General features: G+C 40.4%; 3 protein-coding genes and 1 long non-coding RNA gene across 19 annotated transcripts; 2 read left to right on the top strand and 2 right to left on the bottom strand.

Annotated features, from left to right (window-relative positions):
* Positions 1 to 50,997: 50,997 nt before the first annotated feature.
* Positions 50,998 to 392,596, top strand: CDC42BPA (CDC42 binding protein kinase alpha). Of its 6 annotated transcripts, XM_064276784.1 has the most exons (38): positions 50,998 to 52,375; positions 112,935 to 113,026; positions 150,037 to 150,120; positions 168,739 to 168,834; positions 178,478 to 178,626; positions 208,184 to 208,277; positions 216,400 to 216,600; positions 218,369 to 218,617; positions 225,271 to 225,350; positions 227,883 to 228,049; positions 231,402 to 231,524; positions 263,115 to 263,248; positions 275,492 to 275,734; positions 275,974 to 276,084; positions 281,718 to 281,965; positions 303,382 to 303,487; positions 311,462 to 311,586; positions 317,516 to 317,621; positions 318,048 to 318,196; positions 319,953 to 320,044; positions 324,134 to 324,207; positions 340,894 to 340,998; positions 344,771 to 344,854; positions 355,004 to 355,109; positions 359,794 to 359,930; positions 360,637 to 360,776; positions 362,723 to 362,804; positions 365,126 to 365,342; positions 366,239 to 366,301; positions 367,198 to 367,791; positions 369,679 to 369,776; positions 373,130 to 373,214; positions 376,550 to 376,673; positions 377,409 to 377,526; positions 382,906 to 383,091; positions 388,507 to 388,624; positions 391,245 to 391,402; positions 391,811 to 392,596. In XM_064276784.1, the coding sequence occupies exons 1-38, from the start codon at positions 52,198 to 52,200 to the stop codon at positions 391,940 to 391,942; spliced, it is 5,448 nt and encodes a 1,815-aa protein (XP_064132854.1). In that variant the 5' UTR covers positions 50,998 to 52,197; the 3' UTR covers positions 391,943 to 392,596. The 6 variants fall into 6 exon arrangements, with proteins under 6 accessions (XP_064132854.1, XP_010589364.2, XP_010589362.2 ...); XM_010591062.3 differs by lacking the exons at positions 340,894 to 340,998; positions 382,906 to 383,091 and adding an exon at positions 332,508 to 332,546 and having other exon boundaries at positions 50,999 to 52,375; XM_010591060.3 differs by lacking the exon at positions 382,906 to 383,091 and having other exon boundaries at positions 50,999 to 52,375.
* A 7,116-nt stretch (positions 392,597 to 399,712) lies between these two features.
* On the bottom strand, positions 399,713 to 450,098 carry COQ8A (coenzyme Q8A). 2 transcript variants are annotated; one of them, XM_003411023.4, is made up of 15 exons: positions 449,989 to 450,098; positions 427,653 to 427,838; positions 423,568 to 423,972; positions 423,311 to 423,377; positions 410,534 to 410,608; positions 406,932 to 407,054; positions 405,313 to 405,398; positions 405,014 to 405,154; positions 404,277 to 404,358; positions 404,053 to 404,146; positions 403,690 to 403,831; positions 403,299 to 403,406; positions 403,005 to 403,070; positions 402,603 to 402,689; positions 399,713 to 400,521 (listed from the first exon to the last, which is right to left on the bottom strand). In XM_003411023.4, exons 2-15 carry the CDS (start codon positions 427,827 to 427,829, stop codon positions 400,234 to 400,236), a joined length of 1,941 nt encoding a protein of 646 aa, XP_003411071.1. In that variant the 5' UTR covers positions 427,830 to 427,838; positions 449,989 to 450,098; the 3' UTR covers positions 399,713 to 400,233. The 2 variants fall into 2 exon arrangements, with proteins under 2 accessions (XP_003411071.1, XP_064132855.1); XM_064276785.1 differs by lacking the exons at positions 406,932 to 407,054; positions 410,534 to 410,608.
* Positions 450,099 to 494,130: 44,032 nt separating this feature from the next.
* On the bottom strand, positions 494,131 to 532,778 carry PSEN2 (presenilin 2). Of its 5 annotated transcripts, none has more exons than XM_064276786.1 (11): positions 532,717 to 532,778; positions 521,174 to 521,336; positions 515,394 to 515,608; positions 513,747 to 513,888; positions 510,097 to 510,164; positions 509,047 to 509,267; positions 506,809 to 506,907; positions 503,676 to 503,759; positions 503,184 to 503,290; positions 499,791 to 499,962; positions 494,132 to 497,651 (listed from the first exon to the last, which is right to left on the bottom strand). In XM_064276786.1, the coding sequence occupies exons 2-11, from the start codon at positions 521,312 to 521,314 to the stop codon at positions 497,452 to 497,454; spliced, it is 1,449 nt and encodes a 482-aa protein (XP_064132856.1). In that variant the 5' UTR covers positions 521,315 to 521,336; positions 532,717 to 532,778; the 3' UTR covers positions 494,132 to 497,451. The 5 variants fall into 5 exon arrangements, with proteins under 5 accessions (XP_064132860.1, XP_064132856.1, XP_064132857.1 ...); XM_064276787.1 differs by lacking the exon at positions 532,717 to 532,778 and adding an exon at positions 532,319 to 532,458; XM_064276788.1 differs by lacking the exon at positions 532,717 to 532,778 and having other exon boundaries at positions 494,133 to 497,651; positions 499,791 to 499,909; positions 503,189 to 503,290.
* Positions 532,779 to 532,883: 105 nt separating this feature from the next.
* Positions 532,884 to 565,628, top strand: LOC104845988 (uncharacterized). 6 transcript variants are annotated; one of them, XR_010319436.1, is made up of 5 exons: positions 532,884 to 533,088; positions 535,202 to 535,302; positions 535,804 to 536,014; positions 536,679 to 537,474; positions 546,066 to 565,627. It is a non-coding gene; the product is annotated as an uncharacterized LOC104845988 (long non-coding RNA). The 6 variants fall into 6 exon arrangements; XR_002786014.2 differs by having other exon boundaries at positions 532,884 to 535,302; XR_010319435.1 differs by having other exon boundaries at positions 535,202 to 536,014.
* The last annotated feature ends 11,088 nt before the right edge of the window (positions 565,629 to 576,716 follow it).

The raw sequence follows: 576,716 nt of genomic DNA on the forward strand, positions 1-576,716 counted from the left end.
TCGTCTCTCAGAAACAGCATATTTGTCCCATCAAAGATCTATTATGAAAATAGTTAATGGGCCAGGGGCAGAGAAAGTGGAACCAGAATCCTGAAAACATTTCCCAAGGACGTGATGATTACCCCAAACCAGCATCTTTATACCATCTAATTGTGCTCATAGTAAGAAGCTGCCTACTGAAGATTGGATGTATTTTGTCAAGGACATAAATCTTTTCTACATGTTTGCTGAACCTTTATGAGCCTATAACTTGATTTTTTGAGATGTAATTTGGTTTCCCTTGCTGCCTTCATCCTAGATTTGCCTATAGCAAGTTGGGTCCTAACCCAGGCTTCTCTGAAAAGTCTTTCCTAACCCCTCTAAGTTGGGTAAGATATTTCTTCTCAGAGTTCCTAAAATAATTTTTGCATTTCACTATCATTGCTTTTTCCTCATTGTTTTACAACCATAATTATCTTTATTTCTCTGTCTCCACTACTAGATCATGAGCTTTTTGAGGATAGCAATCTTGTATTGTACAGGCAGTCCCCAGTTACAAACGAGATCCATTCCTAAGTGTGTCTTTAAGTCGAATTTGTGGGTAAGTCAAACAGGTGCATATGGTTCTTATTTAGCCTCACTTTACTATAAGGGTTTCTATAAGTTGGAATCTATTTGAGGGCAGTGGATTTGGTTTTTTTTTTTTTTTTTTTGGTTTTACTATGAGTAGAAACCCTGATGGTATAGTGATTAAGAGCTACGGCTGCTAACCAAAAGGTCTGGCAGTTTGAATCTACCAGGTGCTCCTTGGAAACCCTATGGGGCAGTTCTACTCTGTCCTAGAGGGTTGCTATATGTCAGAATTGACTCCGCAGCAATGGTTGTTTTTTTTTGTTTTGTTTTGTTCTGTTTTTTCCCTGTGAGTCAGAATTGACTTGACAGCAATGGGTTTTTTGTTTGTTTTTGCTGCAAGAGCGAGCCGTGGTAGCACAGTGATTAGGTGTTCAGCTGCTAACGAAAGGTTGGCAGTTCAAATATACCAGCTGCTCCTTCAAAACCCTATGCGGCAGTTCTACTCTGTCCTACAGATTTGCTATGAGTTAGAAGCAACTCCAGGGCAATGGGTTTGGTTTTGGGTTTTAGTGCAAGAAAAGGCTAAAGCCTTTTCAATGATTTCAAAGCTGCAGCAAGCGAAAGTGGTCGTGATGAAGAATTTATACTGAGTACGGGTTAATTCAGAGAGCCCTGATGGCACAGTGGTTAAAGCACTCAGCTACTAACCAGAAGGTTGGTGGTTCGAACCCACCAGCCACTCCTCAGGAGAGAGATGTGGCACTCTGCTTGCATAAAGATTTGACAGCGTTGGAAACCCTGTGGGACAGTTTTACTCTGTCCTCTAGGCTGGGATGGACTCAACAGCAGCGGGTGGTGGGTGAGGGGTTGGTTCAGTCATTTCAAAGTAATTGTTAACTTTCACAGCATTAAACGGCAAGTATGAGTTGTTGGGGATTTCATTTTACTTGGATCCACCATAACACTCGTGGAAGCAGCAGTCAAGAAATCAAATGACATATTGCATTGGGCAAATCTGCTGCAAAAGACCTCTTTAAAATGTTAAAAACAAAGATGTCACTTTGAGGACTAAGGTGCGCCTGACCCAAGCCATGGCGTTTTCAGTTGCCTCATATCCATGTGAAAGCTGGACAATGAATAAAGAAGACCAAAGAAGAATTGATGCCTTTGAATTATGGTGTTGGCAAAGAATATTGAATATACCATGGACTGCAAAAAGAATGGAGCCCTGGTGGCACAGTGGTTAAGAGTTCGGCTGCTAACCAAAAGGTCGGCAGTTCGAATCCACCAGCCACTCCTTGGAAGCCCTATAGGGCAATTCTACTCTGTCCTATAGGGTCTCTATGAGTCAGAATCGACTCGATGGCTACAAGTTTGGTTTTCTGGTGCCCAGAAGAATGAACAAATCTGTCTTGGAAGAAGTACAGCCAGAATGCTCCTTGGAAGCAAGGATGGCAAGACTATGTCTCACATACTTTGGACATGTTACCGGGAGGAATCAGTCGCTGGAAAAGGATATCGTGGTTGGTAAAGTAGAGGGTCAGCTAAAAAGAGGAAAACCCTCAAAGAGATGGGCTGACGCAGTGGCTGCAACAATGGGCTTAAGCATAACAACAATTGTGAGGATGGGCAGGGCTGGGCAATGTTTCATTCTGTTGCACATGGGGTCACTATGAGTCAGAAGTGACTCGAAGGCACCTAACAACAACAACATTGGAACAACCAGTTATCTTCAGCTGTAGAGCTAATTGAGATTCCATAGTGCAGTTAGTGCTCAATTTGAAAAACAGACACATACCAGCCAAGCTGGTTATAAAACGAGATTCTGTGTCAAGAACCCTATTTTGGGAAGATGAATTCTGAAGAAGGTGGAGTCAAGGGAGGGTAGGTTACAGCGTAGAGTCAAATACAGGGTGTCAGGGAGAGCAGGATGAACATTGGGCCTTCGACGGGAAAGGGGTTGAGGCCTGGGGAAGCAACGGTGAATAAAGGAGAGGAAAGTGGGGCTGAGAGTTAGGAAGCTTTCTGGATTAGGGACCTTGGTTCCCAGGCATTTGTCAGGTCCTTGGAAAAGTAGTATTAAGGGTTGGGCCTCTGGGACTAGTCTAGAAGCACTTGCTATGGTGCCAGGGGAGCCAACCGAAGTGAGAGGCTGGGCCATCATGGCTGTAACCAGATAACATAGGGCCTCTGCTACTCGGCAGTTCCTTCAGGCAGGAGGAGGGCAGGCGCCTCCTATCACCTGCCATGTTTAAAGCAGTAGCATTAACCCACTGCACTGAATGAAAAAGGAATTTCTAAATCTGGAATTGAGAGTCTTTGGGCAACTATTAGGGAATTAATGCCTTTTTTTTTTTAATTTACCATCTAAAGCTGATATTTGGCAGACTTTTTCCTTTTGCCCAATACTTGTTCAAAAAAAGAATCTACACACACAAGCCCCTGATATCTAGCTGCTTACGATGAAAACAATGATTCTGACACTGAAAAGAACCCAGTATGCGAAGAGCAGATATTTGACCCTGAGGAAATTGTACACATGTTATGGTCAAGTCAGAGCCAGAGAAGGAAGAATAATGCCTACTTCTCGAAAACAAGGTGGTTCCAGAGGGTGAAGATAATTCCCCAGGGAGTCCCTTGGAAATGGTAGGACTTTTATCCAAAAAGTCAATTTATCGGGACAAGTTAAAGCAGAGTTGGGGAATTATCGAGCCTCCATGGGGCCTGCCTGCACATGTTGAGGTATAATTTAACACAGACCAACTTATGTTTCCCTGCTACAGGGTATGTAGTTGTCTGTGCTTGATGATTGCCTACGTTTCTGTTTTAGATAAAAAAAATTGGGAGCTTCCCTTGGCTGCTGTCTTAGCCTGTTTGCGCCAGCAGACTGCTGAGTGGGATTATGGAAGGAGGTCAGATTTTATCCAGGGCGGCTGCCTGCATCCCTGATTGGCGGTTCTCAGACCCCAGTGACCTCAAAGTCTTGAATCATTCCTGTCGCTTTTACTAATAAATATCTGACCCTGTGTGTGTTTCCGGGCACCGGACAACCCCGCCTGATCTCTGTCCCACTTATTGAATGCTGCTCAGAAACCACACCGTGCTTGCTGCAGAGTGCCTAGACAAGGATGCTGTCAAGAAAATGTCTTATTTCCTTACATTTTTAATGCCAAGGCATGGCTTGGTAAAAAGAGGATTCTACCAGACCAATGTTATTTCCCTTTGTGCTGAAGGAGCAGGATATACGGTGGTGAGTGGTGGGTGGTGGGTGGTGGAGGGTAGGGCAAAGGGAAATAGTCCATGCTGAAGGCAAATAAGACAGTTGATTCTATGTCACATGATATTCTCAGTCAGAAGCTGAGATACTGGTAATACTACCAGCCCACTGAAAATTCCTAAACAGTGATCATCATGGCTGCGTATCAACCCAGAAATATCGTTAGGAGCTAGTGCTTTCTCAGTAATTTAGATGAAGATATTCAAAGTGGTCACGAAACTTGGAAAGGATACCCATTAGGCAGAAGGGATGCTATTAACTTGAATATTAGGAATAGAATACAAAAAGATTTTGAGCAGTCCTAAGATTTGTCTGTTAGACGCAAAATGTTGCTTAGCAGAGACAAATGTGTGTAAAAGTCTTTAGGAACAAAAAATATAGACTCAAGATTGCATAAGGCTGAGGAGCTATAATGTAGGAGAAGGTGCTTCCAGGTCAGACTGGACCACAAACTAAATGAACTAGCCATGTGGTATTATAATTTCAACAATTTAATGTGACTCAAAGATAAATTAAGGGGAGTCTGCCATACAAAGATGGGAAATCATCTGTCCAAGGTATTTAGCATTTTTAGCACTCCGAATTCATTTTTTATGGTCCCATGTTAAAAAGAGCAAATATTCTAGAGGAGTACAAAGACAGTGGTGATAGGAATGACAAACAGAAGACAGAGGAAAAGCAATAACTCTTGAGATGCTGCCGAGACCCAGCTTTCAGTGATCGTTACGTGAGATAGTACCACTGCATCTTAATTATTATTTCAGGGACTCTTTTGCAGGGTCAAATTTTACAACTTTGGAACTCCCTTTTACTGAATAATGAAAAAATAGGTAAGGTGATCAGCTAAAATTAGCCAGTAATTATTTGTGAAGCACTCCTCTATCAGATTCTCACAGTGCTTGCCCTACTTTTCTTTGTCCCTAGCTGTGGAGACCATTTATCTTTTTAAACAACTGCAGAAATGCAGCAGCACTTTCTGACCTGAGACCCAGGCTTCTTTTGTATTGATTCTAACCAGTTATTGCACTGGGCTAAAATGCTAAACCATAAATAGAGGACATAGCAAACCTGAGGTTCCCAGCCAATATTTCTGGCAAAGAGATACAAAATCAGGCAAACTCCTGATTGAGGGCAAACTCAGTGGGTCAGCTGAGCCCATCTGGGTGAGGGGTGCCTCTTTTGATCTCCACAGTTTATAGTGCTTCCCTACAGCATGTCATTTATTACAATTTCGTATTATACTTTTCTGTTTAAAAGTTTGTGTTTTTGGATTCGTGCTTCTCAAATTTCAATATGCATTCAAATTTCCTAGAGATCTTGTTAAGATGCAAATTCTGATTCAGTAAGTTTGGGGTGGGGCTTGAGAATCTGTATTTTAGTCTGCTCCTAGGAGAAGTTAGGGGGCAGATGTGGTTCAATGGTAGAATTCTACCCTTTTCTGAGGGAGACCAAAGTTTGATTCTTGGCCAATTCGCCTCAAGTACAGCCAACACCCATCTGTCAGTGGTGCCTTGCATGTCGCTATGATGCTGAACAGGTTTCAGCTGAGTTTCCAGACTAAGACAGACTAGGAAGAAAGGCCTGGAGATCTACTTTTGAGAACCAGCCAATGAAAACCCCATGAATTACAGTGGCCCAGTCCACAGGGCCATGCGGCCTTCTGTTCAGTTATACATGGAGGCTCTATTAGTTGGGGACAACCTGAATGCAGCTCACAACAGCGGAAGTCAATGCTGCTATGCTGGTAGATTGCACTTTGAGCAGCGAAGCCTTAGTTTGTCAACTCCTTGGCTGTAATCTTTACAGAAGCAGGTGTCCAAGGCTTTCTTCTGCAGAACCACTGGGTGAGTTCAAACTCCCACCTTCAGGTTAGTTGTCTAGCACAATCCATTTGCAGCATCCAGGGACATTTTTTGGTTTTCGTTTTTTGAGAGCTGGGAAAAAGTCTGTGGCTCTTTTTTTTTCTTTAAACTTTCTATTGAAGTATATTGAAGTGTTCCCAAATCACTGATGTATTTCCAAAAAGTAAACACACCCTGATCAAAAATTAGAATAATACCAGCAGTCCAGAAGCCCTCCTCCTGTCTGCATCACTACCTGCCCCCAAAGGTAAATGGAATCTGACTTCTTTCACTTTAGCTGTTATAAATAATACTCCAATGAACATACTTGTACATGCCCCTTTGTTTATGTAAGTATTTTTTCTAGAATAGATACTTAGACCCATTCTGATTTTAATGGTAGGATCATACCCCACAGAAACACTAGTGCCTTTTATCTACATTAGGACAGTACATTGGTCATTGAATGACTTTTTTCTATGGGAGCAAAGATGAGTGATTGATAAATGCTGCGAATAACCTTAAGTTGTTTTGCATTGTTTTCTTGGAGAAGTAAAACGTTGTAACTGTGATTGGTGCCCCCCGATGACTGAAATATGTTTGTTCTTTATATAATATCTAGATTTAGAAACTATGACCCTACAATTTGTTGTAAGAAATAGGCCTGAAATTTTGGAAGAATATTCAATGTAAGCCAAACCAACCAAACTCATTGCCATCGAGTCGTTTTCTTTCTCATAGTGACCCTCTAGGACAGAGTAGAACTGCTCCCATAAGGTTTCCAAGGCTGTAAATCTTTACAGGAGCTGTTGTGGATGAATTGTGTCCCCCAAAAATGTGTGTCAACTTGGCTAGGCCATGATTCCCAATACTGTGTGGTTGTCCTCCATTTTGTGGTCTGATGTAACTCTCCTATCAGTTGAAAATCCTAACCTCTGTGATGTTAATGGAAACCCTGGTGGCATAGTGGTTAAGTGCTACAGCTGCTAACCAAAAGATTGGCAGTTTGAATCCACCAGGCACTCCTTGGAAACACTATGGGGCAGTTCTACTCTGTCCTACATGGTCTCTATGAGTTGGAACTGACTTGACAGCAAAGGGGATGATTTTTTGGTTTTTTTTTATGATGCTAATGAGGCAGGATTAGAGGCAGTTATGTTAATGAGGCAGGACACAGCCTACAGGATTAGGTTGTATCTTTAGTCAATCTCTTTTAGATATTAAAGAAAGAAGCAAGCAGAGAGGAGAGGGACCTCCTACCACCAAGAAAGAAGAGGCGGAAGTGGAGCACATCCTTTGGACCTGGTGTCACTGAGCTGAGAAAGCTACAAGACCAGGGGAAGATTGATGACAGGGACCTTCTCCCAGAACTGATGGAGGCAGAAAGGCTTCCCCTGGAGCTGGCACCCTCAATTTGGAATTCTAGCCTCCTAGACTGTAAGAGAATAAATTTCTGTTTGTTAAAACCATTTACTTGTGGTATTTCTCTTCTAGCAGCACTAGTCAACTAAGACAGAAGCAGACTGCCACATCTTTCTCCTGTAGATCGGCTGACGGGTTTGAGCTGCAGATCTTGCAGTTAGCACTTAACCACTGCACTACCAGGGCTCCCTGTATTCAGTATATTAGTCTATAAATTGAGGAGTGATAGAGGATTTTCTAACAATGGGGTGGACAAACTTCCGTTTACATTCTAAGGGAAAATGACTCTAGTGTTAATTAAGGATGATAATCTGGCAAGGATTAAAACCAAAAACCAAACTCATTCCAATTCTTAGTGACCGTATAGGACAGGGCAGAACTGCCCCCTAAGGTTTCCAAGGAACGGCTGGTGATTCAAACTGCCCAACTTTTGGTTAGCAGCCGAATGCTTAACCGCTTTGCCACCAGGGCTCCTGGCAAGGATTAGGGCTCAAAAATTAGGATAAAGTCTAAATAATTTTGATGACAGAAATCTTCTGGGGCTTTTTCAATCGAGTTGCTGATCAACTACTGGGATGAAGTTATGACACAGATCTCTATAATTTACAAAAGACGTACCCACAGCTGTGGAGCTACACAACTGAATACAGCAACTTGTGTGGTTAGAACATGATTTACGCTTTAATAATCCTATTTATAAGCGATTCATAATGAACTTAGTGTCCTAGAATCTAATTTCACCAGTATCCATAATAGCAGATATCAAAATCTCCATTGGAATGTGTTCTAATCTAATTCTTTGAGGTAATAACTTCTAAAGGTTATCAATTTAACAAGTGTCTACAGTTGATTTGTGTATGTGATATTTTACTGCTTTGCCAGGGTGTTTCAGGGGATTTTTTGTTTTGTATGATTGCTTGTGTGTTTTTACCATTCTCTAGTTTTTGTGATTGAACAAGAGATAGATGGTATTTTCCTTTTTAATTCAGGCATTTTCCCTGGAGATATGACCCAATCTAAATTTCCTAAATATATTGTCTTTGCAGGATTCTTGCGAACCTTGATGTCCAAGTTTCACTAAATTAATATATAGTTGGTAGATATTTCCACCAACCTATTGCCGTAGAGTTGATTTCAACTCATAGAGACACTATAAGACAGAGTAGAACTGTCCCATAGGGTTTACAAGGCTGTAATCTTTACCAAAGCAGACTGACATCTTTCTCCTGAGGAGTGACTGGTGAGTTGGAACCCAACCTTTTGATTAGCAGCTAAGCGCTTAACCACTGCGTCACGAGGGCTCCTCGGTAAAAAAAAAAAAAACAAAAAAAACATTGCCATCGAGTGGATTCCAACTCATAGTGACCCTGTATGACCGAGTAGGACTGCCCCATAGGGTATCCATGAAGCACCTGGTGGATTCAAACTGCTGACATTTTCGTTAGCAGCTGTAGCACTTAACCACTACGCCAGCAGGGTTTCCAGCTCGTTGGTATACATAATATTCAGAAGAATACTGCTTTTTCCAGACATAGAAGGGGTAGGCGTGGGGGTTAGTAAAATGATACATGTCCTCACTGAGGCATACTAAATTACTATTGTCGGGAAACTGGATTAAGATTACGAAAATAGTTTCTTCTTCTGTACATTAAATCACTTAGAGAATGTGGCTCTGTTACTAAATGCAACCAGAATTCATTTATTCATTCAAAGTAGTTCATTTAGTGCATATCATGTCAGGTGTCATGCCAGGCACTGTGGACATGGAGTTGAACACAAGTAGTTACTGTCCTGGGGTGATCCGAAGTCTACCTGGAGAGACAGACATGTAAGCAAACATTTGGCATTAGGGTGAGAACTTTTAAAACATTGTACTCTATTTGTATTAACAATGATTAACCCAGAACCTAAAAGTAAATGTTCAAATGAAGAAGGTGTATCCTTTAATACAGCAATATTCTTAGAAGGGACAATGGTGACTCAAAAGGAATATTTTCAGTTCAGTTGGCGTAGGGTGGAAAGGCCAGAGTCAGGAAAGTCTTCACAGAGAAAAAAAAAAAAAAAGTATATATATATATATATATATATATATAGTTGGCTGTGGTAGACTGAATAACTCCCAAAATACCCATGTTCTAATTCCCAGAACCTAAGAATATGTAACCTTAGGTGGCAAAAGGGACTTTACAGGTGTGATTAAACTAAGAAGTTTTAGATAGGGAGGTTATTGTGGATTATCCAGATAGGACCAGTGTCATCACAATGGTCCTTATAAAAGGGAGCCATCAGGATCAGATTCAGAGAGAGAAGACACGACAACAGAAGCAGAGTCCATGAAGGAGATGTGATGATGCTCTGGTTCTGTTTTTGAAGGTGGAGGAAGGGGCCACGAGCCAAGGAATGCCGGTGGCCCCAGAAGCCCTGTTTTAGTTTCCTGTAGCTTACATAACAAATTACTACAATCTTGCTGACTTAAAACAAAGGGGATTTATTCTCTCACAGTTCTGGAGGTTAGAAGTCTGAAATAAAGGTGTCAGGAGGGCTACACTTCCTCTGAAAGCTCTAGGGGAGAATCTTCTCTTGACTCTACCAGACATTCCTTTGCCTTCACATGTCCTACTCTCATGGGCAGTTCTACTCTGTTCTATAGGGTCGCTGTGAGTCAGAATCAACTCAAAGGGCAATGGGTTGTTCAACCCACTACACTCCCCTAGAACTCCAGGAGGAACTAGCCCTGCTAACACCTTGACTATAGACCAATAAGACTGATTTTGGACTTCTGACCTCTATAACTGTAAGATAATAAATTTGTGGTGTTTCGAGTCACTAAGTTTGTGGTAGTTTGTTATAGCAGCATTAGGAAACCGATAGACTGATTCACTGTCACTCTTTCCAACATGTAATTCTTGGTGATTTCAACATACATGCACAGGACCCACCTTGTTCTCAGTTCTCTCAGTGTTGTGCATTGAATTATGTCCCCCCAAAAACGTGTGTATCAACTTGGTTAGGCCATGATTCCCAGTATTGTGTGGTTGTTCTCCATTTTGTGATTGTAATTTTATGCTGAGTGGATTAGGGTAGGATAGTAACACCACCCTTACTCAGGTCACCTCCCTGATCCAAGGTAAACGGAGTTTCCCTGGGGTGTGGCCTGCACCACCTTTTATCCTCTCATGAGATAAAAGGAAAGGGAAGCAAGCAGAGAGTTGGGGACCTCATACCACCAAGAAACCAGCACCGGGAGCAGAGTGCGTCATTTGGACCTGGGCTCTCTGCACCTGAGAAGCTCCTCGACCAGGGGAAGATTGAGGACAAGGACATTCCTCCAGAGCTGACAGAGGGAGAAACCCTTCCCCTGAAGCTGACGCCTTGAATTTGGACTTTTAGCCTACTTTACTGTGAGGAAATAAATTTCTCTTTGTTAAAGCCATCAATTTGTGGTATTTCTCTTATGGCGGCACTAGGTGACTAAGACACTCAGTTAATTGATTTTCTTCCTTCCCGTGATCTCTACCCTAATTTAGCCCCTCACTCCTTTGGTCATAGCCTAGACTTAATATTACCAATAATTTCAACCATTCCATAAACCAACCTCTTCCTATTTTTTCATCTCTCTAGTACCCAGATTCCAGTGACCTTCAATTCCACTGATCCTACGACCTGTTCACTGTCCCTCACCCCCTGATGTCCTCATTTCCCTGCTAACTCGATTTAGATGTCTTGGGTAATTTTTGTAAACATTCTCTTGCCCACGTTCTAGACTCCCTTGCCTCTCTCCCACTTTTACATATTTGCTTTCTAAAATTCCAACCCCACTTATATCCAATTTTCTGCCTACTCCTTGCCTGCACTTGGACAGCTGAATGTAGCTAAAGAAAAACACTCAGTCATGCTGCCTGTTCCAACTTAAATTCACAGTCACTAATCTCATATACGAGTTCAAGCTGAAGCTGAAGAAAATTAAATCAAGTCCAGGGACCCAAAATACAATCTTGATTATATCCCACCTGAATTTAGGGACCATCTCAAGAACAGATTTGACACATTGAATATTAATGACCAAAGAGCAGATGAGTTGTGGGATGACATCAAGGACATCATACATGAAGAAGTAAAAAGGTCGTTAAAAAGACAGGAAAGAAAGAAAAGACCATAATGGATGTCAGAAGAGACTGAAACTTGCCTTTCAAAGTAGGGTAGCTAAAGGGAAAGGAAGCAATGAAGACGTAAAAGATCTGAACAAAAGGTTTCAAAGGGTGGCTCAAGAAGACAAAGCGGAGTATTACAATGAAATGTGCAAAGGCCTGGAGGTAGAAAACCAAAAGGGAAGAGCACACTTGGCATTTCTCAAGCTGAAAGTACTAAGAAAAAATTCAAGCCTTGAGTTGCAATTTTGAAGGATTCTATGGGCAAAATATTGAACAACTCAGGATGCATCAAAAGCAGATGGAAGGAATACACAGAGTCACTGTACCAAAAAGAATTTGTCAGCATTCAACGGTTTCAGGAGGTAGCAGATGATCAAGAACCAACGGTATCGAAGGAAGAAGTCCAAGCTGCGCTTAAGGCATTGGCCAAAAACACAGCTCCAGAAATTGACAGAATACCAGTTTCAACAAGCTGTTTGACAGATTACATGTTTCAACAAACAGATGCAGCTCTAGGGGTGCTCGCTCATCTATGCCAAGAAATTTGGAAGACAGCTATCTGGCCAACTGACCGGAAGAGATCCATGTTTGTGCCCATTTCAAATAAAAGTGATCCAACAGAATGCAGAAATTATCAAACAATATCGATATCACATGCAAGTAAAATTTTGCTGAAAATAATTCAAAATTCAGTTGCAGCAGTACATCAACAGGGAACTGCCAGAAATTCAAGCTGGATTCAGAAGAGGATGTGGAATGAGGTATATCATTGCTGATGTCAGGTGGATATTGGCTGACAGCAGAAAATATCGGAAAGATGTTTACCTGTGTTTTATTGACTGTCCAAAGTAATTTGACTGTGGATCATAACGAATTATGGATAACATTGTGAAGAATGGGAATTCCAGAACACTTAATTGTACTCATGCAGAGCCTGTACATAGACCCAGAGGCAGTTGTTTGAACATACTGCATGGTTTAAAATCAGAAAAGGTGTGAGTCAGGTTTATAATCCTTTCACCATATTTATTCAATCTGCATGCTGAACGAATAATCTGAGAAGCTAGACTATATGAAGAAGAATGTGGTGTCAGGAATGGAGGAAGGCTCATTAACAAACGGCTATATGCAGATGACACAACCTTGCTTGCCGAAAGTGAAGAGGACTTGAAAAGCACTTACTGATGAAGATCGAAGACTACAGCCTTCAGTATGGATTACAAGTCAACATAAAGAAAACAAAAATCCTCACAACTGGACTAATAAGCAACATCATGATAAATGGAGAAAAGATTGAAGTTGTCAAGGATTTCATTTTACTTAAATCCACCATCAATACCCATGGAAGCAGCAGTCAAGAAATCAAATGATATATTGCTTTGGGCAAATGTGCTGCAAAGGACCTTTGTAAAGTGTTAAAAAGCAAAGATGTCACAAAGGACTAAGGTGCACCTGAACCAAGCCAGGGTATTTTCAATTGCTTCGTATGCATACTAAAGCTGGACAGTGAATAAGGGAGACTGAAGTGTGTCGGGGGCTGTACTCTCTGGGTTTCTCCAGTCTCTGTCAGGCCAGTAATTCTGAAGATAATGACCTTACTTTTGATTTCACTAAGGAGTACTCCATTTACTCCACATTTACCCAAATACTCTATTTTATTCCCCTCCTGAGAACCTGAACTAAGGTAGTTGGTTCCATAAATGGTCTAAGAGAGCAGGCTGTAAACTGGATTTTGAAACTGGATTACCCATTGGTCAACTGACAATGAGGACATCATTACTGGTGGGTGGTAGGTGGAGCCTGGACAATGCCTGGCATACTGTAGCTGTGCAGTTGTTAAAACCTTCACTGGTGGTGAACTGGGATGGGATATTGGTAGAAGGTAATGCAGGACACTATCTGAGAAGTTCAGGGGGAAGTAATAATTACAAAAACTACGGGAGTGGATAGTTGTTATGGTAAACATTTGATGTATTGGAGAAAGAGAATGAAAGGCTAGGGATGATTAATCAAAAATTAGGAAGCCCAAAGTTTTTCTGGCATCAGACTCTTATTTTGGAGCTAGAGCAAAGAAAAGGCTGAGGAACAGGCCAAGGATATAATTATGGGAAGGAGAGTTTCAGAAGAGATTGAATTCACGTTATCTACCTCTGTTGCACTGGTTTCTCTCCATCAGATTACACCTATGGGACCATGGAGGGTCCCTTATGACCAGCTGACAGAAGAGGAAAAAGGTCAGGTTAGGTTCCCAGGGTCAGCTTGGTGTGTTGATGTATGACATAAATGGACTACAGCTGCATTACAACTCCACCGTAGTCCCACAGTAGAAGACCCTGAAAGAGAGTGGTGATGGAAATCCTACCAATTGTTAGAGCTTTGGGCCGTGCACCTGGTTATTCGCTTTTGGCAATTAGCTTTCTCAGGAGCTTAGCAGCAGAAATATTGGAAGACTGGAGATAAAGATTACTGGAGAAAAAGCATGTTGATGAACCTATGGGCATGGCCCAAAGTTCAAAGAGAACATCAGAGAGTATCCACCATGGGAGAGGAACTAACCAAATAGACATAACGACTTAAGTGGTAGGCACTAGACCACTCCTATCATCAGCCATCCCAGTGCTAGGACAGTGGGCACATAGCCATGGTGGCAAGGATGCATCATTGTGGGCACTCACTCACCAAGACTGATCTAATTAATGCCGCTGCTAAGTCCAATCTGCCAGAAACAAAAACCAGCCCTGAATTCCTGATATGGTACCGTCTCTCAAAGAGACCTATAAACTGTTTGGTGGCAAGATATTGGACCCTTTCTTTCCTGGAATGGGCAACAATTTATCTTGATAGGAATCAATACATATGGGTATTTTCTGTCCACAAGGTCTTGCCCAGCACTACTTTCTGAGGGCTTACAGTGTTTCATCCACCAACATGAAATCTCATATAATGTTGTATCATCCAAGGGACCCACTTTATAACAAAGGAGTGTGAGAGTGGACACATGACCGTGGTATTGACTGGTCCTATCAAATACTGCATCACTCAGAACCTGCCGTCCTGCTAAAGTGATAGAGTGGTCTTTGAAGGTGCTACCAAGTGTCCTGTTTGGAGATGCTACCTGCAGGGATAAGGCACCATTCTCTGGGTTGCTGTACACACACTAAATCAGCTACCACTATATGGTGGTGTGTCCCCAGTAGGAAAAATACACAGGCTTGAGAAATAAGGAGTAGAAGTAGGAGTGGCTCCACTCACCAGCACTATCAGTGACCCATTATGTGAATTTGTCCTTCTGCCCTTGTAACTGTGGGCTCTGTGGGTTTAGAGGTCTTGGCTCCCAGAGGGGGACCACTTCCACTAGGGACACAGAAATAGTCCCCTTAAACTTTAACTATAACCATTGTCCAAACACTTCAGGCTCCTCATGCTAACAGGCAAGAAAAGAAAAGGAGTCACAATCCTGGGGAGGGTATCATATTGGGGACTTAACAGGGGTAATTGACTCTGACCACCAGGAAGAGGTAAGTCTGCCGGTATACAATGGAGCCAGGGAAAATAAGTTTGGCACCCAGGTCATTTCCAGGGGAAGTCTCCTGGTACTCCCTTTCCCAATTTTTATGGTAAATGGACAAGTGCCACGTAGCAGCCTGCGAAGGGCATGCCAACCAGGGTCCCAAACCCATCAAAGAGCGTGTCTTGGTCACCGCACTAGGTAAGCCACTGAGATCATCAGACATGCTAGTCCGGGGGAGGGGAATGTAGAACGGGTAACAGAGGAGGAAGAAGATCAGTTGGCATCTCAGAATCCATTGCCGCAGTGACAGAGGCTGTGGTTTTCCCATAGACTTTTCTCTTTTAAGTTTCCAGAAAAAGAACTAACCAGAATCCTGAAAGAACAGTTTGCAGAATTTATTATAAAAAGAAAATAATCCAAGCAGCAAAAAGGGTTGGCTGTTGTTAATACTGGGACAGACTGCCCAGATCTTCCCTTCAGAACTGAGATACCATTTCCCCAGCTTTGGGAGTGTTGGCAGCTGATGGTTCTCCTTTGAGTCACTTTCCAGGAAATGCTTTTAGTCAAACAGAGCTGTCTCACACAAGGACATAGCCTGACAAATTCCTGGATCAGTTCTCAAATTAATGCCTGATAGATGTGGGATATAAAGGTCCAGCCCCCTTTGTCTCAAAGTGGGACAAGACAGGCTATCCACAGCCCCCCTTTGGCCATGGCCTGACCTTTGTTTGGCTGCATCCCAGGTCAGCTTTGCCCTCTCCTCAATCCCACTTCCTTCACTTCCCATTGGTGTTGGTCCCGAGCAGACTCCCCAATAAACTTCCGGCACACAAATCTCTGTCAGTGTCTCAGGGGACCCGATCTAAGAAAACGTAGTCACAAGTTTATTATAATTGATGACCAGGGAAAGTTAAATTATATAAGGAACAGCCTGAGGAAAGAGTCTTTATCTGATAATTCACAAAAGAAATTACACAGAGGAACTGGATGAATAGAGTATTATTAGATAATAGGAACGTTGCTGGGTTAAGATGGAGGAAGGCTCCCTGTTGAGATTGTGTCCAGAAGGGAATTGGAGTGAGGGATAAATGAAATAAAAAGTTTAGAAAAATAGAGTAATAAGATGCTATGTTCTGTAAAGTGAGGCTTTGGTGATTCAGTGGTGGTAGAATTCTAGCCTTCTATGTGGGAGACCCGGGTTCAATTCCCAGCCAATGAACCTCATGAACAGCCACCACCTGTCTGTCAGTGGAGGCTTGTGTGATGCTGTGATGCTAAACAAGCTTCAGCAGAGCTTCCAGACTAAGATGGACTAGGAAGAAAGGCCTGGTGATCTACTTCTGCAAATCAGTCAATGAAAACCTTATGGATCACAAGGGTCTGATCTAGACGCGATCATGGGGGTGGCGCAGGTCTGGGCAGCATTTTGTTCCATTGTGCTTGGGGTTGCCATGAGTTGGAGGGCTGACTTGACAGATGCTAACAACAACAACAATGTCCGTAAGGGAGGTATATTGGACATATCTTGTACCATGTTGTACATCCTTTGGCCTACCTTTTTATTCTGCTCGTTGTGGCAACCAGCTATGTGCAGGTATAACCTGACAGCATCTCACTTCAGCTGCACCACATTTCTCTCACTTTCTGCCCTGTCAGATGCCTGTGGGAACTAGTTTAGCCATCCTGACAAAACAACTATGCAACTCTGGCTGAAGTCTCACTTCCTGGGACAACCCTTGACTTATGGGGCTCATGGGAGACACTCAGGAGGCACATTTTACTTGGGTCCTCACAGAGGTTCCAGCAAGATCCAGTCCCAATTACCCATAATAATGACCAACATAATACACAACTTTGGATTGCTTTTCCTCCTTCTATATTTTGCTCTCCTTAATCCCTCATTCCTGTTTCTCAGGATCACTTCTCAAAATAAATTGCCTGCATGCAAGCCCTTATTTTAGGTTCTACTTTTTTTTTAGGGAAACTCAGGCTAAGACAATTGGAATCAGAAGTGACCCTAGGAACCTTCAGAAAGGAGTCTTAATTGTTCACTAGTCAGTAGTAAAAAGTGCTGGCTAGCTTCAGCATTCTAGTCGTTAAGAATTTCACCAGTGATGGACTGGGATAAGATGAAGGTAAATGCTGAGGAATTGACTTATGCCATAGTAATGGAACTTGAATGGTATGGAGCAATGTGAGTTGTATGGATATGAAATTGGTTGGGTCTTGTTAACAACATTAGTAGCTTTGAAAAAGAAAATGAGAGGCTCAGGTTAGTCAAGTGTCAACTTAGACATAATATGACAGTCAGAAAGCCTCCATGGTATTGTTCAAAAAGACTCTTGTCTTGCACCTCAGACCAGGATTTAGTTATAAGGGTAGCAGCGCTACAAAGGGTAGTGGAGGTACCCCCTTGACAGGTCTCCTCTGCTGAAGTCAGAGCTTTTATAGGGAATATGTGAGACTCGAGTACAGGGAAAGAGGACGTTTGGATGCGCGAGCCAGACAATCTTGAGCCCCCAGCTCCCTCTGAACTCTCTAGGTTGGCAGAAGTCACTCACTATCCTGTGCTGGAGGAAAGGAGCCTCTCCTCTCCCAGATACCCTTCAAAGACATCACCTGAGGTTGTTACGTCACAAGATGACAGATGTGACCCTCAGGGTCTGCCCCTCTCACCCTTCTTTGCCTCAAGATCTGGCAGGAAACGTGTACTGGCAGGAAATGGGAAGGCATATGTAGGATGGATCTTTAGCATGTTGAATGAAGGGGAGTAGAACCTAAGGCTGCATAGGTTGAATGTATTGATTTGAGAGCATTCTCCTATGACTAGGGGACATCTGGAGCCAGTCCTAGTATATGCTGGAATGACTCCCTAAAGATTGAACATGACAATGACCTGCAGCAAATGAGGTAGAGATGCTGAGGCTGGCTTTTAGAGTATTGGGGCAGGGGATGGGTAGAGGGGGAGATTAGAGGCTCCAGAAGATGGAAATATAAGAATGGATTTATCATGTGATACAGAGAACCCATCCCCTGAGCATGTGGCCCAAAGAACTTCCTTTCCATTGAAGCAATTAGGATGCACTGATATACTGATGTGTGTGGTTATCCTCCATAGGAGAGAGGTGACAATAGGAGATTATGTCATGGAACTGGGCTTTCATATACTTAGGACTGCAAAATTCTAGAATAATAGAGCCCAGGTGGTAGCACTTAACAGACAAGTACAAGACAGATGTAACGGAATCATGCAGCAGGTTTGGAATCTCAACCAGAGTGCCTATCTTGCAAGATTTTGTGGCAATAGCTAATAATTAGACCATAGTGGGCAATAGGTGGGCAGCTAATTAAGATGGTGCTTCACTTATATAACCAGAAAAATACTGAGAGCTTGGTGAGCAGAAGACTAACACCAACTGCAGAGATGGAAAAATCAAGACCCCCTCACCTACTTTCCAGATCTGAGCCAGTTTTCATTCCCAGAGGCTATTGATTGAAGGAGAGGCTGGATCCCCTCGAGAAAGAACATTGCAATGCCACCACAGGAATATACAGTTATTATTTCCCTTATTCCTTCCCTAAAGGGAGCTGTGGCATTTATTTATAGTTATTTACACAATAGTTATTATAGTTATTTATACAACAACTTTTTTGGGTTTTTTCCGCTGCTAACCAAAAAGGTCAGTTCAAACCCACCCACCAAGCCACTCCATGATAGACAAGACCTGACAATCTGCTCCCGTAAAGATTACAGTTTAGGAAATCCTTTGGGGCAGTTCTGCTCTAACCTATAGGATTACTATGAGTCAGAATCAACTCAACGGCACACAACAACAACATACAATAACTATATAGAGGGAAGGGGGGAATGCTCAGGCATTGTGAGGGCTGTTGGGTATAGGGGACTCAAAACGCCACCTTGACTCCCTAGTTACAGTGAAAACTTATGGAAACCAGGTGATGAATGGAACCCTGGCCGGAGTCCATCCGACAGTGGGTCCAGGAAGTCTTCAGATTCATCCTGTGGTTATTTCCCCAGGCCCAAGTTCATTATTGGGATGCATATGCTTAGCAGCAGGCAGGACCCTCACATTGCATACCTGACCTATGGAGTAAGAGCTATCATAATAGAAAGGGCCAAGAGGAAGTTCTTGACATCACCCTCCTCCAGTCAAGACAGTAAATCAGAAGCAGTACTATATCCCACAAGGAACTGCCGAAATTAGTAAATGGATGCAGGGGTGCGGACCTCCGTCATATCTCCTTTGATTCACCTGTATGGCCCCTGTGAATTTACTAGGCAGCTACCAGTGAGATTAGGTTCACATATTATTATAATTCACCCATAATAAATAATAAAGGGTAAAAGGAAAAGGTGTTGAGGGGATAGTCTGTAATGACCTTTTATGTGTTTACTAAGTTGTCTCCTGATTTTTATGTATGGCCATATTGCTGTGGCAATTAAAGGAAAAATTAATGAAAGGGAACAGAAAGCACCTTAGAGTTAGGTTTTTGCTTTTGCTTTTTGTTGTCGTTGGGCCTTTTTTGCATAACTTCCTAGAAGGAATCTGTCTTCTTGTTGGCACTGCCAGGAGGCCCAATGACATGGTTTCCTTAGAAGCAGACAAATAGCCACTGCTATTGTTCATAGAAATAAACAAACAAAAAAGGTACAAAAAAGAAAAAGAATCAGGAGTGTGCAATCAGGTGTGGAGGCTGGCCCCATATGGTGGGAGAGAAGGCTAGAGTCAGCACAGAGCTGGCAGGATTCAGGGGAGCACTGATGCTTGAGGAAGGAAAAGCAGGGAGAACCAACAATATGGTGGAAGACAGTGCAGAATGGACCAAGAGCCTGTGAGTGTAGAGGAGATAAAAGACAGGGAAAGAGGGAGATGCAGTGTCAGGAAAAGCTGAAATGAATGAATAGGAAAAAAAAAAATCAATACAAGTCTGTAGCTTTTTATCGGAAGGACAGCAAAGTTGAGTGATACAAATCTATAAAAGACTGAACTATCTCAGACAAATTACTGATGCCTTCCCCAAACCTCTTCCCAAATACAAATCAATTGTTTCCAGAAAAGAAAAGCACAAAATTCTCCTAAGAAGAGAATTATCAAAAGTAACTTTTATAACTTCTTTTCTTGCTGAAAAATATGCTTGTTCATTTTAGATGTTTTGTAAAATAAAGATTAGCTAAAAGAAAAAAACATATTTCTACCACTCAGAGATTAACACCATTAAAATTTTGATGTTTACTGTCCAAGGTTTTGGGCGTGTGTGTTCTGTTTTAGTAAACATGGGATCATACCGCATAAGACAAGTTCTTTAGAAATGTATTGTTTTCATTTGTGAGAACAACAGTGTTTCCCTCAAATCACATTCAATTTCTAAAAGAACAACAGGAAAATCTTTTCTGAGTTTTTTTTTTTTTTAATTTGAATCCTCAACATTGTTTTTTTACTCCTTCTGGAATGCACTATTCCCTGTACCATGAAGCCAGAGCCAGGGTTTTTTTTTTCTCCTGCAGAATTCCACGGCCTCCTTCATGTGACGTTAGCAGTAGCTTGCTACAGCTGACCCACATATTTAATTTATTTTTATGGAGCCTTTTTCTGGAACAATAAAAAAAAATGTTCTGGGATATCTTCCACCAGAAATGAAAAGAAAGCACTGTCAGTCTCGGAGAATGGCGGGGCAGATCACTGTTCTGACTCCTCCGGCACTTTCTTGCAGGGGTGACTGTATCTTACTGCCTGTGCCCACACATTACTCCTGTAAGGAGTAGCTGAATAGAAGAATATGGAATATACCATGGGCTGTCAAAAGAATGAACAAATCAGTCTTAGAAGAAATACAACCAGAACGTTCCTTGGAAGTGAGGACGGTGAGACGTCTACTCACTTATTTTGGACATGTCATCAGAAAAGGCCAATCGCCAGAAAAGGACATCATATGTGGTAAAGTAGAGGGCCGACAAAAATGAGGGAAGCCCTCAGTGAGATAGAGTGGCACAATAGTCACAACAATGAGCTCAAACATACCAACGATCATGAAGATGGCTCAGTACCAGGCAATGTTTTGTTGTGTAATGCATAAGGTCACCAGGAGTTGGAGCCGCCTCAATACTGATAACAACAACAAATATAATGATTCAAAGTCATCTTGCCTTCTCATTCACTATGAAATTTTGGGCAAGTTACTGAAATTCTCTAAGCTTTGGTTTCTTTCTATCAGCAAATGAAAATAATACCTACACCATAAAATAGTACTAAGGACTGAATGAGACAATATGTGCAGAAACAATAAACCATGCATTCTGCAAACTTGTACACTGAAAGTATGACGGTTTATGGACCAACAGGGTTGAGGCAGGTTGTTCAAATCCATGCAACTTTGTAACCAATGCACTGACAATGACAATACCCATCCTAATAACATAACTACCACAGTTAAAAAACCCAGTTGCCATGAAGTATATCCTGACTCATAGTTAAACTCCTTCTTTAAAAAAAAAAAAAAAAAAACCGAGTAAATATAAGTCTTGCCTTTAAGAAAAGGTGAAGGTTGCTTGATGGAATAGGGTGTAAGGGTTGACACTGCCAAGTTATGAGGGAAAAAATGCATCGAGATCCGGGAAAACAGCTCCATGAACACTTCCAAAACAGAGCCAAGAGGAAGAGAGTGGAGTTAAAGGACATGTTCAGTACTAGAGTACTTCAAGGCTTATTTTTTTCTTCTTATTAATGTACATTGAGCTGCAAAATATTAATATGTGTATTGAGCTGCAAAATATTAGCACACTGGGAAAAATGGTATATGAACCAAAGCCATCTTGATTATACCGATATCCCCATACTTACCATTCATGTATGAACTAATTTGCGTTATAGACATAGACACTGGAGCAGAACAGACTGTGCCTAATGTGGTGGTTGGCTCATGGTAAGTGCTCCTTAAATAATTGTGAGATCATCTTCATCATCGTTATCCTCATATTCATTATCAAACGTATCATCGTGTTAATCCTCACTGATCAGGAATTCAGAATAGAGAAGACATTTAATACAGAGCACCAGCGCACAAAGAGCCATAAGAAAAAAATTGAAAAAGAAGATTGTGAGCCTAGCCAGAGGCTTTGTGTGTGTATCTGCTAGAACAAGAATTGGTTCTAGGATGTGGGCCATTTTAGTCCCATTTGAAAGTGACAGGTAAGAGTAGATCCAGACGGCTTTGGGACTATCCGTACTGAGATTTGGAATTTAGCATTTTACAGGTAATCTACTTCTGCCAGAATGGTGTGGATGGACTTATTTAGTGTTCAAATAGGGAACAGAATGAGGCTTCTTTTATTTTATTTTTACCAATTATCTACTAAAATCAAATTGCAAGTAAAGGAAACCCAATCTCTGTTCTGCATAGTTTCAGGTTTAAAATTTATTGCAAAAGGTCGTGGAAAAATAGAGAGCTCATGTTTTACCAAGATTTGACCTTTTCATGAGAGTGAATAATGTTTCTTGACTTCTGCAATTGCCTTCTGACCTGCTTGAGTATTTGACAAAACTTTGTGGGACACGGCAATAATGGTTTTAAGAATTAGAAAAACAATTACTCCATTAACAACTAAAAAAAAAAAAAAAAAGCCAAGAGAACCACACAAAAACAATTACTTTGTCTAGTATCTTCTTCAAATATTAATAAGAGCTTCAATTTTAGAATCCACTAGTGCCATACTAGCTCGGTTCTGCTTTGGCTGACATAAACCCTTGTCACATGCTATATTGGAGAGCCACAATGGCCTCATTGGTGGAAGGAAATGTAAAGCTGAGAAGACAAAACCTAGAATGGCACTTAGTTTTATGAAACTATAAGAGGTGTAACACAACAGTGTTATGAATTTAACCTTTCAAGAATCAGGAAATTCCAGACTTAAAGTTCTTATGTTGATTCAACTACAGACCACACTTAATATGGTTTACAATAAGTTCTAAAAATATAAACTCTAACGTGCTCCGATATTCTATACTATTCAAAGGGCAATGGGGAGACAAGCTTATGGCTGAAGAGATCAAACAAATGTTCCTTATTCGTATGCTATATATATATATAAAACCCGTTGCCGTTGAGTCAATTCCAACTCATAGCAAATTCTGTATATATATATAAGGAAACCCTGGTGGCGTAGTGTTTAAGTGTTACAGCTGCTAACCAAAAGGTCGGCAGTTCGAATCCACCAGGCATTCCTTGGAAACTCTATGGAGCAGTTCCACCCTGTCCTATAGGGTTGCTATGAGTCAAAATCGACTCAACTGCAACGGGTGGTGGTACTATGATATATATTTACATATCTTCCCCCCAACCCTGGGATTATATGGAGGCACATCAAAAGAAAAAAAATTGTTTTGCTTAAGTAGAATTCTTAAATAACAATTTTTTTGAAGCAGGAAGACATGTCAAAGTCCTTGCAAAAACCCATAAAGTGTTCTATTTTGTGCTTGTTCATAAATGCATTATTTAAATCTTCATGACTTTAGATTGGCTTGATTTTTTCCCTTCCTCTATTGGGAGTACATTCCTGCCAAGTTCAAAGTTTGTAACAATCATTTTTGAATGACACAAATGCAAAAAAATCTAAGCCTTGCCTGCAATAGGAAAAATTATATTTTTTTCCACCATTGTTTTACTGTAGACTTATGAAGCTGTTTTTATAAAACTATGTTTTCCCCCATGGGGGGAGAAAGATCAGTACAAATATGATGACTTAAGACACAGACTAAATTTTTCTAGGAAGATCTTCAGTAAATGAGTGACTTTAGTATAGTCTTAATATTACTACTTTAATTTTCTTTTGACTGGAGTGATATGGGCAAGACGACGATCTTTCTAAACTTCCTTTTCTCAAAGCAAAATCAACTATAAAAAACCCATTGCCATCGAGTTGAGTCGATTCTGACTCATAGTGACCCTATAGGGACTCATAGTGACCCTATAGGACAGAGTAGAACTGCCCCATAGAGTTTCCAAGGAGCGCCTGGTGGATTCAAACTGCTGACCTTTTGGTTAGCAGCCATAGCACTTAACCACTACACCACCAGGGCTTCCAAATCAACTATAGTTCTTGTAATAGACTATAGTAGCTATTGTTAAAACTTGTCTTCTCAGCAAGCTTTCCCAACACCCTTCTTTAGTTAACATTTCCTGTCCTAGGAGTTCTTCCCTGAAATTTCTTATTTGGAGCCCAAGAAAGAACAGCCTTGCTTCTGAGGTCAGGTGCTAAAGCAACGTGAAGGGAATGGAGGAAGTGGCCGTCTTTTCCACCATTTGCAGAAGCCTGCCTCCAGTGGAAGAGAATGAAAACAAGCAGAGACAGAGAAAAATGAGCAACAGATGGGGTGAAGGTAGAGGTGGAGCTGGCGTGAGCATTCATGAGAGAGCTGAAAGGAGAGTGAGATATTCCTAATAAATAGCCTTCATACCATTTCTGGAAGCCCAGGTCCTGCAGCAATCCCTTTGATCCTTATCAGCTATTTCATGAACTAGAATATTCCTTTTTTTTTCTTGTGCTAAATCTAATTTTACAGTTGGATTTCTGATATCTGCAACCCAAAGAGTCATAATGCAATGTCCTCGTTAATTCTAACGTGTGGAGTTATATACAGGGCAGTGGCTGTCATTGCTTCAGCATGCATCCGAATCACCTGGAGGGCTAGTTAAAACCCTACTGGGTCAGTAAGTGTGTGTGTATGGGGTGGGGGTAGGGGGGTCGGGGACAGAGACGAGACCTGAAAATTTGCATTTCTAACAAATTCCCAAGTGATATGATGCGGCTGGCTCAGGCACCACACTTTGAGAACCACGGATATAGAGGGTTAACACAGATCTTTATAGCAACTAAAGCTCTGAGTAAGAAACAGCTTGCTTCATTAAGCAGTGAGCTCCTCATTGTTAAAAATGTTTGGAAACAGATAATGGTAATTGTCGAACAACACGATAAACATAACTGATGTCACTGAATTATGACGATGGTTGAAATAGCAAACAATAAAAAAATAAAAATAATATTTATTTTTATTTTTATAATAAAAAAAGAGAGAGAAGAAAAAAATGTTCAAGGGGAATCTTGGTGACGATTTATCAGGGATATTACAGAAAGGATTTTTGCATTGTGCGAAAGTTACAATAAATTCCTAGGTTCCGATGCTAATATTTTATGGTCCTTATAAGTTTCTTCTAGGTAAGAACAAGAGGACAAAGGAACACTCCATCTGGTTCTTTTAAACAACAGAGAAACACAGGAAAACTGAATGTGTTCCTTCCATGAATTCAGACTTATTCAGTAAAGCGAGCACTATAGTGCATTTCATTACTGACTTTGGAAAAATTGCCATTGTTTACGAAGCTCTGTAGTAAACCCACAAATATTAACTGAGCTCCTATTTAAGGTTGCTAAGAAGGTAAATATCTTGTCCTCACTCCTGAAAGACGACATAACAACTCAATAAATTATATATGTGGATAGGTATAACCAGAGTTTTTTTTTTTTTATATAACATATCAAAAATTCTAATTTGAGGAGGCACCCAATCTTACCAACTGCAGAAGTTCAGTTTCTGTTACCAACACCAATAGTTAAATTCCGTGGTTAATCCACTAGAAATATCATGTGGGAAGCAGGATGGGGGCAGACTCCTATATTTCCTCTTCAAATTTTTGAGAAAACGAACTATGTTGAGCAGACATGATAATTAAAATATGGTTTTGTTTGGAGCCCTGTTGGTGCAGTAGTTTAAGCAATTGCCTGCTAACCAAAAAGTTCTGCAATTTGAATCTACCAGCCACTCTTTGGAAACCCTATGGGGCAGTTCTACTCTGTCCTACAGGGTGGCTATGAATCAGAATTAACTTGATGGCAATGGGTTTTGGTTTTATACCCAGACTGATAGGCAGCTGGTAGCATCAGGACAGACAGATGAGCAATGCCCGCATTGTACTGTTGCTAAATGTGTTGACTATCACCTCTGAATATACCATTTTTAGACATCATTCTAAAAGCCACAGGCCTCAGTAGTCATTCTTTTGTAAAGGAATGAGACACAACAGGTTATTTTAGTTGTGTTTTGAGACTTTAATGGTTTGATCAAGCCTTTTTAGTCTTAAGATACTTTTTAAAAAGAAAACGAAAGAAATATCACTATTGCATGTTTTTTAAATTGCGCCATGGATCTGCCATTTACTAGTTGTGTCATCTAGAACAAATCTCAAAATTCCTTAAGCTCCCGTAGAGCTCAGTTTTCTCATCTGTAAAATGCAGAGATTGGACTTGGTGTTCCACATGTTCCTCTCAAAGCTGTTATCCTACAGTTCTATGGAGGTGGGGTAGCTTAATGTTCATTAACAGTTTTCTTTAAATGTATCTCATTTTATTGCAGTAAAATAATAGAGTTAAATCTATTCCAGGCATTTATTTAGGAAACAGAGACAATGAGGAAATGAGCAATATGTAACTAAATTCCAAGGGGAATGGTTATTTCATAAAAGACGAAAACTTGAAACCCTAGAAGTAGGCAGAAATCTGTATGTCAGAATTGTAGGCTTGTCAGAGAGGTGTTCAAAGGAAGACTGGTACAACACATCGTTCATGGAAGTTCCCCTGTGCCCAAAGCAGCGTATCTCTGTGATTTTTCAATTAATTTCACAATATGCTCTGTGGTAACTATATTATTAACTGTATTTTTATATATGAGCAAATGAAAATAAAAGAAAATTTAAAAAATAAAAAAGAGAATAAAAGAATAGAGTCCAGGTCTATGCAATGAATAAGTGTAAAACTCAGATTTAAAGAGTTTGAAATTTGGGAAGAGACTTACAGTCATGTGAAGATACTGGAGAATTGATTTAAAACATAGAAAGCCAATGTCAGTATAGTTCCTTTTCCTATCAAAAGGAAAGCTAAATAACCTTGAAGGTAAAGGTTGTGGAGAATCGTTATATCATCACTATTTGCACAAGAGACCATTCAAAGTACTACACCAATTCATTTTCAACTGCTGCTGAATATTAAAAAGCGAACTTAAAAACACAAATGGAATTTGGTACGGTTAAGTACAAATCAGCACAATTTGGGTGAGTACAATGAAAACAACTGATGGATTAGGTGTCAGTAAATGCAAGATATTGAAGATTTTATGCAACCAAAAAAAAGACCAAACCCATTGCTGTTGCGTCAATTTCAACTCATAGCAACCCTATAGAACAGAGTAGAACTGCCCCATAGAGTTTCCAAGGAATGGCTGATGAATTCGAACTGCCAACCTTTTGTTAGCTGCCCTAGCTCTTAGCCACTGCACCACCAGGGCTCTGATTTTATACAAAAGAGACTATAAATATTAAGTCTGAGTTTCTTGGTTTGAAAGCAATTAACCAAACTCCATAGAAGAAAAGCCAAAGAAAACATGCACTTTATCTGTTGAGAAAATAGAAAAGTCTTCAATTTCTCTTAATGAAGGCAAAAGCTACAGGACAACCAGGTCCTTGTAAGGGCCAGTTCTCACCTATTCAGTTAATAATGTAAAACACAACGGTCTTTACCACTCTGTTGAGCCTGCTGGCATAATTCACAGCAGACAAGAAATATATCCTTCTGCAACTTTTGGCTCACCATCCAGAGAGTCTGCTGTTTGATATATTTAATAAAACAGTGAAGCTTGATATTGCATTTCTACTGAGCAGAAATATCCCAAGAATGCACAGAGAGAAAATAAATAAGAATATGATTCTAGTAGAGGAATTGAAACAAATGTGGGGATGGAGAAACATCAAAGTAAAAAAAAAAAAAAAAGAACTAGTTTCACATACTAAACATTCTAAATGACTGGGAATTTATTACATGTTGGTATCAGTTTGGAAGATCATACATTCATAAATCCATAAGATAAACAAAAAGTTTTTTAATGTCTCAAAATAGATTATTACAATATGCTTGGCTTTTCCATATTGTTGTGCTTAAAAAGTAGTTCATACAATACTGTGGCTATAGCAATTGTTCCAATAAACCCTAGAGTCTGAGCATGGTAAACAAGGTTAGAGAAAGGAACTGGAACGGTAGAAGGAGATTCAGCAGACTGTGCCCTGTAGCGTGTTGGATTATCAGCGAAATGAAATTTAGAATGGGCGCCAGAATTTAGCTTAATGGTCAATTTTGCATAAAGTTTCTTTATTCACTGTGTTTATGAGTATCATTTGGGGTTCTGTGGATGCAAGAATTTGGACGGAAACCAACTCTGTCTAACTTAAGGTCTTTGCTGGAAGTTTATGAAGTAGCTCACAAAGTCAAAGGAAAAGCAGCACCATCAGGACAGCTGTGGGATCTAGGCAGTGAAAACTAACAATCATTTTTTCCAGGTGTCAATGATAGGATAAATCAGCTCCAATATTTTTGGTCCTTGTGTCATTTGATGCAAGAATCAAATTTGAAGGAGGCAATGTCTGCCTTTTCTTTGTAGTAGAGTAAAAAGATCTAAGACTCAGGTATGGACTTCCAGTAGGGAAAAACAAAGTAGGCATTTGAGCCTGCTTTGGTTTGGGGCATTAAGATTTAACTTGGATTCTTTGTTGGAACTTGAGACCAAACTCCAGGTTACTTCACTGTGTCTTTTAGGCACATATTTCTCTTGGGCACCTCATGACAAGAATAGAATTTGGGTATTCCTGGCGTCCTAGCCAAACACTGTTAATATCACACCCTTCAGGTCTGTTTGTACACATTAATTTGTCCATATCTGCTGTGTACAGCTGTTCTCTATCCTGATTGGTTGATGTCCATGCCCTACTGATAGTTCTTTTGATATCTTAAATATCATCCCTTATAGGAGTTCCCGGGTGGTACAAACGGTTAAGTGTGAAGTTACTAACTGCACTAGGGTATCACAGTGGTGGAAGGAGAATTAATCTCCTAAGAAGAATATCTTAGTAATATGTGAGGTGTGAAATTTCCTGAATAAAAATATTACTGAAGAAATAATTAGGTTAGAACACAAATGATCACATTGAATTAAGTATAAGGTATTTACTACTGTAGAAAATTTAAATATATTTTTATACAAAAGCCTGAAAAGATACGAGTTCTTGAAACTTCCTAAAGAATAGATGTTTAAGAGAGTAGCACTCACAAGGTCCATTAAATCTCCAAACAAAGAGACTTGCTTAGTCATCCATTGTATTTCAGTTGTTCTCTGAAATAGAATGAATAACTTACTTGTCCATGCCATCTACCAAATTTCACAAATAAACATATGAATTTACACTGGTGATTTTTAAAGACTTAATGAAATTTGAAATTTCATAAGGAAATTTGGAATTTCCTTATGAAATTTTACAAAAGTGGGAGTATCAGAAAAGTATTTTAAAGCCTCTGTGTATATGGGAGCTTGAGGCCTTGAACTGTTGTATCAAAAATGTGGCCAAATTGTGGCTCTTATTTTGTAGGAGGATTATCCCTGGGAATGTTTACACAGGGGCTGCATGATTCCTGAATTGGGTAACATAATGATTTTTCCAGTTCAGAAATTTTTAGTGCTTGCTGCTTTGAATCCTGTTCCTGCATTCAATAACCATTTATTGAGCTCCAACTCTGCCAGCGCAGAGCAAAATTGAATGAGAGTACAGGCAGTTCCCGAACTACGAACGAGTTTGTTCCTAAATCTGCCGTTAAGTGTAACTTGTACGTAAATCAGAACAGTTAGGTATGGTTCGTATCTAAGGTCAGTTAGTCAAATGTTTGTCTTAGTATATAATGTACCTTTTTATGCACAAAAAATATTAAAGAAGCACTTCCAGATACAGTCAAACATCTTTAACATAATAATAATGTAATAATAATAATGTTTTGATGTGAGTTTGTTATTAAGAACCATTGCATATACCTCGAATTTTCAGTATAATAGGCTTTATGGGGGTTGGTTCCTAACTATTGTTGCGCGTAAGTCAGACATTTGTAACCCGGGGACTGCCTGCAGTCCAGTGGGATCGTGAGACCTCAGAATATTTTACTGGGGTTCTAGCAGAACGTTGTTAAGCTGGTGGAGTTTTTCTTTGTTATGTCACTGTGGGCTTTGGTAGCAGACAGTCTGGGTTCCAGTTTCAGTTCTGCAACTTACTTACTATACCTGTTTCCTCATCTGGAGATAATAATGCTGCCTACCGCAGAGGGGTGTTGTGAGGATTAGACAGGGCCTGGCTCCCACTAAATCTTTGCTCTCATTGTCTGTCCCTCACTGCTGTTGTCTTTCTGCCATCTCTCTGCCCCTTATCAATCATCAGAAAAAAATACACATACCTGGCATTCCGTTCTTTCAGTGCCCTGTCTCTTCTAAGTTAGATAGTTCATCTCAAGCTATATGAATGTGTTAATAAGTGCTATGGAAACCCTATGGGGCAGTTCTACTCTGTCCTATAGGGTCACTATGAGTCGGAATCCACTCGATGGCAACAGGTTTTTTTTTTTTTTTTTTAACGTCACGCTATTTGTTCTAATGGTCTGATCTGCAACTGGTCACGGGGCTGGTGCAGGGCCAGACAGTGTTTAGTTCCATTGTACATGGGGTCACCATGCTTAACGGCAGCTACCAGTAACAGCAACAATACACTTAACAGGAGCTTCCTTGAGAGAGTACTTTCCCATTGAGTCTTACTATGTTTAATAAATATTCTAAAATATGTTTCCATTTATTATTGTGAGAAGTTAGTAAGGGAGAAAAAGGGAAATGAAATAGGAGAAGGTTAGAGAAGAGAAAGGACAAATAGAGGAGAAGAGAGGCAGAACAAGAAGTGTTACAGAAAGAGACTAGTAGAGATGGAAGCAAGGGTGAGGTAGAAACAGAGCAAGAGAGGGGGAAAAAACTAGAGAGAGTAAAGCAAGAGGAGAAAGAATCGTTTGAGTTCTCTAGTTTCACAGAAACTGTGATGCATCTAGCATACCCCCTAGCCTGCAGTCGGTTCTCAATAAATATTTGCTGAATGAGAGACAGAGTGTGTGAAAGAGACAATCACCTCAGCCTAAATTCTAGGGATACTATTACCATCCTATTGTTCATTGAGCTGAGGATTTTACACATTCCTTATCTCTTCTAATGACTTTCCTTTAAAAGGCTAATTTGCTTTTTAGACTATGGTTCATAGAGCCACAATAGTTCTTTATAAGTTAACCTGCAGAGGTTCTACTCTGAATAGAATTACGGCAGCAGCCAGTTAAGGAAAAAAATCATTATTTGAATTTTAGCCTCAGCGCTCAAAGTAATAAGTATTAATACACTAGTGGTCAGGTTAGAGGGCAGTGGCGGGTCAGCGGTAGAATTCTCACCTTCCGTATGGAAACGTGATTCCTGGCCAAAGTACCTCATGTGCGGACACCACCCATCAATCCGTGGAGGCTCGTGTATTGCTATGATGCTGAACAAGTTTCAGGGGAGCTTCCAGACCAATACAGGAAGAAAGGCCTGGTGATCTACTTCCAAAAAAACCAACCAATGAAAACCTATGGATCTCAATGGGGTCACAATGAACCAATTCCACTGTGCATCTGTTGTGCATAGGGTCGCCATGAGTCAATGGCCGACTCGATGGCAGGTAACAACAACGACAAAGCTTTAGATTGTATCCACTTTGTGAAAGATGTTCCTCAACTTGACCTTAACCCAAAGCAGTGGTCAGATTGTTGAAGGCGTTAGGCATCATGGTAGGCTGATGAGGGAGACAGTTTTTGGCAAGTGACATTAGTCTATGGCTGTTCTTGTCCTAACTAGAAGCCAGCAGCGATGACCGTTGGGCTCCACTCCATACAGGCGTTGAGTCAGGGTGAGCCTGGCCTTACAGTGCACTTTGAGAACTCTCTGATCATTAAGGAGCAGGATCTCAAAATACATTCTTGCTTCCATGTCTCAGGTCTAATGGGGCCACGTTAACATCTAGCCCCCAGACACCTCAGAGAGCTTCTGGCTAATCTCTATTCTACCTAGTCAGCTTGTATATCTGGCTTTCCATCTTGGTTTCTGATTTTTATTCCAAGTCCTTGCTAGAACTGGAGTCTATCCCCCTGTTGGCTGAGACTTGGAACCTCTCGCTAGGTTCCTGCCTATATGTTCTCTTTCCACTTCTTTTAGTAACCAATTCCAAAAGATCAACCATTGAAAACCTTGTGGAGCACAGTTCTACTATGACACACACTGGGTCACTATGAGTGGAAGTCGACTTGATGGCAACTAATACTGGTCTCTTCCCACAGCACTGAAGTTGGCTTATTCTTTTTTTCCCGTTGGAAAAGTCCCTTCTGTCTGCTCTGCTCTATGAGTAAGCCAAAACTTACCGCAAAGGCATACTCTAATTCTACTTCTCAGAGAAATTTCTCAACTTCATCACCTCCGAGCAATGAACCTGCCTCTTACAACTAAGAGAACAGTATTAATATTATGATACCTTTTGCTTACAATTCATTTCTTTAGGGATTTGTACAATAAAGTTTGGGCATCATCCACTTGGACCTTGCACTCTGTGCCTGATGCAGATTGTAGGCTTGGTAAATACATATTGATGAATGAAAGAGTGAATGAACTAAATCATCTTAATAATGGGCAAAAAAAGGAGGGGGGTTAGGAACTGTTGCTCCAGTCCTTGTTAATGATTAGCTAATACTTCGGTAGGATAGTTAATTCTATTTTTAGTCTAAGGACAAGATAATAGCTTTATCACTGCCTGCAGCAGTTTGAATCCACCAGGCACCCCTTGGAAACCCTATGGGGCAGTTCTACTCTGTCCCGTAGGGTCACTGTAAGTCGAAATTGGCTCAATGGCAGTGGGTTTGGTTTTTTTTGGTTGTTAAAATTTCTCTTTATGTGCAGAAAATATTTCCTTCTCAGTCATCATGGTATCTTACCCTGTGGCTAGTCGTTAAACAAATCATGCCCTTTTACAAGGCAGGATGAACAAAAATGTATGAATCATTCAGGAAAACTCATCTCCATTGCTGAGAAAATAGTCCGCTAATGATGAATGGTTTATACAGGATAACATTTTATCATTATAAGAGACAAAGATCTGAGGTACAAGTTCAAAGAACGGGAAAATCTAATGTTACAGTCAAGAAAAAGATTTGTCTCTTCTAATATCATTCCAAAGGCCAGGTCATTATGTGAAAATTGATGTTATGCAAAAATGGACGATGACCATATCAGACTGCAAAATGGAGGATGGCTGCATCATTACATAACTGTCAAATTGCCTCATTATATAACAGCCAAATTACATCATTACGTAACCGTCAAACCACTGAGAACCATGGCCTAGCCAAGTTGACATATAACCTTAACCATCACAGCCAGCGCTACTCTCACATCACACCTTGGCATTCATTACTGCCAGCTGTATGTTGTCAATGAGCAAAATAGTCGGATAGTGGAATTTTTACTATTGTTGTAATTGCAAAATGTAGGATAACAAGATAGTCGATAAATGAGGACTGGGTGCATTATTCTCTAGCTTTTTATCCTGGCCTATGCCATGTTGTACCTGAAGACGTGGCTGGAACTAAGTCCCAGGTTCTAATATTTACACAGTCTTTCATGTTGTTGTTTTCTGCGTAGATTTTGTTTGTATTTTATGATTATGATGATCTTTTATTATTTGAGGAAAGCTCCTCTTCAGATCTCACACTTAATTTTCTTGAATTTTCACTTCTCTCTTTTCATGAATGCCTGGGGTATGCCCCAGATACCAACTTATTTGTGGGTTTAAGTCTTGATGCTTTTTATTATTATCATTATTTGGTTTTTTTTTATTATTATTACAAGGGACGTTGCTGACAGTGCCTTGTTTAATTTGGCTTGTAAGTGCTGATGCTGCTATCCTCTGGGTCAGAAAGAGGTCACAGTCTGTTCTAAAACATTATCGCTGGCTTCACCATATGACTGTGAGTTTAATTAGTCCCCCATACTGGTGTGGAAGCACTGAATCTTATTGCTGAATGGGGCCTGAAGAGAATATCTGCTCTGGTCCCCTTACTTTCTGGCAGGTGGGTTCCAAACCATTCAAGAGAGGTAGCTGTTGGAATCAAATTGAAAGGATTATCTTTACAATCTTCAGAGATTACAACTTGACGATTTTTCTTTGTGTCTGATTTAGGCGTTCACCACTCTGATAATTATGTTTCATTTTCTGTCCACATGAAATGAATCCTGTTTTAATAAAAGTGTTGTTTCTGGTTTGTTCTCTATATGGAAAACAATCGACCAACAACAACTTCTATAAGACAATCTTTTCTGTGCTTCAAGGTTATAATTAAGTTATTTTACTTTTCTCTTCTTTTGGTTAGACAGTGGGGCTTAGTCTTCAGTTAACTGCTGTTAGTTTCTCTTACCTTGCTATGAGCTAGGTTAGCAAAGCACTTCAGCACACAGGCTTTAGAATGAAATGCCCCTGGCTTGGAATCCTGACCTTACTAACCAGCTTTATACTCCTGGGAAAGTTACTTAACCTTTCTAATCCTCAGTTTTCCTATATGGAAACGATAATAGTTTCTACTCTATGGAATTGTTAAGCAGATTAAATAAACGTAAAGTCCTTAGTTTAGCGCTTGACATTGTTGTGGTTGTTGTGTGTCATCAAGTCGGTTCTGACTCACAGCAAGTCTGTATGACGGAGTAGAACTGCCCTATAGGATTTCCTAGGCTGACATCTTTATGGGAGCAGCTCGTCAGGTCTTTTCTTCTATGGAGCAGCTGTTAGGTTTGAACACATCACCTTTCGGTTTTAGCAGCCGAGCGCTTTAACCATTACACCTCCAGGGCTCCTTTTAGTGCTTGATAAAGAAGGTGCTTAATAAATGTTAGCTGTTTTTGCAGCTTGACGGCCATTGTGCAACAAAGGACGTGGCTATTTATGCCTCGTTTTCCTAGCCTGACAATCTAAAGTTTTTTATTTTTTCCTCCGCTAATGCAAAAAAAAAAAAAAAAGTTTCAATATTGCAGACAAACACTCTACCTTTCTTGGAGAAAAATATCTTTGCTACGTTATGGTTTAGGAATTTCAAAGTTGTGATATTAGGATTATATGTTTGAGACCACCCCTTTGGGGGCTTCATTTACCTGTCATCAACAAGCTTCCACAGAAGTGGTAGCGTCACTATCTTCTTGCGTAAAATATCTTAGTGGGTCGTTCAACAGGGTCCTGCTTCCTTTGAATCAGGAAGAAGCAATGTTTGCTCTTGGTTCAATGACACAGCTTGCATGACGCGGACAAAGCCCAAGAGAAAGCACAGCACAGTCACTGGTGAGAATAAGCTCTGGGCAGGTGAAGAAGCCCAGCTTTATCTTAACAGGTGGCTTGTGGTTGTACGTCAGGCAACGAAGAAGGATTGAGGGGAGATTTCCGGTTGCTGGGGTTTTAGAAGTTTATCTCTGGAGGCAGATTGAGGTGGTCTTTATAGTGGTAGTAAGGAAAACCATGAGAGCCACATTAGGATTCTGTGGAGTGAGGCATTCCTTTTTTATCCAGGAAATCAGGAACCAGAGTCACTACATGAGGGAGTTGCATCTTGGAAGTGCAACACAATACGGAGCCATATGTAATGACCCAAGTGAGTTGGTAGGGGGCAGGATGAGGTGGGGATGGTTTACAGCAGGGGACTATATTCGGATAAAAGCTGCAGAAACAGAGTTAGAAGGACTGGGGACTCGTTCATCTTTATATTTGAAAAGCATTTATTTAGTACTACTTTTTGCAAGGCAGTGTCCTAGGCAGGGTTGTTATTGTGGACAAGACAGAGTCCTTGATCTTGTAGTTTTCAGGTTGGGGGAGATACAGACAAGTAGGGTGGTAAGTGTTATGCATGGGCAGATCCAGAAGCCTCAGCGAGCATATAATGTGGAACTCAGGGAACGCATCATGGGGAAACTGAGGAAAAGAGTGCTACTCAAATCTACTGCAGGCTCGAAGTTTACTTTTCATCCATTCTGTCATTCAGTTCAGAGAGCTGAAGCTAAGAAACGAACTGGGCACAAGGTGTTATGGAAGTGCTAGGTGGTCTGGCCAAGCCACTTTTTCTAGATATTAGTAAAGTTGGTATAAGAAACCTGTTTTCTATAAATTTGTCAGTGTCTTAACTCTATTTCCCCCCTTAGTTAATCAGTATCATTTCCCTTGTCCTGGCTTAACTGTAAGGAAAAGGGACTTTCTCCTCAACTCATGTTGGGTAAAGATAGATGAGGAAATGGAAAGTAACCAGAGTTTTTTCTCCAAATGATCATATTCTATATTAACTCCCACCATTATTCATCATTAGGTGAGAAAACCTGAAGGCACAAATAAGTTGCATGAGGAAGTGCCTCAAAAGCCCATGGCCTTCACTCCTGTCACATTACCTTCCGCCTCTCAGTCGGCACCTATGGCCTCATGGGGAGTTCCTTACGATCAGCTGACTGAGGAAGAGAAAACTCTGCCTGGTTTACAGAGGGTTCTGTGGGATACTCAGGCACAACTCGAAAGTGAACAGCAGCAGCACTGCAGCCACTTCTGGGACCTCCCTGAAGAACAGTGGTGAAGCAAAATCCCACCAGTGGGCAGAACTCCGAGCAGTGCACCTGATTGTTCACTTTGCTTGCAAGGAGAAATGCCCAAATGTGAAGTCGTATGCTGATTCATGGACTGTGGCCAATGGTTTGGCTGGATAGTAAGGGACTTGGAAGGAACATGATTGGAAAATTGGAGACAACAATGTATGGGGAAGAGGAATGTGGATAGACGTCTCTGGATGGGCCAATGAAGTAAAGATATTTGTGTCCCACATGAATGCTCACCAAAGAGTGACCTCAGCAGAGGAGGCTTTTAACAGTCAAGTGGATAGGATGATGCGTTCTGTGGAAACCAGTCATCTTCTTTCCCCAGCTACTTCCATCATTGCTTAATGGGTTCACGAACAAAGTGGCCACTGTGGCGTGGCAGGGATGGAGGTTATTCATGGGCTCAGCAACCTGGACTTCACTCACTAAGGCTGACTTGGCTACAGCCTCTGCCGAGTGCCTAACCTACCAGCTGCAGAGACCAACAATGAGTCCCCGATATGGCACCATCTCTCGAGGTGAACAGCCAACAACCTGGTAGAAAGTTGATTACACTAGACCACTTCCATCATGGAAAGGTCAGCGTTTTGTTCTTACTAGAATAGACACTGTAGATATGGATTTGCCTTCCCTACACGAAATGCTTCTGTCAAAACTACCATCTGTGGACTTACAGAATGCCTTATCCACTGTCACGATATCCCACACAGCAACACTTCTGATCAAGGGACTCACTTCACAGCAAATACCAAAAAAAACAAAAACAAAAACAAAAACAACCCAGAGCCGTCAAGTCGATTCCGACTCATAGTGACCCTATATGACAGAGTAGAACTGCCCCATAGAGTTTCCAAGGAGTGCCTGGTGGATCCGAACTGCCGACCCTTTGGTTAGCAGCTGTAGCACTTAACCACTATGCCACCAGGGTTTAAATGTGGCAATGGACCCACACTCGTGAAATTCAGTGGTTTTACCATGTTCCCCATCATCCTGAACCAGCTGGATTGAGAGAATGATGGAATGGCTTTCTAAAGACACAATCATGGTACCAGCTAGGTGGCAATACCTTGCAGGGTCGGAGCAGTGCTCTCCAGGAGGCTATATATGCTCTAAACCAGCATCCATGGGGCTGTTTCTCCCATAGAAAGGATTCCTGGGTTCAGGAATCAAGGGGTGGAAATGGGAGCGGCACCACTCACTATTACCCGTAGTAACTCACTCACAAGATTTTTGGTTCCTGTCCCTGTGACTTTATGCTCTGTGGGTCTAGACGTCTTAATTCCAAAGAGAGGCATGCTCGTACCTGGAGACACATCACTGATTCCATTGAACTGGAAGCTAAGAATACCACCTGGCCAATTTGGGCTCCTCATGCCTCTGGAACAGGCAAAGAAAAGAGTTACCCTACTGGCTGGTGTGATTGATCCTGATTGCCAAAAGTAAGTCAGATTGATATTATACAATGGAGGTGAAGAAGGATATGCCTGGAATGCAGGGGATCCTATCCCTTAGGGCATCTCTTAGTACTACCCTGTGGTTAAAGTAAATGGAAAACTATGGTGACCCGATTCCAACATGACTACTAATTGCCCAGACCCTTCAGGAATGAAGGTTTGGGTCACTTCACCGGACAAAGAACCATGGCCAGCTGCGGTGCTTGCTGAGGGCACAAGGAATACAGAGTGGGCAGTGGAAGAAGGTAGTTCTAAACACCAGTTATGACCACGTGACCAGTTGCAGAAACAAGGACTGTAATTGTTATGAGTATTTCTGCTTTGTATGTGTGCATCAAATATTTTTGTTTTCTTTACTTATAAAATACAAGACGCAAACAGTTAGTGCGTTTTCAGTTGTATGTGTGTTCGTTGTATCTTGGTAGGCACAAGTATGACTTCATAATTTTCTCTATTCAGAGATTATGCATGGTTTAAGGAGATGTGTACAGGTGCCAAGTTGACAAGGGGTGGACTGTGATGGTTCAGGTTGTGTGTCAACTTGGCTCAGCTGTGATTCTTAGCAGTTTGGCAGTCGTATGATGTTGTGATCACCTCCATGATGGGATCTGCTGTGAGTAGCCAATCAGCCGAAAGGGAGTTTAATTGGGCATGTGGCCAGCATTGAATATAAGTGGACATTCTGGTAAGGTTCATTGGCTTTTTGCTGGACCCTGCAGCTGGCTCCTGTTCATCTGACCTCTGGTTCTTGGGACTTGAGTTAGCAGCTTACCTGCAGTCTTGCCTGCTGATCTTGGAATTCATTGATCTTTGCAGTCTGTGAGAAAGAACCCTGCTCTGTAACCTGCCAACCTTGGGTTTGCAGTCCCTGCAGCTATGTGAATTAGAAGACGCCTTTATCCTGACCACAGATTTGGGACTTCCCAGCCTCTACAACCACATGAGGCATTTCCTTGATATAAATCTCTGTCTATATATATTCATATCCTTTACTGGTTTTGCTTCTCTAGACAACTCAGCCTAAGACACCATAAGACCTTCCTACAAATAACCCAAAGCAGTTATGGAATTGAATGGGCCCCCATTGTGTTCACTCCTATGCCACCTTAGCACCCATTTATTTATTAATATTTTGGAAAAAATTCATTTAGCTCCTATTACGTGAGCGCACCGTGCAAGGTGTTGACACAAAATTTCCACCTTCATGGAGCTTACATTTTAGTGTAAAAATTCAGACAATAAGCTAACATTTAAATCAATAAATAAACACATAATGTCAGGTAATGATAAATGTTATAAGAAGGCAGGATAAGGTAGAGAACAGTAGGATGGAAGGCTGCCATTTTTAAAAGTATGTCCAGGAAAGGCCTCTCAGATGAAGTGATGTTTGAGCAGAGATTTCAGTGGGCAGAAGAATGTGCTATGTGGACATATAGTGGAAAAATGTTCCAGGAAGAGAATGTTGTTGTTGTTGTTAGGTGCTGTCAAGTCAGTTCTGACTCATAGTGACCCTATGTACAACAGAACAAAATGCTGCCCAGTCCTGCATCATCCTCACAATCATTGCTATGTTTGTGCCCATACACATACTACAGCTACTGTGTCAATTCATCTTGTTGAGGGTCTTCTTCTTTTTAGCTGACCCTCTACTTTACCAAGCATGATGTCCTTCTGCAGGAACTGGTCCCTCCTGATAACAAGTCCAAAGTAAGTGAGACGAAGTCTAGCCATCCTCTCTTCTAAGGAGCATTCTGCTATACTTCTTCCAAGACAGATTTGTTCTTTCTTCTGGCAGTCCATGGCAGAGAATAACAACTTGCAAAGACTCTGAGGCAGGAGAATGTAGTATTTGAGAAATGGCAAGGGGAATAATATGATTGGAAGACAATGAGTTGGGCATTAGGGAGTGGTAGGAGATGAAATCGGAGAGGTAGGCAGGGACAAGATTATGGAGGGCCTTGTAAGCTATGGTAAAATTTCAGATTTTATTCTAAGTAGAATGGGAAGCAATTGGAGGGCTCCAGGATGGGGAGTGAAAGCAGCAGTGGAGGTGATAATAAGTGGTCACACTTGTTTCAATATCTGTACCAGCATCTACTATGGTTGGGCCCCATGCCATCCTGGTTATTCTACCCCTGCTTTCAAAACAAAGTAGACAAAAGTAACATCAAATGTAGGTGTAAAGAGCACAGTCTGACTAAAGTAAATGATGCCACTAAGGAATGCACAAGAGAAAAAGATGTTCGTGCTAAAGAATATGACATTTATAATTTGGCAACATTGTGAGCATCTACCTAAGATACAACTATTGGTCTCCACTTGACAGGAGCAAAGGGAAAGAAGGAAACCAAATTCCCAGAGAAGAAACTAGTCTACAGGGCTAATACCCTACATGAGCCACGGTCTCATCTATCCTGAGACCGGAAGAACTAGATGGTGTCTGGCTACCGCTACCAACTGATCTCATCAGGGCTATAATAGATAGATCTGAATAGAATGGGAGAAAAACACAGAACGGAACTCAAATTCTTAAGAAGTCCAGACTTACAGGACCAGTCGAAACTAGAGGAGTCCCTGAGACCATTGCCTTGAGATACTCTTTCTTTAAACCTTGAACCTAAGCTATCCTCTGAAGTTATCTTCTATCAAGATAACAGATTGGCACAAAAAACAGAGGATATTACCTGTGAGTACAGTGCTGCATTAAAAAAAAAAATCTATATGAGACCAAAGGTCAACAATTACTCAAAAGCAAAGATGAGACGATTTAAGGAGGCAAGGAAGCTAGAGCACTGGAAAAGGAACAACCACAACGCAATTAAGGAGAATGCTGACACATTGTGAAAAATGTAACTAATGTCACTGAACAATTTGTAAAGAAATTGTCAAATGGGACCCTAATTTGGTGTGTAAATCCTCACCAAAAACACGATAAAATATTATTTACAAAAATAGAGTAGACAGATAGATTGGTCGTGGAGGAGGGAAAAAAATGAAGAGTTTTGGTTAGCTCCAAAAAGTTGGGTAGATAATGGTACCATTTACTGAGATGGAGAACTCTGGGGAAGGCTCAGGGAATTTATTTCATTTTTTAAATTAATAGACTTGATTTTTTAGAGAAGTTTTAGGTTCACAGAAAAATTGAGCAGAGGTACAGAGAGCTTCTTCACATCCACCCCTCCACACACACATAGTTTCTCCTATTATTAACATCTTGCATTAGTATGAGTCAGAATCCACTTGACAGCAACGGGTTTGTTTGTTTGTTTGCATTAGTGTGATACATTTGTCGCAATGATGAACCAATATTGATATATGATTATTAACTGAAGTCCATAGTTTACATTAGGGTACACTCTTAGTGCTCTATAAGTCTATGGGTTTTCCACAAACATATAGTGTCATGTATCCACCATTATTGTGTGCTGTTGATTCTGACTCATAGCCACCCTAGAGGACAGAGTAGAACTGTCCCATAGGGTTTTCTAGGCCTAATCTTCACAGGACAGATTGCCAGGTCTTTCTCCCACAAAGTGGCAGGTGGGTGAGCGATTAACCACCGTGCCACCAGGCCTCCACCCACCATTACAGTATCGTATTAAATAGCTTGTCTGCCTCAAGAATCTACTGTGGCCCACCTATTTTCCCTCCCTCTGTTCCCCCAGAAGCCCTGACAACCACTGATCTTTTCACTGTCTTTATAGTTTTGTCTTTTTTCAGAATATCATATATAGTTAAAATCTTCCAGTATGTAGCCTTTTAGGACTAGCTTCTTTCACTCAGCAATATGTATTTAAGTAATGTCTTTTTTGTGTGTGTGTGGCTTGTTAGCTCATTTCTGTTTATCACTGAATAGTACACCATTGTATGGATGTACCAGTTTGTCCATTCACCTGCTGAAGAGCATCTTGGTTGCATCCAATTTTTGGCATATAAATAAAACTGCTATAAACATTTGTGTGCAGGTTTTTAAGTTTTCAACACGTTTAGATAAATATCAAGGAGTGTGATTGCTGAGTTGTATTGTATGGTATTGTATGTATTATATTCGATTGTGTGGATCGTGACAAATTATGGATAACATTTCAAAGAATGGGAATTCCAGAATGCTTAATTGTGTTCATGAGGAACCTAGATCAAGAGGCAGTCATTCAAACAGAAAAAGGGGATACTGTGTGGTTTAAAGTCAGGAAAGGTAAGTATCAGGGTTGTGTCCTTTTACCATACTTATTCAAGCTCTTTGCTGAACAAATAACCCAAGAAGCTGGACTACATGAAGAAGAACAGGGCATCAGGATTGGAGAAAGACTCATCAATAACCTGCGATATGTGGATGACACAACCTTGCTTGCTGAAAGTGAAGAGGACTTGAAGCACTTACTGATGAAGACCAAAGACCACAGCCTTCACTTTGGATTACATCTCAACAAAAAGAAAACAAAGATCCTCACAACTGGACCAATACGCAACATCATGATAAATGAAGAAAAGATTGAAGTTGTCAAGGATTTCATTTTACTTGGATCCACAATCAACACCCATGGAAGCAGCAGTCAAGAAATTAAAAGATGCATTGCATTGGGTAAATCAGCTGCCAAAGACCTCTTTAAAGTATTGAAAAGCAAAGATGTCACCTTGAAGACTAAGGCTCTCCTGACCCAAGCCACGGTATTTTCAATCACTTCATATGTATGGGAGAGCTAGACAATGAATAAGGAAGACCTAAGAAGAATTGACACCTTTGAATTGTGGTGTTGGCGAAGAATATTGAATAAACCCTGGATTACCAAAAGAATGAACAAATCTGTCATGGAAGAAGTATAGCCAGAATGCTTCTTAGAAGCAAGGATGGCGAGACTACTCTCACATACTTTGGACATGCTATCAGGAGGGATCAGTCCCTGAAGACGGACTTTATGCTTGGTAAAGTAGAGGGCCAATGAAATAGAGGAAGACCCTCAACAAGATGGATTGACACAATGGCTGCAACAATGGGCTCAAGCATGGCAACTATTGTGAGGATGACGCAGGACCAGGCAGTGTTTCATTCTGTTGTACGTAGGGTCGCTATTAGTTGGAATTGACTTGATGGCACCTAACAACAAAAACAACAACAGCACTGTATGGTAAGACTATGATTAGCTTTGTAAGAAACTGCCAAACTGTCTTCTAAAGTGGCTGTACCAGTTTGCATTCCTACCAGCAAAAGACCCAGAATAGCCAACACAATATTGAAAAGAACGCTCCACATCCTTGCCATCATATAGTGTTGTTAGTGTTTTAGACTTTAGCCATTCTAATAGGTGTGGAAGGAACCCTGGTGGCACAATGGTTAAGTGCTTGGCTGCTAAAAGAAAGATTGGCAGTTTGAACACATTTGTGGCTCCCCAGGGGAAATACCTGGCAATCTGCTCCCAGGAAGATTACAGCCTAGAAAATCCTATGTAGCAGTTCTTCTCTGTCTTATAGGGTTGCTATGAGTTGAAATGGGCTCGATGGCAGACAACATAGCTGTGCAATTATATTCCATTGTTTTAATTTGCAATTCCCTAATGGCATAAGTGTCAAACATTTTTTCATATTCTCATTTGCTGTCTGTATATCTTCTTTGGTGAAGTGTCCAGATATTTTGCTTATTTTTTAACTGGATTATTTTCTTATTGTTGAGTTTAAAGAGTTTTTTGTATATTTTGGGTATAAGTTCTTTATCAGGTATGTGCTTTGCAAATTTTTTCCCAGCCTGTGACTTGCCTTTTCATTTTCTTGACAGTGTCTTTTGCAGAGCAGATTTTAATTTTAATGAAGTCTCACTTATCAATTTTTTTCTCTTTTTAGAATCAGTTTGTCAATATCCACAAAATAACTGGGATTTTGATTGGGATTGTGTTGAATTTATAGATCAAGACAGGAAGAACTGATCTCTTAATAATATTGAATGTTCCTATCCATGAACATGGACTATCTCTCCATTTATTTAGATCTTTGATTTCTTTCATCAGAGTTTTGTCATTTTTCTCCTATAGATCTTACACTTTTTTTGCTAGATGTATACCTAAATATCTAATAGGTCTTTTTTTTTGGTGGTAATATAAATAATGTTGTGTTTTTAACTGAAAATCTAATTGTTCACTGTTGTTATACAGGAATGCAATTAATTTTTTATGTTAACCTGGTATCCTGCAAGCTTTCTATAATTGCTTATTAGTTCCAAGAGTTTTGCTGTTGTTGTTATTGTTGTTGACTCTTTGGGATTTTATACAAAGACAATCATGTCGTCTGCAAACAAAGACAATTTTATTTCTTCTTTCCCAATCTGTATAATTTTTGTTTTCGTATTGCTTCAGCTAGAACTTCTAGTATGATTTTGAACAGGAATGGTGAAAGGGGCATCCTTGCCTTGTTTCCTATCTTAGGGGGAAATCATTTAGTTTCTCACCATTAAATATGATGTTAGCTGTAGCTTTTTGTAGATGTTCTTTATCGAGTTGAGGAAGTTCCCCTTTATACATAGTTTGCTGAGAGTTTTTATTATGAATGTGTGTTGAATATTGTCAAATGCTTTTCTGCACCTATGGATACGATCATATGATTTTTTTCTTTAGCCTGTTGATGTGATGGATTACATTAATTGAATTTCAAATGTTGAAAAAGTATTGCACTATCTGAAATAAATCCCACTTTGTTGTGGTATATAATTCTTTTTATAAATTGTTGGATTTGATTTGCTAAAATTTCGTTGAGGATTTTTGCATCTATGTTCATGAGAGATATTGGACTGCATTTTTTCTTTTCGTAATGTCTTCGTCTGGTTTTAGGATAATGTTGACCTCATAGAGTGAAATAGGGAGTATTCCCTCTGCTTTTATTTCATGGAAGAGATTGTATAGAATTGATATAATTTTTTCCTTAAATGCTTCGAATTTCCTCAGAATTCACCAATGAAACCATCTGGGCCTCATGATTTCTATTTTGGAAAATTACTCATCATTGATTCAATTTTTAATAAATATAGGCCTATTCAAATTATTTATTCCTTCATGTATAAGTTTTGGTAGCTTGTGTCTTTCAAGGAATTGGCCTATTTTCCCAAGGTTATCAAATTTATTGGCATAGAGTTGTTCATAATATGCCTTTTTATCTTTTTCATTTCCATAGAACCAGCAGTGATGGTCCCTCTTTCATTTCTGATATTAGTAATTTGCATGTTCTCTCTTTTTTTCTTGATTAACCTGGCTAGAGGTTTATCAATTTTATTGATCTCTTCAAGGAACCAGCTTTTGGTTTTGGATCAGGGATTTTTTTTTTTTATCCTTTGTTTTTATGGGAGAGCAGATTAAACTTCTCTTTTGGACATTTTGCCTTTAGACAAGATGTCAAGTAGGCAATTAGAAAGATAAGTCTGCAGTTCAGAGGAAAGGTCCAGAACAAAAACATAAATATGGGAGTTATCAGCATGACTACTGCTACTGCATGACAAATTACCTGAAAACTTAGCAGCTTGAGGCAATCATTTTACTAGGTCCATGGATTCTGTGGGTCAGAAATTCAGAGAAGGCACTGTGGTGAGAGCTTGTCTGTACGCCAAGCTGGGGCCTCCAATGGAAAGATTCCATGGCTGGGGGTGACTTGACAGCTGGGAGCTGGAATCATCCGGAGGCATCTTCCATCCATCATATGTCTGGTTATGATGTCACCTAGGGCTCTTGACCGAATGCCTACACATTTCCTTTATGTGGCTTGGGCATGGCAGCCTTGGGACAGTTGAACTTCTTCTAACAGTTGGACTTCTTACATGGCAGTGCAGGATTCTAGTGACAGTGTTCCAGTGGACAAGGTGAGGCTGCATTGCCTTTTATGACCCAGTGTCAGAAGTTAAATAGTCACTTCTGAGGCATTCTTTTAATTACTAGTGAGTCACTAAAGTTGGCCTAGATTCAAGGCAAGAGGTTATAGACCCAAGCTCTTAATGGGAAAAGTGTTAAAGAATTTACGACCCATTTCTAAAATCATGTAGTATTTAAAGTCTTAAGAGTAGTTGAGATCACCTACACTAATTGGGTATAGACAGAAAAGAGGTTCAAAGGCTGAGCCCTGGGGCAACCCAATGTTTGGAGGTCAAGAGGATAAAGAAGATCCAGCAAAGGAGACTGAGGAGTGACCAGCAAGGTAGGAGTAACCAGGAAAGTGAAGAAGCCAAGTGAAGAAAAGTGCTTTAATTAAGAGGGGTAATCGACACTCTCAGATACTGCCAAAAAGCCAAGCGAGGTGTGGGCTGAGGGTTGAACACTGGCTTTGCTAATGTGCATATCTCTGGTAACCTTCACTAGAGCAGTTTCCAGGGCGTGGTAGGAACGAAAGTCTAACTGGATTCTTCAACTCTTATTTCTTTGGCTGCCAGCCCGTAGGTCCTGGCTATGCCACCTCTACCCCCACCTCAGGGACGAGAGATGCATACTGGCTTAGTGCCCGAGATCAGGATGGTTTGTTTGTTTGCTTTTTAACTTTTCGAGTACTTAAAAAAAGGCAAAATATGAAAAGGGAGGGGTGAAAATTCCTGCTATGTTAAAGCCATTGCCTCTTTAAAACCCATTTATTCATTTGTTTCGAGATAAAACATTTGTTTTGTCAATTTTTTATAGGTTGGGTAAAACTGAACTGTATTGATTAACCCAAACCCAGTCTGGATTGATTATATGTGTGTAAATCCTTGACCTACTTGTCTTCACACTCATTCTTCACCCATTGCTTGCTCTGCTTTGCATCTTGGGGGACAACTCTTGCAGGTTGCCTTTCAGAGGCTCCATGTTAACTGCAAGCGGCAGGAGATTGTAGGTCAGAGTATTCTCCCCTCCCTAAAGAGGACAGCCTCCCCAGTAGCCCTGGTTTTAGCTTCCATTGGCCCAGAGTGGTAGCAGCTTCCTGTTGCCGCTAAACTCTAGGTCACCTCATTCTCCCTTGTTTCCTAAACTCTTCCACCACCTCCCAAGATTAAGTTTCCTTTGATTTAAATACTTGAGTGGTTTTTGTTTTTCTGGTTGAACCCTGATATACATATGTGTTTTGCTCTTGTGCTTTATGTAAATTTCTAATGCTCACATATGTGAATTAGATAAATAAGTATATTCTATTTCTTCCTTGTTATAACAGGAAGGAATTGAGTTTACTCAATTCTGCAGCTCTTTCAGAACTTACTCACATAGTACTTAAAATCATGGGCACTGGCGTCAGGCAGGCCTGGGACTGACTCTTAGCTCTTGTGTCACTAGCTGTGTGATCTTTCACAAGTTATATAAGCTCCCTAAGCCTCAGTTTCCTCATTTATGATATTGAGATGGTAATTTTCCTACTCCATACAGTTATGATGACTGAATAAAGTAATGCGCTCAAATTACCAAGTACAGTATTTACACACTGTAAGTATTCTCTTAATGGAAGCAATGATTAATTTGAAATTCTCCCTTTTCATAATGTAAGCCTTTATGGTTGGTGTTACTCATGTCAGGGGACAGACATGAAGTAATGGGTAGCATTGGCTGGTGTTTTATCCTTAAAACCAGACCAAGCCCATTGCTGTTGAGTCAATTCCGACTCATAGTGACCCTATAGGACAGAGTAGAAGTGCTTCATAGGGTTTTCAAGGAGTGGCTGGTAGATTTGAACTGCTGACCTTTTGGTTAGCAGCTGAGCTCTTAACCACTGTGCCCCCAGGGCTCCATTTCGTCCTTAAACCAAAAAAACAAAAACAAAAACAAAAAAAAACCCATTGCCATCAAGTTGCTTCTGACGCATACAAATCATTCATTTGCAAGGTCAGAATGTACTAGCAGGGCTGAAAGGGGATGTAGTAGGGGTTTCCTATATTCTTGATGCAAGGAGCCCTGGTAGCACAGTGGTTAAGCACTCAGTTGCTAACGGAAATGTTGGCAGTTCAAACCCACCAGGCTCTATACTGGAGAAAAGACCTAGCAATCCACTCCTGTGAAGATTACAGCCTAGGAAATCCTATGCGGGCAGTTCTAGCCTGTCGTGTAGGGTTACGAGGAGTTGGGTTGACTGAACAGCACGCAACAACACTCAATGCTACCATACATTAAGTCCTGCTGTGGCCCTGTTCTCCATCATTGAACCCACATTTGTTCTGGAGTATTTTTTTTTCTATGATATAGCCAAGGTAAGATTGGGGCTGATTGTTATCAATATTAACTGATGGATAGATTCTCCTGCTCTCAGCCCAGAATTGGAGGAGCAGTTGAAGAAAGCAGTATCAGGGGACTAGACTTAATGACTCCTGCCTTGTTCTTTCCACCCTTCTATTTACTTGTCCTCTCCTGTTCTCCTTTTCTGAAGGCTGGATTAATTCCCAGCATCTTCATGAAACTTTCTCTGATTAATTTCAAACAAATTGTGTGTATGCAGCGGTGTACGTCTAACCTCTAGGCCCCTAAGCAGCTTTTCACAAAAAAGACCTCCTCCAGGCTTTCCCCAGGGAATACCCTGCCACGCAGCCTGTGGCCCTCTCCTGCAGGAGCCCCTCAAGCACTGTAGGACTGCTGGAGCTGCGCCTTTCTTTGGCTTAAGACTGGTTTCATTAACGAGCATGTTCATACTTCAACTGGAACGTTTAAAATAACACCTGCACAATGTGTTTAATGTCTAGTTACTTATTAAGTCTGGGAGGTGGAATTATCCAGGCAAAAATGATTGGGTTCAACCTTTCTTCCTTCTCTTCATGCCTTTCTTTTTTTTTTTTTTTTTAAAGAAAGCAAATTCTTTCTTCTGCTTTCTAAATAATGTGAAAAAGGTTATTTAAGAACCATCAAAACCATGGTCTGTGGGTGGTACCCCAGTGCTAACAGAACAGGTAGAGAGAGGACTGGCAGCTTGACTTTTAATAAAAAGTACATCTACATCTCATATACTTTCATTGTTAATTAGCATTTATTGAAAATTAACCTGTTTTAGCTAGAGCCCTGCTGGTACGGTGGTTAAGAGATTGGCTGCTAACCAAAAGGTTGGCTGTTTGAATCCACTAGCCACTCCTTGGAAATCCTATGGGACAGATCTACTCTGTCTTGTAGGATTGCTATGAGTTAGAATTGACTGGATGGCAATGGGTAGGTAACCTGTTTTAGGTTCTGTTTTTCACTCTTCTTTATTGTTATTTACCAAAAACAAAACAAAACAAAAAAAACCGATGCCATTGAGTGAATGACTCATAGTGACACTATAGGACAGAGTAGAACTGCTCCATAGGGTTTTCAAGGAGTGGCTGGTGGATTTGAACTGCTGACAGTTTGGTTAGCAGCTGTAACTCTTAACCACTACACTACCTGGGTTTCCAAGTTGGATAAATAACTAACTACCCTGGAGCCAGTTCTTTGGTGTACTGCCCTTGAAAAAGCAGGGAAGGAATTGCTCCTTTCTTTGCTACTCTACCTCATGGTCAAATGAAACTCATAAAATGTCTTGGCTCCACTCTTAAAAACCATTTTGTTGAAAACTATTTGTTGACCTGAAAAGACATTCATAATACATTGCTAAGAGAAAACAGGCTATAAAACTGTCTTTTACTATGTATCATTTTTTATTAAAATGCGTTGAAAAAAAAAGTGCTTTAGGATTAAAGTTTTCTTTTTGCTTTTTGATTACTTTTGTAATTAGATAACACATACATAAAGAAATGGAGATGGTTAACTGACCTTTGGTCTAGGTTTATCAAAGTGTCTGAGTCTATTCATGTGTCAGCAGCACACTGAAAATAATGCTGTCCTTATTTAAGTCAGGGAAGTGTAGACGTCACAAAAGATTCACAACATTTTGTGAACCCCAGCAACTTGAAAAATTTGTTAGCCTTCACTTCGAGACCTTCATTTCTAGTTCTTTCTCAGCTTCCAGATTTTCAAGACGTAAAAGGATACAATTGTAGGCATTGAGATAGAAAAAACTGCCCTTCAGGTGTAGAAATGGGTTATGAAATAATCGTATTTTGGCACAGGATTTTAACGGAGATGGCAATTTTGTGAGGAAACAACCAAAATGGAATGACCCAGTTTAGTGACACTAATTTCAATGTGAGATCTACCACGAGTATTTTGTGAAGAGACTCTTCTAAAACCAACGACTTGCCATTCCTGGCCAGATTCCTGCATTGTGCCCTTGGGTTACAAGTGTGACTGTGTGTGTCACAAAGAGAGAGAGAGAGCTAGTGACCGAAACAGAGAGAAAGAGAGAGGAAACGCAGAGGGTGTAGGTTTGACGACAGTGGTGAACCTGGGCAGGCAGTAACCTTGGCTGGGGATAAACAAGCACAGCAGGAATAGTTACGGATGAGAAAAGACTACTTTTGGTTATAAAATAGAGATGAGGAATTCTGTCCTTCTCACACACGGGACTTGGGATGGTAGCACAATCAAGTCTGTCACTGTTTTTGTTCTGCGGGATGACACAAGAGTGCTGTAATTAGACATCTACAAAATTATTACTCTGGAGTACCCAAGAACAGAATTTGGGGGGCGGATGGGGAGCAGGTAGGGGCGGTGAGAAAAAAGGCGCTGTCTTTTGCAGACCGCTGGGAGCCTACAGCCATCTGCCTCTGGGCCCCCTCAGCGAACGTGCCGTACAGGTGGTGTCAACCAGGACGAAGCAGCAGCCCCTCTGCTCGATCCGCACGAGAAGCCTGAAGAACCGGGGTCGCGGCGAGGCGGTGGCGCAGTTCCCAGCCCGCGGCCCCGTCCTGCCCCAACACCCAGCTCGGCTCGGGCGGGTCATCCCGCCTCCATATCCCCAGCCGCCGCCTCGGCCTCCCCCAGTCCTCCCGTATCCCTGCATTCCACGTTGCGGCTGCCGCAGCATCGCTGGCCCAGGCGGTCCCCTCCCCTCCTCTCCAGTGGTGCAATCGCCCGCGCCCCGGGTCAGGCCCCCTCCGGGGCCTCGGCTTGGCGCGGCCGCAGGACACCGCCCGGCTCAGCCCCGCCGGGCTCGGGCTGGGGCCGTCGCGGGGCTCTGACAGGGGCAGGGAGCGGGGAGGAGGCGGGCGTGTGCGCGCGTGTGTCGGGGCGCCGCCATATTGGATCCGGACGCGTCCGCGAGCCTCAGTCTGCGTGCGGCCGCGGCCGGAGGAGCCTCGCGGAGCCGAGGGCGCGAGCGCGAGAGGAGAGGGAAGGCGGGGGAGGGGGCGGGAAAGGAAGGGAGTGGTTGCGAGCCGGGCTGCGGCAGCCTCCGCTTTCCTCAGCAGCGGCAGCACCCCTCCTCCTGCGCCTCGGCCGCCTCCCTCCTCGCGAAGGAAAGATGCCCTTAACCCAGGGGTGTGAAGAAGAGGGCGAAGTAGCTGCCGGAGCCGCCTGCGCCGCCGCTACCGCAGCTCCTGCCAGCCGTGTCCTTTGAATTCCGAGAAGGCACTTCCCCCCCGGCCAGGGGCGTCGGGAGCCGCCGGCGCTGCGGCCGCGGTGCGGGTGAGGGGGAGCCCCGGCTGTCTGCCGGCGCGGCGCGGCGCGGCCCGGCCGACGAGAGACCACCGACATGGAGCGGGCTCGCGCGGCCAAGTAGCCGCCGCTCCCGGAGCCTCGGCGCGAGTGCCGCCCGCAGCCCGCGACTCTAACCTCTGCCGCGCCGCCAGTCAGGGCCCCGGGAGAAGGGGGAGAAAAATGAAGAGTTTTCACTGGAATCCGCTGGAAACGGGAGGAACTGCAAAGCCTTAAAAAGCAGGACCTCGGGGAGGAGAAAGGAAAAGCCTCCTTGGGGCAAGACTTGGCGTGCTCCGGGGGGGCTGCTTCAGGGACCTCGCCCCCTCCCTCGCCCCCTGGAGAAATTGCCGCTGATGCTTTATCCAAGTGGGGGTTGGGAGCATTTGCAGCAGAATTTTGGGGTTTTCCTCCCCCTTATATAGATTTTGTGTTTTTCCTCCCTTTTCTATTTTTCTTCTTCCCGGGAAGTGAATTGCTGATGCGGATCGGACTTTATTCATTAATGATGCAACCGGCCTCATTTCAGGATTATGTTGCATGAGTTGAATTTTGAATGAAGGAGAGGAGTTTTGCCTTTTTTTTTTTTTTCTCAAGAAGTGTTGGCTTTTTGGTCCGTTGTACTTTTAATAATTATTATTTTATTTAAATATACGATTTAATTGTATTCTTGAGAAATGTATAGAATATATATTTTATGGTAACTTTCTCCCCAAATATATGTCTATGTGTGAAACTGAAGACGCTTCAGTTAAGTGAGGCCACTGGTGTGGATGTTTAATTCAACACCAGTACTGCGTGACAGTTGTTTAAATAACAAGTGGTTTATTTGTAAAACCGCACCTTTTCAAATTTAGGGTCAAAGGATAATCGTAAAAATCGTCCTAGTGATTCGAAGGCAGAGCAGCAGCAGCGGCGGAAGCCACCATGTCTGGAGAAGTGCGTCTGAGGCAGCTGGAGCAGTTTATTTTGGATGGGCCGGCTCAGACCAACGGGCAGTGCTTCAGTGTGGAGACCTTGCTGGATATACTCATCTGCCTTTATGATGAATGCAGTAATTCTCCGTTGAGAAGAGAGAAGAACATTCTTGAATACCTAGAATGGGGTAAGTCGGTATTTTTGGAAGAACTCTCTTAATTGGCTCTCGAGCTGGGCGTTGGGATTGAATTATTATGGGGAGTTATCCTGAGTCATGAGTAAGTAGATCCTGAGAGAATAACAGTATAGGCACCAGTTACCCAAGATCTTCTAGTTTGGTAAAAAATGCGTTCCCAGGAGTAGACCGTGCTACTCAGTTGCCTTGATTTAAGGCCTAGCTAATGTGGAATTCAGGATGGAGAGCTTCTGTTTTCAGGTCAGCAGTAAGAGATTTTGAATAGATTCTGTGATTGGCAAAACGGATTATTGCATTAGCTGCCTAATGCATGGCTGTTAACAGACGTTCAGCTGAAAGGTATTTGTTGGTGGGCACATTCCTTCCCAGACTTTGGAAATCACTTCCAAAATGGGAGGAGATACTAAAATACCTGTGTTCATCTTAGGTCAGCAGGAACCTGAAGGTGGTCATAACGGGTTTTATTTCATCTCTGCATTGTTCAAGCAAAGGAAACTACACTGACCGTGGGCTTTAAAAAAAATTGTCGTGTTCGTAAGATAAAATGACATACACAGTTTTAAAATTTTAGGAGAGTAGTTGCTGAAGAAGGTTTGGCCGCAGCACCAGCCTGAGAGTTAGATGTCAATCTAAATTTCATCGAAACCTCAACTCGTTAGATTTTTATCTTCATTCTTCTAAGGGGAGATGTGTTTTGGGAGACGTGCTGTAGTGGGATAGATCAATGCTGAGCTCAGGCGCCCCACGTGACCTCCAAGCCGGAAAGCTTGGCTTGGCTTCTCTGCTGCTGCTGGAACCTGAGCCCAGTGGAACAGGCAGCCGTTCCCTCTTGGAAAAAGTGTACATCCTCCTCCAGACCTGTATTGGAACCTTGGCTTTTGAAGGATATTGGCCAAATAAGCATTGTATACCTTTGGAATACTAATCCTTTTAGTTCGTTGGAAAGGGTTTATACTAAACTATCTTTGTTCCCAAGTCAAGCTTTATTTTCCTGAAGTAAAAGTCAATTGGTGACTTTTTTTGTTGTTGTTGGATTTGAAATTTCTTAAAAATGAGTTTCTCAGCTGAATCACGGATTCAAGAATGTCTACACATAGCAACTTCCACAATTCATAGTTCGCCAGTGTCAGAAAATTTCTAGCAACTTGATGGCATGAGGTTTGAAAAAATATGTACCTGTGTATGAATAGGATGATTTAAAAAAATGGATTACCAGGCTCATACCGGAATGTGAGATATCTTCAACTGTACTTTGAGCGACTTCTCTCAAGAGTGAGATGATTTTGACTTTTGTACTGGTTTTGCAAATATATATATATTTTTATTTCTTAATAGTGAGGTAAAATATTTTATAAAGCATATGTAGCTTTACATCCTATGTTTCATAAATTTATAGTATTTTCTTTTGAAGACTTACAAGCTTTTGGTACTTTTAGAGTTGGAATTTGAGCTCTTGAGTTAGGGTTACATAGTTGACTCTGACTCACAGTGATCCTATAGGACAGAGTAGGACTGCCCCATAGGGTTTCTAAGGAGTGGCTGGTGGATTCGAACTGCTGACCTTTTGGCTAGCAGCCGAGTGCTTAACCACAGCACGCCACCAGGGCTCCAGGATTATGATTGTCGTTTCATATCTATTCTTCCTCACCTGAAAAATGATGGAAGGATTTCTTTGTATGTACCAGTAGTAAATGTAATTTTTAAATTACGATAAAAGAGAAAATTGTATCCTCCATTGCCTTCTAATTATTAGAGTTTACATTGTAGATTTACGCTATGAGATATTTTGCTATGTTACTAAAATATTATATGTATATTTCCCATTAAATATGTTTTCTTGGACTTTATTTCTTTAATCTATGTAAAAACATACTTATATTTAAGGTAAATAAACCAAAAGTCAAATACATATTTGACCAAATACATTGTTTTATTAATACATTTAAACAGTTTCAAACCAGGGACTGAATATAATATAAATTAAGTTTTAGAAGTAACTTTCATATTTTGCCTTTTTAGCTGTCTGATATATGGGACGTAACAAAAACGTACAGTCCCTCAAGTAAACTCCTATTGTGTTTTTCAGTAATAGAGAAGAAGAAAATAGAATTTTTAAGGAATTGTTTTGTACACTTCCGGGCTAGGCAAAAGAAAAAAAAAAAAGCCAAACCTGTTGCTGAGAGTGGTTTCCTACTCATTGCGACCCTATAGGACAGAGTAGAACTTCCTCATAGGGTTTCCAAGGCTGGAATCTTTATGAAAACAGACTGCCACATCTTCATCCCGCGGAGTGGCTAGTGAGTTCCATCTTTCACCCGCAGAGTGGCTAGTGCGTTTGTACTGCCGATCTTTCAGTTATCAGCCAGTGGCTTAACCATTGGGCCACAAGGGCTCCTTGTTGTGGGAGTTGAGTTTTATAATTTAATTTTGCCTTAAATGATCTAATTTTTAATTTGGTTTTTAAAAGACCCAATATATGCAGCAGGAGAGCAGTAGTAGTTAAATACTCTGTATTACGTGCTGTATATTTGTGTTGGTTATTTATATTAATGGAAATGCCATCTGGGTATGCCTTATTTTTATGCTGATGATAGACTACTCTTAAAAATGGAGTCAGCCAAGATTCTAACACTCTGTATTGTTTCTTCTGTCAATTTCATTTTGTTCCTAGTTGTGGTTCATTTCACAATTAATGTTTTGTTCATGACAGTATCATAACAATGAGAAGACTGACAGTTCAAAGTAAGATATTGTTTTTCTTTGATTAGAAAGAAATGGTGCTGATGGCTCTAGAGAGGAAATAAACAGAGCAGGAGAGAGGAAGAGGAGACTAAGCCAATGAGTGTTAGAGCAAGGGGATAAAAGTGCCTTAAGACTACAGATCACTTTTAAATTTAGTAATATATAATATTTTTCAGTTATATCCATAAAATTTGGAAGACTGTCTTCATTTTTGACAAAGATATGATTATGATTTGGATGTTTGTTTATAAAATAATAGTTTTGAAGCCAGTAGTATAACTCTAGAATAAAGTTACAGTATAGAGTCGCTGTGAGTTGGAATGGACTCAAATCGATAGCAACGGGTATGGGTATTTTTTGGTTAGAGTTATATAAGTAAAAATAACTTTTACATTATAAACTAATTTGGTAGTAATGACTAAGTGTATACAGTATTCGCAGAATTGGCTACACTGTATTTCAAAATGGGAAATTGGGATTTTAGGAAAATCTTTATATCTATTTGCTTAAAAAATAGATATAAGACAATATTATTACAAAGGAGATATACAAAGCTATCTGTATATGGACAAATGTTTTTTGATGCTTCCTGAATTTTCTAACATTTCATGTGAATTACAAAATAACAGTAATCTTAGAGTTGATTTGGATTACAGATTCAAAATAGTCTGAATGATTAATAAGCTTGTTAATTGAGCACATGAGCATGTACTATAGTTTAAATACTTTCTTTTTTTAGAGTAATTTTAAAGCTTATTCAATTTTTTTTTTTTTATGTGGGTCAATTTTTAGAATGTTCCGAAGTTTTTCTAGGCTACTACTTTGTGGTTCAGTTCTGCTGGTCCTCAGTATTAACTTTTCCTGAGTGGAATTATTACATACCAAATTACCAAAATGTTAATTTAGTACAGACTGCTTATGAAATTTATTTTTTTAAGTCCTTGTTTAGGATCATCATAAATGTCGTCAGATATATAGGTTGGGCACTTGTTTCCTTTGCACTAGCCACCTAGTGTTATATTCCGTTCTATTCTAAGCATGATAGTAAATACGGTTATTTGAGTTGACACAATGCTGACACAGGGTAGAAGCATGGTCAAGAAGTGGTAGCAATTATTCCATTTCTCTTCCTTTAAAAAGAAATCATATTTATAGCTAGTTGCCAGATGATATTAGCTATTGCAACAACTTGGTGTTTTTAAAAGAATGTACTAGTCTCTGAATAAAAGCAATTAACACCTTAAGAATTTTAGGGATTTGTTTATTTTATATGGGAATAAAGCAGCATACCTTAGAATAGTGATGTAAAATCAGATAGCATAATATGTTGGAAATTTAATGAAACGTCTCATAATTCTAGGGACTTGATTAATACTACACAGTAAGCCCAGGCTATTTTAGGGTAAAAGACTTGAATTTAGTACAAATTAATATTTTATTGTACTACTTTTCTATGACAGTCAAAAAATTTTTCTTCTAAAAGTTTTTCTCTTTTGGTACACTTATTGCCATTCTGTTGTATGTGTAGCTCATTGTTTTTCATCCTGCTGATAGTGGTAAGTTTGAAAATCAATTTATAAGTCCAGCCAGCATTTAAAAAATTAGATAGATTGGATTAGAATAGGCAACATTAAGTGCATCAAATGTAGATAGGAGAAGTATTGTAATGCAGAACTCTGTGTGTGTGTGTGTATTTCTTACTGTTGGGGTCAGAAGTGTCTGAAATACCCTAGTGTAGATGAAGATTAAATATATTGATTTAAACAGCAGAAAGATTGTAGATAGAATTTCTTTTTTCAGAAAGGGCAGATGATTAGGGACAGGCTGAAGAATTTAATGAAGGGAAGTGTAGGTAGAGACAAGATATTGGAAAATAAAAAAGCGAGAGAAGAATATCATGTTCCTGCGTTACTACTTCAGTCTGACCTACAAATGTTTGGGTGTTTTTAATTTAGCAGAATTGTCAGAGGAATTAACTTCACTCTTTGTAATTGTTTGATGGCTCATTTCCTCTTCCTTTGATTGTCTTTTTCCTTTTCTGATTTGGGCTCTTGGATGTTGACTTCCATTGATTGTCAGAGGTGCATAAGCTTGTTAGACATGAGGGATGATCATATGGTCTGCACACAATGGTAGCAGTTTCTTGATTATATCATCTCATTACTCCAGATGAGCTCTAGGGTAGATACAGGTGAGGGGATTCGCTAGTTCCATAGATTTTCTCATCTCTTGCCAGTGAGGGAAACCCTGGTGGTGTAGTGGTTAAAGAGTTCCGCTTCCAACCAAAAGGTTGGCAGTTTGAATCCACCAGGCACTCCTTGGAAACCCTATGGGGGAGTTATACTCTGTCCTATAGGGTCTCTATGAGTCAGAATCTACTTGACAGCAATGGGTTGGTTTTTTTTGGCTGCCAGTGAGAGTGACTTCAAGTTTTAAAACTAAAACCAAGACCAAGCTGTTTTTGCACTGTATCTTGATGAGTCAAGAAGTTCTTTCCTATCGTAATGGTTTTTGTTTTTGAATGACCAACACTATAAATATAGGTCATCCCTGACTTTAGTTTATTCCTTCCACGTGAGTGGCTGTCCTTTGTTGTCACTACATACAAAACTACTTTCTGATCTAGGGGATTTCCTTTTCTTTCGTTGGTGCTAATCAGAATTCCAGGGTTGGTCTTCCCAACCAATTTCTCTACCCCTCCTTTCTATCTGCAGTTGCCACCTGTCTTCCCAGTCATTGTGGAGCCCTGGTGGTGTAGTAGTTAAGAGCTCTGCTGCTAACCAAAAGGTTGGCAGTTCAAATCCACTAGCCGCTGCTTGAAAACCCTATGTGGCAGTTCTTCTCTGTCCTGTAGGGTCACTATGAGTCAGAATCGACTTGATGGCAACAGGTTTGGTTTTTGTTTTTTTCCAGTCAGTAGGTGAGGAATGGCTAGCCGCCTGTTTGTCTAGCACTGCCCTGCCCATTCTAGTGCTTCTTTAACTGCCTCTGTAGGAGCTAACACTTTGGCTTTCATGGCAGCAGGAAGCGTGATGACCTGGCTCCCCACCTTCCAATCCTGATAGTTGCCCCTTAATTCTTCCATATATAAACTGTGTGTCCATTTTGGAGCTCTGGCTTCTTTAGCCTACTCCCAAGTTTCAAAATGTCTGCTAGAAATCTCTGGGATAATGATAGGTGCTGTGTGGAGGGAAAGAAGGTTTACCTGGCTAAATAAGTTTTGGAAACTATTTTAAACAAAATTTAACATTAAAAAAAAAAAACACCTGCAGTTTATCTTAGAGTGTATGAAGCGTATGTGACTACGGACTCATCTTTTTTTCAGAGTGTCTGGAGGATGGGAGCTAGTGTTCCGTGGAACATCTTTTGGGAAATACTTTTTTTTAGTGAGTTTAAGGTTTTACTTGTAACTTCCTGAGTATCAGCTTTAGAAAGGGAAATTTTGAAAGAAACTTTGAAGTGCTGTGTGGTTTGGAGAGAGAATCCAAATCTGAATAAATGAGATTTTACTTAGCAGTTGTGGAATTTTTATTCTGTGTGAGAGTGGTGTGAACTGAAAGTAAACTTTATCATGATGGTGGAGCAAAAGAGTGATGCTGGTGATACAAACACATCTAGGAAAATCACCCTATAAAAGTGAGTGAAATTAGATATAATAATGAAATCAGTGCTGTCAGCTCCTAAAGTCCTTGAAATTACCAAGAAGTCTCTACTTAGGAGCTTTTCTTACTCAGTTAAGGCTGCTCTTCTCTCATGTATACAAAACCAAAACCAAACCCACTGCCTTCAAGTCAGTTCAGACTCGTAGCCCTGATAAATACAGAAATTCTCACTTTATGTTTTTCAGCTTTAGTTACTACAATTTTAACATTTTCAAAACTATTGTCTGTCTGTCTGAAAAGATTTCGTTTTTTACCTTGTGACGTTTAAGAGGAAAAGATCATGGACTCATGCAATTTTAGAACCATTGTAATGTTAAGTATTGTTTTTCCCAAAGTAACAACGTTTTAGACTTTGTGGACTAGTGTGGGAATTTTGTGGACTAGGTTTAGACTTTGTGGACTAGTGTGGGAATTTTGTGGACTAGGTTTAGACTTTGTGGACTAGTGTGGGAATTTTGTGGACTAGGTTTAGACTTTGTGGACTAGTGTGGGAATTTTGTGGACTAGGTGTAGACTTTGTGGACTAGTGTGGGAATTTTGTGGACTAGGTTTAGACTTTGTGGACTAGTGTGGGAATTTTGTGGACTAGGTTTAGACTTTGTGGACTAGTGTGGGAATTTTACTGTTATATATAACATTGTTTTTGTGAAGCTGTGTATTTCAAGTTCCAGTACCTATTTATGTGTACTGTAAAGAACCCAGAAAATATATCCCTTCTATTAAGGAGAAAAGCATGTGTAATCGGTGCTGAAAGAGCACCATGTGAACAGTGAGAATTCTGTGATTATCATAAATTTTATTGTAGATATCAGGCTGAAAACGGATACTTGAAGACAATTCAGCTTGATAGTTTAAAAACAGATGTTAAGTAGACAAATTAGTCTTGCTTTTTTTCCTTTTTCTGATACTGACTTATTTTTCTTTTTGACTCTTCCTCACCAATGCCATTCCTCCCATCCACAGTCTGATGATGCTCAGAAGTACTGTTTATATGGATGAAGACAATATTTTAAAAATAACATGTGAATTAGTTCAGTCATTTGCTAACTTCCAGTTTTCTTTCAAATTGCTTCAACATTAATTAGTTAAAAAAATCTTCTATTCAGTTTGCTCTATTCATAGTGATAAAGCTTAATTAAATTTACTTAGAGTTTCCATGGTGAAGATGTAGAAGTGAAATACCTCAACCTGAAATGCTCCTGTTCTCAACTGATATACTGGTAAATTACAGGAACTGTGGATTCACACTAACTGGGTGATATAGGCAATACGTTACAGAGTAGGAATGCTGCAAAGGGTTTTCTTGGTTGTAATCTTTACGGAAGGCTTTGTTTCACAGTGCAGCTGGGTAGGTTTGAACCGTGAACCTTTAGGTTAGTAGTTGAGTGCAAACCATTTTTGCCACCCAGGAACCTTTTAGTTGTACTAATACAAAGATTTACATAACTTAATTTACCACTAACAAACGTATTCATATCTTACTGATAGAATTTTATCAAATTATATTGGCATTGGAGATGTCTTTCTCAGTGTCACAAAGCAAACTATATCTTACCCCTTCTTTCAGGATAAGATATTTTGCATTGAAATATTTTGTTGTCATTAAGTTATTAACTAAACTACTGTTTTAGTAAATATTAAGCCAGTATCCATTCTTTGTGTCAGCAACTGTAAATATTATGAAATGCCTAGTTACATTTTTACATGTTTACATAGCTCCAGTCTGCAACTCAGTGGTAGAGTTGCTTCTAGACCGCAACTCAGAAGATTAAAATCATCATGAAAAATCATTGATGTGTTGTTTGCTCAGGACTTTTTATAGATTAAAGGTTATGCAGCACCCAAAAATGCATGTTGTGGCCTGACAGTAAGTAGGAAGAAAAGTTAACAGTGTACATTAGTGTTTCCTAAACTGTATTTCAAGAGATTTTAATGAATATTCTCAAAATTCAGGGTTCAGTGGATATGTAAGGTTAGGAAATACCACATATTTTATCCCTTTTTGGGTACCAGGAAGCACAGTATCATAGTAAAAGTTTTAAAAAGTTCTGTAGTTTGAAAGGTCCCTAGGCAGTGCAAACAGTTTGAGCTTGACTACAATCTAAAGGTTGGCAGTTCAAACGTACCCAGTGGTGCCACTGAAGAAAAGCCTGGTGATCTGCATCTGTAAAGATTAAAAACAATAACAAAAACTCGTTGCTGTTCAGTTGATTCCATGCCAAGAAAACTCTATGGAGCAGTTTTACTCTGTAACACATCAGATTGCTGTGAGTCGGAATTGACTGGAGCGCAACAGGCTCAGTTTGGTTTGTGGTACAGAAACCTCGTTAGCTTTGTTTTACCTAGAATTTGCCACATTTGACGTTGGAACCCTTTTTATGGAAACAGCTGACAGAGTTTGGGAAATGCTGGAGCACACTAGGAAACCATAGGCAGTCTCGGAGTCTTTCTGTCATGACTAAATTCTGCTACCACATTGTTTTTTGAATGTTGTCCCAATGTATATTAAAATTCTAATAAAGGTGAAAGTTTGAATGACTTGCCGTTGTCTTTTTCATATTTAATACTTTTTAACACTTGCCATTTGTTTCACCTAGAAGCAATATTTATTAAGTTGGTGTGGAGCTTTGATAGGATGTATTTACAGAAAATGGACAATAAGATTTGATGCATGCTTTTGAGTAGTTTATATCTGCACTTCCTGGTTTGCAGAGATGCTCCTGCTAACCTAATGGTTTTTCCCCAGTAGAGCTTGCTAGATCACTTTCTCATTCAGTTACTGCTTCTCTAACCAATGGTACAGAATTTGGAATGCGATTGACATGGCTATGAAAGACGTGGCAGTCTGCTTCTTTGAAGACTACAATAACAAAACAAAACAAACCTGTCACTGTTGAGTCAATTCTGACTCATAGCGACCCTATAAGACAGAGTAGAACTGCCCTATAGGGTTTCCAAGGAGCAGCTGGTAGATTCAGACTGCTCACCTTTTGGTTAGCAGCCATAGCTCTTAACCACTGTGTCACCAGGGCTCCAGCCTTAGAAAAACCCAATGGGGCAGTTCCCCTCCGTCCTATAGGGTCATTATGAGTCAGAATTAACTCGATGGCAATGGGTTTTTTTTGGGGGGGGGGAGGAATTAGCTTTTATGTGAGTTTTGTAAGAGTAGTATACTTGTCCTGCTATAGCAAGAATTCTATCCTTAAGTATCAGTATTTACTAGAAGTGGCTAATGCTCCAAGTTGACTCTCTCAGATACTATTAAAAGTAGTCAACCGTCTACGTAGAAGTATTCTGCTCAGACGTTTAAAAAGTAGTTGTTTGAAAAGATTAGAAAAAGGCCTCCACTAGGAGGCAGTGGCTAACACCCTATTTTGAGATTGTTTGGAGCCCTGGTGGCGCAGTGGTTAAGAGCTCGGCTGTTCTTGGAAACCCTATGGAGCAGCTCTACTCTGACCTGTAGGTTAGCTATGAGTCGGAATCAAGTCAGCAGTGGTGGGGTTATTGCTAACTAGCTATGGCTTTGCCCTGACCAAAAATGATAACTAAGAAACAATTAGAAATAGGCTAAAAGCTCAGTTATGTGGTAAAGCTGAAAATAGTGATAAATCATAAAGCGCTTCCACTCCATACTTAGAAATATTTTCCTAGAGTTTATGGTTAAAACCACAGTAGTATTTGCAAATCCAGTGTAATTTCTAATTTGGCGTTTTTGCTGCATGCCTTTGTAATGTGTTGCCTTGTTTCTGAGTGATGCATGCTAAGTTGACAGTGTCTTCCAGGGGTCTGTAACTGTGTTACAGTGCTTGAGGCGTGTGTGCCTGTGGTAATTCCTATTAAGTTCAGCATCTAATTGATGTCCAGGTTTCATTTATCCTTTGTGCACATCTGGCTCAGTTGATTTGGCTGTATCAACTTTCCTAGATCTTATTGACTTAATTACACTTTTGTTTTTCTATTAAATGCTAGGTATTATGTATCCTAGTTGTTACATATGCCCCTAACCTGAAAATATTGTGAATCTTAACACATCCAGGACCTTTTTTTAGTAGAAACCAGTTGCCATGGAGTCGATGCTGACTTATGGGGACCCCATGTGTGTCAAATAGAACTGAGCTTCACGGGGTATTCAGTGGCTGATTTTTTGGAAGTAGATTGTCAGGCCTTTCTTCTGAAGCACCTCTGGGTGAACTTGAACCTCTGACCTTTCAGTTGGCAGCTGAGCACACTAACTGCACCACCCAGGGATTCTGTTTAGTGGAAGGACTTTTACAAAAACACTTAAAATATGATCTCTTGATTATGTCATTATTTTGCTTAATAGCCTTCAATGGCTACTGATGGCTTTCAGAATGAAACTAAAACTGATGTAAGGAGCCCTGGTGGCACAGTGCTTAAGTGCTCATCTGCTAACTGAAAGGTTGTCGGTTTGAACCCAACAGCTGCTCAGTGGGAGAAAGAGGTGGCAGTCTGCTTCTCTAAAGTTTACAGCCTTGGCAACCCCATGGGGCTGTTCTACTTTGTCCTGTAGTGTTGCTATGAGTCTGAATCCACTCGACAACAATGGGTTTGGTTTTGGTTTTAGTATGGCGGTCAGAACTTTTTATGATATGAACCTTGTCTACATTCCTAATCTTTTTCCTTCACTTTCTAAAAATAATTTTAAAAATGTCTCAATCTTACAAAAAAAAAAAAAAAAACCAAAAGTACAGTACGATTTTTTTTACTCCTAAGCCATTTGTGAGTAAGTTGCCTCTGTCATCCTCTGTCATCCCCACATGCGTTAGTATGCATTTTCTACATTCTGTTACATAACTACATGACAAAAAAACCAAATCCGTTGCCACGGAGTTGCTTCTGGCAGCCACCTTACGCCTATTAAAAATCAAGAAATTAACATTGATGTGTCACTGTCATTTAATCCTTAGACCTCATTCAGATTTCTTCAGTTACCCTAATAATGTCTTTATAGCAAAAGGATCCAGTTTGGGATCACATGTTGCATTTGGATGTCATGTTTCCTAGTGTCATTGAGTCTGGATCAAGTCTTCTGGTTTTCCTTGACTTTCTTGATTTTGACATTTTTGAATTTCAGGTGTTATTTTGCAGCATGTCCCACAATTTGGGTTTGTTTCCTCATGATTAAATTTAGATAATACATCTTTGGCAGGAATATGACAGAAGTGATGCTCTGTTCTTCTCGTATACTCTCAAATGATGTACTATTTTATATTACTCCCATTACGGTGGTGGTTTATTTACTTGATTAAGGTGGTACCTGCTTGGCTTCGCCACTGTAAAGTTACTTTTTTCTGCCTTTCTAATTATTAAGTATCTTGTGGGGAGGTGTTTTACATTATTTAAATGTCCCGTTCCTTATTAAACTCTGATTTCTTTATATCAGCATGGATTTATGTGGTTCTGTTTTATTTTTTTTTTAGTTTTATTCACTAGGTTATAATTCTTTCCTATCATTATTTTGAGGCACAAATTGGCTAGTGGAGCCCCTTTTGTGTTGGCTTCTGTGTCCTTGGACATGCCCCCATGATTCTTTGAGCACTTTCTTGCTTTCTGGGACAATATGTTTCAGGCTCATTTTGTACTTTCCCTGCCCTAGCTCTTCAATCAGCCATTTCTTCAAGGAGTCTCGGTTTCTTTTAGTGGAGGATGTTATTTAGAAATTAAGATCTGGGCTCTACCTGTACTCATTGCTACTGCTGCTCACAAGCTGTATTAATGCATGGAGCTATCTATCATCCGTCTGTCCATCCGTTGACTTAACGAATGTACGTATACATTATATTTTGTATCTGATTTATTCCTGTTGATATTTATTTGTGTATTTATCTAATACATTTTTAAAGGCAGTGAGTTTGCACTGATACCTCTAATTCCAACCCAACACCGGAGGGTTCATCCTAGTTTTCTCCTTTTCCTTTTTGTAATTCCCTTCTCCAGTAGTGAGAAGCCTGGTTCCCATTATCCTTAATGTATTCATTTATGTCATCAGTCCTTCAGTATGTACCCAATCTCCCATCAGTGCTGCCACTCCCTGCCTCATGCAGATGACTTACTCACCCTCATCTGTCATCGCTGGACCTCCCCTGACTTGTGTTTTGATTCCCTGTGCTAGATTGCTGTGCCTTTCTTGCCATGGATGCCCTCCTCACCTTGCTCAGACTCTGACTACCCAAACCAGCCTTCTCTCTTCACCATGCACTAACAAATACGCCAGGCTGCCCTCCGTGGGGGCACCTTCCTCACCCCACTTGGGCTTTGACTCCACATGCCAGGCTGTGTTTCAGTCCCATGGATGCCCTCCTCGTGCTGCTTAGGCTCTAACCGTCTGCCCTAAGCTGCCTCCACGTGAGAGTACCCCGCCTCATTAGACTCTGACACCTAGTGCCACACAGGTCTTCTTTGTGGACAGCCTTTTCATCCAGCTTAGCCTTCAGCACCCTACCCTGGCCCACCATGACTCCCTTCCCCTGTGCCTGCCTTGATCTGCCCTATCTAATGGCCTTAGGACTGAGTTGTTCAGGAAGGAGAGGGGAAAGGCAGCTTCCCCAATTTTATTATATGTGCATTTCCCACTCTCACCTTTAATTGTTTTTAATCCTTAAAAATTTTTACATACAGGAAAGTTTACTTTTTGGTATACATTCTTTGAGCTGTGACAGATGTAGAATTATGTGACTACTACCACAGTCAAGATATGTAACAGTTCTATCACCCCTAAAATTCTCTTGTGCTTCCCTTTGTACCACACTCACCTTTTACTCCAGCTGTAATGAAGTGTTGGCTCTTCTGCCAACTAAGGCACACCTTTGACTATTCCGTGGCTTTTCAAGTATTGGATAATTTGTTGAGGAACTCTCCTTTGCCTTGTTGTCTGTCCTAGTATGGTGCATAGCACATAGCAGGCGTTCAGTAATGTGGGTTGAATGGATTAATGGCATTATATTTGTTATAGGCAAGGGTAAAAGCAATAGATCTGTTCTTAAAACATTGCATGAAAATCATACTTTTATATGTTAGGGACTTGTTTCCTTTTTAATTTAACCGATTTTATTTCTAAAGTGACTTCTTGCAAGTTGTTAGCTGCAATTGAGCCAGCCCCTGACTCGTGCAGCCCCATGCACAGCAGAACGAAATGCTTCCTGGTCTTGCTCCATTCCCGTGATTGTTTGTGGATCAGACTGTGGTGCTCCTTGGGGTTTTCATTGGCTGATTTTCAGAAGCAGATCGCCAGGCCTTTCTTTCTAATCTCTCTGTTCTGGAAGCACTGCTGAAAGCCACGCAGCGTCGCAGCCACAGGCAAGCCTCCACTGACAGAGGGTGGTGGGTGTGCATGAGGAGCGTTGGTCAGGAATTGGACCCGGATCCCCGCATTAAAAAAACAAAACAAAACCTGTTGCCGTTGAGTTGATTGACAGAGTAGAACTGCTTCATAGGGTTTGTAAGGAATACCTGGCGGATTTGAACTGCCAAACTTTTGGTTAGCAGTCAGAGTTCTTAACCACTGTGTCACCAGGGTTTCCCCCATAGAAGGAGAGAATTCTACCACTGAACCGCCAATGCCCCATTTCTTACAAGTAACCCACTGCTGTCGAGTCGGTTCCGACTCATAGCGACCCTATAGGATAGAGTAGAACTGCCCCATAGAGTTTCCAAGGAACGCCTGGCAGATTCGAACTGCTGACCCTTTGGTTAGCAGCCGTAGCACTTAACCACTACGCCACCTAAGTGTAGTGGTTTATAATTCCCTCACTTAGCAGTTGACTGTTATGTTAAATACTTAATGGGATGCAGGTAAGGAGAAGAGGATAAAAAGTAAAATGCAAATGCCTAATTTTTCAGGTTAAAATATTCTCACTTAAGTCTGTGTTTAACCTCATTAGTGTCCAGTATAAAACCACACTGCCATGTTTAATAAAGAACTGAAACTTTATAATCTTGTGTTGATGGACTGAGAACACAAATATAATTTCATTTCCTTCTGAAACCCCACTAAAAATGTAGTAAAAGAATTTTTAAAAAAATTATAAACCTTCAAGGATGAGAAGAGCAGGAGAGGAGACTATAGCCATGAAATATTGGAACTTGAAAAGCAGGTAGATGAATGATAACTGACTTAGCAGATCTGAAAAAGTCAAGTCCTAAGTCAGGAAAGGTGAAAACAAAAGACCTATCCAGTTTACTTGACAGGATCATCAAAAGTCTTAGAACTCAGTGTGTTTAGGAACCTCTGGAAATTGAGTTGATTGTGGGGCTAAAATATGGAGAATTGATTGAAACTATTTTAGAAGCAGTAGTATCTTTAGAGTCCCTCCACTCTCCATGCCACTGGGTTTCTTTATCCTTCTCTCAAAACGAAGACTGGGTGTTTATTCTCAGTAAACAGATGTTCTCTGGGTCGAGCAACATTAGGCATAGTTTAGGGTGGGCATTTCATACAGAATATGTGGAGATTAAATACGTGTTTGTTTAACTTCTGCTTGGCTCCCAGAATGTTGGTATCTAGGCCTTTATCACAAAGGCAGGAGAAGGAGAATCTTTTCTGGAGAATTTGACCAGCCCAAGAAGAAAGATACAGATATCCAGGGTTTCTCAGTAAAGGGCTCAAGCAATCACCCTGTAGTGAAGTTCATTATCAGTGGGCTACACCCAAGGGTTCAGAGCCTCAGGCCGTCTTTTCAGTTTCTCATAATTAAATAACAGAAAACCAAGAGTTTTTAGACATCTGAGGAAAGCTTCTAATGTATAAGGTAGAGCCACGAACAAACAGAAAAAAGCAACTTACATAAAATAGACTCTGCAGGGAAAACAAAACTTCAAAACAAACACACAAAACTATCATTAATATTCTCAGAGGTAAGTGGAAACGGAACCTGGGGCGGAGAATGGGAGAGTGTTGACACATGGTGGGATTGGCAACCAATGTCATAAGACAGTTTGTGTATTAACTGTTTAATGAGAAACTAATTGCTCTGTAAACTTTCACCTACCAAACAAAAAAAACCAAACCAGTTGCCGTTGAGTTGATTCCAACTCCTAAAGCACCAAAAAATAAAATAAAAAAAAAAAACCTCGGCAATAAGATTAAATACTGCAACCATGAAATAAAAACAAGAGAATAAAATAATTTCTTTACAATTAAAAATATGATAGCTAGAATGAAAACCTCAGTACAAGAATTGGAAGGTAAAGCTGAGAAATTTCCTAGAAATTAGAGGAAAAACCACAGAGTGACAGAAAAGAGGTGATAAAGAGAAGAAAATTAGGAGGCCTATTAGGTTGAATGGAACGCTGGTAGCATAGTGGTTAAGAGCTTGGCTGCTAACCAAAAGGTTGGCAAATCCAATTCTGTGGAAACTCTATGGGGCATTCTGCCCTGTCTTATAGGGTCACTATGAGTTGGAATTGACTGCACGGCAATGGATTTAGTATCTGAATAGGAGACCCAGGGTGGTGCAAACAATTAAACGCTTGACCACTAGCTGAAAGATTGGCGCTTTGAACTCACCCAGAGGTGCCTCAGAAAAAAAGGCCTGGTGATCTGCTTCTGAAAGGTCACACCCTTGAAAACCCTAAGGAGCAGTTCTACTGTGCACACATGGGGTTGCCATGAGGCGGAATCAACTTGATGGCACCTAACAACGATAGCACAACAACAATATCTGAGTAGGAGTCCCTGGGTGGTGCAGGCGATTAACATGCTTGGCTTCTAACCAAAAGGTTGGCAGTGTGAGTCCACCCAGAGGCCAACTCTTCCATGGTCACAGTAATGGAAGCACTGAATATTAGTCTGACCAAACTGTGCAGTAGCTATATTGAGAGGATGGCCTGTGAGAAGAATTCTTTATTTTTTTGTTAGGGGTGATGGTAAGTACAGGGGCCTAATGTTTTTCTTAAACCTTAATTGACTATTAAATCTATATTTTTGCAGAATTAAAAAGTCTAATTCCTTTAATCTTTCCCATTGATCTTATTTTTAAGCTTTTTTTTTTTTTTGAGGCTTTCTTAAGTCCCATAAATGAGAAGCTCACAACTTCATACCGTAAATAGATTTGTGTTAGAATTCATAAGTGTATTCTCTGAGCAGATCGGTCTTTTTTCTTTTTTAATATAGCTTTATTCTTATAGATGGCAATTTATAAATAGTCTTTATTCATCTTAGGAGAAGCTCTGGTGGCGCAGTGCTTAAAGTGCTTGACTGCACACTGAAGGGTTGGTGGTTTGAACCCATCAGCTGCTCCGAGGGAGAAAGATGCTTCCATAAAGATTAGAAGCCGTAGGGGGCAGTTCTACTCTGTCCTATAGGGTTGCCATGAGTTGGAATTGACTTGACTGCAGTGAGTTTTTTTTTTTTTTTTTTTGGTATCCATCTTAGGAGGGTAGTTTATTCCTGAAAAATATATGCTGGGTAAATTCTGTGTATTTAAATTAATGATGCACAGATACTTCTAAAGTTAACATATTACTCAGTGTTTATAGAATTGAACATATGGTAAAAGAATTCTAACAACAATAAAGACAACTCAACACAATTATGTAAATAGTAGATATAATTATCACTTCTATAAATGGGTAAGCTACCAGGTAGTAAGCACAGAGACCTTATCTGGACACTTGTCAGATACACAGCTGTAAAGGTGGCTCACTCGGAGCAAAACATATCCGTTCTTACTGCTTTGGTTTGGTTTTAGCTGCTCCTGATTCTCTTGAAATCCAAGTTGGTCCTTGAAATGCAAAGAAATGCCTTGTAAACAGGCGTTAAATGAAACAGTTTTTGTAATGAATTTCAGTTTTTCATAGAGGAGATTTTTTTGAAATCGAAATACCTTGATCAACTATACCTTTCATCTCTGTTTTAGGGCAGGCTTAAGAGAAGCTTGTTTCAGGGAATTGCAGAGCAGCAGGACTTAATGGGAAGCTTTCTCACGACTTCTGAGTCGTGTTTTCAGAGGATGGCTTCATTATTTAATTTGAGCACCAGGAATATTTACATTCAGGTTGGCACTGGAAAACACACCCCAAAAGAAATTATTATTGAATTATGCAATACTTGACTTCCTTGCATTAGAAGTGACTGATTAGTTTGACTACTTGTCCTATTAAGGTCATTTTTATTCTGTTTTCCAAATTGTGACTTCTCGTTTTGGTGGTGATTGTGTACTTAAAAACTTCTCTTTTTACTCCTGTATTTTACCTAAAAGGAAAAAAGAAAACATTCAGTTAATGAAAGTATAAATAAAATATTTATATCTTAACCCACTCATTGCCGTCGAGTCGATTCCAACTCATAGTGACCCTATAGGACAGAGTAGAACTGCCCCACAGAGTTTCCAAGGAGTGCCTGGGGGATTCGAACTGCCGAACTTTCAGTTAGCAGCCATAGCACTTAGCCACTGCACCACCAGGGCTTCCATGGAGTTTCCAAGGAGCAGCTGGTGGATTCGAACTGCCGACCTTTTGGTTAGTAGCTGAGCTCTTAATCAGTGTGCCACCAGGGGTTGCCCTACATTTATATCTTAACCATTATTATTTTAGCTTCTAGATTTAATACCTTTATTTAGAATCAAAAGAATTTAAAACAGATACTAATTAGGGTCTAGCTAGTGGTATACATCTATAGTTTAAAATAGTTATTTAGAATCTGGATGAAATATTTATAATAATCTAGTATATTTTCTTTTCAGTTAGGTATAAAAAAATAGTTATTTAGAATCTGGATGAAATATTTATAATAATCTAGTATATTTTGTTTTCAGTTAGGTATAGTTACTAAAAAATACAACATCAGCCGCCCCGTTTAAAAAAAAAACAAAGAAGTAAAAGGAAATGATGTAATGTGACTAGTATTTGGAAATTACAAAGGAATTTTTTCCCAGCAGTAGTAGCATTTCCATTGCAGCAGTATTTCTGATTTACATTTCAATTCTAAAATATACAGAGATGATTTTTTTTGGTGAGAATACGTTAGTTTTTTTTTTTTTTTTTAAAGGAAATTGAGATCTAAATTATCGAGACTTAAAAAAGCCAGTTGTTTAGTGTTCATTAACACTGAGAATTTTCAGGTAAAGCAGTTTTAACTTAATTGTGGTGGGGGGATTTCATGGGAAATTGATTTATTGTGCTTTAAGTGAAGTTTACAGTTCAAGTCAGTTTCTCATACAAAAACATGTACACACATTGTTATGTAAACCTAGGTGCTCTTTCTATAATGTGACAGCACACTCTTCTCTACCCTGTATTTCCTGTGTCCATTCAGCCCGCTTCTGTCCCCTTCTGTCTTCTCATCTCACCTCTGGACAAGAGCTTCTCGTTCAGTCTCATGTACCTACTTGAGCCAAGAAGCGCACTCTTCACCAGTATCATTTTATGTCTTATAGTCCAGTCTAATCTTTGTGTGATGAATGGGCTTTGGGAATAGTTTTAGTTCTGGTCTAACAGAGAGTCTGGGGGCCATGTCTTCTGGGGTCCCACCAGTCTCAGTCAGACCATCAGGTCTGGTCTCTTTACTAGAATTTGAGTTCTGCACCTCACTTTTCTCCTGTTCCTTCAGGAACTTTCTGTTGTGTTCCTTGTCAGGCTGGTCATTGGTGGTAGTAAGGCACCATCTAGTTCTTCTAGACTCAGGATGGAGTCTGTGGTTTCTGTGGCCCTTTCTGTCTCTTGGGCTAAATATTTTCCTTGTATCTTTGGTGTTCTTCATTCTCCTTTGCTCCAGGTGGGTTGCGACCAATTGATGCATCTTTGCTGACCACCTGCTAGCTTTTAAGACCACAGATGACACTCACCAAAGTGGGATGCAGAGCATTTGCTTAATAAACTTTGTTGTGCCACTTGGCCTAGATGTCCCCTAAAACCGTGGTCCCCACACCCCCGCCCCTGCTGTTCTGTCCCTTGAAGTGTTCAGTTGTATTCAGGAAACTTCTTAGCTTTTGGTTTAGTGCAGTTGTGCTGACTAACCCTGTATTGTGTGTTGACCTTCTCTTCACCTAAAATAATTCTTGCCTATTATCTAGTTACTGAATACTGCTGTCCCTTCCTCTCTACCCTCGTAACCATCAAAGAATGTTTTCTTCTGTGTTTAAATCTTTTCTTGAGTTCTTATAATAGTGGTCTCATAAAATATTTGTCCTTTTGTGACTAATTTCATTCAGCATAATGCCGACCAGATTCATCCATGTTATGAGATGTCTCACGGCCTCACCATTGTTCTTTATCGTTGTGTAGTGTTCTGTGGTGTGAATATACCATAATTTGTTTATCTGTTCATCTGTTGATGGGCAGCTAGATTTCCATCTTTTTGGTGTTGTGAGCAGTGCTGCAGTGAACATGGGTGTGCATATATCTATTCATGTAAGGGCTCTTATTTTTCTAGGATATATTCCAAGGAGTGGGATTGCTGGATCATATGGTAGTTCTATTTCTAGCTTTTTAAGGAAGCGCCAAATTGATTTCCAAAGTGGTTGTACCATTTTACAATCCCACCAGCAGTGTGTAAGTGTTCCAGTCTCTCCACAGCCACTCCAACATTTATTATTTTGTGAGTTTTAATTTAATTTTAAATATTAGTTGAGAAGTCAGGTTTTAATTCTCTTTCTAAAATTTTCTGCATGTGGCTCAACTTGTATTTGAACATGAATTCCTTATTTTGAAAATCCAGAAAGCTTTATGAAGAAATACCTAGGAAAATACTTAGTTTAGTTTACTCTCCTTTCACAGAAGGGCATTCGTTTAACTGCTGTATCACCCAGACTCAGTTTGTATATCTTCTGCTTTAAGGTTGTCCATTTCTGAAAGTTATCAGCCTCTAGAATGTGAAGAATTGTATCTGATTCTATTCTAGTATGTTGGAAATGGAACTTTATAGATGTCCAGTGTGTTTTGCTCGGTTTATTTTGACTAATCTTCCTTTGAATTTTTAGACTGTAGCACTAACATACAAATGCCACTAGTTTGTACACTATTTAGTTTGTATATCTAGCTGAATTATTAAAACTAAAAAGAACTCTTAAAAAATACCTTTTTAAAGAGCTAGAGAGTTTTCTCTAGGGTATTAAAAAAAAAGGGGGGCAAGATAAGCAGGGGCACTTACCATATTGGTTGAATTTCTGGTACTTAGCAGGAGTATTTACCATATTGGCTGAATTTCTGGTACTTTATGGTCATAATTTAACTTGTTATTTTGTGTATGCCTTTCTGTGTATTATATATGTATATGTGTGTTGGATGTGATCTGTATGCTCCTTATCCCAGTGTCTTGGCCATAGATATGAAATTGGAATCGTGGCACAACTTTGGGGAAGGAGGGAGCCTTGAAAACGCCAGCTGCCTGGAATTCTTACCTACCATGTGTAATTGTGTATGTGTGTGCCTGTGTGCTTTGAGATGGGTGAAAAGTATATTAGTCTCTTTGTCTTTACCCAATATCCGGCCTCCCCTTCTTTATTAACCATACTAATTTTACCATATTTCCTAGTTTTCTTTGCATTTAGGTGTGGCCATGTGACTAGCTCTGGCCAGTTAATGTAAGCAGAGGTAATGTGGAACTTATCAGAAAGAAGCTTCGTTAAAGAGAGACTTTCCCCACTTTATTTGCTTCTGCTGCACAGAACACATGTGATGTTTACATCTGAGGATGAGGGCACAAGGGCCGTGCCCCAAGGTTGGCTCAGCAGTGAGCTGGAAGCATTCTGGATTCCTGATAACTTTGTCAAGCTGCCTTACCAGCCTTGGACTGTGTACCTTCAGACTTCTTTACGTGAAAGAGAAATACATTTTTATTTTGTGTATAAGGATTGCCTTAATTTCTTGGTTCTGCTGTAACAGAAATACCACAGGAGGGTGACTTTCTTTTTCTGACTGCTCTGGAAGAAGGTCCTTGTCTCTTTTCGGCATCTCTTCTTGGTTTCTCAGTGATCTTCATGTGGCATGTATCTTCCCATTTGTACTTCCTTGCTGTGTGCATAATTTGCTTTTTTATATCTCAGAAGTGTTTGGCTTAAAACACAACCTACACTGGTTTGGCTTCATTAACACAGCAAAACCCTATTCCCAGATGGTATCACATTCACGTGTATTAAAAAACAAAACAAAACACCTTGCCATGGAGTATATTCCAACTCACAGAGACCCTACAGGACAGAGTAGAACGGCCCTATGGGGTTTCCAAGACCGTAAACTTTACAGAAGCAGACTGCCACATTTTTCTGCTGTGGAGTGGCTGATGAGGTTCAAATTGCTGACCTTTTGGTTAGCAGCTAAACTGCTTAATTACTGTGTCACCAGGGCTCCTTTCCACATGTATAAACCAAAAAGCCAAATCTGTTGCCATCAAGTCGATTCCTACTCATAGTGACCCTATAGGACAGAGTATAACTGCCCCATTGGGTTTCCAAGGAATGGCTGGTAGATTTAAACTGCTGACCTTTTGGTTAGCAGCCAAGCTCTTAACCACTGTGCCACCAGGGTTCCTTCTACATGCTATAGGGGTTAGGATTTACAACACATGTTTTTGGGAGACACAGTTCAATCCGTATCAAGGGTTAATTTGAGTTTTCTGTTAGAGGGAGCTGAACTTATATACTTAACTGAAATACTTTTCCTACTGTATTAATTTGTATGCAATGTGTGAGGGGGTGAGGAAGATAATATATTATCAGAAATACTGGAATTGTTCTTAATTTTAAAATTTTATATTACATACACACATACATGTTTTATGAATTTGACTTTAAAAATGTTTTTCCTTAATACGTGACATTAAAATGTCCTTAAACAATTTATCATTAATATAAAAATAGCCCCTACATTTTTTTAAAAAGAGGGAAAAGTTTTCACCACTACAACACAGCTTTTGTCATTTTTGTGCCTTCTCTTTGAGTATTCTTTTATATGCACATTTCATTTTCTATATAGGAGTGTTTCTGGTATTAATGTATTTTTATAGTCTGCTTTATTCACTTACATGATAAAGTGACCTAAAAACCTCTTTGTGGCTCAGTTTCTGTATCTTTAAAAATGGGGATAGTTGTTATGCATACTTCATAGAGTTGTGAGGATTAATTAAAATATTGCAAATGAAGTGCTAGACCAGTGCCTGACACATAGTAAGCCCTTGGTAAATGTTAGCTATCATTATTAATATTGTTGTTTCTTAGACTCTTTTTCTGTATGGCTATAGAATATTCATAATTAACATTTTCAAAGCTTGCTTAATATTTTAATAAGTAGATATATAATTCTTTATCAGTTCTACTCTGTCCTGTAGGGTCGCTATGAGTCGGAATTGACTCGACGGCACTGGGTTTTACTGGGATCAGACATTTACAAAAATTTGAACATTTAGTTTGCTTCCAGTTTTTTTTTGCTATTATAATAATGCTGTGATAAACTACTCTATGTTTGAATATGATTTTATTGCAACCTAGTGCCATCTATTAAAAAAAAGCAGCATTTAACCCTAATTTTATAATGAAATAGGGAAGAAATACAAAACTGCTCTTTTTTTTAAAAATAAACTTACCATGATAGTCTTGTACAGTCAGTCCTCAGATTATGAATGAGTTCTGTTCCTAAGTCTGGCTTTAAGTGGAATTTGTACATAAGTCGGAAGAGTTAGGTACAGATCATATCTAACATTAGTCAAATGTTTGTCTTTGATTTTAGAATTACAAATGGAAGATAATAAAATTATGATTAAATTATGTTAATATTTGTTTGATTTTCACTGTGCTTTCTAGGTAATAGAGAAAGGATTTTAATTCAGAGAACCTTATTGATGAGACATTCATTAATAAAAATATTTTTAAAAATTTGTTTTACTGCCAATCTGTCTAAAAATAATTTGAACAAGATCTTTTTCTTAACCGTTATGATGCCCATCTTACTTTTAGCTCCCGTAGGAAAACAACATGGAAATGCTTGTGTTTCTAAATAGAGAGAAATATTTAGTGAAATACAGTTTTTGTTTGAGACTTTAAAAAAAAATCACTGTAGACTTCATATTTCTTCTTTTAAATAATTTCTTTAAAATTATTATAATAGGTCTGTTGTAAACCTCAGGGCTGTTTGTTATTTTTAACTGTTTTCTTTAAGAAGAACTTGAAAGGAATTTTGTGAATATTCACAGTCCTGAATTTATGGTTCTGAAGCAGAGTGGGTACAATTTTTGATGGTGCAACCTCTGACTCCAGGGTTGGAATAAAAGAAGATAATTTGAATGCAAGTACAGTAACAAGAAAAAGTTGTTGATTATGTAATCAAAATTGGAAGGTTGCTAATGTGCTTTTGGCAGTAAGTAACTGAAAATACAGTGTAAATTGGTTTAAATAAGGAAATTTTTACTGGCTCACAGTAAGACCAGAGATGTGGTGCTTGGTAAGGACCAGCATGAATTCAGAATGTGGAGATTGATCCACTCCTCACATTTCCCACTTCTCCATCTTAGTCACCAGCAACTCCCATGGAGTTTTCTCTCTGTGACCCTAGCCACCAGGAGCTAGGTCAGAGGTCAGAAGTTAAAAGGACACCATCCTTCAGTCTGCCAGGTAGGCAGACACCAGCCAAAAAATCTGGAGAGTCCACACAACACCCCAGACTTCTGACTTGCTGGCTACAAATTTGGGACTGATTTCCTACTATCGCTTTAGGATGCCAGCTGCAAGTTTGGGAGTCCACATGACACCCTTACTTTCAGACCCGTTGGTTTCTACTGCCACTTTGGTAGTTCTCTGGAATGACTTACAGTTCATGGAGAGTATACCACACTTACAACTACAGATTTATTTCAGCTACAAAGGATACAAAGGAATAAACAAACAAACATAGAGCTTCCATGTCCCAAGGGGCCTGCTACCCGCCTGAGAGCAGTTGATCTTGTCAGCCAGGAAGCTCTCTGAGTCTTCAGGTTGTAGTCCTGCATGATAGGCTAAATCATGTCTCCTGAGTCTAGTTGCTGTCAGCCTCTCAGGTGAGTCTTTTCTGGTCTGGCCAGCACCCACTCACCAATACAAATTCTCAGGTGTGGCCTGGAGGTCCCAGACCAAGACATCCCACTTGCTCCAAGGGTCATTTCTCTAGAGCAAGGACAGAGACCACCTTACTTAGTGTAAGACTAGGACCTTTATGCCATGTGGGGTGAGCTTCTCAGTTGGTTGGTCAGCAGCATCATCCAGGTTCTCTTGTTCTTGCAGCTGCTGTAGTGTAAGCTTCTTTCCTAATGCTGTTTTCCCTCAAGGTTATAGGATGGCAACTGGAACAACCTGTTTCCTTGTTTAGGTGGGAGGAGAGAGAGAAAGAGAAGTGGTTTCCTGTAGCCCTCTCAAGAGGAACAAGACTTTTCCTTTCACAGAAGCACCCAGACAATCTCCCCTTTGGTTTTAATGGCCAGAATTAAGCTTCATATCTATTCCGAAACCAGTCATTGCATTTGTGGAGATGGGATTATTGAAGTACATGGACTGTGTGAGGGAAGCATACCCACAAAACCCATTGCCATCGAGTCGATTCCGACTCATAGTGACCCTATAGGACAGCGTAGAACTGCCCTATAGAGTTTCCAAGGAGTGTCTGGTGGATTCGAACTGCCAACCTTTTGGTTAGCTGCCATAGTAGAAACCTTAAAAAAATTGGAGTTCTATTTAGCAGGGGGAAATGGGTTCTGGGTAAACGATAAGCAGTCTCCCCCACGGTTGGCATTGTGGTTTATAATTTATTAATAACATTTTTTTAAAAGGAATTACTAGTGTTACAGTGAAGTTTTATGGTATTCTTTGCCTTTTACTGACCAACTCTATGTAATGCCTTTTGTAATATGTGCTTTTGATTTAGGGATTCTGGGGCATTGTTATTGTGTAGAAGAGAGAAAAGGATGCATATAGATATCTATAATTAAATTTTGATTTTACTATAGCAGATGGTCATTAAAATTATATACCTTTCTCATTCATGCCATCCTTCGTTGATTTATCCCTCCTCTGAATACCCATAAAATTTACTGTTTATAGTGCTTATTTGGCAACCAATATGAATCAGCTTGGATTATTAATTCTCTTTTTATATATGTCGCACCAAGCATCATCTCCTTGTATTCCTAGCGCAAATAAATTCCAGTATATATTTATTGTTAATGATATCTGGAGAAGGTGTGGTTAGGAGAAGTTCTGTTTAAAATCAATAAACATTTATTGTGCACAAAAATATGTGTATAATGGAGTATGGGAACAATAAAGATGAACAACATATGGTTCTTGCCCTCAAGGAATTACACAGAATGTAAGTACAATGAAGGAGGCAGATGAGAAAGATTACTTTTGCTAGGGGAGTGTGGAGTAGAAGGGGTCAGTCATGGAGGTGACATTTGAACTGACCCTTAAGAAGATAGTGTTTTATGAAATTGAGTTAGGAAGAGGAGATTTTAGATGGAAGGGAACAGTGGAAATTAGTATGGAGGTAAGAAAACTAAAAGCCACGTGCTTGGAGCAGATTTCTTGGTGGGAGGTGGAATGGAAGAGTAGTAGGGTATATGGTGGGATGGTAGGTTGTGGCCTGATTTCAGAAGGCTTACTATTTAATTTGAATTTGATTGTGGACAGTGGGAAGCCATTGAATATATATTTGTTTTTAAAGCAAGGAGACTTGGAGATTGCTTTCCTTCAAGACAGAAGTAGCCTTAAAATTTGTAGTCTTCTGCTGTGAAAGAATGTTTGTGGCGTATGCTCATTTATTCATTGAAATGAGTGTTTATTGCATACCTCCTGTGTGCTAAGTTTCAGTTTCTGGAAATGAACAATGAACAATACAGGCAGGGTCTCTGCTGGCATGGAGCTTTACATGGAGGATGACATGACAGAATGATTTGGGTGGTAATTTAGATTGGGTGGGCAGGGAAGGCCTCTCTGAGGAGGTGATGTTTGAGTTGACATGTAAAATTTTGATGGGAATGCATGTGAAGATTTTGGGGCAGATGATTCAGACAGAGGGAACAATTAGTGCAGGGTCCCTAAGATGGAAACAGAGGAACAGAAAGAAGACCACTATTGCTGGAGCAGAGTGAGTGAAGGGGAGAGTATTAGGGTGTGAGGTCCCACCTGGAAAGGAGTTTGTGTTTTGTTTTAAGGGAAGCCATTCCTCTGAGAGAGGAGTGACATTATCAGGATACGTGTTTTAAAAGGGTGACTTGGGTTGCCTATGAATAGATTCATAGAGAACAAGAGTGGAAGGAGGGAGGCCAGTTAGGACTTGAAGCAGTGCAAGTTAGAGATGGTGGTGCCTTTGACTAGGGTAGTCATATTTGTGTATGTTTCACAGGTAGAACTCATAGGACTTGCCACTGGATTAGCTGTTTGCATTGAAGGAAGGGGTAGAACCAAGGATGGAGCCTAGGTTTTTGGCCAGAGAAACTGCTGGATGACAACAGCTAATATTTATTGAAGATTAATATTTATTGAGTATTTGCTGTGTGCCAGGCATTGTATTGAGCACTTAATGATGAAGGTGAAAGACTGCAGCCTTCAGTATGGTTTACACCTCAACATAACGAAAGAAAATTCTCACAGCTGGACCAACAAGTAACATCATGATAAACAGAAAATTTTGAAGTTGTCAAGGATTTTATTTTACTTGGATCACAATCAACTCCAATGGAAGCAGCAGTCAAGAAATCAAACAATGTATTACATTAGGCAAGTCTGCTGCAAAAGACCTCTTTACAAAGATGTCAAAGATGTCACTTTGAGGCCTAAGGTGGGCCTGACTCAAGCCATGGTGTTTTCAGTCCCCTGATATGCATATGAAAGCTGGACAGTGAATAAGGAAGACTGAAGAAGAATTGATGCCTTTACATTATGGTGCTGGTGAAAAATATTGAACATACCATGGACTGCCAAAAGAACAAACAAATCTATCTTGGAAGAAGCATAGCCAGAATTCTCCTTAGAAGAGAGGATGGGAAACCTTTGTCTCCTGTACTTTGGACTTGTAGTCAGGAGGGACCAGACCCTAGAGAAGGACATCATGCTTGGTAAAGTAGAGGTCAGTGAAAAAGAGGAAGGCCCTCAGTGAGATGGATTGATAACAGTGGGGGCAACAATGGGCTCAAGCATGACAGTGATTGTGAGGATGGTGCAGGACTGGGCAGCGTTTTGTTCTGTTGTACATAGGGTCACTATGAGTCGGAACTTGATGGCACCTAACAACAACAACAACAACAGGCACTGTTCTAAGCAGTTTTCGTGGACTGTCTGATTTCATCATCACAAATTACCACATGAAGAAGGGATCGTTATCCCTAATTTACAGATGAGGATACTGAGGCACAGGTCTGCAGTTTCATAGCTAATAAGAGGTGGTGCCAAGACCAAACCATTTAATCTGATTTTAGAGCACAAGCTCTTAGTTATGACCAACTCAGTTGTACTGCCATTATTGAGATAGAGTTCCAGTGATGGAGAAGACTGGGGTGGAATGAGAATCAAGAGTTCTGCTTTGGCCATATTAAGTTTAGAATAGTAGGCAGTTGATGTGTTAGTCGTTGGAGAAGTTAGGACTGAAGATATAAATTTCAGATTCATCAGCTTATAGGTAAAGCTATGGGAGTAGATGAGATTTCTTAGATAAAATGTGTAGATAGGAAAGAGAAAAAGGCCAAGGACTGACTCCTGAGGCATTCAAATTTAGAGCTTGAACGTCAGAGGAGGAGCCAGAAAAGGAGAGTAGCCGGCAGGGTAGAAGGAAAAAACCAGGGGAGCGTGTTGTTAAAGAAGCCAAAAGAAAAGAGTTTTAGAAGAAAGGAGTATCACATGTTTTGAATGTGGCTAAGATGAAGGCAAAGAAGTGACAATTCTATTTGGAATAATAAAAGCTATTAGTGTCCTTAATTTCACCAGTTTTAGAAGAATCCTGAGAACAAAAGCCCAACTGAAGGTTGATGAAGAGAGAATGGGAGCGAAGTAGAAACCAAGCATATACACAGTTCTGTGAAGAAATTTCCATGTGATGGGGAGAGAACAAGTTTGGGTAAAGAGGGACATGGGGTTAAGGAGGATTTCCATACGTGGCTAAACTATAGATGATGAAAATGATCCAATGAGGAGAAAGAAATTGATGGTATAGGAGAGATGGAAAATAAATATAGAGATAGGTCTTTGATTGGGCTCTTGATTTTTTTTTTTTCTCTAATAATCCAGAAGGCAGAGGACAAAGGTACAGATACAGGTAAGCTGGTGGATTTGAAAGTGGGATGATAATGTTCACGTCTGGTTGCTTCTATTGTTTCAGTGACATTTGAGACAAAGTAACCATCTGAGAGTGATGAGAGGTAAGGAAATTATTGGAAATTTAAGGAGAGAGTAGATGTGTGTGTAGAGGGTCCCTAAGACCACCCTTATGTTCATTGATTTGCCAGAAGGACTCAGGACTCAGCATATAGTCATACAGCTATGATTTAATATAGTAAAAGGCGGCAAAGCAAAAGTAGTAAAGGAAAAAAGTGCATGGGGGTGAAGTCCAGAGGAAACCAGGGACGTTGCTTCTAAGAGTCCTCTCCCTGTGGAGCCAACAAGACATGTTTAATTCCCCCAGCAGTGAATTGTGACAATACGGGTAAAGTGTTACCTGCCAGGGAAGTTAGGCAAATTAGAGATCTAGTGCCCAAGGCTTTTTATTGAGAGCTCGTCACATAGGTACCCTTTCTGACTAGCACATACTAAAATTCCAGACCTCCAGAGGAACAGCAGTTATGCAGCATAACCATATTGTTTGCATGGATAGTTTAGGCACGAAGATGATGGGGACAGTCCCAAAATCCAAGTTCCCAGATGCCAGTTAAAGGTAAACCTTGTAAGGAGGCCTTGCTAAGGATAGCAGTCACAGGCTTACTAGGTTAACTCTTTTCAGCAAAATATGAAATAGTAGTTTTGGAGAGTGGGAGAGTGACCACTGTAGCTAGGGTAGTATATTAAGATTGTAAGGGATGTTGTATTCATGTGAAATTGTGGGGATGAATTATGGTTTTTTTTTTTTTCCCCTTGAGCTACTTCTAGCTGCTCAGGAGCAGGTGGATTCACCAGTTTTAACAAGGGTGTGCCAAAATAATTTGACTTCTGCAAAAATGGGGCTGTCCCTTTTTCAGATCAGTGTAATACAAAGTTGGAGATTTTTTGGATTTTATTCTCAGTCAGTAATTCCATGGTAAGGTTTACACGATCCTCTCCCTAGTGACAGGAGTATCTGGAGCTGACAAAGGATAGAATGTATATGGTATATGGAATAACCTGACTCTCCCCAAGATAAGCAGAGCATCAGATTCTGGCACCCCTTCATTGTGACTGCTTTTGGAATCCTTTTACCTAGTTTGGTTTGGGGCCACTTATTTCAGGGCTAGATGGATGGAATTTGGGTCAGTTATTTCAGGGACAGATGGATGGAATCAAGAATGTAGATTTTTGTTTGCTTTTCATAAGCATTTGTGGTTATTAAATAATTATATACAATGTAGTCCTCAAAAGAAGGGATTTATCAAAGAAAATATCTAAAAATACACAAAAGGAAAAGAGAAGGTAGTCAAAATCGTTCACTACCTACAAAAAAAAATTAAACACAAAAGTAAGCAGTGTTAGAGGAAATGAGGGACAATAAAGGTATAAAGCCCACAGAAAACAAATAGAAAAATGGCAGAAATAAGCCCTTCCTTACTGGTAATAACTAAATGTAAATGGATTACACTCTCCAGTCAAAGGCAGAGATGGGCAGAATGGATAAGAAAACATGATTTAACTGTATACTATCTAGAAGAGACCCACTTTAGATACAAAGAAACAAATAGGTTGAAAATGAAGGCATAAAGTATACCATGCAAATAGTAACCAAAAGAGGGCTGAGGTAGCTATGTTAATATCAGACAAAATAGACTTTAAGTCAAAATCTGTTACAAGAGACAAAGAATGACATGATATAATGATAAAAGGGTCAATTCATCAAGAAGGTATGATTGTAAATATATGGACCTGTGAAAATGGAATGGGGGCAGTGTCTGACCTCTAACTTCACAAGGGGGAAGGAAAATCAATATCAGCAGCCCAAGGCTGATTTCTATGAGGTGGATGTCAGACATGTCTCCGTTCTCTACCATCTTTACCAATTCTGGCACCAACCGCCCCTCCCACGGCACTCTCTACTTCTTTGCTGGGTTTGATAATTTTTTGCAGCGGTCACGCAGAACTCACAGACAATACTCACGATTATGGGGTTTATGAGGGAAGTAACGGTTACAGTTCAGGCTCAGGAACACTCAGGATGCAGTACTTCCATTAGGACAGCCTCTTCCTAGCCATGCTGCAGGCATGCCTCTCCCTGGCCCTGGGGCCTCTTCCTAAAGGCACCCAGCTTTCTCTCTCTGTGGGCCGTGAATCCTACCGCCCCCTCTCCTTCTGCCGGGCCTCTGCTGCCAAGTCCCTGTCACTGCTTCTCGCTGCCTTCAGTGTCACAGCTCTTTCTCTGTCTCCTGGTTCTATGAACTTCTCAGTGCAGGGATCCTGGGTCCAAAGGATGTTCTGGCTGCTGGCTGTTCTTCCTTTGTGGTAGTGGGATCTTTTCTTTTCCACCTCTGGGGTAGTTCATTTCAAGCCCGGAGGGGTGGGAAGACTGACCAGTCCCTTTGGTGGGTCACAATTACCCTATCACACCAAAAACAAACAAACAAACAAAAAACCCAAACCCATTGCCATTGAGTCAATTCTGACTCATAGTGACCCTACAGGACAAAGTAGAACTGCCCCATAGGGTTTCCAAGGAGCACCTGGTGGATTCGAACTGCCGACCTTTTGGTTAGCAACCGTAGCACTTAATCACTATGCCACCAGGGTTTCCACCCTATCACACAGTCCTGTCTAATTACTTGGGTGGGAGTTACAGGACCATGGCTAGAAAAACTACACAAAAGTGATCCATCGCACCACAATACCTAATGATAGAGCCTCAAAGTATATGATGCAAACGTTGACAATTGAGAGAAATCGAAAATTCAACAATAATAGTTGGAGACTCCAATACACCATTTTCAATAATGGAGAGAACATCCAGACAAAAGATCAGTAAAGAAATAGAGGACTTGGACAGCACTATAAACCAACAGAGCCCTGGTGGCACAGTGGTTAAGTGTTCAGCTGTTAACCAAAAGGTCAGCCATTTGAATCCATCAGCCGCTCCTTGGAAACCCTATGGGGCAGTTCCTCTCTGTCCTGTAAGGTTGCTAAGGGTCGGAATTGACTCGATGGCAATGGGTTTTTTTTTTTTTAAAACCAACTAGATCTAGCAGATATATATATTCTTCTCTAGTGCACATGGATCATTTTCCAGAATATACCATATATTAGATCACAAAACAAGCTTGCTAGGTTAACTCTTTTCTGCATAATATGAAATAGTAATTTTTATATTAAGTTTTAATAAATTTAAAAAAGATTGAATTCATAAAAATGTCCTCTTTGACCCAATGGAATGAAACTAGAAATCAACAACAGAAGAATAATTGGAAATCTTATGAACATGTGGAAATTAAACAACACGGTATTAAACAACCGATAAGTCAAAAGAAGAAATCACAAGGGAAGTTAGAAAATACTTAAGAGATGAATGAAAATGAAAGCACAACATAACAAAACTTATGGGATGCAGCAAAGGCAGTGCTCAGAGGGAAATTTATAGTGGTAAACCCCTACATTAAAAAATAAGAAAGATCTCAAATCAATAACCTAACTTTGCACCTTGAGAAAAAGGAGAGCAAACTGAGCTCAAAGATACCAGAAAGAAGGAAATAATAAAGATTTAGAGCAGAAATAAATGAAATATAGAATAGAAAAACAAGAGAGAATTAATAAACCAGAATTTGATTCTTTGGAAAGATCAATAAAATTGACAAACCTCTAACTTGACTAACAGAGAAAAAAGAGAAAACAAATATCTAAAATCAGAAATGAAAATGTGGACATTACTACTCACCCTACCAAAATAAAAAGGATTATAAGAAAATATTATGAACAACTGTATTCCAACAAATCAGTTAACCTAGATGAAATGAACAAATACCTAGAAACACACAAAAGATCTAAATCGACTCAAGAAGAATTAGAAAATCTCAACAGACATATAACAATTGAAGAAATTAAATCAGTAATCAAAAACCTCCCAACAAAGGAAAATCTAGGACCAGATGGCTTTGGTGGTGTATTCTACCAAACATTTAAAGAAGCATTAATGCTAATTCTTCTCCAAACTCTTCCAAAAAATAGAAGAGGAAGAAACACTTTCTAACTCATTGTCTAAGGCCAGTATTGCCCTGCCCAAAGCCAGATAAAGACACCAGTGTCCCTTATGAATATAGATGCAAGAATCCTCAACAAAATACTAGCAAATTGAATCTGACATTATATTTAAAGCATTATACACCACAACGAAGTGGAATTCATTCCAGGAGTGCAGAGGTGGTTCAACATAAGAAAATCAATCTGGTACAACACAGTAATAGGACAAAGAGGAAAAACACACATGATCATCTCACTTGATGCAGAAAATCCGTTGACAAAATCCAGCACCTTTTTGTGATAAAAACACTCAGCAAACTAGTAGTAGAAGGGAAATTCCTCAATCGGATAAAGGGCATTACAAAAAACCCAGTTAACATCGTACTTAGTGGGGTAGAAGGGAAATTCCTCAATCGGATAAAGGGCATTTACAAAAAACCCAGTTAACATCGTACTTAGTGGGGAAATACTGAAACCTTTTCCCTTAAAATCAGGAACAAGACAAGAATGCTTACTTTCACCACTGCAGTTTAACATCGTCTAGAAATTCTAGCCAAAGCATTAAGGCAAGAAAAAGAAAAGCCATCCAAATTGGAAAGAGGTAAAACTACCTCTGTTTGCAGATGACATGATCCTGTATGTAGAAAATCCCAAAGAATTCTACAAGAAAGCTAGTTGAACTAATAAATTTAGCAAAGTTGCAGGTTACAAGATCAACACACAAACATCAATTATGTTTCTGTATACCAGCAATGAACAAGCTGAAAATGAAATTAAGAAAACCTTACTTATAAAAGCATCTAAAAGAATAAAATACCCAGGAATAAATTTAACCAGGGAAGTGACTTGTACATTGAAAACTATAAAACATTACCGAAATAAAGATATAAATAAATGTAAAGACATCTTGTGTTCTCATGGATTGGAAGACTTAATATTGTTAAAATATCAATACTACCCAAAGTTATCTACACATTCAACACAATTGCTATCAAAATTCCAACAGCCTTTTGAGTAGAAATCAAAAAGCTAATTCTTAAATTCACATGGAATTGCAAGGAGCCCAAAGTTGCCAAAACAGTCTTGAAAAAAAAAAAAAAAAAAAAACGAAGTAGGGAGGACTCAGTTTCCAGATATACTATAAAGCTGTAGTAATCAAAATAGTGTGATACTGGTATAAGGATAGACATACAGACCAATGAAATAGAATTGAGAATCTATTAATAAACCCATACATCTATGGACAATTAATTTCTAACAAGAATACCAAGTATTTCAATGGGGGAAAGAATAGTCTCATCAACAAATAATGCTGAGACAACCCAATGTCTGTATGCAAAAGAATGAAATTGGACTCCTTCCTCATGCCATATAAGAAAATTAATTCAAAGTAGATCAGTGACCTAAAGATAACAATTAAAATCATAAAACCGCTAGAAAAAAACATGAGATAAAGCTTCAAGACTTTGCTTTTGACAGTGAATTCTTAGATATGACACGAACAGCATGAGCATCAAAAGAAAAAAAAAATTGGACCATCAAATTTAAAAACTGCAGTGAAGGACTTCATCAGGAAAGTGAAGAGACAGAATGGGAGAAAACATTTGGTAACCATATCTGATAAAGGTTTAAAGAACTCCTACAATTCAACAACAAAAAGACAACCGAATTAAGAAATGGGCAAAGGACTTGAATAGACATTTCTCCAAAGAAGATATACAAATGATCAACAAGCACATGAAAAGATGCTCAGAATCATTAGTCATTATGGAAATGCAAATCAAAACAAGGAGATATCACTTCACCCCCAGTAGGATGGCCATAATTAAAAAAATGGAAAATATCAAGTGTTGGCAAGGATGTGGAGAAATTGGAACACTCATCCATTGCTGGTAGGACTGTAAAATGGTGCAGCACTGTGGAAAATAGTTTAGTGGTTCCTCAAAAAGTTAAGCATAGAATTACCATATGACCCAACAATTCTACTCCTAGATATATATCCAAAAGATTTGAAAACTTGGACTGAGACAGATACTTGCATACCGATAGTCATTGTGCCATTCTTTACCATTGCGAAAAGGTGGACAGAATCCAAGTGTCCATCAACAGATGAATGGATAAACAAAATATGGCATATACATATACAATAGAATATTATTCAGCCAAAAAGAGAAATGAAGTTCTCATACATGTTACAACATAGATGAACCTTGAAAACATTGTTGAGTGAAATAAGTCAGATGTAAAAGGACAAATATTGTATGATCTCATTTATATGAAACACCTAGAAAAGACAGATATATAGAGACAAAAGTCTATTAGTGGTTACTGGGGCAGGAGGGAGGAGGGATTGGGGTGCTATTGCCTAAGAGGTGCTGCGTTTCTGTTTGGAGTGATGAAAAAATTTTTAACCTAGATAGTGGTGATGGCTGCATACCATGGTAAATGTAATTAATGTCACTGAATTGTGCACTTATAATTTGTCAATATGGCAATTAAAAAAAAATTTTTACCACAATAAAATTAAAAAAAAAAAGTGGCTCTTACTTTGGGGTGTATGTCTAAATAATGGATGAGTTTTTCAGAATGTACATGATTAGAACAAATTTCCGGAGATTATGATTCAATAAGCCAGAGTCAGAGGCCAGGGTAAATTAATTTTTAATGTTGATTTTAGTGTGATTTCTGATTAAAAATCATTGTTCCAGACTAGAGTATATGGGCTTAGTCTTAAACTAATTGTTTTGTACCTTCCATTAATAAAACTGTGTAGACAGTTTGTTGTGCTCCTTGTTTTCTACAAGAAGTCAGGAGAGTTCTGTCATGTTCAGCCACCTGTCTGGCTGGGTTGACTGGCGTCTTAGTTATCTATAACCAAAAAAACTCATTGCTGTTAAGTCAATTCCAATTCCTAGCTACCCTTTAGGACAGAGTAGAACTGCCTTATAGGGCTTCCAAGGAGCAGCTGGTGGATTTGAACTGCCGATCTTTTGGTTAACAGCTGAATTCTTAACTACTGTATTTTATATACTGCTGCTATTACAGAAGGAAACCCTGGTGGCGTAGTGGTTAAGAGCAACAGTTGCTAACCAAAGTGTTGGCATTTTGAATCCACCAAGCGCTCCTTGGAAACCCTATAGGGCAGTTCTGCCTTGTCCTGTAGGGTCGCTATGAGTCGGAATAAACTCTACGGCAATGGGGGGTGGTGGTTGTGGCTATCACAGAAATAACACAAGTGAATGGCTTTAACAGACAAATTTATTTTCTCAGTTTGGGAGCTAGAAGTTTAAATTCAGGGTGCCAGCTCTAGGAGAAGGCTTTTTCTGTTGGCTCTGAAGGAAGGTCCTTGTCTCTTCTGAGCTTTTGCTCCTTGGCAGTTTTCATGTGGCTTGGCATCTCTCCTCGCCTATCTCTGCTTACTCGCTTGTCTTGGAAGAAGTATAGCCAAAATGCTCCTTAGAAGCAAGGATAGCAAGACTTCGTCTCCCATACTTTGGACATGTTATCAGGAGGGACCAGTCCCTGGAGAAGGACATCAAGCTTGATAAAGTAGAGGAAGACCCTCAATGAAATCGATTGACACAGTGGCTGCAACAATGGGCTTAAGCCTAACAATGCTCGTGAGGATGGCGCAGACTGGGCAGTATTTTGTTCTGTTGTGCATAAGGTTGCTATGAGTTGGAACCAACTCTACAGAACCTAACAACAACATCAACATAACAAAGAGGACAGCATTTCCAAACATCACAGGTATGAGGGTAAGGATTCCAACACATATTTTGGAGGGGGGTGCTCTGGTACTAACAGAAAGATCGGAGGTTTGAATCCATCAGAGGCCCCTACAGGTATCTACTTTGAAGCAATCAGTTGTTCAAAACCCTATACAGTGCAGCTCTACTCCGACACACCTGGGTGGCCATGAGTCAGAACTGACTCTACAGCAACTGGTGGCATTATTAATCCGTACTAAAAATTTCATTCATTCATTCATTTAGTATTTCTTCACTCAGCACATATGTATTGAATAACCTACAGTAGACATGCTGTATTAAATGCCCTCATGGAGCTTACAGTCTAATGGGAGGATGAACATTAAAGAGTCAGTCAGTCCTGCTATAAAATGACATACGTATTCCTAAAAATCACTGCACTATGCAAAATTGTGCAATAAAAATCGTAGGGCTTATAGGAAACGTGGGGTTAGGTGTATAACACTCAAAAACATCATCAGTGACGCATTCAAACAAAAAAAGAATTTAATGAAAATTGTAGCATAGTTTTACGTATGTTAAATGTTTAGGAAATACATAAATATTACAATAGATATACCACTTTACCTTGAAAAGGACCTGAAGTGGGCACATGGAAGTGGGCATAAAGAGTGGATTGCAGCTCGTGAATTATTGTGGAGCGTAGGGAGGAGGGCTATCTGAAATCCTTGAGTGGAAAGCTCGAACACCAGATGCGGATGGGTGTGGCTAATAACACACATGGTTAACTGATGTAGCTGGCAGATGTTGGAGTTGCGTGCCTGTGTAGCTTTTGTTTATTCTTAAATGGGCCCTGTTCAACTTCATCTGTGTTCACGTAGTATTTTTTGCACCTGAAATTGTGCATAAGCAAATGGGAAATTTGTGTTATGCCCACATTATCCCCTAATATATCAATTACTTTGGAACAAGTTCCAGTTTTCAAAACAAGTTTTATAGCAGACTGACTGTTTTATCAGTAGTTATTTACTTGCAATTGTGATAAATATAAAAATGTACTTAATTTTTCATTGCCTGCAAAGCTTTATGATTTAGAGCTGTTCTGCGTGTGAATAATTTTAGAATCACTAGCAAAAAGTGAGATGGAGCAGTGCCCTTGTGCTGTTTGTATTTTGCCTTTTCCAAAGCGAGCGATACTCCTATTTTAAGTCCTTTTTTCTAACCATTAGTTATCTGTGTTTATAAAATAACTGTGATATATTAAGTAAGATCTTAGAGACGTGCAGGCAATACCAGAGCAACTGTTTTTTGCTGCATTATGTGCTAGGTAAATTCTATTACCTTTTCCACTCAGCTGTCATCAGAATTCTCACATCACACGTGTATAATTTTAAACACAGGAAGTGATTCTGCTATCATCTGTACATACATTTTAGGGTGCTATGTAAACAACTGTTTAATTTTAGTTTAAACTCATGAGAAGTGATCTAACACTGCTGAATATAGGAGCCATAAAGTAAGTTTCAGATATTGGCTTCCTAGGTAGTATTTACCTATTCACTCTACTCTTTTTTTTTTTTCCTTTCAATCATTAAAATTTTTCCTGACTGGCTGTTACGGTTTTACTAGAACCATTTAGGTTCTGTCCCCCTTTTTTTCTATTAAGGAAAATGCCCCTGCCAGGGCTATTTACGAGTTCCCGACAACGCCAGAGCAGTAGTCAGGTCTCTTGAGTTTCAGGCAGAAACCCTGGTGGCGTAGTGGTTAGGAGCTACAGCTGCTAACTAGAAAGTCGATAGTTCGAATCCACCAGGTGCTCCTTGGAAACCCTTTGGAGCAGTTCAGCTCTGTCTTATAAGGTTGCTATGAGCTGGAATTGACTCAGTGGTAGAGGGTTTTGGTGGATGTTTCGGGCAGTGCTCACCCTACTCTTCTGCCCTGCCTTAGGCTTTGTTCTCAAACTCTAACTTGTCTGAGTTGGAGCATTTGCAAAAGCTCCAGTATTGGGTGGTAGGTGGCAGGTGCTCAGAGGGCCTCCAGGTCCAGCCACTCAGTGCAGGCACAGAGGACTTGCCACAGGAGACGTGCCAGTTGAAGGTAGGCAAACCTGGGGCTCTAGGATGCTGCTAGGGGCCCTAGGAGAGCTGCTTCTCAGGGCTTTGTATTTCCCAGACCATGGAATCCAAGACGAGCACTCATAGCAACAGCCTGTGGCTGGCTGCCCCTGTCCCACAAGCTTAGGGAAGTGGGGCCTGGTGATATCCTTAAGAGCTGTGTTCTGAAAAGCCCAGCATTTCCCCAGACATGCTTGGAGTGGGAAGTGGGAACAAAAAGGGAGGCCAAGTGGGTAGGGCTCTGGACCTATTCCCACTCCCACTTAGTTCTGGGTAAAACGAGAACAGCCAGTACAGAAAGAGTCCTGATGAGAGAATTTGGTGAGGGGGGTAGGCAGCAGGCTATGGAATAGACCATAAAGATGCTGATGGTGCCTTGGCGACCCATAGTAACAGATCTGCCTGCCTTAGGGAATTCCAGAGGTAGTTCTGGCCTAGAGAGGCAGTTTATGTTGGGGCTACTGGCTGGCAAGCTCTCCACAGGGTGAGAGGGCGCGGGGAGGAGGATTAGGAAAATAATCCCCCTGCCCAGCCAAAACAATCCTCTTCACGTGCTATTAGAAAACAAAGTCTTCAGGAAGGAGTCCATTTTTAAGGTATCATCAGCCACTGACACAGGAGTCAATTAATTAAAATCAGATTAAAACTTTTTTATTAATTCGTAAATCAACATTTTCCTTTTTAAAACATCTACCAAAGCCATAGAGGTCCTATGGTGTGAACTGGACAGTCTTTACCCATGGATGCAGGGAATCTCCCCAGGGGCTGTGTGGGTACATACATAGGTTTAAGGGAATCAATTTCCATGAGTACTCTTCTGTAAAATCCATCTGTTTGAGAACACCCTAAAGTCTGTTGGTTTTCTTTTTTTGCTTCCATTTCTCAAGTGCGCTTCTCCCACTTTATAAAATAAAGGCATATTTCTTACCCATCTCAAATCTTTCTATAGTGCATTGCTTTGGGCTGTGAAAATCTCCTTGGTGCAAAACAGAAGGGACTATTTGAGAATGCATAGCTCTTGAGGGAGGGCAAACCAAAAAGAGCTTCTATAAAAAGTATTGAAGCAGGTGCTTTTGTTTTACTAGCTTACAAACTAATGGCATACCTCTTTATCATTCTGAAAACTCTAAAGCAAAATGGTTGATACTGGGTTATGTAATAATACATTCGTTTGAATTAAAAATTGAAGTCAGAATGAAAAGACAAGCCATTGACTGGGAGAAAATATTTGCAAAACACCTATCTGATAAAGGGCTTGTATTCAAAATATACAAAGAACTGTTAGAGCTCAACAGTAAGAAAACAAACAACCCAGTTACAAAATGGGCAAAAGATATGAACACACATCACACCAGAGAAGATACGCAGATGACAAACAAGCGTGTGAAAAAATGCTCAACATATGTCATTTAAAACCAAACCAAACTCCTTGTCATGAAGTTGATTCCGACTCATAGCGACCCGATAGGACAGAGTAGAACTGCCCCATAGGGTTTCCAGGGAGCAACTGGTGAATTGAAACTGCTACCTTTTGGTTAACAGCCAGAGCTCTTAACCACTGCCCCACCACAGCTCCCATATGTCATTAGGGATTTACAAATTAAAACAGTGAGATACCACTACACACCTGCTGTTGTTAGCTGCCTTCTAGTCAGCCCCGACTCATGTACAATGAAGTGGAACAACACTGCTCGGTCATACACCATCCCCATGATTGATTGTGGACAGGATCATGTAATCCATAGGGTTTTCATTGGCTGATTTTTGGAAGTCGATCACCAGGCCTTTCTTCTTACTATGTCTTAGTTTGGAAGTTCCAATGAAGCCTGTTCAGCATCACAGCAACATGCAAGCCTCTACTGACAGATGGGTGGTAGCTGTGCATGAGGTACATTGTCCAGGAATCGAATCCGGGTCTTCTGCATGAAAAGTGAGAATTCTACCACTGAACCACCAATGTCCTCACATACCTACTAGAATGGTTAAAATCCAAAACACAGAGATACCAAATGCTGACAAGGATGTGGAGCAACAGGAACTTTCACTTACCACTGATGGGAATGCAAAAATGGTACAGCCACTGTGAAAAACAGTTGGGCAGGAGGCGGGGCCAAGATGGCGGACTAGGTAGACGCTACCTCGGATCCCTCTTGCAACAAAGACTCGGAAAAACAAGTGAATCGATCACATACATAACAATCTACGAACCCTGAACAACAAACACAGATTTAGAGATGGAGAACGAACAAATACGGGGAAGCAGCGATTGTTTTCAGAGCCTGGAGCCAGCGTACCAGTCAGGTAACCTTTGGCGCCCGACTTAGGGCAGAGCCCAGGGGAGTAGACGGCACAAACAAGGTGCCCAGCCCTAGCCCCCGAACTCACTCCGGGAGGGGGCCCAGCCAGTTCGCACAGGCCGCGTGGCGACGCAGCTGGTGGGAGAAGTCCCCGGGAGGCAGTGACTGATCTTGGAGCGGGGAGAGCAGCGTCCCAGCCGGGGAACCGTCCCGCCGGGATTTTGACTGGGCGCAGGCACGGTACAAGCACAGACAGCTGCTCCACTCCCCTGAACTAACCCTGGGAGGGGGCCCAGCCAGTTTGCGCGGGCGGCGTGGCGACGCAGCCGGTGGGAGAAGTCCCCGGGAGGCAGTGACTGGTCTTGGAGCTGGGAGAGCAGCGTCCCAGCCGGGGAACCGTCCCGCCGGGACGTTGACTGGGCGCAGGTACGGCATAAGCACGGAGAGCTGCTCCACTCCCCTGAAATAACCCCGGGAGGGGGCCCAGCCGGTTCGCGCGGGCGGCGTGGCGACGCAGCCGGTGGGAGAAGTCCCCGGGAGGCAGCGACTGGTCTTGGAGCAGGGAGAGCAGCGTCCCAGCCGGGACATGCGGTCACGGCACAAGCACAGGGAGCTGCTCCACTCACCTGAACTAACCCCGGGAGGGGGCCTAGCCGGTTCTCAGGGGCGGCACGGCGACGCGGCTGGCGGGACGAGAAGTCCCTGGGAGGCAGCGACTGATTTTGGAGTCGAGAGTGCACCGTCTCAGCAGGGGAACCTTGACGTTGGGCGTGGGGCTGGCAGCGGAGGATCTGACCGTGATTTCAGCGGGCCAGACCCCCTGGGGGCAATCTCCACACAGCCAGCACACATAGGCGACGCGTCCCGCGGGAATCTCAGATATAGTCATTCCAAGCATGACAAGCAACTCTGGCTATATTCTGAGGTGCTACTCTCCTATCTCTCTGATTCCTCCCCCACCCTCCCCAGGCGGCTTCATTAACATCCGAATTGCCTGAGCCAGAGGGAGAACTCTGATAGGGATCTGACTGCATTTTTTTTTAGCGGATTATCTGGAAAAACTAGTTTCCCAGAGATGGCTTGGAGACAGCAGTCCATATCAAACCACATAAAGAAGCAGACCATGACAGCTTCTCCAACCCCCCAAACAAAAGAATCAAAATCTTTTCCAAATGAAGATACAATCCTGGAATTATCAGATACAGAATATAAAAAACTAATTTACAGAATGCTTCAAGACATCACAAACGAAATAAGGCAAACTGCAGAAAAAGCCAAGGAACACACTGATAAAACTGTTGAAGAACTGAAAAAGATTATTCAAGAACATAGTGGAAAAATTAATAAGTTGCAAGAATCCATAGAGAGACAGCATGTAGAAATCCAAAAGATTAACAATAAAATAACAGAATTAGACAACGCAATAGGAAGTCAGAGGAGCAGACTCGAGCAATTGGAATGCAGACTGGGACATCTGGAGGACCAGGGAATCAACACCAACATAGCTGAAAAAAAAATCAGATAAAAGAATTAAAAAAAAATGAAGAAACCCTAAGAATCATGTGGGACTCTATCAAGAAGGATAACCTGCGGGTGATTGGAGTCCCAGAACAGGGAGGGGGGACAGAAAACACAGAGAAAATAGTTGAAGAACTCCTGACAGAAGACTTCCCTGACATCATGAAAGATGAAAGGATATCTCTCCAAGATGCTCATCGAACCCCATTTAAGATTGATCCAAAAAGAAAAACGCCAAGACATATTATCATCAAACTCGCCAAAACCAAAGATAAATAGAAAATTTTAAAAGCAGCCAGGGAGAAAAGAAAGGTTTCCTTCAAGGGAGAATCAATAAGAATAAGTTCAGACTACTCAGCAGAAACCATGCAGGCAAGAAGGGAATGGGACGACATATACAGAACACTGAAGGAGAAAAACTGCCAGCCAAGGATCATATATCCAGCAAAACTCTCTCTGAAATATGAAGGCGAAATTAAGATATTTACAGATAAACACAAGTTTAGAGGATTTGCAAAAACCAAACCAAAGCTATAGGAAATACTAAAGGATATTGTTTGGTCAGAAAACCAATAATATCAGATACCAGCACAACACAAGGTCACAAAACAGAACGTCCTGATATCAACTGAAATAGGGAAATCACAAAAACAAACAAATTAAGATTAATTAAAAAAAAAAAACACATAACAGGGAATCATGGAAGTCAATAGATAAAAGATCACAATAATCAAAAAGAGGGACTAAATACAGGAGGCATTGAACTGCCATATGGAGAGTGATGCAAGGCGATATAGAACAATACAAGTTAGGTTTTTACTTAGAAAAATAGGGGTAAATAATAAGGTAACCACAAAAAGGTATAACAACTCTATAACTCAAGATAAAAGCCAAGAAAAACGTAACGACTCAACTAACATAAAGTCAAGCACTATGAAAATGAGGATCTCACAATTTACTAAGAAAAACGTCTCAGCACAAAAAAGTATGTGGAAAAATGAAATTGTCAACAACACACATAAAAAGGCATCAAAATGACAGCACTAAAAACTTATTTATCTATAATTACGCTGAATGTAAGTGAACTAAATGCACCAATAAAGAGACAGAGAGTCACGGACTGGATAAAGAAACACGATCCATCTATATGCTGCCTACAAGAGACACACCTTAGACTTAGAGACACAAACAAACTAAAACTCAAAGGATGGAAAAAAATATATCAAGCAAACAATAAGCAAAAAAGAAGAGGAGTAGCAATATTAATTTCTGACAAAATAGACTTTAGACTTAAATCCGCCACAAAGGATAAAGAAGGACACTATATAATGATAAAAGGGACAATTGATCAGGAAGACATAACCATATTAAATATTTATGCACCCAATGACAGGGCTGCAAGATACATACATCAAATTTTAACAGAATTGAAAAGTGAGATAGATACCTCCACAATTATAGTAGGAGACTTCAACACACCACTTTCGGAGAAGGACGGGACATCCAGTAAGAAGCTCAATAGAGACACGGAAGACCTACTTACAACAATCAACCAACTTGACCTCATTGACTTATACAGAACTCTCCACCCAACTGCTGCAAAATATACTTTTTTTTCTAGCGCACATGGAACATCCTCTAGAATAGACCGCATAATAGGTCATAAAACAAACCTTTGCAGAGTCCAAAACATCGAAATATTACAAAGCATCTTCTCGGACCACAAGGCAATAAAACTAGAAATCAATAACAGAAAAACTAGGGAAAAGAAATCAAACACTTGGAAACTGAACAATACCCTCCTGAAAAAAGACTGGGTTATAGAAGACATCAAGGAGGGAATAAGGAAATTCATAGAATGCAACGAGAATGAAAATACTTCCTATCAAAACCTCTGGGACACAGCAAAAGCAGTGCTCAGAGGCCAATGTATATCAATAAATGCACACATACAAAAAGAAGAAAGAGCCAGACTCGGAGAACTGTCCCTACAACTTGAACAAATAGAAAGTGAGCAACAAAAGAATCCATCAGGCACCAGAAGAAAACAAATAATAAAAATTAGAGCTGAACTAAATGAATTAGAGAGCAGAAAAACAATTGAAAGAATTAACAAAGCCAAAAGCTGGTTCTTTGAAAAAATTAACAAAATTGATAAACCATTGGCTAGACTGACTAAAGAAATACAGGAAAGGAAACAAATAACCTGAATAAGAAACGAGAAGGACCACATCACAACAGAACCAAATGAAATTAAAAGAATCATTTCAGATTATTATGAAAAATTGTACTCTAACAAATTTGAAAACCTAGAAGAAATGGATGAATTCCTGGAAAAACACTACCTACCTATACTAACACATTCAGAAGTAGAACAACTAAATAGACCCATAACAAAAAAAGAGATTGAAACGGTAATCAAAAAACTCCCAACAAAAAAAAGCCCTGGCCCGGATGGCTTCACCGCAGAGTTCTACCAAACTTTCAGAGAAGAGTTAACACCACTACTACTGAATGTATTTCAAAGCATAGAAAAAGACGGAATACTACCCAACTCATTCTATGAAGCCACCATCTCCCTGATACCAAAACCAGGTAAAGACATTACAAAAAAAGAAAATTATAGACCTATATCCCTCATGAACATTGATGCAAAAATCCTCAACAAAATTCTAGCCAATAGAATCCAACAACACATCAAAAAAATAATTCACCATGATCAAGTGGGATTTATTCCAGGTATGCAAGGCTGGTTTAACATCAGAAAAGCCATTAATGTAATCCATCACATAAATAAAACAGACAAAAACCACATGATCTTATCAATTGATGCAGAAAAGGCATTTGACAAAGTCCAACACCCATTTATGATAAAAACTCTTACCAAAATAGGAATTGAAGGAAAATTCCTCAACATAATAAAGGGCATCTATGCAAAGCCAACAGCCAATATCACTCTGAATGGAGAGAACCTGAAAGCATTTCCCTTGAGAACGGGAACCAGACAAGGATGCCCTTTATCACCACTCTTATTCAACATCGTGCTAGAAGTCCTAGCCAGGGCAATTAGGCTAGACAAAGAAATAAAAGGTATCCGGATTGGCAAGGAGGAAGTAAAGTTATCACTATTTGCAGATGACATGATCGTATACATGGAAAACCCTAAGGAATCCTCCAGAAAACTACTGAAACTAATAGAAGAGTTTGGAAGAGTCTCAGGTTATAAAATAAACATACAAAAACCACTTGGACTCCTCTACATCAACAAAAAGAACACCGAAGAGGAAATAACCAAATCAATACCATTCACAGTAGCCCCCAAGAAGATACAATACTTAGGAATAAATCTTACCAAGGATGTAAAAGACCTATACAAAGAAAACTACAAAGCTCTACTACAAGAAATTCAAAAGGACATACTTAAGTGGAAAAACATACCTTGCTCATGGATAGGAAGACTTAACATAGTAAAAATGTCTATTCTACCAAAAGCCATCTATACATATAACGCACTTCCGATCCAAATTCCAATGTCATATTTTAAGGGGATAGAGAAACAAATCACCAATTTCATATGGAAGGGAAAGAAGCCCCGGATAAGCAAAGCATTACTGAAAAAGAAGAAGAAAGTGGGAGGCCTCACTCTACCTGATTTCAGAAGCTGTTATACAGCCACAGTAGTCAAAACAGCCTGGTACTGGTACAACAACAGGCACATAGACCAATGGAACAGAATTGAGAACCCAGATATAAATCCATCCACATATGAGCAGCTGATATTTGACAAAGGCCCAGTGTCAGTTAATTGGGGAAAAGATAGTCTTTTTAACACATGGTGCTGGCATAACTGGATATCCATTTGCAAAAAAATGAAACAGGATCCATACCTCACACCATGCACAAAAACTAACTCCAAGTGGATCAAAGACCTAAACATAAAGACTAAAACGATAAAGATCATGGAAGAAAAAATAGGGACAACCCTAGGAGCCCTAGAACAAGGCATAAACAGAATACAAAACATTACCAAAATGATGAAGAGAAACCCAATAACTGGGAGCTCCTAAAAATCAAACACCTATGCTCATCTAAAGACTTCACCAAAAGAGTAAAAAGACCACCTACAAACTGGGAAAGAATTTTCAGCTATGACATCTCCGACCAGCACCTGATCTCTAAAATCTACATGATTCTGTGAAAACTCAACCACAAAAAGACAAACAACCCAATCAAGAAGTGGGCAAAGGATATGAACACACATTTCACTAAAGAAGATATTCAGGCAGCCAACAGATACATGAGAAAATGCTCTCGATCATTAGCCATTAGAGAAATGCAAATTAAAACTACGATGAGATTCCATCTCACACCAACAAGGCTGGCATTAATCCAAAAAACACAAAATAATAAACGTTGGAGAGGCCGCGGAGAGATTGGAACTCTTATACACTGCTGGTGGGAATGTAAAATGGTACAACCACTTTGGAAATCTATCTGGCGTTATCTTAAACAGTTAGAAATAGAACTACCATACAACCCAGAAATCCCACTCCTCGGAATATACCCTAGAGAAACAAGAGCCTTCACACAAACAGATATATGCACACCCATGTTTATTGCAGCTCTGTTTACAATAGCAAAAAGCTGGAAGCAACCAAGGTGTCCATCAACGGATGAATGGGTAAATAAATTGTGGTATATTCACACAATGGAATACTACGCATCGATAAAGAACAGTGATGAATCTGTGAAACATTTCAGAACATGGAGGAACCTGGAAGGCATTATGCTGAGCGAAATTAGTCAGAGGCAAAAGGACAAATATTGTATAAGACCACTATTATAAGATCTTGAGAAATAGTAAAAACTGAGAAGAACACATACTTTTGTGGTTATGAGGGGGGGAGGGAGGGAGGGAGGGAGAGGGTTTTTTATTGATTAATCAGTAGATAAGAACTGCTTTAGGTGAAGGGAAGGACAACACTCAATACATGGAAGGTCAGCTCAATTGGACTGGAGCAAAAGCAAAGACGTTTCCGGGATAAAAAGAATGCTTCAAAGGTCAGCGGAGCAAGGGCGGGGGTCTGGGGATCGTGGTTTGAGGGGACTTCTAAGTCAATTGGCAAAATAATTCTATTATGAAAACATTCTGCATCCCACTTTGAAATGTGGCGTCTGGGGTCTTAAATGCTAACAAGCGGCCATCTAAGATGCATCAATTGGTCTCAACCCACCTGGAGCAAAGGAAAATGAAGAACACCAAGGTCACACGACAACTAAGAGCCCAAGAGACAGAAAGGGCCACATGAACCAGAGACCTACATCATCCTGAGACCAGAAGAACTAGTTGGTGCCCGGCCACAATCGATGACTGCCCTGACAGGGAGCACAACAGAGAACTCCTGAGGGAGCAGGAGATCAGTGGGATGCAGACCCCAAATTCTCATAAAAAGACCATACTTAATGGTCTGACTGAGACTAGAGGAATCCCGGCGGCCATGGTCCCCAGACCTTCCGTTGGCACAGGACAGGAGCCATCCCCGAAGACAACTCATCAGACATGGGAGGGACTGGTCAGTGGGTGGGAGAGAGATGCTGATGAAGAGTGAGCTAATTATATCAGGTGGACACTTGAGATTGTGTTGGCATCTCTTGTCTGGAGGGGGGATGGGAGGATAGAGAGAGAGGGAAGCTGGCAAAATTGTCACAAAAGGAGAGACTGAAAGGGCTGACTCAATAGGGGGAGAGCAAGTGGGAGTACGGAGTAAGATGTATGTAAACTTATACGTGACAGACTGATTGGATTTGTAAACGTTCTCTTGAAGCTTAATAAAAGTTAATAAAAAAAAAAAACAGTTGCGCAGTTTCTTAGAAGGCTAAATAGAAGTTTCCCACATGCCCCAGCAACTTTATTTGTAGGTATTTACCTAAAGGAGTTGAGATATTAAGTCCACCCAGAAATCTGCACAGGCATGTTTTATAGCAGCTTTGTTTATAATTGCCAAAAACTGGCAACAACCAAGATTCCTTCAGTAGGTGAATGGATAAACAAACTAAGGCACACCCATACAGTGGAGGAATATTTAGTGATAAAAAGAAATGAGTTATTAAGTTACGGAAGGACATGGAGGGCCCTTAAATATATCTTGCTAATTGAAAGAAGCCAGTCTGAAAAAAACTACATACCATATGATTCCAACAATATGACGTTCTAGAAAATGCAAAACTATAGAGACAGTGAAAAGATTAGTGGTTGCCAGGGAGGAGGGGAAGAAGGATGACTGTGTGAAACCCAGGACAACTTTAGTGCAGTGAAACTATTCTGTATGATACTGTAATGGGGAGCACATGACATTATGCATTTGTCAAAGCCCATAGGATTGTTTAACACAAACTGTGGACCCTAATGTAAATTATCAACTTTAGTTGATGATAATATATCAATGTTGGTTTATCAATTGTAACAATGATACAGCAGGAATGCAAGATGTCGATAATAGGAGAAACTGTTAAGGGGGAGGGATGGAAACTGTAATTTCTACGGAAACCTAAAACTGCTCCAAAAAGTAAAGCCTATAAAAAAAATTGACTTTTTTAAAAGACTTTTTCTAACAGAAAGTCAGTCTTACTTTTGCTGATAGGTTTGACAGTGAGGAGTGGCTTTGCCAGTTAGACTGTATGGTGGACATTTTCCGTAAATTTCAGGTTTTGATGGAATTCTATTTAAAGCACCTATGCACTATGGAATACATTGAAAATTACGTCATTTAAAAGCACTTAAACTTACCATTAAGCGTTTTAGCTATAATTTGAGTGTTCAAGGAAAAACATTTTTTTTTTTCCCTCAAAACCTTTGTAGAGATTGCATGTGAAGAAAAACATATCGTGACCATATGCTAGAGTGTGGTGTTGAAAGCATGGTCTTTAGAGTAATCTGAGGGGCCCAAATTTGACTGTTGTCCCTGTCAATATTGGCTTTAGAAGTTAACTTAAAAACTGCTTAAGAGTTTTATATGGTGTATCTCCTACTAGTTTGCTAAGATATTTTTAGTTTTCTTGTCATTTTCATATGAATTGATATTGAATTCTATCCGTTTTTTTCCCATTTGTTGAGATAATCATGAATTTTCATCTTTATTCCATTAATGTGATTAACATTGATTTAAAATTCTTTATTATGGTGACATATATAAAACATGTGCCATTTCAACCATTTTTACATGTGCAATTCAGTGACATTAATTACATTCATTATATTGTGCAATCATTACCACTATCCATTTCTAGTTTTTTTTTTTTTCGTTATCGTTAAGAGAAACTCAGTACATCTTAAGCAATAACTCCCTCCTTGCCCTTCCCATTCACACATGGTAACACTAGTAAATGTTGGTCTCTGTGCATTTGCCTATTCTATATATTTCATGTAAGTGGGATCATACAACATTTGTTTTAGATTTATAAATGTTCCATGTGTTTTTCAAAGTAATGTTTCTTCTGCAAATGTTGTATTCAATATATGTCTATTAGATTCTGCTTGTTATTTAGGTTGCTCAAATTTTATCTGCTTCACGTATCAATTACTGAACTATGTCTATTAAAATTACTTACCTTGAAAAGGGATTTGTCAGTTTTTCTATGTAATTTTGTCAGTTTTTGCCCATTATATACTTTGAGCCTAGGTCAGTAGGTGAATGAAGTGTAAAATTATATTTTCCTGAATAATTTTGTTCTTTTGTAATAGCAATCATTATCTGTGGTGAGGATTTTTGCCTTAAAGTTTCCCTTTTGCCCTCTTATTAATATAAATAATGTAACTCTATTTTGGTTATTATTTGTCCAGTTTATCTTTTGTCCATGCTTTTATTTTCCTTCTTCTTATTCCTTATTTTTGGGTGTGTTTTAAAACAACATTTAACTAGATTTTTCTCCCCCAGTGTGAAATCTTTGCATTTTAGCTGGAGTTTGTAGGTCATTTATATTTATTGTAAATACACATTTGGACTTATTTCTACTACTTTTTCTTTCTGTTTTTTAAACCTTTTCTACATACTTTTTGCCTTATGGCCTCACTATTTTTTAGATTAATTCAGTATATTTTCCTGATGCAGTTTTCCCCTTTATTTGTTTGGAAGACATACACTCCATTTCTGTTCCTTCAGTGGTTACTCAATTGAAATTTCCGTATGTAACTTATCAAAGTCTAAAGTTAATCACTGTCTTTTATGCTCCTATCAATAATCCTCTCCTGTGATTCCTAGCCTCTCTCTTTTTAATTGGGAGAGAGAGTGTAATTGGGATAGCTTGGGTCAGGTGTCTACTTCTGGATCATAACTATTGTAAGATGTGTCTGGGAGGGGAATTTTAGCAGAAATATGGTCACTGGATTCCTCTCCCTTTTCCCTTACATCCCTCCTCAAACCTTGAGCCATACTTTGGAGACTTTTATGAGCTTGGTAACTGTTTCAGGAGGTATCTCCTGCGAAATTGATGCAGATCCAGATATATCTAATTGCATATTTTCCTGTAAGGCTCCTTCTCACAAATTTACAGACTGGGGAAATACATATACATATTTTTTGGCATATGTGAATATCTGGAAAGTGTCAAAGCAAGTACCCCTCCCCCCCTCCTCACAGGTCATCTTATTGGCTATTCTGTTCTAAAAGCCTGTGGTCATTCATGTCTTTTTCTTTGTTTCTTCCTTTCTTTTCCACTAGTGCTTACCTGCTTGAGAATTCTTAGGAACTTTGAACAAGAGTCATCAGTGTTCCACAGTTAGAATGAACTGTACCTGAAACAACAAAACCTGTTGCTGTTGAGTCAATTCCAACTCCTAGTGACCCTGTAGGACAGAGTAGAACTGCCCCATAGGGTTTCCAAGGAGTGGCTGGTGGTTTTGAACTGTCGACCTTTTGGTTAGAAGCTGAGCTCTTTTAACCACTGTGCCACCAGGGCTCCAGAATGCCCTTACGTTTAATGGAGGTTCAGGACCACGGACAGATGTGTATGGGACACCTGTCACAAACCCAAACATTTTATCAGGCTAAGACATTCTTCAGAAGACTCCAGTGGTCATCATTCTTTTCATTTTAAGTTGAATGCATCCCCATTTTTATCAGCCATCTTGCAGCCAGGTCTTGCCTGTTTGAGGTTTTCTTTTTTTGATTAGCAAGCATTTATTTCTTCATTTTTTTTTTTTTTGAATTAATTTTTATTGTGCTTTAAGTGAAAGTTTACAAGTCAGGTCAGTCTGTCATACAAGAATTTACAAACATCTTGCTATATACTCCTAATTGCTCTCCCTCTAATGAGATAGCACAGTTCTCCCCTCCACTCTCTCTCCTCGTGTCCATTCGGGTAGCTTCTGGCCCCCTCTGCCCTCTCATCTCCCCTTCTGACAGGAGATGCCAACATAGTCTTATGTGTCTACTTGATCCAAGAAGCTCGTTCTTCACCAGTACCATTTTCCATCCCATATTCCAGTCCAATCCCTGTCTGAAGAATTGGCTTTCGGAATGGTCCCGATCTTGGGCTAACTGAAGGTCTGGGGACCATGGCCTCCGGGGTCCTTCTAGTCCCAGTCTGACTTTTAAGTCTGGTCTTCTTACGAGAATTTGGGGTCTGCATGCCGCTGCTCTGCTGCTCCCTCAGGGGTTCTCTGTTGTGTTCCCTGTCAGGGCAGTCATCGGTTGTAGCTGGGCACCACCTAGTTCTTCTGGTCTCAGGCTGATGTAGTCTCTGGTTTATGTGGTCCTGTCTTTTAGGCTCCTTATTACCTTGTGTCTTTGGTGTTCTTCATTTTTTCTTGGTCCAGGTACTCTTTGAGATTTTCATCTACTTATATTTTCTTGCAAGTACTTCTGAGCTAATAAATACTTTAGTTCCCATAAAGAAACTGAGGTTTACAGAGCTTAAAGTAACTCCTCCAATGTTACACAGATATTCGGTGACAAAGCCAGGTTTTGAACTTAAGCTTTTCTGACTCTAAAAGCCAGATCTCTTAATTGATACTCTTGATTTATAGTTCTTTAACGTGAGTTTTTATTAATCAATTTATTTCTTTTTAAATATTATCTACACATGTGTCTAATTTTCTATTTTAGTGCTCTTTTTTCCTAATATATTGCAAGAGCTTTTGAATTTTAAGGGAACAACCCTTTGACCATCATAGACTACAGATATTTTTCTTGTTTGTCATTTATCTTTTTTTTAAACTTATTAAGAGTATTTTTAAAAATATAACTTTTTAATTTAGTTAAATGCGTCTTTCCTTTAGACTCTTTGCTCCCCCTCATTTTATTTTATTTGTATTAATAACTCTCTTATGAATAACCTTAATGTAATTATAATAGTATATATCATACATCATTATATTGATATGGCAGTCTTAAACATAAGATCTTAATTTGGAGTCTAAGGGAGAAATTATAAAAACAAGTACCCAAGAGCCAAGTAGGTAACATAATTTAGAGAAGTCAGCCAATTTTGTTTTATAATGACATCTTAGGTTGTGCTCTTTTGATTTAGAAAACTTTGCATATTAAACTCATAAAAATATTTTTTCACTTCTACAAAGAAATAGATTCTTTTTATTTTTTTCTGAAATATTTAATCCTTACAGTTTATCTTTTGATAAAGACATAACACTTTTCACTTAACTCTCCTGGAAGAAAACACCACCACCTGCCCAATGATACATGTCAGTCGGTCACTGGTATCAATGGTGAAGATTGTGACCAATTATAAACCTGCCGCCCCATCTAAAGGGGGTTAGCTACTGTTGGGCCAGTGTGGCCAAGTTCCTGTTTTTCCAAAGAAGCTGGAAATCTGGGCTTTTATGTGAAATCACCTGCTTTAAAAATATTGACAAGTAATTGAAATGTTTTAAAAGCAACTCGCAGAACAAATAAAACATATCTGTAGGCTAAATACAGTCTGTAGCTTCCAGTTTGCGAACTCTAGTCTGCACCAACAAGTGTTAGCTACATTTAGAGCTATTTTCTTTGATTCTTATAAATAACGTGTAGAAAACTTGAGATTATCTTTGCCCCTCAAAGTATTCAGTGGCCCATTATAGCTATTCATAAATTTTTTTCATGAAGATATTTTGAGAAAAATAATTTTACTGTATTAAAATATATATAACAAAATTTTACTGTTTTAACCATTTTTTAAGTGTATAATTCAGAGATATTAACTACATTCACCATGTTGTACAGTCATCACCACTGTCTGTTTCTAAAAGTTTTTCATCACTCCAGGGTTTTTGCTTTTGGCATCCTGCTTAGAAAAGTCCTTCCCCATCCCAAGAATATAAAAATAGTATATTTCTTCTAAAACTTTTATGGTATACATAAGGTTTTTTTTAAAGATAATCTCTCTATATTGCATCTGGTAATTTTATATTTTAATTTTATCAGCACATTTATAACACTTAACTACTTGCCTGATAAAGTAAGGCCCCTCATATTTCATTTTAAATGCTTTCTTTGTGATTCTCCCACATTCATTCTTACAGATGACTTAGGGTCCTTCTCTGTCACTAAAAATCTAATTTGATGAAGTATTTCTTTAAATATGTATGTATAAATTAAGCTGTTAAACTATTTTCACCTTTGCCATATTTTAAACATAAAGAATAATTTAAAAACATGATTCTATAATGGTGTTCTCATCAGCTGGGTGGACATAAATTTATATAGTGTCTATATTTCCTCTTTCCTTGAGATTAATTTCCCATGAAACTATTATGTAAAACTTCCTATAAACCTACTATTTATTTATACATTATGAGTAATGGTAATGAAGGAATTCAAAAGAAGGTATGTGGTGAAATTAAATTGTTGCTATGGGAAGATTGACTAGGTGCCTACACAGAATGTTTCCTGTTTCTAGCATAGTGGCTGATACTGAATAGGTACTCATAAAACAGTTAAATGAATACAGTGTTAAATGAATAGTGAAGACTTTATCTTGGTGAATTTATAAGGCTCTAAGTTGAAACGGGAAACCCTGGTGGTGCAGTGGTTAAGAGCCACGGCTGCTAACCAAATGGTCAGTAATTCAAATCCACCGGGTGCTCCTTGAAAACCGTATGGGAAAGTTCTACCCTGTTGTATAGGGTCACTATGAGTCAGAATCAACTTGATGGCAGCGGGTTTTTAAGTCTAAACGGGGCAGTTGTTTAGATTGTACTAGGCTGACACACTGTAGATGCTCAATAAATGCTATTTGTATTAATGATCCAAGGTTCTTTCTGCTATATCTTTTGCCTGAAGAACTGCCTATCAGCTCGGTATAGATGTTTGCTAACCAGTGTCACCTTTTATCTGATGCTATTCATGTGAATTGCAGGCATGATGGATGGTATAGACCAGGCTGTACATTTCTAAAGTGATGAAGGACCAGAAAACATACCCAAAACATTAAAATATCATCATAATATTCCTTTTATTCCCCAAAGGCTTTATAGTAGATTATCTCATTTAAGAGATTATTGGGTTCCCAAAGTGACTTCATTTTGTAGCATTGTGTATCTTTTTATATCTATATGAGTAAACGATTAGATCAGTAGGCTATTATTCATGAATTATGTCATTCAACACTAAATGTGAATTCTTGTCTGAAGGAGCTGCTTCCACAAAATGTATTTAATTATTATAAAAATGCATAATCTAAGTTTTTTTTAGTGGGACCATATTTTATCTGATATATTGGGTTGACTAACCTTTCTTTCCTAATTTTATAGTAGCCTTTTGTAGACATTTTAAGTTTTACCTTCTTTATTTTGCCTCCCTAACAACTCCAATGAGTCCCTGGGTGGTGCAAATGGATAACATGCTTGTCTGCTAACTAAAAGTTTAGAGGTTCAAGTTCTACCCAGAGGCATCTCGGAAGAAAGGCCCGGCAATCTACTACCCAAAAATCCACCATCGAAAACCCTGTGGAGCACAGTTCTTCTCTGACCCACATGGGTCGCCATGAGTTGGAATCAGCTCCACAGCAACAACTCCAAATCAATGTTTTCCTGCCCTTTTTGATCTCCAGTGAAGATAGCTTGCCAGACTATTTGAATACCAGTTCCTTCACTTATTTAACTGTTTTAGTCAAATAAATTCTCTGGCTTTTGTTTTCTTTTTCTCATCTCTAAAATGAAACTAATAATAGTTCTTATCCTCATAAGTTAATTATTGTGAGACTTGGTCGAGTTGGTATATGCAGAGCACTGAAACCGAACTTGGAACATAGTGAACTTTTAGCAACTGTTACTATTATATTTTGTGCTGGTTTTAAACAATTTCAGTTTTCTGTATTTTAGTCTGGTCTCTAGGGTTCCTTAAGAGTTGGCATAGAGTAGGAATTATACTTTTGCCCTTTTTTTTTTTTTTTAATTCTCCATAGAGGAGAGAAAAAGGAGGGATATAAAATGTTGAGATTGTTGAATGCAATGAGTCTGAAAATGATGAAGCCTATTCTGATGACCTAATTTAGGAGAAGCTAGAAAAATTCCACAGACATGAATAGAGGTAACGTTATTGACTAGTGATGAACTAGTGTCACTTCCCTAGTGACAAAATTTCCGTAGAGTAATATCTGTCACAGGATAGAATTATATTTTGAGTTTGTGCTTAATATTTGTAACAGGATACGCCTGTCTGCAAATAACAGATTTTAACAAACCACGGCTTAAAATGGACCTTTAGTACTAAACCAGAAGTCTGGGGACAGGCAATCCCAGGCTTGCTTCTTTGGCTCAGTGGTGTCAGAGTTTTGAACTGGGGAGTGTCTGAGGTTCTCTTGTCTGTCCCCTCATGATTACAGGGCAGCTCCTTAAAGAGCACATCGTCATAGCAATGTCTCAAGTAGGGATAAAGGGAGTGGCTAGAAAAGGGCTTTCTTCTTGGTCTTCTTTCTTATCAGGGAGAAGAACCTTCCCAGAAGCCCCCAGGCCCTTTATGTTATTGGTCAAAAGTAGGTTTCACACATTTGCCCAAACAATGGGGGGGGGGGTCTGTCTATTTGGTTTTGAGTTGTAGGAGTTCTTTATATATTCTGGATATTAAACTCTTATCAAATATATGGTTACCAAATACTCTCTCCCATTCTGTAGGTTGTCTCTTCACTTTCTTGATAAAGTCCTTTAATGCACAGAAGTTTTTAATTTTGATGAAGTCCAATATCTTTTTCTTTGCTCATGTTTTGGTATCATATCTGAGAATCTATTGTCAAAAACAAGGTTTTTAAGTTACTCCTATGTTTTATTCTAGGTGTTATGATTTTAGTTCTTATATTTAGGTCATTGATCCATTTTGAGTTAATTTTTGTATGTGGTGCGAGGCATGGGTCCGACTTCATTCTTTCTGGATGTGGAGGTCCAGTTGTCTTGACACCATTTGTTAGAAGAGACTATTCTTTTGTTACTGAGTAGTCTTGGAACCCTTGTAAAAAATCAATTTTCTATAGATTTATGGTAAGCTAATAATTTTGAATCCTTATGATGTCCCAGGTACTTTACTTATTACTTTGCAGAAGTTATTTTATTTAATCCTCATTACCCTGTCAGGGTTATGAACTACAGGTGTCTATACTGATGAGGAAGCTGAACCTTTCTGGTTTGAAATAACTTTGCAAGATCTCATAGCTAGTAAGGGTCAGTCAGGACCAACTCACAGGGCCGTCTGATGCCAAAGCCTGTACTTTTAATCATTATATTCTGTAAACTAAATTCTTTTTTTAGTTTTTCTGTCTAAGAAGGTGGTTTAATGAAAATTGCTAAAAATGTATAGAATATAAAAAAAACTTCTTTAAAACAAAGTGTTTTTTAAAACACTTTGTGATTTAAGTCCTAAGTTTATTGCAGTAATGGTCAAGTGTTAGATTAATGTTTAGATGAGTCCTGTTTTTATTATTTTACATAGTCAACTTTATCTTGATTAAGAAATTCTTCTCTAGTCTTAAGTCATACTCTCGTATATGTCTTCTAAAAGTTTTATAGTTCTGTCTTTCACCTTGAGATCTTGAAACCACTTGGAAATGATTTTATGTACGGTATGAAACACTATTCTAATTTCATTTTTTTCCAGAAAATAACCACTGCCCCAATATTATTTATTAAATAGTCCATTATTTCCCCACCATTGTACAGTGCCAGTTTTTCTAGAAATCAAACATCCATACATATGTTAAGTTTGCTTCTGGACTCTGTTCTGTTCCTTTCATCAATTTGTCCATCTTCTTACCAACATATGCTCTCTTAACTACTATAATGGCTTTATTATAAGTCTTGGATCTAAAAGGACAAGTCTTCTCCCTTTCCCATCTTGTTTTCCTTTTTCAAAAGTGTCTTGATTATTCTTATTCCTTTGTTCATTCATATAAATTTTAGAATCAGCTTGTCAAATTCTGTAAAAACCCTAGTTGGAATTTTGATTGTAATTTTTTTTTTATAGGAATTTTTTTTTTTTTATAGGAAACCCTGGTGGCGTAGTGGTTAAGTGTTACAGCTGCTAACCTGAAGGTCAGCAGTTCAAATCCGCCAGGCTCTCCTTGGAAACTCAGTGGGGCAGTTCTACTCTGTCATATAGGGTCACTATGAGTTGGAATCGACTCGATGGCAATGGGTTTGGTTTATAAAAAAGTTTGGGTAGAATTCATATTTTATGATATTGAGTCTTTCTGTCCAAGTACTTTTTTTGATGGAAGACCCTCAACAAGATAGATTGACACAGTGGCTACAAAATGGGCTCAAACATAGTGACAATTGTGAAGATGGTGCAGGAACAGGCAGTGTTTTTTGTTCTGTTGTATATAGGGTCGCTATGAGTCAGAACCAACTAGACAGTGCCTAACAACAACAACAATGAAAGATACAAGTGCTAGATGTTTTCATCTACAAGCTTTACTGTACCTTCAGGGAACAGGTAAACTACTTCTTTAAAAGGAAACAAAATTGTTTGACAGAATAGAAAAGAAAGCTACTTCACTTATTTAGTGAGGCTCAGTTACTTTGATAATCAAACCAGATGAAAACAGTACAGAAAAAGATAATTGTAGACAAGCATTATTATGAACACAGATGTAGAATTCCTAAATAAAATCAAGGCAAAACCATTTTGGTGTTTATTGAAAAAATATATTACAACCAAATAAGGTTTATCTCAATATGTACAAAAATGGTTCGGCTTCTAACGTCTGCTAAATTGATATACTCTGTTAAGAGAATAAAGAAGAAAAACCACATCTTCTCCACAAAGACTGTAGTCAGTTAACAGTCCCATCAGCTATGTACACTGTTAATAATACTCCTGCCAATATTTACTCGTTTCAGATTTTTTATTTTTGGTCTATTTGGTTGGTAAATAATGGAAACTTCCTGTTACGTTAATTTGCATTTCTCTGATTTCTTGCAACGTGAGCATCATTTTATATTAGCATTTATATTTAACAACACTGAACTGCTTAAGTGGGGCAGTAACACTTATTGCAGAATATATGTAAAAACAGGGTCTGTTTTGTACATCTTTGAACCTTTAGCGTCTTGTAAAATGCTTAATGTACCAAGGGTAGTCGAAGGGATTTTTCAAGTGAATTCAATAAATGATTAGTAAACTGAGTCTTCTGAAGAAATTTTCTACTTAAATAACTTGTTTTTGAATGTCTGAAAATAGAATCGCTTTGCAATGTAAAAGAAATGAAATTAAAAAAAAATTTTTTTTTTTAGATTCTACTTAAATAACTTGTTTTTGAATGTCTGAAAATAGAATCGCTTTGCAATGTAAAAGAAATGAAATTAAAAAAAAAATTTTTTTTTTTTAGATTCTTGTAGGCGCCAGGGAATAAAATGTAGACATGGTTATTCTTTTCTTTATGGCGCCCGTAACACTTGGATAACTGACAAAATCTTTAATCCTAGTTATGCATGACTTTACAGTGCACATTTACTTAGTGCTTTTACAGTATATATTTTCATGGGTAAGAATGAGCATAAATCTGATCCCCAGAAAGTGAGGAGTAATCAAATCCTCACTTTCCCACTCTGCCATCAACTCTGACACCAGCCGCACATGTTGCAGTTTCTCTTTGAGACCCTAGCCACCTGGAGCTACTCTTTCAGACTGCCAAATAGGCAGATGCCATGCACGAGTTTGAGGTCTTCCTTTTTTTTGATAATTCTTTAGAACAACTTACAGAAAGTACTGTATTTAGAATTATAGATTTATTATAGTAAAAGGATACACATCAGGACTGCCGTAAGGAAGAGATGCATGGGTGAGGTCTGGCAGGGTTCCCAACGCAGAGCTTCCATGTCCCAAAGAGGGCACGTCACCCACCCTTTGCCAACCAGGAAGCTCTCTGAGCCTTTGTGTTCAAAGCTTTTACCATCCGGTCATGATTGAGCTCTCATTGCATGTGCATGATAGGCTAAATCATGCCTCCTAAGGTTAGTTGATCCCAGGTGGTCTTCCTGGTCTGGTCAACCCCCGCTCATTAGCACAAATCTTCAGATGTTGCTTAAATTAGCAAAGGCACCTCAATTACTCAGAAATTCCAGGGGTTTAGACTTATGCCTCAGGAAAACAAGGCACACGTACACTTGCCTTTCTTTTCTAGAGACTGAGAGCTTCTTGAGGGGGAAGGTACTACTTTATGATAATCATCTTAATTTCCTCTTAAACTCCAGTGATTTCCACCATGCTTTATGTAGTAGACTTTTGCTAAAGGCATGTTAAAAGAATAAATAAATAAATGATTATGAAATAGTAAATATTAATTTACTAGGCTAGAATTGCTGAAGTTCTCTTTGGTTTCATGAAATTTGCTCTTACTTCTAGGGCCTTCCTGCTAAAATATATACCTAGTGTTGATAAAATACGTAGAATGTTTAACATGAAAATAAACTGGTCTCATTTTTGTGTCCCTGCAGCTTTGCATTACTTTATGTTATTTGCCATTTAAAAAATAAATTCTCACCAAAAATGTAACTTGAAGTTTTTTGTCATGGAAATTGAATCTATTCCTTCTGAATACAGCTCGATGAGATTTTTAAGGCTTTTTGGGGGGCTTAATTTTTTTTTTTTTTTTAATTCTTAATTGTAATTTAAATTATTTTATTGTATAAATAAGAAATGCCATTACATCTAATTTGCATCACATTTCTTTAAGAAGTAAGTAATTGATGTTGCTCTTTTGTTTCAGCTAAACCATTTACTTCTAAAGTGAAACAGATGCGATTACATAGAGAAGACTTTGAAATATTAAAGGTGATTGGTCGAGGAGCTTTTGGGGAGGTAAGAGAAAGATTTTATAGAAGGTTTGCTAGTTATTTTGGAAACTATTGTATACAGCTCACAAGAGAGTTTAACTGAAATATTATTTACTTGCTTTTGTAATTGATATGGTTGATCAGGAAATATTTTAAAGTTTTGAATGAGATATTTATACATGGAATTTTTTTCCCAAGATGTTTCTCTGTTTTTACGTATGAAAATGAGTATGTTTCTGGACCCTCTCTTCTGTTTCATTGGTCTATTCGTCCCTCCTTGTGTCAATACCACACTGTTTTAATTCTAGTTTCATAAGAGGACATGATATGTGGTAGTGAATGTCCTCCAACTTCCTCCTCCTCCCCCTCTCTTTTTCTCCCTTTTTTCTACTTCCTTCTCTTCCTTTGTTGTTGGCTCTTTATATTTTCATATAATTTTAGAATTAGTGTTTCAGTTTTCATTTACCCATAAACACACATACACACACATATACACACCCTGCTGTTAGTTTGATAGGGATTGAAACTAGAGATCAGTTTGTAGATAACTGACATCTTGACAGTATTGGGTTTGCCAATCCATTGACATGGTATACCCCTCAACTTATTTAAGGCTTTATAAGTTTCTCTGTCTCAGAACGAACCTTGGTGACGCAGTGCTAAAGCACTTGGTTGCTAACCGAAAGGTCAGTGATTTGAACCCACCAGTCACTCCAAGGGAGAAAGATGTGGTAGTCTGCTCCTGTAAAGATTTATAGCCTTGGAAACCCTATGGTGCAGTTCTACTCTGTCCTATAGGGTTGCTTTGAGTCAAATCAACTAGTCAACAATGGATTTGATTTTGATTTGGAAGTTTCTCTCCATAATATTTTGTAACATTCATTTGGTTTAGAAGACTTCACATCTTTCAGGAATTTGTTCCTAGGTATGTGCTATTGTTGATATTATTTCAGTTAGAATTATTTAAGTTTTGTTTTCTAATTGTTTGCTGTTAGTTGGAAATATAACCGTATTTTGTTTATTTACCTCATACCCAGCAGCCTTGCTAAATTATGTTTATAAATTTTGAATGGTGTTAAATTTTAATAAAATACTTTTTATGCATCTTTTGAGACACATATGATTTTTCTACTTTTCTCTATTAATGTGTTGAATTACATTGATTTTCAAATGTTAAGCTAACCCTGCATTTCTATTAAAGTAAACCCAACTTGGTTGTGATATGTAATTTAAAAAAAAATCTATCCCTGGATTTGGTTTGCACCTATGCTCTTGAGAGAAATTGGTCCTTAATTTCCCTACTTCTAATGCCTTTATCAGATTTTGATGTCTTGGTTATGCTGGCCTTATAAAAAGAGGGAAGGGTTCTCTCTTTTACAGTTCTCTAGATGAGTTTGTGAGGACTGGCATTATTTCTTTCTTCTATACTTAGAAGGGAAACCCTAGTGGCATAGTGCTACAGCTGCTAAGCAAGAGGTTGGCAGTTTGAATCCACCAGGTGCTCCTTGGAAACTGTATGGGACAGTTCTACTCTGTCCTATAGGGTCGCTATGAGTTGTAATCGACTCGACGGCAGTGGGTTTGGTTTGGTTTTTTTTGGTATATTTAGTCAATTGGTATTTAATATAATGAGACTACTTACCGATCATGAAGATGGCACAGGACTGGGCAAAATTTGTTCTGTTATACATAAAGTTGTTCCAGGTAGGAACTGATTAGATGGCAACTAATACCACCACCAGCATTGTTGTTAGTATTTCTTTTCTCTTTGTCCTGCCTATTGTGTAATATATTTTTTCTCTCATTTTGTGCTTTTTCTTGGGTTAATGGAGTATTTTAAATTATTCTTTTCCCTTCTATTGATTTCTTACTTTTATCTGCTTTTATTGATTCCCCTAAAGATTGCCACATGCATCCTTGATAAATTTTATTTTACCAATTTCCAGTTACACAACTTCTACATTTTTGGTTATTGATGTCATATATTTTAGTTCTATATATATATTTCAAGTCTTCCAAAATATTATTTGATTTACCCACATATTTACATTTTCTATTGCTCTTCACACTCACATACTTCTTCACATTCATATAGTTCCCTTTGAGATCATTTTCCTTTTTACAGAAAAATTCCTGTTTGCATTTCTTTAGTGTAGATCTGATGATGATACATTATCTGCTTTGTCTGAAAATATATTTATTGAGTTAAAATTTTTTTTTAATTAAGGTATATGTGGTAGATTCTTGTGTAACTATCATGCAGATCAAGATACAGGGTATTTCCAGCATTCACTAGAGCCCCTGTTCCCTCTCTAAGTGAATAACCATCTCCCCATTAACTAGCTATCCTGACTGTTATCACCATAGATTAATTTTGCCTGTTTTGGAATTTTATATTAATACAATTATATAGTTGCCATGTTGTGTAGATTTTTTTATCTTAAACATAAATTAAAAAAATGCTCATTTGGCATGTATAAACTCATTTAGTTTATTGCAAGGTAGTCAAGGCCAGGCATGCAAGTAAGACCTCACAACATTCATTTAGAGCTAGAGAATCAGAATTAACAATTAAAATTACAATGTTTGTTCAGTGGATAGAGTCCATATCTTTAGATTTCAAGCTTTTAACTTTTACGAAAGGTCTTGGGAGGGAGAGTTGATCATGGCTTGAACTTGTCAGATGTCTCCTATAGCTAGGGTCAGAGGTCAGCAGTGGTGGACAGAATCTCAGTCTAAAGCCTTATTCTTCAGAACAAGTCAGATTCTAAGCAGAGGTTCCATCTCTGCCTTCTCTCAGTGAGTGAGGAGAAATTCAGCATATATATGTGAATTCCTCACCTTGGCTTCACATCATAAGGGCCAGTGTGATGTCAAAGACTGTTATGTCTTCTCTCCAGGGTTAGAGATTAGCTGAATGTCGCATCTTTTCTTTAAGATAAGAGATTAGGTAGGTTGTTTAGGCTAGTTTACGAGTATTACCTATGTCATGTTTCTTTGATCACACCGTGCCAGGTCAAAATCAACTTAAAGGTTATTTCACATACTTCTATGTTTCTGTGTTCAGAAAATTTGTAAATAACTTTATAATGACTTACAGGTTTCTAATAACTTATAGTTAATGTTAGAGAGCCTCACAAAGGTAGACGTATTTTATATTTCTAAATTCATATTACAAGAAACTCCGATGGCATAGTGGTTAAGAGCTACAGCCGCTAACCAAAAGGTTGGCAGTTCAAATCTACCAGGCGCTCCTTGGAAACCCTGTGGCGGCAGTTTTACTCTGTCCTATAGGGTTGCTATGAGTCAGAATCAACTTGACAGCAGTGGGTTTTGTTTTTTTATACATATGTATTTTGAAAGTATAATAGTAACTTAATTTATGATTTGAGAGTAACATAGAAACATATAGAACAAAATATATTGTGTTTTTGGCTTTTTTTGCTCAACATTCTTTTTGTGTAATTCATCATTGTTCCTTATTGGTTAATAGTATTCTTTTTTTATATGAATATTCCACACGTTATTTATACTACTGTTGGTGGGTATTTTAGTTGTTTGTGGTTTTTGACCATTTGAGTAATATATCTATGAACATTCTTGTACATGTCTTTGGAAGATATAAGTGCTCGTTTATGTTTGATATATACTTAGGAGTGGAATTGCTGGGCCACAGGGTAGGGGTATTTAACTTCAGTAGATAGGGCCAAATAGTTTCCCAATTATACGCCCAGCAACAATGTGTAAAAGCTTCAATTGCTTCACAGCCTCATCAACACTTAGGGTTGTGTTTTTGGCTTTAGCCATTTTTTGTGGATGTGTAGTGGTATTCATTGTGATTTCATTTTGCATTCCCTGATGACTCTTAAAGTTGAACCCATTTTTATATCACTTCATCACATGGTTTGTGTGTGTGTGTGTGTGTCTGTGAATTATACATTCTGGGGGTGGAGTAGTGGGAGCGGGTGGGTGGGTTGTCTGACTTACTGGTGTATAGCTCTTTATATATCCTACATACAAGTCCTTTGGTGGAGTTATTTGTGTGTGTGTGTGTGTGTGTATTAAATAAAATACATTTTTCCCCTTGGTGGCTTGAGTTTTCCTTCTCTTAATGGAGATTTTATTGAACAGAAGTTCTTAATTTTAATGAAGTTCAATTAATTATGTTTTTAAATGATTAGTGCTTTTTGTATTCTTTTTAAGGAATACTTTCTAACCCAAAGTTATTAAGATATTTTCCTATATTATCTTCTATCTTCTGTAACCTTTTTTTTTTTTTATTAAACCTTTCATACTTAGGTTTATGACCCATCTGGTATGGATTTTTGTGTGTTTTATGAGTCATGAGTCAAGGTTCATTTTATTTTTTGTATATTTCTTAGCACAGTTTTTTAAAAAAATTTTTGCTTTAGGCGAAAGTTTACATCACTAATTAGTTTCACATTAAAAAATTTATATACATACTGTTTTGCGACACTGGTTGCAATCCCTGCAATGTGTCAGCACTCCCCCCTTTCCACCCCAGGTTCCCTGTGTCCATTCATCCAGTTTTCTTGTCCCTTCCTGCCTTCTCAGTCTTTGCTTTTGGGCAGGTGTTGCCCTTTTGATCTCATATACTTGACTGAACTAAGAAGCACGTTCCCCGCATGTGCTGTTGTTGTCAGGTGCCATCGAGTCAGTTCCGACTCGTAGCAACCCTGTATACAACAGAACGAAGCAGTGCCCGGTCATATGCCGTCCTCACAATAGTTCTTATGCTTGAGTCTGTTGTTGCAGCACTGTGTCAGTCCATCTCATTGAAGGTCTTCCTATTTTTAGCTGACCCTCTACTTGACCAAGCATGCAGTCGTTCTCCAGGGACTGATCTCTGCTGACAACATGTCCAAAGTATATGAGACATAGTCTCGCCATCCTTGCATGTAAGGAGCATTCTGGTTGTACTTCTTCTTGGACAGAATTGTTTGTTCTTTTGACAGTCCATGGCATATTCAATAATCTTTTCCAATACCAAAATTCAAAGGCATCAATTCTTCTTTGTTCTCTCTTATTCATTGTCCAGCTTCCATATGGATATGAGGTGATTGAAAACACCATGGCTTGGGTAGGCGCACCATAGTGTTCAAGGTGACATCTTTGCATTTCAACACTTTAAAAGGGTCTTTTGCAGCAGATTTGCCCATAGCAGTGCATCTTTTGATTTCCTGACTGTTGCTTCCATGGGTGTTGATTGTGGATCCAAGTAAAATGAAACCCTTGACAACTTCAGTCATTTCTCCATTTATCATAATGTTGCTCATTGGTCCAGTTGTGAGGATATTTGTTTCCTTTATGTTGAGGTGTGATCCATACTGAAGACTGTGGTCTTTGGTCTTCATCAGTAAGTGCTTCAAGTCTTCTTTACTTTCAGCAAGCAAGGTTGTGTCATCTGCATAATGCAGGTTGTTAATGAGTCTTCCTCCAGTGTTGATGCCCCATTCTTCTTTATAGCGTGCAGCTTCTCAGCTTATTTGCTCAGCATATAGACTGAGTAGGTATGATGAAAGGATACAACCCTGATGCACACCTTTCTTGACTTTAAACCACTCAGTATCTGCTCGTTCTGTTCAAATGACTGCCTCTTGATCTGTGTACAGGTTCCTCACGAGCACAATTAAGTGTTCTGGAATTCTCATTCTTTGCAGTGTTACCCATAATTTGTGATGATCCAAACAGTTGAATGCCTTTGTATAATCAATAAAACACAGGTAAACATCTTTCTGGTATTCTTTGCTTTCAGCTAAGATCCATCTGACATCAGCAGTGATATCCCAGGTTCCATGGCCTCTTCTGAATCCGGCTTGAATTTCTGGCAGTTCCCTGTTGATATACTGCTGCAGCCACTTTTGAATGATCTTCAGCAAAATTTTTTGCTTGTGTGTGATATTAATGATATTGTTCGATAATTTCTGCATTCCATTGGATCACCTTTCTTGGGAATAGGCCAGGTAGCTGTCTTCCAAATTTCATGGCATAGACAAGTAATGTTTGTTGAAATATATCAATTGGTATACCATCAGTTCCTGAAGTCTTGTTTTTCGCCAGTGACTTCAGTGCAGCTTGGACCTCTTTCTTCAGTACCATCAGTTTCTGATCATATCCTACCTCCTGAAATAGTTGAACGTCAACCAATTCTTTTTCACATAGTGACTCTGTGTATTCCTTCCATCTTCTTTTGATGCTTCCTGCATTGTTCAATACTTCCCCCGTTGTTGTTACTGTTAGGTGCCATCTAGCTGGTTCCAACTCATAGTGACCCAATACACCACAGAATGAGATACCGCCCTGTCCTGTGCTGTGCTCACAATTGTTGTTCTGCTTGAGCCTATTGTTGGAGCCACTGTGTCAGTCCATCTCGTTGATGGTCTTCGTCTTTTCCGCTGACCCTGTACTTGACCAAGCAATTTCCCTGTAGAATCTTTCAATATTGCAGCTCAAGGCCTGAGTTTTTTCTTCAGTTCTTTAAGCTTGAGAAGTGCTGAGTGTGTTCTTCCCTTTTGGTTTTCTATCTCCAGCTCTTTGCACATCATTATAATACTTTATCTTCTTGAGGTGCCCTTTGAAATCTTTTGTTCAGTTCTTTTACTTCATCATTTCTTCCTTTTTTTTTAGCTATTCGATGTTCAAGAGCAAATTTCAGAGTCTCCTCTGACATCCATCTTGGTGTTTTCTTTCTTTCCTGTCTTTTTAATGACCTCTTGCTTTCTTCATGTATGATGTCCTTGATGTCATCCAGCAACTCATCGGGTCTTCGTTCATTAGTGTTCAATGCGTCAAATCTGTTCTTCAGATGGTCTCTAAATTCAGGTGGGATATACTCAAGGTTGTACTTTGGCTCTTGTGGACTTGTTCTAATTTTCTTCAGTTTCAACTTGAACTTGCATATGAGGAGTTGGAGGTCTGTTTTATAGTCGGCCCCTGGCCTTGTTCTGACTGATGATAATTGAGCTCTTCCATCATCTCTTTCCACAGATGTAGTCGATTTGATTCCTGTGTATTCCATCTGGCGAGGTCCACATATATAGTTGCCATTTATAAAAAACAAACAAACAAACCCATTGAGTTGATTCTGACTCATAGTGACCCTGAAGAACAGCACCGTAGAGTTTCAAAGGAGCACCTGGTGGATTCGAACTGTCGACCTTTTGGCTAGCAGCCGTAGCTCTTAACCACTACGCCACCAGGGTTTCTGTTTATGTTGGTGAAAATACGTATTCGTAATTAAGAAGTCATTGGTCTTGCAAAATTCTATTGTACGATCTCTGGCATCGTTTCTATCACCAAGGCCGTATTTTCCAACTACCCATCCTTCCTCTTTGTTTCTAACTTTTGTATTCCAGTCACCAGTAATTATCAATGTGTTGCGATTGCATGTTCGATCAATTTCAGACTGCAGAAAAAAAAAAATGAATTTGGTAAAAATCTTCAATTTCTTCATCTTTGACCTTAGTGGTTGGTGCGTAAATTTGAATAATAGTCATATTAACTGGTCTTCCTTGTAGGTGTATGGATGTTATCGTATCACTGGCAGCGTTGTACTTCAAGATGATTCTTGAAATGTTCTTTTTGACAATGAATACAATGCCATTCCTTTTCAATTTGTCATTCCCACCGTAGGTAGACATATGACTGTCCTATTCAAAGTGGCCAGTACGAGTCCATTTTAGCTCACTAATGCCTAGGATGTTGATGTTTATTTATTCTGTTTCATTTTTGATGATTTCCAATTTTCCTAGGTTCCTACTTCGTATATTCCACATTCTGATTATTAAAGAATGTTTGCAGCTGTTTCTTCTCATTTTGAGTTGTGTCACATCAGCAGATGAAGGTCCCAAAAGCTCAACTTTATCCACGTCCTTAAGGTCAACTTTACTTTGAGAAGACAGCTGTTCCCCAGTCTTCCAATCTGGGGAGCTCATCTTCTGGCACCATTATCAGACAGTGTTCTGCTGCTATTCATAAGGTGTTCACTGGCTAATTTTTTGCAGAAGTAGACTGCTGGGTCCTTCTTCCTAACTTGTCATAGTCCGGAAGCTCAGCTGAAACCTGTCTGCCATGGGTGACCTGGCTGCCATTTGAATACCAGTGGCATAGCCTCCAGCATCACAGCAACACGACAGCCACCACAGTATGACAGACTCTTTGGCTGAAAGGTGGACTTCGGGAATAGCTTCAGTTCTGAGTTAGCAGGGTGTCTGATGGCCATAATCTCAGGGGTTAATCCAGTTTCTGTCAGACCAGTAAGTCTGGTCTTTTTTTGTGAATTTAAATTTTGTTCTAATTTTTCTCCTGCTGTGTCTGGGATCCTCTAATGTCATCTCTGTCAGAGCTGTTGGTGGTGGTAGCTGAGTAGCATCCTAGTTCTTCTGGGCTGAGGCTCATGGAGCCGATGGTTCACCTGGTCCGTTAGTTAATATTTTTCTCATACCTCTGTTTTTTTTCATTCTCCTTTGTTCCAGACAGGACAACTAACTCAGTTCCTCAAGATGTTTGGATGTGTCTAGGAAGCTTGTATGGCTTTGCCTTGGTCAAGTTGTGCTGACTTGCCCTATATTGTGTGTTGTCTTTCCCTTCACCAAAGTTAACACTTGTTTACTATCTAGTTTGTGATTTCCCCTCCCCTTACAACCATCAAAGTGTTAAAAAAAAATTTTTTTTTTCTTTTTTTGCAACCATCAAAGATTATTTTTTTCTAAGTGGGAAACTTTTCTGGGAATGACAGCTTGAAGAGGAATGGTGTTGCGTTCATTGTCAAAAAGAACGTTTCAAGATCTATCCTGAAGTACAATGCTGTCAGTGATAGGATAATATGCATACACCTACAAGGAAGACCAATTAATATGACTATTATTCAAATTTATGCACCAACCACTAGGGCCAAAGATGAAGAAATAGAAGATTTTTATCAGCTGCTGCAGTCTGAAATTGATCAAACATGCAATCAAGAGGCATTGATAATTACTGGCAATTGGAATATGAAAGTTGGAAACACAGAAGAAGGATCAGTGGTTGGAAAATATGGCCTTGGTGATAGAAACAATGTCGGAGATCGAATGATAGAATTTTGCAAGACCAACGACTTCTTCATTGCAAATACCTTCTTTCACCAACATAAACGGCGACTATATACACGGACCTCGCCAGATGATGGACCTCGCCAGATGGAACACAGGGAAACCAAATTGACTACATCTGTGGAAAGCGACGATGGAAAAGCTCAATATCGTCAGAACAAGGCCAGGGGCCGACTGTGGAACAGACCATCAATTGCTCACATGCACTTTCAAGCTGAAACTGAAGAAAATCAGAGCAAGTCCACGAGAGCCAAAATATGACTTGAGTATATCCCACCTGAATTTAGAGACCATCTGAAGAATAGATTCGATGCATTGAACACTAGTGACTGCAGACCAGACGAGTTGTGGAATGACATCAAGGACATCATCCATGAAGAAGAAAGCAAGAGGTCACTGAAAAGACAGGAAAGAAAGAAAAGACCAAGATGGATGTCAGAGGAGACTCTGAAGCTTGCTCATGAGCGTTGAGCAGCTAAAGCTAAAGGAAGAATTGATGAAGTAAAAGAACTGAACAGAAGATTTCAAAGGGCATCTCGAGAAGACAAAGTAAAGTATTATAATGACATGTGCAAAGAGCTGGAAATGGAAAACCAAAAGGGAAGAACACGCTCGGCGTTTCTCAAGCTGAAAGAACTGAAGAAAAAATTCAAGCCCCGAGTTGCATTAGTGAAGGATTCTATGGGGAAAATATTAAGCGACACAGAGCATCAAAAGAAGATAGAAGGAATACACAGAGTCATTATACCAAAAAGAGTTAGTCGATGTTCAACCATTTCGAGAGGTGGCATATGATCAGGAACAGATGGTACTGAAGGAAGAAGTCCAAGCTGCTCTGAAGGCATTGGCAAAAAACAAGGCTCCAGGAATTGATGGAATATCAATTGAGATGTTTCAACAAACAGATGCAGTGCTGGAGTTGCTCATTCGTCTATGCCAAGAAATACGGAAGACAGCTTCCTGGTCAACTGACTGGAAGAGATCCATATTTATGCCTATTCACAAGAAAGGTGATCCAACCGAATGTGGAAATTATAGAACAATATCATTAATATCACACACAAGCAAAATTTTGCTGAAGATCATTCAAAAACGATGTATCAGCAGTATATCAACAGGGAACTGCCAGAAATTCAGGCAAGTTTCAGAAGATGACATGGAACGAGGGATATCATTGCTGATGTCAGAAGGATCCTGGCTGAAAGCAGAGAATACCAGAAGGATGTTTACCTGTGTTTTATTGACTATGCAAAGGCATTTGATTGTGTGGATCATAACAAACTATGGATAACATTGGGAAGAATGGGAATTCCAGAACACTTAATGGTGCTCGTGAGGAACCTTGACATAGATCAAGAGTCGGTTGTTCTGACAGAACAAGGGGATACTGATTGGTTTAAAGTCAGGAAAGGTGTGCGCTGGGGTTGTATTCTTTCACCATACCTATTTAATCTGTATGCTGAACAAATAATCCGAGAAGCTGGACTATATGAAGAAGAATGGGGCATCAGGATTGGAGGAAGACTCATTAACAACCTGCATTATGCAGATGACACAACCTTGCTTGCTGAAAGTGAAGAGGACTTGAAGCACTTACTAATGAAGACCAAAGACTACAGCCTTCAGTATGGATTGCACCTCAACATAAAGAAAACAAAAATCCTCAGAACTGGACCAATGAGCAACATCATGATAAACGGAGAAATAATTGAAGTTGTCAAGGACTTCATTTTACTTGGATCCACAATCAACACCCGTGGAAGCAGTAGTCAAGAAATCAAAAGACGCGTTGCATTGGGTAAATCTGCTGCAAAGGACCTCTTCAAAGTGTTGAAGAGCAAAGATGTCACCCTGAAGACTAAGGTGCACCTGACCCAAGCCATGGTATTTTCAATTGCATCATATATATGTGAAAGCTGGACAATGAATAAGGAAGACCGAAGAAGAACTGACGCCTTTGAATTGTGGTGTTGGCGAAGAATATTGAATATACCATGGACTGCCAAAAGAATTAACAAATCTGTCTTGGAAGAAGTGCAGCCAGAATGCTCCTTAGAGGCAAGTATGGCGAGACTGTGTCTTACATACTTTAGACATGTTGTCAGGAGGGATCAGTTCCTGGAGTAGGACATCATGCTTGGCAGAGTGCAGGGTCAGTGGAAAAGAGGAGGACCCTCAGCGAGGTGGACTGACACAGTGGCTGCAACAGTGCACTCAAGCATAATGACGATTGTAAGCTTGGTGCAGGACTGGGCAGTGCTTCATTCTGTTGTGCATAGGGTCGCTATGAGTCGGAACCGACTCGACGGCACCTAACAACAACAAGAACAACATGGTATTTCTTTTTCTAGCTTTTTAAGGAAGTGCCATATCATTTTTTATAGTGGTTATACCATTTTACATTCTCACAAGTAATGCATAAGATTTCCAGTCTCCCCGCAACCTCTTCAACATTTATTTTCCCTTTTTTTTTGATCAGTACCAGTAATGTCAGGGTGAGACGGTATCTCATTGTTGTTTTGACTTGCATTTCTCTAATGGCTAATGATTTCAAGCATTTCCTCATGTGCATTAGCCACCTGAATGGTCAAATGTCTGTTCATATCCTTTGTCCATTTTTAATTGGATTTTTTTTTTGTCCTTTTGTTGTTGAAGTGTTTTGTAGATTTTAGAGATTAGACCCTTGTTTGATATGTAGTAGGCAAAAGTTTTTTCCCTGTCTGTGGGTTCTGTTTTCACTCTTTTGTGAGGTCCTTTTTTTTTTTTAACTGTACTTTAGATAAAGATTTACGGAACAAACTAGTTTTTCATTAAACAGTTAGTACATACATTGTTTTATGACCTTGATTAACAACCCCACGGCAGGCCAGCACTCTCTCTTCTTGACCTTGGGTTCCCTATTACCAGCTTTCCTGTCCTCTCCTGCCTTTTAGTTCTTGCCCCTGGGTTGTTATGCCCCTTTAGTCTTATTTTGTTTTATGGGCCTGTCTAATCTTTGGCTGAAGGGTTAACCTCAGGATTGACTTCATTGCATAACTAAAAGGGTGTTCGGGGGCTGGTGAGGTCTTTTAATGAGCAAAAATGTTTAATTTTTAGGAGCTCCCAGTTATCTATCTAGTTTATCTTCAGGTGTTTGTGCATTGTTATAGTTTGTACTGTATTTATGTCATATTTTAGGACCCCTAGTATTGTCCCTATTTTTTTCTTCCATGATCTTTAATGTTAAAAAAAAAAAAAAAAAAAATCCAAACCCATTGCAATCGAGTCGATTTCAACTCATAGTGACCCTATAAGACACAGTAGAACTGCCCCAATAGGGTTTCCAAGGACAGCTGGTGGATTCAAACTGCAGACCTTTTGGTCAGCAGCTGTAGCTCTTAACCACTGAGCCAGCAGATCTTTTTTATTTGTTTAGGTTTTATATTTAGGTCTTTGACCTCTTTTGAATTAGTTTTTATGTATGGTATGAGGTATGGGTCCCATTTCATTTTTTTACAGATGGACACCCAGCATCATTTTTCAAAAGCCTATTTTTCCTCTGTTTGAACTACGTTAAGACCTCTGTCAGAAAATTTAATTGACTATATAAATGTGGATCTATGCTGCTCTCTTTATTCTCTTTCATTTCTTTGTCCTTAAGTCAGTACCATTGATTCCTTTAGCTTTATACTCTAAAATCTAGAGTATGTAATGAAGTCTGAGTGTAAGTCCTCCAACTTTGTTATTTTCAAGGTTGTTTTAGCTATTCTAGGACTTTTACATTGTATAAATTTTAGAAGCAGCTTGTTTACTTTCATAAAAGCCTACTGCTATCTTAATTGAGTTTGCGTTGAGTTTATAGATCACTTTTTGCGGGGGCTGACATCTGAACAATGTTGAGTCTGCTAGTCCATGAACAAAGTATTGTCTTTGTTTTTAAAGGTTTAATTTTCTCAAGAATTTTTTGTAGTTTTAGTGTACAGGTCTTGCTCATATTTTGTTAAATTTTATCCTAAGTATTTTACATTTTTGATACTATGGTAAATAATGTTTTTTAAAATTTTATATTCCGGTAGTATGCTGCTAATATGTAGATATACAGTTGGTTCTTGAATCAGACTTATTTTCTGAGATTCTGCTAAATTCATTTAATATTTTTAAATATTCTTGTTTTGTTTTTTTTGGTTGCTGCTTTCTTAATTTTATTATGTAAACAATCATATTATACTGGAATAGAGATAGTTTTCTTTTTCCCTTTCCCGACTTTATACCTTTTATTTGTTTATCTTGACTTACTGTGCTAGCCTGGATCTCTTGTACAACGTTGAATAAGAGTGACAAGATTGTACGTCCTTGCCTTATTCCTAAAGGAGAAAGGGTTCAGTGTTTCAACATTAAGTACGATGTTAATTTTAGGTTTTTCAGGTGTCCTTTTTTTGGTTGAGGAATTGTCTTCTATCCCTAGTTTGCTGAGATTTTTAAAAATTGTTAATGGATGCTGAATTTTATCATATGCTTTTTTATGCATCTATTGAAATAATAATACGGATTTGCTCCTAGATTCTATTAATAGGGTGGATAACCTTGAGTTTTTTAAATATTTAATCATTCCTGAGATAAATCCCATCTGGCCATGATTTACTATCCTTTTAAGATATTGTTCCATTCAATTTGTTAATATTTTATTAACTATTTTTATATACATATTTGCTGGGAATGTTGTCCAATTTTTTTTTTTTCATAATACCTTTTTCAGGTTTTGACATTAGGGTTATGCTGGCCATATAAAATGAATTGCGGAGCGTTTTTTCTTTCTCTATTTTTTGAGAGATTTTGTGTAGGTTAGTATTTTCTTTCATAATGTTTGATAGAATTTACCAGAGAAACCATCTGTACTTTCTTTCTGTGTGTGGCGGAATTAATCATAATTTAATATTTTAATTCTTGTAAAGCTATTTAGATTTCTCTTTCATCTTCTGTCAGCTTTGGCAAGTTTTGTTTTTCATGGAATTTGTCTATTTATCGAATTGTCGTAAGGGTGTTTATAATACTTTATTATCCTCTTGTTGTCTGTAGAATCTGAGGTGGTATTTCCTCCTTTCATTGCCATAGTTTATAGTTCATGTTTTATCTCTCTAATAGTTGATCAGCCTTGCTGGAGGTTTTTCAGTTTATTATTGAACAAAGCTACTTAAGCCTGTATTTGTCCATATTTTTGTCTCTTTTTCACTTTTTAAATTTTTGCCCTTATCTTTATTATTTTCTTTCTTCGGGGTTAATTTGCTCATCGTTTTCTGGCTTCTCTAGGTAGAAACTAGATTTCTTTCCATTCCACATTAAGTGTTAAAGCTATGAATTTCTCTCTGAGCACAGATTAGGTGCGTACTACAAAATTTAATATGTCATATTTTAATTATCATTTTTTCAGAATGTTGTCTAATTTCCTTTTTGACTCATGGGTTATTAAATATATCATTTAATTTCAATAATTTTGGGGCCATTCAAGTTATCTTATTGTTACTGATTTCTAACATTTGTTATGTCAGGTTGCATACTCTGTAATTTTTCAGTACTGTTAAAATTTACTTATTTGTTGTGTGGTCAGAATCTGGTCTATATTTGTGAATATTCCGTCTGTACTTGAAAACAACATTTATTTTACATTTGTTGCTTATGTATTTTTATAAATGTCAGTTGGGTCAAGATGGTTGATGCTGTATTTAAGATCTTCTATAATTTGCTGTTATTGTTTAGTTTTATTAGTCACTGAGAGGTATTGAAAATCTTCAGTTATAATTGTGTCAGTTTTCCCCCTGCAGCTAAATTTCTGCTTTTATCTTTATTATTTATTCCCTTTCTTCTACTTCCTTTGTGTTTAACTGGCTGCAGTTTTGTCAGTTTGTACTTAATGCATTTTAACATTTTTTATAGATGCATGCACATTTACAACTGCTGGTCTTTCTGATATATTGGTTCTTTTTTTATTATGTAATGCTACTCTTTATGTGAGGTAATATTCTTTGTCTTAGAGCTTAGTTTAATATTTATATAGGAGGCTGTCTTATGGTTTGAACCTTTTTCATCTTCTTTTGCATTTATATTTAAAGTAAGTCTCTTCTTGTGAATGACATATAATTAGACTTCGTTTTTTTATACATTTTGATGATCTCTGCATCTTAATTGGGCTGTTTAGACTGTGGATCAATAAACCTTTTTCTGTAAAGTGCCTGATAGTAAATGTTTTAGATTTTTCAGTTCATGTGGCCCCTGACACAAGTACTGTACTGTGTCCTTGATTGTGAAAGCAGTCACAGGCAGTTTTTAAATGAATGGATATGGCTGTGTTTAAATAAAACTTAATTTACAAAAGCAGGCAATGGGCTAGGCTGGACCTTCAGGCCGTAGTTACCATGATAGATTTAGGAATGCCTTTACTATTTGTTTCTGTTTGTCTCATCATTGTTCTTCTCTTGCCTTCTTTTGAGTTATTTGAAAAAATTTTTAATATTCTCTTTTGAGTCCTCTATTAGATTTTCAGCCAGATCTCTTTGAGCTATTTTTCTAGTGATCACTTTTTTTTTAATGGAAGAAAGCTCATTTATATTAAGAAATTCTTATGAGAATAAGACCATCCATAAATGTAGCTGCATGTAAAAATTGAGAGCAAAGTTCTAACATTGCTTTGTCTGCATCTACTCTTTCAAATGTATTTTGCTTCCATTTTTAAACAAGGAGCCTGACGGGGAAGCAGAACAAGGCTTCTTTCAGAGGTGGGTAGGGCAGGACAAACATCTTCTGTTCACCTCGCCTTCTTCCTTCTGTTCCATCCTTTTCCCATCTCCCCTTCCCTTTTCCTTCATATCTTCTTACCACATGTTCTTTCAAAATGCTTAAAGGATCAAAGGTATGGTATTGGCTGGTTGAAGCTGGCCCAGAAAACTATGTACGTTTCAATTACTTTTCTTCCCTGTTTTAAATCCTACCTGTATTTTCTTAAATTGTGGTAAGATATATATATAACATTTGGCATTTCAACCATCTTTACGTGTACAATTCAGTGACATGGATTACCTTTACTATGTTGTACAAACATTACTACCAGTTGCCATCAAGTTGATTCCAACTCATGGCAACCCCGTGTGGGCTCCATAGGGTTTTCAGTGGCTGATTTTTGAGCAGGAGCTTGCCAGGCCTTTCTTCTAAGGTGCTGCCGGATGTACTAGGACTTCCAGTCTTTTGGTTACCAGCCAAGTGAGTTTACTGTTTGTACCACCCAGGAACCCCCACCACTATCTAGTTGTTCTTTTTTAATATGCATCTTTTTTTCTGCTCAAAGAATTTAGCATCTTTTAGGAAGTGTCACAATATTCTCACTCATCACAGAGACATCACTGTCAGTTTTATTCCTGCTGCTAACTTTTCTCTCTCTGTTCTTCCTATCTATGCATAAACTACAGAGTGGTATCTAATAAATTGCCTAGAGTTTGAGCAAAACAAAAATGTATTGGAATGACACAGATACACATGCATAATTTCTACCAAAAATACAGTATCTTACTCAGTTGGGTATAAGAATTCAAAAGGAAGAGTTTTCAATTCTTCCTTTCCAATTCTTAAAAACCTGAACTCTTAAAAGCCTCGATTTGCAAATATATTATTTTTATATGCCTAAAAAACCAACGAATTAACTGAAACTTACTACACATAAAAGAGATAATTTTAGTCATTATATATACATACACAAATCACTAAGTTTTAATATGTACCCCATTGCTGTAGGGTTGATTCCGACTCATAGCGGCCCTATAGAACAGAGTAGAACTGCCCCATAGGGTTTCTAAGGAGCAGCTGGTGGATTCAAACTGCTGACCTTTTGGTTAGCAGCAGTCATAGCTCTTAACTACTGCATCACCAGGGCTTCAATTTTTAATGTGTAAATGATTACGATTAGAAGATAATGGAAAAGAAACACACATTTACAATAGCCACATCATAAGTGTTAATTCTTTGGAAGTTAATTAATAAACAATCCCAGTACTATGCCGATGATTAGCCAGCCTGATTCTAAAGCTTATGTGGGGAAATAGGAGCCCTGGTGGTATAGCGGTTAAGCACTCGGCTGCTAACTGAAAGGTGGGCAGTTTGAACTTACCAGCTGCTCCATTGGAGAAAGATGTGGCAATCTGCTTCCATAAAGATTACAGCCTTGGAAACCTTATGGGACAATTCTACTCTGCCCTGTAGGGTCGCTATGAGTAGGAATCCACTAGACAGCAATGAATTTGGTTTGGGTTTGTTTATATGGGGAAAATAATCAAGAATCATCAGGAAAACTTTTAAAACGAAGAACAATGCTAGCTTGACCTATTATATATATTAAAACATAAAACCTCAACAATTAGCATGTGAATGAAAAGTTCAGAAAGACTCGTATATCGGAATTTAATATTTATTAAAGGCAGCATCTCCAGTCGGCAGAGAATTTTTGATAAATGGTTTTGAGACAACTGTATACCCAACTGAAGAAATCCATTTGTGGATACCCTTAAGCCTCATACCATGTACCAGGACAAACTACAAATGGATCAAAAGTTCAAGTGTTAAAAATAAGACAATGTGAATATAACCTAAGTATCCATCAGTAGAGAACTGGTTGAATAAACTGGTGTATCCACACAGTGGAATGCTGTGCAAGTGGAACAAAGAACAAGTTCGCTGTACTGATAAGGAGAGATCTCCAGGATATGTTATAAAGTGAAGGCAGTGAGGTGCAGGACAGCTTATGGAGTATGCTATCATTTGTTAAAAAAAAAAAATTATTGTGCTTTGTACTTATGTTTTCATAAAGTAATATGTAAAAGCATTATGCACTTTAAAGAGTCATAAAATTTTTTTCTAGGTTGAAATGGCTTCATCTCTAAGTTCTGTGAATCGTTTAAGGAAGAAATGATTCTAAACTTATACAAACTTTCCCAGATAGTAGGAAAAGAGGGACCACTTTCCAGCTCATTTTATGAGGTTAGAATAACTTCGATTTGAAACCAGAAAAAGATGTTGAGTGAAGAAAGTGACATAGGAAGGAATACATATGATAAGACTTTATCAGAAAGTGAGGATGATGTGTTATCTCTAGTGGGCAGGTGGGGTTTGGATCAGGGGGTTTCTGGGTGGCTGCAATGTTCTATTTCTTGATCTGGGCTTGAGTTATATGTTGTTCACTTTTAAACTGTCTTTAATTCTACATTTGTTTTATTTTCCTTTATGTACATATGTTATAGTTAATAATAAAATGTTTTAATATTAAAAAGAAGCTATAATAATCATGGAATATATGCTCATCTAACAAATTAGCTTTAAAGTATGTAACTAACAATACTAAAGTGAGGGAATAAGAGGACTTTCAACAATTTAAGGTAGAGCTTTTAATACCACTGTCTCAGAAGTGATAAGTCAAGCAGATTAAAAAAAATCAAGATACAGAAGTTTTTATTTCTTGAAGGGAAAACCTTTTCGCAGCACAGTTATTCCATTCCTTGTTAAATTGATTGATAGTGTAAAGCAGTGATTTTTAAAAACAGAAAAAGCTGTTTTCTTCCAAACTAGTTTCACCAAGGGATCAAAGCTCAGTCAGTCATTCAGTGCAGGGTGTAGGCCCACCCAGGTTTTGGTTTTTTTTTTAAGGCAGAACATTAGAGTATGTAGTGTATAGCTAGCACAGCAATTCTAGAAAGTGTTAGTATTGTTCATGTGTATACTCAGCTGAGGTACATTGCAAATAAAACTTATATTAAACAAAATCAGGCTACAGAAAAGACCAGAGAGGCTATACAGCACTGGAAGCGAAACAGTTTAGGGGCCCCAGAGGAAAGTGGCTTTCTTTATTTAAAGGGCTGCCCTCTATCTCGCCTCTCAATTTATTCCAACTCTTTAAAGTAACAGCTTTCCGTTACTTTACTTATAACTGTAAGTATAAGTAAAGTACTTATAAAGTAACTAAAGCTGTTACTTTAAAGAAGTACTGTTTATATGTGGCAGTCTAAATCCTTCTTTTTAGGAATTCCACTTTCTGTTCCTTTGAAAAACTGAAGAAAAACCCTTCAGGTCCTCAATGACTTTTACTCTCTGGAGATGTCCTGGTGGGGGAAGGGTTGGAGGTTTGTTGTAGCAGGAGCTGGAGCTGCAGGCACTAGTCTGTGAAAGTCCTTATTAGGAAAATTGAAGGGCTTACTTTGCCTTGTCAGCAGTGAGGATCAGTCCATGGAGGAGGCTGAGAGGTAGCCAGGGCTTGGAGTTGTTTTCTGTGTAAGAAAGCTCACAGAAAAGATCAGCTGAACGGTACACACAACGTTTGGCCCAGCCCAGTTGTTCAGGCCCTGAAGCACACTAGCCACCATCTAAACCTCTTGAATCTTATCTGAACTAAAAGAATAAAAGACATCCCTACCCCAACCCCAACTGGCCATATTAGAACTTATCCAGGGCTGGCTGGACAGGCTACATCATGCTACAATTTTTTAGTACTGATTGGTACGTGAGATTCCAGTTATCACATCTGATTCAATTCCACAGTAGGCTTTCTCTCAGAGAAATTCAATAAGTCATTTTTTTTTTTTTTTACCCCAGTCAGTTTTCTAGGAGTTGGTAGCCAACCAGTAGAGGGTGCCATTCTCCACTCTCCATACCAGGGTGCAGATGATGTGGCCTCCGATCATTTCTTTAGTGACGTGTTGGACCCCGAAGACTAATACTGCAGGAAGTCAGCATACACAGAGAAGGCTCCATCTATCGGGCCATTATTGTAAATATCAGTCATGATCTTACTGGAAAGGACGCTGTAGAAACTGTCGCTGTAGTACTTTTCTTCTTTTTAAGAAGGAACGTTGGCAGTCTCGCAGGTCCTGCTGCACTTGAGACTATCTCCCCATCTCCATTACATGGAGGCTGAGAGCCACTGAAATGGTTCTCACACTGGGGAATGGAATAGGGTCTGTAACATGTGTAAAAGTCATAGAAGCCCAAAGAGACAGATCTTTCTTGGTCCAGAAGCTCCAGAGTCTAGAAGGAAAGCCCACATACCAGCCATCCCTACACTGTGCAGCAGGACAGCAGGTCCTCAACAGACATCTCCATGTTGGCATTCCCATTGGTATGAATGCATACCTGGTCAGAAATGATTCCCGCAGCCCAGACACCTAAAAAGGCCGCAAGAATGATGGTCTCTGATGTCGTTTAATGGCTGGACAGTTTGGCTACTATTCTTAGGCATCAAAGCTTTTAGGCAGATCCGTTTGATGAACTGTATTCTCTGAGGCAGTTTAGGTCTATCCAGGAAAGTCTGAAAGAGCCCATTCACATAATTCATAGTTCATGTCTCCATTATGGAGGCTAAACAGTTCATCTGCAGGGGTCTACTTGGGGTAATACACTGTCAGGAAGAAAAGTTTGGGATCTAGATCCTCGATTTACTGAAGCCAAAGAGACCAGAAGTCAGCTGTTGCCGTGTGCAGTCCCAGTATCTGGTTCCTGGAATCACTTCCACCGTTGTTGGCACTGGGAGAAAATACAGAGTATTTTAATAACATGATTTTAATGCTGTACTTAATAGATATAGCAGTTTATACCCAACAGAGAATACGCATTCTTTTCCAGCACATATAGATCATTCTTGAAATTTACCGTGTAATAGGCCACAAAGGGTACATTAGTGCTCATCAGCTGAAAATGACTCATGTCTGAAAACTTAAAAACATAGATCAAAAGGAAATTGTAAAATAGATGTGAATGAAATGGAAGTGCTATATGTCAAAATTTCTGAGACACAACTAAAGCAGTGTATAAAGAGAGATTCATAGCTTTTAATAAATTTACCAGGAATCAAGAAACTTTGGTAACTAATAAGTGAAAAAGTTGGGAAACAAGTGAACAAGAAGGAAGAAAATAATAAAAACAAGGTCAGAATCTATTAAATAAAGAGGATATATTATCAGAACCCAAAACTGGTTCTTTTAAAAAGTTCATATGTTTAAAAATTACTGGGTTATAGGCAAAAAGGTGGAGACCTGGTGACACAGTGGTTAAAGCAATCGACTGCTAACCAAAAGTCTGGCGGTTCGAAACCACCAGTGGCTCCACAAAAGAAAGTTGTAGTTGTCTGATTTCTTGACTGTTGCTTCCATGGATGTTGATTATGGATCCAAATAAAATGAAATCCTTGACTTCAGTGTTTTCTCCATTTATCATGATGTTGCTTGTTGGTCCTGTTGTGAGGATTTCTGTTTTCTTTATGTTGAGGTGTAATCCATACTGAAGGCTGTGGTCTTTGATCTTCATCAGTAAGTGCTTTAAGTCCTCTTCACTTTCGACAAGCAAGGTTGTGTCACCTGCATATTGGAGGTTGTTAATGAGACTGTCTCCATTCCTGATGCCACGTTCTTCTTCATATAGTCCAGCTTTTAGGATTATTTGCTCAGCATAAAGATCGAATAAATATGGTGAAAGGATGCAACCCTGATGCACACCATTCTTGATTTTAAACCACGCAGTATCACCTTGTTCTGTTCAAATGACTGCCTCTTGGTCTCTTACAGGTTCCACATGAGCACAGTTAAGTGTTCCGGAATTCCCATTCTTTGTAATGTTACCCATAACTAGTTATAGTCCACACAGTTTGAATGCCTTTGCGTAGTCAATAAAATACAGGTAAACGTCTTTCTGATATTCTCTCTTTCAGCCAAGATCCATCTGACATCAGCAGTGATATCCCTTATTCTACATCCTCTTCTTAATCGGGCTTGAATTTCTTGCAGCTCCTTGCTGGTGTATTGCTGCAAGTGTTTTTGTATTATCTTTAGCATAATTTTACTTGCGCGTGATATTAATGATATTGTTTGATAATTTTCTCATTCTCTTGGATCACATTCTTTGAAACAGGCACAAATATGGATCTCTTCCAGTTGGTTGGCTAGATAGCCGTCTTCCAAATTTCTTGGCATAGATGAGTGAGCACTTCCAGCCTTACTTGTGATTATTAACGTTTTCAGCTGTTTCTTCTCATTTTGAGTTGTGCGACATGGGCAAATGAAGGTCCTAAAAGTTTTACTCCATTCACGTCATTAAGGTCGACTCTACTTCGAGGAGGCAGCTCTTCTCCAGTTGTATTTTGAGTGCCCTCTAACCTGAGGAGGCATATCTTCTGGCACTATATCAGACAAAGTTCCGCAGCTGTTCATGAGGTTCTCACTGGCCATTTTTTTTCAGAAGTAGATCACCAGTTTCTTCTCCCCAGTCTGTCTTAGTCTGGAAGCACAGCTGAAACTTGCCCACCGTGGGTGACCCTGCTGTTTTTTTGAAATGCTGGTGGCATAGCTTCCAGTATCAGAGCTACACACAAGCCATGTCAGCATGACAAACTGACAGACAAATGGTGGGAACATCAATTAAATATATATATATGTGTATGTATATAGTGTGTGTGTGTACATTAGATTTTCTACTTTGTATGTTGCCTGCCCTTTACTTCCTATCCCTATCTGCATCACAGACATCAAAGTTAAAATTCAGTCTCTAGAGTCTAGCAGAAACCTTTAGAAATATATAAGCTGTAGTGTTTGCTTGGAAACCCTGGTGGCATAGTGGTTAAGGCTGCTAACCAAATGTCAGCCATTCGAATCCACCAGGCACTCCTTCGAAACTCTGTGGGGCAGTTCTACTCTGTCGTTAGGGTCGGAATAGATTTGATGGCAACGGGTTTTTTTTTTTATTTTGGTGCTTGCTTATCCTTTAGTATTTCTAGATGTACTCACTCAGTTTTAAGTTTTAAACACAGAAATGTTTGAAAGGTTATTTCAATAGTCCTCACCTTTTGGTTTAGGGAAGTCATTCAAAATAGCTAATCTACTATACTGCCAGAAGTAGAAGACTACATTTTTTCTATATGAACATTAGATTCAACTTGTCTGTGCACAAAAATGTTATTTTAATTCGGACAATATTTACAGAATAATTAAAGACAAATTGATAGTCTTTTGGGATACAGTGTGATTTATGATTTCAAAGAGGTGGGTGGGCAGTTTTCATAAAATTCTTAGACATTTCTTTGTAATATTCATTACTAGGTAATTTTTCTTCTCCGTTGCTACTGGTGGGATACTTTCTACCATTATATTTTCTTTCTTTGTTTTTTTTTGAAAAATATGAAAGGCATTATTTTTATATACTAGTTCATTGATACCATTAATTACTTTTTGTTACCAGCTACCTTACCAAATAACCTTTTGTATATGATCATTTTCATTTGTTATTTTATTCTTTTTATATATACAATTATACATAATTGTATATAATCTACCAAAATTAATAAAATTCGGAGTGTACACTGACAGTTTCCTCATGAGCTCTCTTTGAGTTTATTGATTTTGAATTTCACCACATTATGTAATTGCTGTCACCTGTTGAGAAAATGGCACAGGGGCGGTGTCTGACCTTTTCCAGTCCCACAAGTGGGAAGGAGAATCAAGATCAATAGTGCAAGGCTGATTTCCATGAGGTAGAGGTCAGACATGCCTTCTCTCTCTGCCATCCTTACCAGTTCTAACACCAACCATCCTTTCCACAGCGCTCTCTACTTCTCCGCTGGGTTGTGATTCATTGCAGTGGTCAGACAGAGCTCACAGACCACTCACAATTATGGGGTTTATTAGGGAAGTAACAGTTACAATTCAGGCTTACGAGTGCTCAGGATACAGTTCTTTCATCAGGACAGCCTCTTCCCAGCCGTGCTTGCAGGCATGCCTCTCCCTGGCCCTCAGTTTCTGTCCAAAGGCACTCAGCTTTCTCTCTTGGTGGGCCGGGAAGTCTACTGCGTTGTCTCCTGCTCCCAGGTCTCCACTGCTGATCTCTCCTTCCTTGGTGGTGGTGGGCTTCTCTCTTTGCTCTGAAATTGGCTCTCATTTAGGTAAAACTGACCAATCCCCTTGGTAGGCCACAATTATCTTACCACACAGTCCCACCTGATCACCTGGGTGGGTGTTACAAGACCATGGCTAGAAAGGCCACACACAAAAGTAATCCACTGCACCTGTGCAGTAGTTTCCTTCTGTGGTGTGGGCAGTGTTTTCACCATTCTTGTCTCTCTATCTTACTCTACTTTTTTTTTTTCTAGATTACAGCTATTTTAAAAAATACCTGATCAGCTGATGTTACTCGTATTTTCCAGTGGTTTTATTCCTTTAAACAACTTATAATTTCTGTCATTTCATGATCTTGAGAATGGGAGGGAAGCAAATAAGGGTCCCTAGTTTACTGTGTCCAGGCAATCTCTAAATACTAAGTTAAAGACAAAACGCTAACAAAAGTGAATGTTCCTGGCTCTTATTCATCAGTAATTGAGTGCTTTTTGACTGCCCTTCACAGTTGAAGTTCTTTATACTACTTCAGTGTTTTCATCCTTTGAGAACCCCAACTTCTCCCTGTTCTGCCTATATATATTATTCATAACATCTCCAGTCCCTTGTGCCCTAGATCATGAGTGTTTTTGATAATTTTAATCTCTGGGCTGTGTGAGGAGGTGAGGTTACCATTACTGTCTTCTGTTTGCCTGTTGATTTAACTTGTGTCTTGGGGCAGATCAGCTTCAAAGTTATCAGGGCTCCCTGTTAAAGGAGATCAAGCCTTGAGCTTAGAGCCAACCTGGAGACCTCCAGCTACTTTTCCCCAAATATAAACCTTGGTTTTCAACTTTTGATCCCAAAATAGATTTAAAGTATGTGTATCCAGCTAGCTGCATAGAGGCCCCCAGCCATCCTCACAAACCCATTTGCTAATAGAACAGAGTGATAGTGAGATATGGGTTTCCAGGCCTATTGATAGAGGTCAAGTCATGAGTCTTAAATCGTATGGACACAAGTAAAGAGGAATTACCCTTCTTTTGAACACTTCTTGAATCTGAGAGAGAGCGGAGCCTTTCCTGCTTTTGAGGCAGAGTATTTCCATTCGCTAAGTTGAACTCGAGGAAGAAAAAAGTGGCAGGATAAATTTTAGAGAAAAGGAAAGTAAAGCAGAGTGAATTTGCCCAGGCATTCATCTCTTTTGATGGTTTCTCCAGATACTGTGAAATGACTAATGTATTATATTTAAGGCCAGTATTAATAGACTAATTGTGTTTTCAGGGAAAACAGAGGTCTTTCCTGCCTAGCAAAAAATGTATTTTTCAATACTTCTTTAAAATCATTCCATATTTGGAAACCAATGAAAGAATTGATGAAAGGATGAGACCAGGAAAAGAACTAAATGGGAGAATGAAATCAATGGGATGAATGAGTTTACACAAATTGGGAGCAAAAATATAAGATACTCTTATCTTTCTAATGAGGAAGGTGAGAATCCCTATTCAACTTCTTCCTAGCACTTGTAACTATTAAATTCCTTATTTATGTGTTAAATTTCTTTCTTCACTAATAGATTGTAAGTTCTGTGAGGGCAGAGACATAATTTCTCTTATTCATTATACTCAGTATTTAGCACAGTGCCTCTAAATATAATCGTTTTCCTCTTAGGGGTTAAACACTGATAGGAAAAGGAAGTTCTTTTTTTCTTTCATGCTTGTTTATTTTTGACTAATGAAAATAATACTTAATAATCATGTAATATATAATCTAATCATGTTCCATGCCCTGAATAGGGTCACAGTCTAATCAGCAAGAGGGACAGGTAGATCTGCTTCTATAATTTTGGGGCATATATTCCCAATTTTATTTCTACACATATGTAATAAAATTCGGATAGTTTCGTAAAGATTATATCTAACGAGCTTTTCTTACCAAATATTTTAAGTCTTTTCACCATGTACTGAAATATTTCTTCCTAAATCTGATTTCTGATGGCTCCATAAAAGTCCTTTATGTTCCCTAATTTACTTAACCATTTCCTTATTGTTAAGCTATAATGTATGCTTCGTAAATATAAGGATTTTCCCCACCTTGGTTCACTACAATTCCCCAGGACCTAAAACAGTATATCCAGTACATAGTAGGGGTTTGATACGTGTTTGTAGAGAGAATGAATGAAATATTTAGGTTGTTTCTATTATCTATATCATAAAGAATACTCTAAAGCATTTTTGTACATAATAGTATAACTGCATTTCAAATGATTTTCTAAGAATGAAAGAAGAGCACTTGCTGGTTCAGAGGATATAAACAAGATTATGACTACAGATTAGTTTTCTTTTCTCTGTTTCTCTATTCTTTAATGTTATCTGTGGCTTTCTAGTTTTTTTTTAAATACCTTTATACATTTCCTACAATAATTATATTAGAATCAGAGGAGTTATTTTTTTCTTTTAAGTGCATTTTTTTTTTTTTTCAGAGAGCACAGAATATAGGGTTTTTGTTAGAGGTGGTGAAAATGAGGATTGAGAAGTTTCTTGGGCAAAGCAGTGAATGACTTGGTATGCCTAGCTAAGAAACTGTTTTCTATAGACATGAGAGTCCTATCAAATGTTAAAAAAACCCAAACCAAATCCACTGCCACTGAGCCAATTTCAACTCATAGCGACCCTGTAGGACAGAGTAGAACTGGCCCATACGGCTTCTAAGACTGTAAATCTTTGTGGAAGCAGACTGCCACATCTTTCTCCTGCAGAGCAGCTGGTGGGTTTCAACCCCCAACCTTTCAGTTGGCAGCTGAGTTCTTAACCACTGCACCACCAGGGCTCCTTCCATAAAGATTCCAACCAAAAAACCAAACCTACTGCTATCAAGTTGTTTCTGACTCGTAGTGACCCTATAGGACGTGTAGAACTGCCCCACAGGGTTTCCTGGACTGTAAATCTTTAGCGAAGCAGACTGTCACGTTTTCCTTCTAGGGAGCCAACCTTTCAGTTAGCAGCCTAGTGCTTTAATCACTGTACCACCAGGGTCTACTCCATAAAGATTACAGCCTTGGAAACCCTTTGGGGCAGTTTTACACTGCCCTATAGGGTCACTATGAGTCAGAATCGACTGGACAGCAGTAATTTATGGTTCCCAAACATCTTCACCTCTCTCCCCCACACACGAATACTTCTTGCTTCTGTGCTTTGCTCATGCTGTCCCCACTTGCCAGGGTATCTCCCTTTTTCAGTCACATATCCTCTGATCCCTTTTTCTGGCATTCACTCTACAAAACTCAGGAGTCAGTCACCTCTTTGAAGAAACTCTACTTACATATTTACATATTACACACTCCTCTCCCCCACCCCCTTGGTGGTGCAAAGGGTTAAAGTACTCATCTGCTGACCCAAAGGTTGGAGGTAGGAGTCCACTCAGAGGCACCTTGGAAGAAAGGCCTGGCCATCTACTTCCAAAAATCAGGCATGCTGAAAACCCTGTGAAGCACAGTTCTACTGTGACACACATGGGGTTGTCATGAGTCGGGGTCACTGTGAATCAAAATCAACTTACTGACAGCTGGTTTCCTCCCACCCCTACCTTTTGGGTCAGAAATCTCTCTGTGCTTTTTATAGGACTTAGCTTTTACTTCTCCTCTTCATGTTGTACACTAGTTATCTGTTTAGATATATTTCCTATACTGGACTGTGAGATTTTTGAGGGCAAGAACTTCTTTATTCCTCTTTGTGTTCTCAACAGCTAGCATAATGGCTGGCATGTAGTAAGGTAATCAAAAAGAAGCCTGTTGTCATTTTTTAGATGAAATAGTGAGGGCTTGAACTAGGTTTGCAGCCTGGGTAAATAAGTTTGGTATACAGGTTTTAGATTGTTAAATTTGAGATATTTGCTGGACATTCCAGAGAGATGACTAGAAGGCAACTAGAAATATACATCTAGAGATTAGGAAATAAAGATTGCGGAGTCATCAGGAACGGGAGAGGCGATACAGAAGTGGTGGAATAAGCATCCTTGGGAACAATATTTAGCACGTTAGAGAAAAAAAATGTAGGAAAGATTCTTGTCAGTGTCTAATAATGTAGTGAGGCCGAAGCAGATGAGAATTGAGAACAGTGTATTTTATTTGGAATTAAAAAGCCATTACTGATCTTTGACAGAATAATTTCAGTCTGGTAGAATGAACTAGAAACTAGATTAGAATAGGTGATTGAAAAGTCTGAGAAGCAGATAAGTCATGAGCAAATGGAAAAGCAAGCATACACACTGTTGAAAACTGTGCTTTAGAGAGAAACGATGCCTTAGCGAGAAGGGATGTGATGTCAGTGCCGTGGGTGGAATGGAGGACAGAAGTCAAGTTTTTGTTTTATTTTTTGGTTTTGGGTGGGGGAAGGTCTTGGAAAAGTTTATCAATCGATATTCAATAGCCAGGAGAAATGGGGACTGAAGGCAGGAATGAAATATTTAATGGAACAAGGGCAAGAATGGAAGGAAGGGGAGGGACTGAGACCAAGATCACAAATGATACTGGCAGCCTTGAAAAGGAGTTGTTGCTGTTTGTGGTAGAGTTGGTTCTGACTCACAGCGATTCTGTAGGACAGAGTAGAGCTGCCCCGTAGGGTCTCTGACTCTGTAATCTTTATGGAGGCAGACTGCCACATCTTTCTCCCCCAGAGTGGCTGGTAGGGTCAAACCACTGACCCCTCAGCAGATAACCACTTAACCACTGCACCACCAGGGCTCGTTTGAGAAGTGGTAGTGATACTTCTTCCTTAGGTTCAAACAGAAGTTAAAAGTGTTGTTGTTAGTTGCTGTTGAGTCGATTTCTACTCAAGGCAACCCCATGTGTTACAAAGTAGAACTGCTCCATAGGGTCTTCTTGGCTGTAATCTTAACGGAAGCAGATTGCCAGGCCTTTTTCCCACAGTACAGCTGTGTGGGTTAGAACCACCAACCTTTAGGTTAGCAGTTGAGCACAAACCATTTGCGCCACCTAGGGACCTTAAGTTAGAAGTAGAAACATTTAAGATGTAATGAGGGAATTTGAAAGGTACGTTGTCTATGAGACCAGGCCATTGATTGTGAGGTGAGGGGTGGAGAGGAGAAGGATGGGACAAAGGTGGTGGCAGTGTGGCATAGGGTGTTTTTGATAAAGATCTGAGATTGGGAATGACAAAGAACTAACCGTAGGCCTGCAGGCAGATTTGAGGGCTCAGCAGAGATCATCGAGCTATGGTAGAAAAAGAATAATACAAATACTTAAAGAATATTTATTTTTTTCATTAAAGGGACTGAAGAATTATTAATAGTTACTCATTAGGATAAATTAGGAAGATAGTTAAGGACAGTGATATTTGCTGTACAACCCAAATGCTCGGGAGAATTGAAGAATGGGATGCAGGGCTGGGGGAGCTGGCAGAAGCAGACGCAATGTAGGAGTAAGTAGTGCCTGGGCCCAGGCAAGTGTGACTTAGACCTCAGGAGTCAATTCAGTAATTAATGCGTGCTGATAATATTGAGATTTAGTGTGAGGAGGTGTCTTTTTTTATGTTTTGGTAAATTTTTGCTCTCTATATATTAAGTATGTAAACTAACAGCAACAAACAAAAATTGATAATAATTTACTCTTATTTAAAGACAGTTGCATTTGTACAGAAAAAGCAGTATTGGCTGGATTATAAAGTCTTACTGCTTATTCATTCCTGATTAAAATTTCTCTGCTGGGCTTATGTGCTCCGTGGTATTTATAGGTTCAGTAACGCAAAGACGACCCTAGAGAGATAATTATTTCCTCCAGTGTATTTTGTCTGCTGTCAGGAATTTGTAAATAGGTATATAGGCCCAGTGGATAGGTTCACCTCTGGCATGGATATTCGATAGAAGCACTTTGTATCAATTATACCTCTTCCTTAAAAAAAAAAAAATAAAAGCATAGTTTATGTATCTCCAGTATGAAATGCATACATTATAGGAAACAGTAAGGAGCAAGATATAACTGAAAATCAGCAGCTCTACCCATTAAGAACCTTCTTTCTTCAACTCAATTGTTGTCAGTTACTGCTTAACTTAACGCTGGGTTTTCCTTTTTGCTTTCAGGAAAACCTTTAACTTACGCCCTGGGTGTTGCCTGTCCACAGTTTCCTGGTGGCTCACCGCTTCTGCCTGCTCCAGCCTTGCTCCGGCAGCTTCCAGGCTTCTGGGCTTCAGAGCTTGTTGTGAAAGCTTGCTGCTTTGGCCTGCTACCCCTGCTTCAGGTGTCAAAAGCTTTTAATTAGCTTGCTTCCTCTGATTACTATAACTAGGCCCTAATGTGTCTGCATAATCTAGTCCTAGGATCTGAGAGGGGAACCGTCTTTAGCCACTCATTCTTCTTTAACAATTCTTGTACCCTGGCTTTCCTGGGATTCATGGAGAGTAAGAAGTTTGAAGTTATACTGCATGATTCACCTCTGATGGCCTCTGCGTATGCAGGGATGGTTTTCAGTTCATAGGGGCGTACTGGTATGGGCATACTGAGTTTTTATAGCCAGTTTCTGCTCTCATTAGTCAAGGCCCATGCTGTAGCAATTTTTAAATATTTTATATGCTGCTGCTGTGTGTATAAATTGTGTCTCCATAGAGTAGATAGATACCCGTAGCTACCTACTTAGTAAACTCACAGCACTGGTTTTAGTTTGCTTGTTAAAGACTTAGTTTTTTTTTTCTTTTAGTTTTTAATATTTTGAAAACAAATTGAGATTGAGCACTAACAGAACAGTTTAAAAAAAACACCTATACAGTGATTTCCACACAAATCGACCATTATCACCATTACCATATCAATAGATATCAAAATTATAGGCATGATAAATGGGAAGGACCTGTGGAACTATTCAGTAAGGAACACTAGGCTCTGTAACCAAATAGCCTCAGTACATATCCTGGTTCTTTTATTAATTGTGTGACTATGAGTAATTTACTTAACTTCTCCAAGCCTTAGTTTACTCCTTTATTAATGATAACAAAGTTGTTGTTTTTGTGCTGTTGAGTCATTTTCGACTTATAGCAACCCCATGTGAGATAGTAGAAGTGTCACATAGGATTTTCTAGGCTGTAGTCTTTATGGGATAGGAACTCTGGTGGCCCAGTGGTTAAGTGCTTGGCTGCTAACTGAAAGGTCAGTGGTTTGAACCCCCCAGCCACTTGGCAGGAGAAAGATGTGGCAGTCTGCTTCTGTAAAGATTTCAGCCTTGGAAACCCTATGGGGCAGTTCTACTCTGTCCTATAGGGTCACTATGAGTCAGAATCCACTCGACAGCATTGGGTTAATCTTTATGGGAGCAGATTGCCAGGTCTTTCTCCTGTGGAATTGCTGGGTAGGTTCTAACCACCAGCTTTTCCATTGGCAGCCGAGCGCTTCACCGTTGTGCCACTAGGGGCCCTGACAATGAAGTAGAGACTTGAAAAGCCATACATTTTAATAGGAGGGCAGCATGATCTGGATTAATCTAATACACAATAATTCATAAAATTTAAAATGGAATCTTTTTTTCATGTCTTATTTTTATTTGTTTCGGTATGAATTTTATACTTGCTCTGAGGCTGCTAATGCCTTACAGTTTGCTATGGACGTATACACCCGTGTAGGTGACAAATCATTCACCATTTATCCAGTACGCATTCACTGAGTACCTGCTGATTATCAGGAGAGCCCTGGTGGCGCTGGTGGAAGCACTCGAGTGCTAACTAAAAGCTCGATGTTTCAAACCTACCAGCCGCTCAGCGGGAGAAAGATGTGGCAGTCAGCTCCTGTAAAGGTGACCTCGTTGGAAGCCCTGTGGGGCAGTTCTACTCTGTCCTGCAGGGTCACTAGGAGTTGGAATCGACTGGACAGCAGGGAGTTTGGTCTTGGTGATTCTTAAGCACTGGGCATACATTAGTGAACGTATCAGAAAAAAAAAGAAAAAATTTCTGCCCTCATGTGCTTATATCTAGTAAATGAGGCAAATAATAAATAAAATACATAAACAGAATAAGTAGTTTGTTAAATAACAATAAGAGCTAAAGAGAAAATGAGGCAAAGAAATGGGAGAGACAGTGTCAAGAGGCAGAGTGACATTTCAGTGAGGAAATGAGAGCACAAGCCACGTGGCTATCTGAGGGAAGAGTATCCCAGGCCTAGGAACAATAAGTGCAAAGGCCTGGACTTGGGACTGAGCAAGGTGACCAGTATGACTGGAGCAGAATGTGCTATGGGGAGAGTAGTGCAAGGCCAGGGAAGTTGGAGGGCCAGAACATGTTGGCCACTCCCTGGGTGGCACAAACAGTTTGCATTCGGCTGGTAACTGAAAGGCTGGCAGTTCAAACTCATCTAAGGGCATCATGGAAGAAAAAGCCTGGAGATTTGCTTCCGTAAAGATCACAGCCAAGAAAACCCTATAGTACAATTCTGCTCCATAACACACAGGGATGCCTTGAGTCAGATTTGACTCCATGATACAAGCCAACAAAAAGGACTTTGAATTTTACTTGCAGAGAGATAGAAAACCATTGAAATTTTTTGAGTAGAGAAGTGTCATGATATGAGCTACATTTCAGTAGGATCACTGTGGCTGCAGAGTTGAGAATAGATTGTGGGGGGTGAGAGCAGAAGCAGAGAGCCTAGGTAGGACAGTCCAGGCAAGAACAGAAGAGGTGTGATGAATTCTGGATATATCAAAAGTCAACTGTGTTTTGTATGACAACTATTTCTTGGATATTGAATTCTATTAATAATAGAGTGTGATCGTTCTTAAGTTACAGGTTATAGCTATAACTGATGCTTAAATTGTGTTCAGGAACTCATACATATTTATTACATACTGATTGTTTATGTAGTATTTGCAACTTTTTTAAACATTATAGTGTTTTTATTATGAAGTCTTTAAAGATGCCTCTGTATTCAGTGTTTTTAAAATACATCTTTGTTCTGTGTTAAGTTCATCATCTTTCACTCTATACAAAATGTGCTTTTCATCTTGGTCAGATTAAACAAGAAAGGACATTGTAATATACTACCTACCCTCGCATATGTCAGTTAGCCATGGTTCTTAAAAATATACAACCTGAAGTTAGAGTTCTAGGAGAGCCCTCTTTTTCTTAATTTTTCTGAAATGAACACATAAATGATTTGTAATGTTAAAGGAGAAAGGCAAGACCAATTTTATTACCTTATCAGCTTCATATTCTTTTCTAATCACGTTATCAATTCATTATATTCAAGAATGTTTCCTGAACTGACTATTCTGTTCCACCATATTCCACCACATTCCAGAAGAGTCTGTAGGCAGCTCATGAAACTATGAGAACTTGGAGAGTGTTTTTAACCTGCAGCAGCATGGCTGCCTGGTTACTACACCAGTGTGTAGAATGGGTCTACCCTCATCAACTAGCAGTCATTTCATGACCAGGATGAGGTGTGGTATCTCACACTATTGCGATCCATGCTTCCAGTTATATATATTCTACACAGAAAATGTAGAAAAGCAAATAAAAAGCCTATCACCTAGAAATACCTGTTCTTCTAATATTCTGGTGCCTATCCTTCTCAATATACATATGTTATAGATCTAAATCGAGATCTATATTTATACCTAAATATATGTATGTTTATGAATACATAGAAATATATTTATTTATAAATATATTTATTTATATATACATACATATATGTATATATGCCTATATATGTATATATACAAATAAAATAATCATAGTATACAGAATTTAATAAACTTTTTTGTTTCATTTAAAACATTGTAAACTTTTCCTATTAAATAGCCTTCTTCAACAACTTTTTTCCAAGCAGATGAATATTTAGCCAATTTCATATTTTAGAATATTTAAGTTATTCTCAATATTTTACTATTGAAAACTGCAATATGGTGAATAATGTGGCCTAATTTTTAGTTATACAGTTAAAAAAAAAAAACCTGTTGCCATGAAATCGATTCTGACTCATAGCGACCCTATAGGACAGAGTAGATCTGCCCCACAGGGTTTCCAGGGCTGGTGGATTCCAACTGCTGGCCTTTTGGTTAGTAGCCGAGCTCTTAACCCACTGTGCCACTAGGGCTCCCTTAGTTTTATCTAGGTGCCACGCACTGCAATGAGAAATTAGAGCCCAGTCTCTTAACTCTCATTCGCTCTACTGCTAAGATGTGATCGATCTTATACATCCCAATTTCTTTAATTTCCCAAAATAAGGTAATCCAAGTATACCAAAACCAAACCCAGTGCCGTCGAGTCGATTCCGACTCATAGCGACCCTATAGGACAGAATAGAACTGCCCCACGGAGTTTCCAAGGAGCGCCTGGCGGATTTGAACTGCTGACCCTTTGGTTAGCAGCCGTGTCACTTAACCACTACGCCACCAGGGTTTCTGATCTAAGTATAAGTAAGATATTTTCAATTAAAGGTATTTCTGTGTATATATATATATATATACATGTGTCACGTATATAAACCCAAAAACCCAGTACCCTCGAGTCGATTCCATACAAGTATATAAAATTAGAAGTTGAAGAGATCAGAGTTTCTTATTTTGTAGTTAAGGAAATTGAAGAAATTGGGATGTGTAAGATCTGTCACATTTTAGCAGTAGAACAAATGACAGTTAAGAGATTGGGCTCTAATTTCTCAGTACAGTGCCTGACACCTGATCATAATAATAGCTAATGCTTATTGAACACTTACTAAGTGCCAGACCATGCTGCAAACACTTTACACTTGTATTAATTATTTTAATCTTTACCACAATTATATAAGGTAAGTACTATTTTAGCCTTGCTACATTGGTGAAAAAACTGAATTATTGAAAGGTTATTTGCCCAGAATTACCCAGCCAGGAATCAAACCCAAGCAGTTTGCTACAGAGTCCATGTTATTAACCATTTCCCTAAACTGCCATAATAAATGCTGTTTGAATGTTTAATAAATAATAGATATTTTCGTCATTATTCCTACTGCACAATTGTCTAATCCTGGGGTTCTTTTGGGTCCCAATATTTTTTTAATTTTAGAAAGGTAATTTAATACACACAGTCTCTTTTACATGACACCCCTAATGGCACTTGGGGCAGCACCCCATAAGCACATGCCTTAGTGTTTATGCAGTAAAACATGTTTGTCTTTATACTGAGTGAGATTTAAAAAAAAGACTACAGAAGCCTGATGTCAGTAAAAAAAAAAAAAGTACATGCTACTAAATGAGTTATGAAAACCTCTTGGCTTTTAGAATTGCAGATAAGGGATTGTGGCCCTGTATAAAACTCTTAGCATAGAGCCTGGCATTTAGAATACCCTCCGTATGTGTTGGTGGGTAGCACTACTACCACTACAAGTACCGTAACCCCATACATGGTGGAATTGGACCGTTGTGATCCACAGAGCTTAAAAAATTGGTGGATCATGCATTATGACTGGATGATGGGAAGATACTGGAGTAGTGGGGTCTTTTAGCCTTTCTTCTGTACATCAGAAGACCCCCCCCAAAAAAATCAAACCCAGTGCTGCCGAGTGGATTCCGACTCATAGCGACCCTATAAGACAGGGTAGAACTGCCCCACAGAGTTTCCAAGGAGCGCCTGGTGGATTCAAACTGCCGACCCTTTGGTTAGCAGCCGTAGCACTTAACCACTACGCCACCAGGGTTTCCACATCGGAAGAAGGGAGGGGCTAAGTGATACCTTCTGTGTCTCTGACCTGTCCTAAATGTAGGCTTGTCTAGCTTAGTGCTCCTGTCCTTCTATCCATTTGCACTGTCAGTTGTGCAACATTTGATTTTAGGGTCTACTGAGTAGTCCAACTTGTGTTTTTAGCCTTTCAGAGATCTTAGTTAAGCAATATTTCCAGTTTATCCTTGCTCACGAGTATAGTCCTCTTTAAGCTTGAGCCCACTGGGAGAACAATTTACCGGAGCTGTCCTTTCTCCAGATTAAGAGCAGATGCAAATAAATACTTAAGTGACTGCATTTTGCATCGGTTTTACTTTTATGGTCATGTATCTTATTGTAGTCTTATCCAAATACAGACTTATTAAATGCCCTTGATATGCACATTTGCAATTAAGATTTCTTTGTATGTGCGTGTTTTAAATTTTAGCACTTGAGTTTAAACTTATTCTCTGTCCTTGGAAGCATCCCTTTGAACTGTTCAAAGGTTTGTTGTATATACTTTGTTGTCTCCTTCTGCATATGAAAGTATTACTCGTCTCCCCTTCCCTGTTCCCCAGTAATTGGAAATATCCTCACTGACTTTTGTCTTCCTTTCTGTTGCTCAGTCTCAGCCTTATAGCATCCTCAGTGAGCTGGAATGGCACTTAGAGATTATCTAGGCAAACTGAAGCAGGGAAATCAAAACAGAAATGTAATCAGTTTGTTGAGGGTGAGAATGAGGACTCATTTATTTGTATTTGAAGGTTATTAAAAAACCTGTAACTAAAATACAAGCTAGAGAAATATTTAGTCCTTTTTTTGTTGAAAAGGGATCCGTAAAGTCCACAGTTAAGAACTATTAGTCTTAATTGTTCTTTAGGAGTGTGTGTGTGTGTGTGTGTGTGTGTGTGTGTGTGATAGTATGTAAGAGTGTGTGGTGTGAAAGATTATTGGTGAAAGATTAAGATTAAAAGATGGTTTCACCCCCATGGAACATGTTTGTTTTGGCAGTTGGCATTCTTTGTAGCATCATGTTGAAATGTACCATGTATTATCTAACAAGTTCTAGTTCTTTCATGTTGTACATACGTTTTGGTCAGTTGCTTAGTGATACTAGATGTTGAGTATAAATTTCAGGACGGAAAACATGGAAAAGAGGATTTACTGTATAATCATCAACTGATACTGTATAGTATTCAAAGATTGTTTGGCGCGTGTTCAGTAATGTAACTTTTTCATCTGACAATACCACTTAATTTAGGATCTTAAAATTTGAACTGCACTGAAATAATTGACAATTGGTATTTATTTTTTTACAGAGAGGAAAAAGGATGACTGAAAAAGGTATTTTGCCATATTTTGAAAGTTATACTTTTCTTTATCTTTTCTAGGTTGCTGTAGTGAAACTAAAAAATGCAGATAAAGTATTTGCTATGAAAATATTGAATAAATGGGAAATGCTGAAAAGAGCTGAGGTAAGAATCTTACATATTTGAGTATTTAAATAATATTTTACAAATATTTTTAAAGAACTGTAAAATTATATAGAGCCAGTAGATCTTTATATATCATTTAGTAAACTTATGTGTATGATGGCACGTTTTTAAGGAATAAGAGACAAATTCAACGATTCATAATTTGTGATGCTAATTTAATTTTGACTGAAAACTAAACAGGAACCCTGGTAATGTGGGGTGTATATAACTACATTAAAAGGATGTGTGATAACCATTTTCTTTAATAGGAATAAAAAATTTCCTATTTGGGTATAGCTTGTTTATATTATTCTGTATTTAATGGTATCCTGCTCCAAGCAAACTTAAGCAGAAGTTTTGAATATGCCCCTTCAGAATTCTGTTTATTGCTGATTTACAGTTACTTTATGTTTTGTTTTATATTATTGAAGATTGTAGTAACATCTGATAATGTAAGAATGTTAGCGTTTCTATGTTGGTGCCAGATTTGTGGAATAAATTGAGTGGAGTGATGTTGAAAATATCTAACAGCTGGTGTTACACAAAGACTTTAGGTGGGGCCCTGGAGGCCCCTGCTGTGCCTGTCCTAGTGAGAGGCTGGATGGGGCAGGGCACTCTGGGGCCTCCGGGAAGCAGGACTTACTGGTGTGGAAGTATTTCAATATTTTAACAAGCAGGAGGGCATTACTGGTGAGTAGTTCTGGGGGGTTGGTAAGATCCAAAAGAGGGGAATGAGAAATTAGCCCTTAGAAATCTTTCTTTATCTGTACTTCTGGAAACCTGAAGAATAACAAACATACAAGGAAAAACGAGAGGGTTCCCATGATGGTAGATACAGTGGTAGTGAAAGAAAGTATGTATTCCGTTATTTATCTTTTGGGAAATTTGAAAAATACAACAAAACACAAAGAAGAATCTAATAATCACTTGTATTCCATCACCCAGAATTAATCAATAACCTTTTTGGCAAGTTTTGCTTTTGGTCTTTTTTTCTATGCATCTCCTAAAACAAAACAAAATAAAAACTGCATAAAAAAGTGAAGTACAAATACGTTCTTTGTAAAACAAATAATAGCACATTACAGATAAAGCTAAAGCACTCTTTGACCACTGCCGTACCAAGTCCAGCCCCTCTCTACCTCCGAGAGGTAATTACTATGTAATTATATCCTGTTTTAAAAAGTATCTGGAAAGTTTTATGTCACCCTCTGACATACGTGCTGGTGCGTAATATAATCAAAACAGAGCTTGAATCTTTACGTTTGAATTTCCCTAAGATTGAATTGCCTTATAGTCACTGGTTGTTTATTCCAGGTAATAAACTCTGAGATTGACTTTAGTGCACACAGTATTTACTAGAAAGTTCTTTTGAGATTGATAACCTGTGGAAGGGGGAGAAGGGAAATCATGCTGTCTCAATAGCCTCCGTTGGTCCCACAGGGAGCTCTGGATCAGAAATGTCCTTCACAGTTGTCCTGAACTTAGCCAAAATGGCTAGACCTGCCCCAATCACCTGCCCCAGTCCATCACTGGGTACGGCTGCTTCTGGAAGGGTATGGCCTTGGATGAAGAGGCTTTCTGCAGCTGAGGCAAACCCTGAAGGGGCTGATAGCATTCTCAGCAGCTGGAGCAGCAAGCCCTATTATTAAGAAATAGTAAAAAATTATGTTCTTACTTTTTCAGAAAATAATGTTGCAGTCAGTTTAGTGATTCAGAGTTAGAACTTTTAAAAAATTGAGTTAAAGTTTGTGCTTATTTTCTATGAAGTTGACTATGTTGGGGAAGAGTTGTGCAGAAGAAAAGTAACCGGGATTGCTTTCATTGCTGACAGGAAGAAGTGACAAAATTGAAGGTAAAACAAGGAATAATTTAAAATTAAATAGTATTTAGTTGAATTAAAAAGTATATTCTGGTTCTGGGGCAAGATGGAATAGATGCACTTCTCTCTGTTTCCCCCACAAATACAGCTAAAACTCCTGGACATTATACGTAAAACAAACATAGAAAGACTGAAAGGTAGAGAGAAGAAGGCAGAACCAGATAGGGACCTTGGGATGTGAGGAGCAACACTGGTTTTGTGAGGTCAGAATTACCCTGATGCCAAAATCAGACAAGCACCATACAAAGAAAATTAAAGACCAACATCCCTCCTGAATAAAAAAAGAATAGATGCACAAATCCTTAACAAAATAGTAGCAAGTAGAATTCAGGTTTATTATAAAAATTCTTCACACTATGACCAAGTGAAGGAGCCCTGGTGGCACAGTAGTTAAGCGCTTGGCTTCTAACCAAAAGGCCAGCAGTTCAAACCCACCAGCAGCTCCACGGAAGAAAGATATGGCAATCTGCTTCCGTAAAGATTGTTGTTGTTGTTAGGTGTCGTCGAGTTGGTTCCGACTCATAGCGACCCTATGCACGACAGAACAAAACACTGCCTGGTCCTGCGCCATCCTTACAATCGTTGTTATGCTTGAGCTCATTGTTACAGAAACTGTGTCAATCCACCTTATTGGGGGTCTTCCTCTTTTCCGCTGACCCTGTACTCTGCCAAGCATGATGTCCTTCTCCAGGGACTCATCCCTCCTGACAACATGTCTAAAGTATGTAAGACGCAGCCTCGCCATCCTTGCCTCTAAGGAGCGTTCTGGCCACAATTCTTCCAAGACAGATTAGTTCGTTCTTTTGGCAGTCCATGGTATATTCAATATTCTTCGCCAGCACCACAATTCAAAGGCGTCAACTTTTCTTCTGTCTTCCTTATTCATTGTCCAGCTTTCACATGCATATGATGTGCTTGAAAATACCATGGCTTGGGTCAGGCACACTGTAGTCTTCAGGGTGACATCTTTGCTCTTCAACACTTTGAAGAGGTCTTTTGCAGCAGATTTTCCCAATGCAATGCGTCTTTTGATTTCTTGACTGCTGCTTCCATAGGTGTTGATTGTGGATCCAAGTAAAATGAAATCCTTGACAACTTCAGTGTTTTCTCCATTTATCATGATGTTGCTCATTGGTCCAGATGTGAGGATTTTTGTTTTCTTTATGTTGAGGTGTAATCCATACCGAAGGCTGTGGTCTTTGATCTTCTTTAGTAAGTGCTTCAAGTCCTCTTCACTTTCAGCAAGCAAGGTTGTGTCATCTGCATAATGCAGGTTGTTAATGAGTTTTCCTCCAATCCTGATGCCCCGTTCTTCTTCATATAGTCCAGCTTCTCATATTATTTGTTCAGCATACAGATTAAATAGGTATGGTGAAAGAACACAACCCTGACACACACCTTTCCTGACTTTAAACCCACCAGTATCCCCTTGTTCTGTCCGAACAACTGCCTCTTGATCAATGTAAAGGTTCCTCTTGAGCACAATTAAGTGTTCTGGAATTCGCATTCTTCACAGTGTTATCCTTAGTTTGTTATGATCCACACGGTCGAATGCCTTTGCATAGTCAATAAAACACAGGTAAACATCCTTCTGGTATTCTCTGCTTTCAGCCAGGATCCTTCTGACATCAGCAATGATATCCCTGGTTCCACATCCTCTTCTGAAACCAGCCTGAATTTCTGGCAGTTCCCTGTTGATATACTGCTGATATATCGTTCTTGAATGATCTTCAGCAAAATTTTGCTTGCATGTGATATTAATGATATTGTTCTATAATTCCCACATTCGGTTGGATCACCTTTCTTGGTAATAGGCATAAATATGGATCTCTTCCAGTCAGTTGACCAGGAAGCTGTCTTCCGTATTTCTTGGCATAGACAAGTGAGCAACTCCAGCACTGCATCTGTTTGTTGAAACATCTCAATTGATATTCCATCAATTCCTGGAGCCTTGTTTTTTGCCATTGCCGCCAGAGCAGCTTAGACTTCTTCCTTCAGTACCATCTGTTCCTGATCATATGCCACCTCTTGAAATGGTTGAATATCGACTAATTCTTTTTGGTATAATGACTCTGTGTATTCCTTCCATCTTCTTTTGATGCTTCCTGTGTCATTTAATATTTTCCCCATGGAATCCGTCACTAATGCAACTCGAGGCTTGAATTTTTTCTTCAACTCTTTCAGCTTGAGAAGTGCTGAGCGTGTTCTTCCCTTTTGGTTTTCCATCTCCAGCTCTTTGCACATGTCATTGTAATACTTTGTCTTTTCGAGAAGCCCTTTGAAATCTTCTGTTCAGTTCTTTTACTTCATCAATTCTTCCTTTAGCTTTAGCTGCTTGACGCTCAAGAGCAAGTTTCAGAGTCTCCTCTGACATCCATCTTGGCCTTTTCTTTCTTTCCTGTGTTTTCAGTGACCTCTTGCTTTCGTCATGTATGATGTCCTTGATGTCATTCCCCAACTCATCTGGTTTCGGTTGCTAGTGTTCAATGCATCAAATCTATTCTCGAGATGGTCTCTAAATTTGGGTGGGATGTACTCAAGGTCATATTTTGGCTCTCATGGACTTGCTCAGATTTTCTTCAGTTTCAGCTTGAACTTGCACATGAGTAATTGATGGTCTGTTCCACAGTCGGCCCCTGGCCTTGTTCTGACTGATGATATTGAGCTTTTCCATCGTCTCTTTCCACAGATGTAGTCAATTTGATTTCTATGTGTTTTACCTGGCGAGGTCCATGTGTATAAAAAAAAATAGTCGCCATTTATGTTGGTGAAAGGAGGTATTTGCAATGAAGAAGTCATTGGTCTTGCAAAATTCTATCATTCAGTCCCCGGCATCATTTCTTAATGATGTGGATGGAGTAAAGCTTCCAGGACCTTCATTTGCTGATGTGGCACCACTCAAAATGAGAAGAAACAGCTGCAAACATCCATTAATAATCAGAACCTGAAATGTGAGAAGTAGGAATCCAGGAAAATTGGAAATCATCAAAAATGAAATGGAACGCATAAACATCGATATCCTAGGCATTAAAAAAATTAGTGAGCTGAAATAGACTGGTATGGGCCATTTTGAATCGGACAATCATATAGTCTACTATGCTGGGAATGACAACTTGAAGAGGAATGGTGTTGCATTCATTGTCAAAAAGAACGTTTCAAAATCTATCCTGAAGTACAACACTGTCAGTGATAGGACAATATCCATACGCGTACAAGGAAGACCAGTTAATACAACTATTATTCAAATTTACGCAGCAACCACTAGGGCCACAGATGAAGAAATAGAAGATTTTTGTCAGCTGCTATAGTCTGAAATTGATTGAACATGCAGTCAAGATGCATTGATTATTACTGGCGATTGGAATGCAAAAGTTGGAAACAAAGAAGAAGGATCAGTAGTTGGAAAATATGGCCTCAGGGATAGAAACAATGCCGGAGATCCATAAAGATTACAGGCTTGGAAATCCTATGGGGCAGTTCTATTCTGTCCTATAAAGTTGCTGTGAGTCGGAATGGACTGGAGGGCAGTGGGGTACAGGACCAAGTGGGGTTTATTTAGGAGATGTAAGGCCGATTCAGCATTTGAAAGGTATTTCATACTCTTAGAAGCTTTCATTTCATAGACAGAAATTCTGAATGAAACATTTAAAGAGGAATTTATTTTAAAAATAGCATGGAATTGTATTCGTAGGCTTGAATTATCAACTTTTTTTTTTTTTTTTAGAATATTAAAAAAATTCCGAGCATGACCCATCCAACTTTGGAAAACTGGAAGCACCAAATGATACTTGATAAATTACACATGAACAGCAAAAAAGTGTTATTTTTTTTTTGTGCATGTTATTGATGCTTCAAAATAATTTTACAGTTACCTTTAACTTATTTGCCACGTTACTGTTTCACAATATATGGCAAATATGTAATTACTGGGATATCAATTATTTGAAAGTTCTAGGTAACCTTTCTTTCCAAACCTGGTCAGCTAAGAGATTGATATCTATACAAATTCATCTTTTACAAACTTTGGTGGCACATCAACAGTCCCTTAAATTAATGTCTCCTAATCTTTTTTTTTTAATCTGTTTTGGGAAATCCTGGTGGCATAGTGGTTAAGTGCTACAGCTGCTAACCAGAGGGTTGACAGTTCAAATCTGCCAGGTGCTCCTTGGAAACTCTATGGGGCAGTTCTACTCTGTCCTATAGGGTCACTGTGAGTCGGCATCGACTCGATGGCACTGGGTTTGGTTTTGGTCGTTTTAATCTGTTTTGTGAATTTTACCTCTTCAAATATTTTCAACTCTTACCGATTTCACTGATATGGGAGATGTCCTTACTCATTTCACTGGAAGAGGCAATATGTATAGTTTACAGGAACACTCTTCCTCTTGAGAGTTAAACCTCTCTATGGCTCAGTTTTCGTACTTATAAAAAGGAGATGATTTTAGTCTCTACCTCTTAAGTAGAGGAACAATATATTCTAGTTTACACGCCATGGGACTGATTTTTGCCTGTTGTTTTATTATTTTTGTTATTGTTGTTCTCTGTGTCTTATTATTTTTTAATTATTGCTCTTATTATTTTTAGTAGTAGCGGTATAGTAGTCATACGGTCACCATGAATCAGAATCAATTTGATGGCAATGAGTTTGGTTTGGTTTGAGTGTAGTCATAATGAATCTAGGTCATTAGAGTTGAACTGTCTCTGATTCCTGACCTGCCACCCACAGGCACTACAATAAAAACACTACAGAAAGTAAAAAATGAAGAATAAAAAAAGCTTCCTTTTCTTCTCCACATACCCAGTTTTTTTGTCCAAATGAAATAATTATTAAGGGTTTCTTACTTACCCTTGGAGTCGCTGAGTGCTGCAAATAGTTATCATGCTCACCTGCTAACCAAAAGGTTGGAGGTTTGAGTCGACCCAGAGGCTCCTTGGAAGAAAGGCCTGGAGAATCGATATGAAAAAAATCAGCCGTTGTGAAGCCTGTGGAGGACAGTTCTACTCTGATACACAGGGGGTTGTCATGAGCCAGAATTGAGCTGATGGCAACTGGTTTTAGACCAAAAACGTGTATCTCCAGCTCACAACTTCCAGGCTACAATTCTGGTTAACAACTTTATTAAAAAAAAAAAAAAAACCTTTAGAAGATTTTTAAATTAGAGCCAGCTGTCTGGTTCTAAAAGATACCATGACTTGATTCTTAGGGAATTGAATCAGAATCATGAGCTACAATAATAGCTATCACTTACTGTTTCCAGGGTTATTGAATTTACTCATTTAATTCTCACAGCAATCCTAAAAGGTAGACACAATCATTCCCACTTTATAGATTGGGAAACTTAGGCACAGAGAGGTTAAGTAATTTATCTAGAGCAATGGGTTTGTTTTTTTTATATGGATATGGCATATACTTGTTTTAAAATTTATTCTACTCTGAGGATTTCATAATCATGAAATTGTAGAATTACCTTTGAATCTTTCAATATCAGTTACAATAACCTCACCTAAAATCTCTCTGTGTTTATGTGTATATTTAATTTCACATTGTTGTTGTGTACCATCAAGTTGATTCTGACTCTTAGAGACCCTATAGGACAGAGTGGAACTGCCCCATAGGGTTTTCAAGGCTGTAATCTTTGTGGGAGCAGATTGACACATCTTTCTTCTTTGGAGCAGCTGGTGGGCTTGAACTGCTGACCTTTCACTTAGCAGCTGTCTAGTGCTGCTGTAACAGAGGGAAACTCTGGTGGTGTAGTGGGTAAGAGCTACGGCTGGTAACCAAAAGGCTGGCAGTTCGAATCCACCAGGCACCTCTGGAAACCCTATGGATCAGTTCTCCTCTGTACTGTAGGGTTGCTGTGAGTTGATATCGATGGCAACGGGTTTTGGCTGTAACAGAAATACAAGTGGATGGCTTTAACAAACAGAAATTTATTCTCTCATAGTTTTTTTTTTTTAATATAGTTTAGGAGGCTAGAAGTTCAAATTTAGGGTGTCAGCTCCAGGGGAAGGCTTTCTTTCTCTGTTCGCTCTGGGGAGAGGTCCTTGTCATCAATCTTCTCCTGGTCTAGAAGCTTCTCAGCACAGGGACCCTGCGTCCAAAGGACTCGCTATTCTCCTGGCTCTTGTTTCTTGGTAATATGAGATCCCCATGTCTCTCTGATTGCTTCTGTCTTTTATATCTCAAAAGAGATTGACCCAAAATACAATCTAAATCTTGTAGATTGAGTCCTGCCTCATTAATATAACTGCCTCTAATCATGCCTCATTAACATCATAGAGGTAGAATTTACAACACAGGAAAATCATATCAGATGACAAAATGGTGGAAACAATACTGGGAATCATGGCCTAGCCCTGTTGACACATTTTTGGGGGACACAATTCAATCCATAATAGCAGCTAAGTGCTTAACCACTGCACCACCAGGGTTCCTATTTAATAGACTATTTTTTTTTAGGGCAGCAGCTTTAGGTTTACAGAAAAACTGAGCAGAAAGTACAGGGAGTTTCCATTAATTTCTTTCTGCTCACTTCCCCTTTCCCCTATTATTAACATTTTGCAGTAGTATGGTACATTTGTTACAATCGTTGTTAACTAAAGTCCATAGTTTATATTAGGGTTTACTCTTTGTGTTGTACAATTCTTTGGGTTTAGACAAATACGTAATGTCATGTATCCATCATTATAGTATTATACAGAATAGTTTCACTGTCTGAAAAATACCCTATGCCTCACCTATTCATCCCTCTCCCCCGACTCCCCACACCAAGTTCCTGGAAACCATGTATGTTTTCACTGTATAGTTTTGTCTTTTCCAGAATGTCCTATAGTTAAAATTATACCATATGTAGTTGGCTCTTTCACCCAACAATATGCATTTAAGTTTTTTTAAATGTCTTTTTCTAGCTTGGTAGCTATTTTCCTTTTTGCACAGAATGTATTCCATTCCATTGTTTGCATATACATTGACCTATTGAAGCACGTTTTGATTGCTTCTAGGTTTTGGCCATTATGACTAAAACTGCTTTAAAAAACATTGGTGTTTTTTGTGTGGGGAGACATAAGTTTTCAACTCATATGGATAAATACCTAGGAGTACTGTTGCTGCATTGTATGGTAAACCTTTGTTTAACTTTGTAAGAAACTGCCAGACTGTTTTCCAAGGTGCCTGTACCGTTTTGCATTCTCACCAGTAATGAATGAGTGTTCCGGTCCAGTTGTTCCACATCCTCACCAGGACTTGGCATTGTCAGTGTTTTGGATTTTAGTCATCCTAATAGATGTTCTTAATAGATGTGTGGAAACCCTGGGGGTATAGTGGTGAAGAGTTCAGCTGCTGACAAAAGGTTGGAAGTTCAAATCTACCAGGCGTTCCTTGGAAACGCTACGGGGCAGTTCTACTCTGTCCTATAGGGTCACTGTGAGTCGGAATCGACTTGATGGCAACAGGTTTGTTTTTGTTTTTTTAAATAGATCTGTGATGGTGTGTGCATCCCTGGTGGTGTAGTGGTTAAGAGCTACGGCTGCTAACCATAAGGTCGGCAGTTTAAATCCACCAGCAACTCCTTGGAATCCCTATGGGGCAGTTATACTCTGTCCTATAGGATCGCTATGAGTCGGAATTGACTCCATGGCAACAGGTTTGGGTTTTTGTTTGTTTGTTTAATAGATGTGTACTGGTATCTCATTGAAAACTCTGGTGGCATAGTGGTTAAGAGGTATGTCTGCTAACCGAAAGGTTGGCAGTTTGAATCCACCAGGCGCTCCTTGGAAACCCTATGGGACACTTCTACTCTGTCGTCTAGGGTCACTATGAGCCAGAATCAACTTGATGGCAATGTTTTTTCTTTTTTTTTCAGTATCTTGTTTTAATTTGCAATTCCCTAATGACAGAAGATGTTGATCATCTTTTCATATGCTTATTTGCCATCTGTATAGCTTCACTGGTGACAAGTCTGTTCAGATCTTTTGCCCATTTTGTAACTGGGTTGTTTGCTTTCTTATTATTGAGTTTTAATAGCTCTTTGTGTAATTTGGATATGTCTTTTATCAGATATGGGTTTTGCAAATATTTTCTCCCAGTCTGTGGCTTGTCTTTTCATTTTAACAGTGTCTTGTGCAGAGCAGAAGTTTTTAATTCTAATGAATTTCCATTTATCAGTTTTTTCTCTCATGAATCATGCTTTTGTGGTGTATACAAAAAAAAAAAAAAAAAAGCTATTGTTAAATCCAGGACACCTAGATTTTCTTCTATGTTATTTTCTAGAAATTTTATAGTTGTGCTTTTACATTTAGGTCCCTGATCCATTTTGAATTAATTTTTGTAGAAGATGTAAAGTCATTGTCTAAATTCTTTTTTTTTTTTTTTCATTTGGGTCTCATTTGTTCTAACACCATTTGTTGGAAATTGTTTCTCTATTGGATTGTATTTGCTTCTTTGTCAAAGATCAATTGACTAAATTTGGGGGAGTCCATTTCTGAGCTCTCTATTCTGTTCCACTGATCCTTTTGTTCCTTTGCCAATACCACACTGTCTTGATCATTGTAGCTTTATAATAAGTCTTGAAGTCAGGTAGTCAAAGCCCACCAACTCTGTTGTACTTCAGTATTGAGTTGGCTATTCTGGGTCCTTTTCCTTTCCATATAAACGTTAAATTCATTTTGTCAATATCCACAAAATTATTTGTGGGGATTTTGGTTGACATTGTTTTGAATCTGTAGATCAAGTTGGTAAGAATTGACATCTTAATAATATTTAGTCTTCCTGTCCATGAACATAGAATTATCTCTTCATTTATTTAGATCTTCTTTGACTTCTTTCATCATAGTTTTGTGATTTTCCTTTATAGGTCTTGTGTTTATTTTGTTGGATTTATACATATTTCATTTATTTTTATTGCTAAGATAAATGGTACTATATTTTTAATTTCAAATTCCAGTTGTTCATTACTGGTATATAGCCAAGCAGTTGACCTGTACATTTGCCTTGTATCCTGCAAGCTTTCTATAATTGCTTATTAGGTCCAGGAGTTTTTTGATTGATTCTTTGGGATATTCTACATGAACATTACCTCATGTGTAAACTAAAGTAGTTTTATTTCTTCTTTTCCAATCTTTATATCTTTTATTTCCTTTTCTTACTGCATTGGCTAGTACTTCCAATATGATGTTGGATTAGAGTATGAAGACGGGAAAGCATCTGGTTTCTCATAATTAAATATGATGTTAGCTGTAGGTTTTTTGTAGATGTTCTTTATTGAGTTGAGGATGTTCTGTCTTTCTAGAATGAGAGTTTTGATCATGAATGGGTGTTGTATTTTGTCAAAAGTTTTTCTGTATCTATTGATATGGTCATATGGTTTTTCCTTTTTAGCCTGTTGATGTGATAGATTACATTGATTGATTTGGTCATGATGGATTCAGTTTGCTAAAAATAAGGGTTTTGCATCTGTGTTTATAAGAGCTATTGGTCTGTAGTTTTCATTTCTTGTAATATCTTTGGTTTTGATGTTAGACTATTGATGGCCTCATAGAATGAGTTATGCAGTGTTTCTTCTGCTTCAATTTTCTGGAAGCAATTGTGGAGAATTGGTATCATTTTTTCCTTAACTGTTTGTTGAATTCACTAGTGAAAATATCTGGGCTTGGTGCTTTTTTTTGGAAAGTTGTTAGATATGATTCAACCTCTTGCTAGTATAGGCCTATTCATATTACTGATATCTCCTTAGGTCAGTTTTAGTAGATGTGTGTTTCAGTGAATTGGTCAATTTCATCTAAGTTATCAAATTTGTGGGCATAGAGTTGCTCATAATATTTCTTTATTGTTCTTTTAGCACCCATGGGATCAGTAATGATAACCACTCTTTCATTTCTGATATTAGGAGTTTGCGTCTTCTCTTTTTTTTCTTTGTTAGCTCGGCTACAGGTTTATAAATTTTATTGATCTTTTTAAGAATAAGCTTTTAGTTTTGTTGATCTTCTCTGTCATTTATCTGTTTTCATTTTCATTGGTTTCTGCTCTGAATTTTATTTCTTTCCTTTTGCTTTCTTTGAATTTAATTTGCCCTTTTTCTAGTTTCCTAAGGTAGGAGCATAGATTATTGAATTTTAGATCTTGCTTCTTTTCGAATTTATGTGCTTAATGGTATGTTTCTCTGTCTGCACTGCCTTCACTGCATCCCACAAATTTTGATAGGTTGTATTTTCATTTCATTCAGAGTATTTTTTAGCTTCTTTTGAGACTTCGTATTTGACTCGTGTTATTTAGAAATATGTTGTTTAATCTCCAAATATTCTGGGATTTTCCAGCTACCTTTCTATTATTGATTTCCAGTTTAATTCTGTTGTGGTCTGAGAGCCTACTTTGTATGATTTCTGTTTTTCTAAAATTGTTAGAATGTGTTTTATGGTTCATTATATGATCTATCTTGGGTAATGTTCAATGACCTTGAGAAGAATGTTTATTCTGCTATTTCCATGAAGTAATCTAGTAATCACTTAGGTCTAGTTGATTGATGGTGTTGTTCAGTTCAACTGTATCCTTACTGATTTTATGCCTGTTGGATTTTTCAAATACTGATAGACTGGTTTTGAAGTCTCTAACTGTAATAGTATATTTATCTGTTTTTCCTTGATTCATGTTATTTTAATGCTTTGTTGTTAGGCACACATAGTTTTGCCCCACATTATTTTGACATGTTGTTAGGCAGATACACACTCAAGATTGTTATGTCTTCTTGGAGAATTGAACTCTTTATCATTATGTAATACCCTCTTCTGTCTCAATAATTTTATTTGCTATGAAGTCTGCTCTGTAGAAATTAATATAGGTACTCCAGCTTTCTATTAGCATTACCATGGTATTTTTACCCATCCTTTTAATCTATTTTTATCTTTATATTTAAAGTGGATTTCATGAAGACAAGACATAGTTTTGTTTTTTGTGGCTCTGATAGTCTCTGTTTTAATTGGTTTATTAAAATCATTCACATTAGAGTGATTATTGATATTGTAGGATTAATATTGCCCGTATTTGTAACTGTTTTTTATTCATTTTCCTTTTTTTTTTGCCTTCCACTCTCTTTCTTTTTTTTGCATTCTCTGGTTTTAATTGAACATTTTATATGATTCTGTTTTTCTCTCAGCATATTAATTATTCTTATAAAATTTTTTTAGTGGTTGCTCTACAATTTGTAATATACATTTATAGCCAATATAAGTCTGCTATCAAGTAATACTGTACCGCCTCATATATTGTACAGGTACTTTATAATAGGGTATTGCCAGTTTCTCCTTCCCATTCTTTGTGATATTACTGTCAATCATTTCAGCTATCCTTAAGCTATAATCACCTGACACACTTTTGCCATTAATTTGAACAAACCGTTATCTACTATATCACTTAAAAATAATAAAAAAAAGATTCTGTTTTTATTTTGTGTTTATTTACTCCTCTAATGTTCTCCCTTTATGTACATCAGAGTTTCTGACCTATATCATTTTCCTTCTCTTTGAAGAAGTTCTTTTAACACTTCTTGCAAGACAAGTCTGGTGGTAACAAATTCCCTCAATTTTTGTCTGAAAAAGTTTTTATTTCTCCTTTACTTTCGAAGGATAATTTTGCTGGATACAGAATTTCAGGTTGGTGGTTTTTTTTCTTTTAACACTTAAGTATTTCATTCCACTCTCTTCTTGCTTGCATGTGTTCTGAAGAGAAAAAAAAAAACATTTTTTTTTTTTTGGTGGTATAATTCTTATCCTTGGTCCTTTATAGGTAAGGTGATTTTTTTCCTCTGGATTCTTTCTAGATTTTTTTCTTTGTTTTTGATTTTCTGCAGTGTGAATATGATATACCTAGGTATAGATTTTTTTTTTTTTTTTTAATTGATCCTCCTTGGTGTGCTTTGTGCTTTCAAGATCTGTGGTTTGGTGTCTGTCATTAGTTTTGGAAAATTCTCAGCCAGTATTACTTCAGATATTCCTTTTGTTCCGTTATCTCTTCTCCTTCTGATATTCCCATTACAAGTATTTGTAATTGTCTTATAGTTCTTGGATATTCTATTTCTTTTTCTCTTTGCTTTTAAGTTTGGGACATCCCTACCGACATACCTTCAAGCTCACTGATTCTTTCCTTGACCATGTTCAGTTACTTATAAGTCCATCAAAGACATTATTCATTTCCGTTGTAGTGTTTTTGGTTTGTAGTATATCCTTTTGACTCTTTATTAGAGTTTCTGTCTCTCTGCTTACATTACCCAGCTGTTTTTGTATGTTGCTTACTTTTTCCATTAGAATCCTTAGCATGTTAATCATATTATTTGAATTCCCAGTCTCTTTAAATTCCAAATCTCTGGCCCTGATGTTTGTTTTGTCTTCAGGCAGCAGTTTTTTTTTTTTTTTTTTGACTTTTAGTGTGCCTTGTAACTTTTTGTTGAAAACCACACAAAGGATCTGAAGTAGATAGATCTTTCCTGTGAGGTTTTATATTTATCTGGCTAGGAGTTAGCTGTATTTATTATTTGTTGTAGCTGTGGTGTTTGAAGCTAAAATTTTCTTTAGTGTCCTTGTTTTTGTCTCTGCTGTTGTCTTTGGGTTTCCTTAGACCCTGCTTCTTAAGTAAGGTCTGAGGATTCCAGCTCTTTCAGCTGTAACCCCCCTTTTATTATATAAGACCTCAATTGATGTGGTGGTAAGGTGTAGGGGAAGGGGAGCATTGTATAGTCTTATGATTATGTCCCATTATTTTAGTCAACCCTTGGCTGTGACCCTCACAAGTACTTTTCAGCTCCACCTTCCCTGCCCCTTAGGTGAGACTGGAGGGCAAGCAGGAGCTGGAATTTGTTATTTTCCTTTCCCCATATTGAAGACTAGAGGAGGCTGGAGTTGGGTATTTCCCTTTCCCCTGGTTGGTTAACCTGAAACCAAACCCATTGCTGTCGAGTTGATTCCAAATCGTAGTGATCCCATAGGACAGAGTAGAACTGCCCCATTGGGTTTCCAATGGGCAGCTGGTGGATTTGAACTACCAGCCTTTTGGTTAGCAGCCATAGCTCACCATAGCTCTTAACCACTGTACCACCACGGCTCCCCAGGTGTTGGTTAGACTTCGGTAAAACCCAAGTTGATCAGGCTCTGATAAAATAGTTTCTCTTGAGGGCACGCCTTGTTAAGCAGGGTGCATTTCAAAATACTTACTTCTCCTCCCTACCCCTACTGCAAGAAATACAAGGGGATTTTACCTGATCTCCACAGTGAGAACCTTGTGGAGCTCCTGGAAGTAAAAGTCAAGAAAATGTGGGGTTCCTCTTAAGACTAGTCTCCACCTCCTGATGCTTTTTAACTCTCAAGCTAGTCCACAGTGAGCCAGCAATTTTAAATTACAGTTTAAAGTGTTCTTTCTCGTACTGGCTTCTTTTGAAGGTTTCTACTCCTGGCCTTTACGCCAGATAAGCTGTGATCCTCTGTATTTGCCCTCAGTTTTTAGGGCAGCAGTTTTCCCTGTGACCTCAATTCTCAGGTGCATCTATGAACAGTTATTGATTTTCAGTTTGTTCAGCATTTCCTTTGTGGTGAGAATGGGAGTGAGGCATCCAAGCTCTTTACTTGTCATATTGGAAACAAGAAGTCCAATAAGTATATTTTTAATTTTCTTTTTATTCCCGGAATATTTATTTTACCAATACATAGCTCTGGTCACTCTTATGAAATACTTTGTCTTCTGTGCCAGTAATGATGAGAAAGAGTAATTCTTAAAACTTTGTTTATATGGTAAAATTCAAGGAGAGATAATACACAAAATGGCTTAAATATATTTATGTGATATTTTAAGATTATGCTGTGCAGAAAAAGTGCTCTATGAATAGTAAATTATTCTGTCTGGGAGACTGAAATGATCTCTTTTACAAGGATCATAAGTCATTGTATTTGAATTTGGTGAGGAATGTGTTGTAATGTTCAATTTCAGTCTTGGACTAATCCTTTGTGAGTACTAGAGAACTAAAGACATTGACTCTGAAATAAAGATTGTAAGTTTCACATATCAGCGTGCTGGTTAAAACAGAAGGCTCTAGAGTCAGATTATCTGGGATTGGACCTAATTTTGCCATTTAATGTGACTTGGATGTGTTACTTAATATATCCTAGTCTCAGTATTCTCATTTGTCCTCTGTACCATCTCTCAGGATTGCTGTGAGGATTAAATGAGATAATTTATGTAAAGTGGTTAATATAGTGCCTAGCACATAGTCATCTTTTGTTAAATGTTAGCTTTTTTGTTTGTTTGTTTGTTTATTTTTGTTCTATTCCTAACTATGCCATAGAGGTGAACATAGATGCTTGACTTTGGGATTATAATCTATTTTTTTATCTTAGTTTTAGCAACATCATTATTCATTCTCGATAATAACATTTAAGACTTTACATGGCAGAAAAATTGATGGCATGGATCACTGACTTTGATAGAAACAGGATATTAAGGATAGTTCATGCAAGTTTTGTTTGTGAGGCATCGAAAACGTTAGCACTAAACCATAACTTTGAGTTAATTAAGTTACAGAATAGGACTTAGTAGTACCTCAAGTGATTCTGTTTTCCCCTAAAAATGAGTGAAAGCATGATGTCATAGGTTTTAATAATCTAATTGACAATTATAATTAACTTAATAATCTAATAATCTAAATTGCCCTTTAGTTTGATTTAAGCTTTAATTATGTATACTTTGGTGATGCTATTTAGTGTACATAGCTTTGGATACTCTATTTGGTCAAATAAAATTTATGGAAATACATGGAAAAAAGTTAGGGTTAATCATATTTTATATATCATGGCTGTTGAATTTATCTTGTAGGAAATAATAATTATTAAGTATAGAATATTGTGTGATCATGTTTTTAGTTTATATGGAATATGATGTAGCCATTATGAGAAATTAGGTAGATCTCTATGTACTCATGTGGAAATGTGTCCAGATAAGTAGTTACTTGACCACTATGGTCTCATTGGAGCCCTGGTAGTGCAGTGATTAAGAGCTGTGGCTGCTGACCAAAAGATTGGCAGTTTGACTCTACCAGCTGCACCTTGGGACCCCCGTGGGCAGTTTTACTCTGTCCTGTTGGGCTGCTATGAGTCGGAATTGACTCTACAGCAATGGGTTAGGTTTATTTTAATTTTTAATTAAAATTTGTAAAAAACAAAAGAAGACAGAGAAGGTTGGATACTACATGAATATACAATGTGTGTGTGTGTGTACACGTGTGCATGCTTATGTTCACACAGAAAATTTCTGTGAAGACACCAACAGAGAGTTAATGGTGCTAACCTGCGGACAGTAACAGAGTACTGGGGTGTGATTCAAGGAGACTTACTTTCCACTTTACCTTTCAGTTCTTTTTGAAGCTTATGGCATAGGTTTTTTTTTAAATTAAAACAAAGATAATGTATTATGTAAAATTACTTTTACTTGTATCCATACATTTCTAAGGTTCTCCAGGAGATGCTATTATAGTAGTGAAAATATATTCTCAGAATAAATTAAAACTCTTAAAAATCAATAAGAAAAAGGTAATCCATTAGAGAAAATGGTCTAAGGAAGTGAACAATTCAAAGAGAGAGTTAAGATGTGCAGAAGTATAGGTAGAGATATTCACCTGTTATTAGGAATATGTTTGAAAAAACAACAAGATGTCACTTAACTCCCATCATATGGGCAAATGTTAAAAAGTCTAATAATGCCAGGTGCATCTCAGGGTGTCGGGAAAAGGGCTCCTTCATAGACTGGGTGCAGGGTAGTGGTAACTGGCTATCTCTGGTAAAGTTCAAAATGCTTATATCCAACATTTTTAAGTGTATATCCTAGAGAAACTCTTGTGCATTTGTATAAACATATACATTGCAACATTGTAATAATATAAAATTGGAAATGACCCACATTTCTATTATTAGAACATTGTATAAATAAATCCTGTTGTATTCAAATAATGGAATACGATAGCAGTTAAAAGGAGGATAATCATTATACATGGATGAATCCTGAAAACATAATTTTGAGTAAAAAGTAATCAAGCTGGAAAAGGATAGATAAAATTATACCATTCATATAAATTTTCAAAACACAAAGCAGTACTATTGTTTTATGGACACATATGTATATGATCAAACATATAATTGGAAGGATATATACTAACTTCAGATCATTTATTACATCTGGGGAAGAAGGAAGGAGAATGAGATAGAAAGAAGAAGGAGGACAGAAACTTGTATCTTATTTCCTTTAAAATGTAAAGGATCTAAAGTAAATATGGCAAAATGTTACCTTTTTTTTTACCGGGATTATAGGTTGGTCTGTGTTTTGTTAAGTTACTTTGTATAATTTTCTGATATTGTTTGCACTATAACTGTATTTTTAATATAAAATGTTTAAAAATATATATTTTTCTACCAGAATGAAAATAATGAGAATGTTAACACAATGTAGGAATTTTTAAATGGGAACCTAATTTGCTGTGTAAACTTTCACCAAAAACACAATAAAATATATTTTTTAAATGTATTGTTGTAGTTTTCCAGTTTCTGAGGATGCTACAAAACTTGATTGAGCTGCTGAAAAGTCACATAATATGGGGTGTGTTCCTTTTCCAGACAGAAATCGTGTAATAAACAGTTTAAACAATTGTTTGCACAATATGTTTCATAGTTTTACATAAAGTATTTTCTATCTAAATTTTTTTTTTCCTTTTCAGACAGCATGTTTTCGAGAAGAAAGGGATGTATTAGTGAATGGAGACAATAAGTGGATTACAACTTTGCACTATGCCTTCCAGGATGACAATAACTTAGTAAGAATCATTTATGTATCTTTTTGTATCCTTGTTAGTTTTTTCTTGACAGAATTTAGCACTATTTAGCGTTATTTTCTTTAAAAAATATTCAATGTAGATGTTATATTGAAAACGACTGTGTTTCACAGAGTAAACATTGTTCATTTGATATGTGATCTGCTTTCCTGAGTAATTTAGTACCTTCCCATTGGAATTCTTTATGTTTTTTAATAAGCAAGTTAAAATTAATCCAAACAAATTAAATTCCTCTCTGTGAAATTCTGTAGAAGGTGCTTGGGATTTTCTCTTTTCATGATTTCCCTAATATATTTTATTTGTAGTATTCTGTTACTATTTAAAATTTTACCTAATTTCTAAAGTGGTCCTGTGCTGTTTTAAGTAGAGCCACATTCAGAACCTAGGTTGCATCTAATCTTATATTAAGATCATGAACCTCTTGACAAAAGAATCTAGGAAAGAGCTTGCAGAAAAGTAAAAATATTAGCATTGCCAATTGAAAATAAATGAGAAGGAAGAAATAAACAAGTGAATGGGAAAATACAATTAAATCTACTATAATTCAGGATGTAATTCTTTGGCCTGCTATTCAAGGCTCTTCATTTTCTGACTTCCATTTTTGTCTCAAGGTTTATTTTCCAGCAAGCTGTTCATCAAACATTTGTTGAGTTCCTGCTGTGTACCAGACACTACATTAAAGCTCTGAGATATAAAAATTAATGACATTATTTATTTGATAAATATTTACTGGGCATGTGCTGTGTGTCAAGCACCATTCTCTAGATTCTGGAGGTAGAGTCGTGAACCCGAAAAAGAAAGGATCTCTTCTGTATTTTTCTTGAGGATCTCTTTTCTTAGTGTCTTACATTCTAGTGAGGGGTGCCAGACAATACAGCAAAAGTCAAGGAAATAGTACTTTCAGATTTTAGGTATTACGAAGAAATTAGCCCAGGATAACGGGCTAGAGATGACCGTGGCCAGGACTGTACATTGAATAGGGTGGTGAGGCCTGGCCTCTCTGAGATGTCCTGAATGGCAGGAAGGAGCCATTCAAAGATCTGAAGGAAGAGAGTCCAGAATAGAGAACAGCTGGGATAAAGGCACTGTGGCAAAAGAGGGCTTGTATGTTTTTGTGGAACAGAAAGACGGTGAGTGCTATTGGAGTACAGAAAAAAAGGGAAGAGTTGTATAAGATGGGGGTCCAAAAGTGTAAACCATGTGAGTTTGGAATTCCTAGTAATTTCAATGGAAAGCATTTGAGGGCCTTTTCTTTTTAAATAAAATTGATTAAGTTTATTAAGATACAATTTAAGTAGAATGTTCCTATCTCCCCAGAAAGCCCCCATGGATCTTTTTCTGATTGATCTCTACTCCCACCCACCTTGTCCCAAATAGGTTTGTTTTTTTTTTTTCCACCTAGAATTTTGTATCAATGTAATTAGACAGTATTTTTTGTTTCTGGCTCCTTTTGCTTAACATAATGTCTGGGAGATTTTATTCACGTTGTTGAATCTTTTGGTATCTTGCATGTTTCCTTTCTATTTTTTGTTCCCCTCTTTTTTCTTTTCTGCCTGCTTTTAGGTTATTCAAATATTTTTTAGCATTCTATTTTATTTCATTAATGCATCTTTCTATTATTTTATTTTTTGTTGTGCTTTCTCTAGGGCTAACAATACGTATTCTTAATTTACCGGAATCTATTTAGAGCCAATATTGTATCTCCTCATACTTTATACTTCATTCTTGACATTTTATACTTCCTACTTCACCCCTCTCCATTCTTACTAATGCCTCTCATGCCTCATGAATTCACACTTGCCACTTCTTTCTTCACTCTTCATTCAGCACTGATTGACATCTAGGATCTCTGTTCCATTCTCAATCTGGTAACAGTTTCTATCTGCTAATCCTGAAATGTTCCTGTGTTCTCACCCTAGGAATGTGGAGCACAGCCCTTCTAGTCAGGGACTTATGGAGGATCTCCACAGCAACATCTAGGACCTTCCCTCTCTGCATTGTCTTCACTCTCTCTGATGTCCCACCCTGCAGGTTCCATTTGCTTCAGTAGTACTGAGGCTGGATCTCTTTTTCCTTAGACCAGTGAGACTGTGGTGCTTCACTTAAACTTCGGTTTTCTGTGCCACAGTCAGGAAGTTGGTCCCCAGGAAGACAGCTAGGTGATTTTGGGGCTCACTTCGTGTTTACTTCTTAACAATCAAAATTTTACATCACCTGTTTTTGACTTCTTGAAAACAGTTGCCTCATTTATTTTGTCCAGGTTTATCAGTTGTACTCTGACATACATGGGGTTGCCATGAGTAAGAATTGACTCAACAGCAACTGGTTTTTTTATAGTTGTTTATAGTGGGAGGGCTAGTTCAGTACTCTGTCCTATTTGAGGGTTTTAATAAGGGCAGTAGTATGATCTGCCACTTGGAGAGTCAATTGTAAGGGGTCAAGAATAGAAGCAAGGACAGCAGAAAGGCTGTGGTTGTATTATTCTAGGTTAAGGGTAGTATTCTGGGTGAGACTTGATGTAGTTTGGACTATGATGGTAGCAATGTAACAGGCCAGAATTGATTGGATTTTGAATATATTTTTGAGTAGAAACAACAGGACTTGCTCAAGAATTAGATATATAGGAATTAATGGAAAGGGAGGAATGAAGACTCACAGATTTTGTGATCAGTTGAAGATGTTGGCAGTTTCTGTGGCGGAGAAGACAGAGGAAGAAATAGATTTATGGGAACAAATAAAAAATAGTGACTTGGATATTTGCTAAGTTAGAGGTGATTTACAAACCCCAAGTAGAGTAGGAATTGGAATGCAGTTCAAGGAACTTTCATGCCTTCTAGTAAATTCAGTTTTATTGGAGAGACAAAGACACGAACATTTCAGTACAATACAATAAATTATATTTGTGTACAGCGTGCCAAAAGACAACTGATTTTGGTTATGTAACCCAACCTGGGGAATACAATATCCCTCAAAGGCATGAAGTTTATGCAGACCCTTTTAAGACTAACGTAAATTAGCTCAACCAAGAAGGGAGAAGAGGTAGAGAGGTCTCGATGAGCAAAAGCATAGAGGTTTGAAGCAACTTCCTGTATTTGTGTTGATGGAGGATAGAAAAAGAGGCTTGGAAATAGGGAGGAGAGATGAGAGTGTCACATCATATATATATTTTGCCAACACGATTAGATTACGTAGTCTTTTATGTCCTTTTCAAATTTGTTTTTGGCCACGGGACTCCTCTTGCCTTTTTTTTTTAAATGACAGTGTATCTGAAAGCCTAGACAATAAAAACAGAGAGAGCATAGAGAAATGGGACTGCCCTGATTGATTCTCTAGCTTTTTTCTTCTGTCTTTCCTCACATCACTGAAGGGTCCCTCAGAGAGCAAAATCTGAAAACTGTTTTGAGAATGTAGAAGGATTTGAGGCAGGAAAGGACTAGAGTTGTTTGAGGGATAAGAAGAAGGCTCATGTGATTACAGTGTAGTAAAGAAGGAGAGAGAGATATAAACTGAGGCTTCCAGAATCAAAACCTGAGGAGGTCAGATCTTATTTTAATTTCAAGGGAGCTTTTAAGGAGATTGAGATAATCAGTTTTACATTTTTCACAGAGCACCCTGGCAGCAGCGTGGAGGATAGATTTCAGGGGGCAAAAGTAGAAGCAAGGAGACTAGTTAGAAGATATTTACAATATTCAGGTGACAAGTGATGAGGGTTTGAAATAATGGTGATAATGGCCAAGTGGTTTCAGGTACTTCTTTGGAAGTAAAATATTTAGGACTTCGTATGTTTGAGTGGATGGATATCAGTGAAGGAGGGAGAAGTCAGAATGATTCTCAGTTTTCAAGTGTCTGGCTTCTGGGACTTGGTAGTTGATGAACTGAATTGGAGATACAGGAGGAAGAGAAAATTCAGAGTGGGGGGAAGATGATTAGTTTAATAGGGAATATGTCGGGTTTGAATTGTCATGTCATCCAGTCAGTGGGTTGGATATATAAGTCTGATGCTTCTAAAGAGTGGTTTGCAATGGCACACCTATCTTGGAGTCCTTGCCTTATAGATCAGGGTTTGACAAACTACGGCCCACAGGTCCAATGTACCCCACCACCTGTTTTTATACACTTTCCGAGCTAAGAATGGTTTTTACGTTTTTAAATAGGTGAAAATAAAATCTAATCTACTTTGATGTCTATGCCTTTGCTTATTCTAGATATTTTGTATAAATAGGATCATACAGCATGTCCTTTTGTGTCTGCCTTATTTCACTTAGAGTATTTTCAAGGTTCATTCATGTCATAGCATGTATTAGAACTTTATTTCTCCTTATGGCTGAATAATATACCATTGTCTTTATATACCATATTTTGTTTATCTATTCGTCTGTTGATGGACTCTTGGGTTGTTTTCATTACAACATCCCACCAATGTTCGTTATGAAGAATGCTGCAGTGAACATTGGTGTTCAAATATCTATTCAAGTCCCTGCTTTCAAGACTTTTGGGTATATATCTAGGAGTGAAATTTCTCAATCATATGGTAATTCTGTGTTTAACTTTTTGAGGAACTGCCAGACTGTTTTGCACTATAAACAAAACCAAATCCGTTGTTGTTGTCGAGTTGATTTTGACTGATAGTGACCCCACAAGACAGGAGAACTGCCCTGTGGGGTTTCCAAGGAGCAGTTAGTGGATTCAAACTGCTGACCTTTTTGTTTGGCAGCCATAGCTCTTAACCACTGCACCACCAGGGCTCCTTTTGCGCTATATCTGTACAATTTTACTTTCTTACCAGCTGTGTATAAGGATTCCAATTACTCTGCATCCTCACCAACACTTGTTCTTTTTTGTTTGCTTCATGTATTTTGAAAAATTGGCTCATGCGTTTGTGGGACTGGCAAGTCCAAAAATCCATAGGTAAGGTGATAGGCTGGAAGTTCTGGCAGCTTTGTGTCCCAAATCAGTAGGTGAGGTGGTGGAGGAGGGAGAATAATTCTGGCAGGATGTCTGTTTATAGTCTGGAGGGAGAATTCTCACTGGGGAAATCTTTGGTTTTGCTCTTAAGGCCTTCTAGCGATTGGATGAGGCCCACCCATGTTATGGAGGATAATCTGGTTTACTTTAGGCCTGGTGATTTAAATGCTAATCATATGTAATTATTTCATAACGATATCTAGACTAGTAATTGACCAAACGACAGGACATCATAGCCTAGCCAATTGGACACATAAAATTACCCATCACAGTCTAGCCCTTATCAACTTGGCCTTCGTACACATCTCCTTAAACCATACTTAGTCTGCATTAAAAAACAAAACAAAATAAAAACTAAAGCTTTCCTACCATTTTGACATTGCCTTTTTCTTGAATCAGCATTCACTTCGTTATTGTGACCTTTCAGCCAGTTCCCAGAGTTCTGACAGAATTGGTTCTGCCAGTTTCTGCGTGTTTTGCTGGTGTTTCTGTGGGGTGGCAAGAGTATGGAACTGCTCACTCCGTCATCTAGCTTCCTGCCGTAAAAGCACACATTTTGAAATAGAGATTTTTAAAAATTCAGAGTTGAAAATTTTAGGGATGTTTATCCATACTTGGAGATCATGAATTTGAAGACATAAAAGATTGTTAAAGACTCAGTCATATGCTCAATTTCTTTTTTATTTTTCTGGTGCTTTGCATATACTCTTTATGTCATGGAAGTAGTCAGTTGTGTTCATTGAACACTAACCGTCTTTCATTTGAGCGAAAAAAAAAAAAAATGTCCTAAAGATGAAGAACTTTGAGTTCTGGCTCTCCCACTATTTAATTATATGCCTGGGAAAATCGTTTCACTTACTTCGCCTTTGATTATGCAGCTATAAAGCAGGAATAACAGTTATTATCCCCACCTCCAGCATAGGAACGTTATATAAATATCCCTGCAACTTCATTTTGTTGCTCTTCATGGAGAAAACGAAAGCCATTGGTCACTCAAAAACTTTATACTCTCTTCTTGTCCTCATCATTCCCCTTAACATTTCCACTCATTCCTCCCTGTATGCAAATTTATCCATATTTGCACCTATTCTGATCTTCTTTTCTCTCGATGTTGATAAATTGTCATCCTTTGCCTTTGACTCCATCTTCTCTGTTCTTTTCCTGAACCTTTATTCCATTAGTCAGTGATAATTTGACTAGATCTTTTCCCCTCTACAACACAGATGTCTGCACATAAAAAGTTAATAGTTCTAACCTTCATTGTTTCATTTAACCACCTGAGGTCACTAGTGTTACGTTTGCTGTATCCTTTTATATTTTTCTTTTGCTTTGTCTGTTTGTATGTCTGTGTGTTTTTTTTTTTTTTCCCCTTTTTATATAAGCGAGATCATAAAATTTATGTTACTCTGCTACCTTTTTTCCCATAAAACATGTCGTGGTCATATATATTTACTCTTTTTAGACTACGTAATATTTCATAGAATGGACATTTAACAATTTCCTTATTGATTTCCATTCATATTGTTTTGGATTTATTACAGTTATCAGCAATTCTGTGCAATAAATATTCTTGTTTATATTCCTTCCATCTTGCAGCTTTTATTTTAATTAACTCGATTCCTTAGAGTAGGATTGCTAGATCAAGGGATATGAACCTTTTAAATTTCCATAGAGATTATGAAATTCCTTTCCCAAAAGGTTGTAGTGTGTCACCCTCACAAAAGCAGAGTTATTTTCATGTTACTCTTCCCAAAACTGTAATGGTCTTTTTGGTATTCTGATTGATAAAAATGATGTCATATTGTTGGTTTGATTTTCCTTTTCCAGACTAGTAGTGAAGTTAAAAAAAGAAGTTAAAAAAAAAAAATGGTCTTTTTGGTATTCTGATTGATGAAAAATGATGTCATATTGTTGGTTTGATTTTCCTTTTCCAGACTAGTAGTGAAGTTAAAAAAAGAAGTTAAGCATATATTAATTAGCTACTTGTGTTTCCTCTTAAGTGAATTATCTGTTACTATCCTCAGCCCAGTTTTGTTGGATTGTTTGTCCTTTTCTTAACAACTGGTATAAGGTCTTTATGTTAGGGTCATTACCTCCTTAACATATCTTATAGATTTATCTCTCAGTCTGTTTTTTTTTTCTTAAACTTGTGCAAGTACATCTTAGCCATATTGAATAATTTCATATAGGTAGTCCTTGAATAGAAACTTGTCCTACCAGGTATTAGTTTTTACTAGGAAATTAAGCAGTCAATCAAACAGCATGTTATTGATACAGGCATAGGCAACTAGTTCAATATAGCAGAATGGAGTGCCCAGGAACAAATCCAAATGTATTCGGGATCTTAAAATAGGATGAAAGGGCATTTCTTTCTTTTTTTAATTTTCATAATATTATGTTTCTCATGAAAGTTTACACAACAAAAATTAGGTCCTCGTTTGACAACTTCTGCACAAATTGTTCAGTGACATTAGTTACATTTTTCACCTGTGTCAACATTCTCTTTAATTGCGTTCTGGTTGTTCTGTTTTCAGTACTCTAGTTTCCTTCGCCCTTATCATCTCATCTTTGCTTTAGAGTAATCGTTCACCTTTTGGTCATATATAGATGGCTTTTTAATGCAGCACTGTACTCCTGGGTAATATCCTTTATTTTGTGTGCCAATCTGTTATTTCTCTAAAAGGTGGTCTCAGGATAATTTTGATCCAACGTTAAAAGAAAAAAAAAAAAAAATTTTTTTTTTTTTTTTTTTTTACGTTAAAAGAGTATTGTTTAAAGGGCAGTAGTCTTAGGGAGTCCCCTAGTGTCAGGTGGGCTGGTAAGTCTGAACTTTTTAAGAATTTGAGTTCTGTTTCACATTTTTCTCCCATTCTGTCAGGGTCCATCTGTTGTTGCCCTAATCAGAATGGTTGGTAGTGGTAGCCAGGTACCATCTAGTTCTCCTGGTCTTAGGGTAGATGAGGCTCAAAAGGCATTTCAGTTGAATTAGGGGAAAGAATGATTATATAACTAATTATTTTAGATAATTGGCTCTCTGTCTATAAAAAAAAAAAGAGTACTCACACCTTGTAAAAAAATAAATTTCAGATAAATGAATGAATGGGCCTGATCCCTAAGGTTAGGTTCTTTTCTTTTAAGAACCTATAGGAATACTCTAGAAGTGTCCCTCTCAAAGCATTATATTACACTGAAATTTCCAATTAACTTGTGTTTTCTCTTTCATTACCTTGTAAATTCCTTGAGGATGGGAACTCTGTCTTATTCATTGTTGAATGCCCATTGTGTAATTGTACTATCAGAACATAGCAGATACTTACATAAATATCTGTGGAATGAACGTGTGAATTTATTTGTTCCTCCATTGTTCAGTGTTCTATTTTCCATTCTCAGGATAATTGTTTACACAATTTTTTTTAGTCAGTTTATTTAACATAAACTGCCAATGCTTATAATTTTAATATACAGTAATAAAAATAATTTGAATTTCCTCAAGATATAAAATCTTAATAATCAACTCCGTTATATTCCTGAGATAATAACCTCGTTTCTATAATAAGACCACCCTAAATTCAAGGGCATTATAACTGACATAATTAAGTATCTTCTATTCACTAGCTTTCATGCTAAGTGCTACACTGTGAGGAAGGTATCATTATTATTGTTATATCAATGAGAAAATGAGTAGCAAAAAGATTGAGTAATTTTTCAAAGCTATTTATAACACAGATTCAGGATCTGAATACAGGTCTTTCTGACTGCAGAGCCCAGATTTTCCTGATGCCTAGTTTTCTCTCACCTTAAGTAATAATAGAATAGAACAAAGTATACACAATATGCATTTAATATACACAATATGCACATGTGTATGTAATAAATTTTTGTAAGGCATTCTAGAAAATAATAAAAAGCTACAACATCTTCTGTAACATAACCCTTCATAGATAATCCTTGTGAACATTTTGGCTTATATTTCTTACCTTTTTTTTGGCACATGTACATGCACACACTCTTAAGGGTCTGTATCTGAAATTAGTTGGCTTCTGTTTGCATGTACTTGAGGAAAGTACATTCTGGCATTGGCACACTATCAGAAAATAGGAAGAGAAACATGTATGTTGAGAATTACTATATGAGTGTATGAGTGGTTCCTAAATGTTGGCCAACAGACTGGTGCTGGTTATAATAAAGTTTCTATTAGCTCAAGATAAAATAAAGAAAATGTAATGGTGATGGAGATGAATTTAGTCAACATAACATGAAAATGAATTTAGTCAACATGTCTTGTATTCTGAGTTTTCCCTTCCCTTTTTACTTTTTTGATAGTTAAAATGTTCAGAATTCTAGGAAATACTGGTAAAACTATGGGGTCTGTTGTTGTGAGTGCTGATGATGGTGTCCCTTTTCACTATTCTTATTGTGTAAAATACAACAACAACTAGGGAGTGGTAGTACTGTGTTGTCTCTTGCCCCAGTTTTCTATTTTATTTTACTGCTCTGTGTGGTTTAAAAGTCTGAACATGGCTGCCCATCATCGTCTTGTACAGAGCCTTATTAATTAACCACGTGAGGGCTTGACTCAGTGCTGTTGGACCTTGGGATGCATTAAATATATTAACTTTTCAGTTTCATTATTGAGTACATTTTCTTTTTTCATTCCCAGTACCTGGTTATGGATTACTATGTTGGTGGGGATTTGCTTACTCTGCTCAGCAAGTTTGAAGATAGGTTGCCTGAGGAGATGGCCCGATTTTACTTGGCTGAAATGGTAATAGCAATTGATTCAGTTCATCAGCTACATTACGTACACAGGTGAGTAAGATGGTCTTTTGGCTGTGAGTTACAGGGTAATATCTAGAATTAGCAGTCCATTTTTACCACATTATTATGGTATTAGATACATTTCTCTTGTCAATCAAAATAATTTATTTTGAGATGGTTTTAGTTGTTTTGTTTTGTTGTTATTGCTATTTTTCAGCATTAAAGAACCAATGTACCTGCTTATATACATGAGTACGTGTGTATTACCTAAAATTTCCTGCTTCCGGTCAGCATTTCTGCAGAATACTTCAAAGAAAGCACTCTTATTTAAAGTTACACATTATTTTCCTTCATAAAAGAAATATGCATTGATCAGTTTTCTTATTGTTGAGTCTCCTTTGTAGTATTAGCAAGAGCACTAGGCTGTAAATCATGTGTTCATTTGACAAGACCAATGTTACGCATTTTATGTTTCTCAAGAAGATAATTTCCAGGATGGTATAAATGTCAAAATAGAGATGTTTTTGCAGGGAAGAGATTATTTTGATGGCCACAGAATAGTATCTTAGTTGTAAACTGACAGGTACAAGGATTTATTAAAAATTTCCCCACAAATGTGTGTTATGTTATATATGATTTAGGATGGAGTAGAAAGAAAAAGGTGGGCCTATTAACAAAATTATTTTTATATAGAATTTTTTTTTAAACCTATTGACACAAGGTAAAAATGCCTTCCTGTGTAAATGGTTCATAATAACTTATGTATGATAAAATTTTTAAAAATGTATCAGTTTAAAAGCAGCCTCCCGTTTTAAAAGGTGAGAAAGTAGGAGATGACAACAAAGTTATTGGTGAATTAATCATTCAAATAAAAAAATATTTTGGTTGATCAAAATGTGAGAAAGAGATGCTAAGGAGAAGTAAGCAAAGGGCTACTGCCCCAGTAGAGAGAAGTTGAACCGTTTTTCAAGACAGTGGTTTTAAAACTTTAACATGCATCGGAATCACCTGGAAGGCTTGTTAAAATCAGATTGTGGCACGACCCCAGGGTTTCTGCTTCAGTAGAACTGGATGGGGCTGGAGAATGGGCATTTCTAACCCGTTTCCAGGTGATGCTGCTACTGCTGTTGCCTGCCCCTCCAGCCTCCAGTGACCACACTCTGAGAACCAATGAGAAACACTGACTGTTTCTTCTGAGTTGTGAGTTGTGAGAGCGATAGCAGAGAAGAACATAAATTTGGGAAGAAGAGAAAGTTTTTGTTTCACTGTTTGTTTTTTTAAGATGTGGGTATCTTATGCTGATTAATTTAATTAGTTATGAAGTTCTAGAACTTTACTAAAGGGCCTTTTGATTGAAAACTATATTTCATCAGATCTCAGATTGGCTCTTGCCTATTCATGTGCTTTTTTCTGTTGATATCTGATGATCACAAATTTTTTTGAAAATAAAGACATGAACATGCTTTGAAAAATTTAAAGCACGGTGCAGTTTTTAAGATGGGCTTGTGGTCTCAAGTGAATTATAGGACGAGAAACCAAAGTGCTTTTTTGTTGCTCAAACGGTAACCCAAGATCCTAGCTGAGACCTGTCATTTAAGAATACTTACAAAAATGTCATTTCATTAGACATTCAAAGAATGTTAGTTACTAATCATAGACTCTTTGGCTTGTGGCGTTTAAAGAGATTTTACCCTAGTCATATCTAATTCTTGACAAAGAATGATTCCTTCTGAAAATTATTCATCTAGATTGGGGATAATAAAAATGAGGTATTTGTCCTAACATTCTGCCAGGCTTGTGACAGATATTCTTAATTAATCACAGCATGCAGTTTTATATTTCTTTTCAGCGTAGCATTCTAGGTAACAACTATCTTTCTGATACTGATGTGTGGATTGAAAACCATTTCAACTCTGAACTCTGTTTAAGCTCTGTGAATCCTATTTATTCCATTGTTGGACATCTCTAATATAGAATTTTACTGTATGTTAAGCTGAATTTCTTTTTCTCTCCTAATCATGGGTTCTAGTTTTGCCTTTGGAGGCATGTATAATACCATATTATTTTACTTACGGAAAATACCTCCAGTAGGGGAGGGAGCAGTTGGCAAACATAGAAGGCAGAAGTTATTTGTGTAAAAATATGGTAATCTAATTTATTTTCTAGCTATCACACCCTCTTTAGGTTAAACATTTAAAAATTTCTAGTTTCTCTATTACTAGAACTTATATACACGTTCTCTCTTTGACACACACACACACACACACACACACACACACACACTGTTCCTACTTCCATACCTCTTCTTCCTTCTTCCTCTCTCCTTTTACCCTTCAATGGACATGTTCCAGTATTTTAGTGAGCTTCTTCAAATATGGTTTCCATTATCTGGATAGAATATCTATTTCTATTTTTGCTATATTTTGCTGAGGGAAATGTTCATTGAATCCTCTTTTTATAAATAGAACTGTGTTAAACTATGTGGAATTTTTGTAGTAAGTGTAGCACGTAGTCCTGACTTTTAGGAAACTTTCAGTCTGTTTGTGGACACAAAATAAAAGAAATTAAAATAATACAAATTAAAAAATTGTTTAGGACACAAATATAAGAGATGGAGAGCCCAGGTTGTGAAGTGCTAAATGAGTAAATACAAGCAAATTACAATGAGCTCAGAGACTTGAGTAATGCCTTGAGTTCTGATCATCAGCTGTAATGGTAATTTAACTCTTACTATGTGCTATGGACTTTACATATATCTATGTTTTAGATGTTATCTAAAATGCGTGTTGCTCCATATTATAGATGAGGAAACCCAGTCTCAGAGACATGGGTCAGTAAGTAGCATAGTCTAAATTAAAGTCTAAATCAGTTCACTCTAGAATTTTTGCTCCTTATATGACATCATATGGTATATAAGAGAAGGCTTTAATGGAGGGGTCTTGAAGAATGAGAATACTCTCTGTAGTCAGAGAGGAAGGCATTGTAGAGGTAAGGGAATGGAATGAGAAGAGCAAACAGGCAAGCAAATGGCAGTTTTAGAGACCAGTTAGTAGACTAGTTCGGCTATAAAAAGTGTTCATATTGACTCTGTTGTTGTTAGATGCTGTTCAGTGGGCTCTGACTCATAGTAACCCTATGTACAACAGAAGAACAAAACACTGCCTGGTTCTGCACCATCCTTACAATCGTTGTCATGCTTGAGCCCATTTTTGCAGCCACTGTCAATCCATCTCATTGAGGGTCTTCCTGCTTTTCACTGACCCCTCTACTTTACCAAGCATGATGTCTTTTTCCAGGTCCCTCCTGTCACTCCTGATAATATGTCCAAAATACATGAGATGAAGTCTTGCCATCCTTGCTTCTAATGAGCATCTTGGCTGTACTTCTTCCAAGACAGATTTTTCGTTCTTCAGGCAAAACCGAAAAAATCCCATTGCTGTTGAGTCAATTCTGACTCATAGCGACCCTATAGGACAGAATAGAACTGCCCCATATGGTTTCCAAGGAATGCCTGGTTGATTTAAACTGCCAGCCTTTTGGTTAACAGCTGTAGCTCTTAACCACTAAGCCACCAGGTTTCCTGTTCTTCTGCTAGCCCATGGTATATTCAGTATTCGTTGCCAGCACCATAATTCAAAGACGTAGATTCTTCTTTGGCCTTCCTTATTCACTGTCCAGGTTTCACATGAGTATGAGGTGATTGAAAATACCATGGACTGGGTGAGACGCATCTTAGTCCTCAAAGTGACATCTTTGCCTTCCAACACTTTAAAGAGATCTTTTGCAGCAGATTTGCCTAATGCAATACGTTGTTTGATTTCCTGACCACTGCTGCCATGGGTGTTGATTGTGGATCCAAGTAAAATGAAATCTTTGACAACTTCATTATTATCTCCATTTGTCATGATGTTGCTTGTTGGTCCAGTTGTGAGGATTTTTGTTTTCTTTATGTTGGGGTGCAATCCGTACTGAAGGCTGTAGTCTTTGATCTTTATCAGTAAGTGCTTCAAGTCCTCTTCGCTTTCTGCAAGCAAAGTTGTGTCATCTGCATATCACAGGTTGTTAATGAGTCTTCCTCCAATCCTGATGTCATGTTCTTCTTCATATAGTTCAGTTTCTCAGATTATTTGCTTAGCATACAGATTAAATAAGTACAGTGAAAAGATACAACCCTGACGCACACCTTGCCTGACTAATTTGAGTTTAGTAGGAGATAAATTAGTAAAGACAGATTTTTGTCTTTATTGTAGAAGCTCTTGAATGTCGTGCTCTGCACTTTATCTTGGTAAGCTAACATTAATTTTAGGCAATGAAGTATTTGAATACAACATTGTTTTAAGTAAATTAGTTTTAAAGTGGTAAACTAAATGTCATAGAGTTTTCACACTTGGTCCGATTTCAAAGTATTTTATAATTTGTAAGTGGCAAGGAATTTTTCAACTATAGGGAGTTGGAGAATACAAAAAGAATAGTGGAGACTGGATGCGTTTAAGGAAGGAAATTCTCTTGTTTTTCTTGTGTTCTTTTTAAATACTTATTTTTTTTTAGACTTAAATACATTATTAGTCTTTTAGCAACAGAAAATTTGTATTTGAAAAATTTGTATTTGATTATGTGTGAAGTTTTATCAAGAAATAAATGATCAATGGAAAGTAGCAAAGGTATGAATAATCAAATCGTATGTGGGCTACATACTGTATGATTCCATTTATGTACTGTTCTTGAAATGACAAAACTACAGAGATGGAGAAAAAATGAATGGTTTAATGGTTGCCAGGAACAAGGGAGGGGGATGTGGGAAGTGAGTGGGAAAACAAAAGTATCATGAGGAAGTTCGTTTGTGGTGACAGAAGAGTTGTATATCTTGGTTAAAGTTGCTCGAGTCTACAAGTGGGATAAAACTGCATAGAACTCTACACGCACACACACACGCACACACACAAATGCAGGTTAGAAAAGGGTGGAAACTGAATAAGGAATAAGCTCTGCAGTCTATTAACATTATTATACCAGTATCAATTTCTTGGTTTTGATAGTGTGCTATAGCTATGTAAGTTGTTATCATTGGGGGAGGGGCAAAGGGTACATGATTCTCTGTACTGTTTTTGTAATTTCATGTGAGTCTATAATTATTTTAAAATAAAAAGGTTTTGAGGACAAAGAAGCCTCGATTACCTGCTATCCTGAGTCTGGAAACCAAGCCCAAGAAACTCTTTCCATTCTACTTCACCTGCAGTACCTATACATTTGGGTGAATTCCTTGAAGACCTCAAATTTGCTAAGGCTCCTGGGTTTGCAGGAAGTGAGTTTTCTTACTGCCTGTAAGGCTGGGACCTGTAATTCAGGTATTTGGGTGTCATTAGTATGTAGATGATATGCAAATTATGGGATAAGCTGAGTCCATGTAGTGAAACAGAGTGGATCATGAAGAGCGTCTAAGATTGAGGCCTGAGGAACAACAGTGAGTAGTAGGAGGTCCTGGGGTGGTGCAAGCAGTTTGTGCTCAAATGCTAACCTAAAGGTTGGCAGTTTGAACCCACCTAGCAGTACCATGGAAGAAAGGGCTGGCAATCTGCTTTTGTAATGATAACAGCCAAGAACACCCTATGGAACAGTTCAACTCTGTAACATATGGGGTCATTATGAGTTGGAATCAACTCAACGGCAATGGCTATGGTTTTTCTGTTTGTTTGTTTAGAGTAAGAGGAGCCAACAAAGGAAACTAAAAAGGATCAGCCAGAAGTTAGGAGGAAAATTATGAGAACATAGCTAAAGGGTCTTATAGAAAATAAAAGTAAACCATCTTTATCTTTAAATGTAATTACATTAATGTCTTGGCTGACTTATTTCAAACAAATGTTTATCTTTTTTCCTGTGGATACTAGTGTCCTAAGTTTCAGAGGTGGGGGTGGAGGTGAATGTAGGACATCAGTTGTTTTTATGTAAAATAATATGCCCTTTACCTTCAATTCAGAGTCTTTTTGGAAAAAAAAAAAAAACTAAAGTTTAAGAAAATATTTTTGCTTCATACTTGTATCCAAGTTGGACACATGGTCATCTCATTTATAATTTGTAAATCTGTTCATTCATTGTGAAGATATTTTTCAGTACCTGCTGTTTTCCCAGTATTCTAGCTACTTTTTTGGGGTGACACAATAGACCCAAAACCAAACTCATTGCCGTCAAGTCAATTCAGGCTCACAGTGACCCTGTAGGACAGAGTAGAATGGCCCCATAGGGTTTCCAAGGCTGTAATCTTACGGAAACAGATGGCAGCATCTTTCTTACACGTAGCAGCTGGGGGGTTCAAACAGCTGACCTTCGCGTTAGCAGCTCAGCACTTAACCACTGCGCCCCCCAGGGCTCCTTGACACAATAAAAGTGGAGAAAATATTCCTTTTCTTGAGTACTTACTTGAAGATAAACTAGCTGTAATAATAAAGAGTTATTGAATTAAATAATAGTAGTTATTGAATTAAATGACAATAAAGGTAGGTTTAAAAACAAAGCAATTAAAAACTATATACCTAAACATTGTGGAGATGTGAAATAAAAAGTAGATGAACAAGTGAATCAAGAAGACCTCTTGGAAAAAGCTCTGTCTGTGATGTTGTTGTTGTTAGGTGCTGTTGAGTCGGTTCCAACTCAAAGCAACCCTATGTACAACAGAATAAAACACTGCCTGGTCCTGCGCCATCCTCACAATTGTTGCTATGCTTGAGCCCATTGTTGCAGCCACTGTGTCAAACCATCTCATTGAGGGTCTTCCTCTTTTTCGCTGACCCTCTACGAAACATGATGTCCTTCTCCAGGCACTGATCTCTCCTGATAATATGTCCAAAGTATGTGAGGTGTAGTCTCGCCATCCCTGCTTCTAAGGAGCATTCTGATTGTACTTCTTCCAAGACAGATTTGTTCATTCTTTTGACAGTCCATGGTATACTCAACATTCTTCACCAACACCACAATTAAAAGGTTTCAGTTCTTCTTTGGTCTTCCTTATTCATTGTCCAGGTTTCACATGCATATGAGGCGATTGAAAACGCCATGGCTTGGGTTAGGTGTACCCTAGTCCTTACGGTGACATCTTTGCTTTTCAGTACCTTTAAAGAGGTCCTTTGCAGCACATTTGCCCAATGCAATGCATCTTTTGATTTTTTGACTGCTGCTTCCATGGGTGTTGATTGTGGATCTAAGTAAAATAAAATCCTTGACAACCTCAATCTTTTCTCTGTTTATCGTGATGTTGCTTTTTGGTCCAGTGGAGAGGATCTTCGTTTTCTTTATGTTGAGGTGTAATCCATACTGAAGGCTGTGGTCTTTGATCTTCATCAGTGAGTGCTTCAAGTCCTCATCACTTTCAGCAAGCAAGGTTGTGTCATCTGCATAATGAAGGCTGTTAATGAGTCTTCCTCCAATTCTGATGTCCCGTTTTTCTTCATATAGTCCAGATTGTCAGATTATTTATTCAGCATACAGATTGAATAGGTATGGTGAAAGGATACAGCCTTGACACACACCTTTCCTGCCTTTAAACCATGCAATATCCCCTTGTTCTGTTTGAACAACTTCCTCTGGATCCATGTACAGATTCCTCATGGGCACAATTAAATGATCCGGAATTCCCATTCTCTGCAATGTTATCCATAATTTTTGTGATCCACACAGTCAAATGCCTTAACATAGCCAATAAAACACTGTAACCATCTTTCTGATATTCTCTGATTTCATCCAGGATCCATCTATTATCAGCAACGATATCTGTGATAGGAAGAGGATATTTCAAAAGGTTGAAATAGCTTAGATAAGGAGGGCTAAAGTCAACAAAATATTCAAAGCAGTTTTGACCATTAAGGTTCAGAAATAATATTTTTCTATTACTTTAATGTTAAAGATATTACTTTATTTAGAAATGTACTTAGGAAAGTACAATATAAAGAAATATCAATGTTAGAAAAATATGTCCATCTTTCCTGTGCGTTAACAGAATGATTGCTTTTCCTGTTTATTGAAATACTCTTTTGGAAGTCACAAAATATCTTCATTCAGTTCAATCATCCGTCAGCTCAGATTTTAGACTTTGCCATAGATGCACTTTAATTTTCAACTTAAAATTTGAATGCCATCATATCCTTTTATGATTTGCTGAATAGGCAGTTTGTATTTTACGTGTGTGTCCTTTCTCTTCAATCATTAATTTTAAGTGCAAAAAATTGGGAGTAGAGGTTATTTCTAATGACTTCATAGCATTATGTGGTATGTCTGACTCAGGTTGATAAAAGTATTTGGCAAATGTTAGGTTATGGTAAATTAAGCCCTAACTGCATGTTGGAGAAAAACCCAGCTTATTTCTAAACATGTTAACTAAACTCAGCAGCCGGCTTGGTGTTAGATGGTTGGCTAAAAAAACAAACCAAACCCATTGCCATTGAGTTGATTCAGACTCATAGTGACCCTATAGAGACTGTATAGGATGGAGTAGGACTGCCCAATAGGGTTCCCAAGGCTCTAAATCTTTTTGGAAGCAGACTGCCACATCTTTTTCCCATGGAGCAGCTGGTGGGTTCAAACTGTCAACCTTTAGGTTAGCAGCCGAGCACTTTAACTACAGTGCCACAGCTGGAACTTTAGAAATGCTAATAATAAAAGACACAGAGTCCTACTAGAACTACAAAGAAAAATATATGTTTGATTAGAATGTTATGTTTGGGTATCATGTAGTTTAGCTTTAGATGACAGAAATGGAAAGATGAGGACTTTTGTGATGTTTTACAATAAAGTTCTTCATAGGTAATCAGAATACTGATTCTAGTAAGAAAATATGACCAGCTGATATTGTGCATCACTCAGTGGCTAAGATTTTACCTTGATTTCTGTTTCTAGTGTAGTTTTCTACGATACTACCAATGTAACAGGGCTGTACATTTTGCTGCCAAAGTTGAGGGACCTTTTTTTTAGAAACCACTTTGTTAAGAAGGGAATATCACTGATGCTTGGCAGATTGTTTTCTCACAGAGAGAGGTGCTATTGTAAAATACGTAATGCTTTAAAATGGTAGAATAGAGAGAATTAGGTATGAGTATATAATCTACATGGATGCCAATTTCTTTTCTTTAGGGTTGATCATCTGTCATTTTGTGAAAGGAAATTTTTGTTTTTTCCTTAAAAAAAAAAAAAAGAATCTTAGTGGAAGTATAGATACCCATATAATCAGATAATTGTAGCATATTAAAATGAGCTTTAAAATAGAGAATTTCTTCACTATTTTAAAGCTTTTCAAAGATAAAAAAAAAGATAGTTTTTATAAATGATCTAAAAATCACGAACTTTTCTTTATTATCTCTCCACATAATAGTACTAGATATTAAAAAAAAAAAAAAAATTTTATATTAGCCTTGATAAAACCCAAACCAAGCCCATTGCCGTCAGGTCGATTCCAACACATAGCGACACTATAGAATAGAGTAGAATTGTGCTGTAGGGTTGCCAAGGCTGTAATCTTTACAGAAGCAGACTACCGTATCTTTCTCCTGCAAAGCAGCTGGTGGGTTTGAACCGCCAGCCTTTCGGTTAGCAGCTCAGTGCTTAACCACTGCCCTACCAGGGTTCCTTATTAGCCTTGATAGTTAACATTAATTATAATTATTAATATATTACTGCTTCATAAGACTTTTTCCCCAAAATTTCTACCCTTGGGAGTTAAGCTAGGGAGCATTCTGGCTATACTTCTTCCAGGACAGATTTGTTCATTCTTCTGGCAGTCCATTATGGTATATTCAGTATGCTTCACCAAAACCACAATTTGAATGTATCAATTCTTGTTCCATCTTCCTCTTTCATTGTTCAGCTTTCACATGCATATGAGGTGATTGAAAATACCACGGCTTGGGGTGCATAAAAGTGACATCTTTGCTTGTTAACACTTTAAAGAGATCCTTTGCAGCAGATTTCCCCGGTGTAATATGGTGTTTGATTTTTTAACTGTTGCTTTTGTGGATGTTGATTGTTGATCCAAGAAGAATGAAATCATTGACCATTTCCGTTTCTTTTTCATTTATAATGCTGTTGTTTATCAGTCCAGTTGTGAGGACTTTTGTTTTCTCCCTATTCATATGTAATCTGTATTGAAGGCTGTGGTCTTTGACCTCACAGCAACGTGCAGTCCACCACTGACCGACGGGTGGTGCCTGCACGTGATGAGCATTGACCAGGAATCGAACCTGAGTCTCCTGCGGGAAGGCAAGAATTCTACCACTGCACCAACAATGCCTCAAAAGAAAGAATAAAGGGATTTATTTACTTATTTTTTAATATCACAAACTGAGAGGATTTTAAGACAATTGTAGATTTTGAATCTCACCAAATTTCTCTCTTAAATTAGACAAAGCAGTGAGATATCAAAACCAAAACCCATAGACAACACTAAAAAACAAACAAAATAAAAAACAGTTGAAAAGGATCCCCATGTACTCCAAAGTACAAGCAGATTGGGTACCACCAATAGCCAGGAGTTCTGCATGGCTTTTGGCATATGTGGAGAAAAAGCAGAGGGCAACAGTAGGGCGTCTGATGGACCTGAGAACATAAGCATACCAAAATAGGTATTCATTGAAAAGTATGGCAGGCCAATTTGAGATATCAGCTGAATCTGTAAGGAATGCTGCTCAATCTAACATTTAGACAAGTACAAGTGATAAAATCTGAAAAAGGGTGGGTTAGCCTGGGCCACTGAACTCCTGAAACAAATCATCCAAAGCTTTTTTCTAGGGAAGAACTATACACTGGAGAGAAACTTCTGGAATTGGGTCAAACTGAACAAGATAAGGGCGATAGAGGTAGAGGGAATAGAAGGCCCAGATAAAAGTTTGTGAAAGGAGCAAGACCTGGGAATCTCACAAAGCAAGCTACGATATTTTTAACACTTCTGAAAAACATCAGAAGAGGGAGCTTTCTGAAGTTAGAAAAGCTTCCTTGAACCATGCTTCCTCCTATAAATTCAGGGAAACTAATTCACATAAAAATGGCCCACAGAAAAGTATTTATATCAGCCCTGTATACAAAAAAAAAAAAAATTTTTTTTTTCCAGTATACAAAGCTACTGTAAGAAGAAAGAGAATAAGGACTAGACTGAAATACCTACAGACAGTGACCAAACAACAGAAAGACATGACCACAAAACAGTTACAAACTGTAATCTACTATTTTAAAATGAGCTAACAGACATTATGGAAATTGTACCAAGATGAATTAGAATTAACAAAACTCAGAAATGTGACAAAACTCAGAAAGCATTTGAAATAATATCATTTCAGAAATGAAAGACTGTGCTAGCAGGAATATAAGCATGAGTAAAGATACACACAATGCTTATAGAGACATAGAAAGCAAAACTTGAAAAGTCAAGAAAAAAAGATGAAAAAATGAAGAAAATGTGATAAACTTTGAAGATAAGCATAGAAGATTCAACATGTGGATAATTGGGAGTTGTGTGGGGCAAAAGGAGTCAAAACCAGGGAACAGGACAAATAGTAAGTATTGTAATGCAAGAAAACTCTCTTGAAATAGGAAAGAGGTTTAAAATTGCATATTGAAAGCCGTATCATATATATGACCAATCGATGCCTAAATAAATTCTAGTAAAATTTCTGACCTTTGAAATAAAAAAAAGGAAAAAGCATGTGGGTATTAGGTAAAAGAGCAAGTGACTTATAACTGAAAGGAAACTAATTTATCGTCAGACTTTTCAACAACAGAGCTTTATGACAGAAGAAAATTCATTACGTTTAAGATACCCCAGAAAAAAAGTCTGAACAAAATTTACTTTCAGGTAGAAAGCATACATACAAATGTTACCAACTTTCAGGAATTTGGGGAATGTTATTACCATGTGTTCTTCCTGGGGAATATATGTACTAATCTACTAGAGAATGACTTTCAGTCAATCAAAGTGATTAGAGAGCGCATCATAAAGACTGGTGATGCTCATTAAATAATCACTGTGGAACTAAAATGGAAAGACGCTTAAAATGATGACTCTGACAATGAACATATGGTACAACTGTAGAAATAAGTGGTGATAATTGGGATAATTTACCCAATTTTTAAAAACTGTTTAGTAATCAAATTGGTAGTGGTAGTATAAGTATTGTTATTTTGAGATTGTAAAATAAAGCAAGTGAGTAATTGTGATGTATTGTGTCATCCCCTGTGTCCTTGAGAATCAGGATTCCTGGTGTGGAAGAAAGCAATTACTGGTTAATATAGAAGCTGATAACTAAAAACGCTATCATCCTGTATTTGAATTGAAAATGTTAGTATGAACTGAGGTATTTTATTGTTTTACACACACACAGACACACACAGACACACACACACCCCCAGAGAAAGAGAGTGAGAGTGAGAGAATGCTCTGTGCATGAAAAGGGCTAGAAACAATGATCAGTACAGTAGCTGTGAGCATCCCTGTCAAACAGGTGACGATCCTCAGACATTGCTTCCCACTGTGGGGAAAAACTGGCTTCGTAGAGAAATGGCTGATTGCCGACTAAGTAAGAAGTCTACAAGGTGAGCCTGTACATGTTTTCACACAGAGAGCAAGCAAGCTTTTGAAAATTTTAGGATTATGTTGAAAGGACTCAGGAACCAAATCGAAAGGGTGCCGTTGTCCAAAGTTGGGAAAATTCGAACTTCATTAAGGGATAATTATTGAAACCAACTAAATCCCATGAAATATGTTTAAATTTATGATTTCATCATGTTATTTTTAAAACAAACCTAACTGCTTACCTTCTGAGGATGATAGGAAACCAGTTTATTTCGTGAAAATTGGTTAATTAAGGGAAAGAATCAACATATATCTTGCTCTTCTATATGAACTATGTCACTGTAACCAGGTGGTAAATGAAGTCATGAATCTCTTTAAAAAACGTTGTGACTAATAACTGAAAAAGAATGTGAAAGTGGGAAGATCACCATTTGGCAGCCCCCAGTGATGGTGCCTGCCACCATCAGAAAAAGGAGAGATAACCAGTTGTTATGAGCCTCCTGATGAAAGTAAGATAACATGCGTAATACCACATATGTTGCCAAAGTGATAGAGCCTGACTGTAACCAAGCCTCTGGCTCCAGTAATCAATTTGCAGGAAATCCTGAGAACAGAGTATGTTTGTTTCCTATTGCTGCTGTAACAAATTATCACAAACTTTGTTATTTAAAACCACACAAATTTATTTTTTAAAAATTTTTATTGTGCTTTTAAGTGAAAAGTTTACAAATCAAGTCAGTCTCTTCTACAAAAATTTATATACACCTTGCTATATATTCCTAATTGCCCTCCACCTAATGAGACAGCCTGCTCCTTCCCTCCACTCTCTATTTTCGTGTCCACTCTGCCAGCTTCTGACCCCCTCTGCCCTCTCATCTCCCCTCCAGATAGGAGATGCCCACATAGTCTCAAGTGTCTACTTGATCCAAGAAGCTCACTCTTCACCAGCATCTTTTTCTATCTCATTGTCCAGTCCAATCCCTGTCTGAAGAGTTGGCTTTGGGAATGGTTCCTGTCTTGGGCTAACAGAAGGTCTGGGGGCCATGACCACCGGGGCCCTTCTAGTCTCAGTCAGACCATTAAGTCTGGTCTTTTTACAAGAATTTGAGGTCTGCACCCGACTGCTCTCCTGCTCCCTCAGGGGCTCTCTGTTGTGGTCCCTGTCAGGGCAGTCATCGGTTGTAGCCTGGCGACATCTAGTTCTTCTGGTCTCAGGCTGATGTAGTTTCTGGTTTATGTGGCCCTTTCTGTCTCTTGGGCGCATAATTACCTTGTGTCTTTGGTGTTCTGCATTCTCCTTTGCTCTAGATGGGTTGAGACCAACTGATGCATCTTAGGTGGCCACTTGCTAGCGTTTAAGACCCCAGATGCCACTCTTTGTTGCAGTTTTTAAGGGTGCTAACTTTTTCGGTTTTCCCCGGTATTTGTTCATTTTGAAGACACCACTTTATTGAAAAAAAGTCTTAGGCAGGCGTAGCCTTCAACCTTTATTTACCATTTCGTCTCCTTATCTGTGATAGCTCCTTCTCCTTCCCTGGTTTTAATTAGGATTCAAAAGTTCCAGATCTTGGTTTTCAACATTCAGCGCCTCCCATACACACCAGAGAACGTGCTGTAGTCAGTCTGTCCACCAGTGGGTGCTGATACTCAGGTTAAATATCATGTACTAATCAATCTGTCCACTAAGTGGCATAGTCCCCTCTCTCTAGTTATTACTCTCCTCCCTTCTGTTTTCTGCCACCACATTTTTAGTCAGAAAACCCACACCTAGCAAGCCCCCTTCGAGGCTGCGTGTTGCCCTTTGGTTTTGCTGAAGGCTTCCTTCACCACTCTGTTGAGGTCGCTTATATCTGAGCTGACATTCAGGGGAAGCACAGGCAGACTTTCCTCCAGTTCAGGATGAGGAGGGGCTGGCACGCCCCAGAAGGATCTCTAGAGATCTGTGTTGGTTTCAGAGCTCCAGTGATCCTGTGGTGGTTGAGAGTGGTCTCCACTTAGGTGACCCACCTTCTGACTCCACTGTGAAGAACCTTCTATAGGAATTTGTATCAGTCCAGCAGCCAACTCTTACCAGGTGGCAGAGGGGTTGTCACACTCTGAACTGACCCTAGGGAGGCCTGCCTTATTGCTATCAGAGCCCCCTCTATAGTATGTTGCCTATGGGTGTAAAAAAAAAAAAAAATTTTTTTTTTTTTTTCGTGTAGCCTCCATTAAAGATGTCTGCTTCCTAGCACACAGCATCCTCGTCCAGCAGTCCTCTGTGCCGACTGGCTGGGGGAGCATAGAGACCCAAACTGATCTCCAGAGAGGCCTGTGCTCTTGGTTTCAGAGACCTGAGCTATGGGGTGCATAGGGAGGCAGGTAGAGTGCTGACTATGGGAGTGGACTCCTTTGCAGGGGTCTTCTGTAGCTGTTTGCATCAGCCTGGCAACCAACAATTACCAGGTTGGGGAGGGGGTGTCATGCTGTGGTCAGATCGCCATTGAGGTGTGCCTTTTTGCTGTCAGGGTCCCCCTGGTAGATTGCTGGCTGTGAAAGCAGCCTCTGCTCAAGGCTCCTGCTCCCTAGCACATAGCAGCCTCAGTTAGCAGTTCTTAGCACCAACTGGAAGTGATAGCAGACTAACCCTAACTGACCCCTAGAGAGGTTTGTCATGTTAGTTTCAGAGGCTAGAGCTATGGGGTGTGCAGGGAAGGAGGTAGAATGCTGACTATGGATGTAGATTCCACTGCAGGGGCCTTTTATAGCAATTCACAGCAGGTTTGCAGGTGACAGCGTCTGGGTTGGAGAGAGGCTGTCATGCTCCATACGGACCCTCAGGGTGGTCTGCCTTGTTCGCAGACCCACCCCCCTGTCATAGTATGTTGCCTGTGGGTGAGGCCTCCACGAATGATACCTGCTTCCGAGCATACAGCAGCCTCAGTCAGCAGTCCTCAGCACCGACCAAAAGGGGGAGTAGACAGACTTGAACTGAGTCCTTGGAAGGTCTGTCCTGTTGGTTTTAGAGACCTGAGCTGTGAGGTATGCAGGGAGGTCAGTAGAGTGTTTACTATGGGAGCAGACTACATTGCATGGGCCTTCTGTAGCAATTTGCAGTAGGCGTGCAGCTGACAGTGTCCAGGTGGGAAAGGTGCTGGCACACTAAAAATGGACTTTCGGGAAAGTCTGCCTTGTTGCTATCAGACTACCCACCCCCCACCCTGTAGTGTGTCGCCTGTGGGTGTAGCCTCCAGTAAAGATGCCTGCTTCCTAGCACACAGCAGCCTCAGTCAGCAGTTCTCAGCACTGACCAAAAAGGGGAGCAGACAGACTTGACCTGACTCCCTGAGTGGTTTGTCCTGTTGGTTTCAGGGGTGTACAGGGAGGCAAGTAGATTGCTGACTTTGAGAGCAAGCTCTACGGCACAGGCCTTATGTAGCTATGTGAGGTAGGCTTGCAGCAAACAGTGTTTGGGTGGGAGAGGTGCCGGCACACTCCAAATGGACCCCTGGGGAGGTCTTCCTTGTTGATTTTAGGGCAGAAGCTTGGCGTCCTTTCTCTTTGTACTAGCAGAGGCTGTGGTAGTTAGGGGAGCAGGCTCTTTTTCTGGGGCCACTTCCCCCATTCGCAGCAGCCCATGACCTGCATGGCTAGTTGGAAGGGCAGGGACAGTGGGAGAATTTTTTTCCTACTGTAGGCAACTCATTGATTTGATTCCTGCCTGTTTGCAGTTCCCCACTGCTTTCCTTTGCTCCCCAATTCAGAGTCTCTCTAAGGTGAGCACTGTTGCCTTGTATTTGTGGGGGAGGGTCATAACAATGGTCTATTTACACCACCATCTTCCCAAAAGCCTCAGAAATGTATTTTTTAAAGTCATCTCTTCTTATACTAGCCAAAAAATGTATATACCAGTTAACTTATCTATGGATTTCTTCATAATTCCTATTTATTCCTCATATGATTTATGTTATTTTCAAAATTTACTATTACAATTTTTATTAACCTCATTTTCTTCATGTTAATGTTTTATATGATGTTGTTAACTCTAGGATAAAGCGTACTAATGCATTGTAGAAACTAGGTCAAACCTGTTGTCATGGGTTGAATTATGTCCTCCCAAAAATGTGTGTATCAATTTGGCTGGGCGATGATTCCCAGCATGGTGTGATTTTCCTATATGTTGTAAATTCTGCCTCTGTGATCTTAACGAGGGAGGATGGGTGGCAGTTGTGTTAGTGAGGCAGGACTGAATCTACAAGATTGGATTGTGTCTTGAGGCAATCTCTTGAGGTGTAAAAGAGAGAATCTAGCAGAGAAACAGGGAGACCTCATACCACCAAGAAAGTAGTGCCAGGAGCAGAGCATGTCCTTTGGACCTGGGATCCCTGTGCAGAGAAGCTTCTAGTCCGGGGGAAGAATGATGAGAATGCTGATGGATAGAAAGCCTTTCCTTGGAGCTGTCACCCTGAATTTGGACTTTTAGCCTACTTTACTGTGAAGAAGTAAATTCTGTTTGTTAAAGCCATCTACTTGTGGCATTTCTGTTACAGCAGCACTAGATGACTAAGACACCTGTTTTAATAGAATTCATTGGAGGAAATACCAAGAAATTTAAATCTAGAGAGTTTTTCATTCCTTATTCCATAAGAATTTCAAGAAAGATAATTATGTTGCTGGGTCTTCACCATGGCTTCAGGCCAGTTTCATCTCTTTCAGCTTAGATTTGTGAGTATGCTTTAGCAGTAATCCACCTGGTATACAGTGGAAAAAGTCATTACACTTTGACAATGGGATAGAACTACTTTGAGGCATGAGGCTAACTTAAAACTCCCTCCAGTCCCTCACAGGTCTGAGTAACATTTTGAAAGTGTAATTTTTCATACTGTTAAAGGAGGACCTATTTGTATAATATCCAGAAATCACTAAAGAATAGGTAATGTTATAGTTAAAAATTGGTATGCTTGGGCTATAGGAGAACTCAGGATGTATACCATTATAGGAAATATTTCATATAAACAGTTCTTTAGGTATTTCAGTAACTGAAATATCAAACTGTAAACAAGGATTATATCCTTCTGCCTCTTACAGATTGAAAATTCTAACAATAAGTTATTAATAGTACATGTGTAATTTTCAACTGGAGTTGCTGTATTTTAAAGTTACATTTTACAATTATTAGTTTATTTAATTGGCTAAAGACACTGAGGGCCTTCTCAATCAAGCAATCAATATATTACACTTGTTTCTTTAATATTTGTTCAATCATTTATTAGAAATAGAAAATAATTTTTCCACACACTGCAGTAATTAAGATGTTCACAAGAAATTACAGTCCTAGAAGTAAGGCTAACATACAAACAGATAATTACCTGCTCATGCAGCCTAGACAAAGGAGTGATTACTTCTATCAAGTGGGGTCAGCTTCACCTTCTAAATTCACAGCATTTCATTAGATTACTATAAAAGATGTGATAGGAGAATTAGTTTTTGAAATTATTGTCTGAGGCAGAGTTTTACAAAGTGTTCCCTGACAAACTATTCATAGGAGAGGGTCAGTGAGTTTGGAAAATTTTGCATTCTAAAAATCACTCTTGGAAATGCCGTCAGCACATTTAAGGCTCTTGGAAATTCTGTAGTGAAGAATCATATTAAAAGGTTCTTGGATATTCCATAATAAAGAAAAAACCTGCTGCTGTCAAGTCAATTCCGACTCATGGCGACCATATAGGACAGAGTAGAACTGCCCCATAGAGTTTCCAAGGAGCACCTGGCGGATTCGAACTGACCTCTGGGTTAGCAGCTGTAGCACTTAACCACTACGCCACCAGAGTTTCCCCATAATAAAGAAGTATATTTAAATTGATTTCCAAATTTATTTAAATACAGGATTCTTTTACTTCCTAGTGATAATGAAATCCAGTTCCTTGATGTGGCCTACGGTTTTCATTCAGCATGACCTGGCCTCTTTGTCCAGCTACGCTGCTCTTAATTCTTTGATTTTTCAGTTGTCATTTTCTCTGAGTCACTGGAATATTCTTGTAAAAAGTCAAGTGAGACGGACTGACTTCTGGCATGACTATGTGAGGTGCTCTGCTGACCTGTTCCCTGATGTAATTGGTGAAATTATTTGAAAACAACCATTTAAACATTCTGGAAATGGTACTAAGGACAAACAACAAATGAAGAAATATCTGTCCAAGAAAATCTACCAAAAAAAAAAAATTGATAATAATAAAGGTCTGTGGTATTTGAACAAAGACCAACTCCATCTCAACTCTGTCCCAACACAGCAAGACAGACACTTTACTCCAGACTGTTTCAGCTGAGAACACAATGCTTCCCCTCTCCCAGGTCCCAGTCTGAAGGCTTTCTTCCAGGTGAGAACAGACTTCAGCATTTCTCATCATGCCTCCACATAGCCAAGACTACATCCTTAAAAGCGTGATCAAGAGATGAGGCCTTCCTTCTGCCCAGTCCCCACTTACAGAACAGAGACGTTCCCTTGGCACTCTAAGAATCCTGGAGCTTTGATTGCCCTTGCTTCTGGTTCTGAAGTGGTGGTTCCAGTCCAGGAGAGGAAAGTGAAGAGGACCTCAGGCAGCTGCCTTCTCCTTCCCACTGATTGCCCGTCTCCTAGAGAAAGACTGTCACTCAGAAGCTTGCCCTTGTCTTTACCCCTACTTCCTGAGTCCTGGCTCAGAGATTTTTTTTTTCCTGGAGGAAGAAGCAGACCTTCAATCAGATAGATGCTAATCTCTTCCCAAAGGAACTGACTTCATTTGCAACTGGGCATGGAGAAGTTTAAGGGTATGGATACAAACAGTGAAGGTGTGGTGAAAACCAATTATAAGGAGATTCATAGATTTAATGAATCTACAGCTAGACTGTATGCCAGCTAGTTTGCAGGAGAGAATGGGAAATAAGACAGTTGGAAGAGAACAAGTATCAAACACAGATTTCAAACACTATTCATTCAAAGGAGCCACAATTTGATTGGATTAGTTTTTAGAGCAATTTATGCCTCAGGGCATTGCTAAAAACAATAGAGCAATACGCTAGCAATTAGTGGAGTTTAACAGCTGGCTGTAGTTAGGGAGAGTCCTACCAATACCACTCTCAAAGCAGGGTGACTGTAGGTATGCTCAAAGTTGCATGCCTGAGGAGAAGCATCAGAGGATTAATACTATTGGGGGGGGGGGAGATAGACTTCACTAAAATAATCCAGTCACTCTTTAAAAATAAACCAGTAAATAACAGTAATAAGCTCTAGAGTGGGAGACCAGTACTCAAAGTTGCTACAGCATACCACCTAAAATGTCCACTTTCTAACAAAAAATTACAAGACATGCAAATAAATAGAAAAATATGACCTGTACACGGGGTGGGAGCTGGGGGGGGACAGGCAACACAAACCACCTGTGAGAACAACCAGATGTTGGATTTAACAGAAGAAGACTTCAAAATATAAATTACAAATATGTACACAGAACTAAAGCAAAGCACGATTAAAGAAGTAAAGGGAGGAATGATGACAATGTTTCATCAAATAGAGAATATCTGTTAAGAAATAGAAATTATAAAAAAGAACCAAATTAAATTCTGGAGTTATAAAGTACAGTAGGAGCCCCTGGGTGGTATAGATAGTTAAGTGCTCAGCTACTAGTTGAAAAGTTGGCAGTTTGAACCATGCAGAGGTACCTCAGAAAATAGGCCTTGAGATCTACTTTCTAAAGGTCACAACTTTGGAACACTTCTATTCTGTACACATGGGATCACATGGGACCTTCATGAGTTGAAATCATCATGATGTTAACTAACTTACAACCCAACCCAGTGCTGTGGAGTCGATTCTGACTCATAGTGACCCTATAGGATAGAGTAGAACTGCCCCATAACTTACCACAACAGAGTACAATAATGGAAATAAAAATTCACTAGAGGGTCTCAACTGTGGATTTGAACTGGCAGAAAAGTCAGTGAACTTAAGATAGGTTGATAGAGATTATGCAAGTTGAAGAACAGAAAATAAAGAATGAACAAATCTAAACAGAGCCTCAGAGAAATGTAAGACACCATAAAGCACACCAGCATATGTGTAATAGGAATACCAGAAGGAGAGGAGAGAATGGAGAGAGAGAAAAATATTCGAAGAAATAATGGCAGATAGCTGTCTTGAAATTTTATTGAAAAACAATAACATACCCATCCAGGAGGCTCAATGAACTCTAAGCAGTGTAAACATAAAGAGACACACAAACAGACACATCTTAGTAAAAATGCTAAAAGCCAAATCAAAAGGAAAACTTGGAAGCAGGAATGGAAAAATGACTTGTCAAGTACAAGGGAATCACAGTAAGATTAATACCTAACTTTTCATCAGAAATAGTGAAACCAAAAGGCAGTGGAATAACATTTTCAAAGTGCCCAAAGAAAAATAACTGTCAACCAAGAATCTTGTATCCAGCAAAGCTAGCATTAAAAAATGAAGGTGAAATAAAGACTTTGCCAGAAATAAAAAACTGACAGAATTAGTTGTTAGCAGACCCACTTTATAAGAAATACTAAAGGATGTTCTTCAGGCTGAAAATAAGGGTTCCCAGATGGTAATTCAAATTCACACAGAAAAATGAAGGTCATCCATAAAGGTAATCCTAAAATAGCTGACAATTATTGGGGTTTGAAGGGACTAATAGTACCTAGCTCCTCTTTTCTTTCTCTTGGATATGTAAATATTCCACTGGTATTTGAAAATAATGGATATTCTTTAAGAATTAGCTGCATGGATTTATACATATCCATTACAGTAAATTTCATAGTTATTCATATTATGTAAACTAATAGATTTTTATTGACTTCATCTATCAGTTATAGAGAGAAATATGTTAATTCTTCCACTATGATTGTTATTAAATTTTTTTCTTGTACTTTTTCAGTTTTTGCTGTATGTGTTCTCAGTGTGCTATGATGTACGTACAAACTCATAATTTTAGATATTATTGATGAATTTTTCTTTTACCAAATTAAAAGAGTTCAGAGTCTTTTAATCAATGTATGTTTTTTTGGGGGAGGCATGAAATTCACTTTGTGTGGTAAAATATAGGTACAATAGTCTTTTAATACTAGTATCTATCCCTCTGATTTTTTTATCTCACTTTTATTCTTTACACATTTAGCATCTTTTGTATGTGGCAATTAATTGTTTTTATTTGCTGATCTAAAAAAATCTGTGATTCTGTTATTAATGATTATTGGTCTGATAGATCTGTTAGTTGATTAAGCGCTCAGGTACTAACTGAAAGGTCAGCAGTTCAAACCCACCAGCTGCTTCATGGGAGAAAGATATGGCAATCTGCTTCTCTCAAGATTATGGCTTTGGAAACCTACGGAGCAGTACTACTCTGTCCTAGAGGATTGCTATGAGTCGGAATCGACTCGATGGTAACGGGTAAAAATGGGTAGATCTATTAGTTGTTTAAAGAGATGTATTAACTTTTTCCAATGTTTTTTAAAAAGTCAAGTGAATAAATATAAATTTTTGAAACAAGTAGATTTCAGTGAAGACTGGAGTTCCTGGTAACATAACAGTAGATAAATACATTTAAAATGTTTTTATATTGATATGCTATGTTATCATCTGTCTTAGAATTACTTGATAAAACTTCAGAAAAATCCAAAATATGACCAGCCATTATCTTGCAAATTAGTGGCTGATTTTATCTTCAAACCAATTACTATTTATTTTTTTAGTTAAAATGGTCTTATATCTGAATCAGTATGAGTTGGAATCAACTTGAATTTATGAATATTAAATGAATTTGGTGGAACACCATAAAATTTTGATATATCTTATTCCATTATGTGAACTAGGAACAAATGTATTATCAATAACTATTGCTGTGTTGTACATATTCAATATGTAATCACAGTATCAAGCCACATATCTATGAAAAAGTAACATCTATTCAACTATAATGAGCCTTTAACATTTCTTAAATAATAATATAGTACTTTTAAATTCATAAATTTTTACCTATTATTTTTTACTTTTTACCCCGTAGAGTAGGAAATGTTTCTTTATTCAATTTAAGCAGTAGAAATGTCTTGGTTCATCTCACAGATATATTTGGTAATTCTACTACCAAGTACAGTTTGTGGTACTTAGTAAGTATTCGATTAATATTAATTGACTTACTTAATTGATAAAACTTTAGAAGAAAATCAGATTACTGGTAAACATAACCTTTATCCAGAATGTCAATACATGGGACAGTTTCAAGGAATATTCTTCCTTAGGATAGAAGAAAGAATTTTTATAGGAATTTACAGAGATAGGTTAGGTGGAGGGAATAGTTGGTCAAAGATGATTCTCAGAAGAGGAAACAATTATTTTTGCAGTCTACAGTCTGCTGGTTATGCAGTTGGGATTTATCCAGAGACATGGGGGCTAAGATTATGCATGAGAGAATGGGAGGAACAACTTGAATGGGAGGGACAAGGTGTAGGAGGCCCAGAGAGGAAAATTCTCTGTCTTTTAGGGTTTCTTACAAAACATGCTAAAATAGTGTTTACCAGTGATTAATTCTCAAATTAGATACTTTCGGCTCTTACACAGTTACAGAAGGTTTTTCTTTTTAGTTATATATTATTTATGTAAATGTTAACATAAATTTAAATATGTGCTAAAGATAGTAAGAATAAAGATATTCCATTAATAAGTAAAAAGATGATGAGGAGCATGAAATAATAATATAAATTTTCCCAATTATATATAACATATAAATAATACATAATACGTACGTAACATTATAATAATGTAAATTTTGGCTCAAAAAAACTTTTTATTTTGAAATACTTACAAACTCACAGGAAAGTGCAAAAAATGGTACAGAGAGGTCCCATGTACCTTTCACCTAGTTTCTCCCAGTTGTTACATCTTAACCTAATTATAGTATAATACAAAACTAGGAAACTGACATTGGTACAATGTGTGCATATAATTCTGTGTCATTTTTTACATATGTAAATTTGTATAACCATCATTACAATTCAGATACAGATCTGTCACCAAAAAGATCTACCACTTTATGGTAACACCCTTCCGCCATACCATCCAAAACCTGTAGCAACTACTCATCTGTTTTCCATTTCTATAGTTTATTCTTTTGAGAATGTTTTATAAATGAAATTATTCAGTATGTGATCTTTTGTGGTACACTCTTTTGAACTAACATAATACCCTGGAGTTTCATGCAATTTGTTGTAATATTAATAGTTCATTTCTTTTTATTGTTATATAGTATTCCATGGTGGCATGGATTGAATTGTGTTTCTCAGAAATGTGTCCCTATACATGTGGACAGTGCTATCCATAAGGTTTTCACTGGGTAACTTTCAGAAGCAGATCATCAGGTCTCCTGTCCCAGTCTGTCTTAGTCTGGCAGCTCTGCTGAAACCTATCTACCATGGGTAACCCAGCTGGTATTACCAATGGCATAGCTTTCAGTATCATAGCAACACACAATGTACGACAAACTGACAGATGGGTGATTATTAAGGACTTCATTCTACTTGGAACAATAATCAATGCCCATGGAAATAGCAGTCAAGAAATCAAACAACATATTGCGTTGGGAATATCTGCTGCAAAAGACCTCTTTAAAGTGTTAAAAAGTAAAGATGTCACTTTGATGACTGAGGTGCACCTGACCCAAGCCATGGTCTTTTCAGTTGCTTCATATGCATGTGAAAACTAGACAATGAAAAAGAAAGATTGAAGGAGAATTGTGGTGTTGGTAAAGAATATTGAATATACCATGGACTGCCAGAAGAATGAACAAATTCCTCTTGGAGGAAGTATGTTTATACCTATCAGCTTAGCAAAAATGTAAAGGAGCCCTGGTGGCACAGTGATTAAGAGCACTACTGCTAAGCAAGAGGTTGGCACTTCAAATAATGATGAGCACGTGGAGCAATGGGTATTCTCATGACTGCCATTGGGAGTCTAAATTGGCACAGTGCTTTGAAGAACAATTTAACAACATCTAGTAAAGTTGAAGATACACGTCTCAGTAATTACACATCTAGACATATAAAAAAAAAGACATATAGCATGGTAAACATGGTCACATATGAGCACTAGGACACATTCATTCAAATATCTCAGCATTGTGTGTCATATCAAAATAAAAAGTGGGAACAATTTAAATTTTATAATCAGAATTAATAAATTTTGATATATATGTGAAAGCATTCCATGTAGCAATTAAAATGAATGAACTAGAGTAATATGTACCAACACGGATAACTTTTAGAAACATAATATTAGGAAAAAATTATGTTGCAAAATTATACACAGTTTGGTATTTATTATAAAGGTTAAGGACGTTCAGAAAAATACATAGTTTTATGATTGGTTACGTATGTACCAATGGTATAAAATATGCATGGGTAGTGTCATGGATCAAATTGTGTCCCCCAAAAATGTCTGTCAACTTGGCTAGGCCACGATTCCCAGTATCGTGTTGTTTTCCACCACTTTATCATATGATGTGATTTTCCTGTGTGTTATAAATCGTATCTCTATGGTGTTGATGAGGTAGAATTAGTGGCAGTTGTAGTAATGAGGCAGGCCTCAATCTGTAAGATTAGGTTGTGTTTTAAGTCAATTTCTTTTGAGATATAAAAGAGAGAAGCGAGTAGAGAGGCAGGGGGACCTCATACTGTCAAGAAAGCAGCACCAGGAGCAGAGTGCATCCTTTGGACCTCAGGTTCCTATGCAGAGAAACTCCTAGACCAGGGAAAAATTGATGACAAGAACCTTCCTCCAGAGCTGACAGAGAGAGAAAGACTTCACCTGGAGCTGGCACCCTGAATTCGGACTTCTAGCCTCCTAAACTGGGGCAGAATAAATTTCTCTTTGTTAAAGCCATCCACTTGTGGTATTTCTGTTATAGCAGCCGGAGATAACTAAGACAGGTAGAGAACACAGCAATTTCGGGATGGTGGTTGTCTCTGGGAAGTGGAAGAAGGGAATCAGATCAGGAAGAATAATGGAATACTTAGCTGCTGTCAGTATCCTAAAAATAAGTGTGAGGCGAATACAACAAAATGTTAAGATATGATAAAGCTAGGTGATAGGCAGATGAATTTTCCTTGTAATATACTGTAGTTTATGTATATTTTATTATTTCCTGTTTCTCAAATATCCAGAAATATTGTTGATGTATATAAATCCTGTCTTTGCAATTCTCTTAATCTCCTTTAAAATCCGAGAATTCTTATGCCAACAGCATTTTTGTAAAGTGACTGCATAACTGTTTTTTTTTTCTTTTTTTTAAAAAAGAAAGAATACAACACATAATTTTCCTCATCTAAAAATGGCCTAAGTAATTTCTAAGGTTCCATCAAACACTAAAATGTACTTCTTTGATATTTCCAAACAACACAATCTTTTCTAAATTTAGCTATTCTAACAGTTCAGGATAAATTCAAGTGTTCAGGATTATGAAGCCAGTTTTCTACAGAGGTTGTTGTTTTCAGACTACCTCCCTCTCTGTATAAAGCAGATGTGCATCATCTACTATAGGGATTGGCAATTTTTCTTTTCTGTAAAGGACTGATAATAAATATTTTAGGCTTTGCAGGCCATGTGGTCTTCTTTGCAGCTGCTCAACTCTGCAGTTGTAGTGTGAAAGCATAAACTACATAAACAAACAAAAAACAGTTGTCGAGTCAATTCCAACTCATTGTGACCCCATGTGTGTTGTAGTAGAACTGTGGTCCATACAGTTGGCAAGGGCTGATTTTTCAGAAGCGGACATAGGCAACACTTAATATGTGGTTGTGGCTGTGTTCCAATAAATAAAACTTTGTTTACAAAAACAGGCAGTGGGCTAGATTTGGCACTTGGACCATAGTTAGCCAACCTATGCTCTATAACACAATCACAGAACGTACTCTGGTAATCAGTGTAGTACTAATTTTAATCACCATATCACAGGTAGGGAAACTGAGGCATAGAGGCCTTAAGGCATCATTTGTATTCAAGTGACCTTGCCATACTCCAATAACCGCGTGGCAGTAGAACTCTTCTACATATATAGTGTTCAGAGAAAATTCTTTTTTCTTCCTCTAGAAGTGGATTAATTGAGATGGCCTAATTTCTTATTCTCTTCATCTCTTATTCATACATGAAGAAATCAAGAGGTCATTAAAAAGACAGGAGAGACAGAAAAGACCTAACTGGATGTCAGAAGAGACTCTGAAATTTGCCCTTGAAAGTCAACTAGCTAAACCAAAAGGAAAAAATGATGACGTAAAAGAGCTGAACAGTATATTTCAAAGGGCAGCTCGAGAAGACAAAGTAAAGTATTATGATGACATGTGCAAAGATCTGGAGATAGGAAACCAAAAGGGAAGAACACACTCAGCATTTCTCAAGCTGAAAGAACTGAAGAAAAAACTCAAGCCCCGAGGTGCAATACTGAAGGATTCTACAGGGAAAATATTACACGACGCAGGACGCATCAAAAGAAGATGGAAAACACAGAGTCACTGTATCAAAAAGAATTGGCCGACATTCAGCTGTTTCAGGAGATAACATATGATCAGGAACCGATGGTACTGAAGGAAGAAGTTCAAGCTACACTGAAGGCACTGGCGAAAAATAAGGCTCTGGAAATTGAGACAGAATACCAATTGAGATGTCTTAATGAACTGATGCAGCTCTGGAAATACTTGTCTATGCCAAGAAATTTGGAAGACAGCTACCTGGCCAACCAACTGGAAGTGATCCATATTTATGCCTATTCCCAAGAAAGGTGATTCAACAGAATGCAGAAATTATCAAACAATATCATTAATATCACACACAAGCAAAATTTTGTTGAAGATCGTTCAAAAGCGGCTGCAGCAGTGTATCAACAGGGAACTGCTAGAAATTCAAGTCGACTTTGAAGAGGATATGGAACCAGGGATATCATTGCTGATGTCAGATGGTTCCTGGCTGAAAGAGAATACCAGAAAGATGTTTACCTGTGTTTTATTGAGTATGCTAAGGCATTCGGTTGTGTGGATCATTACAAATTATAACGTTGCAGAGAATGAGAATTCCGAAATACTTAACGGTGCTCGTGAGGAATCTGTATGTGGATCAAAGGCAGTTGTTCAGACACAACAAGGGGATACTGTATGGTGTAAGTCAGGAAAGGTATGCATCAGAGTTGTGTCCTTTCACCATACCTATTCATGCTGAACAAATAATCTGAGAAGCTGGACTATATGAAGAAGAATGGGGCATCAGGATTGGAGGAAGACTCATTAACAACCTTCATTATGCAGATGACACAACCTTGCTTGCTGAAAGTGAACAGGACTTGAAGCACTTACTGATGAAGATCAATGACCACAGTCTGCAGTGTGGATTACACCTTAACATAAAGAAAAGAAAAATCCTCTCCACTGGACCAACAAGCAATATCATGATAAACAGAAAAGATTGAGTTTGTCAAGGATTTCATTTTACTTGGATCTGCAGTCGACACCCATCGAAGCAGCAGTCTAGAAATCAAAAGTCGCGTTGCATTGGGCGAATCGGCTGCAAAAGACATCTTTAGAGTGTTGAAAAGCAAAGATGTCGCCTTGAGGCCTAGGGTGCGCCTGACGCAAGCCATGGTGTTTTCATTCACCTCTACATGTGAAAGCTGGGCAGTGAATAGGGAAGATTGAGGAAGAACCGATGCCTTTGAATTGCGGTGTTGGTAAAGAATATTGAATATACCGTGGACTGCAAAAAGAATGAACAAATCTGTCTCGGAAGAAGTACAGCCAGAATGCTCATTAGAAGCAAGGGTGGCGAGGCTATGTCTCACATACTTTGGACATGTTGTCAGGAGGGGTCATTTCCTGGAGAAGGACATCATGCTTGGTAAAGTAGAGGGTCAGAGAAAAAGAGGAAGGAGGCCATCATCGAGATGGATTGACACAGTGGCTGCAACAATGGGCCAAGCATAGCAAAAATTGTGAGGGTGGCACAGGACCGGGCACTGTTTCGTTCTGTTGTGCATGGGGTAGCTATGAGTCAGAGCTGACTCGACGGCACCTAACAGCAACAACAGTCTCTTGTTCAGAATTATAGTCTTTAGAAGGTGATTGGAAGCTCTATACTGCTGGGTCCCTGAGAATCTTATTTATAAATCATTTTATGTATGATTTTTCCGAAGGTTACAATAAAATAAAAACCAGTTGCAGCTGAGTTGATTCAGACTTATGGGTACTCCATGTGTGTCAGAGTAGAGCAATGCTCCTTAGAGTTTTCAGTGGCTGATTTTTTGGAAGTAAATCACCATCCCCTTCTTCCGAGTGCCTCTGGGTGGACTCGAATCTCGAACCTTTGAGTTAGCAGCTGAGGGTGTTTGCACCACCCAGGGACTCTTGGTTTGCAGTTTTTTTATTATGCAAATGTAAAAATCGATATGATTCACTTTGTTATTATCTAGGTTTGGTTATCTTACAAGCCATCGTTTTCTTAGAGGGTTAACATCTACAGTGAAAGCTTTATGTAATATATATCATTTATCAGGCAGTTGTAATGGTTGTTTCCTAAAATCTACTTTTTGAAGCAATTCATTTGTGTTGTTATTGCCTGCAGTACTTGAGAATTTGTTGATCTGCATTTATATTTAGGGTCCTGGAAATACATTTTTTATCTGTCCAATTTTAGGGTCTAGAAGATAGTGTCTTTTCTGGGCATCAGGTAATTACAGCCCTTCTTTGTACACACAAAGTAGGCCTGTCATAGTCATGTTGGGACTTGTGTAAATCTAAAGGGATATGGTAATATTACTTTAACCTGAATAAAAATTACCACAGTACATTTTATGTTCAAGAGAATACTGATGTATGTGTGTTCAAGGAAGTTTTAATATGAACCTGAGCCAGGATTTGAACAGAGAGTAGTCAAATCAATGTTCTTACAGTAGTAATTTTAAAACAAATAAAAATTTTGATACAAAAAGGTTATCTTGCCAAGTAACTTATTATGTTTGTTTCTTCCAGCTAAAAATAGAATATATTTATTTTTTGCAGGGACATTAAACCTGACAATATATTGATGGATATGAATGGACATATCCGGTTAGCAGATTTTGGTTCTTGTCTGAAGCTGATGGAAGATGGAACGGTAAATAGAGGAAAATCTTAAATTATTTTATCCACAGACATTTCCCATCCTACTTGCCTTTTTTGTCTATTTCAGAAACCACCTACTTAATATTATCCATCCATCCATCCATTTATCTGTCTATGCTCTGCTGCCTTCCACAAAGAGATTTAGGCATACTTGTTCATAATAGGGCTTGCCTATAAAGTCATATGCCATTTTCAACTGCTTATATTAGTGATCTTAAGATTGATACAGTGTCCCTTTTGTGAGACCCTTTGGTTTTCCTTTAGCTGTTATCTATTTATTATCATACTTGAGATATTTTTAGGTTTCTAGAGAGGTGAAGAAAATAAATCACACAAGGCGAATGAAAATGAAACCCATCCCTCAGTTTTTTTCCTTTTTTCCCTAGTTGTCTAGTTGTTCTGAGGGTCAGTGCTCAACAAATGTATCCTTTTTTTTTTTTTTTTAGGAAGTCCCCTAGATTGGTTCAGTTTCATGTTCCCACTTGCTCAACTTTTGCTAACCCTAAGCCCTTCATTTGTTTTCCTTCACTCAGAAGTTTATATGACCAGATTTTACTCCCTGGTATTTTTGTGTGTTTGTTTGTGTTTTGTATTTCAGTTTCCTGGCTATATTGTAGAATTTCGAATATATGTCAGTTTAATTGCCAGAAATCTTTGAATATCAGTTTAGTATAATACATTTCAAAAGCCATGAAAATGTCACATTACTTGGGACCAGTAATTTCACTTCTGAAAATTCATCCTAAGGACCTAGCTTCTTTAAAAAGAATTATGTGACTTTTGCATCTGGCCATGATGAAGGGAGTAATTGGTACCAAATTAGCCCTCCCATTATAAACAACTGTAAAACTGGACACAATACTGAGACAACTGTTTTCAGGAAGTAAACAATAAACAGCACAAGACTGTGATTTCTGAGAGAAATCAGTTCATGAGGTTATGTCTCACAATTGCCCTTAATTGGGACAGTTTCTTCACTGTGGTACAGAAAACTGAAGTTAGAGCAGAGTATACCAGTCTTACAGAGCTGAGGAGAAAGAGATCAGAATTTGGGTTAGCTGAAGCAGCTGGAATCTTCAAAGCTTGGCACTGTAGAGGAGTGTGCTGTACAGAGAGAGGGCTAATGTCTATATGGCGCCCCCATATAAATAAAACAAAGGACACATTGCATATAGGGAAAAATGATAAGAATAACCACTGAGTTCTGATCTGAAACCATGGAATGGTATCTTTAAAGTTTTTAAAGGAAGAAAAATCTGTAAACCTAGAATTCTGTATCAACCAGAAATATCTTTCAGAATTGAGGGTGAATTAAATATACTTGTAGATAAATAAAAATTGGGAGAATTTATCTCCAGGAGGTCTGGATGCTAAAGAATGTCCTTTATAGCAAAGGAAATGATACCATTTGGATACTTGGTTGGTATATAGGAATTAATAAGTAAATTTATATGATAAATAAGAGGATAAAGAAGACTATATTGTCTTTTAAAATTTACATAAAAGGCATCTGACTGGTAATGTGGGGTTTATTTAGAAGTAAAAAGGTATGACAGAAGTCACACAAAGAATGGAGGATGGGAATATGGAATTACAGTGCTGCAGGCCCTGGCGGTGTAGTGGTTAAGTGCTACGGCTGCGAACCAAAGGGTCGGCAGTTCAAGTCCACCAGGCCCTCCTTGGAAACTTTATGGGGCGGTTCTACTCTGTCCTATAGGGTCACTATGAGTTGGAATTGACTCAACGGCATTGGGTTTTTTGGGTAGGATAACTGCATGTGTGAAGCATACAGTGGGAAGTGGGTAGTGCCAGGTGTAACATGAGAAGGGAGAAATAGCATGTTGATTGTGCTGCATTGAGAAAGCACAGATTGAAGTCAGGGAGGCTGGGGTACCTGAAGTTGTGAGATACAATTCCACAGAGAAGAGAGCTACTCTGAAAAAGGACTCCAGAGGAGGAGCTAGTTTTTACCCAGTCATGCATCTTATACATGTTAGTCTCAAAACTGGGGTCCCTGTCCTGGAGCCTGATGTCCAGCCTTTTACAGCTCTGTGCATTTCAGAATGCAGTGAGTACTGTTTCTGTCTGTATGAGTTTTCCCCAGTAAAATTTGTTTCTGAAAGCCCGGTGTGTTTGCCCAGTCATTCGTTCATGTTTTGCTTAACAATAGGATAATGTTTTAACTTTTGTTTCTAGCACGTTAATTGATGATTTCAAAATAATTGTCTTAACCATACTAGCATGTTAGTCCTCCCTTTTAAAAAATACAATTTAAAAACCTTTTTATCTGCTTTAATTTTTATTTTTTATCAAAGCCATAGGTATGCATATTTTAGAAAGACTTACGACAACAGCCAGCCTTCCTTTGCCCTAAACTTTCCTACCTCCAAATCGCTACCGCTAGAAGCTGACACACCTGTATAGAATTTAGAGATTAATTTGGAGGAAATTTATGCCTACAGCATGGGATCTTCCCGTTCTCCAGTGGAGAATATTATTTATCCATTGATTTAAGATTTTCTTTTATGCCTATTGGAAACCCTGGTGGTGTAGTGTTTAAGAGCCGTGGCTGCTAACCAAGAGGTCAGCAGTTTGAATCCACCAAGCGCTCCTTGGAAACTTTATGGGGCAGTTCTGCCCTGTCCTATAGGGTCACTATGGGTTGGAATCAACTCGACAGCAACAGGGCTAACAGGTTTTATGCCTATTAATAAAGTTTTAAATTTTTAGTAGTAGGCTATTGCCTATATTTGTTCCTAGGCACATTATGAATTTTATTGCTATTGTAAATAACTTGTTTAAATTCGAAGTTTAATAGCTTGTTGCTGTTCTTTAGCAGCACAACTGATTTTTGTATATTTATCTTGAATCTAGCAACCTTGCTAAATTTTTGTATTAGTTCAAATAAGTTGAGTGTAGATTCTTCTAGGTTTTCTAAATAGATGATCGTATAATCTGCAAATAATAATCACCTTTGTTTTTTTTCCCTTTCCAATCTTTATACGCTGTTTCTTTTCTCTTACAATGCAGTTTATGACCTTCACTACAATGTTAAATAGACAAGGTGTTGGGGAAAATCTTTTCTTTGATTCTGGTTTTAATAGAGTTGTTTCTGTTGTCTCAAATTAAGTATGATGTTTGCTGAATCCTTTATTCAATTACAGAAATTTCCTTCTGTTTCTAATTTGCTAAGAGTTTGTTGTGGTAGTTGTTGTAACCGAATGATTTTTCTGCATTTATTGAGATGATGTTAGTTTCGTTTTGTTTTTTTTCCTTTTTTCTTTTAATCTGTTAATCTGAAAAATGACATAGATTTTCAATGTTAAACCATCCATTCAGGTAAACAGAACTTGATCATGTTGTTTTATTAATATAGATTGAACAAATTGCTAGATATACTTTGCTAGTGTTTTATACAGGATTCGTACCTGAGATTGTTTGTACCAGAAATTGGAGCAAAATTTTCTTTCTCAAATTGTTCTTGTCTTATTTTTGTGTCTAGGTTATATTAACTTCATAAAAAGAACTGGGGAGCCATTTTTGCTCCGTTTGACCATTTTGGCTATAGAGTAGTTTATATAAGACTGGGGTTATTGATTTTTTATATAATTAGTAGAACTCACTTTTAAAATCTTCTCAAGCATTGGTGGGATTTTGTTGTTGTTTTGTTTTCTTCTGTTTGTTTGTTTTTTGGGTAGATTTTATACTATTGATTCAAATTTTTTAATGGTTATAGGTCTCTTTGGTTTTCTATTTCTTCCTGAGTCAGTTTTGGTAAGTTATATTTTTTTTCCTATGAAATTGTCTATTTTCTCTTAGTTTTCAAGTTTATAGTGTAAAGTTGTTCATACTACTCTTTTCCTAGTTTTAAAATCTATTTTACATGTATAGTTTTGTCCCCTTTTTATTTCCAACATTGTTTATTTGTGCTTCTCTTTTCCCTCATAAATTTTGGTATGTAGTATTTTACTATTGTTGAATTCTAAATATTTTACAAATTCAGTTAGAATTATCCTGTGGGCCATTAATTATCTAGAGGTGTGCATTTTAATTTCCATAGTATGTTATTTGTTTTAATTTTTTGGTTACTTATTTGGTTATTGATTTCTAGCTTTATTTTACTGAAGAATGGGTCTATTTGATATCAGTTTTTTTTTTTTTGGCATTAGTTGAGGTTTTCTCTGTGACTTTCTAGTGGGCTAATTTTAATAATCATGTTTGCAAAAAATACATTTTCTCTAACTTTGGGATGCAGCTTTCTATATATAAGTTCATAAGATTAAACTTGTTAATTTTGCTGTTCAATTTTTTTATATTCTTATCAGTTTTATGTTTCTCTTTGATCTAGTACCTGTTATTTATAAGTGTATTTTAAAAATACTTATGATGGTGGATTTACTAATTTCTTCTTGTCATTTGTCAATATTTTGCACAGCTCTTTTGTGGCTATGTTGTTAGGTACAAATTATTTAGAATTACTATTTCTTCCAGGGTATTTTATCATTATATTGATGAATTTTTAAAAATCTTAATAATGATTTTGGCCTTAGAATCTATTCTGACTGATACTACTGTAGTTTTTTAACTTTTGTTAAATGTATATCTGACATATCTTTTTCATACCTTTACTTTCAAAACCTTTCTGTGTCCTTATATTTTAGGTGCATCCCTTTGAAACAGATTATTGCTGAATTTTGATTTTATATCTTTACTTTGGTTTTGTTTTTTATCCAGTGTGACAGTTGTCTTTTCACAGGTGAATTTAATCTGTTTATAAATTTTGTGATTATAAGTGTATTTTTATTTCACTCATATCTTGGGCTGTTTACTATAGGTTTTGTTTGTTTGAATGCATGCTTTTTTCCCTTCTTCTTTCCTGTCTACTGTTGGTTTGATCAACTTTAGTTTATTTCTCTCTTTTTCTTTACTTCTTTGGAATTTATACATTCTATTTCAGATATTCTGGTGGTTTTCTTTAAAATTTTAACATACAGGCTTTATCATAGTCTGAAATTAGTCAGTTGCTTCACCGTGTTCCCAATCAAGACAAGAAATTTAGAACCCTTTAACCCTAATAACTCCCTTCAGCTAACAGGTTATTATTTTTAGTATTTTAGTTTCAGCTTCTTTTTCTACCCCAAGTAGTTCTCAACATTGTCGTCATCATCATTTTATCCAGTTAAATAATGTTAAAGTGTTTTTTTGATGTGTTTGTTCACAATTGATTCTAGTGTGACATTCTTCCATCTGAGTTTAATTTCTTATTTTCTAAAGTATATCCTTTAGAAGTTCATTTGACAAGGTTTATAGGGTCTCTATGAGTCGGAATCAACTTGACGGCAAAAGGGTTTGGTTTAGGGTTTGTAAGTGGTAGCTCTCAGTCTTGGTCTGAAAATATCTTTATTTAGCTCTCCATCCGGTATGATAGTTTAGGTGGGTAGAGAATACTATACTGGCAATTATTTTGTCTCATCACTTTGAGGATTCAATTCATGTTCTTCTGGCTTGTGTTATTGCTATTAATAACTAAGCTGTCAGTCTAGTTGTCATTCCTTGGTATGTAATCTTTCTTTGTACTGTTTTTAAGATCTTTTTGCCTTTGTTGCTTTACAGTTTAAATACAATATGTATAGGAGTGGATCTGTTTTTATTTATTTTTCTCAAGACTTAATGCCCTTCCCTCATGCAAGGATTCATATTTTACCTCATTCTTGAAAAAATTTAAGGTTTGTCTCTTATAATATTGCTGTTCTCTAGTCTCTCTTTTCTCTCCTTCTTTTGTATTGTGCATAAATTGAATCTGTTCATTCTAGCATCCATGTCTCTTGACTTTCCTTTTATATTTTCCATCTGTTTATCTCTTCATATTGGATGCTGATTAATTCCTTCGGCTCTTCTTCAAGTTTATTATTTTCTTCAGCCATGTCTAATTTGCTCTTTGCCTATTTACTGTATTTTTTTATTTCACTGATTTGTTTTTTCATTTCTACTATTTCTGCTTGATTTTTCTAAAAACTCCTTTTCTTTCCCTTTTGTTTGATTTTTTTTTAAATGTCTTCAATCATTTTATGGGAGCATTGGTTGTTCAGTGGTAGCATTCTCTCCTTCCATACAGAGAGCCAGGCTTGATTCCCAGTCGGTGCACTTCATGTGCAGCCACTGCACGTCTGGTAATGGAGGCTTTTGTTTTAATATGATGTTGAGCAGGTTTCAGCAGAGCTTCCAGACTAAGATGAGCCAGGAAGCAAGGCCTGGCAATCTGCTTCTGAAAATCAGTCAGTGAGAACCCCATGGATCACAATGGTCTCATGAGCAACTGATCATGGGGATGGTGTAGGACCAGGTGGTGTTTTATTCCATTGTGCATGGGGTCGCCATGAGTCTGGGGCCGCTAACAGTAACATTCATTTTAAACATACTTATTTTATAGAGTGTATCTGGCAATTGCTAAGGGTCTAACTATACATTTTGTTGGATTTTATGACTCTCGTTCATAATGAACTGTTTCTTCATTTGGTTTATATAACTGGATCGTAAACCCAACCTCAGTACAGTTTTATGTGTGAAAATCCTGTGTAGATTTGAATTCGTTTTGCCAGGCATCCTAGAGGCAACTAACCTGGCACCAGTATTTATGTCAATTTCTTGGGTTGAGAATTTCTGGACCACAGAAGCGGTGTGAATTAAAATCCCAAACTGTAGGACTATATGACCTAAAGTATGGATTCCTATGGGAGGAATTTTTTTTTTTTTCACACAGCAGCAAGTCAGGATACACAAAATATCTTCCTGTCTTTCTCTGTAGAGTGGCGGATATTTATAATTCATCTTTTCATTTAAAATACACCCTTTTGGTAAAGGTTATCTGGGGGAGTCTGTTGGTTTAAGCCTCCCACCTCATATAAGTTCAAGGTCCTTTGATTTGTTCCCATGTGTGTTTTAAAATCCAAACACTTGGAAAATGAAGACCAGCGATTCTCCAACCCACCTGTAGCTCTAGTGCATTTCAGCCTGAGTCTCAACCATTTCTTGATTACTGCCCCTCAAGAATTTCTCTTTTCTTAAAAATTCCTTTATGTATTTATAAGAATGATTGTTATATTTATTCTAGCATTTTTAAGAGTTTGAAATGGAAGAGGTTTTTTAACTTACTTATTTTCAGTATTGCCAAACAGGAAGTCTATTCTAATGATTATTAAAAACGGCAATTTTGTCTAGAAAATCTGGAGTATTAACCATTATTTGATATAGTACCTTAAGCATGTTTATTTCTTTGATATGTTCTTTTAAAACATATAAAGAGCTCATTTCCTTTTATTTCAGAGTACCTTATAAGATATATGTCCAGGATCTGTTTTAGCTACCTAATCTCTAACTTATGTCTAACCTGCCATATTTGTGTTCTCACCTGTCTTTCTTTTTTAGAATTTTATTTTTTGAAGGATGCACTTTTCCCACTTTCATAATTTTTTATTAACAAGTAGTTCGTGAGACATTGTTGTTATTTTCTTAGTTTTTTAAGTGTTTTAAAATTATCTCAAGACTTCTCATACATATTGGCCTACATTTCAGGAATTTTTTTTTTCCCTAACTAATTGTAAATTTTCTACAGTTCCATTTGTTCATATGTATAAGTGGGACAGATAAATATCATTAATCAAAATGTTCTAAACCAAATGTTTAATTTGTTGTTCATAGCTCTGTGGTTTAAGTCAAATTGCTTCCCTAGATATCTGCAATTAAGTCACAGTAGGATAAAAGTTCTATAATAATACAAAATCTGGAAAATGTGAAGATTATATAAAATTTAACTTGTATGGACAAAACCAAACCCAAACCCATTGCCATTGAGTCAATTCTGACTCATAATTGTAGGACAGAGTAGAACGTGCCCCATAAGGTTTCCACCTAGTGGCTGGTAGATTCAAACTGCCAACTTCTTGGTTAACAGCCGAGTTCTTAACCGCAAGGGAATTAAATTCAGATAACTACAAAAATGTCGTTATGACATAATGATATCTACTGTATATCTAAGTACATATAAATGTTTTTTAATTTTAAAATTTTATTTTTAAAATATTGCAGTATGTTACTAAAAATGTGAATTTCTTCAGGTCCAGTCCTCAGTAGCTGTTGGAACCCCAGATTATATCTCTCCTGAAATCCTTCAAGCCATGGAAGATGGAAAAGGCAGATATGGACCTGAGTGTGATTGGTGGTCTTTGGGGGTCTGTATGTATGAAATGCTTTATGGAGAAACACCATTTTATGCAGAATCTCTGGTGGAGACGTATGGAAAAATCATGAATCACAAAGTTAGTATATCTTACTTTTTTCAAATTACTGTGATAAATAATACATAAAATAAATTAGATGTGATAATCTATAGGGTCGCTATCGACTCGATGGCACTGGGTTTGGGTATAATGAGAAAATATTTTTCTAAAAACAATGAACATTCACATATTTATGCTATGGCATGACTAAACATGAATAATCAAAATCCATGAATTTTTTATGCACAAAATTATTCTTTCTCTTGTATTTTATCAGAGATAGTAATAAATAGGAAATTTAATGATCTGTCCAGTAGAAAAATTGGCAGATATCATAGGCAACTTAAAGAAACTTTAATTATCATGGTAAATGTATAATCATGCCTACTAGAATATAAGTGAAAAAATCCTCAACCCTAGTAATAATAAATGAAATGCAAATTAAGAATGAGATATCCTTTTTTCTTGTCAAGTTGGCAAAAATGAAAAGAAAAATAGTATTTAATGCTGAAAGTAGAGCAGTAAGATAAGAATTTTTAGATATTGCTGATAGGAACATAATTTCGTGTGATCTTTCTGTTAATAATGTTTCAAGTATGTATCTATAGCCTTATAAAAATAGAACTTTTGATTGAGGAACTTCAGTTCTAAGAACCTGCCCTAAGGAAATATTTAATAAAATAGAGATGTATATACAACGATACCTATTTTAATACTATATATGATTGCAAAACATTGGCAACGATCCAAGTGCACCACAGGAAATGATTAAATGAAACTTCAATCCATTTGGTACCAAGTGAAATAGATTGTTCATAATAAGATAATTTGATTGATCAGCTTAAGAAGATTGTGATCAATTGCAAAAATTTGGAATATGAATAGGAGTACCCCATAAGTGGAATGATAATTAATCTTGTTAACTTGTTATTTCATGACACATTTGTGTTAGTTGCTTTATATATATATATATATATATATATATATATATATATGTCAATTATATAAAGTCTTTTAAGGGTTCTTCTACCTGGCTAAAGACAGTGCTCTAAATATTTATAAAGTGTTGAAAGACAAGGATCAGCTGCAAAGTTGTAAACAGCACATACAGCATTTCAGAAAGAAATCATTGTAGTATAAATGGTAGTTAAGAGCACAGATTCTGGAGTCAGACAGCCTCAGTTCAGATCCCAGCTCTACCACTTACTAGTTGTGTGTCCTTGAGCGAATTAGTTGAATTCTCTTTGCCTTTGTTTCCTCTTCTACAAAATTGCAATAATAATAGTACACACCTTAGAGGATTGTTGGAAATATTAAACTAGTTAAACATGTAAAGCACTTCAAATAGTTCAGATACATATTAAATTATCAAAAAAGTTAACTATTAAAAACAATATCAGTCATTAGTGTTATGAATTATATGAAGATTATTGATCATCTACACTCTGTTGACATAGTGAATTAAATCCCATTAGTTTTAATCTGTTCCTCTTCAGTCTGATAGCAGTTGAGGTTTTTTAAGCATTTGATTTAATCTCTGTGTGTTATAATACAATGTATTATATGTATGATATAAAATTAGTTATGCATATATGTGAATTTAATCATACCTGAAATCAAAAGTTTATTTTAAGAAAATGATCTATTCTCATTTATTCCTGTATCTCCTTTAGTATCAGTGCTTTGTACCAGTAAGCACTTACTAGGTATTTATAAAAGAAAATGTGTTTTTAAGAAACAAACAAGTCAGTCAAACTACTCAGTAAGTTAAATACTGACTTATACTTGTTTTTATTATTCTGTGTAGGAGAGGTTTCAGTTTCCAGCTCAAGTGACTGATGTGTCAGAAAATGCTAAAGATCTTATCCGAAGGCTCATTTGTAGCAGAGAACATAGACTCGGTCAAAATGGAATTGAAGACTTTAAGAAACATCCATTTTTCAGTGGCATTGACTGGGATAATATTCAAAACTGTGAAGCTCCTTATATTCCAGAAGTTAGTAGTCCAACAGATACATCAAATTTTGATGTGGATGATGATTGCTTAAAGAATTCTGTAAGTATGCCATTGTGAAAAGTTCCTTCACTTTGTTTCTTTTTAATGGTTATTTATGGTTGTTAAATAATTTAATAATTTTCAAGTATTTTGCTAGGACCATATCAGTTATCAAATAATTATCATGGTTTCCAGTGATTAATTTATCATAAATCAAGAAATTAAGAGAGTTTACTAAGGTGAGCAAAGTCATTCATAACTAAGAGCAAAATTAAAATTCAAAGACTTATTTATTAGATAAGTTATATCATTAGGTTTCCTAAGAAGAAGACAAATAACCCATAGCCATTGAGTTGATTCTGACTCATAGTGACCCTATAGAACAGAGTAGAACTGCTCCATAGGGCTTCCAAGACTATAATCTTTACGGAAGCAGATTGCTTACATCTTTTTTCTATGGAGCAGCTGGTGGGTTTGAACTGTGGACCTTTTGGTTAGCAGCTGAGCGCTTAATCATTGTGCCCCCAGGGCTACCTAGAAGACAACATGTTTACACAAAGTGAATTCTTATCGGTTGGTTAGCTCAGTTGTTTACAGTGTGGTGCTAAATAAAAGTGGACTTCATGATGGCAGAGTGAAGAGGTTGGCAAATCTCTCCCTAAAAATAACTGTAAAACTAGACAAAATTGTCAAAAACCTTTTCAGGTCTTGGCAGATCAACTCAAGGCAAATAACAAGTTGAGATGCATTTATTCATGAAAAACTGCCGAGCCATGGTTAAGAATAGTCCCCCCTCCTGCTTTCCTGCTCGGCTGGAACGGTATAGGTGGAGGTGGACATAAAAATCAACAGCTTTGCTGCTAGAGGGGGCTGACTTGATTTGGAGAGCAAACACACCATGTCAAGTGCTGTTCATGGAAAAAAATAGCAAACTCAGTTGGAAAAAACGGGGAGAGTAAGTCCACAGACTTGGTAGCCTGAGGTAAAGCCCTGCTTGGGGTGAACTTCTGACCAACAAGCTAACCAAATACTTGACAGGAAATCTGTGGATGAGAGCCTTGAAGGCACTAGATATGTTCTCCGCGCATGCCTGACTGACTTGGAGGCCGTGTGTAAGGGCAAGAGAGACAGAAGGCCTAGGTGCACCAGGCCCAGGAGAATAGCACATGTTCAGAGAAGATCCAGAAAGACTCAGGCTGTTCACACATCCTTAACTTACTGGGAGACTTTGCACACGTGAATAGAAGTTTCTGGAGGGCCTAGCAGGAAGTAAAATTTGGGGCTGAATTGAAAATTCCCTGGGTTTTGAAAGTGTTCCCTGTTCCACACACAGACCCATTGACAAAGGGTGAAAGTTTTACAGTCTCAAGGTGTTTGAGCACAAACTCTGACCAATTATTGGCTGTCTACTAAGTTATATGGACCCTGAAATAACCTCTAGGAAACTAAGCTAAAATGTAAGAGTTTAGAAACAAAACGTGAGCAGGATCATCATCAGGTTCACACCGCAGGAGAGACTGATTTCACAGATGAAGGCAGACAGGCTCCTAAAAAACAAAATAAAACCACAAGAACAAATTGATTTATTATAGATTTTATAGATTTCAGTCAAGCCATATCAGTTTATGTAGGTTTAATTCTAAAACTTACATAGAAATGCAAAGGACCTAGGATTTTGCAGAATAAGAAAAAAGCAGAACTTCTTGGTTTCAAACCTAATATAAAGTTAAAGTAATCAAGACAGTATGGTGCTAGTGTAAGGGTATCTGCAGATTGCTGTCTGATAAAGGACTTAGCAAACTACATTTTAAAATTGGTTTGAATATACATTTCACTAAAAAAGATATATGAGTGACCAATAATCAGTACGTGAATAGATAGGATCATTAGTCATAAGGAAATGTACTTCAAAATCACAGTAATATACCACTGCACAGCTACTAGAGTGGCAATAAATTAAAAGACTGACAATTATCAATTGTTGGTGTGAATGTGTAAACTGAAACCATGGACTTCAGTTTTTGTTAATGTGACATTTAAGAGCAAGTCACATGGTAAGTATAGAAATATCAGTCTCATCTATAACAGCTATTGAACAAATCCACTAGTTAGAGAGTTAGAAGCCTTCTAAGATTTTCAGATGCATCTTGGGCTTAAACAGAAGCAATACGATTAATGGGTTTGTTGTCCAAAGTTTGAAGGTGGAAATATTTATCAAAATGTTTTTATGAAACTTACTTGTAGAATCATGTTCCACATTAATGTTTAGACTTTGATAAGAATTAATTATATTGATAATCTGTAAAATTTTTTGTCTCTAAATGAGACATTATAATCCTGGCAGAGAAATTCTTAATCAGTGATTACGTTGCTTCAGACTAACAATAATTGTTTCCTATTGAATGTTTAGGTAGTCTTCCTTATTATATATAATATTGATGAATTTTTTCCTATTTACCTATTGAAATCTAGGAAAAACCAGTCTATTTACAGATGGATAAATTTGCACACTGGCTGATGAGACCTGCCTTGGTGGTTAAGGAGACTTTGTAGCTGGCTTTTAAAAATAGCAAACATCTGTTTTTAAACTAATATACCAAAGATTGTGCATTTCCCTTCTCTTCTTAGAAGGTACCCCAAGAAACTACTGGAGAATGATAAATAGAAATGCAAACTTTCTCTTAGAATTATAATATATGAATAAGAATTGACTAGGGAGAAGTGAAGGGTAAAAGCACTCACATCAGCAACCCAGTGTCACAACCGAATCCCTGTTAATAAGGAACGTGATGCTTGTTTAAGAACTCATTTCATTAAAAAATGAGTGTTAATAAAATAGGAACCAATACAAGATCAATACAAAGATAATTAAAAAAAAAGAGAGGAATGAAAAAAAGAAATAGTACATGAAGAACACTCACTGGAAATACTTTCCTTGGAGAATATGAAAATTGTGACTAAACATGAAGCCATGAATTAAAAAAAAAAAAGTGAAGCAGTTGTCTATAAAATAAGAGCATAATGCAGAGACATAAAAGCTCACAAAAAATGTAGGAAGAAAAACATGAAGATGAAACATGAGATAGTAGAGTTCAGAACAAAAGGGGAAAACAATCCCAAAATGAAGTCCCAATGAGAAGAAAAAAGAAAAACAGAAGCTGCTGAAAATGTAATCAAGACCATTAGAGGACAGGGTAGTGAAAATGAGCAAGATGAATGGAAATTAACAGTTAAACTGGATTTGAAAGAAGATAGATAAAATATTGTCAAAGGAAACATAATATACACATAATTTGTATCTTCGTAGAAAAGAACTGAAATAAAGGAACTGAAAAAAAAAATCTCTAGATCTAATTCAAGATGTAACTCTAGAAAATAAGGAAAACTTTCACCAACACATTCACTTGGCCCGTCACATCTCAGGAATAATTAATATAGAAAAATCAAGTTCAAAACTTCCTAGTTATTGAACTTTAACAATAAAGGAAGAATCGTGTGGGCATCCAAGCAGAAAGATGAAGTCACCTATAAAGGGGGAAAGATCATACTGGCCTCCCTTTCCCCACAGCAGCATCTAACGCTAGAAAACAAGGAGTAAATAACCATGAAGACCTCAGGGAAGAAAGTGGAGATCTGAGAATTTTATACTTAGCCATACTAATGTGCAAGTATCAGTTCAACAGAAAAACATTTTGGACAGGCTAAAATTAAAGTTATTATAGTTCAAGTGAGCCCTTCTTGAAGAAAGTATTAAAAGATGAACTTCTGCCAAATAAGTGACAAAATAAGCAAAATACAGCAAAATTGTCATTAAGCGTTACATCTAACTGTAGGACAAATTTAAGGATTATGGATATTAAAAAAGGTTAAATTTAACTAGCCCTGATAATGAAATGAAATAATCAGCAAAATTTCAGAAAGAAAAGAGGAATAAATTGTAAGCTTTATTCCCCCCTCACCTTTTGAGCCTAGAACCAAAAGATGTCATAGCTGATAAGTGCAGGAATAAAGGAATTAAAAAAAAAAATTAAAGCCAATGTTACATACTACTAAATTAATAAGTGGTTCCTCAAAAAGCTAAACATAGAATCACCATATGACCCAGCAATTCCACTCCTAGGTACATACCCAAAAGAATTGAAAGCAGGGAGGCAAACAGGTACTTAAACACCAGTGTTCACTGCAGCAGTATTTGCAATAGGCAAAAGGTGGAAACAACCTAAGCGTCCAACAACTGATATATACATAACGTGGTATACCAAAATGTGGTATATACATACAGTGGCATATTAAAACCAAAAACCAAACCGAGTGCCGTCGAGTCAATTCCGACTCATAGTGACCCTGTAGGACAGAGCAGAACTGCCCCATAGAGTGCCTGGCGGATTCGAACTGCCAGCCCTTTGGTTAGCAGCCTAGCACTTAACCACTGCGTCACCAGGGTTCCCAGTGGCATATCACTCAGCCTTAATGTGGTATATACACACAGTTGTATATTACTCAGCCTTAAAGAGGAATGAAGTCCTGATACATGCCATTGCATGGATGAACCTTGAAATATTATGCTCAGTGAACTAGGTCAGTCACAAAAGGACAAATATTGTATGATTTCTCTTGTATAAAATATCTAGAATAGGCAAATGTATAGAGACCAAAGTTTCTCAGTGGTTACCAGAAGCAGGATGGAAGGGGAGCGGTATTGGGGGAGGAGGGAGCGGGATTGGGGGAGGAGGGAGCGGGATTGGGGGAGAAGAGAGTTATTGCTGAAGGAGCACTGAGTGTCTGTAAGGTTTATGGAAATTTTGGAAATAGTGGCGATGGTTGTACAGTATGATGAACACAATTTATGTCACTGAATTGTACACATAAAAATGCTGAAATGGCAAATGTTTTGTTATATATATTTTTACCACAATTAACAACAATTGGTATGTGGAAACGAGAAGCAGTAATATATGCTACTATTATCATTATTTATAGAAGGCAGTCAAAATTTTCTGAAGAAATGGAGAACTCAGAATATTACATAAAGATCCAGTGTAAAGACATACACCGGAATCCTTTCATGTGACATATTAAACACAAAAGTAGTCAGCCGTATAGTGAAACACTAAAAAATGCAATAAAAATAGAACAAACCAATCTATCATAAAATGATATGTAAATGGGATGAATGCTCATTGAATAAGAGAAAAAGACTATAAGATTAAAACACTGGTGATAATGTTGTGGTTCTGGAAAGAAGTGGGTGCCTGGAGAACAGGGGTTGGAGAGCATCTGTCTTTTTACATTATACACATTAGTAGGTTTTCAATATCAGACCTCATATATGTATATAACTTTTAAAAATTCAATAAGTAATCTTTAAATTAATCCACTAAAAATTTGTAATAAGTTACAAATTAAACAAAAAAGAATGAATTAAAGCTTTAACTTTGACAAACTAATAGAAAAAAAGCGCATTTCATTAATTTTTAAAATAAACTTTTAAAACAAATTTGATAGAAACATTCATTAATTTTCACTAGTCTTTATACGGAGCCCTGGTGGTATAGTAGTTAAGAGTTTGGCTACCAACCAAGAGGTTGGGAGTTTGAATCCACCAGCCACTCCTTGGAAACCCTATGGGGCAATTCTGCTCTGTCCTGTAGAATCGCTGTGAGTCGGAATCAATGTGACAGCAACGGGTTTGGCGTTTTTTGGGGGGGAGGGGCACTTTAAATGGAATAGATTATTTGCTTATAGGTTTTTTTCCCCATGTAGAGCTTAACATATTTTTCCTTGTTCCTTCTTATCTATTTGCTAAATATGAGTTATGATTTTAAGTAATTAATCAGAAACAAACCAAGATTTTTTAGTGCACACTAATGTGTATTGGAATTTTATTTTGGGATACCTGCTTTATCCTGTGTGAGTGTGTGAGTGTGTGTGTGTGTGCGTGTTCTTAATAGGACTCTTAAACAATGATGATTTTGCTTATTCCAGGATTGATTCCCAAGGATCTCAGCACAGTTAATTTATCATTACTATAATAGGAAAATACTTGGTAAGACAGTATAAGCAGTACTGATATGATTTTTTTTTTTTTTTGTAGTTACAGATTTCTCATTTATATATTAGAAAACAAAAACTGTACAAATTTCCATAGTTCCTCCTGGGAGGTTTTTCAGTTTCATATAATTTTTTCTTGTACATTTAATTTTACTGGAAATTAATTTCTTTTCTCTAAACATATGTTTCTCTAAACCACTGGTCAGCAAACTTTTTCAGGCCACATGCAGTCTCTGCTGTGTATTCTTTATTTTTACATCTTTGTAAACATGTAAAAACCTTTCTTAGCTTGTGGGTCAAGTAGAACAGGGCAGCATGGTTTGTCAACCTCTGCTGTAAATCATTGAGTTATATTAAATTAAAATTTAGGAAAATAAGAATAAAATGTTTCTGTCCTTAGCTTTCTTGGTCTATTTTTTAACCTTAATTTGAACTTTCACTTTTTATTCAGTTATTTTATTCCCAAAGGTTTTCTTTCTACACTATGAATTTTCATATTAGTTTTATGTCAGTTTTCATTGTTCAGTACCATATTCAAGGCAGATAAGAACTTTTATCAGTGTCTGTAAATTGAACAGCCTTGTACTTCCTATGAACAGTTTGTAGCCCAGCCTATAGGTGATAATTATCTCTTTCTTACCAGATGTTTTTTCTTCCTTTAGGAAACAATGCCCCCACCAACACATACTGCATTTTCTGGGCACCATCTGCCATTTGTTGGTTTCACATATACTAGTAGCTGGTAAGTTTCAAAAGTTAAAATAATTTGGGCAATTTAAAGCAAATTGAAATGAATGGAAGTTTTTAAAAAAATGTATAAGAGAGCTTTGTAAATTAAAAAAAAATTTTTTTAATGATCTACTGGGAATAGCTAGATATTACAAAATGAATAGAACACACAATCTTAACTCGTTATGGAAGGGAAAGACTAGAACAAATGGAGAACTCAGAATCTTAGCAATGGGCAGGAATTAGTAGAATCCTGGGCTATTCATAAATATTCTGTAAGTGTCAATCAGAGCTTGCAGCCCATTATTCTGCCATCTTTTCACTGATCCTCTCTCTACGCATATCTTTCCTCCTTACCCTGCTTTAATTCCATGAGAATGATTATAATCACTCCCTTGTGTATCATCTCAGTTTCTTTTACCATCTTCCATTCTGTTATATTTGCATTGCCAAGTCAGCATTTACTATTAAAGCCCAGTTTGCTGCCGGTACCTTTACAGATGAAATAAGAGAAAAGTTCTAAGTGTTCTTACTTCAAATTCATGATCACCAACCTCAAGTGCTGCTATTGCTGCCTGAAAAATATGCTGAATTTCCCGGGTGCATTTACTCTTCCAGTGTCCTACATAATGATTTCATACTTCTACTTTCTGCTGGAATCTCCGGCATCCTCACTCTCAGCTGATGAACTCGCTTCCTCTTTCGCTGAGAGGATGAAGCAAGCAATAAAGAACTTCAACAAGCTTCCATCCCCACATTTACCCCCTACATACCTCTGGCCCATATGCTGTCTTCTTTTTATGAACTGTGGGAACTCCTAGCTGAGGCCGGCCCCTGGTATCCACTCTGACCTACTCTAGTGCATTGCTAAATTTCACCTCCTAAGTTTTTCCCTTTCTGTGACATCTGCATTACCAGATGGTTCCCATTAGCTTACAAATACGTTGTTATTTCTCCCATCTTAAAGCAAAATATAAAATCTCTCTTGAGCCCAGTTCCTTTACCAGCAATGAGCCTATTTCTCTGCTGTACATGAGAGCAAAATTACTTCAAAATGTTTTCTATACTTTACCCATTTTTTTCTCATACTGTTCTCTTTTGAAGCACTCCCGTCAGGTTTTTGCCCCTATCACTTCATGCAGATGGCTTTTATTAATTTCACTACTAACCTCCAAATTACAAAATCTAATGATTATTTCTCAGTCCTAGTTTTACTTGATTCAGATCTCATCTTACTTGCCACAGCTTCTCTGCCTTATAGCACCTGACAGTACTTCTCTTACCTTCCAGAAAGCATTCGCTGGTTTTCTTACCTTTCTGGCCACTTCTTCTCAGTTTCTGTACCTTACTCCTCCTTCTGAATATAGGAGTGTTTCGTAGCTTAGTCCTTGGAGTTCTCTTTTCTATTTATGCTCTCTGTGGTTCTCCCAGATAATTGCCGATGACTCCCACCTGTCTCTTTAGCTGTGCCCAATGTCCTCTCTTCTGCTTGATATCTCTCTAAACCACCTGCTTAGTATGTTCATAACTTCATTTCTTATATTTCTCAGAACCTATCAGAGTGATTCTGTTAAAAGATAAGTTAGATCATGCCACTGTCCTGTTCCAGACCACCCTACCCTTACCCCCCAATTCCAGTGGCTTCCTTTCTTAACTCCAGATCAAAGTCCTGACAAGGCCTTACATGACTGGCTCACTTTTGCCTTTTTAATTTTATTTTTTACCACTCTTCCCTTGTGCACTCCACTCTATTCAAGCTGGCCTCCTTTCTGGCCCTTGAACATGCCAGGCATACTCTCGACTCAGGCTTCTGCCTGTAATACTTTTCCACTGATATTCCATTGGCTGTTCCCGGCACTCTTTTAGGGCTTCCCTACAAAGTTACTTCTCAGTGACAACTTTCTTGATTACTTCATCTAAAATTTCAATTCCATTTCCTTTTTTCCTGCTTTGTTTTGCCTTAGCATTTAGGGTTTTCTAACATACTGAATATTCTAACATACTGAATATTTAACTTCTTTTTCCTGTTTATTTCTATCTCTGTCGCTAGAGTATAAACCGTATATGGACAGGGATTTTTGTCTGTTTTGTACACTGATGTATCCTAGCACGTCAGATATTTTTAATTAAATTGCATTGAATTAAAGAAAGTACTTAACTTTTGAATTTTTAAATTCTGGTGAAGAAGATCATGGATGGTGCTTTTGACTGTGATTTCACTTAAGTGGTCAAATTGTTTTAAACTTTCAATAGCCCTTCATTAAACTTTGTTTTATAATATGTGGTTATTTAAAAAAAAAATCAAGAAAATTTGGGAGATTTAAGTTTTCATTTTAAAAAATGCTTCTATTAAGTAGTACAGGTCATTTTGCAAATGATTTTTGCAATCATAATTGATTTACTGGAACAAGATAGCCAAATTCATGTCTTAAATGAGCAATTTCACTTAAGACATTTCATTCCTTTTCCTTCAAAAGACATTCCTATCTTTTTTCTTCAAACTTTTTACTTCAGTATGAATCACATTTTTTTTTCTTTTCTTCAGTGTTCTTTCTGATCGGAGCTGTTTAAGAGTTTCAGCTGGCCCCAGCTCAGTGGACCTTGATGTGAACGTTCAGAGGACTTTAGATAACAACTTAGCAACTGAAGCTTATGAAAGGAGAATTAAACGCCTTGAACAGGAAAAGCTTGAGCTTAGTAGAAAGCTCCAGGGTAAATATATCTTAAAGATAATTTTTTTCCCTTTTGAATTGTACCCAGTTATAGTGTTATGAACTGTGTATTACAAGTAGTTTCATCTTGAAACGATTATTTTAAGTGGAAAAAAAGCAAGTGCTTACTACAGTGCAATACTGTTTATGTAAAATCACGTAATTAACAGTAAATAATAACAAAATAGCATTTGTTTACTGTGGGTAATATGTGCACATATAAATATGTGGTAATAAATCATACCTCTGAAGAGAGGGAAATGAGACTACCAGGAAAAAAGGAATCATTCTCACTCCAGTGTAACATTTCAGTGACTCTTCCCTCAATCCTTGAAAGTTGTCACTCCTGACACACTGCCATTCTCTATCACGTTATTCCTGTCGTAATATTTGGTGATTTAAAAATGCACATAGATGAACCTTTTAATACTCTGAATTCTGAAGTTTCTCAATTCTCACCTTCAATGATCTTGTCCTCCACCATTAATTCACCCACTCCTTCTCAAGATAGTAAAATATACCTTGAGATTACAATAACTAAAATCATTTACTAATCTGTTTCAACAAACCCACCATAATTTCCTACTCAACTCCCTCTAGTGCCTTACCACCAATATTCCTTCAATTCTGCCGTTATCTGTAATTCTGTCACCATTTCACTGCTTGTTATCATTATCAATAATAGTCATACACCCTTAACTCTGTCGCTCCTCTTTCTGTTGTCAGGATCCCTTGGCAGAACCTCAACCTTGTTTATGTACAACCTTGCACGTGCAACTGTGCAGTTCAAGGTAGCTGACTTAAAACGTAATACACTGTCTTCCTTACGGGGGCAGTTCTGCTCTGTCATAGGGTTGCCATGAGTCGGAATCAACTCGATGGCAACAGGTTTGGTTTTTTGTTTTTTTTCTAGGGATGTGCCTATTTATTTTTTTGGTAGTAATATCATAATCATTTCTCTTGAATATATACCTAAGGATGGGATTTCTGGAACATAGGGGTAGTATGTTTTCAGCTTTAGAAGATAATCTGTTTAAGAGGTTTCCATAGTAGTTGTATCAATTTATAGTTCCACTGACAATGTATGAGCTTTCCACTTGCTTTTTTTTTTTTTTTCTTCTTATTCCTACCAGAACTTGACATTTCAGCTGCTTTACTTTTAGCCATTCTGGTACATATATAGTAGTTTCTCACTGTGATTCTAATTTGCATTTCCCAATAAGTATTGATGTTGAGTATCTTTTCATGTATTTGTTATCCATTTTGATGTACAGTCTTGTGAAGTTTCTGTTCAAAGTTCTTGCCCATTTTTCTTATTATGTCCTTATCTATCTTTTTCTTAATAATTTTTATTTTCCCACTTCACGAACAGTGTAAGAACCTTGCAACAGCCCTTTGTGTGATTTTTTGTTATGTATTTAACTGCTGTCTATGTTGTAAACCTTTCAGTACGTTTGTTTTATTGTTGCTGTAAGTATTTATGGAAACTCTGGTGGCGTAGTGGTTAAGTGCTACGGCTGCTAACCAAAAGGTTGGCAGTTTGAGTCTACCAGGTGCTCCTTGGAAACTCGATGGGGCAGTTCTACTTTGTCCTATATAGGGTTGCTATGAGTCAGAATCGACTCGATGGCAGTGGGTTTGGTTTTGGTTTTAAGTATTTATTAGCCTTTAATAAAAAAAAAATATTTATGCACATATTTACCCTTTTGGTGCCCTTTATTTCTTTTTAGAAACCCATGTTTCCCACCTGGAATCATTTTTCTTCAGCTGAAAACCTTTTAGTATTTCTTTTAATGTGTGTTGTGACAAATTGCCTCATTTTTTATTTGTCTGAAAATGTCTTTATTTTGCCTTCAATTTTGAAAGATATTTTTTCTAAGTTAGAATTCTAAGTTGGCAGTTTTTTTCTTTCAGTTCTCTACAGGTATTATTCTGTTGCCTTCTGCTTTCCGTTATATTTCTTGAGAATCAGCTATCAGTTTTGTTCTCCTGACCGTTAGGTACTTTCTGCCTTCCCCTAGATATTTTTAAGATTTTATCTTTAACTTCAGTTTAAAGCAATTGGACTGTGTTGTGCCTAGATACAGCTTTCTTTGTACTATTATAAAATTCTGTTTGGGATTCACTGAGATTCTGGAGTCCTGAATGATTTTGGAAAATTCATAATCTCTGTAGATACTTGTTTTGGCCCATTCACTCTCTCCTCATTTCTGGGACTCCAATTGCGTTTTTGTTAAACTCTTTGTGTCCCACATTTCTTTTATGCTCCGTTCTGTTCTTTTTGTTCTTTGTTTTCTTTATGCTTCATTTGAATATATTCTGTTGACTTGCCTTCCGCTTCACTAGCCTCAGTAGAATTAATGTTTTTATTGCTACCTCACATCTTCTGATTAGAACCACAAGATAAATTAATAATCTCTATTTTAACTAAATTGATAAGCCAGAGTCATCCACAGGTGGGCCTCAACTTTCACACGTAAAATTTGGAAAGCCAGCACTTCTACATATTACATATTAGCATCTCTAAACCTCCCTCATATACTAGAGTCAGTTTTTCCTCATCACCTGACATATGACATTTTTGATTACATAGTTATGCTTCCTGCTAGGACAAAAGGGTGCTGAATAGTTGAATGGCTGGTAGGGTATTGTCCTAAGGTCTAGAGAAACAACCAATAAGAGAGAGAGAGACATGGATTAATTGATTGAAATTGATTGATTTTAAGGAATTGACTGAAGTGATTGTGGGGGACTAGCAAGCTCAAAATCTGTTGGTCAGGCAACAGGCTGGAGATTCCTGCAGTCTTGTGTCCCAAAACCTGTAGGTCAGACAATGGGAAGAGTGAAGAGGAAGGGAGTTCTGGAAAAATGTCTATTTATACTCTAGAGGCAGAATATACCCTAAGAAAAATTCCCATTTTGCTCCTAAGGCCTCCAAGTGATTGGATGAGGCCCACCCACATTATGGAGAGTAATCTACTTTACTTAAGATCAACTGATTTAATCATATATTAGCTATTTCATTACACCATCTAGACGAGTGTTTGACCAAACAACTAGGTACCATATTCTAGCCAAGTTGATGTATAAAATTAACCATTTCAGTGTTCAGAACTGAAAATACCACGTATTAGAAGCTAGATTGTTTTCCCTATGTGTAATTTTAAAGACATGTGAGATGGAGTTTTATGATTTCATTTAATGTATTAATATGCTTTTTATCAATTGGTACAAGTTTTGCTCTATAGAATTATACAAGGATTTCTCTAGAAAGAATATATTACTGTTATTTTTAAAATTTGGAATATGGCCATATTTCTCACTCTTTCTTTTATTTTATTCACTTTTTTAAGAGTCAACACAGACTGTCCAAGCTCTGCAGTATTCAACTGCTGATGGGCCACTAACAGCAAGCAAAGATTTAGAAATAAAAAACTTAAAAGAAGAAATTGAAAAACTAAGGAAACAAGTAACAGGTAAATTTCTGTGATTCACCTTTAATTCAGTTTTGTAGATTCAGAAAATCTTTTATTCACACACAAAACATTTATTGAATACTTGTCATGTGTTATGTCATATAAGCTATATGCCAGCAAGGGAAAAGCAAATAAGAATGGTTTCTGCATTCTAGAAGATCACTTTTTAGTCTGGGAAACAAAAACAAATAGTCATTGCAATACATGTGACAAAGAATATCAGAAAAAATGAACAGAGAAAGAGGTACATGAAAATTACAAAGGAGAGGCACCTAAGCCAGACTTGGGGGAGCAGGGATGACTTTTTTGGAAGACCTAAATGAGTTTGGGATATTAAATTGGAATATGTCTGGCAAAGAATATAGTTAGTAATAAGGAAAGGTGTTAGGATTGTGAAGAAGGACACTATAGATAAGGGAATTGCACGTATATAGGCATCAAGATTTCTAAAAATTTATTTTCTTTGTAACAAAATTCATTTTTTAGTGTATTGCTGAAATTAATTAGAATTAAATTTGTCAAGTGTTGACATGCCTATTATATTCATTTGTTCACTCATTCAACAAATATTTATTGAGCCCCTGTTATGTGCCAGCTGTCATATTGGGTTCTTGGAATACAACACTAAAGAAAACAGACAGAAATCCCTGCTCTTGTGGAGTAAGCTTCCCACATGAAGGGCAGAAGACAAGCAATAAGCAATAAATATATAACTACCATATTTTTATGCAGATAACATGAACCTTCCACATTTGTTTGCCAACCACTCACTTCCCCACAAGGTATTTTTGTAAGCACTCTATGCTAATTTTTTTGTACAGAAATACATTTAAAAAATTGACATAGCGACACTTATGAAAATACCTCATGGGGGAGGGAGCAGTAAGCAAACAAATGTAGAAGGCATGTTATTTATGTAAAAATATGGTATATAAATGATACAGTATATTAGAAGATGATAAGAGCTTAAAAATAGCAGAATAAGGGAAATGTGTCAGAAGTGCAAGATAAGAAGTTTTACAATTTTAAGTGGTCAGAGAAGGTGACATGTAAGCAAAAACTTGAAAAAGGGATAAAGGGATTAGCCATGCAGGTATCTGGGGAACATGTGTTCCAGGCAGAAAGACCAGTCAGTGCAAAGGCCCTAAAAGTGATAACGTACCTCATGTGTTCAACTAAAACACAAGGGCTAGGTGGTTGGAGCAGAATGAGCAAGCAGAGAGACGGGGAGGAGATGAGGTTGGAGAAGTAAAAAGGTGGAGGGGACTCACTGACTTGTAAAGTCTTTGGTTTTTACTCTAAATAAAATCGGAGCCTTTGCAGGCTTCACATGATCTAAGTAATATTTTTAAAAGGATCACTCTGGCTATTGTGTTGAAAATAGACTATAGGGAGGACGGTTAGAGTCAGGGAGACCAGTTGGAAAGCAGTAATCCAGGTGAAAAAATGGTGGCTTGAAGCAGGATGATAGCAGTAGAAGTGTTTGGACATGGTCCAGTGCTAGAGATATACAGTAAAACCTGCAAAGGCAGAAACCTGTCAGAGAAGCAAAACTCAAATATTTTGCACTAAAACGGTAAGACTGCACCCTGTCAAAGGTGGAAACCTTGCGAGACCTGGAAAACAAGGCACACCCTTCGAGTTCCAGCTGTCACAGGTTTCACTGTATTTTGAAAGAGTCAGTGGGATTTGCTGATGGATGGAACGTGAAGTTGAGAATAAGAGTCAAGAATGGCCTTTGCCTGAACGGTAACTGAAAGGGGGAGGGTATGGATGGAGCAGATTCTGTGGGGCAGCATATCCAGAGTTCAGTTTTGGACATGACGTATTTGAAGCACTGTCCAGAGTTAAGATATTGTGTTTGCCCTTAAGAATCCAACTGCTGGCTAACTGTCATACTCTTATTACCCTTCATTGTTTTCATTGAGATTTTTTTTTATTCTTTTCTGTGTTTTGGTTGGTTGGTTTGTAATTTGAAGTCCTTTGACTTTCTGTATGACAAATATGTTAGGTATTCATTTATTTTTAGTTGACAAACTAATACATATGCTCATATGAATTTCCAAAGTCCGTTGAAGTAACTCCAGGGAAAATGCAGTTGAATCATTGGGTAGGATTTGTAGTGGCCTGCCTTATTTATCAGTGCTCTTTCTTGGGCAAGTCACTTGTCTTTAGCCTGGTGTTTCCTGAACTATGATATGGGTACTGTTAGAAGGATACAGGATGATTTTAGCTGGTACATTAATGCCAGATATTAATAGTTATACATATCTAGCACATCATAACTGTAGTATTTATAGATACAATTACTTGGGATATAGTTAAGTTTAAAAAGTGAGTAGATAAAAATATGTATTCTTCAAATAGTATACAGAATAGATACATATATGTCAAAAATCACAAAAATAATATGCCGGTAACTACAGTTTAGAACATTCTTAGATAGTTTTTTAAAAAGAGTAATAATGTTCCATTTCTCAATGGCACAAACTTACATACCCTGTCTCTAAGGAGGTGACTGAACCAGATGGTCTGGCAGTTTCTACCAGTTTTCAACCCAAAGATTGTATGATGATCTGTTACTGTGGTTTTCATTTCTATTGCCCTGATGGTAGAGCCTTTTATTCTCAGTGTCTTCAGTGTTTCAGTATCTATACAGGTTCACCATAGACTATATTGGTGTTTTGAATTGTTCGAATTATGGAGAATTCCTAAGGATAGGGACTCTGAGTCCATGTTTATTTACAGATATTTCTAGATACCTTCCCTGATACTGTTCTCAGCATCCAGATATTTGTTTCTTTGGTTTTTTTTTATATTTTTCTCTGTCCTTTCCTCCTCAATATATAATTTTTTTACTGAATTACTATTGTTCCTGTACTATATTATATGTTTTTATTATTATAATAAATTTCAGGCCTTTCATTATTATTCCATTCATGATAGAGTAATCATAAGAAGATTTTTCCAAACTAATTTTCTTACATTTTTCTTACATGTGTAAGAGTATGTTTCACCTTTTCTCTTATACTAATACACATTATACATTATAACTTATATATAATTTATTCATGTGTATGTAAAATTTTTTATTCTGTAAGAATGGCTTTCATCAGCTTTAAAGGATAAAATGACTTTGCTCAGGCGAAGGTGGACTGCAGAGGGTTGGCCAAGGAGGAAAGCAAAGAATATTTCAGATTCAGGAGAAGGCAGGTATAAAGGCACCAAAGCTTGAGAAAAAGTGGTTTTTCTCTCTGACAAATGGTACTCTTTCACCGATACACTGAGATTAAATTAAACTTGACGGGTTATTATGTGTATTAGTCTCAAGATATTTACCAAGGGAAATTAAGAGTTAAAAAAAAAAACAACTTACATATAAGTTTCATCCTTTAGGAGTTTACCCTCTTCCAAACCAGCATCATGGTGAAATTTGGGGTGTCACTTTTAACGTTTCATTTCTCATGTGCATACATTTTTTTAATCTTACCCAACCCAGTGCCGTCGAGTCGATTCCGACTCATAGCGACCCTATAGGATCTTAATACCTTTCAAAGTGTATCACTCAACAAGTATATGTTGAGTGCTTACTGTGTATGAGGTATACTAAGCATTGTCATTTTCCTATTTGATGGAAAATACTCAGGCATGTATGGATCCTCAGACCCTATTGTACCAACTCCAGTAATTTACAAGGGTCCTCAGCCTCCGTATGGATGGGGAACCTGTGCTACAGAACATTGGATACGATGTAAGTGGTGGAGAAGAGTAAGAAGATATTTCAAGCTTGAAATGGTACTGATTTCTTTCATCACTGTATTTATATAGTAACTGTAGTAACTGTGGGTGTGCAAATACTAATGGAAGACTGTGACATGCCAGAAATGAAATGGCTAATGAGATGATTTCTCTCCTTCTGTCTTTACATTATTTTAACTGTAGTAAATAGAACCATATATAAATTTAGAGAAATTGGGTAGCTGTTCCAAAGAGGGCACTCCCTGTTCTCTCTCGGAATTGACCATAGCAAACTGCAATCAATTGGTACAATAGAGTAGTATAATAGAATTCAGGAGGCAGGAGGCATATCATATTTATTAATATAGTATCTTGGTAAGGTCACTTAGTCCATACTTTGTTAATCATCAGAAGTGAATTATAAGTTGTTGGGAGGGCACAGACAACTGCTGCTAGCACAGAGACAGCATCTGGGCCAGATAATCTGGAAGGTTTTCTTCAGGCCTAAAATTGTTTATTACTTTAGTTTTCCCTTTTTAATTTTGGCTCTCCCCTCTAATTATTTTTCAATGTAGAGCCTTCTGTACCAAAGACCACTCAAAGTGTTTTAGTCTCTCCATCACACGTACAAAGACACCTTCTACAAACACTCCAAAGTTACTTATTTAGAATAGATAATTCATTTATGTTCATGGATGTATTTCTGTGTACTGTCCGTTATCTGGTTTTTCTAGCGTTCATATCGTTCGCTTCTTTGGTTTTGTTTTGTTATTTTTTTCTTGCTTTTTTTTTTGTTTGTTTTTCTCTTAGGTTTGTAATTAGTATGTATTTTTTATTATATTGCCTAACTTGAATTTTTTTTTTTTTTTTTTTACCACCAGTAATTCTTTAGTCAGGAAGATATATGGTCCCCTGTTACCCATTCCCCCACTGCCCACTCTTCCTAAAAATAGCCATTGCTATGAATTTGTGGGCTTTCTTTTCTGTTTTCTGTGCATCTATAGACAGAAATTCTATCAGAACTACAACTTGCGTTTTTCCATCTAGTATATTACAGATTCCTTTCTACTATTAACATAGAGATTTGCATTATTCTTATCAGTGGCTACATGGTATTACACAAACCTTCAAGTCAGAAGGGGTATTCTGTTGTGATAACTTACATTTATTTTATTATGACTGTGGTTGAACGCCTTTTATATATACATACAAATAAAACCAAACCTGTTGCCATCGAGTCGAATTCAACTCATAGCAACCCTACAGGTCAGAGTAGAACTGCCCACAGGGTTTCCAAGGAGTGCCTGGTGGATTCAAACTGCTGACCTTTTGGTTAGCAGTCACAGCTCTTAACCACTACGCCACCAGGGTGTCCATACGTGTGTGCGTGTGTGTGTATATATGTGTATATATATACATATATATATATAGCCATATGTGTTTCTTTTACTTTAAATCTCCTTTTTATTTTCTTTGTACAAACCCATATTTAAAAACACATCTTAACACTGTGAGAGTACCTTTATGGCTAGCCAGACTTTGCAAGAGGTATATAAGTACTTACAGTTTCAAGAATTCGTTTTTTAGAGCCTCAGTTTCCTTAGGTATTCTTTTCTACAATTTTTCTTCCTGAAAATAGCCTGAGGTCAAGGAGTTGTGCCAGTTCAGTCTCCCACTTTCCTTTCTTGTCAAAAGAAAGGCATAGCTCTTCAGATCCCAGATCTTTATGTGGTATATGCTTCTGGATTATAAAAATTCCCCTGGGTACCAAACAGAAACAGGTAGAAATATTAGTGGTGAAAAGTGAATGAGACATAACAATCTATGAACTCTGAACAACAAGCACAGACTTAGAGACGGAGAACGAACAAATACGGGCAGACAGCGACGGTTTTCAGAACTAGGAGCCAGCGTACCAGCTGATTACCTGGAAAATCTAGTTTCCCAGTGATGGCTCGGAGACAGCAGTCCATATCAAACCACATAAAGAAACAGACCATGACAGCTTCTCCAACCCCCCAAACAAAAGAATCAAAATCTTTCCCAAATGAAGATACAATCCTGGAATTATCAGATACAGAATATAAAAAACTAATTTACAGAATGCTTAAAGATATCACAAATGAAATTAGGATAAATGCAGAAAAAGCCAAGGAACACACTGATAAAACTGTTGAAGAACTCAAAACGATTATTCAAGAACATAGTGGAAAAATTAATAAGTTGCAAGAATCCATAGAGAGACAGCATGTAGAAATCCAAAAGATTAACAATAAAATTACAGAATTTGACAACGCAATAGAAAGTCAGAGGAGCAGACTCGAGCAATTAGAATGTAGACTGGGACTTCTGGAGGACCAGGGAAACAACACCAACATAGCTGAAAAAAAATCAGATAAAAGAATTAAAAAACATGAAGAAACCCTAAGAATCATGTGGGACTCTATCAGGAAGGATAACTTGCGAGTGACTGGAGTCCCAGAACAGGGAGGGGGGACAGAAAACACAGAGAAAATAGTTGAAGAACTCCTGACACAAAACTTCCCTGACATCATGAAAGACGAAAGGATATCTGTCCAAGATGCTCATCGAACCCCATTTAAGATTGATCCAAAAAGAAAAACACCAAGACGTATTATCATCAAACTTGCCAAAACTGAAGACAAACAGAAAATTTTAAAAGCAGCCAGGGAGAAAAGAAAGGTTTCCTTCAAGGGAGAATCAATAAGAATAAGTTCTGACTACTCAGCAGAAACCATGCAGGCAAGAAGAGAATGGGACGACGTATACAGAGCACTGAAGGAGAAAAACTGCCAACCAAGGATCATATATCCAGCAAAACTCTCTCTGAAATATGAAGGAGAAATTAAGATATTTACAGATAAACACAAATTTAGAGAATTTGCAAAAACTAAGCCAAGACTGCAAGAAATGCTAAAGGAGATTGTTTGGCCTGATGACCAATAATATCAGGTACCAGCACAATACAAGGTCACAAAACAGAACGTCCTGATATCAACACAACTCAAATAGGGAAAGCACAAAAACAAACAAATTAAGACTAATTCTAAAAAATAAATAAATAAACAAAATAATACACATAACAGGAAATCATGGAAATCAATAGATAAATGATCACAATAATCAAAAAGAGGGACTAAATATAGGAGGCATTGAACTGCCAGATGGAGAGTGATACAAGGCGATATAGAAGGATACAAGTTAGGTTTTTACTTAGAAAAATAGGGGTAAATAATAAGGTAACCACAAAAAGGAATATCAATTCCATAACTCAAGAAAAAAGCCAAGAAAAACGTAACGACTCAACAAACACAAAGTTAAACATTATGAAAATGAGGATCTCACAAGCTACTAAGAAAAACGTCTCAGCACAAAAAAGCATGTGGAAAAATGAAATGACCAACAACACACATGAAAAGGCATCAAAATGACAGCACTAAAAACTTATTTCTCTGTAATTATGCTGAATGTAAATGGACTAAATGCACCAATAAAGAGACAGAGAGTCACGGACTGGATAAAGAAACACAATCCATCTATATGCTGCCTACAAGAGACACACCTTAGACTTAGAGACACAAACAAACTAAAACTCAAAGGATGGAAAAAAATATATCAAGCAAACAATAAGCAAAAAAGAAGAGGAGTAGCAATATTAATTTCTGACAAAATAGACTTCAGACTTAAATCCGCCACAAAGGATAAAGAAGGACACTATATAATGATAAAAGGGACAATTGATCAGGAAGACATAACCATATTAAATATTTACGCACCTAATGACAGGGCTGCAAGATACATAAATCAAATTTTAACAGAATTGAAAAGTGAGATAGACACCTCCACATTTATAGTAGGAGACTTCAACACACCACTTTCGGAGAAGGACGGGACATCCAGTAAGAAGCTCAATAGAGACACGGAAGACCTACTTACAACAATCAACCAACTTGACCTCATTGATTTATACAGAACTCTCCACCCAACTGCTGCAAAATATACTTTTTTTTCTAGTGCACATGGAACATTCTCTAGAATAGACCACATATTAGGTGATAAAACAAATCTTTGCAGAGTCCAAAACATCGAAATATTAGAAAGCATCTTCTCAGACCACAAGGCAATGAAGCTAGAAATCAATAACAGAAAAACTGGGGAAAAGAAATCAAATACTTGGAAAATGAACAATACCCTCCTGAAAAAAGACTGGGTTATAGAAGACATTAAGGAGGGAATAAGGAAATTCTTAGAAAGCAACGAGAATGAAAATACTTCCTATCAAAACCTCTGGGACACAGCAAAAGCAGTGCTCAGAGGCCAATTTATATCGATAAATGCGCACATACAAAAAGAAGAAAGAACCAGAATCAGAGAACTGTCCCTACAACTTGAACAAATAGAAAGTGAGCAACAAAAGAACCCATCAGGCACCAGAAGAAAACAAATAATAAAAATTAGAGCTGAACTAAATGAATTAGAGAACAGAAAAACAGTTGAAAGAATTAACAAAGCCAAAAGCTGGTTCTTTGAAAAAATTAACAAAATTGATAAACCATTGGCTAGACTGACTAAAGAAAAACAGGAAAGGAAACAAATAACCCAAATAAGAAACGAGAAGGACCACATCACAACAGAACCAAATGAAATTAAAAGAATCATTTCAGATTACTATGTAAAATTGTACTCTAACAAATTTGAAAACCTAGAAGAAAGGGATGAATTCCTGGAAAAACACTACCTACCTAAACTAACACATTCAGAAGTAGAACAACTAAATAGACCCATAACAAAAAAAGAGATTGAAACGGTAATCAAAAAACTTCCAACAAAAAAAATCCTGGCCCGGACGGCTTCACTGCAGAGTTCTACCAAACCTTCAGAGAAGAGTTAACACCATTACTATTGAAGGTATTTCAAAGCATAGAAAAAGACGGAATACTACCCAACTCATTCTATGAAGCTACCATCTCCCTGATACCAAAACCAGGTAAAGACATTTCAAAAAAAGAAAATTATAGACCTATATCCCTCATGAACATAGATGCAAAAATCCTCAACAAAATTCTAGCCAATAGAATCCAACAACACATCAAAAAAATAATTCACCATGATCAAGTGTGATTTATACCAGGTATGCAAGGCTGGTTTAATATCAGAAAAACCATTAATGTAATCCATCACATAAATAAAACAAAAGACAAAAACCACATGATCTTATCAATAGATGCAGAAAAGGCATTTGACAAAGTCCAACACCCATTTATGATAAAAACTCTTACCAAAATAGGAATTGAAGGAAAATTCCTCAACATAATAAAGGGCATCTATGCAAAGCCAACAGCCAATATCACTCTAAATGGAGAGAACCTGAAAGCATTTCCCTTGAGAACGGGAACCAGACAAGGATGCCCTTTATCACCGCTCTTATTCAACATCGTACTTGAAGTCCTAGCCAGGGCAATTAGGCTAAACAAAGAAATAAAGGGTATCCAGATTGGTAAGGAGGAAGTAAAGCTATCACTATTTGCAGATGACATGATCGTATACATGGAAAACCCTAAGGAATCCTCCAGAAAACTACTGAAACTAGTAGAAGAGTTTGGCAGAGTCTCAGGTTATAAGATAAACATACAAAAACCACTTGGATTCCTCTACATCAACAAAAAGAACACCGAAGAGGAAATAACCAAATCAATACCATTCACAGTAGCCCCCAAGAAGATAAAATACTTAGGAATAAATCTTACCAAGGATGTAAAAGACCTATACAAAGAAAACTATAAAACTCTGCTACAAGAAATTCAAAAGGACATACTTAAGTGGAAAAACATACCCTGCTCATGGATAGGAAGACTTAACATAGTAAAAATGTCTATTCTACCAAAAGCCATTTATACATATAACGCACTTCCAATCCAAATACCAATGTCATATTTTAAGGGCATAGAGAAACAAATCACTAATTTCATATGGAAGGGAAAGAACCCCCGGATAAGCAAAACATTACTGAAAAAGAAGAAGAAAGTGGGAGACCTCACCCTACCTGATTTCAGAACCTATTATATAGCTACAGTAGTCAAAACAGCCTGGTACTGGTACAACAACAGGCACATAGACCAATGGAACAGAATTGAGAACCCAGATATAAATCCATCCACGTATGAGCAGCTGATATTTGACAAAGGACCAGTGTCAGTCAATTAGGGAAATAATAGTCTTTTTAACAAATGGTGCTGGCATACCTGGATATCCATTTGCAAAAGAATGAAACAGGACCCATACCTCACACCATGCACAAAAACTAACTCTAAGTGGATTAAAGACCTAAACATAAAGACTAAAACGATAAAGATCATGGAAGAAAAAATAGGATCAACCCTAGGAGCCCTAATACAGGGCATAAACAGAATACAAAACATTACCAAAAATGATGAAGAGAAACCCAATAACTGGGAGCTCCTAAAAATCAAACACCTATGCTCATCTAAAGACTTCACCAAAAGAGTAAAAAGACCACCTACAGACTGGGAAAGAATATTCAGCTATAACATCTCAGACCAGCGCCTGATCTCTAAAATCTACATGATTCTGTCAAAACTCAACTACAAAAAGACAAACAACCCAATCAAGAAGTGGGCAAAGGATATGAACACACATTGCACTAAAGAAGATAGTCAGGCAGCCAACAGATACATGAGAAAATGCTCCCGATCATTAGCAATTAGAGAAATGCAAATTAAAAGTACGATGAGATTCCATCTCACACCAACTAGACTGGCATTAATCCAAAAAACACAAAATAATAAATGTTGGAGAGGCTGCGGAGAGATTGGAACTCTCATACACTGCTGGTGGGAATGTAAAATGGTACAACCACTTTGGAAATCCATCTGGCGTTATCTTAAACAGTTAGAAATAGAACTACCATACAACCCAGAAATCCCACTCCTCGGAATATACCCTAGAGATACAAGAGCCTTCATACAAACAGATATATGCACACCCATGTTTATTGCAGCTCTGTTTACAATAGCAAAAAGCTGGAAGCAACGAAGATGTCCGTCAGCGGATGAATGGGTAAATAAATTGTGGTATATTCACACAATGGAATACTATGCATCGATAAAGAACAGTGACGAATCTCTGAAACATTTCATAACATGGAGGAATCTGGAAGGCATTATGCTGAGCGAAATGAGTCAGTTGCAAAAGGACAAATATTGTATAAGACCACTACTATAAGATCTTGAGAAATAGAAAAAATGGAGAAGAACACATATTTATGTGGTTACAAAGGAGGGAGGGAGGGAGAGGGCTTTTTATTGATCAATCTGTAGATAAGAGCTGCTTTGGGTGAAGGAAAAGACAATAGTCAATACAAGGAAGGTCAGCCTAATTGGGCTGGATTAAAAGCAAAGAGGTTTCCGGGATAAAATGAAAGCTTCAGAGGTCAGCGGAGCAGGGGCTGGGGTCTGGGGAACTTGGTTTGAGGGGACTTCTAAATCAATGGGCAAAATAATTCTATTATGAAAACACTCTGCATCCCACTTTGAATTGTGGCGCCTGGGGTCCTAAATGCCAACAAGCGGCCATCTAAGATACATCAATTGGTCTCAACCCACCTGGAGCAAAGGCAAAGGAAGAACACCAAGGGCACACGACAACTAAGAACCCAAGAGATAGAAAGGGCCACATGAACCAGAGACCTACATTATCCTGAGACCAGAAGAACTAGTTGGTGCCCGGCCACAATCGATGTCTGCCCTGTCAGGGAGCACAACAGACAACTCCTGAGGGAGCAGGAGACCAATGGGATACAGACCCCAAATTCTCATGAAAAGACCATACGTAATGGTATGATTGCGACTAGAGGAATCCCAGAGACAATGCTCCCCAGAACTTCTGATGGCACAGGACAGGAACCATCCCCGAAGACAAATCGTCAGGCATGAAAAGGACTGGTCAGTGTGGGGGAGAGAGATGCTGATGAAGAGTGAGCTAATTAAATCAGGTGGACACTGGAGAGTGTGTTGGCAACTCTTGACTGGAGGGGGGATGGGAAGATAGAGAGAGAGGGAAGATGGCAAAATTGGCACGAAACAAGAGACTGTAAGGGCTGACTCAATAGGGGGAGAGCAAGTGGGAGAAGGGAGTAAGATGTATGTAAACCTACATGTGACAGACTGATTGGAATGGTAAATGTTCACTTGAAGGTTAATAAAAATTAAAAAAAAAAAAAAAGTGAATGACTCTCATTTGGTTAAGACTTCTTTCACAACTCTGGTGTGGTGTGTGGTTCTTTGCTTTTAACAAGTTAAAAATAGAACTTAAGTAAGTTATGTGCTGATATATAATTAAAATTTTTTGTTCATAGACAACTCTGGCACATAACTCAGAAGTTCAAAGAATTAAGTGACTTTGCTAAGAAAACTCCCTACAGTTCCCCTCTACTTCTTTTATAAAAAAAAATTCTAGAATTTCATTCTACCCCCCAAAAATTTTTTTAATTGAATTCCTCTTGTTTTAGCAATAAATAATGTTTTTTTTTTTTTTTATATGAACTAATACTTTTTAAAAGCCTGGTGTATCTCATTAATAGATTCATTTTCAAAATTTTACTTTTTGGTTAATAATTATTTTCAAAATTCATAATATATTTGTGTTGGTTCAATTAACTCCTTGTAATAATATTTGTCAGTATAACCCAGTCCAGAAAAAAAATTAACACCTAGTGTCTTATGATCAATTTATATACATATATTTTGTTGTAAAGAAGTATAAGGTGATCAGTAAGGTACTTAGAAGCATAAAAATACATTACATTAGGAAAAAATTATAATTTTCAAATATGAATGGAATTATAAATTCAAGTAGAAAAAGTTTGTGATTATTAAAAACAAGTATCTATTTTTAAGTAGATGAAAAGAGCATTGTAACAGTTTTATTTTAAAAATATTAACATATATGATAGACTGGAAATTATATCCATTACTCGTGATGAAAAAGTTTAAATGCCAACTTAAAAATCTGCAAAGGGTACATAGTTTTGCAAAATGTTCTTAGGGTATGTAAGGCAAAAGGACAACTGCTTTTAAAAGTCTGTGATAGTAATGATTATGATAGTAGTTTGCATTAGTATAATAGTAATATAGTAAATACTTATGTAGTATTTGCAGTATGCCAGCTACTTTTCAACTGACTTTTATGTATTAAACAATTTAATTGTTAAAACAACTACATGGGAAGATGTTGTCATCCCCATTTTATAACGAGGAACCTAAGTCAAAGAGCTTCTAAATAGCTTATAGCAGGGTACAAAACTTATTATAGAATAGGAGCTTTCTGAAAATAGACTATAGAATCACTGTTTTATAATCCACTGTACTAGGCTACCTCTTGTCTTTTATAATTATATCTGATCTAATAACAACCCAGTGTAATTCATAAGATTGATTTTATTTTCTAATTTAAATATGAGGAAAGTGAACCTCAGAGAAGATGCATTTGTCCAAGATTATCCCACAAATTAGTGACACATACAGAACTCGATGAGGTCTTCTGTGCCTCATTCAGTACCCTAATACAGTTGCATTATGCTGCTATATTTTTACATACTCTTATACATATAGTATGATATGGTACCAAACAAACAAACAAAATAAGCCATTGCCGTCTAGTCAATTACAACTCATAATCATATTCAGCAACCGTATAGGACAGAGTAGAACTGTCCCATAGGGTTTCCAAGACTGTAATCTTTAAGGTAGCAGACTGCCACATCTTTTTTCCTCAGAGCAACTGGTGGGTTCTAACTGCCGACCTTTCATTTAAGAGCCAAGTGCTTTAACCACTGTACCACCAGGGTTCCCTGATATGATACAATATGATTTAAATCCAAAAGGAGCTTGTGTTGGCTTTTTACACCATTAGATGTACAAAACAAACAAACCTGCGTCAAGTCAATTCCGACTCACAGTGAACCTACAGGACAAGTAGAACCACTCCATAGAGTTTCCAAGGAGTGACTGGTGGATTCAGACTGCCAACCATTTGGTTAGCACTTAACCACTGTGCCACCAGGGCTCCACCATTAGATGTAGAAGGATAATAATAAGAAACATGCTATAATAACTAGGTGGTTTCAGGTATGTTTTAAATAAGTTGATGTTTTTATATATAGTCTCTAGAAAGCTGTTATCATTTGTGTCTGTAAGTATGTATTTTATTTGTACTTGTGATTAGGTATGTTGGAGAGGGAAAGCATAACTTCATTTGATAAGAAAAATTATTATAAGACACTTTAATAACTTAAAGCTTACTTTATAACTTTGAAGATATTGTAATACCAGTATAATTAGTTGGTAATTATTTGTTCATTTGTTCAATCAGTGTTGAGTGCCAGGCAGTTTTTTCAAGTATCGGGGATTTAGTAATAAAGAAAAGACAGTTCCTACCTCCATTTTGTGGAGGGAGGTAGATTAAAAAAAAAAAAAAGCATGATATCTTGTTGTCATTAGGTGCCGTCAAGTTGGTTCCGACTCATAGCAACCATGTGTACAACAGAAGGAAACACTACCGAGTCCTGCGCCGTCCCCACAATCATTGTTATGCATGAGTCCATTGTTGCAGCCACCATGTCAGTCTATCTCATTGAGGGTCTTCCTCTTTTTTGCTGACCCTCTACTTTACCAAGCATGATGTCCATCTCCAGGGACTGATCCCTCCTGATGACATGTCCAAGGTATGTGAGATGAAGTCTCACCATCCTTGCTTCAAAGGAGCCTCCTGGCTGTACTTCTAAGACAGATTTGTTTGTTCTTCTGGCAGAATGTCATATATTCAATATTCTTCACCAACATCATGGTTCAAAGGCATCAGTTCATCTTCGGTCTCATTCATTGTCCAGCTTTCACATACACTTCAGGCAATTGAAAATATCATGGCTTGGGTCCAGCGCACTTTAGTCTTCAAGGTGACGTCTCTGCTTTTTAACACTTTAAAGAGGCCTTTTGCAGTAGATTTGCCCGATGCAATATGTTGTTTGATTTCTTGACTGCAGCTTCCATGGACATTACAGCAGATTCGCCCAATATAATGCATCTTTGATTTCTTGACTGCTGCTCCCATGGGTGTTGATTGTGGATTCAAGTAAAATGAAATCCTTGATGACTTCAGTATTTATTTATCATGATGTTGCTCACTGGTCCAGTTGTGAGGACTTTTGTTTTCTTTATGTTAGGGTGCAATCCATACTGAAGGCTGCGGTCTTTGATCTGCATCAGTAGGTGCTTCAGGTCCTCGCTTTCAGCAAACAAGGTTGTGTCATCTGCATAAGGCAGGTTGTTATTGAATCTTCCTCCATTCCTGATGCCGTGTTCTTCATATAGTCCAGCTTCTCAGATTATTTGCTCTCTTATTATACTATTTATATCTATTATATTATCTACTGCTTTGTATTGCAATTGCTTGTTTATATGTCTTTTCTGCCCTCTAGAGTATGAACTTCCAAGGACAAGCATCATTCTCACTGTATTTCTAAGCTTGGTATTGAGTAGGTTCTCATTAGACATTTTCTGAATAGATAAGTGTATTTCTTGTATTATATAACCTTTTAAAGTTTTAGCCTTAAAAAAATGAAAGGTATTTTAAAATACTAATTACATGTTTTTTCTGTCCCTATCCTGTTTGAGAACTGAGCATATCAGGATGTTTTCACTATGAGTCAGAATTGACTCAATGGCAACAGGCTTGGAATTTTAACATGACAATATAACATATTCTCTCAATTATTAAGGTCAAAATTTTTATATCTGATCTCTGGCATAGAAGAAAACTTGCAGATATCTTTAAGTTCACCAAATGTGTATAGGAAAGAAACAGAAGAAATTAAATAGAGCCATGGGCTAGCTCATGCATGAAAGAGATTTTTCTTGGCACAGTGTAATACGTATTATCTTTTCTGTCACAGTGATTTCTGAACAGAACGCACGAGAAAGCCCATAATTTTGGTACTGAACTAGACTATAGTATAAGTGCATTTTTTTTTAAGTTTTAAAACAAGAACCAACTAATTTAAACAGCAGCTAACATTTATTTGAGTTTATTTTGATGACGATTTGTGTATTTATAAAATACTGCTGTTTTTAAACATGCAGACAGCTCTCAAAGTTTTTTTCTTTCATTTTGTTTTGCATTGACGTGCTTTCTCAAGACTGAGTACATGAGTACATGAATGATTCCATAAGCTCCTCATACAAAAACACAGAAGAGTTTGTAGTTTAATGTAACTCTGATGAAATCTTAATGTAAAGGAGGGCTTATTTTAAAAGACAAATAATAGCCTCAGTATAACTGTTGTATACATTGTCTAAACATTTCTGTAGTAATTTGCCAGGTTGTATGTGTGGTACAATCTTTCTGAAAAACCAGCTTGTGCTACTGCTCATTCTGCCCTTTAAGTTTCAAGAGCTGTTACTAGAAGGATATCAGGAAAAAAGTGTATTAAAACTTTTCCACTTTCCTTAACCCTTTACCCTTAACCGTCAAGTCTTAACTCCTCTACCTCTCCCCTGCTGAGAGCATGTGCTTCCTTCTTACTTTCAGAGAGAATGACAAATTTCAGGCATTAACTCCTTCACCTTCCTGCTATCAAAGCAAAAAATGACCTACGCGAACATCCACCCTTCCTTCCTTTCCTTCTCATCTTCTTTCTAATGCCTGTTCTTGGGGTCTTATCCCTTTCCATCCCGGAGTCAGTTCCTTGCTTTCTCTCTTATACTTTCAGTCTCTCTCTCTACTGTGTAAGTCTTTTCCATTTAAAAACGAAATTTCTTTATCCCATATGCTGCTCCAACAATTGATCACCTCTCTCTTCCTTTCATAGCAAATATTTTATCCCAGCAAAAGTTTTTAATTTGGATGAAATCTAATTATCAGTTTTATGGATCATGATCTTTGATGTCAAGTCTAAGATCATGATCCATAAAGTTGACTAATTTTATCAATTGCATAGCCCTAGATCCCAAAGATTTTCTCCCATTTTTTTCTAAATGTTTTATTGTTTTATGTTTAAGGCCATGATAAATTTTGAGTTAATTTTCTATAAGATGTGAAATAGAGGTTCATGTTTTTTGTTGTTGTTGTTAGGTGCCATCGAGTCGGTTCTGACTCATAGCAACCCTATACCCAACAGAACGAAACACTGCCTGGTCCTGAGCCATCCTTACAATCGTTGTTATGCTTGAGCTCATTGTTGCAGCCACTGTGTCAATCCACCTCACTGAGGGTATTCCTCTTCTCCGCTGACCCTGTACTCTGCCAGGCATAATGTCCTTCTCCAGGGACTGATCCTCCTGATGAAGTGTCCGAAGTATTTTTTTTATTTTTACCTATAGACACCCAATTACCCCAGTACCATTTGTTGAAAGGGTACATTTCCTCTATTGAACTACTTTTGTATTTTTGTCAAAATTGTGGGCATATTTGTGTTGATCTAGTTCTTGGTTTTCTATTCTTTTTCATTGATTTTCATATCTCCTCCTTCACCAATACATGATTACCAAGCTATATAATAAGTCTTGAAATTGGGTGGACTGATATCTCTCTCTTTATTCTTTGTCAAAGTTGTTTTAGCTATTCTAGTTCCTTTGAATTTTTATATAAATTTTAGAATAACCTTGTCTATATCTACAAAAAAAAAAATCTTTCTGGAATTTTGATAGGCATTGCATTAAACCTGTATATCAATGTGGGCAGAAATGACATCTTTACTAAGTTGAGTTTTTCTATCCATGAACATGGTAAGTCTCTATATTAAATCAGGTTGTCTTTGATTTCTTTCATCAGCATTATATAGTTTTCAGCATACAAGTCTTGTACATGTTTTGTTAGATATACACCCAAGTATTTGTCTTTTTTTTTTTTTAGCTATTGCAAGTGGTGTTGTATTTTTAATTTTGTTGTTCATGTATTTAGCTCTGATGGCACAGTGGGTAAAGCAATCAACTGCTAACCAAAAGGTCAGCGGTTTGAAACCGCCAGTGGCTCCGTAGGAGAAAGATGCTTTCATAAAGGAAAAAAAAAAAATTTTTTTTTTTTTTAAACCCTGTGGGGTTGTTATGAGTCGGAATTGATTCAATGGCAGTAGGTTGGTTGATTTACATAGAAATGTAGCTGTTTTTTGTATGTTTATCTTGTGTCCTGTGACTTTGCTGAACTCACTTATTAGTTCTAGGAGGGTTTTTATAGACTCCCTGAGATTTTCTGAGTAGACAGTCATGTCATCTGCAAATCAAATGGAAACAATTTTATTTTTTCCTCTATGAGTTGTATGCTTTTTATTTCTTTTTCTTGGCTTATTACACTAACTAGAACTTGCAGCACTATGTTGAATAAAACTGGTGAGGCAAAATATTAGGAGGGAAAGCATTCAGTCTTTCACCATTAATATATTACCTGTAGATTTTTCACAGATGCTAAGTACTCCTCTATTTCTGTTTTTCTGAAGATTTTTGTCATATCAGTGGACATGAATTTTGTCAAATACATTTTCTTCATTGATTGATATGATCATGTGATTCTTTTTTCTTTAACCTGTTTATATAGTGAATTACATTGATTGGTTGATTATCACATATTGAACTAGCCTTGCATGCCTGAAGTAAACCCCACTTTCATGGTATATACTTATTTTTGTATATTGCTGAATTCCCTTCCTGATATTTTGTTAAGGATTTTGGCATCTATGTACATGAAGAATATTGGTCTTTAGTTTCCTTCCTTTCTTTTTTTTTTTTTTTTGTGCTCTTTGTGTGGTTTTGTTATCAGGGTAATACTACCTTCATCAAATGAATTGAAATGTTTCCTCCTCTTCTATTTTCTGGAAATGATTCTGTAAAATTGGTGTTAGTTCTTTAAATGTTTGATAGAATTCCCCAGTGAAACCATCTGGGTGTGGAGAGTTCTTTTATGGTATTTTAAAATTATAAATTCTATTTCCTTAATAGTTGTTGTTGTGGTTGTGTGCTATCAAGTTAATTCTGACTCATAGTGACCCTATAAGATAAAATAGAACTGCCTCATAGTGTTTCCTGCACTGTAATCTTTACAGGAGAAGATCGCCAGGTCTTTCTCCTGTTATAAACCAAACACAAATCCATTGCCATCAAGTCGATTCTGGCTCACAGTGATCCTATAGGACAGAGTAGAACTGCCCCGTATAGCTTCCAAGGAGCAGCTGGTGGATTAAAACTTCTGACCTTTTGCTTAGCAGTCATTGCTCTTAGCCACTGTGCTACCAGAGCTCCAGGGCTAGTCCAGTTACCTGTCTAATAATGGATGGCTTGTGGTGGGTTATGTTTTTCAAGAAAGTAGCCTATTTGGCCTAAGTTGGCAAATTTATTTATGTAGTTATTCATGGTATTCCCCTATTATCTTGTATTAAGGGTCTATAGAAATATCCATTATATTTCTGATTTTTTTATTTGTATCTTCTCTCTTCCTTCGTCAACTTTATTGATCTTTTTTTAAAAAAACAGCTTTTTTTTTCATTGATTTTTTTGATTGCTTTTCTGTTCTCTATTTTTATTGATTTTTGCTCTTTATTCCTTCTTTCTGCTTGCTTTGGGTTTATTTTGCTTTTTTTTGTCTAGGTTCTTGTTTGCTTTTTTACAAAATTGTGGTAAATATGTATATAACAAAACATTTCCCATTTCAACATTCTTCACACATACAATTTAGGGCATTAATTGTGTTTATCATGTTGTGCAGTTATCACTATTCTTCATTTCCAAATTTTCCCATCACCCTTAGTTTCTTAAGGTGGGATCTCAGGTTATTCATTTGAGACTTTTCCTTTTTCAATATATTTATTTAGTGCTCTAAATTTCTCTCTCAGAATTACTTTAGTTGTATTTCACAAATTTTGATAATATTTGTTTTCATTTTAAGTCAGTTTTTAATTTTCCTTTATTTATTTCATATTTCTCTTAAAACCTCCTCTTTGTCCCATGGATTATTTAGTAGTATGTTGTTTAGTTTCCAAGTGTCTAGAGAGTTTTCTGTTATCTTTCTGTTATCAATTTGTTGTTTGATTCCATTTTGCTTAGAACACACACTCTGTATTATTTCAATTCTTTATCTGTTGAAGTTTGTTTTATTGTCCAGGACATGGTCTATCTAGTATAGGTTTTGTAGGCACTTGAAAAGAATGTGCAATCTACTGTCATTGGGTCATGTTTTATAAATGTCAATTAGATCCTGTTGGATGATGCTGTTGTTGAATTTTTCTGTGCCTTTGCTGATTTTCTCTGTAGTTGTTCTGTCCGTTGTTGAAAGTCAGGTGTTGAAGTGTAAGTTATAATTGTAGATTTTTCTGTTTTGTCCATTCAGTTCTATAGTTTTTACTTCACATACTTTGCAGCTCAGTTATTTGGTACATATACATTTAGGATTGCTATTTGTATTTTGTGGATGAACCCTTTTTATCATTATATAATGCCCCCCTCTTTCTGGCAGTTTTCATTGCTCTGTAGACAGCATATAGTTGGGTCAATTCTTTTTTTTTTTTGCTTTAGTTTTTTAAACTTTACATTTTATAACCTTTTAACAGTAGTTTAAATTGAAAGAGCTTTTTGTTGTTTTTTTAAATAGTGCTCATTTTTAATGCATTTACAATTCAGTGCTTAGCTTTTGAAAACTGTCTTTTATGAAACAAATGTAATTTTTAGGAGCAATTATCAGCTATTGTCACCTAAAGGAAGCTTTCAAAGAGGTGGATATTCTTTTCCTCTTTATTTTCCATATTTGATAAGTCATTTATTTTGTATTTCTACTCGTCTTATTACCATTATACTTAGTGGATAGCGAGAATGGTGGTACAGCTTGAAGAATGGAACCAATGTCACTGGATTGTACATGTAAAATTGTTGAATTGGTGTGTGTGTTGCTGCATATATTTTCACCAAAAATAAATTAAAAAAAATAATAATGTTTAGTAAGAAAAATCTTATCTATTACTAAATGTACAGATTTGCTGGGCTATAATTACTGCTTTAATCAAAATTAGATTTGAAAAGTATTTTTGATTTCTTTTAATTTTGAAATTTAACAAAGTGTGATTGAATATACTTAAACATAAACCATGTGACTGAGTTGCCTAAATAGCATTTTTAAATTTCAGATAAAAGTCACATAACATAAAATTGGCCATTTAAAAATGTACGATTTAGTGACAATTAATACATTCACAATGTTGTACAACCATTACCTCTCTCTCATTCTAATAAATTTTCATCACCCCAAATTGAAACCCTATACCCATTAAACATTCCCTTCTTTCCCCTACCCTTGGTGACCACTAATCTTTCTGTCTGTATGGATTTACCTATTCTAGATGTTTCATTTAAATAGAATTATATAATGTGTGGTCTTTTGTGTCTGGCTTCTTTCACTTAGCATTATGTTTTAAGGTTCATCCATGCATCAATATTTCCTTTCTTTGCATTGCTGAATTATATTCTGTTATGTGGATATGCAACACTTTATCCATTTATCTGTTGATGGACGTTTGGGTTGTTTCCACCTTTGAGCTAGTTTGAATAGTGCTGCTGTGAACATTCGTATACAAGTATTTGCTTGATATCTGTTTAAATTCATTTGGGTATATACCTAGGTATGGAGTTGTTTGGTTGTATGGTAATTCTATGTTTAAGTTTTTGAGGAACTGCCAAACTGTTTTCCACAGCAGTTGCACCATTTTACATTCAAAGAAGGCTGGGTTTCTCAGATGATGAATGATGTTGAGTATGTTTTTGTGTGCTTTTTGGCCATTTGTATTGAGTCATGTTTTTTTAATTCTCTCTGCTGGTCTCTTTCTTTTAATTGGTATATTTATGCCATTTTTATTTAATGTAATTAATGATATGTTAGTGGTTATGCCTGCTTTTTCATTTTCTCTTTTTTATTTATCTATGTTCTTTTCCTGCCCCCTTGGGTTACTTTGGAGACCCGGTGGCGCAGCGGTTAAGACCTTGACTGCTAACCAAAAGGTCGGTAGCTCAAATCTGCCATCCGCTCTTTATGAACCCGATGCATAGTTCTACTCTGTCCTGTATGGTTGCTATTAATCGAATTCGACTCAGCATTTTTTAGAATTCAATTTTGATTAATCTGTAGTGCTTTTGAGTGCATCTCTTTGTGTAGTGTTTTTGTGATTGTTCTAGGTATTATGTCATCATTTTAGCGGTTTGAGTGAAGTATAGCATTCTTATCTTCCTTTATATTATTTTCTAAAAGTTTTCTGTCTTTATAGTTTTCCCCTTTTCTCATCCTTAAGTTAGAGCAGGCTTTTGTTGGGTTTATTTTTCTCTGCACCTGTTCGTGTTTTCAGGTGGTTGACTTCTTTAACTCCAAATCTGAGATACATAAGGCAAAAAGAAAACCCAAGGAACTCAGCACTGTGTTGTTCTTTGAGTCTCAAGGTCCCTAGCCAATCAGCCTTTGTTTCTTTACCTTTCACAGTCTGCTTATGTTTATTGATATATAATGTTCAGGGTTTTTAGTTGTACTTACTGCAAGGAATAAGTCTTATCTTCCCAAAATCAGAAGTTCCCAGAATAAATTTTTAAAATGTAAATTTTATCAGATCATAGCTTCAACATATGTATACTTAAACCCCATCAGTGAATTCCATTGCCTCTAGGATAAATAAAAATTCCACAATTCTGTTTATAAGGGCTGTCATTATCTTGCATGTATTTACCTCTCCAGCTTCACCTCTTGTTACTGCTCATTCACACCCTACAAATTCCAGCCATGCTGAACTACTTTTAGTTCTGCCTAGTGCAAAAAAAAAAAAAAAATTTTTTTTTTTTAGTGCACCTCTAAGTCCTTCACATAGTTTGCTGTTCTCTTTTTTCTTTTATTTTCTTTCCATTATTTCTTCTTTTTATTGTCGTTACATTTCTGTTTGTTTGCTGGAAACATTCTTTGTCTGGCAAACTTCTACTCATCTGTAGCACTTCTCACCACTGACATACCTTTTGTTTGTATAGTGCCTTACGTAACCACTGGAAAGAACCAAACCCAAAAACCCGTTGCTGTCAAGTTGATTCCAACTCATAGCGACCCTACGGGACAGGGGAGAACTGCCCCATAGGGTTTCCAAGGAGTGGCTGGTGGATTTGAACTGCCGACCTTTTGGTTAGCAGTCGAACTCTTAACCACTGTGCCACCAGGGATCCAATACTAGAATATAAGCTACTTAAAAACAGAGACTTTGACTGTTTTAATTATTGCTATATCCCAAGTGCCTGTAATAGTTCATAGAACATTAAAAAATACAAAATCAATATTCATTAGATGAATATATAAATGAATGAGTGCAACATCACTCCTGGAAATCTTCCCTGAGGCCTTCCTAAGGTATCTTTCCTCTAAAAAAAAACCCATTGCCGTCGAGTCTATTCCGACGGATAGTGACCCTACAGGACAGAGTAGAACTGCCCCATAGAGTTTCCAAGGAGCACCTGGTAGAGTCGAACTGCCAACCTTTTGGTTAGCAGCTGTAGTAGCACTTAGCCACTACGCCACCAGGGTTTCACAGTGGTTAAGCGCTTGGCTACTAACCAAAAGATTTGTGGTTCAGATCTACCCAGTGGCTCCACAGGAGAAAGACCTGAAAATCTGCCCCCGTAAAGATTAACATTACAGCCAAGAAAACCCTAGGGGGAATTTCTACTCTGTCACATGGGGTCATTATGAGTTGAAATCAACTTGATGGCACCTAAATCTTTCCTCTAGGTTACCATTAATCCCTGTTCTTATTCCAGAGTACTTTATGACATGTTTATAATTTCCCATTTACTAGTTTGGAGCCCTGGTGGTACAGTGGTTAAGAGCTAGGCTGCTAACCAAAAAGGCTGGAAGTTTGAATCCACCAACTGCTCCTTGGAAGCTCTGTGGGGCAGTTCTCCCCTGTCCTGTATGAGTCGAAACCGCTTGTACAGCAGTGGGTTTTTATTTACTAATTTATAAATAATTTTATTAAAGAAAATGATTACTTGTTTATCAGCTTACTGTAGTACTTACAACAGTTGCAACATATAATACACATTGAATAATATTTCTTGAATGAATATCTAAGCACAGGCTGGAGCAATCTGTTTTATATTAATATTTATTCAAGAACAAAATAGTAGATTACTTGTTTTTTATACTTAACTGTTCAACATGTACAGGTAAAAATCATTTTAACGAGCTCAATAAGACGGGAAGCATATAAAATTGCTGTGGGAAGCATAAATAGCTGTGACATTTTATCTGTGCAGGAAATTCCCAACAAACTTCATTCCTTACATACAGATAAGTGGCCTGTGGGAAGGCTTACCTAACTGAGGATATTGGTTACCATAAAGCTCCCATCAAATGTCATTTCCTTCCTTTACTTTACTCCCATCTTCTCTCTAAATTCTGTGTTTGTAGAGTGCTCTCTACTCATTATTTTTCATCAAGGAATGAAATAGAGTGGTAAAAATGATACAGAAAGAAAGAGGAAATCCCCTTTTGTAGTATTCTTACCTTCCCAAGCCCTCTTCTTTTGCCCATCTAGTCTCAGTGATGTCCCCAGTTCCATTCCATCTCTTCGATATCATTCATTCAGTCATTCTTAATTCAATCCATAAACAAATATTTGAGTTGCTACTGTGTACCCGAAGGAGCCCTGGTGGTGCAATGGTTAAGCTCTTGACTGCTAACTGAAAGTTGTCAGTTCAAACCCACCCAATGGCTCTGTGGGAGAAAAGACCTCTGGCGATCAGCTCCCATAAAGATTACAGCCCGTAAAGATTACCCTGTTGGTGGTGGGGCAGGGGAGGGGAGGGGTTCTATTCTGTCTTGTTAGGTCAGTATGAGTCAGAATCTACTTGACAGCACAGAGCAACACTGTGTACAAAGAATTAATAACCACTGGTAAAGTGGTATGGTTGAGGGTAAAAACTATGCTTCATTCATCATTAGATGCAAGCTATTTTAAATATTTTGACATAAGAGCTAGAGATAAAGCAGAGGCTCCCCTAAGAATCAGCCTGATGAGGATCCCTGACTTTTACCCTGGCTCTGAAGACAAAAAAATGTATTCAAAACAGCTTTCATGTCATGTTTTTCTAGACACTTCTTATGCAAGGTTTTTGTGCAAATGAATACTCAATGATTCCTATCTGGTTTTCCCTATAGCAGTCTTTTCTAATATTTAAAAATTCCTAGAAGAATTTAATAAATTCGTAGTTATTTACAATTAGTCATTAATATCTGCTTTCCTCACCAGACTCTGAGTTCCGAGAGGGTAGTGACAGAGTTTTTTTTCCTTACTTGTGTATTCACAGTGCTAAGCTCAATGGCTGGTGTCATATAACAGAGACTCATTACGTTTGTTGACTGTCGAGAAAAAATAAAAAATTCACATTTTCATTTGATATGTGAAAATAATTTTTTTGTTTTCTAAATTAAAAAAAATTATGTAATATTCCTTTACTCCCATCTTCTGGGTTTGTTGGCTTGTGCCTCCATGTACTGTCTCTCCAGCCCAAAACAAACTAAGTAGCTAACATTCTCTCTCTCTTGCTCACACACACATGCACGCATGTTCACAGACATACACAAATACAGTTCTATTTAATGTAAGTAAAAGAGTTAGTGAGTGGGGGTAGGGGAGGATAGGGGAGTCTGTTTTCCCCCATTATGAACGGTAGTAAAATTCCTTACCGTCACAGAAGCTCCAGTTTAGGAATAGGAGCATAGTGGAAATGCTCTGAAACATTGCTCCTTAATGGACTGATTACTCAAACAACCTCCCTCTGACTCCAGGCTTATCTCCTTTCTAATTTGCTAGTGTTCCACTTTGAGTACTGCTTTAGTTATGCCCTTTTTGCAGTAGCTATAGCACCCTGTACCCTCCTGCACAATTTACGTTTGATTTTCTGTATAATTCATACAGAAAGCATTACGCTTTTCTTCCTAACTTGACTGTTATCTCCTTCACGACAGAGGCTATATATTATTTTTCTCTTATATGCCTCACAGTTTAAAGAAAATTACTTAGTACATATTAGGAACTCATTAAATCCTCATTACTAACAGATTTCATTTCAGAATTTTAATAACAGCCGTGAGCTAAGAATCGTTTAGTTGGTATGAGCTAATTCACTTTCTTCGCCCTGCTTTTTCTGTTTGTTCAGTAAAACTGGTTTTTAATCACTTCATCCAAATGTTACTGCTAATTGTATTGCATGAGATATTTTTAATAGTCTTTGAGGATTTCTTTTAGAGTTTTAGTTGAATTTGGTATTAATCGTAGCAAAAGGAAGGGCTCCTCTGCCTTAGCCATTTTACAGCCACCGTCCAAAGTCTAGTGCATTCTGAATTTTATTTTCTTTTAGGTTTTTGTCTTTTGGGAGTACAAATTTTTGCATATTTCAAATTATACATTTTGTGCTTCTCTCCATATTGGAAGATTTTATAAATAATTTGATAATTTCTCTTCTCCAGCATTTCTTGATCCATTGAATTTCCTTTTGTACTTTTCATACTTTACAGGTTGTTGCTTAAATGAATATTTTGAGCTTTTTAAGCATTTGAAAAGTGTCTGAAATGTGAAATACAGGAATCTGACATCCATTTCTCTACTTAACTGCGTTACAAAGTAGCCAAAGTGAAAAGACTGGGGTGAAACTAAAATTAAAATGATATTGAAATGAAACAACCTTAAAGTTTGTTGACGCTATCTCATGTACTACAATTTACTGTAGACTTTATAAGGTGCTGAAATTTTATGAAATATTTATTTTTGTTTTGTTTCTAACAAAGGGTAGTTGTGATAAGTCAAGAACTTATCAATTTACAAAAAATATTTAACATGCTAGGGAGGAATCCGCCAAAGCAGCAGAAAGGAAGTGAGCATACTCAAAAGGGATTACTAAGTGTATATCATATTACTACTCGAAATTGATATGCCTTAACCATAAATTCAATTAAAATGAACCAGGAACTAACAGAAGCCAGTTACTTCACATACTACATTTTGACTCCTAATTACTAGAGATAGCAAACCAATTTGATGTCTACTTTAGAACTGGTGAAAGAATCCTAAAAATGTTAAAAGCTTGAAATAACAGAAAAATATCATTTGAAAGTGTTTGAAAGAAATTAGCACAAACAAAAAAATTCCCAAATGAATTGCTGAAGTTTGAGAAAATGATGACAAAATATAATTTTATAAATTTAAGATTAAATACGTGATTTTTTTTTTTTAATCCTTAATATTATATATCCAGTGGTCCTTAGCTTTCTTTTAAAATACTATTAAGATAGAATACAACTTTGTGGATATCTTCAAAAGTTGTTAAAAACTGTCTTATCCAATATATTGAGTTGTCTAATTCTGAAATTTTATTGTTAATCTTCTGGACTTCTGTTTACCATCTCTCTATGGATTCTTGCAGCCTGTTAAATTTGTCAGTGTGCTCTTCTATAATCTTCTTAACTTCCTCTCTTGCTTTGTCTATGTGTCCCTTGGCTTGTTCTGCATTTTGCCTTCCTGATCTGTTGAAGGGTTCTGTATGTTAGTCCCTTGTATTCTACCTCTAGTAATTCCAGGAAATTATCTTCCTCTGGAAGATTTCTTGATTCTGTGTTTTGGGAGCTTGCTGAAGCCATTGTGGTCTGCCTCTTTGTGTGATTTGATATTGACTCTTGTCTCTGAGCCATCAATAAGTTATTTTATTTATTTATTTTGTGTTTGCTTACCATGTCCTAGCTTCTTGTTTTGTTTTAATATGCCCAAATAGACTTCTCACGAGAGTTAGTTTGATTATTGGTGCCTTTGAAGCTCTAATGTCCTGTAACCAGGTGGTGAGATTTATTACTAGGTATGTGAGCCCAGGAATCCATTTACTTTTCTTGTATGGATTCAGCTCAGGTGTCCAGATAGTCAGTCACCACGTGTGTGGTGCAGGCTCTTACCTATAGTCCTAGATGGGCATGCGTGATTGGAGTAGGCACAGGTATCTGGGTACAGTAGGGGGTCACATGCTGAGCAAGGCAGGGGGCTGACAGCTGCCCCTGAATGTTTGGGAGGGAAGCATATCCCTGTTCCCTAGAGTGCATAGGTGGGTGGGTTTTGCAGCCAGTCTGTGGGCTCCCAATGCTGATAGCTGTAAGGACTGGGAAAAAAAAAAAAAAGGACTGGGAGGCACCACTTATTCTTGGACCCCAGTTGCCAGTGGCTAGGTGACACGGGTAGAGCCACCAGTCCACAGGCCCCTGATGTGGATAGGTGAGGACTCTGCTGAATGAGCAGAGTGGTGTCAAATGTCACCAACCTGTCGCTCCACCATAGAGCTGATACAGTGAAGTTAGGCTTTAGGTATATACCTTGTTGTACTGTGCTAATGAGGGCCTATGCTATTGCAGTGGGCCCACACAGGTGTATGCAGGCGTAAAAGGCACTCAAAGTCTGTGGACCCCTTATGCCTGTGCCTAGGCAAAGGACCTGTACCTGCCCTGAGTTCCCGGTTTAGGGAAGCTGGCAGATTATTTTTTGATGTTTGTTAAATTATTCCCTCTCCCAAGCCGGGCGAATGGCTCAGGGTGCCTGACGGACCCTACTTCTGGCCCAGGGAAAGTGGCAGTTGGCAATCGAGGAAGTCAGCCTGGGACCCAGTGCAGAGCAGGGAGGGAGCAGAGAGAGTGGTTCTTCCCGAACGAATGGGATGTTTTTTGATCCAGGCAGTAGGTTTTAGTAGGTTAGATGCATGTACCAACCTTTTGCCGATTGAGAGCGGCTTCTCTACTGGTTCTGGAGGGTTGAGCAGACTCTGCTGCCTGGTCTCTTCTGATGTGGAAAACGCATCCCAAACGCCACGGCTTGCCTCACCACACTTGTCATCCAATCCGGCCTGCAGAGTGCTGGTTCCCGGCCTGCAGGGTGCTGGTTCCCGCTGGGTCTGGTCTGGCAGCTCCTCGCTGCTGCTGAGCCATCTTTCCCTCGCCCTGCCACTCAGTCTGATTCCTCAGCTTTGCCTTTGATGTTTAGGGCTCCTAGTTGTCAGATATAATCAATTCACTTGTTTTTGGGGGGTCTTTGTTGTAAGAGGGACCACCAGAAGCATCTGACTACTCTGCCATCTTGGCCCTGCTTCTATCTTAAAAAAAAAAAAAAAACCTAGTGCCGTGCCTCTGTCTTATCCAGTGCAAATGTAGTCTTTAAAAATAGCTAAGATAATATGTTTTAATAAATCTATAAATTCAGAGCACTGAATATCAGTAAATTATTTTATTTAATGAATCTAGAACCATTTAGTACCTGACATACTAATGCATCATAGGGCCGCTATGAGTCGGAATCAGCTCGACGGCAGTGGGTTTGGTTTTTTTTTTTGTTTATACTAATGCATGTGAGTGACTTTTGACTACAGGACTGGTCTATACAGATGAAATGCACTTCTCAGTAGAACTAAACCCATTGCCATCGAGTTGATTCTGACTCATAGCAACTCAAAGGACAGAGGAACTGCCCCATAGGGTTTCCAAGAGCATCTGGTGGATTCGAACTGTCAGCCTTCTGATTAGCAGCTGAACTCTTAACTACTATGCCACCAGGGCTTCCTCAATAGAATTAGTGTGTTATAAATACTTCTTTTATTGAAAGCATTACACTCAACAATCTTCAATACTTTGTTGTGCATTTGTTTCTGGACTTTAATATGTAAAAGAATCACCTGGGTATCTTGTTAAAATATGGATTCTGATTCATTAGGTCTGGGGTGAGGCCTGAGCGTCTGCCTTTCTAACAGGCTCCCAAAGAATATTAGCTGCTTATCTATAGTTGCCACTTCAGATAACAAGGTTGTAAAAATTAGACAATATTTGGAACACAGTTAACGATGAATGTGTTTTGACTTCTCTGTTTTTACTGACCTCAGTTCTTTAACTTGTTAACTTTCGATGCCTGAAGCACTTAGTATCAATTTATTAATTTTTATTTAAGCATATGTTAAAATTAATAATTTTGTTTCGTTATAGCTTTTCTGAACTAATAATGTTAAACGTTATTTATTGACATTACCTTCTAAGTTGTAAAGGTTAATGCAGGAATTCCTGGTCTTAGTCAAAGCTCTGGGACTTATTTATTTTTTATTGTACTTTAGATGCAGATCTACCAGTCAAATAAGTTTCTCATTAAACAATTAAAACACATACTGTTTTGTGACAATGGTTGCCAACCCCACGACATGGTATCATACGCTCCCCTTCTTGACCTTGGGTTCCACATTACCAGCTTTCCTGTCCCCTCCTGTCTACTCATCCTTGCCCCTGGGCTGGTGTGCCGATTTAGTCTCATTTTGTTTTATGGGCCTTTCTAATCTTTGGCTGAAGGGTGAACCTCAGGAGTGACTTCATTATTGAGCTATAAAGGTGTCCAGGGGCCACACTCTCAGGGTTTCTCCAGTCTCTGTCAGACCAGTAAGTCTGGTCTTTTTTTATGAATTAGAATTTTTCTCCAGCTCTGTCTGGGACCCTCTGTTGTGATCCCTGTCAGAGCAGTCAGTAGTGGTAGCCAGGTGCCATCTAGTTGTGGTGGGCTTAGTCTGGTGTAGGCTGGGGTAGTTGTGGTCCATTAGTCCTTTGTGTCTTTGGTGTTCTTCTTTCTCCCTTGCTCCAGATGGGGTGACACCAGTGGGGTACCTTAGACGGCCACTCACAAGCTTTTAAGACCCCGGACGCTACTCACCAAAGTGGAATGTAGAACATTTTCTTTATAAACTATATTATGTCAATTGAGCCAGTTGTTCCCTGAGACCATGGTCCCAGACCCCTCAGCCCAGTAATTTGGTCTCTCAGGGAGTTTGGATGTATCTCTCGAGCTTCTGTGACCTTGCCTCGGACAAGCTGAGCTAGCTTCCCCAGTATTATGTACTCTCTTACCCATTATCAAAGTTACCACTTATCTATTGTCTATTTAGCTGGCACTTATTTAGCAATGTGACCTTAGGCAAATTATGTAACTCCCTGAGCCTCAGTTTCTTCATCTGAAAAATGGAAGGACTTGTCTAGATCAGAGGTTTTCAAATATTTATTTTTAGAAATCAGAGTTTATTCTTCAAATAAAATCTTAAGCACGCTACATAAAACAAAAGCAGAGATGTTGTGGTTGAAATGGGGCTGGTTGATTGTAATCATACACACACACCCACACATTTCTGTGTTCCAATTAACATTGGCCACGCATTGCAGAGAAAATTTGAAAACCACTAGCCAAGTTAAATCTCTGTAATCTTTGATCACTTTAAAACCATATATTTATGTACGTATAATAATTACAATGAATAAGACTGTTCACAAAAACAATATTGGAAGCAAAATCATCTTACTATAATTTGTCTAATATCAGCACAAAGATGCTTACCAATAGTAGAAAAAAACTTGTCTTTTTGTTTGTTTGGTTGGGTTTGTTCTTTTTTGAGTTTTTAATTGGTTCTAAAGATGATGTTTTGGGAAGCACAGGTTTTTTTCCTAATAGATGTGTAAAACACTTGTTCATCTTCGTACCGGCATAAGCCATTCACACTCTTTACAGTGAATTAATATGCATTCGTTTGTCATGAGTCAGTAATACTTTGGTGTCAGTAAACATAATACCAAACTCAAAATACTTCAGTTTTAAAATATTTAGTTGCTTTAAAAAAAAAAATTTCTTTTTTTTTTTTAAACCATACTTTGATTTCAAGGATTTGTTTTCATACAAGTAGTAAAAGAAATACTGTCTTTTGTTTTTAGAATCGAGTCATTTGGAACAGCAACTGGAAGAAGCTAATTCTGTGAAGCGAGAACTAGATGATGCTTTTAGACAAATCAAGGCTTATGAAAAACAAATCAAAATGTTACAACAAGAAAGGGAAGATCTAAATAAGGTAAAAATATATAGATCGATTGTTAAAGCCTTTTCTGAATTCTTAACCATGTTTAATTAGAACACTTAAAATATTCATAGTGAATTACAATATATTGTAAATTTTATCTTTAAAAAGTTAGTTTGAAATTTTAAGAATTACTTTGGCGCATGTATCATTTGATTAATAACTAGTGATGAAGAAACTTATATCCTTGTGGCTTTAAAGCTCAGAATCTTGTGTCCTTTTAGAAAGTTTATGATCAAAGTACTTGATTTAAAAAGTGTTGTTCAAGAAGGAATGTTATGAAGAAATAAAGAAATAGTAGAATCTTTTTAGCATCTACAGAAAAAAAAAAGTTACAGGCATGTTTTCTTTGTAACTTGCTGATGTGAACATTCTTAAAAGAATCTAAAATTTCTTAAATGATTTAATGATTTCTGGTTTTAGGGCAGTTTATCTTTCAAAGCACCATGGATAAACAAGCTAGACATTTTCATAAGAATTTTGTGTAACACTTATTACAAACATCAACAAAGTTAATGATAGCAAAGACTAACACAATTTAATATGTGAGTAATATTCAAGCACTAGAGAAAAATATGTGAACCGCATGCTGTATGTACTATGCCTTCTGTTATAAACAAAAAAATGTTGGGACCATTACTGGCCAACTTGAAAACAAGAAATCAGTGATGTATTGTGTAGTATAAATTATATGCAGTGGTATAATACATAATGCACTGATAGTATAGAATGAATTTCTTCTGGGATAGAATTAGAAATCTTACTGCCGGTAAAGAAATGGAGGGAATTGAAAGAAATAACCATTTGCTCCATTTGCTCATGATGCTAAATTAAAGGACAGAGAAAGTTATAAAGATGAAATTGAATTATATCAGTACATTTTTATTTCTTAATGCATTTTTAAGCAATGTTTTATAGATACATTTAACTTCATGGCCAATTTAATAATATCTGTCATATATTTAACAGATATTCTATTTACTTTAATAATGTAATAGTAATAGTAATGGTTACTGGTTCTGTATTTAATGGTAGGATTTCTCTGCCACACTTAGTTACTGTAGTAAGGATGAGAAGCTGATGTCTAGATTTATTGTAACAGCTAATTTTCTGATTTTTTAATAAGTTTTAATATTAAAAATCATTTTAATGTATTTTGAGAAGAGGGTAGTACTGCAAAAAGAGACAGATTATTGCAATAAAGAAGTTCAAGTGATTTGTTTAATATCCTACAGACAGTAGATACTCTTTTTAAATTTTTTCATTTGATACATATGAAAGAATAAATATAACATTGTAAGTTTTGAAGCACAATAATAAAACTGATGCCTCTAAATCTAACACCTAGCTTAAGAATGGAAACATTACCCAAACAGAGCTGGAGAAAAATGGAGAACAAAATTCTAACTCACAAAAAAAGACCAGACTTACTGGCCTGACAGAGCCTGGAGAAACCCTGAGAGTATGACCCCCAGATACCCTTTAGCTCAGTAATGAAGTCACTCCTGAGGCTCACCCTTCAGCCAAAGATTAGAGAGACCCATAAAACAGTGAGGCTAAAGGGGCACACCAACCAGGGGCAAGGACTAGAAGGCAGGAGGGGACAGGAAAGCTGGTAATAGGGAACCCAAATTCTAGAACGGAGAGTGTTGACATGTCGTGGGGTTGGTAGCCAATGTCACAAAACAATATGTGTACTAATTGTTTAATGAGAATATGGTTTGTTCTGTAAACCTTCATCTAAACTACATTAAAAAAAAAAAAAAAGAAGCAGTAAAACATTACCTATCTTGTAATATCACCCTGTATGGTCATTTCCTATCCTTTTTTCTTCATTTCCCTGCCAGTAGTAACCACTCTCCTGAATTTTCTGTTAATCATCTCCTTACTTAAAAATAAAATTTTTTTTATCACATATATCACTAAATAACATATTACTTAGTTTTTCTTGTTTTCAAGTTTGTAAAAATGATATTTTGATATATGTGATCTTCTGAAATTTACTTCTTTCATTCAACATTATATTTCTAAAATTTGTCCATGTAGCTGTAGTTCATTTTAATTGCTGTAGAATATACTATTATATGAACACTCCACAATTTATCTGATTTTTTGTTTACAGATATTTAGGTTGTTTGTAGACACTATAACAGTACTGCTGTGAGCATTCTTGTACATGTATCCTGATACACACATACACACACAAACACTTAGGAGCGGAGTAATTGAGTTATAGGCAATGCAAATATTCTGTTTTATGTAATAATACCAAATTGTTTTCTAATGATTATACCAAGTTTACACTCCCACTGGTAGTTTATACATAGGAGTTTTTATGTTCAACAGTACTTTGTATTACCAGTCTAAATCTATATGTTAGGTCTACAAATGAGATTTCATTATGGTCTTTACTTGCATTTCCCTAATTGCTGTTGTGATTGTGTATCTTTGCATATATCTATTCATCATTCATATTTCTTTTTTTGTGAAATACTTCTTAATATCTTTTGTATATTTTTCTGTTGAGTTGTCTTTTTCTTATTGGTTTGTAAGAATTCTTGAAAATTTCTGGACATACTCATCTTCTGTCAGTTATGTGTGTTACAGATATCATTTCCCCATTAATGGCTTCTATTTCCATCTTTTAATGAAATCTTTTGGTTAACAGAAGTTCTTTCAATGTAGTCAAATTTATCAGTCTTTATATTTATGATTAGCGCATTTGCTAGCTTGCATAAGAAATCTGAAGTAAAATTCTCTTGTATTTTTAACTCAAAATTTTTAAATCTGTTCTTTCATGTTTGTCTTTAATCCACCAGAAATTTGTTCTTTTGTATCATGTGAGATAAAGATCCAGTTTCACTTTTTTCCCATACGGCTAATCAGCTGTTCATTTACGAAATAGGCACTCCTTTCCCCAGTGATGTGCAGTGTCACCTGTCATGGATCAAGTGTTCCTGTATGGACCTGTTTCTTGGCTCTCTATCCTTTGAAAACTGTGATGGGATTTTGATTAAAATTATATTGACTCTGTAGATCAGTTTCAGGAGATTTGACGTCAGTACATATTGAGTCTTCAAATTTTTAGTGTCCATGTTTATTAATATTATCTTGAATACACACACAAGGTTTCTAGAGCAGAGCAGATTATTATTATTGTTTTGTGTAGCAAATAATAACCATGTGACTCCCTGTGTCCCATTTTTTACCTCTGGGAGAGCACAACGAAAACCAGATGGATAAACCGGACATATACAAGGTCTATATTGTAGACGAGGAACTCCCCCGAAAAAATTAATATGGGTGCTTATATAGAAGAGAGAAGCAGCTGTTTCCCTTCCACACCCCTATTCTGAGAGAATCTCCTTGGAAACGTACTGGAGAGGATCCTAGGTTCTTACTACAGCCCTGTGGAATGTAAATAAATCACTCCAGTGGGAAAACAAGACCAGAGTCTCCAGCTCTGCAAGCCAGGATGTCTCCATGGTCCAGGATTTTATCACCACCGCCACCACTCCCTCCCCCCAATGTAAACACATACCTCCAGGAGGTAAATTTCTTTGGATTTTTCTCACTACGTAAATAAGTCATAAATTATTTTCCAAGGCTTTCTTTTAGCCCAGGTCCCAACTTTTAGTAGACTTTGCTCAGAAAGCCCTAACTGCAAAAACAAAAATATTTTTTCTACAGCTTCACTGTCTTTTTATTCATAATCATGGTCAATCTCTCCATATATGTAAAGCCTTTTAAAATGGTCTTCAGTAAAATTTTATTTAGGTCTTGTTTGCCTTTCATTAAATTTAGTCTCTTGTATTTTTTACATTATAAATGGCATCTCTTTAAACTTATTTTCTTACTGGTTTTTATATATTGATTTTGTGCTAGTAACATTGCCATTTAATAATTTTAATGATGTATTTGAGATTCTTTGGTTTTCTGCAAGTAATGACAGTTTTGTGTCTTCCTTTTGGATCTTTATGCATTTTCTTTCTTTCCTTGTCTTACTGCATTGGCTATGACCTCCAGTACAATGTTGAATAGAAGTGGTGATAGCAGGCATCCTTATCTTGTTTGTTTTAAAGACATTGCTTCTAATATTTCATCGCTAAAAATGGTGTTTCCTGTCATTTTTTGGTAAATACTTCTTATCAGATAAAGAAGTTACTGTCTCTTCCTGTTTTGCTAGTATTTTTATTTTAGCAAGAATGGGTATTGAATTTATGAAAACATTTTTCTGCATTCTGTTGATATGATTTCATAAGGGTTGCTCTTTAATATGCTGGTAAGGTGAATTACATTATAGACTTTTTCTAATATCAGACCACTTTTGCATTTCTGGGTTAAACCTAAATTGCCTATGTTTATCTACATAATGATAGTATAGGTAACACTTACATGGTGTCTGTTCTAAGAGCAGTGTTTTCTCAGTGCTTTACATAGAATATTTAATCTTCATAAGAGCACTGTGAGTTAGGTATTAATATTATTCCCATTTTATAAATGGTAAAACTGAGCACAGGGCAGTTAAGGACACTTGCTCAAGGTAGCAGACCAAGAAAGTGCTGGAGCTGGCATTTCAGCACACGGAGTCTAATTCCACACTTCATGCTTATTCACTTTATCTATCACTTGGGGATTGACTTGCTAATATTTTGTTGAGGACTTGTACATCCGTTTTCATGAATGAGATTGGCCTGTAGTTTTTTTTTCTCTTACTTTTCTGTTTTTGATATCAAGATTTTACTGGCCTCAGAATGAGTTGGGTAGCATTCCCTGTTTTTCTGTTGTCTATAAAAGTTTGCATAAGACAAATATTTTTTTTTTTTCTTGAAGCGTTGGAAGAATTTACCTCTAAAACCATCTGGGCCTGGAGGTTCTTCTCATCCAGTGTGAGGGTGGGGAAATTTTTATTAATTATCAATTCAGTTACTTTAATTGTTATAGGGCTATCTGGGCATTCTGTTTCTTCTTAAAACAGTTTTCATAAGTTGTATTTCTCTAGGAATTTGTTCAATTCATAAGTTAAAAAAATGTATTGGCACAAAATTCTTTATAGTATTCTCTTACTGCCTCTTTTGATCTCTTCTAGTTCTAAGTATTGTAACATCCTTTATGATTTTTTTTTTTTTGACCAATGAGTTACTTATAAGTGTGTTTTAAAATTTTCAATGTATGGAGTTTTATCTTTTTATTGTTGATTTCTAATTTAATTGTAATATTATTACAGAACTTAATCTGTATAATATCTATTCCTTGAAATATACTGAGATTTGCTTCATAACCTAGACTATTCCATTTCTAAATGTTCAATGTACGCTTGAAAAGAATGTACATTCCCCAACTAGTTGGTGCCCAGCTACCACCACCAACTACTTCGACAGGAATCACAATAGAGGTTCCCGGACAGAGCTGGAAAGAAATGAAGAACAAAATTCTAACTCACAAAAAAAGACCAGACTTACTGGCCTGACAGAGACTGGAAAAATACCAAAAGTGTGGCCCCGGAAACCCTTTTAACTCAGTACTGAAGTCACTTCTGAGATTCACCCTTCAGCCAAGGATTGGACAGGCCCATAAAACAAATCCTAATACATGTAGCTCGACCATGTATATGAGACTAAATGGGCACACCAGCCCAGGGGCAAGGACGAGAAGGCGGTTTTCTTCTAAGGATTCAGCTTCCTTGAAATACATTATTCTTTACATAGCTAGTGGAGTTTCATTTTGGTTGCAGGCGTTAGATAAGTCTTTCATACACCATTTGGTTAATCCTACAATGATTAGTAAAGAAATTAAAAGAACTAAGCCAGTTTGTTGGAAACCCTGCTGGCGTATTGGTTAAGTGCTACGGCTGCTAACCAAAGGATTGGCAGTTCAAATCCACCAGGCGCTCCTTGAAAACTCTAAGGGGCAGTTCTACTCTGTCCTATAGGGTTGCTATGAGTCGGAATTGACTCGACGGCACTGGTTTTTTTTTTTTTTTGTAAGCCAGTTTTTAATGTGGAACACATCCAGCAACCAATACCATTTGGTAACCAACTAAAGATATCTCGAAAAGGAGAGTCAAGTAAAGGAGGTATTGAATGCAGCCAAGTAGCTTTTTGGTGAATTTTCCTGATGACCTACTTCTCTGGTGGTGTTTTATCCAAGCTCAGTCAGAAGTATTAGCAATAGCACAAACCCTCCTTGCTGGGCTAGAAGGAAATCAAGAGATATTCTGTGGTCTAGTACCACCTTACCAAGAGATTCTAAAGATCTTTGTTGAGCAGCCATTCTGTCTGCAAAGTCACCTGCAGCCTGAGGCAACGTAGCAGATAAGTTGTGAATGGATTTCTCAAAATGGGGAATACCATATTTGGGTAAAAGTGCTCAAAGGAACGCCCATCCCAATCCAGGCTTATCGGCTATTGGATTATGGTCTAACACAGAATCTCTCTTATTTCAAACAAGGATCTTTAAGTCACTAGTCCAATGTACATTTTCATTGTAAGAGTGGATATGTAGGAGAACTCCTAAGAGACCTAATGTGTATTGCCCTCTCATATTCCAGCCATCCAAGCAGGTCAGTGCCCAAACACAGGGGCTGTCACATGGGTTTGAATCTTCTGTTGCACTTAAAGTTCGATCCTTCACATAAAAATACATATCCAGGAGGAGCACAAATCATACTGTTTCTTGTATAATTGTTTGGGAAAGGAATAGTTTCATTAACCTGCTTAAGCCAGTTTTCAGTAAGGGCATTATTACAAAGGGACAATTGCCCTAACCTCACTGGGCTCCAGAGCTCAGTACAAAGTGGGGACAAGGTACTTAAATCAGTCTCTTTTCCTCAGAAGCAGTTGGGTAGTTTGGTTGCACTTTGGGACAAACTCATGAAGTACCTAGGGGAATCAGCAAGGTGGAGAGGGAAGGTAATATCATTTAGGCAGTACTTTTGCAATCTGTTCCAACTGGGAAATGATTTTATCTTAGAACAATTTAATCTTCATTCCACAATGTGAGTTAGGTTAGCATAGTACCTGAGGTTAGGCTAACGATTCATGGGGATGCCACATCCTAACACAGATGGCTCGCTTAAAGGTAATATTGAAATTAATAGTAGCATTGGGTACAAGACTATAGTTTCATATAGAAAAAACTAATGGATCTAAACTTTCATACCCAGATCGTAGATGGGGATGACAGATCCATCATTCAGTCAAATTGCTGGTGCTAGCTACTGATTGGGCCAATTTAATAAATGTGTTCTCTTCTCATGTGGTGGAAGACACCACTGAACAGGGAAAGATAAAAGTTAAATGGACCTTCATGCTGGATAAAATTACCAAGGAAAAAGACTGCCAATATGAAGTAAAACTAATAATGTAAGAATAGCTGCAATTCTAAAGCAAAGTCCGCAAAATTTAGCAAGGTTCATGGAGTCTTGTTCCATGATGTTGGGATCAGCTGTCTACCTCAGATATCATCTGCTTCTGGCCACTGGAACATTTTAAAGTTATTTTTAGTTCTCCAGAAGGTTGACAAATCCACAGGGATATCTTGGACTTCTTTAGTCGTGACAAATGGAAAGGTTTCAACTCCCTTTAATTTGGCAGGACATGGATTAGTAAGGAGAACTAGATAGTAAAACTTAGAACCTTTCCATTGAGGTTCTAGAGAGTCTTTTAACTGATACCTTTTCCAATACATAGTCACCTGGGACAATGTTAGGCAGATTTTGGGATTCTTTTAGTCATCAAACTCATTAAACAAAACGCCTTGCTGTTGAGTTGATTCTGACTCTTAGAGACCCTATAGGGCAGAATAGAACTGCCCCATAGGGTTTCTAAGGAATGGCTGGTGGATTCAAACTGCTGACCTTTTGGTTAACAGCTGAACTCTTAACCAGTGTGCCACCAGGGATCCTCAGTCATCAAAGGCCTCTTTAACCTGTGAAAAATATTCTTAGAGTATTAAAGATGGACAATATCTTAATAATTCAGCTTGAACATTGTTACAGTCAGTATAGGCAACATGAGGGAGAGCCATAGGTCTTCCAGTAATTATCTCATATGGAGTAAGTTTATGGGATCCCAATGGGGTAGATCTTAAGTTCAAATGAACTAAAGGAGGAATGTTAATCCAGTATAAATTTAGGCCTTCAGAGAGCTTGGCTGATTAAGGTTTTATGATACCACAAATCCCTTCCACTAGGCCAGAAAATTGGTGGTAATAAGGGCAGTGTAATTTCTGAAAGATGGAAAAGACTCAATGTATTTCTTGAATGACTTGACCAGTGAAATTGGTCCTTCTATCACTGCAAAGAGTCTTCAGTGCTTTCCAAGTAGGGATGATGTTTTCAAGAAGTTTCTTAGCCACAGAGGCCACAGTTTCATGGCAGCAGGGGACAGCCTCCACCCAATGTGAAAAACTACAAATTATCACTAATACACATTTATGACTATTGGAGGGTGGGAGCTAAATGAATTCTAGCTGCCATTCAAGAATAGGCCCAGACAGCAAGGGGTGTTGTCCAGGTAAGACTTTGAGATGATTTCTGGAATTATGGCAAGGGCAAATGGGGCAATGTGGGGCAACATGTTCAGCAGCTTGAAAAAATTTCCTCACCAGTGTTTCTTTAGGGTTTCAATCCACTTTATTCTGTCCCATGTGGGACCCTTCATGTAGGGTCCACATCATGGGAGTATGCAAAAATTTGGGTAGGACAAGTTTGTAATTAGGTTCTGTCCATAATTTAGTGGCACGATCTTATAAGAACCTGCCTTTCTCCATATTTCAGCCTCATATGTTTAGGCTAATTGTTAGTGCTTTAAAAGATTTTCTGAAGTTAACTCATCAAGGTTGGGGTCATCAGTAAACAAGTTTGAGGGATCTATTTCGTTTGTCAGCACGAGGGCAATAGTAATTTTAGAAGCAGCTTGTTTAATTGTTCTGTCAGCAGGAGCCTTCCCTCTTGGCCGGCAAATTGACAGGAGTATCAGGACTAACCAAAAAAGGGTATATGTCTTCAATAGGACTGAGAGATATTGGAATGGGTTGAGAATGAATCAGCGTTTGCTATTGATTGGTAACCCCCCATAACCTTTGAGGTTTTTGCACCCTATCTGCTATTAACTATTCTTTTGCAAAAATTGGGAAGGTTTTCCATTAGTGTTTAGAATAGTTTCTCCTTTTGGGTTAAATGCCACCGTAGGAAAAGTTCCTCTTGTGTCCCCGGAGCCCTATTCATTCCATATCAGGTTGAAGGATATCTTGTTGGGAAGTCGTTGTTTTGTTTTTAATGTATAACATTCATTTTTCCAATGGAGCACTAGTGGTGCGGTGGTTAAGAGCTTGGCTATTAACCAAAAGGTTGGCAGTTTGAGTCCACCAGCCACTCCTTGGAAACCGTTTGGGGTAGTTCTGCTCTTTCCTATAGAGTCACTATGAGTTGGAATTGACTTGACAGCAGTGGGCATTTTTCCAGTGACCAGGTTTCTTACAGTAGTGGCAAATGCCAGCCTTGGGGCTATTGGAAGTTTTGGCATTCTTTTGATTTAGAGATTAATTGTTGCAACTGGAGGGCCATCATTTGCTAGCCTTTTTGTCCCCTTTGGCCCCTAGAGTCTGGGAAAGTTTATAAGCCAAATTAGACAATTCTGCAGTGGGCCCTGTTTCCCAGTCCAATCGAAGCTGCTTAATCAAGGCTGAGATTTCAGGTTTTAATCCAGATATGAAAACAGCATTAAAAGCTCTAGCTGCACACAGAGCAGATAAGGTAAGGCCAGAATGTTTGGAAAACTTTTGAAGGTGTCTGATTTGATAACCATAAACATTCTCATCTTCTGTTTACAAGAATGAATTTTTGTCCAATCAATTATGGAGGGAAAGGCCTTGGGAATAGGTTCAAGTAATCTCTTACCCATTGCTCGAGCGTCCTCAGGTAGCTAAATGGCTGTCTTATCTATGTTTAAAGCTGTTTTGGGGATCTTTCCATTCTGTGTGTTCTAACCACAGCTGAGCTTCTCCAGACCCAGTTTTCATATGGACTATTTGAAACAAATCTAGGAGCACAGGTTGGTAAGCTTCAATAAGGATTTTAAATTCCTCAGCAAACTTATAAGGGTCTTCACATAATTTTGGAAATCATTTACAATGCTACATATCTGAGCAAGTCCAGGGAATAAAGGTAACACAGGGAGACTTCCCTGTGTTCATAGGATGGATCTTAATGGGCATTTCAGGTAAAGTTTTCTGAGTTGGTTTATCAGGAAAAAAGGAAGCTCAGACAGAGTATTATCGGAGTAATAGGAAGATAAGAAGCGGTATAAAGGAGAGACAGCCAGCAAAGGGGCAGGTGGTACAGGAGCAGAGTTCTGACATTGTATCTCCTTATTTTGTTTGGTTAATTTGGAAATAGTGTCCTGCAGTGAAACAATTTTGCTATCTTGTTATCTTTTGGAGGCCACTAAATACTGGTCAAAATAGACATCCCATTGAGTTTTTTTTTAATCCGGAGCCTTTATTTTCCAAATTACTGCACAGAGAAACCAATTTTGATAAGTCAAAAGAGCCCCAAAGTGGCCATTGATTTTTGAAACTGTCTTTAGTGAGGCCATGCCAACCAGACAAGAACGCACACATTCTTGAGAACAAAGAGTTGAACGGCACAAAGTACGTAGTGCTCTGCCATTCTGTTAAAGGGCAGAGTTTTTACACGCACAGTTCAGTGTGACCAATACCACATACATTAAAAAAAAAAAATTATTTCTTCATTTGGTTAATCTCTTTTCTGACAAACATTTCTTGATAACAATTTGTGTAAGCAATTTTTGAGAACATTTTCATTACATGCTTCCTGGAGCATTCTTTGTACACATTTTCCCAGAATAACCACTTTTCCTTTGCCCCCTCCCTTGTTTGCCCAAGGGTGGTTCATGTTAGCCCTTTATTGAGAGCTTGCTAGCACACATGTCAGACCTTCCTTCTAAAATCATTTTTCTTTTTCCTGAAATAAAACTTTAGCAGTTCCTTTAGTGCATATCTGGTTGTGGTATGCTGTTATTTTTGTTTATATGAAGCAGTTATTATTTTAGCCTCATACTTGGAAAGTAATTTTTCTGGGTATTCAGTATTACTTATTTTTTCATCTGTTTGAAAATATCTTTCACTGTCTCTATATCCATTGTTGTTTCTTAGGTATCTGCTCTGATTCCAATTATCATTTGTTTTTCTCAGGGAAAGGAGGTGATGTGTACTTTTTTACTGGTTCCTTTTAAGATTTTCTTGGTATTTTATAGTTTCTTTCTTTCTTTTTTTTTAAAGCTTTTAGATTGTGTTTATTTTCATTTTTCTTACTTCGTAAATGTAGAGCTTCCTGTATTGGTAGATTTATGTCTTTAATTTTAACAATTGCATATTTTTTATTTCTTAAAGTTCTGTGAAGTTCTTTAACAAATCTGCCTGGTTATTTTTAATAGTCTAGTTTTTTTTTTGTTTGTCATTTTTCCATTTTTACGTTTTTTTTTTTCATTTCTTTACACATTTGATACGTAGCAATTTTATGTCTGTATCTGATCATTTTAATACACAAATACCTTTGGGGTTTATTTCTATCATTTGTTTTTTCTGTGGCTTCTTATGGTGGTTTTTTATTTTGATGTTTGGTAATTTTTTTTTTGTGAGCTCGTATTTGCTTGCCCTTCATATGTGAAAAAAACTAAATTTCATTCAGTTTCTTTTGCTTAAACGAAGATTTACATTTTCTTCTGCTGCAAGCGGGTGGTTCTACTGACCTGAGTCCACTCATGCTCCCTCTAAGCTTCTCAGTGCAGTTTGGGAATTTCAAATTTAGCTTTCTGTCTTTGCTGCTGGCCCATGCCCGTATCAGGGGCAACACTTGTTTTTATCATTTGTAATCATTCAGTGTAATTTTTTTAAAAACTCGCAAGTATCCATTAAATTTCACAAAGTCTTTAACTGTGTCTATTCATACAATCCTTATTCACTTGTAGAAACTAAGGTCCTAGAAGGCTAAATCAGCTGCTCCTTCTCATTTAGCATGTTAGTGTAAGGAATTGAGGCTATAAACAGGGCACTATGCCTTAAATATTTGTTTTAAATTAGTTCGTTTCACTTAATTTTGTCCTGAGGTGAATAATTTTGGCTCTCCTTGACTTCATAATAGCCGACTTGATGGCCAAATTTGGTCTTTAGCTTGCAGAATTGGTAACTTATATTCTTTTTACAAAACTGTAGGAACTAGTCCAGGCTAGTGAGCGATTAAAAAACCAATCCAAAGAGCTGAAAGACGCACACTGCCAGAGGAAACTGGCCATGCAGGAATTCATGGAGATCAATGAGCGACTAACAGAATTGCACACCCAAAAACAGAAACTTGCTCGCCATGTCCGAGATAAGGAAGAAGAGGTGGACCTGGTGATGCAAAAAGTTGAAAGCTTAAGGCAAGAACTGCGCAGAACAGAAAGAGCCAAAAAAGAGGTTAGTAGTCAGGCAAATTTTGTAGTTAAAGCTGCTTTTTCAGACTAGTGAAATAATATCTATTTTATTTTTTAATTTTTGAAAAAGTAATTTTTTTTAGTTTGGTAATATTATTTAATATGAATTTCAACATTTTAGTTCTTTTTCTATTACAAGGTAAATTTCCATGAAGAAAAGTACTATTTTGCACGAAAACAAATTATAATCATGAAATCTGCTTTTTTCATTTTATTTTAAAGCTGGAAGTTCATGCAGAAGCTCTAACTGCCGAAGCATCTAAAGACAGGAAACTGCGTGAACAGAGTGAACACTATTCTAAGCAACTGGAAAATGAATTGGAGGGACTGAAGGTATCTTTTGATTTCAGTATCTTGTGAAGTTTAATTTTCTTCTCTTTAGGCCTGATAAGAGTTTATGTGCTCTCCTCAATGTAGAGTGAAAACTAGATGTCCTTTCAAACCTAGTGTTGGTATTTACTTCTCATTCTTACCAGTAGGAGGCTTATTTAAAAAAAAAAAATTGTCATCAAGTCAATTCTGACTCATGGCAACCCTACAGGACAGAGTAGAACTGCCCCATATGGTTTTCATGGCTGTGAATCTTTATGGAAGCAGACCGCCACATCTTTCTCACATAGAGTGGCTAGTGGGTTCGAACTGCCAACCTTTCAGTTATCAGCCAGGCACTTAACCACTACACCTCCGGCGCTCCCTCGGGTGGCTGATGAGAGACTGCCTAATCATGATGGACGGAAAAGGAAGGTATGTTTAGTGGGGCGAAGAAATCTATTAGCAAGGAGTTAAAAGAGTTATGAAGGGTTGCCTACCTTAGAAAGATGCACTGGGAGTCTGCCTAGGAAGAAGAGATAGAGATCCAGACCCTCTGTCCTGTAGATGACTTAGGAGAGACTCTAATACATATATTCACATGTAAACTAACACATCGTAAGTGCTCATATCATTTATGTCAAAGCAAGAGAATTAGGATTAAATTGACATAGTTCCACAAAATTAAATGAATATGGCATCTGCATACGGTTTTTCTTGACTCTAGAACCTTGGCACATCCTTTTTCCTCTGTATTTCCTACCAGCTCCCACCTCTCCCCACTCTTTGCATAACTATGTCTATTACAGGTTCTTATTTGTCTAGCAAATACAAGAAACAGCTCGAATGTCATCTCAAAAAGTCTAGATATTCCTGTTTCTGTGCTGATTTAAAATTGTTGCTATCTCTAGCATCACTCTTATTATAATTATTTATTCACACACCTATCTCCCCACCTAAACCATGAGCTAGCTTAATGAAAAAAGAGACCAGGATATTATTAACTTGGGGTAGGGCCAGATATTTAATAGTTGTTCAATAAATTTGTTAAATCAGTAAATAAAGGTTGTAAAAATGACCAGACCTTAACTTATTCTCTGACAATTCTCTATGGCTCCTAACAACAACGTGTTTCTAGAGCAGTCATTATATTACAGTCTCAAGTAATTTTTAGTCATTTGGGCAATAAAAAACAATCATAAAGTACAAACTGGAAGAAATTTTAGAAATCATTCACATTTGAGGAAGTTGAGACCCAGAGAGGTTAGGATTTTGTAATCAAAAGTGGTAGAATCCAACTTAAAGCCAAGTTTCTGATTCTCAGTTCCATGTTCAGCCTAGTAGTTTGTTTTTTATTCTTTGCTGTCATAAACAGTGCTACATCAGAGACTCTCAAGCACATATATTCACATACTTGTCAAACTCACTTAATCTCTTGTGTCATTTATAAATTTAGGATAATAATAAAGCTACTAAATAAATGCTGTTTTTGTTGTTGTATGCCATCAAGTTGATTTTCGACTCATAGTGACCCCATGCAACAGAGTAGAGTTGGGCCATTGAGTTTTCTAGGCTGTAATCTTTACAGAAGCAGATTGCCGGGTCTTTGTCCCACAGAGCACTTAACCATTGCACATCAGGGCTCCTTACTCAATAAATAAGTTAATGCATATCAAGTTCTTCTCCAAGGACCTAGCACATAATATAGGATCAATGTGTGTGAGCTCTGATTAATTATCATCCTATAATTTCCTTAGGATAATTTTCTGAAAGTAGGATTTGTTTGTCAAAAGATACGCACATAAAAATTTTTCAACATATTTTGGCCCTCTTAAAAGGTTATGCCAATCTTTACTCCAGTAAGAATACTTTTCAGTGGTTTTGATCATATGCTGTATGAATTTTTTGCCGTATATTTTTCACTTAGCAATGTAATATAGCATTTTCATTTGTTATTACAAAATTGGAGTCCTGATGGCACAGTGGTTAAGAGCTATGGCTTCTAAACAAAAGGCTGGCAGTTCGAATCTACCAGCTGCTCCTTGGAAACCCTGCGGGGCAGTTCTACTCTGTCTTATAGGGTCACTATGAGTCAGAATCAACTCAATGGCAACTGGTTTGTTTTTTTTTATTATTATTATTACAAAATTGTCACAAACATGATTTAATGACTATAAATAGTCCAAGAAGAATAGCCACTCAGCCAGTTCTCTACTACTAAATACTTTGTAGTAGTAGATTGTGTGTGTATTATAATTGCCATGAACACCTTTATATACTTATTTTTCTGTATCATTTCCACAGAACTGATACCTAGAAACAAAATTTTCAGTTTACTTTGAGGTGCTTGTTACATGCCACACACCTTTGCAAATATAATAGGACAAAGACTATCTGCTTTTTTGCATTTCTTGGTTTCTTTGTAGATTGTTATTAATCATATTTTTTTTGTGCATTACCACTTTGTCTTTTGCCCATTAATGTTGTAGTCTTAACATTCTTATCAGTTTATGTGAACTCTACAGAGTAAAAATTTTGTTTATATTTTCAGCAACTATTTTACTAATTTATCATTTTCCCTTTAATTTTGGTCTTGTTTCTTTTTAAAATTACAAATTTTTTGTCTTTTCCTGTTTTCTTCTATTGCTTTAAAGCTTGGCTTGTTCTTCTCTTTTTGGAGTTTTGATAAGTATTTATTTCTGCTTTTTTCTGGAGTATATCTGTGGGGTTTAAAAATACTTAATCCGCTGAAGTTTGTTTTGCTAAATGGCATGATGTGAGAACCTGAGAACCTTTTTTTTCTTTTATTACTAGTGATTATTAATAGTGATTACTATTAATTAATCACTGCCTTCTCCATTGATTTATGATGCCTTATATACTGAATTAAATTATTAGTTTGGGGCATTCTGTTTGGCCATTGATGTTTCCATTTCCTTATCCTAGTACAGTGCTACTTTAACTTTCAAAGACTTAGAGTATCTTTTAATATCTAAAAAGACTCCTTTCTTTCCCGTCTTTACTCTCCTTGTCTTTTCAGACTTTTCTTTGTTACCTTACGGGTTTATTCTTGACGATAGACTACAAGCATATGTTTCCATTTGGACACACACGCACACATACACACACACACACACACACAGTTTGTTTTTTAGATATTAATTAGAATTACATGGAAGATAATTTGAGAAAAATTGAATACATGTACATTTAATCATCCCATTCAAGTATTTGATATTTTTCCACATTGTTTCAAGTCTTCTTTTATGTCTTTTATAAATATTTGTAGTTTTCTTCGTATAAATCAGATAAGTTTCTCACTATTATAATTACTTGTGTGTGTGTATTAGTATGTGGTGGTTTTGTTTGTTTTAGTTGTTAACAGTGAAATGTTTTTATTGTTTTCTCATCGCTTATTCTAGTATCTAGATATATTATGATTTGTTTTTATCTTATATGCTATTGCTTTACTGAACCCCATCAATTCTAATGCTTTTCAGTACATTCGTTTGGATTTTCTGGGTGAACAATTATATTAAATGGAAATAATAATGTTATTATTACTTTCCTCTCAATATTCATTTCTTTTAACTATTTCACATGTTACTTGGTCAGACAAATATCTAAAACTAATACTAAATTAAAGTGATAGTGGAAAACATCCTTTTGGTTGATATTATTCCTGACTTTATTGCATACACTTCTGATGTTTCACCATTAAGTATTATTTTGTCTGTTAGCTTGAAATAGATATTTTTTAAGTTAGAAAAATATGATATTCTTTTTTTGTGGTTTTACTTGGGGTACTATTTGGAAGTGGTATTGGATTTTATCAAGTACTTTTAGGCGGAGGTACCTACTAAGACCATTTTTTTTTAATTTAATCTTTAAAATAATGCATTTTATTATGCAATTATTAATAAGTTTGATAATATTAAATTACCCTCAATACCTGTAGTAAACCCTATTATTTTGTGGTGGTTTAATTTTGCCTATCAGAATTTTATTTTGCTTTTTATGTTCTTATCAATAAGCTATAATGAGTCTATAAATTTTTTTGCTGAAATCTTTCTAAGGTTTTAATTTCAGAGTAATTCTTGCTTGTAGCTTTTCCACTACATGTTGTGGCCATCCAAACAGCTAAACTAAACTGAACAGAACAGCACTCTAAAAGTCCTTAAGGTGACTCGAAAAATGAAAGAGTTTATATAGGTGAGAGGTAGCAGATGCTGATGCACATTGAGGCATCATTCTCCCAGAGATGTTTAAGAGCAAGAACGTGACTGTTCTGGTTCATCCCATAGTTAGCAGAGCTTTTTATGCCAGGATGCCACAGAAACCACTGGGAAATCTGGATCTGGCACATGGTAGGCATTCATAAGTATTTTTTTAATAAGTGGTTGAATATTTGGGTACCCCATTAAATAATGGACACCACAGAGCCATTTTTCCGGCCTACGTTGGTTCCTTCATTCTTTTTTAATTAAATACTTTAAATACATAAAAGCCAGCATATTTTTTGTACTTTTTAAGTCAGCTACTCTTACCAGTTTTTCTGCCTCTAAGACAGCTTTAGAAAAGGACACAAAGTCCTCTAGCTCCTGATAACTTGTCACTAAACAAAAGCCCATAAGTTCTTTTAATTTTAAAAGGTTTTTTTTTTTTTTTTTTTTTTTTTTTTGCTGATCACTTGGAGATTAAATAGAGTATAACAAAATAATGAACTTAGGAAAGTTAAAATGCTCAAGAAATCATACAGCCATAATCCCTAGTCTATTTGTTTCTGTTTATTCTTTAACCAGTTCATTTGGACTTTGGTTTTTGTTTTTTTTTTTTTTTCTTCTTCTTCTTTATTTTTAAGAATATATTTGAAACTAATTTCAATAAATGTAGATTTCAACCAAATTTCTCCTCCTTCTTAGATGCCCTACCTAAAAGCAAAAGACCTACCGTTTTTTCTGGCATGCATATGAAAGAGACGGTAGTTTAGGTCTTTCTCATTTTTCCCTGAAGTACTGCAGAAGCCCCTTCTCTTTTTTGTGCATTTTAGCTCTACCATCCTCTCCACCAATTTAATCTTTTAAAAACAAACATGCTTAAAAAGCTTCTGTTGGTTCCTCATCACATAAAGGATGCAGTTAGATTTTTCACTGACTCTGTACACCAAGAGAGCTATGGTGGTGCAGTGGTTAAGAGCTTGGCTGCTAACCAAAAGGTCAGCGATTCACATCCACTCCTTGGAAACCCTATGGGGCATTTCTTCTCTGTCCCATAGGTTGCTATGAGTCAGGATCGACTCAATGGTAATGGCTTTGAATTTTGGGGTAAACACCAACAATAATTCCAAATAAATTAGAAATTTAAATGTGAAATAAGAAATTATATAAGTACCAGCAGAAAATACAGGTAAATATATAATCTTGATGTGAAGAAGACTTTTAAAATATAACAAAAGGCATAGATTGTAAAGAAAAATGCAAGATAAAAGGTTAATAATCTTAGTGTAGAAAGAGTATTTTAAAATAATACACAAAAATAATATTCACTTATATGAGCAGTCCTTTTTATATTATATTATAGCAAGGAGATATTATTTAATATTTTATTATTCCTATATTTTTTTATAGATGAACTAACCTTTTGTTATTACTTCTTAGCAAAAACAAATTAGTTATTCACCAGGAGTATGCAGCATAGAACATCAGCAAGAGATAACCAAATTAAAGACTGATTTTGAAAAGAAAAGCATCTTTTATGAAGAAGAATTATCTAAAAGAGAAGGAATACATGCAAATGAAATTAAAAATCTGAAGAAAGAACTGCATGATTCAGAAGGCCAGCAACTTGCTCTCAACAAAGAAATTATGATTTTGAAAGACAAATTGGAAAAGACCAGGAGAGAGAGGTAGGAATCAAGCTATTTACTCATACAATAAATATTTATTGGATCCCATTATGTGTCAGAGATACTTATAAAATAAAACACATCCCAGCCCTCAAGGAGACCAAAGTCAAGATTAGTAAGTAGAAAATTACAGTGAAGTATGACAGGGAAGCAAATGGGATAAGTATAGGAGCATACATCGGAAAGATACAAAATGTAACTTAGGTACGTGTAGGCTTCCTGAAAAAAACTGTTTCTAAGCTAAGACCTTAGGAATAAGAAAGACATAGCTGAGGAAGGAAGAGTGTCCAGGCGCAGGTAACAGAATGTGCCAAAACCTAAAGGAAATAAAGAACATGGCACGTTGAGAAAATGAAAGCTGTTCACTTTGCTTGAAGCATAAAATGTAAGATGGAAGTGGAGAGAAATTAGTCTGGAAAGGAAAATAGAGTCAAGATCACAAAGGAGTGTAAGGAATTTGGACTTTATCCTGAAGACATTGACATGATTATATTTGTAAAGGTTCACTCTTACTCCTGTGTAGAGAATGGATTTTAAGGAGCAGACAGGAGATAGGAGTCCAGCTGTGAGAGATGAGGTGTGTAGAACCCAAATAGCAGTAGGGAAGATAGAGAGGTGGATGGATTCAAGAGATCTACAGGGAAGACAGGAGCCCTGGTGGCACAATGGTTAAGGCATTCGGCTGCTAACTGAAGGGTTGGCAGTTTGTACCCACCAGCCGCTTGATTTATGAAAGATGTGGCAGCCTGCTTTCATAAAGAAATTTGGAAACTCTATGGAGCAATTCTGCTCTGTCTTGCAGCGTTGCTAAGGTTTGGAATTGACTCGATGACAATGGGTTTTTGGTTTACTGAGATGACAGAATATAGAGGACATAATGACCAGATGGGAGAAATGAGGGAGCAGGAGAAATTATTAGTGATACTCAGGTTTCTATAATTCAGGCAACTGAACGTATGTTATTGTCATTCTGAACTTACATTGGGTATTGGAAGCCCGAGTTTGTTCAGTTTGGTACATTTATTTGTTCAAGAAAAAATTTTTAGAGCCTATATGCCAGGGCCTGTTATAGGCACTGGGAATATTGCAGTGAACAAATAGGCAAAACTTCCCTGTCTTTATGGGGCTTTTCTTCAGTTATGGTGAAAGAATAAAAAATAAGTAAAGGATAAAATATGTTAGAAAATGATAAGTGCCAAAAACAAAAAATAAACAGGAAATGGCTAATGAAGCATGGGGGCAGGTGTTGAATTGTAATAGAAGAGCCAGGGTAAATTATGCCAAGAAGGTGACTGACTTCTCAGTAAAGACTAAAGGAGGTGAGGTGGCTGTCTATACAGATGTATAGGAAGAGTACTTCACATGGAGAACAACAAGTCTGTTCAAAAAATAATAAGGAGGCTCTTGTGGCTGAAGCTGAGCTAAGGAGGGAGAACAGTAAGAGATGACTCAGAGAGGTAACAGAGGCCAGATCAGATATGGCTTTATAAGTAAGAGTCATCTAACTCACAGGCATTTACTGAGTAAAACCATTGGAAGGAAATATTGCAGGGTTTTGAACAGAAAAGTGATGAGTACTGACTTATGTTTTACAGGATTACTCTGACTACTAAGTTGAGAATAGTCTGATTTAGGGTGAGAGCAAAAGCAGTGAGACCACTTAGAAGGGTATTATAATAATCCAGGCAAAAGACAGTGGTGGCTTGGGCCTAGGGTGATGATAGAAGAAGTAATAAGAAATGTTCGAATTCTAATATTTTTTTTAAGATAAAGATAATGTGATTTGCTTATGAGCTGGATGTAGGGTGAGAGAGAGAGGGAATAATCAAGGGTAATAATAAGGTTTTGGCCTGAGCAATTGGGAGAATATAATTACCCCTTAGAGAAGAAGACTGCAGACAATTTTGGGACATCTATTAAACATCTCCCCTCATGTCTGTCAATTTGTTGTACTGTGGGGGCTTGCATGTTCCTGTGATGCCGGAAGCTATTCCACTGGGATCCAAATACCAGCAGAGTCACCCATGGTGGATAAGTTCCAACTGAGCTTCCAGACTAAGACAGACTAGGATGAAGGACCTGGCAGTCTACTTCTGAAAAAAACTAGCCCGTGAAAACCTTATGAATAGCAGTGGAACATTGTCTTATACTGTGCTGGAAGCTGAGCCCTTCAGGTTGGAAGGCACTCAAAAGTTGACTGGAAAAGAGCTGCCTCCTCAAAGTAGAATCCACCTTAACGGCATTAATGAAGTCAAGCTTTCGGGACCCTCATTTGCTGATGTGGCACGACTCAAAATGAGAAGAAACAGCTGCAAACATCCACTAATAATTGGAACCTGGAGTGTATGAAGTACGAATCTAGGAAAATTGGAAGTTGTCAAAAATGAAATAGAATACATAAACATCAATATCCTAGGCATTAGTGAGCTGGAATGGACTGGTATTGGCCGTTTTGAATCAGACAATCATATGGTCCACTATGCTGGGAACGACAAATTGTACAGGAATGGTGTTGCGTTCATCATCAAAAAGAACCTTTCAAGATCTATCCTGAAGTACGAAGCTGTCAGTGATAGGATAATATCCATATGTCTACAAGGAAAACCAGTTAATACAACTATTATTCAAATTTACACACCAACCACTAAGGCCAAAAATGAAGAAATTGAATATTTTTACCAACTTCTGCAGTCCAAAATTGATCAAACATGCAATCAGAATGCATTGGTGATTACAGGCACTTGGAATGCAAAAGTTGGAAACAAGAAGAATTGGTAATTGGAAAATATGGCCTTCGTGATAGAAATGGTGCTGGAAATCGCATGATAGAATTTTGCAAGACCAATGACTTCTTCATTTCAAGTACCTTTATTCCCCAATGTAAATGGCAGCTATACACGTGGACCTTACCGGATAGAATACACAAGAATCAAATTGACTACATCTCCAGAAAGAGATAATGGAGAAGCTCAATATCATCAGTCAGAACTAGGCCAGGGGCCGATCGTGGAACAGACCATCAGTTGTTCATATGCAAGTATATGTTGAAGTTGAAGAAAATCAGAACATGTCCACAAGAGCCAAAGTATGACCTTGAGTATATCCCACCTGAATTTAGAGACCATCTCAAAAATAAATTTGACACGTTGAACACTAATAATCTAAGACCAGACGAGTTGTGGAATGACATCAGTGGCATAAAGCAAGCAAGAGGTCATTAAAAAGATAGGATAGAGAGGCGGAGCCAAGATGGCGGACTAGGCAGACACTACCTTGGATCCCTCTTACAACAAAGACACGGAAAAACAAGTGAATCGATCACATACATAACAATCTACGAACCCTGAACAACAAACACAGATTTAGAGAAGGAGAACGAACTAATACGGGGAAGCAGCGATTCTTTTCAGAGCCTGGAGCCAGCGTACCAGTCAGGTATGGCACAAGCACGGAGAGCTGCTCCACCCCCCTGAACTAACCCCGGGAGGGGGACCAGCCGGTTCCTCAGGTGGCGTGGGACGCAGCTGGTAGGAGAAGTCCCCGGGAGGCAGTGACTGGTCTTGGAACAGGGAGAGCAGCGTCCCAGCCAGGGAACCGTCCCGCCGGGATTTGGACTGGACGCAGGTACGGCATTAACACGGAGAGCTGCTCCACCCCTCTGAACTAACCCCGGGAAGGGGCCCAGCCGGGTTGCGCGGGTGGCGTGGGACGCAGCCGGTAGGAGAAGTCCCCAGGAGGCAGCGACTGGTCTTGGAGTGGGGAGAACAGCGTCCCAGCCGGGACACTCGGTCATGGCACAAGCACGGGGAGCTGCTCCACCCATCTGAACTAACCTCGGGAGAGGGCCCAACTGGTTCGCGGGGGCGGCACGGCCACGCGGCTGGAGGGACGAGAAGTCCCCAGAGGCAGCGACTGATTTTGGAGTCGAGAGTGCACCGTCCCAGTAGCGGAGCCTTGATGCTGGGCGTGGGGCTGGAAGTGGAGGATCTGACCGTGACTCCAGCGGACCAGACCCCCCGGGGGCAATCTCCACACAGCCAGCAGACATAGGCGACGCGCCCCGCGGGAATCTCAGATATAATAGTCATTCCAAGCAAGACAAGCAACTCTGGCTATATTCTGAGGTGCTACTCTCCTATCTCTCTGTTCCCTCCCCCATCCTCCCCAGGCGGCTTCATTAACATCCAAATAGCCTGAGCCAGAGGGAGAACTCTGATAGGGATCTGACTGCATTTTTTTTTTTAACGGATTTTCTGGAAAAACTAGTTTCCCGGTGATGGCTCGGAGACAAAAATCCATATCAAACCACTTAAAGAAGCAGACCATGACAGCTTCTCCAGCCCCCCAAACAAAAGAATCAAAATCTTTCCCAAATGAAGATACAATCCTGGAATTATCAGATACAGAATATAAAAAACTAATTTACAGAATGCTTAAAGATATCACAAATGAAATTAGGATAACTGCAGAAAAAGCCAAGGAACACACCGATAAAACTGTTGAAGAACTCAAAAAGATTATTCAAGAACATAGTGGAAAAATTAATAAGTTGCAAGAATCCATAGAGAGACAACATGTAGAAATCCAAAAGATTAACAATAAAATTACAGAATTAGACAACGCAATAGGAAGTCAGAGGAGCAGACTCGAGCAATTAGAATGCAGACTGGGACATCTGGAGGACCAGGGAATCAACACCAACATAGCTGAAAAAAAATCAGATAAAAGAATTAAAAAACATGAAGAAACCCTAAGAATCATGTGGGACTCTATCAAGAAGGATAACCTGCGGGTGATTGGAGTCCCAGAACAGGGAGGGGGGACAGAAAACACAGAGAAAATAGTTGAAGAACTCCTGACACAAAACTTCCCTGACATCATGAAAGACGAAAGGATATCTCTCCAAGATGCTCATCGAACCCCATTTAAGATTGATCCAAAAAGAAAAACACCAAGACATATTATCATCAAACTCACCAAAACCAAAGATGAACAGAAAATTTTAAAAGCAGCCAGGGAGAAAAGAAAGGTTTCCTTCAAGGGAGAATCAATAAGAATCAGTTCAGACTACTCAGAAGAAACCATGCAGGCAAGAAGGGAATGGGACGACATATACAGAACACTGAAGGAGAAAAACTGCCAGCCAAGGATCATATATCCAGCAAAACTCTCTCTGAAATACGAAGGTGAAATTAAGATATTTACAGATAAACACAAGTTTAGAGAATTTGCAAAAACCAAACCAAAGCTACAAGAAATACTAAAGGATATTGTTTGGTCAGAGAACCAATAATATCAGATATCAGCACAACACAAGGTCACAAAACAGAACGTCCTGATATCAACTCAAATAGGGAAATCACAAAAACAAACAAATTAAGATTAATTAAAAAAAATACACATAACGGAATCATGGAAGTCAATAGGTAAAAGATCACATAATAAAAAAGAGGGACTAAATACAGGAGGCATTGAACTGCCATACGGAGAGTGATACAAGGCGATATAGAACAATACAAGTTAGGTTTTTACTTAGAAAAATAGGGGTAAATAATAAGGTAACCACGAAAAGGTATAACAACTCTATAACTCAAGATAAAAGCCAAGAAAAACGTTAACAACTCAACTAACATAAAGTCAAACACTATGAAAATGAGGATCTCACAATTTACTAAGAAAAACGCCTCAGCACAAAAAAGTATGTGGAAAAATGAAATTGTCAACAACACACATAAAAAGGCATCAAAATGACAGCACTAAAAACTTATTTATCTATAATTACGCTGAATGTAAATGGACTAAATGCACCAATAAAGAGACAGAGAGTCTCGGGCTGGATAAAGAAACACGATCCATCTATATGCTGCGTACAAGAGACACACCTTAGACTTAGAGACACAAACAAACTAAAACTCAAAGGATGGAAAAAAGTATATCAAGCAAACAATAAGCAAAAAAGAAGAGGAGTAGCAATATTAATTTCTGACAAAATAGACTTTAGACTTAAATCCACCACAAAGGATAAAGAAGGACTCTATATAATGATAAAAGGGACAATTGATCAGGAAGACATAACCATATTAAATATTTATGCACCCAATGACAGGGCTGCAAGATACATAAATCAAATTTTAACAGAATTGAAAAGTGAGATAGATACCTCCACAAGTATAGTAGGCGACTTCAACACACCACTTTTGGAGAAGGACAGGACATCCAGTAAGAAGCTCAATAGAGACACGGAAGATCTAATTACAACAATCAACCAACTTGACCTCATTGACTTATACAGAACTCTCCACCCAACTGCTGCAAAATATACTTTTTTTTCTAGCGCACATGGAACATTCTCTAGAACAGACCACATATTAGGTCATAAAATAAACCTTTGCAGAGTCCAAAACATCGAAATATTACAAAGCATCTTCTCAGACCACAAGGCAATAAAACTAGAGATCAATAACAGAAAAACAAGGGAAAAGAAATCAAATACTTGGAAAATGAACAATACCCTCCTGAAAAAAGACTGGGTTATAGAAGACATCAAGGAGGGAATAAGGAAATTCATAGAAAGCAACGAGAATGAAAATACTTCCTATCAAAACCTCTGGGACACAGCAAAAGCAGTGCTCAGAGGCCAATTTATATCAATAAATGCACACATACAAAAAGAAGAAAGAGCCAAAATCAGAGAACTGTCCCTACAACTTGAACAAATAGAAAGTGAGCAACAAAAGAATCCATCAGGCACCAGAAGAAAACAAATAATAAAAATTAGAGCTGAACTAAATGAATTAGAGAACAGAAAAACAATTGGAAGAATTAGCAAAGCCAAAAGCTGGTTCTTTGAAAAAAATAACAAAATTGATAAACCATTGGCTAGACTGACTAAAGAAATACAGGAAAGGAAACAAATAACCCGAATAAGAAACGAGAAGGACCACATCACAACAGAACCAAATGAAATTAAAAGAATCATTTCAGATTATTATGAAAAATTGTACTCTAACAAATTTGAAAACCTAGAAGAAAGGGATGAATTCCTGGAAAAACACTACCTACCTAAACTAACACATTCAGAAGTAGAACAACTAAATAGACCCATAACAAAAAAAGAGATTGAAACGGTAATCAAAAAACTCCCAACAAAAAAAAGCCCTGGCCCGGACGGCTTCACTGCAGAGTTCTACCAAACCTTCAGAGAAGAGTTAACACCATTACTATTGAAGGTATTTCAAAGCATAGAAAAAGACGGAATACTACCCAACTCATTCTATGAAGCCACCATCTCCCTGATACCAAAACCAGGTAAAGACATTACAAAAAAAGAAAATTATAGACCTATATCCCTCATGAACATAGATGCAAAAATCCTCAACAAAATTCTAGCCAATAGAATCCAACAACACATCAAAAAAATAATGCACCCTGATCAAGTGGGATTTATACCAGGTATGCAAGGCTGGTTTAATATCAGAAAAACCATTAATGTAATCCATCACATAAATAAAACAAAAGACAAAAACCACATGATCTTATCAATTGATGCAGAAAAGGTATTTGACAAAGTCCAACACCCATTTTTGATAAAAACTCTTACCAAAATAGGAATTGAAGGAAAATTCCTCAACATAATAAAGGGCATCTATGCAAAGCCATCAGCCAATATCACTATAAATGGAGAGAACCTGAAAGCATTTCCCTTGAGAACAGGAACCAGACAAGGATGCCCTTTATCACCGCTCTTATTCAACATCGTACTGGAAGTCCTAGCCAGGGCAATTAGGCTAGACAAAGAAATAAAAGGTATCCGGATTGGCAAGGAAGAAGTAAAGTTATCACTATTTGCAGATGACATGATTATATACACAGAAAACCCTAAGGAATCCTCCAGAAAACTACTGAAACTAATAGAAGAGTTTGGCAGAGACTCAGGTTATAAAGTAAACATACAAAAATCACTTGGATTCCTCTACATCAACAAAAAGAACACCGAAGAGGAAATAACCAAATCAATACCATTCCCAGTAGCCCCCAAGAAGATAAGATACTTAGGAATAAATCTTACCAAGGATGTAAAAGACCTATACAAAGAAAACTACAAAGCTCTACTACAAGAAATTCAAAAGGACATACTTAAGTGGAAAAACATACCTTGCTCATGGATAGGAAGACTTAACATAGTAAAAATGTCTATTCTACCAAAAGCCATCTATACATTTAACGCACTTCCGATCCAAATTCCAATGTCATATTTTAAGGGGATAGAGAAACAAATCACCAATTTCATATGGAAGGGAAAGTAGCCCCGGATAAGCAAAAAAAAGCACTACTGAAAAAGAAGAAGAAAGTGGGAGGCCTCACTCTACCTGATTTCAGAACCTATTATACAGCCACAGTAGTCAAAACAGCCTGGTACTGGTACAACAACAGGCACATAGACCAATGGAACAGAATTGAGAACCCAGACATAGATCCATCCACGTATGAGCAGCTGATATTTGACAAAGGACTAGTGTCAATTAATTGGGGAAAAGACAGCCTTTTTAACAAATGGTGCTGGCATAACTGGATATCCATTTGCAAAAAAATGAAACAGGACCCATACCTTACACCATGCACAAAAACTAACTCCAAATGGATCAAAGACCTAAACATAAAGACTAAAATGATAAAGATCATGGAAGAAAAAATTGAAACAACCCTAGGAGCCCTAATACAAGGCATAAACAGAATACAAAACATTACCAAAAATGATGAAGAGAAACCCGATAACTGGGAGCTCCTAAAAATCAAACACCTATGCTCATCTAAAGACTTCACCAAAAGAGTAAAAAGACCACCTACAGACTGGGAAAGAATTTTCAGCTATGACATCTCCGACCAGCGCCTGATCTCTAAAATCTACATGATTCTGTCAAAACTCAACTACAAAAAGACAAACAACCCGATCAAAAAGTGGGCAAAGGATATGAACACACATTTCACTAAAGAAGATATTCAGGCAGCCAACAGATACATGAGAAAATGCTCTCGATCATTAGCCATTAGAGAAATGCAAATTAAAACTACGATGAGATTCCATCTCACACCAGCAAGGCTGGCATTAATCCAAAAAACACAAAATAATAAATGTTGGAGAGGCTGCGGAGAGATTGGAACTCTTATACACTGCTGGTGGGAATGTAAAATGGTACAACCACTTTGGAAATCTATCTGGCGTTATCTTAAACAGTTAGAAATAGAACTACCATACAACCCAGAAATCCCACTCCTAGGAATATACCCTAGAGATACAAGAGCCTTCATACAAACAGATATATGCACACCCATGTTTATTGCAGCTCTGTTTACAATAGCAAAAAGCTGGAAGCAACCAAGGTGTCCATCTACGGATGAATGGGTAAATAAATTGTGGTATATTCACACAATGGAATACTACGCATCGATAAAGAACAGTGACGAATCTCTGAAACATTTCATAACATGGAGGAACCTGGAAGGCATTATGCTGAGCGAAATTAGAGGCAAAAGGACAAATATTGTATAAGACCACTATTATAAGATCTTGAGAAATAGTAAACCTGAGAAGAACACATACTTTTGTGGTTACGAGGCGGGGAGGGAGGGAGGGTGGGAGAGGGTTTTTTATTGATTAATCAGTAGATAAGAACTGCTTTAGGTGAAGAGAAAGACAACACTCAATACATGGAAGGTCAGCTCAATTGGACTGGACCAAAAGCAGAGAAGTTTCCGGGATAAAATGAATGCTTCAAAGGTCAGCAGAGCAAGTGCGGGGGTCTGGGGCACATGGTTTGCGGGGACTTCTAAGTCAATTGGCAATATAATTCTATTATGAAATCATTCTGCATCCCACTTTGAAATGTGGCGTCTGGGGTCTTAAATGCTAACAAGCGGCCATCTAAGATGCCTCAGTTGTTCTCAACCCACCTGGATCAAAGGAGAATGAAGAACACCAAGGCCACACGACAACTAAGAGCCCAAGAGACAGAAAGGGCCACATGAACCAGAGACCTACATCATCCTGAGACCAGAAGAACTAGTTGGTGCCCGGCCACAATCGATGACTGCCCTGACAGGGAGCACAGCAGAGGACCCCTGAGGGAGCAGGAGATCAGTGGGATACAGACCCCAAATTCTCATAAAAAGACCAAACTTAATGGTCTGACTGAGACTAGAGGAATCTCAGCGGCCATGGTCCCCAGACCTTCTGTTGGCACAGGACAGGAACCATCCCCGAAGACAACTCATCAGGCATGAAAGGGACTGGTCAGCGGGTGGGAGAGAGACGCTGATGAAGAGTGAGCTAATTATATCAGGTGGACACTTGAGATTGTCTTGGCAACTCTTGTCTGGAGGGGGGATGGGAGGATAGAGAGAGAGGGAAGCTGGCAAAATTGTCACGAAAGGAGAGACTGAAAGGGCTGACTCAAGAGGGGGAGAGCAAGTGGGAGTAGGGAGTGAGATATATGTAAACTTATATGTGACAGACTGATTGGATTTGTAAACGTTCACTTGAAGCTTAATAAAAGTTAATAAAAAAAAAAAAAAGATAGGAAAGAAAGAAAAGACCAAAATGGATGTCAGAGGAGAATCTGAAACTTGGTCTTGAACATCAAGTAGCTAAAATGAAAGGAAGAAACGATGAAGTAAAAGGGCCAAACAGAAGATTTCAAAGAGCAGCTCAAGAAGACAAGTATTATAATGAAGTACGCAAGGACCTGCATATAGAAAACCAAATGGGAAGAACACACACCGCATTTCTCAAGCTGGAAGAACTGAAGAAAAAATTCAAGCCTCAAGTTGGCAATATTGAAGAATTCTACAGGGAAAATATTAAATGATACAGGAAGCATCAAAAGAAGATAGGAGTACACAGAGTCACTGTACCAAAAAGAATTGGTCAATGTTCAGTTATTTCAGGAGGTAGCATATGATCAAGAACCAATGGTACTGAAGGAAGAGGTCCAAACTGCACTGAAAGCATTGGTGAAAAACAAGGCTCCAGGAGTTGACGGAATACCAGTTGAGATGTTTCAACGATTGCATGTAGCACTAGAAGTGCTCACTTGTCTATGCAAAAAAATTTTGAAGATAGCTTCCTGGCCAGCGAGCTAGACGAGATCCATATTTGTACCCGTTCCAAAGAAAGGTGATTTAACAGATTGCAGAAATTATTGAAAAATATCATTAATATCACAAACAAGTAAAATTTTGCTGAAGATCATTCAAAAGTGGCTGCAGCAGTACGTCGACAGGGAAGTGCCAGAAATTCAAGCTGGATTCAGAAGAGGACATGGGACAAGGGTTATCACTGCTGATGTCAGATAGATCGTGGATGAGAGCGGGGAAAACCACAAAGATGTTTACCTGTGTTTTATTGACTATGCTAAGGTATTCAACTATGTGGATCACAACAAATTATGGATAACATTACGAAGAAGGGGAACACTTGATTGTGCTTATGAAGAACCTGTACATAGATCAAGAAGCAGTTGTTCAAACAGAACAAGGGGATATTTTGGGGTTTAAAATCAGGAAAGGTGTGTGTCAGGGTTGTATCCTTTCACCATACTTATTCAGTCTGTATGCTGAGCAAATAATCCAAGAAGCTGGACTGTATGAAGAAGAACGTGGCATCAGGATTGGAGGATGACTGATTAACGACCTGCGATATGGACATGACATAACCTTGCCTGCTGAAAGTGAAGAGGACTTGAAGCACTTACTGATAAAGGTCAAAGATCACAGTGTTCAGTATGAATTACACCTCAACATAAAAAAACAAAAACCCTCACAATTATATTAATAAGCAAAGTGATAATAAACAGAGAAAATACTGAAGTTGTCAAGGATTTCATTTTACTTGGATCCACAGTCAATGTCCTTGGAAGCAGCAGTCGGGAAATCAAACGATGTGTTGCATTGGGCACAACTGCTGCAAAAGATCTCTTAAAAGTATTGAAAAACAAAGATGTCACTTTAAGGACTAAGGTCGCTCAACCCAAGCCGTGGTGTTTTCAGTCGCCTCATTTGCATGTGAAAGCTTGACAATGAATAAGGAAGACCAAAGATGAATTGATTCCTTTGAATTGTGCTGTTGGTGAAGAATATTGAATATACTATGGATTGCCAGAAGAACAAACAAATCTGTCTTCAAAGAAGTACAGCCAGAATGCTCATTAGAAGTGATGATGGCATAAACATACAAAAATCAGTTGGATTCCTCTACACCAACAAAAAGAACATTGAAGAGGAAACCACCAAATCAATATCATTTACAGAAGCCCCCAAGAAGATAAAATACTTAGGAATAAATCTTACCGGAGATGTAAAAGACTTACACAAACAAAACTACAAAACACTTCTTGAAGAAACCAAAAGAGACCTACGTAAGTGGAAAAACATGCCTTGCTAATGGATAGGAACACTTAACATTATAAAAATGTCCATTCTACCAAAAGCGATCTGTAGATGTAATACAATTCCAATCCAAATTCCAATGACATTTTTTAATGAGATGGAGAAACAAATCACCAGCTTCATATGGAAGGGCAAAAGGCCCTGGATAAGTAAAGCATTACTGAAAAAGAAGAACAAAGTGGGAGGCCTCACTCTACCTGGTTTTAGAACCTATTATACCACCAGAGTAGTCAAAACAGCCTGGTACTGGTACAACAACAGATACATAGACCAATGGGACAGAATTGAGAATCCAGGCATAAATCCATCCACATGTGAGCAGTTGATATTTGACAAAGGCCCCAAAGCAGTTAAATGGGGAAAAGACAGTCTTTTTAACAAATGGTGCTGGCATAACTGGATAGCCATCTGCAAAAAGATGAAACAAGACCATGCACACATGCACAAAAACGAGCTCAAAACGGATCAAAGATCATGGAAGAAAAAATAGGGACAATGTTAGGAGCCCTAAAACATGGCATAAACAGTATATAAAACATTATAAAGAATGCAGAAGAAAAACTAGATAACTGGGAGCTCCTAAAAACCAAACACCTATGCTCATCCAAAGACATCACCAAAAGAGTAAAAAGATTACCTACAGACTGGGAAAAAGTTTTTAGCTATGACATTTCTGATCAGTGCCTGATCTCTAAAATCTACATGATACTGCAAAAACTCAACTGCAAAAAGACAAATAACCCAATTAAAAGATGGGCAAAAGATATGAACAGACACTTCACTAAAGAAGACGTTCAGATAGGTAACAGATACATGAAGAAATGCTCGTGATCATAAGCCATTAGAGAAAAGGAAATCAAAACGACAATGAGATTCCATCTCACTCCAACAAGTCTGCCATTAATCCAAAAAACACAAAACAATAAATGTTGGAGAGGCCGTGGAGAGATTGGGACACTTATACAGTGCTGGTGGGAATGTAAAATGGTACAACCACTTTGGAAATTGATTTGGCGCTTTCTTAAAAAGCTAGAAATAGAACTACCATAGGATCCAGAAATCCCACTCCTTGGAATATATCCTAGAGAAATAAGAGCCTTTACACGAACAGATATATACACACCCATGTTCATTGCAGCACTGTTTACAATAGCAAAAAGATGGAAGCAACCAAGGTGCCCATCAGTGGATGAATGGATAAATAAATGATGGCATATTCACACAATGGAATACTACGCATCAATAAAGAACAGTGATGAACCTGTGAAATATTTTATAACATGGAGGAACCTGGAAGGCATTACGCTGAGTGAAATCAGTCAGTTGCAAAAGGAAAAATATTGTATAAGACCACTATTATAAGAACTAGAGAAATAGTTCAAACAGAGAAGAAAATATTCTTTGATGGTTACGAGAGTGAGGAGGGAAGGAGAGTGGGAAAGGGGTATTCGCTAGATAGTAGATAAGAACTACTTTAGGTGAAGGGAAAGGCAACACCCAATACAGGCAAGGTCAGCACAACAGGACTAAACCAAAAGCAAAGAAGTTTCCTGAATGAACTGAATGCTTCGAAGGCCAGCGTAGCAGGGGCAGGGTTTTGGGGACCGTGGTTTCAGGGGACATCTAAGTCAGTTGGCATAATAAAATCTATTAAGAAAACATTCTGCATCCCACTTTGGAGAGTGGCATCTGGGGTCTTAAACGCTAGCAGGTAACCGTCTAAGATGCATCAATTGGTCTCAACCCACCTGCACCAAAGGAGAATGAAGAACACCAAAGACACAAGGTAATTACGAGCCCAAGAGACAGAAAGGGGCATATAAACCAGAGACTACATCAGCCTGAGACCAGAAGAACTAGATGGAGCCTGGCTACAACCGATGACTGCCCTGACAGGGAACACAACAGAGAACCCCTGAGGAAGCAGGAGAGCAGTGGGATGCAGACCCCAAATTCTCATAAAAAAACCAGACTTAATGGTCTGACTGAGACTAGAAGGACCCTGGTGGTCACAGCCCCCAGACGTTCTGTTGGCCCAGGACAGGAACCATTCCCAAAGCCAACTCTTCAGACAGGGATTGGACTGGACAATGGGGTGGAGAGGGGTGCTGGTAAGGAGTGAGCTTCTTGCATCCGGTGGACACTTGAGACTATGTTGATATCTCCTGCCTGGAGGGTAGAGGGGATTAGAAGCTGGCGAAATGGACACGAAAAGAAAGAGTGGTGGTAGAGCGCGGGCTGTCTCATTAGGGGAAGAGCAATTCAGAGCATGTAGCAAGGTGTATGTAAGTTTTTGTGTGAGAGACTGACTTGATTTGTTAACTTTCACTTAGAATACAATAAAATTTTTTTTTTAAAAGTGAGGATGGCGAGACTTCGTTGTCATGAATTGAATTATGTCCCCCCCAAAATGTGTGTATTAACTTTGTTAGGCCATGATTCCCAGTATTTTGTGATTGTAATTTTATGTTAAGAGGATTAGGGTGCGATTGTAACACCACCCTTACTCAGATCACCTCCATGATCCAATGTAAAGACAGTTTCCTTGGGGTGTGGCCTGCACCACCTTTTTATCTCGTAAGAGATGAAAGGGAAGCAAGCAGAGAGTTGGGGACCTCATACCAGCAAGAAAGCAGCACTGGGAGCAGAGCGTGTCCTTTGGACCTGAGGTCCCTGTGCCTGAGAAGCTCCTCCACCAGGGGAATTTTGAGGACAAGGAATCTTCCTCCAGAGCAGACAGAGAGAGAAAGCCATCCCCTGGAGCTGACGCCCTGAATTTGGACTTCTATCCTGCGGTACTATGAGGAAATAAATTTCTCTTTGTTAAAGCCATCCACTTGTGGTATTTCTGTTATAGCAGCACTAGATAACTGAGACATTCATCTTGTACATACTTTGTACATGTTATCAGGAGGGATCAGTCCCTGAAGAAGGACATCATGCTTAGTAAAGTAGAGGGTCATCAAAAAAGAGGAAGACCCTCACCAAGACGGATTGGCGTAGTGGCTGCAACAGTTCGCTTAAGCATAACGATCATGAGGATGGCATAGGGACCGGGCAGTGTTTCGTTCTGTTGTACACAGGGTCACTATGAGTTGGAACTGGCTTGACGGTACCTAACAACAACATTACACATCTGATTGGAGATATCAAGTAGGCAGTTCTTTTAGACAAGCCTAGATTTTTAGAGGCTGGAAATAAAACCCTGGGAATATTTACCTCTCACCTGATATGTAAAGCTGTGAGAGTATATCACTTAATGAATGTGTATAGGTAGCAAAGAGGTCCAGTCTTTAGAAGTTGGGCAGTTTGGAATAACTAGCAAAGCAGATAGAGAAGGAGCAGCAAGAACAGTAAGGAGGAAAACCAGATAAATATGGTGTTTTGAAAGCCAAGTGAAGAAGGTATATCAAATCTGATATGTCAAATAAGGTGAAGTCTGAATCAACTAAGATGAGGACTAAATACCGGCCACAGAGTTTAGTGATATGAGTGTCATGGTGACCTTGAGAAGAGAAATTTCAGTGGAAGAGTTGGATCAAACACCCTAGAGTAGGATCAAGGGAAAATTGTAGAAGAGCAATTGCAGACAGACAGCATAGACAAAACTACTACTATTTGGAGTGGTTTATTGTAAAGGCAAGCAGCGACATGGGGTAGTAGTTAGAGGAGAAATTAATGGTAAAAGGAGCTTCTTTTTGCCTTTTTTTTTTTTTTTTAATGGGAGAAAGAGCAACATGCTTGTAATTGGTTAGAATCATCCAATAGATAATCCAGGAAAAAGTGGAGAGAATTGCTGGAGCAATGTACTTACACAGGTGCTTTCTCCAATCCTACATTTTTTACATATAGTACAGATGAGAAAGTAGAGTGTTTGGGCACAGCCTACATACAGATGAAAGTAGATAGAATGGTGGGGATTTGTTCACATGTTGAGCTCTCCTGTTGAGTTGGACATGTTGAATTTGAGACATCCTTGTGGAGGTATCAAGTCACAGTTTGAAGCCCAGCAGAGTTTCGGATGTAGATTCAAAGGTCATCAGCATAAAAGCTAACAACTGAAACCAGTTAGTGTAGTAGATGAGATGCCTTAGAGTGTGTAGAGAAGAGATGAGCAGATGAGGCAGAACACCGAGGAGCATTGACATGCAAGAGAAGGATAGAAGAAGAGTTCACAAGGCAGCTGAGAAGAAGTCAGAGACGTTGGCTGAAAATCAGGAGAGTGTAGTGTCACCGAAGCCAAGGAAAGATAGCATTTCAAAAGGGAGGGAATGGACTACATTGTCAAAGGTAGCCAGCAGACTGGATGTAATAAGAAGTGGATCAGTTGTGATTTTTGTGAGAGCAGTTTTTGTTGCAGTGGTGGAGGGAGAAGCCAGATATTGGGGTGGTGAGGAACAATGTAGCAATGAGGAAGTGGAGACAGCAAACTCCTCCAGATTACAAGATACTTATCAGTGAATGGGAGGTAAAGAAAAGTGGCAAATGAAGTGGAACATAGGGTTTAGGGGAGACTTTGTTTTCGTTTTAAAATTGGAGAGATTTAAGCTTATTTAATGCTAATAGGAAAAAGCAAGAATGGTTTAACATAGAAATTTTGCTCAATTTTTATAGCATCCAAGAGAGTTTATGTATATATTTTTTCTGAAAGAAGGCTTCTTTTTAATTTTTTTTTGTTGTTGTTATTTGTTTTTAAACTTGCGTCTGTATCAGGGAAGATTCTTAAACATAGCTAAATTTCACCTGTTGACTATAGATAATAAGCAAAGTGACACATTTGCTTGGAAAGAGAATGGTTTAGTTTTCTTGAATTTAATTAGTTTCTTCAATAACCTAATGGTGTAAAGGATTTTTAAGATTGCACTTTTAGAATCATCCATTAATTATCCTCTCTGTTGACTTAAAAGCAATCGTATATAAAATTACCCCACCCTGATCCACACTGAATTTCATTTGCTTTTATATCCTCCATCAAACTGCTATAAATATAAGCCTCTTTGGCTATATGACAACATAGCCTGCAAAAACTGCTTCCCCTAGCTTCCTTAGGAGGTTTTTTATAAGTCTGTTAGAACTGTGTTTATCTTTAAGGATATATCAGTCCTGCCCCCCCTACCATAATTTTAAATAAATTTTATAATATTAAATTTGGTATGTATGTATGTGTAGAAAGAAAGAAGGGGATAGGGAGAAAGAGAGGGAGGGGAGGGCTGAAAGTATAGAGAGAACCATTGAAAATTTAATTGAGAATTTTCTATACATATTAGAGCTGAGCATAAAGAATCTTTTTGTGGTCCATATATCCTCCTCTTTCCCTAATGTCTTCCTTTTCCCAAATTTTCTAGAATATGTAGGGTCGCTATGAGTCGGAATCGACTCAACAGCACTGGTTTTTGGGTTTTATACATATTCAAATAAGGTGAGTATAATCAGGAAGTTTGCAAGTTACAGATGTCTTCCTCATATATTCAAATGAAAAACAAAGTAGGTGTTATTTAGCAGACAAATCTATTAATTAAAAACAAATGAGTGTGTAAAAAATGAGTGTGATTTTTAGTTTTAAGAGGAAAGATTGGGATTTGGAACAATTATAAGTGATTTCTCAGAATGATACGGATGGCACAACACCCACTGTCTTAGGCTGGGTTCTCTAGAGGAGCAAAACCAGTGAAAACTAGAGAGAGAGATTTATCTCAAGGAAATGACTCATGCAGTTGTGGAAGCTGGCAAGTCTTAAATCCATGGATCAGGCATCAGGCTGGAGGCTTCTCCTGACTCATGTGGTTGCAGGAGCTGACAAACCCAAAATCTTCAGGTCAGGCAGAAGGCTGGTGGCTCACAGAGTTGCAGGAGCTGGTGAAACCCAAGTTCTGCAGGTCAGGCAACAGGCTGCGCTGGCTCACATCCCAAGAACCAGAGGTCAGAGGATGATGAGTCAATGCAGGATCCAGAGAGAGCGAACTCTCATCCATATATTTTATGTGCAGGCCATACCCCCAAGGAAACTCCTTTTCAACTGATTAGCTGCTCACATCAGTTCACAAAATGGGGGATGACTACATCAGATCACAAAATGGAGGGTGATTACATCATTACATAACAGCCAAACCATTGAGAATCATGCCCCAGCCAAGTTGACACACAACCTCAACCATCACACCCATTTGGACACCATTATTTTCAATAAAATCAGGGAACCCAATTCCATTGAATCATTTTCCACCACCAGCTCCAGACTCACAGGACAGCTATCACAGTGCTTTTCAAGCATGCTAGTATTCTCTTTCACTAATACATTTATTAATGCCTAGGTGAAAAGTGTTTTCCAGGTGTTCCTGAGAGTATGATTAGGGGATGGTTGAGCAGGTTGCACATAATAGATCCACTCCAACATTCGCATCTCTCTGAGCCAGTGGGCTCTTTCCTCTACTCTATGCCAGGTAGGTTCTGGCATTTCAGGGCTATAGATTGTAGGCCACTGTTGGTTCCAAGCTTCAGCTAACCAGCCTAGTGGTGAAAAATTACATCTCAGTATTTAAACACAACACATGAAATCACAAATCCCCAGTGAATGCACCCATGTGATAAATTTATCAGTATCTAATCTTTTATTTAATCCCCCTTAGCCTAAACCTTTAGAACTCATTCCTATATGCTGCCTATATTCTCTCTAATACAAATCAGAAAGATCCTACAACTCCTTCACTTCTCCTTCACTTCTATATCTGGCCAGTGCCGGGATCTTAACTCTTATTATATACCTGGAGATAATGACAGGTACTGGGGGAGGTGTTGAGGATAATTAGCATCCCCCTTTTGAGGCAACTACTCCAGGATGAGGCTGCAAGGAAAGTTCAGTGGAATATGAGTGTCCAAGTTCGCAGCCTCATCTGTTTCTACCCAAAGGTGCCCATACTGTGTCTCAGGACTCCACTCATTCCCAATCACATCCATGTCTTAGCCTAAGAGATTTGGTCAGTGTTGTACAGGTCACTATCATGTGTCTCCTGATGTGATGCACTGAGAAGAACATAGCATAATTTCTCTGGTATTCCAGCCAAGAATGTATTGTGTGATTCTAGTAGTAAACATCAGATGGATGCAGATTGGTGGTCACCCTGCATAGTAAAAGGCCTGTACTCTTTAAAACTGCCAAGAACATGAGAGGTAAAGAAGACTGAGGAACTATTCTAGACCAAAGAAAATTGGAGAGACATGTCTACTAAATGCGGCTCATGTTTCCGGACTGGATCCTGGACTAGAAAAGAAAAGAAGACATTGTTGGGCTAGTTGGCAAAACTTGAATTGGGTCCATGGATTTGTATGGTAGTGTTCTATCGATGTCAATTTTTGTAATTTCGAGGGTTGCATACTGGTTTTGTTGGAGTGTCCTTGACTCTAAGAAGTACAAAAAAAAAAAAAGTTGCTGTGGAGTCGATTCCAACTCATAGTGACCCTAAACAGATTGGGGTATTTAGGAGTAATTGGACATATTATCTGCAGCTTGTTCTCAGTCGTTCAGAAAAAGACCATTGGTAATAGGTACACAGAGAGAGAGGGTGATGGAGCAAATATAGTGAAATGTTAACAATTAGGAAATCTTCATTGGATACAGGAAACCCTGGTGGCGTAGTGGTTAAGTGCTATGGCTGCTAACCAAGAGGTCAGCAGTTCAAATCCCCCAGAAGCTTCTTGAAAACTCTATGGGGCAGTTCTACTCTGTCCTATAGGATTGTTATGAGTCAGAATCGACTTGACAGCAGTGGGTAATTGGTTACAGGAATTCTTTATAATATTCTTGCAAACTTTCTATAAAATTGAAATGTTTTCAAAATAAAATATTTTAAACATTTAAATTCAGGTATAAACTAATTTATAATTATGAACAAAAAGTTTGGAATAGTAACCTTTCTTAATTAAGATAATAGGAAATGAGTCTAGCCCAATCTTAAATAAGGGCCTAAAACTTCGTATTTTTTAAGAATATTGTGCTGCAAATATATAAAGAAAAGTACCTAACTTGGTCTCAGATTAATTTGTCTTTAGATAAGACATAATGAACATGAAGCAGATGGCAATTATTATTTTCATTTTAGTAGCTTATTTCATTAACTTTGAGGAAACCTTCTCTGAGTATACAATATAATGTAGCCACCTTCTCCCAGATTATATCTATGACAGTGCCATATTTCACTTTCTTTTTAGAACTTATCATCAGAAATTTGTCCATTTACTCACTTTCTTTGCTTGTCTTCATCCACTGGAATGTATGTTCCATGAGAGCAGAGCCTGTCCTTAGGGCCTAGAACAATTCCTTGGCATATAATAGGCATTCAATAAATCGAAGAATGAACAAAGCAGCAGTAGCATACACAAACATCGTGGAAAGTGTTTCCATCAGGCCTGTCATTGCATAATGCTGGCTAAACCAAAAAAAAAAACAAACCCAGTGCCGTCAAGTCGATTCCGACTCATAGCGACCCTATAGGACAGAGTGGAACTGCCGCATAGAGTTTCCAAAGAGCGCCTGGCGGATTTGAACGGCCGACCCTTTGGTTATCAGCCGTAGCACTTAACCACTACGCCACCAGGGTTTCCAGCTAGCCCCCTATTATTCTGTATTCTATGTGCCTAATGCTCCGGGAGTTCAATTTAATATGTATCTATTGTTTTTGTTGGGTTCTGTCGAGTCAATTCTGATTGGTCGGAACGCATGTGACAGAGTAGAACTGCCCCATAGTGTTTTCTTGGCTGTAATCTTTATGGAAGCAGATTGCCAGGTCTTTCTTGTGCAGAGTTGCTGGGAGGATTCAAACTGCCGACCTTTCAGTTATCAGCTGAGCACTTAACTCTTGCACCATCAGGGTCCCTATCTATTAACATGATAGCTGTTGCAAAAATGATTTCTTTCAAGTGTTCAGTTGACTTTAATTCAATTATTTATTTTCCTTTTATGTTTTGAATTTTGTTAGTCAAAGCGAAAGGGAAGAATTTGAAAATGAGTTCAAGCAGCAGTATGAACGAGAAAAAGTGTTATTAACTGAAGAAAATAAAAAGCTAACAAGTGAACTTGATAAGGTGAGTAATTCAATCTCATTTATATAAATTGAGCATATGCTGTGATAGGAATTATGGGTATAATTTTATATTTGGTATGCATTTTTGGTTTAATAATTCTCCTTACTAAGATTACTTGTATGGCACAGGAAATTTTTTGTTATACCAATCTGTGACAGAAGTCTTCTGGAGAGAGAGCTTTGCTTATCTTATTCTTTGTCCCATTTTTTATTTTGTGGGACCTCTATTCTTTATTTTACTTTTCATCTATTCTCTTTTTGACTCTTTTCTCTCATGCTCACCACTTATTCTCTCATGGCTTGCTAAGTTCAGCAAAACTTCAGAATTCAAATGGCTGGCCCTTGGCAAGAGCAGGCAAACTTGGTGAAATTATGGCATCTGGGATACATACTCACCATGGAGAACTGCTAATAGCTAGAAACGATACCATTGATTTTTTGACAATTGGTATTTGAGAATCCAAAGAAACCAACTCTACCTAAACTCTATAGCTTGAATTAAAAGGAGATTGAATTTAGAATTAGCCAGATTTATGAACAAATTTTCAAATACTTAATGGAATTTTTTTCCATTTAGTATCAGATTTTTCAAACTGCCATTGTTGTGCATTTCTTGTGCCAATTCTTAACATACAGCTGTAAAAATCCTAGTATTAACCAGAAGTTTTAATGATTCTATTTACAGTTAAATAAGCAGAGTTGGATAATTGTGTTTTATAATGATTTTCAGAATTTTCCTCCAATAAAAGTATTATGTTTAATTATTAGTTATTCCATTAATAGCTTGAAGGACCATGACTAGTTATAAAATAGTTCCCATATTCTGCAAAAAACTCTATTTTCCATTGTGTTCTGTATATCTATTTCCCTCATTACTTTCCTGTGACTTACTTTGTTTTCTAACAACTTAAGAAATTACTTTTCTTGTTTGGCTGAAAACTACTTTAGAAAGAACACTAATAGTTCATTTTGTAAAGATTTATGAAGCTAATATACATAAGAATTATGGAAAGTGGCTGAATAATAAGTATTATAAATGGATTTTTTAAAACCATTAAGTGTATATACTTTGAAAAGTAGCTCTTAGTTATTTCCACTAAAATAAAACTGACAATATTTCAACTTTATCCAACTAGTTCACATAATTATTTTGTGTATTTGAACTAATGGCTATAAAATTAAATATAATTTTTATCTACAAGACAGTTTTAAAATTCTGTTAAATCAAGAGTTTCACCTTGTAATGAAAATAATAATATTAAATTGTATAAGGCCTCTTTATGTAGAGTTACTAAGCGAATTACCCAGTAAAAAATTTATAGTTTGATAAAAATTGTATTGGGAAATAATCAGATTGAACGTAGATCAAATCTTATATTCTACTTTTGTTTTAATATCATTATTACTTCATGGTCCTGCTGAGTTTAAAATATGTTTTTAGAGAGGATTTTTTTTTTAAATGTTCTTTTGATTAAAATTGTGTTGAGATCTAATGCATCCGTAAGGAAGAGACTTACTTAGGTCTGCTATACATAGTGAAGGCTCCTTGTAGTCTGATGATGCCTGAAGGATAAAGATAAAAGCCTGACTCCTGAGTTTATAAAACAAAACATTTTCTTACTAAGTTGAAAGGTACGATAGAGTATAAGTAGAATGTTGAGAACAAATTCATATGGTAGGCAGACCTTTAATGGCAAATGATTACAAGGAAATATGTATTCCTGGAGAGATAAGGAAGGACCTGGATCTCTGATTCCATTTGAACCTCTTCTGTATTTCTGCTGCTTCTATACAATTTTTACTTCTCTATTTTTGCTATATCTTGTAGTTTAGGTTTTGCTTCTCTCTGTGCTTAACACTTAGTCCACCTCACTGCATATTTTCACTGTCTCTTTCTGGTTTGGTTTAAATTGGGTATTTTTCCCAAGAGGGATACTGAAAGAATGCATTTGCCATTGCCACATAACTTTCCTTTGGGGACTAGCTTGAAGAAGACTGGATTCCTTCTCAACAAATCTGCAGATATAGAAGCCAAAAATCAACTGCTAGATTAATTTTAAAAGTTGTGTTTATATAACTAATAGATATCTTGTATTCGTATTTTTAAACCACAAGATTAAAAATTAAAGTAGAAAAAAAAGTTGGTATTTTCAAAGCTCTGCTTTTCATTAAAAGATAAATGAAAAGCTACATTTAAAAAAATGTGGAAATATTAAACATGAAAGTTACCCATAATCTCAACATGACAGTACAACTATTTTTATTTTAAATGTTCCCTTCCAGATTTTGTCTGTATAATTGCAGTCACGTATACATTCCATTTAGTAATCTGCCTTTTCATTTAAAATGTTATGAGCATTTTTTACATTCCTGTGTAGTCTTGTAATTATTGTAAGTCAGACATGTCAAAGTGCAAAGAGTAAAACCTTCTCATTCACAAACATTGAAAATTAATTAACATTTAGGTAGAATTCACCATATGCAGGTTTTCTTCTATGGTACTTTATACTGTTCATTTAATTCTCATAATAACTTTATGAGGTATATCCTTTTATGCTTCCTATTTTATCGATGAGGAAACTGAGACAAAGAAGGATCAAGCTACTTTCCTAAATCCCAGAACTAGGAAGTGGTAAAATAAGATTTAAACACAGGTAGTCTTGCTCTGGAATCCATACTTTCATTCAATGATAATGCAAAGGTTAACTTTTTTCTTTTTTTTAACTAAGCAGATTAAGCAATCTATTTAAAATTACTTGTAACTACTGTACTATGGTAGTGCAAAGTCTGCATTTCCTTCCTCTCCTTGCAAATCTCCAGTTGAAACTCAACCATAAGTTTGTTGGACGGCTGCCAAAAGCAGTGGTAATCAAAAAACGATGTATTGCAGGAGTTAGCAGAGAGAAGACACTGCATCAAAAATAGCTGCTACGGTTAGACTTCTCGCCATAGTAGTGTGAAGAGGTTGATGAATCTTATGAAAAAAACAACCATTCTATAGCTCTGAAAATTAACCAGAGGAACACAGCTACAAAGTATTGCTGAGATTAAGGAATGTCTAAACAAATTGAGATATATACCATGTTCATGAATGAGAAGACTCACTATTGTTAGGATAGCAATTCTCCCCAAACTGATCTATAGATTTAGGGAAATCTCTGTGAAAATTCTGGTAGGCTTTTTTGTTGAAATTGACAAGCTTACCCTTAAATTTATATGGGAATACAAAGGACCAATAATAGCCAAAAAAGCCTTTGGGAAAGAAAAGCAAAGTAGGAGGACTTACACTACCTGATATTAAAATGTACAATATTAAAAAGAGTGTACTGTTGGCATAATGGAGCAGAATACAGAATCTAAAAATAAGCTCTCACATTTATGATCCGTTGAGTTTCAACGAAAGTGCCAAGGCAATTCAATCTGAATGGTGCTAGAATAATTTGATATCCATGTGTAAAAAGAATGAATTTAGAGCCTTACCTCACACCATGTATAAAAATTAACTAAAACAGGATCATAAACTGAAATATGAGAGTTAAGGATAGGAAAATATGTTTGTGACTTTGAGTTAGTCAAATATTTTGAAATATAACAAAATCACAATCCATGAGAGAAAAATAATGATAAATTGGACTTCATCAAAATTTGAAGACAACATTAAGAAAATGAAAAGACATGCCATAGATGGGAAGAAAATATTTGAAAATTATTCATATGATAAAGGATTTGTATCCAGAATATATAAAGAACTCTTACAACTCAGTAATAAAACTGAATGCAAACAATTCAGTGAAAAAGTAGACAAAAATTTTGAATAGATACTTCACCAAAGAAGATACATGAATGACAAAATAGCACATGAAAAGATACTCAACATCATTAGTCATTAAGAAAACGCAAATAACACCACAGGAGATACTGCTATACACCCTCTAGAATGGCTATAATCAAAAAAGAGTGACTGTACCAACTGATGGCAAGGATATGGAGGAACTAGAACGCTAATACACTGCTGGTGGGAAAGTAAAATGGTCTAGCCACTTTAGAAAATGGTTTGGAAATCAAAAAGTTAAGCATATACTTAGCATACAGCCCAGCAATTCTACTCCTAGGTATTTATCCAACAGAAGTGAAAACATATTCCCTTTAAAGACTTGTATAGGAATGTTTGTAGTATCATTACTCATAATAACTGGAAACAATACAAATGTTTATCAAATGGTGAATGGGTGAACAAAGTATATTATATCCATGAAATAGTACTCAGCAATAAAAAGGAGTGAACTTCTGATACATGTAACACTGTGATTGAGCCTCAGTAATATTGTTATAAGCAAAAGAAGTCAGATACAAAAGACTACATATTGTTTTATTCCACTGATATAAAATTTCTAGAAAAGGCAAAACTACTGACACAGGAAGCAGATCAATGATGCCTAGAATTCAGGCTGGGAACCAGGATCAACTGCAGATAGACATGGAGATATCTTGGGAATGGAAGTACTCTAAACCACTGGATTGTGATGATCATTGCACAGCTGTTTAAATTTACAGGCAGTCCCTGGGTTACGAATGTCCAACTTACAGAAAACTCATACTTGTCCTTCAATGTTATGTAATTAGCCCTCACTTTGAAACGATTGAACCAGCCCCTATTCGAAAAAAATTGTTCATTACAGTCACCTTCACTCCTGCACGTGCAGCTTTTAAGCCATTGAAAAGGCTTCAGAGCCTTGTCTCGCACTAAGGTAAGGTTAAATAGAAATCATATGTACCTGGTTCCAGCTTACCTACCAATTCTTAAAGACACACTCAGGAATAGATCTTGTTTGTGACCCAGGGACTACCTGTAATAAACTCATTAAACTATACACTTATAATGGGTTTATTTTATGTTATTTAAGTTATTCCTCAGTAAAGATATTATAAGAATAGTTGATAAAAATATGTGTTCAGAGATGACTGGCACACCATGAGGTACAAAACTTAAATTCCTTGTTTGCAATAGGAGGAGCAGGGTGTGTGCTGACAGTGACAGTTTCTCTGGACCCCATTTCCTTCTGAGAAGACAAGGAGGTTGGAGATAGAGTGAAATGAGAATTTGCAGATAAATCCCATATACATGAAGCAACTAGTTTTTATGGCAGAGGGAAAGAAAGAAAGTTTCACATTATGACTTATGCCACAACTGCCTATCTCTACCCAGAAGTAAAGGTTAAAAAACACACACCACAAAAAAAAAGAAAGAAAGCCCTGGGTCATTAGGAGAAGTCCTGTTATCTTAGACTAGGAGGTCAGCAAACTAAAGCCTCTGGCCACATCTGACCCACAAAATGTTTTTATGGCCCACAAACTAAGAATTATCTTTATATGTAATGAAAAGTTTATTTAACAAGAATAATATGCAATAGATACCATATGTGGCCTGCAAAGCTGGAAATATTTACTGTTTGATTCTTTATTGGAAAAGTTTGCCAACCCGTGATTTGGAACATGGTTTCAGCCCCTAATCCCCACAGACCTTCTGTTAATAGCTGACCCCCTTCAAAGTTCAGTAATCAAAAAGAAGCTAGCCCAGTATCTCTGTAAACATGGAAAAAAGGAATTGGAATAACTAGTGGCAGGTGGAGACTACTTACCAGAAAAAAAATGTAGCCATGAAACAGATTAAAATTCTATGCAAATAATTTATCATCACTAAGAAGAACTATAAGCTGGATTTTTTTTTTAGTTATTACTGTAGGAACACTTCCTATAGTATGTATCTGTGCGAAGGCATTGGCAAGATAACTAGGCAGCCAAGACTTTAATGACCAAGATCCCGCAGAGAAAGGGAGTGCAGAGAGTGCCACCCAACGTTCAGTACCATATTTTCATTTTGCTAACACACAAATAGTAGCTGAGAATCTGGGAAGCTGAGCAGAGTTTTGTAAAGCTGGAGAGATAAAAACTGAAGTTCAGTGCAGGCCAAGGTACAGGATCCTTGGTAAACAATTCGTTTCCAACTGGACCCCTTCAAAGGCTACCTTCTAGAAATAAGGGTGAACCAGAAGGAGACGAGCCCTCTCAAAAGCTGAAACCCAGCCTCTAATCGGTTCAATTCCTGGTCTATCTTTAGTCTTATTACCTGCCAGCAGTAAAAGTAAATGAAGATATTATCCAGAGCCTCACATTATCTCTACAGTTTTCATACACAATGTCTGGCATGCAGTGAAAAGTTACCAAGCATAGTACCAAAAAAACCGTTGCCATCTAGTTGACTTTGCCTCATAGTGACCCTGTAGGACAGAGTAGAACTACCCCTTAGGGTTTCCAAGGAGTAGCTGGTGGATTCGAACTGCAGACTTTTCAGTTAGCAGTCAAGCTCTTAATCACTGCCCTACCAGGGCTCCACCAAGCATACTAAAAAAAGCATACTAGACACAGCCAAATGGCTGAAAACCAAGAGAAAAAAAATGAACAGCAACAAAAAAAGAAAAGATGGCCTGGTACTCAGTACAGACAGACCCGCAGGGTTCCAAGTATTGGAATTTTTAGAAATAGACTTTAAAATAACTATGTGATATGTTCAAGAAAATAGAAGACATGATGAAGAATTTCAGCAGAGGAATTTCACAGAGGAATCAAATAGAAGTTCTAGAAGTGAAAATAAAATAACTGAAATAATTACCCAATAGCAGGTTTTATCAACAGATTAGAAAGTGTTAAAGAAAGGATGGGGTAAGTCAAAAAATTTCCAGACTAAAGTACAGACAGGAGCTAAAGGGGATGGAAAATACAGAAAAGAGGGCATGAGACATAGGGGACATAATGAAAAGATGTAACATACAATTATTTGGATTCCCAGAAAGTGAAGCGAGAGAGACTGGGGCAAAAGCAATGTCTGAACAGTTAATGGCCCATAATTTTCCAAGACCTATGGAAAACATTGACCCACAAATTCAAGAAGTGCCCCAAACCCCAAAGATAATAAATTAAAATGAACTTAGGCACATCATAGAAGAACTGCTGAAAACTAACAATTGACAGAAAATCCTAAAAGCAGCCAGAAGAGAAAGACACATTGCATTCAGAGGAGCAAAAGTTAGACTGAGAACTGACTCTCAACAGAGAAAATGGAATCCAGAAGAAAAAGAAATGACATCTTTGAAGTGCTGAAGGAAAATAACTGCCAACTTAGAATGTTATACACAGCAGAAATATCTTTAAAAAAGGAGGGCAAATATCAAGACTATAGAAAACTCTACAAGACACACAACCTCCTTTTTTCAAAAATTACAAGAAAAAAGTCCAGAGGGGAGCCTATAAAATAAAGGAGCCTTAAAAGACATCAGCCATTAACCTGTGTTTACTTACTGGGATCATGATTCAACTTAGCAAACTATTAGGAAGATTTTTGACAGTTTGAGATAACTGGATACTTGAACAATTGCTGCATATTTGATGACATAAGAAAACTTATCAAATTTGTTTCAGTATAAAAAATGGTTTTGTGATTGTATTTAAAAAGAGAGAGCTTTGGTTTTTTTAGAGAGACCTGCAGAAATGTGTATAGATAAATTATCTGTCTGATATTTTAGAATAATACAGGAATTCACTTCTACTATACTGTCCATTTTTTAAATTCTTCATAATAAAGATTTAAAATAAAAAGATGATATAAAGACATTTTCAGACTTAAAAAAAAAAAAACTGAGAGGTATTGTCACCAGCAGAATTGAAGAGTTCTTCAGGCAAAAGAAAACATTCACGAATGGAACCGATTTACTATAGGGGCTAAGGGAAGGGAGAAGGAGAATTTAAAGAATACTTGATGTTTTTAAATTTGGAGACCAGAAGGGTATGTAATGGTAAGGAATCAGGAGGACAAGCATTTTCTAGTGGAAGATGATGAGTTATCAGATTTAACAAAAGGCATCTGAGACCTTGAATTCCTGATCCAAAAAGTCAGACATGTCTTAAAACTGCCTTTCAGCTTACCGCTTTGTATGAGAACTTAAGTACGCACAATCGGCAGCTAGAAGAAGAGGTCAAAGACCTAGCAGGCAAGAAAGAGTCGGTTGCACACTGGGAAGCCCAAATCACAGAAATAATTCAGTGGTGAGTATTCTTTTAAACATACGTTTTCGTGGGTGATTGTGGGCATATGGTCAAAAAAATTGGTGTGAATTCTGGGAGGCTACTCACGTGTTCTTTATCTTATTTGTTTGCTGGGAAAAATAAGTTACCTGGAAAAGCAGTTTTATTACTTATCTGTCATTTATGTTCTACTGTCTTGTATGTTCTGTTCCCCTGCTTCCTGACTCCTGCAGATACCTCATACCAATTTTACACAGCTTCATTCAAAGCTGATAATTCTAAGAAAAAAAAAATGTCCTCTTCTTAAAGGACAGAGTTGGTTCTTTAAGAGCTGAAGAAACTTACCCCACTAGCTTTAGATGTTCCTTTCTAAGATCAAAATAACTGCATTTGTGATTATTTTAAGAAACAGAAAGGCTGGAGAAAAATTTAGAAGCTGAAGATGCTGAGCTATTACCTTCTTGCATAATGGTAACAGAATAATTCACACATGACATTTTAAAAACCTTAAATGGTTACACTTTACTTTTATCAGCTGTTCCTTAAGCTCTTGGGGTTTAATTTGGAATAATTATTTTAGTAACCTTCATATTCATTCATTCATTAAGTGATCAGTCTGGTACTTGTAAAAATAGTGCATATTTTTATAGTAAATGGAGAAAGTAGAATCCAATAGGAACGTTATTATCTAGTGGAAATAGGTCGCTTAACTTTTTATATTTACTTTCCGACTTTTTTATACTCTTCCTGGCACATCTTAGATTTTTAATTCATATCAAAACAACTAGTTTTTTCATATAGCCATAGAGCATCATTTGTTGGGAATTTTTGTTTCCTCTGCTCATATTTTGGTTCTTATACTAGGTTACTAGTCTCCTTGTTAAATAAAATCAAAAGTGAATAAACATTGTCCTTTTAAAAAAAAAAAAAAAAATTTTTTTTTTTTTTTTTTAGTAATCTTACCTAATGACTCAAGTATTTTTATATGGACTTAACAGTTGTTGTTACGTGCCATCGAGTTGGTTCCTACTCATAGCCACCCAATAGAACAGAGTAGAACTGCCCCACTGGGTTTCCAAGGAGCAGCTGGTAGATTTGAACTGCCAACCTTTTGGTTAGCAGCCAAGCTCTTAACCACTGCGCCATAGAGTTCTTATTTTAACTAATCTTCAGCTTATGAATGTGTAACTATTCAATGCATATCTAAAGGAAAGTGCCTAAATTGTGGAAATTTGGTTGTGTTCCAAACAGTACAGTTAATGGTTCATTAATGTTTAATTTACATCCATGTCATCAAATATACATTTCTAAAATGAAATTATTTTAATCTTTACCCAATCTTTAGCCAAGTTTATAATAGCAAAAATTATGACTCTTCATTTTGTAACTCCATTATAATGTAAACAAATTTAAAATTAAAGTGGAGCTAACAATGACTGAATAGAAGACAAAACTGGTATGACCAAAGACTTGAGATCCTAAACCACTGCTCTTTTCCAGTGACTGGCATGTTGGGTTCAAATGGAATGGGAAGTGGTTCTGGTAAAGGAAGTAAGCTTTAAGTGTGAACTCTCTAGAAAGGGATAGTAGAAAGGACGAAGATGAAAGTTTTTATATGGTACACATAACAGTCATTTTACACTTTTCACATTCAGGGAAATATGCAGAAGAAATCAGTAATACAAGGAAGTCACTTTGTTTAAAAGCTGTTATTTAGAAATGGATTAATATATAAGATAACAAATTATTGGATACCTAATAGGCAAAAAAGCACATCAATAGTGCAAATGTTTAATATGCTTGGCTGCTAACTGAAAGACTGGAGGTTGGTCTTTGCCCAAAGGTACCTTGAAAGAAAGGCCTAGTGACCTACTTCTGAAAAAATCATGCCTTTGAAAACCCTGTGGAGCTCAGTTCTACTCTGATATGCATGGGGTCACCATGAGTTGAAATTGACTCTGTGGCGACTGTTTAGTAAGCTAAAATAAGAGATGTATTTCCTATTATCAGAGTTCTCACTTTTGAAAGTTAGCTCTCTAAGATATAATATCCAGGCTTAAAAAAGATAGTGGGACTTGGGTTATTTCCATTTTCTCGAACTGATGTATTAAAAAGTGAAGTAATGACAAAACAAGGTTATGGAAACTTGTGGTATACAATATTTTCAATGTTTCTACTGGGAAAATTAAGTTTTAATACAGAACAAACGCTACCATAGGTATAACCTCATTTGAAGGCACTTAACCCCTCTCACTGTACCCCTTTTATCTTTTCCTATGAAATATCCCTTCCATATAAAAATCTTTAACACCAAGGGGACCTTGCTTCTCACCACTGTAATAGGGCAAGGACTTTCCTTCTCACCATTGGCTCATCAGAGGCAATGGATTATTTCAATCTATCTACATTATTGTAAACATTTCTCACTCAGTAATCTTCATATGTGTAGAATAGTAACTTACGTTTATTGAAATATAGTATATTCCAGGCATTGGACTAAAAATTTGCATGTGTTCTTATTTAATTATCAACAGTCCTATGAAGTAGGTATTATTATCTTCATTTTACAGGTGAGAAAACAGATTTAAAGGGGTAAGTGACATCCAAAATCACACAGTTGGTAAGCAGCAGAGGTAGGATTAGAACCCAGATCTGTTTAACTCAAGAATCAAAGTCCTTAATCACTCTACTACGTATGTTCTATATACCCAACTTTACAAAGATGAAGAACCCCTGATGGTACAGTGTTTAAGCACTTGGCTGCTAACGTAAAGGTCGGTAGTTCGGACCCACCAGCTGCTCCACGGGAGAAAGATGTGGAAATCAGCTTCCATACAGATTTATAGCCTTAGAAACTATATGTGGCAGTTCTCTTCTGCCCTTTAGGGTTGCTATGAGTCAGAATTGACTTGACAGCAGTGGGTTTGGTTACAAAGATCATATCTTATATATCTTCTTCTCTAAGTATTTAGTAAGTAATTCTTGATAAATTTTTTAAAGAAGTTGGGAGGACAGGATTAAATATGCCAGAAGAACAAAACAGATCTAAGTTGGCCTTTTGTAATTGAGCAGTTATTTTAACAGACTATCGTTTTAGCAAAATAGTTGAGACAGAAATCAGACTTCAGGGAGTCTATAGGTGACTGAAGGGTTAAATACAAAAGCAGTTAGATATAAATAAATATAGCAATGAAACCAACCATCATCAAGTCGATTCCGACTCATGGCAGCCCCGTGCATGTCAGAGTAGAGCTGTGCTCCGTCGGGTTTTCAGTGACTGATTTTTCAGAAGTAGATCACCAGGCCTTTCTTCCTAGGTGCCCCAGGTGGACTCTAACCTCCAGCCTTTTGGTTAGAAGCTGAACACATTAACTGTTTGCACCACCAAGGGACTTCTATAACACTGAAGGGAGAGAGAGATAGAATGTTGGGGTTTGGGGAAGCTGGGATAGGGAACATTTTGAGGGGGTTACGAAGGGTCTGTACATGTTGAAAGAAAACAGTGGAAATAATTAAATTGGTAATATAAGATGAGGTAGAGAAGACAATTATTTGCATGTAGTAATTATAACTATGAGATCAGTGCTACATATGAATGATTTAGCTCAAGGAAAGACCAGAGAACTGCCTTTAAAACTGTTAAAATAAAAGGTAAGAGAATGAGTGTGAGTAGACTTAACCAGATGGCCTAGAGGCAAGGGGCAAGAGGTAGTGTTGGACTGGGGGAAGTGAGATTTTCAAAGACCTAGGTCAGAAATAGACAAACAGCAATGATGATGAAAAGGAATTGTTGTGCAAGACCTGGAGCCCAAAGAAACTTAAATGAGAAGAGTTTGTAGCCAACTGAGTCTGTTTTGTTTTGTTTTTTGCTCTCCTCAGTAATGCTCTGTAGCCAAGAAAAAGAGACATGGGTTTAATCAAAAGTTGAGGATTAGTGGAAGACCACAGTGATAAGGGAATGTGAATGTGTTCAACATGTAAATAAAAAGCCAAGTTAGAAAGAAGAGATGGTTTGTCATAATTCCAAACAACATAAAAGCGATTTACAAGAAATTTTTTTATTTCCAAAGTTAATAAAACACAGTGGACTTCACAGGTTCCCAGAAATTTGTGTAAACCAAGATCTCTCAGCTGTGGTAGACACTAAACCAGCACTAGTTGAGGCCTGTTAACCTGGCCATTTAAGTGATAATATAGTTTTCTGCATTGTTATTCTGTAAGTGTCTTTCTTTGTACTCTATAAAAGATAACCTTCCCCTATCTGCATTTATTCTTTATACTATAGAAAAAAAAATTTTTTCTATAGTTTGGATAATTAAACAAAAGGATTGTAGTTAGTTGTGGTGTCCAAAGTTAAGGAATGTTAGAGGAAAATAGCCCCAATCCTACACAGACTTTCTTAAAGTATTTTCTAAAGCCATTTTCTTTAAAAGACAATAAAAACATATACATATACATAATGCCTAAAAATATGTAACTATCACTAGAGTGGGCAGTCTCTTACAGTGGTTTTGTTGGTTCTGTTTATAGATTCTTTTGCTTGTAACTCCAAAAAAACACTCTCCTGTCTGAGAACATCAAACCCCCTTTAAACAGCTGTATATGAATTTGACTGCTCTTGATTTTAAATTCTGAGAGATGCTAAAGCAGGGCCCAAGATTTAAACCTGTCTGTTATACACATCCCAGGTACATAGTGATTTACCAGAGGTATAGCTTCAATAGCATGGATTTATTAGTGAAAACAACCAGCCTACACGAAGGCAAATCATCTCCCCAAAAGTATATTAATACACACTTCAGAGCATTGCAAAATTCACGTCCATTTTTTTTTTCTCTGTGCCGTTCTGGCTTCCTAGATACCAAAGGTTTTTATATTTTTGAGACTAAGACCTTCTTTTGTAGATTTTCAGATCCTGGGGCTTCTTAATCCCCACTTGCACCCCACCCTGCCTTCTGTGTTTTGGAGGAGGTGTAACAAACGCAAACTTTGTCTTGAGAAATTCTAAAATGTGAACTTTGTTGTCTCATTGAATATAATTTGAAAACTTTTCTATCAAAAAGCATAATAGTTGCATCAACTAGATAGTCTTAAAACAGTAAATTGGAAACTGAGCTTCTGTAGACTTTAATCTTTTCTCTTTGACTTATATTTTATTAATCATTTTAGAAAACACTTATGTGTTTATTACAATACAAGCCTAATATTGGCAGAATATTCCATTTTAAACTAAACTTTCTAAACTTAATATACTTCAGTTTTATGAAGGGTGTATTCTGCTTTCATAAGAGAATGTCAGAATCCAGTTACCAGGAAATCATAGTCTCCTCTAGAAATCATCGTGTGGGGCGGAGGTGTGGGTGTGGGGGTTGTGTGTGGGTTTGTGCACTCATGCACGTGCACACGCATGTATTTAGTGTTAAAAGAATATTAATCCTGTGGTTTAAGGGTGAATTTTACCAGTTTATCAGATGAGTATCTCATTCTTTTTTAAACATCGCCAGCTTTAATTTGTAGATAACTCAGTTCAGTAAGGAGCTTTGGTGGCACAAAGGTTAAAGTCCTTGGCTGCTAACCAAAAGGTTGGCAGTTCAAATCCATCAGCTGCTCCATGGGAGAAAGACACAGCAATCTGTTTCCGTAAAGATTACAGCCTTAGAAATCCTATGGGGCTGTTCTACTCCGTCCTCTAGGGTCACTATGAGTTGAAATCTTCTCCACGGCAGTGGGTCACAGTTCAAGAAACCTCTTGTCACCTGCTGACAGGTAGTAGTATTGTAATAGACCTCTTGAAAGAAGCTACTTTTAAAAATCTTTAAATTTCTATCAGTTATCACTTATGTCTATAAAAAAAAATTTTTTTTTTAAATATGAAGCCTTAAAATACTGTCTCATTGGAGATTTCCTGTTTGTTTAATGTCTGTACTTTGTCTTTTTATGTATATTTTAGGGTCAGTGATGAAAAAGATGCACGAGGGTATCTTCAGGCTTTAGCCTCTAAAATGACTGAAGAATTGGAATCATTAAGAAATGCCAGCTTGGGTACACGGGCAACAGTAAGCTCTGCCATTTTGCATGGAGACATGTCATATTAGAAAAAAGAAGGCTCAAAAAAAAAACATGAAAATCTGATTATATCAGTTTTTGTGGACTTTAGCCTACTGTAAACTTTTTCATGAGAAATTGGTTAGCCCAGGTCTTTTCCAGGTTAGGAAAACATTCAACATAGCTATTTAACTGTAATTTGTAGGGGTAGCCATTATTGGTAATAGCTGAAAAATGAACTCTTTTATATGTGTCTTTACAATTATTTCTGAATTTAATGAAAAATAATATATTTTCACAAAAACTATTTCTATTGTAGTCTATTATTAGAGAGAGACAGTACTTTTGCATAGCTCCCAAATTCACTTGGCTTAATTAATTTTAATGTTAAAAATAAAATTGCATGGAGCTAAAAAGACGGTCATATTATTTCACAGGATATGCCCTGGAAGATGCGTCGCTTTGCAAAATTGGATATGTCAGCTAGATTGGAGTTGCAGTCAGCTCTGGATGCAGAAATAAGAGCCAAACAGGCCATTCAAGAAGAGCTGAATAAAGTTAAAGCATCTAACATCATAACAGAATGGTAAGATTTGATAATATAGTCCTACTAGAATAATTTCTAAGTTTGCCAAAAAGTATTTGAAAAGAAATTATATGTTTAATTTCCTGCCTATCACTTAAAAAAAAAAAAAGACCGTAAAAAGTTATAAAGATTTGAAAACAAATAGATGCTTTCAACTCTTATCTCTAGTGGTAGGATTTTAATACAGCCTTGTTTTTCTCTGCCTTCTTCATAAAGTGGAATTAACAGTATTAATTAATATACCATTATTGACTTTTCCCCTTATTTGTACATTTAGTTGATTCTCAAATATTATTTCATTAAATCCAAAAGTCTTTCATGTTCAAATACCATATTAGTATAAAAATGTAATATATAGCCAGAACACAGTGCAGTGTTCTGAAAATTGTAGCCTCTACCATAGACCCTTTTACAATGAACATTCTATTGATGGTAAATTTCATAAATGATATAATATGTTTTAATTATAATTACTGTTTTTTATGTTCTTATATGTATTTTAAAAAGTACGTCACAGAATCTCTGGGGTGTTTGGATAATGAATATATTCCTTCAATTCTTATCACAAGAATAGAGCAAATTATACTGTGGATACATAAATGATAAAATGATAATCATAATTGGATTGGCTATAAACATAAAAAAAAAAACATAGTCCAACAATAACTCCATATAGGTGATATAGAAGAACAATGCAAAGTTCAAGTCACAAATGAAAATAGGTATAAAAATCCATTTGCTGTTTGAAATACCAAAGATTCCAAAAGTGTTGTGTTCATGAGAAGAAATATAAGCCCATAAATTAGTGTTTAATGGTGAGAAGTCTTAGTTGTTAATGTTTTGGATCAAATAAGTGGCCAGATTCATGGCACTCCTGTTGAATTATAAACTTTTTGCTGTAAATAATTGAGACGTAAATTAACTATTCTTTACTTAAAGAGGCTTGTGTGATATTGAAAAGGGAAAAAAAAGGCTTTTTCTGGAGAATATGAATGATCCCAGCATAAGAAGTGCTGAATGTCATTTTCTGTGTTGTAATTTGGAATAGGTATGATTTTTCTTCATATGCCCTAGGCATATGAAGACACACATTTGTTCATAAATTAGAGATACGAGTCACACTGAAAATTATAAACTTATGTATTTGTTCTACTTTCATGATTTCTTATGAAAAAAATTCTTAACAGAATTTTAAAACTAACTTTTGATTTTATAGCATTTTTTAATTTAATAATTTAGTTCAGGGGTCAACAGACTTTTTCTGTAAAGGGCCTGATAGTACGTATTTAGGCTTAAGGGCATATAGTCTCTATGACAACTGCTCACCTCTTCTATTATAGTATAAAGGCAGTCATAGACAATACATAAATGAATGAGCAGGACTGAGTTCCAGTAAAACTGTATTTACATAAGAATAGATGACAGGCTGGATTTGCCTTCCCTTAATTTATCTTGAAGGAGGCTTGGTTGCCCAGTGGTTAAGCACTCAGCTGCTAACAGTTTGAACCCACTAGCTGCTCCACGGGAGAAAGATATGGCAGTCTGTTTCCATAACGATTACAGCCTTGGAAACCCTTTGGAGCAGTTCTGCTCTCTCCTGTAGGGCCAGTATGAGTCAGAATTGACTCATCAGCAATGGGTTTTTTTTTTTTTTTTTTATCTTGACATTTAAACAAAGTAAGTTCAATTACAAACAAGATGGCTCACTAACCAACAATGAAAATTAATGACTTTTTTTTTTTGTCCCTCATTTAAGTAAACTAAAAGATTCAGAGAAGAAGAACTTGGAACTCCTAGCAGAAATCGAACAACTGATAAAGGACACCGAAGAGCTTAGATCTGAAAAGGGTATGGGAACGAGTGTTTGCATCACTCCAGACTTACTGTTCTGCTCTGAGTGCATTTCATTATGTAACAGTCAGCTGCTTGTGGAGGTGGGAGAATTGCTCACATAAGCAGCTCTGGTGCTCATTTTTTAATATATGTCTTACATGTGTTAAGCACACACCTTTGGTAGACTGTTCTCTGAGTCATTTTGTTTTATTTAATATCGTCTTAAGATTTTATAGTAACAGAAAAAGTCACATTGCCATAAATTTGACTGTTTTTTCAATGCCATGGACTATTTCATGAATAATATTTTTGTAGCTGAAAAGCAAATTTTATTTTATGATGTATTTTATCATATTATCAAATGTTATAAGGTAATCACTCTGACAATGACAGTGTGTGTTAATTTTAAGAATTGGGAAAGATACTGAAGTATTTACTAGCACTTCTTACATTCCTAAAATGTAAAAAATCTTGGGGGTGATTCACTCTCAGAGTAGTTGAGGAAATAATGTATGAAATAACTTCAGATTAATCTAATTCAGTATTAAAAGGTCAATTCAGTAATGAAGAATTATTTTGGCATCTCATTATCTTCTGTGTTTGGTTCTTAGGTTGCTTGCCCTGTGGAAATTCCCAAGATTATTACCGTTTTCCTAAAAACTTGTCTTGAGTATTTTTCCATTAATGTGAAAGCTAACTCAAGATTACTTGATGATTCTATTACATGAACTTCTTAAACTTCCTTCCCATAATATGAGCATTAAGAATATGAAGATTTAATAAAAAGAAGTTCAGAATGTTATTTTTTTTAATGAAAGGATATCTTATGTGCCGTTATTAGAAGTTCATTTTCCTGACAAAGGACTGTATACTGAGTTAGGCAATGGGTTTCTGCTGTGCCTAAGTGCTTCCCTACCCTTCCCCAGCCTTGAGTCTCTGCAATTGCTGTTTAAACTGTGGAGAGCAGAGGGTAACCACATAAAGGAGCTAACATGAAAAGCCATTAAAAGTAAATGTTCAGTAAATTGTTGTTGTCTGAATTTAATGACCAGGAAAAGGTAAGGAGCCCAGAAAAAGTGCATGGGAACTTAGATTAGGGGCACAAGCCATCCATGCTAAAATGAGAACCAAACCAGGTTTTAATTCATGAAGAGTGGAAGGGATATACATTATTTAGTGAGAAAAGGGAAAAAGAGTACATAAGACGTGCAACCTTTGAGGCAATTTGTATAGAAAAGAGATCAATGCAGGATACTACACGAGGTAACAATGACTGCATCATTTTTTAGAATAGATGTAAACTTGAAAACAGTTTATTAGAGTGCTTTAAGAAAGCATGTTAACCTATAGCCTTGTGTTTGTATTTTGAATACTGCAGAATAATAAAATTTCACTGTATGTTGTGATATAATGTATTATACTGCTTTAATATAATACAGAATGAAGACAAGGATTTTTTTTTTTCTACTTTGTTTACTGCTATATCCCCAGTACCTAAAATAGTACCTGGCACATAATGGGCCCTCCATTGACACTTATAGACTGAATGAATTTCTGAACACAGTGCCTTACCTTGTAACTAAGATAGTGTCGTTAGTTGCCATCAAGTCAATTCCGACTCATGGCGACACCATGTGTGTAGAGTACAGCTGCTCCATGGGGTTTTCAAGGCTGTGTCCTTTCAGAAGCTATCTTCCAAGGCACCTCTGGGTGGATTCAAACTGCCGACCTTTCAGCCAGTAGCTCTTAAATATTTGCACCACCCAACGGGTCCTAACTTTGTTTATTGTTAGACAGTAATATAAAAAGCACATAACTAGTTGATGCCAGTACTGGAGGAAGAGGCCCAAGCTGCACTGAAGGCATTGGTGAAAAACAAGGCTCCAGGAATTGACAGAATACCAATTGAGATGTTTCAAATAGGTGCTGAGCTGGAAGTGTTCACTTGTCTATGCCAAGAGATTTAGAAGACAGCTACCTGGCCAACCAACTGGAAGAGATCCATATATAAGCCTATCCCAAAAAAAGGCGATCCAACCAAATGTGGAAATTATCGAACAATGCCATTAATATCACATGCAAGTAAAATTTTGCCAGGAATTCAAGCTGGATTCAGAAGAGGACGTGGGACGAGGGATATCATTGCTGTTGTTGGATGGATTCTGGCTGAAAGTAGAGAATACCAGAAAGATGTTTACCTGTATTATATTGACTATGCAAAGGCATTTGACTGTGTGGATCATAACAAATTATGGATAACATTGCAAAGAATGGGAATTCCAGAACACTTAATTGTGCTTATGAGGAACCTGTACATAGACCAAGAGGCAATCTTGAACAGAACAAGGGGATACTGTGTGGTTTAAAGTCAGGAAAGGTGTGTATCAGGGTTGCATCTTTTCACCATACTTATTCTATCTATATGTTAAGCAAATAATCTGAGAAGCTGAACTGTATGAATAAGAACATGGCATCAGGAATGGAGGAAGACTCATTAACAACCTGCATTATGCAGATGACACAACCTGGTTTGCTGAAAGTGAAGAGGACTTAAAGCATTTATTGATGAAGATCAAAGACCACAGTCTTCATTATGGATTACACCTCAACATAAAATGAAAATCCTCAAAACTGGACCAATAAGCAACATCATGATAAATGGAGAAAAGATTGAAGTTGTAAAGGATTTCATTTTACTTGGATCCACAATTAATACCCATGGAAGCAGCAGTCAAGAATCAAACCCAATTTGTATTGGGCAAATCTGCTGCAAAAGACCTCTTTAAAGTATTGAAAAACAAAGCTGTCATCTTGAAGACTAAGGTGCGCCTGACCCAAGCCATGGTGTTGCAGTCACTTCATATGCATGGGAAAGCTGGACAGTGAATAAGAATTGATGCCCTTGAATTGTGGTGTTGGTGAAGAATATTGAATATACCGTGGACTGCCAAAAGAACGAACAAATCTGTCTTGGAAGAAGTACAGCCGGAATGCTCCTTAGAAGCAAGAATGGCAAGACTATGTCTCACATACTGTGGACATGTTATCAGGAGGGGTCAGTCCCTAGAGAAGGACATCATGGTTCCTAAAGTAGAGGGTCATGGAAAGAGAGGAAGACCCTTAATGAGATGGATTGACATAGTGTCTGCAACAATGGGCTCAAGCATAACAATGATCATGAGAATGGTGCAGGATGGGCAGTGTTTCCTTCTGTTGTACATAGCGTCACTGTGGGTCAGAACCAACTCGGTGGCACCTAACAACAGTTGATGCCAGTTGCTAAGGATATGGAAATAAAAAATGTGCGCTTGGTTGTTTCTGGTTTTTCCTCCCTGGGTTATTTAGATGTCACTGTATGCATATTTTAAGAGTTATTTTGAAAATTATGCATTTTTTTTGAAAATTATAACTTTTTTTATTCATCTGAGAAAAACTGGGGTTTAGATTCTTCATTCTGTCAATTTTAAAACAATACCTTGAATTGGGTATTTCAAAACAGAACTTTTTGGTGACAAATTCACTTAGAAAAATAAGTATTAAATTTTTTAAATTCTCTTAAGGCTACTAAAAGATTTAATGTGTTTTTTTTATCATGTATTATATGGGAAAAGGAGTCCCTGAGTGGCACAGATGATTAAGTGCTTGTCCACTAGCCAAAAGGTTGGCTGTTCAAACCCATCCAGAGGCACCTTGAAAGACAGGCCTGGTGATCTGCTCCTGAAAGGTCACAGCCTTAAAAACCCTATGTGGCAGTTCTGCCCTGCACTCAGGGGGTCAGCGTGAGTCGGAACTGACTCAACGGCAACTAACAGCAATGACATATAGGAAAAGAAACTAAAGAACTCAAGTAACTCAGGAAACAAGTAGTATTTCATGAAAACTGATGTAGTTTAACAATAAACACATGTATATTTAGAAAACTGATGTAGTTTAACAAGAAACACATGTATATTTAGTTTTTTTTAATATGTAGTTAGTAATATTGATCATCTTTGAAATACAGTAGTTTGTGAACAGCTTTTAATAGATTCAGACAGGAAAGGTTATCCATGAAAATTAGTTTTAATTGTGCTAGTTTAAAAAAAAGTTGCTGCTGTTTTCTAGGTATAGAGCACCAAGACTCACAGCATTCTTTCTTGGCATTTTTGAATACGCCTCCCGATGGGGATCAACTTGAAGTAAGTATTAAACTTTTAAAATATCCTCTCTGGTTCAATTTAAAACTCACTTTGTGATTTAAAATTTCCTTGCAATAAAACCTTTATCACATCCCGCATAAGCGGACCTAGAATCTTAACTAAACAAAAACATGTTAGGGAAGGCGTGTGTCGTACATTTTTATGTGAACTATAATCACATATATATATAATAAAACATCTAAGAAAGGTCTTAAACGTCAAAGTCATTATTAAATTTAAAAGCTGTTTTATCTCCTCCCCTAAGAAACAATAAGCACAGAACAAATTCCAGCTTTTGAAATAAGCCTGACACTTCTTTTTTCTCCAAAGCACAGAGGCAAAAACAGGTGAAAATGTCTAAGTTTGCAATAGGACATTGCTGGCTGTTTTTTTTTTTTTTTTTAAGTATACAATAAGAAATTTTTTTGTTAAAAGTATTACATAGGTTCTATTAGGCAGACTTCATAATAATGAAATGGTGATTATGTGACTCTCTGTCATTCCTTGAGACTTAAATTATTTGCTCAAAAACAAAATCAGTTTTGTATTACCAAGTATAATTCTATGTCAGAAAATTTAAGTTAGTGATTATATTTTTATTTGACAGATCCTAATCATGTATCTCTATGCAAGGCACTGTCTAGGTGTGGATGATACATTGGTGTTCCTTCCTCAAAGAGCTGATTACATTCCAGTGGGAAAAATTCAAAGCAGGCTTGCTTACCTTTAGTCGTTACATTCTAAAGTGCTTACATTTAATTTCATTATTAATGATTTGCCATGAGCTTCATTTTAGTAAATTTTGAGCATAGCATATGAGTTATATTTCATTCCTTTGGGAAAAGGAAAAAAAATCACTTTCAGAATAACTAATGAATATCTAAGTTTCTTGAGAAACAATGACAGTGACTGCTTTTCTCATTTATTTGAATTATTGTCATTTGCCTTTCAATTGTTTTACAAAATATTTGATTTATTAATCAAATCGGTTCTTATTGGTTCTTATTAAATTGCTTCATCCATATTTTCTATTTTTTTTTTTTTTTATTGCTGTATTCTTTAAATAGGATTCCTTTTCTTCTTCCTCATCTTCACTGATTGGTTTTTTGGATGACGTAAGTCTTTGATTTTTCAAACCAATGCATCCTTCAGTAAGAGATCAGTGAATTGATTTGAAGAATTTCCCAGTAATGCAGTCAGTTTTAGAAATATCACACTTCAAAATTTTCCTGTGGGCCAAAATGTGCTTCTTTCTTATCTCAAGTATAATGAAGCATAATAAAGTAAAAAATATACTTTGAAAAATAATTTGGCCATCAGAGAATCTCTGTATTTCCATTCTTTGTAAATATTTATAAAGGCTAGGATACTTATTTGACTTTTGTCACTTTATATATAAATAATTGCTCATTTTTTTATAATGATTTCTGTTTTACTTCCCCCTCTTCTTTTTAGCACTTTACTATTTAATTTCTATGTTGCTTAAAAATAAATCCTCTGGCGTAATCAGAAAAAGTGATATTTGTTATTAAATTCTCTCATATGTTTTATCATTACACAATAGTAGAGTACAAATCAATTTTTAATGCTGACAGAATTTCTGTTCTAAGGTGGAAAGTGATTTTAATTGATATATACACTATAAATTGACTGCATTATCATTTTCTCTCCTGAATTAATTCTATAGATTTAATAATTTAGAAGTTCCTTTTTTTATAAAATGTATGTCATTAATTCTTTTTATAGAAATGCCTGGCATAAAAATCGTCTTTATTCCACATTAAACGGCATAATAATCCTTGTTGTAAAGCATTTTATTTTCCTGTTTTAACATTCAGCCTTTCCAGAAATCGGGAAATAAAATGGGTTCAGATACATTTGAACTGTTTTTAAAACCAAGGAAATTTTTTTAAATGTGTTATTCCTATGTTTTTTTAAATAGACTAATGTATTATATTCAGAAGACTATAAAGAACAATCTTCTACTATAGGTACCTCTTGATTTGGAGTAATTTTTATGATTACTATTTTAAAAAAAAAGTGATTTTTAATATGTTTAAAATAGTTATATAAAAGTGCGTGTATTTCACTTCTAAATGGAAGCTGTTTTATTATTCTTGAGATAAAGAATTATTCTGGTTGATTCTACAGTGTGATAAAAAGAGAACTCTCTTTATGTACAATGATATTGCATGATGTAATCTGCTGTTCAGTATACTAAAACACTCAATATGGTGTTTCCATACAGATATCGTTCACCTTAAGAAGAACAGAAAGAAATTTGAGTAAATTATTTTAATTGTTCTTTCCACAAGACAACCATTTTCATTTTTCTTTCTAACAAACTCTTCTCTCCACCCCCTTTCCTTCCACAGCAGTATAAAGGAACTCCTGGTCAAAAAGTCAAAAGGGGTTGAGTTCACAAAGGCTGCCTGAATCTTTGTGAGTCAGGCTCTAACTCTTAAAAGATGTGGTATTCCCTCATTTGCCTCCTAAGCTCCATGCTCCCAGTTTCTAGGCTAATCACATAAGCTGGTTCAAATCCTGCCTCTACCACTTTCTAAGTGTATGATTTGGGGCAATCACCTAACCTTCTACTCCCCAGTTTGCTCATCTGACAAACTGGAATGATAATAGCACCAATCTCATGAGGTCGTTTGAGGATGTATAGAAACAATATGTGTAATGCCCTCGCTAATACTGGTTGTTATTTGCTTACTCATAGGCTGGTTCCCTTCTCTTCCTGTATTCCTTTGTTTCCTTTTTTTTTTTTTCCTTTTCCCATCAATTCAATTTTGCTTTGATACTTTCTTAGCTCTTCACTGTTGAGTCTTCCACCCACCACTAATGTGGATCACTGTATACTTTTCTCTGGAATTGTCAACTTATATTACCATGTGGAAAATTATTTTTATCTGTCAAGAGGAAGGCCAGCAGTAATCTCCCACTTTTTAATATTTTATATGCTCAATTCATACTTTATGGCACAAACTTCTTGTTTCTCTTCATAGTTCACAGCCATGACCATCCTTCCCGCTTTATCCACAAAGTCAAAGTAGAATAATGTTTTGAATAATAGTATTCTGTCCCTGGCATCCTTGGGTTCAGCATCCATGATATTTAGTATGAAACTCAAGTTCTGTAGCTTCCTGTCTGCTAGGCGTTTGGATTTTTAAGGAATAAATAAAATCTTGATTGTGGTGAGCATGGACATAAATGTAATAAAAGGACTACAGGAAGTAGACTCTAATGCTTAACTAACCCATAATAAGCATCCGTCTGGTCATTCTCTTCTGTTTTCTATCTCATTGCTATAGAAAGGAAGATTATGTTGAAGACCTAAAATTTGACTATAGCTGGAAGCTGTAGGAATAGGAGGAAATAAGAATAGTATTAAGCAAAAGGGAGTTTTCTTTTGGTGTTCACATGTCATTTACGTGCTCCTTCTGGCCCTGGGAGCCCAGTGCCCTCAAGCTGTCCTCTGACTATTCAGAGCTTTTCCAACAGTGCATCTTCTCTTCCAAAATTACCTTCTGCTTTTCTCCTTAATTCTCCCACACAGGCCTATTAAAACTATAATTTCTTTATTTGAACCAATATTGTATGTTTTGCATATTAATTCAGCAGTCAAATGAATGCTGGGATTTTGGGCAGTTATGGAAGACATTCAGAGCAGCATATTTTCCTTTTCAATCACATTGTTCAGACAACTTAGAAACACTTAGAAAGTGTTCAGCCGAGTAGTTTTATCCATTATTTATCACAAAAGAGTGACTTACTAGGATTCTCACTCTTTGGGGGAGAAGGGAAGTGGTGATAAAGAATGTATGATATTCTTTAGGACAGATAAAAAGGGGTTCGAGTTAATTTAAAAATAAACTGATAGTTGCTACGGCTGCTAACCAGAAGGTCAGCAGTTCAAATCCACCAGCTGCTCCTTGGAAACCCTGTGGGACAGTTCTGTACTATAGGGTCACTGTGAGTCAGAATTGACTTGAAGGGAATGGGTTGGGTTTTTTGGTTTATTGTTATTTAAAGCCCTATGTCCTGGGGTACTTTGTTAAATAACAGTAAATCATTAATACAAGAAAAAAAATAAAAAGAAACAGACCACTTTGATTAGGTAGTCTGTTTGGTAAGGCATTCCCAGATGAGGTGTTGAGAAAGCAGAACAGATACCAGGATCCTTTCTGTGGGAATTATTCTTTCTTCTGTCCTCATCTTTTCCCCCAAACCCGCATGTCCAACCATGGATTGCCTATGATTAGTCCACATTAGGCCCAGCCTCATTCTCCAGCTAACAAACAGGATGAAGGGCAAATGAAGCGCCGTAGCTTAGAGTTCCCACTTCACTCTCCCATCTGTTTCCTTTGTCCTTATGGTAACAGATCCGGGGGTCATCAGATCAACCTTATAGCAACTTCTACTTTGTCTAATTCATTTTCTTCTTTTCAACTGAACAAAAAAAAATCTTGGTTTGACTGTATTAAAGGTAGCACTAATTGTGGTCATATAAATGAACTACTTATTCTTTATACTTAATAAACATACTGTCAGAATATTAAATACATAAACCAGGTAAATTTAAAGTTTTATTAAATTACAATTCTATATTCATTTAGGACCAGTTCACAAAAACTGAAAGTGCTCACTTGCCTGGCTTAATGGGAACATACTCCACTTGCTTTTGGAGGTTGTCTTACTCCAGTGTGCTAAGGAAAGAGCAAATCAAGGAACTAAAGTACTGCAGTGAAACCTGTGAGAGCTGAAACTCAATGGGGGTACTTTGTTTTTCCGGGTCTCACAAGTTTTCCATCTTTGGCAGGGTACAGCCTTACCGCTTTTCTATCATTCATTTCAGTGGGAAATATTTGACTTTTCCTTCTCTGACAGGTTTTCACCTTACACATGTTCTGGCTTTCACAGGTTTTTACTGTATAATATAAATGTTAGACATAAAGGAATAGAGACAGTACCTGCCGTCTGGTTCTCCTGCTGTTATTTTCATTCCTTACATTCTGGCATATAAGAGAAGCAAGTAGGCTGAGAGTGTTGGGAGGCTGAGTCCCTGTTTAGCTTTTGACCTCATATAAAATCCTGCTAAGATGTCATGAAATACTTCCTTTCAGCCCTGGCTCCTAGCTTCCTTCATGCTTCTCTTGCTTTTAATATCATTCTTTCCCTCATCTTCTTTCACATCTTACAGAACCAGTCACAGAGATCTGAGGCTTGGCAGCATACTTTTAGCTGTATCTGGAGAAAGTTGATCATAATCAAGAGCTAGTGGAAGACAGATTTTTAAAACATGCGCTGTAAAGATTTTTTAATTCTATGGCCAAAATCATGCCTAGCTCCATCTGAGGAATAAGCTCCATCTACATGTTCAAAACAACCTGACTTGAAACTCTCATACTTGAGAAGATTCTCATACGCGATCCTTGCTCAATTTTGGCAGCAATTATTGCCTATTGTATGTATATTACACATACATATTATTGTATGCTATATATTTCATATATTTAGGCAATCTAGGTAGAAAGAAACATGACTATATAGTCCATATGCCTATTTGGTGTTTTATTAAATAAGACCTTTGGAATTTATTAACTGAACCTTAAAAACTGTTAGTCAAGTTATATGTCTGTAAGATAAATTACTTTTGGTTTCTGCTTGTGTGCTTACCTCCATATTCCAGCCTTAAAATTCTGGTGGCAATTCATAGACCTAGAGATGAAATACACGTTTTTAAGTGGTATCTGATTACATATTAAGACAACCTCTGGTGTTCAATGTTAGCTATGATACCATTTTCAATGTTTATAGAAAATCATGGTATTTGAGGGTGTATATGTCCGGGGAGAGACAGAGAGATTAATTGGTTTTCTCTAATTGCATCATCAAGAGAAGTAAAATTCATGCTTTTATATTAAAAACATAAAAATAGATGTCTGGTTTCTAAGTAGGACCTTATTGCTGTGGCGACTTCATATTGGTTTTAAACAATCTCAGCTTAGAAAATACGTTGTCTTTCATATTCAGAGATAATTTTAGGAGATGTACATTGTGACTTATTTTTAGTATAGTGGTAATATATTTGTTATGAGCTATTCATGCCCTTTTTCATGGTTTTAGCACACTCTGGTCAAGAAGTAAGGATAGCCAAAAAGTAAAAGTTTCTCTATGTTAAATATTTTAGTACTTTTTATATGTATAGTACCGTACTGTGCACAATGTTGGATACAAAGTTGGTCAGATACAGACCTAGACCTCAAAATGCTTACTTTATTAATAAGAAAAATAAATACATAGTTATGAACTATGCAACGTGCAAAGTGGTAAGTGCCATACGAAATGTGGCCATTCAGAAGTGTTCATTCAACATTTATTGAGAACTTTTTAATATACAGGGTTCATGCTAAGCATTGTTCAGTATTTCCAGCCCTTAAGGACCTGACAGTCTAGTGGAAAATGCAAATAAATAAACAGATATTTATAATGCTATGTGAGAAATACAGTAATAAAAGATATGACTGTATATCACAGAAACACAAAGGAGAGATACCTAACTGAACCAGAAGGGTCCAGAAAGGCTTTCTGAAAGAAATAATGCCTGGGCTGGACTGTCAGGCCTGAGTATAGTCAGCAGAACAAAAGTAGAGCTACATAAGAGGGCGGATAGTATATTCTAGGTACCCAGAGCATAGTTAGGTGGGAGTGGGGCTGGGGAACAGAGGGAGATTTCAGTTCAGTTTGCTGAAAGCAGAAAGGGTGAGACAGGGGTTGATGAAAAATGAGTGTGAAGACATAGACAGGGACCAGAATCAGGATGACTTTAAATTTCATTTATGGAGCTTAGATTCACTTGGCCCCATGTGTGATAATTACTGAAAGGTTTAACAGAGGGGTAAAGTGACAAGCTTCATTTTGGACTGGGAGAGAGGTACTTCCTATTAATAACTAAGGGACTGTAACCAAGTTTGAACTTGGAGACTTCAGCCTTAACAATGGAAGACTGACTGGGATAAGAAACAAAAGTTTGTTTAGAAATCTGCAGGTCTTCTAATCCTGATTTTCTGTTAACTCTTAAAAAAAAAAAAAAAACCCTTTGCCGTCGAGTCAATTCCAACTCACATACTCTTTAGGACATTATTAAGTCACCTTCTATTACAATTTCCTGTAGAAAGAAATAATAGTTCCTGTCTACCTATCTGCAGAGCTATTGTAAAAATAAAACATAATATTGAATGAGTTTGCACTTCCGTCTGAAACCATCTTTAGCTCTTATAGACCCAGTTTATAAATTCCCTACTGTAAAAAAAATTGCAGATGCCCATAAAAATCATATATGTGTGTGTGTGTGTGTGTATATATATATATATTTGTTACAGCATTTATCACATTGTTGCTAGCATATTATCTTCCCTACCAGTGTGTGAACTGCTTGAAGGTGCACAAAGTACCCTGTTTATCTTTTAATTCCTTACATCTGCATAGTATTTGACATAAACTCTAAATATTCGTTTGCATTGAATATAACAAATTCCTTAAGTAGGTATGGTTCATATTTGAAAAACTCTACTGTTTATGCAAAGTTTCAAAAACTTGAAAAAAATTTGAGATAATTACTACTTTTTTTTACTTAATTCTTTAATGTCAGAAAAGTGAAGGTGTCCCTCTCGTGACTAAGCCTAATGTATAAGATCTCTGTGAGTCAGAATCGATTCGATGGCAACGGATTTGGTTTTTTGATTTTAATGTATAGTCAGGATGGATGATATTGTTGAAGTAACTGTTTTTGTTTTAGTCCATTTTCAATAATTCTGAAGCCATAATTTAGCTCTTAGTATTTAAAATGCTGTCTTTGAAAAGAGTAAAAATTTGGTAGGTAAACGGTTGGAGAAAAGCCAGTTAAATATTTTGTTAAATGCCTGCCAGCACTGAATCAGAATGATTTAGGTCCTTTTTTTCCTCTGGTATGTTTCAATTTACCACTGCAAACCTTTCCAGAAAAGGAATTGTCCAGCACTTGTGTATGGAGCATTATTTTGTGAGTCATTGTTTGTGCATGGTCCGATGAACACTATATTATCACCTTTAGACCTAATCTGAGCAACTGTTTTGTTTGTTTGTTTTTACTGTCTTATCCTCCAGTTTTTCTTGAAAACAGTTGTACTTTCAATCTACCCAAAAAGGTGGCTTTGTTTGTATATTTATATACTTTATTAATACAGTAGAAGTCATTGAGAGTGTTATGTGTGTAAATATTTGTAACATACAGTATTCTCCTTTCTTTGTTGAAGCACTCTTCATCCTGTACTCCAGCTAGCAAAGGCAGACGTGTAAGAGACGATTGTGCTTTGTGTACCCATCACCCCTTCTGCCCCACCTCCTACCCTTGTTGCCTGTGGTTGCAGAACATGCTGACGTTTTTTGTGATGTATTACTACATTTGTTGCATGTTTTGTGCGGCTGCTCCTACTATTGCTGCTCTGCTTTTCTGTTTGTTTGGTTTATCTTTTTTTTGGCTTTGACCTTAAAGCTTTAGGAGTGTTCGCATAAATTTCTATAACCAACTAAACTAATAAAATGATAAGATGTCTTTTATATTTTGATTGGAAAAAAAAAATCCTAAAATAGCCTTTCAAAATTGATCAAATATGAAGTAAATGAGTTTCTAAATAAGAATCTGACATGAGCAGATACGTAGAGATTTCTTAAAGATTTTAATTATGTAGAAAGACAACATGAAGGTTCATATTATGCAAAGTTAAAAAAAGATTTGAGACAAGTTATGGATCTTGTTATCTACAATTTTGTGTAAATCAGTTCTGGAGAGATCTTGAGGGGTTTTGTTTGTTTTTGTTTTTTATGTTCAAAGGAAACTCCCTAAATATATTTACCGATTTGAGACTATGTAATAAGTCTTTTATAGTCTAAAATAATTCCAAGATTTTAAAAATATTTGTAACATTTACCATACCGTAAACACCTTCTTTGCTAAGGCTGGCTCAGTATTTCTTAGTCTGAGATGGGCCAACCACTACCCCTATCCTATAAGATTCTGGTATGTTCAGAGTGGGGAATCTTTATATGGAAAGATCTCAAATTTTACTAAACCAGCCCCTACTCCAACACCAGTATAAACACATAGATACTCCCCAGTTGAGAAGCAGTGGGCTAGCTGAGATTGTTTGCTCCAATTTCCATAAAAATAGAATAGTAACATTAAAAAGGAGTGTCATTGATAGGTGCAGGGTTTTAACTTTCACCTGTCAACTTTATATGTCACTGGAATTAATCAACATCTTAAATCCAGAATTCTGGGGTGTAGAAAGTTCTAGATCAGGGAATTCTCTGGGTTATAGAGGGCATGGAAAGTAATAGAGTGGCCCATGGGCTCCTGTGCATGTCTTCCTGGCATGATGGAGGGTTGATTGTAAAATAAACATGATTAACAGTAATATATTTCAAACTGCAGTTTAAAAATGAATAAACAGTTCAACTACAAATGCTATATGGCCCTTTACACTGTAAATTTAACTGACATCTGTAACGCTTATGACAAGATTGCTGGTTCAACTATTTCTTGATTTTTTTTTTAGATTTGTTTGTAGATGATTAAAACCATTATGTATTTGGATTTATTAGTCTGGTCATATGTTAGCTAAAGTGTCATATAACCTATAGAAGGGGAGACTAAGATCTGTGTGCTCAGTTATATAGTAGCTTCAAATTATCAGGATGTAAATTCACTGAATTTTTGCCTACTTGTTTTTGAATGGAAACCCTGGTGGTGTAGTGGTTAAGTGTTATGGCTGCTAACCAAAAGGTTGGCAGTTAGAATCCACCAGGTGCTCCTTGGAAACTCTATGGGGCAGTTTCTCCTCTATCCTATAGGGTCACTATGAGTCGGAATTGACTCAATGGCGATGGGTTTGTTTTGTTTTTGAATAAGGTTATAATTCAGAGAGCTTTTGTTTTTCTGATTGAATTTATTATAGATAGTAACATCCCACTTGCTTTGTAGAGTTCCATGGTTGTTGGCCACCCAGAACATATCTGTGAATGTTAAAATAAGGAAAAAAAATTTGAGGGAAATTAGTGTTATGAAATTCCTACTCTTTATTCTTTATAGTATGAATAAGCCACCCTTAGCCAGAATCTGTTGACTTAAAATTACCATGTACATATATAAATATCTAATTATATAAATAAACATATATTTTTAAAATGGGTAGACAGGCTTTCTGGCTTTCTTGAATTTTTCCTTGGTCAAGTATCTGACAGAAAGTCAGCCACTGAAAAGTGGTAGTTAAGAGGGAAATGACTGAAGAATTACCAGTTATTCAACAGTTAAAAAGAAAACATCTCAGTAATAGTCCCAGGAAATATCAGTATATTACAGTAGTGCCCAGATTGTTACCGTTCCTAACAGCAACCTTGAATCTGACAACATGACATATGATTTTATGTTATGTGTCATGTTTTTAGACAGGCAAACATATAACAGTTTCATAAATTTAAAATTCTTTAAGTGACTGTTAATTGTCATATAAATGTTTACTGTATTCCTGTTTTTACTATGCTGTTAAGCCTCATTTACAATTTGCATACTTATGTTCTTTATAAATAGTGTTATTTAATTAAGCATAATATAAGAAAGATTCATCATTTATAGTATTATTAATGTCTGAATAAAAACAGAGAAAGTTCCATAGTTTTGTCACTTATAGTGAGAAACAATGCTTGTCTCATTTCAAGTTGTTCCTTTAGAGTTTGGAATAGAGCTTATAAATAACATGGGGTTAACTTTTTTGGGTTTTTTTTTTTGTAACATTTATAAATTGTGAAGAGTAGATATTCAAATCAATATATTGAAAATACTTAAGGAGTAATTTTCGTTTAAAAAAATTACATTATTTGTAACTAGTAAGATTACACTTAAACCAAACCAAATTCTTTGCTGTCTAGTCCATTCCCACTCATGGCAACACTATAGGGTTTCCAAGGAGCAGCTGGTGGCTTCGAACTGTCAGTCTGTTCAGTTAGCAGCCAAGGACTTAACCACTGCACCACCAGGGCTTCTTTTACTACTCATAACCTTCAGTAATTTGTTTTAAAATGATAAAATGTTATATTTACGATTTTCCATATGCTATAGTATATCTATAATACTGTCACCATTTTTGTCATAATCTCAATTAACAGAAATAACTATCACTAAAGGTTTAAACGTTGGATTATTTATTTGTCATGTTGCTTCTAAAAATACTTGAAGCTGAAAAATTTCAAAAACATTGATGAAAATTGAATTTTTTCTCTATTAACTTAAAATTTTATGTTTTGCAATACAAAACAACCTATTAGATAACAAGCTTTTTTAAAAATAGGTTGGTCACTTACAATCCATATAAAATCTTGGTATCTTTAAAACCAGGTTTCTAATGAGAATGGTGCTACTTGTACTCGTTAAAATCTGTAATTATTGTTTGGCCTAAAAAAGGCCCATTGATGCATGTTTAAGATGAGTGGTTTCAATTATTTTTATTACTTATAAGAAGACCACTCTGCATAATTTGAAGACTTCTTGACAAGTGGGTCATCTAAAATCAGACAGTTGCCTGATCCTGAAAAAAATACTTTTGTATTTCACTTTGCTACTCTAAAAATACATTTTGAGGATCATTCCTTAGAAAGATTTTAGTAAACTTAGGGAATGTTATGGATTTTTTGCATGACACAGGTAGTGCGGTCAATACCACTGATAAGCTTTTTTCAAATTTGATATTAAGTTTTCTTCCTTCTTCTTAATATTAGAGCATGAAGTAAAATGATGGAGTATAGGAGACATTTCTAATGCCTGTTCCTTAGAAAAACTTCTTAAAGTATGTTTACTTAGGAAAAAATATTAACTGAAAATAGGAAAATATCATTTATATAAAGATATTATTTATTTTTATCAGTGGATTGCAGCTTAGAAATGTTGAGTATATCACTTACGTGTTCAGTTAAGATTTGTTTCGAAGATCTTTTCTTTGGACAATATCAAAATATACTGTGCAATAAATATTAGCTATTATATTTTGTCATTTTCCCCTTTTTGTCATTCTTTCTATGATCATAAACCCAACTATTGACTTAAGATGTCTACTATTGATTTATATCAAGTATTTTAGTTTTTACCAAGTTATTCAATCACTGCTTATGTGTAATGCTTTAATACTTTTTGTAACAGATTTTTAAATTTCCTTGGTTTAAATATAGTGTTAATAATGATTACGTTTGTTCAGAAGGTTTTAAAGTACTTTGTGTAAAAATAACTAATTTTTGCTTTGCTGCCATACTATACTCCATCATTACCAATTAATTATTACAATTAATTTTAGGCTATCTTTAAATCCTGACATTGAGTATTCTCAAAGTTTAGTAGAATTATTTGCCTTTTAGGGGATACAGTAAACCATTGATTATAAATACATTGGTAAGCATTTAATTATAGTTAAAATCAATAGTATGTTTAAAAACATAGCCCTGGTGGTGGTAATTAAAACTTTGATAAAGAAAATATGTAAATGATATAGTATTTTTCTTATTTTTTATTGTTAAACCTCTTTTGAATTATTGTTTACACTGGCAGTAATTCAGAAAGGAAATGAAGTATTAAAACCTATTAATGTTATTAGATAATAGGTTCTTACAAAGTCTTTTAAAAGACTTGAAAAAAATTTTTTAAGTTTGACATCCAAAATATTTTTGCCTTGGGTTTACCCATTTTTACCAAAATTTGTTTCTTGTCTTTATGAGAAACACACGTTAGAAAAGAAAGTGGTAATTTTTAAATTTCAGTTACAGTAATCAGAGTATCAATGTAAATGGCATTGTTCAGATTTTTAATATGCCCAGTTAATGCCATCTCAAAACATTTTATAGTATCTTTGCTTATTTTTAACTTTTTTAAACAAAAACTTACTTGGTTTTGTTTAATCTGTGGGATTGATTTTTACGTAAGGGCATCAACTCTAAAAAGCTATCATTGTGATTTTTATTATTATATTTTATTACAATAATATTGGTTGTTTTTTTTTTTTTTTTAATTTAAGTGTTTTCCACTTCTGAATAACCAGCTTTTACCTTATTCAGCTGAGGAAATTATTTTTTAATCTAGCCTCATTGTTATTGTTTTCTTTCATTTTTCGATGAGTAAAAAACTAGTTAGGCCAAAAATACTTTTACAGATGCCAGTAATTCTTCAGAAGAGCCAAGAGGTATGTATGAAAAGCCTCAGGAGTTCTTTAAGAGTCACTGCTTGGTGCAGCCACAGATTAAGCTGTGATGGCGTATATTTCCTCTGCCTAATATCCCACTTAGAGTTTCCAAGGAGCACTGGGCACTGGGTAATATCCCACTGTATAACCATCACAGGATCATGAAACGTACTGGTAAATGTTTTTACAACCAGTTCTCGGGGCAGGGAAGAAACTCGAATTTTGAGGGTTTGCAAATTCCCATGTTGTAAACATAGCTTGGCAGATTTCAAGCTGCTAATGTGACCTCACTGAACTTGGGTTTGGGAAGAGACGCTCACAATTTGTTCTAGAAGTGTCGGAAACAGACTCTGGCACATAACTGGACCACCTGCTGGCAAAATGGCTTAAGGCAATGTATTTTAATTCCTGCACAAGAAAATATAAAACTGTAAGCTCAGCTTATGTCAGCATGGGTTCATGTGGCTCAAAGAGCAGGCCACTAAAATTTCAGTCAGTACTATTGGAAATAACAAGCTCTTGCCTTTCTCTTTTTTTGAAAGAGTGCTTAAAGTAATTGGACCCAGAGGTACAAAGCCGCTATATTAACTATTTAACTTTATTCACAGCATTATCCTTCTCACAGGAACTTCTCATTTTATGTCTTTCAGTCAAACAATAGGACTAAAGGTTTTTGTGTGACAGGTCAGAAACTGTTTTCTTAAAATGACCCAGTATTTTTTACACATAGCAAATCCCCCACTTGATACAACTTTACAACTTTTGATTATTTGAGTCAGTTTTAAATTCTTATTTGTGTAAAATGTATCAGTACTGCTTTGCTTATCAATTTCATTTTAACTGAATCACCTCTCCCACAAACTCTAATTCAGCTTGCAATTTATATAATCTTATGAAAACTAGAAAGAGGAGATTTTTAGAAAGTTTAAGACATTTCTGCCTTATTCCCAAACCAGGGTCATATTTCAGGTTAATAATTTAAACTGATTACTTTCTCCATGGCTGTCCCTGAGTATAACTGAACTGGGTAAAATCTGTCTTCAGAGCCCCCATGTTTCTTTCTTTCACTCTCCTCTTCCTGACCAAAGCTCACTGTCAGGAAAGAAAGTAATATAACTTAGCCTCCGTGATCATTAAATTACTTTGTGGAGTAATGGCTCTGTACAGCCAAAAGAGTGCTGAATTTGGAGTTAAGAGATGGAATTCAGACCTGACTCCCACGTCATAAAACTTACCGGTTTAATGAAATTGACCCATCACACACAGAGAGCTGCAGTTCAGCTGGTACGCATCAGTTTAAACATTGAAATACTTCCCTAGCAGTTGGTAAACAGCTGCTTCTCCAAGGCCCCTAGATGCCTTGCTGAGAGTCGCCTTTTCCCCTCTTCTCCGAATCCACTAACTAAAGTTTTAAGGCCTGTGTTGGTGGCTGTCAGTCAGTCCTGTAACCGAACACGGGTTCTTGTCCCATCGTGTTAGCCGATGGAAATAAGACGGATGCCACACCACCAGCTGCAAGGGAAACAGAGTGGAAATTTACTGTTAGCGCAAACAAGGACCAACGTGGGGCCTCATGGCTGAAAGACCACGAGCTCCCCACCCCAAGGGAGCTGGGAGCTTTTATGTCCTCAGTCCCCAAGGGGCAGGAATTGGTGCCCAAAATCCAAAACCCTGAGCCCTCCCATGCCGGTATTTGAAGATCCAGGCGCTGAGTCACGTTACAAAGGAAGGGAACTTTCACTTTGCAAAGGGACTAGGGCACTGTGGGTGTGCTGGAAAATACCCTCCTCTCTGGTGAGTATCAGGTCCAGGGTCAGGTTGAGGACACAGCTCTTCAGGTCCTGCGCCTGCGCCAAAATCCTGGTTCCCACGTGTGCAGGGTTCTGGCGCCAAATTCAAACCATGGTTAGGGCCACGGTGTGGTCCGGCCAAACCACAGTTAGAAGCCCTGGCTTGGCAGGCTGCAAGAGGGTGGGGGGAAACCACAGCGGAGCAGGGGAAGCCTCAGCAGAGGCTTCAGTCCCCTCAAAGTCCTGCCTCTTGGAATGCAGGAATGCTACAGGCCATAGGTGGACACCTATGGAAGGCTACCACAGTGTTTACCAGCCCACTAGCTAGTCCCTGCAGCTCCCACACACCTCCCAGGTTTTAACATTCCACACCAATCAGAGGTTGACTCTTCATATGTATATATACCATAAATCCCTAACAGCCTTATACAGTGATTACACATGGGAAAAACCCTCAACTTGAGAAAGTAGTTTGTGCATTTAGGGTTTGAAGCCATGTGCCCAGAGTTCTGTTGGGCTGAAAACCAGGCTGAAAAGTGAATATCTTGGCAAACCTTTTTTCCAGGTATCTCTATTCACAATCATTTATCATTTATTTAATATTTTAAAGAAGTTCTTTTCACTTAGTTTGACGTATGAGAGCTATTGTTATTTTAATCAATTGTTCTGAAATTTCTACTTTATCAAAACATTTTCATCACTATAGTTGAGTCTTTATCAGTGGCAGTTCTAAGGAGTAGTTGAGTATGTTATCTATCAGGCTGTCATGCCTTCCCCCCAAAATAGTAACATAATAATAAAGAAAAAACTTTTTAAGTAAAATTTAACTTTTAAATTTCTTTAAATGCTGAAGCTCTTTTTATTGACTTGTAACTTCTGATCTAAGCATTGTTCTAACAGCGTCCAAACAAGTTCTCTGACCTCCTTCTCAGATTGCCTTCATTGCCTTTGTTTTAAAAACTCAATCCTAGTAATTTTGAAAATTGCCAAACTGAATAGATTATTAATCAGTGTGCTCCATAAGATCTTGTATGCTAAATTTTAATTCAAGGCATTTTTAATTTCTAAAAGTACTTGACTTAAAAGGATGAAATTGAATTTAAATGCTATTATTTCTACTGCTGCAAATTAGAAAAGATTTGCTTTAGTATGACAAGCATAAAGCTGATAGGTTAGGTTTTTTTTTTTACTTTCAATTAATGCCTAGTAGATGCCCAAATTTCATTCTTACTGTGGACAGAATTATTCGTCTCTAATCTACAGTACATGTCTTCATTACATACTCTCATTTATTTCACAGACACAGTTTATTTTGTGAAATACAAATGTGCTATGTGAAATACAAGCCTACCATATGCATTAGAGATCAGACATCAAAGTAAGAGGTCAGCAGTAAAGACTGGGAAGGAGCCTTTTGTTAACTATTGTTATTTTAGCCCTTGTTTATGTTAAGCTAGTGGTTATGCTTTTATATAATGACCTATCCCTGATGCGAATATTTAAACTAAAGTTGGTTTCCACCTTTTCCAAGAAATGTTATCGTGATCATGCCTTAAAAAAATTTGCTAAGAGCTGCAAATTGTTTAAAAGTGATTTCTTGGGTTTTTGTTTTTCCTGACTTATTTTCCTAGACTGATCCCGTTGAGAGCACAAATGTACGGAATCCGAACGTCAAGTTTTACATCCAGTCAAGGTCCACATCTCCTTCCACTTCTAGTGAAGCTGAACCAGTTAAGGTGCCTCACTGGAGCGGTCTTGCTCCATGACTTCTCACTTGTGTCAGGAAAGGGGACACACCTTGCAAAAACAAGTGGAATTTGTCTCTCTTCTTCTAATCAAATATTTGTGTAATAAGTCATAGTCTCTTGAAGATTATTACATCTAGCTGATAATGTAGATAGAAGTAGAAAACTACCCTGAAAATTCAACCTGAAATAGACAAAAAGTTTTATTTAACAATGAATGTAGTCTTTATTTTAATTAGAGAACTGTGTAGAACAGAGGAGAGTTATGTAAATTTTGGGTACAGACTCTATAGGCACGTGGTAGTGCCAGGCGCTGTTCTCATATTTTAATTCTTCTAATAAAACTAATAAGCCATGATATAACTGGTTTGTTACATAATAAGTAGATCTTAAAAACGAAATTGCCACTGCTGGCAACTGAATAGCGTATTCTAACTGGTAAATCAGAAATAGGCATTCAACTAAGATGTGCCTTTTAATAGTACAAAAAGAATATTGTATTCACATCTCTTGTCAATCAGTGGTTTTGAACAGCCAGTTGGCCAGTTTTCATAACAGAGATCATCTCCTCAACAAGTCAGAAGGATGTCTTGTACCTCAGTCCATGTATTCAGCCTCAGAGACACAGTTCTGTTTCTTCAGTCAGCGTGACAGTTCAGGCAGAGCCCCTTGGCTTCTAATTTTTTAATCTCCATTGTGTCTACTGTTCCAATAGAAGAAGATAGTCCAATTTCAAAAGCTAGATGAAGTGAAGTATGAGTTACAGTCAGATTCTGGCCTTGTTTTTTCAAACTCTAGATTTCCTCAGACTAGCTAAGCTGATTAGAGCCTCTGCTTTTTTGGTTATAATTGTTTTACTATCTTGAGTTCATAGATTGTTATCTTAATGGTGAAATATTTCCAACATACAGAAAATAATATAATAATAATAAACACCCATTTTAACTACCATCCACAGATTTTACAGATAGGAACATTGTACCCCCCCCCCCCTTTTTTTCAGATTTTTTCTTGAAGAAATAAAATATTACAGAAACTATTGGAATACTTTCCACTATACCGTTCCCCCCCTCCTTTCCCGGGCATATGTCAATATCCTGCAGTTAGTGTGTATCCTCCCTTCCTTGGTTTTACATTTGTTTCCTATGTATCCATGAACAATGTGTAGAATGCTTGTTGTTTATTTAAAATTTACACAAATGTTATCTGTATCCTTCTGCAAATTTTTTCATTCAGCATTTTGCTTTTGAGGTTTATTCATATAGATATATGACCATTTAGTTCATTCATTGTAACTGCTGCATAATATTCCATTGTATGAACATACCATAACTTATTTATTGTCTTATTGTTGGCTATTTAGGTTGTTTCCAGTTTTTTGTTTTTACAACCAAGGCTGAAGTGAACATTCTTATATCTATCTGCTTGTGCAGAGTTTGTGTAGAAATGAAATTACTGGACTGTATGGTGTGTGCATTTTCAACTTTAAATTTTGCCAAATTGTTTTCCAAAGTTGTTGGACCAATTTGCATTCCCACCAGCACTGTGTGAGAGTTCCCCATTTCCCCCTATTCTTGTCAACCCTTGATACTGTCAGGCATTGACTTTGGCCAACTTGATGGGTATAAAGTGGCATTTTTGTTTTAGTTTGCATTTCTCTGATTTCTAGTGTTACTGAGCATCTTTTTATATGTTTATTGGCTATTGATGATTTGCTTTTCCCTCTCCTTAGCCCATTGTTCTATTGCTTTTCTAATTGTTGTCTAAGTGTTCTTTATATATTCTAGATACTAATCCTTTGCTGGCTATATGCATTGCAGATAAATATCTTGTTCCAGTCTGTGGCTTATTTTCAAATTTTGTTTGCAGTGTCTTTTTGTCTTGCAGAAGTTTTAATTTTAAAGTAGTCAGATTTATCAAGCTTTTCCTTTACAACTTCTGCTTTTTACGTCTTTTTAAAGCAGTTCTTCTCTATGCACAGATTATAAAGATTTTCTTCCATATTTTCTTCTAAATGTTTTAAAATTGCTCTGTTACATGTTTAGGACCTTTACATGCTTATATATTGGAAAAATCCATTTATTTTTATGTATTATGGGAAATGGGCTTTAATTTATTTTTCCTATATGAGCAATCAACTCTCATATATTTTCCCATTGATTTATAATGCTGTCTCTGTTTTATATACATGGGTCTGTTTGGAGGTTCCCTCTTCCATTATTCTTTTTGTCTGTTTCTGCACTAGCACCACACTCTCTTCATTACTATACCCAAAAATAATTCCTGGTACCTGGTATAATGAGCCATCCCCACCTACCTCATTCTTCTTCATTTTCTTCTTGACCTTTTAGTTTTCCAGAAGACTTTTAGGATCAGCTTGTCAAATTCTCTATGGGACTTTTGACTGTAATTACATTGAATTTGTAGATTTATATAAGGAGAATTGGCATCTTTATGATATTGAGTCTTTCCATCTATGAACATAGTGTATCTGTTTCTTTAGAATTCTGTTATATCCTTCAGTGAAATTTCGTTATTTTCTTCATGAATGTACTCCATATTGCTTGTTGGATTGTTCCTAGGTACCTTAAAGTTTTTGTTGCTACGGTGATGGGGTCCTTTTTTGTAATTTATCTTGGACTTTCTATGTATATTATAATGACAATTTTTTTTCTATAAACTTATTAATTTTTAAGTAGATTTTTAGTGTTTCTTATCTTTCATAGCTAGATTTTTAAATGTTAATTCCAAGTTGAGCTCAAAACTTTTTTCAAGCTGTTGAAAAGTAAATAAAATTTAAATTAAAAATAAATTTACAATTAAAAACAAAACTCTGAGAAGCTCAACATAATTCAGTTTTAAGGCTGTAAGATATATAAAGTATTCTACTTTCCGAGGCTGTATAGCAACAAAGGCAAAGGGGGATGATCCATTTTTCTCTCAGTATTTGAGAACATTCTGTAACTTTATACGATAACTAACTTTTTCCTCTGGTCAGCTTGCTTAGCCTTCTGGGAGGAAGTCTTCTTTGTGTCTGTTTTTTTACACATTGATAATTAAGTGGTGTCTTTTTTTTCCCCACAATAACATCCAGTAAAATCACTGACTCCTTTCATTCAAAGAACTATCTACCAATAACACTCCATAGAAGAAGACTGAATTTCATGTAGCAAACATATGGCTTGTAAATAAATTTGTATATAAATCCTGAATTCAATAATACTAACCCCCTTCTTTGGAAATTACTTTCTGCACAAAGAGCCCACTAACTGTCCTCGTCTATGTTCAAGTCCACAAAATTATGTTCCTTATATGTAATGTGTATTCTATATATGGAAGTCAAGGAGTTGAGTTTTTTTTAATATTTTTTATCATAAATAATGCTAAAAACTCTTTCAGATACTTTTTAGAATTAATATAGAAAATTGAGATCAATTTCAAAATCAATACCATTTTTATAGGCTACATGCTATGATTTTTGTTTTCTTTTGTGAATGTTCTTTTCCAAATTATTTTTTTATGTCCATATTGAAATAGGTTTTACTAATTGAACAAATATTCCATCTGTGGAGACTGCAGAGAAATTTTTAAATTATCAACACTGGAGAATTTAGTTTCAGTGAGATATGTTTCTATTAACTAGAACTTCTTGTCTTTTTAATGTTTTGTTTGATTTTTGTTTTGTTTGCTTTGTTTCTAGTGATGTTTGAAATAGATGGAGTTTTTCATGACATTTATCTCTTTTTTTTGTCCCTGGGTTCAGACTGTAGACTCTACTCCATTTCCAGTTCACACACCAACCTTAAAGAAAAAGGGATGCCCTGGTTCAACTGGCTTTCCACCTAAGGTATTCAACTTAGTTATAAGTATAGTGTGTTCCTAAAAAAAATGAGAATGGATTTCTTATGCATTGTGTAGATGTTGTGATTTTTATAATTGGTTTCTTCAAAGTTACAAACGTAAGAACTTGGAAAGAAAATAAATTCTATATGAAAGGAAATAATCACCCACAAAGAAAGGTAGGACGAATGTATAAAGTTGTTTTTCCATCTTCTTAAATTCAATGTTTTGACATTTATTATAGTAAGGAGCAGTTCTTGGGGAATGTATCATAAGGAAGGCATTTAGTTGAGAATCTGAGATTGAGGTTAATAAACAAACTGCTAAGAAAGAGATATGTTTAATGAAAATTCAGTTGGGGTCTTTTTTTATTCTATTCAACATGGACATGGCTAAAGTATTGTGTATGGTGGACAATGAAGATTTAGTTGCTTATTCAAGCTCCCAAATTCTAGAAATTAGAAAACTGCAGTTATCTCCTTCTCCTCACCCTAAACCTTAGAGCCACAGATTGAAAGAGAGATTGATGCATCAGAGAGACTAATAAAATATATAAAAATTATAAGTGCTATAAAAAAAGACAACAAACTAAATAACCTGTGCTAGATAAAGCAAAATTCTGAGGCCAGACAGAACATGAATTTAAAATAAGCATAAGGATTATCCTCAAAAGACAAGAAAGGAGGTATGTTGGTAATGTGAACTAGGATAAGGCATTTATAGAGAAAAATAAATTGGAAATTCTTAACATGAAAATATAAGTCCTGAAATAAAGAACTCAATAGATGTATATGATAGTAGAATGTATATAGCAGAAAAACAAGCTAATGACATGGAAGTTGAGATGGGAAATATAAGAGTAAACATATAGACAGAAATAGCATCAATATCTCTACAGAAGGACTTTCAGAAGGGAAGAAAAAAGCAGAGATATGGAAATACTTGAAGAAATAGTGACCTAAAATTTCCCAGAATTAAAGATAAATTTATATAGAAAAACACCATTAGATGGTAAACAGACTAAATAAGAAAAAACGTACATCTAGACACATTATAGTAAAATTTAAGAATATCAGATCAAGAGAAAATTCTAAAAGTTTCAAAGAGCAGATCATCTGTGTAAAAGAACAGAAATTAAATTGACATTAGGCTGCTCAATAGCAGCCTGGGAACACAATTGAGAAATGTGTTCAAAGTGTTGAAGAAAAAGAACTTGAATCTAAATATTTTAATCCAAATATTACTGAAATATGAGGGCAAGTTAAAAATACCCTCAGGTATACAAGAACCTAGAAGGTTTATTATACAAGGTCTTCTTTGAAAATCCTGTCTTGGAAGAAGTACTCCATTGAGAAAAGATATAAATCCAAGAGGATTTATGAAAAATGTGGGAAATAAGGATGAGTTGGTATTTTAGGGGACTTTACTGTAAAAAAAAAAAAATTTTTTTTTTTTTTACTGTGGTCTAAAAAAAGCAAGGATCCCGCTCCTCAAAAATCAAAGAAAGAGAAAATGTATATTCAGCGCAGTCTAGAACTAATCTAACTATAGACACAATGTGGATGGGTGTAAGGCTAAGGTGAGGTGAGCATGCTAAGGTACTTGTCTTGTTTGGGGAGAAAGTGCAGAGACAGCATAGACTGGTTGTGAACACAGTGAATTCCCAGCCGTACTTCTTGAATTGGAATCCTAGCCCCATCATATACTAGCTGTGTGAGCTTGACAAGCTACTTACCTTTCTTTGCTTTCATTTTCTCATCAAAAAATAAGGATGGTTTCCCGGAGTTCAACCTTCAACCAAAAATTACGGAGGTCTTTATACAACAACATACGTGAGGAACGTGCTTCTAGCTCAGTCATGTAAATGAGACCAAATGGGCAACACCTGCCCAAAAGCAAAGCTAAGACAGCAGGAGGGGACAGAACAACGGAACGAATGGAATCAGGAACCAGGGGTGGAGAAGGGGAGAGTATTAACACATCACAGGGATTGTAACCAATGTCAAAAAAACAGTTTGTGTATAAATTGTTGAATGAAAAGCTAATTTGCTCTGTAAACTTTCACCTAAAGCACTATGTATATATATGAAATAAGGATAGTGCCTTATTGTGTTGTTTTAAATTTTAAACAACTTTAATGTTTGTAAAGAACTTAGAATGGTGTCTGGCATGTAGTATCATATAAATATGTTTAATATTGATAAGGGACTCATAAATATGGTTCTTAATAAGTTGAAGGGAACAAACCGAAAAGTATAACTTTCAAACCTGCAGATGGAAATCCTGTCCGTTAAATGGAAGGCAGGCAAGGGAGAAGGAGAACAAAGGAAAATATGGTGACCTGGTAATCTTAGTGGCTTAGAACAACCTTTTTGTAATGCTCACTATTTTATGGGTTATGATTATGGGAAGTTCTCACTAGGGGTTTCCCATGAAGTTGGAGTCAGATATCAGCTGAGCCTACAGTTACCTGAAGGTTCAGCTGGATTGGACATCCAAGACAGCTTACTTCCATGGCAGGAAGTTAATACTGACTGTCAGCATCTACTCGTAGTCTCTCCAGCATGACAGCCTCAGTGGCCTTACATGGCAGCTGGGTTTCCTCAGAATGAGCATACCAAGAGAACCAGATGGACACAGCATGGCTTAAAGCAAAGGTGTATGGAAAGGTAGAAAATAAAGAAAAGTTGAGATCACAGATAATATAATACAAATGGAATATAAGGTGTAAAACCTCAACAGACATAAAAGAAGACATTGTATACTACTAAATGGAATAGTAGATAAAGAAGATATAATGGTCATGAATGTACATGGACCTAACAATAAAGACTTAAACCATATAAAGCAAGAACTGAAAGAACTAGGGAGAGAAGCAGATTAGAGATAAATTTTAATACACACCCCTCAGACAAACAGTATATAGTAGGGAGAAAATGCAAAGCAGAGAATGGAGGATTGGTATCTGCAGGGATATTGTATCTGCAAAGGAATAAACAATATTAACAGTTAACTGGTCAAAAGCTAAGAATAAGCATATGAACAAATCAAAATGGCCAACAAACTGTAGAGATGCTTAAACTTAGTATAGAAGTAGAGGAAAAGCAAGTTAAACTAATAATGAGATATACCTGTACATTCATGATATATATATCCTATCATCAGTAGAGAGCCCTGGTAGTGCAGTAGTTAAGAACTTGGCTACTAACCAAAAGGTCCAGCAGGTCAAATACACCAGCCACTCCTTGGAAACCCTGTGGGCAGTTCTACTCTCTCTTATAGGGTTGCTGTGAGTTGGAATCAACTCAATGGCAATGGTTTTTGGTTTTTTTTTAAATCATCAATAGCATACTCTAACATTATAGGTGGACGTTTGAATCAATACCACCTTTTTGAAAGCAATCTAAAAACATTTTTAATTAAATATTCTGGTCAGTGTATCTTTAGAATCCAGTGAATAGAGGATTTTGGGAATTTGGTAGCAGTCTTAGCATAGTTTTTGAATCTCACTGACTCTTCCTGTAGAAACAGTCAGAGGATCTAGGAAAGCAAAACTAAAAGATCACCAGGTAAGACCTAAACAATAATAGATGAAAAGATTTTCCTGTAAACCCCAAAATATAAATCAATAGAAACAGACCACCAAAAGCTACAAGGACCTGCGTGGTATTAAAAATTGTTAAAGAAAAAGCAGAGGTAAAATAAAATGACTTGTGATAACCGTGAGAGCCAGAAAAGTATCAAATCACCATTAGGTACTGCTGGAAAGTTCTGAGAACAGCAGCAGAAACTCAGAGAGGACTTTGCAGTCTCTATGACACAAGTGAGTGCAAGTGAAATGTGACTACAGGAAGACCTGACAGTGCAGGAGTCATGAATTCTCAAACCTAACAAAACGAAATGCCCTTCTGGATCAAAGTATGGTAAAAGGATACAACCCTGATGTATGGTTGGTTGGCCAGGTAGCTGTCTTCCAAATTTCTTGGCATGGACGAGTGAGTGCTTCCATCATTGCATCCATTTGTTGAAACATCTCAATTAGTATTCTTTAAATCCTGGAGCCTTGTTTTTCACCAATGCCTTCAGTGCCACTTGGACTTTTTCCTTCGATACCATTGGTTCTCAATCATATGCTACCTCCTGAAATGGTTGAATGTTGACCAATTCTTTTTGGTATAGCAACTCTGTATTCCTTCCATCTTCGTTTGATGTTTCTGGCATCATTCAATTTTTTGTCCATAGAATCCTTCAGTATTGCAACTCAAGGCTTGAATTTTTCTTTGGTTTTTTTCAGCTTGAGAAATACTGAGCACGTTCTTCCGTTTTGTTTTCTAACTCCAGGTCTTTGCGCAATTCATTATAGTACTTTGTCCTCTCGAGCCACTGTTTGGAATCTTCCATTCATCTCTTTTTACTTCATCATTTCTTCTTTTCACTTTGTCTACTGTACATTCAAGAGCAAGTTTCAGAGTTTCTTCTGACATTCATTTTGGTCTTTTCTTTCTTTCCTGTCTTTTTAATGACCTTTTGTTTTCTTCATGTACGGTGTCCTTGCTATCATTCCACAACTCATCTGGTCTTTGGTCATTAGTGTTCAATGTGTCAAATCTATTCTTGAGGTGGTCTCTAAATTCAGGTGAGATACACTCAAGGTCATGCTTTGGCTCTTGTGGACTTGGTTTAATTTTCTTCAGTTTTAATTTGAACTTTCATATGAGCAGTTGATGGTCTGTTCTGCAGTCAGCCCTTGGCCTTGTCCTGACTTATGATACTGAGCTTCTCCGTCGTGACTTTCCATATATGTAGTTGATTTGATTCCTGTGTATTCCGTCCAGTGAGATCTACATTTATAGTTGCCATTTATATTATTGAAAAAGGTATTTGCAATGAATAATAATAATAATAAATAAGTCAATGGTCTTGGAAAATTCTGTCATGCAACCTCCAGTGTCATTTCTATCACCAAGACCATATTTTCTAATACTGATCCTTCTTTTTTTCCTTGGAACTTTGATGTTCCAATCACCAGTAATTATCAATGCATCTTCATTGCATATTTGATCAATTTCAGACTGCAGAAGTTGGTAAAAATCTTCAGTTTCTTCATCTTTAACATTAGTGGTTGGTACGTAAATCTGAATAATAGTGGTATTAACCTGTCGTTCTTGTAAGTGTATGGATATTATCTTATCCTATCACAGTACAAGTGCTGTACTTGAGGATACATCTTGAAATGTTCCTTTTGACAATGAATGCGATGCCATTCCTCTTCACTATGTCATTCCTAGCATAGTAGACCATATGATTGTCTGATTCACAATGGCTAATACCAGTCAATTTCAACTCAGTATGCCTAGAGTATTGACCTTCATGTGTTCCATTTCATTTTTGATGACTCCAGTTTTCCTTGATTCATGCCTCATATATTCCACTTTCTGATTATTAGTGGATGTTTGCAGCTGTTTCTTCTTATTTAAGTTGTGCCACAACAGCAAATGGAGTTCCTGAAAGCTTCACTTCATCCACATCATTAAGGTCAACTCTACTTTGAGGAAGCAGCTCTTCCCCAATCATATTTTGCATGCCATAAACCTGAAGGGTTCATCTTCCGGCACTATATCAGACAGTATTCTACTGCTATTCATAAGGTTTCCTCTGGCATTTTTTTCAGAAGTGGATCACTAGGTCCTTCTTCCTAGTCTGTCTTAGTCTAGAAGCTCCACTGAAACCTGTCCACTGTGGGTGACCCCGCTGGCATTTGAAATACCAGTGGCATAGCTCCAAATAACATAGCAACACACAAGCCACCACAGTATGACAAACTGACAAACAAGTGGTGGCTACGTGTACATAGGAGAAAATGTAGGAGAACTTCTGTGTGACCTTTGAAAGGGGAATGAACTTTTAAAATAAGATCTCAAATTAAAAACATAAAATTAAGGCTGTCTTTTGAGTGAAAGCATTGTCAGTAGGTGATGACAGACTAATAGAAGATATTTGCAATGTCCAACACCAACAAGGAAGACAGTGGTGGTTCCGTCTTAGAAATCTCACCTTCCGTGTGGAAGACCCAGGTTCGATCCCTGGCCAATGCACCTTAACCACAGCCACCACTTGTCAGTGGAGGCTTGCGTGTTGCTCTGATGCTAAACAGGTTTCAGCAAAGCTTTAAGACTAAGCCAGTCTAGGAAGAAAGGCCTGGCGATCTACTTCTGAAAATCAGCCAGTGCAAACCCTGTGGGTCACAGTGGTCCAATCCCCTTGGGCGTGGGCTCACCATGAGTTGGGTGCTGACTCAAGGGCAGCCAACAACAAACACCAGCAAGGGGTTAACGTAAGAAACTCCTGCAATTCCATCTAAGGAAAAAAACAAGAAGCTGGAAATCCAGTGGAGAAGTTTCTAAGTAATATGAATAAATAATTCCCAGAAGAGTAAACCCTAGTAGCCAATAAACATATGAAGAAATGTGCAACCTCATTAGTGATTGCAGAAAATAAAAATTAATCCTATAATTTTTTTATGTTATTATCACTTTATGCTCACTGGATTGGCAAAAAGTAAGTTAGGTAACATCAAGGATGTAGAGAAACAGGCTGTTTCACACACAGCTAATGGAAGTATAAGCAGGTACAGCTGTTCTGGAGAGCAGCCCGGGTATGTGGAGTAGGTATATACCATGTGACCCACAGTCTCCTTCCTTCAGAAAAACTTCGGTATAAATCCATAAGACAATATGCAGGAAGGTGTTTGTTGCAGCATTTTATAGCAGGGAGTTGGAAATGGGGGAAGGATATGTAAGGTGTGGCTGATGTATAGCAGAATATAACTTATATAAATTAGAAACACAGCAACTAATTTATAAGAATATATCCATATCCAAAAACAAAAACCAAGCCAGTTGCTATCAAGTTGACCCTGATTCCTGGTGACTGCATGTGTGTCAGAGTAGAACTGTGCTCCACAGGGCTTTCGATGGCTGATTTTTCAGAAGTAGATCATCGGGCCTTCCTTCCAGCATGCCGCTGGGTGGACTTGAACACCCAGCCTTTTGGTTAGCAGTGAAGCATTTGACCATATGGATCTTTTATAAAGTGTATTAAACTGGGTATCAAATGTCAGGAGGAAGGATTGGGAGTGGCTTATCAGGGATGAATGGAATAAACAGTAAGGCAAAATAAAGCAAGACTGGGGCTTCCAGCAAGCTACGATAATAATATTAAGGACTGAGTATTAACTTTGTCCACCTGATGTTGCTCCCAAAATATAAAATTTACTTTATTTTTTTTTAAATGAAAGAGTAAATCTACATTTATCTCAAAAAATTCTTAAAAAGGAAAGAAAAAATATAAAAATATTAAAAAGAAGGGTTTATGTGGGATAGAAACTCCTTTGCCTGCCATTTATTAGTCGTAAAATTTTAATTACCCACAGTTAATTTTTAAGCTTTCACTAAGAGTAGTAGTTCTACTTTGCTTTCACATCTTCTACTAAAAACATTTTACCTTCTCCATTAAGTAGCTTGAAGTCTACAGCACAGAAGAAATTGGGATGGAAAAGAACCCCTCTTTCTAATCCACCTCTTTGAATTTTGAGATATAGTTAATTATCAGTTAATCCCAAATTACCACATCATCTAAAACTCTTCATTTTGGCTTAATACCCCTTTTCCCAGATTTAAAAAAAAAAAAAGTTTCTCCTTCTCCACCTACCCTTTTGGGAAGCAAGTGTTAGAAATCAAGTGTTAACCAGGAGGCAGGGAATAGGAATCTGTGAAAGATCAGGAGCCAAGGAAAGTAGATCCTAGGATTGAGTTTTTATATCTTTCTGTTACTACCTGTTCCTCCTTCCCCACCAAAAACAAGCAAAACCAAAATCCCTCTGTGCACTGCTTAGATTGATGCCGGCAGAATCATGATCCATAGACGCCTCATCTTTCACTGTAAACCACGCCCCCCTCCTCCCACAGTTCAACCATCACCTACCACCTGGATAACTGTTGACTGAGAGTCATGCTCTGCCGAAGCACTCTGGATTTTGTGGGGTTTTTCCCTTCTCTTGCATACCCAGAATTGTGACTTCCTGAGTAGGTCTCTGAAATAGAGTGTATAGTAATATACTTTTTAAGCGGTTTCTTGGGTGTTTTGAAGAATTACTATTAAACTAGTCACAGCCACAGTTGTTTTATTGCTGTTGTCTCGGATGTATTTTGTCACACTTAAGATGAAAAAAAAGAATGAAGTTACTTACTTTGAACAGTTAATTTTTTTATTTAAAGCAAAGCCTCTAGAACTAATCAGTGAACTAACTTTGCATCTTTTCACTAATGTATTTTGAACAACTGAAAAAGTCAGCACTAGAAAATTTACTCAATATTAAATTTCTCAAAGAGCCAAGATTAAAACTAAAATAAGCATACAGGAGAAAGGTTGAGCAAAATTGTATACAGTGGTAACAAGTTAGATACTTGTATATTTATTACAGACATGGAGGCTCGAGTCTTGACCTGTGTCCTGTGTAGTCCTCGGCTCTTTTTAGGGGCGTATTTTTTGATTACTTTGAGAGGTCGCTATGAGTCGGAATTGCAGAATCAGACAGATGTGGGCCGGAATTTCAACTCTGCCATTAATTGTATATCCTTGAGTAACTTACTTAATCTCCCTGAGTTTCATCTATATAAGGGAATAATGTCTGTCTTTCCAGAGTTATTTCCATTACATGAGATGACGTATGTATGTAAAGTACTGGCATAACACCTGCACCTTATTTGGTGCTGAGTAAGCGTAGAGTTAGTATACAGATAGCCTGTGTTCTGCTTAGCTTGGAGTCAAATCCCAGTACTACTTTGAAACTAACCAAGGATCCTGAGGAACTTCTAGAAGAGAGTAATGGGAGGTTGAATCAGAGCTCATGACTGCTCTAAATTTGAAGGGCTCACCCTATTCCAGGACGAATGCTCCTCTTGGATTTTTTGGGGGTTTCTTTGTAACTTGTGGTGTGAAGGTCACATACGCCAGTTGAGGAGGGCAGAATTTGATTTTAACTTAAATTTTAAAACTTTAAATACTCCCTTTAGTTTTTTGTTAATATGATAAATCAATATGTTAGTCTCACCTAAAATAATTACCACTTTGTAACTTTTTAATCAGTGTGTTCACATTTTATCAGAATATAGAATAAACTTCTTACTGATTTAAATCAACCACACATATCAAAGAGAAATAGTTAACCAAATTATTTGTTTGCATAAATAAATAAATATTTGTCAAGTGCTTACTGTATACTGGGCACTGTCTGAAAGACTTTGTTCATACTAATACTAGTTTAACCACCCTGTGAAGTAGATGCTGTTATTGATCCTATTTTATAGATGAGTGAGAAACAAAGGAGTTAAGTAATTTGCGTAAGTTCACACAGCAGAGTGGAGGAATGGATGTTCATTATAATTCATTTATTGTTAAACATGCTAAGAATTAATCTGGAGAACAAAGGAGTATTCCAGAGAGGTACAGTCTATATTTGTTTACGGCCATATAGAACAGACAAGATTTAGAGAACTTTAACAACAGGGTTTTCACTAAGAAATTTCCAGCTGCCATCTGGCTTTGGAAAAATATGTGTGTATGTATTTTGATCTGCTCAAGTATAATACTGCCTGAAAACAGATTTGTGAATCATGTTCTTTGGCCTTGATCCCAGAAATACGAAAAGCATGATTTACAGTAGAAACAAGAACTTTAAATTACTCTTTGTTCTTCCTAAGAAGGTATAAAAGCATATTAACTTTATATAGTTGCAGAGGTATAGATATGGAAATTTTCATTTAACACTTGGCGAAAGAAGAATTTATAAAAATCCTGAAGTCAAGAGTTGTGAGCCCCCCAAAATCTAAGGTGTATTTTACACACTTTTCAAATGGCATTCAAGAGCAATTGGTTATCATTTAACTTCTTACATAGTTTTTAGCCTAGTCTGACTCAATATTTTCTAATAAAAATATTTAAAGAGTATAAATTATATGAAGATGGTGGTGAAAAATAGAAAGAATTTATTCTGTCCCAATTTAGAAAACATTCTGATAGGTGGTGTGGGGTGGAGGGACTCACAGTGTGGAAATTCTTTAATATCAATGCATGTGTGTTTTGTTTTGGTTTGCAGCGCAAGACTCATCAGTTTTTTGTAAAGTCTTTTAGTGCTCCTACGAAATGTCATCAGTGTACCTCGTTGATGGTGGGTTTGATACGACAGGGCTGTTCCTGTGAAGGTAAGAACAACATGGAAAGAAATGTGAATTCGAGTCCTAACGTTTACTACCTAAATTGCAATCAGAAACTTTATTCTCTTTAACAGGTATGTGAATGTTTGTTTGTCTTACTTAATCATTAGCTTTTGTTTGGATAACAGGATGGAGACAATGAACTGAGTCTGTTTGAATACTGGGGAAAGTAGACAGATGGTTGTAGAAACATTTAAATATGTTTCATTCTATATTTTATTATTTGGGTGAATTTGTGATCCCCCCAAAAATATTAACCTATATGACAGGAGAAATGAAAGGTGTCCTTGAATCTATTCATTTAATTTTAATTTATTAGAGAACTTATTGTTGAAAAGTATTGCTGTTGTTGTTAGGTGCCATTGAGTTGGTTCTGATTCACAGTAACCCTGTGTACAACAGAACAGAACACTGCCCGGTCCTTGCTCCGCTGGTATTCGTTAGGTTTTTACTGGCCATTTTTTTCAAAAGTATACTGCCAGGTCCTTCTTCCTAGTCTGTCTTAGTCTAGAAGCTCCACTGAAACCTGTCCACCATGGGTGACCCTGCTGGCATTTGAAATACCGGTGGCATAGCTTCCAGCATCACAGCAACACGTAAGCTACCACGGTACAACAAACTGCCAGACAAGTGGTAGAAAAGTAGGCAACACAATATCTCTTCAGAAATGTTAAATGTCTGCCATTATGCCTTAAAAGATATTTTATTCCTAGTACTAATAGCAGAGGTTTTTTCCTACTCGTTATTTGCCCACCACATGTTCATGAAATGCCTGCTTTAGGCTTCTACACGCTGGGGATACAGCAGTAGGTGGGAGGAAAATACCAGCGCTCTGCCCTGGTGAGCTTACACTCTGAGAGATGAAGGAGAGAAGATCACAGGTCATTTAGCAGAAAACAAAGTATATTCATTCGGGTGCCACTTTATTTTTCCTAGGACTTCTGAAATGAAAATGATTTAAATTATGGGGCAATATATTGTTTATTTGTGACTGTCGTAAGACGTATACTTTTTTTTCATTTGATGAGGCTTGCCTTATATGTGATTTACTGGTATATCTTATGAAAAAGACAAGAAAATATGTATTAATTCTAATACTAGTTTCCGTTTCTTAGCTCTTCCATTCATAGGGTTGGAGGAGTCCTTACAGGGAATGTAGTCAGTCACCATCAGATACATGTGTTTTCTTCATATAATATACTTGTACTTAGCCTGCCTTTTAATGCTTTGAGTAAAGGGTCTTAAACACATTCTGTTTGGTTAGTTGTTGCAACCAAAGTGGAGAATCCAGATTGTATTGTCTAACTAGTACGTTAGATTCATGGGTTTAGAACCAAAGAAAATGGTCAGAGTTGAAAAGTGGAGATTTGAGAATTTTAAGTGTACAAAGTCATGAATATGAATAACATTGTCCAGGAAGCACATATAGAATGAAAAGAGAACAAGTACAAGGACAGAGCCCCGGGAAGTGTGTTTCAGGGAAGGCAAGAAGAAAGGATGGCAAAGGAATCTGAGTTGGAATAGTCTATATCATTTATCAGGAAGGCGTGAGTGACACTGAAGAAGGAGAGAATGAGTACAGTTTTCAAGCCTTATCTCATTTGGAACTTAGCTGTGCTTATAAATATTTGTACATGTCATTTTAAATCCTGTTTGTCTAAGAGGATCCAGGGTGCCTACCTGGCATTAAGCCCCTTATGATTTTTGATGCCTCAGAATCATCTGCAATACCAGAGTAGGAGTTCTTGAGGTTTTCTCAGGCTCGCTTCCCTTCTAGAGTCTTACACCATGAAATTGTGCCCATCCTTTCTTCAGAGCCTTTGACGCCTGTCTTATAAAGCTGTGGGGACATGTTCAACTGTGCCCAGCCTCTGTCTGCCATATTTTGTAAATGTTACAGTAGTATCATTACAGCCTTTAAAGATCCCTGTTCTTTTTTTATTCCTCCCTGGTTGATTGGAATTAGATCCAGTATAGGATCCACTGCCTTTTTGAGGCAAGATTTTTTGCTTGTTAGCAAAACAAAAATACAGGTAGTCCCCAACTTATGAAGTATCTGAGTTACAAAGAACTGCACTTAGAACTGTTTTTTTTTTTTTAATTTTTGTATCTTTTTGTGTGTGTATGTATGTATTAAAATATATCTGTAAGTTTATATGTAATGTTTCCTATCTCCAAAGACAAATAAAGATCAGATGTATAAAAATATTGAAAATAAGAGGCAGTAACAGTGAAAACTTCTTTTTAAAAAATGAGGTATTTGACTTATGTCAGAACGAACTTATGACAGAGTCGTCAGAACAGAACCCTATCACAAGTCGGAGACTATGTGTATAACATGTTGGACACTACACTTAAAATTGAATGGGATGTCCCACGGAAGTTTGTATAGTTTCCAACAGTCAATACCAGTCCATCTTGCCTCTGTTGGTTTAAAAATACCCGTTTTTCCCATGTGTATGTATTCCCACAATGATATTCCCTCAGTTCCCCTCTTCTTCTTTCCCAAATATTCTCTGGGATCCACTGTTAGAGTAGGGATTGTCTAAATAGATAATCTAGAACCCCTCCTAACAAGTTTGTTTGTTTTAAATATTTTAACTTTTAATTCTCATCCAGCCAAGTCTCAATGAAACTTAGGAGTTTATTTTACTTGTCATTTTGTCTTTGAATCTCAGGTTTACCATGTGAGTATCAAATAGATACATTATGGCAATATTGTTAGTAGTTAGGTGTGCAAGCTCTGAGCCAGGCTGCCTGAGCTTGAATCCCAGCACTGTGAACTGTGAGCTCTGTGACCCTGGGCAAGTCATATGTAACATGGGCATAATAATTGTATCTCCTTTAGGTTGTTATAGAAAAGTAAAAAGCACACAATAAAATTAGCTATTATTATTATCTTGGTAGTTGTTTAAATATATGTAATGGTATTAATAACTACTAAAATTTACCCTTAATTTATACTTTCCTAATCACTGAATAATTCCTATTACCAAGTTAGGAATTTCCAAATGGATAGTACTAAAACTTGTCACCTATATTATCATCATTATAAATTGAGTGACTGTTACGTACCTGTCATAATAATATAAGAGCTTAGAGAAGCTATAGTATTTTTTAAACATTTAGTTGTTACAGTTATTATGTTTAGTTTATTTAGTTGACAAATATCTAAAGTCTCATTGTTTGACTACTTTAAGGAAGTCCAACATTGATTTCTGTTTAGAGAAGCAATAAATGAGAGGAGACTACAATCAAGGCAGCAAAACCAGCTTACCACATTTGGTTTAAAGTTCACTATAATTAATAGAGTGATAAATTATTTACTGTATCTTTATAGGGGACATGAATTAATCATTATCCTTCATTCTTCCAACAAACACTGAGTGTCTGCTCCTTGGCAAGCACTGGGCTAGACATGGAGCGACAAAGGTTTCTGCCAAACAAGGAAGATAGACAAAAGGTGCCATGCCAACACCATGTTCGTGGTCTAGCAAGAGAAAGTACTTATAGGCAAATAATTTCAGTACAGCATAAATTGTGATAGAAGTTTATTCAAGAAGTGATTTCACGAAGCAGAGAATGGTCAGCTATGCCTGATAGGTATATCAAGAAAGGCTTCACAGAAGAGAAAATGTCTGAGCTGAATTTTGAAGATTAATTCGTAGAAGTTTTGCCGGCAAATAAGAGGGGAAAGGCTGAAGAACTGTGCAGTGGCATATAGTCAGGAAAGAGTATGACAGGTCTGTAGTTGCAGATAGTTTTATATAGCAAGGTATGTAAGGATATATCCTGGCAGAGGGGAAGGCCACAGAGGAAATTGGCAGGAGGTGAAATTAGAAGACAGCGGCCTTGATATAATAATAAGGCATTAAGATTTTATCCTGTAGGAGATGAGAAGAGCGAGTGAGTGGAGAAAGAAGAGACAGCACCTGCAAAGGAATAGTGGTGGCCCAAGAGTGACATCTTAGAAGCTAAAGAAGAAAAGTTTTAAAAAAGAGGGATTGGTAAAGTTTGCCAGATGTTACAGAAATGTTAAGTAATTTAATGTCTGTTAGTAACCCTTTCAGAGCCCTGGTGGAGCAATGGTTAAAGCACTCAGCTGCTAACCAAAAGTTCAGAGATTTGAACCCACCGGCCGCTCCACAAGAGAAAGATATAGCAGTCTGCTTCCGTAAAGATTACAGACTTGGCAAGCCTATGGGGCAGTTCTACTCTGTTCTATAAGATCGTTAGGAGTGGGAATCAACTTGACGGCAACAGGTGTTTTCAAGAAGAATTTCAGGGCAGACACCAAGTTGCCATGGGATGAACAGATAAAGAGAGAGAACTCCAGGAAGTACTCTTTTAGGGATTCAAAGTTTAAATCAACTGTTTTATTCACAAGACTAGATGATTTTTGTATCTATGTTCTTCTCATTTTGATCACTCATGGTAATACAGAATGTTAGTATTACAATAATAAAGGAATTTTTACTGTTTCTCATTGAAATTCTTATTGGTAAGTCAGTGGATCAGCTCCTCAAATGATAAGACATTTGTATAAAATAAAACAGAGAGAAGCATTCATCTAACATAACCCCTTGCATGTAATGAATGCTCAGTAAATATTTTTTTTTGTAAAAATGGATTCCTATTGAACATCGTTTCTTTTTTTTTTTCCCTCCAAAAGTGTGTGGATTCTCCTGTCATATAACTTGTGTAAACAAAGCTCCCACTGCTTGTCCAGTTCCTCCTGAGCAGACGAAGGGCCCCCTGGGTATAGACCCACAGAAAGGGATAGGAACAGCGTATGAAGGCCATGTCAGGGTAAGTATGTTAGGTCAGGCTTGGCATAATCTTTTAAGGTTCAGTAAGGAATTGAAATTAAACCCGGTCACTTTGTGAACATAATTCTTGACAGAAAATTAAATGAATAAAATTCATCTGAGCATCTTTTCATCCAGAGTAACGATTCGAAAACGAAAAGCTAGCCTTTGCTCAGAGATGAATTCCAAAATGTCTCATACTTTTCTGACTGTCCCGGTCTTTTTATGAACAAATGTTGAACTCTCCATGAATGAATCTTTGGCAGACCATCTGGCCAGAGAGGTGACATATGGCTGTGAAATATGAGATATCGTCAGGTATTATCTTACTTGTCACCATGAGTAACACTGAAAGCATGAGCTGGCCTTCATCTCACTACCAAGTCTGACTTTTGTACCACTTAGAGAAAAAGCCACAAATGTGATTTTAATGAGTTACTAGTACTGTTTTTTGTTTTTGTTTTTTTTTTTAATTTTCAGAATAAAAAGTCGTTCAGTGTTTTCTCACATTTTTTCATGTTATTCATGATATTTGTGTTCCACCTGCTACTTCACCAACCAGGGTGACAGACTTATAATACATTTACATTATCTTTAGGTTTTCACCATGTAATTACATATATAATTAAAGGAGCTCTGAGTGATATTTCAGTTGAGTTGTTTTTGTTTATTTGTTTGCTTACTTGTCTGTCTAAAAATAAACTAAGATTCCTAAGCCAGCTGGAGTGAAGAAAGGATGGCAAAGAGCACTGGCTGTAGTTTGTGACTTCAAACTCTTTCTGTACGATATTGCTGAAGGAAAAGCATCACAGCCCAGTGTTGTAGTCAGTCAAGTGATTGACATGAGGTAAGCTTCTGAAGGTGAAAATACTTGTATCATTGCTACATGAGAATAAAAATGTACTGATTTTTCTTTTAATAATATTGCCATGTTTTTAATTAATCTATCACTAATTAATTTTATAACTTACTAATATTACTGTAGTAATATAGTTAACAATAGAAAATAAGGTGTATTTATAAGATGGATTAATACATGTGTGTGAGTGTGTTGGGGCTAGGGGCCACGATAAAGAAGCTAGTGTTTGAGTCCGAAAGACCAGTTTAGAGGTTACTGGGGTGATGGAGGCCTAGTGTACAATGTTTATATCATCACCTGAAGACTTAGAGTGTAATTCCAATGTGAGGAAAAGCAATAAAAATCTCAAAATCAGACAAGCTCTTGGAATATACAATGAATCAGTAAACATTTATGTAAGAATGTCTCTTGAAGGAAAAGCAATATGCTTTTCCTTCTGTCTCTGAATATTTCTGGTCTCATTGTACAGACTTTCCTCCTGTCCTTTCGAGCTCTCTCCATTTTCTCTTCTCGTAACTCTAGGCACTCTCTGAGTGATCTTATTTACTCCCATAGCTTCAGCCATCACTTCCACTTTGGTGACTCCCAAACATATATCTCCGGTCCAGATCTTTATCCTGCGCTCAAGACTAGGATTTCCAGCTATGTTTCATTTCACACCAACATCACAAACACATTATCATCCCCCACAGATATAGAATATGAGGGGGTAGATGCAAACAATGTTAGCAAGGAAAATTTGACAGAACATGCTAATGAACTGAATATAGAAAGACATGGAGAATAATCAAACGTAAGACTAAGGTGTTAAGCCTTCAAGACCAAGGGATTGATGGTACCAATAACCAAATAAAGGAAATCACAAGGAATAAATTCCAGTGGAGGAAATCTGTTTTATATGTTGAATGTGTTGAGGGCATCTGCAGTTTATTATGGGACGCAATAGGGTCTCCTGAAGGCTCTGAAGTGCTACCAGGGTTCAAATCTCTATTTTATAGTATACTCACTGGCCTCGTGACTTTAGGTAAGGCAGTAATTATTTTTAGCTCTTGTGTAATGTGCCATTGTTTAGTTACTCTTGATAAATAACTTTGGGCACTACTAGTGAGATTGTGAAATGGTACAGCCAACGTGGAAAACAGTTTGACAGTTCCTCAAAAAGTTAAACATAGAATTACCACGTGACCCAGCAATTCCTCTTAAAGTTATATACCCAGTAGAATTGAAAGCAGGAACGCAAATAGATACTTACGCACCAGTGTTCACTGTGGCACTATTTACAGTGCCAAGAGGTGGAAACAGCCTAGATGTCCATCAGCAGATAAGTGGATAAATGCAGTACATATGTACAATGGAATATTACTCAGCCGTAAAGAGAAATGAAGTCCTGATACATGCTATGACATGGGTAAACCTTGAAAACATTGTGCTAAGTGAAATAAGTTAGTCACAAAAGGACAAATATTGTATGATCCCACTTAAATGAAATATCTAGAATAGGTGAGTACATAGAGACCAAAGTTTACTAGTGGTTAACAGGGGCAAGCAGGGAGAAGGGAGAAAAGAATACTCAGTGCTCAGGGGACTCTAAGCTTCTGTTAAGGATGATGGAAAATTTGAAAATGGGTAAGGGTGACGATTGAACAATACAATATACGTAAGTTCATGTCACTGAGCTGTACATATAAAGAATGTTGAAAGGGCAAATGTTTTGTTGGGTGTATATTTACCACAATTAAAAAAAAAAAGATTACTTTGGGCACTATCAATTACAATGAGGGTATAAATAAAAAAAATTTTTTTTTAAGTTCAATTTGGATATTTTACGCAATTAAGTTTTAAGGATTACTCCTCATGAGTTATTTGGATACACACTCAAAACCACATACACATACCCACATACAGTGACTTTTAATGTTTCACTTTTCCTTCAGGGATGAAGAATTTTCCGTGAGTGCAGTCTTGGCTTCTGATGTTATTCACGCAAGTCGAAAAGATATACCCTGTATATTTAGAGTAAGTGTGTATGCTTTAATTTCATCTCTGAATTATATGGCTTTTAATGAGTATAAATTTTGCCTCCCCATATAAATCATAAACCTACTTGGACTCGTCCCAAATCTTACGTTTCTCTATATCCTCCATATCATAGAATACATGAATGTATAAACAATTAGTATTAAGTATTTAATTAGTGAAAGAGCTATAGACCTTCTAAAATAGGTTTCCTCTTGTACAATATTTTTGAGTCACCATTCCTTTTTCTAATAAACACTACCACGGTGGAAAATTGGATAAGACTTAAAAAAAAATAGAAGTTTATATCTTTAAAAAGGTCATTTTTAATATTAATTTGTGTTTCAGTTACCTGTTGCTTTGTAACAACCATTTCAAAAGTTAGTGGCTTTAAAACAACAATGATTTATTATTTTTTACATTTCTGTCAGTGGCAGGATAGTTCCTGTAGTGTCAGCTGGGGCCACTCATGTGGCTGCTCCAGCCTTGGTGGAGGGCTGTGGTGTCTCAGCTCTCCTCTGTGTGGACTTCTCCACACAGCCTGTAATCATTCAGTAGTCTGACTGAGCTTTACATGGCTGGCTTCTAAGGAGCGAAAGAAGCCAGGAGATCTTTTAAGGACTAGGCCCAGAACAGGCATTATATCCCTTCCGTATTCTGTTGGGGAAAACACGTCATGAGGCCAGCCCAGATTTAAGGGGAGGGGAAATAGACCCCACCTCTTGATAAGAAGAATGGAATTCTATAGGAGGAATTGTTGGCAGCCATTTCTGGAGGCTGTCTACCACAGTACAATTCGTGAATTGGTGAATTAAGACAACAGAGGCAGAAAAGGACAGCTGACCTATTATTGTATCTGTATGGCTAGTATTTGTCTATGAATCTTGTATCTAAGGAAGGCCAGACAACCCCTATACTTAGTCTTCTTTAAAAAAAAAGTCAGAGTATGTGGGTATGTAACTATTTGTTCTCTCCTCAGCCGCCAAGGGATCCTACAGAGGTCCACTTCCCCATAATTGATTCATGTAGTGGAATTTTATTGTCACTGATGCTTAAATTGGAAACCCTGGTGGCATAGTGGTTAAGTGCTACAGCTGTTAACCAAGAGGTTGGCAGTTCAAATCTGCCAGGCAATCCTTGGAAACTCTACAGGGCAGTTCTACTCTGTCCTATAGGGTTGCTATGAGTCGGAATTGACTCGACGGCAGTGGGTTTGGTCTGGTTTGGGTGGTTAAATTAATTTTAATAAGGAATCCATATATATAAAATTTAAATCTGATTATGAGTGCTATTTGCATAATTACAAACCTTCGTTTAAATATTAACTCGAGGTCTGATCTGCTCTAATGATAATATGAGTTATTGGCATGAAGTAACAGAGACTTATTTCTGACTTTAAAACAAATTGAAAGACACTATGGTATAGTGGGAAACCCTGGTGGCGTAGTGGTTAAGTGCTATGGCTGCTAACCAAAGGGTCGGCAGTTCAAATCCGCCAGGCGCTCCTTGGAAACTCTGTGGGGCAGTTCTACTCTGTCCTATAGGGTTGCTATGAGTTGGAATCGACTCGACAGCACTGGGTTTGGTTTTTTTTTTTTTTTGGTTATGGTGTGGTGGTTAAGAGCAGAGACACTGGATTCCAGAATACTAGTTATGTAATCATGGAGAAGTTTTCTCACGTAGAGAGCAAGGATGTGATAACAATACTTACTTCATGAAGATGTTGTGAGAGTTAAATGAGTTAATACTTGTAAGGTGCTTAGAATTAGTACCCAGTACTCAGTAATTACAAAGTAAATGTCAGCTGTTGTTATATGAGTCAGTGTAATGCTTTTTTTTTTTTTTTTGGGAGGAGCCCTGGTGGTGCAGTGGTTAACCACTCACCTGCTAACCAAAAAGTTGGTGGTTCAAACCCACCAGCAGCTCCACGGGAGAAAGATGTGACAGTCTGCTTCCGTAAAGATTACAGCCTAGGAAACCCTGTGGGGCAGTTCTACTCTGTCCTGTAAGGTCACTCTGAGTCAGAATCGTCTCGATGCAATGAGTTTAATGCATGTTTTTATGTTACTGTTCTAGCTTTTTATAGCAAGGAGAGTGAAAATGGTACTGTGTTTAAACGGTTTGTGCTCCCTTTGCTTGTCATGAATTCTAATTAATGCTAAAACCAGTTATTCTTCTGATTAGGAGTAAGGAAACTCTATTAAAGGTATCATTTAATGAACAATCATTTTATTGGTGAGGGCTAAGCAAACTAGCTTAGCCATAAAACTATATAGGGTGTGTGTTTTCTGATATCATGACTATTGGTTAAACTGTTCTAGGTCACGGCTTCCCAGTTCTCCACATCTAATAACAAGTGTTCAATCCTGATGCTAGTAGATAGTGAGAATGAGAAGAGTAAGTGGGTGGGAGTACTGAGTGAATTGCACAAGATTTTGAAGAAAAACAAATTCAGAGACCGCTCAGTCTATGTTCCCAAAGAGGCGTATGACAGTACTCTACCCCTCATTAAGACAACCCAGGCAGCTGCAATCATAGGTATGAATTTACATTTATCATGTTCTCGTAATTGTTTACTATTCTACCCTGTGGTGAGGGACTGTCTTTCATCTAGGAATCCTCAGTACTCAGTGTAATACGTGTCCTATCAGAGATGCTCAGTAAATGTTTGTTGAATGAATGGGGCCTATATTAGAACTTCGTTTTTCAGTTAACAAGAATAAGCACACTTTCCAAATGCTTGTTCTTCTGAAAATGCCACAGTGCCAAAGATTAACGAATCTATTAACCAATCTATTTTCTACTTGTGTGACTTAGAACAAGTTACTTAATTTCATAGAGTATAAGTCCCATATGTAAAATGTAGATATTAATTACGTTGCTGAGGTTGTTGGGAAGTTTAAATAAGATGGCCTCCATAAAACTAAGTGCTTTGCATATGAAATACCCTCAAGAAAGTGGGTCTGCCTTTTAAATTTTAGCCATATTCTTACATACACATCCAACTCTTTGTTCCTTTGTAGTAAATACTGGAAAATTTAATGAGTAGTGTTCAAATCTGTTTGCCTTTCACAAGTTTTTCCTCCCAAATCAAGAAATAGAACTGGACCCAGAGCACTAAGAAACTAGGTTTTTCATTTTTACCCCATTTGTTGAATAAACATTTAGTTATTTTTGTAAGTACTGATATAGGTTAGTTTCTAATGATTGTTGTACTATTAAAAATGGCATGAGTGATAATATTTACCAGTATATTCGGAAAGGAAATTTAATTGTGCAAATTATTATTGTTACTTTTTTAATTTTTTATTTGCTTTATTTATTTCAGTTTCTTGCACCAGATTTCCTTTACTGATAAGTTATATCTGGTTTTATTTCTTTAGCTTTACGTAATGTTTACTAATAAAAAAGTTTCTTTTTTATGTCTTATATAGATCATGAAAGAATAGCTTTGGGAAATGAAGAAGGGTTATTTGTTGTACATGTCACCAAAGATGGTAAGAAAAAATTTATTTTGGAGCAACTTTAAACCATATGTTGTTAAAAATGCTAAATTCTAAAAAATAATATCAGAATTTTATTTTTTCTTTATCTGAAATTTTCCAGATCCAACTTGATGTTTATAAGTCAAAAGATCATCTTTTAGATTTCCATTATCTCCCGGAGTTCTAAAACTTGAAGTGTGTTTTGTCTTTCTTGGATCATTTTATGTAACAATTCTGCTATATGGACTCTGACTGCATTCCTAAAGATAGTCCATGGGAGAAAACGCAATTTGTTTTGTTTTTTTAATAGTTCTATTAGTACGATAAGAGGTAACAACCATTAAAGTATGTTTGTTGTTTTTTCCCGCAGTTCAACACAAGATATTTTTTCTAGAGAGAAATTAAATACTGGGAGAAACAATGAGAAGCCAATTTAACTCAGCACTGTTGAATGCAGTATTCTAAGTTCAATCTTTATATCAGGTTCAATCATGGGAGAACACTGCATTTAAACTATGTTAGTTTGTTACCCGTAGAAGCACCTTCAGTGAAATCTGAGTTACTAAGTTACTTGGTTTTTTTAAATGGAAACCCCATGGTGAAGGTCTCTAGAATTCAGTGCCAGCAAAAAGATTTTTCTTAAAATTCAGCATGCTTTATCAGACAAGAACTTTTGCCTTGGCTGCCAGGAACCTCAGTGCTAAATTTAATTCCTTACTACAGTAATTATTTTATATCTTATAATGGGTTCAATTATCTTCTCTTTTCTCTACATGGTTTCTGCTCTTTTATTCTTCTGCATGTGTATCTCTGTCTTTATTATAAGCCGACATATTCTTTTGTGTATAATTGGGATATTTAAGTTAATAAAATGTTTGCATTTGATGTATTGTTGTTTCTGTGTGTAGAAATTATTAGAGTTGGTGACAATAAGAAGATTCATCAGATTGAACTCATTCCAAATGATCAGCTTGTTGCTGTGATCTCAGGACGAAATCGTCACGTACGACTTTTTCCCATGTCAGCTTTGGATGGGCGAGAGACTGATTTTTACAAACTAGCAGAAACTAAAGGGTGTCAAACCATTACTTCTGGAAAGGTCCGCCATGGAGCTCTTACATGCCTGTGTGTGGCTATGAAAAGACAGGTCTTCTGTTATGAACTATTTCAGAGCAAGACCCGTCACAGAAAATTTAAGGAAATTCAAGTCCCATATAATGTCCAGTGGATGGCAATCTTCAGTGAACAACTCTGTGTGGGATTCCAGTCAGGATTTCTAAGATACCCTTTGAATGGAGAAGGAAGTCCATTCAGTATGCTCCATTCAAATGACCACACGCTATCATTTATTGCCCATCAACCAATGGATGCTATCTGCGCAGTTGAGATCTCCAGTAAAGAATACCTGCTGTGTTTTAACAGCATTGGAATATACACTGACTGCCAGGGCCGAAGATCCAGACAACAGGAATTGATGTGGCCAGCAAATCCTGCCTCTTGTTGTAAGATTCTCTTACTTTTGGCTGTCTTAGCTTCCTGTCTCTTTCCTTTCTTTTTCTTTCCACTTAATGTCCTAAATTTAGTCATTGTTAATAACAGGTTATTATTTTTTTAAGCCATCCTTAAGGTTTTTCGTAAAGTATTCATCGTGTCTTTACGTAAGGTAACCATAATGTAGGTAGGCCTAGGCCAACAGGGTCAGCATTAGCATGCACATGACTAAAGCTAATCTTTGCAGGGAATGTTTACTTAGGTGGATTCTGAACCCAGGTTGTATTTTGAAATAACCCAGTTATCTTCCTGGTTGCCAAAAATACAGCATTTGCACTCATTAATAACTGATAGGACTTATTCTGGAGAAGTAGTTACTAAGTGAATCAATCAGTTATGTATAGGTATATGATGTAGCATCTATAAGAAGCATTATTCCATTTTTACATTTTTTATCTAGATAGAAATTTTAGATTGCTTATTTCACTCTTTGAAGAAATATTCAGACACTGATAAATTATTGAATACTTAATGTATGCCAGTCACTGTATGAGCCATAGCAGTAAACAAAATAGACATAGTCTTGCTTTCACAGAGCATGCAATGCAGTACAAAAGATTCCTGATAAAATAAGTAGTTGCCATAGAATATAAGTGCTGTGATAGCAGTGGTACAGAGTTCTGTAGAAACACATAGGACAAGTAACTAATCCAAAATGTTTTGTTTTTAATGGAAGAAACTTGAACACGTTTAAATGCTAAAGAGAAAGAACCACTAGGTAACTCTGAGGGAAAGATTGTGGGAGATACAGGAAATAGAGTAAGACCCCAAAAAGGGCAGAGAGGATGGAACTCAGAAAACAGGTGGGAAGATTATTTGGGGCAGAAGGAATGAAAGCTCTTCCACTGTAAAGAGGTAGAAGGAGGCGGGATGGATTGGGTGCAGCCCAGTTAAAGGTTTGGAGGAAGAAGGTTCAGGAGAGCAGCACATGCTTATTACAGAAAAATTAGAAAATCTAGATTAAAATAACAAAAGAAGAATGCCCCTCTTCCTACCCACCCTGACTTAACTCTTCTTAATGTTTTGTTTCTTCTGAAATATATACACATGTATGGCAGCATACATAGAACAAATGCTGTTCTGTGTAACCTAGTCAGATAATTTGTATTACTATTTATAGACTTCTAATGTGGAGTAGGAGCCCTGGTGGTACAGTGGTTAAGATCTAGGCTGGTAACCAAAAGGTCGATAGTTCAAATCCAGGAGCCACTCCTTGGAAACCCTATGGGGCAGCTGTACTTTGTCCTGTAGGGTCGCTATGAGTTGGAATCAACTTGACGGCAACAGGTTTTTTAATGTGGAGTAAAAATTGAAATATCTGGCTTTTATGAATAGCTCTGCCAATAGTTTAATTTATGACCTTAATTTAGGTAAGAATTTAATCTGTTTACTTGTGTCACCATCTGTTGATACTCATTATTTCTTTCAACAGCTATGTATTGAGCACTTACCCTGTGCTATGCATTCTCTTACGTTCGTAACTGAGACTAGAATTCTTACCTAAAGACTACTCTGCTTTGTAAATGTAATGAAATTCCTTTGTAAAGTGTAATGAAATTTCTTTATAAAACTAGCTTTTAGCAAGGGGATATTAAACCCTTGATATTAACAGAAGCTTTACATATTATCATGGCTACACAATCTGATCCACGGTATATCAATTCTTCATTTGTGATTTACGTTCTGTCTACTTCAAAAATGTTTCGATGTGGCTGCTGTATGATGTCAGTAGAATTTTGGTGAGACTTCACTCTATAATTATTTAATGGATTTTTTTAATGTTTTGGGTTTAATAATTAAAATAATCACAAGGCTATTTCCTCCTTCCCTTCTCCCAGGTTACAATGCACCGTATCTCTCCGTATATAGTGAAAATGCAGTTGATATCTTTGATGTGAACTCCATGGAATGGATCCAGACTCTCCCTCTAAAAAAGGTAATTTAAGATTAAAATACACCTAAGTGAATGGGTGCATGTAAGTGAAGATTTTAATACAACTCTTTAGCTATTTTTCAGTAATTCAACATTTTCTAGCATATGGTTTGGTAATTTGGGATTTAGCTAAGAATAAGAAAGTAGAAATAATAAAAACAAAAATCGCACTATTTTTATTCTGTTATATTTATATTGTATTATATTTAATATAACATATATTGTTTTATATTACGTTATGTTATATTTATGTTACATTTGTTTTGTTACATAAGTACAATTGTTTTCATAACAAACAACTAGAATATACCCTACAGTTTACAATGTCAGTGTTATCTTCCATTTTGGGTTTAAGGAGCGCTGAGGGCATATATTATTATTCTTAATTATACCTGTTTTTCACATACTGGTATGCAGTTTTTAATCCTATGAGGACAGATCTCACAGGCTGGAGAAGTGATTAAACTTAGAACCAAAGCTGTGTATGAGTGCCTCATGATTTAAAAATAAAGTTTGCACACACTCCTAATATAACATAATATTTTCCTTTAACTTATGTTTAGTGCTATGCCTGCTAACCATAAGGGTCGGCAGTTCAAATCCACCAGGTACTCCTTGGAAACTCTATGGGGCAGTTCTACCCTGTCCTATAGGGTCGCTATGAGTCGGAATCGACTCGACGGCACTGGGTTTGGTCTGGTTATGTTTTCATAGGAAACCCTGGTTAAGAGCTATGTCTGCTAACCAAAAGGTCGGCAGTTCAAATCCACCTGGCACTCCTTGGAAACTCTATGGGGCAGTTCTACTCTGTCCTATAGGGTTGCTATGAGTCAGAATCGACTTGACAGCAGCGGGTTTGGTTTTGGTTTTTTTTTTATGTTTTCATAACATATAGGGGATTTTTGCAATTATAGACTGCTGTTTTGCAGGGGTGGAGAGGAATAGTTTTATAAAAATATGTATACTATATATAGCATGTAGCATTAGTTGAAGCATCAAGGTATAGAAGGATGAACGTGAAAGAAAGTAGCCACAATCACATTTCAAATACCTCCCTGTTCTTTAAACCACATCAGCAGTGAAAAAAACTCTTGTAAACACTGCCACACTACATGAAGCAGTTAGAATATGCTCCTCCAGTTTGGAAATTCGGGCTGGTCACAATTAGTTTTCTGTGTATTTTTATCATGTAGTTTTGGGAATACATGTATGAAAGAATATGCGACATTTTGATGTGTAACAATGGATAGCTCACTTGTAAACCTACCTCCTGACTACAGAGCAGCACCTTACCAGGATCCGGTATCACCACATCTCTGTGTGCAGTTCTCCCTTGCTCCACACCCCGACCTCCCCCCGAGAAATCACTCTTCTCAATTGTGTCTGTCATTTCCTTGCCTTTCTTAAAATACAGATTTTTTGCATATTTAAAAATTCCTAAATAATATATTGTTTAGTTTTGCTTGGCTTGGGGCTTTATAAAAATGTTATGTCATATGTCATCTTCTATCTGGTGTTCTTGACTCATTTGCTGTGTTTCTGGCATACATCCATGTTCCTACATGTATTATAAAAGTTTACTTATTTTCACTACTATGAAATACTCTGTTGGGCAAATATATCTCAGTTTATTTATTCATTCTCTGATTGGCAGACATTTGAATTATTTCCCAAGTTTTTGCTATTATGAACAATGATGCCGTGAACATCTACGTATGTCTGGTACATATGTTGAAGAGTTTCTTTAAGTCTTATGCATAGGAGTGGAACTGATAGGACACATGGAATCCAATTGTCAGCTTTACAAGATAGTGATTTCCAAAGTAATTGTACCAATTGACACTCCACCAGCAGTATGTAAGAGTACTTAACTGACCTACGTCTTCATTATTATTTTCCAAAGTAACTGTACCAGTTGCTACTCCCACCAGCGGTATATTAGAGTTCTTACTGACCCCCATCCTCATTAGCACTTGCTGTTGTCAGACTTCATTAAAAAAAAAAAATGTTGGAATCAAAATCAGCTCCAACTCATGGCAGCCCCACGTGTGTGAGAGTAGAACTGTGCTCCACAGGGGCTTTCAGTGGCTGATTTTTCCAGATCACCAGGCCTTTCTTCTGAGGAGCCTCTGGGTGGATTTGAACTTCCCATCTTTCGGTTAGCAAGCTGAGCACATTAACCATTTGCACCACCCAGGGATTACATCTGAAACCCTGAACTTTATAAGTTTTTGTAAATAAAGTATTGTCTCACTGAAGTGTTAATTTGCATTTCCTCAGGTATCTATGCTTGTTCATTATTCATATTTCTTCTTCCATGAAATGCCTGGTCATGCCTTTTACCCCTTTTTCTATTGGATTGGCCATCTCTTTCTTATTGGTTTATTGGAATTCTTTGTATTTTATGGAAATTGAATTAGTAATGGGTGTTGTAAATCTTTCCCCTGTTTGTAACCTATCTATTTTTTATGATGCCTTTTTCTAAACAGAAGTTACTAATTTCAGTGTAGTTAAACGTACCTTTTTTATCCCTTTGGTTAGTTTTTTGTCTCTTACCTAAGAAACTTTTTTCCTACCTCAAGGTCATAAAAGATAGAGCCTTTATGTTTTTCCAAAAGTTTTAAAGTTTTGCCTGTTACATTTATGTCTTTAATCATCTAGAATTGATTGTGTGTGTATATTGTGTGAAGTAGGGATCCAGTTTCATTGGTTTCCATATGGATTATCAGTTGCTCCATCAGCATTTATTTATAGCCCCCCCTTTCCCCTGTGATCTGCAGTTTCACCTACCTAATATGTGTATGGAAACCCTGGTGGTATAGTGGTTAAGTGCTACAGCCACTAACCAAAAGGTCCACAGTTGGAATCCACCAGGTGCTCCTTGGAAACTTTATGGGGCAGCTCTCCTCTGTCTTATAGGGTCGCTATGAGTCGGAATCAACTCAATGGCAGTGGGTTTGATTTCTTTTTTTTTTAATATGTGTATGTTTAGTTTTTGATAATAAGAATTCATAAATCGGCTATGTTGATATCATTTTAGTATATTTATGTGGTCATAAATAACTTTAAAAAGTCAAATGTAAAGTTTAATATATTTCTATTTAGTACTTTTTTTTGCATAGGATATTCTTCTAAAATGTTATCATAACTTTGTTCAAATTAGATAATTTTATAACTTTCCAGTAAGAATTAATGTTATTTTTTGTGTTGTTGATTTTCTGAGAGGGCTATATTTTGAAGTAGAAGGATAAATGAAAAGGCCTTAATATTTTGTGCTTTATAAATAGATCAAAAACTTCATGGTTTAATTTTTAAAGGTTTTGTTCAAATATTAATTTTATTTTTTGTTATTTTAGGTTCGACCCTTAAACAGTGAAGGATCATTAAATCTTCTAGGGTTGGAGACAATTAGATTAATATATTTCAAAAATAAGATGGCAGGTAAGAAAATACACATATTAATAAGGCTCTTCAGTGGAAATAGTCTCTCTAAGCTTACTGTCCAAGGTCACATCGGCAATAAGGGGCAGAGACCAAATTTAAACTCAGGTGTACCTTACTCCAGAGTCTGTGATCTTTACCACTCTCGTGCTCTCTTAAAATATTAAAACAAACTACTAGACAGAAAGTCATTCTGTTTAAGCTTGCCTAGCTATATAAGCAAAGTGTTTGATTCTAGCATAACCATTATTTTTCTGCAGGGCACATAGGTAAGAAGAGCAAATGTAGCTGTGTATATCTTCTGTACTTTCGATGCTGTAGAACCTACCAAAATCTGTAGGACTAAAACTGTGAACATTCATCCAGAGTTCCAGATTGGGACTTCAGAAACACATCTCCTGCCAAGGCATGGGGCTTAGAACTTCTCAAGTGCTAATGACAACATGGGAAGAAGCAGGAAAGAGGAAAGCCACAGGAGTGCCCAGAATCAGCAGAGGAAATGGGAACCCTGGATGCTTCAGAGAAGAGAGGGGCAGTTGGTCAGTGACCGAAGTCATGAGGTGATGATTCCCCAGCCAGTGAGTCTGTCCACGTGTAATTGATTCAGGGAAGTAAGTTGTTTGCCAGTCAGAGTATGCCCAAACAGTTAAAATTTCACTTACGACAAATACTGTTATAATGACCTCTTCTATATAATAGTTATTCTTGTGTCTTAGCAACAAATTTCTACGTAACAGAGATTCGTAAACATCTGATCACTTGTAGTGAAATATTTAATGCAGATGTTCTTATAATGTATTATGTATTTAAGAAAAGATTGAAGTTGTCAAGGATTTCATTTTACTTGAATCCACAATCAATGCCCACGGAAGCAAGTCCGGAAATCAAACGATATATTGCATTGGGAAAATCTGCTGCAAAAGACCTCTTTAATGCATTAAAAAGCAAAGATACCATTTTGAGGACTGCGATGCACCTGACCCAAGCTGTAGTGTTTTTGGTCACCTCATATGCATATGAAAGCTGGACAGTGAATAAGGAAGACTGAAGAATTGGTGCCTTTGAATTAGGGTATCGGTGAAGAATATTGAATATACTTGAATGAACTGCCAAAGGAAGAAACAAATCTGTCTTGGAAGAATTACAGCCAGATGCTCCTTAGAAGGAGGATGGTGAGACTTTGTCTCACGTACTTTGGATGTGTTATCAGGAGGGACCAGTCCCTGGAGAAGAACATCATGCTTGGTTATGTAGAGAGGGTCAGCGAAAAAGAGGAAGACACTCAACAAGATGGATTGACACAGTGGCTGCAACAATGGGCTCAAGTATAACAACGATTGTGAGGATGGCTCAGGACTGGGCTGCGTTTTGTCCTGTTGTACATAGGAAGCAACTCGACAGCACCTAACAACAACAACTGTGTATTTTTATGCTTTTTTTTTTTCCTCCACATTCCACCAATAAATTTGTGTGCTCAGCTATCAGAAAAAAATATCCATCAAAGGTTGTTTTTGTTGTTTTTTAGGTGCTTTTTGTTTGTTTTTAAAGTACTAAAATATACAAATTGATTTCCAGTTTGGTAATTTGCCACATCTTCTTAGAACTGGAGGTCTTTTGGTGTACGGATGGTTAATATAGTAGAAGTCCTATGCTAGACTCGAGAAAAGATATTCAGGTTTAAGAAATGATTCCCACTCAGAGATGGATTTGTCATGAAGCCAATGAAGCTTACGTTTCAGGCCCCTCACTTCCATTGTTTCTGATTTCTGTTTCTTAGAGAGGACCCCAAACCTCTGTGAGATTGGATCCACCCTCTTCTCACTGTGCAGGCCCGCATTGGCCATAAAATATGTTCATGCCCAGTGTTGTGTCTAGGGGACAAAACCTGTTCCAACTTGTCTTTTCCCCATGCTCTCATCTTTCCGTTCTAGGCTAAGAGTAGAGCTAGAGCTGGGGGAAGGGAGACCTGACAAAATTTAAATAAGTTGTCTTTTGGAAAGAATAGGAGACCCCATTTCCAAGAAGTGTTTTTTTTTCCCTTTCTTGCTTCCTCCTTCATCTCTCAGGAGCTCCAAATGCTCCCTTTGGCTTATCAAAATCTCCCGTTGCCACCAAAACTCACCAAGACCTGCTCTACCCTCACAAACCCCAGATGCCAAAATTATGTCTCACGTTCTCATCTCCTTTTAAAATTCCATTCTTTTAATGTTTGTTGTCAGGAAAGCAATCTGATTAAGCTATATTATTACACTACAAGGAAAATAAATAACTTTTTTACTAATCATCTACTTTGGTTTGCCCTACAGTTCCACTTGGCTTCTTCTTACCTCTTTTTCTTCATTTCAGCATTTCGGTTATTAAAAATTTCTAAAGATTGGCTTTTCTCTTTTTCCTTATTTAGAGAGTGATATCCCCTGACATGTTACATGGATCCTTTATCTGTTTTGGAAACCCTGGTGGCGTAGTGGTTAAGTGCTACAACTGCTAACCAAAGGATCAGCAGTTCAAATCCGCCAGGTGCTCCTTGGAAACTCTGTGGGGCAATTCTACTCTGTCCTATAGGGTCACTATGAGTCAGAATCGACTCGACGGCACTGGGTTGGGTTTTTTGGTTGGTTTGTCTGTTTTATTCTTAGAGTATATTCACATAGCCCAGCGTGGTTTGGGCGCCCCTGGTTGGCAGACTGACTTCTAAGTCACTAAAAGGATAGGATGGACACTGGGTTCCTGCGCTTACATGGTTAAGTATCATCCATCCCCAAGACAGAAGAGTAGAAACAGTGACAGATTCTTATTGTGGTAAAGGAAGGCAGTGGGGGCACAATTCCTTTTCCTTTCTCCACATTTTGTAGATTGCATCTTATAAAGGAAACATTTTATTATGTAAAAGTAATTTTTAACTATTATTATATACATGGCTAGTTTATCATTGATGCCTGTTTACTGTGCAGTAAAACAATAGGCGCTTTTAACACCCGACAGCCATTGAAACCAACACTTGGAAGGAGAGAGGCCATAGTGTAGAAATGTTGGGGGTGGGTGGCACGGCACGGTGACAGAGCACCAAGGCAACTACATTTTCTTTGAGCAAAATTGTCCCACTTTATGCTTAAAATCAACAAAAAGTAAAAATAGCCATGTTTTATTTCAGCATACACCTGTTTACATAAGTTGGTTGATGACTCTTGCTTGTATCGCCACAGCTTTTAAAAATCTGAACTCCTTATACTTGTACACTTGATTAACATTTGTATTGCTTTGGAGATTACTGGGTACAAAGTATTTTGGCAGTTTAAAAAACATGATTGTTCTTTGTGGTTTTATTTTTTTAATAGAAGGAGATGAGCTGGTAGTTCCTGAAACATCAGATAATAGTCGGAAACAAATGGTTAGAAATATTAACAATAAGCGGCGTTACTCCTTCAGAGTCCCAGAAGAGGAAAGGATGCAACAGAGGAGGTAGATATTTAATTTATATTTATCATCTGTACGTGCTTGTAGCATCTGAAGGGCTATTGAATGGTAAGACTGCATTCGATTTGGAAGGAAAATTTGATCTCTGAGAAATCTCTTTAATTAATGGTGTCAAAAACCAACAGTGACCATGACTTCTCAGTCTCTGAATGTGATGTGCACTGGATCGAAGCACCATATTTGGTTCATTTCTGTACGTATATGGAACAGTATTACTTTTTGGAATGTGTGTGTTTCTATGAAATAAACACAGAATATATCTGTGCATGTGATAAACCTGCATATGTTTAAGAAGTTCAGATAAACAGTTCTCTCAAGAGCAACAGAAATAGGATTTCGTTACATATAAAAACATATCTAAAAGGTTATCGGTTATTTTAAAAGTTATACATTAATGGTCAGGATTATCTGTAAAATAGAATAGAGCTTCTGTAATGTCTATGTATTAAAAGAACTCTATTTTCCCACCAAAAGTTATAAAATCTTTTATTTAAATTTTAAAACAAAACTTTCTTAGGAAGTGAATTTTTAATTAAGTATATTCTATTATTTTTAAATATATCCTTATTAATGTGGTTTTACATTTTTATTTTTTATAAATTTTTTTCTTAAAAATTAATAGAAATAAAAATAATAATAAAGTATGCTCAATTATTTTTTCCTCTGAGTTATCTAGGTAGATCATGGAAAAAGTATCTAAATAGATGTTTTATCTTACAGAGAGATGCTACGAGATCCAGAAATGAGAAACAAATTAATTTCTAACCCAACTAATTTTAACCACATAGCACACATGGGTCCAGGAGATGGAATACAGATTCTAAAAGACCTGCCCATGGTAAGAGGAATGAAGAGTGGATGTGAACGTGAATGGAGCTAGGAATAAATGGTATTGATATGTGTGTGATAATTTAAAAAGACATTTAATGTAAGGAGGGAAGGTTTATCTCAGTCTATCATAACGTGTGTAAGATGCATGATGATACACCTGATTAGAAAAACATAAAACATAGACATCTGTCAAAACCTGATAAAAAAAAAACGAAGCTGAGTTCTTTAATTCCAAGCCTTACAAACATCTCCCGAACTTGGACTTAATGTTGTTGGTGGAAGAAACTGCAGGGCTCGGGGAGGTTCTATGCCAAGATTCAGAACTTGGTTACCAAATCACTAAAATGTCACTTAAGTTTTAGCAGTTCAGTACACATACTTGGCCTCTGTCTTTATTTTTCCAGAGAACCACATTAGCTTGGTCATTAATGGTCATACCTCTTAGCTGCTTGTGAAATTAAATATTTTTCCTTTGCCCAATTCCAAACATGTTTTCTTGTCACTCTGATATAAAAAAAAAAGCACAACATAGGAAAACTGTTGGGTTTTACAGTATAGGATTGGATTCTCAGAGCTTCTGTGTTGAGATTAAAAAGATGAGTGGCATTAGCTAATGACCAAGTTCCATTTATACTTAACATTTCAGTATCATAGTATTCTCAGCAAACTACTGAAACTTTAATATGATCCTTTTGGTAAGTGGTGATAGCAGCTAAATGTTGCACAGAATTTTAAGCATAGTTTATAGACCATGGCCATTTGGAGGAGGATTTGCGAATCTTGACCCAAAGCTCCTTCTGAGAAAGTCTATCAGTTACCCACTGCCAACTCTGCTGTGATATAGAAGATGTAAACATCTATCATGACACAGAGAAGATTATAGGTAACATAGTTAGATGTGCAGTGCTTACATTTTTTTTTAAATAAAAAGATTGAGCTTTTAAAGGAAGCTTTGCATTTGTTTCATGGAAGAAAAAAAAGTCTGCATCCATTTGCGTCTAGCTCCTCGTTGTACATACCCCACTTAGCCAGCTGGCCCTGCTTGTGAGTGAAGCTAACATTCCTATTGTCATCATTCTTTTCATCATCCTCAGGGACATTATTATTATATGTTATGGTAATAGTCCTTCCTTTAAGGAGTTCAGATCACTCCCCGTAGTTATTTACCCTTTTGGAATGGTGATATTTATTAGCTGTACTAGGTAAATATAAATAAATATTTCAAAAACTAAATTATAGCTAATCTTGATATAGTAATTAAAACTAAGTATATAAAATATTGAAACTGCATTACTTATCCATCATACTTAAAAACTATGCTATTTTTTCAGCTTTTTCTTGGGAATGAGATTTCAGATTTCTCTCCTTTATTTTCTCATTTGAACATTTGTCTGGTTTTCTTTTATTCTCAAAAGTAAACATAACCATACAGTCCAAAGCTGCTCTCTTTTTTCCTTGTGGAAGTTACAATGTCAGGCACAAAATACCTTAATGGAGAGATTTTTTTAAATTGTGAAAACAGTGAATATGTTTATAGGTCATACTTGGTAGATTAAGTGTTATGTACTGTTTTAATTAAACTTTTGAAATTTAGTTAGTAAATATTTTTTAATACCTGATATGAGGTGAGTGTTACGTGGTGAGTGTTACAGAGGAATACAAATTTCAAACAAATACATATGTTGCAAAGGAACATAACAACAGATATAAAATTATTTCAGTAGTTACCAAGGTTTCAAATAGGTATTGTCCTTTTAAAGTTAAAATTTCTTTCACACTTGCTTTATTTTGGTGGACAAAAAGACATATTTTTTATCTCATATATTCCAATCACATAAAAAGAAGAGTTGTAGACCTGTTTTTAGAAATTCTATTGTATCTCACATTACAGTATTTTCCTTAAATGGAAATAGCTTCAGGATTTAATGACGTGTTTCTCTGCTTGGTATTCTACAACCAGGTGAAAAATCAAGTTGCTCATGTTTCCGAGTTCATTCGGGCATTCGTATACAGTAAGACTGTGCGCCCGGAAGCTAAAATGTCTGTTTAAACGTTGCAAGCAGTTTTTATGAATATGTCCCTTCCTTCTTTACTTTTTTCTCCTCACCCTCTCACCAAAATAAGGCCTAGCCTTTATTACTGAGCAAAACAAGTCCAGATAGTATTTTCCAAAGATTCACCCCTCAACTGACTCCATAACATGATTAGACCTCTTGATGTTTCATATTTGTTGTCACTTGATTTTGTTAGCTTATGGCCACCCCCATTGATTTTTTTTAGCATTAACTCAGGTGATTTTTTGCCCTAGCCATGTTTAATCTAGTTTCTAACATTCCTTCCAATCCTTTAATGTTTTCGTAGCATGCAAGCACATTTTTATTTCCGGAGATAAGAAGTTGGTATACATTTGTAAACTTGTCACCTGTACATGTAGTATGCATTGTGTGTCTGAATTTCTGTTCTTCCCAGACATAATTTATTTCCATGTGACTTTTTTTCTTTTTACTAGCAAAGGACATATAAGCTGGAATTTTCCCTAGGCATTTATTCAATCATTTAAAAAATATGTTTTGCACTTCAAGGGACAGAGTAGCAGGGGCGGGGGTCTGGGGACCATGGTTTCAGGGGACATCTAGATCAACTGGCATAACAAAGTTTATTAAGAAAATGTTCTGCAGCCCACATTGGTGAGTGGCATTTGGGGTCTTAAAAACTAGAGAGCAGCCATCTAAGATGCATTAATTGGTCCCAGCCCCCCTGGAGCAAAGGAGAATGAAGAACACCGAAGAGTCAAGGAAAATATTAGCCCAAGAGACAGAAATGGCCACATAAACCAGAGACTTGGTTAGTCTGAGACCAGAAGAACTAGATGTTGCCCAGCTACCTCCCTGTCAGAGAATACAACTTAGAGTCCCTGATGGAGCAGGAGAAAAGTGGGGTGCAGAACTCGAATTCTAGTAAAAAGACCAGACTTAATGGTCTGACTGAGACTGGAGGAACCCTGGAAGACATGGCCGCCAGACTCTCTGTTAAGCCAGAACTAAAACCATTCCTGAAGCCAACTCTTCAGACAAAGATTAGACTGGACTATAAGACATAAAATGATACTCGTGGAGAGTGTTACTTCTTAGTTCAAGTAGATGCATGAGACTAAATGGGCAGCTTCTGTTGGGAGACGAGATGGAAGGCAGAAAGGGGCAGGAGCTGGTTGAGTGGACACGGGAAATCTGGGGTGGAAAGGAGGAGTGTGCTGTCACATTATAGAGAGAGCAACTAGGGTCACGTAACAGCGTGTGTGTAAATTTTTGTATGAGAAACGAACTTGAGCTGTAAACTTTCAGTTAAAGCTACAATTAAAAAAAAATTTAAACATCTTTTGCAGGAGGAAAAAAAAAATGTTTCGATCACTTGCTATGTGCCCAGAGTCATGCTTGTCTCAGAGTAGACATTGATAAACGACAACATAATATGCATGTCCAGAAAAAAAAATAATGTACATGTCTGAACCTGTGTGTGTATCAGTTTACTTAAAAGCTTATAATATTTTAATATAGGCTCAGATTTTAATATGGTCTTGCCACTGAAATACAATTATCTTTACTTAATGAACTATTTCCCAAAATGAAGATGAATTAAATTCATCTAATATTAACATATATAAGAAGAGCTTCCAAATACCAAAGCCACGTGTTGTCATCTGTGCAAAAAGCATGTACCATAGATATTATGTTTTAACATATTCAGATCAGTGTTGCTTTCCTGTGAAATACTTATAAGCTTAGAGAATTTGTTGGATGCCTTTAGAAGTTTGTTTCCTTTGTACCAAAATAATCCTGAAATAGAATTGTTTGCCTCCTGAATATAGAAGGGGCAGAGTAAGGCTAAGAGAGTCTTTTTTTTCCTTACCTCCTCTATCAGATGTGAACCCCTTATGTGCGTCTTGGTGAGCCAAGAGAATATAAGCAATTAGTGTATGATGGCCTGTCTGTCATAGAAATACAGACTGTATTCATTTTCTTGAATCTTTTTTAATCTAGTACCTTTTTTTCATTAGTAGATGCTGGCAATAAAGGACAAATTTTTTTTCTAGTTGAATGGAAGAATAATATTTTACCCTTAGAAGATTTATTTTTAGCACATTACATTTCTCCTGGCTTTTTGGTTAGTTATTTTAGTTACATGTAAGTTTTTTACCCTTAGCTAAAATGGCTAATAAAGATAAAATTTCCAGCTCAATGACCTCTTAAGGCTTTCAGAAGTAATTTGCTTCTTAAATCAAAGTTACAACCTTTACATCGATGATTTTCTTTCTGGAAACAACCTTGGAAAGTACCGATTTCATTCCTATCCTTAAATTAAAAACACTGCTTTACAGAGCAACCTTTCTTTGAAGCCTAGCTACTTTACCAGCGCTGTTTCCCAAGCAAGCTCCTCTCAGCTCAAGAGAAGATGAATGTCATGCTGGGTTCATACAACCTCCCCTCCAGCAAGCTATCCAACCTCTGCCCCTAGTGAAGGGATGGGAGGGTGTTTGCTGCAAACATAGTTACTGTTCAAGAACTAAACCTGGAAAATTCCCCTAGGAGAAGGTGATTGTGCACCAAGTGGTGGTTCCCAAGTATTCAGAAGTTATTTTATCTGAAAAACTAGTGTTCTTGGTTTTAAAGCTTTTTTTCTGTAATTTCATTTTTTAAAAAAATACATCTGAACATCAAGGGGAAGAAGGCATGGTTTTTTCCTTGGTAAGAACAAATGTGTTCTTTTCGGTATCTAAGTGGCGATAAGCTTGAGCTGCTTAAAGGTAAGCCAGTAATTCCCATATTCCCTCTGTTACTATGCTTGTTAAAGGGAAAATAAGATCAGTCAGAGCAAACACATATCACAGGTCTTATAAATATCAGGAAATGGCTTTATATGGTTTCAGATTTCTAAAGAAACAGTTTTAAAAAGCACGCCTAGGTAGAAGCTAGTTGTAGGTTCACTTGCCCTTTTCTTTAACTGTTCCCTGCTTTTTCTATCCTTAATGTTTTTGGTAGGTTTTTGCCATGTTTTGATCATATCGTACAAGAAAATACTGAACTAAATAAACTCTGAAAATCTTCTTGCATCTCTGAAAGTCCAGTTTTTGCTCACTTAACTATAGTGATGAAGGAGAATAGTTTTATAAGGTGAATAATCTTTTGCAAATCAGCTATTTAAGTAACTGGCAAGAGAATTATTAACTTTCTAAGACTTACAAGTATTTCAGTAAGGATTCAGTTCTGATGTAAGAGAGTACCAGGACCTCATTTTTCCTGTATGCATGTTGTCTGACGTCACATGTAACCAGTGAATCCATTTTCATTACCTTATTACCTTTTTTTCTTCTTTCTGTTGTTTTTGGTAGCCAGGTTTCCCTTATTCATCCCCTCATCATCACTCCAGTCTGATCTCCTCTCCGATCAACTTTGAGCACATCTATCACATGACTGTTAATTCTGCCGAAAAATTTCTCTCTCCTGATTCCATAAACCCTGAATATTCCCCGTCTCTACGCTCTGTCCCTGGTACACCAAGCTTTATGACTCTGAGGGTATGAACAGCTGAGTCAGGTGGTAACTTTTACTAACCATATATGGATTTCCTATTGCCTGGCTTACTAAGTAATTAAGTAACATCGCTGAGGTGGCGCCATTTTGTGAATGTTTTCCTTTGGCCTATTTCTCTTCTGCCAAATTTCTGCTCCTCCTCCTCCTCCTCTCTTTATATTCCTTTTCCTTCTTCTTTTTCCTCAAGTTCTGTTTTTTCCCTCTTCTTTTAAGAAAGAAGATGGAGGACTGGGGAGAATTTCTGTTTTATTTTTGAAACAATATTGGAGGTTTTTCTATGTTTAATGAAAGATTTTCTCACCATGGTATTTTCTATTACAGATACCATCATACGAAATAACCCCTGAGTGGCCCTTTATTCTGTTAAAAAAAATAATAATAATAACAGGCTCCCAGAATTTCTGAATTTTTTCTATTCATTACCCTATAACCAGTTCAATTCAGAGAAGTTTGGTTTTTTTTTTTTTTTTTAATATCTAGCGAGGTTAAAGAGTTTGTAGGGCCTACCCACCTATCTTCTGTCTGCAGTGAAATGCTTAAAAATCTCCATGATGCTATTAATTAGTAACAGGAAAAATTACAAGAGGGTATACTAATCTTTGAGCTGCTGACATGCCTTTACTACCAAGACTCAAGATAAGAAAACTAAATCAAACAGAAAAAAATCAAAGTGTGCCACAGAATGAAGGGCCATGGCGTCTGCTGTGGCCCCTTTCACCAGCCTCATGCTTCGGTTACCAGGGGCTGTGCCGTGAGATGAGAGCTGGTGACTGTTAAAGCTGAAAAGCCATAGTCCCATTAAGAAATATCCTTATATTAACTTCAAGGAAAATTTCCCAAGCTAGTTTTACAGATAATAAAATACTGGAGTTGTATCACGTGAGCCTGTTTCTCATAGTATCTGCTGGCTTAGAGAAACAGTAGCACCTGTTTTTTCATTTGTGTATATGGTAGTAGTTTTCCAATAAGCAAATTATCTATAGGGTGAGAAGGTTATGTTTTTGTTTGTATTAAAAAATTATTCTAACTAAAATGTTTTTAATATCATTGACCCTGACAGTGTAATACAATGTAAATGTCTTATTTAACAAGATAAGATTAACCATGATAAAGTTAAAATGAACCTTTGTTTGCTTGGTAGCAGATTTCAGGGAGGGGATTCCAGAGAAGTGTTGCATAAATTAATCAAGAACGTTTCATATAAAAGATGATAGAAGTGTCGCTTAAGCTAGTCACGTACAAGTAGAAACAGTGGACGGTACGTGGAGACTTTACCCTGATTTTCAGCATATTTGTACATGAGAAGGACCAGAGGATTAAGTTCCGTATCACCTTATAATGAAGTAATAACATTAGCTGAATGAATGATTTTGGTTTTGGTTTTTTACATTTTTTTCCCTGGACATTTCTTCCGTATATCATTCCTTTATTGCCTCAACGTTCAGTGTTACCAAGCAACTGATATATTTTGTAGGCTTAATTTTTGTCATTTATTCTAGGGTAGGTTCATTTTATAGAAAAGGGCAACACTAAAGTATCTCAAGTTGCAGAGAAAAAAAAGTAACCAAAAACGTCAAGCTTGAAATGCTGGGCCCACCTCTTTTGAGCTTCCGTTTGCTGCCTGTGCGCATGTCAGCGTGTCCTCCAGGGCTGCTCCTGTATGCCTGAATGTTGAATTGCTAGCATTGACTTTTCATTTCTTTTTTTTGTTTGTTTTCTTAGAGGGGAAAAAAAGGTAAAGGGTTTGCTTTAAACAAATAACACACAGAATTACATGGACATTTGCAAACTTTATGTATGCACCAAAACGGTAGTGGCTGAATTCGAGGCCCCCCAGCCAACTTTCGGGCTGTGTGATTCTTCAGTATTGGGAGTTACTGCAGCAGAGTTATTGCTTGTTTTCCTGATTGCTAGCTTTGGCCTCCATTAGTTGTCCTGCGGTAGCTTTCCCTCAGGTCTTTCAGATGCACCTAGGACACTCAGTACTGCAAAATGAATCCAGTTCAGAGCCTCTCCCTGGTGCCTCAGGACTCCAGGCAGCTGAAAACTGAGGTTCCAGTTCTAGGTTTTTCTTTTGTTATAACTCAAAATACTATTTAGCTACAATTGAACACATCTCTTTTTTGCTTGGTTTTTATAACTTCAAAAGTCTCCAACATTGGTATTCATTTTATTGTACTCTGTAAATCATTTGACTTATACCATTTTATGGTGCCGTAGTGGCACAGTAAGTTAAGAGCTACGGCTACTAACCAAAAGGTCAGCAGTTCGAATCCACAAGTGGCTCCTTAGAACCCTGTGGGGCAGTTCTGTTCTGTACAGTCACTATGAGTCAGAACCGACTTGACGGCAACAAGTTTTTGATATACCATATTACAGGAAAGGATACAATCATCTTTTGTTAAGAGTTAGCATATACATCAAGTTATTTGGAGAATTGCTACCAATTTCTTCATTTATTCCCAGATATTATTATTCTGCCCAAACAATACAGGTAAAATGTATTTTGTGTCTTTAAAACATATATACACCTAAACGCAGTTTTAACATCAAATCAATATTAACTAGAACACTGTGTGTGCTACAGAAAGGAGCATAATTTGAAATTCTAAAATTACATAAATTCATAAATTATATTTCCAACTAAATTAATCCCAACACTTGAAGTAGAAAATTATGATTACAGACATAATCCATTCATTTATTCAGCAAATTTTTTTTTAGCGCCTACTATTTTACATGTTAGTCACTCTTTTAGGTGCTGAAGCATAGTGTTGTCATAACAACAGTCAGTATAAGAAATGCTAAACAACTGAAGAAATGAGGGTAGAAACAGTCATGAACTATGTGCTTAGTAAATAACCAGGGCAAACTGGACTGCCACCCAAAAAGCCGAGGTCCCTGTGGGTGGTGATACGGATAAAAGAGTGTCTGCCAACAGTGTTCACCTGATTTTCTGTGTTTAAAGGTCAGGTACGAAGACTTGTAGTGAAATATGTGATATATAGTTTAAACATTTAGGCCTTTTCTTTTGCTGAAACTTGTAAAGCATTTAGGTAAGATAGATGTATATTAACGTCGAATTAATGTAAGTCAAAGAACAGTGTAATTTTCAATGTATGGCCAGCATGTGGCTACGTCTCTCTGATGTCTTCTCTACTTTAATAGTACCGGAAGATGGAGTGCTATTTCCTGAACCCCGAGTAATTAAAAAAGATTTAGTGCTTTCGAAACAGCAAAGCAAGGCAGACAGTTACAGCATTTTAAAATACACTTGTTAGCTTTGTGTTCTGTGTTCTTTGGAAAAGTATGATACAGTATGGTCAACTCTGGAAAAAAAAATGTGTTGGAAGAAACAATGGACAGGCAACACATCAAACTGTTGATAGTGTTGGTGAGTTCACAGGTGACTTTTTTTTTTTTTTTTTTGGTCTCTTTTATGATTTTTTCGGAGTCCTGGTGGCATAGTGGTTAAAAGCCTGGCTGCTAATGAAAAGGTTGGCAGTTTGAATCCACCAGCTGCTCCTTAGAAACCCTGTGGGGCAGTTCTACTCTGTCCTATAGGGTCACTATGAGTCGGAATCGACTCGACAGCAACAGGTTTGGTTTGAGGTTTTTTTTTATTTTGGTATTTTCCATTATTCTACAGTTAGTGAGCATCCCCTTTATAATTAAAATAAAACAAACAATTTAAATGAACTAGTTAGTACTTAGAGAACTACAGGTTAATAAATATATCTGCCAGCCTTTTAGGCTTTGTTAAACGTTGGTGCCCACGAGCATCAGTGGGACTCCCTGCGTGTGTGGGAGAGGGAACACCATCCTGTGGTGAAGTCAGCCTACAGCGCTGTGAAGAGAGCCCACCCTTCTCAAAGCAGCAGGTCATTCTCTTAACTCAGACCATTCGACTTTGCTGACAAATCAATCCTTTGGAGGAGTCACAAAACTTGAATTTTTGATCCACTTTTTGATATGTGATTTTTGTCATTGCATATTCAGTATAGAGTTACCATCTTGCTTAATGCATGTAAGATTTGTTTTTATTCCCCTAGCAGATTGGCTATCTTGATGTGACTGAAAGGGAAGGTTTAAAGTGACATTGCAGATTGCTGCATGGGGTTATCACTAGAGCAGGGAAAGAAGTGTGCATCGCAGGGACGCTGTAAGTGCTGGGTGTCTGTTACTGCAGCAGACTTCGTGCTCAGGAAAGCCCCATAACACAGAAGAGAACTCTGCGGTGCAAGGTTAACTCACAGGCCAGAGGCTTACCACGAATAAGTCGTGTACACAGATGTGCTGCCTTCAGAGCTGCTAAAGAAAGAGAGAATAGCTACCAGATATCAACACGGTGGGCTGGTAAAATTGCTGTGAAGAAAAAACTAATAAGTAGATAATTTTTTAAATACATGTCTGTAAATTATAAGAAGCCCAGATCATTTGCATCAGAAAATACTTACATGAGGTCGGAACTATCTCACAAATGGAGAAAGCATTGTGAGGGGTAAAAGGGATGCTAATAATATGGTATGTATAGTCTGCCTACTTCAGGCCTTGTAAGGAATATTGAAAGATTTTTCCCCAATCTGGACTTCGTCAGCCTGGCCAGCCCCTCTTCTGGCCTGGAAGGTAGGGGCCGTTGGGGAGCCTGCCTGCCCTCTGTCCCGGCCACGCTCAGACAGCTCGTCCACACACCTCTTAGCGCACTCCTCCTTCCGGGCAGGGATTGACAAACAGGCTGTGGTCCATCTGCTACCTCAAATGGCCAGAATCACTCAATAACGAGATGGAAAACTTCTCAAGCTAGTATCCCCAATTAAGTAACTTCACCCCACTGTAATGTGGCAGACACCCTATTCATGACTCATAGTACTACTCTGTGTGAGTCAGCAAAGATGCCTGGTGACTGGGGTCGTGAACATGTGAATGGCACGTTTGGTACCCCATCAATAAAACATTGACCGAGAAGAATACAGTTTTAGCCAGGTTTCTTCCAAGTAGACTAATTTACTCAGCAATTGAGTTATCCTAAGCGAATAAGAATCTCAAACATGGTTGAAGCTTTGTTTTACTTACCTGCGAATGTCCATGTAATTCTCTACCTCACTGTCACTGCTAACCATGTAACTTGTTCTCACAACAAAAAGTTGTTATTTATTGATGAGTATTTAAGTATTGATCTTATTTGATAAGTATAATTAATAAACCTAAGAATAAATACTTGTGCTTGTATTTCCTGTTGGGGTTGTATTACTTTTGTGGGAGGGAGGGGTTTGTTCTTTGTTGTGGATCGCTCGGGTCCAGATAATTCTATTTCTTGATAATTATACTGAAAAATAGACATCTCTGCAGAAAGCCAGTTTCTCTCTGCCTGAAGCATTATCCTTCTCTCTTGTTTTTAGAATCCTCGGCCTCAGGAAAGTCGGGCCGTGTTCAGCGGCTCAGTCAGTATTCCGTCTATCACCAAGTCCCGCCCCGAGCCAGGGCGCTCCATGAGCGCTAGCAGCGGCCTGTCAGCAAGTAAGTGGCTGGGCTGCAGGCAGCACCTCCGCAGCAAGCAGCACCTCCGCTGCCCACATGCCCGGGAGGCCCTGCAGTATTGCCCTGACAGTCCCCTCATGTGCTCAGTCATGCACGCGTCCTGCGTTACTGAGCGGCCTCTGTTGCTATTGCTGAGACTAGTAGGCACAAGTGCAGTTCTTAATTGTCCTAATAGAACTTCCTGTCTGACAGGAGACAGACAAACAATATTACAAACTGTGATGATACACGCTCAGAAGGAGACAAGCAGGGTGTAATATTAAAGAATAACAAGGGGTAGCTGTTGGGGATGAACTCACATCTAGAATAATGGGAAAGACCACACCGCCTCCCTCTGAGGTGATGTTTACACTGAGACGCGCCTTAGTTTGAGTCGTGCTTGAGCAACTGAAAGGAGGCCAGCCTTGACTGGACAGCAGTGCTGGAGGAAGACAGAAATAAAGAGAGAGAGATAGGCAGGGGTCAGGTCAAGCAGGGACTGGAGACCAAGGGAAGAAATTTTCATTTTATTCAAAAGGCAGTGGGAAGCTTTTGAAGAGTTTTAAGTAGGGAAGGACCTTTATTCGATTTGCATTCTTAAGAAGATCACTCTGGCTGCCAAATGGAGAATGAATTAGAGGCAAGCACCAGCAGAAGCAGGGGTCCGGGCGTGAGGCTCTGCCAGGGTCCAGTTGAGAGCTGAGGTTGGCATGGAATATGGCAGAGGTGGCAGAGAAAAGGATGGAGAGAAGAAGATAGTTCTGTAGGTATATTTTGAAAGTGAAAACAGTATGGCTTGATGGTTTAGTGTGGAAGGTGAGGGAGAGAGGAGAGTTAAGGACACTCCTAGATTTCTGCTGGAGCAGTAGGTGACCCCATGTGTTGCACTTGCCTAGGTGTGAGGGGGCTGAGGTAGGACGTTGCAGGCATGCACAAAGGCCCCAAGGTAGGAAAAAATTAGCATGTTTGATTAAATGAAAGAAGGTCAGGAACAGGTTCAAGAATATACTCTTTAACCATAAAAGACTGATAAACGTAACTGATGTGAATCCTTGAGTCACTGGGCTTCTCTACGTCTTAGTTTTCTCACCCTTAAACCCCATGACATCCACCTGACAAAGTTGGTATAATGGTCAGGTGTGAAAGTCCTTTGCAGAGAATACCACCACATTTACTTGTATGGGGATCCGGTAGCCAGTTTCTTAGTAGGCCTCAAATACCTGTTCTTTCCGTCAGCCAACCCCTAAGAAAGACGGTAACTTCCTCCTCCAAAAGTAGCCCCCTAGCAACCAACAGCAATCCCATTCTCTTACACTGGGACAGAGGGTTGACTTTGGATGACATCTGGCAAAACAATGATTACGTACCTGGCACATTAGGGATTTTTCCCAGTGGTTAAGTGCTCGGCTACTAACCAAAAGGGCAGCAGTTTAAATCCACCAGCCAAACTCCTTGGAAACCCTATGGGGCAGTTCTACTCTGTCCTATAGGGTCGCTATGGGTTGGAACCGACTCGACAGCAACAGGTTTGGTTTGGTTTGGGTTTAACTTATAAAAAAACAAATCAAAATCCAAAAGGCCCTTAATATAGACCCATGCAACTTTTTATTACAGATTTAACAAAAATTCTTATCATACATTTTAACAGATACAGAATATTCCAATAGCTAGGACATCTAGTAACATTTTTCTGTTATTCTTGGTTTTCAAGCTAGCTTTTATGTACCCCAACTCTAAGATCAAAACAAAGTGTGGTTTTGAAGAAACTCACCTCACTTTTGTATCTCAGGCTTCTTGCCCTGTGGAATGAAAATGCTTTATGTTCCCCTTGTTTTTTATGAAAATTCTTTAAGGTCGGGTGGTAGCTAGATACTAAGTGGAATGGTCTTTAGTTCTGAGAATTGCTGTACCTGCCTCACCAACCTGCACCGTTGAGCACCTGCTGTGTGCCAGGTCCTCTGCTGGCCCTGGAGAGGCAGATGGTCCAGGCACAGGGAAATGGCAGGCACATGTCTTAATTAGGGACGGGTGACCCAGTAAGCAGGTATGTACGAGTTCATTTGTGCTTACTTACTCATCTGTAGTGCAGTTTCACCTGTTTCCTCACCACGTTATAGTGAAACCCATGTGAAATTGTGCACTGCAGATGAGTAAGTAAGCACAGTGAAGCCCTTGCAGTACCTTGCTTACTGGTTAATCCACCCCGATCTTCAGCGCCAAGATGTGTGAGAGAAGCTGAGAGCCCTGAGGAGTCTCCTGGGAAGACTCACTGATGAAGGAGTGTGGTGGAGACTTGCAGGATTAAGTGGGAATCATGTGGTCAGTGGGTGTGCGGGACAGACAGGGCAGCAAGCACAAAGGTCAGCCACGCTGAGAGTGCTGCCCGCCCACAGTAGTTGCTGTGGCTTTGGGGGACAGAGGGCCACACCGCAGAAGTGCACCTTGGTGCCGAGGTGGCCAGGTGGACTTACCCAGGAGCTGTCATCTGAGCAGGACTCTAAGCCCGGGAGGATGACTCCGGGGCAGTGGGGAGTACGGCTGGTCACCTCAGCAGTCTGTACACTTTCTGGAGGATCGTCCTCTCCTGCATATAAAGTTCTACTTGAATGATGTGCTGTAGGGTCGTCTGCACAGAATGGCAGTGCATTGAAGAGGGAATTCTCTGGAGGAAGCTACAACGCCAGGCGGCAGCCCATGCCCTCCCCGTCGGAGGGCTCGCTGTCTTCTGGAGGCATGGACCAAGGGAGCGATGCCCCGGCGAGGGACTATGACGGGGAGGTGAGTGGAGCGTGTGCACAGCTCTCCTAGAGATGGGGGTTTGGAGAGATCATGTGTTAAACAGACTAGAGCGTTCACCAGAATTATTCCACCTTGAAAGGGACCTTAGGGACTCAGCATTGAGTCTTAGCGAGTGGGCAGCAAAGCTAGTCACTGGGGTTGCAAACTTCAATTTTCCCAGAGGTTTTCAGACTTCTAATAATTTTTGCATGAAAATAGCCTGCATTTCTACAGACCTGCAGACAGGGCTGTGAGCGTTTGCTGTGTTCTGAGTGTCTTAGCTTAGAAAGGTGGCTTGATGTGACGGTCAGAAACCCACCTCAGGTCATTTGGTCAGGCAGCTGGAGGGCACTCAGGCTCCCGCCTCCTCCCTGTGCTTCTCATTAACAGCTGACTTGGTCCCTACAGGACTCTGATTCTCCGAGACACTCCACAGCTTCCAACAGCTCCAACCTGAGCAGTCCTCCCAGCCCAGTGTCACCCAGAAAGACCAAGAGCCTGTCTCTGGAGAGCACCGACCGTGGAAGCTGGGACCCGTGAGCGCCCGGCACTCAGAGCCCCAGGACGCAGAGCAGCTTCCCCTGCAGCTAGCTCCCCTCTACTCACCCCTCCTCATTTTAATCTCCCCCTTCACCTCTGCCTGGCAATGACCAGGCTGGCAGCAACCGCAGGGTGGGCTCTTGGGATTCTGGCCATGTGACACGCAGCTGCAAGCCCTCCAGGTTTCACAACCCCAGCAACAAAGGCAGACTTCCATTAGGCAGCTTCCAAGTATCCCGAGTTCACGTCATACTGTTGTAGTTGCTTTCAGTAATATTTCACCCCCTCCCCAAAAGGTAGCTTAACTAGACAGATACACAAATGTAAGTGATAAGAATAAGATAGACAGGTTTTGTTTTCACAGTAGAGTCTCACTGTAGCACTGTGATAGCACCGGGGATTTCCCCGTCCACAGGGGAGCACGGCCCTGGAGGTCACTCGCTAAGCCTCCATGCAGCACCACAAGTCCCATCCACCTGACTGTCGCCAGTAAATCCTGATCAATGCAACAGTGCATATTTTACTACAATACAGAATTTAAGTAAATACACAGATGTAGAAGTTAAATACTGAATGTATATATTAAAAAGCATCTTGTATTCAACAGAAGACGGATGCATATATAAGAGAAAAAGATGGTTTAATTTAAAGCAATGTGTTGTTTCTTGTCTGTTTTCCAGCGAAGTCACGTAAAGGGTAGAAAGGCCTCGAGTATGGAGGGCGAGGGAGAGAGGTCCGAGTCCCCTGGGTCCGTGGTCTCAGGCTGGCTGCACAGTGGAGCCAGCATTCTAGACTCCCATTTCACTGGTTCGGAGGGCAACCTGCACGTCTGAGTTTTAAAATCTAAAGCCACTTCAGCAGCATCGTCAGAAGGCAAACTCACCTCTGCCCACGACATTTATTTTTCTAGTGGTAGAATTTGGAACCATGCTTTTCACGTTTTATTATATTTTAATGTTTTGTGCAAATGAATGTAGAAATACAATTCTGCTCCCCCTAATCCCTTCGGTCTGAAAGGGCACAAGTTGTGCTGTGGTTTCTAAAAGTCCATAAAAAGGTTTATGAAAGTGTTTTTTCTGAGCTGACGCCATCCCTTCCTAAATTACAGTGAGGCTTCTGCACTGTGGAGCCCGAAACAGCATCTCGAGGAGGGTCTGTTATGTTGAGGGTAGATTTGAATCCCTAGGTGGTGGCACAGTTAAGCACTTGGGACTACTAGCCAAAAGGTTGGCTGTTCGAACCCACCCAGAGGTGCCTCGGAGACAGGCCTGGCAGTCTGCTTCCAACAGGTCACAGCCTAGAAAACCCCATGGAGCACAGTTCTGCTGTGCACCCATAAGTCAAGCCGACTCGAGGGCAGCTAACAACAACAGCATGAGTTTCCTCAGTTAAACCTGGGGGAAAAGGCTTAATTACCAAATAATGTAAGACCTCAAATGGGTAGAACTTGAACAGCCTTAACCAAATATTCTTTGCCACACCCAGTGGAAGATGGATGTTTAATCTGCTCAGGCAGAAAGCTAGCCCAGCACGGCCTTCTCCTCCCTCGGCAGCCGTATTGCGTAGTCAGGTCCAGTTCTATTGGAATTCCCACTGTTTTAATTGCCGCAAGGAAATGAGATGCAGAGCCAAACTTAATTTCTGCAGAGTCAGTTAAGCACATGAGTAGAGAAAGGGATAAAAATAAAAATACCTCATGAAAGTAAGGAGAATCTGCCTCTCTCTTGCTTTTTGCCTGAGCTTCTCTGAGGATGTCAGAATCAGGATTTTTTTTCTCCCTTCTTTAAAATCCAGCAAAATGGAAGAAAGGCTTTCTGCAGTTGCTAATGAAGGTGGCAGTGCCCGAGCACCGTCGTTTCACCGCTGGTCTCTGAGCACTATGTCCTCTTCATGAGCTGCCTGCCCACAACCCGCTGAGCGAGCCTCGAACCCAGGGTCACGCTGCTTTGCGGGGACGCTCACACTCACTTAGCAGGGTTTGCTGAGGGATAGAGGCTCTCGTTGGGAGTTATGTTGTAAAAGCTCAACATAAAGAACTTAAAAACAATCTTTTTGACACATGAACATTCTGGATACAGTCCTTGCTCCGATTTGGTACTATTTAGTTGGTGACAGCGTAATTCACTGCACATTGTAATCTCCCAATTGTTCTGCTTTGAAAAGTATCATGTAAAGATACTTTCGTACATCCAAACACCAAGTGTTGGACCTTGAGTTTGGCTGTCGCTGCCGTTTGACACTGGTAACTCTATGAACTCGGCCCCTCAAAGGGGAGAAGGGAGTCAACCAGCCATTGCTAAGTGCTTGTAATCAGCTCCCTCCTCTCCTCCTCGCCCTCCCTGCCTTCTTTGTTCTTTCCCTCTGCCTTTTCCTCTCCCTTCTCTTCCCAGGGAAACCCTGGTGGCATGTTGTTAAGAGCTAAGGCTGCTAACCAAAAAGGTCGGCAGTTTGAATCCACCAGCTGTGTTCCATGGAAACTCTATGGGGCAGTTCTACTCTGTCCTATACGGTCACTATGAGTCAGAACCAACTTGACTGCAACGGGTTTGGTTTTGGTTTCTCTTCCCAGGCAGAGAAGAAGCAGAGCCCAGGGTGAGGTTCCCTGGATCCTACCCTAAACCATTAGTTGTTTTTTTCTCTGAAATCATTTTTAGCCTTGACAACTAATTGTGAATTTTTGTTGCCTGTAGGTGCTTAAGAAACCGTTTGCATAGTGGTTAAGAGCTATGGCTGCTAACAAAAGGTCGGTAGTTCGAATCCACCAGACGCTCCTTGGAAACTCTATGGGGCTCTTCTACTCTGTCCTATAGTTCTCACTATGAGTCAGAATCGACTCAACGGCAGCGGGTTTGGTTTTTTTTTACGGGTAGGTGCTTATTTTTTAAAGAATGCTTTAAGGATCAAAATGTAACCCTGCCCAAAGTCTGGGCTGCATTACAGTGAGTAATACTTCTCAGCCCCCCAACAGGGTGGATGAGAGAGCTCCTGAAGGTTTGTCGGCTGCCAGGCTGAGGGACAGCTTGTTAACGCTCAGACACAGACGCACCACAGCACCTTGTGACTTTACCACAGTGATCTTAAGTGGCCTCGTCACTTAGAATCAATCAGCCCCAAATATGTTTAGATTCTAAAAGCAGGTCTTTGGGGGAGAAACACTACCAGGGGTAAATAGTTTTGGAGGGGATTTTCCCAAGGTAACAATCGTCCTATTGCGCTTATCCCATCCCCCTTAAATATGTAGCCTATTGCCTTCAGAATTTCTGAGGATATCTTGAAAGACAGGGAATGGGTCCAGGAAAACAAGAAAACATTGATTATTCAGAGGGAACAGTGCCAAAGACCACAGAACAGGTGTTATATTGCCGTCTGAAGTCATCCTTTGTTTTAGTACAGGGCATTTTTAAATGTATGTGGCAGCAGGAACTCATTTCTGTTCCCACTAGAAAGGAAAAATAAATTCAGAGGTATTTCTGGTGTCGTTTATATGTGTTGGTATTTGGTGCTCCCTACATCCAGCCAACTCATTGTCTGCCCTTGAATTCTGACTAATCTGGTCGTGTGCTCTGGGTGTGTAAGATTTTACACACACACACACATATATTTTTTTTGCCAAAACCAAAAGCCTTCCTTCTCATCAATTGATTGCTAAAGCAGATTTTACTTTAGTTATTTAAAAAAAAAAAAAATTGACCTAGTCGTTGTGATTTATACTGTTTCCCACAGAGCACAGCTTTGTCTGTAAGATGCAACTGAAAAGTTCCATATATTTGGTTCCCCAAGCAATTCTTGTACTCAAGTGTCAGAAAAACCTGAAACGCCTATCCTGTTTACAGCAAAAGTCTGTCCTTCTCCGGCTGGCTCCCAGCCCCTCTGCCTTCCATATGGTTAGAAACATGCCATTTTGTTACTTAGCGGCCACATCTGTTTCCAGGAAAGACCAGTGGCATTTATGTGGCATCTCAGGTATCACTAAAGAAAAGCCCAAGCAGGGCCGGCAGACGTCCTCAGCCCTGATGCGGCAGGCGGCTTGCTGGCCCGTGGCGGTAGTCACAGACACTGGTGGCCTGGCAGGGGCTTGCTAAGGCGTACTTTGCAGAGCCAGCAGTCAGAGCAGCCTGGACTCTGACGCTACAGCAGCAGGTCAGGCTCACGAAGCCCCAGGTCACTGGGCACAGGAGGGAGCTGGGCCCTTTACTCCCCTACCCGGCCCTGGGCCCCGAATTAGATAAACCTCTTGACTTCTAGTTGAACCCATCTTAGAACCTCTGTCCTTGCAATGACTTTAATTACTCCTGAGTCCAGAGTTCTCTGTGCAAACTGCTTCATCAGTAGGGCCTGGCTGCAGCTGGAGACCCGTCCCACCCGGCTCAGGGCCAGCAGGCCGGGCTCCGCTTTCCTCCCATGACCACCTCATTTACCGGGGAAAACTGACAAAAACAGATCAACCTTGACATTTCATGGAAACAAAATAACCTGCCTTTCATTTGATAGTTTAATATCATTTATAAATTTTTTAGGGTTTTTCTCATTGTAATATTCTTGTACAGTTTTGCATGGCCTAGATGTAATCATTTTTTGTTTATAATGCTGACAAATACATGTGTATGGAAGGGGGAAAGATAATGCTTTGGCCTCTTAGCGCTCTTTATTTCGGTTGGTTTTACGCCCTCAATGTCTTCGGGACCTTTATAAGAGATTCTCTGCTACCAAACAATGATGTGGATTCTTTTGCCCAGAAATAATTTAAGGTGGGGTAGTCAAAACCATAACAGGACTCCTCACCAATATTTTATGTTGCTATCACTTAATATTAACCAGACTTTGATGTATTGCAATAAAATAGGGAACTGTTAGAATTGAGTATTTCGTCTTTTGTTCCCCCATTTAAGAAGTCTGAGGAATGAAGAAGAGATGACTGGCCCTTGATGTTTTGTTTTGATCCCGGTCTCTGCTGGCCCCCTCCTCACCAAGGCTTCTACCTGGCAGTAAGGAAGGACAGGCTTAGTTGGCCCAGTCTGGCTTCATCTAAGACTTCGTTTCTTCCATAGCTCCTGGAAGAGTAGCGTTAAATTCTCTGGAAGCTTTCAGCACCCCTCTTCTGGTCAAAATGTCCCTATTACTCTTACAAGTCTGCAAAACTCTCTGTGAAGTTCCCTGAATGGCCCTGCTGTGGGCAGTTGCCAGCAGGGTCCTGCTGCAGAGAAGATCCCTCTCCGTAGCCAGGTTTCGGTACCACATCTGTCACATCAGACAGTAGGTACGTGGCAGCAGTGATTCTGTGCCTGCTTATCGCAGAGGCTCTGTCTAACAAGAGGTAGCGTTACTGCTTCTGGTCTGAGTAAAAATGGCTTATCCAAGGATACACACACAGGAAAATCCTAAACTGTGGCTGCAGCTAAATAAGGATTCTATCTCGAACCCTCCCCGTTTTCACTGCATGTTTAAATTACGTTTCTGTTATTGATACGTTGGTTAATTATAACGAATGCCATGCTTGAAGGCAGTGGTCGGGCAATGGTTTACAATGTAAACTTTTCTCATAAAGGGTCAGATAGTATTTTCTGCTTGTGGGCCATGCAGTCTGTCTCAGCTACTCACCTCTGCCACTGGAGCCCAAAAGCAGCCATACACAAAATGTAAGTGAATGGTGTGGTGGTCTTCCAATAAAACTTTATTTAGAAGAACAAGCAGTGGATTTGGCCTGCGGGCTGTAGTTTGCCAACCCTTAGTTTAGACTAGGCTGAGCATGGACTGTAAGGCCAGACTATCTTGTTCTGAATCCAGGCTCCACCACTTACCAATATCCAGCAAGCCACTTACCCTCTGAGCCTATTTCTCATCAATGAGTGTCCAATGAGTTAATACATGAAAGTACTTAGAATAATGTCTATCCACGGCTCAGTGCTTGCTATCATTAACCATCAAAACGTACAGAAAGTACCCTTTTGTCTGTGGTACTGCATGTCCGACCCTTCCCCAGCCGTGGGGGCTACAAGACAGGGCCCTGGTGGATCACATTCCCACATGTTCTCATGTCATTTTCCGGTGTGAACGGGGAGGCACAGGGTTCTAGTCATTCAGACGCAGGGTCACGTCAAAGTCAAGAATATGTGCATAAGTCAAAGTGTGCGTGGCCAGTTACAGAGTAGACTCCTGACTCCTGGGTCAGAATCATTCATAATCCAGGGATCTGCATGGTCTTCTTAACAAGGAGGCTTCTAGTTTTCAGCCGCCTCTTAGACTTAGGACACACAAAGCTCTGTTCCATGCAGTCAGCCAGTGGTTCCTGGAGAAGCAAATACTTGCTCTCTGTGCTTTAGTTTCTGCCTCCCTTCACCTTCATGCTGCAGCTTCATGTGTTGGGCTATTTGAGGGAAAGAGGCTTGTGAGAGCACAGGCTGAGGCTGGCCTGACTCGGCCCCTCCTGTCGTGGTTATCCTAAAGCGTAGCTCCAGAGCTGGGCCTGGGAGAAAGCATCTGCTAATGAACAGCCCATCAACTTTAAAAAGGCCACGAAGCTCCATACTGTGGTCTGCTGTGGTGTTGGGATGCCAGTGTGACTGGGCTGCCTGCAGCTGGAGCCATCGAGGAGCCCCCGGGAGCAGCCCTCACAGAGACCACTCAGCCTCCTTCATCCTGTCCCCAAGCTCAGCATGTCTGTTACTTCGGAAGTAGATTCTACTAAGAACCCTCAAAACCTACATGAGAACCTATCCTGGAACGGTGCTGTCTTTGTAAAGGTTATCTCCTCACCTAGCGAGCTTCTCAGAGGCCCCAGGTCGTGCAAATGGTTAACATACTCAAAAGGCTGAAGGTTTGAGTCCACCCAGAGGTGCCTCAAAGGTCTGGCAATCTACTTCCAAGAAGATCCCAGCCATTGAAAACCCTATGGGGCAGTTCTACTCTGACACACGTGGGGTTGCCATGGGTCACTCAACTCCATGGCACTTTTCAAGGTGTTCACAGTATGTTGGGAAGACCCCCAATAAATGTTAAAAATGCTCTTATTATCTAAGAATCAAGTTGGCGTCCAGAAAAAGGCCCTTTTCAGAAAGCGTTCAGCTGTACACGATCACAAATGGATTTCACTGGTCCAACACTAGACGTATGTTTTCCCACAATTCCCAATGTCACATTGTGAAGCTCCCTCAGCAGCTGTCGCTTTGCATGTGTGCTGTTGGGACCCTGGGTGGTGGGGCTCAGCCACCTGTGTCCTCCCATCCTCATCCTCTGGGTTCCCCGGCCTCCTCCTTACATCCTCTCTTATAAGGAGCATGGGTGGCTAAGCTGTGATACCGACCCCTCGGGCTCTCATTACAATCGGATGAGAGAACCTCTACTCTTTGAGTAAAGAACTGACACCCACAATGTCAGAATGTCAAATCGTTCTCTAAAATTCTTAGGTAAAGGACACAGAAAATGCTACGATCAACCACTTTTTTTTTTTTTTAATTTTTTTAAATTGAAACAAGTAAATCAGACAATTGCAAGAGTTAGTAGAGCCTTCTCTGACTACCCTTCAGGTATGACAAGGTGACATCTTTCAGCAAAGTTCCCTGGCTCCTGGAGGGGCACAGAACACAGCTGTGTCGGCTAGCCTGCTGCTCCTGACTCTTTCCACGTGGGCAGCAGTTTGCCAATCACATTCAGTTGTCAAGAAAGTATAACAATCAGCGAGCTAGCAGGCTGGGCTTCCCTTAATTAAGTAGTATTTTTTGGCACTCTTCCCGGCAGCACTTCCTCCCAGCTTCAGATCACAAGCTGGGGAGGAAAAGGGCAGAAAACACAAATTTCATTCTAGAAACACATTTACACACAAACCTGACGCTACACAGTCAAGGTTATCCAAAAGGCTTCTTTTTTTTTGGTGGGGGGTTAGAGGGGGGTACTCTCATCTCCTGGTTAACATTCACATTAGAAAAACCCCTGTCAGAAAAAGAAAAGAAAATTGCCTTTTTATCTTTATCTAGAGTTTTTTTTTTTTTTTTTTTTTAGAGGTACAGTCGACGTTCATAATCCGGGGACTACCTGTATTTCCACGAAGAGAAGTTGGGGTTTCATTCTCGTTCTTAGGCTTCTCAAGCTACACCCTTTGAGCAGTAAAAACCGTGTGGAAGTAGTGGCCACGGGGGGCTCCCGGCAGCCTCCCTTCCCCCTTATTGGGCAAAGCAGTTTCAAGGCGCGTCAACACTGCCATCTTCCTACTACGGCTTCGCCTGTGTGACATATGGAGCGTGCCGCTGCGGGAACAGGCTTGGACGGTGACCAGGGGCCAGGTGGGGGCCCCGGGGCTACTGCTGCGCAGCCTGCCTCTTGCAGTAGTTGCTGTAGGCCTCCTCAAACATGGCTTTACAGGGGAACCGGGCCTTCAGCTTGGAGCAGATGAGGAAAGAGCCCCCCATCTTCCTGTGCAAGGAGTAAGTCTCCTCGGGCGGGGGGACAAGGCGATGCTTCAGCATGATAGGAATCAGGCTGTGGACCTTCTCGGTAGTGCTTTGGGTGCCAAAATCAAAGGGCTCCTCCGAGGCAAAGGCCTCCCCCAGGATGAGGATGGCATCCAAGTGGGCATCTTCCATGGCCTGGCGGGGAGGAGGACAGGGTGTCAGAGCCCTCCACACGGCCCTGGGCTCCCACTTCAGTGCTAAGTCCTAAGTGCTCCCTAAACGCTCTAAAGTTAGGAGTATCAGGTAGGTGAGAAATAGGGTTTTGTTGTTGTTGTTTTAAAAAGTTAAATAATGGTAATGGGAGCATAAATTCAAACCTGTGTTGTTGTTAGTTGCCAGTGGAGTCCATCCTGACTCATGGTGACTCATAAACCAAAAAAAACCAAACCCGTTGCCATCAAGTCAATTCCGACTCATGGCAAACCTACAGGACAGAGTAGAATTGACCCAGAGAGTTTCCAAGGAACACGTGGTATACAAGAACTACCGACCTTTTGGTTAAGAGCCGTAGCTCGTAACCACTACACCACCCATACAGGCCAGGAAAACAACACTAACGTGTGAACTGAGCTTGATGGGGAACATAAGGGAGCGGTGAGGCTTGGAGGCAAAATGCAGACTGTGAGCCCTGCCTAAAGGGACTAAAAAAGTTTTTACAAAACACTGTTCAGGGTAAGAACCAAGTCCCTGGGGACCCAAGGTGGCAGGCGAGCCAGCCATGGTCTGTGAGCCTGGCAGAACCAACCCAGGACATGGTCAGTGGCCATCTGCTGGATGCAAGGCTCGGTGCCACGTGGAGACTAAGTGTCTGCCTATAGGGAACTTGCAGCCTAATGAGGGAACAGAAGAAATACATAACTGCCATACCAGCATAAGGCAAGGGAAGAGGGACCAACCCACATGGACTGCTAGGGTGGTGGGGTGGAGTGAGGACCAGACATTAAGTCAGGCTTCCCTGAGACAGTGGCTGAGGAAGTAACGAGCTACTATTTACTGAGGGCTTTGAAAAACCAAAACCAAACCCACTACCATCAATTCCGATTCACAGCTACCCCATTTGCAGCCCCTCTGGTGCAGTGGTTAAGAGCTATAGCTCTAACCAAAAAGTCAGCAGTTCAAATCCACCAGCCACTCCTTAGAAATTCTATGGGGCATTTCTGTTCTGTCCTATAGGGTCACTAGGAGTCATATGACTATAAGTCAGAATCGACTCAACAGCAATGGGTTTGGCTTTTTTTTTTTTTTAAGTGACCCCATAGGGTTTCCAAGGCTGTAAATCTCTACGGAAGCAGACTACCACATCTTCCTCCCACAGAGCCACTGGTAGTTTTGAATGGCTGACCTTTCGGTTAGCAGTCGATCACTTGATAGATATAATTAGCTCTATTTTATAGACGAGGTAAGCAAGGCTCAAAAAATCTAACTTGCCTAAAATCCCGCTCTTAATAGGTATTAGATCTAAGATTTCACCCACAGTGATTAAGAGCTCAGGCTGCTAACCAAAAGATCGGCAGTTCAAATCCACCAGTCGCTCCCTAGAAACCCTATGAGGCAGTTCTACTCTGCCCTACAGGGTCACTATGAATCAGAATCAGAATGGGGTTGGAACTGACTGGACACAATGGGTTTGGTTGTGGTTTTTCTACTGTCAGAGAAGTGCCGCCTCCGGTGACAGGAGCACAGCCAACCCCCTTATCTAAAGGGCCACTGAGATTTCTTCCAACTCTCTCCACACCCCCAGTGAGGCCCTATAAAAGGGGGGCCGGGGTTTCTCCATCTCATCGGTCCTCACCAGGGCCCTGAACTCCAGCCTGAATAAGCCCAGTAAGGCAAGTCTAAATGGGCTGAATGAGAAGGGGCTTCAGCGGGGGATCTGGCCCTGAACCCACACACAATCTAAGAACAGCATCAAGCCAAGTCCCCCAGCTCAGCCGCCCCAGCCTGCTATTCTGAACACCTAAAGCAGAGTACACACAGGCTGGGGTGGGCCTGGGCCTTCATATTCTGCCAGGGAGGCCCAGGGCTCCATGGCGACCCCTCAGGAGCTGCTGTTTACATCCTAAGGTTCCACCACTGCCCACCGCTCTGGAAACATCACAGAGAAGTCAGCTACCCGCTCCCTGTGGGCTCTACCCCCTGGCCCTGCCCCAGGCATCCCGTCCAGGTGGCCTTGCGCTGTGTGCAGAGCCCCCAGGAGCCCTGGAGCTGCCACTTACCTTGACCTCATAGCCGGTGAGGAACTTCATTTCTATGGACTTCTTCAGCACGGCCTCCCGGTCCCTGTCAGCAGCAGCCCTGATGATCTAGGCAGAGCACAGGGGGCCTGAGGGGCAGCTCAAAAGAAAGGCTCTCAGGTGCCAGGGAGGCACCACCTGTCACTTCTCCCCCAATGCCAACAACACATCTCCCACATTCCTCCTTCTTACACTCTCCCTTCAGGAGACCCGGGCCTGGAGACCACCCCAGTGCTGCCCCACCAGGCCGGGCCTCGTCCACCGTCACCAGACCACAGGGACCAGCACAGATGGGCACACAGGGCAGGACTCCAGCCACTCTCCCTCCCTCATGCCCCCAAGTACCCTGTCCGGTCCCAGGCCAGGCCCCCGCCCCAAGTGTACCTGGATGTAAAGGTCGGTAAAGGACCTGTCAAATTCCCTAGTTGCCCCAAAGTCCAGAAGGGCCACCTGGGGAAGGGGAGAGATCAGGGGAAGGTTGGTCTTGTGTTCCTGGGTGGGGATGTGGGGCAGGGAAGGGGGGATGGATGGAGGGCCACGCTGAGACCCCCTGGTTCTTCCAGGGAGGAGAGACAGGCTGAGGGGTTCCCATCCCTGCCCCAGGGGTGCACTGAGGCTGGGCCAGCCTGGTAGGGCTTCCTGGATTGGAGAGCCACACGGGCTCAGCCAGAAGCTCACCTTGTGCTGCTGAGGGTCATAGAAGAAGTTGGACCAGTTGGGGTCTGTCTGCATGAAGTGGAACTCAAACAGCTCGCGCAGGCACAGAACCAGGATGTTGTAGCAAATCTGGGACACAGCAGGGCCTGTGTCAGGGGGTCTGGTGCCGGGCATCGGGTGAGCCGTCCCCGACTGCTGCTTCTTCCCTGTTTTCCACCCCAGCCCTCCCCAACTTCTACCCAGGAGTTTTGATTCCAAGGGTCCCACCTGGGTGCAGGGAGGCAGCCACCAGGCTCTTGCCCTCCAGGGCCAGGTGACACCTGTCTACACCCCTTCTGGGTCACAGCAACACCGGAATAGCAGGGCTTCCGCCCTGGCCCCCCACCCCACACTCTCTCCAGCTCAGACCCACCTCATTGCGAATTTCCTGGCTCAGCTCCTCAGCCTGGTCCAGAGGGAAGCCAGACACCAGCTCAGTGGTCAGCACGTGGGGGCTGCACAGCTCGTCCACGATCTCGGGCACGTAGAAGAAGGGGTGGTCCTTCAGTAGCTCTCTGGTGGGGGCGGAAGGTCATGGCCATGGCAACAGCCCCACCCCACCCCAGGCAACAAGGGGCCCAGCCTGTGGGGGGCCCTGCCATGCACTGAGCCTCCAGCCCTCAGAGCTGGGGGCACCTTCGCCCTCCCTGCTGGAGGCCAGGGTGGAGCACCCACGGGAGCCACAGGCAGGGGCGCAGGCAGAGCTGCAGACATCGGTGCCCGGCGGGAGCCGCACCTGAACTTCCTGGCGCAGGCAGCCTCTCTCTGGTAGTCACACTCGAGGGCCAGCTCCCGCCGCAGCACATCAATCAGGTGCTCAGGGAACAGGCCTGGGCAGGAAGAACAGCAGGGTTGGCTCAGGGCTCACGGGGACCAGCCTCCCAGGGATCCATCCCAAACGCTGCCACCCACTCCCGAGAGGCTGCTGCCTATGCCCCTGACTGGCGGCCCCGCCCAGACCTTCTGGAAGCATGTTGCTCATGTTCAGCACGGCCATGAGGTTGTTGACGTCACTGTTGATGCTCTGGGCCACGCCGGGGTACTGTGGGGGGAGGCAAGGGGTAACCCCAGGCCAACAGGCAGGGCCCCTCTGAGGGCCCTACTCCCCACGATCTGTCAACCTCCCAGCTGTGTCCCACGACCCCACATCTTGGATGAATCAGCAGCCAAGATTCAAGGCTGCTGTAACCCCAGGCCCCATCACAACCTTCTTCTTATTCTCCACCTTGCACACCCCCAACACCAGAGCAGAAGCGGCAGGGTGGCTGATGCCAGCTCAGGGTGGAAGGAAGAGGCAGAGAACAGTCTGGTCCAGCCTCCTTCTCTCGACTCTGACTGGAAATGCAGGAGGGCGGAGGCTGCACAGAGGCGGACCTCCCTCACTCGCCCTGGGAACAGCAGCCCAACTCAGGGCCCAGGCCTCTCCAGCTCAGGCCCAAGATGCTGGGCATCACATGACCCCATCCTCACCCAACCCAAACCATAACTGCTAGGAGGCTGTTCCACCTCCCAGTCATCCAGTTAACACTCCTCAAGCAGCCACTGCCACCCACACATGAGGACAGGAAGAAAACATGGCTGGGGCCTGCCTGGTGGAGGGACGGAGACAACACTGCAGGCCTGGTCAGCTCCCCGCAGCCGTGTGGGGACAGGCCCGGGCACATGCCCACGTACACACATGCCCCGAGGCGGCCTACCTGGATCTTCATGGCCACCTCACGGCCTCCCTTCATGCGTGCCAGGTGCACCTGCCCGATAGAGGCGGCTGCGAAGGGCCGCTCCTCAAAGTACTCCAGCTTGTCCCGCCAGTTGGGGCCCAGGTCACTGTTGAGGGTTTTCTGGAGGGAGAGGCCAGGGGGCATGACCTCAGCCACAGCACCCAGGACACACTGAGCAGCAACCCAGAGTCCACCCGGCTCCCACGGGGCCACCTCGACCCCCTGAGCTCAGACCCTGGGGTAGGGGAGAAGGACTCAGATGCGAGCCAATGCCTCACCATCATCTGCTTCAATGGCATGAAGTCGGCACTCTGCCTCACACGCTCGAAGATCTTGGCCAGATGGGGGTTGATGAAAGCGTCATCTGGAAGGCAGGAGAAAAGTCAGTGCAGAGAGCAGAGAACTAACTCTTTAGAAGGAAAGAACACAGGCCAGTAACAGCGTGGCCACGAGACCTGGCCAGTCGCCCTCCACAAACACCACCTTATGAAGCTCCAGCACCTGGCGGGGGGTGGGGGGTGGGGGGTGGAGGTGTTGTCCTTCCACCAACGTGGAAGTGGGGTGCAGACACAGTGACGAGCTTGAAGCCAAATGGCAGCCCAGATGCAGCTCCCTCTCTCCCACCCGGCAAACACCCTACTGATGCTGTGGACGAAGGACCCTGAAGAGCCACCAGGGCTTTGCTGACCCAGGGCCTGTGCACCTGAGAACTGCAGGCAACAGGTAAGCCTGGGAGACAGACACCCCGCCAGCCCGGGAAGCACCTCTCCCACATCCCACAGCCCCGATGCTAGGAAGCCCTTTAACTGGGAGTCTTGCAAGTGGGTTCCTGGTCAGCCCCTGGCCACACAACCCAGCTGGGGCTCTGAACCACCCCACCTCCACCCCATGACCTGAGAAGATTTTTTGTTTTTTTTTTTTTAGAAATGTGTATAGCTTAAGACTATAAGAAGAAAAAAAATACATTTAGAAAATAAAAGTTTAGTAAAATACTGAAATTACCCACAATCTGACCCCTAGAGAGAACTACTGTTCTTCTTCCTTTCTAATGCTTTCTCTGTGCAGTTTTTTTCATCTCTGGAGTCACGCTGTATGGAAACTGTTATAGTCTGCTTTTCTTAGGAAGCACTTCCCAGATTATTAAAGATTTTTCTAAAGCATTTTAAAATAGCACCGCTACCAGCAGTCTTACATTCCAGGCAGAAGTTCTATCACACACTTAACTGACCCTCTAAATATAAATACAAAAAACCAGTTGCCACTGAGTCATTCCGACTCATGGCGACCCCACGTGTGTCAGAGTAGAACTGGGCTCTGTAGGGTTTTCAATGGCTGATTTTTCGGAAGTAGGTCATCAGGCTTTTCTTCTGAGGAGACTCTGGGTGAACTCGAACCTCCACCCTTTAATTTAGTAGGCAAACATAGTTAACCATTTGTACCACCCAGGGACTCCCACCAGAAAACACCTCTCTTCAATCCCACCCCACCCTTATGGCCAGCCAAGCCCCATGCTCTCCACCACTGCGCCCTGCCCTGGAAGCTGACAAGGGCCACAGTGCTCTCTGCTGCTCGGGAAGGCCCCCCACCTCCCTGTCTCAGCAGACTGTGTACCCCGGGCCCTTCCCCTGCGAGCAACCAAGTGCCCCACTGCCCTGCCCCATGAGCAGCCCCTGCACCCCACCCGGCCCTGTGAGCAGCCCCCGCAGCCCACCCCTGCCCCGTGAGCAGCCCCTGCACCCCACCCTGCCTGGTGAGCAGCCCCCGCACCCCACCCCACCCCGTGAGCAGCCACCCCGCACTCCACCCCACTCCGTGAGCAACCCCCACGCCCCACCCTGCCCAGAGAGCAGTCCCTGCACCCCACCCCGCCCAGAGAGCAGCTGCGCCCCCCACTCACCCTGGATGCTCAGCATCTGACCCAGCTTGAGCGCAGCCCCGCGCACCTTACACAGCGTGCTCACGATGCGCTCGGCGTTGGCCTCTGACAGGAAGGGGCTGGAGTCCAACACAGCCTTCTTCCCTGTGGGCAGAAGGGGTCACCACCACCTTCCCTCTCTGGGGTCTCGGAGGCCTCTTCCAACCCAACCTTCCTCAGCCCCAGAGGAGAAGCAAGAGGCCGGGAGCAGACCACTCATCAGAGCCGTGCCCGCCTGGCCCAGCGCCCCCACTGTGGCACCGATAGATGCCCGCTGCCTGTACAAACAGGGCTCTACCCGCTCCCTGCCCAGCCAGCTGCACTGCACCCACTGGCTCTCCCTCAGAGTCCAGTGCCACCCTGCTCCACAAAGCCGATGGCTGCAGGCCTCAATGCCATGGAGGGACCCACGGGCACCCAGCTCTGGGTCAGGAGGCCCAGGTCCAACCCTGTCCCCCTCTGCTGGCTGTGGGCCCTATGTACACTCTGGGCCTCAGTATCCTGTCTGGGAAAGGGGGTGATAACTGAGTGTCAGGTGCCTGACACAGGGTCCCTACGTCTGTTTTCTCTGCAGCGGCTGTGAGATTGGTAGTGCATTTAAACTCCTCCTCCCAAGCTGGGCAAAACCTCTGGGTGCCCGCGGGGATCTATTCCTGCACCCCCCACCCCCCCCACCCCCACACACACAGAGGCCTCTCCCTCCGTATCCATCCCCCAGGGCCTTGGGTAGGGGAGGGAAGGGCACAGCTGGTGGGGGTGGGGAGGTCCTGGCAGGGAGGGGCTGGGAGGGACCCATATGTAGCATCCTAGGCAGGAAGGACTGCCAAGTCAGCACCTCGCACCCCTCAGTGTACTGGACGAAGGTCACCTGCACCCCTGGGATTACTGCACATTTGCCACATGGGGTCAGTGGCTACAGAAAGTGCCATCCCCAAGGGAAGGGGCTCAGGGTCAAGCACAGCACACAGCCCTCTCCCCCACCCCAGCCCAAAGGCCCCTTCCCCACTCAGCCCCCACTCTGGGCACTCCCCTAGGGCTGTCAGGGCAGCCAGGGCCAAGGCAGAGGGGAGGGTGGAGGGAGAAGGTGGACCAAAAAGGCCCACTATTTTTCAAGCCCAGTGAGGCCAAGTGCAAGGAGCTCCTCCCCTGGGGCCCTCCTCCCCGGTCTCCCCACTGCTCAGGCCCCAGCCAGGTCCTAAGTACTGGGAATGATGAAGACAAGTCCTGGTAGGGAAGACAGGTGTAAACATGGTTCTGGAAAAGCAGGCGAGGCTGCTGTCCTCAGGCCTCCGCACCAAGGCAGTGGGGTGCTATGGGGATGCAGGGACTGAAGGCCCTGGGGAGAATCAGTCTGCACAAGAGAAATCTCAGAGAGAACGTGTGACTCCGGCCAAGGTGTGAAGGCAAATATGTGGAAAGGGGGCAAGCTCCCTCCAAGGATCCCAGGGGGCAGAATGGGCCTGGTGAGTGAGGGCATTCAGCTCCATAGGAAGAGAGCAGGGCCAGGCCAGCAGAGGGCCAGCCAGGAAGGGCAGCCCTCAAAATATCCCCTCTGCCCACCCAGCCCCTGAGGCCCTTGTGGGCTGGGAGCCTGGGCCTGTATCCCTGGGAGTGGTGCATGGGAGGGAAGCTAGGAGAGAGGCCACTGCCCCAGCAGAAGGGAGATTTCCCTCCCAGGCCACAGCTGAGACTTGGGGACAATACCTGGCCCATTCTGGCTTCCCAGACCCCCTCCCCAAAGCTGGGCCATCCCTACGGGCTAGAGGCACGTGCCCTGCACTGAGCACAGCTGATTCAGAGGACGGGGGGAGCCAGAATAGTGAGGGCTGCAGAGGGCAGGCCCCTTACTCAGGACAGCTTCTCCCTACAGCGTCCTCCAGGCCAAGGGGCTCATGGGTCTGGTCAGGAAACTGGAGCCTAGACTGGGGCCACCCACCCTGGCCGAGCTGCAGGTCCTGCTCTCAGAGCTAATGGTACCTAAGCCCCTTGACCCCAGGGACAGTGGCAACGACCAGGAGACCTGAAGAAGGACACCAGCTGGCTGAAGCCAGTCTGACCTCTCCCCTGCTTGGAGGAGGTGGGGTGGAGGGAAGCTACCTCCAGGGGCCAAGGATGCTGTGCCTGGGGCAGGCTGGCTGCTAACTCCAGAGAAACCATAGCCTCATTTCCCAGTGTCTCAGCACCCACTACAAATACCCGCCCCCAAATCCTCCCTGCCCTCCAGCCTCTTCCAAGACATGTGCGATACTTCATGCCCCCACTGCTCAGGCCCCGTGGGGTGCGGCCAGTGCCCTCTCTGACAGGAGGACACCACAGGAGGTCTCGTGAGGAAAGAAGGGCCATCTAGGGGGCCGAATGCAGACAGGACAGGTCCTGCTCATGGGGGAAGCCCCAAGGTGTGGGAGGCAGGTGTGAGAGCCTAAGACCCCTGAATGGGTGGGGGCCCCCAGCCCACAACTTCACCCAAATCTTGGGGAGTCCACAGGGTAGAGGCCAGGCCAGCCCTTCTCTCAGCAGCCCCAGGCCCCTGCTAAAGGGATACCTCTACTGGACAGTCTTCACATCACTCACGCCCATCCTCACGCCTGGGGAGGCCTGGAGGAGGGTGTCCTGGGCAGTCTTCACCCCACCGAGGCCCACCCTCATGCCTGGGGAGGTCTGGAGGAGAGGGGCCCACACAAGGCCCACACTGGGCCCTCACAGGCAGGAGCTGGGGGTTGGGGGGAGGGCCTCTGCTGCTCTACCACTTCTCATCATAGCATCATGAACACCCCAAGTCCCTGTGCCATTCTCCACAGAGCTGGCCCACAACGGGCCACCTGGACCAGCTGGGAGCACCACCCTCGGACTCAGCCCGGGAGGCAGAGGACAATTATCCTTACTTCAGAGACAAAGAGTATGAGGCCTAGAGAGGGCATGGGCCTCCCCTGTCACCAAGTGGGTACACAGGGGGCCTTTGGGGTTTGTCCCCAGCAGCACACCTCCCTGCCCCCAGCCGCCTGTCTGTACTCAGGCTGCTACATCCCTCACCACAGCCAAACAGGGGCCCAGGCACTGGCCCAGCCAGACCAGCTAGTGCTCCCTGAGAAGCAGCACCAGGACAATAGGCAAGTGCAGGGGCCACACTTCAGCTTGAAGCTGAGGAACGCAGCTGTGCGGGCCAGACAGGGCTCAGGTGAGCACACGGGCCAGGAGGGGAAACCTTCAAGTCATCACACACTCCACACCAAAAAAAGAGTTGCCACTGAGTCGATTCCAACTCATGGTGACACCACGTGTGTCAGAGTAGAACCAAGCTCCATAGTTTTCAATGGCTGATTTCTCAGACATAGGTCATCAGCCCTTTCTCCCCAGGTGCCTCTGGGTGGACTCGAACCTCCAGCCTTTCAGTGAGCAGCCAAGTACTTTATCATAGAATCTGGGTAAATCTCGTCTGTCCTGTGAACAGTGTCACACCTCCAGGGGTACCGTTTACACGGGACAGAGTGAGGATGGCCTGGAGTCAGCACCAAGGAAGGCTGAGGGCTGAATGGCTCACCCTTCTCCCTGGGTGCCCGCGCCTCCCAGTCAGGGGCCCGGCTCACCTGTGGGGTCGTCAGGGCGAAGGCTCTTCTTGGCAACTTCAGCCAGCGCCCCAAAGCCCAGACCCACAGCCAGACCTGCAGGGAGGATGGTGCGGGCGGTCAGCACTCTGCAGCGGGCTGCTGGCCACTACCACACGGACACCAGCTTCTACCCCGCCAGGGGGCCTTCATGAACACTTCAAGCATTTGACAGCAAAGGAAAGGTGGGAAGATGCGTATTGTTGTTTCAAGAGAACGTTTGGCTCAAGGCAGGTACTTATATTAGAACTCTTCTCCACCCCCATCACCTCTGCTAATCTCCAGACCCAGGGTCACAACCTCATATCCCCCAAATAACACACACAGCTGGAAAACTCATCGGGAAGGACCTGGCACTAATGGAAAGATGGAACAGGGACAGACGGTCCATGGGCCAAGGACATCCCACCACTCATCATACAGGATCCACCCACTTCAGAGTCTGCACGAAGGCTCCCATTGCTCTGCAGCTGTGTGGTTTAGCTGTCTGTGACTGGAAGGACAGGCACCACACAGCAGGCAGTGGGAGGTGGTGGCCAACAGAATGTTTTACAAAAGCAAGAGATCAAGTGTCCCCAGTCCCAACCCATAGGGGCTCCCAGAGCAGAGGCTGCAGAGCCCAGGTGATAGACCCCACCTCTGCTGACCTCCCAGCGGGCACTGATGGTGGGCTGAGGACAGGCCCTCCCTCCCCTTTTACAAACTTCTAACTAAAGTGCATGTACACCACCATCTCTTGTAAGTCTGTCATTTGATGATCTCAACTATCTAGACGAGGGTCAAGGTAGAGAAGAGGCAGGAGGAACCCAGAGCCACAGAGGCCTCCGAGGCCAAGCAGGAGTACCCAGAGGCCGCCCCCAGGCCGATTTCTTCGTACTTTCTACACAAAGCTAGCTGCACCTCATTAGCAGAGCTAAGTGAAGAACCGGTGACGGGTACGCAGGCTGCAGCCACCAGGGAACAGCAAAGGCCCAAGAAAGGGACAAAAATGCCCTAGTCCGAGCCTCAGAGAGCACAGACCCCAGAGAGCTGTGACGTGGACAAGCAAACGGCCCCACACACCTGGGGCAGCACCGCAACTGGAGGCGGGCTCCCACCAGGGCACCCTGTATAAGAGCAAGGAAAGCTGCAGGGCAGACTACAGGTGATGTTTCCTTTCTTACTCACATGCTCCCATAGCTTCCAAATTTTCTGCCATGATTGATTATGCACTCCTTTTATCAATCAGAAAAATAGTAAAGAAAAATGAATTTTTAAAGATAACTCAGTTTTTAAAAATGTCTTTGCAACACATTTTACCTGTCACTAGGCAACTGTGCAAGCCCTTTTCACTGGCTATGATAGCAGTTCCAGCCTCACAGCTGTTGTGGGAATTACACAATAAAAGTGAACTGCTTACCACAGGCTGAGCGTGCAGTAACTCGACAGAGTGTTTGCTAACGTCATTACTCCTGCTCGCAACGGCTGGACAGCACCATAAAGACACACAATGAGAGCCACGGTGTAATTTAGAATTTTCCAGGAGCCACATCAAAAAAGGGAAAAGTAGATGAAACTAATTTTAATAATATAATTTAACCCAATGTATCTAAAATATTATAATTTCAATGTGTAATCAATACATAATTAGGGATACTTTATATTTTTTTGGTACCTCCCCACCCCATTGCCATCAAGTCAATTCCAACTCACAGTGACCCTACAGGACAGATCAGAACTGCCCATGGGGTTTCCAAGGCTGTAATCTTTCCAGAGGAGCCCTGGCGGTGCAGTGGTTAAGAGCTGGGCTGCTAACCAAAAAGGTCAGCAGTTCGAATCCACCAGCCACTCCTTGAGAACCTACAGGGCAGTTCTACTCTGTCCTATTGTGAACCTGAGTCGGAATCAAACTGACTCAATGGCAATGGGTTTTAGCTAATCTTTATGGCAACAGACTGCCACATCTTTCTCCCACGGAGCAGCTGGTGGTTTCAAACCACCAACCTTTTGATTAGCAGCCAAGCACTTAACCACTGCGCCACCAGGGTGTGTATCTTACGCTTCCAGCTCATCTCATTTTGGATGAGTTACACTTCAAATGCTCAGTAGCCCCATGTGGCTGCTGACTAATGCACTGGATGGCACAGGGTTAGAATAAACCAAGCTCTGGCAATCTCTGGAGGAAGCTACAGTTACCCAGAAACTGTCCTGAGGTGGAGGTGCCGTCTCGGGGCTAGAGCACTGGATGCGCTGGCTCTTCTTTTACCCAGAACTGGTGGGACAGGGAGGAGTGGCTTTGTTTTCTCTGACTCCCTGAGGGCACCAGGCACAGTGGGAGCCAGAGTCTGTGATTAAACATTAACTCCCCGCCCGCTCACCTGCACCCTGCCCAGAACACCATTCATTCTGCAAAATAGACAACAGACATCAACCTTCCAACTGTAGGAACTTTCACCAAATCTCTGGATCTAGGTTTTTCTATGTTCTGATCAAGTCCAAAGGCACACCTTCTATAAGAAAGGCAAATGGTGCAAAAGTGACCCAGCTTGGCCCTCACTGGGTAACACATAGCCAGCCCCTCCTCCTCCCAGCCCATCAGCTCCTCCGCTAAGCTCCCCCACCGCTGGGCGCCCCCACACACCACACAGCTGCCTGTCACGCCCTTCTCTGGCCTCTTCCAGGCTGCAGGCAGAGCCCAAGCTCTCCTGGGGCAAGGACTGTCATTAAACAAATTACCGAAAAGGACAGGCACCAAGGAGGCCTCAGGCTCCTTCTGTGGCCCTGCATGCCCACAAAGGGCCAGCCCAATAGCAGGCCTCAAGCACCACCGATTGACAGAAGACAGGCCTAAAGGGCTCAGCCCAGGGGAAAATAGGCTCGAGCCAGCCTGGCAACCTGACCTCAGCAACCTGCTCAAAGGAGAACAAGCTGCTTGCCCGCCAACCCCACCTGTCACCAAGAACCTAGATGAGAGGGAAGGGCAGTGACCAAATGGCTCTTCTTTTACCCAGAACCAGTGATGCCTGGGGAGCCCTGGTAGTACAGTGGTTAAGAGTTCGGCTGCTAACCAAAATGCTGGCTGTTCAAATCCGCTAGCCGCTCCCTGGAAATCCTAAGGGGCAGTTTTACTCTGTCCCGTAGGGTCCCTATGAGCCGGAACCGACTCGACGGCAACGGGTTTGGGGTGATGCCTGGATGGCAACTCCTGGAAGAGGAGCACCCTCAGCCTTGGGTCCCATCCTCCTGACAACACCATGAGTGCTCATTGCTTCCCACAGCACAAGGCAGCCCAGTCGCCAGGCCTTTCCACCCACCCCAACCGCTCCTTGTCTCCTAGGACATAGCAGGCCTCTCCTGATAGGGCTGGCCCTGTTCTGACAGGCCTCAGGCTCAGCCCAGCCTGCGCTGGAGTCCTGGAGGAAAAGCTGCCACAGAAGTGGCTCTATGGCCCCCAAAGCCCCTTGTCAGGAGCCTGGCTTCTCTCCTGGACTGTAAGAGGGAGCCAACCCATTCCAAGAAAGCACCTGACGTTTCTCTCACAGAGACTCTGCAGTCAAGGAACTGGGGGAAGGCAGGACTGCATGGGCCAGGCTTCCCGGGCGGAGGGTCTGCTGGGTGATTCCAGGAGCCCAGGCCCTCAGCAGAACCGGAAATCCCCCTGAAGGTCATCAGGGCCAGACAAAGCCATCCCTTCAGCAACCATGTGGCTTCTGCCCAGAGAAATATCAGAGGTTAAAGAAAATAAAGACTAAAACACCTTCAAACAAGCAGCGTCATTAGTAAGGAGGCTGGGTGAAAGGTGCTTAAGAGCAGGAACAAACAAATAAATGTTCGTTGTGGCTGTGGCTTTACTGGCCAGAAATCCTAGGTGTGTTTACAGAGCAGAGCTCAAGGGAGTGCCTCTGCTGTGTCTGAGGCCCCCAGTTCATTCTTCACTTTGCACTTTTTGGACCCATGGTGGCACAGTGGTTAAGAGCTCAGCTGTTAACCAAAAGGATGACAGTTTGAATCCACCAGCCACTCCTTGGAAACCCTATGGGGCAGTTCTAGTCTGTCCTATGGGGTCTCTATGAATCAACTCAACAGCAACAGGTTTAGTTTAGTTTTGTTTTGTTTTGAGCAAGGGGCAAAGCGAGCTCTATGGCTAAAACCACACCTACATAGCTCTTACTAGGTAACAGGCACTGTTCTAAACCTTCACCGTCTATTGGCGCATTGAACAGTCCCTCCTATCTGTTAAGACAAGGAAAGTCCACACAGAAAAGGCTGTGGGACAAGGGCATTTTCCTTCCCTTTAAGGTGCTCTGGAATCCTTCAGTAGTTGTCTACCTTCTCTATCACTACGTGGCACCCCCACTTACCCCAGCAGAGAAGAGCGGGGCCTGGGAGCACAGGAGGACAGGGGCAGGAAGGAGTGATGGAGTGAGTTCCGGTGGTGCGTTCTCCAAAGTTCTCAGATCTGGGGCTCTGTTTCCAGAACTAGGCCGGTGGGGAGGGGCCATGAGCACCTAACACCTAGCACAGTTCCCCGTGCTGGCTGCAGGGGGAGGCCCAGACTTCGGCTTGCATGAGAGAGACCACCGTCCTAGCCACAAATAAGCACATGGCTTTTGGGGACACACTGACTGCGGGTCTTAGTTTCCTCAGATAGTAACAACCGCCCTAGTCTCCTTCACAGAGCTTCTGAGAGGGTGAAATATTCATGAAAGCCCCTTTTAAAGCATGCCCCTGAGAGAGCTGGGACTGTGCCCTGACACCTCTCTGCCGGGGGCACAAGTGCTCATTTCCCCAGTGCGTCTTCCTTACTTGGTGCAGTCAACACTCACACGGGAGAGCACTGGCTGCTGAGGAAGAGCCGTGTGAGCCTGTGTCACTGAGCATGGCCCCCCGCCAGGCCTCGCAGACAGCCCATCAACCCTGGAAACTCAGATTTCTACAATCTCAATGAAAATAAAATGCCCTATTGATAAATGTTTGCAGAGGAAAAAGGCTGACTTTAGACAACAAAGGGGCATCATGCCAGGAGGCCAGAGGTGCCAGCGCTGCCACAGTGGGCATGAACACCCCCCACCCCTGCAGTCCCAACCCTCTTGCCCCATCCAAAGGATCCAATGGGACACGGCTCTGCAAGGCCTGGCAAGCCACGGCTGGGTCTCAACCACTGTGAGAAAAAAAGACAATGTAGGGAGTCCTTCACAGAGCTAATTCAGTCAACCCACAGCACTATCCTTTATCCTGTCCTACATCCGGATACTTCTGCACAGTTAAAATGGACTTTAACAATAAATAAAATGAGGGTAACAGTTGATCATAGTGTTAGGTTTTGCTTTAAGTATTCTCACTTGGCAAAATTAAAAGATGGCCACCCCATGCTCCTGCACCCAATGTTTCTTCGTTTTTAATTTTACCACTAGGATGGGGGACATGACAGTTAGAGGGGAATGGGCATAGTGACCCCAGAGAGAGCTTTGTTTCTGATATATTAACAACACCCCCCCAATGTATCAGAATGTGGGAAAAGAAGCAAAAATAGCTATCAACTCTGCATTTCCACCTAATCTCTGCCTGCTTTCTAACGAGAGATAACGTTCTCTCTTACATTACCTCACCTCTAAAGAAAACCAGTGGAGTCTGGTGAACTATTTTTTTAAAGCATTTTCTGAAAGTGTTTTATATATGAGAGTCCCTTAAGCTTTTACCTTTCAAAAATAATAAAATTCTCAAGGATCCGTTCACTCTACTCTTCATTCCTTGCCCACCAACATGCCTTCTCATGGCTTCATGTTTCTCTTTGTTTTCGGGTATCATATCTCAAAATCCTTTCTGAACAGAATCTGAATAGCCTCATCTCTTCCCATTTCTTCACTTACTGTTTCCTCTCTTCCTATTTCCCTTACTTAGTATTCTCCCCCCTCTTGCCTGAATGATGTAAATCATAAATTCTTGTGTAAAGGTATCAGTAATGACCACAGTGCTATGCATAAAGTACTGCACAAATCCTTTTGATATGCTTTGTCTTATGCCTACTTTATCCATTAAACACTCATTTCTATAATCATCTGCTTCCCTCTTCTCTCTCTCATTTACAGGTACAGAAAAAAAAAAAAAACATCGCATTGATTCCAACTCATAAAGACCCTCTAGGACAGGGCAGAAGTGCCCCTCAGGATTTCCAAGGAGCAACTGGCAAATTCGAATTGCCAACTTTTTGGTTAGCAGCCCATAGCTCTTAACCACTGCACCACCAGATGGTAAAATATATCCTCTATACCTTATACCTATAAGACTGAAGTACAGATAGAAAACAGGGTGAAAATTTAGAAAAGAGTATAAGAGACATATGGGACAGAGGAAAACGACCTGCCATATGCATAACTGGAGTCCTAGAAGGAGAGAGAGAAGAAATTTGAAGAAATGGCCAGAATTTCCCAAAACTTCGAAACACATAAAGCCACAGATTCAAGAAGCTCTGCAAATCCCAACCAGGATAAATGCAAAAAAAATCACACCTAGACACATCACAGTCAAGCTGCTAAAAATCAAAAACAAAGAGAAAAATCTTAAAGACAGCCAAAGAGAAAATATACACATTACCTTTAAGAGACCAACAACAGGACTAATAACTAAGTTTTCAATGGGAACAAAGGAAGAAGACAACAGAACTACATTGCTAAAGTGCTTAAATAATTTCAAAAATGGAATACTATACCCAGGGCAAAAATACCCTTCTAAAATGAAAGTGTAATAAAGACATTTCACACAAACAAAAATGAAGAATTCGTGATTAGCAGGCTACACCCCAAGAAATACAGAAAACAGTTCTTCAGAGAAAAGGAAAATTATTCCAGATATAATTACTGAAATGCAAGAAGAAAAATGCAAAAAGGGTAAGTATGTGAAGTCTAAATTCATATGAACTGTAAAAAGGAATAATATCTTGTGGGGTTTAAAATATCTTGTGCTGTTTTAAAATATGTACAAATAAAATGCATATTAACATTAACATAAAAACAATAGGGGGAAACATGGAGTTAAAGTGTTCTAAGGTCCTAGCATCACTAGGGAAATAGTAAAAATAAAAATTTATATTAGACTGCAACAAACATATATTACTGAATACTAGGGAAATGTATAACATGCCAGCTAATGAAGGGAAAACATATAATTTTTAAAAACCTTTTATTAACTCAAAAGAAGACAAGACAGGAAGGAAAAAATCTAACAGGTGGGTAAAATAGAAAAAGCTAAGGTAGTAGATATAAACCCCAACACATCACTAATTGCATTATATGTAAATGGACTAAATACTTCAATCATAAGACTGAGATTATCAGCACATACTTAAAACACACACACATACACTCGCCAAAAAAACCATATATATGCTGTTTACGAAAGATACACCTTAAATGCAAAAAGGTTGAAAGTAGAAAGGCAGGAAAAGAGGTACCATGCAAACACTAAAGAAGTATTAAGTGTAGCTATAATAATATCAGACAAAATAGGCTTTAATCAAGATAATAAGGAGCATATCACAATAAAGAAAAGGGCAATCTCCAGGAGGATGTAACAATTCTAAATCGGTAAGCAGCCAATAACATAGCTTCAAAACGTATAAACTACAAACCGACAGGACTAAAAGTAGATAAATCCACACTCCTAGCATAAGACTATAAAACACTTCTCTTGATAGCTGACAGAATAAACCAAACCTCACAGCGACCCTATAGGACAGACTAGAACTGCCCCATAGGGTTTCCAAGGAGTGCTGATAGAATAGGTAGATAAAATAAATCTTAAAAGATCTGATCAACATGAGTAACAAACCTGACCTAATTTAGATAGACAGACAGACAGATGGCTAGACAGAAAGCTAGGAAGAGAGATCACTGTACCCAACAATGCCAGAATACATACTTTCCAAGTATGTATGGAACATACACCACAGTATTTCCAGTAGAGTCAATGGTAAAATTCTTATTTTATGGAAAGAAAAACCAAGGTAGGAACCTACGTCACATAGGAAGCGGGCCTAGAATTATAACCCAGATATTATAACGCCCTACAGCCCAGTTCTGACCTCAAATTCAGTATCTGACCCTATCTTCACACCATTCTTTACAAATATATACACAGATGGCCCAGCACATAGCATCACAGCCATAGCATCATACTAACTCACAGCCGTACTGGACTTAGAACTCCAACCTCCAACTCAGTATCAAAATGAAGCACCTAAACCAGAAAGCCCTAGCTTTCCACCCCAATACAGATGAACACCTACTGCTGACCTCTCCAAACACCTGTGAGGGTCCCTGCAGCAACCCTACCTTCCCAAGATGTAGAACGATCCCTTTCCCTCATATTCCCAAGTGTAAAAACTTTAAAGCCTCTCAGTCTACACCTTGAAAACATCTCATCTCCATGGGGGGAAGAAGAGCAAAGCGAAAGGCTAGATGTGTTTTCTGAGAAGACAAAGTAAAGTACTGTTACTTCAAACTGTTTGGACAATGAGCCACCAGTAAGGCATGCACTTTACATTGTTAATGAAGAACTTGTATAAATGTCGTTGTTGTTAGGTGCTGCTGAGTCCGTTCCAACTCATAGCAACCCCGTGCACAACAGAATGAAACACTGCCCGGTCCTGCGCCATCCTCACAATTGTTGCTATGCTTGAGCCCATTGTCGCAGCCACTGTGTCAATCCATCTCATTGAGGGTCTTACTCTTTTTTGCTGACCCTCTACTTTACCAAGCATGATGTCCTTCTCCAGGGACTGATCCCTGGTGATAACATGTCCAAAGTATGTGAGACAAAGTCTCACCATCCTTGCTCCTAAGGAACACTCTGCTTGTACTTCCAATACAGATTTGTCCATGGTACATTCAATATTCTTTGCCAACATCACAATTCAAAGGTGCCAATTCTTCTTTGGCCTTCCTTATTCATTGTCCAGCTTTCACATGCATGTGAGGCAACTGAAAACACCATGGCTTGGGTCAGGTGCACCTTAGTCCTCAAGGTGACAGCTTTGCTTTTCAACACTTTAAAGAGGTCTCTTGCAGCCAATATGCTCAATGCAATGCGTCTTTTGATTTCCTGACTGCTGCTTCTGTGGGCGCTGACCGTGGGTCCAAATACAATGAAATCCTTGACAACTTCAATCTTTTCTCCGTTTATCATGATGTTGCTTAATGGTCCAGTTGTGAGGATTTTTGTTTTATGTTGAGGTGTAATCTACACTGGATAAATAGTATGTTGTGCAGTTCTTTCTAAGGGTCTATGGGATTGATTCTGATCTTTTCTATTCAATTCCATTCTGCTTCATTTGTTTTTTAAATGCTGGTCTTGACCCACTAAATTGATTTCACGCCCACTGAAGGGTCCCAACCTACAGTTTGAAGACCTGTGGGTGAAGCAGCAGGCCCAAAACTCATCTCTGGGGCCAGAACAGCACATTCTTCCCAGATCCAGCTTCTCTGCTCCTACCCTGGCATTTCCAAGCCTGAAACACTAGCTGCCAATTTCTCAGGCAACAACATGGGCAGCTCTAAGTCACAGCTGCGGGCAAACCTCCAGCACACAGACCCCCAAGGACGGCTCCAGACATCAGTCAGCTGTCAACGAGGGATCGAGAGGTTTATAATGGTGTAAAGCACCTACCAAGACCTGGGCCTCTCCTCGCCCCAACAAAGGCCCCCTCTGTCTGGCCTTGCCCTCCAGCCTCTGAGTGGAGCCTGCACCCTGGTTTTACTGAAGTTGCCTTTTATTCTACATACCTTGCTATGTCACCCCTCTCTCTTCAGTCTCTTCATTCCTTAGCCCACCATCCAAAAGGCCGTGATAGTTGCCTGTCTCACCAGGACTTTGTGTGTGTTCTATCAAATCCTGATTCACCATGGAGACTTTCACCCTGACCACCTTTCCCAAACGGATCCTCCCCCATCCCACAAAGACGCCCGGAAGAGGATTACATCCATTCTAGAACAGGTCAGTCGCACTAAGCCTTCCGAGAGCGGGCTCTGTGAGGAACCCTAGTCTGGAGTGAGGCGGAGGAAAAGAGCTATAGAAAAAAAACACAGATGGAAGATAAGGGCTGTTCCTGCCTTCAAACTCATGGCAGAAAGAAGAGAAGCTGTTTCGATATTTATAATAAACATGATACATTTTTAACATATTTAAATATATTTAATGCACATTAAATATGTATTTAAAAAGTGCTTGGTTGCTAACCAAAAGGTACCCAACTAATAGTCAATGTACAAAGCAGGGAAAGTGCCAAGTCTTCTGGGGGCTAAGGAACATTACGGCCCAGCAGAGCAATGGCTCTCCAACTTATTCTCATACTGGAATCCCAGAAAGTTACAATGTTCTATGAGGAACTCCTTGAAATCTTAACCCATTAAACGGAAACAAAGTAATAACTTTGCGCTAAAACTTAGATGGCACTTTATGCTAGATTCTTAAACAGCTAAGTAATGGCAGATGCCAAATTTTAAGACAACAATTGCAGAAGAAAACTTTAAAGTTGAGAAAAGTCTATCCAATTACTCTAATGTGGATAACCCAGTACTTATATATAATCAATAAAGCACGGGTTGTTCATAGGTGCCACCAAGTCGGTTCTGACATATAGTGATCCTGTGTACAACAGAACGAAACACTGGCGGTCCTGCGCCATCCTCAGAATCATTGCTATGTTTGAACCCATTGTGGCAGCCACTGTGTCAATCTATTTCACTCAGCATCTTAAAGGGCACAAACACAGATACTTCTTGGACTTAACCAAACACCTCATGGGATTGGTTTATGGGGTGTGAAGGCTTAGGACCACAATCTCATGGGACAACTTGGTCAACTGGCATAATACAGTACTTAAAGTTTATGTTCTACATCCTAGTTTGGTGAAAAGCATTTGGGGTCTTAAAAGCTTGCAAGTGGCCATCTAAAACACAACTCTTGGTTTCTACGTTTTCAGAGTAAAAGAGAAAGAAGGGAAGCAAAGCCTCAGAGAAGGAACTAGTCTATAGGACTAACAGTCTACATGAACCATGACCTCATCTACCCTGAAACCAGAGCTAGATGGTGCCCGGCTACCACTACCGACAATTCTGATCAGGAACACAGTAGATGAATACTGATAGAATGGGAGCAAAATGTGGAACAGAATTCAAATTCGTAAAAAGTCCAGACTTACTGGACAGGTTGAGGCTGGAGGACTTCCTAAGACTATCGCCCTGAGACACTCCTTAAACCTTGAATCAAAACTATTCCATGAGGTCATCTTTTAGCTAAATAGCAGATTGGTTCATGAAATAAACAATATCACCCATGAGTACTGTGCTCCCTTAAAAAAAATCATCTATATAAGACCAAATGGTCAACATTTACTCTAAAGCAAAGATGAGAAGGCAAGGGGGCAGGGAAACTGGATTACTGGACATGGTACCACCTGAATAGAAATAACGAGAAAGTTGACAACCTGTGAAAAACGTAACCAATAGTGTTTCTGAGCAAACTGTGTTCAGAATCACTGAACAAACTATGTAGAAATTGTTAAACGGGAACCTAATCTTCTGGGTAAACTTTCACCGAAAAAACTCTTTTTTTAAAAAAAGCAGATACATGTTCACCGAAGCATTATCCACAATAGCCAAAAGGTAGAGACAACCTAAATGCTCATCAACAGATGAATGGATAGTCAAAATGTGGTATGTACCCACCAGACCACCAGGGTGACCCTTGCTCCACAACGGAACATTACTCAGGCATGAAAATAACGAAGTTCTGATACATGCTACAACATGGATGACAACATGGATGAATGCTGAAAACATTATGTTAAGTGAAATAAATCAAACAGAAAAGGACAAATACTGTATGGGTCCACTTACATGAAATATCTAGAACAGGCAAATTCATAGAGACAGAAGGAAGATGGGCGGTTACCAGGAGCTGGGGGGATGGGCAAGGGGGAGGTATTGCTTAATGGGCACGGAGTTTCTGTTTGGGGCGATGAAAAAGTTTTGGGAATAGTGATGATGGCAGTACAACATGGTGACTGTAATTAACGCCACTGAGCTGGACACTTAAAAATGGTTAAAATGGCAAATTTTACATTACATATATTTTCCACCAACAATTTTTTTAAAGCAGATACAACTGCTATAAAGCTTTATTTACTCTAAAATTATCTTCTGACTTATATGAAGAGAGCACAGAGGTACTAGACACAATGGCTACTCAAAACCCAGTGGCGGTACCAATGAAGCGCACACTCTCCAGTCGATTAAAATGGGCTTTAAAGGACGACAGCAGCACCCCATGATCACTGATGGGTTCCCCAGTGGGCTTATTCCAGGGCGAGAAGGCCCCATTTGGTTGCTAAACAGCCTCAGCAGAGAACTTCTACTCCTTTCCCGGCATTCTTCCTGCAGAAGCCACGGGGCTAAGGCAGGAGAAGCTGACGCTGCAGACATGGCCCCTCAAGGCAGCCTGAGAAGCAGTTAAAGCTGCCCATCAAGGCAGGGTGTCACTGGTACACCAACCCCTAGAGGCGGCCGAGGCCGAGCTGGAATCCAGTAACTGGATCATCTGCCTGGTAGAAGACGTCGGAGACGGGCCCTCCATAGCTAACACAGGAGCAGCCAATGCCGCCTGCTCCTGACACCTTCCCCTGGGCACCACTGGGTCCCCACCCTCTCCCACCCCCACCAGACCACCAGGGTGACCCTTGCTCCACTCAGCCAGGGCAGGAGAGGTGGCACAGGGGCACCTTACCTCCAAAGTTGGCCAGCCGACCAATCCGCGTAACTGGTACCTTCCGCTCCCGAGCTCTCTCACTGAGCTAGAGGAAGAGAGAGAGACCTCATGGGATCAGCAAACAGGGCCCTCCCCACCCACAAAAGCAGCAGATCCGCCTAGCAGCACATTCCCCCAAAAGGCCTCCATGGTCCTAACAAGCCAGACCACAGTGTCCACCAGGTGGGGCACTGTGTCAGGAACTGCCCAGCCCCGCTCAGGTCTTCAGGACACACCGTCTGCTTGTGGGGCTTGCCCTCCGGGCGCGCCTTGGCCTGCCGGGCCTTCTCGATGTCCTCTGCCGTGAGGCCCCCCATGGGGGACTGGTCCTGGTGGAAGAACCTTCGCTGCACGCCCGTGATAGAGTATGGGTCTCGGCAGTCTACAAAGAGCTTCCCGTTCACCATTCCCAGAGGGGAGGTGGCCCAGCCCGGGCGCCTGGCTTCCCTGAAAGGTCCACTGGCTGCGTAGGCAGGAGCTGGGCCCTCACTGCGGGTCTGGTCCAGGGGTGGCGAGGACGGCGGGTCAGAGGCTGCAGAGAAATGTGCAGCATCTCCTACTGCCTGTGGCCCCGGGAAGTGGAGCTCTGCCTCCAGGTCATCAAAGCTCTCGGTGTAAGGCTCTTCGTGTTTCTCCTGACCCTGCAGGGAACAAACAGCACTCAGAGAAGAGAAGCGCCAGTCCAGCCCCTCCCACTCTGCACAAGGTGGCACCCCACAGCTGCTCCCTGAGCCCTGAGGGTAGGTGCCGTGCCACTCTGGCCCAGGAGGCAGGAGACCCAGATTCCACTCCTGCTTCGGCAGCTCAGTGTGTGCTCCCCGACAGCGGACCCCACATGGCCAATGAGCCCTGCTGGGGCCAGGTGAGGCGAAAAGAAGGGACAGCTCTCCTAGGAGTATGTTCCTCACCTAGGAATCAAGCTTAAGAAGGGGCTGTGGGGAGGATAAACCAAGACAAGACAGGAATGGGGAGCTCTGAAAAGCGAAAGCACAGCAAAAGACCAGGGACGGACAAAGGGAATAACATGGACTAGGGACTTTTTTTTTTTTTTAGGAACCCCAGCACCCACTGCAGGCAGGCACCACACCGTGGACACCACTTTCCACCATGGGCACTTGAAGATGCTCTCACAGGACAGCTCGTCACACCAGGAACAGGCCCAGGATACTGAGGACGGCAGGGAGGGGATGTTATAGGTTGAACTGTGTCCCCCAAAATACGTACTGAAGTCTTGGCCCCTGTACCTGTGGATGTGATCCTGTTTGGAAATAGAGTTTTCCATGTCATGTTAAGGAGGTCGTATCAGTGTAGGGTGGATCGGAAGCTTAATCACTTCCGAGTTATCAAAAGAGCAGATAACATGCCGAGACACGCTCAGGGGGACGTCAGGTGCCATGTGAAGGCCCATCTACAAGCCCAGAACACCAGAAACTAGAGAGAGGCCACAGAAGGAATCCACACGGCCAAGACCCTGATTTGAGCTTTTAGCCTCCAGAACTGTGAGAAAATTAATTTTTGTTCTTTGAAGTCACCAACCTGTGGCATTTCTGTTGTTATGGAAGTACTAGGAGCTAAGACGGGCTACACCGTTCTTCCTTTCTGACAGTCACGGAGTCCTCACCGTAGCCAGGTTCCTTCTACGTGAACGCTGAGTGAGCTACGTCCTCATCTGAAAACAGGGCTCTCCACCAACACAGAGTGACACGGGGCCCCAGAGGATGACCTAACTGGACCCAGGAAGCAGTGTGAGGAGGCTATAATTAGAACAGTGTGGAGTCCTGAAGGGAGGTCAGTGGCCTGGATGTCCTGATTCACTGACATGCAGCAATGCTAACAGTGACTACGTGCTGAACACTACGTGCTGCCACAGGTCACACAGACGGCTACCTCAGGGCCCGCTCACTCAGCGGTACATGGCACCATGGGATCTGAAGAGATAAGGCTTGCTGTCCGTGGGAGGAAAGAGAGCAGCTGTCACTGTCATTTCACAAATGGGAAACTGAGGCTGGGCAAGCTAAAGTAACTAGGTCAAGGGCCACGGCCTTCAAATGGTGGAGCAGGGGTCCAGAGCCTAGGCTGGACCTGCTGGCTACTCTGAGGCCACACTTTTCTCTGAGTAGAAACAAACCATATTTCGATCCGCTAGGCGCCTCTCAGGACCAGCAGGGTAACCCTGGAGTCTGGGGCCAGGTCATGTGAGCCACGGCAGGGCCCCCCTGCTCCATACCTCCCATGATGGCTGCCCAGCCACGCACCACATTACCTGCTGGTGCGGCTGTGAGACCCCACAGGCTCAGTGTGTGGGATGATCATGTGAACAAAGACTTGAAGAGCTGGAGGGAGACAGGTTCCTCGGGTTGTTTGACCCTCCGTCCCCTCAGGAAGAGGGTAGACACCAAAACTCTAAATGTTTAGTTAATGAGTGGAAGCAAACTGGAAGCCATCGCGCTGCTCACATGCCTCCTTCACAGTGCTGGACTGTCACCCCGTACCTAGTGACTGTGTGGGGATCAGCCCTTCCGAGACCCCAAGGCCTCTGGCCTGCATGAAGGGTGAGAGGGGGAATAGAGGAGGGAGTCTGGGCAGGAGGCCCCTCTAGCCTCTCAGGGCAGGAGGCCTGCTGACAGTGCTGTACACTGTCTCACTTCTGGGTGGCCCCAGGCGAGCTGGGCACTCTCATTTCCTGAGTGTTCTACAGGAGAAGCCCGCAACGGGAAGACACCGAATGAGGCAGTAAGGGCCACAACCCATCCCTGGAGACGAGGGGTAAGAGTAGAGCTCTGAGACTGGTCCTCACATCAAACTACTTAAGTCTCAGTTTCCTCATCTGAGACATGGGGAGAAGCATCTGAGCCTGCCCACCTCCCAGGATGGGGGGAGCCTCAGATGAGATCACAAAAGTAAGACTTCCAGAAGCTAAAGACTTCCAGAGTGAGAGTGAATTCTGCATCACCACTGGGCCCTCGGCAAGCAGCTCCATGGGGGTGGGGGACCCTAGGAATTCTAAACCTGGGACTGACCAGAGACCCGAGGGTGTGATGTCCTCACAGCTTAGAGGAGTGTCTGTGTCTTTGTCCAGAAGGTCCACAACCACAGAACAGAAATGGAAGGTATAAGGAGGCAGGGCACCCCTGCAAAGCAACTTCCAGCATGCATGCACGCACAAACACACACACACACAGATACAAGCAGAGACTCACAGAGACACACAGATACACATGCACACAGACACACACGTGCACACGTACACCTTTCCTTATCCCAGCAGGCTATCAGGAAAGTTGCTGACAACAGTGCAGGGTGACACCCAGGTAGACAGCGCCCTGCTACAGTAATCCTTCCTCATCATGGCCTCTCCAGCACTCTCTTGTGCTTAAAGCTTTCCCCTTGGGCGGTAAAATGTGGAGGCTTTCTGGACATGACACAAAAGGCAATCTGCTTCCCCAGAGAGCAAGAAGGACAAGGTGAGGCTAGAGATGAAGAGCACGGCTGTGCCAGCTGCTGCCTGGGAAGAGCAGAGCCCCAAGCCAGTGCCCAGAGACCCTCAGCAAGACAAAGGAGAACGAGGCCCAGCCTTGGCTGAGCAGCCACGGCAGGAAGAGCTTTGGAAGCCCGACCCAGGCTGATGGACACACAGGCTCCAGTGAGAATGAGATGTCCAATAAAGCATGCGTTTCCCAGCCTGGCCACGTCCCTGCACAGCCCACACTGGGGCAGGTTCCAAAAACCCACCCCACAAAAATACTACCATAAACCAGATAAACAAAGGAGAGGTTCTTGGTCTCATAAAGAAACTGCTTTGCTCAAGGAAGTTCCTTTTGCCAGCCCTCCATAAAAATACAGGTGATTGTAACTTATTTCTTTGTGATTTTTTTTTTTAGTTTCCAAAATTTAAAAGGCCTCTCTTCAGTGCCTTCACACAGGCCCCAGGGACTAAACTTAGGCCAGATCAAGTGGTCACCTGGGAAGTCCCTGCAGGACAGAGCCTAGGACTGCCCCCCACCCTGACATCAGCAGGTGCTAGGGAGGCATTGGTGAACCGCTCATCTGAATAAAGAGGTGCAGGACAAGTGGCTCCTGAGAGCTCTTCCTGCTCTGTGACGGACGCCATAGCTAAAACAGAACGAACCCCAGCATTGCATGAGAGGCCCTTGCTGCCCATGTAGAAAAGCTCACTGCACTGACTTGTCGGTTCTCCAACCCAGGCCACAAGCAAGACTAGTCACCGTGGCTGTTGTCCCAGTTCACACCTCTGGTCTCACCCAGAGCTCCAAGCCCCCTCCCATCAGCACCCCTTTCACTGCCAGGGCGGCCCCCTTACCGGCATGCTCGCAAACACCACGCCGAACTGCTCCGCAGCTGTGGACTGCAGGGCCCTGGCTGCCATGAGAAGCTCCCCACCGAGGCCCAAGTACTGCAGGTGTGTCTCCAGGGCCGCCTGGGTCAGCTTGGCAAGGCCTTTGATCAACATGATGGCGTCCCCCAGCACGGCAGCCATCCTTCAGGGCTGGAAGAGAGGAGGCAAAGATGACGCTCACAAGGCAAAGATGACGCTAAAAGAGAGAGGAAGGGCCCACAGTCAAGGCAGACTCTAGGGTGACCCTTGACACACCTGGGCACTGGGGTCAGGGGGAAAGATTCGTGATTCAGCCAAGCAGCCGTTGAGTCGGTGTTGTGTGCCAGGCCATGAAAAACAGGCATAGAGAGCTAACGAGATCTGCCCAGGCTCACGGCTACTGAGCGGCACAACCAGGACTTGGCCAGGTACACGGATTGCCAGTCCAGTGCTCATTCTTCCACACACAAACTGTACGTTGGGAGAGAACAGCCCAGCTTCTGAAGTAGCTCCTGCAGGGTAAGGGGGCCACTTGTGGGAGCAGTGGTGCAACCCAAGTCCCCAGTGGTGAAGAAGGCTGCCTGCCCCTTCCCAATCACAATCACAGCACAGCCTCTAACGACCACCACAGAGCCACCACAGACTGAGGGACAACCAGAGTTCCCTCCCTCCCACCCTCAGGCTCAACTATGCACCAAGCCAATGTTTTCCAAACAGCAGTCCAGACCCAAAGTCCAATCAATTTAGAAGATCCCAGCCAGCACTAAAAACAAACAACATGAAACAGGACAGAAAAGGAAGTGTCAGAGAGTGCATCATGGGTAGGACGGTTTCGTGAAACAAGTTTTGTATGTGAGTGTGTCTGCATGTACGCACTTTTCTCTCTTCTGGGTCACAATGTAAAATGTATTTATTAATGTAGGTCAGGGTAAAAATATATGAAAGCCACTGAACACAGAGGTGCCTCACAGGGCTGGGCATGTGTTGTCAATCAACCCAGTTTTTAGTAAGACCCTATTAGCAGCACTGTGCTGGAGGAGTAAGATAAGGTCTGTTAATATGCTGGAGACTTAAGTAACCCCCACTACCCCCGAAAAAAAATAGCAGGAGACCCTCAGAAGTGTCACCGGAGCACTCTGCCTGGGAAGAGCTAGACAGACCAGTTTAGCAGGAAGATGGGATTTGATGTAAGTCTCAGAGGTAAGGAAGAGCCAGAAGATGGGGGTGTGAAAGGTACTTGCGGCAGGGAGCCTGCATGCAGAAACACGTGGAGGCTGAGAAGTGCCCGGTCCACCCTGGAGGCAGGCATAGGACAGCAAAACGGAGGGGACTGTCACAGGGCCACCTTCTGGGATTCCACCTTCCGCTCACACTCAATAATAGATGCACAAGCAGGAAACATTCACATAAGAGCTAACATGGGTCCTTAACCAGAACTTGACAGGGGAGCTGCCCCAGCCCACTCCAGGGACTCCTGGGCATGGGGCAAAGCTACTTTGAGAAAGTATTTTCTTCTTTAAAAAAAGAAATGGAATTGTGCTGACAGAGAAATCCACTAATGTGCAGGGGCCTGGGAAGCTGGGGTGACCTGCCATAACCCACCCTCAGAGGGCACCTTCTTCTCTGACACGGTATCAGCTAGCAGGCACCAGGCTTAAATGCCTTCCAACATCATCTCCTTTTCATCTTCATAAAACAACCGGACTTAGGGTTATTATTAGTATCCCATTTTGCAAGTGAAAAAACCAAAGCCAGAAAGGTTAACCAACTGGCCAAGTTCATTCGGCTCGTGAATGGTAGGCCAGGGTCCCAACCCAGCCCTCGCCTGCTCTGCACCCACCACACCAGGGTATCTCCCCACACCTTGCCCCACCAACTCTAAGACACCTCTGCAGGGATGGGAACCGCTAAGGCACAAATGGGCCACCTGCACCCTAATCAAAGCCAGTGAGGTTTTTGGAAGGTGGTCATACCCTTGAAAGACACACAGACAAGAAGCGGGACCGGCCCAGCCTACAGTCTGGTGCCATTTCACACTCTGGACCCGCTCCAGACTCCTGGCAATAAACAAGAGTGAGCCCCACAGACCAAACAGCTAAGACTGGGAAGAGAGGAAGTAATCAGAGCTCAGCTGTGGCTGGTGACATCGCTGAACACCTCCCTAGCCCCTGACCTCACCCCCAACATACCATCACGCTTCAGTCACCACCCTAAAAGTATGGGGGAAGAAGCACCCACGAGATCCACTAGACCCTGGTGACAGAGAAGGGTTTTGAAAGAGACATCAGGGACATCAATGGTGAGGGCAGAGGCCCCAGCCACATCAGTTCAGAAGGATCCTTGCTGGTGGCCACAGGACCATTCCTCTCAGCCACTGTCCCAGGGACCCCCGAAACAGGCCTCCCCCTTGCCTCTGGACTCACCTCTAAATCCAATCCGATAACAAGACATGAGTCTCCCATAGGCCACAAGCCCCCATGATTCCAATACCTCACCTCATCTGCTAACCGATGTCAAATCCTCCTCAGAACTTTGAACAAATACGGTAAAAAAAAAGACCTGTCTAATTCAGACTTTGCTTTCAGCCCTAAAACTAGTTCTGCCTGAGTTTTCCATCCAAGTTATCCCAAGTACTAAGGTTTCACTAGAGCAAAGCTGTTGTTGTTGTTGTTAGGTGCCATCGAGTAGGTTCCGACTCATAGCAACCCTATGGGCAACAGAATAAAACACTGTCCAGTCCTGAACCATCCTCACAATCACTGCTATGTTTGAGATCACTGCTGCAGACGCTGTGTCATCCATCTCGTTAAGGGTCTTCCTCTTTTTTGATGACCCTCTATTTTACCAAATATGATGTCCTTCTCCAGGGACTGGTCCCCTCTGATAACGTGTCCAAAGTAAGTGCAATGAAGCCTTGCCATCTTCCCTTGTAAGGAGCATTCTGGCTGTACTTCTTCCAAGACAGATTTGTTTGCTCTTCTGGCAGTCCATGGTATATTCAATACTCTTCAGCAACACCATAATTCAAAGGATCAATTCTTCTTCTATCTTCCTTACTCATTATCCAGCTCACATGCATATGAGACAGTTGACAATATCACGGCTTGGGTCAGGTACACCTTAGTCCGCAAGGTGACATCTTTGCTTTTCAACACTTTAAAGAAGTCTTTTGCAGCAGATTTGCCCAATGCTACATCATTTGATTTCCTGACTGCTGCTTCCACGGGCATTGATTGTGGGTCCAAATAAAGTGAAATCCTTGACAACTTTCTATCTTTTCTCTGTTTATCATGATGATGCTTATTGGCCCAGTTGTGAGGATTTTTGTTTTCTTTATGTTGAGGTGTAATCCATACTGAAGGCTGTAGTTTTTGACCTTCATCAGTAAGTGCTTCAAGTCCTCTTCGTTTTCCGCAAGCAAGATTGTGTCATCTGCATATCACAGATTTTTAGTGAGTCTTCCTTCAAGCCTGATACCGCATTCTTCTTCAGACAGTCCAGCTTCTCAGATTATTTGCTCAGCATACAAATTGAAAAAGTATGGTGAAAGGATACAATCCTGATGCATACCATTGTTGATTTTAAACAATGCAGTATTTCCTTTTCTGTTTGAAGGGCTGCCCGTTGGCCTACATACAGGTTACACATAGCATAATTAAGTGTTCTAGAATTCCCATTCTTTGCAATGTTATCCATAATTTGTTACGGTCCACAGTCAAATGCCTTTGCATAATCAATAATACACAGGTAAACATCTTTCTGGTATCTTCTGCTTTCATCCAAGATCCATCTGACATCAGCAATGATATCCCTTGTTTCATGTCCTCTTCTGAATCCAGCTTAAATTTCCAGCAGTTCCCTGTTAACAAACTGCAACCATTTTTGAATGATCTTCAGAAAAATTTTACTTGCATGTGATATTAATGACACTATTAGATAATTTCTGCATTCTGTTGGGTCACCTTTCTTTGGAATGGGCACAAATATAGCTCTCTTCCTGATAGTTGGCCAGGTAGTTGTCTTCCAAATTTCTTGGCAAATTTCTTGTTTGTTCAAACATCTCGATTGGTATTCCACCAATTCTTGGAGTCTTGTTTTTTGCTGATGTCATCAGACTAGCTTAGACTTCTTCTTCAATACTGTTTTAGTCATTTAGTGCTGCCATAACAGAAATACCACAAGTAGATGCCTTTAACAAAGAGAAATTTATTTTCTCACAGTCTAGTAAGGTTGTAAGTCCAAATTCAGGGTGTCGGCTCCAGGGGAAGGCTTTCTCTCTCTGTTGGCTCTGGAGGAAGGTCCTTGTCCTCAATCTTCCCCTGGTCGAGGAGCTTCTCAGGCACAGGGACCCCATGTCCAAAGGATGTGCTCTGCTCCTGGTGCTGCTTTCTTGGTGGTATGAGGTTCCCAACTCTCTACTTGCTTCCCTTTCATCTCTTGAGAGATAAGAGGTGGTGCAGGCCATACCCCAGAGAAACTCCCTTTACCTTGGATCAGGGAGGTGACCTGAGTGAGGGTAGAGATATAATCCCACCCTAATCCTCTCAATATAAAATTACACTCACAAAATGGAGGACAACCACACAATATTGGGAATCATGGCCCAACCGAGTTGATACACACACTTTGGGGAGACATAATTCAATCTATGACAAATACCATCGGTTCTTGATCATATGCTACTTCTGAAATGGCTGAGCAGGAACCAGTTCTTTTCAGTACGATGACTGTATGTTCTTTCCGTTATCTTTTGATGTTTCCTATCTCATTCAAAATTTGTCCACAGGATCCTTCAATATTGCAACTCATGGCCTGAATTTTTTCTTCAGTTTTTTCAGCTTGAGAAATGCCAAGCGTGTTCTTCTATTCTTTCCTTTTGATCTTCCAACTCCCGGTCTTTGCGCATTTCATTGTAATTCTTTGTCTTCTCGTGCCACCCTCTGAAATCCTCTGTTCAGCTCTAGCAAAGCTGGTAAGTGACTTTTTTTTGCCAGTTTCACGTCCAGAGCTCACCTGGCTCACTACACCAATAGGAGTGAAATTTTTTTTTAATTAATTTAGGGTTCTGCACACTGCAGCAATGCAGGTCTAAAACCGACCAGAATCCGATCCTAATTCTTCTGGTTTCTACATATGTTGACATTGAACATGACTCACTTTGAAGAAAGGAAAAGAAGTGGATCCCTGTAACTGGCCAAAGTCATATCTACTTTACAACAACACTTTAAGAGAAAATTAAAAACAAAACACGAGCTATTCAAAAGAGAAGAATGTAAGTAAACTGAGCAAAAAAAATAAAATTCCTGCATTTTCTGAAGGACTATAAGTTATCATTCTCTTTCAGTATTTGCCCAACAGTGTGTGCCTAATGTTTTTAGTGCATATATCCTACTTTCAAAATGGCAAATTTCCAAACAGCAAAATCTAAAAAAAGTAAAAAGTAATTTGTTTTACCTTTCTTTCAGCCTAACTGGCTTAGTCTTGCATACCCAGAGAATTCCAAAACCCCACCCAGGCTCAGCCTAGCAAGGTGGGCACCCAAGTCTGGGAAGTGAGACTGGTGCCAGCTCCTATGGAAGAAGGTCCCATCCACATGTAAATAACATCACAGAAACATACACTCTCGCTTACTGGGAGGCAAAACCCACTTTTCCTGAATCAACATGTGTTGTTAGTAAACATGCAACATTTGCTATCTGTAGGCACACTCACACATGGATGCATATTTTCAAGTTGAAGCCCAAGCCCCTGCCCCTTTGACAGTGTTCACCTAACATTCAGGCACTGTACTCAACCGCCCCCGATGCCACACTGCGTGGTGCAAAGCGAACCATTCACACCCTAATCAGCACAGCACCACTCTTTCGCAAGGGAGTCTCTACCTTGGAAGGCGGAAGAAGGAAGGAGGGGGTAAAACTGCCAGGAGAAAATATCTTCCCAGGACTTTTCTCACCTTCTGGTTTTCAAAAATTGAACCTCAAAAATCTTAATTCTATGAGTCAGAATCAACTCGACAGCAACAGGTTTGGTTTGATTTTTTTTAACGCATTAGAATCCCAATGTAACTCAGAATTTCCAAAATTTTACTCTACACTCCCTCCGGGACCCGGAGGCATTTTCATCCCGATTTTAAATAAATAAGATCAAAGGCCCCCAAAGCACGTCCAATACACAAATTAAACTCCTGTCGGCCCCATGGTGCATCCACAGCACAGTGCCTTCACTGGAATCATCACTCCACTCCACCCCCACCTCATCCTGCTGCCTCTTGAGCAGGTTTTCAGGCCTCACCTGTGAATACCACAGAACTGGAGCGTGGAGGCTATCTGCCTATTGGCAGTGTCCTCCCGAAAGGCCTCAGTGCCTGCCTGCTCTGTTCTGAGGAGAGGAATGCCAAACGTGCTGGGGATCACAAACAGTAAAGAGGTGGGTGCAGAGGACAGGCACTCACATTTGGGAGCACCAACTAGGTACTAGGAAACCCTGGTGGCGTAGTCGTTAAGAGCTACGGCTGCTAACCAAAAGGTCAGCAGTTTGAATCCACCAGGAGCTCCTTGGAAGCTCTATGGGACAGTTCTACTCTGTTCTATAGGGTCGCTATGAGTTGGAATTGACTGATGGAAACGGATTTACGAGGTACTAAGGTGAGTATGATCAAGCCATGGTCTTTTCAATTGCCCCATATACATGCAAAAGTTGGATAATGAAAAAGGAAAAAAAGAAGAAGAAATGGTGTGTTCAAACTGAACACGCAAAGAATATTGAATATACCATGGACTGCCAAAAGAATGAATAAATTAGTTTCAAAAGAAAGACAACCAGGATGTTTCTTAGACACGAGGATGGCAAGACTTCAGCTTGCTTACTTTGGATAAGTCTTCAAGAAAGACCCATAGCTAGAAAAGGACATCATGTTTGGTAAAGTAGAGGGTCAGCAAAAATGAAGGAAACCCTCAATGAGATGGGTTGACATGATAGCTACAATGGACTCAAACGTACCAACCATCATAAAGATGGTGCAGGACTGGGCGACAAAATAGTAGGCTGCACAAAAGCCCTTTGCCTGGGGGAGTGTGTGTGAACCTGGCAGACAGTCCTCACAGGAAAGCCTTGCCCTGAGCGACACCTCCTTACCCAGCCATCTGCCATGCCCACGTCACCCCGGGGGTCCCACAGGCACCTCAAGCTCAGCATGTCCCAAACTGACCTCACCACCCCAGCCCACCCTCCCAGGGCTCCCCATCCTGAGGAATGCTATACCACCACCCACTTCTTCCCAACCCTCCTCACCTCCCCCTAGGGCACCATTCTCCCTCCAGGATGGCTGAGGCAGCCCCTCCAATCCCATCCCCATGCCACTGCCAGGGCAATCAGGTTAAAAGGGAAATCCTATCAAATCACTCCTGGGCTTCTGGGAGTGGCTTCTCCTCCAAGATATCCTAATTCCTAAAGGGACCCAAGAACCTTCATGATGGAATCCCTCCCTGCATCCCCAGCCTTACACTTGCCACGGCCTCCCCACTAACTCTGTACTCCAACCAGGCTGACCCAATTCCTGGAAGCCACAGGGGTTCCCTCCTGCAGCCTTTGCATGTGGACTGCCCCCCCCTTTTCTCCTCACTGGCCCTCAACGTAAGCACCCCTCTCCTGGGAAGCCTTCCCCAACATGCTCCACCCCAAAAGCCTCTTCTGAGTCCTCCCCCATTGTAGCAGTGACCACAGGCTAAATCTGCCTGTGCACCAGGCTTGCTCCCCCAGTGGGCTGTCAACTCCAGGGGGCCAAGGGCCACATCTGTCTGACCCACTTCTGTGTCTCCAACACCCAGCAGTCCTTGATCCAGCACCACTACCAGTTGCCGTCAAGTCAATTCTGACTCGTGGTGACCCATGTGCATCAGAGGAGAACTGTGCTCCACAGGGTTTTCGAGGGCTGTTTTCAGACACAGGCTACCAGGCCTTTCTTCCGAGGCACCTCTGGGTGGACTTAAACTTCCAATCTTTTGTTAGTGGCCAAACCCAGGGTCTCAGACCCACCTGGCACAGAGATTTGTTAAATGAAATGAATGCAACTGGTCCCTCCCAGGTTTGGGAAAAGCTGCTATCTCTGGGGCTGGCTCACACCCAGAATCAAAGGCCTCTAAGGAGCCTGGTCGATGGCAATGGTTCTCAGGCTTTAGCACACATCAGAATCACCCGGAGAACTCATTAAAACACAGAGTGCTGGGCCCCATCCCGAGTTTCTGATCCTGCAGGTTGGGGGACGTGCCTGGAAAGCTGCGTTTCTAACAAGTCCCCAGAGCTATTGATGCTGCTGTCCCAGCACTGGCTTTGAGAAGTTGTTCTGGAGGAAGAGGGGAAAGGGAGAAGAGGTAGCCCAAGGCCAGTCAGGAAGTCTAAACAGAGATCCTTCCCTAAAAGTCCCTACCAGCCCATGTACTCCCAGCAAGTCTGGTTCACCCTTAAACACAGATCTCCCACCTGCCCCTTCTTTTTCTACTATTCCCTCAACCCAGTTAAACCCAGTGCCGTCGAGTCGATTCCAAAATGAAAAGGGAAATCAGAAGTGAATGAGATTAAAGTCAGTGACCCACAGAGCCGGTCACAAGGGCATCTCACGACTGTCCCTTCAACTGCTCTGCAGAAAGGCCCGTTTAATGCTCTCAGGAGGTCCGGGGGCAGCAGAAGGCCACTCACTAAGGTTTTTGTCGCTTTGGGCATAAACAGTCACAAGTTCTAGCCTGCCTGGGAACTGAAAACTTCCCTTCCATCCTTAAACTTTTCTCTTTTATTATTAGAAAAAGGGAACACGAATTGACTGTTTCCTCCAAGGACTGACTCAAAAGCATATATGCATTAGGGAAAAGACTTCTGAACCCAAACCCATGAGTTTCTGCCAGGTTTGGCCTTCGCTTCAGCTTTTAAAATCACACACAAGGGACCATCACTTAAATATCTGAGCCGACTCCAAGCTTCTGTCTAGTAGGGTTGGCCTCAGGGTCTCTGTCAGCAGGTTCAGAAATATTCTAACACGCTATGAACTTTCAAAAGAAACTGAATACATAAAAAAGAATCTAGGAGAAGAGAGAGACAAACTGGGTCTATCTTTCCCCTGTCAGTCAGCCCAGTCCTGGTGAGTCAAGCCCTGACATAGGGAGACAGACCACTAAAGAGCATCACGCCAACAGCTGCCTAGAACCTCCAGAATACCCCAAGCCTGCACTCCTACCAGCAATGCCCCTCCCTCTCCTCCCCAGGCCATCGTGCCCATCACTATCCAAGAATCCCACCAAAGCCTTTTAAATCATATTTCCTTAAAAATGTATGTGTGTAATGATACAGTTACAAGAATGTAATTGTTGGAGAAATAGCAGTATACCCATAAGGTGGAATGCTACTCAGCCATTTCAAATGACACTGTTAAGTGAATTTATTAACAAATAAAGCCTTTCATATTGCCACATGAAAAAAAGCAGGTTACAAAACAGTATTATCCTTTCTTTTGGAAAGGGGAGAAGATGGATGGATGATGGATAGACGAATGGACGGATGAACGGATGGATGGATGATGAATGACAGATGGAGAGAAAGAGAGAGAGCATGTAAAACATTAACAATGGTTTTCCCTGGGTGGGGGGATGACAGATTTTTATTTTCTTCACTTTCTTTACATTTTCTAAAATTTTTTACAAAGGACATGTACTATTTTACAGAAGAAAGCAAAATATATAAAAACATTCTTCAATACTTTTTCTTAAAATAAAAAGAAAGCAAGCACACAAATGTTAATTTAAAAAACTGTTCCAAGCCCCTTAAGTGGTTATCCAGGGCGGGGTAAGCAGAGGATTTAGAGACGGATCAGAAGGCTATAAATAATGCCTCTCCTTGCCCTCGTTCAGCCACCATCCTTCATCAGAAGACAACTGCCCCCAGTGGACCGCCAGGCACACAGAACACAGCCATCCCACTTTGAGGCCAGAGGCTCAGCTCCTCTTCTCAGGAGAGTGGTGAGAACATCACTTGGCACATGCAGACAGCAGGTCTGCCAGCTTTGCCTAATGTTGGCCCCTTAGTTAAAGGGTAGAAATAATTAATGAGTCTTTCCCCCCAAAAGAAGCAGGATCCTAGATTAGATCAGTGCAAGTGCAATAAAAACAAAAAACCCACACCAGTTGCTGTCGAGTCGACTCCGACTCATCGAAACCCTCTAAGTGCAGCAGTGACCACATCTGACCACATCTCCTGAACCAAAAATTAAGATGTAATATGACTAATGCCCGACTGGGGTGGGGGTCAGCAAGCTACGGCCCTCAGGCCAAATCCAGCCTTGACAGCTGTTTTTGTAAATAAAGTTTTATTCATATTCATTCATTTACTTTTTTTTTTTTTTTGCTGCAATAGAGTCGAGTAGTTGCAAGAGAGGCCTATGGCCCATAAAGCCTAAAATATCTTAAAATATTTACTATCTGGCCCTTTACAGAAAAAGCTTGTCAACCCCTATCTAGGACAACAGAGTAAAATATAACCTCAAATTATAGATTTCCCAGGAAATCTACAAAGGTCAGTCCCCAGAGTTGTATCAGAGCAGCCCAGTAAGGCTGGTGCTGAGGCGAGGACCCCATTACAGTTCTGCTCCTGACAGAGAGACAGACTTACCTCATCACCTGCCCACTACCTGGGAAGGCCCAAGATTGGAACTGGACAAGGGAGAGGCTGTGATGGCAACCTTTTACTTGGTCACCCAGTACAGGGCGGTCCCTAAGTGCTGCTCATGAAGTGTCAGGCCTGGAGGAAGGGGGGGCCAGAGGCTGACTTCCTGTACATCTCTTCTCCCTCCTCCTACCATTGTAGGAGCTCACAGCTGTGACCAATGTTACCTGCATCCCCTCTCCTCACCCTATGCTGACGAGTGCCAGTGTGGGTCCATGGCTTGCTCTTGAGCCAATATAAGCCCATCCCTTCCCCTCAGTGGCCCCCATAACAAGAGGCTCCTCGCCATGCAAGCATGGGGTGTGTGCATGTATGTGGATGTAGGCGCTGTCACTCAGAGGACAGACACAGGCAGACAGACAGGCTGACGTGGATGGCTGCCTCTGCCACAAAGCTCATACAGAGCTCCTCTTGACTGCAGGGCAGGCTGCAGGGTGAGTTCAAATAATGACTCTGTCAGTGACACGCTAACCCATTGCCACCAAGTTGATTCTCACTCATGGTGACCCTACGGGACAAAACAGAACTGCCCCCAGGGAGGTTCCACGGAGCGCTTTGTGGATTCGAACTACCGACCCTTTGGTTAGCAGCCACAGCACTTAACCACTACACCACCAGGGTTTCCGATGACATGCTAGTGTGACCTAAATGAAGTCATTTCAGCATATCTTGATGCTTCAGTTTCCACATCAACAGTGTTGACAGGAGTGAAGTAAATAACCCACATCGCAGCACTTAGGATGGTGCCTGGCACACAGTAGGTGCTCCAAAATTGTTAGCTGACATGATTTGCAATGTACTGTGACCACACAGTCACCCCGGAATGAGGTTCTGACTTGGCAAGACTGAAAGGCCCATGAATGAGATCAGAGTCTGGATACCCTTTTATTTATATCTCCAACACTCCCTGCTAAGTACAGTACCACATGTGACTCAGGAAGGCAGAGTCGTATGGGCAGGACAGTTGCAGTCTCTCTCCGGGCTTATTTAGCGCTGAGGCATCTTTCAGGAGAGGCATTCCAGAGACGCTGTGAGCACCCTCGGCACTGCTGTATCGCACACCACCATCTGCCACTGCACAGTCAGGGGCCATTCTTACAGGGCAGACAGCGGGGTGGGGGGGCAAAAACCTGACTCCTGTGAGCAACCCGTGCTCCAAGCCACTGCACGCCCTGCTGCCAAATTTATCTTCCTAAAATGTATTTCCATCAAATGGCTCCTCACTGTCTGCAGAGTAAAGCCCAAACGCCTGAGCCTGGGGTTTAAGGCCCTCATAGTCAGGCCTCTACCCCAGTTCCCCTCTGCTGCAGCCTCTGCTTACACCTGCTCTGTGTGAACTCCGCTCCAGTCCACCAGGTCCTATCCCATGTGGCCCCCTCCTGTCCCAGGCAGCATGCCTCCCCCTTCGTCTCTGCACTGGCTGAGTGTGAGCCTTGGGGCCTGGGAACCAGCTCTGCCCTTGTCTGGCTGGGCAGCTCTGGGCCAGTTACTGACCATTCTATCTGCTTCCCGACCTGGAAATTACAAGGTCAGTTCTTACAGCGTCTGATCTAAATGAGAGCAGGGGAAGTACTTTGAAATGTACAGCAGTACCATATAAATTCAAGGATTTGTTACTACACAGGCTGTAACGTGACTCAGCTCTGATCTAAGTCTTCTCAAGAGCCATTTTTTCTGAGCACATGCAGCTGCCCTAAGCCTTCCAGTGTGGTCAGATACATACACATGTGTTTTCTCCTCAACCAAACCATAAGCTCCTTGTGGCCAGGCTCTCATCTCAGATGAGTCCTTCCCCACTCCCACGCCACACACAGGCTGATCCTGAGCACACATTTACAGGTGTTAGGTGCACTCACAAAACCACCGTCCCACATATACATATATATATACACACACACACATATATATACACCCACTGCCATCGAGTCAATTCTGACTCATAGCAACCCTATAGGACAGAGTAGAACTGCCCCATAGAGTTTCCAAGGAACGCCTGGTAGCTTGTAACCACTGCGCCATCAGGGTTTCCAGTTTAAAGAAAGCCCGTTAAATGACTGCTTTACTTGAAAACCCTCCCCTCAACAACACCCTGGGGCCCCCAGCCCAGGCTCCTTATTCATCTTCCAGTGGGAAACCCTGCTGGCGCGGTGGTTAAGAGCGACGACTGCTAACCAAAATGTCAGCAGTTTGAATCCGCCAGGCACTCCTTGGAAGCCCTATGGGGCAGTTCTATGCTGTCCTGTAGGGTCGCTATGAGTCGGAATCGACTTGACGGCAATGGGTTTGGTTGGTTTGGGGCCTTTAAATTTGACCAAAATACTGTGGGTGGCTGTGGTAAACTGAGTAATGGCCCCCTAAATATGCTCATATCCTAATCCCTGCAACCTGTGAATACGTTACCTTATACTGTAAAAGGGACTTCACAGGTGTGATTAAAGAGCTGGAGCTGGAGGATTATCCAGGTGGGCCCAATGTGATCCCCAGGGTCCTTTATAAGAGGAAGGCTAGAGGCTCAGAGTCAGAGGGAGATGTGAGACAGAGGCAGAGGTTGGAATGACAGGATCACAAACCAGGGAATGCAGGCAGCCTCTTGAGGCCAGGAAAGGCAAGAGCACCAGAAGGCAAGCAGTCCCAGGCCCCAAGGCTCACAGCCAGTGCAGAGAAGAAGGGGCAGGCGAGCCACCTGGGACAGCGATTTTAGCTCAGTGAGACACGTTCTGGACTTCTGACCTCCAGAGCTGTACGATAGTAAGGCTGTGTGGTTTAATGCCACTAAGTTTGCGGTAATTTGTTATGGCACCAACAGGAATCAAATACAGAGGCTGTTTTATACAAAGGCAAACCATTGGGTTGAGGAGAGGGGCTGTCTTCTGGAATCATTTCCAGATAAGTCCTCTAAAGTGACTTCATTTGGTCACTCCATGTGGGCCAACTAAGTGCCAGGCACTGTGTAGATGCTGGAATATGGCACAGGGCAGCTAAAAACACATTCTTATTCCTGGCGACAAAGAGTTCTGTCAGCTCTCAGCGTGAATACGCCCCCTTCTCCTACAAGCCTCTCTCCCAGGCTTGGTTTAACATTCGAACCATTATTGAGTACTTATTATAAGCCAGGCACTGTGCACGCACTGGGGTTACCACGGTGTCCAAGCAGAGGTCCTGCCCTCAAAATACATCTCATTACTTTTTATATTCTTAATGTTTCAAAGGGTTTTGATTTTTCAAAACACTTTCACTTCAGATTTAATATTTCAGTGAAAGAGTAATAATAACAAGAACAGCTACCATTTATTATTTCTCTTTTATGTGCCTGTTATTTTATATTATCTCTAACCCTTAGGTCAACCCTGTTAAGTATTATTATTCCCATTTAAAACTGAAGCTCAGCAAGGGTAAGAAATATTCTTCTCCAAGTCCCAAAGCTATCAAGTGCTGGGCCTACCCATGCTTATCTGACTCCAGGGTCAAGCTCCTTCCTCTTACAGCCTAGGAAGCTAAGAGACAAATAGACAAGAAACCTGCCCCAAGTGAATAACATTTTCAAAAAATCCACAGCCACTCACTGGGAGACAAGCAAGGTTCACGCCCTGTCTACCCAGTTGGAGAAAACTATGACTCATAAAAATATGGAGCTGGCTGGGCTCTCAGGGCCATCTGGCCAAGCTCCGCACTCCTGAGAGCTCCACGGCCAGGGGGTGCCATACCTCTCAGCACCAGCAACCCCACCCATTAGGGACAAAACTTGGTCCTGAAAGCAGTTCTGTCCCAGTCATAAATGGCAGACAGGGGCAGGGGCCCCACACTGAAGAGCACCTCTGGGTATACAAGAACAGAAAGGAGTGCTGGGTATGTCACCCTCAGTCTTGCTGTACTGACCCCAGTACCAAACTTTATTAGTGTCACTTCCAAATACCATACACAGGGCAGTTTTGACACCTGCACATGTCACTGATACATAGGTCAATTAACGTGTTCTGCCACTGGGGTCCCCTGCAACCCTTTGGTATTACATGTGTATGTAAAACCCTAGTAGTTTTTAAAACTAGTGAGTCAACTCAGATGAACGGACAACCCTAGACTGACAATTCACAAAGAGAAATAAGAAGAGGATCAGCAGAGGTGACAGGAGGATGTATCCTGGGGGATGGACGGCTGGCTCCCAGCTGACTTCCACCCTCCTTTGTCTGCAGGACTAGGTCCATAGGTGCTGGAACAGCCTTCAAGGCCTTTTACTATGGGCCCCAAGACACCTTCCCACCTTTAAATCTCGAGACTTCCCTCCATGCCCCAATGCTTCAGCCAGAATGGGCCCCCTACCCCACCCCAACTCTCTAACCATCCACCCCTGGTTTTCCTACTTCCACATGCTGCTTCCTCCTTCTCATCCTCCTCCTCCTAGGATACCATTTCCCCTGCCGAGATCCTCCTCCTCCTCCTCCTCCTGGAATACCATTTCCCCTGGCGAAATACTCCTCCTCCTCCTGGAATACCATTTCCCCTGGCGAAATACTCCTCCTCCTCCTCCTCCTCCTTCTCCTGGAATACCATTTCCCCTGCCGAGATCCTCCTCCTTCTCCTCCTCCTGGAATACCATTTCCCCTGGCGAAATACTCCTCCTCCTCCTCCTCCTCCTCCTCCTCCTGGAATACCATTTCCCCTGGCGAAATCCTCCTCCTCCTCCTCCTCCTGGAATACCATTTCCCCTGGCGAAATCCTCCTCCTCCTCCTCCTGGAATACCATTTCCCCTGGCGAAATCCTCCTCCTCCTCCTCCTCCTCCTCCTCCTCCTCCTGGAATACCATTTCCCCTGGCGAAATTCTCCTCCTCCTCCTCCTCCTCCTCCTCCTGGAATACCATTTCCCCTGGCGAAATACTCCTCCTCCTCCTGGAATACCATTTCCCCTGGCGAAATCCTCCTCCTCCTCCTCCTGGAATACCATTTCCCTGGCAAAATCCTCCTCCTCCTCCTCCTCCTCCTGGAATACCATTTCCCCTGGTGAAATTCTCCTCCTCCTCCTCCTCCTGGAATACCATTTCCCCTGGTGAAATCCTCCTCCTCCTCCTCCTCCTCCTCCTCCTCCTCCTCCTCCTCCTCCTCCTCCTCCTTCTGGAATACAACTTCCCCTGTCAAAATCCTACTATCCTGATGAAATGTTAAATTCACCACAGTGGTCACCCCATCCCCAAGTCACTTCTTTTCCTTTGAATTCCCTCATCTCTTGATGGTCCACGGTCACCAAACAATGCACTATGTGGTAACCCTTGTGCACCCGTCCCTAACTGCATGGAAGCTCCAGGAGGGAAGAGACCTAGCTTACCCAGGTCTACATTCCCCATGGGTTGGGCACTCTGTCTCGTACATGCCAAGAGTCTAATACCCACATGATTCAGTGTGGCAGGGCCCAGACACCAGGGTGCTCCCTCATTAGATCCCAGAACCAAAGTCACAACGGGGGCTGCAGAGCACCAGGGAAACGTGTGGGTGCCATCACCTGGGATGATTCCTCAGTTTCACTCCACTCCTTGCTTATGAGAGAACTGACAGGAGAGAAGGGGAGAAAAAAATACAGCAGGCAGTTGTTCTCAGAAGACACATCTGCCCGGCCCACTAAACACAAACTGCACACACACAAGCTTGACCAGGAAACCCAGCAACCTGACCCGTAACACCAGGCCCAGCCCTTTGCTCTACCAGGCACCAGCTATAAACATGGTCAGGATGAAGACTGCCAAACTTTTTTTTCCCCCAGTTTCAGAAAGATTTGAGATGTTTGCTCAAGCACCTGTCAAAGAGTAACCACCTGCAGGTTACAAGGCAATAGATCCTTATCTTCACCCTCTTTGAGCCAGGATTAGTGCCAAGCAGAAAATGGGCTGGGCAGAGAACAAACACTGGGCTAACCACCCCAGGCTCTGGCTCTGAACTTACATTTTCTTCTTGTATAAACAGTTCCCAGGACCCCTCATCACCCCACGGGATGGCAGGAGCACTGCCACCAGGTCCTGGAGTTCCAGACATCACAAGGAATGCACCAAGGGGTGCTAGAAGAGGCCCAGATCCAGGCCCAGCTTGGCCACTAACCACCAGTGACCTCAGGCACACTGGTTCCCCTGTGTGGGCCTGTGTTTCCTCATTTCCTCTGGTAAAATGAGGCGACTGACCTAGAGGATCTCCAGTTTCCGGAGATTGGGACAGGACCGTTTACCCGCTGAGCTGAGCGCAGAAGGTCAAACAGTACACAGCTGTTCTGAAAACTGGAATTTAACAGAATCTAGAATTTTTTTTTTTTTTTTAGAAAGAATAATGAGAAAAAGAATGTAGGCACTGCCCCTTCTAGACAGCCTATGAAAACAACGGCAGGGGAGGGCTGGGGCTAGCCCCCACTTCACAAAGGTCCAGGGGGGAAATCAAGCAGTCACTCAGGAGTCAGACATCTGGGAAAACCCAGTGGGATGGTGCAGAAGTGGGAGAGAGGGAGGGGCTGGGGTAGTGGTTACTTGGCTGCACGCACCTGTCAAACGTGCAGAACTACACAGTGGAAAGGGTAAATTTGTGCACAAATTACGCACCAATACAAAAAGATGGAAAAACAAGTTCCACAGGTACCTCAGCTCCCTTGTGTCTAAAACTAACATCACCATCCTCTCCAAACAGCTCCTCCTCCCCCTGCACCCTCTGTTTTGAGCGACACCATGATCCAGCCATTCAACTTTCCCCAAAACTTAAACTCTCAGCCATGTCCAACCAGCACTTGGTCTAGAAATCCTACCTGCATAAATTCTACTGCTCCAGGCCTTGCATTGCACCTCCTGCACCTCCCCACACACACCACCCCCTGTGACTCAGGCCACCCTCACTTCTCACAAGCTACCTTATCAGGTTCCTCCCACAACCACCTGACCTGACTTCAACCCGCTCTGGCCCTGCACCCTGCAATCTGGCCACACCAGACTTCTCTGCCATGCTACAAGGCCCACAAGCCCCCTTAGACCCTAAAGGTCCACATCCCCAGGCCTTTGCCCCTGTTCGGACCTCAGCCTATGAAGCTCTTCTCCCTGCCTGATACCACGCTCAGCCTTCAGGACCCAGCTCCTAAGCCTCCAGTCCAGAGAGCCATTTCCCAGCCCCTTTTCCAGCAGAACCAGCATGGCTCCCAGCTCTGAGTCCCCACAACAGTCAGTTTATGCCCCCTTTAGGTCTGCGGAGTTGCCTCGTACCCACTCATCTTCCCCAGCACTATGTGCACCTGCAGAGCAGGGAGACCACCTCCCTTACTTTCCTGGCACGCAGCCTGCAGGTAGACCCTCCTGAATAGCAGGTGCTCAGGGAACCTTTCGGGCAGAACGGAATTGTCTGGGGCAGCGTGCCAAGCCATCCTGGCCCCAACCCCACTGCTGAGATAGAATGCCAAAGAAGAACAAGTGGCAGCAACCCTGTTGGAGGGACCTAAACTCAAAATTGCAGCTCACGGGGGCTGCTTCTACAGGAAAGACGGGAGACTCATTCCAATGTGCTCCCTAAGCTAGCCTCCCATCATGCCCCTCACACTCCATACCCTATGGTGAACTAGACTACACTCACCCCAATGCCTTTGCTCAGGGAGCCACTGTCTGGACCAAGGCTACTGAAAGTGTGGCCCACAGATAACATCGCCCACAATGAGATATGTGTGTACAAACTTTTATAGCAATTTTGCATTGCCATGACTCTTGCATTGTGTTTTTCAAGAGCAATAAATGCGGGAGCGGGGAATAAAACCTGGTCTTTCACACAGTTTGAGAAGCACTGCTCCCCACCCCACCTCCTCCTGAGGAAATCCTGCTCATCCTCAGAGGCCCAGCTAAAATACCTTCTCTCAGAAGTCTTTCAGTTCCCAAAAGCTAGAAGTGGTCTGACCTAGGGTCCCTCATGCAAACCACACTGAGGGCATGTAGGTGGGACCTGTGTACCCCATACTTTAAGTTCTCTGAGGTCAGGGACCTGGTCTTGTTCACCTTTTCTATTCCCCACAATGCCTGTCTCAAGGCAGACAATCCATATTTGTTTAACGTGGAGTAAATAACCACAGAAGCACCTATGATTCCCAAGCAGGCTTTTCAGGGGCAGACCTGGAGGGCCCTGACCCTTGGGGCACACCAGGCACTTTCCAGATTTAGACCAAGCTGAATCTCTCTCCCCCAGCCCAGGCTACCTCTCCTGCATATTCAACAAAATTGAGCTGGGGGGAGGGGACAAAAAGCAAGTCAAAAAGGGGACTCACTGCTTAGGCAGCACTGGGTTTCTGTTAATGGTGGTAAATAATTTGGTACAGGATAGTGGTGATGGCTGCCCAACATGATGAATGTAATCAATGTCACTGAACTCTACATGGAAGAATTGTTGAGATGGCAAATGTTTTTGTATGTAGTTTTACCACATAAAACTAAATTAAAAAAAAAAAATGCAAGTCAAGCTCTCTCAAGACATGAACTCGGTTACTGCCCAACAACAGATTCTGCAACATCCTCAGATGCCAGTTGGAGTGAAAAACACTCCTGAACTCTCCCATGAATTTTTCTGTGCATACACACACTGAAAATAAATCACACCCAAGTATGAGGAATAAAGAGATTTCCAGGATCATTTCCAACTTTAAATATCCTGTGGTCCCCTGATCTCAAAGTGAAAGGTCAAGCATAGCAAAAGGCCTGTGACTCCACAACAAACAACATGCTTGCGGACAGACCAATGGACACCCACTGGGGTTTCCCAAGGTACCTGGACAAGCCCCTCTCCAGGTATCTCACTCAGTGTCCTGGCCCCACCACAGGGTCATCAGACTCCAGCCCTCCCACTGGTGCAATTCCAGAAAGAGCAGGGTGACCTAGGCAGCCCCCATGCTCCCACCACCTCTCCTTCCCACTGGCTCTCCCGAGTTTCTGGCTCTTAACAGGAATGCCAGAACTATATATCCAGATACCACTGTCAAATCAAGACAACTCTCTAACCAAATATTCCTGTCTAATTTTGCACACAGCTCCAGTTTCAACTGACAAAGATAATGACTCAATGCCCACGGCTCTTAATGGAAAATTATCCTGCCAAGTTTGGAGCTTCCCAATAATAGACTTTTTTAAACTTCTCTTTGAGAAGTGACCCCCCTGTCCTGAATCTTTTCTACAAGCAACAAAGGGCATCCCAAAGACCCTGCAACTGACCAAGGAATGATACAGGAAAACCCTGATACATCCCCAGAGCATGAGTTGACAACCAGAAAAGGAAATTTAGGGTAGGGGCTTAGGATTTTTCCTTGCGCAGGCCTTACACAATAATCACTGTTTTTCATTTTTCTGTATCTGCATCAGTTTGGGACTCAGACAGTTGAGGCATAAATTCCAGGCAAAATCTGGACTTAGAAGTAAAGCATCTTTCTCTAAACAAAAAGAAACGGCACACTATCTTTATGACACCACTGCTTCGATCAACTATAAAAGAAAACCAAACCAAACCCATTGACGTCAAGCCAATCTCAACTCAGAGCGACCCTATAGAACAGAGTAGAACCGCCCCATAGGGTTTCCAAGGAGCAGCTGGTGGATTCGAACTGTCAGCCTCTTGGTTAACAGCCAAGCTCTTAAGCACTGCACCATCAAGGCCCCAACATGTCATAGTGCACCATGACCTTCCCAGGAAGCCTCTCTAAAGGAAGAGGCAGGTGGTACATGTACATATACACACGTACATGTGAAACGCAGCCAGACACTCACTTCCTGCATACACAGGTCTGACTCCATCCCAAATCACAAGACACAGAGCTGTCTGAGCAAAAAGTGAGGGTGAGTAAAGCGTTACCATGGAAAACCCACCTCTGGATAAAACCTTTCTGCCAGCATTTAGATAGCTTAAACTTGTCTGCTTGCTATTCAAAAGCTGTTCCAATAGTTGTTTCATATGAACACTCCCCAAAGTTTTCCAAGGTCCCCAAAGGCAAATGCCACCAGTCTCCTACTTCTTTTACACTCCCCATGCAGCCAATCACTGCTAGGTAAATGCCCATGGAACCCAGCCTCCTAGCTCTCCACTGGCAGGTGGGGTCAATCTACATGATGTCTACCAGTGGTCTGGGGCAGGGGACACAACACTACCCAACTACAGGTCCCCAAAAGGCCCTGGCAACACAGAGAGACGCTTTTTGGAGTCTTAGATCAGTAGCTGTCAACCCCTATAAGGAACAGTTGGCAATGTTTGGAGACATTTTTGATTGTCACACCTGGAGGGGAGGTGCTACAGGCATCTAGTGGGTAGATGCCAGGGATGCTACTACACACATCTTCCAACACACAGGCCAGCCCTCCACAACAGAGAATTATTCGGTCCAAAACGTCAGTACTCCCATGGTTGAGAAGCCCTGTCTCACATGACATTCCAGTTCTGAGGGAGGTGTAGAGGTGCAGAAACCACCAGGTTCACTTTTTCTTCGAGTCACCTGAGGCCAGGCCAACACTTAGAGCAACTTTGCATTGTCTACGTTATTCACAAGGCTCAACAAAACCGCCCAAAGCCATTGCTTGAGTCTTGAAGATGCTGCTCCTATGAGCCACCAGCTCCCCTTTTGTCTTTTTTCAGGAGAGTCTTCCTCCAACAGAGACAGTCTCCCAACAGCCCTCTTGCGAGAATGACCCACCCATCCATGGCATACAACTGGCAGGCTGACATTAATTCATGCTCAAACCCTTTGGCAAGGAGGTAGGCCTGGCATGCCCAGTTCTCAGGCCTCTGTCACGTAGACCCAAGGCCCAAGTGTGCGTGGACAAGTTTTCCAGTGGGCTGCAGGCCCGACCCAAGCTGGGAAGCTGCACAAGCCTCACCCTTCAGAAGGTTTATATCTCTCACCCAAATGGAGGGTCTCAGCACCCAGACCTGCCCCTGCACCGTTCCCTCCGGGGAACCCAAGCACATGGGAAAACCGGCCTGGGTTTGGCAGAGGGGAGCTGTGTGGCCACTATGCATCCAGTGGGGCCCAGGCTCGAGTTTAGGGGATTAAGCCCAAAGCACTCACAAGACCTCTAACGTCTGGAGAAGTAGCAGGAAGGACCAAAGAAAAAAGCAAACAAAAGAAAGGACCCCAAACCTCCACCTGTGAAACCCAACAGCTGGCTCTGGCCAAGGGAACCAAAGTTCAGACACAAACCTGCACCCTGACGCAGTTAGAGCCCCTCAGTCACGGGTGAAAATTGCACGGGGGCCCGGGAGTGACGAGAACCCTATCGTGAGAAAACGAAGCAGGAACGCTCTACTGGAGACCACGAGGCACGGACTTTGGAGCAGCCGGTCACCAGGGCTTCCTTGAGCGTAACGGGGACCCATGGCTCGGCACATGGGCCTCATCCCCTCCTCGAGGCTGGTCCGGATGGGAGAAGGTGGGTGCGGAGGTAGGCGACAGCTACAGAGCCCCCACCCCGCATCCTGAAGCGCGCCCACCCCAGAGCTCCAGGCAATTCAAACTTGCCAAGGTGAAACCGCAATGTCACTTAGGGAGAATGCAAGAAGGGCCCAGGCGTGTGCTAAGCCCGGCTCTGGCCGCAGGCAGACGGCGCCCCGGGCACGCGACAGGCCGAAGGGCAGCAGCCTTACCTGGCTGCTGGAGCCTGGGATCCGCGGTCACCTTCGCGCAGCGCCCGCGCGCTCACCGCAGCGCTGAGGCCCAGCACGCGCTCCGGATCTGTTTACCAACTCGCCCGCGCCCGGGGAGACCCAGCGCCGGGCCAGCCCCCGCCCCGCCGGCCTCTCCCATTGGCTGCGCAGCTGTCGCCGGCCGAACGCCGCGCAGCTCCGGGAAGCGTGCTCGGCCCGTGCACCAGGCCTGCGGCCAATCAGGACCGGGGGCGGAGCGAGAGGAACCAATGGGCGGTATCTCTAGCGAGCAGGTCCCCGCCCATTCTCCCCTCTGGCACCTCCCAGCTGCCCTTTCCCCTTGTTGGGACCGCCCGGGCTGCGTGCCTGCGGTGGTGCTGGGGCGCGGTGCGCGTGCGCCCGGAGAACGGGCTTTCTCCGTGGCCAGGTGCTGTAAGTGGCCGCGGGGTGGGCTGTTCGTCCGTCCCTCCCTCCTGCTCTCCGGGCTGTAGAAGCCGAGACTCCAAGCAGGTCTGGGAGGGGAGGCCCTGGAAGAGCCGGCGGGCCTGCGGCCGGCCGCGGAAGGGGTACCTCCTCGAGGACGGGGGAGGCTGCCCCTTGCTCCGCCTTAGGGAGCCACGGCCCCTTGCCCAGTTTGCGCAGAAAGCGCCTGGAGAAGTGGGAAAGGCGGCGGGCGCCCCTGCCCCTTGTGTTCAGCTTTTTCCTCCGGCCAGTGCGTGTTAGCTTCTGCTGTGGGCGCCATCCTCAAAACAGGAAGGCTGCAGGGCCCTGGGCGTCAGGAACCTCCCGCCCCTGCCTGCCGGGCGGGGGCCCTCCGAGGCGGGGGTGCTGGCGGGGTGTGCAGCTGCTGGCTCGGGGCGCAGGGCGGAGAGTCGTTCGTTCTTGCCCACGAGTCTCGTCTGACAAACCGGGGGACAGGCCAACACGTGGAAGAAGTCGGCCATTCAGTCAGGAGTGGCTTTGGAAGGGGCATTTTTCTCTTGTATGAACCCAGTTAACCGCGGAGCAAACAGATTGCGTCAAATCACTCCTCTGTTTAATGAGGGATTAGAGCCAAGGTCTGACGATTTCCACTCAAGTGTTTCCCCAACACTGATCTGAAGTCCTGACCTAGGTTATTAGTGGTTCTTGTGGAAAAGAGAAAAATAAGACAAATTTAGTCAATTTTCAGAAAACGAAAGGTAAACGATTGGCCTTTATTCTGAGACTTTATTTCTTGGTGTTAATTTTTTTTTTTAACGAAACAATGGCTTGTTTATTTTAATATTGGTACTTAAAAAAAAGTTAACCATTCTATGTTGATGCCTAAAATTTGGTGTGTGTGGTGTTTATTGTAATAAATTCTAACCATGAACTTAACCTCAAGAGTACCTCACTGACCACTTGGAGTTTGGCTGCCCAGTGGTCTGACCTGAGTCCCTGGGTACTGCAAATGGTTAACACTGAAAGGTTAGAAGTTCTAGTCCATGCAGAGGCGCCTCAGAAGAAAGGCCTGGCGATCTACTGGTTCAGCCATTTGAAACTTCTGCAGAGCACAGTTCTCTGACACACACGGGGCTGCCAGGAGTCAGAGTCAACTCCACAGCAAGTAGTTTTTTGTTCCCTGAAGAACAGACTTCTAAGTGTGTGCATGATGTGGGTGAACACAGTTGTGAGCTCTGTGGCAGGCTCCCTTCCTTCTGGGAGGTGAAGAGCGGGGGACTGTCTTCCATGGAGAATGGAGACTGCACTTTGTGGCTTCTCTGCAGAGTACCTGTGTACTGGTGGGTGCGCCTCTGCACAGATATTCTCAGGGCTGGCTGTTCCCCCTTTACCCCCCACCACAGTCCAAATTCTTCTTTCTCCGTCTTCCCTACACTGTAAAGGAAATTTTGAGGGTGAATAAAGGAGTTATTTTGACTGAAGTTTCAAGTAATTGCAAACAGTCCAGGACTAACAACAGGTGCTTGCCTTGATTAGGCCAGCTAACTCCATCCTACCACGCAGTTGGGGTTAGTCTTCAAAGAGGGTCAAGTGCTCCCTCCTACATTAACTGTCCCTTTGTACTGCCTTTCATTCCTCCAAGCCACCCCAGCCTGGTCCACTGACCCCTGCCCTTGGCGTAACGGAATCCACTATTCATCCCTTCCTGTGTCTTACAAACTCTACTCCTGTCCAGCTTCGTTTGGGTGAGAGTGGTTTTCATCAGATCCTGCTTCCTGCTGATGGAAGAGGGTAGAGGACGTGGTGCTCTGGTTCCACAGATGCGGGGAAGCGAGGTGGCTGCTTCCCCATGTCAGATCAGCCCTGCTCCACCATGCCAGGGCCACCTTCAGTCCTGCACCACCTGAAGACAAACAACCCACCATCACAAACAGTAGCTTACTTCAAGGACCATCTGTCTAGTTTGCTAGTGAAATGCGCCCCAGTTAGTCTATGTCAAGAAGGCCTCTGTCAGATTAATATGATTTTGACCTTATTCCTTGTGAAATAATGACCTCAGCTTTGTTATACTAAAAACAACATTTCTCTCTTTTCCGACCGGAAACAGACTTCCCCATTGCTGTGAATTAAAGATTCCTAAAAATTATTGTTTAGGTGTGATAATGGCATCATAGTTATGAATTTTTGTTTTTGAGTCCCTATGTTTTTAGAGATAACTCACTGAATTATTTCCACATGAATTAAAATGATGTATAGGATTTCCCTCAAAATATTAACAGGGCTAGGGGGAAGCAAATGGGCCATGCTGGTAATTATGGAAGGGCAGTGATGGGTATATCAAGGTTTATTATATTCTTTTGTCTTTTTATATATGTTTGCAAGTCTCCATAATAAAAAGTTAAAAAAGACACTTGAAAGACCAGATAGAAGAGAGTACGATAGCACTAATGATTGAGGTGAACAACAGGAAAACAACAAATAACAGTCATTACTACTCTTCTTGGTATTAGCTCTTTGTCAGCTTCACTATAAGGTAAGAGCAGGGATCATTCTAACTGGAATTGACAAGAAGACAGCCAGAAAATTCAAACTTAGCAAGAAGACATTTGAGACATGGATTTCATTCACCGTATACCTCACCCTAAGAGGCTGTTTTGCCTTGAAGTATTAGCTAGCCATCACGTGATGTCATCATAATTAACAAGACGTTTTTAAATGTTATCTTAAACTTGTAAAAATTAAATTTTTGTGCATATTTCATAGTGGCATAAAATAAAAAATGCACATGTCTACGTTCGTATGTATACGAATAAGCAAAGGCACCTGTGCCTAGGACAGTGGGGTGAGAAGCATGGTGCTCCAATAATACATCTTTCTTAGTAACAGAGACGGAAGAGGCACTTGCCAGTTTCTCTCACTCTGCCAAACCATTCCCTTTGGTATACAGACCTGTCATAATATCTCTTGCTCTTCAACCGCATTCCTATTTCTCTGCTCCCCTTTTCGCAAAACTCCTGGAAGAACGACCTACATTGTTTCCACTTCCCTTTCTCTGGTTCTACCTGAACCAATCTAGTCAAATTTTGCCCCCATAATTCCCCTAAAGGAAACCCTGGTGGCTTAGTGGTTAAGTGCTATGGCTGCTAACCAAAGGGTTGGCGGTTCGAATCCGCCAGGCGCTCCTTGGAAACTCTGGGGCAGTTCTACTCTGTCCTATAGGGTCGCTATGAGTCGACTGCTCTTCAAGGACACCACAAGCCTCAGTATTGCCAAATCAAGTAGTCAATTCTCAGATCACATCTTAAACTATCAGCCAGATTTGACACAGTTTATCATTCCCTCCATCTTTCTCAGTGGCTGCCCTGGGGATTAAAATTAACGTTTTAACTCACAACAATCTAGCTCAAATTAGTGTCAATTTAAATTTTTTTTTAACATAAACTCCTTATTATTTAACATTTTATTGTGTTTTAGGTGAAAGTTTACACAGCAAAATTAGTTTCCCATTCAACAATTCATACGCAGGTTGTTCCATGATGCTGGTTGCTGTCCCCGGAGTGTGTCAGCACTCTCCCCGTTTCCACCCTGCCTTGCTCGTTTCTGTCCCTCCAGTTTCCCTGCCTCTCCTTGCCTTCTCGTCTTTGCTTTTGCACAAATGTTGCCCATTTGTTCTCCCACAGTTGATTGTACTAAGGAGCACATTCTTCACAGGTGTCATTGTTTATTTTATTGGCCAATTATTATTTGGTTGAAAGATGACCTACAGGAGTGGCTTCAGTTCCAGGTTAAAAGGATGTATTAGGGCAATAGTCTTGGTAGTTCCTCCAGTTTCTATCATTCCGATGAGGCTGGTCTTTTTTATGAATTTCAGTTTTGTTCTATATTTTTGTCCCACTTTAACTGGGACCTTCTATCGTGTCCCTGGCCAGAGCGGTTGGTAGTGGTAGCACCTAGTTTTTCTGTCCTCGGGCTAGAGGAGGTTGTCATTCATGTGAGCCATTAGTCCTGTGAACTAACTGCTTCCTTGAGTCTTTGGTTTCTTCACTCTCCTTTGCTCCAAATGGAAAGAGACCAAGAGTTGTATCTTAGATGGCCGTCCACAAGGTTAAAACACCCCAGACACTACTCACCAAACTAGGATATAGACGATTAAGAACTATGTTATGCCAATTGGCCTAGATATGTCCAAGACTATGGTCCTTAGCCTTCAAGCCCAGTATCTCAGTCCTACGAGGTGTTTGGATATGACTAAGAAGTTTCCATAACTGTGCCCTCTATGTGCTCTATTATATAAAACCTATATATATGAATATATATTATATATATTCGTATATATGTAGCACATATATATATACCTATGTGTGCACATGCATGTACTCCCATGCGCCCTTCCACACCAATATAGTATACATACCTACCTATGTAACCACTCACACATTTTTGGTTGTTCTTACTGTTGTTGCAGAATTGTATGTTACAGCATTTACCAAAGTTGTCCTTTTTTCTTGGGTACCTCTCAGTGTCTTCATTTAGCTTGGTCACATTGTGCTGACTTCCCCCTTATTGTATATTGTCTTTCTATTCACCAGAATTAACACATGTCTACAATCTAATAAGTGATTCTCCCTCCCTCCTCCCCTTATCCCTGGTAACCATCAAAGAACATTGCTTTCTGCGTGTAAACCTATTCTTGACTTTTTATAAAACTGGTATCATACAATATTTGTCTTTTTGTGATTGACTTATTTCACTCAGCATGATGTCCTTCAGATTCATCCATGTTGTTTTGTGGACTTATCATTACTCTGTATCGTTGCATGGTATTCCATTATATGTAAATACTACATTTTGTTTATCCGTTCATCTGTTAATGGACACTTAGGTTGTTTCCATCTTTTTATTATTGTGAATAATGCTGCAATGAACACGGTTATGCATATGCCTATTCACGTCATTGCTCTTATTTCTCTAGGATATATACCTAGGAGTAGGCTTGCTGGATCATAAGGTATTTCTATTTCTAGCTTTTCGAGGAAGTGCCATACTGTTTTCCATAGTAGTTGTATCATTTTACAATCCCACCAGCGGAGTATAAGACTTCCAATCTCCCCACAACCTTGCCAGCATTTGTTTTCTCTTTTTTTGGTCAGTGCCATTTTTGCAGCGGTGAGATGGTATTGTAGTTTTGATTTGCATCTCTTTTTTTTAATGGCTAATGATCTCGAGCATCTCTTCACGTATTTGTTAGCCACCTAAATGTCTCCTTTGGTGAAATGTCTGTTCATGTCCTTTGCCCCGTTTTTGATCAGATCGTTTGTCTTTTTGTTGTTGAAGTGTTGAAGTTTTCTGTATATTTTACAGATTAGACCCTTGTCAGAAATGTCATGCCAAATTCTTTTCCAAGTCTGTAGTTTCTCTTTTTACTCCTTTGGTAAAGACTTTCGATGAGCATACCGTATTTTTATGCACATAACATGTGCCTTCTATGTTTGTTTGCCAACCACCCCTCCCTCACCCTAGGTATTTCCATAAGCACCACTATGCTAACTTTTTTTATATGTTATGCAAAAAAATCAGCACAGCATGCTTACAAAAATACCTCAAAGGGCAGGGCACAGTTGTCAAACAAATGTAGATGGTGCGCAGTATTTATCTAAAAATACAGTAAGTATTTAATTTTTAGGAGGCTCCAGTTATCTAGTTTATCTTCTGCTGTTACTGTATTTTCAGTTACGTTTGATACTGTATTAAAAAAAACCAAACCCATTGCTGTCGAGTTGATTCTGACTCATAGTGACACTACAGAACAGAGTAGAACTGCCCCATAGGGTTTCCAAAGAGCAGCTGGTGGATTCAAACTGCCAACCTTTTGTTCAGCAGGCATAGCTCTTAACCACTGTGCCACCAGGGCTCCTTGATAGTGTACATATGCCACAAATTAGGGCCCCTAGCTTTGTCCCTATGTTACATTCCAAAAACGTTATAGTTTTAGGTTTAATATTTAGGTCTTTGATCTATTTTGAATTAGTTTTTGTATATGGTGTGAGGTATGGACAGTGTTTCATTTTTTGGCAAATGGCTATCCAGTTTTGCCAGCACCATTTGCTAGAGACTATCTCTTCTCCGTTGAAGGGACCCTTCCACCTTTTGTCAAAGATCAGCTGTCCATAGCTGAATGGATTTACTTCTGGGTTCTCAATTCTATTCCATTGCTCTGTGTGTCTGTTGTTGTACCAGTACCAAGCTGTTTTGACTACTGTGGCTGTATAGTAAGTACTGAGATTGGGAAGTGTGAGGCCTCTTACTTTTGTTCTTCTTCAATAATCCTGTAGCTATTTGAGGTCTCTTTTCTTTCCATATAAAGTTGGAGATTAGTTTTCCCATTTTGTTAAAGAATGTTGTTGGGATTTGGATCAGGACTGCATTATATCTATAGATCACTTTTAGTAGTATTGACATTTTCACAATGTTAAGTCCTCCAATCCATAAGCACTGTATATTTTTCCATTTATGTAGGTCTCTTTTGGTTTCTTGCAGTAGTGTTTTGTAGTTTTCCTTGTACGACTCTTCTACATTCCTGGTTAGATTTATTCCTAGATATTTTATCCTTTTGGGGAATATTGTAAAAAGTATTATTTTCTTGATTTCGTTTTTGGAGTTCTCCTTGTTAGTTAGAGAAATTCAACTGATATTTGTATGTTGATCTTGTACCCTGCCACTTTGATGAACTCTTTTATTAGTTCCAGTAACTTTCTTGTGTAATCTCTGGGATTTTCTTTGTATAGGACCATGTCATTTGCAAATAGGTATAGTATTACATCTTTCTTATCAATTTGGATGCCCTTTCTTTCCCTTTCTTGCTTATTGCTCTGACTAGGACTTCCAGCACAATACTGAATAAGAGTGATGATGATGGACATCCTTGTCTCCTTCCCATTCTCAAGGGGAATGCTATCAATCTCCCTCCATTGGGAATAATGTTGGCTGTTGGTTTTGTATGTTGTTGTTGTTAGGTGCTGTCTAGTTGGTTCTGACTCATAGCGACGCCATGCACAACGGAACCAAACACTGACTGGTCCTCCTCCATCCTCACAATTGTTGTTATGCTTGAGGCCAATGTTGCAGCCACTGTGTCAATCCATCTCGTTGAGGGTCTTCCTCTTTTTCTCTCACCCTGTACTTTACCAAGCATGAGGTCCTTCTCCAGGGACTGGTTCCTCCTGATAACATGTCCAAAGTACATAGACGTAGTCTCGCCATCCTTGCTTCTAAGGAGCATTCTGGCTGTACTTCTTCCAAGACAGATTTGTTCTTTCTTTTGGCAGTCCAGGGCTTATTCAATATTCTTCGCCAACACCACAATTCAAAGATGTCAATTCTTCTTAGGTCTTTCTTATTCATTGTCTAGCTTTCCCATGCATATGAAATGATTGAAAACACCATGGCTTGGGTCAGGGGCACCTTAGTCTTCAAGGTGACATCTTTGCTTTTTAACACTTTAAAGAGGACTTTTGCAGCAGATTTGCCCAATGCAATGCGTCTTTTGATTTCTTGACTGCTGCTTCCATGGCTGTTGATTGTGGATCCAAGTAAAATGAAATCTGGACAACTTCAATCTTTTCTCCATTTATCAAGTTACTGCTTATTGGTCCAGTTGTGAGGATTTTTGTTTTCTTTATGTTGAGGCGTAATCCATACTGAAGGCTGTGGTCTTTGATCTTCATCAGTGTTTCAAGTCCTCTTCACTTTCAGCAAGCAAGGTTGTGTTATCCTGCATATCGCAGGTTATTAATGAGTCTTCTTCCAATCCTGATCCCATGTTCTTCTTCATATAGTCCAGCTTCATGGATTATTTGCTCAGCATGAAGATTGGATAAGAAGGGTGAAAGGATACAACCCTGAAGCCCACCTTTCTGACTTTAAACCACACAGTATCCTCTCGTTCTGTTTGAACAACTGCCTCTTGATCCATGTACAGGTTCCTATGATCTCAATTAAATTTTCTGGCATTCCCATTCTTCAAACATTATCCATAATTTGTTATGATCCACACAGTTGAATGCCTTTGCATAGTCAATAAAACACAGGCAAACATCTTTCTGGTATTCTCTGCATTCAACCAGGATCCATCTGACATCAGCAATGATATCCCTGGTTCCTCCTGTTCTTCTGAATCCAGCTTGAATTTGTGGCAATTCCCTGTTGATATACTGCTGCAGCTGTTTTGAATGATCTTCGGCAAAATTTTTCTTGCCTGTGATATTAATAACATCGTTCAGTAATTTCTGCATTCAGTTAGATTACCTTTCTTGGGAATAGCCATAAATATGGATCTCTTCCAGTCGGTTGGCCAGGTAGCTGTCTTCCAAATTTCTTGACATAGATGAGAGAGCACTTCCAGTGCTGCATCTGTTTGTTGAAACATCTCAGTTGGTATTCCGTCAATTCCTGGAGCCTTGTTTTTCAGCAATCCTTTCAGTGCAACTTGGACTACGTCCTTCAGTACCATCAGTTCCTGATCATATGCCACCTCCTGAAATGGTTGAACGTTGACCAATTCTTTTTGGTATAGTGACTTTGTGTATTCCTCCCATCTACTTTTGATGCTTCCCGCATTGTTTAATATTTTCCCCATAGAATCCTTCAATATTGCAACTCAAGGCTTGAATTTTTCCTTCAGTTCTTTCAGCTTGAGAGATGCCGAGCATGTCCTTCCCTTTTGGTTTTCTAACTCCATGTCTTTGCACATGTCATTGTAATACTTTACTTTCTCTTCTCAAGCCACCCCCTGAAATCTTCTGTTTAGCTCTTTTACTTCATCATTTCTTCCTTCCACTTTAGCTACTTAACGTTCAAGAGCAAGTCTCAGAGTCTCTTCTGAGATCCATTTTGGTCTTTTCTTTCTTTTTTGTCTTTTTAACGACTTTTTATTTTCTTCATGTATGATATCCTCGATGCCATTCCACAATTCGTCTGATCTTCGATCATTAGTGTTCAACGTGTCAAATCTATTCTTGAGATGGTCTCTAAATTCAGGTGGGATATACTCAAGGTCGTACTTTGGCTCTCATGGACTTGTTCTAATTTTTTTCAGTTTCGACTTGAACTTGCATATGAGCAGTTGATGGTCTGTTCCACATTTGGTCCCTGGCCTTGTCCTGACTGATGGTATTGAGCATTTCCATCATCTCTTTCCACAGATGTAGTCAATTTGATTCCTGTATATTCCATCTGGCGAGGTCCACGTGTATAGTCGCCAACAGGTGAAGAAAAGTATTTGCACTGAAGAATTTGTTGGTCTTGCAAAATTCTATCATGCGATCTCTGGCATCATTTCTATCACCAGGGCCATATTTTCCAACTACCGATCCTTCTTTGTTTCCAACTTTCACATTCCTATCATCAGTAATTATCAATGCATCCTGATTGCATGCTTGATCAATTACAGACTGCACAAGTTGGTAAAAATCACCAATTTCTTCATCTTTGGCCTTAGTGGTTGGTGCATAAATTTGAATAATAGTCATATTAACTGGTCTTCCTTGTAGGCATATGGATATTGTCCTATCACTGACAGTGTTATACTTCAGGATAGACCTTGAAACGTGCTTTTTGACAATGAGTACACCAATCCTCTTCAACTTGTCATTCCCGACATAGCTGGCCATATTGATTGTCTAATTGAAAATGGCCAATACCACTCCATTTCAGCTCACTAATGCCTAAGATATTGATGCTTATGCACTCCATTTCACTTTTGATGATTTCCAATTTTCCTAAATTAGTGTTTTGTACATTCCAGGTTCTGATTATTAACAGATGTTTGCAGCTGTTTCTTCTCATTTTGAGTTGTGCCACATCAGTAAATGAAGGTCCGGAAAACTTGACTCCATCCACGCCATTAAGGTCGGCTCTACTTTGAGGAGGCAGCTCTTCCCCAGTCATCTTTTGAGTGCCTTCCGACCTGAGGGGCTCATCTTCTGGCACTGTATCAGACAATGTTCTGCTATTCATAGGGTTTTCACTTTTCAGAAGTAGACCACGGGGTCTTTCTTCCTAGTGTGTCTTGTTCTGGAAGCTCAGCTGAAACCTGTCTGCCATGGATGAACTGCTGGTATGTGAATACCAGAGGCATAGCTTCCAGCATCACAGCAATATGCAAGCCCTCACAGTACAACAAACTGACAGACACGTGGGGGTTGGTTTTGTATATATGTCCTTAATTATGGTGGGGAATTTCCCTTCTATTCCTATTTTGCTGAGTTTTTATGAGGAAAGTGTGTTGGATTTCATCAAATCCCTTTTCTGAATTGATTGAGATGATCATGTGATTCTTTGTTTTATTTATGTGATTTTACATTGATTGGTTTTCTAATGTTGAACCATCCTTGCAACCTTGATATGAATCCTACCTGATCATGATGTATTATTATTACTATTATTATTATTATTATTGATATGCTGTTGTATTCTGTTGGCTAGAATTTTGTTGGGAATTTTTGCATCTATGTTCACAAGGAATATTGGTGTGTGATTTTCTTTTTTGTGTGGTGTCTTTGTCTGGCTTTGGTGTCAGGGTTATGCTGGCTTCATAGAATGAATTCAGGAGTATTACTCCCTTTTCTACATTCGGAAATAGTTTGAGTAGAATTGGTGTCAACTCTTCTTGGAATGTTTGGTAGAACTCTCCAGTGAAGCCATTTGGGCTGGGGTTTTTTGTTGTTGTTGTTGCTGGAAGTTTTTATTTTTAAATGACATCTTCGATTTCTTCTTTTGTTATGGGTCTATGTAGGTTTTCTGCCTCTGTGTTAGTTTAGATAAATAGTGTGTTTCCAGAAATTTTTCCATTTCTTCTAGGTTTTCAAATTTGTTAGAGTACAATTTTTCATAATGGTCTGTAATAATCCTCTTTATCTCGGTGGTTCTGTTGTAATGTCACCCATTTCATATCTTATATCGGTTATTTGCATCTTCTCATTTTTTTGTCTTCGTCAATTTGGCCAGTGGTTTGCTTATTTTAATGATCCTCTCAAAGAATCAACTTTTAGCTTTGTTGATTCTCTCTTTTGTTCTATTTTCTATTTCATTTATTTCTGCTCTGATATTTATTATTTCCTTTCTTCTGGTGACTGTGGACTTCTTTTGCTTTTCCTTTTCTATTTGTTCAACTTGTTGGGTTAAGTTATTGATTTTGGATCTTTTTTCTTTTTTGATATGTGCATTTATTGCTATAAATTTTCCTCTGAGCACTGCTTTTGCTGCATTCCAGAGGTTCTGGTATAGTGTCTTCATTCTCATTTGATTCTAAGAATTCTTTAATTTCTTCTATGATCCAGTAGTTTTTAAGTAAGGTGTTTTCACTTTCCGTGTATTTAATTTTTTCCTTGCTTTTTTTGTTATAAATTTCTAGTTCTTCTCTGGTCAGATACGTCAATGATGTTTTTAAATTTATTGAGGCTTGCTTTGTGGCCTAGATATGGTCTATTCTGGAGAATGATCCATATGCGTTGGAGAAGAATGTGTACAGTGCTGCTGTTGGGTGGCAAGTTCTGTATATGTCTATGAGGCCAAGTTGGTTAATTGTGTTATTTAGATCTTTTGTATCTTTACTAAGTTTCTTTCTAGTTGTTCTGTCCATTGTTGCAAGTGGTGTGTTAAAGTCTCCTGTCTATTTCTCTTTTCAATTCTGTTAGACTTTGTTTTATATATTTTGGAACACTGTCGTGTACATAAGTATTTGTTATTGTTATGTCCTTGGTGGATTGACCTTTTGATCATGATATGATGACCTTCTTTGTCTCTTATAATGGATTTTGACCTAAAGACTATTTTATACAAAATTATTGTTGTTATTCCTGCTCTCTCTCAGATACTGTTTGCTTGATTTTTTTTTTTTAATCCTTTGATTTTTAATTTGTTTATGTCTTTGTGTCTAAGGTGTGTCTCTTGTAGGCAACATATTAATGGGTCACTTTTTTAAAATTCATATTGCCTCTGTCTTTTGACTGGTGCATTTAATCCATTTACATTCAGTGTGATTAACGATAGTTATATATTCATTGCTTTCATTTTATTATAGATTTTTGTGGTGTTAATGGTTTCTTTTTTCCCCTTGATTTTCTGTACCGAGTTCTTTTTGTATGTGGGTTTTCTTTTGCAATCAATCATTGTTTTGTGTTTACTGAGTCTTTTTGGTTTTGTTCTTTTTCATTTTGATGAGTAAATGTATTACTTTTCTTTGTGGCTACCCTGAAGTTTACCTAATTCTCTTAAAATTAGAAGAGTCTGTTATGTCTCGAAATTGCCTTGACTTTCTTCCTATATGGAAGTTCCATAATTACATCCTTTATTCCCCCTTTTTGTTTTGAAGTTGTCATCATTTACAGCTAAATATTTCTGGTTCCCTGTAGTCGGGTTTTTAGCTTTATTTTTCTTTTTTGAAGTCTTTATCTGGGTTGGTATCTGCGTGATGTTGTTGTGTGTCTTTGTCTCAGGTCGATGCCTGATATTATTGATTAAAGGACTCCCTTTAATACTTCTCATAAGGCTGGTCTGGTGTTTACAAATTCCATTAGTTTTTGCTTATCTTGAAATATCTTAATTTCATCATCATTTTTGAAAGACAATTTTGTTGAATATATGGTTCTTGGCTGGCAATTCTTTTCCTTCAGAATTTTATATATGTTTTCCTATTGCCTTCTTGCCTCCATGATTTCTGACAAGAAATCAGAAATCAGTCTTATTGGTGCCCCTTTGTAAGTGATATTTCGTTTTTCACGAACTGCTTTCAGAATTATTTTTCTTTGGTTTTGGAAAGTTTGATTACGATATGTTCTGGTGATTTTTGGGGGGGGTGTGTATCCTGTATGGGGTTCATTGAGCTTTTTGCATGGTAATCTTCTCATCTTTCATGACAGTTGGGAAGTTTTCAGCCAATGTCTTCAAAAATTTTCTCTGTACTTTTCTTTTTTTCCTCCTGTTCTGAAATGCCTATTATGTGTAATTTATTCCTCTTGATGGTATCCCACATAACTCTTAGGCTTTCTTTATTTTTCTTCATTCTTTTTTCTGACTGTTCCTCAAACAAATAAGTATTAAGGGACTTGTCTCCTATTTTGCTGATTCTTTCTACTATTGATTCAGTTCTATTTCTGTTTCCTTCCATTGAATTATCTGTTTCTGATATTTTATTGTTAATCTAAATTTCTAATTGTTATTTTTGTATGGTTTCTAATTACCTAATGAGTCCTTTTTGTTCTTGTATTGTTTTCCTGAATTCTTCTAAGGTTTTTTCTGTGTTTCCCTTGATCTCTTTGAGGATCCTAAATATAAGTCTTTTGAATTAGTTCTCAGGTAGTTTTATTATTGTTTCTCTCTGGAAGGTTTTCTTTCCTTTAATTTTGCTCCCTTATTTGAGCCATCTTATCCTGTATTTTTCAAATGATTTGTTATTGTCTGCTGTCTCCAAGGCACTAAGGTGTTATTTTATTTCTTTGTGTATTTATTGGTTATGTATTTGTTTGTTTTGTCCTGATTTTTTGTTCTGTCTTGTTTTGACATATCAGAGTGGATGGGGCAGGCATGGAAGCACTCACCGTCTGCTGCCAGGTAAGCAGGGCAGTAGCAGGTAGGGTGAGCATGTATTGCTGTTCACAGGGCATGCAGGCAGCTGGAGGTGAGCTGAGTGGGTGCTGGTCACCACCTGTCATCAGTCCAGCATTGAGGGAGTGCTGTGGTGGTGCTCATTGGGTGGGCAGTGCAGCGGGCAGGGTGAGTATGGTGAACAACCAGCAATGCAGGTGCTCTCGCTACCACTCACCAAGTGGACAGGGTGGCGAATGGGGGGTTGTGGCAGGTCACTGTGGGCACAGGAGTTCTGGCAGGTTACTGGTGGCGCCAACATGCTCACTGCTGCTTGCTTCATTTGTGGGACAGTGGGCGGGAGTGTATGGTGGGCAACCGGGGGTGTGGGAGTGCTCTCTGTCATTTGCTGGGTGGGCAATGCAGTGGGCAGGGAGTAGTAGCAGGAGGCTGGGGGTACAGGGTGCTCTCTGCTGCTCACCAGGTGGGCGGGCAATGGGCAAGGTGATGTGGCAGGCCAGCAGCCGTGCCAGAGCACTTACTACTGCTTGCCAGGTGGGAAGGGTGGTATGGGGGGTGGAAGATAAAGCTTGGTAGAGGGGCAAAGGGGAGGCTTGTACCATGGTCCCTGAGCAGGTGGGGTGGCAGGGGTGGGGGTTTACTCCACTAATCACCAAGAGGGTGGGGGTAGGGAAAGCGTGCTCCTCTCATCACCAGGCTTGGGTGCCTGGGCACTTCCCATTGGCTACAGCCAGCTCAAGACCTGGCCCCAACCAAGTGTGAGGAAGGGAGGGCTGCCAGGTGAGGGACCTCCTGCTGACACTCTATGGATCTATTACTCCATGTGCACCACCCACCTTAAATGGTCAGGGACTGCCACTGGTGAGTAGTCCTGTCTCTGGATTCTGGCTGCCTCCCTGTTCTGTGGACACCAGAACACCTGAAGCTCTCACCTTCCTTCCTGTACTTGCCTTCATTAGATCTGGATCATGTCCTGCTTACCTTGCTTCACTCCGGGTATGTCTACATTTTCTCTGTGTCCTATTAGGGATTCCAAGAAGATGCCTTCCTGTTCTGCTCACCCAGGATCGCTGCTGGCTTTGTCTCAAGACGGCCACATTGTACCGGACTGGCTGGCAGGGCACCTCCACTCCATATCTCTCCTCCTTCGCTGTTTTTGTTCAGTTTCTTCTTCCAATCAGTGTTTGATCTAATTCTTTATCCTTCCATTTTATGCTCAGGGTTCCAGAATTGTCATCTGTATCTGTTTCCCTTGGTCTCTCAAGTCTTTGCTGTAGACGGATGGCATGGTGTGTCTGATTAAGCCACCATCTTAGGCCATCCTGCCAATTTAATTTTAACTGTATGCAAAAACTTTGCTCCTCTATAGCTTTGTTATCTCCTGTCCTTTGTTCTGTTTTTCTTACAAATTACGTCTTTATGTATGTGTGCCCATCAACACAGATTTATAATTTTTGGCTTATACAGGAAAAATAAGAGTTGCAAACAAACAAACAAAAAAATACATTTGTACTGTTTTTTGTATTTACCTGTGTAGTACCTTTACCGATGTTCTTTATTTCTTCATGTGGATTTGAGTTACTGTCCAGTGTTCTTTCATTTCAGCCTGAAGGACTTTGTTTTAGGATTTTTTTTGTACAGCAGGTCTGCTAGCAATGAATTCTTTCAGTTTTTATTTATTTGGGATGTCTCGATTTCTCTGTTTCTGAAAGATAGCTTTGCTGGATATAGAATTCTTAGTTGACTTTTTTTTTTCCATTTTCAACACTTTGAATATGTCATACCAGGCTTTCTGGCCTCCATGGATGCTTATCCGTAATGTTGCTTCTTTCTTTCTACTTTCAAGGTTTTGTCTTTTGACGGTTTGATTATGAACTTTGGGTCTCTTTGAATTTACCCTACTTGGAATTTTTTGTGCTATTTGAACATATCGATTAATGTTTTTCAGCAAATTTGTGAAGTTTTCTGTTGTTTCTTCAAATATTCTTTTATTTTGCTTTCTCCTCTCTGGTACTCCCATTATACATACGTTGGAATGCTTGCTGGTTTTCCACAGATCTGTTAGGTTCTTTTCATTTTTCTTCATTTATTTTTCTTTCTATCACTCAAATTGGGTAATTTCAATGGACTGTTCTTAAAGCTCACTGATTCTTCTGTCTACTCAAATCTGTTCTTGAGCCCCTCTGGTAAATTTTTCATTTCAGTAATTTTATTTTTCAATTCCAGAAATTCTACTTGGTTCTTCTTTATAATTTTTCTTTTCATTGATATTCTTTATTTGGGGAAACATCATTCTTATACTTTTCTTTAGTTCTTTGTCCATGGTTTCCTTTAGTTCTTTGAACATATTTAAAATGCCTGATTTAAAGTCTTTGTCTAGTAAGTCCAATAACTGTGCTTCCTCAGGGACAGTTTCTATTGATTGCTCTTTTCCTGCGTATGGGCCTCACTTTCTTATTTCTTTAAATGTCTTGTAATTTTCTGTTGAAATTTTTGTTGGACATTTAAGATAATATAATGTGACATCTCTGGAAATCAGATTTTCTCCCCATCCCAAGGTGTTTTGTTATTGCTGCTCATTGTAGTTTATGTTTGTTTGTTTAGTGACTTTTCTGATATAATTCTGTAAAGTCTGTATTCTTTGTTGTGTATGACCACTGCAATTTCTACTCAATTAGCTTAAAAAAAAACTAAATCAAACTCGTTGCCGTCGAGTTGATTCCAACTCATAGTGACCCTATAGGACAGAGTAGAACTACCCCATAGAGTTTCCAAGGAGTGTCTGGTGGATTTGAACTGCCTACCTTTTGGTTTGCAGCCATGGCACTTAACCACTGTGCCACCAGTGTTTCCACTCAATTAGCTTAGTGTTCAGCTAATAAGACAGATATTTCCTTAAGTAACCAAAACAAAAAATCTCCCAGTCTTTCACGAGAGGTTCTCTGTGTGTGTCAAGGTATGCCTCAAACACTCAGCCGGGCAGTTTACAATTCCGTCTTAACCATCACCTTCTGCTTACAGCCAAAAGTGAGAGTCTGGAACCTTCCCAGGTCTTTCATGAGCATGCACACAGCCCTAAACATGTGTGTGGATTTCAAGATTCCCAGGATAGTATCAGAACTTTTCAAAGTCCCTATAGATATCTCATACCCTTGCTTTTCCTTTTAAGCTTTTTAGTTAGTCTAGTATTTACCTCAACTGTTAGCCACTGTCTCAGGTGACCATGAAGTTAACACACTTGCCTATAATTGTTATTGACAAAAAAAAAAAAAAAAAAAAAACCTGGTCAAAAGGCTTTTTGCACTGGGTGAACTTGAATCAGATCAAACAGACAGCCTTGCAAGTGGAGTCTTCCAGAGAACCACCAGACAGGTAAGAAAATGACAATTCTTTGAGAACAAGGCTTTCAAACAGCTTCAGGCCCATTCTCCCTCATGTGGCTGCTAGGCTGCACCAGAAGTGGGGGCTGTTATTTTTCAAGACCACTGTGTAGCTGGAGAGTGGGGACGAGACTAGATGCAAGTTAAAACACCACAAAGTTCACTGTTCTTACTGAGATTCAGTTGTTTTTCTTGAAAAATACTCCCCACATTGCTGCAAACCTTTTCAGAGTTCTAAAAAAGTTGATTCTGGCTATTTTTTCCCAGATTTTCAGTTGCTTTTTTGAAGGAGAGAATTTTTCCTCTGCCATTTTTGCTGATGCAATTTTGTTCCCTCTTTCTTGAAATGGAAGCCCTGGTGGCGTAGTGGTTAAGTGCTATGGCTGCTAACCAAGAGGTCAGCAGTTCGAATCCTGCAGGCGCTCCTCGGAAACTCACTGGGGCAGTTCCATTCTGTCCTATAGGGTCACTATGAGTTGGAATCAACTGGACGGCAGTGAGTGGTGGGTTTCTTGAAACAGTTTTTTTTTTTTTTTTAAACTTAGCCTCCGGAACAGCACACACTCCTGGCTCTCATCCTGAAAACCAGCCATTTAGTCTCAATTTTATATGCTAGGTGCTTCTTATCTTCTTGTCCTCAAAAGTTTGTAGGGCTTCAAAACCCAATCCTTGCATATCTTCTCTGTCTAAACTTGCATAGTGATCTCACCTACATCCCATAAACTGACAACTCTCATATTTCAACTTCTGATGCTGACCTCTCCTATGAATTCCAGACTTACATATTCAATGGCCTATTAGTATCTCCACTAGGATGTCAGTTATCCACACAGCTCACCCTATGCTTTACATAGGTCTCTGACAAAATGTCACCATACTAGAGGGGGCTTCCTTGATCATCCTACCAAAATATGACCCATGCTATCTCCTTCTGTTGTCTTAAGGAGTCTCTCTATGCCCTTATCTTGCTTCATTTTTCTTCCTAGTATTTATCATCTGACAGTGATTTATGTGGTTGTTTAACATCTGCTTTCGCCATTTGGAATGTAAGTTCTATGAGAGCAAAAACTTTGTTTCTTTGGCTCCCCACTATATCCCCAGCACCTAGAACCAAACCAAACCAAACCCAGTGCCGTCAAGTAGATTCTGACTCATAGTGACCCTGTTGGCCAAAGTAGAGCTTCCCCATAGAGTTTCCAAGGAGTGCCTGGCATATCTGAACTGCCAACCCTTTGGTTAGCAGCTGTAGCACTTAACCACTAGGCCACCAGAGTTTCCGCACCTAGAACAGTACCTGGCAAATAGTAAGTACTCAATAAATATTTGTGGTTAAGAGCATGGACCCTGGAGCCAGACTAACCAAAAAAAAAAAAAAAAAAAAAAACCCGTTGTCACTGAGTCAATTCCAACTTATAGTGACCCTCTAGGACAGAGTAGAACTGCCCCATCAGGTTTCCAAGGAGTGACTGGTAGATTTGAACCGCCAACATTTGGGATTGCAGCTGTAGCTCTTAACCATTGTGCCATCAGGGTTAAAATTGTAGTTCTGCTACTTACTGTGTGGCAAGTTATATAACTTTTCTGTGTCTCAGTTTGCTCACCTGTAGAATGGGGATAATACTAGTACCCTTGTTTCATAGGGGTATTGAGGACTAAGTGAATAAATATGAGTGCTTCAGAGTGTGCTTGTCACATAGTACACATTATATTATTTTATTCTTATTTACTTGATAAATGAATGATAAACCCAAAATTGTAATATATATCATGTATTCAGCAAGATACTTTATTAATACCCTTTCTTCATTAAATTGCCACCGTACATGTACCTGAAATTGCCTTATAGATTTTGTAATCAAATTTAGAATTCCATTTTCTGCAATTTTATCTAACTTATGAGCTATGGTGCTTCCAGTGCTTTTAGACGACCTTGATGTTACTAAGCCACAGATATAAGATGCATAGGATGCTCACGTTTTGGGTACCAAAAATCACTTACTGTATTTTAACAATTTCATCTGTTATTTCTAAAAGACACAATAAGTCAAAGTATAGTCTTCATTGGCAATATGTTGAAAATCAATTGATATGCTTGTTACAGTATTTTTTCTTTAACACTAGTTTTTTTTAAGTGGAACAGTTTAATTTTCTATATAACAAGTTGCCGCATCACAGCTTTCAGACCTGGTGAAATCCTGAGGTACATTCGTAGAATTATAATTTCCATGCTCCTCATAACCTAGTTCTATTTCAACATCAGTATTCTTTTTGATTCCTGGGCCATTTTGAATATAAATGAAACAACATGTGACTAAGAATAAAAGCAACTTAAAACTGTGTGACAGCCAAAAACACCACTGCAAGGAGCATTACCTGGATATAAGGTCCCTGAAAAAGGAGTCATAAGTCTGCACTTGGAATCTCACAGATTGCCTGTCGTGCTCACCGACATTCACCGGGCTCGCGGAGAGCTCTGAGGTCAAAGGAAAACAATTTCCTAATAATTATTTTATTTATTCAATGTAAGAGAATAGAAATTAACACAGACACCATCACAGCTTTAAACAGGCAAATTTCCTATCACACCTTCACAAACCACTGTTTGAGAAATGCTGGATTGGGAGATCATTAGGCTTCCCCTAAACCTAAAACCTTTTCCCATTTTTAAAAACTTTTTGAACATTTGAAGTAGTTGATTATATCTTTGAGTAGATAATACATTCACGTGATTAAAAAAAATACTAAGAAAGGTTTGCAGTGAAGTCTCCCCCTACTCCATCCTTCATCCACCCATCTCAGCCCTAACCCCCCCACATGCCCACACCCCCAATACAAACATAACCACTGTTATTAAATTTCTTGTGTCTTTTCAAGATTTATATATATATATATATATTTATGTGTGTGTGTATAAAAGCGAATACAAAGATACACTCATTTTACACAGTCATTTATACACTCTCTTCAGCTTTTTTCATTTTTTTTTTATATAGCTTGAGGCTCTTTCCAATTCATTACATACAGTGCTTCCTCCGTTGTTTTTTTTCAGCATTCCATCATGAGGACGAACCATAATTTATTTAACCTGTCTCCTCTTGGTGGTCATGGAGACTGTTTCTATTCTTCTGTTATGACAAACAGTGTTGCAGCGAATAATCCTGTCTGTTTTTAAAATGTGATTAACTTGGACATAAACAAGGTTAGGTCGGTATGCAGAGAGCGGTGCCAGAGCAAAGTGGTACAAGTGCCCTGGCTGTGCTCAGAGGCTTCAACCACATGACTCACCGGCTCCAAGATTAGTCACATATGCCCTCAACACTAAATAGTGAAAACCCAGCACAGACAGATCATTCCAGAACAGGAGGGATGCAGGGTCGCAGGCCACACCCTGAGGAAGATGTTAGGCTCAGGAAAGCCCAACCCAGTACTGCTAAGAAAATGACTTGAAGGAATTCCCAACCCTGTTAGACTAATTACTGTAATTAGCTGACAGCACAATTAGCAGTGATTAAGCGCATTACAGAAGAGGCTCACGCTTCATAACTGGAGACATCCCAGCTCAGCCCATTAACCCTATCTGCTTCTTTTTTGTTTTTCTTAGACTATGCTCGGAGCACCTGGCTGCCTTCACAATAGGGTATTATTTTTCAACACATTGTAGCATAGTGACATGAGCCAAGTATGTTATAATCATCAGTTTATTTTTTTATTCTTTAAATCGAGATGTAATTTATAAATGGTAAATCGCACAGATTTTAAGCATACAGTTTATATGTTTTTACAAATGAACATATTCACGTAATCGACACTCCAATCAAAATACAGAACAATTTCATTCCCCACAAAAGTTCCTTCATGCTCTTCTTTACAGTCACCCCACCAGCACCACCTCCTGCTCTAGGCAACTATTCTGGTTCTGAATTGATTTTGTTAAGGGAAATAACTGATTACATGACATGAATTGGGAAGTAGCACCCTCTGAACTGAAAAGAGTATAAAATTATTTCTTAAGTCCTTAAACTCATTAATGTAGTGAGAAGCCATCCCAGTCACTGAATATATATTACTTTGTTCTTTCTCAGATGGTCCTTGGATTTTTTTTTTTGATTCTCTGTAGTTTAGGAGCAGTTCCCAGATGTGCGCCCAGAGCTTGTAGACTAGAGAAGCAACTGCTGAAAACTGGAAATCATGAGCTGAGCCTAACTCTGTGTCAATCTCCTGCTGCTCTTCCCTCTAAAATTTATAGAACCAGGGTAAAGAGTGGGATGTTGCAAAGGATCTTACAAAAGAGAGGAGTTATATGTCCCAAACAGAGAGAAACTGGGTTCAGAGACCTCAGTTGGCAGGAAATACCATCAAGGCAGGATTGGATTGGCTGCAAAGAAAAGAATTTCATCTTAAAGTTGAGAGTGGACCAAAGGCACAGGCAAGACTTGATTTTGCCATTGACCAAGCAGGTTGAAGGTCAACGTGAACTTTCAATAAAAGAGTACAGGAGAAAACCTGGGTCCCTTGGGTGAAATAAGCAATTCCTGGGAGAGACAAAGAGGTATGGACTCACAAGTCTGGGTGTAGCAGAATGTCCCAGTGGTGATGTAACTTTTGGGTCTTTTTCTTTCTTTGCACCAGTGAGAGAGGTGTCAGTCACCTTGGTCATAAGACACTTCAAATAGTTTCCCCCTGCTCCTAAGAGCCCCAAGAGTGTGTGTGTGGTGGGGAGAGGGTGCACAAGGTGGCAGTCTATAGGAGGGACGGCTTGTTGTTGTTAACTGCCATTGAGTCGGCCCCCACTCATAGCAACCTCCTGCACAATGGCATGAAGTGCTGCCTGGTCCTGCACCATTCCCATGACTAGTTGCCCATCAGATCATACTGATCCACATGGTTTCATTGGCTGGTTTTTGGACGAGCATCTCCAGGCCTTTTTCCTAGTCTGTTTTAATCTGGAAGCTGCCCTGAGACCTGCTTAGCATTACAGCAATGTTCAAGCCTCCACTGACAGACAGATGGTGGCTGCCCATGGGGTGCATAGGCCTGGAATTGAACCTGGGTCTCCCACATGGAAGGCGAGAATTCTACCACTGAACCATCACTGCTCCCAAAAGAGCTGGGGGGAGCAGATAGCTGAGTTATTGGCTGGGAGGGTGTGAAGGTAGCTGAGAAGGAAAAGCCCCCTACCTCCTGGTGCTGTGGATCCATGGGAAAGATCGAGGACAGAAGTTCTGCAACCATGAGGATGGCCCCACTACCTATTACACAGAGTCTCTGGGGCAGCTAGGGCCAGGGTGGGGGGCAAGGAGCAGCTGTGAAATGAACTGAAGAGCAGAGCTCTGAGAGCATGACCCTGGGCCACAGGTGAGGAACTTTCTGGGTCAAGCTCAAAGTGACAGGGGTGTGACTGTCCTTTCTGAGGAACCACAGGGACCTGCAGACCTGTGTTGGCCACCAGACTGAGTAGAGACCAGTAGGCCCTGTTGTGTGTGAAAGTCTGACTCTACTCTCCACTTTGAACTGTGTAAACCTTTGTGTTTGGGGACAATTAAGGATGGGTGGAGCCTCATGGAAGAGATATTGAACTTCTTGCTAGGAAGGCGAATGGGGGCTTAAGCCAATATTCTGTATGGGGAAAAAAAAATTTAAAGATGCTATCATCTTGTACGCTGACTTTGAGGTGATTCATCCCAGTTAGTTGGGTTTCATCTGAACCTCAAGATTTCTTTGTGCTGAGGTGAAACTGGAGTCCCTGGGTGGTGCAAACAGTTAATAGGCTTGGCTGCTAACCGAAAGATTGAAGGTCTGAGTCCACCCAGATGCACCTCAAAGGAAAGGCCTGGTGATCTCCTTCTGGAAAATCAGCCATTGGTTTTGTGGAGCGCAGTTCTACCCTGACACACATGGGGTTGTCGTGAGTCCATGTTGACTCAGTGGCAACTGGTTTGAAACTGGAGGCAACGTTTCCTGGCTTAGCAGCAACTACTAGAACCTGTGCTTCAGCTTACCCGCTGCCTACCTTTCTCCAACTTCCCACTGGCTTTCTGCCTCTGGGACTTCGCTCTTGCTCTTCTCCTGCCTTCAGCGTCTGCCTTTCCCACTCATTCCTACTCGTCCTTTAACACCTAACTCCAATGTTACTTGCCACAAGAGGCTGTCTTAGCTTCTCAGTGCTGCTGTAAGAGAAATGCCACACGTGGGTGGCTTTAATGAATGTTTATTCTCTCACAGTCTGGGAGGCCAGAAGTCCAAATTCAGGGCATCTTAACCAACACATTGGGGATGCAGCATTGTGGGTTCACACACCTATGTATGTGCATATGCACACACGATCTGAATCTAAGAGAGAGGGAATAAAAATGCATCTCCAATTTCTATGGTGGTTGTGACATTCTGGCTTTACAAAATTTCACACTAAAGTTTTTGGTAATGATTACCAATATATGGGACTGATTTTTTTGATATTTTTCCATTGATTTCTGTGTTAAAAATGATTGTTTGTGACCCTTTTGATAGGACCCCTTTAATAGTACTTAAAGTAATAAAATCAGCTTTTACCTTAATGCAAAATTTATATTTTCAACATTTTCCTTAAAAGGTGAAATGAGGTTCCCATAATTGAAGGTGATGTTGACATTCTCTTGACTGGTTCCATGCCTTGACCTTATTCACAACTTTGTTATAAGATTTTCCAACCTGCTTGTTCACTTGTTTTCTTGGCCCACATCCCTGAGTCTTTTCTCCAGGGGCCTTGCTCCTTATGAGCTGGGACCACACCTTCAGCCTCTTTCGTAACCCTCCACCCCGTTCTCTTCATGCCATGCAAGTACCAGGGCTTCCCAAGAGCTGGTGGACAGCCCATGGAAATTTCCACAGCAGCTGCTCAGCCCTGCCCCTCCCCCCCAATCTGGGACCTGGCCTTCAAGTCCTAGCAGCCCAAGGACACTGAGCCTGGCTCCAGGTCAGGCTCTAGGTCTATTTATGACTTTTTATCTCAGGGTTTGCACTTTGGCAGTTTACACCTAGGAAACCTCCTCTCCTCACCAATCAACATACAAACACTTCCTTATCTGGAGTAGGGAACAGTGAGTCAAAGAACCAAACTCTTCCTCCATGGCTGCCTGGATGGCTCTAATGTCTTCCTACTTTTAGTTCATTCTTCTTTGTTTGAGGCCTAAATCCTTTGGTGGGAAAAAAGAAAACCCTCTGATGATCAGATAAAATACCATTATGACCACTGATGAACTTATTAATGAACTTATTTCTCACATACTTCCCTTCATAAGGGAAAAGTTGTTTCCCATGGTGTAGGGACATTTTCCCCACCATACTTCTGAGCTCAGCTAGGCAGAACTAGCCATTGATAAAGCCAAGGCCCCTATGCAAGGAATGTGCTCATGAGGGACCAGGAGCACATAATGCCTGAGGGGAGAGGGTGTGAGGAGCTACCCTGCCTGCTCTCTATTTCCAGGCAAAGACTGAGAACAATGGACTAGGAGGCAGAGAACCTGAGAACAAGGCAGATCTCTGCCATTAAACCATTTCAAGTCCTGTGGGACATAAGGTATCCCATTCACTTTTTATGCCTCTGGAGTTCTTTGGAAAGGGGGTAGCTCAATTTTAATGCATTTAGCCTCAAGGTGAGAGCCTTTTGAAATGTGTGAAACTCAAAAATCCTGAGTGGGAGCCTCATTTTGGTGTAGATTGAGCATCGTCTTAGGTGATGCCTCTGAGATGTGTGAATATTCTAAACTTTTTTTTTTTAATAACTTTTATTAAGCTTCAAGTGAACGTTTACAAATCCAATCAGTCTGTCACATATAAGTTTACATACATCTCACTCCCTACTCCCACTTGCTCTCCCCCTCTTGAGTCAGCCCTTTCAGTCTCTCCTTTCTTGACAATTTTACCGGCTTCGCTCTCTCTCTATCCTCCCATCCCCCCTCCAGACAAGAGTTGCCAACACAATCTCGAGTGTCCACCTGATATCATTAGCTCACTCTTCATCAGCGTCTCTCTCCCACCCGCTAACCAGTCCCTTTCATTTCTGATGAGTTGTCTTCGGGGATGGTTCCTGTCCTGTGTCAACTGAAGGTCTGGGGAGCATGGCCGCCGGGATTCCTCCAGTCTCAGTCAGACCATTAAGTTCGGTCTTTTTATGAGAATTTGGGGTCTGTACTGATCTCCTGCTCCCTCAGGGGTCCTCTGCTGTGCTCCCTGTCAGGGCAGTCATCGATTGTGGCCGGGCACCAACTAGTTCTTCTGGTCTCAGGATGATGTAGGTCTCTGGTTCATGTGGCCCTTTCTGTCTCTTGGGCTCTTAGTTGTCGTGTGGCCTTGGTGTTCTTCCTTTTCCTTTGCTCCAGGTGGGTTGAGACCAATTGATGCATCTTAGATGGCCGCTTGTTAGCATTTAAGACCCCAGACTCCACATTTCAAAGTGGGATGCAGAATGATTTCATAATAGAATTATTTTGCCAATTGACTTAGAAGTCCCCGCAAACCATGTTCCCCAGACCCCCGCACTTGCTCCGCTGACCTTTGAAGCATTCATTTTATCCCGGAAACTTCTTTGCTTTTGGTCCAGTCCAATTGAGCTGACCTTCCATGTATTGAGTGTTGTCTTTCCCTTCACCTAAAGCAGTTCTTATCTACTGATTAATCAATAAAAAACCCTCTCCCACCCTCCCTCCCTCCCCGCCTCGTAACCACAAAAGTATGTGTTCTTCTCAGGTTTACTATTTCTCACGATCTTATAATAGTGGTCTTATACAATATTTGTCCTTTTGCCTCTGACTAATTTCGCTCAGCATAATGCCTTCCAGGTTCCTCCATATTATGAAATGTTTCACAGATTCCTCACTGTTCTTTATCGATACGTAGTATTCCATTGTGTGAATATACCACAATTTATTTACCCATTCATCCGTAGATGGACACCTTGGTTGCTTCCAACTTTTTGCTATTGTAAACAGAGCTGCAATAAACATGGGTGTGCATATATCTGTTTGTATGAAGGCTCTTGTATCTCTAGGGTATATTCCTAGGAGTGGGATTTCTGGGTTGTATGGTAGTTCTATTTCTAACTGTTTAAGATAACGCCAGATGGATTTCCAAAGTGGTTGTACCATTTTACATTCCCACCAGCAGTGTGTGAGAGTTCCAATCTCTCCGCAGCCTCTCCAACATTTATTATTTTGTGTTTTTTGGATTAATGCCAGCCTTGCTGGTGTGAGATGGAATCTCATCGTAGTTTTAATTTGCATTTCTCTAATGGCTAATGATCGAGAGCATTTTCTCATGTATCTGTTGGCTGCCTGAATATCTTCTTTAGTGAAATGTGTGTTCATATCCTTTGCCCACTTCTTGATTGGGTTGTTTGTCTTTTTGTGGTTGAGTTTTCACAGAATCATGTAGATTTTAGAGATCAGGCGCTGGTCGGAGATGTCATAGCTGAAAATTCTTTCCCAGTCTGTAGGTGGTCTTTTTACTCTTTTGGAGAAGTCTTTAGATGAGCATAGGTGTTTGATTTTTAGGAGCTCCCAGTTATAGGGTTTCTCTTCATCATTTTTGGTAAAGTTTTGTATTCTGTTTATACCTTGTATTAGGGCTCCTAGGGTTGTCCCAATTTTTTCTTCCATGATCTTTATCGTTTTAGTCTTTATGTTTAGGTCTTTGATCCACTTGGAGCTAGTTTTTGTGCATGGTGTGAGGTATGGGTCCTGTTTCATTTTTTTGCAAATGGATATCCAGTTATGCCAGCACCATTTGTTAAAAAGGCTATCTTTTCCCCAGTTAATTGACGCTGGTCCTTTGTCAAATATCAGCTGCTCATACGTGGATGGATCTATGTCTGGGTTCTCAATTCTGTTCCATTGGTCTATGTGTCTGTTGTTGTACCAATACCAGGCTGTTTTGACTACTGTGGCTGTATAGTAGGTTCTGAAGTCAGGTAAGGTGAGGCCTCCCACTTTCTTCTTCTTTTTCAGTAGTGCTTTGCTTATCCGGGGCTTCTTTCCCTTCCATATGAAATTGGTGATTTGTTTCTCTATCCCCTTAAAATATGACATTGGAATTTGGATCGGAAGTGCGTTAAATGTATAGATGGCTTTTGGTAGAATAGACATTTTTACTATGTTAAGTCTTCCTATCCATGAGCAAGGTATGTTTTTCCACTTAAGTATGTCCTTTTGAATTTCTTGTAGTAGAGCTTTGTAGTTTTCTTTGTATAGGTCTTTTACATCCTTGGTAAGATTTATTCCTAAGTATCTTATCTTCTTGGGGGCTACTGGGAATGGTATTGATTTGGTTATTTCCTCTTCGGTGTTCTTTTTGTTGATGTAGAGGAATCCAAGTGATTTTTGTGTGTTTATTTTATAACCTGAGACTCTGCCAAACTCTTCTATTAGTTTCAGTAGTTTTCTGGAGGATTCCTTAGGGTTTTCTGTGTATATAATCATGTCATCTGCAAATAGTGATAACTTTACTTCTTCCTTGCCAATCCGGATACCTTTTATTTCTTTGTCTAGCCTAATTGCCCTGGCTAGAACTTCTAGCACAATGTTGAATAAGAGCGGTGATAAAGGGCATCCTTGTCTGGTTCCCGTTCTCAAGGGAAATGCTTTCAGGTTCTCTCCATTTAGAGTGATATTGGCTGTTGGCTTTGCATAGATGCCCTTTATTATGTTGAGGAATTTTCCTTCAATTCCTATTTTGGTAAGAGTTTTTATCATGAATGGGTGTTGGACTTTGTCAAATGCCTTTTCTGCATCAATTGATAAGATCATGTGGTTTTTGTCTTTTGTTTTATTTATGTGATGGATTACATTAATGGTTTTTCTGATATTAAACCAGCCTTGCATACCTGGTATAAATCCCACTTGATCAGGGTGAATTATTTTTTTGATGTGTTGTTGGATTCTATTGGCTAGAATTTTGTTGAGGATTTTTGCATCAATGTTCATGAGGGATATAGGTCTATAATTTTCTTTTTTTGTAATGTCTTTACCTGGTTTTGGTATCAGGGAGATGGTGGCTTCATAGAATGAGTTGGGTAGTATTCTGTCATTTTCTATGCTTTGGAATACCTTTAGTAGTAGTGGTGTTAACTCTTCTCTGAAAGTTTGGTAGAACTCTGCAGTGAAGCCGTCCGGGCCAGGGCTTTTTTTTGTTGGGAGTTTTTTGATTACCGTTTCAATCTCTTTTTTTGTTATGGGTCTATTTAGTTGTTCTACTTCTGAATGTGTTAGTTTAGGTAGGTAGTGTTTTTCCAGGAATTCATCCCTTTCTTCTAGGTTTTCAAATTTGTTAGAGTACAATTTTTCATAATAATCTGAAATGATTCTTTTAATTTCATTTGGTTCTGTTGTGATGTGGTCCTTCTCATTTCTTATTCGGGTTATTTGTTTCCTTTCCTGTATTTCTTTAGTCAGTCTAGCCAATGGTTTATCAATTTTGTTAATTTTTTCAAAGAACCAGCTTTTGGCTTTGTTAATTCTTTCAATTGTTTTTCTGTTCTCTAATTCATTTAGTTCAGCTCTAATTTTTATTATTTGTTTTCTTCTGGTGCCTGATGGATTCTTTTGTTGCTCACTTTCTATTTGTTCAAGTTGTAGGGACAGTTCTCTGATTTTGGCTCTTTCTTCTTTTTGTATGTGTGCATTTATTGATATAAATTGGCCTCTGAGCACTGCTTTTGCTGTGTCCCAGAGGTTTTGATAGGAAGTATTTTCATTCTCGTTGCTTTCTATGAATTTCCTTATTCCCTCCTTGATGTCTTCTATAACCCAGTCTTTTTTCAGGAGGGTATTGTTCATTTTCCAAGTATTTGATTTCTTCTCCCTAGTTTTTCTGTTATTGATCTCTAGTTTTATTGCCTTGTGGTCTGAGAAGATGCTTTGTAATATTTCGATGTTTTGGACTCTGCAAAGGTTTATTTTATGACCTAATATGTGGTCTGTTCTAGAGAATGTTCCATGTGCGCTAGAAAAAAAAGTATATTTTGCAGCAGTTGGGTGGAGAGTTCTGTATAAGTCAATGAGGTCAAGTTGGTTGATTGTTGTAATTAGATCTTCCGTGTCTCTGTTGAGCTTCTTACTGGATGTCTTGTCCTTCTCCGAAAGTGGTGTATTGAAGTCTCCTACTATAATTGTGGAGGTATCTATCTCGCTTTTCAATTCTGTTAAAATTTGATTTATGTATCTTGCAGCCCTGTCATTGGGTGCATAAATATTTAATATGGTTATGTCTTCCTGATCAATTGTCCCTTTTATCATTATATAGTGTCCTTCTTTATCCTTTGTGGTGGATTTAAGTCTAAAGTCTATTTTGTCAGAAATTAATATTGCTACTCCTCTTCTTTTTTGCTTATTGTTTGCTTGATATACTTTTTTCCATCCTTTGAGTTTTAGTTTGTTTGTGTCTCTAAGTCTAAGGTGTGTCTCTTGTAGGCAGCATATAGATGGATCGTGTTTCTTTATCCAGTCCGTGACTCTCTGTCTCTTTATTGGTGCATTTAGTCCATTTACATTCAGGGTAATTATAGATAAATAAGTTTTTAGTGCTGTCATTTTGATGCCTTTTTATAGGTGTTGTTGACAATTTCATTTTTCCACATACTTTTTTGTGCTGAGGCGTTTTTCTTAGTAAATTGTGAGATCCTCATTTTCATAGTGCTTTACTTTATGTTAGTTGAGTCGTTATGTTTTTCTTGGTTTTTATCTTGAGTTATAGAGTTGTTATACCTTTTTGTGGTTACCTTATTATTTACCCCTATTTTTCTAAGTAAAAACCTAACTTGTATTGTTCTATATCGCCTTGTATCACTCTCCATATGGCAGTTCAATGCCTCCTGTATTTAGTCCCTCTTTTTGATTATTGTGATCTTTTACCTATTGACTTCCATGATTCCCTGTTATGTGTATTTATTTTTTTTTAATTAATCTTAATTTGTTTGTTTTTGTGATTTCCCTATTTGAGTTGATATCAGGACGTTCTGTTTTGTGACCTTGTGTTGTGCTGATATCTGATATTATTGGTTCTCTGACCAAACAATATCCTTTAGTATTTCTTGTAGCTTTGGTTTGGTTTTTGCAAATTCTCTAAACTTGTGTTTGTCTGTAAATATCTTAATTTCGCCTTCATATTTCAGAGAGAGTTTTGCTGGATATATGATCCTTGGCTGGCAGTTTTTCTCCTTCAGTGTTCTGTATATGTCGTCCCATTCCCTTCTTGCCTGCGTGGTTTCTGCTGAGTAGTCAGAACATATTCTTATTGATTCTCCCTTGAAGGAAACCTTTCTTTTCTCCCTGGCTGCTTTTAAAATTTTCTGTTTATCTTTGGTTTTGGTGAGTTTGGTGATAATATGTCTTGGTGTTTTTCTTTTTGGATCAATCTTAAATGGGGTTCGATGAGCATCTTGGATAGATACCCTTTCTTCTTTCATGATGTCAGGGAAGTTTTGTGTCAGGAGTTCTTCAACTATTTTCTCTGTGTTTTCTGTCCCCCCTCCCTGTTCTGGGACTCCAATCACCCGCAGGTTATCCTTCTTGATAGAGTCCCACATAATTCTTAGGGTTTCTTCATTTTTTTAAATTCTTTTATCTGATTTTTTTTCAGCTATATTGGTGTTGATTCCCTGGTCCTCCAGATGTCCCAGTCTGCATTCTAATTGCTCGAGTCTGCTCCTCTGACTTCCTAGTGCGTTGTCTAATTCTGTTATTTTATTGTTAATCTTTTGGATTTCTACATGTTGTCTCTCTATGGATTCTTGCAACTTATTAATTTTTCCAGTATGTTCTTGAATAATCTTTTTGAGTTCTTCAACAGTTTTATCAGTGTGTTCCTTGGCTTTTTCTGCAGTTATCCTAATTTCATTTGTGATATCATTAAGCATTCTGTAAATTAGTTTTTTATATTCTGTATCTGACAATTCCAAGATTGTATCTTCATTTGGGAAAGATTTTGATTCTTTTGTTTGGGGGGGTTGGAGAAGCTGTCATGGTCTGCTTCTTTAAGTGGTTTGATATGGATTGTTGTCTCCGAGCCATCACTGGGAAACTAGTTTTTCCAGAAAATCCGCTAAAAAAAAAATGCAGTCAGATCCCTATCAGAGTTCTCCCTCTGGCTCAGGCTATTCAGATGTTAATGAAGCCGCCTGCGTCCAGTCCAAATCCCTGCAGGACGGTTCCCTGGCTTGGACGCTGCTCTTCCTGCTCCAAGACCAGTCACTGCCTCCTGGGGACTTATCCTACCGGCTGCGTCCCACGCCGCCCGTGGAACCGGCTGGTCCCCCTCCCGGGGTTAGTTCAGGGGGGTGGAGCAGCTCTCTGTGCTTCTGCCGTACCTGACTGGTACGCTGGCTCCAGGCTCTGGAAACAATCGCTGCTTCCCCGTATTATTTCGCTCTCCGTCTCTAAATCTGTGTTTGTTGTTCAGGGTTTGTAGATTGTTATGTATGTGATCGATTCACTTGTTTTTCCGAGTCTTTGTTGTAAGAGGGATCCGAGGTAGCGTCTGCCTAGTCCGCCGTCTTGGCTCCGCCCGGAAGAATCTCTAAACTTTTAAAACAGGTTTGCATTTAATTCTGTGAGATAAGCCTCCTCACTATGTTTCCCAGTTACCATGTTCTTGTGAGAGTGTACTTATTCTGAGAATAAGCTATTGCCAGTCTTCATTCAGTCATAATGGCCATTTTCTCCTTTATGTCATTTATTGTTTCCAGGTGTTACTGGCTCCCTTCTTTTCTAGTTTCTGGACAGTAAATAATGCCTTTCCAATACAGAAAAATGCATTGCAGTGGTGCTTTTCAAGAGATTGGAACTCCTATAAGTTATTCTTACCCTGCATTCAATCTTAGGGCCCAATCATAGCTTCCACATGTAACAGGTAGGCTGCATCGCTGTGAGCAGTTCTGCAGTATTCCTGGGCAGCTATTTCTGCTTCTTAGCTGTTAGTGCTGCTTTTGTTATAAAGACGAATACAACCCAAACCAAATCCATTGCCTTCGAGTCAATTCTGACTCATAGCGACCCTATAAGGCGGAATAGAAGTGCCCCATAGGGTTTCCAAGGATTCGTACTGCTGAGCTTTTGATTAGCAGCCCAACGCTTAAACACTACACCACCAGGGTTTCCAAAGAACACATAGTAGTGGTAATTTTCCTAAGATTCAAATTCCTTTAGTTTTATTTATTTTGCCTCTAAGTACTGCATTTGCAGAAATGAAGAAAGCATTACAGTGGTAACTTTCCTGAAATAAAAAAATCTCTTGGGTTTATTTATTTGGGCTGTAAGTACTGTTTTGCAGTAAAGAAGAATGCATTGTACCATGTTTTGAAAAGTTCCATGAAAAATAAAAAGGCTAAGAAGAAGGAGATTAGAATAAAATGTATTTGCAGTCATTGCCAGAAAAAAAAAAAATTGCCAGATGCCTTCACGTTTTACTTCAGGTTTCGCAAATTTTCAAGAAATAAAATTTTACAAAGTTTTTTTAAAACCAATGTTATTATTGACTCATATCGGCAGGATTTTTGTCGTCCTGGGGCTGCTGGGATACATGGGAACCCAGATAATGAGTATCAAAATCCATAGCTCATAACGAAAATTCTGAATTGGTCTTTTAACCAGCATGCTTTCATTAGTGAAACACACAGTATCAACAAAAAATGCAAAGGAGAAAATTATTGGGTCTTGAAATGGTAAACAAGGTCACTTAGGTACACTGCGTAACCTCTTGGGCCTCAGCTTTCAAAGGGGTCAAATACCTGACTTACCTACTTTTTTTTCTTAATTTTGCACAATTTGTGTAACAAAACATTTGTCATTTTAACCATATTTAAGTGTACAATTTAGTGACGTTAATGACATTCAACCTGTTGTGTATCCATCACCACTATCCATCTCCCTAAACAGAAAATCAGTACCCTCTAACTACTTAATTAATTTTATCTTATGTTCTTATTGTTTTCTGTTTACCAATAGCTATGCTTATCATGGAGTCCCTGGGCAGCACATTGCTCGGCTGCTAACTGAAAGGCTGGCTGCTCAAACCTACCCAGAGTTGCCTCGGGAGGAAGGCCTGGTGATCTGCTGAAAGGCCACAGCCTTGAAAACCTCATGGAGCCGTTCTACTCTGCACACATGGGGTTGCCAGGAGTTGGAATGGACTGGACTACAACTAACAACAACATGCTTATTATGTAGTAACTCAGATGTCATCTGGAGCATCCCTAGGTGAGGCTGGTTCAAACTTCCATTCCCCACACTGTGGGAGTCTAAAGCCCACCTAAAGAGTTTGAGTAATCCCATGGAGGACAGGGCAGGAGGTAGGAGGCGGCTCACATTCTCTTGGTCCCTCTGGTCCTGAGCCCCTGCATCTGCTGAAGTCAGTCAGTTTGTAGAACAGCTCCCATCTGGGTGCTGCCCTGTGCAGTGCTGCACCAAACCCTGTAGGGGAATGGAGGGGACCTACACAACAAACCAAAAAAACGAAACCCACTGTCATCGAACTGGTTTCCACTCATAGTGACCCTACAGGACAGAGTAGAACGGCACCATAGGGTTTCAAGGCTGTAATACTTACGGAAGCTGATAGCCATATCTTTCTCCCACGGAGCAGCTGGTGGGTTCGAACCACTGACCTTTTGGTTAGCAGCTGAGCAGTTAACCACTGTTCCACCAGGGCTCCAACACAACAACTTCAAATTAAGTATTAGACAGTGTGTCCCCAAAAGTTCTTTAGCTATCCCATCCCATGGGAATTTTTGCAGGCTGATTCCCTCATGAAGTAGGAGTCCAGCTTGCTGTTTTTTTCCTCTCCTCACACTCTCATTTTTCCTCTTTAACCCTTCCCTTTTGGATTGCCTCAAAAACTCCAAATTCTCACTTCATTGTTTATTGATCATTGAACGACTATTCTATGCCTGTAAAGCCGTTGTTATCAAGTCAATTCCGACTCATAGCGACCCTATAGGACAGAGTAGAACTGCCCTGTAGGGTTTCCAGGGCTGTAACCTTTATGAAAGCAGGTTGCCACATCTTTCTCCAGAGGTTCGAACCACTGACCTTTTGGTTAGTAGCCAAGTGCTTAACCACTGCACCACCAGGGCACCCTATTATTCTATAAACCAAAAAACAAACCCATTGTCACTGAGTCAATTCCTACTCCTAGTGACTCTATAGGACAGAGTAGAACTGAGCCATAGAGTTTCCAAGGAGAGCCTGGTGGATTCGAACTGCCAACCTTTTGGTTTGCAGCCGTAGCACTTAACCACTATACTACCAGGGTTTCCTACTATTCTATAGAGTCATTTATTTTTCCACCATCCCTTCGGCCAAACTCAGCCATCTGAACTCATCGAGGTGCTACCATTCAGCAAAATCTACCTTCCTTGCTTACCAGACAATTGTGGCTGTCAATGGCTTTTTTCTCTCTGTTAAAATCGAATCTTAATAATACCCCTTCAGGAAGTTTATCCTAAGAAAAAATGCAAGCTATGGACAAAGTTATTTGTACAAAAGATGTTCATCACAGCTTTGATTATGATAGCAAAAAAAGTAGATGCAACCTGAAAGTACAACATTGGAGAATGGTTTAATCATTGATACAATGAACTATTATTCAGTCTTTAAAATTGTTTTTAAAGATGTTTAATAACGTGAGAAAATACTTGTGAAATACATCAATTAAGAAAAAGCAGAATGCAAATATCAGAGAACGTATGTTTTTGGTGATGTGAAAAATATCTACAAGCATAGAAAAAAAGGCAAGGAAAATATACTGAAATGTTGACAATAGAATTACTGGTCATTGTTAATTTCCTCTTTGTATTTTCCTACATTTTGGTACAGTGGGCAACTTATTCTACAAGGCAGGGGGGACTATTTTTGGGGAAAAAAAAGTACTTGCCTGGTGGAGCAAGGAAAGTCCATATATAGAAAAAAATATATAGAGGACATCTTAATTTCCCAAGGCATTTGAAAATGTCCTTCAAAAATACCCATATGTACTGATGGATGAAATTGTGCACGGAATTATTAGAAATATAACCAACCAAACAGCTGCCATCGAGTCAACTCTGACTCATTGTAACCCCACACGTGTCCAAGTAGAACTACGCTCTGTAGTGTTTGGAATAGCTGATTTTTCAGACATAGATCACCAGGCCTTTCTTCCGAGACACCCCTGGGTGGCCTTAGACATCCAACCTTTTGGTTAGCAGCTGAGCACATTACCCATTTGTACCTCCCAGGGACTCCATTACAAATACCAGGGGTTGGCGATCATTGAATGATCATTCCCCATCCAGAGTTCAGGCTCCAATGGCAGCAGCAGGTCCCCGTTCTGCTCATATTTTACCCATGTTTAAGGTAACCATCTGGAGCTGCACCGTTCCATCCTTTATTCACTAGCTATAGGTGATCATTTAAATTTAAATTAAATAAAATTTAAAATTGAGTTCCTTAGTTGCACTTGCTTCATTTCATTTGCTCCATAGCCACTATATCATAGCTATAGAACATTTTCATTATCACAGAACGTTCTATGGGAAAGTGCCGACCTAGTGGGCACGCTTATCATTTGCACAGAAGACATCAGACTGAAGAAGAATCAGCCTCCCAGGTGATCCATGGGCTGAATAATGAGCCAGGTCTAACCAGATGAACTTGAACTTGGTAAGTGTAATATCCTTCATGTGGGCTCCAATGTACAGCTGCAGATATATAGCAGAACTGTGGGGAGAAATTAACTTTGGTTGAAGGTAAGCTCAATGTGCATAATTAATGAAGTACAGATTCCGAATGAGGTAGAAATGCTAGTTCTGAGCTACATCCGCCAAACCACATTGAGAGTTCAAGTGTTTTCCTGAAGTGGTGTTTCCAGGACTAGGATTGGCTGCAATGAAATTAAGTAGAAAACATAATTTGTCTCACTAGGACTGCTATTGGTTACAAGCAGATCATTACAAAAAACTAGTATACAGTATGGGTGTGTGTGTGTGTGTGTGTGTGTGTGTGTGTGAACAACCCAACTACTGTGTTTTAGTGACTTTGTGCTTTGTTTACTAAATAATGAGTCATAAAGTAACAAAGATGGTGAGATGGGTGAGAAACTGTGTTAATAATGGTGATGCTAGGAGAGAGAGAGAGACCATTACCCTGGAGCAAAAGCCAGAGGTTGTCAAGCCACGTTTAGGTTTTACAGCTATACTATTAGAACTTTGTTATCCAAATTCCTGTAGGAAAAGAATTTTGTTATTGTACCTCTAAGACTTTCTGTCCCCTAATCCTCTCTTTTTTCCCTTGTGAAACAGTTTTTATGTCATGTTTTTTAATAATATGTGATTTCATAAATATGCAACTATCATAGCGGAGTAGACAGAATTGTGTTCCATTCTGAGTATTTCAGCCCAAAAGGGATGCTGAAGTATTTGAACAAGTCAGGAGAAAAAGAAACCAAATGGATAAAGTTCTAGAAACAATGGCAAATGGAGTATACTTAGAACTGAAACCAATGTTGTGTGTGCAACCAGGATAAAAGAGCGTGATGAGTGTTATGCAATGACCTGTGTTCCACACCCCAAAGAAATGTGTTGAAAATCTAACCCCAATACCTGTGTAGGTGATCTAATGTAATGTAATGTAACCATCTTCCATAACGCAATCTAATGTAATTAATCAGTTAAGGTCCTACCAGAGTAAGCCTAATCCCTTATGAGTCATATGAAGCACAGTCTAGGCACAGAGAAGCAAGCGCACGCTGGGGAGGACAGGTGCTGTATAGGGATCATCTATAAGCCAAGGAACCAGGGAACACACAGGACCACTGACAAGGAAGGACTCGGCATGGTCGAGGCCCTGCGTTCAGACTTTTAGCCTCCAGAACTGCAAGAAAACAAGTTTCTGTTCATTGAAGCCACCCACTTGTGGCATTTCTGCACTAAGAAACTATGAAAACAGGGATTCCCTTTCAGCTGCATACAAGGAAGCACTTTCCAAGGGTTACAGGTGAGGGTGTGGGCTGCAGGAAGCAGTACAGCATGGTATTGAAGGCTGGCTTCCAGAGCCAGACCAGCCTGAATTTGCATTCTGGCACTTTCTAGCCTTGTGACCTTGGGCAAGTGACTTAGCTCTTCTAAGCCCCAGTTTCTTCACCTGTAAATAGAGATAATACTCTCTACTTCTTAGTGCTATTACAAGCAGTGAATGAGATAATGCATGCCTAGTGCTTATCAGAGGGCCTGGCACCTGGCAAACCTTCCACAAGTGTTACCTATGAGCTGTTAGGATTGTTCACGGTACTTGAGCCCCCCTAGCTGGATGCGGTCAGGCAGAATCTAGAAGACCACTTATAGGAGGTACTAGAGGATCTACTTCTGCTCTGGGTAGATAGATTCTTAGGCTGTGTTCTGCTGGTACGAGCAACCACAAAGTTAAAAAGTGAGACATGAAAAGGATTCCGTGATTGTTGAACAAAGTTCAACAAGGTCCTCTACTCTGACTTCTCTGAGCCTTTAATATACAACCGTGAGTTTCAACTCTCCCATCATACTTGGCCACAGAATCCTTTTCTATAGAACATCTTTAGGGAACAGTGTTTGAATATACTTTGCAAAACACTGGGTTAAATGATTTCTGAGATTCTTTCTGGCTCTGGTATCTGAAAAAATTGTGAATTTCCAATGCAGTGATATTTATAGCTACTGTCCATGGAGCACTCACTATGAGCCAGGCACTTTAGATATCTAATGTCACGCAATTCTTACAGTAACCCTATGACGTTATTATTATTCTCTTTTTACAGCTGAGAACACCGAGTCTCAGAGAAGTTTAACAACTCACCCAAGCTCACACAGCAAGCAGGTGGTGAAGCCAGGACTGTAACTGTGTCTGCCCCTTCAAGCCCTGCTCTTCAACCACTATGGTGTGTTTTAGCAGAGACTGCTGGGTTTTTGTGTATCGTTGGGTTGACTAAAGACCATGATAAATATCCAGGGGGAAAAACCAACATGGGGTTGGCACCACATTAAGGGGAAAGAACACAGGTCTAGGAACCAGGAAACTTGGGACTTGAACCCTTGTCTTGGGCCTTTAGATCTCATGCCATTTCTACTGCCCAACCTTTAGGCCAGCTCATTCACGCCAGAGTTGCTACAAAAGTAACTGGCACTATCGGCTAGCAAGAAGTGAGAGGATTAGCTTTGTGTTAAATGACCACAGTGCTTCATTTTCCTTTGGTAGAGATGTCCATGATTTGTTCTTATGAAAATTAGGTAGTTCCCAGTTTTGGGTAAAGCCTTGCCTATGCCCTTTACCTCCACCTTATCCAATACTGGGTGAAAAGGGGAGGTGGAATTCCTTTGCTACCTCCGTCCCTTACTACGTCACACTGTGGGGTAATCATGTGCTACCTAACAGAAAGGAGCACAAGGCGCCCTTCCCCACAAGCAATGGCAACAAGGACAAGCACCTTCAGGTTTAAGCTGAGAATCTGGAAAACAGGCTTCTATTCTCAGTTCTTGGAGTCCCTGCTGGGCCGCAAACTGAAAGGCTGGAGGTTCGAGTCCACCCAGAGACATCTTGGAAGAAAAGCCTGGCAATCTATTTCTGAGAAAATCAGCCATTGAAAAACCTATGGAACCCCTGAAACTATGGCCTCTGGACACACTGTAAACCCAGAACTGAAACCATTCCCAAAACCCACTCTTCAGACACAGATAGGTCTATAAAACAAAATGGCTGCTAACCAAAGGGTCAGCAGTTTGAATCCGCCAGGCGCTCCTTGGAAACTCTATGGAGCAGTTCTACTCTGTCCTCCAGGGTCGCTATGAGTCGGAATTGACTCGACGGCGCTGGGTTTTTACTGGGTTATAAAACAAAAATAATACATGTGAAGAATGTGCTTCTTAGTTCAGTCAGATGTAAGAGACTAAATGGGCAGCTCCTGTCCAAAAGGAGGATGAGAAGTCAGGAAGGGATAGGAACTAGTCGAATGGACACAGGGAACCTGGGGTGGACAGGCGGAGTGCTGTCGCATTGTGGGGATTGCAGTTAATGTCACAAAACAATATGTGTATAAATTTTTGTATGAGAAATTAACTTGAGTTGTAAGCTTTCACCTAAAGCACGGTAAGAAAGAAAAAGAAAACCCTATGGAGGCAGTTCTACTCTGACGTGTGTGCTGTTGCCGTAACTGGTTTTATTCTTAGCTCCGTTTGACATCAAGGTTACGGTCATTCACCAGCCATTTCAGCACCTGTTTTGTGGTCTGGCTCTGGCCGGGGCCTGTAACTGGATCAAAAACCCCGTCCTCTCCTGGGACCTCAGCTCGCTGGGAGGGAGAACGTGCAGTTGTGAGCCTCCGACAAAGCAAGGACATCGATTTGTCATCTTTGTTTCTCCAGCTTCAAGCAGGGGCCAGAAACCCAGCAGGAGCTCAATACTGCAGGCTGAATGAGGAAAAACCAGGCCTGAGGGCCCCACAGGGGCTCGCGACGGATTCTGCTGCCCTCCTGTGGCCGCCTGGTGCAGAACTAACAACAGAAATTCAAGAGAAAGTCCCTGGATGATGCAAAGGGTTAAGGCACTTGGATGCTAACCGAAATGTCCGAGGTTTGAGTCCACCCAGAGTTGCTGCAGAAGGAAGGCCTGGAGATCTACGTCTGAAAAACCAGCCACTGAGAACCCTAGAGAACGCAGTTCTATTCTGACACACACACACAAGTTCGCCATGAGTCAGAGTCGACTCATCGGCAGCCGGTGTTTCAAGACAACTGCAGTGCTTAGAGAGACGAGGAGGGCACGCTTTTCGTAAAAGGGTAAAAGGTAAAAGGGCAAGAGGAGAAATGTAAAGCCACCAGACCGAAACAGGAACCTCCCTGCGCAGCAGTGGTCCTCAAACTCTTTGATCTCAGGACTCCTTGGCCCTCTTAAAAATTATCGAGGAGCCGAAAGACCTTTTGTTATCTGGGTTCATGCTCTCCTATCAGAAATTACAACTGAGAAAGTTAAAAAAAAAAACATTTTAAAAATAAAATATTTTGTTTAAAAATTAAAGATATTTCATGTTAACACAAATAACATGTTTTAATGAAAATTGCTGTATTTTTCAAAACGAAAAGTTTTAATAAAAAGAGTGGCAGTTTTACATGTTTGCAGTTCTTTTTAACTTCTAGCTTGATAGAAGACAGCTGGATTCTCATATCTGCTTTCGAATTCAGTCTGTTGAAAGATCACGTCATGCGGTTTCTGAAGACTCCACTATACACTCATGAGAGAATGAGAGTGAAAAAGGCAACGAATGTCTTAGTATTATTATGGAAATAGTTTTCACCTCACAGGCCCCAGGAGGCCACACTTTGAGAAGTGCTGCTGTTGAGTTGACCTAAGAGCTAGCTCCCACTCAGGCTTCTCCTCCACCAGCCATTGGACCCTCTGGGGCCATGAACCCAAAGCAGAGGGACGGACCGGAGGCTGGCTCAGACCACTGAGGCAGCTACGAGAAAAGAGCAAGGGGAGATTTAGAGTTTGGGAAACTGAAAAAATACATTTACCAAAAAATAAAATGTTGGGAGTCTGAAAGATAAATTCTAGAATATAGCAGGGAAGGACAAAAGGATAGAGAACAGGGGCAACAAGTAAGAGAATAAAGAACCGTTTGAGAGCTCTAACACCAATCTCAAAGAAAGCCCCAAAAGAGAAAATAGAGGAAATAAATAAGTAAGAGAAGAAAAGTTCCAAGACCTGAATAAAGACACAAATATTCAGACTGGAAGGACACACGGGATGCTGAGCAGGATGGATGAGAGAGAAAGATAAAAGCCACCTCCCTGGCTTCTATAAGTTGTCTGTGCACACATACTACATCAGGCTTGGGGTGACATTATCAAAGGTCTGGGGGCTCGCAGGGTGAGGTTACATCATAGGGTGTAGCCGTGGAGCTCCCACTGGCTCCTTTTCCTCATCCACCAAGTGCACTATCAGACAGAGCCATTCAGCTGTCCTTGCATGACCAGACCAGCAGCAGAAAAGCCATCAAACTTAACCTTTCTTATAAAGCAGTCGTGAGCTTACACATAGAAGCGAATGATCAGGTGCACAATACTTTTTTTCGTTTAAAAAAAAAAAAATTTTTTTTTTTTGTCTTTAGAGTAGGCTAAATGGCTCTCTAAGGTCCCTGGAGGGTGCAAACGGTTTGTGCTTGGCTGCTGATCTCAAGTTTTGTGGTTTGAATCCACCCAGAAGCACCCTGGAAGAAAGGCCTGGCAATCTACTTCTGTAAAGATTACAGCCAAAAAAAAAAAAACCCAGTGGGGCAGTTCTACTCTGTCACATAGGGTCACTAGGAGTTGGAAATCAGCTGGATGGCACCTAACAACAACATGGTCATTCTATGTTCAGCTTTTTTGAGGAACAGCCAAACTGTTTTCCACAGGGGCTGCACCATTTTACAATCCCACCAGCAATGGATGAGGGTTTCTGTTTCTCCACAACCTTGCCGACACTTGTCTTTCATTTTTTTGATGACTGCCGTTCTAATGGGGCTGAGGTAATATTTCTTTGTAGTTTTGATTTGCATTTCCTTAATGGCTATTAGCAGAAACCCTGATGGCGTAGTGGTTAACAGCTACAGCTGCTAACCAAAAAAGGTTAGCAATTCAAGTCCACCAGGCACTTCACAGAAACCCTATGGGGAAGTTTTACTTTGTCCTACAGAGTCGCTGTGAGTTGGAGTTAAAGTCAATGGGTTTGGTTTTTTGTTTTGTTTTGTTTGTTAATGGCTAATGATGTTCAGCATCATTTCATGTGCTTTTTCGCCATTTGATTATCCTCTTTGGTGAAATGTCTGTTCAAGTCTTTTGCCCATTTTTTGGTTGGTTTGTCTTTTCGTTAAGTTGTAGTTTTATGTATATATATTGGATGTTCGTCTCTTGTCTGACATATGGTTTGCGAAAATTTTCTCCCAACCTGTACGTTGTCTTTTCACTTTGTTGGTAAAGTCCTTTGATGTACTGGTCTTTTTTTTTAATATCAGTTTGTTGTTGTTGTTGTCAGGTGCTGTCAAGTTGGTTCTGACTCACAGCCACCCTACGTACAACAGAACGAAACACTGCCCAGTCCTGCACCATTCTCACAATTGTTGTTATGCTTGAGCCCATTGTTGGGGCCACAGTGTCAATCCATCTCACTGAAGGTCTTCCTCTCTTTCATTGACCCTCTACCAAGCATGATGTCCTTCTCCAGGGAGTGGTCCACCTGATAACATGTCCAAAATCAAGTATCAGTTTACTCAGTTCTATTTCAGCAATGGTGCTGCTCCCCCCTTGCAGCGCTTTCTTGCAGTAACTTACCTCTCTTGATGCTGAAATAGTTTTCATTTTTGGATTTGAAACACCTCTTGTGAGTTGTGGACGATTTTCTCTGTTCCACGCATTTCTTTTGGGTAGCTTCAGTGGGCTCAGCCTGGAGGTGTTATCCTGCACTCTTTGCTGATTACACAGCAGACCAGCTGTGATGTGTGTGCTAGTTAAGAGTATGTATGCTTGGAACCAAATGTCCTGGGTTTGTATACCAATGACTCTGCTTATTTTGTGCTTGATCTTGGGCTAAGGCACTTAAACCTCTCTGTGTCTCAGTTTCTCCATCTATAAAATGGAGTAAGGATAGTACCTACTCCCTAGTGGTATTACAAGGATTGAAGGGGTTAACTTCATGACCTCATTCAGTAGCAAAACCAAACCAAACCCATCGCCATCAAGTCAATTCTGACTCATAGTGACCCTACAGGACAGAGTACTACTGTCCCATTGGGTTTCCGAGGAGGGCCTGGTAGATTTGAACCGCCAGCCTTTTGGTTAGCAGCCGTAGGCCTTAACCACTATGCCACCACCAGGGTTTCCTACAGTACCCAGCGTACGGTAGGCTCTGGGTAAGGGTTTGCTATATTATTACTCTCCAGAAATCCCACAGCTATTGCTTCAAGGACTTTCCAGTGGTATCCCACATTGCCTCCTCTCACCCCCAAATCTCTCCTGCCTGCCCCAAGGACCTCCTGGCCAATTTCCTCAAAGCTTCCCCACAATTTTCCAGTCATTTGCTCAGATGGCTTCTTTCCTGCCTACTATGATTCAAAGATGCCCAGAAATCCCACATCCATGACACCACCTTTTCTGGTGGCGCAGTGGATAAGTGCTCAGCTGCTAACCAAAAGGTCAGTGGTTCCAACCCATCAGCTGCTCCGTGGGACAAAGATGTAGCAGTCTGCTTCCGTAAAGATTTACAGCCTTGGAAACCCTATGGGGCAGTTCTACTCTCTCCTGTAGGGTTGCTCGGAGTCGGAATCGACTCAACAGCAGTGGATTTGGTTTGGTTTGGTTACTAAACGCCATACGTAAAATAAACTTCAGATGGGTTAAAAATCTTAATGTGAAAATAAAAATTTAAGCTTTTAGAAGACCTCAAGGGTAGGGTTTCTTAAATAAGATTCCAAGGCATAAACCAGAAAAGTAAGTGATCGATATATCTAACAACACTAACATTTTAAACTTACTTTGGTCTAGCAAAAGACCCCTAAGAGAAGGTCAAAGGGCAAGGCACAGCCTAGGAGAAGATATTTGGAATGCATATAACTGACCCAAGTTTAGCATCTATTCAGAATACATGCACACATATACACATATCACACAATCCAACTAAAAAATGGGCAAAGGATATGAACAGACAAGGAAACTGGCACAACCAAAAAACATATAAGAAGATGTTTAATGTCGATAAAAACTGAGGAAACGAAAAGGTGCAAACAACCTAAGTGTACATCAACAGATGAATGGATAACCAAAACGTCATATATACACACCGTGGAATAATTACTCAGCCATAGAGTGGAATGAAGTCCTGATACCCGGCACCACATGGCTGAACCTTAAAAATATTATGTGGAGTGAAATAAACCAATCACAAAAGGACAAATACTATATGATCCCACTTATAGGAAACAGGCAAATGTGTAGGGACCAAAGTGTACTGCTGGTTACCAGGGCTAGGAGGGGGGTGTCTCTGTTTAGGAGGCACTGAGTTTCTGTTAATTGGAAGTGGATACTGATGTTGGTTACACAAAATGAGGAACATAACCAACGGCACTGAATGTTTGTGCAAAAAACACTACATTGGCAAATGTTTTGTTATATATATTTTTACCACAATAAAACAATTGGGAAAAAAAAAAAAACAGGAAATGCAAACTAAAACCTAAAGGAGATAACACCTATCCAATTAGCAAAAAACGAAAATTCTGATAATGCCGAGTTTGGGAGAAGGGGGAACTCTCATACTGCTGAAGTATAAATTGATAAAACTGCTCAGGGAGCAACTGAATTAGAGGACTTCCAATTTTACATAAAAATACAGATTTTTCTCTCACCCAAATTCACAAAACATAATAGAATGTTGGTTGCAGTATACCTATCATACAGAAACACTGAAAATCCCTAAGTGTCCATCAGTAGCATAATGGATAGCGGAATATCACACAACGGAGTACTATACAATAGTTAAAATGGCTGAAGCAGAGTTACATTTATATACATGAACAGCTCAAACATGTAAATTAAAGCAAATTGTCCAATATATGCAGTATGATACTACTATTGTAAAGTTTTTTTTTTTAAAAAAAACATGCAAAACTAAACTAAACATGGATGGGAAAGATAAAATGGACTTCAGGACAGCAGGAGGGCAGCAGTAGGATTAGGGAAAAGATTAGGGAAGGACCTCAAAATGACAGAGTTTACTTCTAACAACAAATCTGAAGCCAGTGTGGACAAGTATTAAGATTAGCTGGCTGGTTACATCCGGTGGTGGGTATACAGGGGCTTGTGCACCAGTTCCCTCATCTTTTCAGCTTGTTTGAATTCTATCTTTTTGAACCCCTTCATCTTTCCTCTCTCCCCCACTGGTGTTCCATGTTCGCTGGTCTCCCAGCTCCTCAGGAACCAAGTTTCCGCATGTTGACCCTCCTCAGGTTCCTTTTTCTCTCCAGTAGCTCTTATCCTAGTGTCCTCTCACTTTTCCTTTTTTTTTCCAATTTTAACAGATGCGTCCCCTTAATCACACAGCTGCTTCCCTCACTGTCAATCTACTTCAATATGGGACCATCACCTTTAGCTTTTACCTCTGAATGTGACCTCCACCCCCAGCATCCCCAGTCAGGCCTTTGACAAAGATCTCCTTATGCCTAACAAATGTATCCAATATCATCTTTGGAAACCCCACCCTAAGCCTACTCTTTCAAAGATAAATATTGCCCTAATTGCCACTTTTAATGGGCTTCTGGCAGTTTTTCTTACCCCCTTAACCTCTTGGTATGAGTCCCTGGGTGATGCAAATGGTTAACACACTTGGCTACTAACTAAAAGGCTGGAGGTTGGAGTCCATCAAGAGGAGCCTCAGAAAAAAGGCCTGGTAGTCTACTTTCAAAAAAATCAGCCACTGCAAAACCTGTGCAGCACAGTTCTACTCAAGACACACATGAGGTTGCCATGAGTTGGAATCAACTTGATGGTAACTGGTTAACCTCTTGGTGGCTTTTAACATCAGGAGCCATTTCTCATCCTCTTAAAACTCTTCCTACTTCTGGCTTTCATGACTGTGATGTTATCACCCCTTTGTCTCTGACTGCTTATTAGTCGTAAGTCATAGCTCTGCAGCTTTCCAACTGCTGGTACATGCAAGTGCCACCACCAGGATAAATGGCATTGGGCCTTCTCAGCCCTCCCCCTACCTCATTCACCAAACAGTCCAGGAAAAAGAAAGCTCCAGTCAAACACCAACATACCCTTTTACTCCTCTCATAATAAATACCCAGTCCCGACACTGACATTATTTCTGGAACAAGTGGACAGTGCTACCAGGCTGAACTCCAAACACAGCACATGCTTTGTCTCAGCTACTCAGCAGCTGTGCTCATCAGCAGTGACAGCAGCCTGCTCTGCACGGCCAAGAAGCTGAAGTCACTACCAAGAGGTTCTCCCTGCAGCCTGGACACTGCGTCAGATGCATAAGGAAAAGAAAAACCCAACTTGTCCACTCCCCCAACCAGAGTGCCCAGAACTACGACCAGATAAGGAAGAGAAAGTGAGCTTCTGGACATCGGCTCTTGCCTGGCCCTGGAGCACTGGTTTCTGTTGAGGAGGGACACTCAATAAAGCAACCACTGACATTTAGGCAACCACCTTGGATTGTTTCCGACAACGTGTACAAAGGGCCAGGGCCTGGGCTGGCACACAGGGGATCTGCTCATAAGAGCCTGCTCTACCTCAGAGAGGTTGGACATCTTGCTTTGCTGCTCTCTGAAAACCTTTGCTTAGAAAACTTGCTGGTCAAATAAATGATTTCAGAGAGGGAAGACAGCGAAGTATCTCTCCTTCGTAACCGGGCAAATCTCTTCCCTTAAGTGCCTGCAGCATACGTTATTCTGGGGTGCCGCAGAGACACAGGGACAGAGGTCAACACTTACAGAGACCAAACACCAACATCCCAACGGGGTTCATCTATTTATTGATATAATATTAAGCCATTTCCCAGCAGTAACTTGATGTCACAAGAATGGGACTCTGCTTCTAAAAGTAATAAAATAACAATGACATCATAGACAAAGCACTGGGAACATTCCTTGCAGAAAAAAATGGCTTGTCTTCTCTGGCCAGAGTGACAGGTGCTTAGTCAAGTTCCCAAGCATGTACTCCTGGTCCCTAACAGACGAACATCGTCATTCACGTCAGCCCTCGGACGATCCCAGGCCGTGAAGTGTGAACAGGCGTCCTTTTCCATGTCCTCTCCTCACCTTGGGCAACCCTTCTCAGTTCAGCTAGATAAATCTGTGTTTCCTGTTGGTGAAGTGAGTGCTGATGACAGGGTGAGCCAAAATCTGGTGACAGAAACAACTAGCACCAAAAAGCTGGTTCTGCTTCATCTTCACGAAGTAAACACAATGGTTTTTATTATTTTTTTAAAGGAAAGAAAAGTCTTAAAAATATATGGCACTAGAGTGAAAACTATACAACTGCATCAAGTTAAAATTCCCCACAGCTTCCAGCCCACAGCACTGCATTTCGTGTCAGATGTAGAGCTGATGGGAGGCCAAGGTGTCCATGAACGGGCGGACCAGGTTGTCTGTGGAGAAGTAGAAGATGAGGCCAAACGTGATGGAGATGGGGAGGGCAGGCAGCGCTTTCTTGAACACAGCCAGCAGCAGGAGGGTCAGACACAAACCCTGTAGGACACAGAGAGGTGAGGGGTGAGGATGTGTAGGGGAAGGAGGGAAGGAAGCACTTAGTGAGGGACTTAAGGACAGCCTAGTCTCTGGGCTCAGGAGCTTGTTCAAGCACTTGTCACCCCATTATCTTCCCTGATTCTCGCAACAGCTCTGTGAGCTATCATAGGGCAGATGTTCTCACTCACATCATAACACCCCGCATGCTAGTGGGTGAGCCAGAAAACAGCCTCCTGACTCCTAGGACAGGGCTGCTCTCTAGACTATGCTGCCTTCCCAGTCTGGCTAGCACAGTCACTCATGACGGTAAGATGCCTCCATGATCTATCACAGTCACTCATGACAGTAAGACACCTCCCTGGTATGGCTAGCAGAGTCACTCATGACGGTAAGACGCCTCCATGGTCTATCACAGTCACTCATGACAGTAAGATGCCTCCCTGGTCTGCCTATCATAGTCAGTCATGACACTAAGACACCTCCCCTCAGGGAGCATATATTTATATAAGAACTAGATGGGCCCAACTGAAATGCTAGGAAGGTTCTCAGCAGCTCACATCAGGGGAATCAGTGACGCTATGTGACTCATCCCCTCGGAAGCAGGTGTGAGGGGTGCCCATCCCACCCCCCACAGGGCCAAGGTAGGCAGTGAGCGAGCTGAGTGGGGACAAAGAACCAGAGTGCCAGCCCTACCCCTGAGGGAGCAGCAGCTCTAGGTCAGACTGTTGGTGGAGGAGGGCCTGGAGGCTGGTCACCCCGTCCCTGACACTCACGTGTGGGCAGAAGCAGAATCCCCAAAAACCTGGGCCACCAGCCTTAATGTGCCCTGCCACATAACCTCCAGGGTTTTCCTCAAATGGGCAGAGCACTGAGAATGGACTACTCTGAGACTCCACCTCCTCTGATCCTAAAAGGAAAACGTCTGAGGTGAAATCATAAAAGGATGTTTCCCCACTGTGTGTATTTGGCCATGTTAAACGACTACAGGGGCCTACAAATTTCACTCCTGGGGTTCAAAGTGATGAGGTTGCCCTCAAAACCTCAGGAGACCCTGGAGTTCAGAATCCCATGGTGTCCGGGTGGCACAGAGGAGAGGGAAGCACAGACTCCAGAGTCAGAGAACTGAGCTTAAATCACGACTCAGTCCCTCACTGACTTTGTGCCCATGGGTAAGGCTCATAACCTATTTCTACAAACCTGAGGTGATCATACCCACCACACAGGGTATTGTGAGACAAGCACACAACACTTCTGGCCAAGTCCTTGGCATGGAGTGCTGCTCACTGAACGTCAGAGCTCCTGGGTCACCCCTCCCCTTGCACTGTTCTGAACCGTCTGGAGAGGATCTTGCTGACAGCTACCTACCAACCGGTTGCCGTCAAGTTGGTTCTAACCCATGGCGCCCCCATGTGTGTCAGAGTAGAACTGTGCTCTATAGGGTTTTCAACAGCTGATTTTTCTGAAGTAGACTGCCAGGGCTTTCTTCTGAGATACCTCTGGGTGGACTCAAACCTCCAACCTTTTGGTTAGCTGCCAAGTGCATTAACGATATGCACAGCTCAGGGACTCCTGTTGACAACTACCAAAAAAAAAAAAAAAACAAAAACCACCAAACCAAAGCCATTGCACATAGCGACCCTATAGGACAGAATAGAACTGCCTTATAGGGTTTCCAATGAGTGGCTGGTAGATTTGAACTGCCAACCTTTTGTTTAGCAGTTGAGCTCTTAACTACTGCGCCACTAGGGCTCCAAATCCTTGGTCTCGAGGATCTTCTTGACAGTTCCCCAAACCAAACCAAACCCCCTGCCGTCAGGTTGATTCTAACTCACAGTGTGACCCTGTAGGACAGAGTAGAACTGCCCTCATAGTGTTCCCAAGGCTGTAAATCTTTACAGAAGCAGACTGCCACATCTTTCTCTCATGGAGCAGCTGGTGGGTTTGAACCACCAACCTTTCAGTTAGCAGCGAAGCACTTACTTAACCACTGTACCACTAGGGTTCCTTTTGACAGCCCCACCCAGTTCCAAAAAGTGTTTTTCCTCCTCAGAGGGAAGGCTGCACCTGAAAACTTCCTGGGGACCCGGGGTCCCCTTGATAAGACCCCAGGGGAATGCAACGCCCAGAGTGTCCACTCACAATAAGAATGGCCACAAAGCAGGCCAGCGTGGTGTTCCAGTCCCCACTGCCGGTGGCTGCCGCCTTGCCCACCAGCACGCTGTAGAAGATGAAGTCCCCGAGGCCAAGCTTCACACCCCCTGTGTGGGGAAGAGAAAGTGCACCCATTGGTCTCCGAAGTCCTGAGAGGAGGCTGGCAGAAGGAGGGAAGAGAAGCTAACGGTAGGCAGAAAAGCATGACCCCTCTCTGTCTGGCCAAGGAAAAGAGGCGCCAGAGCCCCAGGGCCTCAGGGCCCTGGACCATGTAGAGTCCCTGCCCAGCCTGATCCAACTCACATGGACCCTGGGAATAGCCATGCACAGTGGTGACAAAAAAGAGGCTGTCCTCTGGAAAACGGCAGTTAGTGGCAAAAGGTAGGGAAATCCATGGTTTGGGTGACTTATAAACTACGCAGTCAAAGCAGACATTTCTAATACTTGGGTAAAGCCAGTGCTTTACACTTAGCTGAGCAAAAACAGAACAAATAAAAACATACTGCCCAGGGTTGAGGGAACTGGTGTACAGTAGCCCCCCACCCCCCATCCACGGTTTCACTTGCCAAGGTTTCAGTTATCCTCAGTCAACTACCATTCAAAAATGTTAAATGAGTATGTGGCATGATAAAATCTCACGCCGTCACTCACATAACTTTTATTACGCATATTGTTTTTAATTGTTCTATTTTATTATTAGTTATTGTTGTTAATCTCTTACTGTGTCTAATTTATAAATTAAACTTTATCCTAGGTATGTATGCACAGGACAAATCGTAGGGCCCGGTACTATTCTCAGTTTCAGGCATTCACACGGGGGTCTTGGAACATATCCCCTGCAGATAAGGAAGCACTACTGTACAAAAGTCAGTGCTAAGTCTGAATTATACATTTTTTCTGGGAATTTTAATTTCACTACTTTCAAGAACATTAATTGTACATGCCTAGATAGAAGGCCTCTGAGGACTCCCCCAAAAAACAGGTAAAATTAATTTGCAATTAGCTTCTCTGTTATTGATAAGTTTAAGCTTCTAAAATGCTTCTGTTTTCTTTTGTACAGCTGCCCTTGTGCTCCTGTGTATAGGATTATTTTGTTCCTATGGACAATAGGTAGACAATAGGAAGGCTTACATAATAAACTCGAGCCAAGCAGGCCTGCTGTAAGGAAACCCGTGGCTGCCTTACCTGTCCACCACCCCTCCTCCCTTCTAAGCTCCAAGCAAGGGGGACCTTCCTCCTGTTCCAGGCAGTGTGTCGCCCTGCCCTTCCTCCAGGACCTCTTCATCAACACCACATTTGCACCTCTGATTTCAACTGCTCCCCTCAGCTGGCCCCTTCCTCATGGCCTGATAAACATGTCTAAGTCTTGCCCATCTTAAAAATACTGCTTTCTTTGTCCTGGTCCTTCTCTTGCTACCCTCTACCTCTGCTTTTCTGCCCTCTCCCTCCCTTTATCTCTGTCTTTCTCAGGCAGGACTCTCAAAAGAACCCTGTGCTCACTTCTGAAACCTAGCGGCCCCAGGCATCTGCCCCCTACCCTATCCCTGGCCCGCTGAGGCCCAAGCCATTGCTTGGCTGTCCCAACGGATGCCTGCAGCACCCCCTTCTCCCGTCCAGGTCCAGTCCCTCTCACGGCTACACCTTGGGGTCTTCCATGGGCTCCGGGCCATTCTGTAACCCCTGGGCTGTCCTTAGTGCTCTCCATTCTGCTCCCTCACCCTCCCAGGGTCTCTTCTTCAGGCCCTTAGTTTTGACAACATGTAAGTTGATGACTGTAAGGCCTGGTCTCAAACCCTGGCCTCTCCCCGGAGCCCCTCACCCACTGAGTGTCTACTGAAATCTCTACCTGGGTGTGCAGCAGGCTCTCCTGCTTGCATGTCCAAAGCCCTGCCCCACCTCCTGCACACCTGCCTGATTATGTCTTGGTGGGCATGGTCACCAACCCTCCACCTCCACGTGTGTCCCTCACACAGGGAGTCCTTCAGGGCCATCCCACATGTGCTCTGGCTAGTCTCTGACCCTGACCCCTAGCCCTTCACTCTTTTCTGTTGTCTGGATTAGGGCAGTGCCCCCTTGTGGTCTCCCACGAGTCCATCCGCATAGATTCCTCCCTGCCTGGGTCTGGAACACAGAGCTGCTATTTTGTTTCCCTGCATAATCACCAGTGGTCTCTGTGGCCTGCAGGAGAAAACCGGAGCTCTCTCTGCCTGTGCCACGCCCTGTAAGGTCTTTCCCAGCCACCACCCCCAGCTGCTTCCTGCTCACCCCACCCCCTCGGCCTAACCACACCAAAGAGCTCCAGGAAGGCTCACTTCACAGTCTCTTTCATCTCTCAGCCTTTGCAAAGGCTCCCCCCTCAGGACCTCCTCAGGCTTAGCCACCTCCCTGGGCTGAAAGCACCTGCAGCTGCTTCAGAGTGCTTTATATGCTCCAGGGTGCTGCTGTGTCCCGCCTGTGGCCGAATGTGCATTGACTGACCATGCTAATTCCCTTGGGAAAAGAACCAGGTCTCCAACCACCTCTGGGCTTTTGTCTTCAAGGCCCTCCTCCACAACAGCTCCTCATGTCTCCCCAGCTCTGTTCCAGGGAGGCACCCCCCAACTCTGCCCCCGCCCTATGCTCTGTGACTTACTCGTGGCCCCAATACAGAGGCTGTGACCTGTCAGCCCAGCCCTTCCTCAGAGCCTTGAGCCCACCTGCCTCCCCCATAGCTGCACAGGGACCTCCTACAGGCCCACTGAGGGTGGGATACTCATATGGGATCCATCCTTCCCAATGACATCCATCCTTCCATGCAGTATAAAACCCTCCTGTGGCTCCCTCTGCTCCTCGAATAAAGAGGGATCCCCCTCACCGCACCCCTGTACCATGGGCCAGCAGGCCCTCACCTCCTCTAACTCACGGCAGCCCTCTGCCTCAGGGTCTCCGTGCGCAAGCCCCTCACTGGACATACTTCTCCTGTGCCGCCTCGCACCTGCTTACTGCTGTGAGCTTGCCTCAGAGGTTACTTCCTCAGACAACCTTCTCTGACCCCTTCAGACCAGGTCATGCCCCAACCTGCTCTCCGGGCACCTATGTTCTCTCCTTCACAGTCCTGTGTGGGGCTAATGCCCTCAACCCCGTTAGACTGTTAAGCCCCATGAGAGCAGGGTGTCTTTTCCCCCAGTACCTCAGCACAGTCAGGGCTCGGTAAACACCTGTTAAATAAATGGTTCAGCCTCAATACCAACACCCCTGTGGCCGAAAGCCAGGCCCCACCTTTGCAGGTTTCTCCATGACTTTTGTAAAGGTGGCTTTGAAATGAAAAGGGGCTTCTCTCCTCACACACCAACACCCCCGCCACCGCCCCTTGGTTGAAGCCAGCCATCTGAACATGGGCACCTTACTTTCCTCCTCTTCCTCCAGCTCCTCCCCCGGGTAGCCAGGCAGGGGGGGTTCAAAGACTTCCGGGTACGAGTGCTCCCCAAAACCGTCATAGGAGTCTTCCTCTGGGTGTCGGTCATGGTGGTGAGAGAAACAAGCAGAGTCAAATGGTGTCCCTCGGCTCTGGGGAACAAAGCCCCGGGGACGGGGGTCACCCAGCATCACTGCGGAACCCCAGTGCTCCCGCCCACACCCACCAGCCACAGCAGTCCCCAGAACCAGAAAGGGAACGAAGCCAAGTGAGGCTGGGGCTGAGGGCCGACAGTCCAACCCCACCCAGTCTCCAAGACGTGTGCCCAAGAAGGCTGTCTCTTATGCTCCCGCAGAGGCCAAGCCTAGGAGAGCTGGGGGCAGGATGCAGGAACATGGGCCCCCTGTACCCATACAGGGGGATGCAGATGAGAAGCTGCCTTCCAATTCTGACAGGCTGTCAGCCCCGGGGACACTCACCCATCTCTGGATCGTAGGGGAGCTGGAGGGCTCCCTGGGAGGAGGGGTCCGGCTTGGCCATGCCCACCGTCCACACCATGGCAGCTACAGAAAGGAGAACAGAAAGCGGTAACTGGGGCTGTCCCCAGGCCTGGAAGGCAGGGGGACAGTCTTTGCCCCCAGGAAGCCAGCACAGGACCCTTAGTTTACATGGTATTTGTTTACATACATGGTTAGGAAGCCCTTGGGAGGCGGGGCCTGGACTCACTGACCAGGTGTGGGCAATCACTACCTTTTCCTTTTTTTTTTCCCCCCGCCTCAATTTCCTCACAAACAAGCTGCCTAAGTGATGGTAACGGTTAAGTGCTTGGCTAATAACTGGAAGGTTGATGGCTTGAGTCCACTAAGGAGTGCGTAAGAAGAAAGGCCTGGCAATCTGCTGTTGTTATTGTTAGGTGCCATTGAGTCGGTTCCAACTCATAGTGACCCTACGTACAACACAACAAAACACTGCCTGGTCCTGTACCATCCTCACGATCGTTGTTAACAACTAAGCCCATTGTCGCAGCCACTGTTTCAGTCCATCTCATTGAAGGTCTTCCTCTTTTTCACTGACCCTCTATTTTACCAAGCATGATGTCCTTCCCCAGGAACATCCAAAAACCAGTCACTGTAAATCCCATGGAACACAATTCTACTCTGACACACATGGGGTCACCATGAGACAGAATAGACTCGAAGGCAGTTGGTTTGGGTCTTTTCTTCCCCACAAACCACATCAATAATATTAGTGAGTAGCTTTATGAAGTAATTGTCTTTTGTATCTCTAGCCTAGAACTATCTCAGCTTACCACCTGATACCTCCAACTCTCCACCTGAATGTCTGATGAGCACCTCAAGCTTAAAGGCCAAAACACACTCTCAAACCTGCCCCCCCACAACCTGCCCCACCCACATCTTCTCCCTCTCAGGAAACGGCGACTCCACCCTTTTAGCTGCTCAGGCCAAAGCACTGATGTCATTCTTGACTCTCTCATACCCTAGACAACCAGACAGCTTGTCAATTTTGCCTCCAAAATATCTCCAGAATCCAACCACTTCCCACAACCTCTACTGCTGCCCCGGGTCCAAACCCCATTGTCTCTCTTGTGGGTTATTATTTATATAGCCGCCAGGTCTCCTGCTTCCACTTTTGTCCCCCATACATTTTACTCTCCACTAACAACCTGTGTTACATAAAGTCAGGTCAGGCTAAAATGTTCCAATGGCTTCACCTCTCACTCAGGGGTAAAAGCCAATGTCCTCGTCATGGCCTGCAGGGCCAGATGTGGCCTGGACCCTCCCCATTTCTCTGACCTCTTTTCCACCTCCCATCCTCTCTCCCTCTACTCCAGCCACACTGGCCCCCTGGGCTCGCTCAATGCACAGGCACGCTCTGCCTCAGGGCCTTTGCACCTGCTACTGTTCCTTCTGTCTGGAATGCTGTACCCCCAGATTTACCTAAGTCAGGTCTCTGGTCAAATATCAGCCTTATAGGAGTGTCCTGGACCACCTATACAAAATAGCACCCACCCCTACCCACCCTGAAGCCCGACTCCCTTACCTGCTTTACTTTCCTACACACCACTTATCATCTCCTGACTTACGTTTGTCTGTTTCATTACGGTTTGTCTCCCCTTCTAAAACGTGAGCAACGTCAGACCAGAGACATCACTTTGTTCCCTGGTAAGTCCCCAGAACACAGACACTCACCACACAGATGCCTATACCAGGCACAGCCTTCAGCGTTTTCACATGACCCATCTCATCCCCTGAAAGGGTCTGCCACACGCGTCCATGCCCAGGGACAGACACTAACCATCTTCTGCCACAAGCTTGATGCTTCACTTGTGCACAAATTATCTAGCACTTTGTAGCCTCCAGTCAAGAAACTGTTTCCCTGGGCTCGGGCTCCCCCTGCACAATGCAGGCCCCAAAAACCGAAAAAAAAAAAAAAAAAAAACAGCAACAAACCCCAAGCCCACTGTCACTGAGTTGATCCAACTCATAGCAACCCTACAGGACAGAGTAGAGCTGCCCCATAGGGTTTCCAAGGCTGTAATCCTTATGGGAGCAGATGGCCGCATCTTTCTTCCATGGAGCGGCTGGTGGCTTTGAACCGAGGATCTTTTGATTAGCAGCCGAGCACTTTAACCACTGCCCCAGAGCTCCAGAAATGCAGGCTCTCTATTTAAATAGCTCCCCCATCTCAGTGATGGGGGTAGAAAGGGTATAAAAGCCACAGGGCTGTGAGCTCCCTGGGGCCAGGGACCATGTGGGTCTTGTGTCCCACTGTAATTACTGGCACAGCACCTGCCACAGAGTGGGGACCTGACGCACGTGTGTTTAATGCGTATATAAACCTAAATCCCTACACACTGATGCTGAGGTCACGGACAAGAGTATGTACCTGCCCTTCAGAGACAGTTAACTTCAGTCAGCCATGTGCTGTCAAGGAAAAACAAGTTGTCATCAAGCCTATTCCAACTCATGGTGTCCCCATGTATGTCAGAGTAGTACTGTGCTCCACAAGGCTTTCAACAGCTGGTGTTTTTGAAGTAGGTACCCAGCTCTTTCCCCTGAGTCCACTCTGAGTGGCCGTGAATCTCCAACCTTGTGGTTAGCAGCTGGGTGAGTTAACTGTTTGCACCGCCCACCGACTGTCAAGGAAGCCCAGTGAAAATGAGGAGCCCACTGCTCCCCCAGACACCTGCCCTGAAGAGTATTCACAAAGCCCCTCCTCTGGAGCCTGGAGGAAGCTGGAGGGCAAGGGGGAGGGTGCAGGGCTTCAAAGGCTGCAGGTTCACAGGACGTAGCCCGTACCCACAGCGGGCCACTGGAAGATGGATGGGATGAAGGTGCCGTGATGGGTCACGTCCCCTCTGATGTACTTCCTGCTCTAGCACCATAAGCTGCCTTCTGTGTAGTGGGTGATGCAGTCTGCCTTCATCTCTGCAAGGTGGACACCCTCCCCGGATCGCCAAGGCCCCCTCTCCCCTTGGGCTGGGAAAAAGACAACTGTCCTAGTCACTCTGAAAGCCACAGGCAGGAGGGGTCCCTCGCCCCACTACCAGTGCCTTCTGGCCCCCCTCAAGCAGAGGCGGAAGCTACTCACAAGAGTATATCAGGGCAGGGAAGATGGGCTCGTTTCTCTCCTGGGCAGTCTCCACCAGCATCCTCAGTGGCCCTTTGGGGCACAGCACAGCCACGAGATCTGGGAAAACGAACAGTCCGCGTCACATGAAAAAGACATTCCCCAATGGTTCCCAGAGAGAGAAGCCAGCCCCCTGACATACGAGCAAGGGACGAGCTGTCCCAGGACCCAGAGTGAGGCTTATCTTGCCTTCTGCAGTTCAGCTGGCACCCTAAAGCTGCCAGGTTCCAGTCACAGCCTATTCTGTCAGCATCTGCTGGAGCCCAGAGCAGGGTCTAAAAGGGGTAACTGCTGGGAGGTGCAAACAGTTAACACACTCAGCTGCTAAATGAAAAGGTGGAGGTTTGAGTCCACTCAGAGGCACCTCAGAAAAATGCCCTGGCGACCTACATCCAAAAAAAATCAGCCACTGAAAACCCCATGGAGTGTAGTTCTCTTTGACACACAGGGTTGCTGGGAGTCGGAGTCGACTCAACGGCAAGCAGTGCTGCCGCCAGCGAGGAAAAGCAGCGCACCTCCGAGACCTGGAGGACATGCCTAGAAGTCAAGCAGGGCTCGGTTCAAATTCCACTTTGCTGAGCCTTGGACTCCTTTTCTTTAAAACGAAAGTAATAACACCGGTAATAGTAGTCATGCTAATATCAGTCAAATAACAGCTAACGTTTTGAGGTAGTCATTTTTAGAGGCACTGTACCAAAGGCACTTAGGGTTGTTTTGCAAATAACTTAGTGTGTAAAGTGCTTAACAGTGCCTGGCACAGGGCGAGTGTTCGATAAACATTTGCTATTATCAGTAACCATGTCAGGAACAATGGAAAATAAAGACTTCTACAGGTCTTATTTCTAACAATAATGGGTTTTATTTCTAGAACACCACAAGTCTATGGAACTCCATGTGCTTACGAAGGCAAACCTCTCAGAAGGGAGACCATCAAGGCATCCTTGGGAAGGAGGTGACCTTTCCACCACCCGCTGCTCTGTGCATCAGTGGGGAAAACTTGGCACGGAATGTCACCACCACTGCCCAGGTCACACACTGTCTGTAAGGAGGCAGTCCTTCTGACAAGCCCGGCGGCCATGATCTTCCCCATCCTTCCGCCTGCTAGCATCTTTAGGTCTCAGAACAAACCACCGCTCCACTCAAGCCTGCTATTTGTCAGCAGGGTTAAAGAGTTAGAATTCCATCTAAGCACACACCAGAATGTCTGACCACACTGCCCCTCAGGTGGTCAGAGTAAAAAGAAATCTACGTTGTGCTTCCTAGAGTGAGTCATATGACCCCTGGAGTATAAAACTGGGTGGGGGAGCCCTGACAGGTAACACAACAGAGAGCCCCTGAGGGGGCATGAGAGCAGTGGGATGCAGACCCCAATTTCTTGTAAAAAGATCAGACTTAATGGTCTGACTGAGACTAGAAGGACCCAGAGGTCATGGTCCCCAGACCTGCTGTTAGCCCAAGACAGGAACCATTCCCAAAGCCAACTCTTCAGACAGGGATTGGACCGGACTATGAGATAGAAAATGATACAGGTGTAGAATGAGCTTCTTGGATCAAGTAGACACTTGAGATTATGTTGGCATCTCCTATCTGGAGGGGAGATGAGAGGACAAAGGGGATCAAAAGCTGGCCGAATGGACACAAAAATAGAGAGTGGAGGGAAGGAGTGTGCTGTCTCATTAGAGGGAGAGCAACTAGGAGTATATAGCAAGGTGTATATAAGTTTTTGTATCAGAGGCTGACTTGGTTTGTAAACTTTCACTTAAAGTATAAAAAAAAAAAATGGGTAGGGGAGGCCCTCTTTGTCCCTCAGCTATGGTGCTAGGGGAAGCGTGCGTACCACAAGTTTTCAGACCACCTAACCAAGCCTACCTAGCCGGGGGGCTGATGTCAGGTAGGCCCTTGAGTCCCCCGGTGCACAGTGGGGCAGGTGTAGAAGAGTCTTCCACCTCCACCCGGATAGCTTTTGAGCTGCGGGTACTGCTCACCATGGAATTTTTCCTGTAGTGTGCTGTCTGCTTCTTGCTGTAAGTAATAAAAGCTACTTTCCATGTGCTAACACTGTGGGAGCTTCTCACGTGTTCAGGCTCTGATTGGAAGGACGTGATACTCATGCAGGAATCACTAGGAGTGATTGCTGCCCTTTTTCTAATGGCCTTCTGGCTATTTAGAAACCCGGGACAGCCTGTGAGTGTAACACACCGTACACGGAGATGGCACCCAAGATGACCCAGGCGGACCACTCCGGGAGGTACTTGATGAACACCAAGGCCATGAGCGCACTGATCATGATGAGGTAGGCCTGCTGCAGCACAAGGGGGCCCTTCCAGTGGATGCACACCATGCCCACTGCCCCGAAGTTCCACACGATCAGGAAGAGCGTAGGGTAGTCCATGGCCACGTTGTAGGTCTTGAGCACTTCGCTGCAGGGACAAAGACAGAGCCCGGGGAGAGGTGAGACCCTGACACAGTTGAATAGTCCCTGCTCCTCAACCGGTAAGTCCCAACCGGGTTCTTCCAACCTCTGGCCTTATTTGCTAATACCCCTTCTTTCCATTTCCACTGGCCTTATGACTACCTGCCTGACATATTTTCTGCAATGGGGTGGGATATAAACTGATGACTCATGCTTGGGAAGGTTCATTTAAATGTGCACTGGCATAACCTGGAAGACCCTTTTGAATAGGGAAAAGGTCCTTGAAGAGTGTTTTCTTGGTGGAGCAAGTGGTTAACACGCTTGGCTGCTAAGACAGGTTGAATGTTTGCGTTCACCCCACGGTGCTGCAGAGGAAAGGCCTGGCAATCTACCTCTGAAAAATCAGCCCTACGGAACACTATTCTACACTGACAAACACAGGGTCCCCATGAGTCCGTCTGTCAAGCTCTTTGGGCTCCTGGCTCAGGCTGATATGCCAAATCAAGGGGCAACAGAGCGGGTAATTCTCTCCATAAACTAGGAAGTACGTGGGAAGAGTCCAAAGAGAAGAACTTAAATTTTGAGGGGTTTCCATCCCCCTCGGGTTCACAGACAGCCTCCTCTATGATGACTTTGCTTGTTTTAAGTCAGGAACCAAATAGGCAGACATGTGGCCCCCCAGAGATCCCCACCCCCCTTCCCTGATAAGAAGGCTGTGGGAGGAGCCCCAAAGCCTGGACTCCCAGGGTGGCTGACAGTGGGGAGGTCTGAGCACAACAGTCACTCTTGCCTGCCCAGGTCCTTCCTGGTCACTCACGCCACCAGCAGCCACTTACCCAAGGTAGATGTAGGTGAAGAGAAATAGCAGCATCAGGGAGGACATGACCAACCAGCCGTGGATAAACTAGACAACAGAAGCAGATGGAACGCTCGTGAGGTACCCTCGGGCCCCTAAGACCACAGGCCCATCCATTCCTGGTCCTGATGTCCAAGCCTGAAAGTCTTTCTTAGTCTTTCATGACAGTGCTGGGAGGTTATGAATTGAACTGTGTCCCCCTAAAATATACACGGAAATCCTAACCCCTCTAAATACGCCCTTGTTTGGAAATAGGGGCGTTCTTTTGTATTTCAATGAGGCCATGCCAGAGTCGGGTGGGTCCTAATCATTCCTGAGAGGTGTCTTATAAAAAGAACAGAACAGACACAGAGACACACATATAGGGAGGACAGGTGCCAAAGAACACCGAGGAACTTCTGGAGGCCTTCCCTAGAGCTGATGGCCCTGAATTCAGACTTCCAGCCTCCGGAACTGTAAGACAATAAACTCCTGCTTTTTCTTTAGAGACTCCCCTTGTGACGTCTGTGTTACAGCAGCACTAGCAAGCTTTAGACAAGGTACTGGGTGGTCATTTTACAGACGAAGAGAGGAAGGCACAGAAATTCAAGGAATTCTCTCGAGGTCACCCAGCGAGTACAGAGAAGGAGGTAAGACGAGGTTTTATGTTGACCAACAGCTACACCAGTGCTCTCCCCACCTATTCACACGCTCATTTAGAAAGACTATTTCAGACGTTTGTTACACGCCAGGCACCGTTCTAGGCTCTGGGGATAAAACCAGCAAAGCCTCTGGCCACATGTAATGCACTCCAGTGTGAGGGGAGACAGACCATGAACACAAACAAATACACAATGTATTAGCAGGTAGTGACAAGTGCTACCAAGAAAAACAAACAACAGGCAAGAGAAGGTGACAGAGACTCATGGGAGTGCTATTTTACAGGGTGATGGAGGCAGGCTCTTGAGGGAAGTTTTTTTTTAACTGTAGTAAATAGATATGTAACAACAAAACATTTGCCACTTCGACATTTCTTACGTGTACAATTCCGTGACATTAATTATAGTCATCACCTTGTGCAACCATCACCACCACCCGTTTCCAAATTTTTCCAACACCCTTAACAGAAAATCAGTGTCCCCTAAGCAACGACTCCCCTTTTCCCACTCCTGTTTACCCCAGTTACCACTAATAAATGTTGATCTCTGCCTACTGCGTATCTGCACCTGCCTATTCTAGACATTTCCTATGAGGGGGATCGTACAGTATTTGTTCTTTTGCGACTGACTTATATCACTTGGCATGATGTTTTCAAGGTTCATCCATGTTGTAGCATGTATTAGGGTTTCATTTCTCTTTAAACCCAGAAACCAGTGCCACTGAATCGATTCCGACTCATAGCGACCCTATTTATTTCTCTTTGTGGCCCAGTAATTCTCCATTGTATGTATGCACCATATTTTGTCTATCCATTCATCTGCTGATGGACATTTAGGCTATTTTTACCTTTTGGCTATTGTGAATAATGCTGCAATGAACACTGGTATAAAGGGAGATGTTTTTGAAGAGAGACAACCCAGGGCATCCCCTCCTAGCTGAGAGCTACAAACAGGTCCTCAGAAAGAGAAATGTTGCCATACTGCCAATCAGGAATGGACAAGAATGAGCATAGGGCTGATCCTAAATCAGTCCCTCTGCCAGCTGTCAAAGGAACAGTGATATCAAATCTACCAACCTCACCTCTGAGGAGAGACCCATCCATCACGAGCTCAGGCCACCAGGGACCTCAGCTGGGGACCCAGCCTGCTCATCACGTTAGCAGTGGCAGAGGCCTGGCTGGGAGCACAGCTGGAAGGGGAAGGCCTGCCTCTAGAGTATGCTTCCCCTCCATCCCAACCACCACCTGCCTGTCTGGTCACCATCAGCTCCTGGCCTGAAAATCACAACCTTCAGCTGAGAGGGCACCTGCTTGTCTTGCTCACTGGGGGAACCCTGGGCCCCAGAATGGGGCCTGGCATGAAGGCAGGCTCAAGGCACCTCACTGAAGGAATGGCTGAGCTGCTTCTCAATGGTCTCCTAGACACCCCCTGACCAGCAGCACCTGTTTTCAACATCCATGCTATTTCTAACTTCTTCTTAGGCACGCTATATGCTCTGTCCCAAACAAGCATCCTTCTACCCTGCTTCCCACCACCCTGTTCTTTCCCCAACCCTAATTTTAAGTTCTCCCTCACTTACATTTGCTATTTATTGATAGGATCCCCTGGTGGTATAGTGGTTAAGAGCTATGGCTAACCAAAAGATCAGCAGTTCAAATCCACCAGGTGCTCCTTGGAAATCATATGGGGCAGTTCTGCTCTGTCCTATAGGGTCGCTATAGGGTCACTATGAGTCTGAATCGACTCGATGGCAAAGGATTTGGTTTTTGTCAGGTTTTTTATTGATAAGCTGCAGCTCAGGGACATTTCCCGACAGCCCCTCCCACTTCTCACCCCAGCAGCACCCTCGGCTCCATCATTGTACTACAACCCCCATCTCCCTAGACTAAGCGCTCCTGCCTCTCTACCTGCTCAATGAATGGTGACTGCTGCGTGAGCAGTGCAGGCTGTGCCTGCATTTAAATAGCTTCAAATCAGGTCAGGCCTCGCTTAGGAGTCCTCGAATGGTATAAATGGTTAACACACTCAGCAGCTAACCAAAGGGATGGAGGTTTGAGTCTACCCAGAGATGCCTTGGAAGAAAGACCTGGCAATCTACTTGCGAAAAATCGGCCACTGAAAATGCTACGGAGCACGGTTCTAGTTTTGGCCACCCACACAGTGTCAGAGTTGACACGAACTGATTTAACGCCTAGCTTAACTTCCTTTGAGTCTTTAGGGTTTCAAAGTCTTCCTTGGATGAAAAGACTGGAAAGCAACGTCCAAAGTCATACAGCATCTTTGGAGGGCGGAAAATGCACGTGACTCAGGCTAGGTGGGACTCAGCTTCGCCACTGCTCCCTAAGGCCAACCCTAATGGCTGCCAGGCAGGCAGACTGAAGCACAGAATCTGTCTTTCTCCATCCAAAAGGGAAATGGAAAATAAAAATAAATCTGGAGGAGAAGAGTCAGGGTGAAGGGAGCCTAAAATAGAACTTCTTACTTCTTGGGAAGGAGAAGCAAAATAAAATTAACTTCTGAATAGGAGAAGTGACACTCTGAACATTGCAATGAGGAACTCAATTGAGTGGGCTCATGTGTCAACTTAAAAGATAAGAGTATTGGGTAATCCCTGGTGGGGGTGGGGTGGGACAAATTCAGAGTCTGCTTTGCAGAAGGAGTCCCTGGGAGGTGCACATGGTTGATGCCTGAAAGTCTGGAGGTTTGAGTTCACCCAGAGGTGCCTTGGAAGAAAGACCCAGTGATGTACTTCCAACAAATCAGCCACTGAAAATCCTACGGAGCATAGTTCTGCTCTGACATGTACGAGGCCTCCATGAGTTGGAGTTGACTCGATGTAGCTGTGTTTTTTTTTTTTTTTTACAGAAAAAAGGAACTTTGACAGTTAAAAAAGTAAGTAAAGGTGGCTGTGTGAGGGGCCCCACCTGACAGAGGTGTGCGTAGACTGGAGGCGGGGAGGGCGGGCAGAGGGCAGGCATGTCTGGGTCCTCACCTTGTAGCAGCGGTACTTGTACAGCACAACCAGGAAGATGGTCATGACCACGATGACACTGATCATGATGAGTGTGTTGAGCACGGAGTTGAGGAGGCGCTGGCCCACTGAGGGCGTGTCCTCGGTGAAGGGTGTGTAGATGCTGAGGGGAAAAGAAAGGTGGATGGTCTCTGGTCCTGCCTGCCATGCACACCCCACCCCCGTGCAATCCTTGTCCCTGCTTATAGAGGCCCTCTGGGAACACCCCACTGCTACCACCCCCATACCTCTGCCCTGGCAGAGTGCTGCCCACTATCTCCTTGTCTCCCAACCCATTTCCCATCACCTGACTGCGTACCTGTGGCTCTCAGCCCGATGACTGAGCCCAGGGTAACCAGTAACCAGCTGCCATCACGTCAACTCCAACTCATAGTGACCATGTGGGCATCAGAGTAGAACTGTGCTCCATAGGGTTTTCAATGGCTGAGTTTTTGCAAGTAGATTGCCAGGACTTTATTCTGAGGTGCCTTTTAGTAGACTCGAATCTCCAAACTTTCAGTTAGCAGCAAGCCCGTTACCCGTTTGCACCACCCAGGGACTCCATGAGTTGGAGTCGATTCGATGGCAACTGGAGCCCAGTGTCGCAGTGGGCTCCACCCCCACTCGGATTTTGAAACCTTTTCTGGAGGCTTCTCTGGGTGCTACTCTCTCTCTGTCCCCGCCCACTTCTCCACTCCCTCCAGCACTTCCATACCCAAACCTTCTCCAGCAGCTCCCCTGGCTAGGACTCCTCCACCCTCCTGCTTTCCCCACCCCAAGTAACCCAGTAGCTGCACTTGCCGCTGATAAACTAAAAATCAGAAACAAGAAGCAATTGATTGATACCTCGCTCTTTCCAACATGGACTGCTGGAAGCAAAAGGCTGGCTAAGTTCTCTTATGGCTTTTCAACTGGGCTGCTCTGAATTCCCAACAGACTATAAACTTCCCGGGGGGCTTGGGGGGCGGCTTCTCTCTCTACTCCTTTCTTTGAAAAAAACCAAACAAAACAAAAACTGAACAAGAACTCCCCAGTTAAAAGAAGATGCTCAGGAAGGTCAGCCCTCAGCAATAGTGACCCTGGGGCAGGGGGACGGGGTGGGGGAAGCTTTCCATTTGTCTCGGCTGCTCTGGGTATGTGTTATTTTTACTAACGTAAACAGAACACTCTATCCATCTCCTTCACGAGGCTGGAAGTGAACTACGGAACCATCTGGTTCAACCACCGCCTTTTACATTCAAGCAGCAGAGCCTCAGGGAGGAAGTGACTTGTTCGAGGTCACAGTAATCGGTGGCCCAGCTGTGACGGAAGCCCGACCTTTGGATGCTGGGCCTGGTGCTGCGCACAAGGACTCGCCTTCTGTAATAAATGCTATTGTGCCCCAGCACTCATTCTGGGGCAGGCACTGTTCTAAGCCCTCTACGTGTGCTCGCTCACTAATTTTCCCAGTAACCCCATGACTAAGCCCATTATACAGACCAAGAAACTGAGGCATAGAGTGGTTGAGGACCATGCCCAGCAGGTGCACCAGGGCGTGAACTCAGGCAGCCTGTGTGGGTCTGCAGGTGGTCAACAGAAGCTGTACACATCCCTGACCCCACCCCCACACCCCGCCCCGCCCCAACTCACAGTTGTCCATTCTTCTCTGTGTAAAAGCGCACGGACTTGATGGTGGCCACCACCACGACCATACACAGTGTGACAGGCACAAACAGCATGATCACGTGCTTTGCCCCGTATTTGAGGGTCAGTTCTTCCTCCAGGCCTGAGGGCCTCCCAGGCACCCCGCTGCAGACGTAGCGATCAGGGTCCTCCTCACAGTCCTCTTCGTTTTCCTGGCTTCTCTGTGGGAAACCACATTGTGAGGGCCACAGGAAGCCCCCCATGGGATGCCCCTCACAGGATATCCCCCTAAACCAATACAGTGCTGGGATTTTTAGAACTCCAAATAAGAAGTTTTTAACGTGGCTTTCCAGATGCAAAAATCAGTCTATTAGCTGTAGTTTGGACAGGGGGTGCTAGAATTTCTGGGACATTTCAAAGGTTGACAAGGATAACAGTAGAGAAAAATGTGAATTGGCACCAAGCACCACAACGCAGGGAGGGGGGGTCACTGTAGCCACAGAGAAGGGAAGCCTGCAGGCCCACAACCAGAGTGGCTAAAGATCAAAAGATCCTTCCCACGTACAGGCTGTTCCAGACACCGTTCAATTCTGTTTACATGGCCATACTGATCCGGGAGGACACAGGCCAGGTGGCTGGAAGAAGAGAGATTAAACATTTTTGCTCGATAAATCATAAACTAGAATCACTAGCATGTGTAGGAACTCTGATTATGAATAAGACATTGGAAATCTGCAAGGGAAAAAAATGACTTTGACCTTTTTGCCCCAGAAAATTAAGTATACAAATTTTTAACCCTAGAGAGGCTAAATGGGTGCCCAGCATCTGGGAGGACAAGGGGTATGGGAAGGTACCAAAAACTCAAGCCCACTGCTGCTGAGTTGATCTGAACACATGGCAACCTCACACGTTACAAAGTAGAATTGCTCCATAGGGTCTTCTCGGCTGTAATCTTTACAGATGAATCCAGCAGGCACTCCTTGGAAACTCTATGGGGCAGTTGTATTCTGTCTTATAGGGTCGCTATGAGTTTGGGTTTTTGGTTTTAATCATTACGGAAGTAGATTACCAGGCCTTTCTTTCGTGGTGTCACTGGGTGAGTCCAAACCGCCAACCTTTTTAGGTCAGCAGTCGAGCGTAAACCATTTAAGCCACCAGGGACCTTACTATGGGAAGGCAGGAGAGTACAAATGAGGGGCAGGAAGCCTGTCAGATGTGGGCGCAAAAGGGTCTGCAAGATTTTGTTTTGGAAATTGAGGGTCATCAGCTGTGTTGCTAATTAGATTAACAGCCAAAGAAAAAGTCAAAACAAAAATCAGAAACGTTGTTTCAGTATCATTTCTTTGCAGAGAACATTCTAAATATTTAGTTGAGAAGCGAAAGGAAAACTGTTAATGAATAGAAACTAAAACAAAAATGCACACAAATTTCAGAATAAATGAAGAAACAAGTACAAATTTCAGCAAGGAGGATTAGGCTTGCTGGAAGAAAAAATTCCACAGGGCAAGGTTTTAAAATACTACAATGGGCAAAATAGACAGTGGGGTTTGGGCAAAATCAGATGCTGTTTTGCCCTCACAGGGGAGGAGGCGGCATGGCTAAGAGACGCTCCCAAGTATGTCTCATCTTCATATTATCAGCCCCTGGCCTGTGGGTGGCAAAAATAAGTCACAGTGTAGCCCATTTTCTCCCAGCTCAAAAACCAAACACAAACTGTTCCTGCTGTTGTTAGGTGCTGGTAGGTCAGCCCTTGATTCACAGCAACCCCATACACAATGGGATTGAACCGTTGAGCTCCATAGGATTTTCACTGGCTGATTTTCAGAAGTAGACTGCCAGGCCTTTCTCCCTAGTCTGTTTTTGGCTGGTAGCTTCACTGAAACATGTTCAGCATTGACAAATAACATTCTAAAATTCAAGGCAGTTGACTTGGCTTAGGCTTTTGACTAAAATGTAGGTCCGACTCCATTTTGTCAGTTTCTCAGAAGTTGCTTCTGTTTTGCAATTCTCAGAAAGCCTGCTAAGGAAATATGTAAAATTTTTCCTATTTACCAGAGGTTACACGTCCTTACCATCCTCTGATCTGGTGGAAAGAACTAATGGTATAATAAAAACCCAACTAGTTAAACTATGTGAAGCCTTAAGCTTGTCTTGGACTAAAGTACTTCCAAACTACCTCGTTTGGACCCCATAAATTAACTTCTTATGAAACTGTTACTCTAAGACCTATGGTCAACCCTTATTTTTCAACTTACTCTGATTCTAATTTAATTCAACCTGAATTACTAAAATATTGCCGCTCCTTAATGCAGTACTCCAACAAAACTTGGAATTACCTGAACTATTTACTATTGAACCAGCTGACTGTGTATATTGAAGAGGCATCAGTTACAGGATTTACTTGAGCCTCACTGGAAGGGACTATGTTTGGTCCTCTCACTAAGCCTTTTACCACTCAATTAAAGAGAATTAAGACTTGGATCTACCTGTCTCAACTAAAAAAGTCTAAAACCCCTACCTGGACTCGTCAAACTACAAAAGGACTTAAGCTGAAATCCAAATGGCGTGGAGATCGGAAGCAGATGACACCTGATGCAGACAGCTCCCCGCAAGATCTCAGTACCAGGCCTGTTTCAGACCCCAGATAATGCAAGCTTTCGAACTTATTGGACTTTGCTAAATGCTCATTGGTTTTGAGATGTTTTAGTTTATAAGCTTGGATTTGTTGACTGGTAAGAACTTCCCATGCATACAATTGATATTTTTGCCATTTGCTTTATACTTAATAAGCCATTCTTTTTTAAATTGCCTTATTACATTGTGTTGGTATTATTCCTCATTTTAACATTTTATTTTTCCCTTACAAATATTTTAGCCTAGTTATTCTTGATAATTGCCTTTAGTTAGCATTTTTACATTACTAAATCCTTCTTAAGTTTTATTTTACCGCTTTCAGTGGTTTCTATTAATGCATGGAAAGAAAATGCTTTTGTTAAGCTAGTCCAATCAGTGGCTAATGCTGGGAACCTAACTGATTGCTGGATTTGCCATCAAAAACCAAGGTCAGGGCTTGAACACTCTGATTCCCTGGCAGTGGCTGTCCTAGATTATAGCTTCATACCTGATTCTGCTATCAACTGTAGTGTCACCGTTACATGAAATATGCATCTCAGGTTATGGCACCCCCCAGTCTCCCAGTCTGGCCTCGAGTGCCTGGCTTTAATCTAACCAATGTAATCACTCAGAACTATAATTGCTCTAAGACTGCAAAAATGAGAAAATCATCCAGTCTTCACCGCTTCCTAATGATCTGCACAGGTGAGCTTCTAATCCTTACATATGTAAGGGCCCCCAGGTTTTTTCAAAAGTCAACAACAATAGGTAATTCAATACCTGGTTGTCTAAAAGGAAATATGACTGAAACATGTCTAATTTCCTTATGTCAAAAAAATTTTAACTCATTAAAATTAGCCAAACTCTATTTGCGATAACTCTTTAACAGAAGATTGCCTTGCCAATACCAACAATATCATTCCTGCCCCACACAGCTGGACTTGGAACACTATAACTTGTGCACCTTACGTTGTTTTCTTATGTGGAGGTTGATTATCTAACCAATACAGATTTAAAAGCAGAAGATAAATCTTATGCCTAGGCCTTTCCCTGCCTTGAGACCTGGAACCTACAAGGACAATGCACCCTAGGCTACTCAGAACCCCCTTTAGACATTCACTCCTACGATGAATGTAAACACTGGACTAAAGACTTAAATATCCTAGTCAGACATCGCAGAGAAGTCAAAGATACAACCATTACAATCCTATAGCCAAATACCATAGCATGGGATATAGGTTTCTTAGATCATTCTTCTCTTCTGTCAGAGTAGCCCAATTTGAAAGGACTCTCCAAAACACGTCATCCACTATGGAACAGATGGCTAATGACATTGCAGCACAAGAATCCCTAACATCTTTATATAGTCTCGGATGACAGAATAGCTCTTGACTTTCTTCTAGCACAAAAAGGAGGAGTCTGTGCCATTGCTAACACCTCTTGTCATGCCTGGATAAATACCACTGAAAAGGCAGAAGAAGGCATAAAAAAATTAGACAAAAAGTGCCTGGTTGCATATTAATCCTGAACTTGACTTCTCATTTTTTTGACATCTTTGAGATTTTCAATTTGATACCCAATAACATAAAATCTTGGTTTCGTTCCATACTGCAAGTAGTTTGATTTTGTTAATTGTTACTGTACTAATTGCCTGTATAATCACATGCTTTGTAAAATGTGTGTTAAACCTCTGTGTTCAATCAACTACTCCCCTTACTATTCAGCACATTATGTACTTTGAAAAAACATCATGTTCAGAAGAGTTAGACCTTACACTTTAGCTAAAGGCCATCCACCTTGCCTTGTCAAGTTGTCTCTTCCAATTCGACCTGTCTCTACCCATCTTCACCTTGAAAGATCACAGAAGCAGAGCCCCAAATTACGGCATGATGAAGATGTCAGTGGTGGTAGCTGGCTATCCACACAACAGCATCTGGGGTCTTAAAAGCTTATCAAAGTAAGCACTTACCCACCAATAAACAGATTAGCCTCTCTACCCTTTTGGGAATAGCATCTGGGGTCTTGAAAGCCTATTCGAAATAGGTGGCCATCTAATTAACTCAAGAAAAATAAGTACATGCAGAAGAAGGTACGCTTATAATAGTGATCAGTGAATTTCTATTGAAATTCTTGATCAAAAGAGGGGAATGAAAAAGCATCCCAAAATTCAAGGCACTTGTCTTGGCTGAGGCGTCTAGCTCAAATGTAGGCTTGATTCCATTTTGTCAGCTTCTCAGAAATTGCTTCTGCTTAGTAATTCTCAGAAAGTTTGCTAACTAGGTCAATGGTTGCTGACTAGGGCAAAATTGCAATATAAATCATTTGGCTTTCACAGGTGCTAGGCATATGACTTTAGTGGTTAAGTCGATTGTCAGAGGATGCCCCTCAAAAAATGTTTTTCTAACCTACTTGCACTTTTCCACAGCTTTGTTTAAACTAACTAGGATCTCAACCAGTCAGAAATATTTTAGCTATACCTCTCTACTTGCGGTTTTTGCATTTTTAAACCCTTGTTACTAGACTGCTCTTTGGAGCACTCAGTGAATTGCTTTTTCTTTGTATGTTCCCGGTTTAAACTGTACTCCTATTTCCTCAACAAACTTTGGGGTTTTACTTTTAACAGAGTACTGGTTTTTTGTTTTTTTTTTTGGCAACACTACAGCATCATACCAACACACAAGCCTCCATCGACAGACAGGTGGTGGCTGCCACATGAGGTGCATTGGTCAGGAATCAAGCAAATCTGGGTCTCCTGCATAGACAGTGAAAATTCTATCACTGTACCACCACTACCCTCAAAGTATACTCACCCCTTGGCTACCATGTCTGATCATTTACCAAGTATGTTTCCCTCCAGGAGTTTTCCTTTAGCATCTGTGCTAACCTGTCCTAGCATCCAGGCATCCAAGCTCACTCTCATATGACTGTGTAACCTACACCTATGGGGTCTGGGGTTGTGACACTGAGAATCATCCAACCCATTCGAAAACCAATCTTAAACAGATTGGGACTTTAGAGTCCACAGTAAAGCTCTCACAGATGCAAGATGTTACTACAGATCCACCAGGGAGACTGTCACCATTTTGTCCAATTCCCACCTTCACTTCTTCCTCCTCCTGCATCCAGGAACCCTGGAGGCCTATCTCAGCCTCTGCCTGCTGGTGGGCACCTACCCACTGGGTGGTGTTCTCTGCGTCCTCCGGGCCCTGCCTGCCCTCCTGGTGGGTGCGCGGTGTGGGGCTCTCAGCCGACATCAGGGAGGTCCTCTCGTCACACACTTCCTCCTCGCTGTCAGAGGCCATGAATGTGAGCATGGCCCTGCCTCCCTGGATGCACCTGGAAAACGAGCACAAGGACCTCATGCCACTTCCCTTCAAGGCAACGGGCACCGGAGGGCTAAGGGGTGGCTGAAGAGGATGACTTAAAGATCTGGACACAGGCCCTGGCACCAAGAGAGACAAAGTTCCTACCCCACAAGAACCCTCTTGGGGTCACACCACTGTTGTGGAGCAAGAATCCCTGGAGCAGCCATTGGGGCTGGAGATGCCCTGTTAGGGACATGCCTGAGAAGATGCCCAACCAGAAAAGTCGGGACCACTTCTGCACCTCACCCACTCATCAACAAGCATCTAGTGAGCACCAGCTGTGTGCCAGGAAATGTGTTGGGTGCTAGGGATATAAAGATGAGCAAGAACACGGGAAACATAATGTCATTGAATTGTACACGTTAAAGTGGTTGAAATGGCACATGTGTTGTTATATATATTTTACCACAAAAAAGAAACATACTTGTCCTTATAAAAAACAAAAACAATGTCACCAATCATATAATCCAGGTGTTCACCAAGAGGTACATAGGCACAAAGAAAGGACTACACCTTGGTGATTAGGGTGTTTTCTAAAGAAATATCTGATGGAGACAGGCTGTCCCAGGTGGGAGGGAAGGACACAGGGCATGAAGGATAGTCCAGCTGGGCCCACATGCCCAGGCAGGGCAGTGGGTGGAGCTAGGCAGGGTTATGAGGCAGGAAGGGCCACAATAAGGAGGTTGTACTTCACCCTGACAACGGTGGCAGATGAGATCAGACCTGTGTTTAGAAATTATCAGTCTACCTGCAGATGGCAACGGGGAGTGAAAAGAAGGAAATGTGCCCACCAGGAGATTACTGCACAGTCCAAGGGGGAAATGAGCCGGGCCTCAGCTGAGGCAGCAGCAGAATAGATGCTCAAAAGGAGCTGATCCAGAGAGGGTTAGGAGGAGAGGAGGAAGAACCTGATGTGGGCAATAAAATACAGGACAGAGTCTGGGTTGATGGTCAGGCATGAACCAAGATGTGGAAAACAGGAGAAGAAAACTTCAGGGAAAAGATGGTAAATTTGATTCAAGAACTTGAGTGTTTGTGGGACAAGAGGGGAAGCTGTCTAGGAAATGTCCAAGTACATGGGTCTGGGTGGAGGGGGAATGGTAAGTCATGAGTTCAGAAGCATCCAAAATGGTGTTTATACTCAGCAGCGCCATGAGAACCTGATGCAGCCCGAAGTCAACACTCAGATTAAGCTTCGGGGCTGGTAAAAACTTCAGATGGAGTTCCTGGGTGGCAAAAAAAGTTTAGCTCTTGGCTACTAAGAAAAAGGTTGGAGGTTTGAATCCACTCAGAGGTGCCTCAGAAGAAAGGCCTGGTGATCCACTTCCAAAGATCACTGCCATTGAAAGCCCTACGGCTTGCAGTTCTACTCCGGTACATACGGGGTCACGAGTCAGAACTGACTCAGCGGCAACTGGGTTCTGTTTCAGACGACCTCTGGGGGAGTGTGACTCTCCCCGCCACCATCCTGGATGGAGACAGCTGGGCTACCCACAGGGCCAGTTCTCCCCATCACTAACCTCCTGGAGATCTCAGGGCTGAGCTTCAGGAGTCTGCGGACAGACAGCAATGTCTGTGTAGGGAAATGGGTTCTCTTATGTGGCCTCAGTTCTTTGGAAAAACCGTTTGAGAGATTTTCCCCCTAAACCCTCAGGAGTTGCTTTCGCTCTAGTTTCCTACCCTAGAGGGTTTGTTACTTTTGTCCTGGTTGATGGACATTTCCTGGGGAAACTCTAAACAACCTGATGGTTTGGTGCTTTTAATCTGGTCCTTGGCTGCAAGTCTGCCCTGTGACTGGTTTATTTCACACATCTTGCAGGGATCAGTCAATATACTATGCAAATAGTGGCTTTAAAATCCACCCAATAGGATTTAGTGACCTTTGGGGATTAGTCAGTTCATGGTCCTGCTGGGAGGGCCATGCCTTGAAACTGACAAGGAGTTTGCTTACATAAGCAGAAAATCCCCACAGAGGTTTCTAGAGGCAAGGGGAGGAGAGAGGCAAGGAGAAAGGAGAAGCAGAGAGAAGAGGCGAGGAATCTCCTAAACAGGCTGTAACACAAGTCAAATGCTATTAACACTGAAGACAGTGAAAAGCCCAGAAGAGGCCCTACAGCAGAGAGCTGGTGGCAATGGAGAAAACTTCTGCTAGGAGAGAAGCAGATGAGCAAGCTACTACACTGGTCATGAGCGGGGCCAGCTAGCAGTTCAGAGGCCGCTGGCGGGGAGGACAAAGGCAGAGAGGCCTGCAAAGCCAAGAGGAAGTGCGCATGGCTGAGAGGGGGCCTGCACCGCCAAGAGTAGGTGTGCATGGCTGAGAGAAGGGTCTGCTTTCACGCACGGCCAAGAGAAGGTCCTGCTACATAGCCGAGAGAGACAGCTGTCCTGGTTGGAAGCTATCTTGCATTGAAGGAGAGATGGATATCCTCCTGAAGCCACCGGTGAAGCTTCCCCCACTCTTCCACAGTTTCCCACCCCCCTGGCAGCCTGCCAAGCCACACATTCTAATTGTGGCTCGGCCAGACTGTGCCAAGCAGGCCCTAACCACAGTTTGAATTTTGCAAGAAATCCCGTACACATGCAAACCAAGATCTTGGCGCATACACAGGACCTGAAGAGCCATGGTCCCTAACTTGACCCAGAACCTGAACTTGGCTGGAGAGGAAGATGTTCTCCAGCACACAGCTGCATCCGAGCCAGTTTGCAAAGCGCAAGTTCCCTTCCTTTGCAAATGACTCAGCACCTGAATGTCCAAATATGGACATGGGAGGGATTGGGGTGTCGGACTTGGGGCGCCAATCCAGCCCCCTAAGGACTGGAGGGCATAAAAGCACCAAGCTCCCCTGGGGCTGAGAGTGCATGGTCTTTTGGCTGCTAGGCCCCAAGTTGCTCCTTTTTTGCACAAGTAATAAACTTCCACTTTCTGTTTCCCTTGCAATTGGTGGGGTGATGGCCATCTTATTTCGATCTGCTAATAGGACAGGACAAGAATCCTTTGTTTGGTTTCTCTCCCTCTTTGGGGGAGCCTTCGAAATCTTGCCTATGTGCTTTCTGATCCTGAGTTGTTCCTGTTACTTCCAAGTTGATTCCAATCCCAAGTTGTTCCTGTTACTTTCCTACTAAACCACATAACTGTGAGTATGGTCTGTGAGTTCGGTGGGGCCACTACAACGAAATATCAAGCCCAGCAGAGAAGTAGAAAGTGCAGTGGAGTAAATGGCCAGTGTCAGAAATGGTGAAGAAACTGGGAGAGTGGAGGTATGTCTGACCTCCAACTCATAGGAACCAGCTTTGTGCTGATCCTGATTCTTATCCTTTGGGAATTTGGGCAATACCATATGGCGCTAGAACACCGTCTGCTCTCTGCTTGCTAAGCATTTGTCTCCAAATAAGCCATCTATGCGATTTTCAAATAAGCAGGCCGTTCCTTCCACCAATTCAGCCAGTTTTTTGTTATGTTTTTGTTTTTGGACCAAGCAGGACCTGTGGCTGCTACTCTTTTTGAAGACAGTAACCCTGGCTGTGGCCTGGATTATTCCCACATGGACTCTTAACTCCATCCCCCAAATATAGGCACACTGCAGAGCCTGCCTCTGTTCACCTCCAGGACTACCAAAGCTCCGTCAACTCACAGGGATTTCAGAATGAACAAGCTCCCCACCATCAAGAACACACACACTTAGGGCGGATAAGACAAGCACAGGAGTAACAATAGTACAAAGATAGGTGATAACGACAACGTGCTACCAGAGTCAAACAGAAGGGAAGTCAGTCCATCCAGTTGTGAGAATGAGATGTTCTCTGTCTCGTGAAGAAGTACCTGTAATGGGGCTTACAGACTAGGCAGAGACTGAAGGAGGTGGGTCATTCCAGAGAGAAATAACCACTTAAATAAGTGCATAGGGTGGGGGACACGATTCCAGTTGGCTGGAGTGTGGGCACCTGGTCAACAGCAGTAAGCAATAAGGCTAGATAGATGGAAAGACATCCTAGGGCGAGCTTGGGTGCCTGACTGAGGTTGTTTTTTGTTGTTAGCTGCCATCAAGTTGGCCCCTGACTCATGGCCCCTGTGTACAGTGGAACAAAACACTGCCTGGTCCTGTACCATCCCCATGATTGGTTGTGGATTAGACCATCGTGATCCACAGGGTTTTCACTGGCTGATTTTCAGAAGCAGATTGCCAGGTCTTTCTTCCTTGTTCACCTTTGTCTGGAAGCTTCTCTGGAATTTCTTCAGCGTCACAGCAACACACAAGCCTCTGTTGACAGACAAGTGGTAGCTATGCATGAGGTGCACGGGCCAGTAATTGAACCCAGCTCTCCTGTGTGGAAGGCAAGAATTCTAACACTGAACCACCACTGCTTTAGCTCAGCAGTGGGGAGCCAGCTAAGATTTCTGACAGAAAAGGGATGTGAACTGAAGTGAACTTTACCAAGAGCAATGTGCCAGCTGAGTAGCACTCTAGGTGGATCTTGGCTCTGCCTCTTCATGTGGAATCTCCCTAAGAATAGGCTCAGCCCAGTGCCCAGGAGGGCAGATTTACCATTTGGTGGCAAGTCCATGGGGGCCAGCAGAGTCTACACAACAAAGCTCAATGTGAGGGGACACACCTGCAAAACCCTGATGTGGAAAGCTCTTGGCTTTGGTTCCTCTATCTCAAGTGATGAGAGAAACCATCTGGTGGGGATCGAGGAGGAGCTTTAAGGTTCTCCTCTGTGAGGCGCAGGACTTGTCATCACTACTCCCTTTACAGTGGTAGGCACACTCAATGCGAGGCACCTGAAACAAATAGCTGGCTGCACTTTCTCAGTCGAAATTATAGTAGTCCATCCAGAGCAGTGCCTAAGATGGGATCTGAAACTACAGGTGGCTCTCTCAACACTTTTTTTAACATGTCAGTTTTGTTTTGTTTCAGGCATGAATTTAAAAAAGTTATGATCTCCCTCCGGTTTTTCCCATTCCTCTGGAGCTGGTGACTTATCTTTGTGGTGACTGGAGGAGCAGATAAGGGAGTCTTCACACCTAACACCACAAGCTGCGGACCCCAGGGCAGGGGTAAGCTCACCCAGAACCACAGCACTCCAGGCTGCGTCTCCGAGTCGCCCAAACAGCAACACAAAAGAGAAATGGAAAACCAGGGAGCAAGATGCTTCTTTAAGAAGAACGGGTGCAACTGGAGGCTGGGAAACCAGGGTGAAGTAAGATTATCTGTTGCTGTCGAGTGGATTCCAACTTATAGCGACACCAGAGGACAGAGCAGAATGCCCCATAGAGTTTCCAAGGCTGTAATCTTTATGGAAGCAGACTGCCACGTCTTTCTTCTGCAGAGCTACTGGCAATTTGAACATGCCCAGAGGCACCTTGGAAGAAATGACTGGTGACCTGCTTCCCAAAGGTCACAGCCATGAAAACCCTGTGAAGCACAGTTCTACTCTGAAACACGTGGGTTTGTCATGAGTCAGAACCAACTTGACAACAACCAGTTTGCTTTTTTCTTTGGTTGGAGTCCCTTAAGATGAGTGTTTCTCAAACCTGGGTCCAGAGCGCCCAGTGGTGCGGAACACCACCTGCTGAGCCTTTACTGTGTGTCAGACACTAACCTAAGCCTTTGCTTGTATCAGATCCTCCCAATTACCCTGTGGGCTTGAAGAAGGGCTGTACATCTTCCACATGTAACTGCGCTGCTCTTCCCCACTGTACAGATGAGGAAACGGAGGTTTAAAAAGTGACTGGTCCGAGGCCACCCTTGGATGTAGGCAGGCAGGCTCCGTGCTATGCTAGGTTGCTTATTAACAATGCAGCCTCCCAATCACCATTCCTAACACACTGTCCAGGGATCTGCATTTTGAGATGGTCTCAGAGTGATTCCATAGCTCACTCTAGACCCAGGGACCCGGTGGGCTGAAGGCCGCCCTCTCTCCGTAATCAAATGCCCCAGGCACAGCCCCTGACCCAGCACTGCAGGTGTTCAGTTACAATCCAGCTCCTGGCCACCAGCTGAGGGTCTTGGGGAGTAGCAATCTCACTCACCTACCTTCACAGCCCCCCAGTACTGATTCCTGAATGACCTGACAACACCCCCTTCCCAGGAAGCAAGTAGGGAGGAAGAAGAGTGGAAGTTTTCAGACTAGGAGAGCTGTGGGGGAGAGAAGAGAGTTCTCAGGCTTAAAAGTCCCCAGAACCACGCCCACTGTGGAGGAGGGTGTGGAAAAGCTCGGGCTCAGACACCACTGGTACCAGGCAGACCCACCTTTCTGAAGAGCTAGTTGGCTGTAAAAATCAAAAGCTTTAGAAATAGTCATACCTCTTGAGCAGGAAAGGCTACTTCTTGGAATTTATCCTCAGAAAATAATAAAAGATTTATGTAAAACATCTTCACTGCAGTTATTTATAATTGTAAAAAAAAATAAACGTGCAAATCACTGCAATGTCTGACTCTATACTGTGGCACGGACATCTGATAGAGACTATTACATGATCACTGAAATCTTATTTTAATGAAGATTTAATGAGTTTCCTGAAAGCAGGAGCCACATCCATTTGGACACCCCAGCGTCTAACTAAGGGTCTGCACATACTAGATTTTCAATACATAGTTTTTGAAGGATGGAAACTATGTAACCATGTTCTTGACACCATTATGTTAGTACAAAGTAGCTTATTTTATAGAATTTCTTCGCAAGTCTTGTTGTGTTTAAAAAAGATGTTTTAAAAATAAAGTATTTCAGATGTTATAAAAAATATATAATTTAACTAATTTAATTAAATTTAATAGAATATAAACTTCACATATGTAACCTGTAAAAACAAACCCGTTGCTGTCGAGTTGATTCTGACTCATGGTGATTCACACATACAACCATCTGAATTCTATCATAAAACGTGTGTACAGATGAAGGACTGGCGAGAACTAATACAAAACATTTTTTTTTAAAAAAATCCTTTGCCATAGAGTTGATTCTGAACTCATGACCACCCATGGGTTACACAGCAGAACTGCTCCGTAGGGTTTTCTTGGCTGTAATCTTTATAGAAGCAGATTGCCAAGACTTTCTTCCTCAGCACTGCTGGGTGAGTTCAAACCACCAATCTTTAGGTTCGCGGCCAAGAACAAGCCACTTGCACCACCCAGGGGCCCGACAAAACATTAAAGCTTGCTATCTTTGGATGGTGGTATTGTGGCGATTTTATTTTTTTATATTTTTCTGCATTTTTCAAAGTTCCTATCATAAACATGGACTACATTTATTTTTTAAAGGGGAAAAAAGAGCATCAACAGACAGCCTTCCCTCCCCTCCTGCCTCTCCAGCCTCCCATCCACTGCGCTGGGGGAAACAGGCGGGATCCCATGAAGACCTTTTTCCACCCTCTCTCAGCCCCTCTCTACTGCTCCGACGGGAAAACAACAGCAGGGTAGGTGCCTCTGCCTCCCTTTTGGGTCGCTATGAGTCAGAATTGGCTCGACGGCAACAGGTTTTGGGTTAAGTTGGTATTTAAGCCCGATGGTGCTCTGAAATCCTTGGAAATCACCACCCAACTGTGTGGCCAAGGAAAAAACCTTCTCCTACATGTTTGTCCACATCAGAAACAGTGACGCAACGCTCCCCCTCTGGGCTGACTCAGAGCAGGGGGGTGGGGGCTGGGAGGCTCCTACCGCTGATGATGTAAATCCTATCGACAACCTAGCAACCGGCTCTCCCCACCTCCCACCTCCTGCTCCCCATTCTCTGAGGGAGTGGCAGGAAATGCAGTGGGGCTGATGGTTGCGGGGGGTCCCATTGTGCAGGGCCACGTTCTGGAAGCCCTTCACGGAACTAGGTGCCATGGCTGACAGCTGCCTAGGATTAGGATGCAAAATCAAACCTCTGAAGAAAGCCGCTGCTCATTGCCATTAATCAGCTGAATGGGATCAAAATGCTGGACTATCCAAACCAACAAAGTCTGACCCAGAGAATGTCCCCAGTTGGGTTTGTGTCAGCAGTCCCTGAAATCATTATGGAAACCTGGTGACCCAATTTCCTCGACCTTCTTTTCCATTTCAGAGAAATGTGAAGGTTTTGACCTTAAAACATAAGGCCAAGGGGCCTTCGGGTAGGAAATGGATTTTAACATGCCGTAGTAAGCACTAGTACTTCATGGAAAATGACAGAAATCACTGCTCCGAAAGCACACTGGAGCCGCTGCACTCACCACAAACACAGCAGGCTGCAGAAAACAGAGCTGGATCCTGGGCACCTCCTTTCCTTATTGCAGCAGGCTTAGACAATGCTCCCCGGCTTTCACAGAGGGCTGCGCTGGTTTTAAGCATGTCACTCTCTAGGGTCATACAGCTACTTACAACGTTCCCACCACCCCTGGAAGTTCCTTGTCTTCCCTTACACTAAGGAAGGGTTTGCTAAGATCAGGGATACCCTTAGAAATTTCTATGTCTTACCTGCCTGCCTGTCTCCCCTGGCCCTGGGCAGCTGACCATGTGCTTGGCCCCAGCTCACCTTCATCCATCCATCCACTCACCCACCTCAGTCTGTGTGATGGTTAAGATTGTGCTGCCAAGCTGAATCCAACTCACAGTGACCGTACAGGAGGGAGTAGAACTAGAACTGCCCCACAGGGTTTCCAAGGAGTCACTGCTGGATTAGAAGTGCTGACCTTCTGGTTGGCAGCCTGAGCTCTTAACCACTGCACCACCAGGGTTCCTGTACACACATATGTGTGTGTGTGTATATATATATATACACATACACACGCACACATACAGGCACAGAGTAAAACGCTAGAAGGAAATGTATACAGCTTGGTTATCTCTGGGATGAGTGCTAAAAGAAAATCTTTTTTTTTTTTATATCGCCTACGTTTTCTAGAATGAGCATGTGTAACTTTTATTTAAAAAATAAATATAGTCAGGAAGTTTCTGGTTAAAGTATAAGCAGAAAGGTGAGCACTCTTTTAAATGTTATCCTCCTGTTCTAGAAGGCCTTGTTTTAGCAAAGATGAAGGAGAAACACCTTCTCCCAGTCAATGAGGAGATAGAAAAAAGGATCTCCCCTGCTGACTGATTTGAAACCACTCTTTTCTCCAGACATTAACGCGGCAACTGCACCATCCTCTGTCCCAGGAGCCAACATTTATTACGCACGCTCGGATTGGCCACCTGGAGGTGAGAGACAGCTCTCACACCCTACCCTGTGCCCACCTCTGAGCCCTGTACGACCCTTCCCCCAGCCCTCTCTCAGCTGTAGGCCAGGGAACAGGTGGGCATACTTGCAGAAACATTTGTTACCTTGTCAGTCCCCAACTAAACACTGTCCAAAAGTCAAAGCGACAGCTGAAAACGAGCCAGAGACGATTTCAACAGAAACAAGCACAGAGTCTAGGTACGCTGCTTTGGTTGCTTAAAAAACAAGCAAACATTTGGTTTGTCCGGTATTTGCTAATGGGGACCCCACAGGAAGTTCCCAGGCAGATGTACAGGGAGGTAGACAAGAGACGGTGTGAAGCCCCCTGTGCAAAAACTGGAGAGAGAAAACACAGAGCAAGCTGGGTTCAAGTCCTGGCTTACAGTTCCCAAGCCACGTAACTGGACAAGTGGCTTAACTCTCTAAACCTCAGTCTCCCCTTCTGTGATTAATAATAACTACTTCGGTATTACTGAAGCACTTAAGGTAACGGTGATAAGTAACTCTACAAAATACCTTTTAACGCATAAAATAAGCTATGTCATATCATTATTATCATCAATAACTTAAAGAAAGGCCAACGATGAAGGCTTAGAGCCTCTCATTTGCCACGCGCCCGGCGCGGTGGGAACTGAGAGCAGCCACAGAGGGGCTGAGGGGAGGGCTACAGGCATGACAACCTGCCCCGTGCCTCCAGGCATACCTGAGCAGCGACCTCTGGCCAGGCCCTTCCTTGTCCTGTTATTCTCTTCTTTCATAGACAAACTGGGTACTCACCAGCCATGCATGAATATGCCAGACTCCAGCCCTTCAACAGCAAAGGATACAGTTTTCCTGAAAACCTGAAACAACCATTCCACTCTCCCAAGCCCCCTACTTCCACCCCCTGCCCTAAACACCCACTTCACTGACCCGAAGCAGCTTGGACAACCTGATGGGCGACTGAGGATTCAGCTCTGAGTTGGAACCAGGACCTCTGGCCCCATCACCAATTAGGCCCAGAAAACACAGCTGCTGAAATGTCTCCCATTCTCCCATTGCCACATTCACAATAGGGAACCTGAGGCCCTCACACCTGAAGCAGCTTATCTAAAAGGCTTTAATTGCTGCTAAAGGTCTTGGCCGAAGGCCTTGGAGGCTCAGGTGTCAACAGAATGGACTGTGTAGACATCAGGGGCACCGGTGCTAGAAGCCAGTCTGTCCTCCCAGGAGAAGCTTGGTAGCCCTGGCCGACGATTTGAGTTATGTGTCTCTGCAATTGCTGGCTGGGTAGGGGATGCCTTTCACCAAGTAGGGATGGTAGAAGGCAAAGCATTACTACACCATCAACAGTTCATACCTTAACGGGGGAACATTCATGAAGCCAATAGGCAGGGCCAACATTCCACCTAACCAAAGGGTTCAGTCTGGTCGGAGGGCTGGACTGGAGAGCTAGAGACCAGGACACCTGGGTTCGTAGCCTGGCTCTGCTATATCCTATCCGGACGACTTTGAACAAGGTCACTACAGTTCTGTGGGGTGCTTCTCTACCGGTAAAATTCACGGTGGGGACTAGCTTCTGTTTCTGGATCCTTTAAGCTTCAAAAGCTCGATTCTGGGAGCCTCTCCACAGCTGTAAATGCCTGATACAACAGTCACGCGCTGCTGATAACCAGAGCGCCGGCCCCTGGGCGGACACCGGGGAATATTCGCTGAAACCTCGGAGAGCCGGTTCCCCACATATGCCGGAAGACCCCCGCCTCAACCCAGGTCGGAGGGATGCCCTCGTTAACTTGCCTTTGAGACCCACGTGCACGGTTCCTTTAAATGCACTGCCCCTTTAACTGCTCGCGCTGCGCCCACCCCCAGCGGGAGGCCGGGGCAGGAAGGAGGGAGGTGGCCCAGCAGGACTGGTGGCCCGAGGCCTGGGGTCCACTCCCCGCGCGCCTTCCACCGCCCCCCCCAGGTCCAAGCCGGCTCCCGCAGCGGCTTCCCCGGCACCGGCCACAGAGGCCGAGACCGCGGCGCGCGCAGGGGCCTTGGCACCGGCACCGGGGCCAGGGAAGGGGCCGCGACCCGCCGCGGCGAGAGGCGTGCGGAGGGCAGGGCCGGGTCGCGGCCCCACTGCGGGCCCTCGGTGCGCGGCGACAAGAACCCAGCGCGGCTCTCGCCCCCAGCCCCGCCCGCGCGCTCACCTGCTCCGCCGCGGCGCTCGGGCCGTGTTTACGCGGCTGGCGGAGCGCCCGCCGGCCCCGGCGCCGGCGCCGGCCCCGCCCCGGCCCCGCCCCGGGCCCGCCCCGGCCCGCCCCGGCCCTCGGCGGCCCCGCTGGCGACGCCACGTTCCCTCGCCCCATCTCGCCCCACCTGGAGCCCCGCGCGCCGGGGACCGTGGCGCTGCCTCCGAGGGGCCTGGCCCGGCTCTCGGCGTCCACCGGGAGCGCGCCGGGATAAACGTGACACTGGAACTGGACAATGACAGCGCTCTACGCGATGACCTTAGAAGGAGTGGCGGTCAGGCCTGTAACCTTCTACCCCCACTCCCACCTCCCCGACAGGTTTTACTCACGGTGAGGGGGAACTAATGGTTTACCGTGCTCTAAAACCATGAGAATTTTCCTGGAATGTTTCCTAGAGCGCTTCAGAACCACCAGCAGCTCTGGATAAAACTGAACAGGAATGATGAAGTGGCTACAGATGACCTGGGAATTGGCCAAGGAATTGTGATTCCAGGATTTGGGGTCCTTGGTGGCTTGATATTGTCAGAAAGTTGGCATTGTTTGAGTAGCCTCACTTTTAACAGTAGGCCCTGTTGATTGCAATTTTTTCTTCTTGGTATTGTTTTCTTCTTAAGGATTTTGCCTGCCGCAGCCCATACTTGTTTCCAGGGTTCCAGCCTCAGTGGGGTTCTTCCTCACTGCGTACACTCTCCTCAGGGAAATCTGGCCATGCCCAGAGCTGAATCTTCAATTTAGTCCTCACCCATGAGCCCCAGACACTTGGACAACTGCCCAGGCCCCCACTCCCCCCCACCTCAGAAATCCACAGACAGCTCTAGGTGAGGCCATATGACTAGTTTCTGTCTAATAGGATGGAAAGAACAGTGGCATATCCTTACTCTCATTCTTACTGATGTCTAGAATACAGAGGCAGTGGCTGGAGCTCAAGCAGCCATTTTAGGCCATGAGGTTGGTGAAGCAACAGAATGGAAGATGCTTGGTCCCTGATGCTTATGGAGCCAATAGCTTGGAACTGCTTGCCTCCTGAGTTTGTTTCAGGGAGGGAAAAACAACTTTTATCTTGTTTAGACCACTGTTATTTTGCAATTTCATCATATGCAGCTAAACCAAAGCTAGCTTAATATTTAAGACCTTTCCTGCTCCAGTCCCCTCAATACCATATGCTCCGTTGACTATACTAAACTACATGCAGCTCTCTCTGCTTCCATTCCTTTGCACAGCATTTACTGAAAGGTATTATAAGGATCTACTCAGTTGTCTCCCTGACTGTCCTGTGAATGAATGTCTTTAGAGCAGGACTGTACCTTTCTTGGCGTTTCTGCCATGTGATCAGCTTCTTTAAGGCAAGAAAGGGAGACATAGGGAACAGATGTTTATGGGCCCGAATTATACATGCTTTCCTTTTTTTTTGACTTATTCTCATTCTGAAAGCCACTGTGAGGGGGGCATTTTTATTAATCTTTTTTTTTTGTTGTTGTTGTTGTTGTTAGTTGCCATTGAGCAACCCTTTCTGAAGCCGATCACCAGGCCAGTCTTCTGAGACACCTCTGGGTAGGTTCAAATCGCCAACCTTGTGGCTAGTAGTCAAGCACTTAGCCATTGTGCCATCCAAGGAAGTAGAGACTCACAAAGATGAAGTCCTTTCCCAAATGTGCATGAATAATGAGTGGGGGAACGTAGTGTGGAACTCAAGTCTGTCTGGCTTGAAGCAAGAGCCCTTTCTACTGCACTTAGAAGCTTCCTTGTCAGTGCAAGGCCCAGGGCTGTGAGCTCTGATGAATGAATTCCCTCTGTGGTGCTCCTTTGAGGTCCTCACTCTCAGCTGCTTTTCACATGATGGCTTGTGAGGAATGAGTAAGCACCTCCCTGAACCTGACCTCAATTCAGGAAGGGATGGCCTCTGCTTCAGAGTTTGGTGTTCAGGGGATTTTTTCTTTTCCTTCTTTCAACATACTTTCGAAACCGACACTGCCCGGGAGGTGGTGTGGTGCCCTGGAACCCATAAGAACTTCAGAACCAGATGGGCTTGGGTCTAAATTCCTGCTCTTCCACTCATTTGCTGCATGACCCAGGCAGTTACTTAGCCTGACTGGGCCTCAGTTTCCTCATCTGAAAAGATATCGTGACATCCCTCAGAGGATCACACGGAGTATTCGAAAGAAATGACGGGAATGCAGCTGACACTGAGCAAATGTCCTCTACTTCTCTCCTTTATTTGAGGTGGGGGTTTTGTTTCATTTGACATTGAAGTGACAGACTGTATTACTGGTCACAAATTTTCTGTATTCCCCCCACTACAGGGGATCACACCTTTCTGGACCGTTAAGCACAGTACTGGCCTTGTGACATCTGCCCAATGTCAGCCGAAGCACTGTGTGGCAGTTCTGGGTAGAAGCTTTAAGATCCTGGGCCTGCTTCACCCAGTTCTCTTTTCTTCTGCCAGGGGACCAGATATGTTCCAGATAGAGGCTGCTCCATTAGACTGGGTCCATAGCCAGTGCGTGAAAGACACGTAGTATGAGCCTGAAACACACCTTCATTGTGGTAAGTCACTGAGACATGGAGTCATTTGTTACTGCAGCCTCCCTTGATCTGACTGATACAGTTGATATTTAGCATCTTACATTTCTGTGTAATATTTTTAAACTTTTCCAAAAGGTTTATTTGTTGCATTTATATTTTTTGGTGATGGGCACTTAAAAAATAAGTTGTGTTTTTGCCAAGTATTGAATGCTTAGTGTTTGCTGATCATGGTCCAGGGTCTCTGTGATGGTTAAGGTTATGTGTCAACTTGGCTGTGCCATGATTCTCAGTGGTTAGGCAGTTATGATGTAGTTTGGCAGTTATGATTAGTTTGGCAGCTGTGTAATGATAGAATCACCTCCCTAATGAGGTCTGATGTAATATAATCACCTCCATGATGAGATCCATTATGAGCAGCCAATCAGTTGAAAGGGAATTTCCTTGGAGGTGTGGCCTGCATCCAATATAGGTGGACTTTCTGGCACAGCTTGCTGTCTTTAGCTCTCTCTCTGGATCCTGCAGCTGGCTCCCGTTCACCTGACCTCCAGTTCTTGGACTCAAGCTAGCAGCTTACCTGCCAGTCTTGGGATCTGTCAACCTCTGCAGCCTGTGAGCCAGAGGCCTCCTATCTGACCTTCCAATCTTGGATTTACCAGCTCCTGCGGCTGTGTGAGCCTAGAGAAGCCTCCAGCCTGACCCAATGGATTTGGGACTTTGCAACCTCTACAACCTCGTGAGTCATTTCCTTGATATAAATCTGTCTCTGTATATATTTATGTGCTTCACTGGCTTTGCTTCTCTAGAGAACCCAACCTAAGACAGTCTGTGAGGGATACAAAAGATGCCTTTTTTAATAGTTCCTGCTCACCAAGCTCTTAAAATATAGTTGTGTTGTTGGAGAGATAAATGCCATTTATGCATTTATTCAACAAATATTTACTGAGCATCTACTATGTGCTAGTCACTATTGTAGGAACTGAGAATACAACAGTAAATAAAATAGTAAAAAAAAAATTCTGCCCTCATGGAGTTTATAGTCTAGATATAGGGTGGATGAGCTGCAATTAACTAACTAAATAAATTGTAATGTATGTTAAGAGTGTAAAGTTGAGTTGGAGGTCCTTGTGTGGTGCATGTGGTTGGGTGCTGGGCTGCAGGCTGAAGAGTTGGTGGTTCATGCCCACCCAGAGGCACCTCGGGGGACAGCCCTGGCGATCTACTTCTCAAAGATGACAGCCTTGAAAACCCTATGGAGCAATTCTACTGTACACAGGGTTGCGGGGGGTTGGGGAGGGCATAGTTTTTTTAAATAAAATTTATATACTTTGTAGAAAATTTGGAAAGTACAGCAAAGTAAGTAGAAGAAAAGGAGAAACCACTAACATTTTCATTCTTAGGTCTTCGTCGAGTATTCTTTTTGATGATTTTCTTAAGTGAAGATTTGGCAGAAGTTTTTGAAGTTGGAAGTTTTGCTTATGAAAGGTAGAACAGAAGAGCAGATGAACGCTGGTGATATTGCACCTTCCCCATAGGACACCACAGAGTGTGTCTAGAGCAGTCTCTTCGCCTCACCTTCGAGCCACGCAGAACCATCTTCCACGTCAGAATAGTCTCGACAAGAGGGTCAGCCTGCCAGGCACAAACACCAGCCATCAGCTCGGTGCTGGTGACAGATCCCCAGTGTCTTCCTTTCCTAGTGCTGCTGTAACAGAAGTACCACAAGTGAGTGGCTTTAAAGAACAGAAATTTATTTTCTCATGAATTCAGGGCACTGGCTCTAGGGGGAGGCTCGCTCTGTCAGCCTTGGGGAAGATCCTTCTCTCTTTCAGCTTCTGGTCCTCGGTTCCTTGGCAACCTTGGGCATTTATCCCTCCCCCACCCTGCCGCCATGTTTGTCCTTGCCGGCGTCAGTGTCTGAACTGCTCCTTATATCACTCAGCAGTGGTTAGGTTTAGATGCATCCTACGCTGATAGGACGTCATCAGCGTACCAAAGGAAACTCTTATTTCCAAAGAGGATCACATCCGTACAGATGTTGTTAGTTGCTGTCCAGTGGATTCTGACTCATGGTGACCCCATGTGTGCAGAGTAGAACTACTGCATCGGGTTTTCAAGGCTGTGACCTTTTGGAAGCGGATGGTCAGGCTTGTTCTCCAAGGTGCCTCTGGGTGGGTTCGAACCGTCAATCATTTGGTAAGTAGTTTAGCGATTAACTGTTCATGCCACCCACGGTCTCCTTCCATATGTATGGGGGTTGAGATTCCAACACATTTGGGGGGCGGGGGGCACATTCAATCCACAGTACCCAGGTACTGCCAGTGATATGCTGACTCTGAGAGTAGAAGGGAGACTGGAAGGACACCCTGAAACAGCTAATCCCTTGCAAGGACTTCGCCAGCATGTCTGGGAATTATCACCAGTCCCCTGAAAGATTCTGTTCAGTTCACATAATACCACTTAAACCGCATTTACAGCATTTTCTCTATGTGATAGATAGAATGGTTTCATTTCTCTTTGGAGGAGGCCTACGTTATTTTTGGGGGGGGGGGTTCAGCATAGAACTGTGCTCCATAGGGTTTTTTTTTTTAGTTATTAATTTTGTTGTTGAGAATAAACAGCTGAACATATACCAATTCAACAACTTCTACATGTATAATTCAGTGACATTGACTCTATTCTAGTGTGAAACCATTCACACCCTCCTTTTCTGAGTTGTTCCTCCCCGAGTACATAAACCCACTGCCCCTAACTTTCCTATCTCATCTTTCTAAATTGCTGTTGTCAGTTTGATCCCCTATTCATAGTTCTTAAAAGAGCACAAATCTGTCTTGGATGAAATACAGTCAGAATGCTCCTTAGAAGAAGGGATAGCGAGACTTGGTCTCGCTGACTTTGGCCATGTTGTCAGGAGGGACCAGTCCTTGGAGAAGGACGTCACGCTTGGTAAAGCAGATGGTGAGTGAAAAAGAGGAAAACCCTCAACGAGGTGGATTGACACAGTGGCTGCAACAATGGGCCCAGACACAGCAATGATTGTGAGGATGGCGCAGGACCGGGCAGTGTTTTGTTCTGTTGTATGTAAGGTTGCTATGAGTCGGAGCTAACTTGACAGCAGCTAACAACAACAGAAACAACAAACACACAGAGACAAGCAGGCACAAATGAGGGAAGACAGATGCCATGCGAGGAATGCCAGGGCCACAGATGCTGAGGGAGACAGGATCTTTCCCCAGAGCCAACAGAGAGCCTTCCCTTAGAGCTGGTACCCTGAATTCAGACATCTAACTTCCTGAACTGTGAGAAAATAAATTTCTGTTCTTAAAGCCGCCCACTTGTGGTATTTCTGTTATAGCAGCACTGGGAAACTAAGACAGATTCCAAAGTAAATCAATAGGGAAAGGACAGTCTTTTCAGCAAACCTTGTCCCCAAGCTGATAGGTTTAAATGTAAACGCTAACATGATAGAGCTAGAAAAAATTTAGAAGAATATTTTCATGTCCTGGGGATAAGAAAACTTTTCTTAAAGCAAACACAAAAAGTGCTGACAACAAAACTAAAAATTGATAAATTGAAAAAAATTGGTAAATTGGACTTTTTTGAAATTAAAAACTGCTTATTAAAAGCACTATTAATAAAGCAAAAAGGGACATCAGATTGTTGGAAAATATTTGCAGTACATATATCTGACAAAAGGACGTATGCAGAACTCCTACAAATAAGTAACAAAAAGACAAGCAACTCAATTAAAAATGAGCAAAAGACTTGAACAGATATTTTACAAAAGATGATGTGTGAATAGCTAATAAAGACATGAAAAGATGCCACCATCATTAGACTCCAGGAAAATGCAAATTTAACTACAATGAGTTTCAAACCTTCTAGCATGACTGAAAGAGTCCCTGGGTGGTACAAACAGTGAACATGCTCACTGAAGGACTAGAGGCTCAAGTCCATCCAGACACACCTCGGAAGGGAGGCCTGATGATCTACTTCTGAAAAGTCAGCCATTGGGAACCCTATGGAGCGCAGTTCTACACGGGGTCCCTGTGAGTTAGTATCAACTAGACAACAATTGGTTTTAAAGGCAGTATAGTTTATTTTGCTTTTGATCTCCTCCTCAAGTAGTTCTTATTTTTCAGACTTCAGAATTCACATGTGGAACCCTGGTGACGTAGTGGTTAAGAGCTTGGCCGCTAACCAGAAGGTCAGCAGTTTGAATCTACCAGCTGCTCGTTGAAAACTCTATGGGGCAGTTCTGCCCTGTCCTATAGGGTCGCTATGCTCTGGAATCTTTTTGACGGCAATGGGTATGCATACACATACATACAGACACACACACGTATATGTATGTATGTAGTTGATAGGTGCCGCCGAGATGGTTCCCACTCAGAGAGGCCATGTACAACGTCCTCACAGTCACTGCCATGCTTAAGCCCATTGTTTTGCATAAGCCCATTGTTGCATCCACTGTGTCAGTCCATCCCATTGAGGGTCTTCCTCCTCTTCGTTGATCCTGGACTTTACCAAGCATGACGTCCTTCTCCTAATAACATGTCCAAAGTATGTTAGATGTAGTCTCACCATCCTTTTAAGGAACATTCTGGCTGTAGTTCTTCCAATACAGATTTGTTCGTTCTTCTAGCAGGCCATGGTATATTCAGTGTTCTTCACCAATGCCATAATTCACATGAGTCAATTCTTCTTTGGTTTTCTTTATTCTTTGTCCAGCTTTCTCATGCATATGAGGCAACTGAACATAACATGGCTTGGGTCAGGTGCATCTTAGTCCTTAAAGTGACACTTGCTTTTTAACACTTTAAAGAGGCCTTTTGCCGCAGGTTTGCCCAATGCGATACGTCACTTGATTTTGGATCCAAGTGAAATGAAATCCATGACAACCTCAGTATTTTCTCCATTTATCTTGATGTTGCTTATTGGTCCAGTTGTGAGGATTTTTGTTTTCTTTATGTTGAGGTGCAATTCGTATTGAAGGCTGTAGTCTTTGATCTCCATCAGTAAGTGCTTCAAGTCCTCTTCACTTTCGGCAAGCAAGAACGTGTCATCTGCATAACGCAGGTTGTTAATGCGTCTTCCTCCAATCCTGACACCATATTCTTCTTCATATAGTCCAGCTTCTCGGATTATTTGTTCAATGTGCAGATGGAAAAACTGTGATAAAACAATACAACCCTGACACACACCTTTCCTAACTTTAAACCACACAGTATCCCCTTGTTCTGTTCGAATGACTGCCTCGTGGTCTTTGTACAGGTTCCACATAACCAGAATTAAATGTTCTGGAATTCCATTCTTCGCAATGTTATCGATAATTTGTTATGATCCACACAGTCAAATGCCTTTGCATAGCCAATAAAACATAGGTGAACACCTTTTTGGTATTCTCTACTTTCAGCAAAGATCCGTCTGACATCAGAAATGACATCTGTCCTTTGACATCCTTTTCTGAATCTGGCTTGAATTTCTGGCAGTTCCATTTCCATTCACTGCTGCAACTGATTTTGAATTATTTTCAGCAAAATTTTACTTGACTGTGATATTAATGATATTGTTTGACAATTTCCACTTTTTGTTGGATCACCTTTCTTTTGAATGGGCACAAATATGGAGGCAGTCTGTTGGCCAGGTAGCTGCCTCCCAGTTTCTTGGCATAGACGAGTGAGCACCTCCAGTGTTGCATCTGTTTGCTGAAACTTTTTAGTTGGTATTCCGTCAATTCCTGGAGCTTTGTTTCTCACCAGTACCTTCAGTGCAGCTTGGACTTCTTCCTTCAATAACATTGGTTCATGATCATAAGCTACTTCCTGAAATGATTGAACATCTACCAATTCTTTTTGGTACGGTGACTCTGTGTGTTCCTTCCATCTGCTTTTGATGCTTCCTGCGTCATTCAATATTCTACCCATAAAAAAAAATAGAATCCTTCAATATTGCAACTTGAGGCTTGAATTTTTTCTTCAATTCTTTCAGTTTGAGAAATGCTGAGTGTGTTCTTCCCTTTTGGTTTTCTAACTCCAGGTCTTTGTGCGTGTCATTATAATACTGTCATGGGTTGAATTACGTCCCCCAAAAACATTGGTCAACTTGGTTAGGCCATGATTCCCAGTATTGTGTGGTTGTCCTCCATTTTGTCATTTTCCTGTGTGTTGTAATTCATAATCTCCGCCTGTGGTTAAAGAGGATTAGGGTAGGATGTAACGCCCTTGCTCAGGTCACATCCATGATCCAATGTAAAGGGAGTTTCCCTGGGGTGTGGTCTGCACCTCGTTTTATCTTACAAGAGATAAAAGGAAAGTAAGCAGACAGTTGGGGACCTCATACCACCAAGAAACCAGCACCAGGAGCAGAGCGCATCCTTTGGACCCAGGGTTCCTGTGTGTAGAAGCTCCTAGGCCAGGGGAAAATTGATGAAAAGGACTTTCCTCCAGAGCCAACAGAGAGAGAAAGCCTTCCCCTGGAGCTGATGCTCTGAATTTGAACTTCTAGCCTACTAAACTGTGAGAAAATAAATTTCTATTTGTTAAAGCCATCCACTTGTGGTATTTCTGTTATAGCAGCACTAGATGACTAAGACAAAATTTGGTACCAAGAGAATGGGGTGCTGCTCTAACAGATACCTAAAATATGGAAGCAGTTTTGAAACTGTGAATGGATAGAGGACTGAGAAGGAAATGAGAGCTGTTAACGCTGGAGACGACACAGATGGTGAGAATCAGCAGACCTGGCAGCAGCAGAACCAGGAGACCAGTGTGAGACAGTGATGGAGTTGACCCACAGAGCTAGGCTTGCTGACCCACAGAGCAAGGGAGCTGAGTGCCTTGCAGCTGAAGTTTACTGTGGAGTGGGGTGCCTCCAGGCACTTTTGGGTGGAGCTGCAGAGCTTCGGAACACTTGGCTCAGCAGGGCAGAGAGGCCAAGGAGCTGGGAAGCAGAAGCTGAAGAGATGTGGAACACAGGAAGCTGAGCTGCCTTAGTCTCAAAAGATATGCCCAAGTCTTCTGGGGCTTCAAAGGGTGGAGCCATGGCCTCTGGTGTTTCTAAAGGTGGAGCCGCCACTCAGACGGACTAGGAGAGCAGTGCCCCTAAAGCTGAGGGAGCAGAGTTGCTGTCCCAGTGGGCCTAGAAGGCAGAGCTTAAGCCCAGGCCCCAGGGGCCTCCACTCAGAATCCAGAGAGTGTGGCCAATACCTAGAGTCTGGAGGGCAGAGCCATTGTGTAAATTGTCTCAGAGAACAGGATTATTTTCAAAGCCTTGAGGGCTAACGTAATGTGTTCTGCAGACCTGCTTGGTGCCTGTTATGCCTTCTTTCCTTCCAGTTTCTCCCATTTGTGATGGAAATGTCGCTTCTGCCTGCCTGTTTTACCATTGTACCTTTGGAAGCAGATAACTTGTATTCTAGATTTCCTAGATGAAGAGGAATTTTTGGATTTTTGACTTGGAGCTGATTTAACTATGATACGATGGGGCGAATGTGTTTTACGTGTGGCGAGGACATGAATTTTGGAGGGCCGAAGGGAAGAGTGCCATGGACTGAATATTTTGTCTTCTCCAAGCTACCCTTTGAAATCTTCTGTTCAGCTCTTTCTTCATCATTTCTTCCATTCACTTTAGCTACTCTGTGTTCAAGAGCAAGTTTCAGAGTCTCTTGTGACATCTATTTTGGTCTTTTCTTTCTTTCATGTCTTTTTAATGACCTCTTGCTTTCTTCCTGTACGATGCCCTTGATATCATCCCACAACTCACCTGGTCTTCAGTCATTAGTGTTCAGTGTGTCAAATCTGTTCTTGAGATGGTCTCCAGATTCAGTTGGGATATACTCAAGGTTGTATTTTGGCTCCTGTGAATTTGTTTTAATTTTCTTCTGCTTCAACTTGTGCTTATATAGGAGCAATTGATGGTCTCTTCCGCAGTTGGCCACTGGCCTTGTTCTGACTGATAGTATTGACTTTCTCCATCATCTCTTTCTACAGATGTAGTTGATTTGATTCCTGTGTTTTCCATCCAGTGAGGTCTACATGTATAGGCACTCATGTATAATCACTGTTTGTGTTGTTGAAAAAAGGTATTTGCAATGAAAGAAGCCGTTGGTCTTGGAAAATTCTGTCGTGTGATCTCTGGCGTCACTTCTTTACCCAAGGCCATATTTTCCAACTACTGATCTTGTTTTTTTGTTTTCCATCTTTCACATTCCAATCACCAGTAATTATCAATGCATCTTCATTGCATGTTTGATCAATTTCAAACTGCAGGAGTTGGTAAAAATCTTCAGTTTCTTCACTTTTGGCAATAATGGTTGGTTCGTAAATTTGAGTAATTGTCTTATTAACTGGTCTTTTTGTACATGTATGGATATTATACTATCACTGGTAACAGTGTATTGTAGGATAGATCTTGAAATATTTTTTGACCGTGAATGCAACACCATTTCTCTTCAATTTGTTACTCCTGGCATAGTACAATATACTGTTTTCTGATTCAGAATGACCAATACCAATCCATTTCAGCTCACTAATGCCTAGGATATTGATCTTCAAGCATTCCATTTCATTTTTGACAACCCAATTTTCCTTGATTTATACTTCGTACATCCCATGTTTGCAGCTGTTTCCTTTCATTTCAAGTTGTGCCACATCAGCAAATGAAGCTCCTGAAAGCTTTACTGCATCCACGTTGTTAAGGCTGACTCTGCTCTGAGGATGCACCTGTTTCCCGGTCATATCTTGAGTGCCTTCCAACCTGAGGGGCTTATCTTCCAGCACTATTATCAGGCAATGTTCCATTGCTATCCATGAAGTTTTCACTGGCCAATTTTTTTTTTTGGAAGTAGATTGCCAGGTCTTTCTGTGTAGTCTGTCTTAGTCCGGAAGCTCTACTGAAACCTATCACCGTGGGTGACCATGCTGGTATTTGAAATACTGGTAGCATAGCCAGCAGCATCACAGCAACGTGTAAGCTACCACAGTATGACAAACTAACACACAAGTGGTAGATATTTGTATATATACAGTGAAATAGATATATGTAATGTAATAATATTGTATATAATATATGGAGCCCTGGTGGCACAGTGTTTAAGAACTTGCCCACTAACCAAAAAATTGGCAGTTCGGTGATTTTTTTTTTTTTATCCACCAGCAGCTGCTTGGTCGGAACAACTCAACAGCAATGGGTTTGGTTTTTTTAATGTATATATGGTTCTCTGAAATATATCATGTCCAGAAAACAAACCTGTTGCCATCGAGTTGATTCTGACTCGTAGTGACCCCTATAGGACAGAGTAGGTCTGCCTCATAGGGTTTCCAAGGAGCACCTGCTAGATTCAAACTGTTGACCTTTTGGTTAGAAGCAGAGCTCTTAACTACTCTACCACCAGGGCTCCAGTCATACAATAGGTGGTACTCTTTTATGCCTGGCTTCTTTTAACCATAATGTTGCATGTATAAGTAGTTTATTATTTTTATTGCTGAATATCCCATTGTATAAATATACCACAAATTTTTTTTTTTTAAATCCATTCTCCTGTTGGAGCTGTTTTTAGTTTTTGGCTATTACGAGTAAAGTTGCTATGAACATTTTTGTTCAGGACTCTTTCTGGACATATGCTTTCTTTCTCTTGGATATATAGCTGGGAACAGTCATAGGATAGATGTATGTGTAACAGTTTTTCAAAATGATCGTGTCATTTTACACTCTTGCCAGTATGGCAGTCCCAGTTGCTGAACATTCTCACCACATTTGGTGTTGTCAGTCTTTTTTATTTTAGTCACTCTAAAAAAAAAAAAAAAACCAAACCAGTTACCGTGGAGTTGATTCTAACTCATGACAACTTCATGTGTCAGAGTAGAACTGTGCTCTGTGGGGTTTTCAATGGCTGATTTTCCGAAAGTAAATTGCCTGGCCTTTCTTTCGAGGCACCTCTGGGTAGACTTGAACCCCCAACCTTTTGGTGAGCATGTTAACCATTTGCACCACCCTGGGACTCCTAAAATGCTTTTAACTGGGGGCTTTTTCCTTTTATTGGCCCACTGTAAACATCTAACACCTTCTTGCCCAGCTAGAAATTTGAGAAAGTATTTCTTTTTTTTTTTTTTTTTGCTATTTCTCTTTAATCTTGCTATGAATCGGAATCGACTCGACAGCAATGGTTCTCTTTAATCTCTCCAGAATCTGTTTGACTGGGTGGACGCCTGCTTCTAGTTTTAAAGAGAAAAGCGCTTTCTTTTCTTTTCACTTCCAAGTCCCTAGCCCCCCACTTTAGCTCCTTGCTTTTAAGTGACTGCTTCTTCTGGCCAAGAAGACAGAGGTGGGGTCAAAGCAGGAGGAGGCTCTTCAGCATGAGAGCTAGAGAGGGTGTCGCCCTTTCCACAAGGGGTTAGCTGTCCCTTTTCTGTACATGACCACCTTTCTCTAAATAGCCTCATTTTCTGATTAATTCTGCTTGAAATTTGCCTGTTCCCCTGAAATTAAAACAAAAATAGTCTTTGAAGTGCTCAAAAGAAGGCAAAACAGAAATAGTCAGCCGAAAGGATAAGAAAGTGCTCTAAATGGAATGTAACCATCTTGTGATATGTATGAAATGAAATATGAAATTTGGTAAACATGAACCTCAGGGGCAGTAATTATTAGATGGTAGGCTTTGGCTGTTGGGCATGAGAAATGGGGATCTGGGGACATTTGGATATAAATGTAGTAAGAAGGGTCTGAGTTTGAGTTACAGGGTTATTTAAAGTGAGAGCCTGGGGTGGTACCTACACTTTTTCCTCCAGGTAAAGCACAGCTGGTCTTGGCACAAGTTGAAGAGAAGGCTGCAATACATGACAACCACTGTCAACAACATCAACATATTTGAAAACAAAAAGCGGCCGGGAAATTATAAATGGATCTTCTACAGATCTCCACAGGACTTATGGAGGGTGTTTAAAGCTGTGAAACCAGCGTTACCTGGAATTTGTGAATGCCACAAAATATGATCATAAGATAAAGCCGTTTAAAAGATTGTCCACAACTCATACAGCTGTATGACCGTTATCTCCTCCTAATTAACCACTGTGGAGGCAGCGGTGCAATGAACTTTTTAATATGGCCCTTCTACCCATAGTCTTTGTGACTCACACAATGATTGAGTGGAACTGTGCAATTAACATGTATGGAACCTGTGATGGTTGGGGTTGTGTGTCCAGTTGGCTGGGCCACAATTCCCGGTATTTTGTGGCTGTTCTCCATTTTGTGATCTGATCTAATTATCCTCCATTTTATGTGTTGTAAATCCTAACCTCTATGTGTTAATGGGGCAGGATTAGTGTTGGGTGTATCTTGAGTCACGCCCTTGCAGGAGGGCGTGACTCAGATTCCACCCTTACTCAAGTCACACCCTTCCCTGGGGTGTGGCCTGCATCCAGTGTATATGTGTGGGTGCACTGGTGGTGCTCTCTCTGTATCTGGATCCTGTGTCTGGCTCGTCACTGTCAGACCTCTGGTTCTGGGGATTGAGCCAGTGGCCTGCTCTTTGACCTGCCAATTCTGGGATTCGCCAGCTTCTGCAGTCCGTCCTATGGGCCAGCAGCCTATCATCTGCTTGATTCGCCACCTTTGCCAGCCTTGTGAGCCAGCAGCCTCGTTGTCTAGCCTGCCGATTTGGGTTCATCGGCCCCTCCAGCCATGTGAGTCAAGAGAAGCCTACGCCCGACCCACGGATTTGGGACTTGCCGGCCTCCACGACCTCGTGAGCCATTTCCGTGATGTGGTTGGTGAGTTCTGTGAGACGCTGCAGTGAATTACGGAACCCAGAGACAGAGGGAGAGTACTGAGGGGAGGAGGAGTAGTTGATGTTAGAGATGATGGAGGGGTACAGCAGTTTGGAAAAGCTGGACATTTGGTACACTTTTAACCCTACCTGAGAGGAACGAGCTTTGTGCCGATCCTGATCAAAGCAACGATTCCTTCTGGGGCCCTGTACTGGTGCCATCGCTTAGAACACTTTTCGGCTCTTTTCTGTTAAAATTGCTTTCAGAGTAGGCACCTGATCCACATGGGGGAAATCAGCTTGATTTTAATTCACGGCAGTTGGTTCTGAATAGCTTGTAGGTGTTTCCAAAAATTCAGTCCACCCCAGAAAGGACAAATTCTCCAGCAGTGAAGACGTTAAAGGAGTGTGCTGCACACTTGTTATGGGTTGAACTGTGTTCCCCCAAACATGTGTTAGAATCCTAACATCTCTGCCCTGGATATAATCCCATCTGGGAATAGGGTTTTCGTTGTTACGTTAATGAGGCCATATCAATGCGGGCTGTGTCTTAAACCAATCACTTTTAAGATATAAAAGAGGCCGTTTGGCACAGAAGCAAGCAAGGACAAACTGGGAAAGATTGATGCCACGTGGAGATGGCCAAAGAGCCGAGAAACAAGCTGAAAAAAGACAAGGAAGGACCTTCCCCCAGAGCTGACAGAGAGAGAAAGTCTTCTCTTAGAGCCAGCACCCTGGCTTTGGACTTCCAGCCTCCTAACTGTAAGAAAATGAACTCTGGTGGTGCGGTGGTTAAGCTCTCGCCTGCTAACCTGAAAGGTTGGCAGGTCGAACCTACCAGCAGCTCCCGGGAGAAAAGACTTCAGCCTAGGAAATCCTAGGGGGGGCAGTTCTATTCTATCCTGTAAGGTCGATATGAGTTGGAATCGACTCTACGGCACACAACAGCAACAAATTTAAGAAAATCAGTTTCTCTTGGTTAAAGTCACCCACTTGGGGTATTTCTGTTACAGCAGCACTAGGTAACTAAGACAATCCTCCTTTGAAATTTTTGCCGGCAGATTTTCAGATGTGCTTCAGGCAGTGGTTCATAACACTTCCCACAAGTCCACTCTGAAAGGGTTCTCTTATCAGGTCCCATCAGTTCTGCGGGCTTCTTGTCAACACGCCCTCACGACTGTAGGGCCTCGCTGCAGGCCCCACTTTTCCCTCACACCATATCCTTTTAGGTGTTTTTTTTTTTTTGATCCCATGCAAAGCACTGAACCTCGGATGTGAACGTTGGCTTAGCTGATTTCTCCTCTGCTGAAAAAGTGAAAAGCAAATGATGTCAGACCTACTTCTGACTTGTCCTCTTTCCAATTTTGTTTGTCCTCTCCTGCTCTCAGTTATGATTTCAAGGATGAGTGGTGGTGAAGATTTCTTACCCAAACTAAACGAAACCCACTGCCATCAATTTGATTCTGACTCATAGCAACCCTATAGGACAGAGTAGAACTGCCCCAGAAGGTTCCAAGGCTGTAGTCTTTATGGAAGCAGAGCACAACATCTTTTTCCTGTGGAGCAGCCAGTGGGTTCAGACTACCGGCCTTTCAGTTCGCAGCCAAGCGCTTTAACCACTGCACCACCAGGGCTCCTGAAAGTTTCTTAGGGGTGGAAGAAAAAAGAAAACCATTTCTCAAACTCTGTGACTTTCAAAAAGGACTGTTCCGTGCCCACTGTCTGGAAGGAAGTTTCCTTCTGTACCACTGGCTTCAAGTCTGCAGCTGGCTTTGCAAATAGGTTCAAAAAAATACTTCTTCCACAGTTTTCCAGCCTAAAAAAAAAATAACCACTTACCTATCCAGATGATGTGAGTACAGTAACAGCGATTCACCTGGATTCTAGGCTGCTAGAAGGTGCATTTACTTCATGGGTACCACGTGCCACCCTCTGTTTTCCCTCCAGACACGTGATTATGTTCTCTGCACAGCAAAGGGCCTGAAGTTTTTACTTCTGCACAAAACAGGTTACAGTGGCAAATCCCACCCAATTGCCAACTGTGTGGTAAGGATCAGCGTGAACCCAATTCCCAGAGTGTGGATAGGCCCAGTCCCCACCTTCCCCCTCTTCCACCCTCATTGCCAGGCGCTCACATGGCACGCTCTCTCTCTAGACTAGTCGCCCCAGAGCTGAGTCAGGACTCACAGTTTAGATGGATACCATCTCTCAGACCAGCTGCCCGTGCAGCATTCTCAGACCCTCACCACCCAGAGCTAGGGCAGCACTCACTCACTGGAAGGCCGCCTTCCCTGCCAAATAGGCAGATGCCGGCCCCTGCTGGCTCTCACTGCCCTGTGGGTTCATTAATTCACCAGGATGACTCACGGAATTCATGAAGAGTACACCCTACTACATAAGGAGCCCTAGTGGCACGGTGCTTAAGCGCCGGCTGCTAACCAGAAGATTGATGGTTCATACCACTCAGCCACTCCCCAAAGAAAAGACCTGATGATCTGCTCCCGTAAAGATTACAGGCTTGGCAACTCTATGGGGCAGTTCCAGTCTGTCCTACAGTGGAACTCACAAACTGTAGGACTAGAGTGCAACGAATTTGGCTTTGCTTTTTATACTATACGTATGGCCGCAACTTTATTACAACCAAAAAGGATACAAACAAAGAGACACATAGGGTAAGGTCTGGGAGAGGTCACAGCCCGAACCTTGCATGTTCCAAGGAGGGACATACCACTCTGTCCTGTGCGTGGTCACCAACTAGGGAGCCCCATCAGAACCTTAGGGCTCAGGGCTTTTACCGGCCTCACCACGTGGCCGTGATAGACTATATCATGCCTCATGAGGCTTAGCATCGGCCCTTACTCACCTCAGGTGTTGGTCTGGCTTGGAAGAACCAAGAACAAGGGTTAAATTGCTTTTGGCAAGGCAATTCCACACCTCACAGCTTCCCCCTGTCAGGTGTTCCCTATCTTCCCCTGGTGAAGTCCCACTCATCCTTTTCTGTGCACTTTTTTAAAAGCTTCTATTAAAAACCTGGTGTTTTTTAGTCAGTCTGATTTCTATCCAATCCTAAGTAGGCACTTTACTGTTAATCTACATACTTTCTTAAAATGTATAAAACAGGAGTGTGTTTTCTTGTTGACTTAAGCGTAACTGAGCTGATATCTTTAGATAGGACAATTTGGCCAGCAGAGGAATCTGTCACTACAGAGAGTTCTGGAATGATTCATTCAACCCAATTTCCTGGCTCAGAAGTGTCTCCTTCCTCTTTTACTGTTCTGAATGTCTGTCCCAAAGCTGTGCACTCCACCCAAGAGAACAGCCATCTTGGATAGAATTTTCAGCTTGGCAGCCTGAGATGCTTAGATATACTCACTGGTTATGTGTTACATATGTGTGAATTTAGTAGTAGTAACTTAAAGTCGCTGGGTAATGCAAAGTTAACACACTCAGCTGCTAACCTAAAGGTTGTAAGTGTGAGTCCACCCAGAGTTACCTTGAAAGAAAGTCCTGGCGATCTTCTTCCAAAAAGTCAGCCATTGAAAACAGTAAGGAACACAGTTCTACAGTAACACACATGGGGTCGCCATAAGCTGAAGTCAATGGGTTGGCAACTTTTTTTTTTTTAAACTTAATCTCACTAAGAAATAATGAAAAAAGTTTAAAGCCCTGTATTAATGGAAGGTTATGATTATTAAAATAAATTATATGTGTTTATATACATATACGTATAGGTAATATGGAGCTCTGGTGGTACAGTGGTTATGAGCCCAGCTGCTAACCAGAAAGTCAGCAGTTCGAATCCACCAGCCACTCAAAGGAAATCCTATAGGGCGTTTCTACTCTGTCCTATAGGGTCACTATGAGTTGGAACTGACTCGATGGCAACAGGTTTGATTTTTGGGTTTTATAGATAAAACAAGGAGCCCTGGTATTGTAACATTTAAGCACTCAGCTGCTATCTAAAAGGTTGGCAATTCGAACCCACCCGGCAGCCCTGAGGGAGAAAGACCTGACAATCTGCTCCCATAAAGATTATCACCTAGAAAACCCTATGGGGCAGTTCTTCTCTGTCACATGGGGTTGTTATGAGACTTGCCGGCACCGAAAAACAACATAGAAAATAACCCACTGCCATCGAATGGATTCCAACTCAGAGGGACCCTATACACATTATTAAAATATTGTACATTATACATATTATATATGTGAATAAAAGTCTAAAATCATGTCGAAGTTAGTAAAACAAAAGCAGTGCATTTCCACCCTCTTTCCTCCTCTAGTCAGGGACCTTGAGGTTGTGGGATTTCCAGGGCCTTTCTTTTTTTCATCCCAGAAGACTCAGCATGCAGCCTGGTCAGTCTGGCCCACGGGCCAGGAACCTCTCTTCTCTCCCACTAGAGGGCGTAGGGTTCCTTTGTACAGAAGCATTCTTTGGGCATCTTGGGAGGCTCTTGTTCTTATCCGGTTAGGCTGGGTCTCATGGGCTCTATTTTTAGGCCCTCTGTATGTTTTTTGTTTTTTAGTATATTTAGGCCTTGGGTATTCAGGCCTAGAGACCCTGCTGAATCAGGAAACACCATATTCTCTCAGGGACTTTGGCCATGACCCCGTCATAGAGTCAGGGTCTCTCCCAGTATGCAGGCTGTGAGGGGTGGGGTAAAACAAGGCCACTTTTCACAGAGTGCTCAAGGCCCATGGAAGAAAACAAAGAATGCCCTTGTTCCCTTCACATTTTGAGTTCTCAAACTGAAGTAAAATGTTAAGATAAAAGAAAAATTACAGGGTCTGAAGAAAAATGCATTTGTCTACTTTGCTTTCCTCTATGGTACTTATTAAAAGTTAAAAATTGTGTGGGAGGTGCAGGATGTCATCACCCCGGTTTCCTCACTTGATTATGTCACCCACTAGTAGCATTTGGACCATGTAAGCTTCAAGAGTCACCAGTTAAAAGAGCAGGCACCCAGGGCCCACCCTCAGAGGTTCCAATTCTGTAGGCCCTGGGGTGTGGCCCAAGAATCTCCCTTTTTGGCAAACAGCCATTTGATTCTCAGGCAAATGATCCTCAAACCACACTTTGAGAAACTTTTCATTAGACATGTCCTCTTAGTCCTCTGGGTGGTGTAAAAGGTTAAGTGCTCAACTACTAGCTGAAAGGTTGGTTTGAACCTGCCCAGGGGTGTCTCAGAAAATAGACCTGGTGATCTGCCCTGGAAACCCTACGGAGCAGTTCTACTCTGTACACATGGGGTTGACATGAGTCAGCATCAACTTGACAGCAACTAACAACAGCAAAATTCTAATATAAATTTTATATTCCCAGTGGGAAAGACCCATGCAGGAATTCCCTAAATTTAATATTTCAGGAAGATGGCCAGTTCCTTTTCATTTTGTATAATTGTGAGCTCACTGGGCAGGGCCTTATCTTAGGTTCTGAAATACAGTGTCTCCCAGCACCCCCACCTTGAATCTAATCCCTGCTTCCCATTCAGGACCCTCAGGCTCCTGCTTTTGATATGTTAAGGCTCCTGGGGCCTGGCAGCATTCTAAATAGCCACCAGGGCAATTACCATGTACTGACCTCCCACCCCCCCACCCCACCCCCAACAAGGCTGGTTCAATATCAGAGGCAACCTCTTTGGAAGATGCTCCTGAATCTGTGTTCTGAGAGGCCACCTCACCCACCCGCAATCAAGTGTCAACTCACAGACACGGATGGCCACCACCAAACTGCTGTCTAGCAGCAGGGACAGGTCCAGGGTTACAGGGAGGGGGCTCTGTAGCTCCCAGGAAGTCTCACAAGTTGGCCTGGCCCTAAGGAAGGTGGATCACCATGGCCTAGGTTCCATATTTTGGCCTTCATGTGCTGGGAAACTATCTTGTCCACACCTTGGTGGCACTCGGACTCAAGGAGGTTGACTTGGGTAACAGAGTTCACAAGAGCATGAAGCCATCACTTACAGTGAGAAATAAAACCAGATACTATGTCATTCCAGCCAGGCTGGGGAGGAGGCTTTCCTTGGTGGCCATGACTCAGAACAAGTATAAGTAGTATGGGTCTCTACTTGCAGGTAGAGCAGATATTCACCTGGAATGCCCTCCATGACTACACTAGTTGTTACTGGATGCAGTCTGTTCTGATTGGTCAGCGCCTGTGCCGTATCAGTTAAATATCTTGACCATCATGCCTAATGATAGGTGTACATAGACCTGCTAGGAGGGTGAGAACTTCTGGTACCTGACAGGGCTATCTCCCCTGGACTGACTATAAATCCCGCATTAGACTTCAAGTGGTTCTACTCATTGTTTAATCACCAGCACCTAGCACATAGTAGATGCTCAGTTACACATGATGGGTGCTCACAATGTCAAGTTCAGTCAACCAACAGTGCCTGGATGGGCTCTGCCCCATTTGCGCCTGAGCTTTGTTTTTGTGGCCTCGGTGGTTGACCACTCTCCTGAAGGTTACGTTCCTTCTTTGCCTGTACCTCTCTCTTTTAGGTGACCTTACTCAATAATGAATATTTACTGAGCACCTACAGTGTGCCAGGCTTTCGAGGATACAGCAGTGAATAAAACAGCCCTGGTCTCTGCTGGAGGCTGAAGTCTCAGGAGTAAGTCAGGCGTTAATAATGTGAGATGGGTAGTATGACGTAGCATTTTGGGAGCACAGGGAGCAGGGATGTCCAAAGACTCAGGTATGGGAATGTGTAAGTCAAGTCAGGGCAGCAGGAGATGAGCTGGAAAACGTGGGCCACAATATGGATTTGGGGTGTGGTGGCCAGGAGGAAGCATCTTGTGGACCTCCAATTGACAAAGAGCCCAGTGCTGTACTCTGAAATCCACCTGTGCTGAGGCCACGTTTCCCTCGGCGGCTCCCAGCCAAGGACTGAGTGCAACAGGGATGCTAAGCACTAGCTTTGGTTGAAGGACTCTGGGAAGGCTTTGTTGAACCCCCCTTAGACTGCAGGGCAGTCTTGGGCCCTTCTCCCCTCCCTCCTTCGTTTGGGGTCTCAGCCTCCTCCAACTCCCTCCCCATTTTCTCTCACAAATAAAGTTCTTGAACTTTTGTTCCTAACTTGATGTCTGCTGCTGGGAGGATCTAGACTAACACATGAGGCTTTATCCTGATGATAATTTAAAGTCATTGAAGGGCTTTAAATGAAGGAGTGGCATAATCAGATTGTATTTGAAATAATTCAGTGTGGCTGCAGGGTGGAGAATTAGATTGGAGAGAACCAAGAGTAGAGACAGGAAGACCAAGTAGGAGGCTGTTACAGGGGTCCAGGTGAGAGATGGTGGCTTGGACTGCTGGTGGCCGGAGTGGAGATTTAGCGTGTGATTGGATTTGGGAGATATTTAGGATGAAGAAGAGATGGCCCTTGATGATGGACTGAATGTGGAGTATAAGGGAAAGGGAGGAGTTGAGAATGATGACTCCAAGTTCCTGTCCCAGTTATACTTGCAGTTAAGAACCCTGGCTGATATATCACCTTACGGTGGTATAATAAATAGCCTGCTGGTTTTAGAAGCTGGAAGGTGCAGCGCTTTGCTTTTCCAGCCAGGCAGAATTGTTCAGTAAGATTAGGCCAAAGTGCACTTCAGCTTGCAATGACAGCTGCAGAGCATCGGGCAACCGCAAAACAGCTGACCCTCTTAAGCCTTGAGCACCCACGGCAAGGACCATCTCCAGATAATGAGTGGGGACACTCCTCTTAGGTTTTCAGGTGCAGCAAGGCCCATCTAGGAGAGCCGAGTGATTATTAGCGTAGTTTCTCTGGGTGGCACAAATGGTTAAGTACTGGGCTGCTAACAGTAAAAGTTGGTGGTTCAAACCCACCCAGAGGTGCCTTGGAAGGAAGGTCTGGTGACATGGATCTAAAGAGTCAGCCTTGAAAACCCTACGGAGCAGCTCTGCTCTGCACACGTGGGGACGCCATGAGTCAGAGTCAAGTCAGCAGCAGCTGGTGGTGTTTTTTTCCTCAGATGGAGGCGAGGGAGGTGCTAGAAGCCTCTTTCAGAGTCATTTTTCTCCTAGGTAGCCAGTGCCCATTTCAGGCTGGTGGGAAATGCCCGAAGTGCTCCTGGCCCCTTCCCTCCCTCCCCTGCCCTGAGAGCTCTCCTGGGGGAGGCAGCCAGACGTGAGCCAACAAGTCCTGACACACATCCCGCTTCCAGGAGCTTCGCTCAGCCGGGAACGCAGTCAGAGGGTGAGAGATGCGCCTTCCTCCCTGGGGCAGCTTCGGATGAGGTCATACTTTCCCTCTGGACTCTATCAGGATTCTTCCTTGGTATTTCTGAGTCACTCGATGGCTTATGTCACTGGGTGATGCTAACCAAAAGGTTGGAAGTTCCAGTCCACCCTAGATGCGCCTCCAAAGAAAGGCCTCGTGACCTACTTCCAAAAAAAATCAGCCACTGAAGACCCTATGGAGCACCGTTCTGTTCTGGTTCATGGGGTCACCACGAGTCAGAGTCCACTCGACAGCAAGCGGTTTTGTTTGACAGTTGGTAGACACTTTGGAAGCCAGAGGTATCATATAAGTGTCTTGTGCCTTTACTCCTAAGAATGTTCTTGTGGCCCTTAACGTTACCTGGAAAGTTCAATGCTACATAGGGGCTCTGGAGAATTAAGCAGCATAAAAGAAGGGGAGAGGGGAGTCCATTGTTAGTGGATGTTCAGGAAGGCAGAGGAGTTTAGCACTAAAAAATCAAATCCAAGTCTCGAAATGACCTCACACCTCCAGGGGATGCTGCTGGTGGGTTTTCTTGGATCTTACAAGGGGCAAGTAAGGGCCAGTAGCCTTATATATGGCTTCCTCTGAAGAATGCTAAGCCTAGAAAGACTTTTTCCTTCCAAAATACTGTTGAGGAGAGGTTTTTGTGATTATCATTGCCTGAAATCTACCCTTCAACATTTTTATTCCTTTGGCTTAAGGCTAAATATCCTAATCCAAAAGACTTTAGAGGGGTAAAAGTGAAGACCTGGTCAATATTTGATCATTTAATGATAATCAATATGTAGGCATTCAGTCAGAGTTCCTGGGTGGTGCAAATAAATGGGTAGTGCACTTGGCTGTTAACCAAAAGGTTGGAGGTTCAAGTCCACCCAGAGGCACTTTGGAAGAAGGGCCTGGGAATCTACTTTAAAAAAATATTAGCCATTGAAAATCCAGTGGAGCACCATTCTACTCTGACACACATGAGGACGCCATGAGACAGAATTGACTTAGTGGCAATGGGTTTACTGGTTTTAAGTATTCAATCAGATATTTTCCAGCATCTCTTCAGCAGAGCACTTTCCCAAGAAGTGACTTTGAACAGTGAAGTTTTGATGAGGGAGGGATGCAGGTGGGCAGAGAGGACATTAACTGATGAGTGAATTAAAACTTGGGGAAGAAGACTGATCATGCACAGGGAGCCCTTCTAGAGCAAAGCTGTCGTTGGTATCCATTCTCCCTTTCATAATGGCTTGTGTGCTTTATTCATTACAGCAAGAAGTTTAGCCCTGGAGAGGGTTTGCCCTGGGCCCGATCCTACTAGTTAAAAGTTCAAGTAGAATTCTGATAGAAATTAAGATTGCTATCTAGTGCAATACAAAAATCAGTGGTCCGTGTTGATTGCTGTGCCAATATCACTGCAGTGAATTGAAATCATTGCTGACGTGGATACAGTTAGTTCTATTTGAACAATAATTCCTAGTCAACGCTTGTTTCCCCAAGTGAATGTTCCTTTAAAGAAAAATATTTAAGGATCTCCAGCTCTGGATCCAACCGCTCAGTACACATAGTGAACACAGGAGACCAAGGGCCCCCTGCTGATGTCCACCTGTTTGTATCTGGGTGAGGAGCCCTGTCCCTTCCCATTCTTGCAGCAAGTGTATTGCTTTTCTGATGTGGGCATTCTTGGCCAGTCTGGATCTCTCAAGGTAATCTAAAATTTGCTCCCTCTCCTGCCTTCTGAAGCCAGTTTATTCCCAAAGAGCTGGATCTCAGAGCTTGGTGGCCCTGGGCTGTCTTCATGTGTCCAGGCTGGAAGCATTTGATAGGCAGGGTTCCCTTAACACACCCATCTAGCCATCTCACTCCCAGGTCCTCAAGACAATCCTTTTAACACTGTTCAGACCCCAGATAGTGTGCAAACTTTATTCTGATTACCTGCTTTGCAGGATCTTGACTCGTGAAGTTAGGAAGCCTCCTGAAGCACTCTGTGGTTGTTGTTAGGTGGTGGTGAGTTGATTCTGACTCATAACAATCTCATGTGAAAGTAGAACCATCCCATAGGCTTTTCTAGGCTGGAATCTTTATGGGAGCAGATTGCCAGTGGGTGGGTTCGAACCTCCAACCTTTCAGTTAGCAGCCAAGTGCTTAATCACTGAAGCACTCCATAAAGGCCACCTGTCAGTTTTCAACAATGCTAGTGCCAGTTCAAGTCCAACATGATCTAACACGGAGTGACCACACATTTTGTTGTTTGTTTCTGCATCGAGGTGACCACGGCCCTTCGTGCACCCCAGGAGGCAGGATGTACTCACTCCTCAATAATCTATAAAATACCAAGAATCACCTACTCAAATTCTGAAGATTTCAGGGAACATTTTTAAATACAATGACAGCAAGAGGACATGGTACTGTTAACGTGTATCCTGCTTCGAAACCAACAGAACATCCCCTCTAGCTCTTTGCTTCCTTTCCCTCCCCAAAGGAATTTGCTATTGTTTGTAAATATAGTATATCCCTAACGCTGGCTTTATTAACCACAGTTCAAACTTGACCTTTCTGAACATTCTTAGTATGTAGGTTTTAATTTTTTTAATCAACTCCGTTTTTGTTGTTGTTAGGTGCCGTCCAGTCAGTTCCAACTCATAACAAAGCTGTGTACAACAGAACCAAACTCTGTCCATTGAGGTATAATTCACATGCAAGAAACCATGCTTATTTTAGGGTAGAGTTCAAGAGTTCTGAAAAATGTAAAACCCACGTCACTACCATTGTAATCAAGATATGGAATGTTTTCCCTCAGCCCCCAAATTTCCCTCATACCCCTTTGATGTCAATCCCCTTCCCCAGCCCCAGCTCCAGGCAACCACTGTTCTGCTTTTGGTGCCTACAGATTAGTTTTGGTGGGCTTTAATTTTAATGAGAATATACCATAGGCAGTGAAACGGAGTTCTACATGCTTCTGCTCAAAACCCTACAGGGAGTCTACATGAGACCATTTTAACATTGAAGAAGAAGAATTTGTATGTTATCTGAGACACCCAAAATCTTTCCCTTTGTTAGGGTTCGTTTCTTTCATCGGTATGATAAATTTTTTTCAAAGATGGCTGCCAACACTTCCTCCCTTCCCGAAGACCACGTGCTGTTCCTTCCATCAAGAACCAGGGACTGGCTCTGTGACTTGATTTGATCAAAGGAATGCAGAGGAAGTGGGTCTGTCAGTTCCAGGCTTAGTCCTTAAGAGACCTGAGAGCAACTGCTTTTGGCCTCTTGGGATTCAGCCACCAAGTAAATAAACTCAGGCCAGATCATTGATGATGGAGGCCACATGGAGAGGGAGAGGTGCAGCCAGCAGCCACCCCAGCTTAGTCACCAGACATGTGAGTGAAACCACCTTGGACATTCCATTTCTAGCCAAGTTCCCAGCCAAAGGCAGCCACGCAAGTGATCTCAGTCTACTCAACACAGAGCAGAAGAACTGCCCAGAGGAGCCCAGCCAACACACAGAAACATGAGGCATAATAAATCTTTGTTGCCTCAAGCCTTTATGTTTTGGGGTAGTTTGTTACGCAGCAATAGATAAATAAAGCAATCAGGAAATGGATGGAGGGTAGGTAGTTCCCTCGTAGAAACACTTGAAACAACAGCAGTAAAGGAAAGGACACGTAGCCTTTGCAATGCTATGAAGTACTGTCTGCGCCTTTGTGAACTCCCAGGTGCAGTTTGCTAAACCTGCGTCTACCAGTGGAACCAGAACCCAGGGTGCAGTCACAGCCCAAGAGAGGCTGCCTCAAGCTCTCGGGAACTCCATGCGGGGTTGGTTCAAAGAGGAAAGGGTGTCCCAGATTCTTTTTTTTCCTTCTCTCTGTGGCTTTCAAAAGGAGAGTCTCACATGAATGGGAAGAGTCATAGCCGAAGAATCTGAGTCTCTAAGACTTACAACATTTTAGGGAAGCAAGTGTCCTTGGGAAGAATACCCAGATGAGAAGTGACGTAAATTCTCATGATCAAGGTCTGGCATGGTATGTAGCATGTGATGTTGTTGTTAATTACCACCTAGTCTGCTCCGATTCATGGAGACCTTCTATATAACAGAAGATGCACCATTTTCATGATTGTTGGGGTGTTCAAGTCCATTGCTGTGGCCACTGTGTGTACTGAGCACCTTCCAACCCAGGGGGCTCATCTGCCAGCACTATGTCAGACAACATTCTGTTGTGATCCATAAGACTTTCATTGACTAATTTTCAAAAGTAGATCACCAGGCCTTTCTAAGACAGGGAGCAAAGGTCCTGAGGTCGGAGGGTGCCTGTTTGAGAAATAGCAAAGAGACTGGTGTGGTTAGAGGAGAAGCAAGTAAAAGAGAAAAAGGCTATACTATCAGGGAGGTAATAGGGGGTTGAGTATGGAACCTAGAGACTTAGTAAGAGAACAGAGGGGCCCCCAAATCTGCACACAGAGCAACAAAAAATGGGCCAGGGTGCAGAAACAAAGCCATTCCCCAGAACAAAGGGGTAGGGTATCTAAAAATAGTCCACAAACTTCCTTAAAGTTGGCTTTCAGAAACAGCTGGAGAAAACCAGGCCCAGGGACATGCGCAGAACATCCACCTGTGACCACTGTGTGGTCTTCCACCAGGGGCAGTGAGGGACTACAGCCCCAGCCAGGGAATCCAACCCAGGGAGCAAGAGACTGCACAGGCGCGACACCCCATAATAAGTCCTGCTACGAATCCCAGAGGCCTCCAGGACAGGAGCCATCTTGGAAAGCTGCTGCACTCTCACCTTAGTTAACATAGCCCTGCTGTGTCTTTGAATAAACATGAATCATTTCCCACCCAAGAACTTTTAAAAACTTGGGCCTGTCTTTTGTTCTATGAGATGAGGATAAGTGTTGCTCTAGGCCCTCTTCGTCCCTGCTTGCAAGCCTCTTCAATAAAGCTTTGCTCATGTGGAAAACTACATGCCTTACCTGCTCATTCTTGACCAGTGAGAGGCAAGAACCTTATTCTGGTAACATTTCCTCCTAGTCTGTCTTAGTCTGGAAGCTCTGCTGAAACCTGTCTGCCATGGGTGACCCTGCTGGTATTTGAAATACCAGTGGCATAGCTTCCAGCATCACAGCAACACACATGCCACCACAGTAGGACAACCTGACAGACAGGTGGCAGTACCATACAATAGCTACTCACAGGTGTTTATTAAATCCATCAATTTCTGCCTGAGTTGTCTGGATATTCCACAGACCCATTACATTAGAGAATCCAAGTCTGGGGCTAAGGTATCCGTCAGACACAGACAATCCACTTGGACAAGTCCCGAAGCAGCATGCACATTGTCCAGGCCAGAGAGTGCTGTAGGACATTAAACTTGAAGCTGAATTATTTGGCCTCTTGTAGACTTGGCTTTCACCTGGCATTTGGCCATAGGGTGGAGTAAGCTTGGGCCATCAGCATAAGCCAACCACTCGCCCTTTCGTTCTGGGAAGCCCCAGTCATCCTCAAACAAATCAGGTCACAGAAAACAAGGCTTCTTGCAGTAACTCGTTTGAATTGGGGAAGACTGCTAATGGGATGTATGTAAATCCTTGCTGTAAATAACCAGACGGTAACAAAAAGCTAATGAGCGTTTCCTGATAAGTATAGGCTTTCTGGTGCTCCCAGAGGCCATTTTGAGTTGGGTCTGATGAACAACGGAAGCAGAACAAGCTTGTCTTTGCTTCCCCTGAAGTCTCCGCTAGTTGGATCCCTAGGCGGTGCAAATGGCTAAGCACTCAACTACTAGCCGGAAAGTTAAAGGTTTGATGCACCCAGAGGCACCTCCAAACAGTGGTGTCACTAGGGTTAGTGTCGCCCAGTGCAGTAATTCCTGGCGTCACCCCCCCATGCTAATTACCACAATATTGTAGTTAAAACACCAGAAGATTTGACAAAATCAACAACCATAAACAATATCATGTGCCTGTAGCATGTGCTCATGAAACCACGCGATTTGAAGTGTCATTGTCATTGGGTAATAATGACCAGAACACATGAAAAAAAAACGTTGCTGTGGAGTCAATTCCAACTCATAGTGACCCTATAAGGACAGATTAGAACTTTCCCACAGGACTTCCAAGGAGCACCTGGTGGATTCAAACTGCTGACCTTTTGGTTAGCAGCTATAGATCTTAACCGCTATGCCACCAGGGCTTCAGTTCAAAAAGTAAATTAGCACAGCATTTTAGCCTTGTAGGTGTATTGATACATGTAAGTTGGGCTTACGAAAAATTTTTTTGTTGTTATAACTACAGGTATATTTTTATAAAAAATAAGAAATTTCTGCTAAAAAACACTGCACAAAAATTTTATAGACAGTCATTTTGGTGTCACCCCAGCTGACAGTGTCACCCAGTGTGGTCCCCACCCCTGCACTCCCCTAGCAACACCACTGACTCAGAAGAAAGGCCTGGCAATTTACCCTATGGGGCACAGCTCTACTCTAACACACATAGGGTCACCTTGGTTGGAATCAACTCGACAGCAGCTTGTGAGTCTTGAAAGGAAAGAGGACAAAGAGACAAGAGGAGTTTCCTGTATCTGGACCAGAAGGCTGCTTCTCCACCTCTAGTTTAGTTTTTAAATGTCTGTGATGGTCCTGGCACATCCTGTGTGTCTTCACGTTTCCTGTATGTGGATTGAGGTGGGTTTCCCTAGTTCGCCTCCCAGAAAACAGAGGAATGGGAAAGAGGTGGGGATGTGGCAACCCCAGGGGTCTTCCCACAAACAGAGCCATGGGTGAGTAGCAGATACCAGGAGGGCTAGGCCATGGACCAGTGCCAGTGTGCAAGCAGCACAAAGCTGGTGTCAAACAGTGTTTTTGCCTTCCGTATGGTTTGTGTCTCTTAAAAAAAAAAAAGTGGTGAAAATATACATAACAAAACATATGCCATTTCAACAATTTCTACATGTACGATTCAGTAAACTTGATTGGTTTGTGTCTTTTAGAATAAATCTGAAGGATTTGGCCCTCTGCCTCTGCAAGCTCTCTTCGTTGTGTGCAAACCTCCTGAAATGCTCTAAGCGCCGCCCCAGTGAAAGGGGGGGGTTACTTTTGTTCATAGCTCTGTCAGCAACTGGAAGGCGGCCACACCTTCTGGCATCTGACTGAGTAGGAAAAAGGCCCCAGGGTGTCCTGTGCTGGGGACACCAGGTGACTGAAGAATCCATGCCAGCCAGGAGATCCCACAGGTGCAGGGGCTGACGGGAAATGCGCAATCGTGGACGGTTTTCCTGCTGAGCCCGGGTGTCCGGCTGAGTCACTCTTCCTTCTGCCCCGTCTTGCCAGCCCTTCTTCCCTCCCCATGGCTCTCCTGCCTTCTCTGGGGCAGGAAACTCATCGTAACTAGAACCCAGAACACGCCTAACTTTAAAAGACTTTCCCTTATATACTTAATGTTTAAGGAAGAGGGTCAAATGGCAGACAAAAACAATCATTCACACTCAGCAAAACCAAGCTACTATCAAGAATTTTTAATACAAAACAAAGAATGGGGTATAATGCAGGATCAGGGCAAATACAGAGCCATCTCTACCTTTATAGGCTGAGAAATGATACTGATAACGACGACTCCAAAACCCAGATCCTCAGATATATTAAAAAATAGTATTTTATTATTAAAATTCAATGTGTAGGCTGTCCCAAATCCTTTTTGGCATGAAACAAGGTAATAATAATATACTTTAATGTTTATTTTGCGAGTACTTCCACGTGTATGATTTCTTTAATCTTACCATGGCCAAGTGAGCCTGTAGAGTCTCAAACAGGTCAGGGGCAGCTTACCTTCTTGGATTTGTTTGAATCTGTGAGCACAGTGTTGGGGATCCTACCACCATTGTGGTGAGGATGGGGTGGCTTGGTGTTCCTGAGTGGTACAAATGGTTAACGCGCTTGGCTGTTAACTGAAAGGTTGGAGGTTTGAGTCCACCCAGAGGTGCCTCAAAAGAAAGCCCTGCCGACCTACTTCCAAAAAAGCAGCCTCTGAAAACCCTGTGGAGCACAGTCCTACCCTGACACATATGGTGTCACCATGAGTCAGAATCAACTGGACAGCAGCTGGTACTGGTGCTGGTATGTCTACCCTGAAGTGCAGATGTCTTTAAGGCTTTCCTGGGGTTTGCTGACTCTGTTGGCAGATCTCTGTGACGACGTGTTACAGCGAGCCTTTTAATCTCCGTGGCATGTAGTAAGGCAGCCTCATTGGCTGGGGATTTTCCTTGGGCCATTACAAAGGTAACATTTATTTTGGGATCCTTTTAGTCACAAACAGAAACCTGTTTAAATTGGCTCAAGTAAAAAGGGGACATTTAAATCAGGATACACTGGTTGTCTCAAGGAACCCAAGGGCACCAAGGGCAAATAGTCTTTGGAGGGATTGGAACCAGAACAAACACACATTCCAAATGGACATTTCTGAATCCACAAGTAGACAATGTGTGAATTTTCCACAACTTGAGCAAGGTTGGCATGTCTGACCTGCTCAGTGTAACAGCGTAGAACAGTGTGGTAGCATTGTCCCAGCCACAGAGAAGGCCAGGGAGTCAGTCTTAATAGCCTGTGATAAGTGAAACAACACTTACTATGTACAAAAATTGAATGTGTGATGAAGACAGCATCAACAACGGGACTGATTATTCAACAAACAGTGCCGTACCATTTAGAAGTTCACCTTATTTAATACACTGTCTTAGTTATCCAGTGCCGCTATAACAGAAATACCACAGATGAATGGCTTTAACAAACAAATTTATTCTTTCACAGTTTAGGAGGCTAGAAGTCCAAATTCAGGGTGCCAGCTGCAGGGGAAGGCTCTCTCTCTCTGCCAGTTCTGGGTGAAGGTCCTCACCATCATTCTTCCTCTGGTCTAGGAGCTTCTCAGCTCAGGTACCCCGGGTCCAAAGGACACATTCACTCCCAGCACTGCTTTCTTGGTGAGATGAGGTTCCACTCCTCTCTGCTCCCTTCTCTCTTTTATATCTCAAAAGAGATTGACTCAAGATACAACCTAATCCTGTAGATTGAACCCTGCCTCATTAACACAACTGCCTCTAATCCTGCCTCATTAACATCATAGAGGTTAGAGTTTACAACACATAGGATGAATACAGTAACCCTGGTGGCAGAGTATTTAATAGCTACTGCTGCTAAACAAAAGGTTGGCAGTTCGAATCCACCAGAATTGATTTGATGTAAATACATCGGATCACCAAATGGAGGACAACTTCACAATACTGGGAATCATGGGCTAGCCAAGTTGACACATAGTTTGAAGGGACACAATTCAGTCCATAACATACACCAATATCACTTCCAAACTAATTAAAGGGTAAACGTTTTTAAAAGTATTTTTAAAGAGTATGTGATAAAAACATGAAAATAAAAATAAAATGAAATACAATTTAATATTAATTAAGATCCTAATAAAGAGAAGGAAATGACTCCTAAGCTCAGAAGCCATAAGGCAAAAAATCATAAAGTAGAGCTGAAGAGGTCTGACATTTATTGCTTGTTATTATCAGTCTTTCTTAAAGCACGTTGCCCATATTATCCAATGTGTCTCCCAACTTTATGAAGATGGTATTATTGCCTCATTTTAAAAGCTGAGTACACTGAGGCATAAAGATGTTAAGTAACTTCTCCAAAATCATCTAGTCAGCGGGAGAGCCAAGAGCGACTCCAAGAACCGTGTATCTCCAAAACCATGCTCTAATCCTCTATGCCAGATAACCTCCTTCCTAAAAATTTAAATAGGTTTAAAGAGCAAAATTCACTCACTCATTCTCCCAACATGTATTTATTGAACACATACTAAGGGCTGGGGATAGTGGTGGTTCAGTGGTAGAATTCTCACCTTCCACGTGGGAGCCCGGGCTTGACTTCTGGCCAAGGCACCCCATGCGCAGCCACCACCCATCTGTCAGCGGAGGCTTGTGTGTTGCTATGATATGCTAAACAGGTTTCAGCAGAGCTTCCAGACTGAGACTGACTAGGAAGAAGGTCTTGGAGACCTGCTTCTGAAAACTAGCCAGTGAAAACCTTATGGGTCACAATGGCCCATTTTGCAACTGGTCGTGGAGATGGCACAAGACTGGGTATCGTTTTGTTCCATTGTGAGTGGGTCACCTTAAGTCAAGGGCTGACTGCACTGTAGCTAACAGCAACACTGAGGGATAGACACTACACTAGGCACTAGGCATACAGTAACAAATAAGGCAGACAAGGCCTCTGACTTCATGAAGCTTACGTTGTATATCTAGACTTGAGAATCTAGAGAGGCTACAGACCATAAAGAAGTCTGTGATGAATAAACACGAGAATGTTCAATTGTGGTAAGTACTGTAAAGAAGAAAACGTAGTCCTATAGAACTACGTTTTCTTCTTTATAAAGCTACAGATGCAGCGCTGGAGGCACTCATTCATCTATGCCAAGAAATTTGAAAGATAGCTTACCTGGCCAACCCGCTGGAAGAGATGCATATTTGTGCCCATTCCAAAGAAAGATGATCCAACAGAATGCAGAAATTGTTGAACAATATCATTAATATCACCAAACCCATTGCTGTTGAGTCGATTCCGACTCATAGTGACCCTATAGGACAGAACAGAACTGCTCCATGGGGTTTCCAAGGAGCAGCTGGTGGATTTGAACTGCTGACCTTTTGGTTAGCAGCCTTAGCACACCGTAGCTCTTAACCACTGCGCCATCAGGGCCCCATTAATATCACACACAAGTAAAATTTTTCTGAAGATCATTCAAAAGCGGTTGCAGCAGTACATCAACAGGAAACTGCCAGAAATTTAAACCAGATTCAGCAGAGGACATGGAACGAGGGTATCAGTGTTGATGTCAGATGAATCTTAGCTTAAAGCAAAGAATGCCAGAAAGATAGTTACCTGTGTTTTATTGACTATACAGAGGCATTTGGTCGTGTGGATCATAACAAATTATGGAAAACAGTGAAGAACGGGAATTCCAGAACATTTCATTGTGCTTGTGAAGAATCTGTACATAGACCAAGAGGCAGTCGTTCGAACAGAACAAGGAGAAACTGCATGGTTTGAAATCAGGAAAGTTCTGTGCCAGAGTTGTATCCTTTCACCATATTTACTCAATTTGTGTGCTGGGCAAATCGGCTGAGCAGCTTGACTACATAAAGAAGGAGGCATCAGGATTGGAGGAAGACTCATTAACAACCTGTGATATGCAGATGACACAACCTTGCTTGCTGAAAGCGAAGAGGACTTGAGGCACTTACTGATGAAGATCAAAAGCTACAGCCTTCAGTATGGATTACACCTCAACATAAAGAAAACAAAAATCCTCACAATCTGGGCGAAAAAGCAACATCATGATAAACGGGAGAAAATATTGAAGCATGTTATCAGGAGGGACCAGTCCCTGGAGAAGGACATCATGCTTGGTAAAGTGGAGGGTCAGCGAAAAAGAGGAAGACCCTTGATGAGATGGATTGACATAGTGGCTGTGATAATGGGCTCAAGCGTAACACGGACTATGAGGATGATGCAGGACCGGGGGTATTTCATTCTGTTGTACATAGTGTCACTACGAGTCAGAACCAACTTGACAGCACCTAGCAACAATGACGTGTGAGGAATAGTGACTGAGGTGGGTGGGGGTCGGGGAAGGTTAGAGGAGGGAGGCTTGCTGGAGGATGAAATATACGGTTTAAGGGGTAAAGAAGAATCAGGAAAGAGTCTTAGGTTTGGGGCTGGGGTGAATTGTGTGCCATTTACTAAGATGAGAAAGACCAAATGAGGTGCCACAGGCTTAGGGAGGAAAACCCGGGGTTCCATATTGACACGTTAAATTTGAATGGCCTTTTAGACATCCAAATGAAGTTGTAAGGCAAATGATAGCCTTACAACTTATGGTACGTGCGTAGCAAATATAACAAAACATTCATATCCTTTCACATATATATCTCGTACATTGGCAAAAAAAAAAAACACTAAACTTGCAATAGATATGTGAGTGAAGGATGGGAAAAGATACTGCAGAAAAGGAGAAATATAATCAATAAACAAACAGAAAAATATTTAGCCTCACTAGTAATCCAATAAATGCAACTGGAAACATCGATGAGATAGTATTTATAAACTACTAAATTAGCACAACGTTTTAAAAATCATAGCACCCAGCAGAACCAGGGTGAAATTGGTCTTCTCATACGTCAATGGTGATATCGTAAAGTGGCACAAATATTCTGGAAGGTAATTTGGCAAGTCGTAAAATTTCTAATTGTCTTTGGGCCAGTTTTCTACTTTTGGGATTCTACCTTAAGCAAAGGATACTGTGTGCCCATAGTACTTACCACATGAATATCAATAGTAAAATTATGGAAAACAAAAAGGAAGTGGCCAAGAGTAGGGAGATGGTTATATAAATTATAGTAAATCTGCTCCACTCAAATGCTGTGCAACTTCCTGAGTTCACTAGTGCTGCTGTAACAGAAGTACCCTAAGTGGGTGGCTTTAAAGAACAGAAATGTGTTTTCTCACAATTCAGGCCACCACTGGCTCTCTTCATTGGCTCTGGGAAAAGATCCTTGTCTCTTTCAGTTTGAGTAGCCCCAGAGTTCTTTAGTTCCTTGGTAGTCTTCACATAGCATCTATCTTCCCCGTTTGTGCTCTCTTGTCTTTGTGTCTATGCTGCTCCTTATAACTCAGAAGCAATTAGGTTTAGGACCCACCCCCACACTGATTTGACCTCATGAACATAACAAAGAAAACCCTATTCCCAAATAGGATTATATCCACAGGTATAGGGATTAGGATTCAAACACATATTCTGCAGGGGACACAATTCAATCCATAACAATAACCATTATCTACGATGGTAGGTTTGCCTCAAGTTTTTGGAGCCAGAAATTTCCAGTTTCCTGGTGGCTAAACTGATCACAGTAGAAGCTGAGGAAATAATCCTGGGTTAGGTACAGGCCTCCCGTGGGGCCCAGGCCTGGCTGAGGGGAAGTTTCAGGCCTGGTCCCACAGCCTGGGGACCTGGAGGGCCAGAGCTGCTGTGGGCCCTGGGGCTGGCTGGAGTCTCAGGGATGCCTAGAAGTTAAGGAGGGAAGACCCCACATCCTGAAAGGCCTGTGCCCCCCTTCTACTTTTGGTTATGGAATTTCCGACAACAACCTATATGGTTGCGGGGCTTTCCCTATGATGGAAATACAGCTGAGTTACCCTCTGCTGCTTGGGAAGGGGCCTGGTCAGCAAGGCCTATCTATGGAAAATTGCACCTATGGCAATTAGTTTTAAATTGCCGAATGATCTCTCTCACAGCTGGCAATGGAAACTGTGATGGCCAATAGAGCCTTCTCGTCAGCGCCTCTCCTCAAGCGCCGCCCAGGGCACGCACCCTGCCTGCCGTACCTCAGTTCTGATACCTCACAGTTTACCTCACGGCATTCTGTATTTCTCTTTCCAACTCTGCTTTGCGTGAGCTTTGTCTTAAAGGCACCTAAATCACAGGAAAAGTGGCTCAAGGTCTTCTCGTATTCAGCTATTCAGCAAACCATTCAAATGTGTGCTGTTCAGCACAAAGTCACACAATCAAACTGTTGCTACTGGTTACTAAGCAATTTCTGTGAGGACTGCTGAAGCTGGCTTGGAATACATTCTCCTGTCTTAAATGGTTAGCTGGAAATCAGCCGTCTCCTCGGGGATATTTCGGAGTCAGATGACCTCCTAGTTTTTCCATTAGTTGAGGAGGAGGGAGTTCAGCCCCTGCCTCCCAGAGAGCCTTTGTCAGTACAGCCCCATGACCCCTTTGAGCTGCTTTGGCCAAGGGCAATTCAAAAATGACCCAAGGAAGCAAGACGGACCAGAGGATGGGGCCAAGGGGACCAGAGGTGGCTCAGAGGAACGAACACTCCCAGCATTCCACAGAAAATCAGGAATCCAGAATCATTTCACGCTCCTTCCCATGACTCCCTTGGAGAGACTACTGTGTCCAAGTTAAACAGCACTTGGGAGGCTCCCAGGACCCTGAGCTGTGCCTGGGATTGCATTATAGGGGTGGCAGCCCCACTGTCAAGTCACAAGGGCAGTTGCTGAAAGGTCAGCCTCACCTGGTACAGGCCACAGCAGGCAGCACTCTGGAGAAGTTCCAGGGCGATAGCAACAATAATGGGGCAACCCAAATGCTCACAGCATCCTGTTTCTGTAGTATCTTTTGTAGATCACTAACCCACTGAGCACCCAACGTTCTCTGGCATCAGCCATGTTCATCTGTCTGGAGATTTGGTCTCCCAGGAACTCAGCAGCTGGACTTACCTAGACACACAGCTCCTGATGGCTTTGTCCCAGAGTGTGTTTCCGACGCCTTGGAGCCTGTCTCAAAATCTCAAGGAAGTCTTGCATCACCACGTAAGAATTTCCCTGGACATGAATTTTGAATACTTGATGCATTGTTCTCCCCGGCCCCCACCTTGCTCAAACACCCTGCTAGGGGCAGGCTACACAGGACTTTTTTTTTTTTTTTTTAATAATTTTTATTGTGCTTTAAGTGAAAGTTTACAAATCAAGTCAGTCCGTCACATATAAACTTATATACACCTTACAACATACTCCCATTTACTCTCCCCCTAATGAGTCAGCCCACTCCCTCCTTCCAGTCTCTCCTTTGGTGATCATTTTGCCAGTTTCTAACCATGTCTACCCTCCCATCTCCCCTCTAGATAGGAGATGCCAACACAGTCTCAGGTGTCCACCTGATACAAGTAGCTCACTCCTCATCACCATCTCTCTCCAACCCACTGTCCAGTCCAATCCATGTCTGATGAGTTGTCTCCGGGAATGGTTCCTGTCCTGGGCCAACAGAAGGTTTGGGGACCATGACTGCCAGGATTCTTCTAGTCTCAATCAGACCATTAAGTCTGGTGTTTTTATGAGAATTTGGGGTCTGCATCCCACGGTTCTCCTGTTCCCTCAGGGGTTCTCTGTTGTGCTTCCTGTTGGGGCAGTCATCGGTTGTGGCTGGGCACCATCTAGTTCTTCTGGTCTCAGGATGATGTAAGTTTCTAGTTAATGTGACCCTTTCTGTCTCTTGGGGTCATAATTATCTTGTGATCTTGGTGTTCTTCATTCTCCTTTGATCCAGGTGGGTTGAGACCAATTGATGCATGTTAGATGGCCACTTTTTAGCATTTAAGACCCCAGATACCACACTTCAAAGTGGGATGCAGAATGTTTTCTTAATAGAATTTATTTTGCCAATTGACTTAGATGTCCCCTGAAGCCATAGTCCCCAAACCTCTGCCCTTGCTCCGCTGACCTTCGAAACATTCAGTTTATTCAGAAAACTTCTTTGGGTCCAGTCCAGTTGAGCTGTCCTTCCCTGTATGGAGTGTTGTCCTTCCCTTCACCTAAAGTAGTTCTTATCTACTATCTAATCAGTTCTCTCCCTCCCTCCCTCCCTCCCCCCTCTCGTAACCACAAAAGAATGTGTTCTTCTCAGTTTAAACTATTTCTCAAGATCTTATAATGGTGGTCTTGTACAATATTTGTCCTTTTGCATCTGACTAATTTCACTCAGTGTAATGCCTTCCAGGTTCCCCCCTGTTACGAAATGTTTCACAGATTCATCACTATTCTTTATCAATGCGTAGTATTCCATTGTGTGACTATACCATAATTTATCCATTCATCCGTTGATGGACACCTTGGTTGCTTCCAGGTTTTGCTATTGTAAACAGTGCTGCAATAAACATGGGTGCGCATATATCTGTTCGCGTGAAGGCTCTTATTTCTCTATGATATATTCCGAGGAGTGGGATTTCTGGGTTGTATGGTAGTTCTCTTTCTAACTTTTTAAGGAAACGCCAGATAGATTTCCAAAGTGGTTGTACCATTTTACATTCCCACCAGCATACACAGAACTTTTTAACCAAACTGGTTGCCACTGAGTTGACTCCAACTCATGACAACCCCATGTGTATCAGAGTGGAACTGTGCTCCATTGGGTTTTCAATGGCTGGTTTTCTGGAAGTAGATTGCCAGGCCCTTCTTCCATGGTACTTGACTAGAACCTCCAATCTTTTGGTTAGCAGCCCTGTGTGTTAACTGTTTGTACCACCCAGGGATTCTATAGACCTCTTTAGGGGGACCAATCTCTGTTTGTCATACCCACGGCCTGTTAAGGGATTCTGCCCACCCACAATTCCTGCTAAATGGATCCAGCTGTGTTCATAGTTTAGCTTCTATGGCCCTGCCCCCTGGCTGCAGCAGATTGGACCAAGCTGGGTGTCTGGAGCTCCAGCCTGACAAGGGCTGATCAGATTTCTCTCGATTCATTCTGAATTGGGAAACTGACAGAGTCTCTAGGTGGGATAAACAGTCAACATGCTTGGCTACTAACTGAAAGCTTGGAGGTTTGAGTTCACCCAGAGGCGCCTTCAAAGTCAGGCCTGGTGATCTACTTCCAAAAAATGAGCCATCGAAAACCCTGTAGAGCAGAGTTCTACTGTGACACACATGGGGTTGTCATGAGTCGGAGTTGACTCGACGGCAACTGTTAACTGGTAATCCAGGGAGGGAAAGATAGTAGAGTCAAGTCCTAGAATCAGAGTTAGGAGGGAGTAGAAAATAGAGGGAAAACAAGCCAGGTTGAAGAGAGAACAGAGCAGAGGTCAGAGAGAGGCATAACCTCCCCAAGAATGTGAGAGCTTGAATGGGGAAGAGCAAGAAGAGGAAGAAAGAGAGATGGCAGGTTCCAGATGGTTTCTGCTGCAGAAGCTGGGCTCTGCAGATCTTCTCAGGCTTGGATTCCCAGGAAATGTCCTTATATGGCTCCCTGACCTCTGGAAGCTACCAGGTCTGAGTGGGACTCTGTCCCCAGCCAGTACACAGCAGTCTCAGAAAGTACCTCTCGGCCTCCTCCCAAGTCCTGACTAGAAGGTCTCGCAGCCTCCTTAGCTCCCCTTCTCGCCTGAGTTTGTCTTCACGGCCAGTGTGGGGTTTTCCTACCAGTTTGTGGTCTTGACCCCTCCCTGCCTTTTTCAGGAGAGGACCAGCCTTTAGAGATCCTGGAGCCCAAGAGACACCTAGGAGGCTGATGCTCAGGTAGCACATGCGGCCCTCCTCCCTCCCCACGGAAGCCCTCATTCCTACAGAGGAGCAGACAGCAAGGGTCCTGCAGGGTCAGTGGAGGGGCACCAGTTGCCCGAGCCTCACGGAGACCATGAAGAGAGCCCAGCCCTTGGAGCAGCTCTGGAGGTCAAGGAGGCTGGCAGGGGGAGATCCTACAAAAGGACAAAAGTACCTCCTTGGGACGCTGAAGGAAGAGCCTGGTTCCAGCCAAAACAGTAGTCAGCCAGCAGGGAGAAGTCTTTCTTAGAAGGCTTTTGGAGTGGCTACTTTCCTAAAGCTTTGCTGTGCACTTTAATCAGAGGCAGATTAGCCAATAAGCAAGGTAAGCACTGTGCTTACCTTGCTTACCAGATCATCTGTAGTGGACAATTTCACATTTTTTCACCACATCAAAGATTCTGCTTCTAGGTATGGCTGGCATCTGTCTCTCTCCCAATCCCACAGCACCTTCCTACAGAATCAAAACTTCTTTTCAAATTTACAATCCCTGACAGGGGCAGATGACCCAGTAAGCAAGGTAAGCACAGACTTACTTGTGCTTGCTTACTAATCTGCAGTGAACAGGTTCACACTGTGCTTTATTCCAATGTGCTGAACAGAGGAATCCCCACCAAAACGCCCTTTCACCCAGGCCTGGGGGCATGATTCCTCCTGGTGTTCCTCGCAGCACAGGTACCATGGGCATCCCCAGGCAGGCCTCACTCATTTCCGAAGCACCAGAAGGAGGAAGTGTCATCTCGCCCTTGTTCTCTATCAGGCCTCTGACTACCCACTGGGCCTTTCCAAGGTTGCAAGCCTATGACCATCCCAATACCCTCCCTGAAAGCCCTAGCCGTGTCCTCACTTCATACAAACCCATGTAATCTTGGCTTGGATGGGCTCTTTTTGCCCAGGTCCCGTCTGGATTCTACACTGCACCAGAACCGCCAGGAGAGACAGGCTGTTAATAACACAGGCTCCCAGGTCTCACCCCAGACATCCTGAGTAGGAATCTCTAGATGTAGAGCCCAGAATCTGTATTTTTCAAAGGACCTGGGTGATTCTGACGCACAGACAGGGTTGGGAAGCACTAATCAAGGTCAACCCCATTTATTTCTGACACAGAAAGGGGCCCAGGGAGGTGAGGTGTCTTGGTGGAGTTGCTCAGCTTTTAGTGGTAGCAGTGGCCAGGTGCTTGCCTCTCCTGGGGGAAGGAAATGGACATACTGACATTTATCTGGCACTCGTTAGGAGCCGGGCACTGGACACACCCCACTTATCCACACCGTTATAGAGATACACGTATGTATGCAGGTAATAAAAAGTGTTTATTCATACACCGATGTTCATTTGCAGCACTATGTGCGTATAGTAGCCAAAAGGTGGAAACACAGATGAAAGGATACACAACATGTGGTTTATCCATAAGGTGAAATATTATTCAGTCATAAAGAGAAATGAAGTCCCGACACATTCTACAACATGGACGAGCCTTGAAGACACTGTTACGTGAAATAAGTTAGTCACAAAAGGACAGACACTGTATGATCCCACTTGTATGAAATATCTAGACTAGGCTAATGCACGGAGACCAAAGTGGTTACCAGGGGCAGGTGGGAAGGAGAGGGGAAGAGGCAGCCATTGCTTAGGGGACACTGAGCTTGTGTCAAGGGTGGTAGAAAAATCTGTAAACGAACAGTGGCAATGGTTATACAACACGATGAACGTGGTGTCACTGAATTGACAAGTAAAAAGTGTTGAAATGTCAAATGTTTTGTTACCCAAACCCATTGCTGTCTAGTCATTCTTACTCATAAAAAAAAAAACTGTTGCTGTCACGTCAATTTCAACTCACAGCAATCTTACAGGACAGAGTAGAAATGCCCCGTAGGGTTTCCAAGGCTGTGAACCTCTACAGAAGCAGACCGCCACATCTTTCTCCCGTGGAGCAGCTGGTGGGTTTGAATCACTTACCTTTTGGTTAGCAGCTGAGTGCTTAACCACTGTGCCACCAGGGCTCCTGTTTTGTTACCCACAGTAAAAAAAAAAAAAAAAAAGATAAAATTCAAAAAACACAAAAGGGAGCACATATTTTGAAAAGACTAAAAGCTAATATACAAAAATATACAAAAATAAAATAGTTGTGTTCAGGTGGTAGAATTATTGAGGATTTTGCTGTTTTAAAATGCTTATTTATTACTGATATTTTATTGCTTTGCAATAAAGAGGACAGTACAAAAAAAACTTTTTAATTAAGCAAAAGGAGCACAGAAGGATGAACTCAGAATTTCCATTTCTGGTTAATTGAGCAAATTCTTGTTGCTAGCTGTGGCTTCCCTATTAGAGTTTCCCTGCTTGCTTCCCTAAAGCCTGTCACAATAGTCAGCATACACCCTCAGCACTGACAGGTGTCCCTAGAAAGGGAGAATTAGTTTATTCTACTCTCCCCCGGGGGAACCAATAAATAAGACAAAACTACAGAAACCCTGGTAAGCTCCCAAGGGCAGAAACCACATCTGTTTTGGTAACCATTATGTGTATACTTGGAGTCCTGGTGGTGCGGTGGTTAAGAGCTTGGCTGCTAACCAAAAGGTCAGCAGTTCAAATTTACCAGCTGCTCCTTGGAAACTCTGTGGGGCAGTTCTACTCTGTCCTATAGGGTTGCTGTGAGTCGGAACTGACTCGTCGGCAACAGGTTTGGTATTTGGTGTGTATACTCAGGCCTAAGCCCAGTATCCCACATACAGTGGAGCTCACTAAATAGTTGTCACACCAATAATCAAACTTGTAGCTTTTTATTACTTCTATTAGCCTCCTTTTATTGATCTGTTCTACTTGGCTACTTCAGCGTCCTCCTTGGAAGGAGGGGGTTGATGTAAGGCAGGAGCAATACCCACTCCTAGAACTTTGCAGGGAAGCCCTCTCCTTCACCCACCATTGGGGGCCAATTATCCAATAAACAAAGTAAGCATGGAATTACATGCGCTTATTTACTAATCTGTAAAGAACAATTTCACATTTTTTCACCACATCAAAGATTCTGCTTGTAGGTATGGCTACCATCTGTCTCTCTTCCAACCCCACACACAGTCATACATAATCAAAGCCTCTTCAAATTGACAATCCCTGACAGAGGCAGATGACTCGGTAAGCAAGGTAAGCACAGGTTTACTTGTGCTTACTTACTAATCTGTAGTGAACAATTTCACGTGGGTTTCACTTTGATGTGGCGTGGTGAAACCCATGTGAAATTCTTCACTACAGATTAGTAAGTAAACCCAAGTAAGCCCGTGTTTACCTTGCTTACTGGATAAACTGCCCCTGCCCACCATGATAAATCTCTCCTTCTGAACTGCTGTTTCTCATTTCAGTAAATGGCACCTCCATTCAAGCCAAGGGATGGGGAACTCCTCCTAGATGCTGGCTTCTCCCTCACTGACTTTAACTAGTTCTACCTCCTAAATAGACCTCTCTCAGCTTTCTTTCCCTCTGTGCGGACCTCAAGGGGGAAGAGTTGAATTCCCTCTTTATTCCTCCCCCAAAAGATTCTCCTTCCCCTCACTTCTTCCCAAAGGGAGCATGTTGGTCTGAATGGTCAGCCACCAGGACACAAATCGGACCATAGTTTCTAGCAGGCACCATATTGAGGATATTCATAATCCTTAATTTGGCAAACATGATCTCAAACTCTATGCCCTCTGAGTCTGGCCCTGTGGCTTTTCTTGATGTTAAAAACAAAAACAACAGTTGCCGAGTCAACTCTGACTCATGGTGACCCCATGTGTGTTGGAGTAGAACTGTGCTCCATACGGTTTTCAATGGCTGATTTTTCAGATCTTCTGAGGTGTCCCTGGGTAAATTCAAACCTCCAACTTTTGTGTTAGTGGCTGAGTGTGTTAACTATTTGCCCCAATCAGGGACTCCCCGTTCCTCATACAGCTGCAGAATTTCAGGCCTTCATCATCACCTGGAGCAATCTGGATTACTCTCCTGTGCTCCTTGCTGGTGTCCCTAAATTTGGGGTCCCCCTAGGAATCCACCTGCCAAACACAACCTGAGGGATCTTTCTAAAAAACACACCTGACCACGTGACCCTGCTTCCAACGCCCTCAATGGGCTCTTCAACACCTGTAAAACGAAGTTCTGATTAGCAGTCCCCCCCCGCCCGGGGTGGAAAAGCCCGAACTTTCTGCTGGAGGGGATAGTGAGGACAGTGTGGCTTCTGGGTGCCAGGAACAACATTTTCTCCCTCTGGGTTGCCTGAAAATGTAGCTCAGAAATCTGTGCTAAAGTTCATCTGAGCTCAAATGAAGAATCAAGTTCAAATTC

This window comes from Loxodonta africana, chromosome 25 (genome assembly GCF_030014295.1).
Source record: "Loxodonta africana isolate mLoxAfr1 chromosome 25, mLoxAfr1.hap2, whole genome shotgun sequence".
NCBI classification, from domain to species: Eukaryota; Metazoa; Chordata; class Mammalia; order Proboscidea; family Elephantidae; genus Loxodonta; species Loxodonta africana.

What these genes read in the sequence shown, in the direction of transcription:
- CDC42BPA (XM_064276784.1), top strand. Translation starts at nt 52,198, where the DNA reads ATGTCTGGAGAAGTGCGTCTGAGGCAGCTGGAGCAGTTTATTTTGGAT. An exon ending in CAGCTACATTACGTACACAG is followed by an intron (nt 178,627 to 208,183) that starts GTGAGTAAGATG and finishes TATTTTTTGCAG; the next exon opens with GGACATTAAACCTGACAATA. An exon ending in TTCTAAAAGACCTGCCCATG is followed by an intron (nt 377,527 to 382,905) that starts GTAAGAGGAATG and finishes TGTTTTTGGTAG; the next exon opens with CCAGGTTTCCCTTATTCATC.
- COQ8A (XM_003411023.4), bottom strand. Translation starts at nt 427,829, where the DNA reads ATGGCTGCCGTGCTGGGGGACGCCATCATGTTGATCAAAGGCCTTGCC. An exon ending in GAGCAACATGCTTCCAGAAG is followed by an intron (nt 404,147 to 404,276) that starts GTCTGGGCGGGG and finishes CTTCCTGCCCAG; the next exon opens with GCCTGTTCCCTGAGCACCTG. An exon ending in GCCAGGAAATTCGCAATGAG is followed by an intron (nt 403,407 to 403,689) that starts GTGGGTCTGAGC and finishes GCTGTGTCCCAG; the next exon opens with ATTTGCTACAACATCCTGGT.
- PSEN2 (XM_064276786.1), bottom strand. Translation starts at nt 521,314, where the DNA reads ATGCTCACATTCATGGCCTCTGACAGCGAGGAGGAAGTGTGTGACGAG. An exon ending in CAGAGAACACCACCCAGTGG is followed by an intron (nt 515,609 to 521,173) that starts GTAGGTGCCCAC and finishes GGTTTCCCACAG; the next exon opens with AGAAGCCAGGAAAACGAAGA. An exon ending in CCCTGCCCTGATATACTCTT is followed by an intron (nt 503,760 to 506,808) that starts GTGAGTAGCTTC and finishes TCCTTTCTGTAG; the next exon opens with CTGCCATGGTGTGGACGGTG.